Source organism: Argiope bruennichi, chromosome 3 (genome assembly GCF_947563725.1).
Source record: "Argiope bruennichi chromosome 3, qqArgBrue1.1, whole genome shotgun sequence".
Classification (NCBI taxonomy): domain Eukaryota; kingdom Metazoa; phylum Arthropoda; class Arachnida; order Araneae; family Araneidae; genus Argiope; species Argiope bruennichi.
This window is the reverse complement of record NC_079153.1, coordinates 36,669,202-37,168,702: the sequence shown is the minus strand read 5'-3', so window position 1 is coordinate 37,168,702 and position 499,501 is coordinate 36,669,202. Positions and strand designations below refer to the sequence as shown.

At 28.3% G+C, this 499,501-nt stretch overlaps 7 protein-coding genes across 16 annotated transcripts; 5 read left to right on the top strand and 2 right to left on the bottom strand.

Annotated features, from left to right (window-relative positions):
- Window positions 1-3,650: 3,650 nt before the first annotated feature.
- On the bottom strand, window positions 3,651-12,709 carry LOC129962562 (15-hydroxyprostaglandin dehydrogenase [NAD(+)]-like). Its single transcript, XM_056076327.1, has 7 exons — window positions 12,496-12,709; window positions 10,392-10,515; window positions 10,152-10,258; window positions 9,167-9,263; window positions 7,200-7,276; window positions 5,775-5,917; window positions 3,651-3,904 (listed from the first exon to the last, which is right to left on the bottom strand). Exons 1-7 carry the CDS (start codon window positions 12,583-12,585, stop codon window positions 3,772-3,774), a joined length of 771 nt encoding a protein of 256 aa, XP_055932302.1. The 5' UTR covers window positions 12,586-12,709; the 3' UTR covers window positions 3,651-3,771.
- Window positions 12,710-16,097: 3,388 nt separating this feature from the next.
- LOC129962557 (CD109 antigen-like) lies at window positions 16,098-60,373 on the top strand. Of its 4 annotated transcripts, none has more exons than XM_056076318.1 (35): window positions 16,098-16,149; window positions 24,094-24,157; window positions 25,201-25,391; window positions 25,576-25,601; window positions 26,240-26,390; window positions 26,486-26,562; window positions 28,175-28,226; window positions 28,311-28,384; window positions 28,511-28,550; window positions 29,048-29,132; window positions 30,106-30,217; window positions 30,314-30,535; window positions 31,007-31,357; window positions 32,859-33,053; window positions 33,543-33,692; window positions 34,849-34,974; window positions 35,068-35,122; window positions 39,660-39,816; window positions 47,304-47,421; window positions 48,050-48,163; window positions 48,248-48,352; window positions 49,208-49,336; window positions 51,404-51,545; window positions 52,016-52,192; window positions 52,978-53,059; window positions 53,151-53,307; window positions 54,565-54,627; window positions 55,339-55,513; window positions 56,002-56,213; window positions 56,377-56,526; window positions 56,608-56,670; window positions 56,786-56,898; window positions 57,137-57,317; window positions 58,956-59,058; window positions 59,549-60,373. In XM_056076318.1, exons 1-35 carry the CDS (start codon window positions 16,113-16,115, stop codon window positions 59,767-59,769), a joined length of 4,470 nt encoding a protein of 1,489 aa, XP_055932293.1. In that variant the 5' UTR covers window positions 16,098-16,112; the 3' UTR covers window positions 59,770-60,373. The 4 variants fall into 4 exon arrangements, with proteins under 4 accessions (XP_055932293.1, XP_055932292.1, XP_055932295.1 ...); XM_056076317.1 differs by lacking the exon at window positions 16,098-16,149 and adding an exon at window positions 23,519-23,592; XM_056076320.1 differs by lacking the exon at window positions 16,098-16,149 and adding an exon at window positions 23,575-23,682.
- A 284-nt stretch (window positions 60,374-60,657) lies between these two features.
- On the bottom strand, window positions 60,658-74,379 carry LOC129962558 (cyclin-D1-binding protein 1 homolog). Of its 2 annotated transcripts, XM_056076322.1 has the most exons (9): window positions 74,154-74,379; window positions 73,904-73,963; window positions 71,355-71,516; window positions 70,198-70,285; window positions 63,789-63,856; window positions 63,417-63,493; window positions 62,797-63,117; window positions 60,903-60,949; window positions 60,658-60,827 (listed from the first exon to the last, which is right to left on the bottom strand). In XM_056076322.1, exons 1-9 carry the CDS (start codon window positions 74,248-74,250, stop codon window positions 60,722-60,724), a joined length of 1,026 nt encoding a protein of 341 aa, XP_055932297.1. In that variant the 5' UTR covers window positions 74,251-74,379; the 3' UTR covers window positions 60,658-60,721. The 2 variants fall into 2 exon arrangements, with proteins under 2 accessions (XP_055932297.1, XP_055932298.1); XM_056076323.1 differs by lacking the exons at window positions 73,904-73,963; window positions 74,154-74,379 and adding an exon at window positions 72,321-72,449.
- Window positions 74,380-74,933: 554 nt separating this feature from the next.
- On the top strand, window positions 74,934-77,155 carry LOC129963337 (mediator of RNA polymerase II transcription subunit 21-like). The gene has a single exon (XM_056077654.1). The coding sequence runs from the start codon at window positions 75,211-75,213 to the stop codon at window positions 75,628-75,630; it is 420 nt and encodes a 139-aa protein (XP_055933629.1). The 5' UTR covers window positions 74,934-75,210; the 3' UTR covers window positions 75,631-77,155.
- Window positions 77,156-121,617: 44,462 nt separating this feature from the next.
- Window positions 121,618-141,469, top strand: LOC129963974 (phosphatidylinositol-3-phosphatase SAC1-like). Its single transcript, XM_056078612.1, has 19 exons — window positions 121,618-121,859; window positions 123,033-123,127; window positions 123,215-123,292; window positions 125,819-125,946; window positions 126,693-126,842; window positions 127,514-127,573; window positions 127,808-127,841; window positions 129,184-129,371; window positions 129,464-129,547; window positions 129,636-129,704; window positions 130,875-130,954; window positions 131,039-131,137; window positions 131,235-131,373; window positions 134,606-134,675; window positions 134,754-134,826; window positions 135,103-135,196; window positions 139,201-139,302; window positions 139,962-140,022; window positions 140,807-141,469. The coding sequence occupies exons 1-19, from the start codon at window positions 121,837-121,839 to the stop codon at window positions 140,950-140,952; spliced, it is 1,773 nt and encodes a 590-aa protein (XP_055934587.1). The 5' UTR covers window positions 121,618-121,836; the 3' UTR covers window positions 140,953-141,469.
- Window positions 141,470-157,679: 16,210 nt separating this feature from the next.
- Window positions 157,680-421,014, top strand: LOC129963493 (protein phosphatase 1 regulatory subunit 16A-like). 6 transcript variants are annotated; one of them, XM_056077906.1, is made up of 12 exons: window positions 157,706-157,817; window positions 252,168-252,316; window positions 283,564-284,651; window positions 407,421-407,491; window positions 408,312-408,457; window positions 409,863-409,966; window positions 410,812-410,936; window positions 414,041-414,166; window positions 414,841-414,916; window positions 415,005-415,122; window positions 417,280-417,388; window positions 418,417-421,014. In XM_056077906.1, the coding sequence occupies exons 3-12, from the start codon at window positions 284,399-284,401 to the stop codon at window positions 419,068-419,070; spliced, it is 1,782 nt and encodes a 593-aa protein (XP_055933881.1). In that variant the 5' UTR covers window positions 157,706-157,817; window positions 252,168-252,316; window positions 283,564-284,398; the 3' UTR covers window positions 419,071-421,014. The 6 variants fall into 6 exon arrangements, with proteins under 6 accessions (XP_055933882.1, XP_055933881.1, XP_055933883.1 ...); XM_056077907.1 differs by lacking the exon at window positions 252,168-252,316 and having other exon boundaries at window positions 157,680-157,817; XM_056077908.1 differs by lacking the exons at window positions 157,706-157,817; window positions 252,168-252,316 and adding an exon at window positions 205,643-205,872.
- Window positions 421,015-430,344: 9,330 nt separating this feature from the next.
- LOC129963976 (meckelin-like) lies at window positions 430,345-463,288 on the top strand. Its single transcript, XM_056078615.1, has 29 exons — window positions 430,345-430,585; window positions 434,329-434,414; window positions 434,496-434,595; window positions 435,283-435,352; window positions 435,434-435,488; window positions 435,577-435,648; window positions 436,824-436,889; window positions 438,525-438,652; window positions 438,740-438,848; window positions 439,143-439,229; window positions 440,139-440,204; window positions 441,954-442,008; window positions 442,153-442,242; window positions 443,932-444,076; window positions 444,388-444,496; window positions 447,363-447,419; window positions 447,779-447,877; window positions 447,962-448,060; window positions 449,687-449,773; window positions 451,939-452,250; window positions 453,998-454,138; window positions 456,037-456,117; window positions 457,134-457,250; window positions 458,063-458,179; window positions 458,295-458,325; window positions 459,281-459,369; window positions 460,130-460,232; window positions 460,369-460,511; window positions 462,357-463,288. The coding sequence occupies exons 1-29, from the start codon at window positions 430,381-430,383 to the stop codon at window positions 462,435-462,437; spliced, it is 3,000 nt and encodes a 999-aa protein (XP_055934590.1). The 5' UTR covers window positions 430,345-430,380; the 3' UTR covers window positions 462,438-463,288.
- The last annotated feature ends 36,213 nt before the right edge of the window (window positions 463,289-499,501 follow it).

Here is a 499,501-nt window from a genome sequence, read left to right as displayed (position 1 = left end):
AGAGAAACCGTTCATCAGCCTGCAAATTCAGAAAAAGCATTTTAAGTTTGCAAAAACTCATCAATTGAAGACCAATAACCTTTGAAAGAAAGGTATATTAAGTAATGAAAGAAAACTCAAAATTTTTGGCAGTGACAGCCACCGTACTGTATGAAGAAAGGCTAATGCTGCTTTGGATCCAAAAATTTTATGTCTTACAGTTAAACATGGTGGTGACTCCATCATGATTTGAGGTTGCATGTCTTCATCCGGGGTCGGAAATTTAATTTTTATAGATGGCATTATAAACGATATGGTTTACTTGGATATACTTCGCAGCAATTTAAAGGAAAGTGCTAAAAATTTGGGTTTAGATGTAAATTTCATTTTCAGTAGGACAACGACTCCAAACATAATGCACGTAATGTCAAAATATGGTGCATTTTTCATTGTAAACAGCAATTACACACAGTACCCCGACATCAATACCATTGAATATCTGTGGGCCAAACTCGAAACAGTGGTACAAAAACACAAAATTAGAAACAAAACCCATTTAAAACAAGCGTTTCAAGAAGAATAAGGTAAAATATCTTCAAATACCACCAAAAATGGGTCGAATCGGTACCACGAGGTTTAGAGGACATTATAAAAGCCAAAAGACATGTAAGCAAATACTGACACTTCTTTCTATGCGAAATAATACAAGAATTTCATTGGTGTATTCTCAATTTTTTGAGGCAAAATTCTGCATATGTTTATTTAAAAGGCTTCTGAAACTTTACAATTTAGAGATTTGTCGTTGATTTTTCTTTATTTTTACTCTAAATTAAACCATTTTTTATGTGTAAAAACAAAAACATGTTTGCACTACCCGGTAATGTGTTATTTATATTGAAAGTCGGATTTATCAAGTAAAAGTAAAGTGTACTCTCAATTTTTTGAGCCACTGTATATATATACAGAGAGAGAGAGAGAGAGATTAAATATATAAGGATGTTATTTTCTCACATTATTGAAAACTCGTAAAAAAAGCATTATGTTTATAATCTGTGCAATTTATATAAGGAAACAAACAGTGAAACTAATTATTAAAACGTTCAGTTTGAAACATATTACCCAAATACTTACAGTGTCTCACAAAAGTGATGGGACACTTGTGTTTTACAAAAGGAAACTGTAATAAAATAAATAAATAAACATATACAAAAAAAATTTTGGGTGTGTTTCATATTTAAAGTTAGTAACAATTATTATATAACATACATTTTGTCAAAATATTAATTTAATAAAATCTGAGTTTTCTATTCTTTTCACTTACGAAGAATTTTTTCTTGGCTACTCTACCGTGATATCCAGCAGATCGAATTACCCTTTTAATAGTCTCAGGATTAACAATTATTCCATATAATGCTTGTAAATCAGTAGCAACTTTAGGAGCACTCTTTCTTGGATTTTTTTTAATATTTCGAACTATAATTCGCTTTATTCCATTGGATAGCTTTGAAATGTCGGCCAGGTCTTCTTTTATCCTGAATAATATGATTCTTTTTATATCGTTTAATGATATTGAAAACTGTTGAATGACTCAAGTTAACTGTTTCAGCAGTTTTTCTAATAGATTTTCCACGTTCAATATGCAAATTAATAACTAATTTTCGAATTTCAGGAGGAGTTTCTTTTCGTTTAGCATTCATGGCTGCACAGAGCTGAAAAACACAAAAATTCCAAAACAAACTGGAGAGAAATACTGCAGACGATTTTATAAATTATTGCCAATTGCTTTTGAGTAAAAATAAAACCACCAAAAATATTTTTATTGCTTATTTCAGACGATTTTTGTTGCATATGGTGTCCCATCACTTATGTGAGCTATTTTTTGCTCCGTTCTAAACAATTGTATTTTTATTAAATTAATATTTTAATATTTTGACAAAATGTATGTTATGTAATAATTGTTACTAAATTTAAGTATCAAACACACCCACAAAAAATTTGTACATGTTTTTTAAATTTATTTTATTACAGTTTCCTTTTGTAAAGCACAAGTGTCCCATCACTTTTGTGAGACACTGTATTTTTAAATGGCATTATGATGTCAACGAGTTTGACACCATTAAAGTTCATGTAGACAGTAAAAAGCACGCTATTAAAATAACAGTTATAAATGTTAATTAAGCATTGTACTCTGATGCTCTGTTTAAATAATATTGTGTCCAAATTTGAATGACGTACAGTTTTGAGTCATAATAAATAAACCATGAATCTTCACAAAATTATTAGAACAGAAACAAATCAGCCAAAAATAAATCCTTAAAGTGATGTTAAATTAAAAATGTGTTGATATAAGGTACAAAATTGTCAAGTTTAATTAAATTAAGAGGTTCATAATGTTCACTGTCTGTTAGCTCAAAATCTGTTTCCATCCATATCTAATAATAGGAAACAAAGAATCCATCTCTGATATCCATAATTATCTCTGAAATCAATAATATTCATCTGTGATAATTAGGAAATAAAGAACAACAGCATTTGTTGCTAGATATCCTTAAATTCAGTATAATTGTACATTGCAAACTTACCACATTTTAACGCATCAGCGTTAAAAGAAAATAAACATCTAGAAGTAATACTGCTGCTTGACAATATTTAATATTAAGATATCAGAGTTTAGTAAAAAAAAAGTGATTTTCTTTAGAAAGAAAAGGGCTTATATTATTGAACCTTGTTTTTATACATGTTTCTGGAATCCATAAAATCCGAAATGATTTTAAAAACAAATATCCATAAGAGCTAATGGCATAGCAAAGGCAACTAATGTCGAAGAAAAGTATTTTTTCAGACTCTCATAATATTTGGTAACAGGATATAAAAGCAAATACATACCATCCTCATACCACCCCTAAAAAGTCCGCCTTCTGTTTTTGATTTTCCTTTTTTAATTCTAATACTTTTGTTTCAATTCATCTGTGTTTTAGAAATAGCTGCAGTTGCGCTCTCTAAATACTATGAAATTCTTTCCTTTTTCTTTTTTCTTTTTTTTTTGTTTTAGTGTGAATAGGTAATAAATTTTAGTTGCGATTTCGAAACTGTTTTGTTTCGTTTTCATTTTAGTTTCGTTTTCAAACTATTTCTTACTTTAGATTGGTTACTTATATATATATATATGTGTGTGTGTGTGTGTGTGTGTGTGTGTGTGTGTGTGTGTGTGTGTGTGTGTGTGTGTGTGTGTGTGTGTGTGTGTGTGTGTGTGTGTGTGTGTGTGTGTGTGTGTGTGTGTGTGTGTGTGTGTGTGTGTGTGTGCTATAAGATTAAGATAAATAATTTATTAAAAAGATAATAATGAATTAAAATGAAATAGTAATTTAAATCAAAATTGTATATAAAAAAACATCAAAATTGTCGCATACTTTTGAAAAAAATAAAAGATTCTGTTTTGTCTGAAAGTTAAATTTTTGTTTGCTTTTACATTGAAATGAAATATGTTTTCTTGAAAACCAGGTTTTTTTCTACATTCTCAACAATTCATTATTAAAAACTTCAGAGCTGATTAATCCTTAAGCTTTTAAGCAAACAGAATAAATACTTAGAAATATTTATAAAAAGAGTAGGTTCATTTTTTTTACTATTTTTCAAAATATTTGCTGTATTTTTAATAATAAACAAACAGGTAAAAACAAAATATTCACATTTTTTATTGAATTTTCAAATCAATATTACAATAATACATACATACAATATTACATCAATCTACATATTTTTTTTCTTTTAGATACATTCCTTTTTAAAAAATCAGAGCAGGTTAAGTTCCCTCATTTCTTTCTGAGTACCAATGTACCTATACTCTCCAGGAATAACAATTAATGTTGAGCCATTGATCCTGTCTTCTAAAACTTTCATAAATCCTTTTGCCACGAATTCAGGTCTAGAAAAGGTAATATAAATAATTAGTTTCATAAGTGAACAGCTTAGACATTGTATGCACCAAAATATACAGCATTGTAACTCATTCATGAATATGCATTGTTAATGGGATCCAGTTCTCAAAACAATGTTATTAATTAGTTTTTTAGTAGAATATAGCCGCTTTTCGGGACCAGCTGAGTCACCAGAATTAATGGCAGCTAAAATTTGCAATTATATGTTTTAAGTAGCTTTCTCAGCATAGTAATTTTGAATTTCATGTTTGATATTAATGTAATATGAACTGCTTTAAAAGTTAAATACCGTTTTATTCATGGTGCAACACATCCCCCTAATTTTCTGTTATATAACCTAGTAATGTAAACTTTAATTTGAAAGCAGAGGCAGTTAAACTTCAACTATTATAAAAAGTTTCTTAATGGAACTAAACATAGTTATTTTTTAAAAAATAAGAACAAAAAGTAGAATTGTTCGCCACTAAAGTTTTTTGTGTAACTCCGAGTATTTTTCATAATTTATGAAATAACTCAGATTATTATTCAATAAAAATTTCTCTAATTCAGTAATAGAAATTCAATGCGGGTAACAAAGAGACAATATATGTTTTTATATATCCTGTAATATAACATGAAAAAGTAGCAGATTTTGAAAATTTATACGTATTTTTAAAAAATCAGCTTTGCTTATTTGTGAGGTTAAATCTTAGTTTTAAAAAATACATTAAAACATACTTTAAATAAAAAATCTACTAATTATAGAAAAATAAATCATAACTATCCTCATCAGCAGTGGGGGGAGGTAAAAGAAAATATTAGTAGTAACATAAGAAACGATGTTAAGCGTCACTTAAACAATGAAATATATTGTGGAAAATATGTTTAAATTAATTTTAATTTTTTAAAAAAAATTATACGGTAAAAAATTAGGATAATTGAAAAAAAGATAATTCTATAAAATTGTAAAAGCATGTTGCGTTGCATTATTTTAGAAACTTACTATGTAAAAATTCCAATAATTCTTTTAATTTTAATTAATTAAAATTATCATAAAAATTTCTAAGAGATCACTCCGAGGTGTCCATTCTGCCCTTCAAAGTATACATGTGTCATGTTTGATAGCTTTAGATCAAGTCGCTCAGAGTCAAAAAAAATCATTATTTTCACCGTATAGAGTATATTTATGTCAAATTTGGTATTGCTAAATCAAATGATCAGTGCTGAGGGTGCCAGCATAGATAGATGCAAATTCTACTTTATTGGTAGTAAGATAAGTAGTTGGTATAGAAAGTGAGTATTTCGAAGTATTAAAAAAAACTATTAATTGCTGACTATTATCCCCCCCCCTCAAATGTTGGTAAAGGGGATAAATTTATAAATAAGGTAACAGAATTACTCTGAGCCGAATTTACATATAACTACAAAATAATATAATTAAATTGTAGCAGAGCCATTGTAGTTGAGTCGTTTCTGAATAGCAAGTCTAGTTGCTACATAGCGTTATACAATGATGCACTGTCTTAGTGCACTGTATAATAGACTCCTTACTCTTACTCTGTTAATTTTTCTTATTTCAATACTTTTAACTATAAAATAATGATGGTTATTAGGTTGTTTCTTCAGAATTTCAGAACATTCTGCCCTTCAAAAGGCATTCGCATTCATTGAGATTGGTACTAATGAAGTGAAATAAATGTTTGGCCATTCTACTCGAAACTCCCTAGTGGTTTTCATTCCAATACATTTCTCATTTTCTCAATCTTAATAATTCACCATATTCTGATAAAACCCTCTACTCCTTCTAATCACCAATTCATAATGAAAAAAATAAATATTGGGGTTTATAAAATTTCAAAATAAGTTCACTGTAGATACCTCATTAAAATATGAGAATGGACTTTGGAAATGTCATAATCTGGAACGAGAGTTTTATTGGCAGATTTAAGAATATCTGTATCGATCATATGAGGAGCCACACAAGCAAATACTACTCCATCTTTATCAAAATGAAGAGGCATCTGTGAATGAAAATTTTAAAAAATAAATCAATTTCGTAAATTATGCGAAAATCAAATAAATAATAATTTCAAAATAAATGTAAATTCGCGCTTTATCATCATATTAATTTAGCAGAAAGCCCTTTCTTTTGTTTAATTACTCGCACAAAATTGAACATTCAATACACTCGCATGGAAAAAAAGAAGAATTGAATCCAACGGAGAATTCGTGTTATTTTGCTATCTATATTTTTAAACAAAATTAATCAAAGTCATTAAATACATCAAAATTGTCTGAAATCTTTGGGGAGTGCTTATGCAATTATTTAGTTCCAAGATTTATATTACTGTTCGTCCTATAAATTTTTATAAAGGGAATGTTTGCTCCTAAAAAAATGAATGAGCTTCAGTCATATAAAATTGTTCGATATGCTATAGTTTAGCGAAGATTTAGATCTGTTCTAAACAAAAAAGATGTTATATATTTTTATTTCTTAAAAAGAAAAGATTCTCACACTTCAGATGGCTTTATATCTCTAATTATAAATTCATTTTAATATTATTTACATAGTTCATTATTTTTATGCAAGCTTCTAGCTATTAATTTTTTAAACAAAACATTATCGAAAAAGATAAGAGATATATGTAATTAAAATATGATCAAAGACAAAATGTACTAGAGATATACAAATACAGAAACAGTACAAGTACTACAAAGATTTCAAGAATCTAAAGTACTGTCACATAGGATAATAAGTACTTTAATAATTACTAATAATAATAATAACTGCTTTAAGAGCCAATATTTTGAAAAAGCAGAAAATTATCAGTATATGTATCTGAATTTGTTACTTATAGAAAGGTGGTTATACTAATATTTCTCTACAGCAACAACATATTTCTAATTAATAAGACATTGACGATAAAAACCTGTTTAAGTTTCGCTTCTATATAATAACAATGAAATTGTTCATTCAAATTCACATTTTGAGGCTACATGAGGACTATTAAAACCTAACCTTCCTTGCAAACCGCAAGGAAAAAAAGAATGAATGCTGTCTCACGATGTTACTAGTCTCGGTTATTTTTTATTGGAGGAATAATTTTGCTATAAGGAAAAAAAAAACATGTAACTAATCACATCGTATGATGAACATGCAGCTGCATTCCATACAAAATTACTTTAATGTTTTCTATCATACAATGAAATATGTGTTTATAGTTTCACTAACTGCAAAGTTTTGGTGTTGACTCTTAACATCAATTAGTCATTATTTTACTTCATTTGTAATTATTCTCTTACCCCAAAGCTGCGAGTCAAACCTATTATACCATGCTTGGATGCAGTGTAAACAGGATTTTCCGCAGCTGGCAGAAAACCTAAAAAATGTAAATAATTCAAACAATGATTAATAATATTTACAAAAACTGTATTTTCTGAGCATTTTATGATATTAATAATTGATGAAATAGTTCTAGAAATCTGTACTTGAAAACCGAACGAAATTTTCTGAATTACATTTTTTTTCCTTCATGTGATTATAATATCTGTAGGTACTCACCAAAAAAATATTATTATGGAATAAGATATTTTGACATTAGAAAAAAAAATGGTTCACATTTTATTGGTATGTGGATCTGATTCTTTTAATATATTACAAAATTTTTATTTCTGGTTATCATTCATAGGTGGCACTGTAACGCTTCTATTATGAAAGGATATTCTTATTTGAAAGCTGTGGAAACTTTATCTTCCATTTAGGATTTACAAAAATTCCCTATATGTATTTTGCTGAAATCCACATATCTAATCAGTTTTGAAAAATATCTAGAGGAAAAATCATTTATCTTCATCTGATTTTTGTACATTGAAAAGTTATCTGATTTTTGTTTCACAAAAATATTTCCGAGTTGTTGACGAAATTCTGCTTTACTAACAATATAACACTTCGTTGCGTATTTTTTTTTTATATTTCATTTTTTTACTAAATGGATGTTAGTAAGCTCATATTAAAATTAGATCTAAATGCTTCTTTATATTTCTTTATAAAAACGTCGTACTCCGTGGCATATCTTAAGATTTAAGTATTTCAATTTAATGTATGCATTTTAAAGAAGGGGAGGGGGGAAAGGAACAAAGATCTTTAAGAATATATTTACAAGAATTATTTTTATGATGTTTCTGTTATACATATACTGTAAATTGAATCGAATAGCAAGTTAAACTATTTTCGGAGAATTCGAAAATTGTTATTTTTAATATGATTTAATCATCATTTTTTTTAAAAAAATAAGTATACTTTAGTATTTATCTTTCTCGCTTTTTATTTTCTCGTCTACTAAGTGTACAAAGAGAAACTAATCATTAAAAAAATTCCATATCGACTGTTTACCAAATATCCATGTTTCAAACTATGCCTGATATCTGGGAATCCGACAATTCAGTACCGTTTAGTACTGTATGGATGAAATTTGGGTACGGATTTAATTGTAAATGTGTATCAAATTCGAGCCAAATTTATGAAAGGAGATATCACCTCCGTTACGCCTATTCGCACATATATAAAGCGATAACTCAAAAATGTAAAGACTTGGGTATATAAAATTTGATATGGAGTCTTATGGCCAAAAATGTCGATCTGTATTATATTTCGGAAAAAATAGATGAATTTGTAAACGACTAAAATTCATAATTTCCTTCATAATATTACGAAGCCTAAAACGCGATATTTTGCGTCACTACATCGATGTTTGGGACCGAGACATTTGTGTGTGTGTGTGTGTGTGAAGTGTCCGAAATAATTAGCATGATCTTTAAGAATTCGGCGCTTCTTCTTGGCATTACCCTCACACAGTTACATGTGCAGAGGATGCAGAGAAAGGTAAAAAGATAGCAGAAGAGAAGTTACTAGCTTTATAACTATACCAGAAAGTCGAGAGGAGAGGACATTCCCTCTAGTATTTGCTTATTTTTTCTGGCCCATGATAAATCACAAAAAATACAAACTGTTGCATGCCATCTTGGTAAAATCTTGGCATTTTATGTATAATGAAGCTGAATCTGAAAATCGCTAAACAAACCCATTTTCTTGGCGACTTTGGCGCAATTTAAAAAATCGCCAAATAGACCCGTGGCACTTGAAAATAAATAAGTACTCTTCCGCTGGTTAAGAGTTTGGAGATATGAGTTTTCTGTTCTTCTAAAGCAATAAGAGAAAATTTTCAATTATCTTTCAATAAAAAAAAAATAATAGTATGAATGTCATTTACCTGCGAGAGAAGATGTGTTGATAACTATACCCCCATTTCCACCATTGCTTTTACCCATATATTTAAAAGCTGCATAGCATCCATAGATAGGCCCCATCTAAATAATCAAAAAAGAAATTAGAGATATTTTTAATTTATCATATTCAGTTATTGGGATATTTGATTATTTATTAGGTATATTACTACACTTGGGAAGAATTTTTGAAAGATACTTTAAGATATTTACATTTTTTATTTTTTATATAAAATGGATTGAGAAAAATTGGTAAAAAAAAAATTGAAAAAATATGGTTTTTAAGAGACGTTAAATAAAGGTATAAAGCAAAAAACATCTAAGTTAGAATTTTATCTAATGATATGATTAAAATCTTACAAATAGATAAGAAATATATTAATAAGCTATAATTCTATCTAAACTTTGATATTGAGATTCGACTGATAATAACATGGAATTTCCAAATTTTTTTCCCACTTTGTGCAGCATTAAATCAATTGTAAAAAATATCTAAATGCATGAATTGCTTCTTTTGTAATTCAGAAACTGTAAAATGTATTGAGAAATTATTATATCAAATATAAAAACTACACATCAATTTTAATTTATGAGAAGATTTTACTAGATTTAAAGTATGAAATAACAGCATTTAATAATGTAAAATAGCATAAAAATGTTATTTAAAATGTGCAAATGTATGTATTCAGAAATTATTATGCCAAATTTTTAAAAAATATGCATTAGATTTTAATTTATGAGAAGACGATTTTACTAAAATTTAGAATATGGCATAATAGCATTTAAAAATGTAAAATAGCATTACTATGTATATTATTCAATTACGAAACTCAGTGAAATTTCCAAAGAAAAAGAACTTTGAAATAAAATTTAAAAGGTTTTATAGAAGAAATTTTTTTGAAATTAAGAATATTGTATTAAAATTTTCTCTAAAACTCAAATATTAAATGTAGTTTAATTGCAAGAACTTACCAAATTAACATCAATCGTTCTACGAGGATTTGATTCCAATAGAATTCCAGCATTATTTATTAAAGCGTCTACTCTCTTGAAAGTTTTGATGGCTTCTTCAAAAACTCCTAAAAAAAAGATAAGAATTCAAAATATATTTTGATTCACAGATCAGTGTAAAATTATTTCATGTTCTTGACTCTTTTGTTCGTGTTTATTAGAACCTTATAACCCAATGAGTATATATTTGTGATAACTTACTTGCATAATCAGATTCTTTAGATACATCACAGTGTGCAGCTATGATATTTTCTTTGCCGTAAACAAGTTGCTGCTGTTTCGCAAATTCTTCTGCCTTCTCTCCTTGAATGTCCACAGCGCATACCTAAAAATAATCAAAAAATTAATAATAATTAAACTTATATAATATTTTTAGAATCCTGGGTTATTAAACTACATATATTAAAATATACACTAATTATTTTTGTTATTGTAAAAAAAATCGGTGACCGTGATCTCCCCATAACTTTCTCACTTGCTCTGTAATAAAGGTATTAACCCCCACACCTCCTCTTCATTGTATAAAATGACTTCATTGTATCTACACTAATTATTTTCGTTATTGTAAAAAAAATCGGTGACCGTGATCTCCCCATAACTTTCTCACTTGCTCTATAATAAAGGTCTTACCCCCCACACCTCCTCTTCATTGTATAAAATTACTACATTGTATCTACACTAATTATTTTCGTTATTGTAAAAAAAATCAGTGACCGTGATCTCCCCATAACTTTCTCACTTGCTCTGTAATAAAGGTATTAACTCCCACACCTCCTCTTCATTGTATAAAAGGACTTCATTGTATCTACACTAATTATTTTCGTTATTGTAAAAAAAATCGGTGACTGTGATCTCCCCATAACTTTCTCACTTGCTCTGTAATAAAGGTATTAACTCCCACACCTCCTCTTCATTGTATAAAATGACTTCATTGTATCTGCACTAATTATTTTCGTTATTGTAAAAAAAATCAGTGACCGTGATCTCCCCATAACTTGCTCTGTAATAAAGGTCTTAACTCCCACACCTCCTCTTCATTGTATAAAATTACTTCATTGTATCTACACTAATTATTTTCGTTATTGTAAAAAAAATCAGTGATTATTAATACTGAAAATAAGCATCTTTTTAGAATATTTTGTGAATCAAAAAACTTGAAAACGACATAAAATTATAATTTTAGTAAAATTATCACATACCATATTTCATTTAAGCAATTGAGGGCGATTTTTGACTATTAATAACTGGGATGCGGTCAATACACAAGTGTCAAAATACCAGTTATGTAGTTTAAACGAGTTTTTCTCCAACCGACTGAAACTAAAATTTAATAGAGAACTACAATTGTAGTCTCAAAGTCACATACTAAATTCCACATATTTGAGTCATTACATTTTTGAGTTATCGAGTTTATATGTTTGTGAAAATTCAGACCGACAGACGGTCAATTGTTTGATCAAAATTTGTTCAAAATATTTTCTTAGAGCCCACGTCTTAGATACTAAACTAACTAAATTTGAACTAAATTTTATCTGTCTATCTGTTTATGCCTCTTAGTTATTCAATTGGATGATCGAACAGCTGGACAAACAAACTTCTGAATTTGATAGAAATCTACAAATTTGTAAAAATCATATATCAGCTTTCGTCCCACTACTCAACGCGTTTTTGAGTTTTCGTGTTAGTAGATGGATAGATATAATTTCAAAAATGTGTCTTTCGAACTCATTAATGTCTGAAACGTGGAGATCCGCCAAAATCTAAACCTCGAATTTTTTGACAATTAGAGGGTTTTTTTTTTTTTTTTTTTTTTTTTTGTATACTTCGTATTTGAGAAAGTAAGAAACACATATGAAGTCAGCATATCAGTTATTTCTTTCACGCTGTAATTTTAAGAATTAATTTAAAATTATATTTTTTTAAAAGTAATTTACTTAAAAATATTATTTTTAAAAAAATATATTTTAAAATTATTTTTAAATATATTTTTTAAAGTATCAATTGTAAAATTCATAATTATTTGTAATTATTTAAAAATGCAGTTATTACATTAATTCTAATTTTAAAAAATAAAACTTTATTTTTACTTTTTTAAGTTGGATTTATTAACTTTTTAATTAATATATTTAAGTAGAAAATAATTTTAAGTATAAGTAGAACATTATTTTTCAACTTATATACTTTAATATACTACTTAAAATTAAAAATAGCATTTCAATAATGCAATTTGAAGTGTAAACCCTTTTTAATTTTCTTCTACATTAACTCCGATTCTTAACAAATAGCAGAACTTTTATACACTTACTCTATATCCTTTTTTCAACAATTCAATACAAATAGCAGCGCCCAGACCTTGGGCACCCCCAGTTACGATTGCCACGGGTGAATCGGACATGATGTTAAATCTTCAACTAGTACACAAATGCTTCACAACACCTCTTTCAATGAAGATATCTATCTCAAAGGATTTTAATACAATCTCACGGTGCTTTTATCTTTTGCTTGTTATCTCAAAATCTTTTCAAGACAAAAAATATTCTTCTGTGGAGTTCTTTCTAATGGAATAAACTTTCAAATTTTGATACAACCGTTTCAATTGGACAATTGGATATTTATCTACGTCACACAAGGACACTCTTTCATGTACTTGCTCAGTTATCTCAAGCTAATGAAACTGAATCCACATATCCGAATAAGCAATACAAAAAAATATGAAAAGTGACATTGATTTATGCTTATTTTCTTGGTTCTGAGTTAGTTGCAGAAATCAAAGTACCATTGTCTAATAGACGTAATTATATAAAATATCAGTTAACTTTCAATTGCAGATTTAGAGATATAGTTATCTTAACAAAACATAAGAGAAAGATGTTTAAAGGAGATACATACCTCTAAATTTGAAACATAATAAGAATGTCGTAGGCTAGATTCGTCTGTTTGTATTTTATTTTAAAAACCATTCTTATTTATATAGTAACGATAACGTATTATAAAAATTGCATTCATAACGTATTATAAAAATTTCAATAAATGAAACGATGAAAAGTATCTCCGTAAAATATATTTAAAAATATTTTTTAATTCCTTTAAATTCGAGAAAAAAAATTTTAAGGAAATAAAATAGGTATCATTGATAAAAATGTTTTAAAAAAATGGTGTATATCCATGTTTACTTTTTCGTACACTCAGTAAAGAAAAACTAAGTTCTGTAATCGTCAAACGATTCGAATTCGAGATTTTGATGAATCTCCATATATTAGACCACCCCCCTGAATTTTCTCTGTCTGTGAACACGATACCACACACACACACACACACAAAAAAAAAAAAAAAAAAAAATCTCAAGTTTAAAATGCAGAGCTACAGAGATGAAATTTAGTACATGCTCTTAACACCAAATTTACAGATTTTTTTTAAATTTTGAATGAAATCTATTCAGAGTAAGATGAAATTTGGTATGTGATCTGGCTGTCCGAGTACAAGTGAACGCAATAACTATAAAACATGAAAAGTTAGATCGGTAGAAATTGACACAATGGTTTAGCATCTAATATACATTTAGATCAAATTGTGAGCCAAATATATCTAGGGGTTGACCATCTGTCGATCTGTATTTCTGCATACATGTAAATGTAATAACTCAAAAATTAAATTATTTAAATAAATTAAATTTGGCATGTGATTCTGTAGATTTATATACAAATTGTATATTAAATCTTGGTTTCAATCGGTCAGAAAAAAAAGCTTCCAAGTGCATACCTTATTTATCTGATACTTATATATTAATCGAATATTTAATCGACAAAAAAAATTTCCAAAGATCGCATGCTGTATTCAGTAAAAATAGATCCACGCCAAAGTTCAACCTTTCATAACTTTTTCTCGTCAGTGGCATGCAATTAAAACATAAGAACCTTTTTTCTTTGATATTATGCAAAACACACAATTCTTATCCGTAAAAATAAAAAATTAAAAAAAAATCTGATAACTCGAGGCGTTCACTGCCTAAATTTCACAGTTTTATGGGGGGGGGGGAAACATCTTTATAAATGAGTTTGTGAAAAAGCTTCGAGGACGCTACTCCTGCTGTTTGTCCAATAACATGTTCCTCAGTTACTGAAGAAAGAACATAAGAACACAAATTTTTAACTAAAAATGTAACTAAAATTTTGCAGAACCTTTTCTTTTGGAGTGCACATTACTGAAGATGCAATTTGCCAAATTTGGTAATAGCCGTTTCATTTGGCAGTTTTATTATAAATCTTTTAACCAGTTAATTGATTCAAAATGGGGATGGGCTTGAAAAAAGAAAAAGTCACATGGTGCCAGACCGGGTGAATACGAGTTTGTGGATTTTTTTTATCAAAAAGTACATGAATTTCAGGAAGGTTTTAAGGGCATATGTTAAATCTAACGCCACTGGGGTAATGCGGAAATTTGGAGATGTTGTTTGGATACTAAAACTCTCGTCTTACTTCAAAACGAGCAGTTAATATAGCTAAATTAAATCATGCTTTCCTGTTGCAATGATCATAACGAAACACCCCTATAGCCAACCAATAATTTTTTTTTCTATTTTCAGAAGTTTAGCTTGGCTTTTATTGTTTAAATTTATTAAAAACAGCATTAAAATAGGAAAAAATTAATAAAATAATATAATATCTATTGTTTTAATAAAATTTCGAGAATATTTAAATAACAAACTTGTAAAGAATTGCTTTTTCATTTATCAATTTCTATTTGGAAATGGAAAATTGATTGAAAATATGTATTTATATTTCCTAAATTATATTCTATTACCACTATTATAAAATGTTATTTTCATCGTTATAATAAATCGTGCATTTTTAAATCGTCTACTTGTCGGAAAAATAAAAAATAAGATTTAAGGAATTCAAAGTATGAACCCAGACTAATAAAATCGATTGGTTTCAGTATCCAATGAAATAAATTTCTATAATATTTGCTGATTGACTGATCTTATAGTATGAATAAATTAGGCAATTAACTTTATTTACTTCTCTTTTGTTAACTATAAAATGTTTATTTATGGTGAAACTCCATTAATCTGAATTATTATCAGAGGAAGAAAGTGAAGCGTAAACTTGCCCCCATGCTCTAAGCTTTTCTTCATATCACTGAGCTTTTAGAGCTATTTTTGGGTATTTTTAGTCTAAACAAACAAAATATTTCAAGCATTTATAACAAATTATAAAAACCGTAATATCTAAAAATGTTAATGTCTTTTCAAAATATTAGTAGAAAAGTAAGAAACTTTCTAATTAAATTTATTTTAATATAATTTCCCGTATATGTAGAAGAAATTTGTTATTTTTGTTAATTTTTTTACAAGAAATGTATATTATTGGTTCAGGTTTACAATCTAAGTATGCGCTCCTACAGACGAAAAAAACGCTTGGAAGTTCATCAATTTCCATCACTTACCTGAATTTATTTATTTCATTTTTATTGTAATTAATTCGTTCATTAATATAATAAATATTCCATTGTTCTTTGAATTATATTTTCACTCAATATATTGAAGATGATTATTTCATCAAAAGATGATTCTTGTTAACTTCCGCAACTAATTTTATATAAGCAGGACGTCAGAAACCTCCTACTTTAAAAGAGTAGTCGTTTGTACTTTGCCTTGATGCGACCTTGCAAAAAAACCAAAATAAGAAACTTTCACTTTTAATCGTGCATTATTTTTGTTTTATTTATTTCTACCACTACCTGCCAAGCAGGAATTGCGGTAATCAACAGACCCACGTGCGGGCCTTCCGCATTTTAGATTGAATTTAGGCGATGCATTGGTTTCAAATTACTGAGCTGAGTTCCATATACGGTATCGAAACGCCAAATGGAGCCACGGTCGATTCATGCGTTAAGGCGGTGTTACGCAGCAGCAGTAGAATTATGAAATCCACCTTCATGTTACATGTGAGCGGATGTGGTTAGTAAAGTCTTTAGAATATTCTTTCCGTAATAAGAATGTTCTTTCTTTAGAATATATTTCTAGATCGAAAGAAAACTTCATCTGGCTACAGCTGCAGAACATTTAGATGTTCGTCGGATGCAAACGATTTTAGACTTTTTTTTTAATTTACAAGATTTTAATCTATTAGTATTAATAAATATGTATTAAATTAGAATATTTAAAATTTTATTGCATAATTAATAAAGAGATAAGAATGAATAGTAAATAACCACCAAAAATGATACAAAAACTTATAAATAATAATGTCTTTTTTCCAGAATAAAAGTAACAGTTGATGAATTTACTTTATCCCATAATAATAATAGCAAAAGAAAATAAATATACAATCCTACATTTCAAAACATTTCTGGATTAAATTAAATAATAAATTAAAATTATTACTCCTAATTTTTTTATTTAATTATTTAGATAGTTTATGAATTTTTCGATCTTTCGTTACAGCATTTTAAATGTGTTTTAATCTTATATTCATATTAACTAAAATCTCTAGTTTTGGTGAAATTTTTATTTTTTAACTGTGAAAAATACAGTTTAATCGATTGTCTCAAAAACTTCATTAAAAGCTTGCTTATACTTCTGTATTTGTGAAAAAGTTAATTATTTGTTGTATGCGAAAAAGTACGATAATTAAAATAAGATTTAATATTTGCATTTGGTTATTAATTCCAAGGCGTCCATAAGTAAAATACTTTTTAAATAATCTTATTTTAGATGTAACAGCTTACTTTTTATAAAATATTATTATAGTGAAGTCATTGTATTTAACAAAATCTATCTATGAACTGAATTCTAAAAATGTATTTAAGTCATAATACTTTTTAAAAAATGTTTTTTCTTATCATTATTATTTTAACTTTCATTTATCAAACTTTACCTTGTTCTTATTCCACCTACAATTTTATTCTTAAGAAATAAAAATTGGAATTCCTTTAAAATAGCAATAAAAACATTCCAAAAAACATTTTTTTTTAAAAAATAAAACAGAGAGAGAGAGAAAGAAATGAAGATGAAGTAGTTCTAAACCTAACCTTTGCAATGGAATATATATAAATTTCCCTTTTTTTACAAAATCATTTGTATCTATTTAGTTATTTATTGAATTTTGAAAAAATAATTAAGATTTAAAGAAAAATTGCGAGCAAATCATTTGCACAGAAAAGGTAAAGCTATATGATTGAAGGGAAAATAAATTTAAACTTTAATGTACTCAAATGTAGTTATGAGATAATTAGAATTAAAGTTATTTCTTCCAAATGGCAAAATTTCGATTAATTTCTACTTATTTGAATTATTTTTTGCATTTAGAAAATTTTACAGTATTCTTTCTCTTCCTGCAGATCTAGAAGATATTTTTCTCAATGGACCTAAGCAGTCTACTTTATGGGAAATCTGCCACTAAAATCAACTGCAACTTTCTTTCGAATGCAACATTCGAGTCACAATAATCATAATTCTAACCGTAAAAATAAGAATCTCAGCCTGTACATCAGCTGAAATTAGTTATTAAACTTATATAAAAAAAAAATTAGAGATGACTGATCAGTTGATGAAAATAAAACCGCATAGACACCCACCTAAAACAATTTTCTTTCATAATATGATATTTTGCTGTAAAAAGAGTTGTTGGAATATGATGAGCAGAGAAACAACAGGATTTTTCCTATTTTGAAAACAACATTGGAATTAAAGCATTCTAAATTTATGCCGGCAAAAAATATCTCTTGTTCTAGTTCTATGACCGAAGGAAAAAAAAAAAAAGGTTTGCGCTATTTGTTCGGAATTATTGCCGAATAAGAACAAATGTGATTCAAGGTCGATCTTTTGTGACCGTAAATGAAGATGATTGTCTCATATTTTTTTAATGCATGTATAAAAAAGAAAGAAAGAAAAAAGACTTAGAACCTAAATTTGGAATCATTTTGATGATACATTAGATATTTTTTTTTTTTTTACTCTATGAATAAACAATAAATTTTAATCCTTCAATTAAGAGTTTAAATTGCATTAAAAAAATATTTTTTGTAGAAAAATAACAAAATAATGATTACAAAAATAATGTAATTTTGATATTTAATTAATTTTTAAAATTATTTATATTAGTTCCAAAGAATTTATGTCTTCAAAAAATAGATTTTTTTTTTCAATTTTTGCCTTATAAAAAAGCTGTATTTCGTTAATTTTAGAAATATATAACGAAAATTGAAAATCCGGAAACGCATTTTTTTTAAATATGTGAAACAGAAACCACCCTTATGATGTAAAGGTAGACAGCTGCATTTTTTTTTTTTTTTTTTTTTTTCAAAATATGCATTTATTTTCAAATTTTGTTGCGTATGTATGATATTCCTTTAATTGCATTAGGATGAAAATTTATATTAAAACATGCATATTATTATCAAAACATATTTTTTTATTACTTCTGGGTAGCAATATATTTTTACGATATTATTTATAACAAAAAATATCATGAGTTTTTTTAATTTTTCTAATTAATTGGATTCATTTTTAAAATTTACATTTCAAGTATAGTAAAATAAAAATAAATTCGCTGTACTTATTATACGTATATTCTCATTCATGTTAATTTTGCAATGATTTTGTTCATGATATTTTTTTATGAGCGTACCGATTAGTAGTGATAAACTTAAAGATTATAGTATTAAAATAAATTGCCTATTAGCTATTAAAAACGAATAATTTAGGAAACGCATGCTGCATTATGACGAAAATAACTCGGTATTTTTCTTTATACTAAATTTTACGACAGATATATTGTGATATTAACTTGGAAAAAAAACCTATAATTATCTCGCATTTTTATGAATTTCGTTGTCAAGGACGATGCGGGTTTTGTCCTTGTCCTACTTTCAAGCTCTCATCTGCTTTGAATAGCTCCCTTCATTATTTTTAATAAAAATATAATATATTAAAGTTGTAATATATATTAATAAATAAATAAAGTATAATATAATAAAATTAAAATTGAAAACATACTGAAATAGCTGACAAGTGCATTTTGTATTTTGTATCTTTCTGCAGTCACAATCAAATGCGTAAAAGATGTCGATTAATTATGTGATTAAAATTATTTCATGTTAATAATTTTTCAAAATAATCAGGTTTGGCAGGTAGCTGGTATATAAATATATGCATAATTATTTTATACAATTTAAGTTTTATAAAATCTGCTGTCAAAACATTTCCTTATAAAACAGTTTCAAACAAAAAAAAATAGTATCCCTTCTTAATATCTTGATTACTAAAAAAAAATTAAAAAATATTTAAATATATTAGTTAGGTACTTAGTTGAATTAGAGAAAGAGGCTATGTTTTTAAGTATGCAAAATAAATGTTTAATCGATATTATAATGATGAAATTAAATGTTGTTGTCAGTATCATGAATCATAAAATAGAACTTCTGGAAAATAATTACGTGATAGCAAGTCGTACATCTAGAAATATTCTTTATTTTTCATCTAGTTTTAAGACTAATTTTTGACACGAATAATTCATTTTTCATCGTCTATCATTTCAAAAAAAAAAAACCATTAACAATGACAAATGATTTCAGTATTCTTCTTATTTTTTTTCATTTGAATTTCATTAGTTATTCTGTTTTATGGATTTCTAGTCCATTGGTCGGAATGTACCAAATATGTATATTTTGCAATGCAAAACTCAACCGTTCCAATTCATTGCAAAACAGATAACTTATAATGAAACAATTGATTTTAGAATAATGCAGAACATGTCCTTTGTTTGTTTTCTCGTATATGAAATATAAAAAGAAAAAGTATTGTAATCACCAAAAAAAAAAAAAAAAACTCGAACTCGCTATCTTGAAGAAAAATCACGTTTCAGAATTCAATGAATTCGAAAAACATATGTTTGAAATTATGTCTAAACGCTTTGTCTGTCTATGATCGCGATAACTCAACAACTTTTTGATCTAGAAGAACGAATTTAGCATAGGATCTTTACACAAATTTATACATTTCTAACAAATTTTGCATGAAATCCGTTCAAAGGAAATCTGTCTGTTCGACTGTCCGACTGTTCGAAACGTAAAGAGCTAGATAGATAAAATTTGGTAAACAAGTTTAGCACCTATAATATAAAATTCATCAGACTTGAAATTATATCCATGTAGGAGTTGATCATCTATAATTCGTTACTTTTACATGTATATAAATACGATAATTCAAAAACGCAATAACTTTAATAAATGAAATTTGGTATGTGATCTTGTGATTGTCATTTCTGCCAGTTCTGTATCAAATTATGATAAGTCGAGGAGGGTTCAAAATACAAATTTGATTTTCTGATACTTGTGAATTACCCGCATGTCAGCAATCAATCGCCAAAGATTGTATCTACATTCAGTATGTTCGGTAAATATCATAATCTAAATCTGTTAATAGACATTTAGCAGACGATTCCTTTTCAGACATTTTATAACTACTACTATTTTTATTTTGTTAAAATATTATTAAAAAGAAAAAGCAAACGATTTTTTCTTTGATAAACATATTTTCTTAATATTATTTCATTGATATTTTATATAATAGCTGATGATCGATTGTAAACCTTCTGGAATCTGGCAATGTTTGTAATATACTCTGTTATGTTTAAAGAATAAACAAGCCGATGGAATTCAAATTGCTTGGAGTATTATTTTAGTTGTAAGAATTTAAGATGCTCTGCAAGCTATAGTTTGAAGTTTAAAAAAACGAGAAACGAGAAGCCTAGAAAACTAGAAAGCATGCAAAACAGTACAAATAATAAATTTATTCCAAAAATCAATATGCTCTTATTCTTTTTTGCCAATGTAGCGCAATTAATACACAAGTAATGGAATCTCACAATTTTCACAATTAATTGGATGAATAGGGAAATATCACCTTTATTAAAAAGTGTATAAATGATTTAGAGCGATTATTTCCATTATTTTTTTGTTGTGTTTATTTATTTTTTTAATGTTTTGGACAAAAGTTAGATTTAAAAATATTACTTTTCCTGGTTTCTGAAACGCATAAAAATATTCTTTAATCTCAGTTATTTATAATTTTCTAAAATAAGTTTCCGTTAGGTCATCCCTTCTAAAAAAAGGAAAAAAAGGTAGACTGACTGACTAATCCAAAGACATGTTTTTATTTTAGCATTTAAAAATAAAATTTTAAAATGTGACTTGGAAATTTTCTCTATGAAGAATTACACTGACAAGTTTCTTATAGGTTAACTACATGTGACTCATTTTAAAATGCGTCTTGGTTAGACAAGAATTGGAGCCCACACATTATCATAATAGTAAATGACTCAAACTACGCATAATCTTTTTTATTCATTTCTTCTTTACGAAAGTGGTGTTATTCACCTGCGACTTGAATAATTATCCATCTCATTTAATTCGAACACTTTCAATAATTCTTATAAATGAAACACGTGTTATTTTCTTTTGTGGGCAAAATTTTCTTTTTTATTCTAGGCAGAAACAGAATGTAAGTTTCAGAAAAAATAAGTTATTAAAATTAAAATATTATGAAATGTGAAATTTCTTGCTCAATATTTGTCATATCATTATTATTTACAATGATAAAAATTCTACAGTATGCACAAATATACATTGTATGCGAAATCTTTTCCAAAGAAAATAAATCTCCAAAGCAAACTTTATTTTATCATAGGATTTTCTTCAATCCATGAAACAAATCTTTTCTGCTGTCTACATAGATTGCAATAGTACTATATAATCCTATTAATCACTTTTTAAATTGTTACTTCCTCGTATAAGACACATACTTACAAAATAAAAGTGTTATAATTATAGTCAAAAAATTCGCCTTTGAGATTTTGAAAAATTTCCACGTTTCAGATTTCTATGAGTTAAAAAAAAATATTTTTGGAATTATGTCTATTGTCAGTAATTATGTCTATTGTCATATCATTATTATTTACAATGATAAAAATTCTACAGTATGCACAAATATACATTGTATGCGAAATCTTTTCCAAAGAAAATAAATCTCCAAAGCAAACTTTATTTTATCATAGGATTTTCTTCAATCCATGAAACAAATCTTTTCTGCTGTCTACATAGATTGCAATAGTACTATATAATCCTATTAATCACTTTTTAAATTGTTACTTCCTCGTATAAGACACATACTTACAAAATAAAAGTGTTATAATTATAGTCAAAAAATTCGCCTTTGAGATTTTGAAAAATTTCCACGTTTCAGATTTCTATGAGTTAAAAAAAAATATTTTTGGAATTATGTCTATTGTCAGTAAACAGGATAACTCAGTAATCCTTGAGTTAGACACAAATTAAATAATTTTCAAAGTACCGAAAAAAAACTCATAGGCTTCGGAGCCCCCCCCCTCCTCCCCTAAAGTTGTGGGAACCATATGTTGCCTTCTTTGCATATTTACTAATCCGGTCCTGTATGTATTCGATAATTATAAAACTTAAAAAGCAAGCTGGATTTTTTAAGTTTTTGGTTTAATTCCATTGACAAAAAAGCATCCAATAAGGCCTATTCTGTTTTCTGCACGGTATTACAAAGCTGAAAGCGATGATGGACTTTAAAAATAAAAATCTGAGCACCTGTGTTTTTTAGATCTTCATAATTTTCGAAGCTTTTTTTCCGGAAATGATTATTAATTATTAGGGAATATATGATAAGATTTCGGGGAGATCAAGTCCCCTGGTACTTGGAAATAATTTCCAAATATATACTTTGTATGCTATCGCAACAATTTTTCTAATTTTAATTTTAAAAGATGAACTTCTTTTCGAAATCTATTAGATTGTTTACATATTTTTTTAAAAAAAATCTTAATATTTATAAGTTATTCCTTTCTAACATTCGATAAAATGTTTCTTACAATAAAAAAATTAATAACTATCAAAGCGAAATTACAACACTAGTGGGAAAGCAGAATAGTACACGTATTTTCTTGACAACGGGATTATTAAAACCACTAATAAACTGGCTCTATCCAATTGTAAATTGCCAACACGAATAACCAAATCTGAATATGTTGTCCCAAAAATAATTTATTCCGTTCATTTCCATTTCGGACAAAACGAAAACAGAACTCACGCGTCGTTGGGAAACCCTTCAAAACAGCGTTGCCAGATTTAAACGCTAAATTGAAAAATTAGAAGTAATGACTATTTTTTTTTTTTTTTTTTCAAAAAATTCTTCTTTATTTTATTAAATGGATTCTGTATGAATAAAAATGTCTACTTAGCGAATACAAAACAATATTATCAAATAGAAAATTCAGTTTACAAGCAGTTCTAACAAATGGTTACAATTGTTCGAAACAAAAGTTTTCGAGTGGGCGAGAAATGCTTTTCTGTGGCAGCCTGTTGAAGCGATGTATCGACGGTAAACAATATGTCAAACTTTAATGGGATTTGTTTTTGAAGTTTTGTACACATACAGAGCCTTTATTCTTCAATTTTTATGAAAAAATTCGTAATATTATTGATAAGTTTTTTCTGAAAATTTTTGCTTTTTCAAAATGACATAGTTGATTATTCAGTGAAGTGTTTGTGCCATCGTTCCTTAAATGTGGAATATTAATTAGTTTAGACAGTTTTTATTTTAGTAAATATTAATTTTTCAATTTCTAATAAATTATTTAAAAATAATTTTGAAAATTTATTTTAATTCATTTGTTAATCTGTGTTTTTCTATTTATTTTTATTTACTCTTATTAATCTGTGGGAAAGAAGTTTTTTCAGATCTCATAAATAATTATTATAATTTGTTAAAATTTTCTTTTTCTTGTTAACGATCACAAATATGGTGTATGGAATCATAAAAATTGAAATGTAAACAGATTTTATCTTTTTTTTCTGTATAAATTTGGGCTCTTCTTTTCAGGCAAGATGTATCTCAAAACTTTTTCAGCTTCATTGTTTATTGCTGCGAGCTGTTTATTCATCAGGTAAGATACTTATTCCTCATTAAAACTTTTTTGCCTTGAGCTTTCCTTTTTCAAAATCTCCTTAAGAAGAATGACTTTATATAATGTTATCAAGAATTTTTTTCAAGCATAAAAGATTAGAATTTATTATAAAATATGTATCAAACATCTGTTGAAAATAAGTCTTGAAATCAGTTTATTTTCAATATTACTTTTATTTAAAAAAATAACCAAGGTATTTATTCTGTGTTGAACATTGAATCATCTAATCTTTTCCAGCAACATACATCTAAGATCCTTACAAATCCTTTATAAATAAATATATAATGTAATTATTTAAGTATGGTTGATATCCCTCATTTTCGATACAATCAGTCATTATGTTTGTATTATCATTATTTTTCTAGTCTGTCAATTAAAGGGTGGGGGATAGAATTAAAAACTCTGATACACCATCATTTTGCTGTATCTCATTGAGATGATACATTATCCCTATCTAATTATGTAAATATATGCTGATTTTTTACATATTAAGGTTATTTTTCTTACTCATAGATAAATTCTGGTTCTTCTCATTTTGGATAATTATTTCAAATTAATGTTTACACTTCAAGAAATTTTTTCAATGTATATACTAAGTTATTACGGTCATTAATTTGTATGCTGTAAGACCGGCTGTATTTCATGATATATGGATTAGAGAAATTGTTGAATTGCATAGTTTATAAATAGGATAAAATATTTTGAAATCAATATTAATTCTGCCATTCATTAACAATGTGAGAAAAATTAGGAGGATATTAAATTCATTATTTCATTTCTTTTTACATATTCAAATAGCTTTATTTCTGAAAAAATATGTACTAAAATTTAATAAAAACTTTATGCAGTTACTGGAGATGAATGATTAGTACAAAAATATTTTTCCAAATTCAATTTATAAAATATCAGCAAAGAAATAAAAATTTTTTAGCATTCAAAATTTTTTTAGACTTCTGATGTATTTGAAAAAAAGCAGATATATAAATAAAATTATATAATTATTTGCATTACTTTTTTTCTAGTGTTTCTTCACAGAGAAATTCTTCTATTTATACTGTTGTTGCACCTTCAAAATTGCGACCAGATATTGTTTATCATGTAAGCATCACTGTTCATGATGCACCAGCACCTGTTGATTTTAATGTGCAAATATTTGGAACAAATGAAGACCGAATCCCTGTTAGTGTTGTAAAAGATGTTCATGTTGATCCAAGTGAGATTTACTATTTCATTAGTACATTTTTTAAAGCAATTTTTAAGAATATTATAAAAATCCTTTTATTAAACTGGTATATATAAAGCATAGAAAATTTTATAAAATGCACACTTGCAAATATTCTTTTTTTAAAATATGTATTTGTCAATGCTCTCATGTGACCCTATTATTTCTCTTGCAGAACAAACTCAAATTGTAGATTTTGAGGTATGTAAAATTCACTTTTTAATTTTTATAAGTTTTCTTAAAATTTTATTTCTTATTTTAAAGAATATATAGAAATGCTGATATTTCCCTACCTTGATGTTCATTATTCAACTTTGTTTATGGATAATATTTGTATTTATTGACATTATTTGAACTAAATGCTTATATGATGATCATAAGCAAATGTTCTCATCAGAGAATATTTATTTATTATCAATTTTTGAATTTTTAATTTGATTGAAAAAATACTAATTAAGTTTACGTTTTTGCAAGATTTTAAATTTTAATTTGCTTATGAAAGTCTATTTATGACTGCATTAATTACTTGCTCTTTTCAAGGCCCTAATATCCAGTAATGATGCATTACTTTTTGTTTTAATTTCATTTATTTTTAGAATTTATACCATAACACTTGAATATTACAAAGTTTTGAAAGATGAATCAATCACATTTTGTATTTTTAATTTATTTATATTTGAAATAGAATATAAAACTTAAATTTTTCTTCCCTTCCTTCATCTTTTTTTTTTTAATAGAAAATGATAAATTATGAGATAATTTATTGTATTTTTACATATTCATTAATACTCTACATATTTTCCCCTTTAAAATGTTAATGAAGTTCAATTATATTATAGCTGTTTGATTGGAAACCTGGAGATTATACTCTAGAAGTTATTGGTCAAGGAGGTTTGACAGTTCGAAATTCTACAAAGCTCACATTTGAGCATAGAAGTTATTCGGTTTTTATACAGACAGATAGGCCTGTTTATAAACCTGGACAATTAGGTAATGAATAATTTATTATTATTGAGAAAAAATGTATATTATAAATTTTATATCAAAGAAATATCAAATGATCTATTTTCTTTTTTATTATTTAGTTCAATTCAGAGTAATTGTTACTAATCCATATCTTCTGCCAAGGTCTAGTCAATTACCAATTGATTTATTGGTTAAAGTAAGTATTTTTTTTCTTTCATATTTTTAATTTTGTTAAAAAGGTATTAACCATATCTGTTGATATTTAGTAGAATTCAGATAAAATGCTGAAGTGTTGTTTTTTAGAGTAATTTCAAAATTTTTGGGCTTTAAAAAAAATTGTTTGCTTTTTACTTTATAAGTCATTCAATAGTATCAATGTTATATATTTTTAATTTGAATAAACTTATTTAGATCTATTTAAAAATCTCAACACCATGGTAATTCTCTAAATTTCTGATTCTAAATTATTTTAAATCTAAAGGTGCATTTGTATATTTAAAAGGTTTCTATATATGCTGTTTATTTCTAAGAATTAAAATTGTATAACTTCTTAGCATGCGTGATGCTTGCTATATTTTCTTTAAAACAATTTGTTCATTCTTATTTTAATTTGAAATTCTTATTAAATATTTTTTTTCTGCTATCACTATGTTTGTTATGTGATGCATTAAAATCATGAAGAAACCCTTCTTATTAATATTTTGTATAAATTACTTTTCTCTGAGGGGATTTGTCAATCATTGGGTTGAACTTGAATGCAAATTTCTTTAGAATTCAAAAAGAAGAAAAATGTGTTTAAGCCACTTGGGATTAAAAATAATTTTTAATTACTATTTTTCATATAGTTTATGTATGTGTGTAATAAATTAAATTTGTTCATTTTTTTTTCAAAGAATAATTATTTTCTACCCATTTCTATGCATCCTTAAAAGGTATTTTAACTTCTAAGTTATATGAATTTACCATAGTTTCTAATAATTGTAACTGTAATTATGCTCCTTTAATTTTGCTTTTAGTTTCATTTCTAAAATGAACCTTTTTCTGTGCTGTTAAAATGTACCTCTTTTATACTTTTGTTCCTTTAAAATTTTTATCTGTGAAGTTTTGTATGTTTCTTTCAAATGGTTTCAAACTTTTACTTGATGAAAATAATATCTTAAGAATAAAATTAAAGTCATTTTTACCCTTCATCTGGCTGGAACATAGAAAGTGATTCCTAGTATATTCAAGTGTTGTAGTTTTAGGGAGATCGAAGTACTACAATCATTTGGCTATGGATTAATCCCAAAACTTTTAAGTTTAAAATAAACTGTAATGATTTTTTTAATCACAATTGCATTTACTTCAAGATTTATGACACAATAATGTTTTTCTTTTATTATATTATAATATTGTTGAGATTTTTGATAAAACAAAACACTCTTTTCATTTGAAATTCTTTAAATCCATTAAAATAATTTTAACAATTCATATAATTTATAGGTTATATAAGTTATGAAAATCGCATCTTTCAAATACCAAAAAAAAAAAAGATAAAAGGTGTTTTTAAAATATTTAATTATTTTTTGTAGTTTTTTTTTATTATTTACTGTCAATTTTAAATTATTTTAACATAAATAGTTATGCAATCTATCAGAAAGTATCATAATGCTCTCTTTCTCTCTACCTCTCTCATTATTTTTCTGCTCTTGTTTTAAATGGATTTTCTGATCAACATGTTATCTAAAATGACATATAGTTAAATTAGTATAAATATTAAACAATTTTAGATCTTTAGTTATATGATCTATTATTCATTTGACTTTTAGGATGGGCATGGAAACAGCATTCGAGAATGGAAAAATGTTTATACCAGTAATGGTTAGCTATATTTCCTGTTTAAATTCAATAGTTTTATTATTTTTATTGCAGTGCAATAAGTTATTTTTTATTTTATTTTTTCAGGAGTAGCATCAGCCGATTTTCTTCTTGCTGATCGTCCTGTTTTAGGTGAATGGGCAGTGCATGTTAGCGTTGAGGTATGTATTTCCATTCTAACACATTTTTTTGTTCCTGTTAAGTTACAGGCTTAACGCAAAAATTCATATATAAATACTTTTATTATACATAAAATTATGCTGTGACTTATTTTAACAATTTTACAGGGCCAAAAATTTCATAAAAATTTTACAGTAGCAGAATTTAGTAAGTATCCATCTCTTTTTATTCAAATTACAAATATCTATTTAAATTTCATATGACATAAATCATAAATAAAATCACTTCTCTTAATGTCCTTATGTTGAATTCCCTCATTATAGGTTTTATTATTATTTTCAACAAAAAAAAAATATTTATTTTTTAAAGCTACAAAAAGATTTTATAACTTTATCAATTACTTTGAATTAATAATCATTATTATACAATTCAGATTCTTTGTATTTATGTTTATTATGGTACATAAAGAATTTTAATAGAAATTTCTTAAATAATATATAAACTAATGCATTCAAATTCATAATGCAAAATTTTGCCACAATTTTTTTTTTTAAATATAGAACTTTGAATTTTATTTTTTAATTTATTTTTCCAACATTACTACTTATTTCTTTTTATTAAATATTATGCATTTTGTTTTAATGTTAACTATTTTTAGTTATTTCCAATTTTTATTATAATTTTTTTCTTCATTTATATTTTAGTTATGCCAACCTATGAAGTTCATATTGACCTGCCAATATATACTACCTACAATAATTCAAATGTTGAAGCTACTATAACAGCAATGTAAAGTATTTTTTTTTTATAATTTTATCATTGTCATTGTTATAGTTATTTTTTTTAATTATTTCTTAAAGCTGAAATTTTGCATTTCTACTTAATTACTTATTTTTTCTATTATTTTCAGTCATATCTTAATTTTTAGAAAATTTTAATTTATTTGATAAAATATTACTCATATAAATTATTTGAGACATTATATTCAGTATCATTAATTTCTGTGTGTCGTGTTGTGACTTATGGCACTTTACAAGCCCGCTGACTGTTAAAATTGCAATTGATTTGTAAAAAAAAAAAAAAAAAAAAAAAAACTACCACTAACTATCAAAAGAATATATTAACTTAAAAGAGAATATAAAATTATCTTGTTTGAGAAGAGGTTTTTTTTTTTTTTTATGATGTTTGATCACTTCAAACTCTGCATCTGTTCTAATTCAACCTACTTAAATTAAAACCTCTTCAAATACACTGCTGTAAGGTTTACATCTTGCATTCTTTTGAGAAATTATTTATGGAATCTAATTATATTATTAAAGATGCTTGCTGTAATATATATATATATATTACAACTCAGGCTTCAGAGTTGGGGGGAAAAAAAAACTTTACAAAAAAAAATGCTTCTCAAAATTGAGAACAGTTCTCCCTGTCTCTCTCCTCCTTGCTTTTGAAATGCCAATTTTTATACCTGATGTATTTATGATACTGTAATGTATATTTTGATATAGTTTGTGAGTAAAGTGCTATTTTTATTTTACAATTTTTAGTTGAATTAATGTTTATCTGTTATAATGTAATAGTATTCTAAATTGTTGGGTGTTTGTAATTGAATAAAGAATTATGAAATTATGAATTAATAATTTTTTCTTTATGAATTCATTATTATCATTACTGTTTTATGCAAAGTTATTGTCTAAATATAACTCTATAGTTTTTAAATATTCTTTAATTCATATAAATTTATTTATATCTTCAATCTTAGGTATTCTTATGGTAAAGCAGTTAAAGGCGAAGTTACACTGACTGTTGCACCAAGAACACGTTATAATAAATTAAATGTCCGTCCTTATGAGTCATTTCAAACTAAGGCTAAGGTAAAAAAAAATCAGTTCAATTTTAAAGACAAGTGTAGTAAATAATTTGTTGTTTTTATTAGTAATAATTTCGTATTTATATATATATATTTTCAGATTGATGGTTCTGTAACTATATATTTAAATTTGCTGAAGGATTTATCTTTAAGAACTGATTTTTTCAAAAGAGAAATAGAATTTTTTGCTCTTGTTGAAGAAGAAGAAACTGGTCATAAGTATAATACTACAAATACAATGTGGATATATGATAAAGACATAAAAATTGACCTGATTAGAACTTCAGAGACTTTCAAGCCTGGTTTAAAATTTACTGCTTTTGTAAGTTTTTATTTAATTTTTTTTATTCTCTTGATTTTTTTTTATTTGGCTACTTAAAATATGTAATTAAATAAATTATTTCTTTAGTTTGATAAAAATTATCATATCTAATAGTATTCTTGGTTTAAACAATATCATTCGGAATATTACTGAATAATAAAAATTATAATTTAAAATATTACTTAACTAAATACAGAGTATTCATTCATGCATTTAATGATGGTAACAGTGTGAAGAATCTGAATTTGATCGATAAAAAATTTACACAATTAGATTCATTAATAGCTCTACATAAATTCTAAATTGTATTATCATTTAGGAATTGAAATATTGTTTTATTTGTATTTGAATGTCTGTGGAGGAGAGAAAAGGAAAAACCGAATTAATTCATTTTCTAAATTAGATTATAATATCGAGAGTTTTTATATATTTTCTGGGATTCAGTCATTATTATCTGATTTTTTTTTATAGCTTAAAGTTTCTCACCAGGATGATACTCCTGTTTCAAATAGTAGAGGTCAGCTTGAATTAATGTATGGCTACTCCATCCGTGAAGAAGAATGGAAAACAGAATTTTATACTGTTCCTAGAAATGGAATTGTGAAATTGGAATTCTTTCCCCCAAATGATGAAAACACCTTATTCTTGAACATGAGGGCTATCTATGCTGGCCTGACATTTTATTTGGATAGAATTGATGCAGCTGTATCACCAACCAATAACTTCATTCAAGCTGTTCTTATAACTCCAAATCCCAAAGTTGGAGAAACTGTTGAAATGGAAGTCAATGCCACTGAACCTTTAAATCATTTGGTATATAAGGTAAATATTATTTATATTTAAATATAATTTTTATTTTACCAATACAGTCTTATCAAAAATATATTCGATACTCTTATTAAAATTGGCTTCTTTTTGATTTGCTTACTTTGATTAAGTAAATAAAAGGAAAGTCAATTTTAATTTGAGTATCAAATAGAAGAAAAATGTCATTTTTAGATAAATTATATATCTTGAGCAGATATGCAGATAAAAGCAAATATTTAGATTATTTCTATTATCAATAAAGAAAATGGATCTCAATGAATGAACTTTTTATTTTATGTAATATTTATGAATTAACTTTTTGAAATATGTCAGTGTCCCTTATCACAACAACTATTCTTTCTTTTTATCTTTACTCCTGAGTTTTATAATTTATCTGGCAAAATTAAATCTTTTGCATTATTTACTGAGCTATTCTTAAAATGTACTAAATGAAATCGATGCTCTGATAGAAATTACATTAGCTAAATTCTTTTGTAAAACTCGTTATGATTTGAATTGCCACTAAATCCTTTTTCTTCAACTTTAATTTTTAGTAAAAATGTAGAATTGTGGAAGTTTGAAAGACCTTCTTAAATCGTTATGGATATTAGTGCTAATGTCCTAAATAATATAAAGTAAACACCATTATTAAACACTAAATAATATAAAGTACACCATTATAAAGTAAAACACCACCAATCTCGTTTACATTCACTTAGATTAAAATATTGTTTCTTCATTTGTAATCATTATAATGATAAAGTTCTTCTATACAGTGCAGAGCTTCAGTTATGCATTATTTTCTCTTTTTCCCAAATTTTCAGTTTGAGTTATTATTTCACTATTCCTGTTATTAGAGAAATGTCTGTTAGACATTACCTTTTTTTTTTCCTGCCATGATTTCAGAATATTAGTTGTCTGGGATTATTTGAAATATTCACGAAGAAGAGTATGATGAAATTGTTCCAGCTTGCTTTAGAGATGCAATAAACTTCATTAAAGAACTTTTTATTTATTTTGCTTATTAAAATATTAATGAAATAACATCCAATGAACATAATTCAAATAATGATGTTGTGGTTAATAGTCAGACAATCAACACTTAACATAATGATTAAAAGTTCTTTTTAATTAAATTCTTAAAAATTACATAAAATAAGAATTGTTATTAGAATGTAAGTTATGCAATAAAAGTGCAATTTGGCTCACTTTTATGATGAATGTTTGATTTTAAAATGTAATTATTTTTTACTATAAAAAAAGTAAAAATATAAAAAATAATTTTGAACTTTTTAAAATAAAATTTATACTTTTAAATGAATTTACATTGATAGCAGTAAATTTATAATAATCTGAACTTATTTATTAAAATTTTAAATATTTATGTTTTTTTTAAATTTAATTATTACTTTACATCACTCCCTTGAATGACATTTAAATGGTGCTTTGTTGTATTTAATATACTGTATCTTAAATGTTTATTTTTCCTTTATTTATTATTTTCTTTCTTGTTTAGGTTATAGGTAGAGGAAATATTCTGTTAGCCAAAACTATTCCTGTCCCTAATCAGAAAACATATCGCTTCAACTTTAAAACTCCTAGTTCTATGGCACCCAAAGGTCGAGTTCTTGTATACTATGTGAGAAGCAAAAACAATGAAATTGTTGCCGATTCTGTGACTTTTGATGTTGATGGTTTATTTAAGACATCCGTAAGTTTCATTTTTTTTATTTCTTTCTCTCTCTTTTTTTTATACATTTCATTTACAATATATATATTATAATTATTGATATGAAAAGTTGAACAATGCACTAGAGATTATAAGAAGCATTTTTCCAAATTTCCATCCATTTACTGTTTTGTAAAATAGTGCTTTAATTTCATTATCAACAGATTTTATTATTATTATCATTATTACTGGTGTAAGTTCAAAACACAGTATGAACACAGTTCTACTTTAAGAGAAAATTTTATAAACATACAAAAATGTTACCTTTCACATACCTATGGACGTGTTTTTATTTAAACTTACTTATTGTAAATAAATTTTTATTTTAAGTATTTTCATTTCTTTGCATTCAATCATTTAAATGCTATTTTTATTGCCAAATTCATGTATTCATGTTTAAAATTATTATTCATAAGTTAAAAAAATAATTCAAACAGTTGATTTTAATTTGTGGTATATTATTCCAAACAGATTACTGTAAGCCCTAATGTAAGAGAAGCCCAACCTGGTCGTCAAGTTGACATCAGATTACAAACGACACCTAATGCATTGATAGGAATTTTAGGTGTTGATCTTGGCATTTTAAAATTGAAATCAGGAAATGATATTACTCTTGGAGAGGTAATTTATCAAATTGGTAAAGTTTGCTCACTTTTTTTAAATATGAACTTTTATGTATTTTATATTTGATCCTTTATTGTTTTAAAAAGTGGTTTACAGACTAGTTACATTAAATTTATTTTTTATATGCTTTCCTATATTAATTTGATATCCGTGCTGTATAACTGGCCTTTTGAGAATACAACCAGATCTGTCTCCTCCTTAAGATGTTTTTTTAAGCTATACATATTTGAATAGTTCTGTTGAAAGCATTATATTTAAATTGATATCTTTGCATTATTTGAAAATAAATTGATATCTTTGCATTATTTGAAAATAAATTTTTAAAAATGACATGTAAAAATATTTTCCTGTTAACATAAAGCTTAGGTTACGTAGGTAATTAATTTCACTAAGTCAGGCAAAATGATTTCATGAAGAGAAACTCATTGTAAATATAGTTGTATGAACTCCCAACAACTTTAATTAGCACATAATATTTTTTTTTTTAATTTGAGTATAAATTTGCACTGTCAGAAAAACACCCTGATCCTTATAAAGTGTTAAAATTTTCATTTGATTGATAGTTATTTTAATATTAATGGTATGGTCATTGTAAAAAATCAAGAATTCGTATCATTTAGTTATTATTATATGAATATCATAGTTATTGAATTATCATCATATTAACATTCAATCCTAAAAGGATGACTTTTTCTGTCATTTATTTATTTTTGTACATGAAAACTGGGATCTAGCATGAGTTGAACTTTATTTTCTTTAAATGGTTTGTTGGATGTTATTAAAGAGCTTGTGTCATTAGGAAAATGGGGGGGGGGTATTAAGGAAGTGAATGAATTGGGGTTCATTCCCCAGTACATAATTTGTGACCAATTCACCAATTAATGGTCTTGTTGTTATCAAACTAATACCATTAAGTGAAATTATTTGCAAAATATGTAGCATAAAATACTTCCATAAAGGATTCCCCATTACTTTAAATACAGATTTATTTATTTTTAACATGCAAATTAATTTTTCTTGTAAATTTTCTGGTGTTTAATTTCTTCAAAATTTAGAAATTAATTCTTTGAAAGTTTCATTTTTATATATTTTTAGACTTTATATTGTTTCATGAAAGGTTTTTTTTTTTTATTTTATCAAATTATTTTTTAAGGTTATTGAAGATCTAGAAACATATGATGGAGGACAAATGACAAAGTATAATCCCCCATGGTATCGAAGAAGAAGAAAAAGATCTCTATCCTGGCCAGGATCCAGATCTGCTGGTTTAATTTTTGCTGTAATATATCATTAAATTTACTCTTCATTCCCAGTTCATTAATTGAATCTGAAGCAGGTTTTTTTTAATAATTGATTTTTTTATTGCAATTAGGATTCTGGATCTGTGATTATGACAAATGCTCTTCTGTTAAATACTGGTGATGAAGGTAAGATTCCTGTTTGTTTTGTGATGCAATGAAGTATGTGTTTCTTTGAATTTGTATTGATATATTTTGAGGTCATTTTTCTGTAATTTAAGTTGTTGCTATGAGTTCTTTAACTCCCCTTGTTTAAGCACAATTACTCTCATTTTATTAAAAATAGCTTTTTCATTTGCAAATGTATGTTTTTTCTTTGATTTTTTTTATAGGAGGATTTGGAATAAAATGCAAATAAATTGATTGACTAATTACAAATCTACAAAAATAATTTTTTTGAAAGTTTCAAATGTCAATCTAGAGTTTAAATCTTGCAAACATTTGAATAAACATTTGGATTCTCAAATTAATTAATACTAATTTGAATATTGTGTTAATATATATATATATATATATATATATTTGAATTAATTTGGATATTTATATTAGGAGGACTATTAAATGTTAGATGCTTACTTAAGAATTAATGTTTTTGTCACTTTCGTTAATTTTATAGTGCACAAATATACATTGATAACATTAGTAATCAAATTAGATTAACAGCAGAAAAACTAGCCTTTACTTTTTCATATAAATTTCAACTCAACTGGAAGACTTCAAAAAAATTACATATTACAAAAAATTAAATATTACTCGCTCTTCATCTTTAAAATTTTTTTGTTTAAATGAAATTTAGAAATTTGCTAATAGTGAGCAGTTATTTCCAAAATATATAAATATTTATTTATCATAATGTGTTTTTATCTTTAAAAAAAGTAGTTCACTGTTCATCATTTATATATACAGTGGCTCAAAAAATTGAGAGTACACCTTACTTTTACTTGATAAAATCTGACTTTCAATATAAATAGCACATTACCAGATAGTGCAAACATGTTTTTATTTTTACACATAACAAATGGTTTAATTTAGATTAAAAATAAAGAAAAATTAACGGAAAACTCCTAAATTGAAAAATTTTAGAATCATTTTAAATAAATATGCACAGAATTTTGCCCCAAAAAATTGAGAATACACCAATGAAATTCTTGTAATATCTCACATAGAAAGAATGTGCCAGTATTTAGTTGCATGCCTTTTGGCTCTTATAATGGCCTCTAAGCATCATGGTACCGATTCGACCCATTTTTGGTGGTATCTGAAGATATTTTACTCCATTCTTCTTGCAATACTTGTTTTAAATAGGTTTTGTTTCTAATTTTGTGTTTTTGGACCGCTGCTTCGAGTGTGGCCCACAGATATTCAATTATATTCATATCGCGGTACTGTGGTGGTGTGTGTAAATGCTATTTACATTGAAAAAGACACCATATTTTGAAGTTACGTGTATTCTGTTTGGGGTCATTGTACTACTGGAAAATGAAATTTCCATCTAAACCCAAATTTTTAGCACTTTCCTTTAGATTGCTGCGAAGTATATCCAAGTAAACCGTATCATTTATAATGCCATCTATAAAAATTAAATTTCCTACCCCGGATGAAGCCATGTAACCTCAAATCATCACGGAGTCTCCATCATGTTTAACTGTAGGACGTAATTTTTTGGATCCAAAGCAGTATTAGGCTTTCTCCGTACAGTAGGATGGTTGTCACTGCCAAAAATGTTGAGTTTTCTTTCATTACTAAACATAGCTTTCTTCCAAAGGTTATTGATCTTCAATTGATGAGTTTCTGCACTTCAAATGCATTTTCTGAATTTGCAAGCTGATGAACGGTTTCTCTCTAACAATGCGACTTTTATATCCAGCTTGTCTAATGGCATTTAGCACAGTTTCAGCACTTACACTCCTGCCTATGATTTGAAAAGTTTCTGCATCAAGTTGGATGAACCATATGGTTAGAGCAATCTAAAGGAAAGTGTTAAAAATTTGGGTTTAGATGGATATTCCATTTTCCAGCAGGACAACGACCCCAAACAGAAAGCACGTAACGTCAAAATGTATTTTTCATTGTAAACAGCAGTTACACACACCACCACAGTACCCCAACATCAATGCCATAAAATATTTGTGGGCCATACTCGAAAAAGTGGTTCAAAAACACAAAATTAGAAACAAAACCCATTTAAAACAAGTGTTGCAAGAAGAATGGGGTAAAATATCTTCGGATAACAACAAAAATTGGTGAAATCAGTACCATGACGCTTAGAGGCCATTACAAGAGCCAAAAGACATGCAATTTAATAGTGACACTTTGTTTCTATGCATGATATTGTAAAAATTTCTTTGATGTATTCTCAATTTTTTGAGGCAAAATTCTGCGTATGTTTATTTAAAATGCTTCTAAAACTTTTCAATTTCGAAATTTTTCGATGATTTTTCTGCATTTTTACTCTAAATTAAATCATTTGTTATGTGTAAAAATAAAACATGTTTGCACTTCCCAGTAATGTGTTATTTATATTGAAAGCCGCATTTATCAAGTAAAAGTAAGGTATACTCTCAATTTTTTGAGCCACTGTATATATTTTTTAAAGTATATTTTATTCTGATTTAATATGTTCTTTTTCTTTATTAAATATCATAAAATATTTTCTGTTATTTCATATTTTATTCTTTATTTCTCTTTCTCTCACTACATTTTCTAATTTTATTTATTGCTTTGCTAGATATATATTTATAGGATTGTAAATGTTTTTATTAATATACACTTGTCTTTTTATTTCATTTGATACTTTATTTATTTTTAAATATATATGATTGATTTTTAAGCAATATTTTACTTAATTATATTTCTTCGTAGTTCAAACAGATGTTTAATATTTGTTATAAAATTCTTTATTCTTCTTTGTTTTAATTCTAAATTAATTAATTACTTATTTAACAAATTTAACATTTCCTCTGTATTTTCAGATAACGTTATTGCATATATACATCGATTCCAGATCATAACCTTATAGCTTGGTTTGCTGGGTTTGCCAAGGTAACTAATATGCTTGCTGGGCTTTATAGGATGAACTAACAATAATGAAATATATATTTTCTGCACATTTTTCTATTAGATTTCTTTATTTCAATATTCTATTTGGTGAAGGGTTATTGAATATGATGAATATTAACATTTTTAATTTTCATATAAAAACCTGTAGTAATTTTTTTTACATCAGAAAATATGTGGCTGAACTAAACCTAAATTCATTTCTTGACAAAAAGGATATTATTTTTTATAATGTATAACCACTTTATGAAATTCATTAGCCAAGTTTGAAGTGACTATTAAATTCAAATTCATAATATGCTGGATATTTTATGAACTTTGTCTACAGTGTCCAGGCAAAATTGATATTGCAAGTCAAAACAGGAAAGAGAAAATAAAAAATGAAAGCATAGATTTATTTACTAAAGGCAATATACAAAATATAAGCTACACATTTGCTCCAAAAAGATTACCATGATAATAAGTGAAATCTTACTAGAAAATAAAAGTTTAATTGCTATATCGAAATAGATGTGATAACAACTTCCATAAATCCATGGGCTTATAAATTCCAGGAAAGAGGCCTAAGTGGAATATTCCAACACTTTTGTTTCCCATTTTAAAAGCTCAGATTAACATGAAATGACCAAATATTTGCATTTAATATATAGATGGCTTACCAAGAACGGTATTGAATGTATAATAATTAGCTGAAATCCCTGTAAATTATTAGTCATCATGCCAAAGAAATCGATTTATGAAAGAAATTTGCCCCCCCCCCAAAGAAGTTTTTATAATTCAAAATTTAAATAACATCTTATGTCTATAAAGGAAACTATATACAAGCAATATAGAAATTCTAAAACCATTAATAAACTCAGAATGTACAAAAATACAATGTTGTAATATGTTATTTATCCATCTGTAAAATTTTGATGGCAATTTCTGCATGCAACCTATCACAATATAATAAAAATATCTTAGAGGGAAAATATTTCTTTAGTTTAATTCTGCATATTATGCATTAGCAATATGTATAATAAATTTAAGAATTTATATAATGCTCATATAAAAGCAGAATCTTTCAATTTAGATTTACCATAAAATGTATAAAAGTTCAATCTGCTTTTGGTGGTGATGGAAAAGTCTATTCATTTATTTCCTTTTTCTAACAAATTAATATCATTTGGAACTGTTTTCCTTATTAAGCTATTCAATTTGTGTCAGAATTTTCTAATTTAAATTATCTTTACAATTTGACAACCAAAATGTATCCAGGACTTCTGTCAACTTTTTTGTTTTTTAATTTTGTGTGTATTAAGATATAAAGAATAGCAACATTTATTCCTATGATGCTACACAGCATTGTTGTATCAAAAGAATGCTGAAGAAATTATTTAAATTATACCTTATTATTGCTACAAACAAGTTAAATGGAAGAAAAATTATTTGATTATAGTGGCTTAATGAAGTTCTTGATTCATTGCTAATGCAATGTTTTATATACAGTACTTAAATAATGATTAGTTGTTTTGTGAAAATTTTCTGTTGTTTTGTTTTATTTTATTTCATTTTGCAACTGATATGACTTTCTTTCACTCCCCTTAAATTTATGTCTTTAAAAATGCAGATTTATTCACCGAAAATGTCATCCGCATTGACGAAAATAGTAACAATGCCCCCATTCAACCTCCATCGGAGTTGCCTGAAGCTGTTGTTCCTGAAGGCCGTTTAGTTATGAGAAAAAAGTATCCTGAAACATGGCTATGGATAAATACTACTGCTGGGTAGGATGATCTTTTTTTATTGAAATATTACACTAAATATGACCAAAATCTTAGAATTTTAAATTAAAAATGCTATTTATTCTAAAGTAGATTCGAATAAACTGAGTTATTAAAGCATATCTTTCAATAGGAAGATATGGTCTTCTCTTTTTTAGATATTGATATCATTTAATTGAAAGAGAAAGCAAAAAAATTAAATTAAATCTGTTATTAATTATTGGCATGTAAGATAAATACCATTTCTTTGTTGGTGTTTTTCAAATATCCAAACTAATTTGAGCTGAGACCTATTTAGGTTCCAGAAATTTGGATTATCTAGGAAATTTAATAAAATATTCTAGAGAAACGAAATCCAGTAGAGTATTGATCTTTGGCTGCTGTGTGAAAGATTACAGAAAATATCCTGAATTGAATGGGCCATGAAACAATTTGAGAGGAGTGGCTTTGAATTCGGAAGCTCCAGGATAACTGTAATAATATGCATTGAGTTTAAATTGACAAGATTAGTTTTGCCTGTTATTTAAATTTTTCAAGGCAAGGTTGTATTTGCTTCAGTATTTTTGTTTGTGTTATTTGTGTCCTTTCGAAGCCTATCATTCCTAATGTTGATTGGGTTGAAGTATATATTGGTTGAATAAATTAATTCTTTTAATAGTATAAAATTCTGTCGAAATAGTGATACTGTTTCCACACAATAATATATGTATGATCAAGAGTCAAGATTGATATAATATCAAAGAACTTAAGACCTTCTATCATGCACAGATCTACAGATAAACATAAATTGGCATGCTACTTAGAACAGAAGGCTGTGATATTTAGATGGTAACTAATTATAAGTTGCATTGTCATTATCCTTACATCAAAAAAAGATAAACAATTTTTTTTCTTCTCATTTAAGTTCTGTATTCATTAGTAACGCTACGCAGATTAGAAATTTTTAATTTCTTTTATTCTGTTTTATTTTAATTCGAAAGTACTTCAGAATGAATCTGAAAGATCGATTAATTGAAAATGCTTAATTTTAAATGCATCAAGCATTTGAAATAATCGGTCAAAAAATGTTAAACCTAATCTCATTAGTGTGGGGGAAAGAAGAAAGAAAATCTGAAGCCTTACTCATTTGGCAGTGGGGAAATAAAGAATTTTTTTTGGCGGGAAAGTTAGTTTTTAATTAAAAATCCGAAAAGAAAGGGACCCCCCCAGGTGCACATTTCCGACCTCCAAGGTATACATGTACCAAATTTGGTAGCTGTAGGTCAAGCGGTCTGGCCTGTGGAGCGCCAACATACACACATAATTATAAGTATAAATATAGATGGCTTCAGTTTACAAAAAGCTTCCCCAATAAATGCCCTACAAAATGGGACAAATATCACCAAAATTAGTTAAGTATTTCTCGAGTTTTGACATACAGACGCTCTCAGGAGACTTCATTTTATACTATGTATAGATTAAATGGGAAAAGTTATGGAAATTTAAACAATAACTGTATTTATTACAAATTTAATATTTTTAAAGATTTTCTAATTAAAGAAAACTATAGTAAAAGATTTAAGAAAAGTAAAGGTAAAGGGGGCAATTTTCAAACTATATTTGAGGAATTTCAGAATTATTGTAATCTGGAACACAATAGTGAAAACATTCACAAAATTAGGAAATATATTTTTTGCTCTTCGAAATAATAAAGTTAAATGGTTTATAAATAATAAATTCGGATATTTAAAATTGAAAAATCAATACACTAAATGTATAATTCTTGATCTAATAAAATGTAAGCTTAATATTGGAAAAAACGATTTATTAATTAATAATTAAAGTAATTTAAACAAAGAATTCTGTGTGATAAAATTTTTGGATATTAACTTCGAAAAACTAAATTTATCTAAAATTGTGCATAGCAATAATATATTTTTTTCCTTTAACAGATAAAGCAATTGTTTCAATAGTGTTTAGTTATACATCAACTTTAAGGAAAAATTTGTAATTATAATTACTATAAAACAAATTAAATTTGGTTTATAGTAACTTAATTCTGTCTTTGTAACTAACAAAGACAGCTATAAAGATTTTATAGATTTGGTTAAAGGTCATATTATTACAGAAAATTTAAAAATTATGGAATCCAACTGTTTAAGAGAGTTAATGGAAAGAGGAACTAAATTTAGATCAAGAGAAAAAATAAACAATAATAAAATCTTAATTTCCATTGGAAAAAATTTGGATATTTTTATTGCTAAATTATCTGGAAAATACCATTGGCCTGCGGAAGGTTTTGAGGAATAAAAGTGAGAATTTTAGAGAAAATTAAAACAAAAATGAAATGGATATTGACAGATCTTTTAAGAGAAGTTACTGCCATGTTGAATTAGTTACTATTGAGATTCAAATAACTTAATTGAAAACATCAATATAAATTAGAATAGAAATAATTTTCACCACAATTTTTTAGCTAAATTCCAAGTTGTTTATTTTGTAAATTGCTGACTCCAATATCTTACAGGTTACAACAGCAATGCCAGAATCAATCCACGTGCCAGAACGTTTTTCACAACAAATCAAGTTATATTTACAGTTAACAGCCAAAAATGATATTGCAATGTGTTAACGAAGAATATTTAAAAATTACAACAATGCTTTAAAAACTTATAATATATGCTATAAAAATTTAAAATTATAATTCGCCAGTAACAAAGTTATGATACACAGAAAATACATGGAAAGGCATGTTCTGACAGTTACTAAATTAAATTCAACTTATTGTATGAAACCTAAAGGAGAAAATAAACAAAAATAACAACATTTAACTTACATAATGTATGCAATGATTCTTAGATATATATTCAATATTTCACCCAATATTTCTGAGTAATAAATACATAAACAAATAATTACACAATTCAATATGGCACACTTTCAACACTCTTGCTTGTTACATTATGTCAATTTAGTATTATTTACAATGACATAAAAATAATCTCCATGCTCTTTTACAACAGAGAATTGCAATAGAAAGCAATGTTGTTGTTGTGTCTATGCATACAGTGCTAGTGCAAAAGATTAGAGTTGCAATCATTGAATCATGTGAGCTAAAGTATCAGAACTTAATATTATTTTCAAAACAGGCATAATTGAGTGAGAACATCAGTGGATTAGGAACTGTTATTGGAAAAATATTCAACATTATACACAAAAGCAATTTCTTCCATCCAGCAAGAAAACCGGTCAGTGAAGGTCATACAATAAATCATGCCTTTTGATGGTGGTAGTGGGCCAATTAATTCAATATGTATCACATTAAATCTTGCATCTGGTACTTGATAATCTCCAAATTTAGATTTAATCTGATGTTGTTGATGATAATAAATGTTTTCTGATGTTGAAAAATTCAAAGAAATATGTCATTTTATAGCTTATCAACCATTTAAAAGGGGACATGATGCATTAGAGAATATTAACTGCATTTTAGAAGGTATACTTCATTCTCATCTTGAAGAATTTCTTGAAAATAATTTCCCAAAGAAAAAGAACCACATTGTTGTAATTGAAGATGCACAATTAGCTTCATCCAGTGAAGAGAAACTTGACATTACTTGTGATGCTTCAGATGTTGTAAATGAATTAATTAGAGGCATCAGATTTCATTTTCATAATCTTGTACCAAGCTTCAGTGACTTAAATACTGCAACAAAAGTTCAGCTTGGGCCTTGGTCATGCATATTCACGTGCTCAAGTTAAGTTCAACGTTGGGAGAGTCGACAACATGACTTTCCAGCATGCACAATGACGTGCTCAAGTTAAGTTCAACGTTGGTAGAGTCGACAACATGATTATCCAGACGTTTAGTTATATTAACGTCCCGTTTTAAAGCAACACTAGGGCTATTTTGGAATTATAAACACAGCATGAGAGTGCGTGAATGGAATTCTCGCCATTTTCTAGAACTCATACTAAGATAGTGCCAGTAAACACATTGTATATACAATGCATCAATATCACCACTAAAAACAGGACAAAATATCGTTCGTCTTACCTCCGACACATTGAAGGAACAGTAATGTGGTGAAGCTTTATTAGCCATATTCAGAGACGTTATTGCCATGTTGAATTAGTAAGCCAGAATCAACTTGCGCGCCAGCACATTTTTCACAACAAATCAGGTTATAGTTACAGTTAACAGCCAAAAATGTTATTGCAATGAGTTAACGGAAAATATTTAAAAATTACAACACGCTTTTAAAACTTATAATATATGCTTTAAAAATTAATAATTATTATTTGCCGTTACAGATCTAAAGATCGAGGGATTTATTTTAGCAAAACATTAAAAATAAAGAATTTAAAAAAAATTGTTATTACAGTAATAGATTAATCAGCAAATAATTTCTGTTTAATTTGTAAATATTATTATGAAGAACTATTAATTAATGAACATAACTCTAATTCAACTTATATTTTAAAAAACACGGGGGGAGGGAATTAGATGAAGTTAGGTTAGGTTATATTAACGTCCCGTTTGTAGAGATGCATTTTTTTTAATAACAAATAATATTGCTATTGTTATTTTTAAATATGCGTTCCAAATATCTGTTACTTCAAACATATTATTAATTAAAAATTATTACTTAATATTAAATATAAAATTTATTAATTGTAATTAATACTTAATTTACTAATTTAAGTAACATGTGATTGAATTAATTTATCTGTTTCAGGTTACTTCTTAAATTTTATTTTATTTTTTCTCAAAACTATCTATTTATTTAATTTATTTATTAGAGTGAACCATTTTCTGGAAAAGGTGAGTTAAAAATATATGTCATTTCTTTAAAATATTTACTTTAGTTCTATATTCTACCAATAGATGGCGCCAGCAGTAAACAGAATACATGTAATCAAAGTAAATCATGTCTCGAATGATTAAAAATGATCTGTATGGAATAGTGCATCATCAAATACGAATATCGGTCACTCCCGTAAAGTGGAGCGGTGACTTCGCACTTTCCAGTGAAGCCTCGCACTTTCCGGTGAAATCACCGCACCGATAAATTTCAGTGATATGCAATTCAATGATACGATATGATAATTCCAATAACCGGTCCGTTCACTTTTCAATCCAATCACAGATTTCTTTCGAGAGCTTCCATTGGACAGATCGTATCGATTGTTACTTTCCACTGAAGTTACCGCTCCGGCAAATTTCAGTGATATCGTATCGATTGTTACTTTCTATCGTGATCCAAAACCTGTAATCGAAATATCATCAGTAAGATCGTATCAAGGATTTGAATCACACCCCTCTTTGAAAAGTATTGATCACTTGTATTTGTGACTTTTTGATATTGGTTACGTAATAACCGCTCTTAAAATATTCGTCATCCCTACCCGTTTGAAGCAAAATTGGGGTATTTTGGGACGGATCTCGTAATTTTGAACCGCGGTCAGATGACGAGGACGACACCTGAGCTGGCACCCCCCCCCTCTTCAGACCACACCACACCAGCGGGAGGACGAATTAGATAAAGGAATGCTATCTTTCGCGAAAAAAAAGAAAATAAAAACTTGCTCTCTAAGCTCCCTGTGTGTTCCCAACAATTAAATTTCATTAAAAAAAAAACATTAAAATTCAAATACGTGACTTGTAGCACTGGCAGTTATAATTACTTTACGAGTAAACATTTCTTTAAATACTTAAAAATTTTCCTGGACAGAATCAAAGATGAGGATAATTTTATAATTAATTGTAACAAAGAAGTTTTGGATTTTCTTAAAGATAACAACATTAATAAACTTACAATGGGAGGGCACGTGGTTGAAATCTGAGATCATGATGAGATTTAGTATAATGATAGTATACATTTAGAATGTTCATTCATGAAAATATTAAAACGCAATTGCCAGTCAAATTCGAGAAAATGATCCTCAAACTTTTGGTAAAGCTTATATATTGAAAACTTCACGCCCGTCTCTTCTATCACAATGGCATGGTTGTCTAGGCAACTGTCTTGTATGCGGAGGGCCAGGGTTCGAACCTGGCTAGGATTTTTTTTTTTTTTTTTTTTTTTTTTTTTTCATTTTTCATAACTTTTATTCAATTAAAAATTTACAAATACTCTTAATATGTTTTTAAATTTTTTTTCATTCAAAATAAATATTTATTATCGAAATACATAAAAATAAAAAGAAAATTTTAAAAGAAAAAGTTTATAAGTACAAGAGCATTTTTTAAATAAAATAAAATTATTTAAATTTAATTAACTATTTACAGATTATTTTGTTATTATTAAAAATAACTGGCTAGAATTATGTAATTTTAATATTACCGAAAATTACGTTTTGAATGGAATTAATTTTTCTAAACAAGTAAAGGGCATTCCAATGGGAACAGCTTTCTCAAGTGCTTTAGCCAATATTTTCCTACATTACTATGAGAAAAAAATAAATATAATTTAATAAAAGGTTGGAGCAATATAGAAGACTTACTTTTGATAATCGTTGATGATACCAATATTGTGACTAATTGCTCTCCAGAAGATTTAATTCTAACAGAAACAAATAAAAATCAACTTGAAACAACCTTTCTGGATTAAAATTCGAAATTGCTAATGATAAAACAATAGTTGGTATCTACGATAAAAGGGATGAATTCAACTTTAAAATAACAAAACTTTGTAATGACCATTCTAATGAAAACTCTAAAATTTTCAAAAATTTAATTTTCTCACAATTCAATAGGATATAAAGAGTTTGTAATAACAAAATTTCCTATATTGAAGCAACAAATAATCTCATTAAAATTTTATTTAATAATGAATTTCCCAGAAACTACTGCAATATTGATATTTTAATAAAAAAAAGAGATGATTTGGTATTACTCCTTTGCCTAAAATAAAAATAGACTTTTCGTTGCATATTAACTAACTCAATAGATGACCAATTATTTATTACCTTGAATGTCGTAAGCAGAAACAGTTTAAGATGTGGGGAAAGAGAATGAACTAGATGGGACACTTTTTGTAAAAAAAATTTTACCTGCTGCTGGTATTTCTTGCCTTTTTGTTTTAATAATTGGTTATGAGAAATCTTATGGTTTATTTTATGTTATTGTATTTTTTACTTAATTAGTGATCGCTTAATTTGTTGTTTTGTTTCATTTCTGTAAGAAATAGTGTATCTCTTAGGCCTTAATTTCAGGGGATTTTGGGGTCACGAGGGGTCAATACTGTTGGACTAAGGTCAGATTCCTCACAGAAAAAATTGATTATTTTGAATCTTTGCCTGAGGGTGATCCTTCAGAAATTCTTCTGGCCAAATTCTTATTTTATTTGGTTTAATTTTGATTCTGTTCTTTTTCTTTTAATTTATTACTAATTTTATTTTTATTACTAATTTTTATATATATATATTTGCTTAACATGTTTGTAATTATAAACAAAGCAGTGGCGTACTTTTTTTTCAGAATATTTTTTTTTTCTTCCTTTTTATAGAAGTGACGGATCAGCTTTTGTTTCACATGTTGTACCTGATTCTATTGCTTCCTACAAGATAACTGCATTTGCAGTTCATTCCACAGATGGGTTAGGTATTGCTACTTCTCCTTCTGATGTAAGTTAAATGTACTTTTTGTAGTATCTTAATTTAAGTTAAATGCATTATTTATTCTTTATTTATTAATATCTTTAACTAATAAAAAGCATCTTGTCATTATTTATATTTCATTTTAAAAATTACCAGATGTTTGCTTATTTTGCCATAAATTGATATAAGCAACTTTATTTTAAATTCATAAACATGCATATTCAGAATTATATATTTTATATTTTTTTTAATAAAAACAGTGTTTAATATAAGGAATAATCAAATCAACATTTGTTGTCTCTTATTTACATCTTAAATGTTTATGTACTCCCTTGAACAGAATTATGGGGTCATTGTTTTTAAAAAATTTTCTTGCTTCATTAATTCATCGCACTAGAAATCTTTGATTTGTGCCAGTTTCAAAAATGCAAGAGCCAAATAACTGTTAAATATGTCAATGAAAACATTTTTTTCTTAATTATTACAAATTTTTATATATTGTTTTACTTTATTCTAATGTAATTCCATTTATTTATGATTAAAACTGTATTTAAATATTAGCTCAGTCTTATAAAATCATTTTTATTATTGTATATTTAAATTATGTGTAATTTGCATAATTCTTGTCTATTTTTTTTTATTTTGCATCTTTCAGATAGCTGTATCTCGGCCATTTTTTATAACCATGGCTCTACCTTATACTGTATTGATGGGAGAAGATTTAGCTATTCAAGTGGTTGTTTTCAATTATAATAATAAAGATATACAAGTACTGTTCTTTTAATTAAATATAATTAATTGTACTATGTATATTTTATGATTTATTGATTTCTTACTTGTTCTTATTCCATAGGCTGAAGTTGCTATGGAAAACAGAAAAGGGGAGTTTGAATTTACTGTTGCTGGCAAAGATTCTGGTAATCTAGAGCATCAAAATCGTAGAACTAAAATAGTACGAGTGAGTATTAGATTAAATTTATTTGATTATTTTAGATTTATGAATATTTAATAATATGCATATTTTTAAAGGAAAATAATTACATTATATTTTCTTATCTGACGCTTTTTAAAGCCTTTCTTGTATAACAATTAAATGAACTTTAAATTTTTTCCTTATATCTTAAATGTTTGTTTCTGTAATTAGATCTGAAAAGATTTTTATAAATATTTATATGTTCTACACAATAATATTTTTACTATTTATTATTGAGCAAAAATCAGGATTAATTAAGGATAGTTTATCCATCAGAGACACCATTGTAAAGAATTATGGACTCATTCTTTAATTAAATGCCACCTTCACAGGAAATTAAGAATTTTACTTAAAGTTAAATCCAAACCATTTAGACAGAAAATTAGGTGTTTCTTCTCCGGACAGGTATTTTTGCGATAATATTCTATACATTTTTTCATCCTTTTTCATGGTTTAATTGTTATTTTAATGCTTTTGTGCATGCATAATATTTATACAAGGGTGAGTTAGAACTGAATTTCAAACCTGTTGTAGTAACCTTAAGAATTTATTGAAATTCTATATAAATGTGATCAAAAAATAAATTGTATTATGAATTAATTATAAATGAATTTATTTTCATGCTCATGGAGAGATTTTTTTCTTTTAATTATTTAATAAATTTTATAACAACTTTTTCTATAATAAATAAATAAAAAAGTTTTTATATTTAAGTCATATATTAAGCCTTGCAATTTCTAATGGCATAAGTGAAAAGTGTGTCATAAAAAAAATTAAACTTTCATTTTTCTATTTTGAAATTCTGATTGTGATTTGCCTAATAATTTGTAATTCCACTAGATTCCTGCATCAGATGGAATTCCAGTTTCTTTTCTGATTGTTCCTAAAAAGGTTGGATTTATAGAGATAAAGGTTACTGCTGCCACATCTTTAGCTAGTGATTCTGTAACAAAGAGATTATATGTTCAGGTATAATAGTTTAGGTTATTATTCCACTATTGAAATTTTTTATGATATTCTACTTTTCAAAAGAATTAAACATTAGTGCTAAAATTAGAAATAAAGCAGCTAATATAGAATTAAAAATTAAATTATTTACTGTAAAAAAATTGAAAAAAAAAAACTGGTAAATTTCTTAACAATGTATCTGAAATATAGAAGAATGGATATACGAGGTGGGGCTAGAAAATTTCACTGTTTATACTTTAACAAATCAAGTACAACCATTGTTTTACATGTTTCCTTCACCATCATCTACTCAAATTTCAGACTTTCATATTGCTCTATTCAGCTGTAATCATTGTTAAAAAGTATTTGTGCATGTATCATGTCAATGAAAATGCTAAGTTTTCAGAAGGGGGAAACTTGTTAAATCAAATAGCTCTTTAAACTTGGAAAGTACATAGTAAATACTTATTTGCTATAGCAAACGGAGTCAGATAAATACTTGTGACATACAAAATACAGGTTAAAGAGGGACCAAAAAAAAAAAAAAAAAAATTGATATAGACTGATGTCCTAATCAAGCAAATTCTTCAGAAACAGAAATGAACCTATAACAAGATGACAAAATTTTTCAAGAAAATATGGTATAAATATTCTGAATTTACAGATATTGACAAAGAAAATGTTAACTGCATGTTTTAAAAATATGCAAAAAAAAAACAAAAAAAAAATGATTTCTCAACAGAAGGAAGTTGTAAAGTTATTTGCATTGATATCCTTGAATAAACTGTAAGTTTATTGAAAAAGATATTATATACTGGAAATATATAGATATTATATACTAGTTCACATAAGCAAAGAAAGAAAGGAAACCATGGATTCTAGTTCACAATACAGTTAACATTTCTGCATTGTCAAGATATTTTTGGAACAAAAATGAGATTACCTTAATAGAACACATGCATATTCATCTGATCTTTCTCTTGGGGTTTCTTTTTATTTCTCTTTGTCAAATCAATGCTAATAAGTTCAAGACCGTAAAATACAATAAAAATAAAAGGAACAAAAGTTATGAAAGGACTTTTACAAGGTAATCTGAAACAATTTTTTAAACAGTGAAAAATTCCATATGCAATGGTGTGTGGATCAAAATTAGGTACTAAAAGTTAATAATAGCAAAATTATAAAAAAATTTAAAAAATAATTTTTTAAAGATCAGCTCAGTGATTTTCTAGCCACACATCATATACAGTATTGTTAACTTTTGATCTAATTATTGCTGATTTTGCATATGCTTTCTTCCTAGTCAAAGAGTTTAAGTTTTTTCAATAAATACCTTGCAATAATATTTTAATGGATTATGAATGTTTAATAAGTTATGAATTAACCTATTTTTTTTTAATTCATGAATGACTATAAAATAATAAGAAAAGTATTACAGCATAAGACTACTTGCATTACTTAGCCAGATTATGTGGTTGAATTTGTTCAATTTAGAACAAAAATTAAGAAAATATGCTAATCTTTGAAAATTGTTTTCTGAAAATAAATTAATTTTTTATGTCATATTTTTTATTTAATATTAATGAAGGTTTAGTTGAAGTGTAGTTAGTTGGATTATGTAAGTACAAAAATCGAAATCACAAAATTTTCAAAATCGGCCTTTATATAAAATATTCTATATAGTTGTAACTACATAAATATTTTATGTAATTAAGATATTAAATATTTAACAGTTGTATATCTACAGATGCAATATATAGCCTTCACTATACAAAAATATTAATGCGAGTCTGATAATCTATTCCATGATTATTTATATCCCTTATATATATATATATATATATATAGTACACCAAGTTGAAATTTGTATTCTTCTTTAAAAATATTACAATATTTTTATTTGGCTGTATAAAATGAACTATAACCTCAATGAAATAATATTTTGCATAGGATTTCAATGGTATTGTATTGTTCTAGCTATTTTAAAATATACTGCACTAAAATGTTTTACTATTTTTCATATTATGTTTTTACATAGTTATTATCATATAATAATTTCATAATGCTTGTAATTAATTTCATTTCAAGCCTGAAGGATCTACTCAGCATTATAATAAAGCATTGTTCATTGATCTGCGTAGTTCAAGTGAAGTTGTGAAACACAATGTTTCAACTATCATTCCACGAAATGCTATCCGTGACTCAGGGAAAATATTACTTTCAGCTTCTGGTAAATATTAAAAAAAAATTGATAAAATATTTTTTTTCTAGGTTTTGTATTAAGTTTGCAATTATATTTCTGAAAGCTGTCTTTTTCAGACTTCATTTCATTCTATTTGATTGTTATACTTTTAAAGAGGCCTTTATTAAGCAATCAAGCTTTTTTAGTTCCTTTGATTTGCATCTAATCTTTTTACTATTGATGTAATACAAATTGTGTATCATTGTTTTTAAATCAATTATATGTGCAGAAAACCAGATCAAAATAAAATGAATCAGTATATTATGATGAAATTAATTTCTGAGTGAAATATTTCTTTTTATATTTTTATGTTTATTTTTCTTTTTAGTATATTTTATACTGTAATGTAATTTAAGTTCTTATCATCCTTTATTTTTTAATTAAATAAATACAGGTAGAAAAGTGTCATGATTATCCACTTCTGTTTTATCTTACTGTATCTTTTTTTTTTTTTTCAGTTGACTTCATGGGGCCAAGTATTAATTCAATTGATAAGTTATTGTACATGCCAACTGGCTGTGGAGAACAAAATTTGATAACTGTTGTCCCCAGAATAATAGTCATGGAATACTTATCAAAAACTAATAGATTATCCCCAGCTATAAGAAATCAGTTGATCGCAGGTTTAAGAAATGGTAAGTCAAAAATATATTTTCTAAAATTATTAAAGAAATTTATTTTCTGTCATATTTCTAAACTATGAATGCTCTTTAACATAAAAAAAATTACTACAAGAACTACAGAGAAAAGGCATAAGATAATCCATATCATTAAAGTTTCGTTAGCATTGAATCCCTACAGTCAGGAAAAGTAATTTTACTTACGTCATTTTTTGCAAAATCGTTGCAAGGGTTGTCATTTTTTCAATTTTTTAAAATGCATAAATATTAAGGAAAAACCATGAAAATATTAAAAATGGGAATAATCTATTTCAAAATATTTTGATTAATTTTTAATCTGTTAATTAAAAAATTCATTTATAAATTATTTGTTTATTAAGAAAACTTATCTTACCATCAGGCATTTTGGCAATAAAATCATATTTTCAGAACTAAATTTCACAAAAATGTGTATTATTTTCATATTTCTAGTATTGTTGAGATTTCTTGAAATTGTATTAAACTATTGATTAGGTGTAAGAATTTTCTTCTTCTTTTATTATGTATTAATTGCTACATTATGCTTTCGTATGTGCCATAAAATTTTCTTACTTACAAATTAAAATACTTAAATAATAAAAGAAAATACTTACAATATTAAAATATTTTTGATGACTACTTCCTACAGATAGTAGTCTGAAAGATTTCAAGCAAGCTTTATTTAAAGCTTATTAAGGTTTTATTGATGCAAAAGTTTTGCATTTTAAATATAAAATCATATTAATTGCTATTAAATAATTTTTTTTTTTTTTTTTACAAAGGTTATCAAAGGCAGTTAACATATAAACGAGAAGATGGTTCATTTAGCACTTTTGGAGAAAGAGACCGAAGTGGCAGTACTTGGTATGTGAAATGCTGCTGTTATTTCAAATTTGCATTGCCTCATTCAAATTTTTTCTTCAACTATATAATTAAATTGTCATACTTTGTGTAGGTTAACTGCATATGCAACAAGAGCTCTCTCACTTGCAAAAAAATATATTTTTATTGATCCTGAAGTTCTGAACAAAGGTTTGGAGTGGATTATTCAAAAACAAAGCTCTGATGGATCATTTGAAGAACCTGGAGAAGTTCACCATAAAGCATTGCAGGTTGTAATTTCAGTATTGCTGAAAAGTTCATTTTCATTTGTTTTGTAAAAAATAACCATATTATTTATATGCTTTATATTATTCCTGTTGTCAGTAAATAATATATAGATGTATATTATTAGCTTTTTCTTAACTAATACAATAGAATGATGAATAAGGTATAAATAGATAATATTTATTTTTATCATTCATCATAGTTTATATTAAATGAAATCTGCTATTACCAAGTATTTGCTCTAAATATTTTGGTGATAAGCAAAAATGTTATGTATACGATTTCTTATAACGGGCATATTTAATATCTGAAAAGTTATTAAAAGAATAATTCACATTCTGACATCCAATATTGTGAACAAGAACATAAAAATATGATTGCATCAATAGATTGTCTTCGCTATTTTGTGTACACATTTCACTCAGCATTTAATTTCCAGTGGAAGACTGAAGCATTTTTTTTCTGTATGAGGAAAATTGAATATATATAAGTTTTGCAAGGCTTTACAGTGTCAATATTATTTTCCTTACTTTTTTTAATACTATTTTTAAAACTGATTAAGTTTGTGTAAAAATTATTGCTGAATATTAAAAATGCATGTTTTTAAAATTACTTCTGGGATCAAAATGTGGTTTTCCATAATTTAACAGCAATCCATGCATTGTGTAATAACGGTATATTTTCTATCATTAATCTGAGGAAATGCTTGTTTCTTAGCTTTATAAATAATTTTTTTTTTAAATTTGTTTGAGCTATCTAAATTGAGACATGTTTCTAATGAGTGCCAATATTTTTCAATATTTTAAATATGGTAAAATATATATTTGATTTGAAGTCTTATTATGAGAAATTTTAAGTTTATATTTTCAGTTTTGTAGAATTTAAAATTAATTAGTACTCAAAATGTTAACATTTTGTTAAGAAATCCAAGAAAAATCAAAAAGATACTTTGTTTTTCTATTTTTTATGAAAGTAGCCTGAATTCTCTGTCTCTCTTTTTAATGTTTTGTCTTAATTATGTTTGATTTGTTTTTCTTTAAATATTTAAACCTTTATATGAATTTTATTTCTTCCATGGAAATTTAAAACTTTTGTTTTTCCAATAATGGAAATACAAGCTCTTGTCTCTTTCAGCTCAAATTAATTTCAACAGCAATATACATATTTATAAAATTCATTATGGCTTAATTTTCTTCTAAGTATTATTTTTTGATATTTTTTTCTTGATCTGAAATAAAAATGTACAATTACTTTTGTTACAGGGTGGAACAGAGAATGGAGCTGCTTTGACCGCTTTTGTTTTAATGGCTCTTTTTGAATCTAAAGTAAATTTATTTTATTTTTATTAATGTATTTTGCATTAGTTTCTAATATAATAATTTATGAGCAATGTTAAATAGCATTTCACTTAAATTCTGCGCTTTTAATATTCAGAATGTTAAAAAATGAGTGAACAAGGTTAATGTCAATATTATCCACTAGATTACTATTATTTGATCTTTCATTTTTGAATCATTTCTAACTCTATTCTTTTTATTGAATTTGTCTAATAATAATGCTAAAACTTAATTTTGGCTATTTATTAATTATTATTTATTACCTACAGTTATTAATACAATTACATATTTTTTCATTAGATCAAGTATCACTAATAATTATTTTCATGATTTTTGTGTTTTATTATTAATAACTGTTAATTCTCTTTTTTTTAAATCTGAAATTAAAATTTGGAAATTTGTTTAATATCACAAACAGATCCTTTTTAATTTGAACATTAAATCTTGCATGATTGATTAATGTTATTTAAATTTGCTAGGTATTTCAAATATACATTGCATTCTACTTTCAAAAGTGTTTAGTAAGGATTATATTTATTATTGAGTTTGATATATTTTATTCTATTTTTACTTAAGTGAAATTCTAGATTTCTCTACATTGGAGTGAAAATATTTTAAAACTGCATGAAGTTCTTGCATATCTGCAAAATAATGATTTTTCTAATTTATTTATTTACTTTTATTCCAACTTTTTTCAAGGCTCAAGATAAATATGGGCAGCAAATGATTATTGCTCAAAGATACATAGAGAGGGAACTTGTATCTAGTTCCAGCCCATATGTGGTTTCTATTGTTGCCTATACACTTCATTTATTAGACAGCCCTTCAAAAGACAGAGCTTTCCAAATGTTACTTAATATGGCAGAAAGACAAGGTACTTCCATTTGTCATAGTTTGCCTTATTGTTCATGTTAACAAAGTATTAAATTACATGTTTTTTTTTCTATATTTAAAATGCATTTAATTTATTTTTTATAGCATCCCAAAACTAGCTCATGAAATAAACATTTTGAAGTTTTTAATATATTTAAAAACAATAAAAACTTTTGGAATACTTAAAAATATTCAAATGTATATTTATTAAACTTTTTTTTTCATAAATTATATATATATATATACAAACAAGCCTTTTTATAGGTTTAGCAAAGTAATTTCTTAAAAACTTGTCTTTTATTACTTGATCCCAATATAAAAGTATAATAGAATGTAGAGAGTGCTTTAAAATATCCTTATGGATACTTTTTAGTAGTTCTGTCTTAAACTAAGCTTTTACAGAAAAAAATTTGTTTTTTTAGAGATGGTTTAATCTTATTTAACCTAATGACTTCTACATAATTTGAAGTTCCATGCTTTTTTTTTTAGATGATTTAATGTTTTGGGATAATAAAGAAATTCAAGCAAATTTGACTGATAAACAATCAGACTACTGGTTTTTGGCTCCATCTATTGATGTTGAAACTGCAGCTTATGCAATTCGAACTTTTGCTCTTCGCTCTGATCCGGCTGGTGGATTACCTGTTCTGAAATGGTTGATTTCCAAGCAGAATAAAAATGGAGGTTTTTCATCCACACAAGTGAGCAAATTGCAAAAATTTTTCAATATATGTTGTGAAAAAAATTGAGAGAATATTAATTTCATTTCAATTTTGTTTAAAATCTAAACACAAATCATTTGTTTTGTCATTGTTTAATGTTTCTAAATCAGCTTAAATTAAATTATATCACATTTTGTTTTAGGATACAGTTGTAGCATTACATGCTATAAGTGAACATTCACTTTTTATTACCCCAACATTTTCAAGTTTAGACATTAAATTCTCTTATCCAAATGGTCAGAAAACAATGCAAGTGACATATGGAAAATCTCTGAACATGGAGGAAATTGAAGTTAGTAACTTATTATAATTTTTAGTACCTTTGTAATGTTTCATGAATGCATATATGATGAATTTTAAATTTTAACTTCAGATCTCGCCAGATGTTCCATATGTGGAAGTTGAAGTAACAGGAACTGGTATTGGAATAGTGCAGGTTGTTATTATTATTTTAATTTCTATATGTAATTCCAAGATGATTAATATTTTACTTGCTAACCTATATAATATTTTTTTAAACCATTCATGTTTTTATTTATTTATATGTTTAGATTTCCCGGTCCTTTAATCTTGCTGTGTCTGGTGAAGCCCCGCAATTTTTCCTGAATGCTCTACTGGATAAAACATCTACTGCTAGCTATTTACAACTTAGTATTTGCACTCAGTAAGTAACTGTCCTTTCAAAGAAAGAAAAGCTTTAATTTAAATAATATTGAAGTGAATTGATCTTATTGAAGAAGTATTGATAATTAAACTCAACTTGCTATTCTCATATTAATTCTTAAGTGAAATTAAAATGTTTTAAATATAAAGTTTTAGAATAAATTGAACTTTTTATCTCTTTTATTATTATTTCGGAATTTTCTAGTAATTACTAATTAGTTTTTTTCTTATTCTTACAGTTCTTCTAATATTCAACGAGAACCAAGGAATGATACTAGTAACATGGCAGTCATGGAAGTTGGACTTCCTTCTGGTTATGTTGCAGATGTTGATGCATTACCTAGTATTCTTCAAATTAATAAAGTGAAACGAGTTGAAACACAACTGCAAGATACTAATGTGGTTATATACTTTGACAGGGTTAGTTTATTTCATTGAAATGCTTTTTAATTGTAAACTTTGTGTGTGCTTATTTCTTTGAATTTCAAAGATATCAAATCAAAACATTTTAATAGTTTTAAAATAACTTGGTAAAATTTTTGATAATTTTTATTTCTTAATATTCAATTCATTTAGACCTAGCGACCTATTAGTTCACCAGGAGTAATACTCTATAAAATTTTCAATCAGATATTTATGTACCTTGGTCTTTTCATAGCATCATCATCAAATTTCGATAGTCACATAACATATCATTAGATTAGCCTTATGATATTTTATTCATTGTATTATATATCTCTCTAATTTGCCATGAGTTTTAAATTTGAAACGGAAGAGATAAAACTTCAATAAATATTAAAACTCTTTAATTTTTTGTAAATATATGTTTTTTAATAATTTATGCAATATTTCTCTGACTCGTCATAAAATCCAGTAAATAATATTTTTTATTAAATTCAATCAATAAATGTACTTCCAAAAACAAATATGAAGTCCAAATTTTATACAGTAAAATTTTGACAGTCTAATGTTTTAATTTTCTGTAGTGAAGTCTGACTGGGTTATAAAGTATTGAATATCATTATTTTAGACAGTCTTGGTAGAAATTCAAACCCTGGTAGGAGCATTCTCTTGAAGAAGTTCAATATTGGGGTCTAAATTTGCACATTTTTACAGAATATACATTTAGATTTTCAAATAGTTTTCATTGGAAAACAGTGGAACTTTTTTTTTAATTTAAAATATTAGTACCTCAAGAATATTTTATTAAATATGATTCACAGGAGGATCTGTGTAGAAGTTTTAAATTCATAATTCATCAGATCATTTATTGATTAAAACCACATCAAATATATGTATTTTATTTAGACCATTTTTTATTAGATACAAATGCCAATTAATAAAGGTTTAAGAATTAGATTGGATACCCTGCAGATATTAAGCTATGTATGCCTTAAATAAAAATGAATTAATGTATTGATAATATAACTATTTTAAAACATCATTAAAAATTCTTATTCACTTTTTTTTTTAGAAATGATTGCATCTTATATTTATTCCATTCCATACTAACACATCCCAAGCATTATACTTTCCTAGAGTGTAATGCTTGGGATGTTTAGTGTGCAGTAAGAGTTAACTTAATCTTTCAATTTGAGTTTTTGCCCATATGATGGCAACGCGCTAATAAAAACTAATTTTCCTTTTGCATGCATAATGCATTGAAATAGGGTTTTTTTTTTTTTTTTTTTTTTTTTTTTTTTTCATTTTGTACAAAATATGATTGAAAGCTTTAACCCAAAAATTAAGTTTCTATTTATAATAAATCTTTGATATCATTAAAAAGATTATTCTTTGAACTTTAAGATGAGTTTTATGCTGCAATATTTTTGAAAATTAATGCAGAAATGCCCCAAAATTTTGCTTAATTTAATTAATTAAATTCTAAACAATCATTCGGAGGTGCACATTTTTACCCTCCAAAGTATAGATATGCCTTTTAGTAGTTCTACATCAAAAAGTTTGGCCTGTAGAGCACCAACATGCACACATTCATCTTTATTATAAGTAAAGATGTACTACTAACCTCCTACTTTTATTTTTCCTGACTTTTTATAGTTGGATCAAGAAGAATCCTGTGTTACAGTACCCGCTCACCGTATTCATAAAGTAGCACGGCAGCGAAGAGTCCCAGTAAAAGTTTATGACTTTTATAGCCAAGGTATGCAAGTATTCTTATTTTACTTCAGAAAAGGAGTAAAAAAATTCCTTTTCATTCAATGGTTCAACTTATTAATATATCAACTTATCAATGTATATTATAACATTAAAATATACACACAATTTTAAATTCAAATAAATTTCTGTTGTCTTTCTTTAAGCACTAATTTACATTTATATGCTAAAAGTTGAAGAGACAATTTTACAAGCAGCCGAAATTGATACATTTTACTAACTAATAGTTTTAAATTAGCATAATGGAAGATATTTTTTAATTGTTTCAATTTAACATATGAATTTTTTTTAATAAATTTAATCAAATTTTAAAAATTTATAATAACATTCATGAACTAGTCCCATAAGTTTGTTTAATTAAATATTACTTCATTACTTTGAGGTGAAAAAATCAACTCAACTTCCAGTTAAAATTTAATTCAGATGTGGGGAGAGAGGATTAGTTTGAAGAATGAATCTTTTATTTTTATTTTTAGCTAAAAGTGCAAGAATGTTTTATCGTCCACATAAAACTGTTCTATGTGACATCTGTGATGATGATGACTGTGGAGAAGGTTGTTACAGAGAAGAAACATCAAGTGAAGAATCACCATTGGGCAGTGTTGGAATTGCAAATATTCCTAATTATCTATTGTCTTTCATTTTATTTTTAACTTTACCATGGTTTTCTGTGTTAAAAGTTCTTTGGCAGCAATAATGTTATGGTTTCCAGTCTTTATTTATTATTCATAAAATGGAGTGGATTTAGCAAAAAGTTTGGAGTCAGAATTGTCACTTCATGATAAATGGTCTTTCAAAAATGAAGAGCCAAAGGAGATGATATTCTCTATGAGCTTCTTAATAAATAATCATTTTCATTAATCACAATCTTTGCGACAAGATGCTGTTTGTTTTTATCATAAATAAAGTAAAATTGAACTCGTTATGTCAACCTGCTTATTCATAGGAGAATGAAAAAGATACATGTATGCAGTTATGGCTCTTGCTAAACATACAGTTAAAATACGTAGGAATAGATTCATCTCTGTTAACATTGCAAAGCTTTTGTTGTTCACTTCTAGCTATCTTCTATCTTTTGCTTCAAGTAATAATTTTTAAACATGTAATACCATTTCAATGATTTTGATTTATTATAAGCATGCTTGTAAAACTATCCATTAAAATAGCTATGAAGTCAAGGTGAGGGATTTTTTTTTCAATTAATCAAATATTATTGCATTTTAATACTTGTTCATTGCATTGTAAATAGCCACTAATTTTTTAGTTCATTGTAAACATAGCTTTTATGTATTAATATGTATGTTGTGCTTTTATTCTTTTAATAAAGTTTTACATTTTAAATGAAAAAAATATTGATTTCTTAGTCTAAAAAAAACATGTATTTGTTTCAAATTTTTTTCAGTTTTGAGAATTATAATAAAGTTTTATACCTACTAAAATTTGTGTCATGATTGGTTAAAATTGGAACTACAGTTAACATAATAGACAAAAAAGAAGTTGCATGCTTTTTTATCCAAATTATTTAAGGGTAACATTTCCTGTAGCTATTGCATATTACAATTACTGAAACAATAAAGGCACAATATTTTGAAACCTATGTATTCATTGGCTTTTTTTAATATACATAATATATACAAAAATTATAATAGTTAATCAGCTAATACCATATCATGAATTCTAACCCAATTGTGATCGGCAGCTTTCTCTAAAAAGTCAATCCATCTTTCATCCGACTCCATACAAAAATGGGAGGTTCTGCAAATGATTTCAAATTCACTAAAACATTCACATTTAAAAGTTAAAAATAATACAATGTAAATATTTACTTACTTTGCACAACATACTATTTCTTTGCATTTGTTTCTTACTAATGTTGCCTGCAAGATGGGAGAAGAGAATTAGTTGAGAACCATAGTAAGAAAGTATCAGCATCAGTTCTTGTTAGAAATGCTTTTTTTTTTTAACTTGTTTCTACAAATTTCAAAGCAGTCAGAATAATTCTAGAAGAATGCTCCCAAAATTGTCTGTGTGATTCTATGCTGAAATCACACATGTGATTAATTTATAAGTTCCAGTTATAAAACTACACAACTATAAAAAATGTTTTCTTTTTGTTTTATTTCTGCTAATAAATCATATGTACCTTTACCTCTCAGAAAATGGTTTATGTAATTTTAATTGTCTGACATTAAACAGTGAATTATCTTCAAAGTGATTAATATGTAAATCCTATAGAAATACATGTCTGGAAAAAATTCAGATATTTTCCTATTTTGAAAACCATGATTACATTCGAGTTTCTTTCTTTTTGCTATTTGACATTTTCTCAAAATTTGCACCATTTTGCACATAAGAATTCAATGGTGACTTGGATTGAATTATCATCAATGAATTTAATATAACCATTAATTGTTTTCAATAATATATGATCTGTTTCCTAGATTTAAACGTCTACCAACTCCTTTAAAATGTGCTCAACACAATAGAATTTCTTCATTACATACACAAAATATATTAGTAACACCATTCAAAATTATTCACAAATATTGTAAATATATTGTATCTTCAAGGTAATACTAGAAATCTCAAGTATAAGGTGAGCCCAAATGAAAAGCAAGTTTTAACTATAATGCCTTTGTATCGGTTCCCAGCGAGTATCTGCTGATAAACGACGCTGAGTTAACCACTTTTCATCAATATCCTCATTTCTGGTGAGTCGTTTTCACAGTTCATTGCATGACGGCTTCGTCTAAATCAAAACAAAGAGCAATTATCCAATTTCTTCATACAGAAGTCGAGCATGCTTCACTAATTTATTACATTATGAAACAGGATGTATAAATATCCAGGGCTTGTTATGCCCTCAACAAATACACATTTTGAACAAAGGTGCCACAATTTTGGCTCAGGAGGAACTCATATGGTAGATTCATTGGATCATTACATACAAAACTGTTGATAAACAAAGAAACTGTGCAATACACAATCTACCAAAACCTTGATTATGACAAAGTTAGTGCACAATGAGGACCCAAGCATATAAACCCATGAGCAACTCAAGAGTTTCTACAATGAACCATCCACCCTTCTTGATCAGTGTTGCAATGTCAATAATGATTATTTATTATAATTCTAGTTCATATGGAGCAGTGTAACTAATGTTATTAAAATTTTTTTTACATAAAATCAGTTTCCTTTTCATTTCAGCACACCTTACATTATCCTGAGAATACATTAGATATAATAAATCACGAAAAATTTTCATATAGTAAATAAAATATATACTTTTCTATTATTAATAAAATATTAAAATATTGATCCAAATAGGAATAGAAAAACAGAAACTCTGTGTACTACTTTTCATTAGTAAAGCATCGTTATTTTTTTACGATGTTTACAATTATGGAATTCATTTTGCCTACAAAAAAAGTATTAAAAAACTATTAATTAATTTTGATTATCAATGTTTAGTTTGTTTGTTGTTGCTTTCAATTTATTATAATTATTCCCAAAGTTGGGTATTTTCATAATGTGGATTTCCTTACCTTAACATTTAACACTAATAACATAATAAGAATTTTTTAACATTAACTTTTTTTCTAAACTAGACAATCCCATTATTTAATGTTGTACTAAGTACTTCACATCACTATGAACCTGATCTTTTCTATTCTGAAAATCTTTGAATCAAAATATCAGCAACTATAATGACAATACTGATTACCTGTTCTCGAACTGCAGTATGATTCATAGGTGGATATAGAGATAATACAAAATCATCTGCTATAGAACTGCTAGGTTTGATTATTTCAACAATGGCATCTAATTCATTTATTGGACCTTCATTTAATCCATCTCCTCTTTCTGTAATAGCTTGCATGGTTTTTTTAATGCAAGCCTTTAAAGCTTTGAGCAGTCCTGAAGAAGGTAAGAGAACATTTCGATCAGAACTTGTCCATGTTTGCACAGGAGGTATTTGAAGTCCATTTAATGGTGTTGCGAAAGATAATTCAAATACTGGATTTTCATCCTCATTTTCTAAGCTCTGAAAATATATTTAAAATGGTACCAAATTTTGACATAAATCTATTAATTCAAAAAATTTTATTTTTTAAAGTCATATTGAAATTATTTGAATCTTATCTATCTAAATATATTATAAAAAAACACATTTTGTTTGCCCTACATTATATATATATATATAATATTGCAATTGTTAAATTCAAAGATTATTAAATTAAAAGCAACTTTCTTTATATAAGTAATCATAAAGGACTCATATTAAGTAATGATAAAAGAATTAGTATCTTGAGATTTATTTTACAATTGAACGCAGAATCTTACATCCATTAATTCTTGTATAGCATCTTGAACCATATCATGTTGTTCTTGGAAAATAATTAACACTGCATCTCTATTATCTAGAAATAAAGAAAAGTAAGAATACAAATTAATAATATGTATTGGAATATATTAAAATCAAAACATATTATTAAGCATTTAGCAGCATCATGTATAATAGAAATTAATGAATCAAATAGCAATTTACAAAATGTGTATGATGAACTGTAGGAATATAAATAAAAAAATTTTAGTTCCATGATAAATGTTCTACAATAATTTTAGACTCTCATTCTTTAGGACAGTATTCAGTTTAAATCAATTCAAAAAATGTTCAATGATTTAGGAACTATAGGCTAGTTCAAACTATGTTACCTTTTGGAAGTTGATCAACAGCTTGACATTTTTCCCAAATTTCCCCAACAATCTGTAATCGTGTAGAGCTGCAAAAAATTTTCAAACAAAATATAATCTTGTGCCAAATTAATTCAACTATTTCATGATTTAATTTAAAAATGCTTTTCACATGAGCTGAAATTTCTTACCAATCAGTATAAATGAATTTCAACAAGAGATTTTTAAAAAGGCAAGTAAGTATTGGAGTTTAATGATGTTTTTGAACAGCAAAATATGGCAAACTATGCTCCATAAAACATACAGCAGAGTTAGGATATTATTTAAAACTTTTCATATATTTGTTAAACACATGTCAAAATAAAAAAAGTATCATTCACAAAGCAGTTCACGAATTAAAAGATTCATGGCTGGCAAGATAGATTAAAACTAAAATAATTCCAATATCATAGGACAGGATAATATTATCATTGCGAACATATAATGGTTAGTCATTTTAAATATCTCATGCATAGAATTATTAAATATCTTATTACAAAAAAAAAAACAAAAAAAAATTAAACCCACTTGTCAAATGGGATTCTTTTTCAATCTTTGTTTTAAACTTTCCCTATATAGACGAGATGATAAAGGTTTATGGATGCTGTTTAACAGTAAGTGGTGGGTTTTTTATTATTTCATGTTGATTATGACCTATTCTATTTTCAATTTCTGGAGATTTAGTTTCTTTATCAATATTCCTGGCGGAGAAATAATCAACAGAAATGGATTTCAAATAGAGTATTTCAATGTATTTTTTACAGACAGTATTACAATAGAATCATAACACTGATAATCATATTAATATTTACTGTCTTAAGAAGAAAGGAAAGATTCAGAAACTGCACTGATGCAGAGTTTAAAACTCATACACTTGAAATAGTTCTTAACTTTGTTTGTACACTTATAAGGTCTTCATTGTCATTTTCTATTTTTGGATTATATTGATTCAGAAATCTTTTTTGTTTTCCCCCTCTCTCTTATCATAGTCTCAAAAGGATAAGGATTGTGAAATGAGGATTGTAGATTAAACAGAGGTTACTTCATAGAAACAGTCACTAGATTGAATTAAATTTTTACTGTTATTTACAATCAAAAATCAGCTATGGGAAGAGTTGTTATTACACTGTTTTAAAACAAGCAAAAATTTCTGAATGCAATAACAGCTAATTTTCTTTATAATGCAGAAGCATAACAATTTTCAGGTGCAGAAATTGAAATTTTACAAGTTCTCTCACTCTCTCTCTCTTGCCATATATATATATATATATATATATATAGAGAGAGAGAGAGAGAGAGAGAGAATTATTTCTTTTTCCTATTTCAAGTGCAAACAATTTTTAAAAAATAAAATGCTCCCCCCCCTTCCCCACAGTTAACATATTTCACTTTACATGTACTATCAGTATTTCAAGTCTAATTTCTGCACAGTGGGTGCAAGTCAGTGCCCCATGACAAGTTAATAAATGCCCACTTGAAGCAGAAAAGTATATATGTTACCGTTAAAGTATATAATGCAGTTATTTCATAGAATACCTAGTTATTCCATGAAATAACTGATCGTGTCCGTTAAAGTGTGCAATATGTTATTAATTTGACACTTTAACTAGTTATTCTATGAAATAGGTATTCTATAAATTAACTAATGAGAGACAATTAAAGTGTAAAATAAACAATTTATCTCAAATGAAATTAAACTAATGATAGACAATTAAAATGAAAAAGAAGCAATTTATTTAATTCATGCAGCGTATAAATGGTATTTATGGAAACGTACCATAAAATCATTTGTTACAACAAGGATTACTAAAATGACACTTGGAATTACAAAGAACATTATTTCTAAAACAAAAACATTTTTTATTGACATACTGGGTTTTACACGAACATTTTTTAAATCCCTGACCAGTACCTAAACTTTGAGCTGTAATTCATAAATGCAGTAGGGCTGGAAGGTAAATGTATTCGTCGTGCGAGATATATGATAGATTATTTTACACTTTAACGGGCTGCAGATCGTTATTCTATGAAATTAGTTAAACCATGAAATACAAGAGAGTTTTACATTTTAACGGACACGATCAGTTATTTCATGGAATAACTAGGTATTCTATAAAATAACGGATTTCATACTTTAACGGTAACATATATATTGGGCTGAGCAAGGTCGACTCAGCCTTTCATTCCTTCAGTGGGTCGATAAACTGAGGACCAAGCATGCTTGGGAACTAAACACTGGGGGTTCACGTTACGCTGATCATCTAACCAGGACATATGCCTGCCATCCCAGGGCTATCAATCAAGAAACTAGATATGGGCACTGTAGGCCCTGGCCCACATAGGCTATCATGCCACTGAATTTAGTTATATATATACAATCTAACAAAAAGGTATATAAATCCTACCTTCAAATGGCAAGGTTCAAAATATTAGGTGCTATGAATTCAGAAGCTGGTTATTTCTTTATGTCATAAAATGACATAAATCATTCCCCATTTTTTTTTTTTAATTTTTCAGAAATTCTTTTACTTCTTAAGTACTCTGTAATATATGCAATGAGCGTTTTATTGGTTATGATCTTAGACGCAAACATGTGCTTAAGGCACAAACATGTATTTTTCTTTCCTGAAAAGTGAGCTGGCTAGCTATCCTTTATCATGAGTCCTCTTTTAAATTGAAATTAAAATAATGGTTCACAATTATTCGTCTAATTAAAAAAAAAAATGGAAATAATACAAATGTTTTCTGAAGCTTGAAATTCATCACCGAGCCCAGGGAGATTCAAATTTAAGGGGGAAAAATGTCCATGTTCTCACTGGAGTGAATTTTATGACACTTGCAATAGGTCATCAATCAGTTTTGACATTTAATGAAATGAGATTTATAAATTATTGGAACAGAAGGTATTTAAATCATTGAATCAAAGCAACTCAAACAGATGGTATGAAAATATGTGGTTTCAATTCAAGGATCATGGGTGTAGGTCATTTGTTAATACAACTCAAATTCTATTATGCATAATAAGACAAGAAAGATTCGAGTTCAAGCAGCAAAGAAATTATGCATTGACAGCTATTTATCGTTGTAATAAACATCATATGGCATTAATATCCTGCATACAAAACGCATTTAAAATTAAAACTTTGTAAGTTTGAAATCATTTTTTTTTCTCAATAAAATTTGATCCCTAAAGAACACCATTTATAATTTTCATAGCAAGAGCCAAGAGAATGGTCAAATGATTATAAGACAAAGAACATTCTTTAAGTGATGTGCAGTGTATTTCAAGCCATTAAGGTATTCCTAAAGGATGATCAAAATATAATTAAAATTTTGCACCAATGGTCTAATATCACTTTCAAATTAAATAAAACCAAAATTGAATTAATTTCAGAAAAAAATATAACTTAACAAAGGAAAAAAGATTTGAGTAAAACTGAAATTAGTAGTAATATTGCCAGAATAATATTGCTAGCCTTAAATATTGTATTCATTTTATTGTTACAAATAACTTATTCACAAAGGAAATAAGCAAAAAAAAAAAAAAAAAAAAAACAGGTCATTCATTAATTTAAATGCTTCAAATATTAAGGATACAAACATACATTACTATTCTTATAAAACTAATAAAAAAATTAATAAATGAAATTTATGCAAATAAAATAAATCATATAGTTTAATTGGATTGTTGATACTGTGGCCATATTGTATTTAAAATAATACAAACTTGTTTTCTGATTTTCACAGTGTTATAGTAAATTTATGTTTTTTGCAGTTTGGTTTAGAAAGTCAGATAAAAGTTGTTAATAATATATATATATATATATATATATATATATATATATATATATATTTGCTAAGTTGAATAGTAACAAAACATTAAAAATATAACAATATAACTAGTAAAGTACTAGCCTAATCTTCTACTTTACTTAAAAAGAACAAACTGCAGTTTTAAATGCTGGAACGAAATTTTGTGATTTCTTGTAACAAACAGAATCTTTTCTTCTTCTCTCTCTCTCTTTTTAACCAAGGCATATAATTAGCATTTTTTAAACCTAAATATGATCTTAAATCTATAAAGATGCAAAAAAATTCCAATGAAAAACAGGGAAATAATTATTATTCTAGTACTGTTATGCTTTAGTACAGAAGGTTTTTGTCATATGAATATTGATTGTTTGATCCAAATCAAATTTTAGGCATAAATAGTCCACCAAAATATAAAAGCCTGAAACTGGATTATGAAAACTGTAAATACACCAAATCCAAATCATTTTTATTTAAACCCATTGGTAAGAAACAAAGAACCAGACCACTATAGTTATGATATATAGACATGTGGTTCTTTAACAGCTGAATCTTGCAGCAAGTGCACATATTTACTAATCACAAATATTTCCAAACAGTGATTTGTTTTATTTATTTTTAAGAAAAATCATAAGACTTTTATTGTTGTTTTAAATTATTCCAAGATACTGACATTGTCTTTTTTTACCTTATTGATTGTGTAAACATTCATATTCATTGGCTCAATTCAAATGAAGAAAGATTACATCATATAAACTTCAGCAAGACTTGCTTCTTTCTTTTCGGTTATTTATTTGACTATAACTTTTTTTTAAAAAATGAACCAACCTTCTTGCATTGCATTTTTAGTGAAATTATCTTTAAACTGATATAAAAATTCAAAAATAATTTTTTAAAAATATTTTTAAAAAGGAACAAAGCTATTAAGTAACCAAAATTATTTTTTTAAAATTGCAATTAGAGTATGCAAATGCTACAGCATTTAAAAACAAATTATATACAGCTTATTTCTAGAAAAAAATTGTGTATAAAAAAAGGAATAAAAGGCACACAAAAAAGGAAAAGTTTAATGAAAAAAATAAATATGGCATGAAGAATAAACCCATTTTTAAAAAATGCCAGAAATTCAAACCAGATATTTCCCACCCCCCACCCCTTCAAGGGACAATCCGGCAAAAATTAAGCCCCCATGAGGAAAAATACAACAAATTGAGGTTTTGGAAGGAAAAAAAATACATATAACTTAGATAGAAACACCAAGAGTAAAAAAACCAGAATCACAAAAAATAAATTAAAACTGAAAATTTAGGAAGAGCCAGAACTCAACAAAGATACAGTGAAATACCAAAATTCAAATTTAAAACAACCACTAACCATATAAAACTACTAATTTTCCCTTGATTAAATCTACTTTAGTTGCCCTAAAATGTAACATTCAATCAATAGAACTTGGTGCAAGAAAAATTTCTTTATTTATTAGTTGAAATAAGTTTTACCCCATGTCTCCCTTGCATTACATTTTTGTAATTTAATTCAGTGAACTTGATAGATACAGGAGGATAAAATTGTTTTATTATTCATTCTTTAAAGAAGAGAGTGAGCATCTGTAAGAATTATGCTACACATAACACTGCAAATAAAAGTATCATCAGTGATACTAATGCAGATATATTTTGAATTGCAGAAATTAAATTCTGGACATAATGTAATTTTAATCAACTGGTGCACAATACTTCACATAAAAACAGGTTATAATAATTGGAACATTTCTGGAGAGGGGAGGATAAATTTCACCACACACAGGCAATATTTAGAGATTTTGAGTATGAATAAGAAACAAGAATTAAACAGAACGATGAATCTTTTCACAGATAACTTGTTCACTTGTTATTAAAAACAAAACAAAAAGGAAAAGCAGAAACTCAAAGAAAGAGAGAAAATCTGAAAGTAAATCAGATTCTTACGTATTAGGGAATGGGATGACCATACTAATGCTAAGAAAAAAGGAAAAATTTTAAAATGGAAAAAAAAAGAAAAAATTTTAAAGTATCCAAAATTTAACAATCAAACTAATTTATTAATAAACACATGTGAAAATACAGGAATTCAAATTTATAAGAAAATGAAGAATTAAAAAGAACAAAAGATAATAATAAAAATCAAAGCTATAATATTAAAGAGTTCTTAAATTTTAAATTCAAATGTTAAAAGCCCTATAATTTTATCCTTTATTTGATTATCTGAAAACACTTATCATTAATAATGAATTTCACTTTGTTAACTAAAAAGAAATTTAAAAACAACAACATGATAAAGATGAAAATAATCCTAAATGATAGCTCATATTTAAACCATAATTATAAGATACATACATAACATAATAACAAGATATTTATTTAAAACATAATCTAAAGATGAAATTTTATAAAATAAGTTAAATAATTTTTAAAAAGATGGCATGAAAATTTATTAAATTTTGCAATGCAAAAACTAAAAATTTATGATTACAAAATTAAAAAATTTTTATGACACTTTGAAGCTAAAAATAAAATATCTAAATACATATCTAATTATAACTTACCTTTGATTTCTTATAGCTGTGCATAAATTTTTCATTCCTTGTATAATATTTAGAGTATAGGTATGAATATCTTTGTAAAATGACAGGCCTATAATAATCAAAATAGCAAAAAAATTAACTCAATTTAGAAAAAAAAAACTGTATATTAAAAATTTTAACTATCTAATTTTAAGAAAATTGTTTGTTTAAATAAATTATCATTAAATAAACATAGTTCATAAAAGTTATATTACATAAAATTCAAATACTGATAAACCAAAATATTGGAAATTTTTATTGTGGCTTCAACCCTGACAATGAAATCATAAAAATCACATTTTTATAGCAAAAAAGTAAAGCTTGTAAAACAGATAGGAGCATGCAAAAAACATAAGTGAAGCTTGAATAGATAAATTTATTTCAAATAGGAAAGTATTTTTTTTTTTAAACTTTAGTATACCGATTTTAGGAATCAACTGGTCCAGCTAGAAATAGTTCAGAAGCTTTTGTTAAAAGACATCAAAATTCTACTTAATTTTTTAAATACAATTTCTACAAAAAAAAAAAAAATTGTTACAAAGTTTACATTTCTACTTTCTAAAATATATTTATGCCAAATTTGATAGATCTAATAGTCTGTCCTATAGAACAAGACTCATACACACATTCTCCTTTATTATTAATAGAGATAATATTCTCACACACTAAAAAGAGGGGGTTTTTTTAACAACAGAGTCTACTTATTTATTTCTTGCTGTTGGAAATTAGAGTTTCTAGTTGGTACATAGCAAAACAAAAACAGTGAAATTTTAATAACCTATATATTGTAAAATGTGCCCAAATCAGTAAAAAATAATCTATCTTATCAAAAAGTTAAGAACAGAAGCAGGAAAAATAGAAAAACATTTCAAAATAATGTCTCTTATGTTAAAAAAAAAAAAAATCTACACACATTAAGCAAAAAACAGAATTAACAATACAAAAGAGCTAATTTAGAATAAAAATATTATGTTTATTCAGCTAAAATAAAATTATAGATTAATAGACTTAAGCGTTTTACTTTCCACTGTTTTTTTTTATGTTAAAAAAGCAAAATATTTTAAGGAAAATAAAGGATTTAAATTTACACATTTTTAAATTTATTTATTTGAGAGAAAAAATATACATTTAAATCTTACCTTTTGTTTTAGAAAGCTTCATAAACACTGCTAAAAGAGCTAAACATGATTTTTCTATTTTATCTACAAGAGATTGACATGCTTCACTAGATATAATGGCATCACTATCAAAAGCCATACAAAATTTAGTAGCTTCATGAGAAACAAGTTTTGTAGCTCCAGCTAAAAAATGAAAAGAGAATTCATTATTTTTATTCAGAGGCACAAAAGAATATCTACAGTAATATAAATTTGTTTTCAAATCCTCATTCACTTTAAAGCCTCCAATAAAGTATATTGCAAAATGCAAGTATTTACAAAAATCATGTGCTTCCTCTCCCCTAAAACTTATTTAAATTAAATACCGAACTCAATTTGATATCAAAATATAAATCTTTCTTTTCTTTAGGCTGAATAAATCATGCTTTTTGATCTAGTTCTCAATGCAAATATTATATCATATTAAATAATAAAAATTACTGCAATTCAGTATTAAATAAACAATTATAATCATATAAGAAAAATATTTCTTTTAGCATGAAAAATTTTTTAAATCAAATAAATTTACATATCTTTAAAAATTTTGGAAAATAAGACTTTATAATTTAATTACTTGATGCCAAAACAATAGTAATAAAGAGCACTAATAAGAGAAGTCGAATATCTCTAATGGACTTCTGAAATAGTAAACATTAATATCTTTCTGCATATGCTACATAAAGTCTTTTTTTTTTTCCCACAAAAAATGTATGGGGCATAATTGCCAATAAACTCAATGAAAGTCATATAAAGAATAAAAATTTTCTGCATCAAAAGTGTCTAAATTATACAGTCTCTCTGATAGGATAGTTTTAGTGAATGACAAGAAAATCATCAGTTTCATATGTAGTTTCAGATCTTTGCTATACTTTATAACAAATTCATATAACTAAAATTTTTGTGTAGGAAATTGCCTCTTCCAGCATAGAACAATACATATCAACCCACCTTTTTGCTACTCACACAGCAGCAGCTACATTCTCTAACCATACAGTTCTGTCAAAATTCTGGGGAATTTATCCACACCCTGCAAATTACTGATTATTCCTTTCTACCCATGAATCTTTAAAAAATAATACACACTAAATAAATGAATTGTTCCAACGTTTATCTCTTTTTTTAGGGGGAAGGGTATTTAATCAATTAATAAGTAAAAAAAAAAAAATAATTTTGAGAATGAACAATATATTGAATCCGATAAAATATTTCTTAAATCTAATACAATTAATATCAGCTAGAAATTTAAACAAAACACTCTCATATATAAAGCAGCATTAAATTATCTTAAATAAAAGTATTTTGTTAGTCCACAGGAGAATTTTAAGGCTATCTTGCTGGCTGGGAATATTTCTTGATATCTCTTTATAAAAATAATATGAATAATAAATTTCTAGGCACTTCCAAAACAATTTCAGTTCTACACTTAAGCACTGCAAAGGTATAATGAATAACATAATATTATTTCTGGTTACTAGGTTTGTTAAGATTCCTTGGTAAGTATGGTAGAATTTATTTTCTCCCCTTTTGTAAACTGATGACAGGCAGCATCACCACTCCCCTGCCGCCGTTAGTGGAATCCTTAATGCAAAACAAAGTAACAAATAGTCTTTTTCTTTTCTTTCAAAAAACAATAGATGCATATATCTCATATTTTTTAAAGACTTTTCAAGGATCCAACAAAAAAAAATCAAGCACTTCAAAGTAGATCATAAATTTGAATACAAGAAAATAAAATTCAATGAGTTTAAAAGGATTATTGAAACTCTGATTATATAGCTTTGCATGTAACAGTCTTTATTCCATTTTAAAAAAGATACCTAAAAATGTATCAATGTAACTTCAAAACATAAATATAGTATACTGAAAATGAGATTTATTAAAATGTAAACTTATCCCTACTAATATTTTCACACAGAAGAAAATCATAATGCTTTCAACAGATTTCATAATTTCTATCCCACAAAATAAACTTTTCTAACTCACAGAGATAAAGATTATGAATATATACATATGAATGTAACATGAAATTTGATATAAAGTTTTAAGGTTAATAATCCTTTATTAAAACTCTTTGATTATAAATGATCACATCTATGAACTGAAAATGAAATCTTATAAAGCTAATCATTCATAGTAAAGTTTTTCAACAATACAGTCACAAAATAGTACATTATTAAAATAAATAATATATAAAATAGATCATAATAAAAAATAAATAAAAATTATGAATACGTAACTGAATAATCAAATTATGAGAACTTTAAATTAAAATCACAAACAAAATATTTCATAGAAAAGTAAAAAAATAAAATTAAAAAGTAAGATCCATTTATTGATTCGATTAACAAAAAACAAAAAAATGAAAGAAAGAAAAGAAAAAAACTACACTATGGGAATAAGATCTACAATATTATGCTATACTATATTGTGAATAGTGCACAGCATATTTGTACTACAGTACCTTCCAAGCACAAAAGGCTTCTACATACTTATATTGATGAAAATATATGTGAAAATAAAATATTGCTCACTAAAATTAGTCCAGAAGCTGTTTAGGTCAATATTCTGGCTTTCTCGCTCCGGGGGATCTTCTACAAGCAAAAAGTAGCAAATTATATTAACATACATAGATTCAAATTATGCAAAAAGGAAAACTTATTTGAAGTAAAAAAAAACGGGTAAGCAGGAAATTTTAAAAAATTAGAAATTAATGTATTTTAAAATATATTTCGCACTTTAGAGAGAAATTAATATAACAATTGATTTTTGAAAAAAGTCCACCTAATAACTGTTGTCGAGCAAAATCGAGGGTATTTTCAAATCTTTCTAAAATATGAATATTTGTATTAGCACTAGCACTAGCATTAGCACTAGCCATGATATTTAATTTAATAAAAGTTATTGAGAAAAAAAATTCAAAAATCGATCAAGTGCAAAACTTTTTGCAAAAACACACAAAATAAGTTGCCCGTGAAAGCACATTGTCCATCCACAAAAAAATTATATTTTGATCGTAAAAGTTTGCTGTGCGGGCTTTGCTAATGTAGTATTTTGGTTAAAACAGTTTTAAATCCAGCATTTTTATTTCGTAATGCTTTTAAAAGTTTGCTGTGTCTTTCTTTTTGTTTTAGAGTTAAAATTAAGTTAAGATGTTAATAGACATTCCAAATACAATTCTTCCTAAAAACATTTTTTACAAAACTTTTCCATGTTAATACTTATGCGTAATCTGAGATTTCAGATATAAGCAGCTTGAGATTTTTGTATCAAATGAAGATGAAATTAAATTCATTACGAAAAACTGGACGACTTTTTTATCAATTGCATGTTAATCTGCATGGCTTTTCACCTTTAGAACTACAAATGGTACCTATGGACTAATTTCATGAATTAAGGAGAGCATTGTAGAGACAGAATTTAAATATTGAGCTGTTATGCAAAAAAAATTATATAAATTTATTTATAAAGCAGAATTTTAATATATTACCTATTACCGCATTTGTAAGTCAGCAGTAGTACATTTAAACAATTCTCTGCAAACTAAATGGCATCATAGTTTATGCTCTGAAAACGGAACTGAATTCAATTTCAAGTTTGGTTAGTAAACAAGTTTGACGCGTTCTTTCACCGGCTTTGCAGTATGGTGCAATTTTAATTTGAAATGTTACATTCTACATGAGATTTTCTAAATATGTTTTCTGTTTGCATTTAAAGAAAATTCAAGAAGCTACTCCATGATAACAAAGAACAGTAAATAATTTGCAACTAAGAAGTTTGTCTTGTCAATTATATTTAGACAGGTGAAAAAGTAAATTAATTTTTTGACATCTTATCAGATATGGCTGATCGCTTAACTCAACTGCAAGATGCTGTGAATGCTCAAGCAGAAAATATTTGCAACAGCATTGGAGTATTGCAGCAATGTGCAACACCTAGCATATTTCCTGAATTCGATCGAGTTGGCCCTAAACCACCACCACCGCCTGAAGATTATTGCCAAATTTTTGCTAATTTAATTTGTAAAACTGCCAAAGATATTGATGTTTTAATTGATAGTTTACCGAGTGAAGAATCTTATCCTGAACTTCAAGAAGCCAGTATTAAAAACTTGAATGCTGAGAATATAGAAGCTGCTCGGGCTTTGGAAGAGCTTGTTGTCAAAGGAGAGTGTTTACTCGAGCAAATACGTAAAGTTTTGAGCGATATAGCGCAGTCGGAGCAAGAAATGCAAAAAATTAGTAATTTTCCAGAGAAATGATGTGGTTCTTCTGCTTTAAGAAGTTGAGGGGACAGCTTTCGATTTTCTATCAAGTTTCTCAATAAGGAAAATGTAATAACTTTTTTTTTATTGGTATAAGGGTTATTTTGCTCACTTCTATTATACATATATATTTTTAATTTTGCATAAATTGCATCCTTTAAACTCAATGATGAATGAACAATATCATTTGTATGCCTCAATCTTTTATCATTATTCACATTTGGCAATTAGTCCCCCCCCCCAATTTTTTGAAAGAAACAGAGAGGAAAAGGAGAAAACAGAGACTTGCACAAAGCTGGTACCAGTATTAATTAAATGGAATTTTTTAGAAACTGAAGATGTTATAAAATTCCCTTTAATCTGAATAACTATGTCAAAGTTATTACAAATATCCAAATGTGTTATTAATTAATCTATTAACTAATAAAGATTTTGTGTAAACACTTCTTGAAATTTCCATCTTTTAAAAGGTATGTATATGCCAAATTTATTAACTATCTATTATCCAGACTTAACCACATAAATTTGCTTTTATTATAAATGAAGATAAATTATTTGTATTGTATTTTAATTTCATAAATGTATATGCATGTAGTGATGGAGTTGAAGAAGGAAAAGTCAGTAAACTTATCTAAAGTGCTCAGACTAATTTTTAAAATAAAAACTTTTTGTATTTAAATTTTAATTACTCTTTTAGTTTGTGTATGTATATATATGAATGAATAAAAGCTATGGAAAGTACTTTTTTTTTTGAGTTTTTATTGAGTTATATTTTTAATTTATATTTTATTGAGTTATATTTTTAATACTTTATTGTCAATTATAACAGATTAAACAGATTTTTTTCTGAAATTAAAATCATATATCTCATTTCATATAATATTTATATTAAAAAGGAAAATGTATGTATGGTAAATTTTTCATATAAATGTTCTTAAAACATGAAATTCATGTTTGATTCAAAATTTATATTTCCGGACCAGAAGAACTTTTCAAAATGTTCCTAGCTTATACTCTTATGAAAGTGTGCTTATAAAAATATTTAACAAAGTTGTTGGTGCATTATTGATCAATTTTGCTATCTAAAATGTATTTGCACTTAAGAATGAAAATTTTTTGTAATTTTCTAAAGCTTGAATAATGCATTTGTAAAGTTGTTTTTATCTTCAGATTTCAACCTTTTTTTATACGACAATTCACTTATCTCTTCTATGAAGCTTCTTGGAATAGTTTATTAGCTCTACCAGTGAACAGCCCTAGCTCTATGTGAAATTGTATTTTATTTTAATGATTGTAATGCTTAATTAACTTTCATCATCCTATTTATAGGACAGCTGCATTTCACTTCTGTTTCTAAACCTATTTCATTCCATTGTTTCTTTTTTATTTTGTCATGGAAATTAATATCTACCCATTTCCAAGCTTTTAAAAAAAGTCCATGTGTCATATTCCAATCATTAGCTAGATTTTTAAGTCATAATATTGTCATTTTGATATTTTGAGTTTCGAATAATGGAAAAAATTCAAAAATAAGCTTTTTTTTTAATATTTTACTATATTTAAAAAATATTTTTTAAAAACATATTTATAAAAGTTTTTAATGGGTTTTTTTTACCAATTTTTGATTCATTTTTCTAAAAAATATTGAATTTTGTACTTATTATAATCTTAGTGTTTTCAGTATACTTAGATAAGCAAAGGTTTAAATTAATTTGATTATTAATTGGTTGAATTGATATAAATAACCAAGAATATTTTTTAATATCTTTTGAAGAAATAGTTAAAAATATAATCTTTTTTTTTATTTTTTGCATTCATGATATTTTAAATGAAAAATAATTTGTTCCTTTTCCCATTGTCCATTATAATACCAACTTAAAGAATCATTTTGTGTGTAGAATTGAATTTTACTGCATGAAAAATATGTAAATGTTCTAAATGTTATGTGTAAATTATATATTATATAACTGAAATCTTATGTAATTGAAACTTATTGCTCTTGATTTACCTATTCTTGTAATTGTAATTAATAAATGTTATAATGAAATCTCTGCTTGATATTTAATGAAATTCAACACAAGAAAACAATTTAATAATTCAAAATAATAAAAGAACATTCATTAAACATTTGATATAGAAATGGAGGAATTACATTAAGTTTTGAAATCTTGCACCGTCTTATACAAATCATATTGGATTTAAATAGAATTTTTTAAATTTCATGATTAAGAAGTGAAAAAAAAAACTTGTTAGTCATTGCTAGATAAGAGAAAACTTTTTTGGGGGAAGTTAGTTATTGCCAGTTTATTAAGAAGTGAAAAAACTTTTTTGTTGTTATTGGTTATTGCAAGATTCTGTTCTACAGATCTGTTTGTAGAACTGAATTATGAAATAGACAAACAATTTTTTAGATACTTCTTTTATCTATATTTTTAGGGTCGTTTTGTGCTTTTATTTGTTGGTTTGAAGTTTTATGGCACAAGAACTAATATGAAGGTTATACTGTGCCAAAAAGTTTATTTCTAATTCAAAATTTAATAAAAACAGTTTCTATAAAAGCGATACAAAAATAAACATTGGTAAAACGATGATAAATTACAAAAAGTCCTAACGAAGCCATAATAGTGAGTTCAAATTAAGGAATAAAAACCTATAGATTTTAAAAAGAAAAAAAAGTTCTCATGTGGATCTTTGCTAAGCAACAATGGCAAAGTCACTGCTGTTGTTTTGAAGTAAAACAAGCGTTAAGCATTAAAATATGGGCATGGGATATGATAAACTGTTATTTCACAATGTGGACATATCGGCAATTAATCTTTTAATAACAGATGTCTATGTGTAAATCTAGTGTGATCATTTCTCAGACGAGTTAAAACTGTGTCATGTTTTGGATGATTCAAAGAAGGCCAGTTTTCTATGGTAGGCTTGCAAGTATGAAGTTTGTTTAGAATTTCCGAATCCCTCTGAGATTGCCAGTTTATGCAAAGACAGCTTTTTACCTGTTTCTTCAAAACGCATGCAGGTATGGGTGTTTCTAAAAAAGGAATTGCGGATTTGGCATTCTTATCAGTCTGCTCATTACCACATTGGATGGTATCCAGCAGAATAAAACTGTAAAGCCTCGAGAAATAACCTTATAAAATAAGTCTAAAATATTTGGATGAGCATGACTTTCAAGCGATTTTAAAGACTGTAAAACACTTAAAAGAATCAATGTAAATAATATAGCTTCCATTACGTCTATTTAAAATTTCTAATTAAGCATGCAAAACTGCAGTGATCTCAGCAATAAAAACGAAACAACCTGAAGGAAGTTGAAAACATGACATTTTATCTGGAAAAACCACAGCAAATGAGGCACGGGTCTTAAATCCGTCAGTGTAAACAGGAATGAAAGATTGATAATGAGACCTGTGTTCAAGGAATAATTGATAAACAATATCTGCTGTGTCCGATTTGCTAAAGTTTTCAAAATGTTTAAGAAAATAAAAGGTTTGGATTCTCCATGGAGGAAAACTGTTAAATGCATATGGAGATAATTCTAGATGGTTCATATTTAGATCTGATAAAATAGTGCTCACCCTGTTTAAAAATATAGATTCAAAAATGTTTCTAGCTTCTTGCAAACGAAGCAGAAAAAATCAAAGTTTAAAATCGTAATATGGTTGGCTAGCATGAGATTTTCTTGAACTTATTCATATTAAAATTTTAAAACATTATCATTGAGATTTTTTAAAATATTTTTTGATTCACTTGCAGATTAATGTGGCCCAATTTTTTGCAGTTAGCTGACCGTTCAATAGTCCTGGTAAAATTTGCATTAGAATATTGACAATATATTTTTTTTAAATTGTAGAATTTTTTACTATGTCTAAAATTACTTTAAATTTATTGAAGCTAATTATGTTGAAACTGGTTAGCAGTTAATTTTTTTGAAATAATATTTGCTGCTCAAAGCTATCATGGCGATTAAATTAAAATTAATAAAAATTGTGTATTGCTTTGGAAACAATATATACTTCTGAAATTTATTATTATATAATCCTTGCCTAGTGGCAATGGAGAACTTAATCCAGCCCAGTCTTCGTAAAAAGGAATTTATGTAATTTATTTAAAAGAACGTTTGAAATGCAGGAAGCTATAATGATATAAATATGATTACAAGAATTTCGTAAATGAAATAATAGATGAAAACATCTATGTCAAAAAGATCTTTGTGTTTAATTAAGAGCTTGAATTACAGAAATTATGTACTGATTAAAACTTCGAATTCACATCCTAAGTAACCAAAAATGGTCTACTGGATAAGATACTTTTACGAGTGATTGAATAAATATATGCTCATTTATGTTTTATTATTTTTTACAATAGTAATTGTGGTATCCGAAATATGTTGGTTATATTTTGCGCCTATAAATACCGCCATTAAATAGCAATCGAAAAGCGTTCACAGGGCCTGCCACCTAGGGGGGATGCTATGCCCCGTGATTGAGGGTCCGCCAATCTGATCAAGAATTAAATGTTCTGAACAATAATAACGCTCACACATACTGATGTATACTAGTTTATTACCATGTGGCTGGCAGACCGTCTTCTGACGTCATTAGGAGATGACGTCAGTAATATATGGGGCTACTTATAAGACAAAATTTTCACAAACTTTCTCAAGACTCTACCTTTCTCATGTCATTCTGCTAAAAGTCAATATTAACATACAGTCAGTGCCATGAAAGAGATAGTCCTTTGCTCTAAGGACGAGTGCTCCGACAAACTGATCGTTGAAGTTGGAACTAAAATACACAATAAAAATTTACAAATATAATATAATATATTAAAAAAACACCTCATTTTTGAGATCAAAAGCCTAACAAAACCCACTCATTTTCTTTTCAGGTTTTTTTTTTTTTTTTTTTTTTCTTTTTTTCTTCTTCTTGCATATTCGATTATTTCTTCGCCATTAAGAGAGAACATGATTTGAAAGAATTATCTACATTCATTTAAGCTTGCAACTGCTTGTCACTAACTTATTGCTTTTTTCCCCCATATTGGCCTAAATTTCAAGTTTATATCTTTAAAAATATCATTGTCTGAATGCTACCAATTAGGAAATTTTGTACAATATTGATGTATCAGCTTTGACGTTTCTTCTTTTGGATATAATTAAGACAGATCTCCCTGAAATGGTTCGTCTTCCTGAATTAAAAAAAGAGGGAGATTAGTTCTAAGAATCCGGAAGCATATTCATCTTCATAAAAGTAATACAGTTAGATATAATTTAAATATATATGTAAACATATTTTAGCAGATGCATGGCCAAATAGAAGAAACTTTTGAAAATTTTAAACTTCGATTTGTTTTACTATGGGAACAGTATGTACAAGAAGTGATGATAAAACTGACGTCCATTTACATTATGATACAAGTGCAAAAGAGACCAACTTTTTCCTTTCAGTGATTTTACTAAGAAATTTTGATAGGGATTTATTTCTTTTAGACTTGTAATCTTGTATAGACTTAGGATAGGGAATCTTATGTCTCTTTAAAAATAATATTGTACGTTTTGGGGATTTTTATCTCTTTACGCGGAGCTTGAGAAAATGCTGAGATCAGCAGTTTTCTAGAGCGCGTGAAGAATTAATTAAATAAAAGGGGGGGGGGAGAGAACTGGATCAGGAAATAAGGAAACATTTTAGAATGAAGTTAATAAGGACTAAATTAAGATAAAAATAGGAAATTAATTAGGATTTAAATTGGATTAAGAGACATCATTACATATATGTAACAGTATCTATGTAAGAAATGCGTGAAAGAATCTTATCTACCGATGCATTAACCATCAATGTAGGTTTTGAGTTTGTCAAGGTAAAAAGAATATTCGCAATAGAAATACTATGTAATATAAATACTGAAAAAAAAATTGTTTATGTATGTGCATGCATCTTAAGCTGTAAGTAATAATCTCATATGATGTAATGAAAAAGCTTACTGGCCTCTCTCTTCAGATTCTTCAATATTTGTTTGTAAAAGTAGTCAAGAAATCATATTGATAAGAAATATTCCATTCAGTTTGACTAAATAATTGCATTTGTAAAGGGACGAGACTCTTTATAACTCCATTATGAGGTAGATGAAAATAATAGACGAGTTTCAGGAACAGTTATTTAATTATTTTCTAAGTTCCACATTTCACAAGACAAAACAAACACGAAAATACACGACACTCACTTAGAATACAATTTAATAATGATCCCCAAGAAGGATCTTGAGAAATATATCTTGATGTTAATAAAATAATGACATCTCTTGAAAGAGATGGTAGTAGAGTTATGTAACCGTTACACATTTAATTAAACTATCCTTTAGCTATTGTAAATCGACGCCTCATTTTAATATTTATTTTCACACTTTGGAATTATGGAAAGATAATTTTACTAGCGGAAAGAGTATCGTGGATAAAAAACAAAACTTAAGAATCTCTGGTAAAAATACATTTTTTATCAGATGGAAATTTGTATAATATACGATAAAGAAAAGTGTTTTTTATTCAAGTTCTTCTTCAGATTTGTAGTATTATCTCATTTATGATGCATCGATTTTGTTTCGCTTTGTACAAAGAATTAACATTTTGTGCTGATATTTAAGCTGAAAAAGTAAAATTCCAAAATAAGTATCGTGTTCAACGGTTAAAAAAATGAGGACTACTCTTTGATATCTCATACATAGCTTCAAGAGAATCATTAATCTGATAAATTACATAACTAGAAAATCGTTGTTCTTTGTTGCTTATACATTTAAAATAGGAAAAAACCAAAGAACCAATTCTCCATCCCCAACTACTGATCCGATTTCACCAATTTTTATTTCATATGAAACTTCGTGATTCCTAGATATAACGGTCGCTGTTCCTCAGCATCCCCAGTTTTCGAAAGAAATCTCAAAAGCTCTACTTCATTATCAGGGCTGGCCTTCTCTATAAAAAGGCCTGGGTGCAAGAAACTATTTGGGGCCTAAATTTTTTGTAAAGAAAAAAAAAAAGTACACACACGAACATATATTACTATTGCGAGTTTATTTTTGCTGTTAATTATTTCGGAAAATTTAATTTTTTTCAGATTACAATTCCTTTTTTCAATTTTCTTTTCGGTGCTTAATATCAGGGCCATCCATCTGGAGGGTGCGGCGGATGCTATGAACCCGGCCTCGAGATTGAGGGGCCTCAAAATGATCAAGAACTAAAATAATATTCTAAACTATAATTGTGGAATGGAAAGAAGAGAAGAAGAAATGTAACTTTAAAAATCGTTGGGTTTGAAAATATATGGATATATCATAGTCTAATGCAAGTATACAACATATTACAAACCTAAGGCAATAATTTACCGTCACTTACCTCACCTATTAAGTAAGACTGCCTATAGTGTTTGAAAATTCATACTATAAAATATTTAATATTATTAGATCTATAATAAAGCAAGAACACATACTTTTGGCTGTCAAAAAAGAAAATTAACAGAAAAGAGAAGGGGAAAAAAAATAAAAAGAAGAAGAAGAAATGCTAAACTTTAAGAAGTCACAAGTAGATATGCTTTCTTGTCTATGAAGTTTTTCTGGCATTGAAATTGCTTCGACTTCAGAAGTTATAATTAACTGAAGAAAAAAGATCCGCACAAACTACACACTATTGCAAAGGAAATGCAGTGAAATTCGTCGAAGAACTGTATATTTATACAAATATGATCGAAGCAGAAAATGACGATGGTATATTTCATCAAATGAATGTAAGTGATCCATATGTATGGCCAAGTACTATTAAAATGAATAAGTTTAGAATGGTGTGTTAAAACCGGACTTGTATGACACAAAGGATGTTTTGCGAAGAATCCTGAAGATAGATCGTTTTCCACTACGTATTATTTAAAAAAAATTGCCAAATGGTGAAACTTAGCTTCTCAGCTGGTTAATGTATTAAAAAACGCAAGAATCCGTATTTTGTTTCTATTGTATAAAATTTTCGAAAAGATGTGGAAATGAACAATCTACACGATTTATTAGAGATTATAATAACTGGAGATAGCTGTCAAGAATTACTAAAATGGCTAAATTTTCGAAAAAATGTGGAAATGAACAAATCTACACGATTTTTTAGGGATTATAATAACTGGAGATAGCTGTCAAGAATTACTAAAATGGCTAAATTTTCGAAAAAATGTGGAAATGAACAATCTACACGATTTTTTAGGGATTATAATAACTGGAGATAGCTGTCAAGAATTACTAAAATGGCTAAATTTTCGAAAAAATGTGGAAATGAACAATCTACACGATTTATTAGGGATTATAATAACTGGAGATAGCTTTCAAGAATTACTAAAATGGCTAAATTTATGTTCAACTATTGATAAAACAAATTATAAATAAACGGGAAGATTTAACTATCTCAAAGAATATGATTGATTTTAATTTTAGCATATAATAATTATCCACTTCGAGGAACCCAAGAAATAATAGGAAATTTTTATTTATTTAACCGAATTATTAAGTAAATACGATTCTGTGCCAATAGATCATATAAACAGAATACAAAATTCATAAAATAAAATTGTGCATCATTTTAACACATTGATTGCAAGAATAAATTTTTTTCTGTGTTAGAAAATTAATTAATAAAATTAAAGAAGGTATAAAAACCTCCACGTATATGTACTCTTGATATTTCAAATAAGGAACAAATTTCAGTCATTATTAGGTATACAAATTTTGAAGAAAAACATTAACTATAAATGAGTCATTTACAGGGTTTATAGAAATAACTGATGTCAATGGAAAAGGACTAGAAAAATTTCTATTGAAAGGATTAAGTAAGCTTAAAAAATTATTGTTGCTTTTCTTGATTACACAATAATTTATTCGAAAGTGAAGATTGTGGTCTGGATAAAATGACTTGAAGACACATGTTGTCTTTTATGTGGTTTATTGGTAACATCAACAACAAAAGGCACATAACGCCATAGTGTCGTAGGCCTAGAGAACTACACATAAAACTTCTCGGGTGAGAGAGAGAGAGCCGAGATCACACTCCCCCTAGTACAGGAGTCAAGTTCGCTTCTGCTGGAAAAAAATATATACTAACATCAACAGGAAGACCAAGTGATATTTACATGATTGACCGCTAACTCCACCCAGGAAGACCACGTAATTAACTTTTTAAAATACTGCCCCCGGATGAACCAGGGGGCTCATCAAAATTTCAAAAAGTAAATAATTATACTTATAATTCATGAACTGTAAATGTAACTTCAAGAAAGTTACCTGGTAATTATAAAAAAAAAATACTAAACAATAATTAAATTCAAGAGTACATATGAAAAGGAACATACTAAAGAGAAAATATGATAAAAAACATACTGCCAGAAAATATGATAAAAAACATACTGCCAGAAAATATGATAAAAAACATACTGCCAGAAAATATGATAAAAAACATACTGCCAGAAAATATGATAAAAAACATACTGCCAGAAAATATGATAACAACATACTGCAAGAGAAAATATGATAAAAAAAAACATACCGCAAGGAAAATATAATAAAACATACTGCAAGAAAATCTGATAAAAAAACATTCTGCAAGAAAATATGATAAACACACTGTAAGAAAATATGATAAAAAACATACTGCAAGGAAATATGATAAAAAACATTCTGCAAGAAAATATGACAAAAAACATAATTTAAGGAAAAAAATATATGAAAAAATCCTTTCAAATAACAAATACGCATTTCAAATAATAAAATATATAAATTAAACAATATTCAATGTTACTAGCTAAATAATTAATATTCTAGAAATTAAGTACAGGATACATATAATAAAATTATTATTACATTTTTAATTCTTAGTCCTGGATTTCTAAATTATACAGCAATTGTATAGGACGTTTAACAGTTGATCACATTGCGAGACAGATCGAGGATTTTCAATTTTGAGAGATTCTCGAGAACATTGGAGTCAATTTTGACTATCTGGTTGTAAGACAGATTCAAAGTTATGAGGTCTCTCTTGGTCATGGGGAAGAAATCAATTCCGAATGTACTTAATTTTCCGTAATTGAAATGAAACTCCTTAGAGTTGCTCATGGATTCAGTCCAAGGACTCTTGTTGCCTCTTCCAGCATCACACAAAGAGCATATCCGCTCCAAAGATGAACTGTTCGTTACTTTGAAACTTATGGTTACAGTATTCTTGCAATTTATTTTTCAGTCGCACGCAAAACAAGATGACAAGTTAGAATCAATAATTTCTTTTTTCTTTGATTTTTAGTAGCGTTATCCATTTAGTAGGCAGAACTTTCTGCGATTCTCCTGCAGAATCAAGCAAGAGAGCTTTCCAGAAAGAATCATACAAATAAAAGTGGTCAATTTCCATGGACATTAAAGCTGGAAAAAGGGAATTCAAGGCTTTCGTATCATCCAGCCGGTAGCAGTTTACAATGGCAATGATGTTTCTCCTAGGAATGTGTATATTAGTACTACAGCAAGGGTAGATTTCTTTTCTTGAAGGGCATATTGATTTTCCCAATGATGATATGGCGAAGAAAACCGTAAAGGGGATAAGGCGAAACATTTTTAAAAATCTGCAAAGATCCTTATCTTGCTTACACCTAGCATCATAAATTATTCAAATTTTTGTACTGGAAAAAGTTTTACGTTGCAAAGGAGCTTCACATCGTTCGTTCTTGATTTTAAGTTCTTTCCCGAAATTGTATAAATTATCCCTGGACTTATTTTCCGTAGTCTTATCGAGCAGGAAAGAATCTACCTCACATAAATGTTTCAGATCAGTTTCCACTACAGCACAAGATACACGGTGCAATGGAAACACGGAAAAATGTTTTGTTTCCCGCAAGTCTGGCATTTGACCTATCAACGTGTCACCAAAGAACAAGTTTTTATTTATTTTTCTTGCTTCTCCCCTTAGAACATTGCACAGGAAGTCCGTCCCGAACAGGATCTGGATAGGGGTGGAATTTTCGAGGGAGTCAGACAGCATGCAGGTGGCTGGAATTACTTTGTTTACAAGTTTGGGGTCAACATTCGAATATATGTCCGCACCAATTATTTTATCTGAAGCCAAAGCCTCAATGTTTATGAATTGATAAGGGAGAAATCTGCTCCTTATTCTTAAACGTACAACTTCGAGTATTTTTTCGATGGGTTCTCGTTTCGAGAAAGTATAAATTAAAAGTTTCTCTTGGCGTATTGGCTTTAAATTTAAAGCGTGTTTTAGGTCACTGCGCAAAAAGGACTTTTGTGACCCTGAATCAAATAAAAGTCTAACCATGATCTTGTTCGCACCGTTTGCTGCCTGGATATTAGCTGTTTGAAGCAAAGTCGCGTAACTGCCAGGGTTATCTTCTGCTTTTAAAACGGAAGAAATTATAACTTCCTGTCCGTGGGTTTCGGTTTCAGAAGAGCCGCTTTCAATTTTATTTTTCGTGAAAAACAAAGAATTGTGCTGCAAACTCTGGCACGTCTCACACGGTGAAATTTTAACCTTGCATTGAGAAATTAGATGTCTATAAGCCATATATCGATAGCATCTACCATCTTTCTTTAATTTCTAACGTTTTTGCTCATTCGAGAAAGTTTTGCATTTTAATGCAGTGCGCGTATCAGAATTACAAAAAATACACACATTTTTAACAACAGTATTTAAAGCGGCAGATGAAGGCAACTTATTTTCAAATTTAAACTGTCCATGATAAGAAGAATTACGTGGAGGATATCGGGGAATTTCAGGAACTTTTTGAGAATGTCCAGTTACAATATTTGCAGATTCGCGAGATTCAATTTCAATTATATAAATTTGATTAATTCTTAACGTCACCAATCTTAGAAGAATCTCTCTTACGATGGAACTCTATGACTAAATCTTGGGGTAATTGCTTTCATAAAATAGGTATAAGTAAGTGACCATAATTTCCGGATGCAATTCCCATTGAGTTTAAATATCTTATACTAATTTCACTCTCGTCATGCAGTTTTCGCAATCCCTTGGGATTGAAAGAGAATTTTACAGGTTCAGTTTCTAATAGTTGATTCATGAAATGACTAATGAAATAGTCTTGCCTCCCATATCTGTCTTTTAATAGAGATAAACACGATTTGTAATTTTCTTTAGTAAGAGAAAAATCAGAAACAATTTTGTAAGCTTCGACGTATAAAAAGGACTTTAAATATATGAATGTATCAACATTATTTAATGAATCATTAGAGTCAATTGCAATATTGAAGTTATTGATTAATTCTAGAAAAATGCTAGCATCTCCACTAAATGTGGGAATTCTCCACAATTTCAAGAGCATAAACACAATCTTCACCCAGTATAATACTCCCGGGTTTCGGCACCATAAAAAAAATTATTTTTGATTTTCTTGATTACACAATAATTTATTTGAAAGTGAAGATTGTGGTCTGGATGAAATGACTTGAAGACACATGTTGTCTTTTATGTGGTTTATTGGTAACATCAACAACAAAAGGCACATGACGCCATAGTGTAGTAGGCCTAGAGAACTACACATAAAATTTCTCGGGTGAGAGAGAGAGCCAAGATCACACTCCCCCTAGTACAGGAGTCAAGTTCGTTTCTGCTGGAAAAAAATATATACTAACATCAACAGGAAGACCAAGTGATATTTACATGATTGGCAGCTAGCTCCGCCCAGGAAGACCACGTGGTAACTGACTTCTTAACAAAGCTTGATTTAGATATTATGAATTGTAGAGACCAGGCATACGACAACGATAACAACATGGAAGGAAAGTATAAGGTGTGCAATCTAAAATATTTGCTTTGAAAACTAATGCAATTTATATGCCTTCCCAATTACATTCTTTTAATTTATTAATTTGTGTATCCACTTCCAGTAACACATATTACAGTTTTTTGGATATTGCAACGTTTATGTTGCTTATTTTCTGCAGCTACACAAAGTGGGGAAATTTGACATAAACATTAATTAAAACATTAGGTGACATTCGTTGGGAAGCCAAAACAGGCTCTGCATAAACAGTGTTTACACAGTTCGGACAAATTTGCAATACCCTAAAAGAATTTGTTGGTGCAAATACCGCTCCCGAACCTAAAAGTGTGTGGGAAGTGCCATTTATTTTATGTTTAATAGAATGGTTAGCAATATTGTCCAAATTTATCAATATCAATAAATTATTTCGATAAAAAGTAATTGTTCTTGATTGATTTAATTTTAGTTAATTTAATTTAAACTGAAGTCCAAAATTTAATACATTTTTAGACGAAGCAAAAGTGATAGTGTGTAATTTGAATATTTCCGAACATTTTCCTGAAAAGAAAAAAAAAGATTATATTCCGAAATAGCAAATTAAAGTTAGAAAACCTGATTGAGGATTTTAAATGCCATTTTTTTAACAGTATAATTGATACGTTATTGCCCAAATAGAAGATAGATTGAAAAGTATTTCAAATTAATTCATATTTTTCTAAATTAACTATTCCAGTTATTAGAGAGTGTGCTGAGCAGCCTTTCAGCAAATTAAAAATTAATAAAGAATTGTCTTCTGTCAAGCCTTGTGTACAGAAGATTTAAATGTACCTATTAGAACCATCAGTGAATTAATTTTCGCCACTTCGACTGCATAGATAACGAATCAGAATGTTCTACATTTGATGTAATAAATTGTTCTTCTGACATTACTAAATTAATACTAGTAATCTGTTTGAGAACAACTGGTCATCGAAGAAGGCTAGTTAAGCCAAATAAAAGTGTATAATAAGCATAACTTATGTGTGTGTGTGTGTGTGTGTGTGTGTGTGTGTGTGTGTGTGTGTGTGTGTGTAACATATTTTGTTTGAAGCAGAATGCAGGTCTGACAAGCAGTGAAGAGACTTTGTATTTTTAATTTCATTTTATTCTCTTCCGGGTGGCAGGCATTATTATTTACAAGGCGCAGTGCGGCACAAAAGCAGAAGTAAGAAAGAAGGGGAAAACAAATGATCGCATATAACATGGGATTTCCGGCCACGAGCCAATTCAATACACATGTTGACCTTTGAGAAGGGCAACGGAAGTATCACTTTCACTCGATACGTAGTACTGATTGAGCAGTAATTTTTACACAGCTTGAGTGGAATGAGATCAGGAAATAAAAGAATATTTTACTATGGGCTAAATTAAGGTACAGTTTTGGAAATTAATTTGGTTAAATTAAGAGTTTAAAATATAATTATATATATATATATATATATATATATATATATATATATATATATATATTATAAATTTTAGTTTCGTTTTCAAACTTTTTCTTACTTAAGATTGGTTATATATATATGTATATATATATATATATATATATATATATATATATATATATATATATATATATATATAGAGAGAGAGAGAGAGAGAGAGAGAGAGAGAGAAGGAGAGAGAAAAGTTAGAAGAAGTTTAAAATAAGTGAAACCTTTATTTATTTTTTTGTGATAAAGAAATTTATGTTCAGATATTATTTTCTAATAGTTCTGAGGAAAATTTGTTTTAATTATTATTAATTGCTTAGAGTTAACGCCAGTAGTTAATTCTTTTTATCATGTTACAATACATTTTTAATATTGCATTTTCTTATAATAAATTTCTCATAGCATTAAAATCGCTTCTTTTTAATCATGAAGATTTAGCAAAAGATAAATTTTAAATTAAATCGTTATATTTTTCATAAATAAATCCCAACTTCAATGACAAAAAAAAAATCAAAATTATTGTGTCTTTAACCCTTTATTTAAGAAATTATCGCACCATCAATTTTTCAAATTTATTTTTGGACCATTAATTAAGTTTTGGGCAAAAGAGGACTAGAAAAGAAGAAAAACTTTTTCAAATAATTAAAATAGTTTAATTAATAATGAAAGATTTTCAATATCTATCTTTAGTTTATATCAATTCTATACTGCCGGTGCTCTTCGTGCTCATTTGAATACTATAAAAACAAACAACCGTTTTAAGAAGATTTCCGCATGATTTATAAGGTATTTTTAAACGCTGTCAGCAAATGAAAGTTTAGTCGTAAGTATTAAAAAAAATAATTTTTATATTAACGACTGAATTGTCCATAAGGAAATGCATTAGCAAGTGACTCATTTGATTGGCCTCAGCTATTTGAAATTAAATATTTATATATTCACTCAGATCAACTGAACTCAACTTGTAATCTCATACATGACTTACTTGAATAAAACCAAAGCAGAAGAAAGATATTCAGGCATATAGAAAAAGTAAGAGAATTTCTTTTCCAAAGTTTGCTTGTTTCTAATCGATGGTACAAGGAAAAAAAAAAGGAGTGCTACCCGCTTAGTAAACATCTTCATTTTTTTGTTTTCATTCTGTTGAAGAAATGGCGCATTTTATTGGGTTTTACAACGAGTTTCTATATTTGACATCTGCTCCTAACGACGGTAGCGGCTTACACTTTGACGTCATCTCCAACGTCATGAATCACAGACCTATTAAGTTACGATAAGTCTACAATGGGAGATAATTTGAACCACACTGAGGCTATTTCGGGGCAAAATGGGAATTTGATCGGTTGTTTTGGCCGCGATTCTCTGGAAATTATTGATTTATTCATTTCATTAGCAATACTGCTCAACATTCGTTCTGAAATAGAGTGGAATTCGATTCATTTGAAGCTGATGAAATAATAACAAAAATTGGGATTACGAAAAATTGGATCTAAAAATTAAAAATCGCAAGAGGTGAAGATGATTATAAGTAAAAAATAACTGCTAAAAGTTATTTTCATTATTTAATACTTTTAGTAAATAGTGCATCTCTTCTTATTAATAAAGATGATTGTGTGTGTGCGTGCGTGCGTCTACGTGTGTGTGTGTTCAGTTCTTAAAAATAACTTTAAGCCTATTTTCCAAAAAAGTTTTTTTTAAATAAAATAAAATTAACTTTAAACAATACGAGCACGTTAAGCATACATGGAAAAAAAAAATACTTTTATCCACATGTTCCATCATACTGACAAAAGCTCAAATTTTAAAAAAAATTAATTACTTCTCACTGCAAGCTGAACCTAGTAAACTATAAAGTTGAGCACGAGTTTTGTATTAAATGAAATAAATATGAAATATAATATTTTTACTTTATCGAATACAAAGTATAGAAGAAGTATTTTAATCGTGAAAAAATCAAAATTCGAGATTTTGCCGAATTTCCACGTTTTAGATCTCCCTGAGTTCACAAAACATATTTTTGAAAAATGTCCGTTTGGCTGTATGTGACAAAAACGCTTTGAGCTATACGGATGAAATTTGATACACAGTCTTTACACCAAATTTGCAGATTTCTATTCAGTTTTGTGTAAAATCTGTTCGGAGGAAGTCCGTCTGCCCGGCTTTTTAACACGATAACTACAAAACGAATTGAGTAAGATGCATAAAATTCGGTACACAGATTTAACATCTACAGTATAGACATCTATCAAATTTTGAGCGAAATCCAGTAAGGGTTTGGCCGTCTATCGGTCTGTACCTTTCAGAAGCATATAAACACGGTAACTCAAAAGCGCAATGACTTAAATGCATCGAATTTGGTAAGGGATTTTGTGACTACAAGAGTAGTTTTGTGCGAAATTTTTGTTCCAATCGGGTAAGTAAAATCGTCTAAAATACAAATTCTATTTCGGATACTATTAACCACATACTATTGATTAATCGTCGAAAAATTCGTTAAGTATGAAACAATAGATATAATAAAAATTCTAAATTAACGCCAAAGTTTTATTTCGTAACTATTTTACGAAAAATTTTCAGAATTTAATTTTTGAAACTAAATTAATTAAATATATTCAAAATGAACCTTCTAATCATTAAGAAAAGGCATGAAGATTGGAAAAAGTTTATTTTTAAAAGTCACAAATCCGGAACTTCTCATTACAATATAATATTTTTTTAAGCGTATTAAAAGCGCGTCACGTTTTTACATTACTTAGTGAACCAGAAAATTTGTTGATCTAAGTGTAGCAAGCATCTAATAATCCAAAATATTTGAGAGTTAATTCAAATCGAATTTCAGTCATTTGATTCCGTTAAAGATTGAAGTTATCAGAAATAAAAAAAATCCAGACATTTGATTAATTTAATGATTATCTCTCTAATAAATCGTGCCTACATTAGCAGAAATCTTGGCGATAAGTTGTGACGTTTTAATCTAATTTTACTTTCTTTATTTTATTTTTTCCCCTTGCTCTTTTTTTTTTCTCAAAATGGAAAAAAATTTCGTTACAAAATTTTTTCTTGATCCCCATAATTCTGCATACAGGCAGATGATATGTCATCACATAATGAAACACGTGACTTTCATATGATAGAATTTTTTTTTTTTCCTAAAGTATAAAATTACTTGTATGAATTTTAACCTGAAATATTTTGCTAGTCCCCTTTGGCGACCAGCTTTTGGTCCATACATTAATAGTATTAATTTGGAAATTGCAACTCTAAAAAACTACATCTTAATACATCGAATGAAAATATTACAGAAGCTGTCACTTGTAGAAATCACAGATCAATAGGCAATTACTGATGAAAATAGCGAGGAGATAAATCTAACATACCGTTCGTTTCAGTATCCTGAGACGGCCACTTTTCGGCGATTCTATCTCACTAAGGGGTGAGCTGCGGAAGGATGAGTGCACTTCGGAAATTCTTGATCATTCTTTGACCTTGATTCCTGCCCTATTAGATGCTTTCTCGTTCAATTTACTTTTTTCACGCGTATCTGCGTATCGTGTAGTTTCTGACTTAATTATTTTGTTTTAATTTAGTCGGCGAGTAATTCGAGTTTACTTTATTGTTAAATGTATGCATCTCCTCCTTTTATCTTTCCTCTCATCCTTATTTCGACGATTTAAACCCATACTAACTCATGCGCAAAAGCACGAAAGGTTTTAGAATCCATTGGCAAACACTACTCAAATATATAGAAAAACCACCAATTCTAATGTTCAACAATTCGCTTGTAATTCGTAATTTCAATGTCTGAGCAGCTCGGCAAGGAAGTTTTATCAGGACCAATCAAGAAGATGACTATAATTCATTGAAAAGTCATTTCCGAAGAAGGTTATGAGACCTGATTCAATGTTGATGTAAACTAGGAAATAGCTACAGAAAGGACAATTTGTCATGCACGGATGGATGGAAGGAATGAAGGGACACAGCGTGAGGACAATAACAATGAGGAGGAGATAGAAGAGAAACCACCATCAGCGAACGAAATTGTTCAAGCCTTTCGACCCTTAAGAAGATCGGCCCATCACCATGCTGAATAATTATTCTAAAGAACGGTATAAAAGGAAATAAATTGTAGAAACATATATTCTAAAAAATTTACTATCCAGTAACGGTATGATCCTACTGCTACAGGCTATAAAAAATTAGCAGCATATATTTTGTAATTAGTGATGATGATGCTGTGTCCTCGTTACCACGGAAAGGGAGTGCAGTAGCTTCTGAGGGTAAAGAACTCTGAGCACCCGAGGGCAGAAGTCTGACTTCCAGCTCATGAAACTCACACACATTCGCTTGCACAACCCCTTTTCACAGGGAGGCACATTCACACACCTTACAGATAGAACACAGAACCGGGATGCCCAGATCAAGAGGAAGATGCGCTACCCTATGACAGGACGCCGACCTTTTGTAATTAATAAGTTCTGGTTATGGATTTTCATTTGTACGTCAAGAATTCAAAAGAAAAAAGAGCGCCTTACTAAACTGTTACAAGTATATTCCTGTAAAATCGTTTACATAATTCTATGAAATGTCTGTTGAATCTTTAGAGACCAGCTGATATTGTATAAGAATTTAAAATTGCCGCTTTCTTGCTTGATACGACTGGAAAAAAATTAATTTAATAGAAAATTAAAATATTGTAAAAATATCTTATTTATCCCTACTTTCAAATTAAAACTAATGATTGAAATAATCGTTAGATATTTACCGAGTTAAATCTAACGCTGCGTTTTTTACCGTGTTAAAGCTAAATTTGAATAAGTTTGATGGTTTATCGTGTCTTTCACTAAAATATCATTCAAAAATTTATACTAAAATAGTGGCTATTAAAATGCTCCAAATAATGAATTTTGCGATGTGTGTGTGTGTATTTCTTACATGCTTTGGCTCTCTATAACACGGACCATTAGACCTATAGCTACAACATTTGACACAGGATACTGTAGAAAGTGGAAATGTTCACTTCGTAGAATTTTTTTTTGAAATTTTAATTAATTAAAAATGAAGCGAAATTTCAATGTTTTCTAGTCATAATTTCCGTTAGTATTATAACACAAAAATAATTTTTATACTATATTAAAATTAAAAACATTATCTTTTCAATAACACCTAATGGTAGTCGGGCAAATTTTTCTTTACTTTCGACAAATCTTTAAAAACTTTTCTTTTGCCTTATTAAAAAAAAAAAAAAAATAGATTTCGTTGTTGCCTTGAAATACAAACTGTTTTTATTGTTTCATCAACTATTGAAACTCGTGATCTTCTTTAATTTTTGAAAACTGCATAGTTTATCCGCATAGTTTACGTGACGAAAGAAAAATAAATGGAAGTATTATCCATTTAAAATTAGATGGTTTAAGCGAATACTGATAGCTTTAATAAAGCTAGGATTGCTATGGAACTGGCTTCTATTAAAAAGATTTATGTGTACAATGAGCAGAACATGTATAAGATAATTAAAATAACCCGACTTTAATCCCTACGATAACCGGCTACTCCGACGCGCCCAAAGGTACACGGAAAATCTCATCGGACTCTGCGACAGCAACACTTCTTGTATACAGCCGACCACCCCGCCACCATTGAACGTAGCAGTATCGACAGGATTTGTTGTGGCCGACTGCTATCTTTAGCATTGTCCATCCTTACATTGACCGATTTGTCAAACTGACATTCTCTGCGACAGCAACACTGTCGGGAACTATGGTTGAGTCCTAAGGACCATCACCAGCCACGGTACAGCCCTTCCCGTAGGAAGTACGTCTCGTTATCGATAGGACGTAGCCGACTCCCACCATTTCTGTACCCATCAGGATAGCGAGAATCAATCATCATGCTGGCAGCTTCTCATCCTCGTTTCTGAGGTGCCCCTGGGTGAGAAAACTGTAATGTCTATGACAATTTGATTTTAAAAATAGATTGTTGACGGAAAAAATACCGTTAGTATTCTATAATTAAATTGAAAGTAAATAAAACCAATATCCACGGTGAACCGGCTGGTTGCCAGAGACATCTAGTGAAAAATAAAGTTTAATATCGGCGCCATAAATTTGGTAAAATTAGTTTGATTTCAAGTCTAATAATGCGATCGCTAATCGCATTATTAGACTTGCTATATATATATATATATATTGCTTTTAGACACTGGAAAGTTGACAGAACCCTTCATCTTTTCTTGAAAATCATGTATACCATATTATTTCATCAAATAGGACATAAACTGTACATTTATTTAAAAATCATACAAAAAAATTAATTTTCACTTGCTGATAAATAAAGATGTGGATTGTCTTCTTCAGTTTATTAATTGATCCTTTATTTTTTTTACAGTGTATATGAAATATACTTAAGGAATTCACATACATTTATTTTGAATATGTAATCAGCGACAGTGGTCTACTCAAAATTTTCTCGCATACTTTCCAATAAAGGCGTTATCTTCCCTTTCCCCCACATAAAACTGAGGACCTTGAGCAAAGCTATGAAAGTTACGAGTGCTCAGATTGTTATTTTCAGAGTTCCGTACATGACTTTTTTGCTTGCAGTAAACTGAAAAACAGAATATGCATTTGGAAGCTTTTTATTTGTTTATTTATCCCGATTAAAAACCAATTCTATCTTAGAATTATAATTTTAATAAGAAGATCACATATCAAATTTTATTTACTTTATTTAAGTTATTGCATTTTTGAGTTATTGTGTTACATGTAATCAACCTCTTGATGGATTAGGCTCAAAAATCGGGTACGGATATACACTTTAAATGCTAAATCTGTGCACCAAATGTTATTCATCTAGTTTTTTTTTCTTTTGTTGTTATCGTATTAACTTCTTTTTGGACAGCTAGACAGAGAGAGACTTTCTGAGAATGGATTTAGTTCCAAAATGTAATAGATATTTACAAATTTAATATATAAACCTCTTACTCATATCGTTTTATAATTTATCATATTCGCAGGCATGCATATTTCTAAAAATGAATGGGAAAGGGGGGATTCGTCAAAATCTCGAGTTCGAATTTTTTGACAATTTTAATTATTTTCTTTTTCCATACTTCATATATGAGAAAGTTAAATTTTAAAAGCGCAATAATATTACATTCAAGTTTTAAAGAAATTGTAGTTCTTTCGTCCCCCTCCCAAAAAAAAGAAAAAAGAAAACCATGTTTTTGTTTGAGTTTTTAGTTTATAAAGAGCACTTTTCCAGTGAAATTTAATGCGAGATCTTGTTGACGCTCCATCAGCATCAATTGCAAATCGAGACTTCGTTCAGACTAAAGCATCCAAAAGGCGAGACATCCTCCAGACTAAAGCCACTTTCAGAGATAATGATTTTCAGTACAGGTATAGATTTCTAAGAAGAAGAAAGAAACAAAAATTATAAAGTTGTTTATATAGCTTTTAAAAAACGTTATTAAGATTGAAATATTTATTTTTCATTCTGGCATCATTTATGTTTTATGAAACTCTCTACTGGGAAATTGTGAATCGATTTTTGTGTCGAAACTATTCTATTAAGCAGATTTCTCTTCGTCATTATTTCCTAAGTGTTTCCGAGATTTGTTTCAAAATCAAGTTTCTTTTTGACAAAATATTTGGAAGTGGTACTTGAATAATAAGCATCAATTACACGAAAAATAATTTCAAGACATTTAATTTACATTAGAAGTAAAACTGTACTTTTAATCTCTTTTTTATGTTATTAATTATTCACATATGGAATGTCCTTTTAGTTGATTGAATCAGTTGCTCTCAATTAAGTCTCACTATGCATTCCTATTTCAGTTCAGTAGCATTATTAAGATGAAAACTAATGCCTTGGATTAGTCTAATTTAGTTACATAACGCTCCCGTTTGAAAGCAACGTTAGGTTTGTTTGTGATGCATCCCGTAATTATGAACCCGGTCAGATGACGAGGACAGCACCTGAGCTGGCATCCCCCCTCTCCAAACTTCCACACTATACCACTGGATGGATATTTGGCCTACGGCGTCAGGCCAGCAAACGCGATGGATCTTTGGTGATATCCTTAGGCCTTACTACAAAGCCATTCCCCTAAAGTTTGGTAAGGTACTAAAGTTTGGGAAAGGGGGGATGCCAGCTCAGATGTTGCCCTCGTCATCTGACCATGGTTCAAGATTACGAGGTTCGTCTCAAAATAGCCCTAGTGTTGCTTTAAAATGGACATTAATATAATTAAATTAAATTAAACAAAGCCATCGCGATCGTACATACTCTGTAAAGAGTATTGCCAAACAGTACAAAGCTGAGTTAAAGGGTTTTTTTTTTTCGGTGGGTGGGTGTATAAGAAACATATAAATGAGATTTGAATAAATCACAGCGATCCAAACCACCCTGAGTCCTAAAATGGTTTTCTGTGTTTATGCATATCTGTCTGAGAACACGAATATTCAAAAAAGGAACAAGCTAGATGGATGAAGCTCACTCTGTGGTCATAACAATCGATAATTACAAAGTTTATTCACATTTTGTAGTGAATTTAAGTTTTTTTAAAGAGAAATCTTCGTGTCTGTCGGTGCGATGCGTTTGCATGTTGTGTTGTCGTGATCAATAAAAAAAAGTAGAAAATACTAGAAAATTTAGAGTTAGTGCATGATTTATTACCAAAATTATAGTTATGTATCAAATTAGATTAGATCTGTATCAAAAGTAAAGCTCTCCGTTGATCTCTCTTTTCATGGATTTATGAATACTAAAACTCAAAAGTGCACCAAACTAGATGAATGAAATTTGATATATGGTCTGTTCACTAAAATTGAATATTTACATCAAATGTTGATTCCAATCAAAAGAAAGGAAGATGTCCAGAATAGATACTCGATTTACTTCACTGGGGTATGAAGTGCAGAGTAAATCAAAATTAAAATACCCCTGTTTATTTTTTTATCTAAATTTTTAAATTCTTTTTAAAATAATAAATGGATGGAACGATGAATAATAAAAAAAATTTTGTCATCGAAATCGGCTTCCAATCTGTCCCCTTTCGTTCTAAGGTATACCTTGCGCAAAAATTCTTTTCAATCTTTGCGAATAAGTTTGGCACCACGAATAAACAAGGTATGATTGCCCCAGGTGCCAATCATTCGTACAAAATATAATACATTTATATCATTTTTTTAAATGAAATATTATGAAAGTGTGACGAAAACAGAGTTATTTCTTGAAGAACCCAGAATATTCGAGAATCTCGGTGATAGATCCATTAGGAAGCGAGTCGTAGTTTTTCTAGAACATTCAATTCCCTGTCACGAAAGCTGTAAAAATCTGAAAGACAAAAATCAGAAGGTTCAATCGAATTGTCAGGCAGCAATAAAGTTAAGCGAAGTTTACAGTGAGTTCTCTCTGAGCACTTTGTGTTGTTTCAATAGTTTAATATCGATTTTCAGTTTGTGTGCTGCTATTTACTGTAAAGTGTTGTTCTTGTGTACGCTTTGGCTGTATTTTGCTATCTTGTATTCATATTTTCGTGTAGAATAAAATGTTGTTATTTGTTATTGAGTATATTGGATTTTTTTCACTGCACACATATTTCCCCTAGGAATTTTGATTTTTTTTTTTTCGTAACAAGAGCGTTTTGCTTTAGATGGTCAGTCTTTTGAGCTTCTACTTTAAGAATTCCAAATTTTTGTTGCTTATACTGCGTCTTATTCACCATTAGTGTGTATGTCATTCTGCTAACAACTTATATTATTATTTTTCCTGCAGATGCATTCTTGCGATATTGCGAATTCATATTTTATTATACCTGTGTTGTACATTTTAACTGAACCTTATTTAACAATATACTAATAAAGAGCCTCCCACAGGCTTCCAACCTCATATTCTATTGCAAAAATAACTTGTATCCGTATGCCCGACCTATTCATTAGGCTTATAAATAACTTTTCGGGACAGTATGTATATCTAGTTTCTTCTCCCTTATTTTATTTTTTATCTTAGAAACTGAGTGTTTATACGATGCAGAAAGTAAGAGGGCGTATATCTGTGTGCGTGCGTGCTCTCAAAAATAACAATTGCAAAGTAGAAAGTGAATCAAGAAACCAAAAATTAATACAAAAAATAATGATAGAAAATAAATTATTAATTATATTTACCGGCTTTCAGTAACCAGCTGCTTGTTCGTGATAGTAATAATTCAGCCATGTCAATAAGTTTTGATGAATTGCATTTTATCACTACAGGAAAGAGTATTATTTTATAGTTGTACAATAAAAATGAAACATTCCAGCTGAAAAGCTATATTTGCAATTAGTTCGCAAATAAAATTGGCGAAATCGATCTAGATATTGAACCTGGGGAGGATTCTGCCAATCCTTAGCATCATAATATATATACAGGATGTTTCCGAATTTGACCGACCAATTCAGACAGGTTATAATATGCATCAAGAGGATAATAGAACACGATACAACATTGGGTCCCAAACGATGTTTAGTACGGGAAAAATCTCAAAATTATAGGGAGTACAAGAATTGTTGGAAACTGTAAAACTGTAACTTGAGATGGACTGGGTGAGGATTGACGTCGGTAACATTCTTCGTTGCTCGGGTGAAATTCTGTGGGGTTCTGTCGGTTGACTCTGTTGTCATTGAAAATAGCTTTTCTTTCCCTGTAATAACGTACAACATGTCTTGGACGTTCACAATGGAAGCAAACTGATCTGTTGTCTGTCGTTCTCCATAAGTCTGTTTTTCTAGGTTGCGTCGATGGAATGGACCGAGGATTCTACGCTATAGCAGTGTAAGTTCGGCACTGATTGGGGTGTTGGCGGCGTTCCGTTGGTCTTTCAGAAACTGGCACCAAAACTTTTTCAACTTCCTCTTGTATTATCTCTTCAATGACTGTGGATATACATCCGAAGGTTCCTCTGTTGGTCTAATCATCCGCTGGATTTCTTCCTGCAGAATCCTACGTATTAGAGATACTAGGTCGGGTTCTTCGTCCACAGCGGCTATTGGTACCACGTAGGGAAATCTTTCGAATTTTCGTCTTCCGATCCTCTTTTGCTTCACGTCCTCAATGTAGTCGCACCATTTTATAAAATCGTCTGTCGTGGCGATCTCTCTTGCTAATAGAATCTGATAGATATCTTCAGCCACTCCTTTCATCAGGTGTGATATTTTTTCATTCTCTATCATCAGGGGGTTTACTTCTTGGAAAAATCCTAAGATGCTTTGGATGTAGGACTGCGTACTCTTACACACGTGTTGAGCTCGATATTTTAATTGTTCCTCGGCTTTCTTCATATATTTCTGCTGATCACAGAAAAGTTGATTCAGTCCAGTTTTAAATGCTTTTCAAGAATTCAAGGCATCTTCATGGTTACCAAACCACTGCTTTGCTGTGCCGTCGAGGAAGAAGTAAACATTTGCTAAACACATGTCGTCCCATTTGTTAAATTTAGCCATTCTATCGTATTCCTTGAGATATTTTCTAGAATCTTCTCCAGATTCTCCCCGAAATATTGATGGGTTTCTTAGTTGTTGGTATACGGGCATAACTACTGTTGATTTCATTTGGGTCACTTCTTCGGGCATTTTTGCTCGTTTTCTTGATACTGGAAAGTACAGTCCAAATTTCGGAGATAATCCTCTTAAACGACGGCTTGAACGAGTACCGGAATCCACGGTTAAATGGTTTTTACCCGACGCCTCCGGAATCCTTAAATGGTTTTTCCCGATGCAAAGAATAACAAGTCACAAAGTAACACTATATCCATTTTATTAGCTTTACGCAACTCTTAACATGCAGGCGAAGAACTCCTCCCACTGCTTGTGTAACTCAGAATTTATATTTTTACAGTATAATCTAGAATTATAAAGAAGATTATAGAAAGTTCTAGAAGTTTCTAGAACATTAACAAATGAATAATAAGAAACTCAAAGTTCAACCTTTAAATTAATGGCTGGGATTCGAGCTCTTGACCTTGTGCGTTGCAAATATAATTGTAATCCATTGTTTTCGAAAATAGTGGAAGATAAAAGACAAAAATCGATGAAGTATCTGGAAGTTCATAATAAATGAAGATTGGCAAAAGCGGTACTGTGGTTGAGGGACTCAGTCAAGGTTTTCCTCCATAAAGAATGTACACTGGAATACAGTTTTTGAAACTTTTTTTTTTGTCAAAAACGCAAGGAAGGCAACCATTGATGAGGCATTTAGAGGTCATGAAGTTTTATATGGAATAATAATCGGCGAAATCGACATAGTAATCGGGACTAGGAGACTAATTCATTAGTTTTGAAATGAAAGCAATGTCTTCTTGCCCTTATAGGCCGACACAGTCTATAGAAAAATACTGTCTTTTATTTGGTCCGCATTCCTGGTGAAAATTTATACATTTTTTTACAGCAATATTTTACACTTTAGAAAACAGAATTCGAGAAGATACGCAGAAATTTTACCCGAAATATATATATATATGATGCTATTTCGGGTAAAATTTCTGCGTATCTTCTCGGATTCTGGTTTCTAAAATGTAAAATATTGCTGTAAAAAAATGTATACGAAGTATTATAGAATCTTGAAAGTTTTCACTTTTTCACTTGAATCATATCCATGAAAAACATGCACTAACGTCCATTCACCAAACCAGTTAGTCATCCACAGCAAAAATCCACTCTTATCAAAATTTTTAGCATCAATTTAGCATCTTAAATTGTACAAACGTCCACAGCTTTTTCAACAATTTGGCGGGATTTACTAGGGGTATTCACAAGAAAGGCCAAGCCCTCAAAAATGTGGGGAAAGGCAACGACCAGCATTAATATGAAAATATATTTATTATAATTAAAGGACAAAACATTAATATACTAATATACTAACATAAAAAAAATAAAGATACATGAGCGTGAGCTGCACATCTTACAGACTCACTACCCAACTCTCGTCTGCCAATAATGGTGGGAAAGCATCATGTGATTAATGACGCAACATAGCCAACATGGCGTCATACAGGATATTAGATCTGTCAGCAGTTCCCACACACACACACACACACACACACACACACACACATATATATATATATATATATATATATATATATATATATATATATATATATATATATATATATATATATATATATATATATATATATATATATATATATATATATATATATATTCTTTTAAGTAAGAAGATAAGAAGATATAGTTATTGTATCTATCTTGTGTGTAATTTTAATTACTGTGAAGGGCGCGAATTTTTATTCCTCTTTTTTTTCGGTATCTTTTCTCTCTTCAATAATCGGCATTTTTTCAGGTGAAATTCCATTTGTGCATTGCTCTCATATTATCAAGAAAGATAAAACAATTATCCTATTTTCAAACTTATCAGAATCTTTGTTTCTAAATATAGCAAAACAAATCACGTCGATTTATAAATTTGTTCAGTATTTTCTTCAGTTTGTAAAGAAGATGAAAGTTTTTGCTTCTATAGTTATGTATTATTCGTTTCAGAAAACAGCTGGGTGGTTTTTCTCTCCGGGATCCTTCATCAGAGGCGACATTTTTTAATTAATTTTTTAGATGTTTATCTTCATATCTATTTAAAATAGTACTATTTTGTTTCATTTCAAAACTCTTATATTTACTGAAATATGCTTCATAAAAAAAGTAAACATGCTTCCACCATCTTGAACTTGCTTCTATTTTGCTATAATCAACAAAGTGGCTGGGGATATTTAATATTTAATCATATTTTTTTTTCTTAATAAACTTACAGATATTATTTGAAAGTACTTATTAATATTTTAGCCCTTTATTCGTCTATTGTTTTGCTTTATTAATTCTAAACAGATACAAATTAAAGCATTAAAATAACGCGAATATCAATGTGAAATTTTTACTCGAAATTCCCTCATATGTAATATGTATTATGAGAAATTGCAAAATGTGCGAGTGTGTGTTTGTGTGTATGTCTGTTTTAATTAATTTTTTTATTTACTCGTGTCTTTAATTAACTTATGTTAACTAAACGTTTTATAGTTTTTTTTAAATGTCTATAACTTTTTATTTAAACATTTCTTCTTAGCCTTATATGCGTGATATAATGGTATGTTTTGGATGATCAATCAAACAACTTAAATCAATAAAAATGCTGTAGTGAAAGCTTATAAGTCAGTTAACAGCTACGCTACCCAAGCAATTGCTTTTGTATCGTGGTCATGTTACTGGGCTGCGAACCACAAGGTACCAGGTTTTATCTTCGCTCATAACAATCCGTCACATTGGTGACCTCGAACGATGAACCTTCAACCTGCGTACAGCTGTTGTGGCGTCATTTACCCGCAACCAAAATCTTCAGATTCACTTGACGCAGCAATACAAAAAGGCCGCATCAACCCAAAGTCGTCAGGCTCACTTGACGCAGCATCAGCAACCACTCACTCACACATGCTCGCCATAACTCTTGGCGCTACTCAAATGGGTATAGGCGCATTAGAATCAACAGCTAATACATCGCCACTCAACAGCCATATCGTTCGACTCACTGGAGGGAGAGACTGTGGTGAAAGCTTATAAGCCAGTTAACATCTACGCTACCCGAGCAATTGCTTTTGTATCGTGATCATGTTACTGGGCTGCGAACCACAACGTCCCAGTTTCTGTCCTCGCTCATCGCAAAGCCGCTACAATGCTATCATGCATTTTCGTCATGTCAAAGTGCAGTTCGTCTAGATATGAAATAAAACTTCAAGTCTGTGAGAGATAAATTTTTTTTTCTTTTAAAAAAATTGTAAAATGTATGGGCAGAGATATTGAAGTTTTGCACAGTTTTCTGATGGTGTGGTATTGAGAAAATAATATTAAACAAACAAAAAATTAAATCTGGTTAACTTCGGGTGCCAGTAAAACATATAATCGATGAATTTAAAAGGCCGCCGTATTTTATCGGAATATACTGGACGGAATGGGATTGTCAAATAATCAAAGTGAGCAACTGTCTAGGAGCACAATTTTCGAGGCCCCGGTGACTTCAAGATCTTTCTTAGTTATTTTTTTAGTATTTATTTTATTTCTTAATGAGGATCTTGTTCTAGAATAGATTCAAATTAAAACAAATATTGTTTAATTTTTAGAACATTATTATAACAATATTCCAAGTAATTAGTTTTTAAATATTTATTAATTTAAGAAAATATACTGCTTAAGCACTAAAAAAATGCCTTGCTTTGTAATGAATAGTTTTTAGATTTTCTTAAAGAATAGTCTTTATAATTTCTTCACTAATTGTTAAAAATTACTTTTAAATTTGAATTCTGAATTTTTTTTACAAACAATGTAATCAAGTCTGCTTATTTACAATAGACATTTCTTTTTTTGTCAAAATTAAACTTCTAATTTATAAAAAAACACATGGGGTTTTGGAAATTGGTGACAGAGAGCGGGGCCCCTTGAGACTTACAGAGCCTCAAGACTTAAGCCGGCACTGACACTAGAAGAGCAAACCAGAAATTTCATAACTTCTACCACATCGACGACAATGTCTTTGCTGTCAATTGTTACTTAAACTGTGACCTCCATGTCTCCATGAGACGTCTTGTGACCTACTTAACAGTGATTCCTAGGCGCCGCTAAAGCCGAATTTAGTAGAAGCCAAGGAAAGTTCGAATGGAAAGGAATAGCGTTCAAGGAAGGGATTTGTTTTTCTCCCAAGGTTATTGGTGTTCATTCTATGGAGAAAAAGAAATCCCTTAAAAGTGTTTTCTTTCTTTCTTTCTCTTTTTTTTTTTTTTTTTTTTTTTTGTCGAATACAATTAAACGTTGGCATAGCAACCTCTCAGCGTACTTTAAGGTTTAGGGAAAGATGGACAAAAACTTTTTTTGTTGATATTCCTTCTAGGATCTCCCCAGCTCTTATCCCAATGATTTTGTTCAAGTATTATCGGAAAACTCTTATAAAAGTTCAAATGCAGAAAAAAAAAATCCTCTTTTCAAATTGAAAGGCAAAGGTAGATTTTTTTTACATCTATGTTACTATCTGACAACATACATTAATAATGTTAGAAACAGTCAAAATTAGGACGAGAAAATCACTTTTCAGCTCCTAACTTCTAAAATATTTCATTTATTGAAAAATTTTAAATACAAAAGTTGTTCATCTTAATGAAGCGCTAATTTGATAATTTATTATTTTTTAGTTTCAATACTAAGCAATTTATAGAGAAATGAAAATTTTAACTCCTCTCGTCATTTCTACAACCCTTTGAGTAGATAGATCATTTACGAACTCATCCGAGATTTTTACATTTCTAATATATGTACGTAACCATAATTTTTTAAGCAGAATCGTGGCCGAAGACAGAGAAGACACTTGAATTTTTAACTTCATTTTATTCCCTCCCGAAAGGCATGATTTATGTACAAGCAGAAGCGACGAGCGCATCAACATAGAACGACACAAGAGCAAAATGAGAAAAAGCTAACGAAGGATTTATTCCTGTGAGATTTTATAGGGATTTCTTTACACGTGTCGATTTTGTTAAGCGAATTATAAGGATCTTTATAAAGAATGTCTTAGCTAGACAATATTTATCTCTTCACTCTCAGTGTGGGAACTTGTCGATATCAGCAATTTTATAGAGCTTCTGTTGAATTAATTAAATAGAAAAAGTGAAATGGGATCAGGAAATAAGAGAACATTTCAGAATGAAGTTGTTAATATAGGCTAAATTAAGCTAATTTAGGAAATTAATTAAGTTTAAATTAGATTTTAAAATATCATTATACACACACACACACACACACACACACACACACACACACACACATATATATATATATATATATATATATATATATGTATACAAAAGTATTAAAATCTAGTTAATAGGAAAATCAAAAAAAACCAAATAAAAAAATATAAAAAAGAATCCGGCCTGAAGACTTTTTCCAGGGTCACCCTCAGGCAGGGATTGGTGACTTATATATATATATATATATATAAACTTTTATACGAAGGGTGGTTTTCAGTTCTGGTGACTATGATCGGTAAATAACTGAAGACATTTTTCCCCGAAATCTTTTCAAGAGAACCATTGTAACATGTAGTCTTCCTATAGGAACTTAATAAAAAAAGGGTTTTTTTTTTTAGATGCTCTAAAATATTTTCAGAGTTAAAAAAAAAGTGAAATAAAAATAAATATTAAATAATTTTAAAGTAAAATGTTTCCATTTAATGCATTAAATGCCATGTCAGTCATCGGTGATTGACACCGAACTTTCCGTTCCGGAAGCATCAATCACTGGTGGAGGATTTTCAAATTTCAGTACAGACCGCGACAAAGCTAGTGCCTACAGTATAAAATACTATATAAAACAAAACAAAAATGATGTTCTATTACTAAATTAATAAATGCGTCTAAATTTCCTTATCAAAATATTTTAATGAGTTCCATAAAAACAATAATTTTGAGATGGAAAAAAAAAAACATCTTTTTCTAAATGTTGGTCATTTCTAAATATGAAATGTGAGAACATGATGTTGTTTATCTGTCGAATTGATACCAGTGACTTAAAAAAAAAAAAATAATGTTCCCACACGATAACTTGAACTTTTCAATAGCAGATAGCAATTTTCTTGCAACTGCTTCATTTCAAATAGGATGGTATGACAATTTGGTATGATAAGGTTTATAACTTTGTAATATGTAGCATCAAAATTTTTTTAAAAAAAATCTTTACAATGTGTTGCTTTTAAAGCTGTCGCGCACAGCTTCCAGTGAGTGATAACTTGCTGTCAGACATACCTCCTTTTTTTTTTCTACTGTATAATTCCTAGAAACTTTTTCCACTCCCACGATGGGGTAATTAATTCAGCATGGTTAATTCCAAACGTGTGATGTCACAGAAATGACACCCCAATGTCAGCCGGATTGACCACATTCTTATTTATATAAAATATCAGTTATATCATTATGATAATAATAACGATTATTAACATTATGATAATTAAAAATCCTGTACTACATTTAGAATATCGAAAAACATCGTGGAAATATCGTACAATATTTCATTCTAATAGGCAAACCCTCGCAGTAACAGTATCGTACGTACTTTAATTTATGTTACAGACTCATTAAAAAAAATTTCAAAAGCTTTGCTTTAAAAAAAAATCCGTTCTATATAATTTTTCAATATGAAACAGGAAACAAAAATAAATGTTTAGTTTTTGATTGCCGTGGGCAGAGGGAGAGAGGAGGGGCAAAAATCCGGCTCGTGGAGCGCGGGTGCATGCATCCCCCAGATGCCCGGGCCTCCATGCTTGAGCAGGTATTTTAAGGCTTGCTTTAGAAATCTCACATTGCAATTGCAATTCCAAAATGCCAATACTCTTTTGTGGATGCAAGATCACGAGATCTTCCATCGACTGAGCATGCGCTTCGTCCTCATCCCCAGCCTGCAGCAACTGTTGCTGATCTTATTGAAAAAGTTTTGCAATCGTGGATAGGCGCCCCGCAATATGACATCCAAATCGATAGTTGCTAGGTAACGCGCACATGACGCGCCACCTACAAAGAAATCTAAAAATAATACACTACGAGGAAGAGTTGAATGTTGTATTATCCTTCTGAGAATATCTTTGAAGAATCCAATAAAGATGAAAGAGTGCTTTTCTGATTGTATGATGTGTGTTGGCACTCTACAGGCCCGCATGTTTGGCCTAGAGAGGTCGAACGTTGGACATATGCATTTTGGAGTGTGGGAATATGCGCATCAAAGCGAAATTTGAATTAAAATTTGTTAATTCTTAATTCAAATTAATTAATTTTTTTTTTGAAATTTTAATTAAAAATTAAGCGAAATTCCAATATTTTTCACCATAATCTACGAAAATATCACGACACGAAAGTTATTTTTACATAATACTGAAATTTAAACAGAATTATCTTTTCATTGATTCCAATTTTTTGCTATATATATATAGTATTTTTAATGAAATAGTTTATGCGTATTTTATAACAATATATTTCATTTTGAATTGAAACTGAAATTGTTTCCATTGTTGCTACTAATATTTCATTCTGATTTTTTTTTTTAAATTGTTATTGCTGTTGATAATCAAGATTTGAAGATTCAATTTTTTTCCTTGTTGATTAGGGTTTAATAAAATGCATGCTTTTAATAAAATTTTTGGAACTTTGTTGTAAGGCTTAAAGTCAGAGTCAAGTAATAGTGAAAAATTTTTGAATTACGACCATTTTTAAAAACTGTCTATTTCTTATAATATAATTGGATATATAAAAAATATAGGTAGAAAATTAGGGATACAATTAATGGAAAATTACATACAATAATACAATTAGGGATACAATTAATGGAAAAAAATGTTTACATCTAAAATAATATTTTATGTGTCTATCAAAATGTGGAGTTTAAAAATATTTTGCTGAAGAGGCTATTAAGATAAAGTTACTCAAAATGTTTTATTGAATTTTTCAGCAACAATTAACCACAGCAGACCAACTGATCGTCAAATGCGGCTATTATGTAATAATTTCAATTAATCTACATTCTTAAAATTGATTGTTTTCTTAGATTAAAAATCAAGAAAATATGTTAACTTCTGAGCTGCGTGGGTATTTGGTTTTCCCATGCTTTCTTATTACAGTAGCATGTGAAAATCACCTGTTTAAAACAAACGCTTATTCAATAACATTCATGTAAAGCCCCCTTATATGTATGTATGTATGCATACAATAATGTTTTGAAATTTAATTAAAATCCTTATTAATTTCCTAATTTTTATCTTAATTTAGCCCATATTAACTTCATTCTAATTCTTCTTCATGCTTTCTTATTTCCTGATCTAATTTCACTTTTTTTTATTTAATTAATTCTATATGCGCCCTATAAAACTTTTCACTTATGCATTTTCTCACGTTTTGAATGAAGGGATAAAAATCCTAAATGCTTACAACATTCTTTCAAAAATACCTAAGATTCCCTGTCCTAAATCGACACTTGTCAAAGAATTCCCTATCAAAATTCATAGTAAAATCATCGAAGGAAAAAACTTTGGACTCTTCTTGTGTCTCGATGTAGACTAATGTATTTTTTGTCGCTTATCCTTTGTTCTTAAATCATTCCTCCCTTGAAATAAATCGAAATTTTAGAATTTTAGAAGTTTCCTCTTCTGTTCGATCACGCAAGTGCTAAAAATATGTTTTCCATATAAATATATACTGTAAATTTATTCCCACACTTTATTTATTTATTTGTATTTTCTATATTTTGTATCACTGTAGTAGCATTTCACTCAAATTCCTGCATATGCTTTGAACGAACTTTTAAAAATTTCTAAAGATGAATGACTAAAAAGAAAGAAATGAATGAAATTAAATTCTAGTCTAAAATTTATCTTCTTGTTCTTATTTATCAAAAGAACATTTTTTTATCTCTATTTCTATTAATAATAAAGATAAATTTGAGTGTGCATATTGGTGCTCTACTGGTCAGATGATTTGACCTACAACTACCAAATTTGGCACAAAAATATTGTAGAGAGTGGAAATATACATCTTGGAAAAGATTTTTTGAATTTTTCATTAATCAGGATTTTTAAGTTTCTCCAAGATAACTTCCAAAAACATTTTTGCACAAAAATAGTTTTTACATCATTCAAAACTAAAATTCAAAAATATATATATATTATTTGTTTAATAATTCCAATTTAACAACATGATTTTTTTGATACTATCATTTTTATTTATTTATTATTTTTATTTCGTATTTTTATAATTTTTATTTATTTATTTATTTATATTTTACCTAATTTGCAACAATGGATTGCATTGACCTGAATTTCAAATCGTTTTCATTATTTCATCGAATATTCAAACGCGGATTTTCTTGCATTGTTGAAAGTTAAGGAAAATGAATTCTTTTTAACACCTGTGTACATATATTACAAGACAAATAAAAAATTAATTTACACTAATGTGAAAGATAGAAGGGAGATGAACAGGGCAACTGCATTTTTAATAGCCCTTTAGAACCCGTTCTAGGGGCGGACATTTCCCCAAGGCACCCAAACTCGGAGCGGTGATTTGGCTGTGAATGCTTGAAAAATATTGACATAATATATACTCAGTTAATAGAAGTTTATACATATCAAATTTTACTTTGGCTATTTGAATTTAAACTGCTTATGTCTGAAGCCCAAAAATATTTTTAATTCTTTATTGTATACTAGCCGCCTTTGGCGACCAGCTGGTTCGCCAATCTTAATGTGCGTTTAAATTTTAATAATTAAATATTTTACGCAATTCCTACTTTAATAGATTCTTCATCAAAATATTTTAAAACTTCAAATTTTGATAGTCATATAATTCACTCATAATATTATAAAGGCCTTCAATCATAACGTAATATGTATCTCTCTAATTTTCTGTTAGCTCCCGTAGAGTTTATGCTTTAAATTAAAGTGGAAAGAATTAATCTACAATTAATATAATAATATATTTTTACTGAAACAAAGCATTTTTTTGTAATATGATTACTGATAACAGAGTCACTGAGCGTTTAAACTTTCTGGGCACTATAATAAGAATATCTTTCTTAATTTATGTAATATCTCAAGAATTTGTCAACAAAATTTTCTCAGATTCATCAGGAACAGATCGATTCATTAACAATGTTTAATTTTAAATGCATCAAACACTCAAAAAATAAAATGAATCGTTTAAAATAATCGGTCGAAAACAGGTTTAAAGAAACTACTTAAAAAACGATGTACTTAAAACTATAAGCATATACAAAAAATATATAACTAACATAAATACAATTTAATTACAAAAGCATGCAACTAACCTAAAAATAATTTAAATCGTCCGTTGATAATGGTTGTCATGGCAACAATCGGAACACAATGCGCAGGCGTGAATTTTTTTCTCCAATTACGGTAATGCAAAATCGTGAATTTTTCTACGCCAGTTGGGGTAACGCTATGCAGATTAGACATTTTTAATTTCCTTTATTCTGTGTTATTTTAATTCAAAAGTACTTCAGAATGAATCTGAAACTTGGATTAATGAACAATGTTTAATTTTAAATGCATGAAACATTAAGAAAATAAACAGAATCGTTTGAAATAATCCGCCGAAAAACATTTAACCCTAGCCTCATTACTGTTGGGAGAAAAAAAATGCTGAAGCCTTACTCATTTGGCGGTGGGGAAAATGGAAGATTTTTTTGGTGGGAAAGTTAGTTTTTAATTAATAACTAAAATTGTAATTAAAATTTCAAAAAAAGGGACCACAGGTGCACATTCCCGACCTCTAAGGTATACATGTACAAAATTTGATAGCTGTATGTCAAGTGACGTTGCCTGTAGAGCGCCAACACACACACATTGAGCTTTATTATAAGTACTAGCCGCCTTTGGCGACCAGCCGGTTCGCCAATCTTAATGTTCGTTTAAATTTTAATAATTAAATAGGTTGAACCGGAGTTTAACCCCCTTCTTCGCCAAGTTGCGATAACGCACCAAAGCTGGCAATCTTTATTATGCACTATAATTGAACATCTGCTTCTTTGCTTTTGAACATTTCGCATGGCCGTTGTTTGCGATTTTTAAAAATTTCGCCAAGCAGGGAATAAAACTCCGGTCGTACCATTAAATATTTTACGCAATTCCAACTTTAATAGATTCTTCAGCAAAATATTTTAAAACTTCAAATTTTGATAGTCATATAATTCACTCATAATATTATAAAGGCCTTCAGTTATAGCGTGATATGTATCTCTCTAATGTTCTGTTACCCCTCGTAGAAATTATGCTTTAAATTAAAGTGTAAATGATTAATCTGCAATTAATATAATAATATTTTTTACTGAAACAAAGCATTTTTTTTAATAATATGATTACTGATAATAGAGTCACTGAGCGTTTAAACTTTATGGTCACTAAAGAATATCTTTCTTAATTTATGTAATATCTCAAGAATTTGTCAACAAAAATTTCTCAGATTCATCATGAACAGATCGATTCATTAACAATGTTTAATTTTAAATGCATCAGACACTAAGGAAATAAAATGAATCGTTTAAAATAATCGGTCGAAAACAGGTTTAAAAAAACTACTTAAAAAACGATGTACTTAAAACTATAAGCATATACAAAAAATATATAACTAACATAAATACATTTTACTTACAAAAGCATGCAACTAACCCTAAAAATAATTTAAATCGTCCGTTGGTTGTCATGCCAACAATCAGAACAATGCGCATGCGTGGATTTTCTTCACCAGTTACGTTAACGCAAATGCGTAAATTTTTCTACGCCAGTTGGGGTAACGCTATGCAGATTAGACATTTTTAATTTCCTTTATTCTGTGTTATTTTAATTCAAAAGTACTTCAGAATGAATCTGAAACATGGATTAATTAACAATGTTTAATTTTAAATGCATAAAACATTAAGAAAATAAACAGAATCGTTTGAAATAATCCGTCGAAAAATGTTAACCCTAGCCTCATTACTGTTGGGAGAAAAAAACAACTGATGCCTTACTTATTTGGCGGCGGGGAAAATGGAAGATTTTTTTGGCGGAAAAGTTGGCGGTGGGGAAAATAGAAGATTTTTTTGGCGGGAAAGTTAGTTTTTAATTAATAATTAAAATTCTAATTAAAATTTCAAAAAAATTGACCCCAGGTGCACATTCCCGACCTCTAAGGTATACATGTACCAAATTTGATAGCTGTATGTCAAATGACCTGGCCTGTAGAGCGCCAACACACACACACACATTGAGCTTTATTATAAGTATAGATAGATAAACGAAACCGTAAGTGGTATGGTATGTTTAATTAAAAATCCAAAAATGCTGTATCTATTATTACTCATCACGAAAGAATGAAAATTTCATCATCAGTTTTGTGAGATTGGGGTATCACAATATTTAAAGATTTCAGGTATACAGAGGATCGGAGGGTGATCCTTCGTTTTATTTTTTTTTTTAATTACAGCAATCTATATACGTTGCCCTTGGCATATGGACGAGCTATTTTTACAGAAATTGCATACATATGGGGAATGTCGAGGATAAATATGTGAATTATTGGGGCATTACTTGCATTAAAAATTTTGAGTTTTAAGCGATTATTTTATAAAAGAAAATAAATAAAATTATTTTATTTATTTGCATATAAGCACATTAAAAATATAAATTGTCTATTTAAACTCATATAAACATAATGAATCTCAATAATTTTGAAAAAAATATTATATAATATAAAATATTAATAAATTAATTTATTTCATTAATAAATTAATGCAGAAACTGCAAGAAACGCATTGCATAGAATAGCGCAGAGACAAGGTGCTATTTGAATTTATTTGAAAAGGTATAGTAAAGAATATTATGATAATTTTTTTAATATATACGAATTGCATTATATAAGACCTTTAAGTAATGGAGAGCAAGTTTTGCGAGATTGACTCTTGTACGCTATTTCACAAAAGTGCTGTTAAAAACTTTTTACTCCTTTTGATGCAAAATTTTCAGCTGTCAAATTTTCAAAGGAATGTTTAAAAAGTTGGAGACACCTCAATAAAATTTTAAATTATAATATTTTCAAACTTCATGTCTAGAAGTGAATCAAAAGTTAAAGTACTCTAAAACTATAGATACAGCTGCTCAAAGAACTATAAATGCCAAAACAAATCATTAGAGGTGCTTCTAAGAATAATAGCATTCACTAAAATGCTTGCTAAAAGTTGTCTAACTCTTCAAGATACAAGTGAACAAGTTGTCTGAATATAATAACTAATATTTTTTTTTTAAATAGTTGAATTGCTTTCTGAATTTCCTCCAATTATGGAAGAGCATTAGGTAGAGTGCTAAAAATGAAAAAGCAAAGCTCGTTATATCGAAAAAAGTGTACAAAACCTGATCTGTTGTATCAAATTTCATATTATTAATAATATTTTTAAAAAACGAATATTTTTCCATAATTTTATATTTCTCTCCTGATATTAATAAAGTAGAGCTAATGACTCTTGTGATCAAATATATTTCTATCTGAATGTGTTGCCAATGAGGGTGAAAATTAATGTAAATGTTTTAGTCTACTATCTTTATTAATGTCTACTATCTTAAAGATTAACAGGGAAACAGATGTCTGAAATTATACTTGGAAAATTTAATGATGGGTATAAATTTGCAAGATGTTAGAGGACAGGGATATGATAGTAGGTCCAATATGAGCGGAGATAATGCTGGAGTGAAATATAGAATTAATAGAATTCACGCATTCTATGTTTCGTGTAGTAACTGCTCTCAATCAAGTTATATGGCAAAGGCATTCTTTGGTCACAGCTGATTTCTAATAATCCAAGAATTAATTTTTTTTTCGGCATGTACTTTTTGATGAACAATATCTTAAAAATAAGCTCTATTTCCCTGGGCATACTTTTAAGCAATTGAGCAATTTTGCTCTGAATCTTTGCGTGATGCTCGATCGTCAAGTAGGATAGAGGCTTTAAAACTTTTAAGATTCCCTTTGGGAAATGTAAACTATGCCTTGCTAAGCATTTATGAGAAAAGACATAAAATTGTTAGTTTAATGTATAGCGAAGCCTCGGGCGCATTATTAATTAATTACATTCAACTGTTTAATAATTGTTGTTTGTGTTCATAATCATTTAATATGAAGTACTGAATTACATTAGTCTAACTAGAAAGTTAATTCAAACAAAGTATTCTGATCTAGCATTTGCACTTGCTCGCTTACAAAAACTGCAAAATATTTTTTTTAAGATAATTCGATTGAATAAGTCTTTTAATAAAATTTTTACTGATTGAAAAAAAACTGATTATGTTACTGAACTGATGACTTTTGCTGATGATGTTACTGAAGCTATTTTTGATTCAAAGACGCCGCATAAGCTGAAAAAAAAAACTTCTAATAAGAGGCATGTTATGATGATCGAAGACTTCCCCTCCCTCCCCCCTCCCAAAAAAAAGAAAACTAGATAGATGTTTTTTTTTTTTTTTTTTTTTTTTTTTTACAATTGATCAAGCATTAGATGTTAGATTTGCACGAATTAGTCACTATTGTAACTATTTTTAATTCATATATAACATATATATTTTATATAAATATTATATATGAATGACAACTACTAAACTGACTATTAAAATACTGTAAAATTTGAAATATATTTCAACTGCTGGTAATTCTATTGACATAAATAGAATGCAATTAGGAGAGTAAATTTCAGCAATATCTATGTATTTGGACAAAAAAAAAAGCAAATAGTAATAAAATTACATATTTCTCCAAATCTCTGCATTGCCAGGTATGCGGGTGTGCGACTACGTTCGGGATGGATTTTTGAAAAAAGTTCGAAAATAGTCATATTTTTGAATAATTTCATAAAAAAAGAGTGGAAAAGCATCTATAAAACCAAAGAGTTGTCAAAAAGTGGCAAAAATTTTTTTAAAAAAATTGGGAAAAGGGATTTTTTTTTCCTCAGAAAGAGGTATAAAGGAAAAATCTTTTATTTTAAATTTTTATCAAAATTATTTGCTTAAAATTTTGCTCATAGCTTCAGAAACATATATTCTAGCTCAGGAACTAAAAAATAAGTTGTATTTATATCCATTCTTTAAATATTGGGGTTCGAATGATAAATAACACGGAATTTTCAATTTTTTCACATTGTGAAACACTAAAACGATTATAAAATATTTCTAAATGAATAAATTACTTATTTTCTACTAAAGGAACTGCAGAACATATTGAAAAATTATTATACTAAATTTGAATAAAAAATATGCATTAGATTTTAATTTATGTGATTTATCATAAGAAAATTCCATCAAAGATTAGAATTTGAGAAAATATCGTCTGAAGATGTAAAATAGCATTAAAATGTATGTAAATGCAAATATAAAAATCAGCGAACTTCCCGAAAATTCGACTTAAAAACAAAAAAATCTGCTTTATAAAGAAAACTACTGAAACATTAAGAATATTAAATTTTAAAAATTTCATAATTTCGCTAAAAATCGATTTCTCAATGTAGTCATCTATCATAAGAATATTGATCATCATATCAGTTACCTGGTGAAGTCACGAAAAGCATTCCTCTCTTTTAAAATTAAGAACATTTTCACGTTCGACTGTGCTAAATCGCCTTAGTATCCATTTTGGCGATTGAGCATGAAACTGCTGCTCAAATAAACTTAAAAGATGTAATAAAAAAACATTTTCAAAACTGAAAGTGAGAGAAAGGAATTCTTGCAACTTCAGAGGAGCTAATGTTACTTTTGCTTAATTGTGCAATAATACATTTCTTGCCGGCTTCCTGGCCTAGGGTTAACACGTCTTCCCCGTGATCTAGGCGTCCCGGGTTCGAGTCCTGGTTCGGGCGTGGTTGTTCTCTTTCTTGTGTTCTCTCTGTGAGGTACGTGAATACCTGTAAAAAGGGGTTGTGCAAGCGAGTGTGTGTGTGTGCTATCTTCATTTGAGCAAGAATATATTGGATAGGACTATATTTCTATATATATTGGATTATTCTAAGTTAAATTCTAATTTTCATTTTGAATAAAAAAAAATCATATTTTTTTTTTAATTAAGGGGCAGCAATTTGCCTTTTTTGCTCGAGGCGATATAAGCACTAGAGAAGAAGTTGAGCCCTGTGATATCAAGGGACAGGTGTCCATTGGAAAAGTTCATGAATATAATGAACAGAAAATATGTATAACAATTAAAACAGTATGGTTTTAATGTCTGACAATTTAACGGAATCATAAGCATGATATTAAATCTAATTAGCTTAACTGTAATTAAATCCTTTAACGAATCATAATCAGGAAATGTATAAAGGAAATTTTTTTTTAAAAATTGACTGATGAAAATGGAAATTTAAGTAGATTTAGATTATTGTTAAAATATGTTAATAAATACAGGGGATATTACCTATTATTGCTTATATGGGGGTCTGAGAGGGATTTATCTCTAAAAAAATTTTCAAATCATACATTTGAACAGAATTTTGTTCCAAATACCAATAACCCATAATCTCTGTAATAAAATACAGAATGATATCCAGAGTAGAAATAGAGAGGTTGAAGAAATGAAGAGTGAAGATCAGAAACATGGAGAAGGATTTAGTGATCTTTAAGTCAAATGCAGTAATTTCTCGACATGTTCAGAATTTGCATGATCTAGATCAAATGTAAAATATTTGGCATTCTAAAAACTATCATCTCGAACTGTTTCAAAGACTCAGTTTCGATATGATAAGGGTAAATAACAAACGGTAAACCTTAGTATTGATGGATTATTTTACTGATTGGCATGAAGTTGTTGTCTTTCCCATTCAGGGAGCCTCGACTGTGGACGAATAACTCATTCGAACCTGGGTTTCATGTTACAGAGTGATTAAGATATCACATTCGGATCACAAATGTAAATTTCATTTTTACTTCTGAGCATTCAAACTTCTGGCAGTTCTGAAAACTCGAACGACAGCAGAGCATCCTGATTTCAATGATAAAATTGAGATTTTACCGAAAGATTTTTAATCATTTTTCATTATATCTTGCAAAGAATCGGCCATTATAGAGCACTTGCCACCTTTCTCCTCTGACTTATCAGAGTACCCCCGATAAAGTTGGTCCATGGTCTTCATCTGAGATGCTTTTTGATCGAATTTTGCGATTGACTATGATATCATCTTTGGACGATTAAGTGATACGCCTTCCTTGCTGAATGAAGAATTTAGAGGCACGATTGGAAAGCGTACATACGTTTACCAAAGAGCGAATTAATATGTCCAGTTAAGAAATGAAGACTTGATACGATGTCAAAGCAACAGATCACCATTTTAAATAAAGTAGTCAGGTTTTGATGTATAATCCAAAACGAACTTTGGAATCCGCTCTGTCCCGAAGTACCCAAATAAGGTTTAAGGTCTAAAGATAGTTTTGAGGGAGAACCATCCACACAACGTCACTGAGACCACAGCATCGCTTGGGAGATCTCGCACTAACTCAATCCACAGACATTTAGATTTCATTTAGATTCGACTGAGGCTGCAATAGTGTTGAAAGGGACCTTATACTATTGTAAAGAAAATGAACAATGCTGTCTACAGAATTCAGAGATCGCCCAAAGCCAATGCAATGGCTAGCTCCATACCGAGCTATTGATCATAGTTTTATACAATGAGATAGCTGAGACGTGCAATATTTAATGAAGAGAAAAGCGTTATATATCTGTAATAGGCGTAGTTACACTCTCAGTAAGAAAAGGAGTTTTAGAAAAATCTTTAAAAGATGCTGAATGAATGCCAGGTTTTGGTAATAAATTGATAAACCATTTCATGGATCTTTCTAGAAACTTTTATATAGCTATATAAGCTGAGGCGCACACACGAATGTTAGTCAATCGAATGAATTTTCCTTTAGGAGTGTTGACAGCGGAGCAAATTCTTCAGTTGCTTTACTTCAAGAATTGTTGTGCCATGATGCTGTTAAATTGACAATTTGCTTTTTTTCTGATGAATTATTTATTTCTTCAATTTTTGACTTTTGGAATGCCTTAGCTGTGTTCTTTTACTTGTGCTTCCAACTTTCTTATGGAATAAAACGCCGTTATCCGTTGTTGAGTTTGTTGATTTATCACCGCACACCCATCGGATGGATTTTCTGTAGCATATAATTAGAGACACAATATTTCAGAAAAAAATGTTCGAAAAATATTCATTTTCGATAGAAGGTAGATGGCGCCACAATAGCTGTATGAAGGTTCATCGTCCGAGGTCACCAGTGTAACCCAGTAGCATGACCACGATACTAAAGCGATTGCTCGTGCAACGAAGCTGTTAACTGGCTTATAAGCTATTCACTACACATTATAGTTCTTTCGGCAAAAAAAAAAAAAAAAAAAAAAAAAAAAATGGTTTGCTTGTCAAGATAATTTTTTTAAATGACGTGTTTTATTTTTATTATTATGATAATTTTTTGCTTTTCCTCTATCTTTTATGTATGTTTCTGCCTTGGTTCTTTCCTAGAACTGAGAAATCATAATTGTAATTTTTGATAACAGCTTCTATATGGATTGAAAAACTTGTTTTTGTTTGTTGCAGCCTGTAAAATTATGTGTGAGTGTCTTTTACATGCATTGCACATGGAAAAGATTAATTTTTAATGATGTATTTCTCAGAATGATAAGTCTCACTTTTAAGAATTCTGATGAATATGTAAAGATCAATTTCGCAATATTCGATTTTCTAGCTTCGATAAAAGTTAGTGGTCGATACATTTGATTCGAAGAATTTTCTATTTCCGTTTTCAATGTTTTTGACCATTTCGTTTTATTAATCCATTTATTACGTTGGAGCGTTTGTTACGATCATTTGTTTTTATGTTATTTACGTTTTTTAATTTTTTTTTATAAATGAGGCATAGCATAATCATTTCAAATGTATATTAATTGGTTCTCACTTACATTTGTCGCCAACAGGAATGGTATTTTTATATAGCCTTTTTAGATGAGAAAAAGAACAAGAATTTTGACGTTGGTGTGAGTTATCGATAAATTTATTTTTTGATGAATTAACAAAATTTTCATGAACCCGAGAAATCTTACACTGAAGATAACATTTTAAAACAATTCTTGGTTGTGTACAAATCGGAATTCATAGATTTTTTTTTATATTATACATTTTTTTTCTCTATTTCTTTCGCTAGTTTTTATAAGGAGGTTTCTATTTTACTATATTGCGAAGCAAAAAACGAATCCAGATATGTTCAGTTCTTAATGAGAAGAAACGGGAGTTATGAACATATAAACTCTTACGTTTTCTTCTTTGCTTTTCCTTTATTCTTTTATGTATGATTAGAAAATTACTCTGTTTATTGCATATTTTTAATATTTTTCAATATCGGTGCAATTATAGTTGAAAACTTTGGGGGAAGTCCTTGGCAAATTTTCTGTAGTAACCTTTTAAATGAAAGTAAAGTTCAATACTGAAACATCAATGGCATTGCCATTTTTTGAAAGCATATCAATTTGTTGTAGATATAAAATCTAATTGAGATTCATGATCCATTTATATTTGGCAAAACACTCATCATAATGGTGAAGTATTTTATTCTAAAATTTGGATGAAAGATTGAGGAGCAAAATTTAAAAAAAGCTTTTTTTGCCTCTTGAGAAAACGGGAGAAATTAGATTTAAAAAAAAAAAAAACTGTCTTTGAAAGAAATTTTAACAACTAGTTCAAAAGTTTGAAATTTAGTAGAAAGATTATCGTTATATCTTCAAACCATCAGCCAAACGCAAGCCGATGGAATCTCTTTATCATAAAATAAAGTTGGATAATTTAAGAGAGAAAATACCAGAATTTTTAGAAACTTATTGATTTTTCTTCCTTTTTTTTTTTTTTTAATTTGTATCTTCAGTTATTTGAGCTTCATTAGAAGCAATTATCTTAAAATTGCAGCTAAACAAATAATTAATTTCTTATTCGTTTTAATTAATGCTATAAATAATTTTTAAAAATAATTTTAATTTGTTAAAAGAAATTATAACTAAACAAGCTTTTTTTTTTCTCTCTTTTTTTTTTTTTTTTTTTTTCATAAGTGTAAAAAGCGTCTTTCTGCGAGTTGCCAGACTGCAGGGGAGTCCCTCACCACATCACAACTCGTACAATAGCAACTGGACCGGTAGATAGTTTCTGTTGAAGGAAAATTTAGTACGCAGAGTAAATAGTAGTTAAATTTCTGATGAGAGATTTTTGAAATGTTGTATTACTGATAATTCAAATATTTTCTGAGAAATATTATAATTGCATATGACTTTGTAATCGCTAAAATCAAACATGGTTCATGAAAATTTAATTCTGTAAGTATATACTTTTTAAAAAATATATGTTTTAAAATTCATTTTACGAGAATTATTTTTTTGCTTCCTTGTTGAAAAGCTTTCATCATTTTAATTTTTTTATCTCGTTATTTTAAATAAAAGCCGTATTTCCAAATCAAGCAACATGGTTGAAGGTTGGCAAGTCAAATATATCAAAATTAAAATGTAGGCAATTCATGCTAAATAATCTTATGTCTGAGAATAGACAACTATTATACCATGGAAAAGGTGTAAAACATTCGATACTTTGCTGTATTTATGATCTAATTTATTTGAAATTAATATTATGTAAAATTTTAAATAACATTAATTCATATGTATTTACTAATTATGTGATATATTATTGTAATGTAATTTACAAATTGTTAAGGAAATGCTTTTATATAAAGTTTTTTTTTTTTTTTTTTTATTGTTAGCTGTGTGTTATAAATTGTTTCAAAATATATTTCTTTAAATAAAAGTGATTTCTTAAACTTTTAAATTTAACAAAAAAAGTTGTCAGTTAATTTTATTTTACAATTTAGGTTCTTTTTGCTACACAAGTAGAAATCTTGTAATAAACTGTGTGTAATTGGAAAGTTTAAATAATACTACATTCCATCTTTAGTAATTTTAGATGGAAAATAGTTTGTCAATAATTAGTATTAATATGAAGAGAAAAAAAATGTTGTTAAATATATAATGATATGTTAATCATATTGTTCTGATATGATTCTGAACTTGGATATAAAAAAAAAACTAAAGAAGTTTTTCAGCAGATTCATACTTGGTGTTAATAGCATATAATCGTTTTTGTTCATTGCAATTTGACTATTACAATTTTGCAAATTATATTTAGAATTAAAAAATGGTTACCTAATAATTTAGATATTATTTTTATGAATAGCAAAATTTATAATTAATTAGTTATTTATAATAAGTAAAAATAAAGATATTTTTAAAAAGAGAGGGTTCAATTAGCTTAATTCTTTTTTCATATTGTTATAAGATTTATATTGAAATTTAATGTGCCTTTTTAAAAATATATATATATATTCAAGGTCTTAATAAATTATTCAATTTTTGTTAGAAATAAACATTTTCATAATGTTTTAATAGTATTGTTATTAACCTTATTTTAAATAGATAATATAAAATTACATTAATTTACAGGTATATTACCCCTGAGAAATTTCTCATAGAACCTGTGGGCAATTTTGATGAATTATTGATAATTGATCGAACATCTAGAGAAATCAGTCTACAACGTAAGTTATTAACAATTTAATATGAATTAAAAAAATTTTTATAGAGCTTGCCTTTTTTTTTTTTTAAATCTTGTTATAAATTTGTAGATAATCAAGGTCAGATTCCTCCAAGTGCTACCAGCCAGTCAATATGTGGTATAATGGGAACTCTGGATCTTATAGGAGGTAATATTTAAAATAATAAAATCTATTTGTCTTGTTTAACAATTTAGTTAAATATGCATGTATTAAGAATAATTTTGTTTGATATATTTTATGTGATATAAAATATATTATTTATATTTTATTTTATGTGATATATTATTATTATGTGATGTATGTTGATATATGTGATTAATTAAATTTTCCTTTTAATACTCATGCTACTGCAATTACTTTTTTAAATTTAAATTTGCATTTGAATTCTTTATAATTTTGTAAAATTATATTTATTTGGATGAATAGTTTCATAAAAATTTGTTAGTTAACTACTTTCTTAGTTATTCTAAGTTAATTCAAAAATCCTGATTCATGTCAGACTCCTTTACTAACTCCTTTATAGAAAACTGTTTGTATTTATTTCAAATAAATTCACAGTGCATTTTGTAGCTATGCAGATGATTTTCACAATGGCTTAGTATGAGAATTCATGAATTTTATGTCATACTTCTTTTGACTTGGTGTGTGGGGCTATTTTTCATTCCTGTTAAATGTGTTAGGTTAATGTTTCAGTCTGTTCATGAATTAAAATTTATGAATTCATGAATTAGAGTTTTTAATTTCATTCTTCTAAGACTCCATCTGTTTCTAATTTAGACTAAAATTTTTGTGTAAATTTCATATTTATTTTTTCCCCACATTTTCTCTATACAAACAAATATTCAATGTATGATAATTAAAATTCAAAATTATTTTGAAATTATTCATTGTGTTCATTTTTAACAAATATTCTGAGAAGTTAAATTGGGGTAATCTTTTACCAGCTATTTTTCTTTATAAATATATATATTGAAAATTCAAAAAAATTTGAAAAAAAATATTTGTTGATTCTTTTATGTCTTATTGCACTAATGGAAAAAACATAATTAAAAAAAATAGATGATTTGTGCACAGAAACTAAAAAATGAAGCATTTAATATGGGGTTAATGTTTAAGAGATTGCCACATAACTTGTGAGGGGGGGATATTATCAAGTTTCTGTTTCCATGTTTAAATACAAAGTGGAAAACCCTGCTTGATCGCTTCAGAAGAAAAAAATTTAGATTTTACTGTATTTGTGAAATATTATAAGTTACATTTGAAACTCTTTAAGTTAATAATTAAAGAACTCTTGCACAATTATTTTATGCTCAAAATTTAAATTATTATATTAAAAAGTTTGATATAAACTTATATAATTTTATACCATAGGATAAAAAAGTATGGAAAATAATTTTTCAGCCACACATGTTACATTTAGATTTATTTGAAAATTTACAATTTCATAAATAATATTTGTGAAACCAATACCTGTATGAGAAAAAATATAAGTAGAAGATAATATTTTGAAAATAAATAAATGAATTATTATTTGTAATATTCATAAAGCATTTTTTCCTTTTGAAAAAAGTTGCTTTAATGCTAAAATGTTTTTTTTAAAAAACTTTTTAGAGAATCTCATCAAAAACTAATAAATTAAATTTAAAGCAAATTTTGAAAAATCATAGTTTTACTATAACAATATAGTTTTTTTATATATATTTTTTTCCTGGTATTGAAATTCCTTCACATTATATTGATTCTTATTGAATTGGAAATAAGCTTTGCATTATAACTCCATCATATTTTGTAATTATACTATATCATAATGTTTAATTTTTTAGTTTAAGTAAATCTTTTGTATCATTATTTTCTTAAACTGGTTTAAATTTATAAATGTTAATAAATAAAAGTACTGTATGTAAGTGTAAGTAGTTTAGTTTAGATGTTTGACTATTATTACATTTAATAGTGAATAATAAACACATTTGTAAAAAAAAATTATCTATAAAACTTTTATCATGCTGCATAAATTCTTCTAAACCTTTCCTCTTAGAATGATGTATATGACATATACATTGAATTGTGAATTTTTAGTATTTAAATCTGTAATTGAGTCAAAGTGCTTAGTAACATAAAATGCAAAACCACTTAGAAATGCTGTAATATCTCAAGCTCCCTTGATGATATTATAAGTATTGAAATGACAATAAATGTCCTAAATAAGACATGCTATCCAATTAGGAAATTAAGTGAATTCCTGAATGAAGGAATGAAAGATTTTTATTCTATTTTATTTAATTCTTTCCTTTCCATAATACCTTTCAACTTGCAAAATAAATAAATAATTGGAATTAAAATGGAGACATTTTTAATTGTAAGCTATGTACATGCTATCATATATTTTTTAAAGAAATATTGTCTTCTTCAAAGATTATGTAAATTTTTACGGTTTTTATCAATTTTTTTTTCACAACATTATTAAAGTAATCGTTTAAGTGCATAGATTTGAAATATTGATATGTAGTAGTAGAACTTATTTAACTGAATTGCTTGGTCTATTCTATAATAAAAATTGAGTAATTAATCTTTGAAGCATTTTTAAAAATTAAGATTTAAGTAGTATATTTGTATTTAGTTTGCTAAACTTCTTCCTTTGGACTAATATGTATTTTTACTCTTTTTTTTTTTAAGGTCCTTACTTGATTGTTATAACTAAAAAATCCAGTGTCGGATCGATAAATGGACAATCAATTTGGAGAATTGAAGAAACAGATGTTATACCATATGCCCGGACAATGTTGCATTTAAATGAAGATCAAGTAAGATTGAATAATTATAACTTTTACTCAATTCATAAAAAATTATGGTTAAAATTATTTGAAAAATGTATCAAAATTATATAGATTTAAATACATATTTGTACTTTTTTACAATTAAATATAGTTCACACTGTTGTTTTTAATACTTGCGAACAATCATTAGAATTGCAACATCATTTGAGATGAAATTTGTAAGTTATATCATGTAATATAAATGGTCATTCCAATAATGTAAGTATTAAAAAAAATTAAGTATTTTTCTTTTCTTTCTTTCTCTTTTTTTTTTTTTTTTTTTCCCAATATAAATTTTTAATGTTTTTACTTTTGTAAGATATCGTTGGTATATCTCTAAGATCTTGATTGCAATTAAATATTTATTAGGCAGTTTTTTTTTTCTTTCTTTTTCTCTTAGTTCTCATGTAATCAATAAAAAGCTTAAGGCATAACTGTCATATTGCAATTATTTTGTTAAGTAATTTTATCTCTATAGAATTTTTGTTGGATTATTTGGATATTATTACTTTTTATCTATTTTATGTATAATTTTCATGTATTTTGATTTTAAAAGAAATGACTTATCAAATATATTTGATACATTCCAAATTTTATTGATTTCATAGAAAAACACTAGTAACTAATAAATTCTATCAAAAATTTAAATTGTCGTAGTATCTTTTGTTTTTAAATTTAGAGTTATTTCTCAGTTGTAAGGTTTTTTTTTTTTTTAAATCTTTTTTCATTTGTAGGTACAGTATAATAAGCAGTATTTGTCGATGGTAGATGCTGTGCTAACCACTCCATATTTTTACTTTTCTTACACTTATGATCTTAGTCACACTTTACAGCGACTTCACAATACGAGTCCTGACTTTGTGCAAATGCCAATATTTCAGCGTGTAAGTACAGAGGTTTTATTTAAATTGAAATATTATAATTGTTTTATTAATTTTTAGTTTAGTTTTTTTTTCTAGGGCTGTTATAAATAATTCTGTAATTTTTATTAATTACCTACCAGAACATTTTCAAATTAATTATTCTGTGTTTTGCATTAAGAGATTGGAAACTAATATCCTATAAAATAAGAAACTGCATATTTGATGTTTAATTTTTTACTTTTTTTAAAGAAAATTTTATATGATTTAAGTATTAGACTAGTTTTACCATGAAGTATGTGTAAATTTCAGAATTGAAGCAAATTGTTTTTTAAATAAGACATATGTTTTTGATAACTGTCTTCCAATAAAAGCCAAAGTAAGAAAAAAGGTTTATTTTCCCTCAATTTTAAAATCTTAAAGGCATTAAGTTGTAAATTTTACCTAGAGACATTTTTAGTAAATATGACAAGTAATGTGTGATTTAAGTGAAAAGTTTAAGCTAGTCATTATTTTTTAATTTACTTTTATTGTTCCCTTCTTTTTAAAAAAGAATCTTAAATAACAAAGCATTTGCTTTTAAAATATTAAATTATTTTCCAATGTTTCTCTGTAACATAATATTTTTACTTTTTTTTCAGCATTTAACTGTGAAATGAAATTTTGAAAATAATTTAATTTTTATTTCCTTGTAGGCTGACCAAAGATTCATATGGAATTCTCACATTATGAGGGATTTTCTGGCTCAGCAAGAGGTATTTCTTTAATTTAAATCTGGTTTTTCAATGCAAAATAATTTAAATGGTACCATATGCAATTGCAAACTTTAATATTGTCTTTAATAATCTCTAATAATGTCTTTAATAATCTGTCTTTAATATTGTCTTTAATTTGTCTTTAATATTGTCTTTATAAAAATGAATGATCTTATTTATTGAATAAAAAAAAACTAATAAATTTGTATGAAATATTTATTTTATTATTTTCAGCTTCAAAATTATTGGCTTCCTGTTATACATGGATGTATCCTTTCTTACTAAAATATTTATTTTAGTATATGATGATTTTAAAAACTAAAGCATTTGCAGTATTTTTTAAATGTTTTAATTATTAAATATGCAAATTGAACAATTCTTTTTTTTTTAACACATTTGGATTTTCATAGCAATTTTTTTTATATGAAATGTTATACATCAGTTGTTATATTAGTTTTATTTAGCTAAAGAATCTATTTAGTAGTGCTTTTTTTTTTTTTTTTGTCAGATTATGGAAAGTATTTAGTTACTTTTATATGAATATTTACTAAGTAGCTTATTGAATGAGACTCTTCTGCTGCAATTATATCCAAAGAATATATGAATAAAAAATATATTATAAATTATCATACGATTGAATTACAGTAATTAATGATGGTACTGTTAAACAAAACTTTGCTATTTCATGTAGACCTTAAAACATTTACCATATATTAACAATTTAAATAAAAATATGTATTGCTTATTTGTACATCAATTTTTTTTTTCTTAACAAAATGGATTCTTCCAATATTTTATCTTAACTCATTTCTCTCTATCTCTCTCTTACTCTTTCTTTATGGAAAAGAACCATACTTAATATTGTCTATTGTGAGTTCTTGAAGTAGGTAACCTTGATTTTATCTTGGTAAGAAATCTGTCAAAAAATCCATTTAAAGACCTTGAAGTGAACTTAACTTCTAATTTTCAGAATATTTCCTTGTTTTCAGAGTATCATATTTGATTTCCTTTTTAGAGAGGAAAATTTTCATTTAGAAGTTAGATGCTCTAATCTTAATTAAAAATTTATTATTTTTGAACAATTTTTTTCCCATTAGCATTCTAAGAAATATATTTTACCATGTTCTTAAAATTGTATTTATTTTACTTTTTTTTTTCTTTGTTATATATTTTGTTTATTTGGTATGGGTTATTGGCTTGGCTTATGAAAGTTTTAATTAGGGAAAAAAAAAAAAAATGTCTAAACGCTTTCCATCCTCCATAAAATGAATTTTATAGCTTTAAATGTTAGATATTTTTGAAAGTTCTTTAATTACTTACAAGAGCTTCATATTGCTAAAGAATATTATGTTTTATTTGCTCTTCATTTTATCTTTTTATGTAATGAAATATTTTTAAATTATTTATGAAATCTTATCTAACTTTTTAATAAATAAAAATAGAGATATTACGCCTAAAAGTTAATTCATCATTACAAAAAATATAAATAAAACATTTAACATGTTTTAGAATAATTTTTGTTTTTAATATCCCATTTCAAATTAAATTTTTTGTCGTATTCCTATATGCATATTATATTTAGAAAGTTTTAATCCTTAAATGAGAAAAAGTCATTGCTATTAAGCAGTGTACCATAAATCAAAAGTCATTTGCTTGGATTCTTATATCTCGAAGGAGTGTTTTGCGTGCTGGCACACGCTTTTTTATGCGTGGTTTAGATGCTGATGGTCAAGCTGCAAACTTTGTTGAAACAGAACAAATAGTGGAATGCGATGGCTCCAAGAGCTCATTTGTCCAAGTATGTTAAGCATGAAACTATGTTTTTACTGTACTTTACATTTTACTATACCTGATGGATTTATATGACTAATGTAACTTCGAAATTTTTAGACTCGGGGATCTATTCCTCTGTTTTGGAACCAGTTTCCAAATTTGAAATATAAACCAAAACCTACTTTGGAAAATCTTAATCATGTAAGATACTTTTTGTTAGTTTTTATAATTATAAAGACATTCATATTGACTTATAAAGTGTCTTATGTTTACAAATTGATTTCTGTAGTTGGAGGGTTTCCAGAAGCACTTTGATAATCAGATTTACACATATGGACCACAAATTATTGTGAATCTTGTGAGTATTATCCATTGTTTTGTGCTATTAAATGTACAAAAAATTTTTTTTCCTATGATTGAGAATTAAAAATAATAGTAGTAATACAGAAAATACTTGCTTATTTTCATCTTTTATGTAATAGTAATGCTTGAGATTTTTGAAATCTGGATTTAAAAATATTATTTTTTCAATGTTTTTGAATTATTCAATCTTAAGAATTTTTTAACTGTTACTTACACTGAATTTCTATTCAATTTTTTCATTATACGTTTAATTCTTTATAATAAAATTGATTATTTATTTAATTTTATGTAGAATATTGAATCCTTTATGTCTTGATAAATAAATTCCTTAATATTCTGAAAGTCTCTCTTAAAACATATGAATATATCCTCATGACTGCTCCTCTAACTTTGTTATTTATAAGCACATAAAAGAATTCTAGCAATAGGCAACTGAAAGCAAAAATTAAATTTATATAATGTATTTGTAAAGATAAAAACACATTTTATTCAGTAAAAATGTGTTTACATCTTTCCTGGTTTTAACCTATACCCAAAATTTATCTAATGGTATAAATGCTTTTAAAAAATTGCCATTGTATTGATACCAGATGCAAAGGTTTAAAATTAACTGTCTAAAGTATCAGATAAACATCATTCTTAGAGGGGGTGAATTCAGACTGCATTATTTTGTTTACACTTCAGTGTACAGATACACAACAATATTTATGAACTTTTCAGGATTTCTTTTATCTCCAGTGGCAATCTGTGTATTTCCAACTTCTTTTTGATAATTTAAGTTTTTGAACTTATAAAAAATAAATATGAAAAGGATTAAACAATGCGAAATAATTAAGTAACATAAAATAGCTATTAAATTTCATTTTTATTAAGTTTTCAAGTCTATATAGAGTTATTGTTCTAAAAGTTTTGCTTTAAAATAATAAATTAAATAGATAACTGAATAAAGTGTCTGAAATCTTTGAAAAAAAAAATCTCTTTTAAAAACTTCTCTTGATGTTACTATTTTTGTACAACACTATTCATATTTGTTACTCATTGTTTGAGAAGTTTTGACAGAAAAGAACAATATAAAACGACAAGACTTAGTATCAGTAGGGCTATATTCACATCTATAAACTTTGCAATTAGTTTAATATATATATATATTCCTATTTCATTTTAGATCGATCATAAAGGTGCTGAAGACACATTAGAAAAAGCATTAGCTCATATAGTTGGTGCTTCTGGAAATTCAAATATCAAGTAAGTAAAATTGCTGTATGTCCCTTCATTATAATTTCTCATGGTTTATTGGTTTTATTAGTAAACTATGAATACCTTTTTTAGGTATGAATCATTTGATTTTCATCATGAATGCCGCCATATGAGATGGGACAAATTGTCTATTTTAATTAATCGTGTACATCAAGATTTGATTGATATGGGGTTTGTAATTTTTTGTTCGTCATTTAATTCTTTACAAAATTTATTTTTGCATTGGTATTTCCTTACTGATTGCGTTTTTTTATTTATTTATTTGCAGCTATTTTATGATGTTACGAGATGGATCTGTACCTTGTGTGCAAGAAGGCGTCTTTCGAACCAATTGCATTGATTGTCTGGATCGTACAAATGTGGTTCAAAGTTTACTGGCTAGAGAATCTTTGCAGCTACAGTTGACGGTAAATGTTTTATGCTGTTTAAATATACACACATAATTTAAATACTCCTTTAAGAAAAACTGTTGGTTTCTGTTGAACAGTAGGGTAAAAAGGAATAAAATGTACTGTCTACATAAAACAATAATTATCAAATTTATTATTTTATTGGGATGCTGATATTTTTTGGGAGGAGGGGTCTTTCACATAATTAGTAATATTCCTTGATTAAATTTGTTTGGTGACATTGTTTTGGTATGAATTAATCTACTTATCATTCTTTGATTGACTCTGCCTATGGAACCTTAAAGTTTATTTTGCCATTTTTGATCATTTAATGTTATTGAAATTTTTCTGGTACATTTCCATCTTTTATTCCTAATGAATATAATTCTATACCTAAGGAAATTATATTCACTTTATTTTTGAGAGGTTTAAGTAAAGTGGGGTAAAATTTAAATAAGTTAGACTTAATTACTTAAGTATATCTTGATAATGGTTAGAATTTTATGCTGATATTTTTTGGGAGGAGGGGTCTTTCACATAATTAGTAATATTCCTTGATTAAATTTGTTTGGTGACATTGTAACATTTGGTGACATTTTTTGATAAACAGGTGACATATACATATATTCTGATGAAAATAAAATTTTAGTTTGTAATAAGTAAATCTAGCTATCGTATTATCTTAGTCACTTGAAAATAGGAAAATTTTAAATATGTATATATAGAACTTTTACACGGTTCAAAAATCAAAATTCTTTTCCTAATTGTTATGCTCAGTGTCAAAAAGGCAATTCCCTAATAGTGTGCATATTTTGTACTGTTATTCTTCTTTATGTTCATATAATTTATTTTCATCAATTAGACATAATTTTAATATGTTACAATTTACACTTTTGGTAGGAAGAAATTTGAAAAAAGTGGTTTGAGAGCACCGAATATTTCTAAAGCTGTTGTATGTAAAGCTAATTTTTTCCCGATGTTTTAAAGTAGCTGGCGGAGAAATTTTCTTTGCAAAATACTGTGAAAGATTTTTAAAGGTGTGAACTTTTCCCAGTCAATACAGCTGATGTAGAGACCTAAATAGTTGTACAAAAGTCACACAGCTCACCTCCATCAGCTTCAAAGAATTTGATGAAAGTACCCCCAATTTCAAAATAAGATAGTGCCATTTTTGTTTTTTGGAAAGTTGGATCTCTGTTGAAAGTACTAAAATTAGATGATATTTCAACTTTACCATTTCCATTATTGAGTAAAAGTGTATAATATAATGCATGAATAATTAAAATAAAATGTATGAATAATTTAATATGAATAATAAAAAAAATGATAAATAAAAATAAAATAATAATGCATAAATAAAATAAAAATATATGAAATAAATAAATAAAATAATAAAATAAAAATGCATGAAAAATTTGAAAGAAAAAGAAAGCTCAAATAACAACAAATGAGGCTCTGATTGCAAATATAGTTACAGCTTATCTTCATGGCTGGCCATCTGGGGGTTGCGGTGGATGGTATTCCTCCAGAGCCCCGGGATTGAGTGGTTCTCAATTTTATCAAGAACTAAAATGATGTTTTAAACTATAACCGGTTGAAAAGAAGAGAGGAAGACATTTAACTGCAGCAGTCGACGAGTTTGGAAATGTTCTAAGTTTACAGTTTGTATTACAGTATAGTGCAAGAGTGTAACATATTATAAACATAAAGTAAATAAATTTAGGGTCATTTACCTCACCTATGATGTTAGATTGCATATAGTATTCTGATAATTCATACTATAAAATGTTTAATATTGTTAAATCTAAGTATATTCATGCCAAGGAAATACCTACCGTTTTAGGTGTCAAAAAAGAAAATTTGCAGAAAAGTTAAATTTCAAGAAGTCATAAGTAGATTTGTTTTCTTGGCTATAAAGTAATTCTGGCATTGAAATTGCTTTGATTTAAGAAGTTAGAATTCAAGTTTCAATTGATGAAGAAAGTTCCGTACAAATACTTTATCTTGCCTTGAAAATGTAGAAGCTGTGAAATTCGCTGTATAATTAAATGAAATTCATATTCGTAGAAAGGGATGTAAATAACACACAAGATCCTTCAATAGTCACTAAATAATAATTGTAATGTTATTTCTAAATGTCTCAATTGTGTTAAAAAAATTTCATGTTGCCTGTTATCTTAGCAAATGCTGAGTGCTCTTTCAGCAGATTAAAATTTATAAAAAATTGTCTTCGATCAAGCATGTGTGCTGAACTCTTAAATGCATTTGCTGTACTAAGCATCGAAAAGAAATTGTAATTTTTCTGAAGTAATTGATAATGAAAATAAAAACATGCATTAAATAAACATGCAATAGTGTTATATGTTCATGTTTTTTTTTTTTTTTTACAAAAAAAAAAAAAAAAATTAAGGCCCAAAATAGTTTTTTTTGCACCCAGGCCCCTTTAAACAGAAGACCGGTTCTTCATGAAGAGCATTCACAGTTTCAGGTTGTGAACTTAAGTAAAATAGCTCCTTCTTCAGACAAAATATTTGTTAATTGTTGAGTACTGGCGAAGTACCACAGCAAAAAGTTAATGAAACCTTTTGTTGATCAAATTTTGTAAACCGAAATTGACTTACTTACAGTAAAATATCTTGCTAAATTTCTTCTTTTAGAAAAATATACTTTTCCAGAAAATGAAGATGGAATTGAAAGTAAATAGATCCAAATACTACATGACTCAATAATAAATAGGACACTATACTTTTATTTTTTGATATAGAAATTTTCATGTGAGTATATTTAATAAAGGATGTATTGCCTATTTTATACATCATCGTAGTCATATAATAGAATTTTTATGGTCATTCCACTTTTTCCATCCATATTCATTTTACCAAATGCCATGGAATAAAATTACAAAACAGCAAGCCTTAGAAAGTAGTGATTTCTTAGTTTTATTGCTTAAAAATAAAACAAATAAAAAATTGTAGCAACACTCAGATAGTGTAATGATAAATATCTTTGAAAAAAATTGTAAATGTTTTTCATAATTTCATTAGCCAATTTTATGTTCTTTTTACCCCACTATACTTTATAGATAGTTTGCTAATAGGGGGAGAAGATATACTGATATTCTCTGTACTTTTGATTCATTTACATTGCCAGTAATATGCTTTTTCTGTCTATATAGAATTGTATTTATTGTAGTATATTATTGTAATAGTATTGCATTTTTACATTAAGATTATTACTTTTCCCCATCTAGCGACTTGGAATTTTGAATAAAGGCCAAAATGTTGAAAACCAACCTGTCTTTGAATATGTTTATAAGAATAGTGAGTAATATAATTATTTGTTATTTAAATAATGAAGGATCATTTGCAGCTCAATGTAACATGGGTTTTCTTATATAGCTTGGGCCGATCATGCAGATATTCTTAGCATTGAATATGCTGGAACTGGTGCTTTGAAGACCGATTTTACCAGGTAATCTTCTTATGCCTGTTTTTATTTAATAAATTAAATTCTATCATTTTCAATTCTACTTCCTTTTCTGTTTTTAAAAAGTAAGATATGTTTCAAATTATCTTTTCATGTATGTATTTGAATATATTATATTATTAATAATAAAAATTACTGGAAGCATAAATTAGAGCAAGCATAAGAATTAAATCATAATTTAAAATACGTGAAAGATATTCTCGCAGTTTGAAATGATGATCTTTATCTTCTGTGTAACAGTTAAAAAAATTATCCTTTTAGGACTGGCAAAAGGAGCAAACAAGGTTTATTGAAGGATGGTGTGAATTCCATGATTCGATATTTCAAGAATAACTTTTCTGATGGCTTCCGTCAAGTAATTGCATATATAATCTTTGTTTGCTATTTTGTATTAACTGACGTATCTTAATTTTTTACAGAAAATTAATTTGAAAGGTGTTTTTGGAGAATATTAATGATTTCTTATTTTTAAAATTATTGACAATGAAATGTTATTGGTTTGATGGCATCCATAAATATCTCTGAAACAGAGGATGTGTAAAATCACAAATGCTGAGAAAATGTCTTATAACCTTACAGTCCAATATAGTTTTTATAAATCCAAATACATTTTTGCTTAAAGAAGTGAGAAATGAATATATTGTATGTACTTAAGATCATATAAAATTTATGGTGTTAATATATTATATCAGTTTTCATTTTTTTTTTTTTTAAGAATGATTTTGAGAAATTACATTTTTATATTCAACATATGCTATTTGGTCAAAAAAAAAAATCTATATATTTTCATAGTTTGATATTTTAAAAATTGTTAGAAGCATTTATTAAGAAATAAAATGGCAAAGAAAATATGATAAATCAAGGTACTTTTTCATATATTCAGGGTAATAATTTCTTGAAAATTGAAATGTCAGTTTTGGAGTAGCAATTAAATGTATTTTCACACAATTTTTTTAAAAATTGTTATTTTTAATTGCTATTATTAAATTGTTTAATTTTATTTAAGAATTTACCATTTAGCCTGTTTTGAATATATTTTTTAATACCTAAATAAGTTCTTACCGACAAAAACTTTTATTTCGAAGAACCTATAGAATTTTGATAAGTAGGAATAAATTTTCCTGGCTTTTTTTATCTTAATTATTCAAAAATTAATTTTTTAAACAATACTTATAGAAAAGTTTAAACAATATAAATTTTATTTTATATATTTTTACACACATTTGTATATTTTTAAGATATTTAATGGACAAAATTCCAATTCAAAAACTTAAATACTTTTTTCACATTGTTTAAATCTTATACAATGTCATTTTTCCATTATGCTACTATAGACTCAAAGAAGTGTAGTCCCTCTAAAGCTAGGTGATGACTGAACTTCATCATCGTGATATTTCGTCCAACACTCTTACACCAATGCAACAATATTTTTTATAACATTATTTCATTATTTATTTATAGCTATTATAAGTTATAAATAGCATCTCACAACATATTGATTGATCAAAATTACTCCAAATAAAAGGAAGTTTCAATTTATGTAATAAAAATATTAGTTTTCCTTTCGATAAAAATAGTTAGAAAATAATTGTGCTAAAATCCCTTTAATAAAATGTGTCCCTTTAATAAATTGTGTGTGCAATTTATGTAATAAAAATATTAGTTTTCCTTTCAATAAAAATAGTTAGAAAATAATTGTGCTAAAATCCCTTTAATAAAATGTGTCAGTGCCAAACCAGTGTCTGCATGTTACAATTTATAATATTGCATTTTTTCACTATAATTTTTTTAATTTTACCCCTTTTATGGCTTTTTTTTTAACTTATTTCTTTTATTTTTTATAAAAATATATATAAAAGTTCGACATAATAAGGCCTTTAATGAGTAAAATTAAGTAGTTTTAATGAATCATGAATTCAAAATCATATCTTGAAAAATTAATTTTGTACATGAATTGCATAAATTTTTATTCTTATTTTAACAGTATTATTGGCAGATTTAATTTAAACATGCACTAGAATTTTAACAGTAGATATGTTATATAAAACTTAACATTAGATATGTTATATAAATGTTACTAAAATTAATCATTCAATTTACTATTTCAAAACTTAAACTTAAAAAATAAAAATTCCGTAATGAGTAAGACGTTAATAACAAATATTATGGAGGATAAATTTATTTACAGATGAATGTTGTAATATATTAAAAATTTTATAAAGGGAATGATCATGGTCGAATAAAAGAAAAATATGCTATTATATATCATTATGAATAAAAACTCAATGAAAAAAATAACCAACACTCAAGTACAAGGCTGTACTTTTGAATATTAAACTCCTAGCTAATTATCCTTTATTTCGAAGTATTCTATCAATACTTTGTCATATTATGAAATTTGAAATGAAATAAAAAAATTTAAATTAAAATAAAATATGAAAAATTAAATTGAAAGTTGTAACAGTTATTTAAAAAACAGTTAAAAGATTGAAAAATAATCTCTAAAATATTCTTTTCATTAAAAACAGAAAAATAATAATCTTGGCAAAAAATTTCTTTAGTCAATTGTATGCAGGAATTTTTAAATAAATTCTAAATACTGGGTTTTTGAAAATAAAAAAGGGAAAAAATTTTTAAACTGCATGAAAATTTGAATAAAGCGCACTATATAATCCAAACACATGAAGTGAAATAAATTGAAGTAAAATTGATCCATTAAAAATAATCTTTATCTTAAATAAAAAATATATATAATATATTGTATTAAAAAATATATAATGAAATTGGAAAAGAGCATTTTTTAAAGATATAAAACAAGGAAGATTATACACTTTTTGAAATATAAAAGTGCATGCTGCAGAAAAGCATGCAGATTGAAAAGAAAAGAACAGCACATTTTCCACCAATATGCAGAACAATGCTTTGAAATCAAAAAAAAAAAAAAAAGTTAAACATTGCCAGAACTAATTCTCAATAGTCATGCAAATTCGATCACCATTGAAATCTCAAAATTGAATAAGTATAGGACATTAAACTTTTTTATGTTTTGAAAATGTAATTCAGATGTTCAAATTTTTATATAAATATATCTTATAAGAATTTTCTATTTTCCAGTAGATCATCATGTAATAAAATTTTTGAGTCATTTCCCTTTTCACATCTATCAACATTGTACCCCATATATTAGTTTTACCTCATGCCATTGGGTTTGATCATAGTAACAAGCCTTAAAAAACAATTATTACTCAGTTTTATTACTTAAAAATGAAACATTTACAATATGTAGCCAACTTTAATAGTGTAACATAAAGCATTTTTGGAAAAATATATATATAAATATTTAACATAATTTGTGGACTATGGCTTACTAAAGAAGAAAATAACCAATTAAAATTCTACACCTTAAAAATAACTTTGGCATTTTCAGTTAGCGATGGGACTCAGTTGAATCTCATAACAAAGTTATTACCATTTTTAGAATTCGCCAAATCATATTAGATTATTTTAATTAAGATGCAGAAAGTGTTTTTGTTCGATTTTTTTTCAAAGATTGTTTTTACAATGTTGCGACTTGAATCCATTAATATTCACAAACCATATTTATTGAGATTTAGAAAAAAAAAAAATCTATATTAATAGAATGAGAAAAAACATTAATTTTACTAAAAATTTATACATATGTTTTTAAAGCAAGATTAAATATTGATTTTTTTTATGCATTCTCTAATTTTTATTCTCTTTTGATATAAGCATAATGAAAATATATTTTGCCCTTTTATAAAATTTTTTTATCATGCTGTGTTTCTACATTAATGTTGAAATCTTTAGAAATGATGTATTTATCCAAATGACAGATAATTTATTCATTTTATAAAGTTGAGAAAAGCTACGAATTTTTTTTGTTAATCTTATAAAAGTTGGCAGTCTGCATTATCATTTTTATTTATTTTTTTGTTAAATCAAAAAGGCATCCCCTTTTTTACAATAGAAGGCATTAAGAAAATACATACGTAAATAAATATGGAAATTTTAAAAAATATGTATTTTAAATTTTTTATAAATTTATGCATTATTATAAATCAAACATCCTATACTTAGAAAATATGTGGGGTTTTCATAAACATACATGCATTTTTTTAATTATTTATTTATTTATTTTTTTGCTAAGATGTTAGAAAATGCTTAATTTTTGCAGCAGTTTCTTATTGTGTATTCTGGTTTCCATGAAATTCGTTTTTGTGGAAAAAAAAAAAAAGACATCAACAAATTAAATAGAAATTTGTGGATTATAATGTCAATTGAAGTAATTTTAGTCAAATAGAATTACTGTATATTAAAAGTTCATATTTCCCTTTCTAGGATTCCATTGACTTGTTTCTTGGAATTTACCAAGTAGATGAGGATGAAGGAGTTACAAAGCCATGCCCATTGAAGGAAGATAAAGCGTTGAAATTCTCAGCAGTATGTATTAAATTTCTGTTTAACCTTATTTGAATGCTTTTCAATATTTCCAAATAAATGTATTGTATTTTGTAATTAATAATGTTTCTGTCTTTTAGCTTTTTTTTTTTTTTTTTTTTATTTATTTAAAAAGATTTAAATAGAAATAAAGTATTTTTTAAAAATACTGAAGTTCAAGATTAATTTAATTTAATTGTTTTACTTTACCAACCACTTCATTCATCCACTTAAAAATTTGTATAAAATTACTGCTTATTTTATTTGATATATTATGAAAATAAATTTTTTCATTATAAACAGAAGATGGGAGAATTGATTTTTTTGCTATCCTTTGTAAATGTAGCGTGTATTTTGTTTTCTGCACCGTTACCACCAAAATTATTTTTATTAAAAATATATACTTTAATAATTTAATTTGATTCGAAATAGCTCTCCTATTTTTATTTTATTTTTAATTTAAAATGTTGTCTCCACAGGTTTTATAGAAAAATCTATTTTGAATTCCATTTCTTTGTATGTGTATATTAATAAAATTCCATGCTTCATTATTTATTCATTTTTCTCCTATTTAACATAGTTACATATACCGTGCTTTTATTTTAGATTTTTTAAATATATATTTGTGATTTGTTATAATATTCATATATTATTTTCACTAGCTTCCTATTATTATGCTGTTGGCTATTTCGATGTGCTTCTTGTCTTTCTTAATACCCACTGGTAAGTATATATATTCTTTATTACTTATTAATTTCTTTAAAATTTTTACATTTAATAATTGCATGATGAATTGTTTCAATTATAATACTTTGTTTTTCTATAAAAAGGATCTTTTTGCTCTATAATGTTTGAGATAGAGATTATTTCCTATTATTTAAGATTTTAAGGAAGTAACATCCAAAAATGAATAAAGCGATGTATAAAACATTAAAATGATAAAAGTGTGCGAATGAATTTTGTAAATTAGTAATAACTCATACACGCAGTCAAACAATAGAACAGAATTTGCAGTTTTCCAGAACAATTGATTGATAGATACTAATTTTCTATTTTTTGTGTATGTGTAGGACAATTCTACTAAATTTGTTCTGATTTTCTGGTCCGAAGATTATAATCCCTGACTTTTATAATTATAGTCAGCATCCATTTTAATTGTATAATGCATGAAATAAAGCATTTTGTTCAAATCTAGGATAAGAGGGAACGGTGCCATTTTTTCAAAATATGGTCACTATTTTAAATTATTCTAATATAGAATTTTTGGGACGTGTGTAGATGAAGACTTGTCTTAAAGTAAAGCATGGTGATCTTTTTGGATATATTGTTAAAAGAATTTTTTGTAAGATAGGATTATAATTTGAAATGAATATTTTTCCTTTTTAATTCAGTAATTGTCTTTTTGTGTGTGTTTAGCATTTCCTTTGGTAATGATAAAAGAGGTGAAGTATTAAAATAGTTGTTTTTGTTCCCTTGTGTTTCTGACATTTCTGTTTTTCTTTTTCAGTTTTAAACTTGGAAACACTCTTGTTTATCACGTTTTGGTTTGGAATGGTTGTTGTCAGTTTCATTATAATTATGTACAACGGCCCAGAGTTTGTTGATTATCCCAGACTCCAAGATGTGCGACAAACTAGGTTGAAACATGAATGAACCGATGCTAATATATATATTGTGTAATAGATGTTGTGTATGTGTATATTTTATGGACATTCCATATCACCCTTAAATGGATTTGTTTGACCAACCTATTTAAATGATTTTAATTGTGAAATGAATTTCTTTAATTGTCTATTCTTTACTAATCAAATCTGAAAGTATTATCTATGTTCATATTTATTTCAGCTAAAAACTAAGTTTTTTTATTGCTATTTTAACTGTAAATGAGAAGAAAATATTTAATAAGTGCTTAGTTTAATAGCCAAAATCGCTTATTGAAATAACTTTTAACTGTTTCTTTTTTATGGCAGGATAGTTTTTTGTTGATTTTTCTATGACAATATATTTTTGTGATCAATTATTAATGAATTTCAATTATTGTCTGGGTCCTAACCTATTGTTTTTTAATGGTATCACATGCTTTAAAAATGAATGGTATCCTCACTTGATCATCTTGATGTTAATGTCTTTAAGATCTAATCTATTCATTATTAAATCTTTGTTATTTGTATTTGTCAGTGTATTTATTAGAATTTTTATATATTGTTAAAATTTTTGTTGGTGGATTTTTTCACCATTGTAATATATTTAGTTGATGAAATCACATTTTAATTTGAAGTACAGGAATACTTTATTATAGTTTTAACAACAACAAAAAAAAAAAAAAAAAAAAAAGATACTGATTTGTTTTTCTTTCTTTTTACAAATATTACACAATGTTAATATGTCTTCTTATTTTGTACTTATAAAAGCATGTATGTGTAACAAAATAAATAATTAAAAGATGCAGCCTTTTTTTTTTTTTTTACTTTATGGCTAATATAATAGATTGTTCTGCTTTATATCATTATAAATTTTAAAAATTTAGATGATACAACAAAGTTCATAAAAATAAAAAAATATAAAAGCTATCCCCCCACCACCTACTTTTGAGACAAATTAACATAAATCCAACAAATTCCATGAGTTATAAATGCCAACAACATTATACAAATTTATATAAAAAAATGCATATTCCGAACAAAAGCTTTTTTAGTAATAGAAATAATCATTGCACAGGATATTGAAAACTTCAAAAAATAGTAAATGCAAAATAAATAAAATAAATGCAAGTATTTCAGTGCAGAAAAAATTTATTGAGTTAATTTAATCTTTTCCAGAGATAAATGAAAAAATTTACTGAAAGAATGAGGGAACTATAAACATTAATAAATTAAATCTAGAATAAATTTGCATCTGTCTACCCCCCAGCCACTCAAATCAATGCTTTATGGGCTCTGACCAGCAATCAATGAAAATCACACCTTTTGATGAAACCATGCTGTAGCTTAAATATATTTAAGCACTATTTTCTTAAAATTTATGGACTTTATTATTAAAACCTTCGTTTAAATTTTATAAATTTAAATATTAGCTTCATTTCTGTAAGGCTTTATATATTTAAAGCCAGATGGTTATATTATTTAACTCAACATCAATAATGTGAATTGAGTGTTCATTGCATTACTGACTACTTTTCTACTATTCAACTATTTTGGCAGAAAAGCTAAGGCAGTTAATATTTTTGGCAGTGAAATTGTTCATAACATTTTAATTGCTAAATTTAATATATGTAAGCATATTTTAGCATACGTTTGGCCTAAAAGTTGAATCTTTTGAAATTTTAAATTCAATTTATTTCAGGAGTCATAATTTGTACACAGAAGAAATGATAAAAGTTTTGTCAGTCTGCATCATGACACAAGAGCAAAAAAGAGGGGGAAATTTGTCCCTTCAGTGGTTTTATTATGAGATTTGGATAGGGATTTCTTTGTCAAATATCAATTTAGGCAAGATAATCTTGAGTATCTTTAAAAGAATGTGATAAGCATTAAGGATTTTTAACTCTTTACTTGGAGAGTGAGAAAATACAGAAATCAGCAGTTTTATAGAGCAAGTGTAGAATTAATTAAATAAAAAAGTGGAATTGGATCAAGAAATAAGAAACCATTTTATAAGCTAATAGGAACTAAATTAAGACAAAAATTAAGAAATTAATTAGAATTTAAATTAAGACATGCCATTATATTTGTAATTGTGTGTATATTTAATATAAGAATATAATTAATTTTCTTCTTAATAGAAATATCAGAATGTGATCATTACTTATAATTTGAAAACGCATCAAAATCTTTTCTAATAAAAAAAATTATATGTAATGGACCCTTCTTCAAAAGGTATAATTCTTTTATATACCTTTCATCTCCACATATTAAAGCTTCTTTTGACAATTAGCTGGTTTGCCAGAAATATTTTTATTATGCATAACTTGATGTCCATGATTCTGTTAAAAAAATTTAAAATATTAGATTGTGGCAACATTGAAGTAGTGATAATTTGTCTTTTAGATATGTTCTGGTCATTGTGTGTATGAACCATTCTGATGGAGTCAAGTCTTGTGACATTGCAACGCCATTAAAAGTGTAAATTTCTAATTCATCCATCTACATTTTGCAGAACTATAACTTCACTTTATTATTACTTATATAAATTACACAGGTATTAAACATACATATATACTCCATCATCCTTATTTTCAAGAATGCAAGAAAATCATGCGATTAAATATTTGATGAAACAATAAAAATAGTTGGAAATTCATTGATATCTTTCATTGAAAATTCTTCCTTATCGGTACTATGGCCTAGAACAGGCCATGACTGTCCCAGTCAGTTTACACTATCATTGTCATCCAGTGCCACAGATTTCCAATTTCTAACACCCAGCAGGTTGATGTCTTTTTCAACGTAGTGAAGCCACCTAAGGAGTTGCTTTGACCGCCATCAACCTCTTTTGATGAAATCTGTAGACTTTTTTGCAGTGTTGGAATAAGTGTGAGCTACCTCTTGTGATAAGCTTTAATGATGTGCTGTTTGATTTTTTTCTGTATAGTTCAGGGTTTTAAAGTATTTGTCGTACATTGTTTTTACTTACAGTCCTTAAATCTTTTCTAAAAATTTCCTTCCAGTTGTTAGCAGTTTATCTTCTGCTGCCTTGATTAGTGTTGAACACTCATAGTCGTACAAAAAATAATCAGATCATGGCGTTTTAAATATTCATTTGTGTTATTCAGTTCTAAAATTTTGATTAAGAAATTTTTTTTTTTTTTCTTCTTCTGTAATAACTACTGTTTGTCATTGTATTCAGGGGTGTTTGTGCTCCGGGGAAACCCCGGAATTCCGGGGATTTTGAACTTCGATACCCGGAAATTCCGGGGATCGTCGTTCAAAAGGAAGTAGGAATAATAATGAATTATTTATTTTGATCTGGGCGATTTTGTTTGCTTTGAAAGCAGAAAACGCAAGGTCAGCGTGTGTGGTGAAAACTTTTCCTTTCTTTCTCCAAAGGCAGTGATAATGCGTGAAAAGGGGGGAAAAACTTCTTTTTTGTTCTTTCCTTATTGCGAGTTATGACTCATTCCCCCGTTTCTCGGACATTCTCTTCTGGATTCTTTTCGGCAAGTAGGCGCGGCAGAAAAAAAAGGGAGAGACTTCGCGACCAGATGTGCGATCACGTGACTCTGGGTTCAAAGGTCTTATCTCTCCTGGCGTGGCGCCAATAAGTAGAGAAGGGGGATTTTTCGCCGTATTAGCTATTTGTCATTGATCGCTTCGCAACTTTTTTTTCTCCGCTGTGTAAAATTTTCGTTTCATTTATTGATGCACGTGTAAATTTTTCGTTTCTCTTATTGAAATATTTTTTTTATTTATGTACGCAAGAGAATTTCACTTTGAAATTTCAGCATATGAAACAGAAATTACCCCTTAAAAATTCATATCTAATTAGTTTTACAGCATTAGATTCAGAGCTAAGAGGTAAAACCAGTACAATATTAGCTTTTGAAAAATTATCATCTTTTATGTCCCATATTTTTAGTGATAATGAAAAGTCAAAAGTAGAAGCTGAAATAAGGTTATACCAGAGTGATATTGATATCACCAAAGAAATGCTCTACACATCTGATGAAAGTGGAAATCAATTCAAGTGTACAATTGATAAATATTGGTCTAAAGTTTTTAATTTAAAAGATGATTTCACAAATGATTATAAGTATCCTACATTGGCTAAATTGGTCAAAGCCTGCCTTAGCTGCTTCCATGGCCCATTAGTGGAAAGTGCATTCAACTTAATGGATACACTTGTCACTGACTATAGAACCTCTCTTAAGATTGATTCCCTAGATGCAGTGCAGACTATTAAATATGATTTAATGGCTTCTAAAGAAACCTCATGTGAAAAATATGGCTCAAAAAATCCAATGACTGATCCAATTCACAAAGATCTCTTACTGAATATGAACAGAAGTTGGAAAACATATCAAGAGGACTTAAAAACATGTATTTCATATGAGTCACCTATAAAAGTCTCTGAAAAACCTTCTACATTAGCAGAAAAGCAAACTGCTTCTACCTCTGCATGTGCAGTTCTCGAGGAAATTTCTTCAACTGTAAATGAGGAAAATAAAAGTCAATCTTCCTGCAATTATGAAGTTCACCACAAAAGAAAGAAAAGCCCACAAACATCAGAAAATAAAAAAAAAGCAGCAGAAATTAGATAATTTTTTTAAAGAATTAATTCAGGTAATTTAAAATATTTGCATAAAATGTAGTAGTTTATATGTTTGAAAATTTATGGTTATTAATTTTGCAAAAAAAGTAATTCATTGAACTTTTATAATTAGGTCATTCAATATTTCATAATTGTAATTTTTCATTTCTCTCCCCCCCCCCCTTCTCGAAACTCCAAAATGCCGGTAGTAAGTCCGTAAAAGTTTCAGGGGATTTTTTGGGGTCCCACAAACACCCCTGTTGTATGTATGACTACTGATTTCTTAATTTGGCATTATTTTTATTAACTAATATTCCAAGTTCTCAGTTGCTGTTCTACAGACATCTTCAAGCCATTTCTTACATTTATTTTATTTATTTATTTAATTTCTTCTTCTGGGAAAACCTCCCTTACTACTTAATTAATTAATTAATTAATTTTTGAGGTCTCTTCAATCATGTTCTTTCCACATGTCTTGGCTGGCTTGTAGATTAGTTGTCAGTTTATCTTTAATTTTTTATTGTCTTCAATTAATCTATTTTAAATTTATTAATTTTCTTTCCTTTCTTTTATAAAAAGCTTTGTTTAACCTGTGTTTTATCTTAGATATTGTAAAAAATTAATGTGAATTTTTTTTAAAAAAAAATTACCAAAATTCAAGAAAAATTTATACAACAAATAAATTGTTATTGTTAAAAAGACACTATTTAAAAATTATGTAAAAACCTGTTTTCTGCTATAATATTTTCGGTAATAATCATGAAAAAAATACAAAAATTTCGCTTAATTTTTAATTAACTGAAATCATAATTAAAATTTTAAAAAACTCTCAAAGATGCCTATTCTCACCTTCTAAATATAATAGTCTAGTCTGTGGAGCATTGAAACACACATACATTCATCTTTATTATTAATAGGAATAATGTTGAATTAGCTAATTAATTGAATAATGATTTTTTTTAATAAACTAGTTGTCGTAGGAACACAAAATTCCGAGTTAATTTTTACATCAACATTTAATATATTGCAAATTTTCCATTGAATAATTTATTTTTATCAATGGTAAAACGTCGAGCAGTATTAAGCTGATTTTTTTTTATTGATCATTAAATTCAGTTTTTAATGCAGACTTTGAGTAACGTACATGTTATTAAAACTTTGTCTGGAAGTCTCCACCCCCCCCCCTTTTTTGTAAAGCTTAGTTTGTAAAATTGCAGAAGTAAGCTCTAAATAAGACACTGATTTTAAAATAGGTGTGCATTTTAGGGGTGTATGTGTCTTTCTGTATCTGTTAAATATATTGGCTGTATACTGAGTAACAATAATAATGAAGAAGCAATGTTATTTAGCTGAAACATCTGCCGAAGTTGGAGTGCCGATCGAAAGATGATACTAACTCAGAGAAATCGTTAGCACTTGAGGTCTTCGGCTGTTACTTATTTCTTGCCAAATAGGGAACAATTCATGTTAATACTGGATTTAATTCGTTTTTAGACGCATGCTTATTTTACATAAAGTTTATTGCAGTTTTGGTTTCTTTTACACCTTGGCAATATCACCGAAAAAGTGGAGCTCCGAATAGAACAACTGTTCAGGTTAAAGCACATATTGAAACTTTACTGTGGGTATATATACTGTGTGTATGTATATAACAGTCGGATAAATCACTTTCTTTTTTATTCCAATGGCTTTTTTTTTTTTTTTTTTTTTTGGACTGGAGTTTTAAGCTGTTAGCTTACTTCAGAAATTTCATCGAGTCATCAAAAGTGAGCAACTCTTCTTTTGATATAAATTTGAGTAAAAGAAATATTTTGCTTTTTGTACTTTTGCAGGTCTTTCTTTTCCACTTTTGAGTTTGTACATTTTCCTGTTGTATTTGAAATTAGATATTCCCTCCCTCAGTAACTTATAAATTATTTAGCTATTTGTACAGTTTTGGCTAGAGTTTTGAATTAGAATTTCTTTTCATTTGTACAAAATAATAATAATAATAATAGTCAGTAATTAAATTTTCTTGTTTAAGTGGAAAGTATTATAAAAAATATTCATAAAGACGTTATTATTATTATTTTGCTGTTTTCAGAGAATTTTAATTCCATGAAATCTCTTAGAATTATATTTCTTGCTGGGTCATTATTTGCTTTTAATCAACTGTATGTAACTATCTAGAGGCAGCGATATCTTTTATCATGGGAGAATATGATGTTGTTTTGGATTGAGGTTTTTGAAGGCAACAAATTATCTCTTTCTTTATTTTGGAGTCGGCTTTCACAGTATAGCTTTTGAAATATCTATCGTCTGCTAATGTAGTTTTATTTTGAAGTCGGCTTTCACAGTATACTTTTTCCCTTATCTATCATCTGCTAATGCAGTTTTATTTTGGAGTCGGCTTTCACAGTATACTTTTTCCATTATCTATCGTCTGCTAATACAGCTTTATTTTGGAGTCGGCTTTCACAGTATAGCTTTTGAATTATCTATTGTTTGCTGTTGTAGTATTTCCCTTGGAAATCACAGTGTTATTGCCTAACTAGCGCAACATTTTTTAAAAAATAAACAAAACAAGTTAAAATATTGTTTGTTTAATCGATAAAGATTGTTGGTTCAGGGATAATTTCAACTAATTAAAATAAGAAATGTTAGAAAATAATGCAGTTGGTCGTCACATTTGGCGATTTATCGCCAAATAAAGTTACAACGTGATTTCCAAATTATACATTCTCTGAAATCTTACGAATTGTCATAATTAATTTAAGTCATAAACCAGTTTAAACCGGTTCAAAACAATCACGAGACTATCAGACTACGCACGCGTCGATATTTAGAAAAACGATGGGGTTTTTTTTTCATCTCAAAATCGGTCGAGCTCCAAAACTTTGTTTGCCAGCTAGAAAAATTGAAAATAAAAATTTTAAAAAAGTTATATATATATATATATATATATATATATATATATATATATATATATATATATACATACACTGGCTCAAAAAATTGAGAGTACACCTTACTTTTACTTGATAAATCCGACTTTCTATATAAATAACACATAACCGGGAAGTGCAAACATGTTTTTATTTTTACACATAACAAATGGTTTAATTTAGAGTAAAAATAAAGAAAAATTAACGGAAAACTTCTAAATTGAAAAATTTCAGAAGCATTTTAAATAAACATACGCAGAATTTTGCCTCAAAAAATTGGGAATACACCAATGACATTCTTGTAATATCTCGCATAGAAAGAATGTGTCAGTATTTAGTTGCATGCCTTTTGGCTCTTATAATAGCCTCTAAGCGTCTTGGTACCGATTAGACCAATTACCTGAAGATATTTTACCCCATTCTTCTTGCACCACTTGTTTTAAATGGGTTTTCTTTCGAATTTTGTGTTTTTGGACCACTGCTACGAGTGTGGCCCACAAATATTCAATGGTATTTATGTCGCAGTAATGTGGTGGTGTGTGTAACTGCTGTTTACAATAAAAAATACCCATATTTTGACGTTACGTGTATTCTGTTTGGGGTTATTGTCCAACTAGAAAATGAAACTTCCATCTAAACTCAAATTTTTAGCACTTTCCTTTAGATTTCTGCGAAGTATCTCCAAGTAAACCATATCGTTTATTATGCCATCTATAAAAATTAAATTTCCTACCCCGGATGAAGTCATGCAACCTCAAATCGTGACGAAGTCATCATCATGTTTAACTGTAGGACGTAAATTTTTTGGATTCAAAACAGTATTAGGCTTTCTCCATACAATACGATGGCTGTCACTGCCAAAAATGTTGAGTTTTCTTTCATTAATAAATATAGCTTTCTTCCAAAGGATATTGGTCTTCAATTGATGAGTTTTTGCAAACTTCAAATGCTTTTTCTGAATTTGCAAGCTGACGAACGGTTTCTCTCTAACAATGCGACTTTTATATTCAGCTTGTCTAATGGCAATTCACGTAGTTTCAGCACTTGCACTTCTGCCTATGATTTGAAAGGTTTCTGCAATAATTTGGATGAACCGTATAGTCGCAGCAATCTAAAGGAAAGTGTCAAAAATTTAGGTTAAGATGGAAATTCCATTTTCCAGCAGGACAAACAGACCCCAAACAGAATGCATGTAACTTCAAAATATGGTGTATTTTTCATTGTAAACAGCAGTTACACACACCATCACAGTACCCCGACATCAATGCCATTGAATATTCATGGGCCATACTAAAAAGTGGTTCAAAAGCACAAAATTAGAAACAAAACCCATTTAAAACAAGTGTTGCAAGAAGAATTGAGTAAAATATCTTCAGATACCACAAAAAATTGGTTGAATCGGTATCATGACATATAGAGGCCATTCTAAGAGCCAAAAGACATGCAACGAAATACTGACACGTTCTTTCTATGCGTGAAATTGCAAAAATTTCATTAGTGTATTCTGAATTTCTTGAGGCAAAATTCTGCGCATGTTTATTTAAAATGCTTCTGAAATTTTTCAATTTAGAAGTTTTTTATTGATTTTTCTTTATTTTTACTCTAAATTAAACCATTTGTTATGTGTAAAAATAAAAACATGTTTGCACTTCTCGGTAATGTGTTATTCATATAGAAAGTCGGATTTATCAAGTAAAAGTAAGGTGTACTCTCAATTTTTTGAGCCACTGTATATATATATATATATATATATATATACCAGCTGACCCGGCAAACGTTGTTCTGCCTTATAAATTATTTCTATTGAATATTTTGTTTGTTAACGAATGCATAAGTGTGTGGGAATGGGATCTATGACAGAAAGAGGAATAGAGCGCTGTAGGCGATGTTCGCCAATAAAAACATAAAAACACCAACCCTTCCTTTTCTCAATACAATGTATTTCATTAACTTAATGAGCATATACATTGTGTGATCTCTTAAAAATTAAAGTGAAAAAAGTAATATATTTTTTGTCCTAAAGTATAAAAATGAAATAAAGAAAATCAATATTCATTTCGAAGAGCAATTGAGTGCACGATATTTTTTCTCAGTCCGTGTTTAGCCAACACAAATAGGCTCGATAGTTTGCCCACGTGAGAACATACCAAGTGTGAAAAACATGGTGTGCTCAAATCTAAGCAGCAAACAGACATCATTTAGCCTTGCGACTTATTGATTGTCACTGCGAATGCGAATCTAATAGGAAATTGAATGCGTTTGAATTCGATTGGCAGGTCTGTGAGAATCATTGGAATTCGTGGCAGCAAAGCATTTTCGACTCGAAATTTACCATTCAAAATGGTGGCTTCGATAACGTTTTTTTTCATCAATTTTTAATGACCAATCGCGTGTCATTGCATATTGGTGGGTTCAAATTCCGAAGTAAAATAACCGGAGATCCAACTTTCAGTCGTAGAAGGTGTAATGAAATGCCTGGAAAATCCAGTGAGTTCAAAAACTCTGTTGGATAATTTACAGCTTCGTTAGCATCGCAAACTGTATCGATCAATTTGTATGATACCAAGTCGCCTGGCAACGACTGCTGTATCTTGAAATTTAAATCGTCGACGTCCACATTTTTTGCTGCCAAAATGGCACTTTCTGCCAGCCACGCATGATTTATGTATTATGTGCGTACTTCGGGAAATATGTGGTCAATGAGAGCATTTTGTGAATCAACGATAGTGCAGAAATTAGTGGGCAATTTTATGCATCCAGTATTTTCATAGACAGCAACTTTTCCCATCGCCGATATATAACAATTGGTCCGAGAATGTGTCAGCAAACGGATCTTGTAGCATTTGAACTCGCGTGTTTATTTTTAGCTGGACTTTTTTAACATGAAGTCAGAGTGGCGATGATTTCAAGTAAGCGTTGATCTCCTCAGCGTACGGTGAACGTGGATAGAAACGCCTTAATTACCTAGCGTTATGAAATATACTTAACGACCTATTCTCATACCTACCAAATACACATAAAAAATTTCATGAAAATTGGTCGAGCCGTTTCGGAGGAGTACGATGACAAACACCGTGATATGAGATTTTTATATATTATATATATAGAGAGAGGGGGGGGGATAGAGACCGATAGAGAAGTCTCATGATTTTTTCAAACCGGTTTAAACTAGTTAATGACTTAAATTATTTAAGAGAAATAATAACTTAAAAAAATAATGTTCTCACATGATAACTTGAAATTTGCGATAGTCGATTTCATTTTTTTATTATTTTTTTAAAACCGTTTCAAAATAATTTTATGTGGTGTTTTTGCTTAAATTAAAAGGGCTGTGAAGTCGAATTTATTCAAATTAAAATCAAGTATCATATAAATTTCGGAACGTTATTCGAAAAATACTCTTACTAAATCCCTTTTTTTGAGTTTTATATTATGTTGTATTATTATATGTAAAATATTGTTTTATAATTAACTATAATTTAAATTGAATTAAATATGTTGTAACTTTTTTACAATCTTGAATAAAATTACTCTAAAATTTATATTTTGAATTGTTTTGCATGCAATATATTGAAACAACTGTATAGAAAGTGACTCATAATTGAAAGTTTGGTTATTTGGGTAAATCAAAATTTGCTGTGTAAAAAACCATTTCACCATTAACTAAAATATTATTAAATTAAAATTAATAAACATCATTAAACTAAAATTAATAAAAATGCCTGGTTCTGAAAATTAGGTAGGTAAAATGGCAGCAGCCAAATCTTGGCATTGTCTGAAAGGTACATGAAAGCTTAATTCGACCCTGGCTATAGGATTGCTACATGGTATTTGCTTCAGAAGAAACTGATTTTGAGATTTGCAACAATTTAGTATTCAGATTTATTCATCATTTGACCGAGTAGTGTTCTAACGAGGGCACTTTCATTTCTTTGAGGAATGACTGAATTCAATTTTGAAAATCGTAATTTAATTTTTCCTTTTTTTTTTTTTTTTTTTTTTTTTTGAAGAATTATGTTTAGTTTTTAAAAATATATAAAGCTAATGGAATGTTTTTGACACATTGTGTTTTTCTTTTTGGTGGTTGAATGATCTATTTTTTTTCCTTTGTATTTTAAATAACAAATTTTGAAAAATATGTAATTAGAAATTTCATATAAAATTCTTTTTTACAGTTTGTTAAATGGATTTTTTCAAATATCAAACAAAAATGTTTAAAAAAGTAATTGAAATTCAGAAAGTTATTGAAAAAAAGAAAACTATATGAATGAAATAATATATATATATATATATATATATATATATATATATATATATATATATATATATATATATATATATATATATATATATATATATATATATATATATATATATATATATATTGTGGGAAGCACTGACAGATCTCGTATCCTGTATGGCGCCATGCTGGCCATGTTGCGTCACGTCATTAATCACGTGATGCTTTCCCGCCATTATTGGCAGACGAGAGTTGGGCAGTGAGACTGCAAGACGTGCAGCTCACGCTCATGTATCTTTTATGTTCTATGTAGTAATGTTTTGTCCTTTGTACTTTAATCTTAATAAATATATTTCACATATTAATGCTGGTCGTTGCCTTTTCCCACAATATATATAACTATATGAATTAACATACATGAGTATTGCATATTTTATCACGTGAAACCACATTTCAAATAAATTTTATTACATGCAAATAGCTTTATTTATTTCATTTTTTTTTTACTACACATAAACAAAAAAGCTTTTAGTGAATTCGCCTACCATACTTACAGTTTGGAATTTATTCCATTATAGATCTGAATTCAAAAGTAAATTGATTTCGGATTCTCAGCGTGGTGTTGAGCATTGATGACTCTCGGTAATTTCAGTATGCTACCAGTGTTAACAACTTTAGAACGTATCTCCCGTTCTATGGCAAGATGTCAAAGCATTTCAAGAATCATAATTTAATCTTCAGAACATGTTTTGACGATAGTCTAAGGATTAGTAGTATAAATAAACGTTCACATACAGGATATGATGTGTAATTCCCCAAAGGATGATAATATTGTTCTGCATGTTGAACTTCGAAGTGGAGTAGATCTATTCAGCCCACTGCCCTTCTACAATACAAATATGGTGTTTATAGCACCAGATGCGTTTAAAGGTAGAACATTTCAGCGCCGTACATTTTTTTGTACATGCACCGTACATACATACATGCGCCGTAAAACATTTTTTTTTGTCTTGTGGTGAATAGCATATGATCCAGTTAACAGATCTTATACCCGAACAATTGTTTTGGTATAATGGTTATGTTACTAGACTGCGAACCACAAGGTCCCAGGATCTATTCCTCACTCATCCAAATTCGATAAATTGGTGACCTTGGGCGATGAACCTTCAACCTTCGTACAGCTGTTGTGGCGCCATCTACCCGCAACCAAAGTCGTGAGACTCACGTGACGCAGCATCATCAACCACTCACCCACACACTCTCGCCATAACGCTTGGCGCTACTCAACTGGGTATAGGCCCATTTAGACAACAGCTAAATACATCACCACTCAACATCCATATCGTTCGTCTCACCTCCGACTCACTGGAGGGAGTGTCTGTGGTGAATAGCATATAATCCAGTTAACAACTACGCTGCACGGGCGATTGCTTTTGCGTAATGGTTTAGTTACTGGACTGCGAACCACAAGGTTCCAGGTTCTATCCTCACTCATACAAATCCGCTAAAGTCTCACAGTTCACTTTGGTAGTCAATTTTAAGTCATCTAGAGAATTTAAGCGTTTTTGGAATGTGTTATCAAGAGGTGCTACTCCACTAACTGAAGGGATGTCTAAATTGATGGACGAAAGTCATATTATTATTGTTAATGATCTCATTGAAATAGACAACACCGTGAGATAAGCCCATATAGATATAATCATTATTTGGATTAAATCTAATTTCGTAATTTCTCGTCCAAAGTATTCAGTGTGAGTGTGTCTCGTTTTCAGTTATGTAGAGAAAATCGTTGGCACCTTTGGCGCCTGTAGCACATTTCATTTTTTTCGCTTCAATTTATCATCAGGGGCTTAAAAAACGTATATAGTTCTTTTGTGTGTATCATCCTCTTATTTGATCTTAAGAAGCGACGCAAATGATCTAAGATTTAACGTTTTATCTTTGCCTGCAATGGGGTCAATTCACGGTCACGTGTCAGGTACCAAACAAACCGCTTCTGTTCAATTTTCAACCGTTCTGCGCATGTCGTGATGTCTGCCGATAACGTTGACACTGTTTACATTATTGTTGACATTGTTTAGTAAATATTAAGCTAGCCGATCAATTATTAAAAACTTCTGATTTTTTTTAAAGATATTATTTTGAATTATTTTCTCCAAATTTTCTTAGTTATATATTTTTATTTCTTATATTAAAATTTCAATTAATATTTTCAATAGAGTTATTGTTTATGCAAAATTAACTAACATCGCTTTTTAATTCGTCTGGTACCGCTTTATTCTTTCCTTTCCCATATCCCCCCACCCCCATTTTTTCATCCGAAGGATACATTTTGACAAATGACTATGGCAGTGTTTTTGAAAAATTACATATGTTCTTTTTTACATATTATTTAAATAGTATTGAATGTTGAATTTTATGAATATAGTTCCCCCAGTTAGTTCTTTTTAAAAATAATTATTACTCTTAGATAAGTTAATATTTTAAAGCTTACTAATGAAATTATTGTATTTTCTTTCTTATGTAATTACTTTTATAAATATTGAGAGTTAGTTATTTGATGTTTTCAGTTTGCTTAGAAGAAAGAACATGAAACTCAAATTAGTATATATTGAATAAATTATGTTTACAATTTCAAATTATGAAATATAAAAGGTATGGATACCTTTTTTTAAATCTATGCAACTTATGAATAAATAATTTCATTTTAATTTGTAGAAATCATTAAAGGAAAACAAACAAAATCACACTTTCATAATTTTTATTTACACATTACAAATATATATATATATATATATATATATATATATAAAAAGAGAGATATATATATAAAATATATGTGATAATTAGTTGAAAAAATATGATCCAATGTATGTTTCAATGTACTCACTAATACAAAAAACTAAAAAAAAACAACTATTAACTATTTATCAACATCTATTTTTCTAGACACTTAGAAATAATATAAACACAGTATGACAAGAATGTCAATGTAAATGATGAAATCAATTTTATTCAACAGAAACATCCTAGATACTAAAGAACAGTTTTTTTTATCACTAACAAAAACATAATGTTGAACAGTATACTTTTAAAGCAGAACATTTATGAAATTTTTTTAAATGCTAAAGTTACATTGATAATAATTAAATTGAATGAATATCATAAAATAAAACAAAAACATATAATAGAGTAAATTTAATAAACAACAATAAGGTCATGATATATATACATACATATATATATAGAGAGAGAAGTTAAATAGGATATAAAGAGGAGTTGAAAGAAACACTTTTATGCTTTCACAGAATTTTATAATTCAAAATTGATATGTTACAGAAATAGAAAAAAAAAAAAAAAAAAAAAAAAGTGAAACATGCATGTAGCAATGAAGTTGGGAATAAAAATTATATAATAAATGCTGATATGGAAATTGATTTTCAATGAAAAGACCTTTATTTATTAAAACAGAAATCACTGAGGTGCACAGTGTTATAACAGGATATTATGATAACAGTGAATTTCACTTTAAATACAATAGACTATTGACATTTCATTTTGAACAATAGAAAAGATTTTTGATATAAATTCACTTTGAATCCATCACAAATCTGCAAACGTAATTAGAAAGCTAGTAATATTCACTTCCACCTAAGTTTAGCATTATAGCAGTTGTTATTTTTGCAATAGGAGTTTGTTTACTTACGTTAATTAAATTTAGATAAGATTTTGTAAAAAAATGCAATGTAATACTCATGTAAACATTTTAAAACCTTCTAAGCATATTCAAAATTATCAGAAATTTCATCAAATGTGAATGAAGTAAATTAGAAATGCACTCATGATTTTGTTTGATTGTATTTGGTGGCAAATCGCTTACCGATTTCTTTTTCTTCGAAGAGTTTTTCTAACAAATTACTGGAACAGCTATATTTAATAAATGGACACAAACTGAAGGAATTCTTCAAAATGATCGGAGCATATCATTGACTTCGAAGGCTTGAAAAAATCTATACCAAAGCTATCAACCCAAGTCAGGTTTGTTGAAAGGAAAATAAAAAAACATTTTATCATGACAGTCACTCTTGTATTTCGCATTAAAGCATGCATCCATCAGCACACCAGTATTTCCTCTGTTAACACATAATAAGAGGAAAGAAAATGACTCAAAAATTATAACTTCAAATGTAAACAAAAAATCCGCTTCATACTTGGCGGAGAACGTTAATGGCAGACTGACCGACGAGAGCGGCGCGGATGAAACTTAAATGCCATGCGCAAGAGGTACATGACATGTGACTTTTACGTCACATGAATTGACCCCATTACGATAATGAACTGGAGTTATTCAATAAAACAGAACGTCGATATTTCAAATTTAGTACAAAAAGAAAAGAGATTTGAAAAAAATTAACTAGAGTTTAAAATGGTGCTGTCTGTAGAATTTGAAAAATCTGGAACCGTTATTTATATTTTTTAAATACAGGATTAAAAATCAAAAATTGAATTGTTACGGCTATATTTGTTCGCTTTAAAGTAGGAGCAAAATTGCTGCTAATTCGTATATTTTTTTTATTTAGGAGGATGATAATTTCTTTTAGTTATATATAACGGTTTCTAAAATTTTACTACACACATCATGTGACCATTATAATTGATATCCAAGAAATCGGATTCAAATGCAGAAGAAAGAATTAAAGGGAAAAAAATAACCCTGAATTGAAGTTATTATTCATCTTATTATTATTAACAAAAAAAAAAACTCTTTTCTGTGTAATGATATTTTAAATATAAAATACTTTAAATTAATTCGCGAATTTTTTTTGCAAATGAAAAAATAAATCACTTAATTTTTCTCTACACATTTTATTTTATATCTAAAATTATTTTTCTAAAAAAAAAAAAAAATTCTTTAACTTTAAAATTAAGTTTTAACCGCGGTTCCAAGTTATTTCTTGTTCGTAACCATGGCAAGAAGTTGTTAGTAAATCTTAAAAGTTCGGTGTGCGTGGTTGACCGTTGGTTTTCGTTACTATGATTGGATATGGAATAGAATATCAGTTGATAATGGCATGATTAATTTTATTTAATGGATTACATTTTGTTAGGTAAGTAAATTTGCTTTTTCTTCTTAATTGTTTTTGGATAATTTCTGTTTATCAAGAAAGAAATTTACAATATTTTACTGACACTTGCTACAGGACAAGTTTTATGGTTTCAGTTTCTTTTTTGCTCAATATATTTTATAAGTAAGAAAATAAAAACTTTGATTTACCGTTAATAAATATGAACCTATCTGTAATTTTTTTATATCTCGGTTATAAATGAAAGGATAATTAAAATATTATCGATTTTCATTGGGTGCGGTGCGTAGTGAAATTAGATTAAAAATTATTAATTTAATATAAAGAATATAATACATTATTCTTGATATTTCGTTAAAAAAATGAATAATTTTTGTGTCTTTTTTAATGCTAAATAATTTATTTTTCGAGTATCCTGTCTTCTATATGATTTTGATACAATGATAAGAGGTATTTAATTTTCTATATTAAAGTCTGCATTTTATTTTACTATTTAGCAACTGTAAATTTTATTAATATTTGCATTCGAAACAATAATCTTAAGGTTGTATATAGTTATTTTATCATCAAAAGAGATTATTTTGACACTTTTCCTGCTGAAAATTTAAACATTGGTGATAGAATCTTAAAATTTTTAAACAAATTTAGATCTCTCAATTACAATTTTTTAAGATAAGAGATGGGCTTACAAGAGGGATGTTTCTTTTATTTATGTATTTATTATTATTATTTTTTGATGACAAAAAAAATGACTATTCTAAGATTACAATTTTTCAGTGCAGAAATATGGCAAATATACAAGAGAAAAAAGATTAAGTATTTTTTATAGGAATTATTTATTTTTTAGATGTAAACTGTTGATTTTACCAAATTTTTATACTTATGTTTTCAGAATTTTTTTATCTGTAATTTTTGGACTGCAGAGTAATTTTAATCAATTAACAATTAAACTAATTTCTTCTGTTTTCCATGTATAGTACAAAAGTAGATAATTCATAATAATAATTATATATATATATATATGTCTTTTTAAATATCCATATATTCTTATGATTTCAGAGATATAATTATTAAAAAAGTTTGAAATGAATAAAACTTTTAAAATTATAAAAAAGTTCTTGTGTTTTAGAATCTAATATTTTGAATTTGAAAGTTGAAAGTAATTGGGTGCACACAAAGTTAAACATCTTCTTCAGCAAAATTGTAGGAATATGCATGTTTCGCATTTAACATTTTTCTTATGTACCTTTGTCACTGAAAAAATGAACACAATTTAAATGTGTAGTTATGCTGTATTAAAGGACCAATCTGTTATACAGACGAATTTCTTTGCTCTTACTGTTTATTTAAATATATATATATATATATATATACACACACATACATGCAAATGAAAAATTCTGTAGTCATTTAGATTAATTTTATTAAATTAATATTTTTTATGTCTGGAAACTGGAATATTTTAATTCTGTATGGACATAAAATGTTAGTATATAATATAATATGCAGAAAGTTAATTATGTCTAGATATATTTATGAACTAGAACAATATATGAACCAATTCTATATATATTAATATATTTATGAAAACATAACTATGTCTGCAAATATTGAATTATTCTTGAATGCTCATACAATTCTGTTTTTTAATTCTAATAAAAAAAATTAAAATTTTATCCTACAAATTTTTGTTTGTTTGTAGTCATTGACTAAGAATATATAATGTTAATATATCATTCAAAAACATTTTTTTTAAACTTAAATATTTAATGTATAGTTTTTTTTTTTTTTTTTTTTTTTTTTTTTTTTAATATTTGCTTTTTAAACTATTTGTAAATAGTATTATTAAGCTTATTCCTTTTTATGCTTTAAAAATTAGAATCGCATCCTAAATGTATATTTATCTTTTGTCCTATTGGATTTTATAATGAAGTTGCTTATGTATGATTTTATAATGAATGCTTATATTTCTGCAATCATTTTAATACATAAAATAAATGTTTACTTCTATGCTGTATAAAGAAACACAAGAGAAAGCATACAGAGAGAAAGTATACAATAATGCTTTGTAATAAAATGCAGTTGATTGCTTTCAGAATAAAAATTAAGACAATTTTTCAAACTTATAATTTCAGTTTGCTTAATTTATAATTTTTTTGCTTAATTAAAAGTCATTAAGTTTCTCCCTATTACAAAAAAAAAAAAAGCTAAATATTACTATTTCTTTATTAATTTATTAATTGTAGATACATTTCCTTTTCTTAATATAGTATACTGTAAAATTTAATTAATTGTAACTTTCTATAGTTTATTTTATAGCTTTTTATTTCTTATAATTTTCTCAAGAGCCCGGAAGAAAACTTTTTTGTTATTCTCTGAAATTATATAGCTAACTGAATTTTGAATTCGATATAAAATTCGATTTTTAAAATAAAATGTCATTTTTAGCTACTAAATGTTTTTCTTGTGTCAAATGTTAATTTCCCAATACTGTGCTAACTAAATGTTCTTTTTTAGTATAAGGCTTGTTTTAAAAATTAATTTTATTAATAGAAAACAATACTAAAAATTGTTTCAATAATAGTTCATTAGTCAGAATTTGTAAATAAATTTTATTTGTCACTTTTTTATGTTCTTAATGAAAGTTATGGAATATATAAAGGAGTTATGTATATAAGATATATGAATTGCATATTAGTTAATTTTAAATGTGCTCTATGCCCAAAAATTTCTGTCGTGAAGAGTTTGAATTGAATTTAGTTTGAAAAATTTAAATTTCAAAACACACACACTATATATATATATATATTACTAGGTAGCAGAATACGTGCTGAAATGTCACAGTTTGCATATAAAGTTTTTTACTGCCTTAAAACATTTTTTTTATTTATTTAAACATTATTTAGTTGTAACTACAATAAGATTTAAAGCTACTAGCAATGGACGTGACAATATACAAAAGTACCATATAAAAAACAGTATATTTATTTTATATGATTATATCATTGTGTAAGATAATACAATGCTCATTGATGCTTTGTTTCTGTAAGTACAAATTTAACAAAAATTTCTTCCTGTGTAAATATTTGAAATTTGCCAAATTATAATGAAACAAAATATTTTGTTAGAAAATTTTATACTAACTTATGTATAAGAGAAAGTATTCAAAGCAATTTGTTATTTGTAAGAGATTATTCATAAGAATATTCTGCCATTTAATATAAATGTTCTATGATATTATCAGAGGAATAATAATGTAAATTACAGAAAACTAATTAACATAAAAATTGTTAACATAGGAAATCCTGAAGAAGTCAACAAAAAGTGTTGGTAAAAAATAGGAAAATATTCAAAATGAGAACTTGAATTCAAGATAATTTAGATTTTACAAATAATTTTGAAAAATTTTGACTTCTCAATTAAAATGACTGAGTTGAATTGTTTAAAAGCTTTATTCCTTAGATTTAATATTTAGAAATCTTGTTCAAAGTTAGTTCTTATTTAATTAATTATTCATCTTTGTATTATTTATACTTTTTTTAATAATAAAATATATTAGGAATTTTTTAAATGAAGGTAAAGCACATAGCAACTTTAATATTAATCTTATTAAATGTTTAACTATTAGTATTAAAATAAGCAATATTTATTCATGCAATGTTTGCAGATACATCTACTGTTGTATAAAAATATATGTTCCCATTTCTTATATTTTTTCTTGTTTCCTAACTTTTCATGCTACTTAATTTAATTTGGCTTTAAATTTATTTACGCTTTAGAATAAGTTCCTAATTCTGGAAATAGGTGACATTATAAGGGAAGAAAAGTAAATTTTATATGAGAGTTATAATTAATTAATTATGCTATTTTTTAAAATTTTGAATGTATTTTAAATTTTGTACAAAAGTGTGAAGATAACATATTTTTTTTTTTGAATTTTATTTATTTTTAGCAAATGGTGATTTGTAAACTGCTAGGCACATAAATGAAATCCAGAACTATGGTGCTTAAATATTTATAAAATATTTAATTTGCAATGCAATTTAATATCACATTACTATTTCACTAATAGATTTCGATCAATCAATTGCTAATGTATTGCATGCATTTTATTATCATATCAGTGGAACTTTCGTTTCCTGTTTTGTATCTATGCAATTTTTGTGTTGAAGGAAAAGTCTATAACTCTTTAAACTAATTTAAAAAGAGCTTTATATTAATTTGTGATCTTTCTGCTCTTATTTTGTTATATTGCAGATGTGAAAAACAATGTAAATTAATTTTCTGTAAGAGATAATGCTAATGAGGTTACTTTTTTTCCCTCATAAAATATATAAAGATTACAAAGTATGCAAAATACATATTTTTGTATAATATCAAAAGTTTACATTTGATTTGTTTTATTCTGTTCTTTTTAATTGCTTTTTTCCCTTTCCGAGAAAGAGCCAAATTTTGGATCATCCATCTTAAAATATTACTGTTATGTAATTCTACTAAAAATTCATCTGATCTGAAAATACAATTTCTGAAATTGAGTTATCTGTTGATTGATTACGCCTTATGTTAACGCTGCTTCTCTTTGGCACGAGCTAATTTTGTATGCCTTGTGTATGGATCAAATTGTCGTAAAGTTTCGAAGAAATTTCTCGTTAATTTTTTTTTTAGTAAAAAGTAGAGAAACAGCTCTGAATTTTTTTAGCAAGTGTTGCAATTCACGGTTTTTGTTTTTAATTTTGATTTTTTTTCCCCATTTGATTGCCATCGAAAAAATGTGGGCTTGGAACTGATAAGAAAAATAAAAATGTGTGTCATATTTTTATTTCACGACTTTTTTTGCCTGATTCTATTTTTGTTTACCTTTGTTTAGTTTCAACGATTGACCCTTCTGTTGGAATACTGATCTTTATGGTTCTGTGTCACAGGGTTTAACTTTATATCATTTTAATGTTCTGTTTACTTTACCTGTAATATACGTTTCACCGCAATAAAAATGTTAGAATTGCGTTCATCACGAAGAAGTAATTGCAGTAGTACGACAGTAAACGTTAAATTATATGTAAGTTACTTCCAATACTAAAATGTATTCCTCCTTAATTATGTGTTTCTTCGTCGTTTTTCGTGTTATTTTATATACTATATATATTATATATATATATTATATATATATTATACACTATATTACTATGTTACCTTCGAACTATAATAATATCTATATATTTATTATGTATTTATGGCGGTTATAAGGACTGATATTCTAATCAAAAGATTAAATAATATGAATGTGGCACTTTTGGACTCTGATGATGAGTTTAGTCCATTTTGTTTGCACAATTCCGAAGGATAAGAAATTACATAAGAATGACTAAAAGTCGTTGAGAAGAGAAAATAGTCAGTAAATTTATTGCAGAAGTTCCAAAGTAGCCAAAGTTTTAAAAGATTAAAATTTTCAATGCATTTTTGATTCATATTCCCATGAAAAATTCACTGCAAAAAAAAAAAAGTTTAATTTTACTCAAGTTCAGTGGCGGATATAGATTCGATGAGGCTCTAAACTATTTGATGTAAGGGATCCTTTAGAAATCCATGCAAGTAATGCATTTAATATATTCAGCACTTATTCACTGGAACAATTTTTTTTGCTTGCGCCCTCCCAAGAAAGTGGTGGCCCCAACTAGAAGCTTAAACATCATTCAGACCCTGTTTACATTTCTAGGTTGAAGTTGTCACTTGCTTGTTATTTACTTATCTCACGGATAGCAATATTTGAAAATGATATAATTTTGATAAGCATTAAATAAAAGAAAGTTTTTAACAAGAGCTTTAATTTTTCGTTATTAAATATATCTTATTTGCGAATTTAATACCTAGTGTTTCATGCAAGGGAAGAGGAAAAAAGCAGAAGGGCATACCATGGTATCTTGTCAACAAATAGACAAAGCTTAAACTTTGTGAATCCTTAAGTTTTTTCTTTTTCTTTTTTTTTCTTCTTCCTCTGAATGAATTGACTCGCACAGTTGTGGATTTCACCTTTAAATGTAGGTCTTGCACTTCAACAGAGAGTGTTTTTCGGTCCTCAGACAACCCTGTTTTTGTTCATTCGTATTTTTTCTTTATTTTCGCTAGTCCTAGTAACTTGTGTATTTTCTTAGTTCAAGAAACTGTCGTAAAAAAAAAGTGTGACAGATGATGCGTGCTTCGTGGGCGTTTACTTAAAAGGTTGAACAGTTTCTGGTACTTTACAGAGTTTTTCCTGGATGAAGGAGGTCATGGAGGTGGGGTAGGAGGGGTTCACGATCCGCGTAGTTCAAAGCTATTATCTTTTGCGATGTTGCGAGACGTACTTTTTCTAAAAGTTGTTTCTATTTTTTAATTATTGACTCCAGTTTAGTGTTCCACAACTTTCTTTTCCCATCACTGATCTGACGTATCGTTGATTGGTGCAATTAGATTGTCCTTTCACTTTGTCTTTGTTTCTCCTCCCCCGTTTTAAAAGTATTCCTAATTTTTATTTGTACATTTATTCAATTGTCATTTTGAAATGACAAGACCGTGAAGCATGTTGAAATACGCACCGATAGTCCTCAATGAGTCTCAAGTGATTTTGATTTTGTCTTTCTTGGATTCGCTTGCTGTTGCACAGTTGTTATAGACCTTCACTCCTCCTTCAAAGACAAAAAACAAACAAACGACAAACCTAAACTATTATTTTAAAAGCTATTGTCGATTTTTTCTAAGTTATTCGAAAAGTTAAGTGTATCATTATAAATCCGTTTTTTTCTTCTAATCCGTATTAGATATTTCGATGTATAATAATTAGAAAGTTTTTTTTCCAAACATTTCCCTTGCAAAAAAATAAAAAAAACCCTCCTTTATATAATATTTTGTAAGTTGTTATATATAATAGATTTTTATTTTTAAGTACATTTTTAGGGAATTTTTAATATAATATTTTGAGAATCAGAATGAAAAATTATTTATTCCACAAAATTAAGAATAGCAATGTACTTTTCCTATTTTAAATTTCTTTTTGTTTTTCATTGATTCATTATCTAACTCTGTTATTAACAGAATTTTATTAAACTTGGGAAGTAGTGACTCTGTATCATGATATTAAAAATTTGTTATCAGTTTGAATATTTGAAACTTTGGAATTGTTTAATCTCTCTCAGATAGATGATTTTGTAGTATTTGTAAACAAAAACTAATATCCCCATGTAGAGCTTTATGTAGTATAATGTAATGGCAATGGTTCTTTTAATGTGCAAAAAAAAAAAAAAAAAACAAAAACATTCTAATAATTTGTAAGAAGTTATTAAATTTCTTTTTTGATTTTTGGAGTATATGAGATTCAAGTTTGATTGCAATGAAGATTTTACCATTAAATAGTTTTGAACATTGTGTGAATGTGTTTCAATTTTGCAAACATTTAAATTAGCTTAATATTTATTCAAAATTAATGATATAAATGGTTTGTTTTTTCTATATTTTCCCTCTTTATGTATATAATATGGGCGAAAATTTATATAATATGGGAAAAGTGTCATTTAATTTCAACCGTATTCTAAATAGTTTTACATGATTAAAAAAAGAAAAAAAAGCAGAAAGTTTTTTTTTCTTTCCAAATCTCCTTCACTTTATTTTCTATTGAAAAAGTTATTTGTAGTTCAGATCTATATAATCTAGTATGTCAGATGATTCTAAAATGTATTGCATAAGCGCTGTGCGGATTCAGGTCTTTTGAACCTCTAGGCAGTTCTCATTATGTCCTCTAGGCATTCACATTCAGACCCTTCTTTTAATAAGATAATTAATTGAGTTCAACATTTCTGAATTTTTTAAACACACTGATGCTTATTTTAGTTCAATTTTATTAATTATTTCTTTGACTTTGTGAATTTGTATTTAATTTTATTCATCTACTACGACTTTTGATTTCCCAGAATCCTCATTTGTACATATACTATTATTGAAATAGATTTCCGATTTTAGAAAAATTTTATTACTAAGTGAATGTTACGGAACATGCAGAAATTTGGCCAATTATTTTGATAAGGTTTTAATAGTATCCTACTATTTTATCATTAATATAGAATTTGTAGTTCTTTACAAACTTATTTGTTTAGCAAATACGAATTAATATCAAAATTGTTTTAATTTTACCTGCATGTGACTTCCTCTCCACTTAGCGCCCTAGGTAGTTGCGTAATCTTCTTTTATTGGAAATGCACCACTGCAGAAATGTAAAAATAGATAGATGAATATGAAATGAGTAGATATTCTATTGGAATATCTCTGCGTAAACTGCTCTTTGAGATAATAAAGGATAATGATGAGGTTATGTTTAATACTCACAATTCTTACCTTTTAACTGAATGGCAATAGGCTGGCACTTTCTTTGAATTAACACGTCCTTTTCAGAAATCCATTTTTGTTTGGGATGGCTACGTACACATTTACTTAGCAGGACCATAGATCCTGTTTTGCCGGTTAAATGGCCATAAATAGGGTATCTTTTTTAAACATACTTTTTTGAAATTTCTCTCTGTTGTTCTTTAAAGCAGTTATACATACATTAATAGGTCACCAGCACAATGGAACGTTTCTTAAATTGCAGCTTCATTAATTATTTGGGCAATTTTTACGGCGGATAGGACGAGATAGATCTGTTTACTGACCGCCACGTTCATCATATTTTCTCGTTCTTGATTTATATTAATTCTAGAAGACCAATCTACACCATACTCTACAAAAGATCTGCTGTGACCGATAAAAATCTAATGTCCATACTAGAAATATGCATGAAAAGCTAATAATTTTCTTCTAATGCACGACAATTCAAGTGCTGTCGATATTTTTGTATAATTATTGGTAGTCGCATTTTCAAGCACTTATTGTGAAAGTTTTAAAGATTTAACTTTTTGTTTCATTTCAATTTATTTTTATTCCCTACTCTATCGTTATTATTACCTTCTATTCGTAATATTATACTTAATTATTCATAACAGTATATTTAATTCGCCATTTCCGTACATACATTCTATTGCATTTATCTCTTCATTTCGGTTCCTACAGTTTGCTTTTACATTTTTGCGAAATATTTTAGAATCAACATATATTTTTCGTATCAATTTATTTTACTTTTTTTTGGTTCTTTTGAATGCATTTCTTCTGAATCTATAATACAAACTAATAATACAGCCCACTGTTGTTAAGAAGTAATTCTTTGCCTGTGCACAACAGAAGTTTGTTTTTTTAATATTTGATGCCGTTAAAAAAAAATCAAAAGTTGTTCGAAAGCTTCTTTTGAATTTCTAAGTCTTCCCACTACATGACCATCCGTAAAATTTACGTAGAATTATTTTATTTAGTTTCTGGTGCTTGAATAGGAATGTATGCTGTGATTTGCTGTTTGGACTTACGTGTTGCGGTTGTATGTCTTCAAATTCTATTATTGCTCGATGAAATAAGTGTGATGGTTTATGAAATATTTTATTATTTAAACAAATCTTTTCGAATATCGCGTTTTGAAAAGTGGAATTCAGATTTGTATTACCTTGAACGAGAAAATTATATTTTGCGCGAACAATGCAGAACGTCGTTATTTCCACACTGTTTGGTGACATTTAGTGGAGTTCTAAATAGATTTCTTCCTTTAAAAGTTTTCTTAAGTTTGAAAAAAACTTCAATCATTTTATTTATTTGACATATTTGTTTTTAATTGGTATTGATAATGCAGCTAAGTCAACAAAAAAAGTCGACCATGCCATATTGAAATTGACACTGAATGGATTAGAAGAAATAAACTTCTGTTTTTGGATTTCTCAATTCACGATACTTAAGTTTGGATTGTTAACTGCTTTATATTCATTCAAATTGAAATATACCTGAAATCAATGATAGAAGACTGGTGTAGTAGTACTCTTATATTCGTTGTGTAGATCTACATTTATCCTAGTGATTCATAAAAAAAAAAAAATAAATAAAAAAAAAAGAAGAGGCGTGTTGCTGTGTTTCAATCGTCTGGTTAAATGGAAAAAAAAAAAAAGCATATATTTGAAATTCAATTAATTTTAGAATGCTTGTGGGTATACACAAGCATTGTAATTGTATCCATTGTCTATTCATATAGAGATTGTCTGGTTTACCGACTCTTGAATACTCAGTACGTATGAATCCATGTGAAAATAATCATATCTAGATCTAAACTGCACAATTTCCAAGATTAACCCATAGCTTAAGTTGATGATGATTGAAACGACATTCGAATTGGAAATTGCAATATCTTAAATTGTAGTGGCATCTTCACCATTGAAAGGTCCTTTCAAGTTTGTTTCTTTTACGACGTTGCTCATTTTTTTAATTTTTTTTTTTAAATTATTGCTAAACAAAGTTGCAAAGTTTTGGTTGATTGATATTTCTCACCCTGATTTTCAATTGCAGTATATGCGATATCTCTGGCAGATCGAGTGAATTCAAAAATTCTGCTCGGTAATTAGTGGATAATAGCTGCATGAGTGCATCATGTTAGTAGCACCGTATATCAAGTTAATAATTTTATGCAGAAAAAGACAATGTATGAAATTTATTTTCAGTATTATTGGACATATAATGTTGGATCTTTTATTTTATAATCATGCATTTCAAATTAACAAAACATATGCAGTACGGGCGGCTGATTTATCAGATACCCATTTTTACGACCTATGAAATTAACAATTTTTATATTAACCTTTTTTCGTTACACGCAAAACGAGGATTGATATTTAGTTTTAATTAATTAATTCAGGGATTTAATTCTGTTTCAGTTTAATCCAATTCAAAAATATGACTTACTTTTAAATTCATTAAAATCATATTCAACGCTGTACATCGTATAGCTTTCTTTGTAGTGTAAACGTAAATTATAATTGGTTATAGTTTTAATTGATTAAAATTTATTTCATCCTAATATGAATAAGTCATTGTGGTTAAATATGCATGTATGTTTGTCATATATCTCCTAAATAACTGAGCCGAATTCAACTTAACTTTTGTGCACTCGTTATATAAGACAAGAGAAAGAATACAGACAACTTTTCAAAATACAAGATTTAATTAAATATTCAATAGTTAGAAATTAATAATTTTTAAGACCTTTTTTATGCTTTGAACTAATCTACCATTATATTTTAAATTTCTCTTTTGTATTAATACATATTTTTTGGTAATGTATTTTTATTAGTTCTTAAAGTAGTGATTGTATCATATTTAAGTTCAAGCTTAGGCCAATCCCTCAAACAAAGACAGCCGTTTTTATTCTTTAGCATTTATGACACAAAATTTGCAGCATTAATGTAATAAATATGAATACTTATAAAGAAAATTAGCCATTGGTGGTTTTAAAAATCGTTTGGTTCATTTGATATTCTAATTAAAAGCAGACGATAAAGATTTTAGACGATAAGTGGATTTTGTATGTTAAAATATCATACAAATGTAGTTTTTGCTTTAAAAAATTATATATGAAAGAATTGTAATTCCGAACAATGCCGCCAGTTCTGAAATAAACCCATTGAAAAGCATCCTTGTAAAGTTTGAATTCTCTTAAGTTCTGAATGAATTTCCTTTGAATAAGTCTCTCAAAGTCGAAAATCTCTGCAATGCAGGTCTCCATTGCTTATAATTTGGTATTAATGAAAGATTGTTTCTTTCAAAAATTTTCGAGCGGAATGTTTACGCTTACGAATTTCAAGGAATAGGAGTAGGAATATGAGAGCCTGCTTGTATTGTTGTCATTTGTTATTGATCATTCTCGTGTGAATAATATTTCATTTTAATTAATTTCATAATCCGGAAAGCAGTTTTATAAACTATTTGAGTTTGAGGATTTTTTATTTTGTTTACTGATTAAAATGATTGTCATTACGAATGCATTTCCTGTTGGAAGGATTTTATTGTAATGTTGCAATAATGCCCTAATCATTCTTGCGATTCTTAATTGATTACTGACCAAAAATATTTGCTTTCTTAGAAATTTCGATTTTGCGAAATAAGTTGGATAGAATGCTTGAACTTGATATGCTTGTTAGCGTTGAAAGAAAGTTGGAACATTTTTGCCGTCTGGGAATGCAATTTTTGATTACAGCAGGTTTTGCTTATTTTCTAAATAACGAAAGCACTTAGTAATGAGTTGGGTTTAATCAACTGTAAGAAATGTACCTTAATTCACTTGTGCTAAAGATAGTGGTGAATTTCCAACTATGCGCTGCCTTGAGCCATTAAGCTGAAAGGAGGATGTAAGTAAATATATTAAAAATTTTATTTCACTAATTGCTAAATAAATAAGGTTGTAAAAAAAAATACAAATTTTATTCATGATAAAAAGTTAGGATGATATTGATACTTTATCAATATACTATATATTTCTCTACATCCACTTAATTATTAAAATATTTTGAAAACTGTTGATAATATTTTGTAAAAAACGTGGATACCGGGCAGTCTGGAGTCACAGTTGGTAAATAAAGAGATGCATATTCTCCAAGGAAATTCAATAAACAAAATACTAATATAAACATTGACATGTTAAAAATGTGCTGAAATGTGAAACACAGTTGATCAGTTTATTAAAAGATGAGTCTCATAGTGGGTACTACCTAGGAAAATAACTAAAAATAACTAGATAACTAAAACAGCAAAATAACTAAATCCGCCATTGGTTAAGGGCTGAAAAATCCACCTACAAGGTTTTATTATTTTCAATAAAAAAAAAGTAATTTGAATCAATTTTATTTTTTATAAGAAATTTTTTTCAACTATCAAAGGTTTTTGAAGTTACTGTTTTTCTTAGAATTCATGTGAAATTCGACAATGACTCATTATTTTTTTTAAAAAAATATATAACCAAAGAAAAACTTGCTTTTAATTTTCTTTTATACGAGATTTAGAAAGTATTACTATTGTTTCGAAAATTCGACCTGAATTTCGAAAATGAACCTCGAATCGGAAAAGAATTAGGGTGAATCTTCTGTACCTGTCTGTCTATGAGATTTGTTATACTATCGTTACACCAGAGTTGTAGATTTTTAGTATATCTGTCAGAAGGAAATCTCTTAATCTGACCATTCATATACTTAGTAGTCCATAACTTAAAAACGAAATAAGCAAGGTAAATAGAGTTTGGCATGACATTTTGTCATTAGAATCATGGCTGTGTTTCAGATTTTATAATAAATCCATTTTAGAATTGATTGTCCATTGGATATCTATTCTGGAATGTTTGAATTCAATAACTGTAAATTTCAACAGGCCAAATACATGAATTTTAATTTATGATCTTTACTCTAAAATTAGTCAGTCTCGGATTTTGGACTGTGAATCAATCTGTGCGAAGACATACTTTCCCCAAATGCCTACTCGCGTTTTTCTTTACATGATGAGATAAACATAAAACGTGCCATAATGTGGAAATAGAAGGAAAAAAATCTAAGGGAGAAAAATCTTTTGATTGAGAAAAGTTGCAAGAGCTGGTGACACGAATTTTTCTTCATAAATTGCACCACTTCTCAAATTTTTCATTTCTCTTTAGAGAAATGTTTGATTTCTTGACAGTGTTTTTTCTTCGGGCCTATTTAAATATTTCCCGAGTCTTTTTAAAAACCATATTCAAGACTCTAAAGAATGAGAAAAAATGTCTTCACAATCGTAAATTAAATATATATTTTTAAACTTTCTGATTAAGGTAATCTTCAAGTTTTTATCTAAATTCAACTTAATTTTGATGATCATATATAATATTCCATGATTTAAGCCTGGCCCTGCAATATTATCATCCTTTGCATATAAACATCCAAATGATAGCTGAATTTCCAAATTTCGTTCAAGATTCAAATAACAAATTTTTAAGAATTATGATTTTATAAACAGAATTTTTTTTTCTCTTCGTAAGAAAAAAAAATAATCATACTGAATCACTTGCTGAAACTGTTAAGATAAACTATAGGTGCACTAATGCTCGATTTACAATGTTCCTCTTTGTTTCAGATTTATTCATTGTTCACTAGTCATGGTATTAGGGTAGTTTACCTCATTTCGAATCAAGGCATTTTTTTATTCTCCGACTAAAAATATTTCTTATGACCTCAATGTAACTTGTCATCAAATGTAACAAATTTATTTCAGATGAGTACATTTAATTAGCGCGTAAACTTTAAACAAGTTAATTAACTAATGAGTGTAGGAAGGTGTCTCTGCATTCGGCCACTTGACAACTCAGGAACGATTGCAAATACGCTATCTTCTAGGAAATTATGCATACCAGACATGTGATTTATTTTTCCCTCAAAGAGAGCCTGTTAACGAAACCATCTGTCCCCCTCTCCTCTTCTTATGCAATGTAAAATATTCTAACTAGTGATGCATGTATGTGGATGGGGTGGAAGGGAAAGAGGAATGAATGGTTTTCCTACCCCATCTGTCAGTCTGCAGGTGTCAGACATTTCTTTTCGCAGAATGTCTAGTGTTCTCTGCTGGTAAGACCATTGAACTTCCATACAAAGGAGAATTTCTCGATATTGCCACCTTCCTTATACACTTTGAATGGGAGAAGAAGAAAGAAAGGGGGGGGGGAACCTTGTAACAGATTATAGACAATGAACGAATTGCAAATAAGCAGTATTTTTTCCCCGTATACGTAAAAATAATTTCATGACTAACACAGAGAAATAAGTACTGAATGATGTAATTGAGAGCCATTAAAAAAAAATATCTTTTATTGTTATTTTTTGGTGACGAATCTTGTGTAAAACTATAAAATAAATATACTAAATTCTATGAAAGGAAAAGATTGGTTGTTGAAACTGCAAGTTAATTTAATCCTTTATTCTCAGTAATTTATTGTATACTGTCTATTAAATTAATATTAAAAAATCGAGAGAAAAAAACTTAAAATTGTTGATTTCTAGGGTCTTTGTTCCATTTCCTGTTATTGACAATAATGAATCCACATGATTTCGAATTCTTTTATTAACAGAATTACAATTATTTGAAATATTTTTACATCTCCTACAAGTCGAATTGCTTTTCTCAGGAGGTCAATTCATAATCTTTTTGAAATAAAGCGATGATCGTTTGGAAAGTTTTTGTTGGATTAGTTTTATGTACAAATGCCAAAGTGCATTGATTAAAATAAAATGAAATTGCATACAATTAAATGAATGAATGAAAATTCTCAAATTGCCTCTCATGCAATTGAATGAAAATAGACATCCTGTTGATTTTAATCTTTAAAATTATAATTTAACTTAAGCCTGAAGCTTTAGCATATTTTGAATTGAAAAAAAAAAAAAATTGAATCTGCAATAATAGTAAAAAAGTATGTATGTGTACGTTGACACTTTTTAGGACCCACAGTAATTTGTTCATATGTGCGACGACTCTACTTTGCTGTTTTGATGTTTTTTGTTTCAGTTCAATTGCCATATGTTGAACTAATTGAGTTTTCACTATTTGTGCTTTTACATTAAATTTCAAATTTTGTATGAAATAAGAGGTTTTTAATTTTTAAGGTTCCAGGGCACAATAAATCGGAACAAATATAAGATTACTTGTATGAGTTTAAACAATTACAATAAATTGAATTTTTAAAAAATTATTTTGTTCATGAAATCACAGTGACAAAATGGATATAAATGAAATTAAACTTCGTAATTGTGAATTTTCTTGCGCATGGCGTCTATAAGACAATTTAAATATGAAACAAGAGCCTGTTATAACGTAGTAAAGTTTTTGAGCTTTTTTTATAATCAGAATCATTTTAAGCTGGTATGGCATTTACTCTACAAATATTAAAGCCTAGAAATAGTTTTTAAAAAAGTGAGCCGAAATTTTTCTTACATCTGTTTATTTTGATATTAGAATAAGATTCTTTCAAATTTCTAAACTTAGTTATTTGAATATTAACGCAGTAATACTTTTCCACAATTTGAATGTTAAGCGGGACTTCATGAAAAAAAATAAATAAATATAGAGCATTTATATTTGGTTGTAGGATTCTCATGAAGTGCAATTTGGGAGGGAGTTGAATATGATTAATTTTAAAGTTGCTAAAAAAAAAAAAAAAAAAAAAGGACAACTCATGTTTGAGTATTTGGAATATTTGTTTTGGGCAAAGAATCCTTTTGTTACTAAGAGTAGTGAAAATTATTTAATTATTTGTTTTAAAGGAAACTTACATCTGGCAGCAGTATTTTTTTAATGTCACAATATTGTTTTGATTTATTGTACAAATATTTTTTTATTTTATTATTATGCATTATAGTTTGAGAGAGTGGCAGTTTTTATTTTTCTTTCTTTCTTTTTTTTTAATACTCTTCTGATATTGAAACACAAATCGTTTCATTATTTTTGATTATGTCCTTTTTATGAAATCTGAATTGGTTACATTACTTGGAGGGTATTTGGAAGTGAATAACAAACTTTTTGTTATAAATGTATTTTCGTATGATAGAAACAATATAAAAATGGAACATTTTTCATGAACCCTTTTTAAAGAGATTTGGATCCATAAATTCCTTTACCGGATTTTGTGTTATGAAATACATGAGTTATTGCTGAAGAACATACCATAAATCCTTGCTCTTGTCTCTAAAGGATATCGCCAATTCTTTTCTGTTCAGCTGCTTGTTACGATCAAAGGAAATTGATTCGCAGACTTCATTTCAACTGAAATATTGATCTCTGGAATCAATCATACACATTGTCTATACTTCAATGAAATATTCGGGAACCAGATCTCTTTGCTTTGGTATCAGAGTTCAAAAACTCTGTGAGCATCAGTTAGAAGTCAGCGATATTTTCTCAGTACTTGACGGCTGTAGCTGGTCAATTGTTTTATGCAAGAAATTTTTTTTTTAATTGTATCAAACAAGTTAGAATTTTTTTCTTGTAAAATGCTTTAGCTTCTAATGTAGTTCCTGTAACAGTAGGTGCAAAGTAGTCTGTTAGAATGAGATCTTTGGCGATTAATTACTCGGATGCGATCAAATATGCTAGTACTAGAAAACCGAATGTATGTTATGATATTTTAATTCAAATTTCAATTTTAATTAATTTCCTAGATTTTATCTTAATTTAGCCCATCGTAACTTCATTCTAAAATATTCTCTTATTTTGATGATCCAATTCTACTTTCGGTTTAATTAATTCCTCTGTAAAAATAATGCGCCATCAGTACTACGTATCAAATGAAAGTGATATCTTCTGTGCCCTTGAAAAGGTGTCAAAGATCGATCACGTGTATTGAATTGGCGCCTGGCCAGAAATCCTATGTTATATAAGACTAGTGATCATTTGTTCGTCCCCTTTTTGCTTCCTTCTTACTTCCGCTTTTGTGCCTTCTTGTAAAAAATCATGCCTGCAACTCGGAATAGAAGAAAACGGAATTAAAAATACCAAGTCTCTTCACTGCTTTGAACCTGCATTCTACTTAAACCAATAATATGTTACATGTATATTTCAGATGTTTTTTTTTTTTTTTTTTTTTTTTTGTAATCTTTTAAAACCAAAGTTTAACACGGAACTGCAATTGCAATCACAAAATATCACATATCGAATTTAATTTATTTAAGCCAGTGCGTTTTTAAGTTATTGCGTTTACATGCTTGTGAAAGCATTGATTGATAGGCGATCATCACCTTGGTTCCAAATTTGATACATATTTACTTTTTATTTGCTAAATCAATGGATCAGCTTTTATCCATCTATGCTCTCTTCATTTTGTATTTATCATGTTAACTTTTATTTTTTGTTAAAATTTTGATAGAAATTTTGTTTTTAAGACCACATGCTGAATTTCATTCGCCTTATTTCAAAGTTACTCGAAGTGATTTTAAGTTATCCTTCTGTATCGACAGACTTGTATAACTCTGTTTTCGGAACTCGAGGAAGGTTTTCACTTTATATACTTCCTAAACAAGAAAGTAAAAAAAAAAAGTTAATGGGAAAATTCTTCTGAAGCTGATTTTTAAAAATAAATTCTAGCTTATCTTTTTCGTTCTAAATTATTTATAAACAAGCAAAAATTTTGAACAGTTAAGACCATTTTATTTCTAGTGTGTACACTTTTTCATTTTGAGGAGGGAGGGGAAGCAATTTCTTCTTACTTTGGAAATTCGCATATCTTCGCTTTTAAATAAGTCTCTTTTTTGTGCTGTTCTAATTCCACTTGTTCTATCATATCTAGCTTCTGTGAGTCATGGGCTCATGATTAAGAAGAAATGTAACATCTTCTGCTAGCCAAAATGATCTTGAAGTATCTGAGGTAAAAGTCTGATTTAGTTGCAGCATCTTGGTTAGTTTGCTTTTCGTGGAGGATTTTCAAAGGATCTTATTGTGTTTCGCTTGGTGGAAAACTATGAAAATTCAACTGAAGAGAATAAATCGTTGCTAACGAACACATCTATTTACCAGAATAATTGAAAGTAAAATTATGAGTTAAAAACGGAACCCTTAATTTCTTTCTTCCATTTATATTCCTCAGCCTTAAACTACTTATTCAGAGATTCCTAAACTTTGATACGTCATCCCTGGAGGTACGTGCGGTAAGTACTGTTAATAAGGATGGACAGCACCAAACTAAAGAGATGAAAATAATAATAATAATAACAACAATAAAATTATAGATCCTCCCCCTCCTCTCATTCATGCCTGGATTATCAGACAGGCGAAATAGGGAACCGCTTAGGGTCTCTGAAGAGGTATAATAGTTTTTTTTTGGGGGGGCTTCAAGATTTTTCATATTGGTCGTTGTGCTTTTATTTTCTTTGTCAAAACTATGTTCTCGAACATATTCAAATTAAAATGAAGTATCATTTAAATTTCAGAATACTTTTATAATATTCTGAATTTTAATTGATACCTAAAAGTACTGAAAACTATTTTCAAGTATCTCAATATCTTTCAATGTATCTTGAATGTCAAAGCACCTTGAGTATCTTTCAATATATATTAAACTATCTTAAAAAATACTTGAATAGTATTTTTCTAGTTTCGAAATTGCTTGCAGATCAGTGTGGGCCGATCGAAAGGCTACTAATTTGGAGTATTTGTTTGTAGATCATTGTTGGCTTAATTTTTGAAGTTGACAAACTCTGTTTTTAAAATACATTAAAAATGTGTTGTGATTTTTTTGTTTACTATTTTGTTAAAATTATTATTTTTTATTTTACTTCACTTATATGCAAAATTCTGAAATCAATACTTTTGAAGATGACATGTAATGAATTCTGTTGTTATTTCAATTTTTCATTACATTTTCTTAGAAAGTGCTTTTATAGATTTTAAATTAAAATCAATACAAAAATAAATCTGATTTTTAAAGTTTGTAAAAGAAAGCCCTCCCCCGAAATTTGTATTGTCAAATTGTTTGTATTGTCTTCTTAATCCGATTCTGCCCCAAAGTTCGTGTAGAATGTGAAAGCTATTGAAGTTCGAAAGGCTGCTAAGTTGGACTTAAAATACCAAGAAATTAGAGCATTAAAATGTTGACTAGTACATTTCATAAACATCGAATTTGTGAGGATAAATTTCCTAGTGTTATGTTTATGTTATTATTTTAATAACAAATTTCGTATTAAATTTGACGCCGCTACAAATATGAGATTATAACTGTCTTCATTTGGACATCTTGAAGTAAAATCTAGAATTTGCATTGGAATTTTCTTCCACTTCATTAATTGATTGAGTAATCGTGAATAATTGTTTGCTTAATCTGAAATTATGTCGTTGTAATTTCTATTTTTTTTAACTTGTCAAGACTAATGCTGTTATAAAAAAATGGAATCAAATGTAAAATCAAAAATAAATCTCTCACATATTATAAAATTAATTCGAGTCGTGTGAATAATAGGCAAACCTAAACTTTTAACATTATTAATAAAAAATTCTTTATGCAAAGGATGATAGGAGGCGGAGTGCATTTAAAAAAATAATAAAGATCTTAATCAAAGAGCAAAGGTAAAAAAAAAAAAATAAAGATAAGATTTTTTTCCTACCTTATATGCATTATGCGAATGCGTAATTATCTAAAACAAAATAAAGAGTGGAAAATTCATCATGTATTACCATTTCTTTTCTTTATATGTTTCAAGAAAACAGAATTATGATTACTGGCTCCTTTTATGGAAATCAGTACGGCGGAAGAATTTGTGCCTATTTTTACAAAATTATTTATACAAAAGCGTAGTAACAGATTTATGATCTACGAAATTCTTCTCTGTTTTACCTCTTCTGCTGGTGAATATCCTTTCACAAAAAGAATTACAGCGCCGAAATATTTCACGTTTAGAACAAAAACTCAAAATATTACGCAGTTTTACATTTTTTTTTTTAAAAAGCCCTTTTGAAGCTACTTTTTCCCTTTGTATTCTCCACTTCGCTCCCACCAAAAAAAAAAAGAATGGTTGTAGTTGCCTGTATTAATGTTACTATAATGTTATTACTGCCTGTATTAATGTTTCTTCCACAGAAATTGCGGAAGATATTTATCTGAAAAATATTTACACCGTCAGGAAGATAAAAATTTTTACCTTTCCTTCTATGCAATTCATAATTAAAAAAAATATTAATTGCATAGAAGGAAATTAATTATTAATTAATTTTAATTAAAAATTAATTAATTAATTATTAAATAACGCAGAAGGTTTTGAAATAAGGAAATTTGTTGGTAGGTACTTCTTTACTGGACGACGTTACGACTGAACTGAAATTGAATTTTTAAAAAAGTTACCAAAATTCTGTAAATATTTGCACAGCCACTGAATTTATATCAGTAAGAGAATAAATTTTAAAAGCATGTAAAAATCAGTTTCCTTAATTTTCCTTGATTTTTTAAAATATTAACTGAGATTCTAAGTAAAAAAAAAAAAAAAATCTCCTAGATGTACATTCCCATTTTTCAAACATATTATTGCCAAATTTAATAGCTTTAGGGCAGTTGGTCTGCCCGTAGAGTGCCAACTCGCTCACTTACGCATACACATTTCTTAATTATTAGCATCGAAGTATTATGTTAAATATTATGTTGAGATAAGAATGACTGTTATACATGTTTTATTTTTGAATAGACAGGATTTTATTATAATCATAATAATGAACATTTTAAATTTATTATTCGTTTTTGTATTTATTGATCGCAATTCCCCATTTTTCTATCCATGCCGCCAAAATCCAAAGGGTGACGCTGTAGTGTCTTTTATGTGTAGCTCCATAGTATAATGAAAAAAAAAAAAAAAAAAAAAATTCAAGTATATAATTTGAAGGAATACTTCTTCTAGATTGGTTTGGACCAGCAATGGAATCTAATCTACAATTTTACTAATAATATTTTACAAATTTTACTACTACAATTTATTAATAATATTTTAAAATTTATATAACCAATAATTCCACTCGGGGTTTCGTAGGAAAGCTAAGACCCCCTCCCCACACACACACACACCTGGATCCTCCATTGGTACCATCTTAAATTTTATACAAAAAAATAAAAATAGATCGCAAAATCTGAAATTCTTCAGAAAGAGTTTTCTTCCGTGCATATGTATTGTGATAATGAAAGACAGAAATAATATCTATGCAAAGAAGAGGCACGCTTTAAATTCTAAAATATTTTACTTTTAAGATGAAACTCAAAATTTAAATAATTGTTTGGATAAATTAAGAACGATTCTTTCAGCCATTATTGAGTACAATATTTTCTCTTTTCTAGTCAAAAGCTAAATTCGAAAAATTTCTGAGAAACGGCTATAAAAGAATTTGCAGTTGCTTAAATATTTATTAATTTCTGCGATTTCGCAATTAAACATGAAAAGGCTAAAGTAGGGATTATAATAGCAAGCATGAGTTAAAAGTGATTAATAGGGAAAAAGCACGTCCTAAACACTAAAAGAAAATGTTAATGCCTAAAGCTTCTTCGGGAATTAATGACTTCGTCTTGCTTTTTAGGATAAACGAATATACTTTTATGTGATTGGAATCTTTCGAAATCATGATAAATTTTGTAGGTTGGTAGATATTAAATTTATCGTTAAAATATTAAAAAAAATATCTCGTTTGTTTAATGCAGGAAAATGATCACCCATAACATTAAAACGCTCACCGAACTTTATTTATGGATTTTCGAACGGATGCATTTTTGATTAGGAAAAGATTCTGCTGGACGAATTCTTGGAATTCACATCGATTTTGATGAGGGGAAAAAATATCGTAGAATCGCTAAATTGCGAACGCGAGCGAAGCGAATGAAATTGAAGTGATGATGATTCTAGTTGAACCTCCCAACATTTTTCAGCAATGTACCTTATGGCGACGTCTATAGGATCGTTGAATTTATTGGATGCGGAGAGTTGATTAATTTGGGAATCGGTTTTAATGGAAATGTTCTTTAAAACTTTATAGCATAGATAAAGAATAAGCAAAAGCCTGGTAATATAATTGTATTCATTAATTTTACGTATGTTTTTATAATGAAACTTTTTTTTGTTCTTTCTTTCATATTTTTTTCATCCCTTATCCATTGTTAAGATTCCTATTATTTTTGTATTCCATTTTCATTAATATTACAATTTTTCAATTATTTTATATTTTTATAATGCTTTTATAATAATAAATATTTATTACTAATGTTCCAGTGTTAATAATTATTTTACATTAAATTTCCCCCCCTTTGGGATGGAAATATGATAAATAATTTTAAAGACCACAGTTTTAATAATTAATAAGACTGATAGACTGGTCTACAACTAAACTAACAAGATTAGTTGTAGACCAAAACATGGCTATAATTTGTCTTGGTTATAATATCAATGTACATAGAAAAATCCTATACGAAATTCTAATTCGAGGCACTCGCATTCTGAAATCTTAATATCTTAATTTTATATATATATATATATATATATATATATAATATATATATATAAATATAATATATATATATAAATATACACACACACATACAGGGTGATTATAAAACTTCACTTGTAAATAGCATCCTACATCGTGAAAGGGTGAACGGATTGCTGCGAAATTTGGTATATAGGCTATACACGAGATGCGCTCACGCAATTTCAGAAAAAAAAAAGTTCCAAAATGTCCACTAAGAAAAACACTAAATTTAACACAATAAATGCCCAAAACGAGTTACAGAAACAATATTAATAACCCATAACAAGAATTATGAGTAATAAAATGTAAAACCGGGAAAAGCTGTCAATTCTAGGGAAAAAAAAAAAAAAAAAAAATGTCGAGATTTGCATGCTTACGAAGAGGAAGCTTTATGCAAAACATTTAGGATAAGAAACGTTTGCAGTCGTGATATGTGGAAGTTTTCGGCTGTAATGATGACGGTATGTCATTCCTACGGTGTTTGACATTGAATGATTTAAAGAGCGCCATAACACTTCAAATGATCTTCAACATCACAACAGCAGATCAGTTACGATCTGCTGTTGAACACACTGTCCATCGACTTGAAATTTTGTAGGTGAATGAGGGTGGTCACATGGAACCCCTTTACTTACATCATCCTGGACATGATAACAACTGCTCCTCTTGTGCAGTTTGTTCTAGTCTCTTCTTTGTTTTTGCAAACTAAACTTTTTTCTCAAACTTCTATTCCCCCCCTCCTTACCTTTACTTAATATGGTTCGATGAGAAGGTGATTAGAAACTAGTCAATATATGTTAATATTGTTTCTATATTCCGTTTTGGCCATTTATTGTGTTAAAATTAATGTTTTTCCAGAAAAGACGCCTTCTGGTGGACATTTTGGAACTAAAATTCTTTTTTTCGAAATTCCGCGTGCTCATTTCGTCTATAGTCTATATACCAAATTTCGCTGCAATCCGTTCACCTGTTTGCATGGTATGATGCTATTTATAGGGGAAGTTAAATTATAACCACCCTTTATATATATCTAATTCTCGCTACACCAGATAGGAGCTGGAGAAGTTTATTGTTGAAGTAATATTTGATTCTCGTTATAAAGTGTTGTTATTCTATCAGTGTAAGGCATTTGCGCAAGTGTTCCATTTTAAATAATGAATATTCACTTTATCCATTGCCTCTGTATCTGTGCATCATTGCATATGATGATTCTAATGCATTTAACCACAGGGTTTTGGTAAATAGATGCATTAGATATCTTAATTGCTGGTGTTTGCTATTCTAATATAGTAAGTGTTTTATATTATATAGTATTTTATATTATATCGACGAAATGGCACTTTATTTGACGAAATATAGAATTTATATAAATAAAACGGAACGCCTAAATTTTTGTGCCTCGTAGAAATCGAGCTATCGAGTACAGATAGTTTTGAGGTAAAGATTCCTTTCAACTTAGAAATTTTTTTTTCTATTGCTTTAAAATTGATTAAAAAAATCACATATTTAAGTTGCCATTCTTATTGGTTATCTGTGTATAATTCTTTAAAAACTATTAAGTTATAGGAAAAAAAAAAAAGAACTTTCTCTACTGTTTTTCAAAATCGTTTGGGATAGTCTATAATTTTTCGGAAAATTATATAAAATTTTTTTTTGATGCAACAGATATTTTTCGTTTTAATTAAATAAAGTTGTAGATGATCGTAAGATTTTGCATATTTTAATATTTTATATGAAAAATTTTCTTAGATTAAAAACGTTTTTTTGTTTTTTGTTTTTGTTTATATGCTGCTTGGATATGCTATTAACTTTTGTTATAAGTATTGAATATTTTGCTCACCATTAATGAAATATAATTGGTTTTAATAAAAGCTTTGCGGGAGTTAAGTCATTTATTTTTCATTATTCAAAAACACGAAAAATAATTTTGAGTAACCCTATATATATATATATATATATATATATATATATATATATATATATATATATATATATATATATATATATATATATATATATATATATATATATATATATATATATCAGTTAGTTCTAAATCAAATCAAAACTAATTTTTAGCAAGAATTTCAAAGGGCTAAGAACTCATGTATAGATATAATTTTATTTATTGTTTTCCATAAAAACAAACGTTGTCCTTCAGAATTGACATTTTTTTTTTGTTATCTTGCATTCTTGGCGGGAATTCTTAGTAAAGTACAAGGTCACGCCATGTATACAATAACTGCATGCTCGTAAAATTTCTCAATTTTTTGACCTTTTATTGAATTATGTTTCAATCTCAAGTTGAACGACCTCAGGCGAGTTTTTGTGATAATAAGAGCATATTTTGTGATTTGTATTTTTCGTCTGGAAGAGATTTGACGTAATATTCTTTTTTTCTTTTCTTTCAAAAAGGATATTTGTTTCGTTATTGCCTACTATGCTGTTTTATGAATCAAGTTACGAATTTTACTTTATCTGGTTAAGTTTTTTTTTTTTTTTTCTTTTAAATTAGGTTCGTGCTATTTTCTTTACGTGCGCTAGAACTTTTTTTAATAAAGAATATATTTGAAATGTTGAATTTTTATGCCAGAGATGCATTTAATTATTTTTTATCAAGATTTTAAATATGCTAATGAATTATAAAAAGGAAGCACAACTAGATAGTCTTCAAATGTTTACTTTTATCTCTTTTAGTCGTGAGTTGACTGACGTACTTGTGGCATTCTTTTTATAATTCCAATCAAAATTCTTTCGTGAAATTACATGATGGGATGCTAAATAACCTAGAGAGATGAATGCTTATGCATTTTTAATACAATTCTGCGATTTTAGTTCAATTAAGACAAGAAAAAGCTTTTAACTTTTCGAAGTCCAAAAATTAATTGAAATACTAATTAATTAAAGAGTGTGTAATTATTTATATATATTTTTTATTTGAATAAAAATGTGCTAAATTTTTAATAAGCCAGTTTTTTAAGTTTTTTTTTTTGGTTTGTATACATTCCGAAAATTTATCACGTAAAACTGATTTTTTGCTCTATCTTAAAAACGTAAAATAGTTGATTTCTTAATGATACAAATTTCATTTCGGTGCAATTTTTTACTTTCTCGTGTACGGAGTATAGAGAAAGTATTGTAATCGTCAAGAAATTCGAAATCGAGATTTTGACGAATCTTTACATTTTGGACCTCCTTGAGTTAAAAAAAAAAAAAAAAAAAAAAAAAAAAAACTCTTTGGAAAATGTCTTTCTTTTTCTTTTCCTTTTTTTTTGAAATTTGGAATATAGTCTTTACACCAAATTTCTAGATTTCTGTCAAATTTTGAGCAAAAGTCTGTGTGTTCGAATATAAGATAACGCGATGATTACAAAACGATAGTAGGTAGACGGATAAAATTGGACTCATAGATTAAACATTTATACCAGAGACACCTGTCAAATTTTGAACCAAATCCAAGAAACTGTTAACCGTCTGTCCGTCTGTACTTTCAAAAGCATGTAAACGCGATAACTCCAAAACGTAATGACGTAAATATATCTAATTTCGTATATGGTTTCGTGACTATATTTGTAGTTTTGTGTCAGATTTTGGTTTCAGTCAGATGGAAGAAATGCGTCTAAAACATAAATTCGAATATGATTTATCGCCAAAATACTCACAAAAGATCGCACGATAAATTCAAAAAAAGAACTAAAATCACGCCGAAGCTTAATATTTCGTAACTAGTGTATCTCAGTGCTGTGTAAAACATTCTCTGCCTTACCCAAAATCCATAAATTTTTGCTAAGATCAACAACAGAAATGCAAAAAAGATTTGTGGAGACCACCCCAATGGTGTCTCTAATTTTTATAAATTTTTCTGTAACAATGTTTTTTTTATCTTGATATTCAAATTATAATTTCATTGTTCCATCAAATCATTCAGTCGCTTGCTTTTGCCAACATTAAAATTAAGGCAAAAAATTTATTTTTTTTGGAATGTTCACTCCCGCTTTTATTTCGATATATATACTTGCACGCGAAATAATTTATAACAAATTTAATGAATTAAAATAATATTTATCAGCCCTGTCAAATAATAAGATATGAAAGCTAATGTTCCACGCAAACAAAGTGGTCGTTTAGTTACTTAATAAAGCTGTTAAAAATCTTAATAGTTATTGTAGCACCAGAACTTTAATGCGTCACCGGATGGGATGACAAATCTCTGCCTTAAGCGAATATTCTGGCAACCCCTGATATCGGAAACTGAGTATTTCCGGATTTTTTCTTCAGTCTGTGTGCGGTTCCCTTGCTTGCATGCGAGGAACCCATGTTTACTTAAAGAATGTAATTTTTATAGAATTAGTTAATTAAAATTTCTTTTATATTATTACTTGACTAATACCTATATTATCCATATCTTTAACATACATATCGCAAAGGATTAAGATATTTGGTCATAGAAAGAGAATTCAAGTGATGTAAATATTTTTATAAATTAATAAATTGAATATGTATAATTATTATTACAGAAATCTTGGGACGTGTTTATTTAGTTAGTTTGAATTGAAGCAACTTTGTAACAAAACTTATGAACTTAGAAAGATTATGCAACTAATAGTAATGACCAATTTAAAATTTACTTTACGACAGAGAAATTGTGCAGTTTTTTTTATTAATAATTAATTTTATTTTATTAGAAAACTATTTTGTATTTCATTGTTTTGTAAATATTTATTGGAGTTATTTTAAGACATTAATTATTTTTAATGACACACACACACAAAATTTAAAATGTAAATTTTTATTTTTCCAAAGGTTTTAAAGTTGTAATTTTTTTTTAAATTTTTTTTTTATAAATTTGAAAGTCGCCAATCTCTATTTCATGTAATAGGGTATTAAAATTAAAAAGTAACAAAACTTCTTTGACGTTTAAAAAAAATTCTATATTTATTTAATCTTGATTGGAAGGGCTATGGAAGGAAGCAGAAAAGTATTGATTTAGTATATACTTATGTAAAGCATGCTTTTAAAACAAATTTCATTCTAAATCGAAAGAAGGATATGAAATATGTCACGGTTCTGACAGTTCTTTAAACGTCGAACCTCGAAAACTATTTTTCAGAATAGAGATTTGCGAAGAGCCATGTCAAAATAAACGACGGGTCTATTTTATGTATTTGGCACTTTTAACTTTTATGAAAGGGAATCAAATCTAATCTCATGGATATCGAATATTTTAAGGGCTTGTTTTTTTCATCGATAAATATAAGATTTTATTGAGACAGGAATTAAATGAAACAAAAATAAAATCGTTTGCTTATATGATGAAATTTCGAAATTGTAAAAAGAAAATATGTGCGAATTTCTGTGTAATATAAAATTCTATTTGTATGATCAACATTTTGCCAATTATTGATATTCGTATGAATGTCTACGCAATTTCGATTGGAGCCGACAACTCATAATCATAATTTTAAGGATGTATTTTTCAATTTACCGATATTAGAATTTGATATAAATCAATCAAAGTTTACAAAGATTGAAATATTAATGGAATAATTTCTTTTTTTAACGTCCATAATGATCTATTTGAAGTTTTTTCTTTCATATTTGAACGAATACGATTTTAAAAATGTAGAAGGTACTGTTCATTTTAGAATCCTGAGACTAACACTTTTCAACGCTTACACTTCGCCAAGGGATGGAATGTAGAAAGTTGAATAATTATTACGCCTACTAATTCCACAAAAAATGAGAGAAAATCTCCCAATTCCTAAATGTAAACATCTCCTCCTTCCATCTTTCCTTTCACCTTTTTTTTCACAAATAAACTCCTCCTGATACATGCGCAAAAGCACGGAGAAGAAGGTAATTATTGACATTTCTTCCTTTTATTTATGAAAACTGAATGAAGATTTTAATCTGAAAATTCACTATAAAATGTACTTCAAGTTGTATAAGAAACACTATGACTTCCAATTTCTATTGTATAATTTGATAATTGTTCAACCGAACACATCAATTTACTTTGACTTGAAGATGGAATTTTTAAAAAATTTAAATCAAATGTAGCAATTGATGTTTTTTTTTTTTTTTAAATATTTGATTCATATAATTCAGAATTTTATTTTTTGATTTTTTTGTGCATTTTTTTATACTTTTTTGTTTATACTTACTCAAATTTTACTGAAAAACAAAACAAAACAAAACAAAAACAAAACAAACTATTCAGAGTAGAGTTAATGGAGTTTTCAAAAGATCTGTTTGAAATATATTCAATTTGCTACTCATTTTGAAATTAATAAATGCACGTTTTCTTTAATACTGTGAAATATCATCTCAAGGGAGATGAAATTTAGGTAGAGATTCATTTTACGTGGAATGCTTTAATTACCTTCAAAAATTTGATTATCTTTTCTAGAAAAATTCGTAATTTCAAATGTCCTTTGTTAGTTATCTGTATTTTTTAATTCGTTTACTCGAATTTACTGTCTAATTCATATTCTCATTGGATGAAAGATAATTAACGAGGCATGCATTTTCTACTCTTTTTATTATTCTATGTTTCGCGTGGAATAAAACAATCTGAATTATTCTTAATTTTTTGGAGCGAATTTCGAATTTTAATGAGGTTTGGAGTGCTGCAATATTTCTCATAGGCATATTTTCTGTTTCTAATTACTTAGATCTGATTTTCATAAGCTTATACTTCATTCAGCTGCTACCTTGAGAATTTTCATTTATCTTTTTTCTTTAATTTAAGCCTTTATTATTTACAGGAGAAAAAAAACTCGATAATAGAAATTTTTAAAAGTATATTTTAATTTGAATACTTGCTGCCTTTTTTTGAATGGTCCTTAATTTTTTTGCACTTGATTTTGATTCTTTTTGAAATGTAAATACATTTACTGTGAATCTTTATTTGGTATTTGCATATTATAGATAAATTTGAACATTATTATACGATCTTTGTGTATTATTATACTTATTTTTATCATTGTCTTATTAATGCGTATTATTTTTAATTTAGTAAGTGACAAATGACAATTATTTTAATTTGATACGCGTAAATTAACTTGCTTTTATACAAGTTTATTTGCTTTTTATTATGATAGGTTTAAATGCTTAGATACGTTCATCATGAATGTTCCTGGAGCTATTGATATGCCTAGTTACTATTAATGATCACCGAGGAAATATTAATTAGGAATGCCACGGGCTGTAAAACCTTTTATCTCCATTCCTTACTTTCGCTGCAAGGAAGATCTGAGATAATGACTTTAAGAATTTAATAAAGTCTTAGTTTTCAAGGAAGATGAAATATTTAGCTTGTTAAGTTAATAGATTATGTTGCTAAGATAGCGGAGGAGAAAGATAGAAAGAAAGATAACACAAGTATGGAATTAAATCATTATTTATGTTTACAAGGAATAACGATCATGACTGCATTTTAATTTAGTGACATAATAATAGCAGACATTATGAATGGGAAGATTATTTTCCAATAATTTCAAAGAACAATCTCAGCAAGTTTCTTAGTGGCATTCGTTCGCTATTTTATTCATCTATGATTTATGCATAACATCAAATGACAGATAGTTTTCTCCAAAAGAGAATAACCAGTAAATTGTTATTTTCATTATTGTTTTCATGCATTGCTTCATTTTGTTTCTAAGATAATATTTCAAGAGAGTGGAAAATATCAACAGTTTTAGTCCTATGAAGTACAAGAGCGTCGTTGATAAAAAATACATTTAGTTTGTAATTGCAACTTTTTTCGAGAAATCTTGAAAATCAATACAAAATGAGCTAAATTGGGATTATTCGCAAATTTTGGTTTGTAATAAAATATTAAATATATATTTCCACAATTTGCAAAAATATAATGTATCTTCATCAAACCACATGGTAGCAATATGATAAAAGAAATGAAGCATGCAATACGCAAACAGGTGATTCGTGTCAGCTCAAACCCCTTCTAACTAGTCAAATTCCTTTTCGTTATGATCTTTCAGTTTAATTTGTGTGTGCATTAATTTGGAAGGAATTTATTATCATTTGTGTAAACATTTATTATGTTTAATAATTAATGCTTTATTTTTATAAAAGATTGCACCAAAGATGAAATATGTCGCTATTGATTCGGTTTTTAAAAAGTGGGTCATTATGTTTAACAGTTTTGGAACCTCTGAATTAAATGAACTAAACAGAGATAATCTAGCATTCTCTTGTAATATGTTAAGAATTTAACTTGTTGAAAGTTACATTGTATTTCTATCAATAATGTAGTAACTATCCTCTAAAAGACATCATGTGATTTCTTGATCAACAATATTTTTAGAATGATCTATTCTGAAAATGATTATGTACTGTATCTTTTTGCGTATTTATTTTAGATTTTTTTGTACGCATTTTAATCTTTTCCAGAATTAGAATCGATTAAAATTTCTAGATTAACTAAATTAATTGATGTGAATTTGTAGATAAATTAGAACTAAGAAAAGCATTGTAATGAAGTTTTCCATCTCTATTGTTATTCAGAATTTTCTTATATATATATTTCAAAAAATATTAAATTGAATTGTTATTACTACAAACATGTTTTACAAAATTTCCTTTTTTTTTTATTTATTATTTGATATTTTGAAAAGAAGACTGTAATCTTTTAGATAATTAAAAAAGTCCCTTCCTTTTTTGATTGAGTATGGTTTATAATGATTTTTCACAAGAAATTAAGTATTTCGATGTTTTTATCGTTTGAATAATTACCGTTCCCTGCGGTGAAGAATAATTAAAGTTTTCTAATTTTGCACTTTATTCATTTTTTTCTTTTAATTTTAGATTCTAATAATGGTCTGGAAATTACTTCTTTTTGTAAACACTACAATTCTTCTTCAGGCAGTTGTGTTTCATTAATTAAGAGATGAAATATTGGAAAAGGATTTTTTATTTCATTTAAAAAAATGTAATTTCGTTATGTAACGAGCTTCAACTAAATGAATGATGTACTGTATGAATTTAAATATGCGAGTTGTTTTCTAGTATAACAAACTGAAATCAGTTTATATAGAAACTCAGCTACATTCGTTTCAGAATAATTAAGAAGTATTTCAATTTTAGTTTTTATAAATGAATGCTATTGGTAATGTTTATAAGCGAATGTTATTGATCAACGTAATTTTGGTAAAGTCTTCGTATATCATAAGAACAGATTTCAAAAAGGAATTATTGTAGTTTAATAAATCACAAAATAAATAAAGCGATTTTTTTTTGTTGGTTGTCATTTTATTGCATAATCTCGCAATCAGATTTATTATCTTACAAAATTAGTGGCAAATCTTTCCATTCCTTTTTATGCTTTCTCATGTATAAAATAAACAAAGAGAAAATATTGTAATCGTCAAAAAATTGGCACTAGAAATTTTGGCGAATTTCTTACGTTTCAGACCACCCCGAGTTAAAAAAACACTTGTTTTTGGAGTTACGTTTCTGTCTGTGACAAAGATAACATGGAAACTCTTCGAGCTAGACCGAAGAAATTTGGTATACGGTCTTTATACCAAATTCGTATATTTCTATCAAGTTTTGAGCAAACTCTTTTCTGAGGACGTCTGTCTGTCCGGCTGTTCGTTACAAAAGTTGCATAAAAGCCATAGTTACAAAAGAAGTAAAGATCTAGATAAATAAAATTCTGTACAGTTTTAGCATCTATGGTGAAGACACGTATCAAAGCTTGAGCCAAATCGATCTGTATTTTCAGAAATAGTTAAACGCGATAGCTCAAAAACGGAATGATTAAAATACATTGAATAGGTATGTTTTTTTTGTGACTTCAAGTGTAGTTTTGTATCAATTATTTGTTTCAATCGATTGAAAAAAAAAATCCTCATCTAAAACACAAATTTGATTTTTTGATACTGTTAACCTCATGCCTGCGATTAATGGCGGGAAACCGTGCCAAGGACAACACGATAGATTCAGTGAAATTTCTAAATTTACGCCAGTATTGTACGACATTCACGCAAGGCATTCTCTGGGATAGCACCTTTATTAGAGAGTATGCAAGAAAGTTTTGTGAAGACAATCTCTGCTGGTTTACTTTCTCTTGTGCAAAATGTACAAAGAGAAGGTATTGCCATTATCGAAACTTTGGCTCTAGAGAGTTTGATGAACTTTTCTCACTTTTCAGACGTTCCTCATTCAAACAAACAAAAGGGAATTATGTCTGTCTGCCGGCTGTCAACGAATGTGATTACCCAAATACATATTTACCTTGACGGATGAAAATGGATTTGTGATTTTTACACCAAATTTACATATTTCAATCAACTTTTGAACGAAATCCATTTGCAGAAATTTATCTATCAATCTGAGAGCAATTGAAAACGATAATTACGAAATATAAAGATCTAGATAAATAAAACTTGGTAGGAAATTTAGCATCTTAAGTATTCAAACCGTTCGTATTTTGCCAAAACGTTAACCGTTTATCGAAGTATTTCTCTCCATGCATACAAATTCATAATTCCAAAGTGCCATTACTTTTTTAATTGAAATTCGGTAATTGATCTTGTGATTAAAATTGTAATTCTGCATCAAATCTTGTAGTTCTGTCTTGTCGAAGATCCACAATTTTATGCGGGGGGGGGAGATAACACCTTTATTATGGAGTGTTCAAGAAAGATTAGGGAAGACAGTCTGGCTAGTGTTCATATTTATTATTTTCATTCTGGCATTTTTTGTGTTCAGTTCATTTTAATGAATAAGTGGTGGTTTGTTCCAAAATATAAATTCCTCCGTCTCAAAATCAAGTAACTTGTGTGCATTGAATTTTATTCTCCGATGTTAAATTACTATTTCGAGTTTCAAAGAAATCATTAGGTATACTCGGTGATTGTGCAGGAAAATCGAATGGTAACGAAACGATATTTTTCTCCATTAAATAATAAGCATCTGATTTGCCGAAACCACCCGATCCGTATTTACAGGATTTAAGAATCAGAATTAAGATATTCACAGTGAAAACTATTTTTTTTATTGCATGCTACAACTTTCGCACATTTGACAAAATATGTAGTATATGTATACCGTTAGAACAAATATAGCCTTATTACCAAAAAAAATTGATTCCCTAGCTTTAACCCTAAAGTCCAAGTAAAATTCCTTGTTTCCAAATAAATCATTTTTTTTCCAAATAAATACATTCCCTAAATTCCTTATTTTCTAAATTCCAAAATAAAAAAAAATATATATACACTCACACAAACACACACGCACGCACGCACGCACACTCCCCCACACACCTTTTTTTTCTGTTCTAACTTTATATGTTAAAAATTAGAAAAAAGACAAACTTCTATTCTAAAAGAAATTTCTATTTATTGTTAATATGAAATAAATTGTATAAATAAATATCAAATTATATATATGAGATTTGATACAGTATACAGAGAAATGTTAAATTGCCTTTTCCTTGAGTTGATATGCTATTCGTGTAATTCAAAACTTTCAGAATCAGGATGTAAAGAAAAACGATGGAAATCCGTCGCTTTCATCTGAGTCGTAAACATCCACTTTTCATATCTGATATAAATTTATTCCATCATTTTATTTGAATGACCTTTTAAATCTCGTCCAAAACATGGAAAAACAATTTAACCGTTATTCAGTGATGATTAGGAAGAAAATATCATGTAAAAAAATTGTTTACTTCAAGAAAGTGCGTATTTTTTTTTTTTTTTTTTAATGAGAGTCGTGTTTTCAAAATATACGGGTGTTGATTTATTAGTCGTTTTTCATCAATAAAGAAAATTTTATTCATTCTGGAATTTTCAATTTAATATGAAATTGATGTTATTAGCTGTGTCACTTATGATTTATTTTACTTTAGTCATGACAATTATTTTTAAAAACTAATATTTTAATTTCTTTTGCTCTCACTGATTTTCTCTTTGTTAGTATTGTTTTTAATCTCAAATTGCAAGAAGAGCAGACTGAATTTGTTTTTATTGAAATGAATTATCGTTTGCTATCGGCAATTATTTCTGTTTCTTTGTAAATTTTTTTATTCTTTTTATTCTTTATTCCTTAGATAGAAATGTAATTTTCTTCTATATATATAAATTATGTTATTACAGTTTTGATTATTGTTTATTAGTTTTACGAAAATAGAATATCCATTATTGAAGAATTTTGAAATATTGTATATTTAATTGGATCTGATTTTTTAAAAAATGTTTCTTTTATCGATATTTCTTGAAATTTTTATAGAAATTATGATAATTAAAGAAACATTGTAATAGTTTAAAATTCCTTTTTTTTTGTGCGTCGTGTTTTATTATTTAATTTGTAAATTTTTTGATACTGCTAATAATAACGTTTGAAATCTGGCATTCTCAGAACGCATAGCCATTTTTTTAGGACAAAGTGTGAAGCGAGTAATTTTCTTCGGACTTTTCATAGACATTCTATCTAATGCTAAATGACAAACTGATAATGTATGAATTTCATCGCATTTTGTATAACTTGCATGTTTCTTTATATATTTTGGATGATAAATTTTTATTGGTGTTCTTTTATTATTTTTCAAAATATCATCAATATTTCTGTAGAATGCCTGTCTTTTAGATAAAAGCATTACCATCACTGTCTTTTCATATTTTGTTTAAAAATCATTTATCATTATGCAGAATCTTGGATATTACATACAATGCCTTTGGAAAGTATTTAGTATATTCAAATACTTATTTTCTATAATTTCTCAGAAAATGCCTAAGCATTCTATAGAATACCAGCTTTTTCAAGCCAGTTACAACTGTGTTCTATATTTTATTGAATATAGAACACAGTTCATAACTGTGTTCTATATTTTATTGAAAACTAGAATATGTAACTAGATGGGATGCTATCCTGTCCATAATATGTCAGATCTGCCTGTCATAATTTGATTCACAAGCCTTTGGAATTCGAGCATTCGATAATGCCGCAGGTAAAAGAAATGTGAATATTTTTAACTGCCCGCAACGTTACAAACGGCGATGGACGATTATATTAAAATTACTTAATGAAAGTAATATTCCCGAGTTTATCCAATAGATTTTCCCCGTTATCAAAAAAAAAAAAAAAAAAAAAAAAAGGATAAAAATCTTTTTATCTTTTTATAAAAGTAATATATTAACAAGAAGAAAAATTATACAATTTAAAACTATATACAATATCGATAAAAATAATAATAAAATATTGATAAAATTTTCCACCCTTTGTTTTAGGTTTGCTAAATGAATAATTTTGCTATTTAAAGCTCATTTTGAATTGAAAAATATTTTTTTTCGGTGATCGTTTGTCTACCCCCCCTCCCTCCTCCTTTTTTTTCTTCCTTTTTTGAAAGGAGAAACCATCTAGTTTCGTTTATCTAAACTAGTTGAAATTGTCACTATTTACAATGCACAAGTATGAGATTGAAAGTTTTATACTAGTAACTATTACTCATGCTATTACAAAATAGTGTACATTGCTCTCAATGGTGTTTGCGAATGGCAGAAAAACGATTACCTTATTGACATTTAAGCATTAACGTATTTGACTCGAGTTCATGAGAAGTTGGTTTATAAAATCGCGTCAACAGGCAAGTTCGCATCTAAAAATCTTTTTGTTAAAAAGGAAGGGGGAAAAATGAATCTCTGTAATGCTGCTCTTATTTTGAATTCATCTTATGAATAGGAAAAAAAGTTTGAATTGTTGGTAATGTACGTTTTTTGCTTTACTTTCAGAAAATTTGATTAACCAAACTTTTTTAATTGGTAATGCCTGCTCAATGAATTAATTTATCCATTTTTATATATTCATCAGGGGTGTTTGTGCTCCGGGGAAACCCCGGAATTCCGGGGATTTTGAACTTTGATACCCGGAAATTCCGGGGATCGTCGTTCAAAAGGAAGTAGGAATAATAATTTATTATTTATTTTGATCTGGGTAATTTTGTTTGCTTTGAAAGCAGAAAACGCAAGGTCAGTGTGCGTGGTGAAAACTTTTCCTTTCTTTCTCCAAAGGCAGTGATAATGCGTGAAAAGGGTGAAAAAACTTCTTTTTTGTTCTTTCCTTATTGCGAGTTATGATTCATTCCCCCGGTTCTCGGACATTCTCTTCTGGATTCTTTTCGGCAAGTAGGCGCGGCAGAAAAAAAAAGGGTGAGACTTCGTTCGACCAGATGTGCGATCACGTGATTTGGGTTCAAAGGTCTTAATTTTGCAAAAAAAGTAATTCATTGAACTTTTATAATTAGGTCATTCAATACTTCATAATTGTAATTTTTCATTTCTCCCCCCCCCTCCCCCCCTTCACGAAACTCCAAAATGTCGGTAGTAAATCCGTAAAAGTTTCAGGGGATTTTTTGGGGTCCCACAAACACCCCTGATTCATTAGAAATGTTTATTTACTTCTCTCTTTCTAAAATTAAAATTTGTATTTTTTGTAAATTATTACTAATTGTTATTTTCATTGTTAGTAGTTATGAGTTACGTTCTTCATTAAACTAGACTAAGCCAAACTAAAAGTTCTGCATATTAAATAATTTAAATAGTTTTAATTGTTTAGTTACTTTCGCATAGACTTAGTATAGAGAAATAGTATTGTAATCTGAAAAAATTCGAACATAAGATTTTAATGAATTCTCCACTTTTCAAACTATTCTGAGTTCGAAAAACGCATTTTTTTGGGGGGGGGGATTTAGAAACTAGACGGATAAAATTTGGTATATGATCTTTGTTTCAAATTTATAGATTTCTATCAAATTTTGAGCAAAACTCGTTCAAAGGAAGTCTATCTGTTCATCGGTTCGAATATAAGTTAACACAATAACTTTAAGACGAAGAGAACTATATGCATAAAATTTGGTATTCAGAATTAACATCTATAGTGTAGACATATACCAATTTTTGAGCCAAATCCAACAAGTTATTGACCTTTTTTTAAAAACATGCAACGTGCGATAATTTAAAGACACAATGATTTAAATATATCAAATTTGGTATGGAATTTTGTTTAAGTATAGTTTTATGTCAACTTTTTGTTCTAATCGGATGCGCAAAACTCATTTAAAATACCAATTCGATCATCGAATACTATTAATCACATGCCTGGGATTAATCACCCCTAAATTCGCCAAGAATGCACGATAGATTCTATAAAAATGCTAAATTGGCGCCAAAGGTTAATATTTCGTAACTATTGTACGTAACTAATGTTATGCCAGATATGTCTTGGATAACACTTTTATTAGAGAGTGTGCGAGAAAGGTTTAAGGAGATCACTACCCATGGTTTACTATTATTATTATTATTATTATTTAGTGCTGTAATCGATATTTTACGAAACTGCTGTTATATCTGAAAGGGGATTTTATTATTCATTTTTTCAGAGAAATAGCTGATATTGATTTGTATTGCTTTTAAAAATAAGATGCCATTTCTATTATATATTTACCCTTGAATAGCACTTTACAAGTTACTTCACAAGTTAATAAAAAAAACGACGATGTTTAATGCTTAGAAATTTTCTGCATACCTCATAAATGTTTCTTGTAATATATTCTTGTATTGTTTATTCATTAACGTATTTTCTTAACCATTTTTATAACTTGGAAAGAAATATGGATGAGAAATATCATTATTGTCTTATAGTAATACGAAATTCCTATTTGACCTGAGATAGTGATAAAAGTCATCCATACTTTTACTTGAGGACCTTTGTCTTAGAACAACTATTACATTTCTTGCAGCTCTCTTACGTAATGTCTCTGGATGATTTGTCTCCTTGCTTTCATTTTCCACGGAACGGTAATGGTAGTAAAAATAATTTATTGTGATGTGACTTACGCAATCGCGTGGGAGTTCTGCAACCTAGATGATATTATTCTTGAATAAGAGAATGCTTATATTTCATAGTTTTTCCTCAAAAACATGTGCACTAGTATAGCAGTGTAGCTAATGCATCAGTTTCCTGTTATGCGGATATCCGCACCTTCCGCTCGGGTATCGAGGATGTTATTCTGACAAAATATGAATGACCGTGTGGAAATATTACTCACTTACAGTTCTGCTCTTGTCCCATTCATATAGCTCCAGAAAATAATACTGTTTTTCAATTAAAAAAATACCATAATGTTTGTTTCATAATCACGTGCATATCACTTATGGATGATTTTATTCTGAGAGGAGTGAAACGCAGCGAAAAGAACACATTTTCGGAGTTCTTTGTTAGTTGCGTTTTCTTTTCTCTTCTTTTTGTTATTCTTGTTAAATGTTGATTTTCACGTAATTACTTTCTCGTATACGTAGTATAGAGAAAGCATAATAATCGGTAAAAAATTTGAACTTGACAATTTGACAAAATAGGAATGACTATGATTATAAAAATGAAAATATGAATTTGTTTTTCCACGTTTCAGACTTCCCTCAGTTTGAAAAACACATTCTTGGAAAATGTCCGTCTGTCTGTCTGTGACAAGTATAAGTCAAAAAACGATTTGAGCTAGATGGTTGAAATTTGGTATACGGTCTTCACACCAAATTTTGGGATTTCTGTCAAATTTTAAGTAAAATCTATACAGAGGAAGTTCGTCTGTCTATACAAAGAAGTAATATTTAATTCTTTTTCACATCAGTACAATGATTTATTTTTATATAATTACCTGTTAAATTTTATAGTATACTACAATTTTCATATAATACAACTGATGATTTTAATTGGAGCTTGGTTTAAAGCATTTTTACATACTTCTCTTAGGTTTTGTTTTTGAGAAATGCAGCATTAAAAAAAATTTTTTTTTGTTTCATATTGAAAAGGTTTTTATTTTAGGATGCAACATTTAAACTTTTTTTTTTGTTTCATATTGATAAATTTTTGATGAGACTATCTTTTGTAATGGAAGTGACTTGCTTTATTAAACCAATTTAAGAATGTGCAGTCCAATTCATATATTATTTATTTTTGATATATTTTTTGTAAGCTTATACTGAAAACATATTAATAATTTCTTTATTAATATCTCTCAAAATTTCACCGAAAACTTTCCCTCTCTTTTTGTTATTTCATTGAACTCAATTATCATTTTTTTTAAACTTCTGATCGACTTGAAATTGACATTTGCAATATTTTTATATTTTGCGGGTGCTTTATTAATAAAAAAAAATATTGCGATAATTTTCAATGAATTATTCAGTATACATTTCCCTGCACCATTTTACTTAACAATCTTTTAAGTGCTTTGATTCGTTAAAATTTTTTCTTCTTCTGTTGTGGCAATAACTCGACCAAATCAAATTAATGAAAAAGATCTGACATCTCTTGCATCTGATCAGAAAACAAACCTGTTCAATTTACAAGAAGATATTAAATAAAACTTCTTGGAGACTTGTCTTTGGTGTAAAAAGCAATTATGTCGAAACTTCCTCCGAACAGTTCCATTACGGAGATCACCTCACTCTCTTAACGACTTTTTCATTAGATAAAATTTTTCTGCATCGACTGCATTGGCACTTATTTCATCTCTATTCCTTGCATCAACTTTGTGAAGTTCCCGCCGTGCTCTATCACATTGTTATAAAGTGATGAAGAAATCCGGTTCTTCTCGAGTGTCTTTCGAGTGCTGAGACATCTCTTGGTAAGACGTTTCGTAAAATTTGGAACTAAGTGAAATGTTTTAATTGAAATTCTTGAACGTTTTGGTCATGTTTAAGTGTGGATTCTTTCTTGACTATCCAGACACCAAGTTGGATTCTGATGAAGAGTGAAGTGAATAAAGATATGTTTTTTTTCTTCTTTTCTTTTCTTTATTGAAGCTCTCATTGAAATAAAAATTTTTACAATCTTATTTTTTTATTTAAAAGTACGTGTGCAATTTAGTATCAAATGGTTTGAAACAAATAGAAGGTGTGTAGTGTTTTTTACTTTCTCGTATACGTAGTATAAAAAGAGTATAGTAATCGTAAAAAAATTCGAACTTCAGATTTTGACGAATCTTCACGTTTTAGATGTTCCAGAGTTCGAAACATATATTTTTGGAAAATGTCCGTTTGTCTGTCTATGACAAAGATAACTCAAAAGCTCTTTGAGTACAGGATTGAAATTCGGTATAAGGTCTTAAAACAAAATTTACAGATTTCTATCAAATTTTGAAGAAACTTTGTTCAGAAGAAGTACCTTTGTCCGGCTGTTCGAAAGTAAGTCAACACTATAACTACGAAATGAAGAGAGCTAAATAGATAAGATTCGGTACACAGATTTAGCATGTATAGTGTAGACTTCTGTCAGAGTTTGAGCCAAAACCAAATATAGGTTGATTGTCTATCGATCTGTATTTGCCGAAAGATGTAAACGCTTTTAATCAAAAACACAATGGCTTAAATATATCAAATTTGGTATGGAGTTTTGTGACTACAAATGCAGTTTTGTATCAAATTTTTGTTTCAATCGGTTGAGAGAAACGTGTCTAAAACACAAATTCGATTTTTTTGATACTTTTAACATATGTCAGGGATTAATCGCCAAATAACTCGCGAAGGCTGACACGATAGATTCCTTTAAAATACTAAATTCGCGCCAAAAGGTAATATTTCGTATGTTAGTGCCATACAAGGTGTTCTGTGGGATAACTTTTTATTAGAGAGTATGCAAGAAAGTTTTCGGGAAACCACTTCCGCTCGTTTTTGAATTAGATAAATTTAAAGAGGAGAAACACACACACACACACACACACACACACACACACACACACACACACACACACACACACACACACACACACACACACACACGCACGCGCGTGTCATAAAATATTAGGATTGCATTGCTTATATTGAATTATTTAAATCATTAAAAGGATAAAAATATAATTAATTAATTAATTATTTGATTATGTTATACTAGAGGGTTATATCCCGTACTTCTTCTTTCCACCAACCCCCAAGAATCACTACGTGATGCCAGATCGCTTCACTTGCTCCATATAGATGTGTTTCTCCTAAAAATAAGATATTATGAATACATTCATTTCTAAAATTAAATTTAAATTGTTTCAAACTACACGCACTGCTAATATTAATTTATCGATCAATTTCTGGTAGCAGAGAAATATATGTAAATGTTAGAAAGTCGAAATATTTAATTTTAAGATATTTAAAGAACAAAATTGAATTTACTTCCTTTTTCTTATTTTGATAAGGTATGTTTCGATAAAATTGGACGACATAATGTTAATAACGTAGAAATGATCGCCGGTGTTGGCGAAGATTAATTTAGTCGTGTCAATCAACTTTGATAAATTATATCTTATTTCTAAAATATATTATATTTTTAACATATTCTAAATTATACTTGAGCAATAATGATAAAGTGTTCTAAATGATTAGTTATATTTCTAAATGCTAAATTCACTGAGGATGCTCATGTAGTTAGGAAACTTCACTCCCTACACAGAAATGCTTTATTTATTGATTTTGGTCATTGCGGCTGGATATTTTTTTGAATAATTCTTTATCATTTTCATTTGCTCCAACTTCTTGCTTTCAACTATTTCGATTTAAACTCGCTTTTTTCGTATACCCAACTAGAAAAAATTTAGCGCTTATCTCGGAATCTGGGCAGGAACAGGCATTTAAACAATCCGATTTTATGAACTGCTGACAAATGATGATTAACAAATTCGCCCTGATTTTGCGTTCACTAAAGCTCCGTTCATGTGCGCATCTCGAGACAGGCACATTTCTCCCTCTTTTTCCTCTCTTGTGGTTTTCCGGGTTCTTTGATGCCTGTTCATTTTACCGACAATTTGCGGGAAATTCCCAATGTACATCCACAGTTGAGGGTGGTCCTACAATGGGTCAGATGGCAGATTTACGACCATATCTAGCCTTTTACGTGCTCTCTCTCCATAGGTCTTGTAAAATAAATTAACGTTACATCTCTGCGATTTATTTTCCTATATTTTATCATAATAATCAAATTTTTAATTGCATGATCATTAGTTAATAATTATGGATGTATTTCAAGGATTTTATCGCTTTAGTTATTTTGTTCTATAAATGATATGCATGATAATAAAAAATTAATATAATCATATGTACTCCCACAAAGTTACTGAGCTAAAAAAAATCAATCATTTATATGTTAAATTAAAAATTTGTTGAACTGGGAAATTAAATGAACCAGTTATTAAAAGAGGGATATCCTAATGTGCATTCGCTGGAATTGCAAGATAACTGAAACCGATTCTGGGATTTAGAAAACCTTATTCAGATAGATTTGCAATGTAAAATTATATGACACTGATAGACCAGAAGATTTATTTATTATCTTTCTTCTGTAGATGTTTTTCTGGACCTTTCTTTATCATTTCCACTGTTGTCTATATCTTCCTTATTGATTATCATCAGCGCTGATCTTTAGTTACGCTATCACCAAACGAGATATCTCGTCCGTAACAAAAGAATATCTCAAAAATTTGTTTTGCTGATGATCGAAATCTTTTTCATGGTCATGGATTCGTGTAAAAATAAACTGCTATAGTATATAGATTTGAAACGGTTAAATAGATAAATTATTGAGGTACTAAAGTATGGCTAAATTCTAAAGTAGTGCTTTTTTGCGATAGTTCCGAATCACTTCATCAGTGTACACTACATTGACTCCAGCGGTTGTCTTTATTTTTCTTACTTTTCGATCAACATCTGCAAGATATGTTTCGTCGTGTTTGAATCATTAGCTCAAATATTTTTACATTACGACATATGCATGTAACTTGTATAATGATTGTCGTAATTTCAAGAAGTATTTACAGTTTAGGAGTTTTGCCTACAAAAATCAATTTCGAGGAAAGTTCACATATAAGAGCGAATACTCATCGTATCTGCTTCGTTATTAAATCTATTGCAGTAACGGATCGATGATGAAGTGAGGCAAAGACAACATTCCATAATCATAGGGAATCAAATGAAAGACCTACGGCAGAGCGATGTTACTATTGATCAATTGTGGATGGATTGAATTCTTGCGATTGCAATTCCGGAAGGTGACGCGTTTATGAAAGCTGTGCAAGCACAGTGCCATTTTGCCAAGGAATTTAATAATAATCTCATAGAATATGAATGGATTGCAGTATGAACGCCAATGATTAAACTTAATCATGACCTAAGCCATTCACATTGTTGTGCCATGAAGAGAACGGAGGTGTTGTCTGTGAATAGCAGTGGAAGTTACGATATTCATTGCGAACTAAATTTCTACAAGAGGATAATTTTTAACATTATTATCATTTCACGAATCCTTATTTTGCTTTGGTTGGTGGTAATTCAAAATTTCACGAACTTTCGACGATTTTGTTCGTCTTATATTAAATCACTAATTCACAGATACAAGCGAAAGTGCCCCCCCCCCCCGAAAAAAAAAAAACTTTCTCACATGCTCTCTAATAAATTTGTCATGCCAGAGAACGCCTTACATGACATTGGTGTACAACAGTTAAAAAATATTAATTTTTGGCGTGAATGTAGCATTTTTTACTGAATCTATCATAATTTGACGATTTATCCCTGACATGTGTTAATAATATCCAAAAATCGAGTTTGTGTATTAGACACGTTTTTCTCAACCGATTAAAACAAAAATTTGACACGAAATGGCATTTGTAGTCGTAAAATCGCATACGAAATTTGATATGCTTAAATCCTTGCGTTTTAGAATTATTACATGTTTCTGAAAGTACAGAAAGTCAATACGTAGTTGGATTTGGCGCAAAATTTGGCAGATGTCTACACTATAGATGATAAATCTGTGTGCTGTATTTTTCTTATTCAGCCCTCTTCGTTTTATAATTTGGTTTGGTTTGGTTATATTAACGTCCCGTTTGAAGCAACACTAGGGCTATTTTGGGATGGACCTCGTCATTTTGAACCGCGGTCAGATGACGAGGACGACACCTGAGCTGGCACCCCCTCTCCACACCACACCAGCGGGAGGACGCTTGGTCCTGATGATTTAACGTGCAACTGACCCCCTTACACGACGGTTCTTCGGTGGAATCGAATCACGAACTGAAACCCTCCGGTTCCGAAGCCGAGACCTTACCACCAGGCCACCGCTGCCCTCTTCGTTTTATAATTATCCTGTTAACTTATATTTGAACAGAAGGACTTCCTCTGAACAAATTTTACTCAAATTTTGATAGAAATCTACAAATTCGATATAAAGATCATATACCGAATTTTCTCCGGCTAGCTCAAAGCGTTTCTGAATTATCTTTGTTACAGACGGATGGACATTTTCCAAAAATATGTATTCCAACCTCAGGGAACTCTAAAATGTGAAGATTCGTCAAAATCTCGAGTTTGAATTTTTTGACGATTACTATACTTTCTCTGTTCTATGTGCGCGGGGAAAAAAAAAAAAAAAAAGATTTAGCGTTTGAAAATGTTTTTCATTTCAGTAACTTTAAGTAGATTTTTTTTTTTTTTCGTTTTTATGGTATACATGAATTGGTGCTGACTGTAATACTAGGCTTTCCTTTAATCTACTGGTTTGTATCAAATACCACTTTTGCAACACAATTTCATCGCCAAATCGATGTTTTTCATATTGGAAAGTCAAATGTCACTTGAGAAAGAAGTATTTTTGAAATACAATTTTAACTATATCATTTTCTCCTGTATCGGGTTTCCGCTGTTTTACGTTCCTCAAATGACTTTGAGGTTTTCTGTGTAGTTTGACGTACGAAGGATTCATCCGATGATTCATTGGAATCCAATGTTCTTTTAAAGCTGTATCGGGGCATTTCGCCGGAAAAATATTTGAAATATGTTTTCTTTTACCAAGACTCCTAAATTTTATCACTGCTACAAAATTTGTGTGTAAACAGCTGCCGTTTTATTCCAGCCTTATATAAAAGGAAACATCAAATTTGGAATAAAATCTTTTTCCAGGAAAGAAAATCGTCAGAAATTCATGTCCGGTGCAAGTTTTTATCCAAGACTTATTTCACTTTGTTTAAAAGTTTGGAATCGTAAATTGAGTTTTATTTTACGAAATTTATAACATTATAAAATGCAAGATACTTACGACATATTTTCAAGTGCATTTGAGAATAGGAGACAATAGAAAGTTATTGAATTTTTCATTTTATATTTAAATGTTGCTGCTTTTATTTATTTGTTTTGACTAAAGTGGATAATCGCCAACGGATGATTCAAACAGGTTATTGGATTGTGGATTTAGATCACAGTGATTTAATTTAACATTAACATTAGTCTAAATTTTATATTTGTCTATTTATCATTTAACATTAGTCTAAAATTTTCTATTGCATTCCTTTATGCATCTAAAATTACGATTGCTCTATTTGCATTTTGATTTAATATATATATATATATATATATATATATATATATATATATATATATATATATATATATATATATATATATATTTGTAAGAGCAATGTATGCAAATGGGCTCTAACAATTTAAAAGAATTTATTGGGCAACCAATTATACAATACATTACATTTAAAATTACACAACAGCAATTCTATATTTAGACAATACTTAAATAAGCTTAATATAATTAATTGTCGAGGTAGGTAGGTTTACATGTTCACAGTCTTGCATTGTATTGTCGTATTTTGGATTGGCGAGGAGGTTGGCGCACTGGCGTTATTAAAGAGTGTTACAGTTCGAGGGGGTTGGCGCTTGGTTAGTACATTGGTATTATTAGAGAATATTACATTTTTTTAATTGCACCTTTATCTGTATCATGAGTTATGAATTTAACACCCGCATTCGGTTTCCTTTATGTAATCAATCTGATAAATGAGATAACTTTAATTTTTTTTTAATATTATACATTTTTAAAGCTTTTTCGTTTAAAGCATGAATCAGTTTTATTAATTAATTTGACTGTTGGTAATCTATTCATTGTTTTCCTTATTTTCGTATATGAGGAATTTGCATAGAATCGTCTAAAGCCTTGCTATGAATTCTTACTAGGCTAGCAAAAAAGTTCAATCTTGAATTGGGGGGTATATTGGAGTATATTTAAATATTTGTATTTAAATGATATTATACTTGATTATTTTAATCTATAAAAACAGTCTTGGATCTTTCGGTTCGCTTAGCTTTCTGAATCAAAAGTTAGGACAATTATCGCATTTGATTCAATGAAATTTTCATAACTACTTGTATTCTCAGGAAAACTGCTTGATTAACATTTTTATGTGTATTGCTCTGAGATCTGCGAAAATCTCCGAAATGATTATTCCCAGGCCACCGTAATCAAATTAAAAGTATTGGAATTCGGGTGGAAAAATGATTTGTTATTATTTATCTTGGCCAAACTTCAAACATTTATCCTTATCAAACGCAACAAAATGTATTTTAGGAACACTGAATGTAATATCTTTACTGTATAATAAGTACAGATACGTGTTTGAATAGACTGTTAGTAACAAGAATTGAATATTTTTACTTTTATAGATAACGTTAGGTGTATTTGTTTTTCTCAGAATTATTTCCCCTTTTCATTTCATCTAATTAGGTTCGTGTATTTCCTTTCGATATTTTAGTGAATAACGGCATTTTTTTTTTAACTGGAATTTCGCTGTACATCAGTCATCTCTGCTCTGTCATGTATGGCTAACTTCGTCATTGTTTGCCCTCTGCACGCTTTACACTTCTGCGGCTTGTCGACTTTGACGGAATTCTATTTTTTCCTCCTTTGTTATTGTATTTTATTGGAGTAGTTTTTATTCCACCACAAACGTGCGCTAGTCGTGATGCTGTGCTAGAGGTTAAACAGCTGATTATATACATGAAATTTATCTGCGCCTAAGGCACCTCCCCGGCAGAAGCATTCACAATAGCTACTAACTTGGGAGTGCGTTTTTATCTTGTTTTCTTTAGTTAGTTTTCTCGATAGGGAGAAGGTTTATCTAATCTTTCCCACAATGACCGACAACCCGTTTTGTCATCAAATGAGTGCCCTCGAACAGTGAGCACTTTTTGACAGTAGCACCTTTTAATTAGAGGTGCATTCTTGATCGTTGGCGCGTGTCCTAATAACCTTGAGGAAAACCCTTTTGATTGGAAAGAATATGGAATCTTTAATATAGGATGCTGAAACTTGTTAAGTAAGTAACATTGTATTTTAGAGATATGTAAACATAGCATATTTTGTGTCTTATTGATAGTCATCTCTATCGTTAATTAACGGTATTGTTTTTTTAAAAGTTGTGTTGCAAATAGTTTTCATTGCAATAACTCTAATTATATATTTATTTACTTATTAAATGTGTTGTGACATTTGCCAGTTGTCAATTAAGTGAGAAGAAGGTCATGTGATAGATTTTATTATCGGATATTGTTTCATCATATTTTTTTTCTCCCCTTTCTGCTCTTATGGTAATATTGCGATTACTTGTTTCGACTATAGGTGATGGATTGTTTTTTGCGTAATTTTTCATTCGTTTGTGCTTGAAATATGAAGTAAGTGATGTCTATGTTTTTTAATTGCTTTCGAAGCAAATATATTTTCAGAAAAAAATTATTCGAAGAGCTGATTATAGTTGTTTATTTTTGTAGTTTTTGTATGATAAAGGTAAATACATTCTAAGGTTTCGAAAACGAATTGTAAAAATTGTATATATTTGTAAATTGAGATTCAAGTGAATTAGTTTCCTGACATGATGATTGCCAGTTTTGACTTAGAAAACAAGTATAATCATTCTTGATTAGTGTTCAAGTTTCCAGTCTACAGAAATAATATCACTATACTTTATATTGTAAGGATCATTGTTATTATATTAGAAAAGAGTAAAATATTTTAATTTTTATAAACATTTTATAATTTTATATAGAAAACTTATAAATATGGTTAGGATGATAAACATGATCATAGAGTTATTATTATAATCGTTGTTATCAATTCTATTTCCAGTATTTATAAATGCTTTGTTTGAAATGCGGAAGATTATTTTATATTTTGATTGATTAATCGTTTAAGTATCATTGGCATTTTTACCATATACACTGTCAAATATTTGTCAAATATTTTTAAATTTATTAAAGCATTATTATAAAAAACTAATAGAGGCAGTTTCAATTGACAATCATTTATCTATGCATTTTAAATTATTTGAAAGATATTCCATAAAATTCAAATTAAATATTTTTCAAGAAGTTGAAAATAAGCAATAAAAGAAATTACAAATACAATGAGTTTGTTAAGCCTTTGACCTGATTCACACATCGAGCTCCCTCAGACTACTGCATTTCACTTGTGAACTTTCGATATATAGCAAGTATTCTACGACTTAGAACTACAGTTTTACCGTAGCTGATTCTTCACCAGTTGATCGATCCAGCATCTTTCCACCCATTCTTTAATATTTACTTGTTCCTTTCTACTGCGTTAGTCCCTATCCACTCAAACAATCATATTGATACACTTCCCTGAATGTCGAGGTGAATGGAATTAATAAATGAAGCTACTCGAGGGTCTGAAAGGCTTCTGAAGAAGGTGGTGTAAAGAAATTGTTCCGGAAAAATCATAAAGAGGGGCCAAGTTTCCAGTGTCTTGCGAGTTTTAGAAGGTTCTTGAACATTCTGTTTTCTTCAGTGCTTTGATACAAATAAGCAAGTAAAATTCAAAATATTTCACGAGATTTATTGAGAAGATTTTTCTTTCCAATTTGAAGTAATACTTTTATGAAATCTTTGAAATTACACTAGTTTAAAACACTACTGTTATAGTGATTTAGAGTTTTAGATTTATTTTATATTTAATATTCACGAATTTTAACACTTATTTTATATTTTTTGAATTCACAGTGATGGTCTGCTACTTTTTTTCTTGGATGAGGGGATTAAATCAGAAGAACGTTTTTATATCTTTTCTCCGTCACATCTCTAATAGTTGGAAAAATGGTTTCTCATCCTAAACGGAATCTCTCCAAACTTCGTTTTTAAAAAATGCGATTTTACGTCTGAGTGAGATTTTTCTTTCATATACATTTAAGATTCAAAAGAGACTAGAAAAGAAAAAGAAATCCAAGATCAGTATTGGTTTCCATATATATTTCCAATAAAGTTTTGTGCCTCCTCGGGTTCATTCATTCGGAAAATTCTGAATGAAAAGGAGAAACGCATTTTTATTGCGAGGGGGATACCTTAAGATGATGAAAACTCATTGCACAGAAAGGATTGGTTTAGGATGGCTGTTCAAATTTGTAAGCAGTTTTTTTCAAAAGGAATAATCGATTTTAAATCGGCTCGTTGCATCAGTTCTTGTAAGCTGGTCGTATGCATATGAATCCATTTTTGTAATCCGATTAATCTAATTTGGAAATTTTAAACCGGAGAAGAAAAGAAAAACAACCATCTTTTCTCATTTAAATATGTTTCACCACATATAACGGTTCTCTTGGGCAAGAAAATAGTCCTCTTTACAATTTTTTTTTAATGCTGGCATATTTTCTTAAGATTTTTGTGTTTTAAATAAATATGAAGTTCCAATCACTGGTGTGAGAGTAGATGGTCCTTAAAGGAGTTCATAGGGCTACATCTCCCATTTCTCTCGAGGAGTAGCGATTGAGAATCGGTTTTATCTCCTATTAATTTATCAACTGTGAGTAATTTTGGAGTCATTTTATCGTTATCTCTAGGTAATGTTTCTCTCTGAATAGAGGGGGGGGGGGGAAGAGAAATAATGGCTGAAGCAGAAAATTTGGGAATTGAAGAAAGTTAAAAGCGACATTTAACCGAGGCTAGGTGTTGTGTAAATAAAGTAATTTATTGCTACAGTGATTTCATAATAAATCAGGATTATTACGAAATGAAAAGCTTGCAAATGGTGTTTTATTATATGTATTTGGATTTATTGTTAGATAAAAGATGGATATCGAAAAAAGAATTTAATTTATTTCTATTGTAAAAGTATAAATTTACTGTGTCTTTAAAAATGAATGTCTTTATAATTGAATATATTTTGTATAATATATTTATATTAATATGATATTGATACTAAAAAGCAGTACATTCGTTAAGGTTTGCTTCCTTATAATATATTAAAATGTGCGAGACTTTCCCATATAAATAAATAAATAGAAGCCATTTTGTAGAACATTTCCGAAATAAGTAACGTCGTACTGTAATTTGGAGTTATATATTGTATATATATATGCCGGGTTTACACTCGACCAGTTATAAGACGGCCAGTAGTCAGCGCATGCGTAGAAATGATGAAAAATGCTGTTCGGTTTGTGGCAAGTAATTGTCCCGACGGGACAACAACATGCCGCTGTATTGTATTTTTTTTTCATACTGCGCATGTATTTGGCGGTTTTTGTTTTTTTTCTCGTGAAAAAATTTATCACTTACAGATTAATTCCGAAGTTTTTTGCTGTTTGCTCTTTCTGATGCGGGGTTGTGTATGTGTGTTTTCGTTTTATTTGCCATTTTTTTTCAATAGCTTTCCAAATTGAGGTATATTGACATTTTTTATATTTTATTTTTATTTTACCATGTTTTTTTTGTGTAAATATTGATCGTTTTAATACGATACGCAGTAAAAAAGAAAAATTCAGGGGCGCCAAAACAGCGATTTATAACCAAGGATGGAATGCCTGAATCTATCTTACGAAATTATGGCAAACATAAATCAGTCCGTTTCTGCGCATTAATTCAATTGAAAATCAAAACATCTATTGCAATATGTAGAACAAATTAACTAAGAACCCTGATGTCATCAAATGAACATCATGAACAGGAATGAAAACACATCAGCGTGTTTGATATTAACGGTTAAATATCAGAAAAGCAGAAATCAAACGTTTTTTAAAACAATTAAATAAAATTTCCGCTTTCATCTGTCGAGTTTTTAATTGCTTTAGTCTAAAATCTTTTAGCGTGATATTCTACTTTTCAAAATTTGATTTTTATTAACGAATGCGAGCTTGCAGAGGTAAATTACTAATTAATGATTTTAATGACTGCATTTTAATCAAGAATTTTATATTTAGATATTTTTTTTAATTCGTCTTTTTTAATATCTATTTAAAATCTAGTAATCACAAGTAATATTTATATATTCACTAAAACCCATGACATTCTGAAATTTTGTGCAGCTAGTTTCATTTTTTTAAATGAATGCCCATTTTATTTTTTACTATATACTTTAAATACATTGTTAAATACTTTTTTTTGTGTAATCACGACGTAAAATGAGAATTGCAGTTCTAAACCATGCCATACTTTTTAAAGCTTTCATTTTAATAAATAAAATCTTGCATTACGGTTTTCCTACGTTATTTTGAAAAATCAATTATCTTAATGATGGACTTTTGCTCTCGTCGCTTAAAGTGGGCAAGTTTCGTTTTGAAACTTCTTTAATGTGGGCAGAGGTTGTACGTGAATAGGAAGCAAGAACTTTTATGGCCATAGCGAGCGAGCGAGCGAAATAATTTCTTTCAAGATTACATACCTTGTGTTGGAATAGTCAGTAAATTGATTGAAACGTCGAATTTCTGTCGAAAATGCGAACTTTTATGTTTATGCAATTAGTCGGAAATTAGTTTTACTTCTTTGGTGTTGAAGAAATACTTTTTTTAAATCTAGTGTGGGGTTGGTTTAGTTTAGTTTAGTTTAGTTATATTAACGTCCCGTTGAAAGGCAACACTAGGGCTGTTTGTGGGACGGACATCTAATTTTGAACCGCGGTCAAATGACGAGGACTGCACCTGAGCTGGCACCCCCTCTCCACACCACACCACACCAGTGGGAGGACGTTTGGCATGACGGATTTAACGTGCAACAGACCCCCTTACACGACGGTTCTTCGGTGGAATCGGGTCTCGAATCTGAAACTCTACGGCTCACAAGCCGAGACCTTGCCACCAGGCCACCGCGGCCTAAATCTAGTGTGGGGTAAATTGTTGAAACCATACTGCAGCATAATTGTAAGTCTCTGGAAAATATGTAACTCTATATGCTTAAGTAAGATGAAAGAATTTTGGGATTAAATTATGTCTAATGAACATTGTGAATTCTGGGTGACAATTGAGTTATTATTGAATGAAAAAAAAAAAAACAATTGTTAAGCATATACGTGTTTTTTTTTTTTAAATCTTTATCCCTCGCCTTTTGTTGTAAACTGGTAGAAAATGGCTGAATTGTTTTATGTCTTCAGAGTTCTGAGCATCTGTGGCTTATAAAAACTTAATTGGATTTAATTAAAATTCCGTTAACTGTTTGTTTTTGAAAATGGGATGATTAAGATTTATTTTTTTCATCACCGTGTTAAATTTCGCCCATTATCCAGTTCAGTGAGTCAAAAAATTAAACAGAAGGAAACTGGGATGGATGGAAAGTCATTTAAACTTCCATCTCAGTTCTATTTTCGATTTCGCCCCTGAAAGGAGAAGGGAATCCCTCTCTACATAGTTATCTGAAACCGTGTGCCAGTTGCAGACTAGCCGCCATCTATTGTAACTACTATTTAGAAAACTGTCTATACCAAACTGTAAACCAGAGGGAGTTGTCTTCCCCAAATTTTCTTGCTTTCTCTAATAAAGATGTTATCTCACAGAATGCCTTGCATGGCATTAGCGTACAATAGTTACGAAATAAAGCTTTGCTGTGAATTTAGCATTTTTACTGAATCTATCGTGTCATTCTTGGCGTGTTATTTAGCGATTGATCTCTGTCGTGTGGTTAGTAGTATCCAAAAATCGAATTTGTGTTTTAACATGTTTTTCTCAATCGATTGAAACAAGAATTTGACACAAAAGTGGATTTGTAGTCACAAAATCCCATGACAATTTGATATATTCAAATGATTCCATTTTTGAATTTTCGCGTGTACTTGTTTCTAACAGTACAAACCGGCAGGCAGTAAAACCGTAGTTGGACTTGACTCAAACTTTAACAGATGTCTATACTATAGATGTTGAATCTGTGTACATAAGTTTATCTATTTAACTCTATTCGTTTTGAAATTATCTCGTTAAATTATATTCTAACAGCTGGACAGACGGATCTTCTCGGAATAGATTTCACTCAAACTTTAGTAGAAATCTGCTAATTTGATATAAAGACCGTTTATTGAATTTCATCCGTCTAGCTCAAATCTTTTTGAGTTATCTTTGTCACAGACAGACATTTCCAAAAATGTGTTTTTTCGAACTCGGAGAGGTTTAAAATGTGGAGATTCATCTAAATCTCATGTTCGAATTTTTTGACGGTTGCTTTACTTTTTTTTGTACTACTTATATGAGAAAGTAAAAACATTTCAGCATCCCCAAAGCCGCCAACAGATTAAAAAAAAAAAAAAAATGAAATAATGAAGTCAAAAAGGAATGCAACGCTTGACAGTTATTCATTCCTATGTTTCTACCTGTAAATGACGGATTTTTTACAGATTTTATCTTTTATCACTTTAACTTTTCAAATATCTAAATTTATATAAAACTATTTTAATAAGTTCTTTTTCTGTTTATGTATTCATAAAATGAGCAAATATTTTCAAAATGGGTTAATTTTAGAGTAGAGGCTAAATAGACACTACAGTAGACTCCCGATTATCCGCGGGCGGGTTATCCACGCCTGCCGCACAAAGTTTTTTTTTTTTTTTTTTGACTGATTTCTTCAAAAAGGTGCAGTTTTACATTTATGCTTTTGTAATTACATAATACATTACAGTATTAAAACAGTACATATGTATTAATTTTTCTGTGTATGCTTGACGCCTCTCGTAAGTACAAAGCACTTTTCTGTTTTCATTAACAAAATGCATTTTAGGTTAGTTTTGAGTGATTGACTAAAATATTAAGCGTTAGTTAAACATTTCCTGCTGTTTATTTTACATTTTATTGTACATAAAACGATTTTTCAAACTTAGAATGACTGTTTTCTCTTTTGCTATACCCGTTTTTAGCTTTTTTCGGATTATCCGCGATTTTTGTTATCCGCGGCGGCCGCGCCACCCAATTCCGCGGATAATCGGGCATGTACTGTATATCCTTTTTGAGGATTTACATCAGTAACATTTCCATCCCAAGGTTAAATTTATTTTTGATATAGATTAAAATGTTGAATTAAACCAATAATTCCCGTTTATCTTACCTTGGACTATCAAAGGCCATATTCTGTGTGCGAAGGGGAAAGGGGGGCGATTTATCGATACTTTATAAGTAAAGAAAAAGTAAGACATGGAATACTCTTTTTGTGGTACTCAATTGATACGCCATTTAAAAGCGACAAAAATGGGAAAACAGCAGAAAAGAAACCAATTTTCATACCACTACTTCCAAGTCACCTCCGCTGTCTCTCTCTTCCCATTTTTTCGTCTGTTACCCGCATTTTTATCTGTGCACGAGCTGTTAAATTATTTTTATTCATTTTAAAACTTAGGACGTGTTTCTCTAACTTATCTTTAAAAGCAGAACTTCTTATCATTCCCAAGCATAATATATATAAAAAAAATCGTGGTTGTATTTTCCTCATTGTAATTCTGTGCAGGAGAATGGTATCTTTCTTCCCGCATTATCATTGCGAAAAAAGCAACACTTTATTCTTCAGTCTTTCTTTGCTACATTTGGGTCAAAGCCGCTGCATACCTGATTAGGTAGGTGTCTGTTGACGATATCGAGTATTTTGCTCTCGAGACTTTTCAGGTGCGAGATTCAATATAAATTAATTGCCCGATCTGCCGTTAATGGGTGAAGTTCAAGGTAAGCCTCCGACCTTGCTCTGACGAAAGAAGCTCGTTCATGATCAGTTTTAATTGAATGAGTCGGCTTTTGTTTTCCTTGACCTCAAATTGATTTCCGTTAAGGAACAAACAACAAGTGTCTGCGATGTCCGAGCGTAACTGATTGTTGCTTCTTGAAGTGAAATCGATGGCACAGTTTAGCGCTGTTGGTATTCAACGGTTCAGATGCAGTCACCCGTATTTTTATTTTTATAGATATCCGTTTATAAATGGACGCGGAATAATATCAGGATTTCTGTTTTAGTACCTTATTTTTTTTTAAGAATACGCTGTTCTTACTTTGTCATATAGGAAGTATAGAGAAAGTATTTAACACTTAACACCACACTTCCGTTTCTAGAGCTCATGTGGCTCTTTTCCGATTTGGTATACATGTAGGTGGACTTCGTTTAAAAAAAGGGAGGGAATTGCATTGCATTCAATTGGAAAGATACATACAAATGTCAAAATACGAATACATATCACATAACAAAAAAGAATTAACGCTACAATGAAAATATCTGGAGTACTATAAAACTGGATGAATCAACACGACAATGTACAGCATGAGTGAAAAAATAAAGCAATTATTAAAATTTAGGTGAGGAGGTTTAGGATATATTATGAGTAGAATGCGAGGTGTATTAAATAATGCACGGAAAATTGATAGGGTTAATCTAATTGGAATAATTCTCCATGATCAATTAGGCTTATAATAATGTTTATGATTCTTTTTTGGAAGATGTATTGTTAAGCACTCTTTTGCACCAAAGACTTTCTAGCGAAGATGAGGATTTTTGGATGTGCCATGAAAGAGTAAAAGGGCAAAAAAGTATCGGAAAAAAAAAAAAAGGATCGCTGACTTTTCCATAGGAGCAATAGTCATCTTCTAATAAATGGAAACAGTGAAGAAAAGGATCAGTGAGAAAAAGGATCATGTTCTGTGACCAAAGGGATTTTTTTTCTCGAGTGCGGGGGAGTTGCTGCAATTTTACTATTTTGACGACTTTAAAACAAACGCTCAGCGTTTCCATTATCCCAACGTTTTTGCCATTTTTTTTATAATTATTTTCTGGAGACGCTGCTTAAGATGGCACCGGGGTTTTGGAACTTCAATGGAAACACCATTGATTGTAGCTGCTTTTGCGGGAATATAAAGAAAATATTGAAATGGTTAAAAAAAATGTGAACTTGACATTTGTGCAAATCAACAATTTCCAGATTTCCCCGACTCTAGTTTTTGAATTATGTCTGACTGTGAACACGATAACTACAAAGATCTTTGAGCAAGACGGATGAAATTTGGCAGATAAGCTTTAGATAAAAATTTGCATATTTTTATCAAATTTTGAGCGATATCCTTTCAGAGAAAGCATGTCTGCCTAGCTGTTCGAGTAGAAGGAAACTCTATAACTACAAAATATAAAGAACTAGATAGATAACATTTCGCACTCATGTTTAGCTATTCAAATGTACATTCTTAGCAAATTTTGAATAAAATCTGTTAAAGGATCGACTATTTGTCGGTTTGTACTTTTGCATGCATGTAAGCTTTATAATTCATAAATGCAGTGATTTAAATCGGTGAAGTTCTTATTGTGATCTTGTAACTACAGTTGTAGTTTTTGTTAAATTTTGGTTTCAATCGGCTGGAAAAAAGGTGTCCAGAATGCGTATCGCACGATAGATTGAATAAAAATGCTAGGTTCATGCAGAATATCTATATTTCGTAACTACTGTTCGTCAATGCAGTGCAATCGCGGCCTCACCTAAGGTTACCCCTCTATACGGATAGAGTGGGATTAAACCTTTATTGGGGAGTGTGCGATGAAATTTCGGAGAGATCACTCCCACTGTTTTTATAATCTTTTTTATGAAACATTGCTTGTCCATAACTGGAGATGTGAAAATTGTTTTCTGAAATTATGAAAGTTCTGAGCAATTTTGTTTGTTAGATATGATTTATTGTAAAAAAAGAGTGTTGGATATGAATGTAGTTCCTTAAAAGATGTTATTGGTACTGCAACGACACCTCTATATTTAAGTGCTGGTTTATACAATGTTCTTGTAACTGCAGCATTTTTTTTCGATATATTCCTATTCGCTTCAGTGTTTAAAAAAAACTCTTGTCAATGTTGGAGATACTCTGTAGAGTCTTGCTTAAAATCACAAAGAGGAACATTTAGAACCAGAACCGAAACGTTATATGTTTTAGTAATTCCAGAATATTTCGATCGTAAGAATGAATAAGAATCAACAATATATTAGACTGCAAAGCTTCTAATTTATAGAAAACTTAAACTAAGACTGTACCTTAAAAAACTATTTTTAAGTATCAATGAAAACTGAAAAAGAATTTTCAACATATAAACGCAGAATGCATAAAAAAGCTAAAATGATTTGACTATTGAAAGATAATAACCATTTCACTTTAGGAATTGATTCATTCAAAAATAATTTTAAATTAATTAATTTTTTAAAAATGAAAAAACTTTAAAATAAAAACGAAACTCACCACAATCCCCTCGGCTGTCGAATTTTGAAATTTGCAATGCTCATAAAATTTCAGATATTTTTGAAACCATTTAGATACGAAATCTAAAAATTGGAATCAAGCTCTTCAACCGTATGGACCATGGAAAAAGATACAATTTTTTGTCAATATCTTGTCATTTTTATAATACTGTATAGGCTTAATCTAAAGAAATCTTAAAATTTCCGCTACTTATTTCAAGGCGATAATGACCATCAAGAATTTCTTTTTTATTGTTAGCGTTTAAAAATGCTTTAGATATGAATAATTTATGATTTTATTTTTATCATTCTGAATGTTTATTCAAAATATTAAAAGTTTTTTAAGATTGTATTCAATCGCGATTTTGATAATTCAAGAAATCTGATCCAACTAGTTTTCTAATAAATCTTTCTTTAATAATCTTTCTAATTTTATTTAATTAGTGAAGTATTGAATGAAGTGCAAGTGTAAAAACGCTGCGTAAAGCAATCTGCTGAAACTTTCGTACATCGATATGTTTACATTTTATTGCTGCCATTCCGTAATAAGTAATAAGTGATTTCTGTACCATGCACGTTAGCTTTTCATATAGATTTTTAACCATTAAAATTTCTGTTGGTTATTTAACTTCTTTTAAAAAATGAGCAATGCCTTACCTTTGTATTTAAGCTTCTTTTTTGGTTATATGTATAAAAATGATTGTAATTTCGAAGTTATTATTTTCATTTTAAATCTAACAACGGCAAAAAAGATGCTAATTGTTTTTTTTAATATTTTTATTTTGTATTCTAAGTATGTTCTAATTTCAAATTTATTTCTGTTGTTAATTTCGTATATATATGACGTCTGTATTATTATTTTTTCTTTTCCCTCATGCTATTCTTTATTGTAAAAGCAGCGCGTGTAGCTTTTTACCGGTCGGTTCCTGTTCCCAATTCCATTGCTATTTATGCTATTTTTCTTCCGATGGCTCGCCATCCGTGTTTGCTATATGCTCATAAATCAGAAGTTGCCGGAACAATTTTTCTTGTTAGCTTATAAAATAGCTGACTGTCGGGACTTAAGTGACCATATTTTATTCTTTTTCTCCCCTTTCTTTCACGCTACAAAATTGTTGAGATTGTATTACAGCAAATTTGTTTACGTCGCTCACGGAAATCTCTCTCATCTAGTCTGGAGAAGATATAGATTGCATCTTACAACATAGTTGACTCGGTAGAAATAGAAAATCTTCCCAACTTAACTTTGATAGAGTTTCTTCATCATAGAATGTAAATATTGATCGTCCATCATTTTACTCCATATTACTTTTGGTTATATATACAAATATATAATATGTTTGATCACAATGTACTAGCAATGATGGGATAAAACAGAAAGCATCTATTTGTTGATCAAAATTTGTTGCATATCCTTCAAAGTAATCTCTTCCGACTGTTATGCACTTCTATCAATGTACTATTTTTTTATCGGAGAAATGGACTAAAAATTTTGACTATGAAGAGGCAATTTCAACCGTGAAAAAGAAAATGTCTTATCTAATACAGATGTATTTTAAATGAAGTATCCCGGATACTTTTTGATCGTAGTCGAATAAAATAAATTTTACTTGTTTTCTGATTTACAAAATAGCTGGAAATAAATTATCCTTATTCAAAATACTGTAGTGAAATAAATGATTAATCATAAATTCCCTAAATCAAATTTCGTACTTTGCGTTTCAAAACAAGGGAAAATAAATGAAAGGCAGCAAAAATAATGTGACCGGAAACATTCTAAAATTATATTTATCAGTAAATAGTCTTCATTAAAAATAGCTCAACTAGGTATGCATTTTAAAAAGATTCTGAAAATTCTGAAAGAATTCGTTTTCGCAATTTAAACTTGGAATATGGTCACTTTAATGCAATCGGTGTGGGGAAATACGTCTGAAGTAAAGATAGTGCAAACAATTATTAAAAGTGCTATTTATGTCTTATGGCGTTAAAGGTTTAAAAAAATTTTGTTTTTGAAATATTTATTTTTCGGATTCTGATTTTCTTGTGAATATATGTGTGTTAATTTTTAAAATATTATTTATTTTTGTTTTTCTGAAAATAAAATAGCATCAATGTTCTTACATTTTAAATAATACGCTTTTCTATATTATTTATTTAACTGTGTCCTTTAGATAGAAAAACATGAGCAATAGATTTCCCATGTTGCAATTTCTTAGAACGACATCACAAAATAAGAGCAAATAAATATTAGAAATATAATGGATTATCCGGAAAAAATCTCTTTTCTGGCTTAGACTAACTACTATTACTACTGGTTAAGTTACAGTATATCGCACAAATTAAACAGCACCTGTCTTAAAAATTGCTATTCGGCTGGTTTTAAAGGAAAAAAGGGGCAAAAACGCTTATCTCAGGATACTATTTTATCTTAGATCTATAATTTATTTTAAAAATAACGATTAAAAATTCTGTAATTGCTGCTCATTTGCAATTATCCTTAACAATTCATTCATATGATCACTTAAAATTTGCTGAATGATGTTGTACCTCGGATTTCAAATTATTAATTTTTTTTTCATTTATTTTTCGTTTGTCGTTCTTCAACATTCTTCCCCTTTTGAATCTTCAACATTTATTGCTTATTTTGATCATAAGAAGTTCTCTATCTTTCTAAATTCTTTTTTTAAGAGATTTTTTAAATTCATTTTGCTTTCATAATTCGTTGTTCATTTATGGCTGTTCAACAGATTTTTCAATTAGATTTGGCAGCTTAGCTGTCCATTTAAGCTCATCCAAACAGATCTAGACCAGACAAGAGAATGCAAACCACATCTCATGGGAAAAATGATTGACAGATGTGTTCCTACACATGGAGCAAGAAATTTTATGAACGGCAATCGTTAACACTGGTTGAAAAGGGGGGGATCAGACAATACTCTATTTCAAACTTATTAATATTAAGCGATGTAATGATCAAACTAAATGAATGCTTTGTTTAAGACCAGAAAATTTAGATAATACAAAGCGAATGATCGTATTAAATGGTGTCCACTAAAATAGACACCATAATAGGAAGTGTGGGTTATAAATTAAAAATCTATTGAGAGAAAATGTGCTTGAAATGATGTTTTTACTCAATAAATCACGCCAAGGAATAAGGTTTGCGGAAAAAATGTATATTATAATAAAAAAAAATCGTGTTTTTTACACATGTTTCAACTATCAAAGAATTAATTACAACTATTGTGAGAAAAACAATATGCTTATTTCAAGAACAATGAATGACGAAACTTCACGTCAGCGGAAAGTCAGAGACAGAACTTGAAAAGATGTGAATTCAAGCGTGAGAAATGTTAATTAATTTCCTTTTATTTCAAATAACGTCTTGTGTGCACTGAGTATGCACGAAAAATATTAAAGGAAAGTAAGTTTTGAATGCTTTCCATGAGCTTTTACGTGTTTTTAAGCAATGGCAATATTGTGTAATAACCTAGGAAAAATACTTTTACTAGCATAATTTTCTATTTCATAGATTTCAATTGAAATTCCTTAAAAACTCGTAGACTGAAGCTTATAAATTAAATCAAAGTGTTTGAAGTTTGTCTTTTTTTTTTTTTTTATATATAAATATTAGTTTTCAACCTTAACCTGCATTTCTGCGATCTCATTTGACCCATTTGAAAAGTAGTCTCAGACATCACAAACTATTCCTGCTTCATTTTACGTATGAACAAAAACCTGTTTCATCTTATATACGTAACAGAATTTGACCATTTTCAGATAACGGAATAAGGTTTTTAACACTTCCAGAATAAATTTTTAATTAGTTTTTTCAATTTTGTTTAAAAATTATAAGAAAAGTGGTAAAGCGAGAGTATTATATTGTTTATAGAAATGGATTCTACATTTAAATTTTAAATTAAGAGCATTAGTTTTTTTTAAAATTTTCAATTGCTCATATTTTTGAACTTCAGTCCAAAACGTTCTAGATACTTTTTGATAATGGCATAGGATTAAAAAATAATGCGATTTTTTTTCTTCTTAAAAACTATGAAAGAAGTAAATTCCTACAAATAAACTAGGGATAAATAATATGTTTTATGTTTACTTTTATTTTTTTCTTTCGATTTCTGAGTATTCCAAATATTGATTAGAACGTTTCATAATATTATTCTTTAAAATAAATTTTATCAGATCTTTAAAAATATTTTTTTTTATATAGACTTCTTATTGTCACTGAATTATAATAAGTAAACAATAAAAAAAACTAATCAAGTGCTAAACTAACTATTCAAATCTTATTTTTAAAATATTTTTTAAAATGATTTCTGACTTTATATACATAATTATAATAAACATTTTATTAAAATGTTAAGATTAATTGCATTACAGTTGATTCTTTATTAATTTTGATTATTTCCCCAATTTATTCATTTATTTCCATTGATTCTTCATTATTTAGTATTTCATTTCATTTATTCATCGGTTATTATTATTCCATTTCATTTATCCATTTATATCCATTTATTTTTCATTTATTAATATTTCATACTGTAATATATTAAACGCACTTCTTTTTACTGAGGCAAAGATTTCATGTTTCAGTCACATTTTTTTATTTGTTAAAATATCTTTCAAGAACTTAATTACTTTCCGATGCATAAAATCTGAGGCTTTTATTTAATTTTTTTAGGCACGCACGCACACACACACGCACACGCACGCACACACACACGCACGCACACACACACACACACACACACACACACACACACACACACACACACACACACACACACACACACACACACACACACACACACACACAATCTATATTTATTCTCGGATTTTTTTTACTTATAATTAAACAGCTATCAAATGAATACACATTTTTTATGTAAGGAATAAATTTTAAAAAATATCCAGAAAAATAAAAATAAAAAACAGTCTTAAAATTAAAAATTTAATAAAAAGAATTATGGTTCTATCTAGTTTAAAGAAAGCATATTATTATATTTATAAAAAAATGATACATATATTTGAGTGATTATATATACATAAAGAATATGCATTTATGTTAATTCCGTTGTTAATTTTTTTTTTGTTAGTAGATATAGGCACATGCTCACTAGTTGCGCAGCTCAGAAATAGACTGAATTGTCTGCTGTTCCCATCGTCTTACTCAGGTGACGCTTTTCTTGTTACAGTTTTTCTTTTGTATTAGAGATGAAATAATACCAATTTTTTCTTAAAAATACCTGATCAGAACGTGCATCCCACCAAAAAATATTCACTAAAGTAAATTCTTTTTTACTAGATTTTTCTTTTGTAGAAATTGGTTATTTGTTTTGAAGAGAAAGGGGATAATCAATATTCTGGTTCAATTTGTTCGAAATTCTTCGAAGTGTTATTCAAAAATAAATCATCCCTTTCAAAGAATGGTTTTGTTAGCGTATTCGCAAGGAATAGAGGAAAATGGGAACTTCACAAGAAGGAACTTCTATAAACGCTGTGCAATTTGTGCATCAACCTTCCTTTGCTTTGTTGAATTTTTTTTTATGAAATGTAATTCTTAAAAAAGCAGTTAAACATTAAGATTGAAATGGTGTTAATTTTTATATTACTTTCTTTAAGAAAAAGAAAGAAAAAAAATTAACCAAGCAATCAAGTGGATGCTTAGAAACATTCAAAATCATAAAAAAAATCCATTAATGTTGCATGAGGACTAAAAATATTCGTCATAAGAATGAAAGTGTCTACATAAATCAAATTAATGCGTTATATAATTGCTTCCTGCGCACCAAAAGTTAATGGATGTTGCAAAATCAGTTGGATGGCGTGTGTTGGTCGGATGCTAAATTAAGAAATAAAGATATTATTTCTGGATCTAAATTTCTGTCAGAATTTTGATCTAAAGATGTTTGAATGAACCATTTTAGTGATTCAGTGGCTTTTAGCTATTATATCGGTTTCTACAATATATTATTATTTTGTTGATATTCAATATTCATTTTCCCTTTCGTGTTGTATTAATTCTTAGTGTGTGCATACCTGAGAGTATATATATAATATGAAATAATTAATGTAATTTCCGAAAAGATATGTAAAGTATCTATAACCTTATACGTTTTCATTACGCACGTTTTTATTTCTACTAATTCTGAAGTAGACTGTTAACATTCTGCATGGCAGACCTTTTCTTCTAGAACTATTATATTTTGTGCAATTGTACTTTGAAGGATGAAATTTTGTGTTTGAGAGATACATTAAAAAAAATTTCAACATGAGATTAAAAATTAGGCGAGATTTTGGCATTTTCCCGCTATGACTAAATATTATTGCATAATTATAATTTTTATACCGTTTAGAAGTTCAAAAGTTTTTTTAATTATGCCAGTTTAAATGTCGCAAATCTTTTCAGACAAATTTTTAATAATTTTGACAAATTATAATTTTCTTGCCGGATTTTCGTTAAAACATATCATTATCGCCGTGAATTTGAAACCGTTTTCATCGTTTCATCAAATATTTTATCATGTCATATTCTTCAATTCTTGAAAGCCACGGGAGAAAGATTTAGCCTATAATCTCCGCGTTTAAACGAGAAATTAGAAAGTGAAGTTATATACTAAATGAAAGGTAATGTGCATTTAAAAAAAAAAAAAGTTTACACAGGTTTATTTTTTAATGGCACTATGGTCGTAGGATTTGTTTTTATTAGCGATTTCTATATTCATAACAAACGGAACAAATGTAAAGCTATTGAAATAACACGGTTTTATTATTATTTTTGATGGTTAAACATTTTTTGTTGAACATCAAGCTATGCGGCAGACATTTAATTGAAATTAAACTTGATTAGCATTAACAGCATACCAGTTAGTTTCTAAAGGTGTCTAGTCTATACATATATAAAGCTCAATGTGTGTGTTTATGTGTGTGTGTGTGTGTTGGCGCTCTACAGGCCAGACCGTTTGACCTATAGGTACCAAACTTGGTACATGTATACCTTGGAGGTCGGGAATGTGCATCTGGGGGTGAATTTTTAATTAGAATTTTAATTATTAATTAAAAACTAACTTTCCCACCAAAAAATCTTCATTTTCCCCACCGCCAAATGAGTAAGGCTTCAGTTTTTTCCCCACGCTAATGAGTCTTGGCTTAATATTTTTCGGCCGATTATTTCAAACGATTCCGTTTATTTTCTCAATGTTTGATGCATTTAAAATTAAACATTGCTAATTAATCAATGTTTCAGATTCATTCTGAAGTACTTTTGAATTAAAATAACACAGAATATAGGAAATTAAAAATGTATAATCTGAATAGCGTTACCCCAACTGGCGTAGAAAAATTCACGCATTTGCGTTACCGTAACTGGTGATTAAATTCACCCATGCGCATTGTGTTCTGATTGTTGGCAACTATTATAAACGGATGCGGACTTGATTTAAATTATTTTTAGGTTAGTTGTATGCTTTTTTAATTGAATTGTATTTATGTTAGTTATATATTTTTTGTATATGTTTATAGTTTTAAGTACATGGTTTTTTAAGTAGTTTTTTTAAACTGTTTTCAACCGATTATTTTAAACGATTCGTTTTATTTTCTTAGTGTTTGATGCATTTAAAATTAAACATTGTTAATGAATCGATCTGCTCATGATGAATCTGAGAAAATTTTATTTACAAATTCTTGAGATATTACATAAATTAAGAAAGATATTCTTTAGTGCCCATAAAGTTTAAACGCTCAGTGACCCTGTTTTCAGTAATCATATTATAAAAAAATACTTTGTTTCAGTAAAAAATATTATTATATTAATTGCAGATTAATCCTTTCCACTTTTATTGAAGGCATAAAGGGAGCTAACAGAAAATTAGAGAAATACATATTACGTTATGACTGAAGGCCTTTATAATATTATGAGTGAATTATATGACTATCGAAATTTGAAGTTTTAAATTGTTTTGATGAAAATGCTATTAAAGTAGGAATTGCGTAAAATATATAATTATTAAAATTTTAACGAACATTAAGATCGGCGAACCGGCTGGTCGCCAAAGGCGGCTAGTATATTATAAGTGCGAAGCAAAGTAAATGCAAAAAACATTTTTAAAGCTTTATTGCTGGAATTATAGTGGATTTAATAAAATGCTTCGATCTGTTTTTCAATTATTCAATTAATGAATGCTGCTTTAATAGGAAGATGTTAAATAATTAATAGCCATGATGTGAGCTTTATTGATTGTCAGAAACCGCTAGGGCACATTTCCAATGTAATAATAATTCTGCATTACGAGTTTTATTTATTTTGCATTTTTAATATAAAAATGTTAGATGAAGCTTGATAGTCGGGTAGAAGAAACTCTTTAGTTCAATGAAGTGGGTTTGTTGTAATTTTGAAACAGATCATTATAGATGATAATAATGCGCGGATCCATAGATGACTGATTGATGTTATATTTTGGCTAACTTGTAACAAATTCTATCCTTTAAGCAAACACACAATGAACTCTGTTATTAAATTATATACGGAGAAGAACTCGATTCCTGTCTGCTTATTGATGTGAAAAACGAAACGTCTTTATTGAGTGGTGAAATGTTTGAATAGGTACGTTAGGGGAACAAGTACTCTTAATGGTGGAGGAATCAGCGAAGGATGTGGCGTTCTGGGATGAATCCCGTTGCAGATGAGATTATTAAGTGAATTAAGAGTTTTTTTGGGAAACTTTATAAGCCAAAAATGTAAACGGGCGATCACTTAGGAATAGGTCGAAGGTAAACTGAGCAAAATAGCTAATTTTTCTCCTGGATCTATGCAACCATTAAGTTGGAGTAGTTAAGAACACAGTTAACTATATTAGAGCTTCCTTATTATTTATTGGTGAAAATTAAATGTTTATGCATGATTATATAATTTAATTATATATATAATTTATTTTTAAATTATGTTAAAGACAAGACTTTTAGTCAAATATTTAATAAATGAAAATAAACATTGACTTGTGCTAGAAATGGGCTTTTCGCTATAAGTGTACTAAATGACATTACTATTTGTTGTTATCTGGCTTAAAAAATATTTCATTACATTAATCAACCTCCTGTTTTTTATAAATTCGTATAAAAATACCGTGATTAAGGGAACTTAGTAGACAAGACCATATAGAATCAGTCCATGTTCATGCGATAAACGTTAAATGAGCACGTGACTAAAATTATTTTGAGTATAATAATTTTATATTCACGTGGCGCTTGTAACTTATGCCGATAGATTTTAAACTAGTCAGACTAGGCAGCTGCCTAGGGTCGTTAAGCTAAGATGGATCCGAAAGATAGTCAATTTAAAAATTTTATTTTCCTAGTTGCTAAATAAAAAAAGTGTGTAAAAAATTAAATTTTTTATGAATGATAGAATAATATTAACAATTCATCAATTATAATTGGTGAGGTATCTATATGTTTCATTGCACTAACTTAGTTTATTAAAATAATTATAAAATCGCAACATCTATCTCAATAATATTGCGTACAAGGATGGATGCTAGTGGTTTGGAATCGCGATAGGTAGAAATAATTAAATTAAAAAAATATATAGATATTAAAAAAAATATTTCCTCAAAGTTAATAAAATAAAGGAAAATATTAGCCTAAAATATATCGTTATTAAAGATTGCATTAACTAAGTGCTTTTAATAAATTAATAATTTTATTAAAAGAAAGTTTTCATAATGCGCATTGCATGAGACCGCAAGGCAACAGAACCCGCCACTGCTATGAGAATCGCGGTGGCCTGTTGGTAAGTTCTCGGCTGATGAGCCGTAGGGTTGAAGGTTCGAGATCCGATCCCACCGAAGAATCGTCGTGTAAAGGGTCTGTTGCACGTTAAATCCTCGGGGCCAAACGTCCTCCCGCTGGTGTGGTGCCAGCTCAGCTCTTGTCCTCATCTTCTGACCGCATTTCAAAATTACGAGGTCCGTTCCAAAATAGCCCTAGTGTTGCTTTAAAACGGAACGATTATATAACTAAAATAAACTAAACCCACCACTGCTATTCTGAACGAAGTTTAGAAACATTGCACATGTGGTGGCGTGTACCAGCTATTTATTCTGTGAGGAATTATTTCTGTTGTTTGCTTCAAATATATTTAAACAAAAGTATAAATAATCCAAATTCTTAATTCTTGTGAAAGAATAATTACATATAGCAAAAAAAGGTGTTCAAATAGTTATACATCTTATGCTTTAAATATACTGTTTTATTTTGCATTAAAAGAAGCAATGAATTTATGTATTCGTATTACAAAAAGTACATTTCATACAAATGGAAAAGCAATGAATCATGAAGCTTTAAATTAATGGGAAGCTTTTTTGCCAAAATGATATCCTTTAGTACAAACTAATGCCAAAAACTGGCAACATATTTTGTAAAAATTGTCACGTATAACAGGAAACGCATGCCTGAAAAGTTATTGAATGTATACTAGTGAAAATAAATGTTTCTTTTTGTATATTTTTGATTTTCTATTCAGTTGATTTTATTATTATTTTCTGTATCTAAATATAATTTGGTCCTAGGCTTTCAAAAACGAATTAACTGAATGAGAAAAGCAGTTATTTCTGCATACGAAATAAGTGCATTTTGGATGACATTTGCGTCTTATGAATAAAGGATTGTAAAACTTTGGTTGTTATTTGAATACAAATTTTTTATTTTTCTTTCGTCTTTTCTCTGATTATGGATCGTAAGTATTTTTTATTGAAAATTTTTTGTAAGTCTTTTGTCAGTTTTATCGATTCCATAAATAGAGACAACGTCCTTTTCAAAAATTTATGCAATGCAAATTTGATGAAAACTTAATTTGTTTATCAAATGGGATATAAACTTGATAAATTTAGGATGTCATGAAAAATATTTGAAGTATTATTGTGTATTTTCAATCTTTGCATAATTTTTTTTAAATCTCATTTGTTAAGAAAATTTTCTTATTTTTTTTTTTCTTTAACAAGTGCCATTTAGATATTCCATTTTATCTCTTCATATATGAAGCATATATTCTCTTCTAGTTTTTTCTGCATATTTATTCTTCCTCGCATTTATTATTTTTTACGGTAATAGATTTTACTAAATCTGGGGAGTTTAAGTACTACGACAGGAGTCCATCGGGCTCAAAAACAAATAGTGACAATTTATTCTAAACGAAAATGTGAAACAGGCAAGAAAACACACAATCGAAACATACACATTAACAACAAATATAAAAAACAGCAGCACACAAGCAACAAATCGGTAATAAATAACAGTAACAGCAAAATGCGCTCATAGAGTATATGCAGAAAAACTTCGCGTGCTTCTCGATTCGTCTGCCACTTATATTGACTCAAAACTCAACTGACTTCAGTTCTGTCTCTTGGCCTTTTATAGTTTTCGTGATAGGTAAACTTCTAGAAATATTTCACAACTTCGCTTTCAATCGATATGTTACCTTTAAAGTATAAATTGCAGTTATTTCATAGAATACCTAGTTATTCCTTGAAATAACTGATCGTGTCCGTTAAAGTGTGTAATATGTTATTAATTTGACACTTTAACTAGTTATTCTATGAAATAACTAGGTATTCTATAAATTAACTAAGGAGAAAGACAGTTAAAGTGTAAAATAAACAATTTATCTAAAATGAAATTAAATTAATGAAAGACAATTAAAATGAAAAAGAAGCAATTTATTTAATTTATGCAGCGTATAAATGGTATTTATGGAAACGTACCATAAAATCATTTGTTACAACAAGGATTACTAAAATGACACTTGGAATTACAAAGAACATTATTTCTAAAACAAAAACATTTTTTGTTGACACACTGGGTTTTACACGAACATTTTTTAAATCCCTGATCAGTACCTAAACTTTGAGCTGTAGCAACCGACCGGAGCGATATTTCTACATCCGGTACTTCTTCGATTTTAATTAATTTTTGTTCGCAGACACTGAACTGGGATCGGGAATATAATTGTTTTATGCGGTTTATTTCTTGTGCCCAATTGGAAAAATCCTTCTTCGGTTATTTTTATGATGATAGTTAAAATAGATTTGGCATCACCTTTTCCTCTGTCAATTTCAAGCACTGGGATATGGACGGTAAACCCCACAGAGGCTTCAGAATGAGATTTATCCGACATTAATTTCATCTTTTTCGCTTGAATAGTTCATAAATGCAGTAGGGGCGGAAGGTAAATGTATTTGTCGTGCGAGATATATGATATAGATTATTTTACACTTTAACGGGCTGCAGATCGTTATTCTACGAAATAACTAGTTAAACCATGAAATGCAAGAGTTTTACACTTTAACGGACACGATCAGTTATTTCATGGAATAACTAGGTATTCTATAAAATAACGGATTTCATACTTTAACGGTAACAGATATATCGCCAAAATTCCGGCTGTTTCAAGAACTTTCGTTTTTGTCGCCAAAATCGCCAAATGATCATTCAGCATCCATCAGAGTTATATGTACAATTATCTACCTTACCAATAGTAGACTTACTGAGCTGGGATGCAATATTAGAACACTATCTTGTATATGAAATTCGACATGATGAATGATGATATATATATTTGAATTATTATTGTGTATTTTCAATCCATTTTTGGTAACCATTTTTGGAATTTTGTCTATGTATAAGTTGATTAGTATTTTTACCAGTGTAAATGATTTTTCAAAAATGCCATGAACTTGTAGCATGAAAATTTAATGTTTGTACACATTTGTAATGTAAATTTTGTCTCATTTTGGACGAAATCCATCTAAGCATAGTAACTTAAAAACTCAGCTAGTAAGATGAATGAAATTTAGTGTGATGTCTTGACTTTAAATATTGGCCCATGTTAGTAAACGAGAAGATTCATATTCGGCCTTCTTTATTATTTTACGTAGCGAAACAGAAAATGTCCCGCATTGTGCATGCATGTGAGAAAGACGAGGAGAAGACACGCTAAATTTCCTTCTCTTTTCTGTAACCTTAGTTCTCTCTCTCACTTCTATTCATTTTATTAATTTCTGTACAAACGCTGTGAGCTGGAATGAACCTAAATGTTGTTTTTTTCTTTTATCAAAAGAAGTTTTATTTTTCTATCAAAAATAGTTTTAAAATCAATTTTATAAAAGTTTAGCACAAATGTTCTTATACGTTTCAAAGAATGAATGAAAAAAATATTTAATGACATCATATCAGAGATTTAAAAATCCCCCCCCCCCTCCTCTTTTATCTTGTCTATTAACAGCCTGGGCCAATTATTTGCTTCGACATAGAAAGGATGTACGTACGAATCTTGTTCAGGGAAATTTATTGTGTCCTTGGGGATGATGTATAACTTTGAAAACTAAATTTACCATCACGTTGGTGTAGTGTAAAAGTTAAGAGGGCTGAGAAAGTCCAATTGAAGCTAACAAATATTTCGATACTAAATCAGAATCAAAGGTCTATTTTCAGTAATAAAGGGCTTACCTTCTAAATTTGTTGTCAAAATAAAAAAAAATCGTTTGATATGCATTGTCAATTTAATTGTTACATATAATCAATACCTCTGTGAAATTTTACTAACTGCAATTTTTACGTCATTTTTTTAAATAAATATAATCATTTTTCATAAATAATATTTTGGTATATTTATCAAATGTCCTTTCAAAACTAGCAGAAATAATAACTTCAGTTTTGCAAAATTGAACTTTTAACTTCTCTTTAAGATATTAGATAGCATATTACGTATGTATATCATGAAATATAATTAGTATATGATAAAATGTATAATAATTAATAATAATAAATGTATGTATATAATAAAACATTGTTATGAAATATAATAATTATATTAGTTGAATATAATTACTGTACTAATTAGTGTACTTTTAAAAGTATGAACCTTTGTTTTAAAAAATAATGCCATCGATTAAATCTATTAAATTTTTTGTTTCTTCTTTCAATAAGGAAAAACTGAAAAAAATATTATAATTTTTTTCGTTTTTTAACGGATTTTTTTTTATTTGAAGTTAAATTTTGTATACCTTTTTTAAAAATTTTGATTTGAGAAATTAAAACTACTACATTAACTCTGACATAAAATAGAGATAACCCTATCAGTAAAAACATACAGAACTAATTGATAATATTGTTTAGTTTAGTTATTTATTCTTTTTGGCACTTTAGAATTGGAAGATAAACTATTCTATACTGGAAACTAATGGTGGGAAAGCGTGAAAATTTCATCTTTTTCCGGAAAGAAATCCACAGATTAAAATATCTTGATCGCATGCATACGCTCTTTAATATTACATAATTCAAATATTAAATCACACTAAGCGAAATTAAAATAACGAATTCAGCTGTTGCAGCTGCATTTAGTGCAAACTCTCTTTTTATTTATTCCCAAACTGTCCTTGGAAACTTCTCGAATCAGAAATATTTTTGATGAAATCCTTTAACTCGTCAAATTCTCTCTTAGAGTAAATTGCCATTTGACGTACTTGACAAGACTATTTGTAAGGCTTGTCGAGTGGTCTTGAAAGTATTAAGTTTCCTGGTAATACTGACGGTAGAACGATTTAAAATTAGTTTTATATTAATCTTCGATCAGATAGGGAGGACGCCTCTGGCATCTTTTCTGAGAAATAGAAATATCGAAATAAATAATTCTAAGTTTAAAGCCGATTGACGAAATAGTTTTTAACTTTTTTGACGGTTTTCATTTTTACTGTAAATAAATGCATGTACTTATTTTGTTTTTAATTTCTTTACAACTTCTTATATATCTAGGATTTATTCATTCATAAGCAGAATATTTTTGTAATGTGATGTGTTTCTCCGGGAATCTATGCCACAAGGACCAGAACAGTAACACGCAGAATCAACTGACTTTTATTTTTTATATGAGATATACAAAAAGAAAGTATAGTTTACCCCCCCCTCCCATTTTTCCACTGATGGATTATTTGAAGTTGTAAATCTCACGATATTGTTAAACAAAAACACTTCAGTATCTTATCTCTTCTAATTATGAAAAATCCGTGTTCTGTCTCTGTTGTTTTAACCGAGCTTAGATATACAAACAAATTTGTCTCAGATATACTTCGGAAAGTTATAATATATATTTTAAAACTTCAAAAATTAAAATTAAAACTTTAACGTTTTTCGAAGATAACTTTTAAAAATATTATCACGCGAAAATAAACCAAATATTTTCACACCTTTTTAAAATTAAAAAAAAAATTATTTTTAAAGATGTCAATTTATTTGTCGTGACATTTCCTCTGAGGTTTTGAATTAAAAAAAATAGTCATGCAGTATTGACAACAATACTTTCCATTGATGCATTGAAATTCATTTACGGGCCGCGGTGGCCTGATGGTAAGGTCTAGACTTCGGAACTAGAGGATTTCATGTTCGAGGCCCGATTCCACCCAAGAACCGTCGTGTGAGCCGGTCTGGTCAGATGATAAAGACAATACCTGAGCTTGCATTCCCCCCCTTCCATAACTTTAGTACTGCACAAAGGGGATGACTTTGTGCTAAGGCCTCGGGGCCGAATGGCTCCGGATTCGAAACTCGATATCACGAAAGATCAATCATGTGTGCTGGCCTGTTACACGTTAAACACCGGGGCCAAACATCCTTTCTTTTTGTGAGGAAGTTTGGATAGGGGGTGCCAGCTCAGGTGTTGTCCTGACTGTGGTTCAAAATTACGTGATTCGTCCCAAAATAACCCTAGTGTACCTTTAAAACGGGACGTTAATGTAACTGGACCGAAATTCATTTCATGCGCCTCAATTTGATGCGCATTTTTCTTTCTCCTTTTCCTTTCCTAACTGACTATTTGTCCATCTATCTATTCGTTATTGTTTAAACACTATTTCTCAAAAATGTTATGTAAATGAAATTCAAAGTGTAATCTTTACAGAACGATAGTAGATATATACAAACTTTTGAATTTGCTATGTTTAAAAAAACTACAAAATACTACATATTCTATTCTATTCTATGGTGCATTTAACGTCCTGTATATTACAGAAATTTAAGAAAAATCGAGCGGAGAATATCCCCGCTGGTTTTAATCGCTACCTATCGGGTTATTTTCACTGATATATCATAGCTTATCTTCATGAATTGTATCGCTTTCCACAGCATTTATCGTCCTTCAATTTCGGGATCCCATTATCGTTGCCATGTTTCCACTTGCATCTAATGATACGTACTATTTCTTGATAAAATGAGTTTCATTGTAGCGATATTAATATTTCTTCTTCGTTATTAATAGTGACTAATCCTCTTTCAAGCAAACGATGTGCTAGGGTGAGTTGATACCCGGTTTCGCTATATCAGATAGATTTCTACTCGATTTTACCAGTAACTGAATCCTTTGCCATAGGAATGAAAGCCGATATTCGGGGGGTGTTGGTACTCGCACTTGCACCAAGATTGCAGTTGATTTGATACCACGGTTTGAAGTATTTAGAGCAGATCGAGACTGATATTCAATTGTTCAAGTTACTTTTGCCTGATAATTTTATATATGATACCCCGGAAATCGATTCTTTGCTGCATATAGGTTTTAAAACACTATTTGTTAATAGATATTAGCTATTATTGGTAATGCGCTTTATCTGTAATTGCGGTTGCTAATTTTAATTTTGTATGTTTGTCTTTTAAAAACAGTACTGAAAAGTAAGGAATTGTATAAAATGTAAAAGAGGGACCGACACTAAAAGTTTAATTTTATTTTTAAATATTTCTTTATAAATTTTTTAAGAAAACATTTATATTTTTAATTTTAAAAATATAGTTTCTTTTTAAGTACATTTTTTAAAAAAATCATTATACTATGAAAATTTTATTCATGTTCAATGTTTTATTTTTATTTGCTTTCAATTGATTTTCTAATAATTCTGTTATTTGAGTCACCGATTTGTTTCGAATAATAAATTGTTTAAATCAAAATACATTTAATTATTCATCGAAAATCTTATCTTGTATACTTTTTGTATACTTAATAAACATAGCAAGAAAAGATTTAAAAAAAAATTGTTAGAAATCCCTTTCTCCCATGTACTGATAAGAAATAATACATATGTGGATACTTAGAAAACATATGTATAGTGTAGCCGTGTAGAGCATAGGACTGGGATTAGGTCATACTGAACCAATCCTATACTTTGCATCTTATAGTTGGTACAGAATTTTCTGTAGGAATTCTTCAGTAGAATGTATGCTATTACATACTCATAGCGAACATCTAAGTATAATACAATTGTTTTATCGATATAACAAACAATGCTATATCGATATAATATAGTTTATCAGATTGATGTAGTATTATCCGATTGAGAAAGAATGAGGTCGAGGAGATTATGAATTGGTATCAATTGATTCCAAAAACTGATAGTGAGTATCCGATATTTTAAGTCTGCATCAGTTTTGTGTACTTGATACAAATTATCAGATTGAACAGTATCATCATCTAACAATATCATTTTTAGAACAGACGATTTTTATTTTTATCAAACATTCATGATTTTTTAAATTATGAAGCCAGATATGTTGACGAGAAAAAGCAGAAATAATTCTAGCTCTAATTAATGCAATAAATAAATAAAATAAAATAAGCATCCGTTTATTTTCATTTATTTTTCTTTATTAATGCTACCTATTTTCGGTGCTTTTGCATGTTGTCAAATTTCAGAATTCTATTCTGATGATTTTTTTACATTATCATCAAACATTATTAAAACATTTTTTTTTTATTACTGAGCTGTTATAAGATGAATGTTTTGCATTATTTATTGATTGTATTTATAAAACAAACTGTATTTAATAAAAAAATGTTAAATCATTTCAAGCAGACGATATTTTTATTGTGCAACATTTAGTTATTTAATTATAAAACCAAATAAATGTTCAACATAAATAAAACCTCAATATACAAACGATCATTTTATTTTGAATTCAGAATTATTCCTGGATTATCAAATTTCTTCTTTTTCATGATTACTTTGGACTCATTATCAATTTGTGTAATGCAACAATTCAGTATATCACACTTTGTCGTAACTTATTTTTCATTTTCGATTTATTGATTTGCAAATAGAATCTTTCTTGCTGTTCTGTTGTTTCCGCAGGAAGTGCAATTTGTGATATGACTGAGCGTTTTTTTAAGAAACACCTGGAAGTAAGTCTGTTTATAAATTCTTCCAAGTTAAAATACTTCGAAATGTCTTTGTGAATGTATTAATTTTCCATTGTAAGTACGTTGAATTTTGCATTTTTGGAATATTTACGCTTTTAGTTACTGTTTAATAACATACGCTTTGACGTATAATTAATTTAAAAATGATTGATCTACATATTATGAATTGATTAAACTTGTATTCTATTGATGATAACTTCTATAGAATTAAAGAAATTACATTTATATGAATCCGAAATAAATTTATCGACAAGATATTGTGTGTTAATGAATGAAGTTAGCAATTTTTTTTTATTGTAAAAAACTGCTAATTTGAATCCACAATATTTTATTGATTCCAATTTATCATAAACTTCAAAGAAAATTTAGTCAAAAATTAAATAACATTTTATTAATAAGTTTGAATTTTATTTAAACGCTTTCGTCTTAATGATAATATATTTATATATCGATAAAATTAATCTTTTTATGATTCTAGTTAATGAAGTATTAGTATTTGAAGTATCTGTTTATACAGTGTAGGTTGTGTATTATGTATTATTAGTATAATGAATCGATGAATTACTACGTATAGTTTAGATTTTTATTTTTAGTTTCTTCGCTTCCCAATTGATAGCATCTAACATACAGCTTTTCAGAATTTAAATGAATAGTATTATATAAATTCGTGATTAATTCCTTAATCTGATCTAATGTCCGTAATTTGATCACAACGCATTCTTTGCATCTATTTTTGACAAAGTTAAAGAATTTTAAACATTTTAAATGACAGTTTGATGAATTAAATTTAAAATGTTATTAATTTTTCTCGATTACATAAATGATTTCGAATATAACACAAATATTCAATAAATAAACACACACTTCAAAATTGTGTTAAAATTAATAAACGATTTTTTAAAATAATTTTCAAATCTGATTTTGGAAAGGAAATATTTTTATCTAGCACGTAAGGTTTCTTCACAAGAAACTTTCATATTTTTTAGAAAATTGCTTAATTAAAAATATTTCAAGTTTTTTTTATTACCTTATAAATACTTGCTCCGTTACGGTTTAATTTGTAAATGCGTTAAGAAAAGGGTAACAATTATTTATTGTAGTGATTTCTCTTTTTCTCGTAGCTTGTTTTTACGCTGCTGATAAACTTGCTGAGGATCATTTCTTTTCATATTTAGTCGTAATCATGCAGCTCCTTATCTCGTATTCTGATATTGCTTTTCCTTATTCGTTATGTCGCAGTTTAATCTGTTATGTAAATTTTCTGAATGATAATTTAAGTGCGAATAAGGAAAAATGAACTTTTGAGTTTATTTAGCACTTAAGTCTGTGGCATATAGCAAAGTTTACTAATTTGAAATATTTCTAGGCTTTTCTCTTGACGCTTTTCTCTCATTTTGAGTGGAAAATTTTCATTCTTCATAATTTTATCAAGTGAGGTTCTACAAAACTGTTTCCCTTCCGCTAAACTTAGGAACTGTTCACTTTTTTTGGTAATGCCTTAGAAAATTGATAAGTTTTAATTTTGTATGAAGATGTGGAAGTAATTATATCTTGGATTAATCGAATTTGCTTTTTGAACAATTTTGATTCTATCTTTACGTGGATTCCTTTTTATATATATCAGTGTCATTCTAGCAACAAAGAACAATTTTTCTACAAAATCTTTATTTATTTTACCATACAGTTTACACAGATATAACAAACAATTCAGTGAATTAACTCATCCTCTGGAAGCCATTTATCTCAAACCTTAGACCAAATAAACACATTTCTATTCAGAATTATATTCACTTTTACAATGCTAAGTAATGAAACATTGAGAGACGAGTAGGAAAAACACCTGAAAGTGGAGCCGTTTTTGGTTTCTCCGACTTAACTATTGTACTAAACAGACATTTTATCATTTTTTAAGGAAAATCCCAACTAAGTTGTAGGCAGTTCTTTCTTCTATAGAATTTATGTGAAAGAATTATTTAGATATTCATTATATTTAAAATGTTTATATAAATATCAGTATGCTTCTCTTAAAATATGCATAATTTTTAAACTTTAGACCTATGATTTGAGATAAAATGGAACGTGGTGGAATTGCATCGAAAAAAATTCTCATAAGACATTAATTATTAAAATTTTTTATTCAGCACAGACTTTGTAATTAGTATCAAAATGTAAGTGGGCGTTACTCCCGAGTTATCCTACTTTCTTTTATTAATAATTAAATGGCTGACTAATAGCTAATAAATAATGAAAAAAAAGTTTTAAAAGTCTGAGATTTACTATATATATATATATATGTATATAATATATAATATAAACTTTCTTTCTCAACTTTTATGATAAAATATGATCACTTATTTTGATGAAAAATAGGATTCCTATTCGGAATATCTTTTAGAATTATTAATTTTAGTTGTACGTAGCTCTTTGTTCAATTTGATCAATTACTAGACATCCTATATTATCGAGAACAATCACAGTTTCTAGGTCTTGGCTTGAGCCCTTGTCACATTTAAAGCATCTCTGGATATAAGCATAAGAATAGTTCTGATAATCGTGCAATTTTAATTAAAATCCAAAATGGCGGAGGATTTCTTCCATTTTTACTTTATAGGCAGTTTGTTCTTGCATACTGTGGTAAGCAAAGTTTTTAATTATTATTAAATAAAAAAAGAAACTTTTTGCAACAATTTATGGTACAATCTTGGAATAGTTAAGAAGTATTTCTTACGTTTTGTTAGTTTTTAGTCATTAACGCAAGACGGTTTTGTTTATCTTGTGTCTGCTTTGTTTTATGTCATTTTCTTTTCCCTCAAAGATTCAGAATAATTTATGGGCATCATTTGCATACTGCATTATCGACGTTTGTCGTAAAACTTTCTCACGCCCTTTACTCAAAGAGTAGAGTCTGCATTTTGAATTTTGCATTCTACATTCTTTTTTTATTTTCCGAATGATGAATGACTGAAAGAAACCCTTTACATGCGATTTTCTCCTTCCGTCTAAACAAAAATTTCAAATCATTAATAATTCTGCCTCGAATTTTAACCTTTATTCATTGAAATGACGACTTTAAAGCTTGTTTTAAAAGAGTTCGTTGATGTAGAAACAATGTTTTAAACTTAGAGGGAATCGTCTGATGACTGCCCTTTTATATGAATATTTTATCACTAAATCAAAAGAACTGTTGGGTATTTGACAAACAGTTTAATAGTTTTATTTCATTATTTGCAGTTTATTTTTTAGGTTTGACATAAAGATTTTTTTAAGCTGATATGTCTCTTTTTAATACTTTTTAATGTTTTAAAATTTCGAATTTTTTATTACATTCGTTATTCTTTCGTTCAAATAACTTTGATAAACTTAATGTTGTTTGCACATGTGGTTAATGCAACGAATTTTAGTTAATTATTCCTAATTAGAGATTCAATATTTCAGAATTCTTTAAATGATATAATAGAAAATTATTTATTTGTTCATTCTTATTTTAGCTTATAATTAATATTTAATTATGTTAAACATTTATTAAATATTAATAATTAATTGTAATTATTTGTTCATTTTATTGTAAATTTTGAACTATATTTTGAAATAATTTCCTATTCTTCTTATTTTTTTTATAATTGTTTAATAATATTGGTAAGTATGCTTTTCAAAATTTGAATTAGAAGTCAAAATTATTCTATTTTGAATGAAATCGAATTTTCAATCAAATTTCTATCTCATCGGTTGCACAGAAAATTATTTTAGTCAAAGCACAGATTCAAGAGTTACTGATGCAATGATAAAATATTTTGCATTATGTGGCTTTATAAACTTATTTAAAATATTTTTTTCTGCAGAATTGCTGTGATTATTACTATTATTTTTGTAGATATATAAAATAGAATAGGGTTGCTTAGTATTTGGTGATTATGATTCATTTATTCAGTGAACACCCAGTACAACCAACTTTTTTAGAGCATCAGTTGGCAACTCTAGCCAAAAGAAACTACGAATAGAAGAATTTGAAGAACAATAATAAACATTTCAACGACGACATTGTATTTAATCATTTGTTTGGTGTTGATTGGTCACCATATTCGCTGAATCTGACTAGTTTTATATCTAATATATGAAGTCATTTCATGTATTACTTTTCAAGGAAATGTTAAAACTCTATTTGATAGTCCATAACGATACGAAATATTATGGACGTCAGGTGTCTAATTTGGTATTCATCATTCTCAAATTTTGCACCTTAAAATTATTAGATATTCAACATTGAATAATATTTTTATTTGCAAAATAATGTATGTGAAATGATCTTCTATTAATAGAGTTTTAATATAAATTATACAGATTTTATTTGTTAATGTTATAATTTGTGTCTGATTTTAATGTGTATTTTGCAGGGAATTTTTAATCTTTTTTTGTTCGGAATTTCTTTGTACTTCTGTTAAATTGTTTAAAATTTGGTTCTCAATTCACAATTTAAATAGAAAACGCTCTGAGCAAGTTAAATTAAGTGCAGCTAATATTTAAAGTATAATGCTGTATTAATTAATGTTTTGTTGTGGTATCATATGCTTAGTATTAAAAAAATTTCATTTCAGACAGTTGTTGCAAAAAGTTGACCATATTCCTTTTTTACAATCACAGCAGTATCGTAGTTTATCTGTATTTACTTTTTTTCCTTATTGAAATGATATACAAATTTTATGACATATCGCTTGTGAATTTTATGTATTATGTATAAAATTGCTCCAAAAACCAAGATACATTATTACAACGATTATGCATTCCTAAAAACGTCAAGAATTTTTACGAATATATTGCATATATAAGCGTGGTTAAGCTTATTTCAGTATTATGAATTTTCTTTCTAGTGAAATTCTTATTTTCGTCTTTCCTTGAATCCATAATAAAATATTGATTACAGTCTTCAAATCCTAATAAAACATATTTTTTAATTTGTATTTGGAAAGTTGTAAGAGGTAGTTTCGGCGCAAAAGAGCTTACGTTTTATTTGATGAATCAGTTCTAATTAATTGGCATCAATTGTGATTATTAAGTACCACAGGCTTTAATTATGAAATAATATATTTTTTAATTTCATTTATTAATTTGATTCAGTAGCCTTTTTTGTACATAAAAAGATGATTCAGTGTAATTTAACCTCTTAATTAGAACCTCTTCTATATCCTTCCCTATATATAGGACCTTATATCAGTAACATGAATAGAAGTAATACAATATAGAATGTTTCATTTCTAAGCGTAAATGTATTTTCTTCCTGAACGCGAAAAACCTTGGGTTTCCTAGTTAGACCGGAAAATGCTTTTCCCCGTAATTGGGATGTATCAATAGATCATTTGTGTCGTTATTGTCACTCGTTAGAAACAGAACAGTAAAGGCTTTTATCCATAATTATGATCTATTGATAGATCTTTGTGCCCTTTTTTGTCACTCCTAAATATAATTACAAGTATTTATTTTAAGAGATCTTATTCTTCCAGTTTATTGATCACTTTACTCCCTCTTGTATTCGATTAAAATTCTGTAATTAGGTTTTTAAGAAAGAGTCAAGAAATCAAAATTATTACAGAAAGCCAGATTTTTAATACTAAGTTTTGTTTTTAGGAAGAACGTTGTCTAAATTGATCGTTTGCAGATTGTAAGTTATATCATTTTGAAAATAAAGCTAATATTTACACTTGTTTTCGTTAGATAAGTTGCTTCGAATTTTCGCTGCACATAACCTTAATAATTTTTCCTTATTTTCATTAATTAATTTGTATACTTGAATTAATTTTGTACCAATATCTTTCTTTTCCTGAAAATTGGCTTTGAGATTAATTTAAGAAATCAAAATAAAAATCTTTGATAACAAATAAAAAATTATTTTGAAATATCTCTTATATCCGGTTAATAAAGATGTAATTATTTAATAATATTAACTCTCAGCGGAATAAAAATAGATTTAAATAAAAGCATGTTTAAAAAATATTATAAATATTTTTTAATGCCAGCATGCTTTTATGTTAATTTCATGACACACAGAATCTTCTTACCTTATGCAGTTTTATATTGATTTAAAATGAGAATATCAAATGCGCCAAATGAATTTTAAACAAGAAACATTGCAGATTGTAATTAAATTTTTTTTTAAATCCACTGACAGCTAATTTTTCTTTAAAAATGATCAATAATCTTTTAGAAATTTAAACATTTCGACTAGCAACTCAAATATATAATACTAGCCGCCTTTGGCGACCAGCCGGTTCGCCAATCTTAGTGTTCGTTAAAATTTTAATAATTAAATATTTTATGCAATTCCAACTTCTTCAGCAAAATATTTTATTCTTCAGCAAAATATTTTAAAACTTCAAATTTTGATAGTCATATAATTCACTCATAATATTATAAAGGCCTTCAGTCATAACGTGATATGTATCTCTCTAATTTTCTGTTACCCCTCGTAGAATTTATGCTTTAAATTAAAGTGTAAAGGATTAATCTGCAATTAATATAACAATATTTTTTACTGAAACAAAGCATTTTTTTTAATAATATTATTACTGATAATAGAGTCACTGAGCGTTTAAACTTTATGGGCACTAAAGAATATCTTTCTTAATTTATATAATATCTCAAGAATTTGTCAACAAAATTTTCTCAGATTCATCATGAACGGATCGATTCATTAACAATGTTTCATTTTAAATGCATCAAACACTAAGAAAATAAAATGAATCGTTTAAAATAATCTGTCGAAAACAGGTTTAAAAAAACTACTTAAAAAACGATGTACTTAAAACTATAAGCATATATAAAAATATATATATAACTAACATAAATACAATTTAATTACAAAAGCATGCAACTAACCTAAAAATAATTTAAATCATTGAAAACAGGTTAAAAAAAACTACTTAAAAAACGACGTACTTAAAACTATAAGCATATATAAAAAATATATATATAACTAACATAAATACAATTTAATTACAAAAGCATGCAACTAACCTAAAAATAATTTAAATCATTGTAAACAGGTTAAAAAAACTACTTAAAAAACGATGTACTTAAAACTATAAGCATATACAAAAAATATATAACATAAATACAATTTACTTACAAAAGCATACAACTAACCTAAAAGTAATTTAAATCGTCCGTTGATAATGGTTGCCATGCCAACGATCAGAACACAGTGCGCATGCGTGAATTTTCTTCGCCTTTTACGTAACGCAAATGCGTGAATTTTTCTACGCCAGTTGGGGTAACGCTATGAAGATTAGACATTTTTAATTTCCTTTATTCTGTGCTATTTTAATTCAAAAGTACTTCAGAATGAATCTGAAACATGGATTAATTAACAATGTTTAATTTTAAATGCATAAAACATTAAGAAAATAAACAGAATCGTTTGAAATAATCCGCCGAAAAATCTTAACCCTAGCCTCATTACTGTTGGGAGAAAAAAAGAACTAAAGCCTAAATCATTTGGCGTTGGGGAAAATTGAAGATTTTTTTGGCGGAAAAGTTGGCGGTGGGGAAAATGGAAGATTTTTTTGGCGGGAAAGTTAGTTTTTAATTAATAATTGACTACCCCTAACATTTAGGGGGATGAAAAATAGATGTTGGCCGATTCTCATAGATACCGGATAAGCACAAAAAATTTCATCAAAATCGGTCAAGCCGTTTCGGAGGAGTATGGCAACGAAAACTGTGACACGAGAATTTTATATATTAGATTTTCTCTGAGTACGAACGGCAATACTAAAAAAATAATATTTTCTATCTTTGAAGTATAATTGATATTTAATGTAAAGTTAAATAATAATTAAATGCCGCAAAACTTTCATTAAAACATTTCTTACTCTTCAGTATTTGCATTCAAAATTTGAGTAGTTATAAGTTAACATTTTCACGCATGAAATCAGCGTGTAGAAAAAAATATATAATATTTTAAAGAATTTTTTTTAATTAAGTAAACATGTTGTACCAAAGAATTGTGATATCTCGTAGTTTTTCGAATTACAAATTTTCCCAAACGATTTTTAAAACCACCAAAGGACGATTTCTAAATGCTTTTTAAAAAATGACACAAAATTTAAAAGAATTTGTGAAAAGGGACTTAAATTTATGTTGACAGGCTGAAATGTGAACTCTTATCAGCTAATTTCATTCTTCATTCAAAATATTGGCAAATAATAATCATTTGCTGTATTTCTCAGGTAAATATCGACAATATTTTAATTAATATGATCATATTTCGATTCAAGCTTTCTTTTGAATGTAGGAGTTATTAAAATTTACTACATTTAGCAATTGCTGAGTCTAAAGTATGTTTTCATAGTATTTATTTCGTATTATTTCATTTTCTATTAAAATACACAGCGCATGATTGGACCAGTTCTTTTCAAAAAGTGATTTTTATATGAAAGTTTTTTTTCTTTTTTAAACAATATATGCTTGTTTATCTTGATATTAGAGAAGAAGAATTATTTAAAAATAATTACTGTTAATATTCCTATGCAAAAAAAAAAAAAAAAAAAAAAAAAAAAAAAAACGGTCTTTTGAAAAAATTTTTTATGTGATTTCGTTTTAAAAACGATTAATTCTTCGTGAATTATATAAGTAGCGTTATAAATTCTCTTACCGATTTTCATAAACTTAATTTTTATTAATATTTGTAATAGTATTTGATTAATTATTTGAGGAATTTTATTTTTTGCTTTTTAGTGAGTTAATCAATTATATTGGTATTATCAGGGTTTCTTTTTTTTTTTTTTTGTCATAATTTTTTTTTAGATAAGCTAACAGAAGTTCAGTTGGGAATCCAAACATCATACTCTGTCGATTTATTGACTCTCTTCAATATTATTCATTTTTTTCCTTACCTGGTTTCACTTTTCATTACATTTTTATACACATTATCACTTTCATTACTGAACATGAAATATCATAGGAAAATCGTGGTTAATAAAATTTAGAGAAGCGTATTTTACACTTATTAAAATGTGAATTTAATGTAAAATGTGGGATTAACCCTCTAACCTTTAGTGACTCTTAATCTAAAATTATATTTCTACAAATTTAAATAAATTTATAATATGTTTGGTGAACTAAAATATCTTTCCGTATTTGGATAAAAGTTATCTGTAATTTATAGCGATTGATGAATGATTAGAAATATGTTAAATAACTGAAATTACAAGCGTAGATGTTTTCATTTAAAGAAAGAAATTTAATCTTTAATGATTGAAATGACGTTGACATTTTTAGAAGAATCTTATTGCTGCTTTGCTTAAATTTAATTTGTTACGTTAAATTTCTTGGCTGACCATAAAATTTGGCCGAATCATGTTTATGAATTAAAGTATCTGAGCCCTGTCTCTGAGGGACGCTGATGAGTTAAAGTAATGAATACCAAGGCTACTCTCCTATTGAATGTAGGAAAAGAATTGTTAGTTTCATTTCACCTGAGAAAACCAATTCCGACGTGCTTTGTGACTTTCAAATCACTTCCATTTAATTAAGAGATAGAAAGCGGAAGAGGAGCGTCTTCCTGCGTCCCACCGTCTCTGTTTGAATAACAATCCATTCCCTTGACGGTTTGTTTTGGTCAGTTAACCCTTTTTTTGTGTGTGTTTGCGTTAATCATTGAATTAGGGGGCATTTTGATATCTTTGTTTCTGTCATTTTAGTGCTGAAAATGTTTTTTTTTTTTTTAAAATTGAACTTGCGTAATTTTTTTTTCTTGAGAATATACAATAAAACTGGTTTTATTTTAACTACAATATCTGATTTCTCACTCCCGGATTATGTGGGTTATAGTGTCATTTTTATATAGGGATTTGTATGCCAAAAACTAAGCACTGAAAAATATACGAAATTTTGATGTAGCAGTTTGAGACAAAAGTGATATATTGCATCTTGTGACAACATACAAACGATAATTTGAGAGCCGATGTATCTAACTTTTATAGGTCTTTTTGCACCAAAGAAAAATTTTAGAAAATTTTACCTAAGCATTTTGATGTAATAGTAAAAGTATTAAATCAAATCCAAACGCAATCATTTACTTTTTTTTTATTTCTGATCTAATTATAAATCCTTAAGAAAAAAATTCATTCTTTCTCTCTCTCCTTTTCTTGATTATTAACGATTTTTTTTTCTTTCTCTCATAGAGTTTTTAAGTTGTGGCCTGTGTATAAAGCCGTATTTTACGCTTAGCTTTTATGTGAAATGTATCACGAGTATGTATGAATTTTTTTCTAAGATGATGCTTCAATTGAAAAAGAGGGTTGAATACATAAAATTTGATTTTTCATCTTTTTGTTCACTATAACAATAAAAAATAAACTGTTTATATATGTGTAAAAAAAAAAAAAAAATGGTCTGATAAAACTTTACAGAACTTTAAAACGTGAACTTTTAGTGGGACCTTGTACGAATTATATTTAAACTTCTGTTTGAAGCCTTATCGTTTGATTTTGGTTATTTTCACATAAGTGTAGACAATAAATAAATGATGTTACTTCCCGCTATTACGGTAGACAGAATTCGATGAAATTCATCATTCGATCATGTCTAGGTATTTATCTTGCCTGTCTTCTATTATTAAAGCTTTGTTTGTAAAAGTGAATACGATATTAAATTTTAAATTTTGATTCAAAGAACCATTATATATGATAAATTATTCATCGAATAGCTTTAGAAGTGGATAAAAAAATTATATTTTCGAAATTGTAATTTATTGAATTTGTTTTTACATGATATTGCTTATAGGTTGGATGGACTTATAAATTATGTGGTGCATCATATGGAAAGCAAAAATCATTCTAAGATTCTTGCTTGACAGATATTTGATGTTAGAATGAGCGACGGATGTCCGATTATGTAGACTAGGTTGTCTGATGGGGGTTGACACAGGCAATTCGATTTAAAAAAATTGTTGTTAGTTACCGAAGAAATATGTAAAAATATGCGACTTATATTAGTTATAAAACATATAAACATAATTCTAGTACTTTGTCATGTATAATTGTTTCATTACACTTACTTAGTTATTTCAATGTTTATAAACACCAAAAAAATAAAATATTGGATGCAAACGTAAATGTCGAACGGTCATAATATTAAAAAGAAATAAACATTTTTACAAAGTTATTGATGCAAAATAATAAATAACGAAAGAAAAATAAAGAAAAAGAAAATAAAATGTGTTAGTGTTCAAAATTAAATTAAATCAAATCAAGTTAATTAAATTGTTCCAAAAGTGGGGTTTCATAATGGCCTAAGGCCCCAAAATGCCTGAATCCGCAACTGTCTAGATCTTTCAAATATGGCATGAATATACTTTTTGAACAGTTCATTAAGAAAGAACTTTTCGAAGTTTTAAATAAATTAATTAAAAATTAATTGAAATTTTAATTTTTCACAATGAAAAAACCGTTTTCACATTGCTTACTAACTAATGTTTTAACATATTTTAAAACATTGGATTTGTTTTAACATGTAGTTGTTTATAAATTATTTTTCACATATAATGTTTTTAGGGTTCCGTTCTCACCCTAAATTGCAGGATGTGAAAAATTGTTCAGCAGAATAATGAAACAATTGATGCAGTCAAAATTGACGAATCAAAGCTCAATCATATTGCAATGTTTTGAGCTAGATTATTTTCTTTTTTACTATGTTTTTGGATTGATTTAGATAAAAAAATATATTTCTTAATGAGGTATTTCATTTTAGAAACGCTTATCGTTCTGTATGCTTAATTAACGGATTCCCAAATTATATTTTATGAACTTATTGTAAATTAATAAGAACTTTCTATTCTGTTCAATATTTGTTTTTATATATTTTGGATTAAATGTAGTGGTTTTACTCTATTTTTTTGTATTATTTATTAATATATTTAATGAATAACTAATGCACTAAGCTTTCTTCTTCACTTATTATTTTTTAAAAGAAAAAAAAAGGCGGGAGGGAGGGGAATACAAAATTAGTAATATCAATAATCAGTACTTTAATCAAAAAACGAACTAGCTTTTCTTCAAATACCAAATACCTTCTCACCATTAAAAAATAATCAGTACCTACAATAGATTTTTCTTATCTTAATGTTTTCAACATTTCTCTTTTTATTCTTATTTGAATACATTTACAGTTGTATGTTCTTAATGAAAATGAAGGAGGATTTGCTATGAAAATTAAACTTTTTCTTTTGATTCAGTGTTTTCTTTATCTCTAATTTAAAATTTCTCTCCTCTTTTTTATAATGTATCTTTCATTTCTCTTTCTTGTCGAGATGTCATAATATTCCTTTCATCTAAGAGCAAATTAGAACTTCCATGTTCTTTTTCTATCAGTGAAATTTTTGCCTTATTATTATTTCAAAAAAAAAAAAAATCACCGATAGCATCAAACGGGGAAAAAAAACTGATGTAACGTTGAAGTTCTAATAAAAAGCATTTACCTTTTTTAAGATTCGTGAGAAACAAGCAAAAAAAGTAGTCTGTGGTTTAATGGACATTTTATGTTCGTTAATGATTGAAATGAAAATCTCTGTTAAAGTTTTCTGCTTATAGAAAAAAAGAATGAAAGAAATTGGCTTCGGTAAATTTGCGAACTATTTGCTTCTTTATTGATCAACGGTGCTTCTATGTATTGGAGATCTAATGGGTTTCTATCTTATAGACTTCAAGTTTTGAACATTATTTTTTATTATACGAGAATTTGTAAGTTTGTAACAAAGCAATTGAGTTTTCAACTTTCTTTTTAATATATAAATCTTAAAATTTTTATTGAACAAATAATGAAGCGCATCCTATTTACTCTCTTGTAATTTCGTAATTATATCTGAGTTTTGTGCGTGTTTTAAATTATTATTTTTCCTACTCAATATTTTTTATTATTGATTTTTTAACTTTATTAGTTATGAATAATTTAAATGTTGGAGTAATGGAAAATTTGTTATGAAAATACCCGCTAGCTATGGTTTATTGCTAAGTGTTAAAAAAACCCCCTAGAAATATTAAGATAAAGATTAGAAAGAATTTTATTGGCTAGCTTTAAAACTCGTTTGAGTATTTACATTTTAAAAGTTTCCATCACAATTATTGTATTTTCTAATCGTACATGCAATGAGTGTCTCTAACCTCACTCTCACCCCTCCCCCCCCACCACCAGTAATTTTTGAAGGTTTTCTAAGAATGTTTTGATAGTAAACATTCTCCATTGAATTCTTTCTTGTTTACTTTTTTTTTGTCATTATTACCACAAAAATATTATATTTATATACCCTACTTTCCCTAATTAAAAGAGATACAGGAACCTGCTAACTTAATTCATTTTCGCCCACATTATATTCAATTACTAAACTACAGCAATTTATCATTTAATGACCTACTGGGAATATTTTTTTCCCCCTGTACAATTCATAGAATCTCGCAAAATATTAATTTTTCACTTCGTTTTTATTTTACTTGGCAATTTTTCTACTTAGTCCGTTGTCTCAAGTGCATCATTAATTTATTAATTTGTTTGCATTTATTCAACTAAATTTTATCTGCTACGCCCACAAAAACGTTTAATAGTATAATCTTGTTATGTTTATTAATATTGTACCCTATGCCTTAAAATTTTGGATTGCTATTATTTTATTATCCTTTTTCAATTATGGTTTTGTTTATCAACTTCATCTAAGGAATAGGTTCTTATTTTGTATACGAAGTGTACGTAGAGGACAAATACTGAAACAATCAAACAATTTCGACGTTGAGATTTTAATAAATCTCTGTTTTAGGACTCTCTGAGATCGACGATAGGGAAAAAAAATTATTTTTGAAATTATGCTTATTATATTGTGTATCTGAATATAATAACTCAAAAACGTAAAACATTAGATCGATTGGGGAAATTTGGTTGTTTTATTTATACCAATATATTATTTTTCTCCTGAATCGAATATAGAATTGAATTTAGGATAAAATTCGAAAAGGTTCTTCTTCCGTACCCGATTCTTTTAATAATTATCTGATAATCGGTCAAACATCTCCATATCTATAGTGATTATTTTTGAAAGCTTGTGGTTGAAATCGAATAAAAATAGGCATATTTTTTAATTACTTTGCTAATTCATGTATGTATGCAGTTGTGATCTCACCTTGTGGAGTTATATATATATGAGTTTACATATATACATGTATTATAATTAAAAATAATTTTTTTACGAACATGAATATTAAAAAAATTATTTTTTATGAATAACATCACCGGTTAGATAGTTTTGTGTTCGAAGAATAACTTTTTTCAGAGGAAAGTCGTGAAAACTATCGTTGGTAAATATAAAATTGAAAAATTAAAACACAAATGACTATTTTGCCTGTGTAAGATAATTTTTGACATATTTTTCATGTCATTTTTAAAATTTTGACCAAAGTCAGTCGAAGACCTTTAAGCCACTATCAAAACTTCGACAAAATGTTATTTCATCCTTGGCTATACTTCTCTCTCTCTCTCTCTATATATATATATATATAACGAGTGATATTAATATATATATAAGTATGGAAGAAAGTTTATAGGGAAGACGTCCTCGACTTCTTTATTTGGATACATTGCTATTTGCTATTATTTAAGACACTGTGTAGAAAAAAGAAGCATTGATTTGAATTCTATAAGTACGTGTATTTATGATTTGGAATGGAATGAGTATTAATACATTAGGTATTAGCATGAAAATATATAAACGTTATAAAAATGCATCTAAGTAAGTAAGAATAAATAACAGAAGTAAATAAGAGGAAAATGGAAAATCAAAACTATATTAATTAATAATTTTATTAGCTCTCTCCGCTCATAGTTATTGTGATAACTTATATTCGAATAGCCAGGAAGACAGACATCCTGTAAACGGATTTACTCAAAATTTGATTAAATTCTACAAATTCGTAGTAAAGACCGTGTACTAAATTTCATCCGCTTAGCTCAAAGCGTTTTTGAGTTATATTTGTCACCGGCAGACAGACATTTTCCGAGAATGTGTTGTTTTTCGAACTCATGAAGGTCTGAAACATGGAGATTCATCAAAATCCCGAGTTTGAATTTTTTTTGATGATTATTATATTTTCTCATATACGTAGTATATGAGAGAGTAAAAATACTGATTGCCAGCCATTGGCTCGAGTAAATATTTGGAGGTATTTCTTTTAAATCTATGTAGAACGGAGGAGTTGGGGCAGACATTGGTGAGGAGATGCAAATAAAAAACGAAATAGCATAAAACATTTTATTTCAATTTCTTGGATCCTCGATCAGCCCAATGCTGAGTTTACAATACTTTGAAAAATGTCTTTTCGATGCCATGCTCTTAGAAACCTGGATTTGTTTAACTTCAAGAAATGTCTCATGCATTCTTCAAATGTTTCTTTTCCTCCCACAAAACAAATACATTTTTCTAGAATTTTATATGCTTTATTCATATTTGGCCGGCATAAGGGTTCAGGAAATTCAGTTTTGTTCTAGTAAATTGAACACTGACTTGTCAAAAATAAACTTTAAAAAAAATTTCATATTTTAGTTTTAGATTGTTACTTTTAGATAGCTACTAAACTTTTACTAGATACGGTGATTAAGTTTTTCATTGTTTCTTATCACACCATTTATTTCAGTAAAATTTCTGCACAGTTATTTTGTGAAAACCCTTTGTATTTATCTTTTTTTTTTTTTTTTGTAGCTGCATACCCTTTGAAGCTTGGAGTTAAAAAGATGAATTTCATTCCCAATTTCGACTGTTTTTTTAACACGTGAAATCTCCATGGAAAGTTTTAGTTCTTGCGTTCGTTTTTACTTTCCTCGCTCTTGCGAATATTATTAAAGCAATCCCACTTCTTTTATGCTCCAATCTTTAGAAATTCGAAAATGGTTAGGTGGGAGAATAAAAATTTCCTTTATTTATCTCTTGACAAAAAGAAATCCATTTTGACGATAGGATTTAACTTTCCTATTATAATCCCTTCCTGCAGGCAAGGTATACAGAAAGCATTGTAATCGTTAAAAAAATTCGTACTTGGGATTTTGACGGATTTCCACGTTTTAGATCTTCCTGTGTTCGAACAATGCATTTTTGACACAATGTGTGTCTGTAACAAAGATAATTTAAAAACTTTTTGTATTAGACTGATGAAGTCTTGTATATGGTCTTTAAACTGTTGTCGATTTTCATCATATTTACTGAGAAATCCATTCAGAAGTATGTCCAGCTGTTCGAATATAAGTTAACACAATAACTAAAAAAATGAAGAGATTTATATGAATAAAATTTGGTAGACGGATTTAATATCTAAAGTGTAATGCCTATCAAATTTGGTACCAAATTCATCTTCAATTTGACTTCTGTCGATATGTACATTCGTAAAAATGTAAACGCATTGACTTTATTATATTATATTTGGTATGTGATTTTGTGACTACATTTGTAATTCTATTGAAATTTTGGTTTTAAACGGTTGGAAAAAGGTGATCAAAATACAAATTCAGTTTTCGGTTACTTGTATTTAAAGAGAAACAGAAAAAAAAAAAAAAGTATGATAACTTCTTTCCCAGTTTCAAGTTGAGCTCTTTATTCATATTCATTTTTGCAGAGTGGAAGACATTATTCAACTTTTAGTTACTGAAATCGCTTCAGTTGTTTGGAAAAATATTTTATTGACTCTAAATGAATATTTAGTCGTTTTTCACATTCTTCATACTTATTAGATAGAACGACGAGGTCGCCCCTCCTTAAAATTTAAAATCTATTGTTACTAATAAAAGAGCAAATGTATTTAACTTTACAATTGGAAGCATTTTTATTTCTTAGAATTTATTATTTTTATTGAGACAACGTAAGTTTTCGTAAATTAGGGCTAATGTGGTTTTAAACTTTCTGATTTTTTTTGTTTGTTTGTTACGAACGTAATAGATCACGATGGAAAAATAGTGATAATACAACGCATAATTTATTGATAAATAATATCATCAATATTTTTTATTGGCTGCTTTAGCTATGAAGTTTTCGAGAAATTTTGAATTATTACTACTTTAAAATTTTTATTTGCATTTCAAAACGTGGAATATATTATAGACACTTTCTGATATATATTATTAAAAAGAAAGGAAGTCTTCTTTTTAGTTTTAAACGAAGCAAAGTCTTTTGTTATTGATATAAAGGTAAAAATTCTTAGGATTAAAGTATTTTATTGCTTTTCAATTAATATACTACATACATTTATTCTATTTGAAATTTTTTGCATTAATTTTTCGCCATATTTAGAACATAATTTATTTCATAATATTGAGAAAATGATGGCTAGTTCCGCTGTTTATCAATTTATTTCATATACCATGCAATCTATTTTGAAATATTCTCAACAAATAATCATCCATTGAAGATGCTGAGCAATACACGTTTGCAATAATTTTTCCTTGCCTTATATATAATAATAATAATAATAATAATGTAATATATTCACATACAAGAGGTGATCGATAAAATGTTATTATCCCTATTATCATATTGTTTTTCCAAGTTAAGCAACGGTGGAGTAAAATTTAAGAAACGAAGAAGGTAAACAAATAGTAATTAAATTACAAATAGTAAAATATAGTAAATTAATTACAAATAGTAATTTAAAAAAAATCTGAAAGACACACGCGGGTGAGGGGGGGGGTATATTGGAGTATACAGTTTTCTATTTCAAGATGACTTTTTCTCAAAACACTGGAAGTTCATGATTTTGAACGCAAATATCTCCATCAATTTTACCGATAACACCATGAAATTTTTTACTTTGTTTTTATTATGTTGCAATTTATATTTTTCTAATTAGACTTTTTTGGCCAATATCCTTTATTTATTTATTTTTGCAACTTCTTTATTTCGCCTCTAGGCTCTGTAACCTGTCTCAATAAATTCAACATATCACTTTACTATAGAAACAAGTTACTTCCCGGGCTATAAGAGAGGTGTCATTTTGAATTTAAAGGGCTTCAAGAAAGGAGCTTGAATTTAAAGAACTTCACCATTCACCCTGCTTATGTATGTGTACATTCTTTTCTCGTAACATTTGCTCATTTTCTCTTACTGAGTTTTCATGCCTTTATACAATTAAAGGTAATAAATAAATAAAAAAGAACTTTTAATAATATTATTCTGCTCTTTCAGTTTGGCTGGTAGAATGTACTGTCATTCAATGAAATCGGGATTAAAGTCGGAAGCGTCAATTTATTTTTGTTTGCAGTTGAAAGTGGTTCAAGTTAAGGCACAAAATAGGCTTTTCACGAAATGACATATAAGTAAAAGTATCTCCGTCTTTGGAAATTATTAGAAGTGGGTTATTTTTCATTAAAAATTTTCTGTCAATATTTTATTTATCCTTAAATTATCTGTTAAAAAACAGGTATTTCGTCACCTATGCAACAACTTGCTAATATTTAGTTGACGAAATCGGTTTACTGAAAGTAACCAAAGATGAGTTTTGAACTATTCTTTGTAATCATTTTATAAAAGATTGTACGATTTGTAAATATTTCTAGTATAATACTCCAACTAGAAATAAAAGTTATTTTCATTAAAAAATTTCAGCAATTTTTTTCAGCTGTAATTATAATTGAATTCTCCTGATTAGGTTAATGTAAGCATCTTCGATTACAATTTCAGGCTTATTACCTTTCAAATTTTCAGTTTTATAGAGATTCTCCAAAAATTATAGTCTTTATTACCTCTTTAAACGAGCAAAGGTATTTTATGATCTCTTCATTATTTGAAAACTTAAACAAACCTCCCATTATTTCCCGTAAATGGGAAACTTTTCTGTCGATATTATTCTATTATCTTCTATACCCCCCCCCCCTTTTCGTGGTGAACTGAACACAAATTCCTCGAGAGACCACGGCAAATGTTTTATCACTTTGAAACTAAATTCTTCTCCTAGAGCTTTTTAATGGCCAACTTTACGAAACAATAAAAATACAGTTTTGAAATAGATTTACCATAAAACCCGGCCGCCATCATCGACTTTTCTGTATCTACCGAATGCAATTTTCTCTCGATCCCATGAGATTCCAGGCTCGATTCTTTCATTTGATGGACGCGTTAGAGTACCGGCGTGCTCGTCAATATGACCACTTCCAGAGACTCTCCTCTGACAATTCCTGGGAATCCGTGATGTGAACACAATTCGCAATATTGCCAGGAATCTTGTTAGAGTGGAGCATTTCAGACTAGGGACGATTAAACAGAAAAGTAAATGTGATGAAGATTTAGGGAGATGGCAAATATTTTAGTTATCTTCTTTCACTGCCAACTAAGATAAGCTTGAAGCTGAAATAATCTGATAATTTAGCTGGAATAAATTGCTTTTTTATATTGCATCAGTGAACGATTTTCTTTTTATTGGTAGAAATCCAAATATCGGCTGTCGCAGTGGGAGTTGAGTTTCTGTTTCTCGTATTGCAATAACTGGAATTAAAGTTGAAGATTGCAAACTAATAGGTTCGGGTTGTTTGAGTTGATGATCACGTTTAGGTTTTTTCGTTTGGCTAGAATAAATTGCATATTTTTACTATATCAGTGAATGATATCGTTTTTATTGATAGATGTTCAACTATTGGCTGTCACAGTGGGAGTTGAATTTCTTCTTCACGTTTTGCAATAAATGGAATTGAAATCGAAGATAGCTAACTAATAAGTTCTGGTTGTTTGATTTGGTGATGGTATTTACATTTTTTTGTACGCTGGATTTAATTTTTATTTCACTAAATGTCCTCTCCTCGGGAGGCACCTCGAAATAAGGATGAGAAGCTTCCGGCATGTTGGTTGGTTCTCGCCACCCTGCAGGGTACACGAAATGGTGGGGGTCTGGTTCCTCCCATCGATGGCAGGACTGAAAGGTTGTACCGTGGTATCGTGGTCGGTGGTGGCCCTTAGGATTCAACCACAGTTACTTCCAGTTTTACTGTTGCTACGGTTCGGTCATTCAGTATTATTTATCCGTGTGCCTTCAAGCGGATCGGAGAGTCAGTGATATGACTTATTCCACTAAATGAAGTCGAAATTTTACTGAATACATTGACGCATTAAATTGTTTTTATAGTCTGATCTTTCTTTACTTAGCTTCTTGAATTAGCTCTTCCATGATGAATTAATCTTGCATTTGACGTTTTCAATTTTTTAAATCTTAGGATTAATTTACTAATATTTAATTAATTATATTATTTAATACTATAGATACACGTCGATCTGGTACACTTCTAATCTTTTAATAAAAACAGAATAAAAAAAACTCTTTTGTTTTACAAAAAGTTGCTTATTTCATCGTTCGCGAATTTCAATTTCCTCGAGCTTTAGAATGTTCTCTACTTTTTCCTTTCCTGATGATTCGAAAAACTAAAACTCATGAATTCTAGTTTTTTTCTGACCTCCTTTCTTATTTACTATTTTTCTGGCTTTTAAATTTTCTTTGTTCGAAATAAATTAGATTTTTGTTGTTTTAAAAGGATTTTTGTCTATGAAGTTGAGTAAAATCAAAATAAAACTTGCATCTTTTCTACTAATGCAGACATAATTTTTTGCTTAGAGTTATCCATTTTCAGAATAATTCTATTTTTTATAATTAGTTGTGCTAAAATGTGTAAACTTTAAGCACTTTGCTCTCTCTGTCTTGTCAATTTCTACTAATTGATTGAGTGAAAGCTGTTGAGAAAATTTTTTCAAAATTAGTTCCGAATTATTATAAATCATCTGGCAGGTTTTAGTGAAAGTTTCATGACATTTAATTAAATTGTGAACTTTTTTTTCATTTATTAAAAACTCTTTTCATGGATAGAAAAGATAGATTTATCTTTATTGTTACTATTCTTAGTGAATATAAATATTATGGATATATAAATAATTTTATTTATTTTTTTCAGAATTGTCTCTCACATTATTAAGTTGAATTTTATATCTTTCTTTGGAAATTTTTTATAACTTAAGAGAAAATTAGGCTTCAATAGTTTTTAAACATCGCTTACTGCGATTTGTGATATTTCGAGAAACTACGAGATTTAAAATATAATTTATGCACTGATATTCTTATTACTTACTAGCCGCCTTTGGCAACCAGCTAGTTCGCCAGTATTACCGCTCGTTACAATTTTCAATTAAATATTTTAAGTAACTGGTCTAGATTCTCAAACAAAACATTTTTAATCTTCAAATTTTGATAGTCATACCAAACTTATACTGTTGTTTAGATCGTTTCGTTCAATTTACTATATATATATTTTGCTAATTTGTTGTCATTTCCGGTAAAACTTCAACTTTAATTTAAAGTGGAAATGATGAAATTGCAATTAATATAAAGATATTTTTTACTAAAACCAAGCGTTTTATTTTATTTATCATCTTTATTGTTATTTATTTATTATTATTATTATTATTGAATATGAGTATTGCAAACAGAAAGTCTTATGTGAACTACAAAATATTTTCCATAATTTATGTAATATCTCAAACAATAATTAAACAAAAAATTCTCAGATTCAGCATAAAATTCAGCTTTTAGTTTTGCTTTCAAAAGGAATGAAATGAAATCAATAATAATTTTTTGTTCCGGCCTATAAATATGTTTCAAAAATTATGAAGTCTAAATTTAATGCAGTAAGGTATCATATTCTGAGAAATATTCTGGACACACCAAATTTTAAATAAATGAATGAATGTTTCTATTTTCCACGATGAACTAAGACTTATTTATGAAGTTTTGAATGTTAAAAATTTAGAAAAACTCAACATTTTCATAATCTTAGGCGAATTAATCTTGAGAAACCTGCGCGCTGATTGGCGTATTTTCTTTGAAACGATCGTTGGAAAATTTAAAATTATCCTTTTTTTTATTGAATAGTGATATTCAAATTTTCATAAATCAGTCAGTTTAAGTGATTGATTTAGTTGATTGGAAATTAACTCTTTATTTAAAATATTAGTGTTTCAAGAACATTTTGTTAATCGTGATTTCCACAGCAGAAGCTTTATGTAAAATCAAAAATTCGTTATTTATTAGAGCATTTATTGAATCAAGTTACATAAAATATAATCATTTTTCATTTAGACCATTTTAGCAAATCTGTGTCTTACTAAAGGTTTACAAATTAGCTGTGTGGCCCTGATTTGAATGGATATCCTGTTCATATTAAACGAAACTTGCCTTAAAATAAAACTGATTTATTGGATTAATAATATAGAGAGTGGTAAAGATCATAAAATAATTTTTCTTGAATTTGTTTTTTTTAAAAAATAATATTTCATATTTGTTTCATTTCCTACTGACACGTGCCCAAAACTATATTTTTGCAGATTTCATTTCCAAAAAGATTTAATTTATTTTTAATTGGAGCTTTAATCAATGTGATGGCAACACTTTGTAAAAATCTAATTTTTTCCCATGAATGCGAAACGTGCTATGCAGCTTAAATTTTATTTTTATTTTGTACGAAAAAAATTGTTGAAAAATATAGTTAAAATATTTATTTAAAAATTCATTAAAAATAGAAAGATAATTTTAAGGTTAAAACATTGGTATCATTTAAAAGATAAATGTTTAATCTTTAACTTCATGTAAAAATCTTTTTTGTGCGGTAATATTTTCGGAAGTTATAGCAGAAACACGCCAAAATTTCGTTTAATTTTTAAATAAATAAAATTCTAATTAAAAATTCGGAAAAAATAACGTCCAGGTGCACATTCCCGGCCTCCAAGGTATACACATGCCAAATTTAGTAGCTGTAGGTTAAATGGTCTGGCCTGTAGAGCGCCAACACACACACAAACACACACACACACACACACACACACACACACACACACACACACACACACACACACACACACACACATATATATAAAATTACGCAAAAAGGAAAAACAATTTTATTGCTAGAAAATCTGTTGCTGTGAATTTATTTAATGTACTTAGAATTTATTTAATTCCGTCTATTGCGTTATTTTTATTTTAATTGATAACTTCTTATTTGAAATTAATTATATGAATGTAACCTTTCCAAAAAAGTATTAGATTATAGGCAGGATTCATAATCCAAAAGCGGACTGTGAAATTTCAGGATTACTTATGATTGATTTTTTTTTTAATAGATGCAATTTTATATTTTAATTTAGCTATACAATTGGAAAAAGTTTCTTCTTTACGTTTTTTTTTTTTTAAAGAACCTTTAGTGCGAAACATTGTAGCATGATAAAATGAAATTCCTACCTCTAGTCCGAAACATCGTAACGATATTATCTTTTGAGGATGACTTCTTCTATATTTAGATTATTTTAAAAATTTGTTCTTAATTATATAGCAACGATAATTTCCATATAAAAAAAGTATGTAATATCGTTACAGAGGACCTGCTCATAAACTCAATAAAGCACTGAAAATTTTTGTTGTAGAATATATTAAAAAACATTTTTGAAAAAAAAAAAATATGACAGAAAAAAAAATTACCAGTAAAATTGGTATCATTTGAAAAGCTTATTTTTTCAAATTTAAAAGAAATGTGATTTTGCAATTGTATGCTTTGAAGTTATTATTGAACTGAGGAGGAATTATTGAGGAAATTATTATAATATATCGAAAAAAAAAAAAAAACACATAAAATTTTGATTGATTTTTAGTATTAATAATCTAATTAAAAATTTGAAAAATTCCTTTTTTTTAGTAAGCACATACTATCATTAAATTGACTAAGTGTCGAATTTACGGTTTAAAAAAGTTACGGTTAAAAAAAATCCTGAATAATTACTTCGATTTATTTGATCAAAGTAGAATATATTGTGCTTGATTTAATTCCCTTGAAATTTGTCGCAAATAATCTAAACCAGTCACAGTTTCTTCGTCGTTGATCTTCTAACGAAGCATCTTTTTCATTTACGAAATATCCGTTGTAATTACGTTGAAATCAATGAACATCCGGATCTAATTCACTTTATTTATTTACTTTTGAGGACAAAGTTCTCTGTATATATCGATTTAGCTCGAAATATTGTGCCGCTCTTTGTCCATCTATCTCTAGCAATTAGGACTCTCGCTCATGAATGAAATTCTATAATGGCATAAAACCTATTTGCGTGAAATAGCGCCTCGTAACTCAATTTTCCTTTTTTCACTAAAATATTCTGAAGTCTCAGTTTGATTAGATCGGGGATGAAATCGCACTATAGTGTCTCTTTCGCGGCACTGGTTATGCTCGGTAATCATCGTTTTCTAATTAAGCTTTCATTAACTTAGTAGAAATAAATTTTGATCCTCAAATCAACATTTTCTGCTATGAATGGAAATGAAAGTTTCTGTTTTTATTTTACTTACTTGTAAAATAAATAGTTAAATTTCTTACTTATTTTTATTTATCGTTATTATAACTCTGAAATAACTATTTACTGTTAGCACACCTTCTTTACTTCTTATAAAATCACGCATAAATATGCACATATAATAATAATTATTATTATCACCGGTATCGCTGTCTTCAGCATTCTGTGCGTTTATTTTAATTACTTGTAAAATAAGCGTTTAAATATTCTTGCTTATCTTTATGTATCATTATTATAATTATGAAATAACTATTAAGTGATAGCACACCTTCTTTACTTCTTATAAAATCACGCATAAATATGCACATATAATAATAATTATTATTATCACCGGTATCGCTGTCTTCAGCATTCTGTGCGTTTATTTTAATTACTTGTAAAATAAGCGTTTAAATGTTCTTACTTATCTTTATTTATCGTTATTATAATTCTGAAATAATTAATTACTAATAGTACATCTGATTTACTTCTTATAAAATAAAACACACACACATCACATGTAAGGATATAATTATCACTGGTATCTCTGTCATCAGCAGATTCGACGTCGAAACTTAAATGAATCTTTTAATGAGTAACCGCATACCACACATGCACCGGCACTCATACACAAACACAAATATTGTGGTAATCTTTTTATTAAATATTCAAATGTCTGAGAACCCGAAGAAACTTTTTTTTTATTGCCTTTGTGTCTGTATATTGGTTTTAAACATAACTGAACTGTACAAAAGATGAAATTTAGTATGTAATTTTTATGCCAAAATTTTATATCTTAGTAAAATTGCGAACCACATCTGGCAATCCGCTGACTTATTGTCTTTTCTCATATAGAATATAGCATTCGCCTGTGTCTATTTGTTCTATGTATGCAAGAAAAGCAAAACATATTAATTTGTAAACCGTACAGTCTATACTAGTGGAAAAATTGATAAAAGCTATTTTTGAATTAAATTTGAAAAATTGATTAAAATTCAGAAAAGAATTTATTTCCCTACAAAGTTAAGTGTTTGAATTTTAAGGTGGTGTAAAGGTTTGTTAGGCGATTTCTTTAAAAACTTATGATGGAAAAACTTAAAATACTTCAATCCCCTTAAAGTGGCTGAGCAACTTTTTAATGGCTCATTTAATTGTTCTGGGTACTATATCATATCTGCTTCGTTTCATTTGAATGGCATAATGAGAACTCTGGAATTCATTTTAATGGCATAATTGAAATTATTTAAGTTACTGTTAAAGACTGATATCTAGGAAATGTCGATATTTACCGGTGAATGCTGGCATTCGCCTATTGCTTCGTGATATGTGTCTTCATTTTCCAGAAAATATCGACTTTCTCGTTTGTATGTCTTTCACAATAGCATTTTCAAAAGGCCTGCTGTTCTGTGCATACTTTTATCAATTGCTAATTTCTTATCCTCTTAATTTTTATTTTTATTTATACAGATAAAAATTATTTAACGGTTAATCATCAATTACACCTGAAGACCTTATCGTGAATTTTTTAAATACATGTTTTGTATTTTAAAAATAAGGGGTCTGATAGTTTTTTTTGTTTTATTGTTAGATATAAGTTTTATTTTAAGATTTTTCTACTTTTCAGTTTTTAATATATAAATACCTTATAAATATTATGCCGTTTCGAAATAAATTTCTTTCTCAAATTCTTAATTAGTTGTTGTCACATATATAGAATCAAAATTTTATAAATTAACTGATTAGCTGATAATCAATTTTTGGAAACATTAAAATAGTGTATTGCCGTCGTCAATTACAAATACAATCGCTACATGTATACAATTACGAAATTCCAGGAAATTCCGAAGTGAGTGAAAAATGAATTACAAAATTTCTTCATTACATACTTGAAATATGTTAAAAATATTATTTAAAAATTCACTTTCTAGGAGATTTTGTATTGACAGCTACAATAACGAGGTCCTGTTTCTTGCTATTTTATTTAGAAATTATTTTAATGTGTTTTCGCATCTTCGAAAAGAGTTTTTAAATTTTTACACTTAGTTTTCAAACATGTTTAAACTTTAAAACAGATAAAAACCAAAAATAGAAAATTTTCTGTTGGGGGGGGGGGGTGCTTACATACATTGCAAATAGTTTTTCGTTTTCATAACTTCATTTGATAATCTCTTCACATGTATGATTTCAAAGAAATCTTTGAGTGGTCCCCAGTTGAGAATTACATATAAGAGCCAATTATATTCTGAACAGGGTGTCCACTCTTATGGCGCAATAACTAAACTTTCTGAGAAAGCCGGCATGCATCTTATGTATGGGGCTGCGAAGTGTAACAGAAGAGAGGCGTTAAGTTTGTATCATGAACATTTCTCCAATAGGATAATGCCGGATGACAAAATTTTTCCGCGTTTATAATGTCTGTTTTGTGAGAGCAGTTTATTTCATGTCAAGTAACTGGTTACAGGCGCGTGGGACATGTAAATTTTCAGAAATGGAAGAACATATTCTAAGAGAATTTGAAGATAATCGAAGTATTAATACAAGGCCGATTGCACGAACTATAGACGTGAGTAAAACACCCCATACAAAATTTTGCTAGAGAAAATTTTTTTCCTTACAACTTACAGAAAACGTAAGCATTCAGTGCAGCTGATTATCCTCGATGCGTAGATTTCTATAAATGATTTTTGCAGGAGCGCACATTTTCTCCGAGTTTCTCTGCAAATGTACTTTTCGCAGATGAGGCCATCTTTACACCTGATGAAGTTTTTAATTTGCACATTTCCCATGTGTTGGTCCTCGAACCCACGTGCTACACTACATGTTTTCCAGGCGCAGTTCTCTTTTAAAGTGTTGGCGGTTATTGTAAATGATTACTTTATATGCCCATAGTTGTTTTTATTATAGGAGGACCAATCGCTTGATTAGCACGCCGACTTGTTTTATCAAGTATCGATTTTTTTTTCTTTTGGGGAACTTCAAAACATCTGAGGACTCTGCTGTGGACCTCATTGAAAAACTTTCCTTCATTGCTGCAATTATTCGTATAACACTGGAGTCTTCGAAAGAGTACGCCATTGGCATGCTAGACGTTATCAGGTCTGTCTTGATGTTAGTGATGTCACATTTGACCATTTACTGTAACATATAATTAAAGAGCTTGTTTTAATTTTTATTTTTTCAGCCTACACATTTTATTTCTAACCCCATATTGCTATAAAAAAATTCTTCTTCGTATGTATTTTACCTACCTTTAAAGTTTATTCCATGAATTCAGAGGCATCCTGTATTTGTATCGTATTATCACTTTTAAACACGAACTGCAATACTTTTGAATTTTATTAATGTAGTAAAATTAATTCTTGAAAATTCTAAATAATTCGTTATATATCGATAGAAGTTTGACAAGTTGCTGAATATTGTTTAAAAATTTAGATAAAAACACATTACTGAAACAGTTCCTGTCGTATGACATTTTTAAAAATTTGATAAGAAAATATTTAATATATTTCTTGACATTATGTGCTAAAACCAAGCATCAGCTCAAGTTTTTAGAAAGCAAAGAGCGATTTCTTGTTCCTGATTTTTAAAATGTTTATTTCAAAAGATAGATGCTCTTTTCTTTTATAATAAAGTCAACCTTATAAAAAAAAAGAAGAAGAAGAAGAAGAAGGAAAATATTGGGCTACTTTTTGTCAGTATGTTCTGAAGTTCTTTATATCATTATGTAGGTGCTCTTTCCTGTTTCTAGTCTCTTTCCAATTGATAGAGATTTTAAGAACTTCTGGATGTTTCTTGATAAGAGACTGCATGGGAAAAATCATATAAGTTATGTAAAGTTTTTTTGCTGTTAAGAATTTTTCTATATATCTTGATCGGTATAAAAGTAAATGACACCGAAGGAAAAATATGAAGTATAATTTTCGAATTCCTGAGGAAGAAAACAGGAAATATTGACTATTGATATGGTAAAATAGGAAATGAAAAGTTATTTATCTTCTGTATTCAGAGATGAGGGAAGTAATTGATAGGAATTTTGGTTATTTATATTAAAAAAAAAACCCCTTTCGCGTCCGAATTTTTGAACATTGAAATCCTTGTGATGTTATTCTCGTAACTTCAAATCAATATCAAGCATTGCCACCATTTTTTATGTTATCATTCCTTTATTATGACTTATGTAAATTAACTAATTATATAAATAGTATATATTTCTCGATATATTTTTATGTATTTATTTATTTTGCCTTGGGAGAGACGATAAAATTGGTTGCTTTTCTTATAATGATTTTTTTTGTTTGTTTGCTGCAGTTGGTGAACTCTTTTTTTTTTTTAATAGGTATATTTCGTTTCAAGAATCAGAGACTATAATTTTTGGAACGATTTTATGCGCAGAAAGATATTATTGTTAATCTGTGAATACGATGTGCGCATTTCCGGAATTCTTCGTTAGGCATTGACTGTTTGATACATTTTCGTGCGCCCCCCCCCCGTTTGGGAGTACCACTTTATTTTATTTTGAGGATTATATAATTATTGTTCAAGTGATAAATTCAATTCTTTGGACCATAATTCAGGTTTTATAATTCCACTGATAAGTGGTCTTTTAATTATGATGGCAAATAAAATGTAAATATCTCCTCCTCCAACTATCATTTCACCCCTATTTTGATAAAATCAATGTTTCCGGGTGCATACGCAAAAGCGTAGAGTTTCCGTTTCCCAGAATAGAGCAACATATTTGAGTTAATGATTTGATCTTTGAAGATAAATATTTCTTTGTGATTTAATGATTGATGACATTGTCTTTAATGCTTTAATTAATCGCATTTTTTTTTGTGCCGTTTCTATGAATTAAACAGCCTTCAAGAATTTGTTTTAGAATTTCTTGAAACGTTATAAAGCAAATTATATATTTGAGTATTGGAGGAAATACTGAAAAATGTTATATAAAAATATTCACTACTCTGTGCATCGATATTTTTATTTTTATCTCCTTTCTATCGCTTCATTTCATCTTGTTGAAGCAGAACCAAAGCGCTTTTCCTTATACTTTATGTATTGATTATCCTCTCTGCGGTCTTTGTTGTGAAGTCAACCGAAGCAGCAGTTTTCGGAAACCCCGTCTAATGAATAATTAATACATAATTTGCTATTCAACCTCCGTTTTGTGTCTTTGAAGCATCCTTTGTCACTTTAATAATGTCGTTATGTAATTTCGGTGTTCCACCTCTAGGCTAATACTGATTATGACTAGGGGGAAAAAATCATTAAATTAGGGATGTCACATACCTGTGTAATCTTTGGCTCATTTGCTAAAACTCCGAGAAAATATAATTTTTATATTAGTCTTTACAGTAATTCGGGAAGTGTACATTTCGGGTTCTCATTCGACGCATGTGGAAGTATTAATTATTACTAAGTAATAGTTAAATGTGCTTCTACGCATAGTTAGAAGTGGTAGAAAGTTTTAATTTGGCTGCTGTCGCCGGAAATCATTACTTTTAAAGTGCGTCTTATTGGGAAAAGAAACCTAACAAAAGGATATTTGATACATTAAGCAGTAAGTTCCTGTTGTTGATCCTTCTATTAAAGTCGTGTAACGCGGGAAGTTAAGTTTTCGGTATTGGAGGCGTATTATTAGATGTTAGTTAACAAGTTTTATTTAAAAATAAAGATACAAACACCAAAATCCATTCCATTGGTGTTTTGAAAACTAAAGCCAAGCACCTCTCAAACTGCAACTTATTTATAAAAGACTTTATAATGTCATTTTAATTAAACTGTAATCTGAAATTGAAAAAAGACCTATTTCACTTAATTGTATTTTCATGGTGGTTTTTCTTTTTGCGAAATTATTTTTACTTATATCTTGCCTCTACAAAAGCGGATTAAATTTAAGTTTTTCCTTGTTTTCATAATTAAGTTTTTGTTTTCTCTCAACCTCGTCGAGTGTCAACTGCAGGTACAGTTTCTAGATTTTGATTGTTACTCTTACATTTCAGTTACTTTTTTAAATACCGATGTTGGGAATTGATCTTGGAAAATTAATTTATTTTGTGAATAGTTGAAAAACTATATTAATCCGAAATTTATTAATATAAAGTATGCAAAACCGTCAACTTATATTATTCATTTATGTTTGAGGCATCTATATTATGTGCATGCTTGTTATTAAACAATTTTTCAGTGAACATGAATCAGATGGCGCTTGGATTTGAAATTCTTGGATATATTCTAAAAATATTGTGACGTTCATTTTTGAAATCTAAATGACGATTTTTTTATTTAAAAAATTCCTCAAACTCTGTTTTTTTTCTTGTGTGTGTCATTCTAAAATTATTTTGACTCTGTGAACTGCTTAAGAACTGTGTAATTTCTTTAAATGCGCACCATTGAAGTATTTTGCACGCTCTGTCATTCAAGATGGCCATTTTTCTGATCCAGACCTCTAGAGTGGTTAACCTTTAATATGTCTCTGAGTAGCATGATCAAAATTTCTACTCCGAGATAAATACAGAACTTAAATGTTATTTAAATACTACCATTTGCTATTTTTTACCCCTATGGCAGAAGCGATTTTCTTTTTGTGGGAAAACCTGATAATTAGTCGTTTGTGCAATTTAGTAGTAACCGAATTTCTTCTTTTTTTTAGAGACTAAAATCGTTATTCGTTGCGTGAGTTCACCAAGTTCTTCCGTTTCATTTTTAATGAATTTATTTGCCGGAGTAATTGAAATGTCTTACTTTAAAATTCTTTTTCTTTATGAAATGTTGATTTAGTGTTGTTATGGGTACTTTTCCATAACGCTTATGTTTGGAGCAGATGAATAAATATATACTTGGCGATAAAAAATTGAAAAAAGAATATTAAGTGTTTCTTATCATTTATCATATAGTGTAATATCATATTCATTTGTTTATGACGATTCTGTCACATAAATTTCTTTTTTAATTAGTAAAAAGGATAAGTTCATGTATGATGGAAATTGAATTTAATAGGCAGTTTGAGCATTTATCTTCGGTTCAACGATGCTGGAAAGCTCATGTTCAATTAAATTCTGATATAAAAATAGTTATTTAATTTTTTTTCCTTTCTCACATGCAAATAAAACATGGAAAAATTGTTTTTTTGCATAAAATTTCTTAAAAACTTACATTTGTTAGGTGAATATGAATGTTCCAGTCTCATTGTACCAAAAAAAAAAAAACCTTTTTTGTTGCAGGTGATCATTTTAGTTATGAAGTAATTCTTGTATCTTAAAGCAACAAATAAATGTTTCAATCTCATTGTTCCAAAAGAATCTTTCTTGCTGTAGGTGATCGCTCTGTAGTAATTTTTGTATCTTTGTAATAACTGTAGTAATTCTTGTATCTTAAAACTACAAATAAATGTGTCAGTCTCATTGTTCCAAGAGAATCTTTCTTACTCCAAGTGATCACTTTTGGTTGTGAATTAATTCTTGTATCTTAAATTTCCAAATCCCTCGAAATTAAATTAAATTTAACTGCTCTATTGTATGCATAAAAGTTTAATTTAAATTTCCTATTCGTGAAATATATCTTCATTTTCTTAAAAAAATATTTTAGTATTTTATTTTGTTCAAATGAAAGGACTGAAATTTACGATTCTGCTCTTTTTTTACAGACAATTTATTACTAAGAAAGAGGCTTTTATTTCATGCGCAGCTGTTACAGAAACTTCATTTCTAAAGAGTTTTAACTTTTTAGATTCCCGATCAATTATGGAAATATATTCCGTATAAAAAGATAATTTTAAACAAATGCTTCTGTTTGAAGAAGTTAGAAAAGATTTTTCTGGGACAGTAGAAAGACCTTTCGATTGTTTTATTTATCATTTACTTATTTTTTAGCACTTTATTGATGGTAAAGTCATTAATTTTAAAGAAAAATATCTTAGCTTGATTTATTTTATATTACTGTTTTCATTCTGTAAAAATGCTTTAATTATTTTTCTAAATGAGATGTTTTAAGATTAAATTTTTGGTTTTACTTTTTGGAATAGATTACGGCATCAATATAATTGCCTAAAATACTTTTTCGGCATGTTATGGTTGTACTTTAAACTTGTGATGGGTTAAATATCGTTATTTTGATGCGATATAGAAAGCAAAATTATTAATTTTTGGAAAATAAATAAATAAATAAAATAAATAAATTTTTCGATCTTATATTTCTTTTAATTTATTATTTTAACTGTAGGGTTCAATATACAGTAGACTCCCGATTATCCGCGGGCGGGTTATCCGCGCCTGCCGCACTAAGTTTTTTTTTTTTTTTTTTTTTTTTTTGCTTTCAAGCAAAGAGAAAATGCTTCCAAAGCAAGAAGCAAACACAAATGACTGATTTCTTCAAAAAGGTGTAGTTTTACAGTTATGCTTTTGTAATTACATAATACATTATAGTATTAAAAAAGTACATATGCATTAATTTTTCTGTGTATCCTTGACGCCTCTCATAAGTACAAAGTACTTTTCTGTTTTCATTAACAAAATGCATTTTAGGTTAGTTTTGAGTGAGATGCTAAAATATTAAGCGTTAGTTAAACATTTCCTGCTGTTTATTTTACGTTTTATTGTACATAAAACGATTTTTCAAAGTTGGAATGACTGTTTTCTCTTTTGCTGTACTCGTTTTTAGCTTTTTTCGAATTATCCGCGATTTTTGTTATCCGCAGCGGCCGCGCCATCCGATTCCGCGGATAATCGGGAGTGTACTGTATTCTTTTCAAAGATTCTCTTTTCTTTGTCTTGCACGGTTTTCAGTTATAAAAATAACGGAACTTCTGTTTTTAAAAGTTCTTCCTTTTTCGTCATCGTTTTAAAAACATGTCTTATATTGCATTTTTACTCTTCCAACCTGTATAATGTTAGCTGAGAAGAAATAAATATTTTTCATAGAATCGTAATGTATTTGAACAGAAAGAGCAATCTTAAGTTGTTCAAAAATTTACATGAAAACAGTTAAAATAACAATATTTTGAATCCAATTTAGAGCAGTATTGTTATTAGTTGCTATCTATGAAACCCTTAAATACACTTTGTCTGAATTGACCTTTCAGAATATTAAGTCGAAAGACTAAACATTCCCATTAGTTCAAACTAAGAGCAGGTTCCAGTAATGCTATATTTTCAGAAACTGAAATCATGCTAGTATCCGTTCTTAAATAGTTTACGGAATTGTATCCCACGTGTATTTCTGTTCCAATGTCACCTTCTCATTATATCCAAAGGATTTAATTATAGCCCGAAGCGATAAAATTCAGGATGTTCCAAGATAACTAGTAAATGATCTTATTCTTCTAAATTAGACTGTAAAGCAGAATATTAGTATGTGAAAGGCACCTTCTGGTGCTAGTATCTTGTATTATTATGTAAATTTTAATCGGTGAATATTTTAAAATCTGTTTTAAACTCATCGTATCTGACCAAAATGTATTTTAACCTTTTCACTAATATTTCCTCAAACAACCATCTCTTATTGTCAAAGGACTGATATTATCTCATAAGTATTTGTTCGCGATGCGATTTAATGTAATGCAAGTGTGAATGTATGCATTTAGATATTTAGTTTTAAACCTGTGTATTTTATAGTGCTAAATTCGGTTGTCTAAAAGAATGCTGTTTGTACGGAAAATCTTTATTATGATAAATAAATAATTTTTACTTTAACATAATAATTATTTAAAATAATACAAATTTCATTGCGCCTTTCTTAACTTTTTATGATCAATATTTAAAAACTAATACAGAAGTGAAATGGTGACTAAGACATGGCATGAAGAAAACCATGTGCATATTTTTTAGTAATTGCTCATGGAAAAAAAGTATTTTGATCGCCGTTCTTGCTACCGATGTCCAATGGTGAAAATAGATTAAATTTAATATATGAAGACAATTTTTTAAAAAAATGCAATGTGCAATATCTAATATTCCGGAAAAAGTACAAAATATTCTTTTGACTTTTTATGACTTAATTTTCTATTGCAACAAATGCCTCCGCTTGCAATTTATTTATTTACCATGTTTAACCAAATATTAACCAAATATATGCTGTGGATGTTTTATGATTTTACTTAGTCAATTTTCATTGGGCTGGAGGCGTTTTTTCTTAGTTATACAATAGCTTTGAAATGAAATATTAAATCAAACTCATATCCTGCCAATATGAATTTGAAAAGATTTCTCTTAGAAATTTTAAATAAGCAAACCTTGGAAACTTTATAAATATGTTAAATTTCTTAGATATTTTTATATATTTTTATCAGGAATTTCCTTTTTATATATTTTTTTAATATTCATAATTTTTGCCTATTCTTGATTTTGAATAAATTTTGTTTTTTTTTATGTAACACTTTACTTGTTTATACATTTTTTAAAGATAATTTTTTGCTTTTTTTTGTCGTTTTTTCTGTAATATAATGTTATGTTCGTTATTTTGCGCCTCTGTAGCCCCCTTCTCCTACACAAAATAGATTCATCTGAAAGATTATAAATTGTCTTAAGCATAATGAAATCAGTAATTTCATTGCGTACGTATTCCATTCTTCCCTTTTTTCCTCCAGATAATAAAAGCAACGAAAGTCTTTTAATGGTTTTTTTAAAAATGTTTTATTGTATTTTTTTTTTTTAATATCTTCAAATAATAATCTACTTTAAAGTAATTAGCTCGCAAAGTTTCTGCTTTACGAAATTATTTTCTTTTTCGTTGAGGTACTCATTTTAAATTCAAAGTAACAATAAACATTATCTTCGATTTTCTTTGCAGTTCCAGAAAATTTGTTATACTTATAGTGGTTAATAAATATTAATGGTATTGAGGATATTATCATTTGCAGTAAAATTTATCAATACTAAAGTACCCATCTGTTCACTTGCCATTAAAGAAATTTACACATTGCACGAGAATAACCATTTCTTGCATTCTGTATTTGTTATTATATCTTCTAATTGTCTCCGTATTATCTTCTCTCGTACATTTTTATTAGGATGACGTAACATCGATCTTCTGGTCCATCCTTACCTTATTTTCCTTTATTTTCGGATCCCAGATGTCCATTAGAGTTACCTACAGAGCATCAGTGCTTGGTTTTATGTTCCTTAGCAAAATTCCTTGTAAGGAAGACGACTATCATAAAGATGCTTTGTCTTTCCCGAATAATTCATTTTATTATGCAATTTCTCTCATGTTTCTCACTATAAAAATTCTTAAGTAATTATGCTTTTATAGTTATAATAATATCTTATTTACTGAACAAAAATATCTGTATTATCGAAAAATGAGCAATTCATTTTTATTTATCGAATCTATTTTGCTTAAATTTGGTATATATTGGACATCCCTCTTCTGTAGTAATTTCGTTCTGAAAATGTAAGTGTTTTTCTTCGTTCCTTAGTTTTGACCTTTGAAACCATGGCGAACAATTTAACTGCATTCATTAATCGAATTTAAAATAAAATAGTACGTCAAACATCCATAATTGCTTTGGGGGAAAAAAAAATCTGAAGCTTGCCCCCCTCCCCTTTCTTCAGTTTTCAAATTTTCTTTATATAGGTTTTTATTAAGGTGGGTGTTATTTGGAAAGTACAAGTATTTTAAAAAGAGCATTAAATTGAAATTTCTTGCTGAAAATTTGAAAATTATCCCTGCAACTCGAATTATTTGCAAATGATCCAAATGAACTTATGATACGAAAGAACATGGGAAGTTCCACAAAATCTATCATTAGACAATTTGTTTACGTATTTATTATTATCTTTGTTTTTATTTTGAAGAATCATTGCTTCAGAGATTCCAACTTGTTTTTTAATGGAGAACGGTATTATGAAATAACGAGCTTAAATATATTTAGGGCTTTTTATTTTTATGTATTGATGCATTTTTCCGCATAACTCGAATTGTTTGATTTATATCATTACAAAATTTCAAAATCGTACAGGTGATCAGCTTGTAACAACAGCTTAATCTCTTTGTTAATCTTATGTCTCTCCGTGTGACTTATGGCTGCAGGGCTTTAAAATCCAGGTGTATTGTGCAAACCCTAATTTCTCTTTTTAAATTTTTTTCTCTTTAAAATTTTGTATTCTAATTTTACATTTAATAAATACTAATCGCATTATTTGAAATACTTGTTTAAATTTGACATCATTTGGATTAACGTTTCCTTATGTTTTCCCCCCTTCTCTTTGTGTCTTTCCGTAATGGCGTATATTTACATGAAATGTTTCCATTTATTGTATGCTGTATTAAATTATCAACTTTTCATAACATTCAGTACTGTTAGATCTACTCATTACTAAACTTCCACGCACTGTTTTTGGAATCGAGCTGTTATTCAATAACTAATCTGCATATCAACCTCAAACAATTGCGCCGACAAAGCAGGCTAAGAAACTTTCTTGTCACGAATTTAATGTGCCATTGCATGTTCGATAAACTGTTGTCGATGAAGTTGCACTATCACCGTCTCAATTTACCGAATCGTCTTCCGCGGTGGTCATTAACTCGCGTGAGATCAGACACGTTCCATTCGATACATCTCTGTGTACTCCTTGAACTGATCTAATCATTTCCCCCAGTCCCTCTCTAACAGTCCAGCCAACAACGCCGCGACGCTCTCGAATAGCAGACGTAACGAAGCGAGACTAAATGCTACCGCGGATTACCAGCCGTTACAGTTGTTGGAAATCTGGTATCGGAAACTGCTTCCCATTATTGTTACTCTGATTTTTTATTTGTTTATCTCGGTACGATGAGTTATGGAGTTAGTGGAGCCTGAGCAAATTTCCTGGCTGTCGAGTCGGGCGATTTAATTCGATGAATTTCAAGAAGGGCAGCGCTGCTGTATCTCTGTTTTTTCAGGTGGTCATCTTTTAGAATGCCATTGTTCGAGTGTGAAGTTGTTCACCGGATTGTAATCGCGTTTAATCGTTCGTTGCCTCCGCTTGTTCTTTCACATTAATGTTAAAGAAAAATCTATGTCGGGACAAATAGGAGTTGGACAAAGTAAACTGTTTAGTGGTTACTTGTCTGGAAGTTAGTGCAGTCGATTTCTCTAAAGGCGCTGGGGAGGAGTTTCCTCTTTGAAAATGATTCGATTTTGAATTGAATTTGTCATTCAGTCACTTTTAAAAGGATCCGAAATGATCTTAATCTACGAAAATGGCTCATTAAATACAGAAAGAAAGAACAGTTTCGGTTATGAATAATTGATCGTAGTTGATTTTTGGAGAGCAGAATAAATTGCGACGATGTTTTATTTGAATGGCAAGACATAATTTCTGTGTTAAGAAAATGGTGAATTGTTGCCTTTTGTAAGGACTATATTTTCGAGTTAGTAACTGAAGCATGCATAGTAAACACATCATAAGGAAGTATTTTTTTAATACAACAAACTTTCCATTATTTGCTTTGCAGTTTCTCCAAGATCTACCTTGGTCAAGATGTTTAAAAAACTTCAAACTCAAAGAAAAGAAAAGAAAAAGAATTACGAATCATTTTGTAAAGAAATAAATCAACAAATTTATAAAAACTGAGTTTTACGGTTTATGAAATCATTGCTACATACGGAAAGTCCTCTATTGTAAATAAAAATTGTTCAAAGGCATTTTCATATTGAATTTTCGCGAATTTATAACGGGTACTTTAAATTAAAAGAAAAATCTCATGCATAGCAATCATTCTGTAAATTATTAATTATCGAAGTTATTGGAACAATATGATACCGATTTTATGTACAAAATCAGAAGTATATAATTAAAAAAAATCTCTGTATGGCATTACCATAATAAAAATAAGATTTATTTTCATTTAAACGTTAATATTTCGTATCGTTACACTTAATGCATATTCGGAAAACATATTTTCATTACTAATTTGATTGGTATTGAATGTAATGCATAATTCTCTTCTTATTCTATATATTTAATTTTTATTAAAAGTAAAAATTAAAACTCATTATCACTTTTCTTTTTTAAAATTGTGAAAATTTAACTCTCAGTATATGGCAGCTATTCGTTTAGTTTCGCAAAATAAATGTGTAATGAATGTGTGGGATGAAACTGTTATCCCATTGCAGTCGAATGTCTTCACTCAGTCATCGTTCAAAAAATGATGCTTTAGTTTGACTTTTTATTTATTTATTTTTTAAGTTATGATTGTTAAAATTACCTACAGAATGGTAAGAAAATATAGATTAATTTTTGGAGGAAATTCAACTTAAAAGAATTATATGTATTTATTTTTCAGCGCAATAAAAAAAGTCCTTGCGTCCTTATAATTATGCATCGAATTACTTTTTAGAGTGCAAAAGGTTAATTAAATTACAGGAATTGCTGTACTAGTCGCTTTTTTTTGTGCATTTCAAAGCTGTCTCGCAAGAAGCATTAAATTTTAAGCATATTTTAAAAAGGAACATACGTAAAATTGCATGCTTATTTCAATGATTCTGATGGCACAACTTCGAGAAAATTTCTGCATATCTTCATCGATTACTGTCCCTAGAATGCCAAACAACTCTTTGTTCATAAGTTGTTATATATTTTTAGCTTGTTGTCCATGTTTATATACGAATAAAATAATTCATGGAATTTTGATTGAATTTTCACGGGTGGCAAATATTTTGGTGGAAAGGTATAATTTTTTTCTTGAGTTTATATATGGGTCTTCTAACTTAAAGAAGTTAGAAATGATGGCAGGTTGAAAATTTACTCATTATTCCCTTACGATTGAAAGTAGAAAAGTAACTCAATCGAATTGTCTCATCATTTTTTTAGCTTTCAACAATGGAAACTATTCATGCGATTAAATATTTGATAAACGAATGAAAACGATTTGAATTTCACTCCAACAAAGGCGAATTCCCCCCCCCCCCCCATAATGTTTTACAAAATTTTTGCATATTTTTTTAAAACTGTCGAAATGCAGGAGGAAAAATACATGACAGCTAAATTGCCATTATTAAAAAGTCAATTAAAAAAAATTTTTTTTTTTGATATAGTGTAAAAAAATAAATTTAAGGAAATTCGCTTTAATTTGCGAATTTCGCTATAACTTCTAAAGAACAGACCATCCTTCATATGGCTTTCCACCATTGTGCCCGCACATACACCCTTTCCTTTTTAAGAGAGAATAGGATATTAAAGTATTTAATGCTTTGTTCATATTATCTTTTGAATACAAGAATTAGAGTAATTTTGATTGAATTGGACAAAATACCTCTGACGGGACAAATTCTTTTTTAAAATTTCTCTGTGTTTCCCCTGCCTTGTCGACGCGTGTAGCAAAAATCACTATCGAAATCTTAATAATATATTAGCACAGTAAAGGAATATTTTCCCTATCAAAATCTCAGGTTATATAAGATCAGGGATAAAATGTCCAAGAGCTTTTTCCTCATTCCTCTCTGTGTCGTTCTGTGTTGTGTGTGTGCTCATCGCTTGTACATATGTCTGCTTCTCTAAAATGAAATAAAACGACGTCGCGAAATCGAAAGTCTTTTCACTGTCTTCAAAACTGCATCCTGCTTCACATAAAAATATGCTTATATATATATATATATATATATATATATATATATATATATATATATATATATATATATATATATATATATATATATATATATATATATATAAAAGAGCATGAGCCAAAATGAAAAATTTATTTCTACCATTGCATTAGCAGTCTATATCTGTAACACTCTTTTGAGTTTCCGAAGAAATTTCGAAAGATTATTTGCGAAATTGATTAAGGTAAATATCATGATAATACATAACTTACTTCCTTAACTAACACGGCAATATTTTACTTATTTCCTTAACTAGCATAACAATATACAACTTATTTCCTTTCGTTAGTACAATGATGGCACGTCCATTGTTGAGGCAAATCTGTAGTACTTGGAGTAATCATTTTCGAAACTGATTTCTCTTTCATAACATTTTTGCTTTTACAATTCTGGTTATCTTGTGTAAAAATCTAATAAATTATTTGTGAATAACATCATATAACGACAATTCACATTTGAAAATCGATGGTTGTCATAAATTATCCGCCGGCAAATATTTGCGAAATTCTGGCACTTCAACTTCCACTGAATTGAAATCTTCGAGTACTCACTCACTTGCATAAAATGAAATATAAATTTTCTGTTTATTGAGAAAATAGAAGACAGCGAATCTTCTTAATCTTATTCCAAATTCAGTTTCAATTTTGTTTTTTTACCTTCTTTATATTTTCTCAATTCTTCCTTATTTTATTAGCAATCGCCTAGACATTTTATTTATTATCGCAATTTAGCTTTATGGTACTAAAACTGTGTTTTATGTACTTTGTATTAATTCACTTCGAAATTTTTAATCAATTCAAACATAAAATTTGCAAGAATTTGTGCTTAATTTAATTTGGTTTGCTTGCCGTATTATTGAACTTACCAATTTTCAGTACTTAAATAGTGTGAGCATTATAACTAGAATAATAATAACTACACGCTACAAACATTGCAATGCGAGTAATTCTGGATGTAAGGTTCACTCATTTATACTGAAATTTTGTAAAGATTACGAATGAATTGCTTTTCTATAAACGTTTTAGTCTATAAGGCTCATATATTTTTATGAATAATTTGAAAACAGTAATGGAAACAAGTTTGTAAACCAAATTTTATTATGATTTTTTTTTTGTAATGATTTCTTTTATAAAAGCAAACGTGATTTTGAGTCAAATTTCGACCATGAAATGAAAATCTAAAATTATAATTGAAATATAATAAAGTACCGTTTATAAATTATTCATGAGACTGGCATAAAAATGTCGTATCGTTGAACGGACCTATAATCAAAATTTTAATAAATAAAAATGATTTTCATAAATTTTATTCTACGGAATTGTAATTTTATTTACAAATTATAATTTCCATGTTCTTTTTTTAAAAATTGTACTTATATAATGCTAGATAATACTGAATGTAATAATTAAATTTTAAAATTAAACATTTAGTGTAATATAATTATACCTACATGACATGTCTTGATTATACCTTGTTTATTCTATTCGATTTATATGGTTGTAGTTAGGCGTTTAGTCAAAAATGTTAAATCGTTATCTGACTTACCGATTGACTGCCAATATTAAGTACTTCATTATAAATCGAATTTTCACTCTATTTTTAATTGCTATTAGCCATTTTGGCAAAGAAATAAAAGTTCAGATTTACTAAAGGGAAAAAGGAATAGCTGCTTCATATTCTTCGTTATCATCGTATAAATTAATACAATTTGCCTTCTCTATTAATTGATCAGTTTTAAATAATTCCGAAATTATAGCAACAGTAGTACACATCAGTCTCGAAAGTGATTTTAAAACGATGACAAACGTATAACCGAAGTACCTTTTGTATTGGTTACGACTGAAGCGGTATTATGAAGAAACAATGTATAAATGAAAAACATATAAACGGTGCTTTATTTTATATATAGAAAAGGATAAAAGAACACCTATAATTAGCTAGCTATTTTAATTAATTTTTGTCCACAAAAATTCTTGAGCCATTAATAAGAGATTTCTTTTATTATTAACTTTATAAGGGCGCTAAATTTTTAACATTTCAACTAAAATTCATTCATTTGTCACTTTATTAACTTTTTTAAAAAATAAATTATGTCGTGTATTTCAACCTCTTTTCTTTCCTATTGGAAATAACCAAAATTATATTAATATTGTTAAAATATTTTTAACATAAAATTGTTTGCAAATCCATATATAATGATTGTCTGAAATGCTCTCGTGGTGAGATTCACTATGCCAGGTATTTAAATTAAGTTATGAATAATTGAATGCTTATATCGTATTACTTTATCAAAACTTCTGCGCTACGCTTTGCGGCTCATTTAATATTTCATTAAAAAAAAACATCTCATTTAATAGAACTTACCTTTGTGGTTAAGGAGGGGAGCCCCTTTTTTACTTTTTTGTTCTTAAAGATTGAAAGATTTAATCTTACTTGTGCAGTTCTTTCATCAAAGCTGCTTAAGCCTTAGGGCGCTTTCGTGATATCGTTAAAATCGATGGCGAAACATGCTGTCAGTCGTTTTCTGGCGCTTTTAGACGGAAGGAAGGAAAGAAATATTAAGAAAAGTATTAACTCTTAAAAACACCACCGAGACATTTTTCAAACTTGGAGAAATGAAAAAAAGGGGGGGGGGGACTTTCATCGAAGGCAGTGCTATTGGACGAAAAATTCTGAAGAATTTCTTTCTTTTGTTAAATTGCGTTCCTACTGATGTGCCAACCATATTCCGTCCGAGAAATTTAATACTGCGAATCCGATTTATATTTAAGTATTTGAGATTTGTTTTAATTCACTTGCCAATAGTAAAGAACTATATTGTGGTTCTGATTCCTAGTATGCACTGAATTGGTAAGCCTATATGATTTAAGATTTAATTAAATGAAAAATATAGAAGCTCATGTCATATTATAGATACCTGAAAAATCACGGAGATTATTTGTACTTAATAAAAATCTTTTTCAAAGAAGAAAAGGTTTTCAAATTTATAGACATCTTGATTTGTGTAGATTTATATAGTGTTATTATTATCTCTCATTATGATTGCTACTCTTTGCAATTGCTTAAGTGGTAGAATTTTATTCTTGGCAACTATTATTATATTAATTAAAGCTTATAAAAATGTACTTATATTATTATTAATATATTTGTTTGTTATAATATAATTCAAGTATAAAGTTGTAGCTGTCAGTTTAGGCGCATCTATCGTATTATTTAAAACAAAAGAGATGAAATGGAAAGGTTATTTTTATTTATTGTTAAAACCACAGAAATTCAATATCGTCCATATTATAATCATAATCATAATATACATATCCATATTATAATCATAATATATATATATAATTGACATGAGTAGATGTGCACGAATTTCAAGCTTTAACTATTTTTTATAGTGAAAAATTATGTTTACTAAAATCATATCTAACTTATTTAAATTGTGTTAATGAAAACTATGGTTATCGTATGCAAAGTACTATCTTGAAAATTAAGTTTAAAAGATTAAGATTATTAAAAAAACGAGTAATTAATGACAGTTTCATCATTCCACATGCATAAATGAAAATTTCTTTTCTTTTTTCTTTATTCAAATTGTCGAAATTAATAAAAAATGTTATTTTAAATAATTATCGGTTCTTTATGAATTTTTTTAAAAATTATCGAAAAAGATAAAGAAGCCTCTACTGTATTAAAAAATGCTGAATAAATGTATAAATTTACGAATTGTTGTAAGTATATTGTTATTATTTTTATAATCAATAGCTTTTAATAACTATTATATTTCAATTATATGCAATATTCTCAGGTATTATTTTATACCCTCTTTCAGTAATAGCAACTACTTTAATTTTGTAATTGTTTGTTTTCGAAGAATTTGCATTTGATTATTAAGGCTACAAATGTATAAAATAAAAAAAGAAAGTGCATAATTGTGTGTGTGTGTGTGTGTGTGTGTGTGTGTGTGTGATTTTATTATTTGTTCACCTAAGGATATTTATGTTTTAAATTGTATACATAAAATCGCGTGCATCTTTCAATTATTTTTATGCCGAGAGATTTATAATAAATAATTAGAAAATGAAGCTGGTAGATTATTAATTTGTTTATTTGAATAAGTGAATGTTTAATTATCAATAATTTTTACTCACAATTCTGTTTTAACTTAATTGAACACTGCTATCTTTCAATACATTTTATGATTATTCTCTAATTGTAAAATAATGTGCTTATCACAGTCTCTTCAGTATAAGATAAGCAAGCAGGAGTTTATAATTTTTTAAAGCTTTTATCCATTCTTTGTAGATTTTTAGAAATTCAATGCTAGTTTTTAAATTATATAAATCGAAACGTTTGATTAATTTGTTTATAAAATTATGAATTACTATTCATTTGTTTACGAAATAATATTTCAAATAAATAAATAATTTTTAGTGATGTGATTATAAGAAGTTTACGGATGCGAAGACTTTTTGATTCATTTGACTAAAACGTTTGCTTTAATGGAAATGGCATCGAATGAATGATCTTTAATGTTATATTCATGAAATGTAATTATCCTATTTCAAAAAATAGCTTTTAAACAACATTGAATATAGAAAATATATTATTTTTTAGCGAGTAGTATATCAAAAATTAATATAAAATCATTCCGCATTTCTTAATAAATAATTATGTTTTCCCAGTCGTGTGTTTGGAAGTTTGGGATATGGGACATGACTCAAGTTCTGCCCACGTCGATAAATCACAAGTTAAAGTTACGAAAATCACTTCCTATAATGCTTGGATAATTTCACCAAAAAAACACGTAAAATTAATTCAAGGTTGTGGCAAATTTTCAAACATTCAAAATTAAATAAAAATAAAAAGAAGTTGTCAAAACTGAGGAATTATTGATTAAATTGATATCATTAAAAAGAACTACTTTTGAAATTTTGAAACGGTTTGAAATTTTTATGCAATAATATTTTTAGAAGTTATTTCGGAAAAACATAAAATTTAGCTTAATGTTTAATTAATTTAAATTTCCGAAATGAATAATGAATTCTCTGTGAAGTACATTTGTATCCTCCAAAGTATGTATGTGCCAAATTTGATAGCTATAAGCTAAACGGTGTTACCTGTAAACATACATACATTCATCTTTATTATTAGTTGATATTAGCTTCTCCTGATTAGTGAAAGTAATTCTGCAGTCTTGATCTTATGTTTGAGTCAGATTAATCTAATAAAAGTTAATATTTATTACCAAATTACCCTTTTTGTTCAATCTAAAACTCGGCGATATATGTTTTAGAAGTCCCTCCACATATGACATTAATAATAATACATGTTGCTAACATAAAGTTCCCACAAAAGGTTAAACTAGTTCGTATTATCCATATGGAGGGCAGAAATTCTTCTGGATTGTTAAGTTTTATTCTTTACGCTTTTCAATTTTTTTTAAAAGAATTTTTTCTTTTAGTCACTAAAAATGATTTTCCTGATTGTTAAATGTATTTGCGGTAAAAAGACTACGGATCGTAAAAGAAATAGACGAAACATTTTTATTTAGGAATTCTTTACCTTTTACGTATACTTAGGAACATTTTATTGAAACCTACATTGCTATCCGCATCGTAAAAGACACTTTTTATGCATTTTGTGCCCCTCCCCTTTTCCTTCCGGTATATTGTGCAGTTCCTGCAATTTTATTGCAATATCGGCAGTATTCCGTTCTGTTAGTCAGCTTTCCTTAAGTTCCACCGTCAGAAGTTAACAAATATCATATTTCGTCTAACAATTGGCGACGTAAGTTTTACTGTATGACACAAATTATTATGGTTGTGTTTCTAGTCACATTTTGTGTATTATGTTTCCGTCTGCTGGACATTGATTTCATTTGCCAGGAATTGTTTCAGTAAACGTGTTATTTACTTTCTTTGACATTTTCTTTAGATATGTTTCGTATCTCAATCATTTTTGACAGTTTATTATACAATAACTGCTTCATATATTGTAATACGTTATGTACATTTGACATATTATATTATTAATTTTCTTATTCTTCTCTGTTTCAGATAAGTTATGTGTATTTTGTGTCAAATGTTTAAATAAGTTGTATAATTATATTTCGAACTAATTTTATTGTTAAACTTGTTTTATTCTAATCTACTGCAATGCCTGGAGGTTAAGAACCATGAGTTCAAGCATTTCGTCCACTTTTTCGCTAATGAACAAACCGAAATATAATTTTCCTCTAGAAGAAACAATCATTAAATATATTCTGCCAACTCCCTTCATTATTGAATGGTTTTAATTCTGCGTTTTCAGACCTTCTTTTTGTATTAATCTATTTTTAGAGTTACAGCATACGGTCCCAAAAAATGGACAATCGTTTATCTCCCTAAATATTGAACTTATATCACAGAGTTTTATGAAATAAGATAGGGAATCTTATTCAAATACTTTGATTTCTATAGTAATTGACCGTAAAAAGCTATAAAAATTAAATTTCTATATGAGCCCGCCCATAGTAAAAGAATTTCAGTAATATGTTTCACCTACTATTATCTATTAGTACAGAAGTTTAATGCTTCTACCTGAAAAATTTGCTAAGATGCTAATAGACATATTTATTGGCTTTAATGACTTTTTTATACCTCAAACTAATATTTGAGCGAGTCCTTTGATGAAAGGATAATATAAATTTTACAGTATTATTTAAAAGTAATTCATGTACCAAAATAAGTTATTAAAAGGGCGAAATCATAAAATAATAAAATGTATTTATTTACTCTTGTTAATTTTTTTAAAAAACGAGATAATACATAAATTGAAATGGTTTTTAAACGTGTTCAAAATGAACATTTTCAGCACCTGTTCAAAGCCGCTTTTTTCGTATAATACCAGTTGATTCAGTTCATTCATCACTTATGATATTAAGACAAACTTTTTAAATTCATCTGTAAAATTCTGCATCAGAGAAAGACGGCGATTATATGCAGAAGAATATAAGTAATTCCAACTAATTTAATATATCGATGACTATGCAGAGTACTATTGTGCTAAACAGGAAAATTCTGAAAGTGATACGCCTCACATTAATGGAAAGGATGAATCTGAATTTACTAACTTCCATGGCTCCAAAAGTGATCACTTTGATAATTGATGCTTCTACCCCCCATTAAAACGACATTTATCTATCCAAATTGCATTTCACAGGAAAGAAGGATTTGATTCTGCCTGAAATTGGGCCCGATTGCTAAACTTTAGTCGTTGCCATTATCTGATTATAGCTATCAACGGAGTTTGCGAATGCTGTATGGAAGCCAGCCAACTGTTACATTGAAGTGTTCTGAATCGACTGTTCTTTCTCTAACATGATTAGCGTAGTCTTCAATTGTTAAACCTTTTTGTGAATATACTTCTAAGAATGCTAACAGTAAAAAAACGAAGTTTTTTGCAACTAAGTTGACATTACAATTGCATAGGTATATCAGAATATTCTTCATTACTGAAATGCTATTTCTTTCTTTTCATTAGTGTTCATACAACTGTGAGGAAAATTATTCTTTTACGTTATTCTATTACTTTTCTGAAACATATTAAATGTTCAATTTCAACAATCAAATTAAATTTTCCTTCTGTATAAATTCGAAATTGCATTTTTATTTATTTATTTGGCCAATCGAGATGCATAACAATATGTGTGATTTGCAAATTTCTTTCAAATTATGATCTTTGGATGTCGTACTCTAGGCATATATTTTCCATTTAAATTTGTAATATGTTCCTCTCAATAAAATTAAAAAAAAAAACTTTCTTTTCTGTAAATGTTATAAAAAGAAATGTGAAACTTTGTGTGTACATAGATAAAATACAATCGAAACATGTTACTATTCGATACTTTAGCGTTATAAAGGTCCCATAAAAATATAATTTTTATAACTTTTTTTATTATTAACTTCTGCAGACGACAATATATTTTCATGTAATTGTTGGCCTTATTTATTTAAAATTTGTGACTGAAAGTATATGTGTTGGTATATTATTTAGGACATCCTGTGCACATAAATGTTTTAGTTCTTATTTTACGATTAGGACAAAAGCAAACTGCATAAATTTGTAGTAAAACCTTATTTTGAACGTGTGGTTGTTTTACAACTTCATGCATTAAAATGAAAATTAAAATTTTTAGAAAATACTCCAAGCGATACTGAATGCAAATGTTTTACAAATGATTAATGATTGGTTCTTTTTTTTAAATATATTTTTATACACTAATTAATGCATGTTTTAAATATCATGATATTAGTATTTCACTGCAATGGTGTGAGATCTATAATATATATTGCACATGGTTTTCCACTTCACTTTCTTGAAGATTTCGGCGTTAATCATTAATAAAAAAATATCAAGTTAATAAATTGAATTATCCAAGAAATCTAATTTACATATTTCTTTTGATTTTATTAGTTTCAATAGGAAAAATGTCGATAAAAAAAAACAAGTATTTTGCCCTGAGGTTTTTTTTTGGAGGGGGTGAGGGGTTACGGTTTTTCCTTTTTATGTTACAATAAATGTGTTGTACTATAAACCCTACAATTTTTCAAACATATTTTATGTATTTTAGTTATTGATTTCTTTTAAAGAATAAGGTTGTTTTTCGCAGTTTTTTCTTGATATAATTTTTGTAAATTGTATTTTTACTGTAAGGTTATATGTACCGTAATGTGAACGCTATAAAGAGCTGATGTTACAGCGCTAAATTAATAGATATACGAATGAAATAAAATTCCATCTATTACTGTTGCTTGCTATTATTATAGTACCCCTACTTTTTATTGTAGTATATAAAATAAACGGTTTGTACTATTTTTAACTTAAACACACGGATAGCAAATTGCACCAGTCTTTCCGTCTTAAAAGAGCGGATGCAGACTAAATAAATAGAAAAAAATAGAGATGTTTCCGAGAAAATTTCTTAAATGCTTAAGATTTCAAGAATACTGCGAAATCTATTCACTAAAAATAACTTGTAAATATGGCGAAAGATGTTTCGAAAACAAAATTTCTTAAGCCACTTGATGATCGAAAAGATCGTCCCCAATCTAATCTCAACATTGCATCCTTTCTTCGCGGATTATTTCAAGCTCTTGTGAAGGTTTTACTAAATCCACTCATTCTGTTTAGGAACGATCACCAGTCCTCCGCCTGCTACATATTGTTCAGCGCGGCAATTGATTGCTTTGTTCATCATGAACTTTTTAAGCGAATTCATTATTCCCCAAATCCCCGTTTAATTAAGAAATTCATCATGATGGACGCACATGATGAGGAACTTTTTGGATCTAAACTTTGCTCACCAACTTTTGCTTTTTTTCTACAGGATGATGAAACGTCCGACGTGGGTGCTACAGTGCGCTGTTCTCCGTCCTCCGTTGCCTTGGTAACCAGTCGCTGGATGTTGCGGTGAGATCTTTCTTCCGACGACCCCCTTACAGTATTCCGTCCGAACCATTCCATCCGCTGATCGCCTAGCTGCCAAGCCGCTTCTGAAGTTCGGTCTTCTTGAAGTTTGTTATCCGATTGTTGGACTCGAAAAAAATTTTGTTTGAGTTGACTTCTTTCATTGTTTTTTGCCACCTCTGGTTTGGAGAAAGAAAATATTTTTCTTCTTTGAATATCAATGTGAAAGCTTATGTTTCTCTTCTTGAATGTTTTAAGGCAGTTGAAATATATTGCTGTTTTGTTTTCAAGGCGCGCTACTAGGTTTTAACTATTTCTATATTTTTTCCTCTGTAGTTCCTTTTCTTTTATCAATTTTAAATTTTTTCCCCCTTCTCAACCATTTAATTTTTGGCAAAATTCACGAATTAACCACGTGATATTGTAACTTCCGTCCAACCTACATTCCATTGCCATGACAGATTTTGCTCGGCAACCTCAATCATTCCATATAACTACTACAAGGTCCCGAATATCTTGTATGTGAACGATATTTCCTATGCGAGTTTTGAACTTTTTATAAAAGATTCTTCGCTCCAGTTAAAAATATAAAATTATCAACTTGAAATTCTGTTTATTCTTAATTTACTTGCACTTCGTCTTTAAATGAGTTATTCAAGAATGGACCCTGAACTTTTAATTGTGTAAAAAAAAAAAAAAAAAGTTTTTATTTTCCTCTTTTTTTTTGTTTTGGACTTTTTGGTTTCTCATCGATCATGGCTGATCACTCAGAACTGATCAGTGAGTTGCAGCAAATTGACAAAATGACGACCCAAGAAAGACTGAAATTGGCAAAGCGGAGACGCATGCAACAACTCAAAAAGTGGAGTCAACGAGAAAAGGAGTACAACAGTAATAAGAGGAAGAAAGAAATAGTGGCGAAAAAAGGAAAAAGAAAGGACTACAAAGTTCATTTTGTTCCTAGTGTTATGCTTCTGGAAGCAGCAGCCCGGAACGATATAGAAGAAGGTGAGTAAATTATTGATATTATTTATCACAGATTATTTTGGTATTTTTAGTCGCGTTATTTTTGTTTCATCAATTGATTAATTGACAGCTCAACTGTTGCCTATTTTTCAAGATGATTTTAAATTTGATCTATTGTGTATCTACATATTTTGAAATTCTTTGTTGCAAAAACGGATTACAAAATCTTTACTCCAAGAGTAAACAAATAATTTTAACTTGATGTAGTAATTGCTTTTTGAATCTATCCATAAATATGAAGAATGATTCGAGGCAGATAAGATTAAAAAACAGAGAGAAAAAGTGAAAACAGGATTTCTAATTATGTCCACTGAAACAAATGACCACATTATCCCTACAGCAATGCTTATATCTAAAAGCCCACTTTATTTTAAAATAATATCAAATAAATCCTGATGAATTGATATGCTAATTTAATTAAATATTTTTTTAGTTTTCATGTCTTCGAAAATTACAAAAGAAGGACTTTACTTTAAATAGATGAATATATTTTCCCAATCCTTTATTGCAACTAGGGGTTTATAGAAATTTAGCTTGACTTATTCAGTGCATTAATGAATATTTATATTTTAAAATCGTTGTATATTTTAAGCATGATTATTTTTTATTTTATTTTTATAAATGTACAAGTGTATTTGTTTCCATTCTCAGTACTTGTATATTGGCAATCATTAGCCAGCTTATTCTTGTGAACTTAAGTTTTATCTCTGCAGATATCAGGATATGTGTAAGCATCAATTTAATATCAATATTGGATTATTATCTGGTGGCCTTCAAAATACCGCGCATTGTTCTTGTGTACGTGCTTTGTGTATTAAAGGGTTGCTACATTGTCATATTTTCCGGAGATCCTTATCTTGAAGCTTCGCTTTCATTTCAAACAGGTTGTCATTCATTTATTTATTCTTTCTCGACGCGTAATTTCATTTTACTTTGTTCTGAATGCTTGCTGTTTGACTCGAACTTTGAAATAATCGGTAAAACGTTTTCGAAGGTATCATTAAACCTGACAAATCGTTATAAAGATTCTTTAAATCCGTATTTGTTAAGCTGAGAAAATTTATTAGATAAAACTGAAAAATATAGTGATAAATCCTATTATACGCAAAAACCTTGAAAATGACACTAGACAGATCTTTCTAATTATAATTATTTTCTAATAACGTTAAAAAAAGTTCAATATGAAGAGAGACAGAACATTACAAATTAATTTTATTTATGCCAAAAATATTTTAATAAATTCTGACTGAAAATAAAAATAAAAAAAATGGAGAAAATGAAGTATGTTTAATTTTTTTTTAGAGTAAGAAAATTTCTGGAGAAAAAAAGTATTCCGTTGTGCAAAGACTAACGAGAGATAATAACATCATTAAAAAAACCCTTAGTAGAAAAAATTATTCGCATTTCAGTATCAAAAGTATAAGCATTAATATATCATCTACTCCAAAGAAAAAATGCATTTTGGCAAAAGTAATAATATTAATAAAATCTTTATTTCTAAAAAAATTGATAATAAAGCAGGAAAATTTGCTTAAAATAAAAACTTCAGTAATTTCCACATACTCAAAAATAAATAAATAAATGAAACTGAATTACAATCTGAATTTTTAAAAAATTATCAATTTGGGGATTTTTTTTTTGAAGAAAAATTTAAATGTATGTGATTATTTATTAGTAATCAATGTTTTAACTTATTTAATGCTAATGTATTAGCTTGGTTAAAAAATCATTCCAATCTTAAATTAGAAAAAAAAAAAAAAAAAAAAAAAAAACACTTTGAAATTTCTTTTTTACTACTTTCTGTTTTTAGTTTTCTCTCCAACCTTTATACAGTTTATATAGTTATATAAGTGTTAAATATTGCATTTCAAACCAATAGATCCTATAGAGAAAATCTGAACCTTTTGTAGCATATGCAAGAACATTTCTTTTTCTGTTCACCTGTGCATATTATTATTCCTTAGAACACAATATGAAACTTGAATTAACTTATTTTTTGAGTGTTGCCGCACACATATTCTTTGATTTAAAATGGTACGCTTTCCTTTTAAAATAAATTGTCGCGTACATACCAGTTTATTTATCAATGGTTTATGTATATACACTTGATGTTTAAAATGCGAATATATAAAATGTGATCTTCGCTGTTTGTTCTGAGCTAATATCTTGTGAGAAAATATCGCAAAAATATTACACGTGGCACTTAATCGCACAAGAAAAATACATTCTTGTCTGTAATTACACGATAGAAATATGATTAATATTGCAAATATGTTTTCGGAAAAACACAAATGTTGCAAATATTATTATCAACATAATGACAAATTTGAATGCATTTCAAATCATTTGTTTTAAAATGAAGAGGTTGCAGCATGAAATAATATCTTTCGATTTTGAAGATATTAAAAATGTTTTTTCATTAACATTTAGAATTTGTTTTACGATTATTTTTTTTTCCGCATATCAATCGCTATTAATTTTCTTCTTTATTGGTGGAGATAAAAAAATTGCATCACATTCTATTCATTATTTGCTGTTTTCCCGTTTCTTTACTTGCATTGCGTATATATTTTTGCAAATATTTACATATATATATGCATAAATATTTTTCTCATTAACGAGTTTAAATACTTAAATTTCTCTTGTTAAAATATTCTTTTTATTACTTTTCTTTTCAGTCTAAATAAGTTTTGGCTATGAATTCAGTGTTCAATTAAAATTAAAACTTCTGTGAGCCAAAAATGTATGAAAATAAAACGATTCTATGATGTTTAATTAATTGGTTTTTAATTTTTAATGCAGAGCTGATGTTTTATTAATCTGTGCAACAAAGAATTTGCGAGTCACCTGAATGTCTTTATGCTCTTCAAATATTCCCTCAGAATTAAAATTTTTTGTGTTTTTGTTGTGGGAAAACAAACGCAATATTTTCGTTTATTTACATTTAAAGCATGTTATTGCAAAATATTAAAATGGAATTACCTTGAATTATTTTTATAAATGACTTATTAACATTTTCTATCAATTACATTACCATTTTGTAAACAGACGAATTTGCCAAAGAAAGTTTAGAAAGGTGTTAAAAACGTCTACCAGAGTTGTTTATGTGTAGTTGTAACGCTTCCAGGCTTTTCTCTGAAGTTGAACCTCAGGTGAATACAGTCACTTTGCTTTAATGCGCCTCACGTTTCTAGGTCGTTCTTACTAATGTGTCATACTATCTTGTTTCCGTTTCATTCTTATTAATTTTAATATTAAGAAATCCTGTACCTTGCAATGCGGCAAACATTAACAATGTGCCGTCAGCTTTGAAGTTCCTACACGCTCCTCCCTTTTGAGTTCACATAAAAACAATCGCATATTCCCCTCTCGCATAACAGAGCGATATGAAATGCAGATTCTTACATCAATGGATTCTAGGTTTCTACGCTCAACTTTATCAACAGCAACTTGTGGCAGTTCAGTTTTAAGTGGGGAGTGGGGGTCGAGTTCACATAGTTGAAAATATTTTAAAAAGTAAACTGTTAAATTTATACCTACAACAGCTTGCTATAAAATATCGCAACGTATCTAATAACAATATTTTCAATTTATTAATTTGTATTGAACCGTGGTGGCCTGATCATAAACCCTCGGAATCCGGACCGAAGAGTTATAAATTCGAAACCGGAAGAAAGGAACGAACCGCCGTTTAAGTGGGTCTGGCTCACGTTGAATCTTTCGGAGCCAAATATCCTCTCAATGGTCTGATGTGGAAATTTAGAGAAGTGATGCCAACTCTGATGTCGTCCTTATCATCTGATCGTGATTTAAAATTTCGAGCTTTGTCCGAAAATAACCTTAGTATTTTAAAGTGGAACGTTAATTTAATTAAACTAAACTATTATTATGTATACTTTACTAAATTTTTTTAAAAAAAGAGGAATATATATGTATAGTTATTCAGAATGCCTTGTAAAATAAAGATATCGATGCAATTATCATTAAATGCTAAATAGTTGATTAAAAATTGTAACTTTTAAAATTTTTAAAAATTTATTATTATTGCTTGATACTATTATATAATAAACTAAAATTGCTATAAATCTTATTAAATAATTAGCTTTGCAATATAAATCTGTATTATTTTATTGTATAGCCCAAACAGTAGTCGAATAGATTTTGAAGGTAGATTTGACAGATAGTTCGTCGCTTTCGTTAGTATGTCATTTTTTTATTGTCCCATTTAGCGATTATATTAAAAAAAAATTTACTGTACCTTTTATGTCTTTAAATTGCTTTTTAAAAATAAAAGCTATGCTACAAGTTTAAGTCAGAATTTACTATTTCAATTTTTTTTTTTTAGATATATGTATAATTTATTTTAATTCCATTTTCTTCCCGAAAAGTCTTATGGGGTGACTTTTAAAATCATATACGAGCGCAATAATCCTTTAAATTACATGTTAAACAAACTATTCTATAGCATAATATATACATGTTCGATTTAATTTTAATCTGATAACTGTCCAGTTTTATTGTGTCTGCCCCAAACCTGTTCAATTTTATCCCTTAATCATATTCCAATGTAAAGCCATTTTTTTAAAAAATGGTAATATATGATGCCCTTATTAAAGCCTAAAATAATTTTTGTCATGCTGTAATGTTAACAAAAGTAAATATATTATCTTGAACCTAAGACCTATTAATAGTTTACGCCGTAATGGCATTACGATCGCAAGATCGCTCCTGAAACAACAATGAAAAATGCTTCTTTGTGGGTTGCGCTAATATTAAGTGGAATTCTATGCGTCGACTGTATTTCCTTAAGGCTACTGCAACGCAAATATTCCTAATAACCACTGGCTGGGAGATATTCCCTTTATTACCAGTACCTCACCCTCATTTCTATTTATTTTGCAGCTCTTAAGACTTTCATTTTAGCTGAAAGGTTTAAGATTCCATTTGAAAGGCTCTTGGATGACAATGCTGTGAACCGATTTATTAACACGCAATTATCATTGCAGACTGCGTCGTTCTTCGATTTAGATTAGTTTATTCAATTATCAATACGAAGACTATTTTGAGACGGACTACAGAATTTTGAACTGTAGTCAGATGATGAGGGAGACTAAGTAAGTTACTCCCTGTAATTTTTCCCTCCTAATTTGTACATGACTCTAGCAGAAGGACGTTTTAATCCTTCAAGTAGGTTCATTTCGCATGGTAATTATATTCAGATACAATCAAAATTATATATATCAATTAACGATCATTGTTTTGTTATACTACAGTTAATGTTTTTTAAATTGTTTTGTGGAAATTAATTTCTGCATGTTCGATACGTTTAATTTAAATTCTCATTCTGATGCAAACAAATGGTAATGATTTATACCTTCCTGTATCTATCTATCTATTATTAATTAAACTAATGCCCTCCTTAAAATGATATTAAGAAATACAGTCGGACTAGGACATTCATGAAAAAGAATATTATGTATAGACATTTCGATTTTTAGAAATTTTAATATACCGAAATACATATTGTGATTTTTTTTTCATTATTTTCTTACTACCTACAAGTAGGCATAGGTAATTTCTTCAAAGAATTAAATCATCAATGAAATTTATTAAAAAGATGTAAAATAAATATTTTTAAATTATTTATACGGTTCTTATTTAAATCTTACACTTTTTTTTTGTCGCATCTTTATTTTTCATTCCACTTCCTAAGTTTTTTACCAATCCTTCTCTCCCGTACAGTAAATTTGGATGCCTTACTCATTATAATGAAACCATCGGTCTCTCACGCCAAGTTGGAAAATGTTTTGTATTAGAAAAGAGTTAAAAAAGAACACATTATTCAACGTCAAGTATTTATTATCTTTCCTGTAAATGATTTCCTGTTTCTCGGAAATTTCTATTGTAGCAAAATTTGGCTGGAGAGTTTTTCTTAATGGCTTTATTTTCCTTCTTATGAGCAAAATAAACAGTATGAATGAATTTTTATGCGAAAGTTTTTGTTCGATATTTAGAAATTTTATTCCATGTACAGAATCTATTTGTGTTGAAATTCTATAATGTTTGAATAAAGCTGAATACATAGAGGTATTCATTATATAGAAGTTCGATATATGGGCATTATATATATCGACGGGAGAATGAACTAATTTTACAAAGCCTGAATATTTAAAAAAGTGCTCGCGTTTTAATGACTGCTCTGGTGGTATTCTTCTCCACGCTTGGCGGTTACTGTTATTGGGTGTTTGATATACAGAAATTTTATTTCTTTTTTAGAAACCATTTTTCTATTGCAAATCAATGATGTTTCCATGGAAACTCAATTCATAGAGATATTCAGGGTGTAGAAGTTCGATATACAGGAATTACACTGTGTGTGTATCAACGGGAGAATGAACTAATTTTACAAAGCATGTACATTTTAAAAAGTAATCACGTTTTAATGACTGCTCTCGTGGTTCTCTTCATCACGCTTAACAGCTGCTATATACTTATTGAGTGTTTGATATGCAGAAATTTTATTCCAATTACAGAACAGAAACCATTTTTCTATTGCAAACCAACAATGTTTCAATGAAAACTCTATGCATAGAGATATTCAGAGTGTAGAAGCTCAATATATAGGAATTGCACTCTATATGTATCAACAAGAGAATGAACTAATTTGAAAAAGCAGGAACACTTAAAAAAGTGTTCACATTTTAACGACTCCTCTCGTGGTACTCTTACCCAAGGTTTTGGCAGCTGCTTTTTACTTATTGAGTGTTCGATATGCAATTTATAGAAACCATTTTTCTTGTGCAAATCAATGATGTTTCAGTGAAAGCTCGATACATAGAGATATTTAAGGTGTTGAAGCTCGATATATAGGAATTGCACTCTATATATATTGACAAGAGAATGAATTAATTTTACAAAACATGTACATTTTGAAAAGTAATCACGTTTTAACGACTGCTGTCTTGGTTCTCTTTACCACGCTTATTAGCTGCTATTTCCTTACTGAGTGTTCGATATACAGAAATTTTATTCCATTTACAGAAACATTTTTTCTATTGCAAATCAATGATGTTTCAATGAAAGCTCGGTACATAGAGCTATTCAGTATATAGAAGTTCGATATATGGGAATTGGATTCTATATGTATCGACGTGGGAAATGAGCTAATTTTATAAAGCATGAATGTTTTAAAGAATGTTCTCTATTTTAACCACTACTGTCGTTGCAGTCTGTCTTATTCTTGGCAGCTGCTATTTACTTGTTGAGGGATCAGTCAAGATTAATCGGAAAGTGCACTTATCCTTTCCAGATGCATGCCTCTGAAGGATCTTACTGGGCGCCATCCCGCCAGTTCGATCCTCTGTAACTTGAAACTTTTCGGAGAGATCTTCAGAGAGCAATTTCTGTCTAGACAGTACAGTGATTACTGCTGCCTCTCACTTGTAATTTATTTAACGTATGAAAATTTCAGATCACGTTTTGCACAATGTTTGATAATATTCTATCAGCAGACTTGAGCTGGTTAATTTCTGAAGAAAATTTGATTTGCGAGTTGAAGAGAACGTTAACGGTGGAGAGAGAATTTCTGTGTTCGATCTTTGCTTATGCCATTTTGATATTTTGTTTCTACTAGATTAACGAAGCATACCGAGTGTATCTGCTGATGACATTTGAAGATGTGCGCTAATCACTTTTCCAGTTTTATTAATTGTATATTGAATAATTAGAATCAACATCGATGTGGAAAACTAAAGAATGCATCGGGAATGCTTATTTAAGTTATAAATATTCATGAACAGTATCATTTTATTCAAGCTGTAATTATTTTAGCGTAATTTATTTGTTGGTTGTTTTTTTTGTGTAAAGAATTTTTTAAAGCATAATTAATGTTTGCTACGAAAGGATTTATTTATTAAATTAAAATGAGTCATAATTTATTGAAGTGTTTTGATTTTAATAATTGGAGTACGAAATTTTTCATTGTATATCGTTGCCTTATACTTAATTTATAACCATCGTTCGAGATCTACTGGTACGTAGCATTTAATTTTAACTGAATGTTTTATGGATAATTTGATATCTATGACTTCATCAATAAAATTATTTTTAATATAGAAGATCATGTTATTTTTGTTGCTTCATTCCTTTTTATTATTATTATTATTTTCTCATGTATGAAGTTTAAAGTAAATTTTGTAATCGTAAAAAGAATTTAGATTCGAGGTTTTGGCAAATCTCTACTCTTCAGATCTCCAAAAAACATATTTTGTTGGGCCGGGATAGCCTGGTTGGTAGAGCGCTGGACTCGCAGCCCTTAGGGTGTGAGTTCGAACCCCGCCGACCGAAGACTCTCCGTGTGTGTGTGGTGGCTGGCACACATATAAATCTGTCATGGTCACAAAGTCATCCATGTCGAGAGTATTATCACTGCGGATACTCGCTCAGAGGTGATCATTCTCTGATTCAGGTCTAAATGACGATCTGTGGATGAGTGAATGAAATGCATGATTGAAGTCCGCCTCGTTAAAAGGTTGTGATGCGTGCGTGAGTAGCTAAGTCGTACTCTTGGCTCCAGTTGGCGCTACTGTAAAAACAAGAGATGCTCACTCGGCTTAAATTGCTGACAGCTAACTGTCAGCGGGCTTCTAAAGTGCCATAAGTCACAATATAGCACAACAACATATTTTGATTTTTGCAAATTATGTCTTGCTGTCTGGGAACACGATAATTCTTATAGTTAAACGGACGAAATTTGTGATATGGAACTTACAACAGAATTTGTAGATTTCTGTCAAATTTTGTACTATATCCAATCACATGAGGTCTGTCTGTCTCCCTATTTGAGCATAAGTGAACTCGATAATTGCAAAATGGAAATAACTTGGTAGATAAAATTCGGTACACAGGTTTAGCTTTTAAAATAAAGATTCTTATCAAATTTTGAACTAAATTTGTCCAAGGATTAATCGATCTGTACTTCTGCATGCATATATACGCAATGACTATGAAATTTGGTATGTCATCTTACGACTACAAGTGTAGTTCCATGCTAAATTTTGATTATAGTCGGGCTGTAAAAATTTCCAAAAATATTCCAATAATTTTAAGATATTACAAAAGTTATGGAAGCTCGTGAATTTTGCTTAACTTTTAATTAAATAAATTCTAGTCAAAATTAAAAAAAAAATAGCAAATGCCATTCATATTCTCTACTCCGTAAAGAATATTGGTACAAACTTTCGTAGCTTAGGTCCAATAGGGCTTAAATAGACTATCTTGTACGCATATTCGCTTTCATTATTAGTAAAGATGTTATTAGTTTGTTACCAATGTACGTGTTTTAATTATAGACTAGTTAGTACGTGTTTACCAATTATTAGTTTGTTACCAATGTACGTGTTTATGATGATTTTATCATCTTTACATTCAAACACGAATGAATTATAAAAATGAATTATTGAAAACATTTTTTTATCCTTTTATTAATTAATTTTATTTTATTAAACTTTTTTTTATTTAATGTTTATATTGAGATGTAATTGAGTAATATCATTTGCACTTCTCTCTTGATAAACTAGAATTTTGAAATTTTGTGAAAATAAGTAATTTTAATAACAATACATTATCTTAATTTTTCATAATTTAGCGACCTCAATTTATTATAATGATTACAAGTGATAACACTTGTTGATGAATTCGTTAAAAAAATACTATGATGCAATAATATTTATAAATTCGTGGCAAACGTAATTCTTGTGCCTGTTTTTAACACGCTATCAAAAACATATTTTTGAAAACTGCTTTCATTAAATTTATTGATGATGTTTAAAGAAACCTACGTGAGTGACTTCCTCGAAACTTCCTATCATGCTCACTAATAATGCTGTTCTCACTCGGATTTGGTTCAAAGTTTGATAAGGATCTATCCTTTAAATGCTAAAACTCTGTACTAAATTTCATATATCTAAATTGTTGAATTTTTTGAAGTATTGTGATTACAATACATGCAAGGGACGATAGACGCCAATATTCCTGGACATATTTGGTTCCAAATTTGATAAGGCCGTATATTTTAGATACTTGATTTCTAAATCAAATTTTATCTCTGTATCTCTTTACGTTTCGTAATTATTGTGTTTTCTTGTAATCAGACAACCGAACATAATTCCAAAAATTGGTTGAAATCTACAAATTTGATGTAAAAATCGCATATCCAATTTCTTCCATCTAGCTGAAAGTATATTTGGTTTATCGTGTTCAAAGACAATCGGCAGGTCAACATAATATTAAAAATGTGTTTCTTGGATTGAGGAAGGTATAAAAGAAAGGAATTCATCGAATTAATTGAACGATCTCAATACTTTGCATATTTCGTATATGAAAAAGTTAAAAAAAAAAAAAAAAGTCGTTAAGGCTTTTGCCCCCCGCATTATCTGAATTTAAAATGCACTTTACTGATATATATACTATTTGTTTTATGAATTCTATTTGAATGTTTTGTTGCTTAAAATATCCGCTCGTATATATCCTCTCATATGTATCTTCTTAAAATATCCTCTCTCATATATATATATATATATATATATATATATATATATATATATATATATATATATATATATATATATATATATATATATATATATATATTATATGCACTTAAAATATTCTGCTCATATTTAAATGACATATTTAAACAGAGATAATTGTTATGTAAACTTTTTGCGCACACATCTCATTAGACCATACGTTTATATGTATTATAGTTGAACAGAACTGTAGGAATTTAGATTGAACATCCGGTTTGTGGAGCACGGATTTGAATACTGCCTAGACTACATCATAATTAGGTACCTCGGATCCCGTTGTGTATCAAACATTCTCCCATGAATGTAATGCAGAAATCTGAAGACGTCCGTTGCAGTTCCGGTTAGTTATCATCATATATATAGAAATGAATTCCAAAATCTGTATATGGTACCTTGCAAGTGGGTAGCTAAATTAACGAATCAAATTCGATTTAGAAGATTATTCAAAACTGATTAATTAAGTCCACTTTCATAATTAGATATATTAAACAAAGAATTATTTAATGAAAAGGGTGTCCCAAAATTAATGCAAGGTTTGAATTTGCCGCCTTTCGTGCAGTAAAGTGTTGGCAACCCTATTAAAAAAACATATGACAGCTGATATTTAGGGTTAGTCTAAATGGAGCCTTACACGTTAGAACAACGTGTTAATGCAAGATTTGAGTTAAATAACAGTTTTTCTTTAAAATGTTATATTTTTATCGAATCGTAAAGCACATAGGATATGTATGGAATAACACACAGGGCAAATGGCCTTCACGACTTTGCTGGCACATATGCACTCTTTTATCGAAATTTTCCATGACCATTTTGCATAAACATGTTTGGATTTCGTTAATGCAACATTGAATTTTTCCTTTATCGCACGCAGGCTTGAAGGCTTGTTGGCATAGACCTTTGACTTCAAATAACCACATAAAAAGAAATCCTGTGGTGTTTAATCAACAATGAAAACACATTATTCTTTCTACATGTTGTTTTTACACGTAAATATTGTTGAGTTTTTATTTTTAGCTATATACTTTTAGGAAATAAATTGGGGTTGATAAATACAAATAAACTCGTTAAAACCGAATTTTGTATTTTTTATGTATCGTGAACAGGAAGGAACGAAATAATTTCTTGTAGAATATAAATACGACCGCTGAGATTTAAACAGAGGGGTTTTTAGTCAAATTTCGAGAATGGATGTCCAATTGTAAAATCAATATCAAGCACCCAACGCAGTTTTCCTGACTAAAATGAAGTGAGGTTGTCAGAGAAAATTTCGTTCAGAGAAAATTCAGACACATTTTCTTGATTTATAGAATTATGGTGTTTTTTCCAACTTTAGTCTAAGATATTAATCGAACACATCAATCACTAAGAGTTTTTAGACAGGTAATTGTAAAAGACGGAAGAAAAAGTTTTGTTATATGCTAATATGAATACAAATGGATGCTGGCCAGTATTGATCAAAAATTGAAATAAGTTGTAAGAAATAAGGCTTTGTCCTTTCTGACATCTTTTTATTTGCATGAACTAACGTTTTCATGCAGCTTATTAAATGCTGGACGGATTCATTTATGACGTCATTCATTACATTTTAATATTCATATTATGATTATAAGCCGCCATTTTTAGTTTTTATTATAATGTTGGAATTAATCCCCACCCACTCTGCAAGTTAATACAGGGAAAAAATAGTCTAATGAAGCGTTTCTAAAAGGAAATTCTATAAATAATTTTTTTTAATTATTCACTCATTCGTTCATTTAATTATTTAGCGGAATTTAAATTTCTAATAAATTTGTTTTGAAGAGAAAGGAGGTTGAAAACGTATTTAAAAATATGGCGCCTTTTCTCGTAGAAGCTTTTAAACAAATCTAAATAGCTCTGACTTTTATTTAAATTATATCTGTTGAATTTTTATTAAAACAGATTGAGTGTTATTCAGAAAGTTTCAAAGACTTGCTTGTTAATTGATAGATATGTTTGAATATTTGTGAGTGTAACGCAGATCGATTCTTAATATTTCCCATTTGATAAATCATCATTACGATGTTTGTTTCTGATAGGAATTATTTTCTAATCTTTGTCTCTATTTAGTGTTTCTTCTATACAAGCACAGTGACGATAGTTCTTGATTAAATAAAATTTTACATATTATTCATTAGAATAAGAAGCTCAAACCTTACTGTCTTCGGAACTCTGATATGTTGCTTTCATTCCATAATCCGTTGCCAACTGCCACAACTTCGGCTGATGTAATGTCCAGAGTCGCCCACCAAAAGTTGAGCCGAACTCTGTAATAAAGTACCGGCCCTATCTATATGTGATTAATAAATAAAAAAAAGGTATTTTATTATCTTGAACAAACTGACACTCCATTGGAATGATGTCCTAGGGTTTTTACCCCTCCTCTCTCAATGGCTTAGAGATATCTTAACAACTGAAATCATTGCATCACTCTTAAAGAGAGAAAATTATTTGCTTTATTTCTTATTAATACAACCTGTAACAATAACTATAAAAAATATGAACAGAAATTATGCCGCTCATTTTTTAAAATTTGTTCTTATTTATAATTGTTTCTGCTGTCATGAAGATAACATCGCAGTTTAATCTGCATGCTCCTGCCAGAAGATTAATCAGGCGATGCACGAGCCAGCTATAATTTTTTCTGTGTTCACGATAGATATTCCATTAATCTGCAAAACAAAATCTTTTTCCTTACTGTTACTTTTTTTAAATAAAAATGTTACTTTTTCTTATTGGATTGAATATGTCTAAAACCTCCCATATAACCATATTTCATTTTCTGAATCTCCCCTCTCCCCAAGTTATTTTCCAAAATTGTCTTTTTAGATCAGAGGCAACTTAGTATAAAATAATATCTCGCCATTGATATAAAATAATAATAATAAAAGCGTCTATGTGAAAGGTTTGAAATAGATGGCACAATTCATTTTATAATAATATAGGTCGCCCATGAACAATAAATCTAAGAACGACATCGAATTGAATCATCTAGAAGTAATATTTGCGAACCCGTTTCTGTAACTCAATTCACTGCATGATTTCAAAAGAATCTTTCCTATTTTATCCGGAATCGGAAAGGAAAGAAATGCCTTTCATTTTTTCTCTCTCTCTCTTTGGCTTACGAGACATCCTGAATACACATTTCCGCAGGCTTTACTATTATTCACCACCGTGTGAAATATCGGAAGAAATCAAATTCAAGAGGAGCCTAATGTTTTGAAAAGAAACGTCCCGTGACTGGAACGAATGTTCAGCAGGAAATGACCCGTGTCCGAGAATTCTAAGGAGATTTTGTTCCATTCCTTTTTCTTTTTTTTCTTTTTTTTTTGGAATGAAAGTTTTCTATAAATTGGCAGAGAATGAGAAAGTATAGAGAATAATGAAATTTTCTGAAGCGACAAGCCGAAAAGAAAAGTCAAAAAGCTCTTAATCATGTGAACTAGCCAGTGGTTACTCATGTGAACTAGCCAGTAGTTAGTCAGACTGACTATACATGCGTGTAAAATGAAGTAACCCTTTTTATAAGCCCTGCATTAGTGCCAATTAATTTAATTTATGTAGCATACATTAAAATCAAGAAATTGGATCAACGTTTTTTTCATCCATCTGCAACTATCACATTTTCAACCCTCCCTTTACTTTTTTGTCTTGTAATAAGTACACTAAGTAAGAACATAGTAATCGACAAAAAAAAGTTATCGAGATTTTGCTGAATTTTTACGTTACTCCCCGAATTAGACCCCCAAACATACATCTCTGGAATAATGTCTGTCTGTCCTTGAAGATGAAAACTCAAAAACATCTAGAAGAAATTTGGCATATGGTCTTCACACAAAATGTGTAGATTTTTGTCTAATATTGTATGAAATTCATTCAGAGAAAGTTTGTCAATTCTACTATTCGATTTCAAATGAATTGAATAACTACAAAAAGTAAAAAGCTAGACAGATAAGCTTTGGCACTCAGGTTAATATCTAAAATGTAAATTCTTATTAAATTTGGAACTAAATCTGCCGGAGGTTTAACTGTCTACCAGTCTGTACTTTCGCATGCATGTAAACGCAATAAATCAAAAATACATGTATAAATAAATAAAACGCTTAACTTACATAAATGAAATTTTGTATGTAAACTCTTGATCACAATTACAGTTCTATGTCGAATTTTGGTTTCAATCGGTCTGATAAAAAGTTTCCAAAGTTGGGTGTTTCTATATTAATTGCTCGCCAGGGATTAATCGCAAAAAAAATTTGTCAGAGATGGGATGGAAAATAGAATAAAAATGCTGGATTCATGCCAAGATGTATATTTCGTAACTGGTCTTCGCCACTCCTACGCAACTTTCGTAGCTTTACCAAAGATTCACAATTTAATGTGGATAGAGGGAATACTATATTTATTAGAAAATATGCGCGAAAGTTTTTGGAGGACCACTCCTATTGGTTAAAATTAATAATAAATATTTTTTCCGAAATAAAATTATTAATCTGATGTTTGTACAGAGTTTTTTCATCGTACCATGAATTTCTATTATAGAAGGATTTTAATTTTAGATTCTGATGCTAGTAAGAGGATCATGGTGACATCCAATGGTAAAATTCTTGCGTAATGGTAAATTCTAATTATTTAAATTAGAGGTTCGCCAATTCGAGACTTAATTCTATCAGAGATCTTTTATGTAATGTAGGTTTGATGCATACATTGAATTTCTCTAGGATCACATATTCTAGTTCAGGTATGATATCGAAGTTTAAAAAAAGAGAGTAGACTGTTATCCTTCAATTATTTGACCATGAATCAGAATTATGAAGAAGTTTGTTCCCAAATAACTCTCATTGTCTTCAAATCAGAATTTTAATCGAACTAAACTAAACTATTTTTAAAGGTATTTAAATACAAGACAATTTTTTTTAAAGTTTGAATATTCTATTCTAGCAGAAAGAAAGGTGGAACCTTTGTTCTTGAACTTTGTAAAGTTGAATACTGTTTTCCTTCTCGAACTGCACAGATTTAAAGAATTATGTCATACTAGACTTATTTGACCGTGCCACTGAATAAATATTTTCTTTTCGATTTTTCCCAGAAATCCAGAAACAGCAGAGCTGCAGTAATAAGTTATTATTGCCCGCAGGTGTTTGGATTTTCTCTTCGCTCAAACAATTCACAGAATATTTTGCAAATACGTTTCCATTTGTTTTAAATATCGATTTTTTTTTCTTTCTTGATTCTAGTTAAGATCTGTAGGAAGCTGTTAGGATTCGAACTACGTGTTGTTTTGTGTTTTAATAATGCCAAAACGAAATTATTTCAGTTCTTGCTTTTCCTGTTGATAAATATTTGCTCTTGATTTAGTGAGAGTCATCGTTTGCTTGCGTGGGAAGTTAAACGATAATGAAATTAAGCATAGCATGAATGTCAGTGTTGAATTTTCATAAGCTATTTAGTAATAACCAAATGGGGATTTTTTTGTGTTAATTTCTATTCTTGAATTTGATCAGAATTGACTACTTTTCAAATCTTAGGTTGATTGAAATGGAAAAACTAACATTTCCATTAAAATAATTATTGCCTGTCCCATATAATAATTGTTTTTCATATTCACTTTCATTTCACTGTTACGATGGCGTAACGAAGGGACCTACCTAATGGTGGAAAGTGGTTATATTTCTAGGAACTCTAGTTTTGGAGCCAGACTAGCCAGACTATTGAAAAAAGAATGTAGTGCATGGATGTCACTTCTGACAAATAGGCGAGAGGTGGTGGGGAAAAAAAAAAAACACAATATCCCAGGCACCACTTATTTTTGCTACCATTAACTCTTTTATTTCCAAGATGAACGGAGAGCAATTTCGGTATGCAAAGAAAAAAAAAGTTATTTTTAATATTTTGAAATTAATTGGAATCAGACTAGCACTTTCCTATTTTATGAACGAATTTTTCTTATTTGTTTTATGCATTTTTTTTTTTTGAAATATACTGTAAAAGGGGGGGACAAATTTTTTTTCTAGCAAACTGAAAATGTGTTAACAGTCTGATAATGTTATGGCCATAGGCCCACTTTTATAGTACCATATTAATTACATATGTCATGAAGTGATATCTTTAAGGAGAAAGTGGGAAGTTAATTTATTTTTAACGCTTATTTTAAATGTATGTTATCAAGATGAATGGTAATATTAATATCCTACATGATGGCTTACATTAAAAAGAATAAAATTTGAGCTTTTTTAGTGTTCATTCCTTTTATCTATTTAATAATTGACGATATTTCATTACTTAGTTTCCATTCATTCCATAAAACAAAATGAAGCTTCATTGAGTTTTTGAAAGGTTTTTATCCTTTGAAAATATACAAATACGGAAAAAAAAAAAAAAAAAAGGAAAGAAAGGTGGAACCTTTGTTCTTGAACTTTGTAAAGTTGAATACTGTTTTCTTTCTCGAACTGCACAGATTTAAAGAATTATGTCATACTAGACTTATTTGACCGTGCCACTGAATAAATATTTTCTTTTCGATTTTTCCCAGAAATCCAGAAACAGCAGAGCTGCAGTAATAAGTTATTATTGCCCGCAGGTGTTTGGATTTTCTCTTCGCTCAAACAATTCATAGAATATTTTGCAAATACGTTTCCATTTGTTTTAAATATCGATTTTGTTTCTTTCTTGATTCTAGTTAAGGTCTGTGGAAAGCTGTTGTTATGATTCGAACTACGTGTTGTTTTGTGTTTTAATAACGCCGAAACGAAATTATTGCAGTTCTTGCTTTTCTTTTGATAAATATTTGCTCTTGATTTAGTGAGAGTCGTCGTTTGCTTGCGTGCAAAGTTAAATGATAATGAAATTAAGCATAGCATGAATGACAGTGTTGAATTTTTATAAGCTATTCAGTATTAACTAAATGGGGTTTTTTTTTGTGTGTTAATTGTTACTGTTTATTTGCTTTAATCGAATAAAGCTTTCTTGCATTTGGTACTGTTCCAGCAGGAAAATTTTGTTTTGTTGAAGCGCAACTTAATCAACCAAAACATCTAATGAATATATTTTAAGTTAAACCGTATTTATTTAAAGGAGTTTATTTTATTATATATTTCCATGTTATTTATTAATTTGAATGACATCATTATCGCGTCTAAAACTGCTTCATTCGCGTCTTCAACTAATATTCTTCACTAAAAATGTAATAAATTCTGTGAGTTTTGTAACGATAATTCGGAGAAATTTTTCGCAATATTATGTACATTTGTGTATTTTTTTTGTCTGATTATAAATGAATTATTATGTTTTGATGGTGCTGTAAGATTTTTATCCAATAAACGTGGAAAACATAATGAAAGTTTGAAATTCATGGTCAAGGTAAATGCCATTACATTCTTTAGAAATATACAATAAAATCAGAATTTCTCAACTTTTTTTTTTACATGCGTTCCCTTTGACCTATCATTACTGTTCCGTGTATCTCGTCCTCACCTAATTACATATAATTATAACATTTACGTATATGTGCTTTAATAGCACTATAATGCAGAGACAGTTTTATTTTTGTGCCAATTGTAATTTTAGATATTTAATTAAATTATAATATAATATGCACATTTAATGGAAACCTTGAGAATGCTTGACAAATCCAGAAAATCCTTAATTTAATGGAAAATGACAGTGAATTATTTTCACTAATGAAATGTAATTCAGAATAGAAATGCCTTTTGTTTCTTCAGTTCTTTATTTTTTCTCTTTAATAATCTGTATATCTATTAGTGTCCAGCATTGTATCGTTTTTCGTGTATGTCCTCTAAAACTATTTCACATACCCCTTGGGGTATGCATACCAACGTTGAGAAACGTTGACTTAAATTAAAACATTATTTTGAAAACCTTCTTTACTACTTACTAAAGTTTCTGTATTGTCGTATTATTTTGTAAAGAAGAGTTCAGGATATATGGATTTTTACTGCAAATGCAATTGAAATCTGATAAGAGGCGTGAAAACGGCAGAAACCCATCTGTTGCTCTTGCAGTGTTTCTACGACATATTTCTCGTACATATTTCTTGTTATTAAAAAAAACCGCAGATTGATTTTTTAATTAAAAACTTTTAATAAATTACTTAATTTGTTAGAATTTTTTTTTTTTTTTTTACTGTATATATAATACTAGCAGTACCCGCACAGCATTGCCCGTGGCATAACATCCAAGAGGAAAAATTAGCTTTAGACTTAAGTCTAGCCTCCACCCGATCTGACATGGAAATGTCATGCTAAATCAAAAAGATATTTAGAAATCATTAAAAATAACCACAAAACAATTTTTATAGCACGTATTCAGAAAATTCAGGGCTAAGCTTTGATATACAGTTACTTGGCGCCTTGCGAGGTTGGCAATTTTTCGGTGGGGCTTTTTCTACTGTTAACCTATTGCTGCCGTTCTCGCCACATTCGGCCATTTCGCTAACATTTGGCGATACATTATTTTTTGGCGAAAATGACTGTATATCAAAGTTGTTCCGTAAGCTGAACAATATGGACAGACTATAGACATTGTTCCTATTGAAACCGAGGCATCATTTCTGTAATCCACACATGGATCGAAATTCAGAGCGGAATACTCCTTTTCGGGCCAAAAATCAGGAACGTTTGTTCTTTCACTTCACCAGTGTCTCAGATTTAAATATCTTTCTCTGTCAGCAGGCAGGCGAGATTCATTCTGTCTCTGTAATTTAATTGCAGTGCGATTTAAAGAGAGGCGATTACTTCGCTCAGCAGAAGACTGTCCTTTGAAGAAAGTGTGGACATTCTTTCTCTGATATTCACTAACGTAACGTTTCTTTCCTCTACATTTTCATTATAGAGCAACAAACGAAGCGTTTTGGCATTTAATGTTCTCCGGCCAAGGTTGAATTTCCTTCTTTTGGGGATAATGAGATTTGAAACGCTGTTTAAAATCAGACGCAAACAAAAAAATGTATCGCATATGAATACCACAGCTCTTGCTATTTGCACATGCGAAGTTTGAGATTTCTACTCACGCGCGGATAAGTGCAAAGCACAGATACTGCTGTTTTAAGCATGCGTGAATCGTAGTAGGAAAATAATTAAAATTGAAATTATAAAACTCCTTTTTTTTATTTTTATATGACTTCAATATACTGAAACCCTTCCCAATACATGCCTTACAAAATAGTATAAATATCTCAAAAATTAGTTAAGTATTTCTCGTGTTTCAACATACAGACGCTTTCAGGAGACTTCATACTGTATAGATAATATATAATAAAATATAGTATAATATAATATAATAATATAATATTACGACCGTTGGGATTAATTGGGTAATTAATAATAATTTCCAGTCAAGTGATTAATTGATTTAGCATATATGCTTGTTACTGTTAGTAATTACTGTCTATTATTAATACTAGCCTCGATAATTAGTAACTTAATCACATTTACGTAACATATACATATTACAAACAGTAGAAGATCACAGAAAGTCACAATTTTACATGTTTTTAACAAAATGTGTAAAAATCTATCATTGCATGTTTCAGAATAAAACATGTAAAGTTTGCAGATTTATATTAATAATAATAATAATAAATCCTGCAACAGTTGTTATTTTAACTTCGCTTGATTTTTTAAAAAAAATATTTATCTCACTAGAGTTGAAGATAAATTGTTGTTAAAAATAAAAGAGAATGGTTAGATTATTAGCAATTGTTTCGTATAATTGACTATCATTATTTCATTTGAATGAATTTCAAATTAACCATAAGTACGTTTGAGCTTGACAAAGCTATTTTCGATAATCTATATTTTATTTTAACTTTTGTATCGTGTAAAGCTACCACCAAGATTGTTCAGATGTCCTAAAATCTAGTTATTGTCGGTTGTATTGAAGATTGTATGATCTGTATCAATGATAGAGCAAAAACCAAAGATTTTGTGCTGTTGGTATTAGAAAAATTCTAGAAATCAGATTAATTTGATTCTTTTACTTGTATTTCAAGAATACAGAAACACTACGATACTTCTTTTGACTTTTTTTTGTATTATTTTATCAATTTGAATCAAATCTTATTTCTTTTTTGCCAAACATATATTTTGAAACATAAATGGAATTGCTATTTATGTGATATATAATTCAAACAATTTCTTTCCATAATATTTGCAAAAGAATATCATTTTTTAAATTCTTAGACTTATATTTGTGTTTAAATTTGCCTAAAATTTTGTATTTACTTCTGTATTTTATTTTTTATTATTGAAAAAAATTTATTTAGTAGACGAAAAATACAATTTTTTCATGCCATTTTATTTATAATTTTATTCATTATTTTTTGCTTCTAAGAATCAACCTGAAATATTTAAAACGAGATTAATTATCACAAATTAAGCTTTATGGTATTGATTATACTCAAATGATAATATTAGATCTTGTTAAATTTATTTGGAAAACTTTTAAGAAGTTTTCAATAAGCTTAAAAAGTAACAATGAAAAGCTTGTTAGTACAAATTTTCTGAGCATTCTGGTAGTTTATTGATTTTTTTTTATATTTTGTGTGAAGTAATTAACATAGATTTAGATTATATTAATGTTGACAAATTATCTTTTGGATTGAGAAAGAGGAACTGCTTTGAATTTGGAAATTATCTAGATGTAAATCATTCTTTCAAATTGCAAATTTAAACTCGCCATAAAATATAAAAATAAATTAAAAAAATAAATAAAATTTGTGGTTTTCCATTCCTTTTTGATATTAGACGTCACTGAAAAAAAATTGAAATTTTTATTATCTTGTATTAAAAGTAATTGACTATTTATTAATATCTCAAAAAACCAGTGATAGCATTTTCTTTCAGCTTTCTCGAATACTTGGGTAATCAAGAACAATTCTCTCGTTCTCTTCCCCTGTATCAGCAGTTTGAAGTAATATAGGGAAAGAAAAGCAAACCCTCAAAGGTAAAGACGCAATACCATGACATTCGGATGTTTTTAGTATTTCGTGAAGAGAATTTTGAGAGAGATGGGGAAATGGGAGAGATGGGGCAGTATGGTGCATTTTGTGCTTCATAATGTAACTAAGAAAGCTGGATATATGTTTCGATCACATTCATCTTCACTGATTGGATCTAAAATTTTGGCATATACCTACAATTTTAATTGCAAGGTCACCCACAAAATTGCGTTTATCGAATTAAGTGTTTTTTAGAGATCGCGTTCACATATGTGCGAATAGACGAATGTCCGACAGAATTGGTTCAAAGTGGAATACCCATCTGCAACCCTCGGGGGGGCACCTCGAAATGAGGATGAGATGCTTCCGGCATGGTGGTTGGATCTCGCCACCCTGGAGGGTACACTAATAGGTGGGGGATCTGACTCCCCCCATCGATGACGGGACGTACTTCCTTCGGGGAGGGTTGTACCGTGGCCGGTGACGGCCCTTAGGACTCAACCACAGTTCCCGCCAATTGCTGTTGCGGCGGTCCGGTCATTCAGTTTTATGGTTTAAATCCGTGTGCCTTAGGGCGGGTCGGAGAGTTAGAAGGTTGACTTACCCATCTGCAATTCTGATGACAAATCTTTATACTAAATCCATGCATTTAGTTTTTACATTTTTGAATTGTGTTTAATAACATATGTACATACTTACAGATTTCCCACAGCGAATTTCGTTTAAATTTTATTCTGCAACAGGATCTTGCGTCAGAAATCTAAATCTAAATTCGTTTAAATTTTAATAGACATCTGTATAGTTTTGGTTTTACATACTACACTTTGATCTTAGCTATTTCATCTTATTTACTGAATTGCGTTTTCGATTTATCATATTGTCTGAAAGACGTAATTCCGAAAAAGTGTGTATTTTTTTTTCCAGACATGATTCCAATTTTTTAAGAGATCTCAAACATGAAGATTCGTCCAAATAATAGAGATCGAATTTTTCGACAGTAACATATCTTTGTTGTTGTATATACTTCGTATAATTTGAAAAATAAAAATCTCTAAGCCAATAAAATTCCTTAGTAAATTTAAATTTATTCTAAATGGCGATGAAGCATTCATTAACCATTCACATAGAATTCTTCAGATTAATTATTTTTAATTATGCTTCTAAAAGAAAGAAAGCAAGCAATTTAATACAGAGTTTCTTCTTCCTTTTATAACCAGTGGCAAATAATTTGGCTGTCTTTTAAGTCGTTAAAAACATCATGCTTGCAGAATCTTTCTACTTTTTTTTGTGATAAACATCTGCTAAAAGTTTAATTGTACTAATTACGGACATTTGCAAACTTTTCAGATAAAAGCGTCTTCCCAGAGTGCAATTTTTATGCACGCATTTAAATAAAGAGAGAAATGGGGATGGAAAATTACTAAAACTGCATTTTTAAGTGCTGATGCGTGTACAATCTTTTTATTTTAGTTTGGTTACGGAAATCTGTATGTTCGTGCTAATCAAACTATCAGTGAAGGCGAGATGCGTTCTCAGCGTCAAGCAACTATTCCTTCTGGCTGTTCGAATCAAGGACACTAGGTTGACAGCATTGATAAAACCGTCTTTAGAGCTCCATTATTTTCTTAGGTGCTGTGTTTTAAAGATAAGCTCCATCTTTATTAAAATGCACAATCCGTTAAAAAAAATCAAATTGCTTGTAATCCATAAAAGTTCAAGGAAAGTATATCAGCAACTTGTAAGTCTACCCTCTTTAAAAATATGTTAACTGCATTTGCGTAAGGACCATCCGTATATTTACATTTGCATCATCTTTAAATCTTGCTATTGTTGTTACTTTCAATTTTTCATCAAATAATTCTGCAGAATGAGAAACCCCCAGATGTACAATTTTAGACAAATCGGTTTAAAATAACCAGAAATTTGTAAGAAAAAATATATAAGGGATGTTACAATATGTGCAACGTTACTCTAATGATACTTTGTTGTTGAAGTTTTTATTTCAGTCATTAATAGAGCATCATTGTTTATGAAAGATCAATAATATTTTATAAGTTTGTAGTTAGGAATATTAAAACATTATGGTTAAATGAAAATTCGAAATGTAGGATTTACGTATTTAATTACAATAAGTAGTTAAATAGTATTCTTGAGGCATATTGTTTAAAATAATCAAAATTTCTAAACAAGCTCAGCAATTAATAACTGAATACAACACGCTGAAACTAAAAAAAATTTAACTAACAGATATGATTATTTTCTGAAATATTCTTTCATTATTGAAATTAAAATAGCTTAAAACTGTTAATATGCATGCTCAAGTTTCCATCAAACGATATTTTATACGAATTTTTTTATGTTTAATCTTTTTTACTATAAAGAATATTAAATGATAGTAATTAATTTACCGAAAAAAAATGCTAAGTTTTTGTTTAATATTTTTTAAAAAGGCATTCTGTTTAATTTTAGTTGTCCTCAAACAAAGAGTTGCAATTATATTGTGTCCAAATAATGTTTAATTCATTCTAACTTTTGACTCTAATAAATTCATACTGTATTTTTTTTTATTAGTGAAAAGTCTCACAAAACATTTGTTTGTTTGTAATCCGCTGCTTATTCTCTTCTTAACGTTTTAAATGAATAAAATGAAAAAAAGATTAGAATATGTTACATGTTATCGACAACAATTCACATTTATTTCAAAAAGAGTGAAAAACATCTTCATCTCTAAATCAACTTTGAAAGATACGTATTGTTTCCCGTTCCATTTTAATGATTTTTTTTGTTGTTGTTGTTGCCGATTGCGATTCTTTTTATAAATTTTAAATTCTCCCTAGAGGAAGCGAAAATCATGCTATTTTGAAAACTTTTGACTATTGCTATTCATTTTAAAAACTACTTGACGGAAATGAATAAAATATAGAACAGTGATGTTTTAGATCTTTACTGTACCGTTAATATTAAATGATTATCTGAACTATTGTATTAATTACCTTTGATAGTACTTCCACACGTATGTTTGAATCAGATAATTCTCTTTCTCGACTCACGCCAGCTATAACACTTGAATGCAAAATTCCTTGAACACATTCCTAGCCTGGATGGCCTAGTAGTATCGACTTCAGCTTTAAAATAGAATTGCATTAAACATCTGTCGTATAAGCGAGCATGGTGCACGTTAATTTGACGTCGTGGGCCAGGCATCCTCCCATTAATGTGCTGGAAACGGATATGCTAGCTCAGGTTCCGTCTTCGTCATCTGACTATGGTTCAAAGTAAAAAGATGTCCCTCAAAATACCCTTAGGGTTACTTCCAAATGGGACGTTAATATAATAAACTAAGATTAAATCTTAACTAATGGACTGATTAACAAGGATTATTTATTTTCTAACTAAATGAACTGATTTGATACCCCTTGAATTTTATTTATAGGGATGTTTATTTTCTTTTGTTTTATAACACTGCTCCTGTACACGTAGTATATCTTTGTCGATGAATTCAGAAAGCCTGTCTGGATATTACAAGTGATGAACTGATTCGAGTGTCCGAAAGCATTTTTAGAAGAATGCAAATCCGTATAAGTGTCGAAGATGCTAATTTTGAACGATTTTTGTAAGCACTTGAATGAATGTATTACTTGACAGTTTTTAAAAATTTAATAAAAGTTAACGAATGCGTGTTTTTTATTCCGCTTTTTTATTTACCACTTGTAATATGTGGAAATGTATAACGGAAGACTCGTCAGAACGTCAGTCTAAGGCAAAAAAAAAAAAGCGACATAAATCAATAAATTTATCTTTTAATATCTTAGTAAATTTTGCATATAGAAGTATGAAACTTAGTGCATTTATAGATGAATATAAGAGGAACATTTTAACGATTGACTCTTTTAATTTAGGAGGGATTCTAAAAATGTAATTTGTAACTTTTTAATATCTACTTCTATTAAAACCAGAGTATTTTTATTGAATTGCATTTCTTTTTATTGGATACATTGGGATTATATGTCTAATTTTAACATTTAAAGAAATCCGATTTCGAAAACTGCAAGATATTTTTTAACGTTTTTGATATTTCCCCCGGGGGGGAGGCACCTCGAAATGAGGATGAGATGCTTCCGGCATGGTGGTTGGATCTCGCCAGCCTGGAGAGTACGCGAAAAAGTGAGGATCTGGCTCCTCCCATCGATGACGAGACGTACTTCCTTAGGGAAGGGTTCTACCGTGGCCATTAGGACTCAACCACAGTTCCCGCCAGTGTTGCTGTTGTGGCGGTCCGGCCATTCAGTATTTATTATCCGTGTGTCTTCGGACGGGTCAGAGAGTCAGTGATATGACTTAACGTTTTTGATATACTGTACACTAAAAAGAGCATTTCTATTATTTCTAATTACCTGAACTCTAATGCCAATATTAGTAAATCCAAATTTAAGTTTTTATAACTAATCAATCGTTTACTACAAATTACAAAAAAAAAAAAAAAATGTTATTTGTATTCGATCTATTTTAATCTGGAAATATATTCGAAATTGTGTGTTGATATTTTAAAATACTGAATTTGTGTAAATCTGAATATGGAGATGACACCTACCATGAAAAGTTTTTACTATAGCATTCTAGGAGATATAAAACGATGCACTATATCTACAGAAATTGTGAAATTGTAAATGAGGAATTCTCTCTGTTTTCAATATAGACACTGATTATATCAAACAATGCAGAAATCAAAATCTTATTTTACGCGCGAGAGAAGTGATGTTTGTTAAGCTGACTGTTGTCGATAAATATAACAATGAAAGCAATTTCGAAAATAAACATAAAAATCATTTTCTTCTGTTGCTGTTAAAAAGAAGTTCGTATTTTACCAAACTGTTTTCCGATAGAAAAATTCCGAGTAAAAAGGAGAAAAATGTTTGACACTTTTCTGATAGACAAGCTGCTTAATTTCGACGTTATAGGTATGAAAAATAAATCAGAACTGAAATATTTGTACTTTGTCGTTTGCGTAGTGTAGAGAAAATATAGTAATCTCAAAAAATTCGAACTCGAGATTTTGACGAATCTTCACGTTTTAAGATTTCTCTGTGCTCGAAAAACACATTTTAAGAAACTGTCCGTCTGTCTATCTGTGACAAAGATAATCGGAAAACTCTTTCAGATAGACGGTTGAAATTTGGTATACGGTCTGTACATCAAATTTGAAGATTTCTTTTAAATGTTGAGTGTAGTCTATTAAGAAGTCTGTCTATCCGAATATAAATAAACATGATAGATAAAATTCGGTTCACAGATTTAACATCTTTGCGTAGACACTTATCAAATTTTGTGCCAAATCCAACTAAATATTGACCGTCTCAGGGTCTGTACTTTCAGGAACATGTAAACACGATAATTCAAATCGCAATGACTGAAATGTATCAAATTTTGAGAAATGTCCATCTGTCTGTCTGTGATAAAGATAACTCAAAGATGCTTTGAGCTAGACGGTTGAAATTTGGTATACGATCCAAACGGTATACGAACCAAATTTACAGATTTCTATCAAATTTTGAGTAAAACTGTTTTAAAAAAGTCCGTCTGTGCGAATATAATTTTATACGATAGCTTCAAAACGAATTGAGCTAAGTGGATAAAATTTGATTAACAGAATTGACGTCTATAGTGTAAACACTTATCAGATTTTGAGCCACATCCGACTTCGGGTTGACTGTATGTCGGTTTGTACTTTCAGAAATAGGTAAACGCGATAATTTAAAAACGCAGTAACTTAAATATATCAAATTTTGTATGGGATTTTGTGGCAAATTTTAGTTTCAATCAGTCACAAAAAACTTATCTAAAACACGACACTATTAATGCATGCTTGGGGATTAATCGCCAAATAACTCGGAAAGGATGATATGATAGATTCAGTAAAAATGCTATTATCACGGCGAAAGTTAATATTTCGTAACTATTGTACACCAATGCCATGTAAGGCGTTCTCTGACGATAAGTTTATTAGTGAGTATACGAGAAAGTTTTGGGGAGACAATTATTCCTGCTTTTTTGGAGCTCTTTTCAAAATATCGCAGAAATATGTATTTAGTTGGAACAGCAGCTATATCAAAATTAACAAATATCAAAATTTTTAACGCAGATTAATAAATACAAATGTAGAATTCTATCAGTTGTCGGAAGTTTGTTATTTTTTCTCAGAAATTAATACATTTTCCCTCCTTTTCCATTTTTACTTTCTCATACAGTATAATAACCATCAAACTCGAGATTATGACAAAATCTCCACGTTTTCAAGCCTCATTAAATTGAAAAATTACGTTTTTATAATTGTGCTTGTTTGTTTCTGGACACGATAAATAAAAAACGCTGTGAGCTAGACTAATGAAATTTGGTGTTTACACCCAGTTAATACAAATTAAATTCATTCGCAGATAGTCCGTCTGTCTGGCTGTCAAAATGTAAGTTAACATAATAATTTTGAAGGATAAAATTTATACACTGATTTAACATCTAAATTATCGATACCTATCATATTTAGAACAAAACCCATCGAAGAGTTGATCGTTTCTCAATTTGTCTGTGTTTTTACAAATACTATGAAAGCGTGATAACTCAAAAAAAGTTAATGATTTAAATATATGATATTTAGTATGTGATCTTGTAACTGCAGTTGTAGTTCTATATCGAATTTTGGTTTTAATTGATAGAAAAACGCTATTCAAAATGCACTTTCTGTTTTCTGGTACTTTTGTATTAATTCGCCAAAAATCCCTCACAAAATCACACAGCCATATTATAAAATATAAGTATTATATATATGTATATAAGTATTCGGATAAACGAATAGGCAATTTTTTTTCCATCTAGCTCAAAAATTTTTTGAATCATCATGCTCATAGACAGACACACGGGCATAATACCAACAATATGTTTTCCAAATTCAGAGAGTTTCGTCAAAATGTCGATTTCGAATTTTTCACAATGATAATACTTTCTCTGCACTTCGTGTATGGAGAAAGTAAAAAACTGACGATTAACGAAAGCTGCTTATTGAAGTTTTTACACCCTGTAGTTCGGTAAGATATAGCAATGCATAATTGAACTGAAATTGCTTTCAAAACCTTTCTTCTCGGTGATTTTTTAAAAAATAACATGTTGCTGGGAACTCATGCTCATAACATGTTGCAGAACTCAATAAACAATAAACAATACTTAAAATTTTCCATCTTTGTTAATAAAAATGCATTATTGACAGTTATAAATTACTGAATAAATTTAATTCTAAATATCATCACAATTTCATTGTACTAAATAATAAGTGAATTTGATATTCGCGACGTAATTAAATGAGATGGTAAAAGAAAAGTTTTAATGCTCCTTTTGTATTTCCGGAAGAATCACGGTGTCATTTTCTGATGATAATAAGATTATGCATTGAAATAAGTAAAATACGGAAACATTAATCAAACATAATTATGCATATCTAGTTTATGTGAGCATAATTATTTGTTCCAGATTCATATTGAAATATAATGGTAAATGAGATAAAAAACAAATTACATTATGACACATTTTCATGATATTTCTCTCAATCAACTTCAAGTAAATCTTTGAATTTTCTTCCAGCTCGTTATATGATTCATGTTTACAAGAGAAGAAGGAAACTTGACGACGTAATTCAGTCTTTGGATATTTCAAAAAATATTATATTATTTTTATGGGACGCTTAATTAAATCGAAATATTTTTTTCATTTTTAAATTATTTGTTATATTATTAATTTTCTCTGCTTTCATTATTTTTTTAACCCTTAAGTGCGTCGTGTAGCCTTTTGGCCACATGTTTTTATTTCTATTTATATATTTCTCATGACTATTTCAAAGAATAACAGCGAATATTTGAAAATCCTCTTTTAAATGCTTTTTGATAAAAATTTGTAGAAAAAAAAAACCAATAGATTATAACAGCGGTACTAGAATTAGATTTAAATTAGAAACCTGGAAAAATACCAGGACGACTGTTGCATGAATTTCTCTACCATTAAAAATACCATCAAACTGCTTTTCTTTGCTTCGTAAAATTTGTATTGTTAAAAAGGGACTTTTTGTTTTTATAGCAGAATTGTTATAGTGTGATTTGTGTCACTGGGATATTGTTTAATTAATAATGTAACCATTTGGCAATTTTTTTTTATTTTTATAAAAATAAAAAAACACTTTAGAAATTTTTTAAATAATTTTCTTGAATTATATACAGCTAGTCAAAGCACATATATTATTTTGTAAAGAAAATAGTCATGAATTGTACAGTTAAAGTAGGATATGAAAAGGATCACGGATTCTCACAAACTACGATAGTTGTCAAAATTGCGAATTTTAAAGTGAAGAATTCATCAATATTTTATGGAACAGAATTCAATTTTACGATATAATCAAATTTTATAATGACAGGTGGAGAAATAAAATGCCATTAACAATATTTCACTTGAAATTTGGTCCGCAGATCTTAATAAACTGCCATTTTAAACAATACATATATAAAATTTCATTCAGTATTGCAATTTCAGGATTTTAGATAAACTGTATATCTTTTGGATTCGTAATTTATTGTCCTTTTCAACCATGAATGGCACTGTTATATTTTCAAATCCTTTTGAGATTTGTCACAGGATTGTTGTTTAAGGGAGATGAAAGTGAATTTTTTGTATTTTGAAACTCAAGCATCGAATTTTCAATTTTACTCAAATTGTTTTTGAGTTAAGGAGTTTTTGAGGTCAAGGTAGGAGTAAGGAGCTTTTTCAAACAATACTTCTTTCACGTGAATGTTTTGAAAATTTGAGAACATTTTAGGCAAAATAAGAAATATATAAATATAATTTTTTTAAAAATTATTTCTAACTTGCACGAAATCATGTGTAGACGAACGGTCCTATTCGAGTTAAGATAAGAGGCATCTGCAGAAGTCCACTTTTAACATATTTGTAGCCAGTCAAAATGCATTTATTCTTGATTATTTGAATCCTCTCCTAAAGCAACAGGTTCTTTTCTTATGACTAGAGGATTTATACAATATTTAATAAATTCAAATTTAATCTCTCAAATGAAACCTTTCGTACTCTACACATCTATTATCAGTTACTACTTATTCAAGTCATACATCCACCTCGTTCCGAAATCATTTAAAAATAATTAGTTAAAATTGTATACCAATTTTCAATTGAATTGTTCGCTGTTTGATCCATGACTTCGCCATTATGTCTGGAGATATCTGGTAGCCAAGCAAGTCCAGTGACACGAAGTTTAATTATGCCGAGTCCCTCACTCAGATTCGGGCCGTCAAAATCATCTCTAACTATTGTGAGCGAGGGGAACTGATTGCGAATAATTGTTGATTCTAATTGCCGATATACGCCATTGTCAGAGAGGGTTTGAATCTAATTGTTTTCTCTGCGCAGCTTTCTGTTTTCTCTATTTGAAGTAGTAGCGTTGTCTAAGTATTGTCATTATGTAGTCGATTCAATTATTTTCAAATAAGTTAAATTATTATATCAGATTGAGATGATATAGTGTATTTATTTATTTATGGAGATCTGTGTGGCATGTTTTTATTCAAGGCTTTTCATTTTTGTTGTTTTCTGATAAAAACAATTTCTTATCAAGTCTTGATTATTTATTTTTAGATCATGTAAGATTAGTACTTTTTTGGAAATATTATATTACAAAGGTGTTTACTGCTATCTTTAAATGAAGCTTATTGTGTTTGATTGTGTGTGTGTGTTTTAATTCTGGAGAAATTCATCTGCTATTAGTTTTTATGTCAATGCGATTTTTTCAAACCGTCACTGTGTGATCCTTCAAAAGTAAAAATCCTTAACATATAATTTCCAAATCGAGAGATGTTTTTCGATTTCTCTTCTATTCTTTTGCTTATCAAAATTCTATAATTGTTAAATATATTTATATATTGGAAATTAATACAGTGAAACGTGCTAATTTTTAATGCCCAAATAATAAGGATAATGCAAAAAATAATAGATTATTCGATTTCAGAAAAATTGGATCTTTACATAAACTTTTAAGGAGGAACGACAATTTGGAGCTAAAAATAGCAGTGAAAATACATTTTTAATAATTAAACTTTAATAAAACATAAGCGATGATAATTATAATTTTAAACGATTTAAAAATAGTTTAAATGAATAAGTGAGTAATTAAAATAAATAAATAATATACAATATATTAAAATGCATGATTTGCATAATGAAGCTTCAAAATAAGATATGCAGTTTACATTTCAAAGCTTTTTAAACAAAGTGAGAAATTTTATTTCATTTTATTAATTATTATTTTAATACATTTACTACATAAAAAAAAGGATATAGACTCAAGATACTACAAAATTTAATTATTAAAAATCAATTAAAGCTAAAAAATTTTTTAACTTTTTTGCCCTCCATAATATAGACAATAACTGCATTATATTAATACATTGCGTATCTCGGTCGGGAGGTAATATTTCCCTGGAGGCTTCACGGCATGACATCATTTGACCTCAAATATATTATGAGAGGTATATTATGATTTAATTGTTTTAATTATATCAGTTGTTAGATTATTTTGATGGCGTTACATATTTTATTATTTTATATCTGCGAAAATGCGACTAAAAGTTATTTCCCTACAGGCCACAATATCAAACTGGCTTATAAAATACATTGTTTTGCCTCTCAGTGTAATGCGATGTGGCTATGAAGGCGGAAATATCCATCACATATATGTGCTCGACTCGCAAATGTTACCGTTATGCGCATGTGCGAGATGCAACTCCTAATATGTTAAAGGGAGATATATTAAAATTAAAATTGTTCGAAATAGCCAAATTACAAAGTATGATTATAATCCAAATATAAATCTATATATTGTATTAATCATTATATAAATAAATAAATTTAACGGAAAAGAGTTTAAGTAGACTTCTGGGAACTGAAAGGCACCTTACGAATTAAAATGTGAGATCGAAATTAATTACTATTCAATCTAGCACCCTTGATTTTTACTAAAACTATATTGCCCCCCCCCCCCCCAACTTTTGCATACAGAACTCGCAAATGCAAATTCGACTGAGCTGTTTATCTTATTGACGCAGACATTTTTAACTTATAAAATATGCCTAACGTATATGAGATTTGTGCTCTGATTCAAAGGGGGGGGGAAAAAAAAAGCTGAATGTTACATGTTTGCTGTTGATATAGAAATATGTATTTGTTATCATTTTTAATGTTTGTGAGGAAACATTAATTATCCATTTTTCCACATACATAATTCGAACATGAATGCTTTTTTATGATATTTATAATCCTATACATAATTATTTATGAAAAAAAAAAAAAAGACTAACATCCCATGGAATATACTTATAATGTATTAGACTAAAACAACATTCTCTAAAAAAAAAAAAATAATAATAGATACCTTTTTTGTAAAATTATTCAAATTTGGTCAAAACATCTTAAAAAGAAGAATTTACTGTCATTTTAAAAATTAAAATACAGCTCTTCTTACGCTAGTTCTTAGAGGAATATGCTGCCATATTATTAGCATCTTACAAAAGATTTGCAGACTTTCTAGCGTGGTGATAAATAACGCTTTAAAAGATCTTACATTTAAATAATTGTCTGTCGATTTCATGGTGACAGGTATTCGAAACGAGAGTCTTGATAAACGAGTTATCAATACGTCTTTTCCTCTTGGGAAATGGGATACTGTTATCCAATCCCCCGGTTTTCTGCATTTCTGTTTCTTAATAAATGACGCACTTTAAGGTATTCTTAATGTCAAATAGCTGAAAATACTGCATTTAATAAATTTTACTCATATTATTTATTAATCTTATCATTTTTCATCGTATTAAAAATCTTTTCATAAGTTCTTTACAGTGAATTTTAATTATAAAATAATATTTGGCTGCAAAAAAAAAAAAGTTTTTTTTGACCCCGAATTTTTTTTTTCCCCCCATATCTAAAGGAATTTGGTTTGGAGAAAATACTTTTAAAAGGTTTGTTTTTTAAACCTGAGAGAAGACTAATTTTATAAAATGCCCAATTCTTGAGGAATATGAAATGTTTATTACAAGTTTCTTACTCCTAACGAAAGAATAATTATTAATCTAAATAGTTTTTACTAAATAAAATCTTATGTTATGATTTGTTGATAGCATAATTTATTTTATTTAACTGTATCTGACGCGACGATTATTGAAAACTCGTCCTTTCTTTCTTGCATTTCACTCTTAAAATCATTTCCGCTTGTAGCATTCTTAATTTTTATAAATCTTTTTGCATCTGGGGGAAAAAAAACAAAAAAAAAAAAAAAAACAGCGTTCTGTTTTTTTATATCTCTTTTTTTTCTGAATGGTTTTTAAAATCGTCATCAAAAAATTTTTTAAAAAGGAAATTTTGTTAAAATAATTTTTTTTTCCTTTATCAGATAACCAGAACGTTATTAAATCTGAATTTAGTAAAACTATGATGAAAAGAGACAAAATTCTCGTTAATTAAACCGTAAAATTTTATTTACTTTTAAAATCTAAAAATACATAAAAAGAATGTACTGAAATGTATAAGTTATAACCTTTTTTTTTTTCCTTCACAACATATGGAAATATGTCTTGCTCATAGGATTTCAGCTGTTTTTGAGAATTTGTGTACAAAAATTAATATCACTGAAGGCTTGCATTTAGGAATATATTTTTGTTAATTTTTTATCAAGTGCAAACCTAGGTGGTTGAAAATGAAAATTCTGACTGAAGGAAATAAATTTTCGGCAATTACTCCTAATTTTCATTAATGATTTCCAAATCAATATTGAAAATTTAAAGGAATAAAAAAGTGAAAACTTAATAATTTCTTTATGAACCCTTCGTTTCCCCCGAGAATCGCAATTTTCGATTAAAAAAAATATTATTGTATCTTTTAATAGTTGTTAAAGAAATTTGTTGAAAGTAGCAATTTTGTTTCCACTTTGCATTCTGATGATATTTAGGTGTGTGCCAAAAGTGGCGTTACACCGGTAAAAGCTCATAAATAAAATTTAAAAAATGGAATTTAAGTAGCTATCAAAGAACTAGCTATTCAAAAATAAATTTCATAATCTTGTGTACTAGAAGCTAAAAACAGCCAAAGAAGGGGGGGGGGGGAGGGAGCAGGCATAAAAAGAAAAAGTGGAGAGGTCTAAATGGCCCAAGCAGAATTCAGTTTTGTATGAGGAAATATTCCTATCATCTTATGTTTTTCTGATTACTTTTTAAATTGTTTTGCGAATTTTACATAAATGGAAAGAAAGCTAGTTTCCATGTGATTATTAATTGTCCAGCTAATTCTATTGTTTTCGAAATATTTGAAACTGAAATGTTCTATAATGAATCTGTTCCTCATTTTTCTTTAACATTTTTATTTCTCATCTGAATTGGTTTTCGTTTCTGAATCGTTTGTCTTTTCCTCCTTCTTTTGAAAAAGATAATAGAATACGATGTCCCAAAACTTCCTTTTTAAGCAGGTTAGTGAACTTAATTTAACCTGGTTCCCACTCAGATATAGTACAATTTTTGCGAATATTAAATGCCCCTTAAAAGAAGTATTTAAAGCTGCTATTTCTCGAATTTTTGTTTTAAATTCCTGAATTAGTGTTTGCTTAAGACTTTTGAACGCCTTCTGTATGCGATAATTGCTAAATGTGATTGAAATATTGAAGAAAAAAAATTAAAAAATAAATAGATAAAAGTTTTAATTTTGAGAATCGTCCAATAATAATTTTACACAACGATATTTCCATTGTTTAAAAGAAATTGCTTTACTTCCCTATAATCATTTTTTAAGCTCGAGAGTAGTAGTAGTAATGTAGAGTAATCGTCAAAAAATTCGAACTCGGGATTTGGACGAATCTCCACGTTTTAAACCTCACTGAGCTCGAAAAACACATTTTTGGAAAATGTCCAAATGTCTGTCAGTCTGTGGCAAAGATAACTCAAAAACGCTTGGAGCTTGGCCCTGAAATTTAATATACGGTCTTTACTTTAAATTTGCAGGTTTCTATCAAATTTTGAGTAAAATCTGGTTTTCGGAAGCCTCTTTGTCCGGCTGTTCGAATATAAGCTATTACGATAACTACAAAACGAAGAGAGATAAATGAATAAAGTTCGGTACACAAATTGAACGTCTATATTGAAGAATTTTGTCAAATTTTGTAATAAATCCTACAAGGATTTGACTATCTGTATGGATACTTAAAATATCTTTAAAAATTTACTAAATATATTTAAGTTTTTATATAGTAAAAAAACTGGTATCATAAAAATAAAACAATTTTTTGAATTTTAATGAAAATTTTTCGAATTTTAATTTAAATATCATTTTGTTCTGTAATGTTATCGGCAGTTAGCACAGAAAACGTCGAAATTTTATTTAATTTTTAATTTAAAAATCTCAAAAAAAATGTACTATATCCGATGTACACGTTTCCACTCTTCAAAGTATATATTTCCCAAGTTTCGTAGCTGTAGGTCAAACGGTCTAACCTGTAGAGAGTTAACACACTCACACAAATAACAATAATCCCATCGTGAGAGTTCTAATATTGAAAATTTCATTAATTCTTTGCACCTACATTAGTTAAACTATATATATATTACGTGATCAGGCGATAAAAAGAAAAGAATTTATATATATATTAGCGCATCATTTTGATTTCCCACTGGAATGAGATTTGCGGTTGATAAAGCATTGCCAAGTTAGAAACTAGAAACACTTTTAGAATTGCATCTGTTTTCCTCTTACTCATGAAGTTTCATCACGCATTTTCCGCTGAATTGATGATGATGATGATGGTGGTGGAGGATGAAACATCCTCCTTTTCCAATAAAAAAGCAATTTCTCATTTATACCGAGAAAATTGTGCCGTTCAATTTTAACTTTCATTTTATTCTTTCGAAGTTCAAGGCTCAATTTTCCCCAATTAAAATATCACTTCGGTTTATTTCTGGCAATAAATGCTGAATACTTTTTTTTGGGGGGGGAGGGAGGACTTCATTCTTTAATGATGAAATTAAGCTGTTTATTTAGGATTAAATTTTGATGATATTTGATTATTTTTCTTTGAATATCAAAGATGTTTTCGGCCAATTTTTTGTAACAATATGTTTTTAGTTAACTAATTGGGAAAAGAAAAGTCTTTGCCTAATCATGAAATGGTTGAAACGTATTGTGTTGACTTTTTTTTATAATCATTTTCTGGAATTTATCTCTGAAAGGTAATATTAATTTGCCATGCTTTTTCCGTTTTAGAATTTTCTCCTGGGATTTAAGGAACTAATTGATTGCTTAATTAGCTCAAATTGGGTACTTAATTAGCTTTAATGGTATACCACTTTAAGAACTTTCTCGGAAAACTAAGACAAAGAACTGGCAAAGAAAAAAGATGTAATTCATTGTAATTATATTCGATCGTGGTAAAAATTGTAACGTCGCAAAATTGACAGAATAAGACAAGAAATTTATATTATATTTTTATGAAATGTAAGGATACTTCGTAATGCAATGAAATTGATGCAAAAATACGCTTTATTTTTGTTAGAATTTAGTAAAATTTTATAGACAGTTAGGAAAACTATCATGTGTTAAAGTTGTAAAAAATATATAGAATTGATAAAAGTTATCCTTTAGTCAAATATTAAAAAAGCCTCTTTTTTTTTTCTTTTCTATTTTTTTATCAGTCATTAGTTCAAAGAATCAAAAAGAGTTTCGAAGATTCCAGGTTAGTTTTGTTCCAAAGATTTTTAATTGTGGTTTTTAGTTCCGAATTTCTTCTGTACTTTCGCCTATTTTTGTAAGCATCCCGATCCAAAATGCCCCAAATGCTTTTTAGCCGATTCAGAGCGAGACTCCGAGATGGCTGTTAAAAAGGTATATATGATATCACTTGCCTCCATTCATTTCTTATGACACGAAATATACTCACATTGAATACTGTCCCTTTGAAATGCCAGATTTCTTGATGAAATAAAGGTGCAATCGACAGCAAACAGTCTATCAACATGTCCTGACTTAACATTAAATTCGTTACATTTTTGAGGAAAACAATTTCATTTGCAATACTGGCGACCCACATCATGATAAATCCCCATCCGAATCGACTTTTTGAAAAAAAGTAGTTATTTTTTCATGCAGATCATACCAATAAAATCAATCATATCAAAACATACTAATTTAGATGAATTTTTTTTTTTTTTTCGTCCGAAAATACCACATCATTTCAGTTGGTGCTAGATGTTAAATTCTTCCTAATAAACTTTAATTATGATTCAATAATGAAGTAGGAGTTTCCCTTTTCAACATCTTGTAAACAACATTTGGATTTCTATTCATTGCGTTTTTTATCGTTCAGCTGATACAAAGCAAATTCATCTGATTTTTAATTTGCAAGGAAGACATTTTTTTTTCCTTGCTTTTGTAGGCTAGCCCTTTGATCTTCTTTTCTTGTTCTGAAGAATTTATCATTGGTCTTGCAGTTCACTGTTTTATATCGTTCGGATCAGGATTAATGAGAAAGTATTTAATTACAACTTTCGATTTGCCATTTTTTTTGTGTAATTTTAGAACATGTGTAACCAGCATCTTTAAGAGCTAAAAGCTTTTAATTTCAGATAAGTCTAGGCTTACTCAAATGGCATTAAGGTATGCAAAAATAAAATAATAATAATAATTCTATATTCATAAAACTTGAGTTATTTACTAGAAACCGAAACAAAAGATTCCTTAATGTATTTATTTCTTTCAGATACTGTTATATAATCTGATTTACTTTTTTCCAGTTTTCCATCTTCTGTTTTGATAATTTTTATATAATCCATAAATATACGGGGCTTTTTACTTTCTCTCGTACGTAGTAAAAAGAAAGTATTGTAATAGTCAAAAAATTCGAACTTGAGATTTTGACGAATCTCTTCGTTTTAGACTGCCCTGAGTTCGAAAAACGCATTTCTAGAAAATGACTATCTCTATTATAACTGAAAAAAAGGTTTGAGATGGACGATTAAAATTTGATATCCGGTCTTTACTCCAAATTTGCAGATTTCTATAAAATTTTGAATAAAATATATTCAATGTAAGTCCGTCTGTCGAATATAAGTTAACATGATAATTATAAAACTAAGAGAGCTTCATATATAAAATTCGTTACACAGATTTAACATCTGTAGTCTAGACACTTATCGAATTTTGAATCAAATCCAATTACAGTCGGATGTCTGTCGGTCTGTACTTTTAGAAATATGTAAACACGGTAATTCAAAAATGGAATTATTTAAATGCATCAAATTTGGTATGGAATTTTGTGATTACAAGTGCAGTCTTGTGTCAAATTTTTATTTCAACCGTTTGAAAAAAACGTGTCTAAAACACAAATTTGATTATCTGATACTATTAACGCGTGCCAGGGATTAATCGCCAAATAACCAGTCAAGGATATAGATTCAGTAGAAATGTTAAATTTACGCCAAAATTTAATGTTTCGTAATTATTGTACACCAATGTTATGTAAGGCATTCTCTGGCATGACAAGTTTTTTTTTTTTTTTTTGTATGCGAGAAAGTTGTGAGGAGTCTACTCCCGCTGGTTTTATGTTTGAGTTTATTAAGTCGGTAGTAATTATTTAAATCGAAAATAAAAATGTATATAATTTAAAATCGCCGTTGTTTTCATACTTTCCGGTTATTTTTTTAACACTATTATAGTTCTATTTCCACTTCTATATTTCTTGATTTCAGAATGCTTTTGAAATCACACTTTGTTATTTCATAAAATAAAAGGATGGGGAAAATACTTCGAAATAGTCGTTGCGGCTATTAAAAGTTTCATACGCCTCAAAATAATGCGGTTAAAGTCTTTCATGAGAAGATGCTATCCTCAACAGTCGCGATATTTTCCTCGCTCCATTTATTATTCATTTGAGATCTTTATTGAGCGGAAATTCGAATTTTGATCAGTTCTCGAGCTCCGTTTGCTTCATAATAACCGTGGTGGTTTAATGTCGCAACCTGTTAGTGCGTGGGTTACTGTAGCGTAGGAACATAACGAACTCTCATAGATGTCAGCTATTTAAAGGAAGACGATAGGTATTCGTATTGTCATGCACAGAATGAAAATGACAGGTCGTTTTGAGGGATATTTTTCTTTTCCCAACATGTCGACTTTGACATTTCTATCGGCCATTGTTCGGGGTTTTCAAGTATTTCACTGCAAGTTTCTCTTTCGGCTATAAAATATCACTTATCTTTTCGCTATTTACATTATAGATTGGTATATGAGTGGGCTGCGTGAAATAATTTTAAATGCTTTTTTTTTTAGCTTTGAAACATGTTTAACGTGAAATAAAGCTCTAAAGTAAAAATATTTATCAGATGCAGATTTCTGCTTCTTTCATAGTCAGTTGATTACAGAATATTAATATAGTTCATTTGGCAGATGAATATCGTTTTCTATGTAAGTCAGGAAGACAAGTTTATTTTATTCAGTAAATATAATTCCAGTATTCATTTTTATCACTACTTTCTTCTTTGAGTTTTGACTATGCTTAAAAATTGAATTAAAATAAATAAAAGTGGAAAATCGTTAAAAAAAAGAACAGCTGATATCGAATTAGTTATTATATCTCTGGCAACATCTTAAATGTATTTATACATTTTGTAATATTACAGAAAAGTCATAAAATTATGATAATAGCTTCAGTATTATTAATGCAGTTTTTCATGTATTTTTTAAAAATACAATTTGTATGTAAGTATGAGTATGATACGAGTATTTTTTGAAAAAACTTGTAATATTTGAAGGGAAAAAAAGTCCCTTGTGAATTTTGTGATATCTTTTTTCTATGGATGTCATAAAATTTAGTTACTTTTTAAAAATTCATTTTTCTGCATTCGTTTTTCACTCTTTTAATATTTATTTCAAAATTCGTTCGGAGACAGAAGTAATAAATAATATTAATAAATATTTTCCCTTAAAACTGAAGTCAATTTAAAATTACTTTAAGAATATTCTGGTAGTTCCATTACATATTTGTTTTCTTTGCATTTCAAATTGTTATTTGAAATATAATTAAATAAAACTGATTCAAGATTTTATAATTTTTAATATGTTTAATTTTTAACTTTCTGCCAAATAGTGCAGGCGATGTTGGCAAATTTTTCTAGCTAGTTGTATAATACACAAATTGAAAATAATTCTTTTTCTTAAATTAATTCTTTTCTTATTCTTAAAATAATCCGAAGTAAAATTTTCCATATTTTAGCACAGCTTTTGTAATCTTGACTTTGCATTACGAAACATATCTCAGTAACTTTTTGCTGTAAACTCTGTACAGTCTAAAATCACCTGCTTTAGAATATGCATCTGTTTAACAATTTATGCTTCAGATAGGAAGATATACGAATATAGAAAGCTACTGGTGATTTTTTAAAAAATCTTACAAGTCAGTATTGCGTCAGAGATAGTTAAAGTCAAGTTCTTTGAGAGAGACTTGCGCCGACGCATTAAGTTGCATCCGTGCAATGTCTCGAGCATGAAATGAACATTCAAAGACTTTTTTTTTTATTTCACTATTATTTCTTTGTCACTTTCTCCTCTAAATTTAAATTCTTGTGACATTGGAAGTATATTTTACGACTTTAGTATGCATTACTATATCTAAAAGAATAGATCAATAAAATGATGAAGAGCTTCTCTCTAAATAAAATCCTTACCTTATAAAGAAAAATGTAAACGGATGACGTATTTTGAAAGAGCATTTTAAATTTTGTGTTTGGAATAAAATATGATAGCATTTCTTTCTTTTTTTTATTATTGTATTTTTCTCCATCTCAAAACTTAAGTCGCACTTCTTGGTAGCTATTATTTGGAAAATTGCATTGAAAGAGGCTTTATTGCCATTTTTCGCATTTTCAGTTTGGCATTAGCAGAGATATATATATATATGCTGATTTTGGATCCGTCTCCAGTTTTTATGAGAGTGAGTTATCTTTTGTAGTTGAGAAAAAGGAATTAAATTCTGGGTTAGTTCGGATAAAATATTGGCGAAAAAGGGGCAATTAGATATCTTGGGTTGGCAGCTAAGTAATTGCGGATTTTTTTTAGAAAATCAAAGACAATTTTTTCATGGAACTAAATAACTTTATTCTGTAATGTATTGCCCATTTTGATCAATGACCTTTTGCCATCTTTCAGGCAGCATCATAATCCCACGTTCATAAAACTTCTGGTTTTTATTAGCAAAAAACTGAATCAGGTACGATTTGACATCATCATTATTGAAATTTTTACCATTCAAGGAGTTTTGTAAAGATCGAAACAAAAAGTAATCAGATGGTGCAAGGTCAGTACTATATGGTGGATGGGGCAAAACATCCCAACCAAGCTCCAATAATTTTTGCCGAGTGACCAAATATGTGTGTGGCCTTGCACTGTCATGATGGAATACAACACCTTTTCGATTTGTCAATTCGGGCCACTTTTCTTCAACTGCATTGTTTAATTTCGTTAGTTGTTCAATGATCAGAATTGATCGTTTGGTTGGGTGGTAAGAGTTCAAAGTAGACAATTCCTTTGTAATCCTACCAAACTGATAACGAAACCTTCTTTTGATGAATATCAGCTTTTGATGTTGTTTGAGTTGGTTCACCTGGCCTGCTCCACGATCTTTTCCGCTTGATATTGTTGTAAACAACCCATTTTTCTTCGCCAGTTATCAGTCGTTTTAAAAATGGATCATTTTCATTACGTTTCTTTAGCAAATCGCAGCTGTTAATGCGTTTCTTTCAGTTCGTGAGGAACCCATGTATCGAGTTTTTGAACATAGTCAAGTTGTTTTAAGTGATTTTCAATGCATGTATGTGATACATGAAGCTTCTCTGCAATCTCACGTGTTGTACTGTGACGATCCGAATCGATTATTGCTTTGATTAGGTCGTCATCAACTTCAACTGGACGACCAGAGCGTTTTTCATCTTTGGGTGAAAAATCACCAGAACGAAATTTGGCAAAACAATTTTGACACTGCCGTTCTTTTAAGGCTTCGTCACTATAAACGGCACATAACTTTTTATGAGTTTGCGATGCGTTTTTCCCTTTGCGGAAATAAAAAAGCAAAATATGATGAAAATGTTCCTTTTGATTTTCCATTTTTCAACGAACGCCAAACGAAAACTACGCAACCGATCAAAAAACTTTTTTTACTGATTGACCGCTAAATTGCCAACTATCAAATAACAAAATGTGTTTTACATTTGTACTACGTTTGCAAACCTAAAAATTCAACTGAAGCCATCTATGAGTGAAATCCGCAATTACTTAGTTGCCAACCCAATATTATTATTATTAATGCAATAATGTAGATTTTTTTTTTCATTCTAGTGTTTTAATTATTTCTCTGCGTGCTTTGAGCTCCGTCATTGTATGTTCTTATTACTTTCTTCTGTACGTAGTAAAGAGAAAGTATAGTATTGGTCAAAAAATTCGAATTCGAGATTTTGACGAATCTCCACATTTTAGATTTCCCTGCGTTAAAAAAACAACAACATATTTTTTGGAAAATCTTCGCCCGTGTGTCTGTTACAAATATACATATTTGAGCTAGGCAGTTGAAATTTGATATACTATCTTCAAGCCAAATTTGCAGATATCTGTCAAATTTTGAGCAAAATTTGTTCAGAAGAAATATATCTGTCTGGCTGTGCGAACATAAATTAACATGATAATTACAAAACGAAGAGATATACTTGACAAAGACCATACCTTATATACCTATCAAATTTTGTACCAAATCCAACCGCTGATTGACTGTCTTTCAGAAACATTGCAGTTTTGTATCAAATTTTTGTTCCAATCGTTTGAGAAAAACATATCTAAAAACAAATTCGATCTTTGGACACTAATCACACATGAAAGCAATTAATCGCCAAATAACTTTCCAAGGATGATATACTTTCAGTAAAAATGCTAAATTCTGGCCAAAAGTTTAAGAATCGGGATTATTGTCCGCCAATGCCATATACGGTGTTCTTTGGCATGACAAGTTTATTAGAGAATATGCTAGAAAGTTGTGGAGAGATCATTCTCGCTGGCTTCATAATCTGTTATATTTTCCATGCCATGCATTTATGATGCTTGCATGATACATTCAATTCAGCATAATCTTCCCTATATATTTTTTCCAATGCTGACCACCATATTATATCATTAGAAAATCGGTTTAAATGAATGTATCGCTAAAAATCTTATTTAATAGTGTTATTTTAAATGCAAAAGAGAAAATATTTCTGAATCTTAATTAACCTTTCGCTTCATCATTTATCACTCTTAATTAAGTGCTTGTTTCAATGAAGATCATTTCCCAAATGTAAGTACGAACATTCTTCTATCTTCTCCTGTCCGTTAAAAATTAATGAACCGACGATCACAGAAATTGCCTTTTTCGTTGATTGGAGCTACTTTCTCACATGGAGAATGTTACCAATGAAATAGCAGTACAGGGAATGAGATTCTTCCGTATACCCACGATTTCCGCTTTTTTTTTGGGGGGGGGGGTCTAGTTTTTTCCCGCTTTTTAAGAACTCAGCAGTTCAGTTGTATGGAAAGGACCTTCTTTAAGATGAAATGGACAGAAATCTTTGTAAAACATGAATTCAGCAGCAAGGAACGACAAAACAGAAGTTCTTAGCTAAAAACAAATATTTGTAACAAACTGTCAATTTCAGAGAAATATTCATCTAAAAATAAGATCCCTGGTTTCAAAATTTTTTTCCACAACTGAATCTTGTACCACTGTGACTGATCCTTAAAGTATGAGATGCCTTTTGAGTCATGTCAAAGCCAATGTATCCTTAATAGTCTATTGGCCACTAAAGAAATGTTTGCTAAAATATGCTAGTGAGGTATGTTTGAAATAAATAACTTACTCCTCATATTTGTTACCCAGTATACATTTGAATTTGTCCTGGACAGTGCACTTTTTAAAGTACCTTATGCCATTGATTTCTTACTTTTATAAATATTATGAAATGAATATAAAATCCAATCGTTGTTTCGTGTCTCATTTTCAATTTCCTTTTGTCATATTACTGAGCATAGCACTTTTAGCATTGCTCTTTCCGCAGCTAGCCATAAATGGATAGATTTTTTTTCTAATGAAGATATGATATGGATTTGTATGTTTCTTGTAAGAATTTCAAAAAATAGTTTTTAATTAAATATTTTTTATTTATTTATTTTCATGTGCAGTTAATTTTTATCAGATTTGAAACAACTATCAGTTGAAAAATATTTTTTAACTAGAGTTCTTACAGGAATACTATTATTGCATTGGTACTCATGCCATGATTTCAGAAAAATTTCTACAGTTCTTCGTCGGTTATGGGTCCTAGGATCCAAATTAATCTTCAATCAAAAATTAAATGCATTGCTTTATTAGTGTTAGTTTGTGAACCAAATCATTTAAATTGTCTAAGATTTAGATAGACGACTGATATGTTGTATAAAGAGGGGAAATCCCGGCTGAGTTTGTATATATATCTAGTTCAAAAAGTTTAATAATGATCATAAGTCAAAATTTTTTCATAATTTCTCTATGAATGAAGATAATTTAAAGAGGCAAATTCTGATCTGATGATAATGATCAACTTTTATTCCGAAAGTGTTTCGCTGGCTGCTGTAGCTTGGAGGTTTGGGCTTCACCCCCCCCCCGTCCTCTTTAAATTCGATTGCTTTATAACGTAACTTAAAGTGATATCTTTTTGGAAAATTCCCATCATTTGCGATAGCTTGTTTCTCTTTCATCCTCAATAAATTCTTATGTAATGAGATTCTCTTATGAAATTAGTAAAGGAAATAACGATGAAAGGATCCCTTACGTTTCAACACAAACGAAATCTACCTCTTCCTTCTTCCAACTTGTCAACGGGAATTAGTGTGTGTGTGTTATGATAAGGTTCTGCAATTCTAATAACGGCTGAAATTTTTTTTATAAATCCATAATTTAATGTTCGCTATTTATCAATCCAATTATTTGAATTTATGAAAATACAACATACATGAAAACACAAGAGAATTCATCGTTATCTTTGCAGTCAGACATAGGTAAAAGGCGACTTAATTTTAAACAAAATGTGTGTTTTTTTCTCTCATTTTTTTTATCGTTATTTGAACACATAATCAATGACGAAGAATTGTTTAAAATATTGATATCTAAAGATTCTTTCGATCTTTATCCATATAGTTATGTTTCTTAGCCTTTTATGTTTATATTGTATTGAATTTATTCATTTTTCGCTAAGATATGCAATTTATTAAAAGAAAAGAACTTTTAATACCATTATTTAATTAGTATTTGAAATTATTAAAATTTTCTGTTATCAACTTCTTTTTTACATAAAATTTATTTTAATTTGTTCAATAGCTCTTCGAATGTAACTTAAATAAAGTGTGTGTGTGCGCGCGCGCAATAGCTACTGAAATTATATAAGAATTACCAATATATATATATATATATATATATATATATATATATATATATATATATATATAATAGAGAGAGAGAAATACAAAAACTACGAAAAATTAAAAAAAAAAAAAAAAAAAACACCGAAAATGCCCTCGCTTACAGCAATGCTGTTTGTGAACGAATTTTTAGCATAGTTAGGGGAGGGAGACTGGATCCTTTTTCCAGCATGAATAAAAAAACACTGAAGTTGCTCTTTATTAAAAAATGAACATGGGAATTCATTATTTTGTTAAACTGAGTAATGTTGATTTAAGAAAAGCAAAAGTGCTTGTTATTTAATGAAACAAAATTGTCAATGTCTGACAAATAACGTTAATTTATTTGATCAACAAAATCGTATGTGTGTGTGTAAGTTATTTCATTTATGTATTTAGTCAATAATAAATATTTGTAAAATAATCGTGAATAATATTTAAAAATATTTGTTTTAACTTATTGAAATTCTTTGGAAATATCTATTCTTCAAAAATTTATTGATATTACATTATATGTAATACATCGCTAAGCAATGCTGCTGATGACTGGTTAACCAATTTTGAAAGGTACATAAACAAAATAGAAAATATCTTTTTAGGCCACATTTATTTATTATCCTGATGAATGATTAATGCGTCGATCGCTCTTTTTTATTTACTCTGACGATGTGTTATGAGACTGATTTGTTTCCATAATTTTAATGGCCTTTAAAAATTCTATTGCTTTTCATAAAGATTTCGATTTGAGAAAGTGCATTAAGAACCATTGATCTTCCCAATAATTATGAGCATGCATATCAGTTTATAGCAATTGTGATCATCAAGTTCATAGTTCAAATATAATACCTGTTTATAATTTGGCAAACTACAAAATCACTGCTAATTTAGCATTGAAGTCTTCGAATATATTGAGCACAACGCTAATTTACATGTGCGGCTTTAATTACAGTGAAAGCTAAAACATGTTTCTAGATTCAAAATGCGACCGAAATAAATGGTACTTCAATGGTGAAATACTTCAATTCCGTTGGAAGATAATGTGCTATTTAAATTCATGTTACTGTCCTTGGTGTAAATTTCTGTCCCGCTTCCTTTAATTTACTGGTTTCTGTCAGCTTTCTTTTTTAAACAGACGTATTCTCTGTGAATGGGAAACTTTTCACTGTAGTAAAATATTTAGATTCCAGTGTTTCTGTCTGTAAATAATATAATGTCACACCCACTCTTAGAATTACGCAGTGTATTTGAATTTTCTAATTTAGATTGCAAAGATAAATAAATAAGAAATGAAAAAAAATCCCTTTACAATTGGTGTATACATTATTGAGCTCTTACAAAAAATGCATTAATGGTGTATTTCTATTTTTATTTTGTTTTAATTAACTTTTAGAATAAAAAGGGGTAGTAAAATTTTAATAGATTATGTTTTCACCAATTTAACATCCAAAGATGTGTCTATTAAATACCTATTAGGTATAAAATAATAGTCTGCCTATATACAATTTACAAGTGTGCCCGAAAAATGGAATACATGTTTATTTCCTCTACTATTGCAATTAGACACATCTTCCAATTGCAAAATTAATTCCATTAAATAAAGTACTCAAATATATTAAATTATTTTGGCTTCAGTAGAAAGGATTAAAAAGTTAGGAAAATTAAATTTTAAATTGCCACCACAGCAAAAAAGCGTCAATAACTAAAAAAAAAACACCAGGACAGATACATTTACACTATATTCTTTTATAAGCACGTAAGGTTTCATACTTCTGCCTGTAGAATTTACTAAGTTATTGAAAGACAGTCCATTTTTCCATATCTGTGACTTGTGTTTGAACGAGATTTTCTTTGTAATTTTCAGGGATAATATGCATATCACGAAAGTTTATTAAAAGAGCAGAGTCAAAAAATAATAATGCATTCAGTAACTTTTATTAAATTTTTAAAAATATTCAAATAATACTTTAATTCTAGTGCTTAATAGCTTATTCATAGTGAACACATTCTCACCTATACAAAGTTGTAGTCTTTTAACAATGCTTGAGCATATGCTAATGAATTCAGACAGTCGGCTTAAAGACAGAGACATCGCTGTCAGAGATCTACAGAGCGTGTACAGCCTATTCAATTCATCCCTTAGTCCAGACACAACGCCAATCAATACTAATTAAATATATCGGTCACCATTCAACTCATTGTAGTACAAAATGGAACCAACGAGAAAGTTTCTAAAATTGTCACGGTGAACCGTTTTCTTTTCATGGAGTAGATTTTTATAACTCTGAAGATTAATATTTCTATCTCGATTAAACTAGTATTTTTCTTTCCAAATTGTGTTTCTCATAAAAGAAGGATTTGATTTGGCTTAAGGCAGGACTGAATTTTAAAATTCTTGACATCGATCGTATAGTTGTCCATGTGAAAGTTTTATTAATTCATGTACTACACAATTATTGTATAGATACCAGTTATTATGTTAAAATATTTTCTACACTGTCGACATTAGAATGTCGAGATTTGAGCTAACTGTTCTTTGAGCATTAGGGTAACTTGGAAAAATAAGCCAAAATGTCAATTTCTGCATCACATGCATAACGCCTCCCTCGTCTTTCCAATTCCTTTTTCTGGGAAAGTAAGAATTATGTAGTTTGTAATCGCTAAACTGTTTTTTAAACACATTTCTTCGTAGGATATCTGGAATTCGGAAAACTTATTATGTATTCTTTTGCAACTATGCCGGCAATACCATTCTTTACAGCTTAAATCGTCATATCCAAACATTCCTTGAAACTGAAATATATCATTTATTTAGAAATCACACAAGTGTGAACGAAGAATTTTGTTTCTTCTTTAACATACCTATTTTCTCATAAATGTTCATTCCCTCAAGTATCTCTTTTCATCTTTATAAGGTTGCTGTTACAACTGTACCTATTAAAGTGAACAACGTTACGTGTTATTAGCTAATTTTTTTTCTTTCTAATCGTGGTGATTGAAAGATGCACTTTTTAGACAAATATTTATATATTACAGTTTTTCTTTATTCAATTAAAATTAAAAATGAATATACATCTGCAAATTTTGTGGTTGGAAGTGCAAAGTGCACTTGTGTTGTGCACAAAGTGCATAACATTGTGTTTGCATTAATGATTGTAAGAGTTTACAATATGGGAAAGATATAAAAATTTAATTTTTTAAAAACTTTTTAATATTAATTTCCACAGGAACCAAATTGTTTCCAAGCAATTGCCCATCTAATTTAAGGAAACTTAGTAATTTTAAGTATATGTTCCTTCCCAAATAAATTAAAGCTTGTTCCATTTTTTTTTGAAGGGGTATTGGTATTGGTAGCCTATTATTTCTATCGGCCGTATTTCTCAGCTGTAATATTTGACAATGTATGGCGCCGAAATGTGATTTACCTAATTTTGTAAATTATAAATGTTTTGTTCTTCATATTTTTAAATTATGTATCTCCCCAAAGGTGTTTTTTTCCCGTAAATTTAGAATTTTAAATTAGAGATTTACACAGACTCATCTTTCCTTCCCTTTAATTAGCATAACCTTCTTAAAATCTTTTTAACGAGGCCAAATTTAAAAAAGAGGCTGAAATGTAATAACTGAAGCGATAACAAATGATTCAGTTTTATCAGATTGATAAAACTCTGTATTTTTTATCTAGCGAACGGTCATCGCTGTTTGGTCATCAGAAGTCGTTATTCTGAAAAACGGGCACCAACACCATTTGGAGCTTATATTAGTTTTAAATAACTTAAATATAAAAACATGTAATTTTGTACTTTAAATGTTCATAAAATGAGATACATACTTCAAGGATATGGTCTTTAATTGCATTGTACTAATCAAATCGTACGTGATCGTTAAATCGTTAAGATATTTTAATCTTTAATTGATAGTTAAAGTTTGATATAATTAAATTATTGTCTGTAAATCTTTTTTTAAAAATTTTTTTTAACAATATAAAATATTTTATTGGGATGAGATATTGAAATCTCCTTTTGAAACGTTTCTTTGGGTGGGATTCGTCAAATGTAAAGTAATAGACGTGTAGGTTTAAATGAAAAATAAAATACAAAAAAATTCCAAGTCTTAAATCAATTCCTTTTCCGTGTCAACAAGTCGAAATCCTAGTAGCACTAAGAAAGAAACTATGTTTCACTTCATCGCGTTGGAAAGCTTTTGATAACTTCGTGACCTGTGTCTGGGATTCCTGTTGAATTGATGTATTCATTGTGAATTTTTGATTTTTCCTTGCTTCTTGTTGACATGAGTCAATAGAATCCTATTGTCTGTCATTTCATCCTTAATCTATAATCTTCTTTGTTTCTATGACGTGTAAAATTATACTTCGACATGATCAATTTGTTTTTCGATTAAAATGATGAATTCTCCGCTTGAAATGTAATCCTACATTACGCCTAGCGCGCTTCAAAATTATATGAAAAAGTTTTTGTATTACTGTTGAAATAAATCACAATGTAAATTTGAGAATCAAAGATTGGTTTCAACTATTAAATTTCGTTAAGACTCAAGTGTATCATTAGGATTTTAACGTTGCTACATAAGTCTTCTATTGCCTGTAGGATTTTATCATATTTCAGCATGGAGATGAAAATACTAATGATCGTTAATTTCAGTTAAATTATTTAGATATAGTTTCATATTCTTGATACATTGAAACTTCCAGATTTTAAAATTGTTGTATGGTCCGCTCATTGTGTTCATAAATCTTTCTAATGGAGACCACTACCATAAAAAAGGTTCACAGTATTATACCTTCATTTTTTAAAAAATCTGCCTTTTAAACTAAACAAAATCCTTTTTTTTAAACTTTTAGCAATTAAATATAGTTGATGAAGCAAAGAAACAATTTTGAATTTCGGAGCTACAAAGTAATTTATTGTTGGAAACTAGGCAAAATATATTTTTTAAAAATTGCCAAAACTCAGAAAAAATTCGAATATTATTAAATTGTTATCATTAAAATGACAATTTTATTTTTAATTTTTAAAGCGGTTAAAAAATTTTTTTTGTGCAATAATAGTTTCGGAAGTTATTTAAGGGAACACCAAATTTCTGCTTAATTTGTATAATTATTCACAATTTTAATTAAAAAATTTTAAAAATCGCTTCGAAATGCACATTTGCACCCACTAAATTAAATATGTTCAAATCTGGTAGCTGTTCGTCAAACGGTTGGCCTGTTCAGTGCCAACACACACACATTCATCTTTCTTATTAAATGAGATGATTTTGCATTTTATAACATAACATAACGTAAATATAGTTAATAAATATAACTATTAACTATAATATAATAAATGTAACTATGAATATAACAAATGTAACTATGAATATAATAAATGTAACTATGAATATGTTACTATATATCTATACGTTATTATATATAATGATAAATGTTTCATAATAACCACTTGGTTAAAATTTGTTATCGTTTTAAGTTGTTTCTATAGCTTAGGTTTTGTTGTAATTTCATAATCAAATTTGATCTAATTACATAAGCTGAAAGGCTGATATATAAATATTTCTTTATCTCTGAAATCTATCTAACTCTTTCTCTATCTAACGAAAATATAAACATTTCTTTATTTCTCTTTAATAGATCAAAATGATACTATCTGTAGTCATAAAATTACGCTGTTGCTGATGTTAAGAAGCAAACTTAAAACATTTCTTTTGAAGCTAGTAAAATTTGCTCAGATTTGAAATAATTGCTTGACAGAACACTTTTCGATATAATTGTAATTCCACGTACCATCATTCTCCAATACTTTCCTTTAATTGCACTATTTCACGTTCTGCTTCAAAATTGTCCCTTTTTTTTCCGACCGTATCAAATAATTTATTCTCTTCCTATTCATAATCGATAACTGATAATTCCAAACTTGCTGAAACTTTTGTTAACATTTTCTTTCTATAACACCTACCCACCTCTCCTACTAGTAACCGTTGCGAAAAAAAGAATCAATTCACATCTACTGTTAAAGAAATTTTAAAATTAGTAATGTACGTATTTATTTTTTCTTTGACTGCTTTCCTAATCGCACGAAATAACCAACTTTAAAAATTGAGTTGTTCATGCTTGCACTTCTTACAATTTTAGAAACATTGTGCGAATAAAAAAAAAAAAAAAAAAAAAAATATCAAACGTAATTAGAATCTGTCCACGTAAAAGCCTTTTTTTTTTCCTTAAAGTACAAGTGATTCGGTTGCTTTTCGATTTTTAACCACATTTTTGTGTTTATCTTCTTAATCCTACACCTGACTACTTTTAATGTCTCTTTACGTTACTTTTTTGCGGAAGGAAAAGAAAAATTACTTTCTTTCATGCATATTTTAACGGATGAGAGTTTTGAAAAACGTTACAGATGAGAGTCAAAGAAAGCTTAATCATTTACATAGTTAATTTCTTTGCTTTCAAATTCACGGAAAAGTTTTCTCATGCACTTTTCTATTGGATTTTTAAGACAAGTATAAAGTTTTTTTGTCTGGTTCTGTAGTGAAATGGGCATTTTAAATAAAGTGTTACAGTTTCCTGATTTTTGTAAAACAATTATATTCTAATAGTGGCATTGCATTATATAACAATCTACTTAATCTTTCTATGTTTAAAAAAATGTATTTTTTTTGTTTTAAATTTAAATTTTGACTATAAATAACGAAATAGCAACATCCTTTCATTTTTTTTCTCTTGTCTGTTTGTGAGTTCAATAAAATGGAAAATTCTTAAAATGTTAGCGAACTTAGAAAGAATTAAATTCAGATTTTGCGCTGCAATTCTTAATTTTCATATCTGTTCTTTACATTATTTTAACATTCATTAGCGTCATGTAAAATTCTAATCTTGCATCTCGTAACGAATATCTTTTCTTAAACAATATACTACCTCTTATGAATATATGTCTTATTTGTCTTTGTATATGTCTTTTTAAATGTTTTGATATTTGAAGAGAGCATATTGTGCGTTTAGATCAATACCATCTGACTTTCTAAATATTTAATTACTTATAATGAAAAAAATATTCGCAATTGAGATGTAAATAAACTTTTTGAATAGAATTCAATGTAGAAATAAGGCAAGAATAGATTTAATGCTGTACTTGTCTGTCAGCAATCAAATATCACTCGCAGTTCGACTGCACGTCAGAGATTTTTGCTTTTTAAAGTAAACGCGTAGTTTTATTTTATCTTTGAGTGAATTCGAGTTCCGAAAATCTCACCATCTGCGTTCTGCTCTACCGTTACATCAGCTTCTAAAATGAAAATATGTCCACATTTATTCTTTGAGAGAAATGTTTTATCTTGTTTCTACAACATTTTTTTAAAATCATTTTTTGGTTTAGTTCTTCTCACTTTCTTCTAGAAAAAAAAGAGGGTGGGGGCATGTTAGTGTGGTGAAGTTCTAAAACCTTTCGCCCAATGAATGTTTCTAGGGTCGTGATGATTTGGTTTCTAAGTTTCGCTATTGTGACGGGATCGCAAATTCCAAGCTCGATTTTTTCAAATATCTGTCACGTTTCATGGGCTTTTGGACGTGATAAAACTTTAACGGTTTTTTGTACTGTAATTATTTTGAATTAAAAAAATGGTAGTTAGCTATCAATGTTTTTGTTTTTCTTCGAAGAAATGTCCTGTTCTTATTTAGTACCAACCATTATTGTGATCTTTGCTTGCCGCTTATAGTTGTATTCAGGATTTAAATGAGTGTAAGAACTCAGTGCTTTGTATCCATACTAGCCGCTTTTAATGACTACCTTGTCCGCCCGGATTAAAGATCGCTAAAATTTTCATGTGAATATATTTTATAATTTGTCTTAATTTCTACAACAAAATATTTTTAAGCTTCAAATTGTGATAGCTAAAAAACTCAAGCTTTTTCTAAACTTTATATCGTTATGTTTATTTTACTATGCATTTTCTTTATTTTCTGTCAGTTTCCCTAAAACCCGTATAAAATGGATATATTCTACTGCTTTTATCCTTTTAATAATATAACCTAATTTCTAATCTTCTAAACAATGTAACTTGACATTTTTCTTCACGTTTAATAGTATTTAAAATATAAATATAAATCTATTGGAGTTTCTTCTGAAATTTAAATAACTATTTTATTTTGCTTTTCTGAAATCTGCCTAGTTAATGATGATTTGTGTTAAAAACAAGCGTTAAATTTTATAATTTTGCACATTTTTTTTACTAATATCGATAGTAATTTGGATTCTAAAACAAAAACGAAAAAATATCTGCAACTTTATTTGCGATTTTTATCAATAACCTGGATTTTTTTTCAGAGTTCTTATATTTTTGTTTTATTGTTCATATTACATTTATATTCATTTAGAATTCTTAGATATCTTTGTATTCTTGTTGAAAAATATGCTTAAAATATTTTTTTTTAAATTTATATAAAAATGTTTTTTAATTTTAAATATAAAAAAATTATACAGCAAAAAATTGGCATCATTGAAAAGATATTTTTTTTTAATTTTGAGAGGATGTAAAAATTATTTCTATACTGTAGAATTTTTAAATTTTATCGCAAAAAAAATTCTTTAATTTTTTTATTTAAATTTTTTTTAAATTACTTCAAAATGCTTACACTCCAAAGTATATATTTGCCAAGTTTCATTAGCTTTGTGCGAAATAATATAATCTACAGATGTGCCAATGCATGCATTTTTAATTATAAATAATGATAAGACAAGATTCTAATTTGTTACTATAGTATTAAACATAATTCTCTGCTTTAAATATGTACTTGAATTCGTATAAATTAAATAAAAAGTGCAAAATTGGGTATAAAGGTTTTCTTTGGAAAATCATGCACAGCTTAAACTCAAAACAAATTTGTGAGTGTTTTTCAGATATTTACTATAAATAATTAATAGGAAAATTTAGATCTGAAAAGTAATTATTTTAAATTTTCTTTTTCCCCATAAATATACGGCATAGTTTTCCTTGCGTTTGCAGAAATTCCTTTAACGTCTATGAGGATCTTTATCTGATAATTTTTCCGTTTAAAGACCCGTTCTAAAAATATTCCGATAGTGCCTTAGATAACCTATCACTTCCTCCAGAAAATGCGTTCGTTTTCTTCATTGTGCCAAAACCCTAGAGAAATTCGCGTGATCGCGTGTGTAAATATTTGATTGTTTATGTTCTTTGTTATGTACTCATGAGTGAAAAAATACCCGTGTCCGCAAAGGATATTCCAAAAAAGTGCGAAATTTCCTCTTTTTTTTTTTTTTTTTTTTTTTACTGTAGTGCTGTGCTTTGTCATTTGTTTGCCGAAAAGAAAATCTTAAAAAAAAAAAAGTGCTTCAAGGCTATAAAAAAAATATCTGTTCATTGTTCTTGAAATGTGTTTCTTTTCCCAGTTTCTTTAGATCCCACGGTTGAAAAATATTTTTGATTTACTTATTCTTTGGTTTAGTTAAGAAATATTTTACATTTTTAAGATGTGGTTGGGGATGGGGATATGTTGTGAATTCTGTTTTCCATTTATTCTATTGTCAGTATAACTTAAGTTTTGAAAATGTCATTAAACGTATATCATTTTTTTTTCTTTACTATAGTAGTACAACAGAGTCTACATAGTCTTGAATCAATGGATAAAAATAAACTAAAAAACAAGTTAGAATTTTTTTTAATTAATCGTAATATTTTTAATAAAGAAATATAAATATGATGTCTCTAAATATTAAAGTATCAGTAATTGTTATTTATAGATTGTATTAGATGTACTTAGGTAGAATCGGCATGGTTAAAGCAGCGCATTTCCCATTTTCGTCAACTTTTTTATTTATTATGTTTAATCTTATTTAGCTTGTTTGATTTTTTTTAGTTATAATGTTCAAATACAGTAAAAGTTTCTATTTGCTTCTTACATTGACATATGTCTAATTATTGAACATACAGAGTTTGTAACATCGTTAGATAATATGCAGAAATCACCATCTGTTGCAAAGCTAAAACTCAAATAGTGAATCTTTGAGGCTTATAGTTGTTACTTCCTGAAATGATTTAATTTTTCTAAAAAATGAATGAGAAAAATAAAAGAAAGTCAAATGAATTTAAGAATCATGTTTTGCACAACCAACGTCAGAAAATATTTCAAAACCGTAGCCACCAATGTGGCTACCACGCTGTCAACCTAGTGATGACATGCATTTGAAAAATTCAAGTATTTTTCATACGAATGTAGCAATTTCAAAAATACTGGCAACTAGATCCTCATTCAAAGGCCATTGTAGATGAGATTTTTTGTTGTTGATGAACTAAACATTGGGTCTAGATGAGAATGCAATGATTGGGCAATAATCTCCAACGCTTTATCAAGGTCAGTCATGGCCATTAAATGGCGATTTCCATTTTATTTTGAATGTTACTTCTCTCTTCTAAAAGTTTGGAATTTCCATCAAAAATTTTGAATCACCCTATAAATTTTTCGAGAAATTAGCTCTTCCTTTTATTGCTGTTATTTATAAAAATTATCGAGTATAATGTATTTTTTGCTTTTAATTTTTGATTTTGTTTCATGAAAAATAGATTCGAAATGCAAATAAGTATCAGAATATGTTTTCAAATAAGATGGGAATTTATAAACAATGACGAATTAATATATTTCTGTATATTAAGCTGTTTTCTAAACTAGTCCACGAAGATTTAAAAATTAAATGTGTTTACTGTTGATCTTTAAACTGAAAAAAAGGATCTTGAATATATTACTCCGTTTCGGAGAATGCGATATATTAATTAAAAAATCACCCTATTTATTTGGCAGGGTGTATTTTAGTGAGATTATAGGAAAAAAAAATTGCTAGGTTTTGTATTTAGTTTTATTCATTCTTAAGGATCTAAGTATTGAATCATTTTTTATAAATTTATATTGTTTTATGGCCACTTAGATATTTATTTTGTTTAGAAATTCACCTGTATCCACTTATTGTACTGTTTCCTTCGTATTGGGTACAATCGTTAAAAATGCATAAAAACAAGCATGATGCAGTTTATATACAAGTAGCATATACATGCAGCGTTCTAAAATTAAGCATAATAATGATTAATGATAGTTGAAATTTAAATACCAACCATTTTTTCATATAAATTATTCAGTATAACTTCGTTTAATTTGTTCGACATATTTAGCGTAGTACATTGATATCGTCTTAAATTATCATGTAAATAAAAGAAAATGTTTAAATAATTCAATTTTCATCGCTTAACAACCATAATTATTTTCAAAAATTCATAACACATTAAAATTTTGCTGATTTTTGCTATATATATTGAGAAAGATTTATCTTCATTCAATTTGGTTTAGAAAACTGATTGAAAATAAAGAAAATGAAATCTTTAGCAAATGCTCCTATATTATTAATTTAATTGTTTATCTTTCTCTAAATGGCCATGGTGCTAGTTAAGATAAATATAGTGGAGAAGTGAATTTCTGTATTTTAGTGCTCAACGAATATCTTTCCGAGTATCACCTGTGAAAAGTAAGCGATTTTTATGATTTTTTTGACAACTACCCAATCCTACATTACATCTGTACCAATTCAAGTTATAGGCAGATTGTAGAATTGTAGTGTACTCTTCGTTTCAGTATTCTGTGACGACCACTTTTGGACGGTTCTATCTGAACTAAGGGGTGACACACGGAAGGATGTGCTCCATTTCTGGAATTTACTTTATTGTTAAATGTAAACATCTCCTCTTTCCTCTCACCCCTATTTTGTCAAATTAAACTCATTCTAACGCATGCGCAAAAGCGCGAAGGGTTTTAGGATCCGTAGGCAACAATTCCTTATATTATTTCATCTGAAAAAAACATAAACGAACACATCAAAATCTGCTGATTCATGCCCCGAATGAGTCAGAATAAGAGTTTTTAATTTACTGTCTTCAAGATGCTTTCAAAGGATATTCCACTTCATTCCTTTCTTGCTGTATTTTGAAGGTGTAAAGAAAAAAAAATCTATGCATGCCTTTTACACTCGCAGGAACTTAAATTACATGAGATAGAAGCTTTCTTTCTGAGCAGAAAGAATCACTTTATTTTTAAAGGAAATGACGAAAAATGTTCAAAGAAAAAAAAATTGCTTCTAGAATTTTCTATGCGAAGTGCTAAAAGCAGAATATTTTGCTAACTCTCACTTTCTCACTTTTTGTACGTGTGAAATTGATTTGCGAATAAATTTAATGAAAATGCTTTTTACATATACTATTTTTAGGTAGATTCCTGTAGGAAAACTACCTATAAGCAATGGTTCTCATGATAAGACTTCGAAAAAATTCTTCTGTTCTTGACCGATCGTTGTTCCTAGAACCCACAACCACCCTTCGTTCAAAAGTTATATATAATATGCATATAACGCTTTGCCCATGTTATCTTGTAAACAGGATAGCTACAGTAATTTTGCTTTGATTTTAATTGGCTTTGAATATGTTGTTAAAAATTTAAAAATCTTGGACGAATTTGTAAATGGCCCATCTGGCTCAAATGGGGTGGAAATTGTGTGTGGGGGGGAGGTGAAATGTTCATTTCGCTATAACTTTCTTAATATTAAAGATAGAAAAATAAATCCAATTAGCCAAATTAGCGCTTCCTTAAGACGAACAACTTTTATGTTTAAAGTTATTCGATAAATGCAATATCTTAAAAATTAGCTGAAAAGTGATTTTCACGCCCTAATTTTGAGTTCCTAACATCAACAATTTCTATTCACAGACAGTAACTTAGATGTAAAGGAATCTACTTCCAGCTTGCCAAGATGAATTGTTATTAATGCTCTAGCTACTCTTCATGACTAGCTGTTCACCCAACATAATAATATATTAACTTAGTCATGCCTGCTTGTTTTGATCAGTGCATTTTATCATAAGAAGACAAAGATTTATTTAAATCTATACTTGAACATTAAACATAGAACATTTAGATTGGTTAGCAAAGTTGCAAAATCGCTCCAGCTGTTTAAGCTGGAGACTTTGCTAAAGTTTTATTTTGAGTTGTATCTCGCTTAAGCAAATGGTAGGAACAGTCAAATATTTATGACATATTTAAGGATCATGTGTTTTCATACTTCAGTTTAAAAACGAAATAATACTATATTTTCAATTTTATGGAAATCTTAAAATAAATTTTTCTTTAAGTTAATTCATTATTGAACGGCACTGCACGTATAGAATCAAAATTAATTTTAATTAAATTAATGGATTAACGTCCAGTTAAGTTTTGGAGATATGAATATAGTAAATTTCATCAAAGATACACAAGTGAAAAAAAAATTCTAAAATCTGGTTCATTAAGAAGAAATAGTCACAAACCAATTTAAGCAAAAGTTTGTTAAGAAAATTAAATGAATAAAGTAGTGTGTTGTTGAAATGTGGTATCCAAAGGAAAGGTCAAAGTTGGAAAATTAAAATCCATAGTTGTGTTGCATACTTATATGAATTTGATTTTTAATTTTATTTATAAAATTTGCAATTTTAGTATGTAACGACGTTTTATGGTAAATATGAAGTTTGAAAAATTATTTTAGAATCTTTCATTTCTGAGAAATATAACTAACTAACAAAATAACTTTTGTTACGAAATTTTAAATCTTTTTTTTCTCACATGCCTGGAAAAAAAATACGCCTTAAAAAAACTAAATCTTTTTATGGTTTTATCAAAGTTTCAGAAAAATAAAATTTTTGGTTCTGTCGTAATGCAAGTTAAAATCCCACAAGCCTAAACATTTATTTTTTCCTTGCAGTCTTTCGCCCTTTTTTTCTTTTTACTATTTCATTAGTTTTTTCGTTCTTTTTAATTCATCGGGACTTTTATTCATTTTTGGCGTTCTTTTTTTAAGCTACAAAATAATACAGAAATTCCAAGCTAATCTTGGAAGTTGTTTTCAGTGTATTTCGGTTCTGGTATTTTGTTACATAGCATTTAATTTCTTTTTTTTTTTTTTTACTTGTAATTATGAAATGTTATTCTTATTTCAAATAATAGCGAATGAATTTTTAATTAGAATGAAAAAATAGCTTTTTCTATTTTTGGGCTATAATATCGATAAATCTTTTAATATGTTGACTGAAAGAATTGTGGCATCGTAAAAAATTAGTACCTGAAATTTAGTTTTCGAAAGTTTTTTGAGAATATAGCATTAAATTTGGCAGTGTGTGTGTGTGTGCATGTGTGCGTGCGTGCGTATGTAATATAATATTAATATCTAATTAATTTTTTATTGAAGTACATTATAGATCATAAAATAAAATAAAAATTCCATTAGACAATGTTCTGAAAAGCAGTGTCATTTCGATTTCTATTGAAAATAGAGGGTAGAGAAAGATGTAATAAAAGTCAATAGCTTTCATATGAAATATAAATTGTTGAAACCTAATCCGCGATTAGAGCTGGTTTATTAATTTTCTTTCTTTTTTTTTTAAAGTGTAAAGATTCTTCTTTTATAATATTTGTCACTAACTTATTTTTAAAATTTATCTTAGCTTATATCCATTTTTTCGCACGGAGTGCATGCTTCACCTTGTGCTTGAGTACTTGAATAACTTTTTTTAGCCTTCAGTTTAAAATACTACTATATCTGTATAAACAAAAAAGAAACCCAAATATTTTTTACCTTATAAAAATCCAAATTACTAACTAGATTTTCTTCAAATTTTTCTCATACTATTTTGAAGCCTAAGCAAGATTTTATTGACTGTTTCGTGATAATTAATTAATTATTTTTTATTAATTAAAAACTGCTCTTATTGCGTAAGCCAGCAACTTGTTTTAGATTAAAAACTTTGATCGAAGATAGCTTTTATTATAAATATTTATTATGAATGCTTCAATTTTAATAAATGCTGAAATATAATAAACGTTTTAATGGATGTTTTGTGACAATTAATTTAATGGTTAATTTTTATTTCATAAAAAACTATCAAATTATCCTTATCCCGAACAATGCTGGTTTATCACGTTGTACTTTCATAACATTACATTTTTTTGTACTTAACGGACTAATTTGGAAAAAAAATGAATATGAAAAATGAATGAATAAAAAAGATAGTTTAATATTTTGTATTCAAATATGAAGTGTATATATATATATATATATATATATATATATATATATATATATATATATATATATATATATATATATATATATATATATATATATATATATATATATATATTGGCGAAATCGTGATGTTTTTTCTCCTTTGATTAAGGCGAGTTTCATAAAAGTTTAAATATGTTTTAATGCACTATTGGAAAAAAGTTGCATTAAGGATAACTTCAACTGCCGAAAAAGAAATACGGTTTCAACGGATTAGATTGTATGAAATCTTTGGAAACGGATTCTTATGAATAATTAATAGCAGATAAAAAAAGATCTCAAATGCTTTAGCAAAGGAGCGACTTGTATATCTAATCTACATAATGAAATGAAGTGGGATATATCAATATGGTTACAATGGTTCTCATCCTATGTGCAACATTTTCGCTTTTAATCGCCATTAATCATTTTATATCAGATCAATGATGGTAAAGCAGATGTGAAACTTTTCAATGCTTTTATTTATTTTTACTAATTTTATTTGGGCTGAATTATTTGATTTTCTATTAGTTGTTTGCTTGTATAACAACTATGATAATAGTGAGCTTGTGGCCGTTACATAACTCTATTTCTTTCGATATAACAGATATCTTTACCTTATTAACATCAAAGTATATTTTCCATGATCCTTCTTGGGGGTGAGGGGTCATTATTAGATTGTTTTCGAAATGAGTGTCGGATTCTTTTCGTGTTCGTGTTTGTTTTGTCTTGTGAAATGTGGAACTTAGAAAATAATTAAATAACTGCTCCTGAAACTCGTCTGTTATTTTCATCTACCTCATAATGGAGTTATAAAGAGTCTCATCTCTCTACAACCTTATATTAAAGCACAATTACGAGGGCTCCTCCCCCCCCCCTCCCAAGCCCCGATGGGCAATAAAAAAACGCAAGAATTGTGGGCAGGTAAAATGAGTTAAATGTGATTGGGATTAGATTAATTATATTTTTAATTTCTAACCAAAGAAGCCTTGAAATACTTGCTTGTGAATTCATGTATAAATTAAAACATTGGAACTTCTAAACTAAAACATTCTTTTGATCGCTCATCGTTTTAGATTTTATTAAAGTAAATTTTTTGTCATTTGAAATGGCGAATGAAAGTTCTTCAAAGACGAAGTTCTACTTCACAAGCTCTCTCTTTGCTTCCATGAACAAATAAAATTTAGGTGGAGGTAGTTTTGAAAGAACTTTTTATAGTTCGCCGAAGGAATTTGGGAAAATTCTTCTAATCCGATCTTTTATGATGATATGAAATGCTGCGAAATGGTCTATACTAAGAATAAGTTCAAAGATGAAGTTAGAAAAATACCAAGTTACACAAAAATAAAAAGTATAGAAGTAATAGAGCATTTTGATTCCTGTCAAACGTTCTGCGAAGTAACATGCATTTTATGATGGCTTTTAAATTGTGATTGGCAGATAGGTTATGAATTAATTTCATTATTTCCTTACCCCAGATGTTGAGAAGATAAATTTCTGTTTATTTATATTTTCATTATTTAATAATAATCAAGAAAATAACTTTCTTCTAGACTTCAGACACCTTAAAATAAAATTTTATGGGACTGCCTTCTGTAAAACCTTGTTTATGTGATAATAACCTGACTTAAAGGAGTTCACGTTTCTTTAAAAGCAAACGGGTAGAAAAAAAACTTTTTATTTGTTTATTTTCTTACACGGGCTTTCCTCTTTGTTTTTATTCTATTTTCTTCAAACATTTCGTATCGAGAAAAAAAAAAGGGGGTGGGGAGTTTGTGTGAACTTAACATTTATTTTTCAGATCGAACGCAGTCTGCATTAAAAAGAAAAGAAAATTTTGAAAAGTAGGGAGGGAGAAATCTACTGTTATATATTAAGAGCAAATCTTTTGTTGCGTTTAAGTGCTCTGTTCTTTTTTCACTTCCCTTCCTTCCTTGAAAATGTTTGAAAACGTTATTTTCCTAGGACTTCGGATTTGCCTTTAAAATCCTTTCTTGTGCTTCTCTCCTCAGTTAGTCGTGTAAACTCACGACTAAGAACTTGAGATCATTTACTGGGAAATCTGTTCTTTTTTTTCCACCATGTCACTTTTCTATTCGCATTTCCCTCTTTTGCAGTGAAATCGCTTGTGTCAATATACATAAATGAAACGGTAAGATAAGACTCTGATTATGAAAAGAGAAAATTGAAAGTTTTTGGTGCTTTTTATTTACAAAGTTCTTGGAAAGACTGTGAGGCGTTTGATTTTGGCGTTCATTTATTTAAAGAGTACGATTTATATAAAATATATAATCCGCCTTTAGTGACCAGTTTGATCATCTAGATTGTTGATTTTTTTAGATTAAAATGGAAAGAATTTTTTTTTAATTTCCGTTCATTTGATACGATTTAAAAATAGGACTTTAGCTGAATGATTCTGCAACAAATCATCGTGTGCACAAATTAAAAGTGTATAGGTTATGAAATATAAGTGAAATTCCTATTTTCGAAATTAATGATAAAAGGAAGTAATTTTTTGTTTTAATTTTACATTAGCAAAAGCACGCGATTGAATATTTTGATGGATGAGTTTGAATTTCGTAACGTTAAAAAAAGCAACTAAAGTGAGCATTACTCTTAAGAAGCTTTTTTCAACATTAAAAGCATCTTAACATTGTAAATTAAATTTGAAGAATTTATTAAAAGTAAAGAAAAAAACTGTATAGAAATGAAATCGATGTCGTTCAAGAAATAATTTTTTGAGTTTTAAGATAATGCTAAAATCTTTTTGCGGAGTTAATAATTTTGGAGACTTCTATTTTCTGTAGAAGTCATAGAGAGTATCCAAAGTGATGGTTAAGCCTATTTTCACTTCCGATTATTAAACTTTCCAGTTAAAGTTTATTTCTTAATTTCTATTGCATCTTCTGACTGAATGAAGTGTTAGACACAACGAGAAGTATTTATAATGCAATAATTTTTTTTTAATTAGCGAAGTGTTCAATTAAGTGCAGCTGTAAAAACGCTGAATAAAGCAGTCTGCTGAAACTTTCATATATCGATATGTTTGCATTTCATTGCTGCCATTCCTTAATAAGTAATTAGAGCGACTTCTGTGCCACGTACATTAGTATTTTATATATGTAGATGATTTATTTAGGAATTTTATATTTTCAGTTTGCTAGCATAAAATGAATTCTTTCAAGGTAGGTTGTTAAAATCTTAAATCCCTTGGCAACTCAGCTGAATATCAAAAGTATATAAGAAATTGAATATTTGAAAATCCTTTTATAAACTAGTAGTTTAACGAAAAAATGAGTATTCATTTAGGAAACTAGGCTATGTTAACTTTAATTTCATTTTCGATCGTCAATATTCTTATTCATTGGTCACAGCCTATCTTCGTCGTCTTATATTCAAAGTTTTGCTTTTTGCCTGTATCCATGAAAATCATCTTCCCGTGAAATTCTCTATAATGTAAAATTATCTGTTTCTATATTTTCCAGGATTGTTATGTCACTCTAGTTATCATTTTATGTCAGCTTAGGTAGCGGCAACTTTTTTGTGTATTCTTGTGTCTGAAGTTCGTAATAATTAATTTTTGAAATCTTATGTAATTTCTTATGATAATATGACTGAAGTGACTTCTTGAAATGGGAAGCTAATCTCTTTCCACGAAACTGAATTAAATCTTTATTCGTTTAAAGTAATTTACGAAACACAAAATCATGAATTTTTTTTAACGCAATTCATTGTATTTTATAAAATCACTGGCAGACTGAATCAAATTGGAAAACTTATTGAATTTAACATTTTGGAATCTAAACAGGTTTCTGAATTAGCATTTTTAATATAAAATTAACAAATTAAAATATTGTTAACGTATCAAATAAACTGATAATTTTTTTAAAAAAATTCTTATTTTTGCTTCTACTTTTTTGATGACCTATGTAAGTTGATAAAAATTCGAAATTAGAAAATCATTTTTCTTAAAAAAAATTCTTTTTATAAAAAAATTAATTAATTGAGAGAATTATATAAGTGAAACTGGAATGGTTTGACTTATAATTTTTTAAAAAAATAGTTATTTCGCGTTGGTTAGTGTTTGCAATTTTTAGCGGATATTAGATAAGCTAGTTGATGTCGTTATAAATCTAAAAATAATTTTTTCTTCATGAAAAAATGGCAAATTATTCATAAAAAAAAGACGAAAAGAAAGTGGCAATTCAGGTTTCTTGATATAATGTTACAAAATGAGAGTTTGATGGTAATGAAAAAAATAGTGTTATGATTTTATTATTTTAAACTGGAAAATTATGCATAAGTATCAGAAGTTAATGTGTCTGTTCTTTATTACTTAATGTATCTCTGAATTCTCCACTGCGCATTAAATTTAGCAAAAAAAAAAAAAAAAAAAAATAGAAAGAAAAGAAAGTATCTTTAAGAAATGCTTTTTTTCGCTGAATTTATTTAAATTTTCGATCCACATTTATCAGCTTTTTATTTACTTTGTTGTAACACGTTTTGATGGATTAAAGAACAACTTATAGGCTACATCTTGAATTTGCATAAAAGGTCACCTTGGCGAAATGTGTTTTGATAGAGATCTTATCTTTTAATTTTAAATCTCTTAATCAAACATTCATATAAACAAGCAAACACAATTCTAGATTAATATGCCTCTCTAGTTTCTTTAAATGGAAATCGTGCTTTTTAAAAATTATTATTATTATTTGTATTGGGATTACTTAGTATTTACTTCGATGTACAACTTGGGAATTTTAAACGGGATTAGTTCCTTGTAAACAGCATATTTAAATCATTGTTGTTATTGTTTTTTAAACCTCTTTTCCTTGCTTAAAATTAAAGAAAGCAGGTTTTATAAACATTATATAAAATGTTCTTAATACTGTAACTCAGCTTCAGTTGAATTTTTAAAACTTTTGCTGTAAGTGTTAGATATTTCAATATTGCTTCATTGCATTTAAAGGACAAATTAGTAATTTTATTAGTGAAACAAACATATCGAATAGCTTTAAAAGCTTCAAAAAAATCAGTGTCCATTATCGCATACCCATATTTCGAGGTAGGTTTTTACAATAATTTGATATGATAAATTTGAAATTATATGGTAAATTTGTCCATTTGGAAGCAGAAAAAAATTGCTACATTCTTGCCTTCTTATTCATTGATTTCGTCTTACATTTTATACGACTTACAGTTAAAATGATCGCACATCTATTAAAAGAGTAGAAAGATACATGAAATTTTTACAGTTTTTTGTTATGCCCGCTCCCCTCACACTATACAAGTTGTCGCATTTATTTATTGTGTTAATCCATTCAAGCCAACATTCATTGAATTTTTTTTAATATGTCTTTTGATCATTTCAGTCACAAAATGTTTTTTGAAAAGCTCATCAAATTTTTGCTACTTTTTTTTATTTGTTCCATATGATTGATTGTTTGTGGAAAGTACGAGTTTTTAAATGTATGATGTTTTTCTAGTACAATGTTAAAAATTTAAATTATTTCTTTGGTATTAAGTATTAAATGTTCTTCATTAAAATATTTTAGAATAAATATTAGAGAATGAAGAAATAAAAAAAAAGATATTTTGATTGTTTCATAAATGATTAAATGGAAATGGTAATTTTGTTTTTAAACTATACATACATTAAACTTTTATTTAAGACACACCATGAGTGCTTCACTTCTGGGTTTATTGTTTTTATCAGTTTGTTTAAGAGCTTTTTAATTAAAAAAAATATTTCTTTTTCCCTTAAAATATATTTAAAGTATAATCAAAATATTGCCAGTTTTTTCTCCCCGTCAACGTTATGATCTCCGTGTGTGTGTGATATATATTTTGTCAACCCTTCTAAAAGGAAGATGTTTTTACAAGTAAATAAAAAAAATAAAAAAGAAGGTAATGATGTTGTCCCAAATCAAATCTTCTGACATACTTAAGTGTTGGATCTTTAGCACTGTATGTCAACAGGCGTGAATTCCTTTGTCATTTAATGCATCACTTGTAGACAAACATTTTACATTGTTTTATTGTAATAATCTTGATGCGACAAAGCGAGGCATCAATATTCTTGATTAGGATCTTGATCAGTGAATGTTGTCGTTTATGTGTCAAGTTACTATTCAGTCCATCTCTTATCATTAGCCTCAAAATCTTTTACTTCGTACCGGATTTCTCATTATTTTTATGGACTAATCTTCATTAACGTTATTCGATAAGTAATTAGTTTTATTTTTGATAATTTTACGAAACCTAATTTATTTTGTTAATTCTTTTTAACAGATATTAAATTTATGAGACACCATTATTTCTGAATGATGGTAATGATCAGTTATTAACATGACATGTATCCTTATAATCTGTACTAAATTTTGACTTTGAAAATTCCTGACTTTTAAATTTATGTCTCACTGTATATGTAAATTTTTTAACCTGTCAAATCAATTATGAAATAAGTTTCGAAAACTTCATCGCAGCCATTAAAGCCAAATTCATCGCAGTTCCTGTTCCCTGTCTTTTCTATCAGTCTTAGAAATCAAAAACAGTATCCTCTTTAAAAGTGAAGAATAAACATTTACTTCTATAACTTTTGCTTGATATAAAAAATTTCAAATGAACACAAGCTAAGCTTTTTAAATGATTATTCAAACTCTTTTAAGAGCTATAAACAGATACGGAACAATATGTAAAAAACTGTATGCATTTAAATGCCATCATCGACATTACTGTATAATAATTCTGGCCAACTAAATAGGAATTTATAGAGTTCTCACTGTTCGAAATTCGCCTGTAGAACATCCATTATTCAACAGCACCTAGAGAATAAAAAGCACCATATATAACCTAATGGCTTCTTATTTTCTGAAGTTATTGCTCCCAAACCACTGGCAACAAGTAGTGAGATAAACCACCCACCTCCCGAGAAGAATATTTTCTTGCAGCCTTGAGGGTCTTGTCTTCCTTCCTCCCCTGTCGTTGTTCAGTTTCCGTTTTCCTCGTTCTCGGATTGCCCCATCAAACTTTTCCGTCATCCGGACTCGATGTTAACAAGCTTGCCCCTGATCCTGCGGATATACGACGTCATCTCGAATTGGCTGGGCGCGTAGAAGCTTGTCTATCATCTTGTTGGAGGAGGCGAATGAGTTAGGTTAGAACATGCCATAAAGAAAAAGAAAAGAAAAAATACTACAAGAAGAAAGGAAGCTGGATTTATAGAGAATCGATGGGTTGATGATGTGGAGCTGTTTTCCGGAGAGTAGAGATGAAATATTCGCATATCTTTCGGTTCTTTAGATATCGGTATCTCTGTGAAGTGGCATTTTGTTTTGCACCGTATTCGTTCGCCTTTCTTTCGGTTTTGTAGTAATAAAATTTATGACAGCTTCCGTGTGTTGTATAAACTAGCAAATCGAAATTAGATATGTAATATGGGTATTGAATATTTATCATTGTTTATATAGTATTCAGAAATAGATGAGGTAGGGATGCGAATTAGATTTCTTTCATTTTTATTGGAGTAGAGATGATTTGTTTGTCTGAGTTAAATGAAGATTTGTTGTTGTTTAAATTAAAAAAATATTCTTTTCTTGAAATATTGATTAAACTTTGTGTATATTCATAATTGAAAAGACGAGGATATTGTTAATCTTGTTTAATCTTATAATTATAATGATTTTTCGACTTGCTTTGTCATATTAGACACACTGATGAAAAGAGTATTAATTTAAAAAGTATTTTATAATAACATTAAAAGTCAAGAACAGAAATTAATGCTATTTACCATTTGTATTACAAAAAAGATAAAGAAAAATTCTAAAATCTTTTTAATGATGTTCAGGTGATGATGGCTTTTTGTTATTAAAAGAAATTTTGTGGTTTCTCCACCCCCTCTTCAGTTTCCAAAAAGATGAGTGAAAACTTGTATGCTCTTAAATAACGCAACATTTAATTTAGTTAAGTTTGACAGTCTGCAACAAATTGAATCTTCTGTCTGGTCTGTAACAAATTATGGTGTCTGCTGAAAATTTATTTCCAAACTAGATGATGTAAAATAGTTAATTTATACAATTTATAAGAAAGGGCAATAATTTCTAATAGCTAAATGCAATTATTATTATTATTTTACTTGATTATTGTTTTTAGCTTTTAACGTAAAAACAATTTTAATTTTATTTGCGCCACTTACTGTTATCTTAATTATGAAACATTGTTTTCATGCTTTTAATATTTTTAAGGCTTAAATATTGTAGAACACTTTTTTCCCCACAAATGACTTTGTGGCTTAAGATAAGGCAAGATTGAGCTTTCTATCCTCTACTTATGCCTTTAAGTAGCACTATTTGAAAATTGTTAGACTGATGTATGGCTTAGTATAGAAATGCTTGCTGTCATCAGGCCAGCTGTTGGAATCCCCCCTTCCTTAAGTAGTGCACTATTATGGGCCAATTTCCTAGAAGTTTCCCATTACTACCATGAATCACCAGGAGATCAGTTATATTTCTACCTCAGTTGTGAGTCATCTTGACCGGGGAAAGATACTATTTTACTTCTGCTCTTTCGTGAATCTTTACCTTGTTGTCGTGTACAGATATACTAGATAAGTGGAGAGGCCGCGGTGGCCTGGTGGTAAGGTCTCGACTTCGGAAACGGAAGTTTCAGATTTGAACCCTGATTCCACCGAAGAACCATCGTATAAACGGGTCTGTGTGTGTTAAATACGTTACGTTCTCTTTTTTAAGCGTGTTACGTCATCTCACTGTTGTGGTATGGATGTTTGGAGAGGGAGATACCAGCTAAGGTGTCCTGCTCGTCATTAGACCGCGATTCAAAATTACGAGGTCCTTCCCAAAATAGCCCTAATGTTGAGTTAAAACGGGACGTTAATATAACTAAACTAAACCAAATCAAACCAAAGTAAGTGAATTTAGAGAAAGTCATTATTACATTTTAATAAATTTTTAATAATAATAATATAGTGAATGTTGTTTGTGGATTTCATTGTTTTTCCTTATATTTAAAGTTCGTAAATGCAAAATATTTTTATTTACTTTTTTAACATAGTTTCGACTCTCATGAATAGAAACCCATTTTACTTTCCAGAAAATTCTTTCTGGAACTAGATTCGCATACCAGTTTCATTATATTGTTATTTCAAACTTAGAAGTTTTTTTTAGAGTTTCAACTCGACTTCTACAAGAAATTGGCTTTACCATTCTCCTGCTCTTATTCATTTAGTTCTTTTTCTTGACGCATTTCTCCGAATGCTGGTAATGCCAGAGGCTCCAAAGAATTTTTTGCGAATTTTATTATAGTTCTTATTTCCGATTACGATCTACTATTTTTTTTTTCTGGAATTTTTTTTTCCTCCAATATAAATTCGAATTCAAACAGAATTTTCTTTAGTTCTTGAAACTAGAATTTTATAGAATTCCTTAAAATTCAGTAAGATAAAAATTAGATAGTGACTTAGTTGGGAAGGGCTTGGAATACCTATGATAATGTGACTTGCAAATACCTCCCAAGATCATTAAACAGTAGTTAATGTTTTGCCTCTAATTTAGTTATTTTGATCTTAATTTTTTATTTTAAAGTGAAATTTCTTTTTGAAAAGTTAGTTTTATGCTGCTACAATTGAACTTTTTTGTTTTTTGTTAACTGTTTACTCTTTCGTTGCTGTTAGTCTTTCAAGAAATACCATTTTGATATATTTTGTTCTTCATTTGAAATAGGCTTTGTCTACCAAAAAAAATATTCATTCTTCCACTGATCGTCTTTTGAAAGTATTTATATATCATTCAAGTTAATCGTTTTGAAGGAATTAGAAAGTCCCGTGAGAAAAGTTTTATTGTTTTCAAAATTTCATATTAATTTAATTTTTCTTTTAAGCTACTGTGATTTTTTTTAAAAATATAATCATAGCATAGATACTAAAAATTCTATTATATGTAAATTTCTTTGTAAACACATTTGAAAATTCTTGGTGCAATTTTGCATTTTGTACAAAGTTTTCATTCATATTTTACTTCAGGCTTCTTATTCTTTATTATACACATTTATACTTAGATAGAAATTTTCAATGGGGAGTTTTAATTTTGAGACAGTGTTTTCATTTGTTGGTATTTTTATTTATTCATTGCCAGGATTAATTTCATATAAATTTTGGTTTTGTTACTCTTTCACTTTGAAATTACATTCCTCCACCCCCTCTCTTAGGAAATTGGTTATGGCAAAATAGGTTATATAAAGCAAAATCCGATCATTTAAGATCACTCCATGCCAAAACCGACCACTGCAGAAAACGGTCAGAATTGACATTTTCTCTGATGTAAGTGTAGATACCTTACCCCTCCCCCTCCCCTATTTCAATCACTTAATTTCTGTACATCATTTGAAATGGGCTTTGAGTGAAGGTAGATGGAAAGGTTATTAGATTTTGTTGATATTTCAAGTTTATTTATTTTTGGCTTTTTTTTTTTGTTTTATTATTTAATAGGAGTTTTAATATTTTATAGGAGTTTGATTTTATTTATTTATTTATTTTAGTGTTTTGATTTAAAATTCCAATTTTATCTTAATGAAATTGGCCAAAGCGGAATAAGTTATACGAAGCTAAATCTAATCCTCCCACGCCTACTATTCAATCTTTAGCTCGAAAAACTGTCATACTTGGCATTGAAAGGAAAGTTGAATATCCAATCTGTTTTAATATCGACTTTTTTTTTACACCATTTGGAATAGGCACTTGATGAATACAGAAGGATAAGCTGCTTGGTGTGCTTGAAAATAGAGGGAACACATACAATGTACTCTTAACTAGGTGTTCATTGAGGGGGATGGAATGAAATTGCGGACTGTCACTCGTTTTGTGGATATGGTGTGAAGTGGTCTTAAATTATCTGTTTAAGTTTCGAGAATTTATGAAGTTCCTCTAATATATTTTCTTTTGCTCTTATTATTTAGAAATTATTATTCTGCATCGTGGTAGGTATTTTATATAAAAGGTATGACTAATAGCTTTTTTTTTCATTTTATATTTTTATTAAAAGAGTAGGTGCCAAGTCAGAAAATTTATTGCTTGATTGTAGTACTTCTACGAGATTGATAGAATTCGATTGTATATAATCGCCCGATATTTTCACATCGATAACACTTAATATATAAAATATTGTACAGTATTGTTCAATGTTATACACGCTATTGTCATTCAGGGCTCATTAATGAATGATATTGTCTAATTCTAATGATATAATTACTAACTAATGATCTAATGATATAAATTATAATATAATTAAATATGATTTGACTATTGATGCTGTATATTATTTAACGATATCAAATATTGTGTAATACCCTTCATGGTAAAGCTTTTTTTAAGCCAGGAGGCATTGTGAAGTAGATTTGAGTGAATGAATATGATATACGGTAAATATTCTGTGAAATTACGTAAATAATTCCTTTAATAAATTTTATATTCCATGAAATCCTGATAGGAGAGAAAGATAATCTCTAACTTCTTAATTCGTGATATTATAAGAAAAATGGAGACGTGTTGAAGGTTTTTTTTTTTTCAAAGAATCAGCTGTCATGTTAATTAAAACCTTTTTGACTGTACGTTTTAAGTATAAAATCCTAATAGATCGAAAAAAAGTCATCAAAAACTTGTTATGCACGCTAAAATTGTGCGTGGCATTTTTAACTATTTTTACAATTACAAGAAAAAGGATAATAATTAATATAATAATATAAAAGGATATAAAGATATAAAAGGATAATATTAATATTGTAATGGAAGGTTTTTCTCCAAATAATTTAGGAAATAAGGCCTCTGACTGTACATTTGGGGAAAAAATAAATTGCATTAGTATCAAATTCTTCATTAATTTATATAGAGTTTGATTTAATTTCCTTAGCAATGAATTATCAACATGTTCTAAATCGACGCCACTTTCAGAATATAAAATACAAACGATTTCGACTATGGAAGTTTTCCATGATTATCAAATGTGCATTGCTGGATTAGAAGACTTTCTGCTGAACTGAATTTAATGTTTAAATTCTATGGGGAGTTCATGTTTAATCACCTCTCCATTGCTTTGTCATCCTACAGTTATTCAAATAAACATCTGAATGTGAACAGAAGTGGCTTCAAGCGAAATGACAAGAATGAAGCAGACCTTGTGCGTCTGTAATCCCATTACGTATGCTTGAAATATTTTCGATTTGAATCATTGTTATTTTCGGAGCTTCGACGTATTGCCGAGAATTTTAATGACTCTTTTAAATGGGCAATGCCCGACAGCGTTCTGCTTCGAGCCCGATTAACAGCACCTTTGGAACTTAAAGTGATTATCTCGGTTTGATTCAAGAGGAAGATTATGGAATCGTCTTCTTCCTCTTGAATGTAATAAACATAAATGGGCATAAGGTAATGAACTTGAAAGGTTTGGAACTGATTCGATGGCGTGCAATTATGTAAGACTTTGTAAACAAATGGCTTATCTTTATATTCGATGGCTTCTTTGTAAAATATTTCTCTTTTGTTCGTTATTCAAATTAGTTTTTCTTATGATGTGACAAAACATTCGTTGAATAAATTAAATAAATGCCACTATAAATTTTTTAATGATAGTAATTTATTTCTAGAATGCCAAAATAATTGTACTGAAAGACTCTTCGGTATAAGTGGGGAAAAAAAAGAGCGTAGTGAATGCATTTTATTAATTTCTTTTTGCATTTAATTAATTATTTGCTTATGAATTTTATTAATTTATTCTTGCATTTGATTAATTATTTATTTATGCATTTTATTAATTTATTCTTGCATTTAATTAATTTTTTATGCGTTTTATGGACTTATTCTTGCATTTAATTAATTGTTTATTTATTATTATGTTAAATTGAAATTTATGTAATGGTTCATTTTCTGAAGAGACCAATGATAATGAACTATTATTTGATGAATGATAAAACGTTTTCGATAAGAAAGGGAAGGGAGGGGGGGGGGTGGCAAAAATATATTTATTTGTTTACTTTTTCCAAAACTGAATAAATCTGAAAATTACCATTTAACTATCTTGAAAATTTCTAAGGGTTAAAAAAAGAAAGCATTATTCTGAACTGTCATATTTCCTTAGAAATTATATTGCTTACTTTTGTGCTGACTGAATAATTCGTGAAATTACAGTCGACAGACCTGCAAATTTCGATGCTTTTTTTAAAAATTTCTTTTGATTTGTTAGGGCGAGAGGGGAAAGAAGACAGTCAGATTTATATTTAAAACAAATAAACTTTATTTCTGATGTATTGAATTTGACTCATAATGGCATATAATCTTGATGGGATTGACTCGTAATGGTATTATGGATTAATTTCCGAAACAATCAATAATAATGAAATGCTATTGAATGAATAATAAAATAATCATCTTTTACGAAGAGGGAAGGGACAGAAGTTTACTATAGCATAGACAGGAATCGACATTGAAATAAGGATTTAAATCGATGATCGTTGAAGCAAAATAAATAAAAATAAATCTTTTTTTTTTTTCGCGTATATTTATGAATTCTTCGTAATTATTTAAGATTTCTCAAGCGTGAAGGTGGTGGAGAGGGCTAAGCGTACATAGCCTTTCTAATCGCACACAGTTTATTTTCACGGCGTATTTACTATATAATTTGATTTCACGGAGGGATTTATTTTGTTTAGTTATGAATACTTTTTACTATGGTGCAGTTTTTTGTGAGATGCACATTAAATAAATGACCTCCTAACTATACATATCGAGTTTATAATATTACTTCATAAACTTATTTTTATCGATTATGTTCATTCGTTTGGCAGTAATAATAAAAGACAAAATAGAAGAGCAGAATTCTCCTACGCTTTCAGTTGGCATCAGGGAAACCTCTTCATTATTACTATCAGAAATGAACCTTTTCCGAAATCCATCAGACCGAGTAATCTCCGATTTAATCTAACATCTCACGTCGGCAAACAGTCCATTTGGGGTAACCTCAGGTCTCTCATAGTGCAACCTTGTATTGTATACAGCTCATATATTCACGGTCGATATATTTATTGACCATCGCTGTCCAAAACAGTAAGTGGAGCGGAAAGCGGGGTGCAATTGACCATCACTATCTGTTAGAAAAGATCCCATGGGAACTGTTTGCTTCCAAAACCGCCTCTGTATTGACCTCCTGCAAAGCTGAGATAAAAATTTCCAGTTTAGTGGCAGTTACCCCCTAATGCTTTCTGTCCCCATTTGTTACCTCCCACCTTCCAGCTTATCGAAATATATTCCGAAAAAAAGGAGCTTGTTTTGATGTTGCTGTGGCTAATCCTTTTTTTGCCCCTTCACTAAACAAACTACCGAATCGATTGGATTATGGAAAATATCCATTTGGGGTTAATGGAAAATCTCGTGGGTAACCGGGGCTTACATGATTTTTCAAATAAGGAATAAATGGAAAAACATTTTTTTTTGTATTATTCTTTTTCTAAAGAATTAATTATAATATATATTTGAATTTTAATGTTTGAGTAAAGGGAACTTTTAGCACTTTTTTTGAAAAAAAAAATGATTCAGTTATTTATTTATGATTCAGTTATTTTTTTAATGTTTAATATTTTTAAACGACATATAGATTAAAAATATAAAATTTAAACTTTTTCCGTTTAAATTTTAAGTTTGGAAAGGATTTTTTAAATAATTATTAAATGATTTAAACTAGCAGTTATTTATTAAATAAAATAATTTAAAAAATGGTTTGATGAAATTGGGGAGGAGGGATATTCATAGACTTAATAATTTTTGGTATATTTTGCTGAGAACATATTTAGTTTTAAAATAGAAAATGAAGAGCATTCTCTATTAGATTATAAATACTTAAGAATATACTTAGGAAGAATATTGTGTAAATAGTACATTTATACCAAAAGAATTGTTTGTACATTGATATTCCGTTTTATATCAGCAGAATTTTTGTGTCTTACTTTTCAGTTTAATATTTTTTTCCCTTTCCTCTTTTTCATTATGTCATCTGTCAAACGGGACTTCAAGTCTATTGGTTCGAAATCGGAACATTATGGTTCAAATTTGATCTAGAAATTTAACTTTAACTTTTCACTTTTAGCATTTGTTTGGAAAAAACTAATACCTTATGATTCAGTTATTATTTTTTTTATGTTTAATATTTTTAAACTTCATATAAATTAGTCATTCCAAAATAAATATTGTGTCTTAAATTTTTAGTTTGGAAAGGTTTCTTAACGTAATTATTAAATGGTTAAACTATTGTTTGCCAACGGATTCTTAAACCTTTTGCGCATGCGTTAGGAAGGGTTTAATTTGACAAAATAGGAATGAAAGGAAAGATGAAAGGAGAAAGTTTTTGCATTTAACAGTAATGTGAATTCCGGAAATGCACACATCCTTGCGAGTCTCACCCCTTAGTGAGAGAATCGTCGAAAAATAGTCGTCTTAGGATACTGAAACGAACAATAGAAGTCATTCACTAAGTAAAATAATTTTAAAAATGCAGTGATGAAAATGGGGAGGGGGGAATGATAGATTTAATTCATTCATAGATTTATTGATTTTTGATATATGTTGTTGAGAAAATATTTAGCTTAAAAATAGAAAATGAAGAGCATTTTATATTAGATTATAAATACTTAAGAATTATACTGTATGAATACTACATTTATATCAAAAGAATTGCTTATACATTGATATTCCATTTTATATTAGTTAATGTCGAGTCTTATTTTTTAGTTTAATAATTTCTTTCTCCTTCTGCTTTTTTACTATGCCTTCAATACTGGCGACTTCAAATTTATTGACTTGGAAACGGAGCATTAACTTAACCATTCAGATTTAATCTAGACATTTAAACACAGGATTTACTTTAACAATCGATATTTATATAATTTACTAAAATTTTCGGCTCATGATTATTAAAGCTTTACCTTTCACTTATTCAAATAGAAGATATTTATTTTGGTGTTATAATGAAATATCGATTTTCTGGTTATGTAATCTGACAATTCCCTTTAAAGCATTCAGTTCCTCCAAGCATTAAATGTGTTTATTTTCGCTTGTAGCATTAAATGCTTTAATAAAGCGGAAAATTTCCCAAACGTTTGCTAAATTTAATAACGAATCTCTCTGAATCTTTTATTAATTACTATCAAGTCTAGTGCATAAATATCCGTTTATAGCTGCGTAGATTAAAAATTATTTAGTCAAGATTTCGGGCATGGTTTCTCATTAATGTCGATGAAGTGTCATTACCTGAAGGAAGTAATATGAAGCTGTTCTTCCTACGTATATCTTAGCTTTAATTAAACAATATTTTAGTCTTTTAAAAGCATTTATGACTTTGAAATAAATTATTGATTAAATGGGCTGGTTGCCTCTCCTCTTGTCTATCTTCAAAAAGTTTGTGTAATGCATACTTCCATTGTTCTTGATATTATTACACATTTCACGTTATGAAGCACCTGAAAGGCATTGTCTAATATTTGACACAAGTATTGATTTTGCATTGTAGTCTGTCTATAAGAATTTAGGATGCAAATACATATAGTTATCATGATAAACACAAAATATCTCTTTAAATCGCTAACCTTTTCTTGAAAGTTCTTGGTGCGAGCAGCAACAATATGAATTAGGAGAAATTTGAAAGCTATATTGCGTTGCGATTTCTCTTTATAACGAGATTTTTATTTTTGAAATAAAGAATTAAATTCATCAAATTTATTATGGATGGCTTTGTGGTGCAACGAAGAAGCAGAGAAACATTTTATTATTGAACTTAGAAGTTGTGTAACCACTCAACTCTACCTTGTTTATTGGCTTGTATTCTAAAGATTTGAAATCACATTAGCGCTACCTCTGTTAATCTACGATCGTTATATTTAAAGTTTTAAATGGAAATTAAATGTAAATATTAAATGTTTATGCCGTCTTACTTTGGATTTAATTATTTTAATAAGAACACACCAAATGTATGACAGCACGACTTCTTCAGTTTCGCTTTAATCATGCCATAGCTCAAAGAACTACGCCGTTAGTTTAAGCAAACATTTAGATTTTTTAGAACGAAGCAACTCACAACTGAACGAGACAGAGAACTTACCGATGACTGATGGGGCTCAGCTTTTATACACATATAGAATGTTCGAGAATAATGCAGTTTGAATATTTAAGAAATTCCTGAACCTTCCAGATCCTTAGATATAGAATAGATAACATTTTAAATAAAAGAATTCCAGTCTTTTAATAAAACATCGTGATTGAGATTTGTACTATGGCCCAACTAATCAGAAATTAGATTCTCTGCCTATTGAGTCACGGTAACTGCTAGTTATTCTGATTTGTGCGACAGTTTTACAAAAAATAACTGATCCTTACAAGAACGTCAAAATACTACAAAAAATTAAATACTTTCATTTTATAATATATGTGCCAGCTTGCTTCTGCTGGGTTTTCAAATCTGCCTCCTCAATTTTCTTGTACAAACTTATTTACCACGTACATTACTTAAAATTGTGATCATAAAATCATCAACTTCATATATCCTCAGCGCAAGAAAGGCGTTAAGTACATTTAGAACATATTTCGACGTTAAACAATCTATTCAGCTATTTTACACAATGTGTCCCACCTGGAGTTGAAAAATCCTAATAAATAGTGTTCCATGATTTTTAAGTATTTCATGGTATAGAAAGGAAAATACAAACTTAAATTACGAAACTTCTTTTTGAAAAATTACTTGTTACTTCTGTGGTATAATGTTTACATTTGTTAAACTATAAACCGCGTATGTGCAATGAATCATTTCGTATAATATTTTGTCTTGAATCGAATGATATTTTGTCTTCTGCATTTTATATAGAACAAATAAAAGTAGCTTAAAGTTATGTAGCTTGCAATGAGCTTCAACTTGATGTTCAGTATATTGCTACTTTTTTAGAACATACCATTACCTCCTGACATCCAAATCCTATTTATAGGACAGTTTACATTTCACTTCCGCAGCTGAACTGAACGTATTCCGTTGTTTCCTTTTTGCTTTATCAAAGAAATCAGCACGTTTTGCAAACTCCTAGACAATTTTTTATGTCGTATAGTATTAGCGTATTAGCCAGATTTTAAAATCAAAGTGTCTCCATTTTTATTTTTATTGTTATTAATTTTTTGCAGTAATGGAAAGAATTTGAAAGTAATATTTATTTTTTTTATATTTTACAATATTTTAAAAGTATTTTTAATATCTACATACAACTTAATTTTTTCATTGATATTTTATCGATTTTTGAAATTTTTTTGAACAAAAATAATTTATTGGGAATTTTTTTTTTCAAATTATTTAAATGCTGGTATTTTATTACATTTCAAAAGAAATTTAATGAAATGTATGCTTTAAAATAAATTGGGCATTAATGAATTACTTTTACTATGCTTTCAATACATACAGCCATTATATATTTTTCAATATAAACTCGTATCTCGTGAGAAACTAAAGGGAAAAAAAAAACTGATTTCCCATCCGGATCTGATAAAACTCTCTAGACTTATCTTCCGTTATGGACTTAAAATTGAATCAGGAAACAGCGAGCAGCAGCATTTTGTCACTGCATAAGATAAAAACGTCCTGTCGCCTGTCAACCTGAAAGTCTTCTAGCACTAGATATAGTTTTTTAACTTTTTTTTTTCTTATTCGACTTATATACTGTGCTGTTTCTTCTCTCTGTCTCAGATTTATTTGTGTTTCCATCTACTTTACTTTAAGTTGACACTTTTTCTCCGTGAATCAACAGGAGAGAACTGCACACCCATCTTGTCACGTTAAGAATAGCTATTGGTGTGAGGAACGCTGGAAAAAAAATGTTTATCCTGTTGCTTTTATTTGTACATAGCCATGATCTCTGCAGTTCTTTTCACAATTTTGTTCTATTCTTTTGAAAGCGGTCCCGATTGTTTATTTTATTTCGTGAAGAAATAAAGAGAAGCCATACTACATCCACGTTCCTATGATTTTTTTTTTTATGCTTTTATATTCTAGTCAGAAATTGGATTTTGTTTGCCATCAGGTTTTTATCTATTCCTTTTCTTTTAGAAATTTTCTAAAATAAATGGTTTAAATGTATACCTTGTGATATCAAGTAATCATTTAAAAAGCCAGTAATAAATTTAATGTATCATTAACTGTATCGTGAAAGTCTTTTAAAGATATTTACAATAATGAAATATGAACATTGTAAGAGGTATAACCGTTCCACATAATATAATCTCTTTCTTGCAGAAGTAAACGAATGCAAATGTAACGAATATGCCGAAATGTTACTTCGGCTTTTAGACTTTTATTTCAAATCTGCTGGATTCTCAAAAATAAAATTTCATATTGTAATGCAATTGTTTTCAAATTAGAAGGATTTTCCGAATGAGTTTTACCTTTCTTGCAGGATGCTAAAAAATATTGTATTATTTGATTTTTTTTAAATTCAATTTCATAAGTTACGACATTTTTGTAGAAGGCTTATCATATTGATTAAAAAATGTATTTTCAAATTGATAATATAAATAATTTTGGATGTTTTCGAGATTCATTTAACGCCATTACACCATCTTTATTTATTGCTTTAGAAGAAAATAATCTGATTTAATGGACATTTCATTCAACAGAATTTAGCAACTTAAAATTGATTGAAAAATGCATTTTCAAGTTGATAATATAAATAATTTTGAATGTTTTCGGGATCCGTTTAACGCCACTACTCCATCTACGTTTACTGCTACATAAAAAAGTAATCTGATTGAATTGACACTTCGTTCAACAGAATTTAGCAACATAGAGTTATCTCCAAGTTCAAAGAATTGTAACTTCATTACTTCTTAGCTGTGTGAGGTCAGATTTTTTTGCAATTGATTTCGTAAAGTTGTATCCAATTTAATTCAAAAGTTTGAGAAAATGTGTGGTGATCAACTGACTCATTCACCCCAATTAAAATCTATTTAACTACTTTTTATTTATAGTTTTATTTATTTGACTAAGTTATGTATAAAGCATTGACTGATTATTCTGCAAAAAAAATTTTTTTTTTTGAATTTTACCTAGAACGCTTTAAAAAAATTCTAGATTCACCAAGGCAGCAGTAAATTCAATTTTTTACATTTATTTAACTTTTAAATGTCTGTTTTTAAAAATGTTTTTTGACTTTCATTTTTTGACAGGCAAATTGCTTTACAAAATCTTATTTTATGCATGGTTTATGATTTAGAAATGGCTGATTTCTATTCGGCAGTACTTGACTTTGAAATAAAAATGCATACTTATTTTTCAAGTAGAATCTTTTATATCAAATCCGTAAAATAAAACATGGTATTCTCAATTGAGCAAACAAAATGAAAAGGGCATGCACTCGGAAGTAAAAAATAACAAACTATTTATTTCGTCAACACTTATGCTTCCTTATAAATGTTGTTAATTTATTTAATAACATTTCCATTATGTATCCTATTGACAACAACAAGCATTAAAGCTTCAATCTTATTGTCTTAAAATTTAAAAGACTTTATATTGCTTAGAAACAACACTCGGCATTTAAGTGTTAAGGAATGATTGTAGAATGGTTGACATTGAATTAAACAGAAAATAAATGGCACAGTTATACGATTGTAAATACGATACGCTGTTCTAAATACGACTAAGAAAGATTTTACTTATAACCTGAGTTATTATAAGATATATATGTGATTGTTTTGTAAAATCGTTATTCGTACCTTATTCTTCTGTTAAATTTCATGAATTGAATTTTTTTAAAAAGAATTTGTAAATAAATCAATCAAAATCGTCATTTCCCAAACTCACATTTTCGAAATCTAAATAATTTTCGCTCTTAATTTACTAACAATTATATCGATTTGCATTTCCTGCTGCTTATATTTTTAACTTTGATGTAAATATGGGTGCTTTGACATTTATTTGGAAATTTAATTACACTTTAAATTCTAGGGAAGAACACCCTATTTCTCCATGCTAATCCTAAAATTAGCTCTCGTCCTAAACTTTCCGCGCAATAATTTTCTGTTTTCCGAAATAACTTTTCGGAGGGCTTGAGGTTAATTACACCATGAATTTGGCCTTTCGCCGTAATCTTGAAAGTGCTTGTTTAAAAAGAATTAATGCAGTGTTTGCTTTTACTTCATTTTATTTTCACTTAAAGTTTTTTGTGTAAAAAAATATGTGCTTTCTTATTAAATATAAACTATCGATCAGTTGTCTGTGAAAAAACTTTTCTCCCTATATCTTATTACCTGACCTTATTACCTTTATATATATATATATATATATATATATATATATATATATATATATATATATATATATATATATATATATATATATATATATATATGTAATATTTTTCGGAATCCTGTCGGCTTTTTAATATGTAATATTATTTGTTGTGAAGCATGATGCAGTTTGAAGACAGTGAAGAGATTTTTTACATTTTTAAATTCTTTTTAATCCATCCGGAAAGCATAATTATTTACAAGCAGAGACGCGGACAAGACGTCCGCCACAGCGCAGTACGAAAGCCGAAGTGGGGAAGAAGGGCCGAAATAAATTATCCCTCGCCTTATATAACCTTAGATTTTGATAGGGAAATTAATTCTTCACAGTGCCAATATATTAATAAGATTCTGATAGGGATTTCTGACGCATGTCGATCACATGTAAGGGAAACACAGGGATCTTTTAAGAAAGAATGTGCTTATTGGACATTTTTACCCCTTCACGCCGAGCGTGTGAAAGTATCTCGGTGTTTAGCTGACTAAGCAATTTTATGAAGCTTCTCTTGAATTAATTAAGTAGAAAAGTGGAATTAGATCACGAAATAAGAGAATATTTTTAGAATGAAGTTACTATGGGCTAAATTAAGATAAATTTTTGGAAAGTAATTAAATTGAAATTGAGAGTTTAAAATATCATTACATTTTCCCCCCACTGCAAGACGTGAAAGTATGTCGGGCCCTTGACACACAGCCTTATCTTACAGTGGTGGTCAAGTAAGAAAAATTAAAATTTAAAAGCATATTATAACTGATACCAAAGTTTCCCTTACCTTCACATTATATAAACATTAATTCAGAAATCCCATTCATCATTTTATATTAAAAATATAAAAAAGACCAAGAATTACAACTGTGAAAATATTATATAAAAATCTTGATAATAAACAGTAATAACAAAATATTAAAATTTAAATGATTTAGAGCACAAATATATTCTTGTTATTATTCTGTAATTCACTAAATATGGTAAAAAATAATGACACACTTGCTTATATTCTTCTTAAATTCTAGAAAGTCTGACTCAACAAAATTATTAAAATAAAAATAAATTAATAAATATAATATCAATATTATGATTTCACCCAAATGAAATATCAGTATAGTTATGATTTTAAGTTAAGTATTTTAACAGTAAATAAAAACACAAGATTCAAAACTTTCACATAAAAACTTGGAAATGAAAATAATGCAAAATTGAAATATTTCATAGTAAACACTTGGAACTGAAACCATAAACATAAGATTCAAAAATATGTAATGAAAATCTTGAAAATGAGAATAATACTTGTAAAATTGAATGGTTTCATATAAAACTTTTGAAAATGCAAATAAATGTAAGATTCATATATTTCAAATAAATCATTTGGAAATGACAATAATAATAATTGCAAAATTCAAAAATATAAAATGAAAAACTTGAAATTGAAAATAAATGTGAAATTCAAAGAGTTCAAACAAAACACTTGTGAATGAATGTAACAAAAACACAAGACTCAAAATACTCTTATAGTATTTGGAAAAGATAAAAAAAAAATATGTAATATAAAAAAAAATATTTGTATTTTGTAAAAAACAAGTATTTGGACACAGTGATAACAGACGGCAGCTCAATAACTGTCAGAGGTGCAAATATTTCCCCTGAGGTATTCACTACATTTGTCTAATCATCATGTGCCATTAATTATTAAGTATATAAGAATCTTGGTATGTTATTTTTTTCCTTCACAAGGTTTGTATGCACAATTTTTAAAAATCTTTCAGTTAGATCAATTTAATTAAATTGGGGAAATCATTTTTTCTTAATTATTAATAGCAAGCATATAAATTTCAAATTCAACAAATTATAATATTATGAATAAATTTTAAAGAATAAATATGAAAAAATTTAAAAACTCAATATTTTAAACTAAAACTCATGATATTTTGAATAATAATATAAAAAGATTATTTGCAGTTATATTATAACAGAAAAATGCAATTTAAAGTCAAATCAAAAGTACAGAATATAAATTTTGAATTTCATTTGTTGAGTCAGCTGACGGATAGTTTTTTTTTTTTAACACTGATCACTTTTTGAAGAATAATCACTTTTTTAATTAATCACAAAATGCAATTTTGAGCACTGGAATTGAAGATTACGGCAGGTGACGGAAAACTATTTTGGTGATGACGTAAAACACAAATGATATTTTGAAAATCTGGTTGATTCAATTTAGCACTGGAGACCACTGGCGAGGAAATGACGTCGAGATTGGGATTATTCAGAACAGGTAAGGAGCCAGAAAATTTTTATGATGACAAGGAACCCCAACTCCTTGAGGATATAAGGAGCACACACATGACGATATGGAGCAATAGTACAAGGATATATATTGAATAGCAGAGCAGGAACGTCGGATGAGATCTCAGGTTATGGAATGCAGGAGATATTGCCTCGGTTGACATGGAAAGACGCAGCGAAGCCATGCCACGGGAGACTGTAGACGGCTGGTCATTTTGAACCACGGCCACAGAGATACAGCAGACGGCTGGCCGGAACGAAGAGCGTCGGAGAAGAACTATTGCACGATTCATTTTCCTTACACGCGGATTTAATTTTAATTCTTTTAGTTCATTTCATAATTTTTCACAGGCAACTATCCTTGTCGACTTTTTTAAATATATAATACTTTTCGAATGCCTGTCGGCTTTTTAATATGTAATATTATTTGTTGTGAAGCATGATGCAGTTTGAAGACAGTGAAGAGATTTTTTACATTTTTAAATTCTTTTTAATCCATCCGGAAAGCATAATTATTTACAAGCAGAGACGCGGACAAGACGTCTGCCACAGCGCAGTACGAAAGCCGAAGTGGGGAAGAAGGGCCGAAATAAATTATCCCTCGCCTTATATAACCTTAGATTTTGATAGGGAAATTAATTCTTCACAGTGCCAATATATTAATAAGATTCTGATAGGGATTTCTGACGCATGTCGATCACATGTAAGGGAAACACAGGGATCTTTTAAGAAAGAATGTGCTTATTGGACATTTTTACCCCTTCACGCCGAGCGTGTGAAAGTATCTCGGTGTTTAGCTGACTAAGCAATTTTATGAAGCTTCTCTTGAATTAATTAAGTAGAAAAGTGGAATTAGATCACGAAATAAGAGAATATTTTTAGAATGAAGTTACTATGGGCTAAATTAAGATAAATTCTTGGAAAGTAATTAAATTGAAATTGAGAGTTTAAAATATCATTACATATATATATATATAATCGAATTAAAATCCAGATTATTTTTTGTTTATCTTAATTGCATGATGAAGAAATCGAGTATACATATGGGCAATTTTTTTTCCGCTCTGAAATTTAATATTAATCTAATTTTGTTGCCAATATCTTTCACTACTTTTTTTTATTTATTTAATTGTGGTTTTTGGCTTTTGCTTGTTAATTTGTGCTTTGATGGATTTTTCAAAATTTGCCTCTAATCAAAATTTTGATGTAAAGATTGTAAATTAAAATTTAGCTGTTCATGGTATCGTGTTTAAAAACGCTTGAACAAATGTGCCGATAGCCAGCTTGATTATGGACGTATTCCAAAATTTGATATCATACAAATATACAGCTCTGGTTTATAAAATCAGTAGGCATACTTCGTTAACAGTTTTTAATTATTAAGCTTTCATTCATGTGGACGGATTTAGTATTAAATTTTATTCATATATAATTTTGGTTGAAAAATCGCATTTAAATTTTGTCTGTTCAGCTCTTTGCGCTTTAAAATCACTGCATTTACAAACAGACAGGCTTAACTCCAAAAAGGATTATTCAGTGTAGTGAGATTTAAAGACTAGAGATTTATCAAAATTACGAAATCAATTAATTTTTTTTAATGATTATAAAGGGTGTTCCAAATTAACGCAAGATTTAAATTTGTCACCATTCGTGCAGTAAAATGTACAAATGGTATCAAATTCAAATCTTGCGTTAATTTTTGGACGCCCTTTAGTATTCTATCTATATTTCGCTCATGAAAATGCAGAAAAGAACATGAGAATTGAATTACGGATCATTGAAAAATTAAAGATCGATTGAGACTGCTCACAAAAATATTTTTCTTTTGAACCCTAATGTGCCCAGATTTATAAATAAGAGACATTTTGTTTTAGGTTTCTAACTCCGGTTTATACAGTCGAGTCTCTTTTGTCCGAGACCGTTACTCCAGCAGCCCCATTAGTCTGACGCACCTTTGGGACATGTTGCTTGTGATGAGTTATTCTTTCCAGCTAAACCTTCCCCTTTTCAGAACATGATTTTAGTAAAGAGTGTCCCAAAATTAGCGCAAAATTTGAATTTACCGCCATTTGTGGAGTTAAGTGTTGACAACGCTATTAAAAGAACCATTTGACTGCTGATAGTTTAGGGTTAATAAAAATGGAGCGTTACACGATAAAACAACGTGTTTTCATTGTTGAACAATATTTCGAAAATAATGAAAGTCTGTCGGCCTCAATTCGAAAATTTGAAAATTTGACCCTCTAGATCGTGTGATTTAACACCATTGGATTTCTTTTTAGAGGTTATTTGAAGTCAAAGATCTATGCCAACAAGCCCACAAAGCACGCGTGCTTTGAAGGAGGAAATTCAACACTGCAGCAACGAAATGCAACCTCATTTATACAAAAATAGTCATTGAAAATTTCTACAAAAGATTGCGTCTGTGCCAGCAAAGCCATGGAGGCCATTTGTCCTAAGTGTTATCCCATACATAACCCTATCTTATGCACTTTATGAATCAATAAAAATATAACAGTTTAAAGAAAAAAGCTTTGTGTTTGATTTAATTGAGATCTTGTGTTAACACGTTGTTCTATCATGCAACGCTCCATTTTTACTAACACCTAAACTATAGCTATCAAATGTTTTTTGTTTAATAAGATTGCCAACACTTTACTGCACGAAGGGTGGCAAATTCAAATCTTGTGTTACCTTTTTTTTAACTGTCCTTCTCAGTATATTCACATATTGTTAATTTGTCCCGTAAGCGTAGAAAAATATATTATTGTATAATTCAGTTATGTATATAGGATTCTTTGCAGTCCATCATTCTCTTATCCAAGTCCCTATGAGCCAGATTAAAGAGAGTCTTCCGTAATACAAAATGAATTTAACAGATATTATTGCGAACACATATAAATGGATCAGAAATAAGAATACAACTATTGCATTTAGTTAAAAATTATTTATTAAATAATATACGTTAAATTTTCTTCGAAAAAATTTGGGTGAAGAAATTTTAATTTCCTCAAAAGATAATTTATTTTTACCTAAATAAGCAATTATTATATTTTAATTTAAAAATAATTTATCACCCTGTATTCAGCAAATTTTCTCAAAAACACTATCATGTAGAAATTTTCTTCAAAATAATTTAGTTTTTACTTGAATAAATCGTATTTTCAGTTACGAAATATCAACGAAAAACAAGTGTTACAAGTCAATGGAAGTAATAGGGAGCTGTGCTAATTATTCGTTTCGTTGCGTTATAACTGAATGGAATCTTTGAAGCATGCCGAAACGTGCCTGAGAGCTATTTTCACGATCTAATGAAAGTAACTTCGGTGTTTTTAATCTCATCTGCAACATGTGTTTTATTAAAGACTTTTCTGACAGCAATTTAACGAGATGTTCGTGATTTTTAGGATCTATTTAAAATGCTGTGTGTATTGTATGAAATTTAGGTTGCATGAATATGGAAGTAAGCAGGCTATGTTTATTGAATTCAAAATTAATTTTCAAAATATCTTTTATGTATATAAATGCGAATTCTTTATAAATTATTTATAAATTTCATTTAATAATTCTTTTTTATCTTTCTTGAATTTCTAGTTTCTCCATATTTAAAATTTATTCTTATTTACTTGATATAAAATTTAATATTTTTCTCAAATTTTGATGAATTGATGATTAAAAGTTGAAATAAATTTAAAAAATTAATCGGAGGATTATTGATTTTATACATTATATAAAAAATTTTGCATTATATAAACATATTGTAAAATTATACATTACTATGAGAAAGCATGTATTACTGAACAAAGCATGTTTTATGTTGCAGATAATAACAATATATTTCATTTTAACATGAATATTTATCTAATAGATTATGATAATTTGTTGTACGTGCGGTTATTGTATTGGGATCATAAACTCTTTTTTATAAAGAATAATATATCGTGTCATTCAGTTGGCGAAATAATTATTGCATTATTAATAATTAATAATTATTAATTGAGCGTGTTTAATCAGAATTGAAGTTGTTTTTTCTTTTTCAAATATTATTTTTCTACTTATAATGTTCATTTCATGCTTGAAATTTATTTGTAGATTTTTTTAGTGTTAGTAGAAAGTTTTAATAAATTAACATCCACGTTAGAATTTTATTTTTAGTATATCAATTGGAAATTCGTTATATATCAATTAAATTATGTCGTTTTAATAGTAGTTTTAAATAATTTTTAAATGTTATTTTTTTTCACCTTTAAGAAGTTCCGATTCTGAATTTTTATAGATTTTTTTCTTGATCCTATAAAAGAATTGAAGGAATCTATTTATGCTGTCTTGGTGTTATTGTGCTCAGTTTAGAATTATGCAGTTTTACAATAAGTTTCTTGAATTATCATTTAATTGTTGCTCCTCAATAAAAGTAATTTGTATTATTTTCATTTCAGAAATAATTATATAAAGTTTTTTTTTAGTTTAAAATATATCGCTCTTTTATAATTTTGTATTTCTTTTACCATTAAATTTTTACGTATAAAAATAAATAAAAAATAAAAATCAGGTTAAAAATAAATTTTTAATATGTCAGCTTCTAAATATTTTGTGTCCTTTTCATGTTTTATTTAAATTATTTCGAAATTTTTGGATTTACGAATTAAGTATCACTCATTCCCTAGAACTGCTCAAAATATATTCTACTTAGATTTTAAATATGAAATCAAAGATTTACTGCGAGGATAATCTTGATTTATCAATATCAAAAGCAAGGAATAAGCCTTTCATTTCCAAACCCAAACATTTTCACTTGCTAAAGCTCTTCTGATTTGTAGTGGGATGCCTGCACGACCATATCTGTCGTCCATTAATCGAATCCCATTCCTTCAATCGAATCAGCGTGGACCTAATAACTCCATGAAAACGCGGTTGGGAGAACTTTTGGGCGTCTTAACATCACCTCCAGTCCTTATAAGGCGGCAGAACTTCGGGGCATAATCGGTCGTTTTAATAAGTTTGTGTAATGGCATGGAACAGTGCCTTCAGACGACAGCTCTTAATTAAAGTGTGATCATCATATTAAAGGGTTTGGAAAACTACGTTAACGGTTTCTTTGCCGGTTGCCTCTAAGCTCCGAGAACTTTTTTTATGGTCGGTTAAAGTTTTTTTTATTATTATTATTAATAATGAACCAGAAAAAAAAATACCCTCGTCTCATTATTGTCTTCTCATCCGTCTTTCTAGTAAATTAAGAAGAAATATCGCTGTTTTGTTATAAAGTATTAAGTAAAGGATTATAATTGACAGAAAAAGGATTTGGAAGTTTTTATGTTGGGATAGATATGATAAAAATGTAAATTTCGAAAGGGTGGACTTAATGCAAAAATCATCCTTTTCTAAAGTTTATCAGTGTGATATTATTAACTTTTTCATAATTGAAATTAAAACGATTGCATATAACTTTTTGTTTTCTCGTATACGGATTATAGAGAAAATATTGTAATCTTCAAAAAATTTGAACTCGAGATTTTGACGAATCTTTGCGTTTTAGACCTATCTGAGTTCGAAAAACACATTTTAAAACTTGTACGTCTGTCTGTGACAAAGATAACTCTAAACCGCTTTATTCTAGACTGATGAAGTTTGGTATACGGTCTTTGCAACAAATTTGTAGATTTCTATCAATTTCTTAGCAAAATTTGCTCTGAGGAAGTCTTTTTGTCCGGCTGTTCGAATATAATTTAACACGATAACTAAAAAACAAATAGAATAGTTTATGGATAAAATTCCATAAACATCTACAGTCTAAACCCCTTCGAATTTTGAGCCAAATCCAACAAGGGATTGATCGTCTGTACTTCCAGAAACATATAAACGTGATCATTTCAAAACGCAATGACTTAGATTTAAGAAATTTTGTCTGGGAGTTTGTGATTACAATTGTAATTTTATGTCAAATTTTTGTTTTGATTGTTTGGTAAAAGCGCGTTTGAAACATAAATTCTATTTTCGGATGCTATTAACCGCACGCCAGGGATTAATCGCCAAAAGTGTCGCCAAGCATGACAGATAGATTCTGTAAAAAATGCTATGTTCTCACCTAAGGTTAATATTTCGTAACTATTGTACGCCAGTTCCATGCAAGACATTCCCTGCGATAATATTTATTAGAGAGTATGCGATAAAATTTCGGAAAGACTCTAGTTTAATGCAGCTATGCAATCATCTATGCATGTTCATCATCTATGTTCAGCATGCAATCATCTATGTCAGTTCTTTAATAGACATTAGTTTAATATAATTTGTGAGTGGCCAATCATATGCGGAGTCAGCAGTATTAGCTGGAAATTTTCAAGTATAAAAGCAACGTTCCCTTTGTTATCTAAATTATAGAATTAAGTATGCTGAACAGAAATCTGTTATATTAATTAATATATCAGATTTCTTTTAAGCATTCATTGTAATGAGAAGCGTTCCTATTAAGCTAGACTGAAATTTCCTTTTTTTCCCCCTCTGATCTTTACTGGCACCATTTCAAATATCATAAATCGAATGTGCGCTATTCAAAGATTATTTCATGACAGTTCTGTTAGCTGCGTAAATTAATTTTTTTTTCCTTTTATGTAACACTAATATTGGCAATTCATTGGAAAAATTCTGTAGAAAAGCATCCGATTTTCAAATATATGTGCGTGCTATCTAGGAGAAATTAATAACTGCAACATTAAAATATGGATATATATCATGAATGGCGTTCCCCATTTAGATTTGAGTCTCATCAATTATTAAACAGCTTTTTTTTTTCCTTCTTTTTTTTAACACTAAAACTCCACAGCTGCCCATGGTATTAGGTTTGTGCGATTTATTGCTGGATGTATGCGACCGCGTTTTCAAAATACAAGATCTATCCTCAATAAATCATGTTTATTCTCAAAACGAAAGGTTAATATACCCAATACAATTTTCGTGTTAGAATAATTAAGATATACTAAGCAATCAATTTGATTTTACTTCCATTCTATCATCTCTTTATTCTTTCTTCAGTTATTTACCCAGCAATTTTTTTGTTCAGAATAAATTTAAATATTTATTTTTTTATTTAAATATTTATATTAAACATTTACTGTATTGCCATGTGAGAATATATCGAACACTTAATGAGAATATAAATTATTTTTGACATAAATTTAATAAACTAACAGCTTAATATTTCGAAAAACTTTTTTTGGAAAAAAAACTCAAAAGGGCTGTGGATTGTGGGGTTGTTTTCCCCGTCATAGAACTTCGAACTTTTCAAAATTAAACTTCGAAATTATAGAAAAAAAATCCTAAGTCTCTAAAAGAAACTTAAGAAAAATTTGAACTTGGTCGTTATTATATTAAAAAAACATCGAAAACGCTAAAAAATCTTATAAATCATTTTTTTAAAGTTAGTCTTTTTTTCTATCCTTTTTTTTAATCACAAGCAGACTTTAGATTTTATTATATTTTCATCCGGACCATTCTTATGAATCAATAACAATATCTGAAGAGAGTTAAGAATTTTCCGCACAGATTCTAATAAAGTTATGGCAAGATGGAAGAATAATTTCCCTCCTCCTCAATTTTTCTGCATTCTGATTGTAATATCCCACCCACCTTATTCCATTTTTCGTCATTGGAGAACCTGAGTCTTTAATAAAACGCTTTTTTTTTGCCAGTATTCGTTTTACATGTGTAGTTTTCAAACTATTTCAATATAAATTTAATTTTCAGTTGTTTTATGTGGAAGAATAAACTGACCGGGTTCAATAACGTTATGGTTCTTGTTGATTAACATTTTCACGTAAACATTTTTCGATCACTAGACCAATAACCATTGATTTGAAACTAGTGCTCCATAACTTTAGGAATGCGGGTTTTATTATTCAGCGTTTCATTTAATAATTTAAAACTGCAATATTTAATATTGATAGATTTTGTTATTTTACCCTGCTTTATTGTGTCTTGAAAATTTTGCTCCTATAGGGCTCTCTTTGCTTTTTACTTACAGGAACAGAAAGTACAGTAAACAGAAAGTTATTATTATCATCAAAAAATGTGAACGCGTAATTTTGATGAATCGATACATTTCAGACCTCTCTTAGACCCCTTAACACATTTTTAGTGTCAGATCTGTCTACGAACACGATAACTCATAAACGGTTTGAGCTAGACGGGTGAAATTTAGTATATGGTCATTACACCAAACTTGTAGGTTGTATTTGTTTGATTTGTAAGTTCGATTTTGAGCGAAATGCATACCGAGGAAGTCTCCCAGTCCAAATAAATATAAGTTAACATAATAACTACAAAGCAGAGAGCTAAATGGATAATATTTGGTTTACAAATTTAACATCTAAAATGCAGATATCTGTCAGATTCAGAAGGAAATCTGTCTAGATGTTAGGTGTTTGTTGATTTGTACTTTCACAAGCATGTTAGCCCGATTATTTACTATACAGTGACTGAAATATTTGAAATTTGGTATGTGATTTTGTGGCTACTTTTCTGGTTCTGTGTCAAATTTAGTTTTCAATCGATTTGGAAAGACAGCTCTAAAACACAAATCCGATTTTCAGATGCTATTTATTGCATGTAAGAGATTAATCACTATAAAAAAACCCAAGGATCATATTATTGATTCAGTAAAAACGCTAGATCTATCTATATTTTATGATACAAAGATCTGTACGTATATTTTCACAGTCTTACCCAAAATTCATAATTTTATGTGGAGGTGGACAAGAGGCTAACAGTTTTATTAGAGTGCCTGTGAGAAAGTTTTGGGGAGACCATTTCCATTGTTGTTGTTTTTTATTGGTGAAATTCATAATTATGTGTACTACGTTTTTGGCATATTATGACTGATATTTATATTAAACAAGTGATTCTTTGTAATTTTTGCGTTGTCCAAAACATACGAGAATCTTCAATTCCTCATAGCATTAGTTTTTTTATAAGTGAACGGGTGAAAATAAATCATTGTCTGTATATTAGATATCTATTCTTAAATATAAAATACCATAATTTTGAGGTATTTGAGCATGGCTTTTGATTTGCATTGGATTTTGAACCCGACGGGAATGTTCCCCTCTGGAATTTTTCGTAATCTTTCACAATATGATATCTCTTGATCTTGATATGATATCTGATCCTGCCAATTTGAAGAAAGTGTCACAAAGTTCTTAAACTTAAGGTTTTTAACCTCCGATTATAACAGGTGATGGTATGGCAATGAGATTAATTATAGTTTCACTGTAATGTTAGAGAAACATTAATTTGGTCTAACATTTAACATTGATGTGTAATTTCAATGTAAAGACTGCAAATTAAAATTCGTTCATTATATATACAAATAGACATCTCTACAGATGTTCAAATCAATAATGAATTTGATTCAAAATTTGATTTACATATTCAATTCTAATGATAAAATCCATATATGAAATTTCTTTGATTTGTCTGTTACCATTTTTTTTTAGTCACTGTATTCACAAGCACACAGGCAGATTCCCTGGATGTACTTGATCGAAATTTTGATAGATATCCACAATTTTGATAGAAAGATTACTACTATATTAATTTTTTTAATTATTCTGACGGACAGACGAAGATTTCAGGAATGTGTTTCTCAGAAAGAAGTCCAAAATGTGAAGATTTTTTAAATTCTTGATGCCGAATTTTCTGATGATTACCGCATTTTCTCTTTTTATGTTTCTTATAAAAGCCTAAAGAGTCGATGAGAATTCCAGCATCAAAAGAAACATAGTAAGAAGGATATGTCGGTGGAATCTGTCTATCTAAATTCTTGGCAAAGTATGTCATTCATTCATTCATTCATTAGATTTAAATGTCTGTAACAGTGTTTACAAAAACAGTCAAAGGTCTTATCCAGCAGCAATCCTGCATAGTTTACTACTTTCTGCATAGTTAAGTTGTCTAGGGCGAGGTAAATGCCTTCTAACTCCCCCTTAAAGAAAGAACTTCGATGAGAGGGCAATCTAATTCCTAGCCTATTTGGATAGTGATCGATCTTACCTTGCCTTTTTTCGTATTGGTTCGGCGAGCGATACAGAACGGACGGGAAGCAAAAATAGCACGTAACGAATCTTGGATATTTCATTCTTTCTTCAAGTTCGGATAGAATGCACTAATTGGGTTTCTTTTAAAAGTAAAAAACTTTCTGGAAATGAGCTTAGTTCGGAGAAAAAAAATTTCAAGAACTCTTCTCTTTATAATTAGTTCTGGGTGAATAAAAGTTAAATTGAGTTAGTTTGCGAAAACCGAAATTACTGTCGTACTTAGTATCGTTAGCCATTGACAAATTAATCTTAAGTAAGACTGGAATGTAATTTTGATTCATAGATTTTATTTATTTATTCATTTTTATTGATAAGGCTGTTGTAAGATATACAGTAGAACAGTTTTAACTTTTCGGCTTCATCTGGCTGATTTGTCTCTCCACGAAGCTCTTTAACTCAATGTTGTTAAGCTCCGGACTTAATCTGGCATTCCATTATACATTCACTATAATAAGCGTAAATTTTTTTTAAAAAAATTAGTGCATAAATTCTGAGCAGAGGGTTAATTAAAAATTTGAACTCTTAATGAAGATGACTTTACAATCTATTTTTCTTCCATTATTTGTGTATTATTAGACGAATAACTATCAAAGTCCATTATTTATTAATATAAATACTTTTAACATTTTTTCCTAGTAATTAGCATAAAGTAACATTCTAGAATCTCAATATACCACTAAATTGTTGCGAATAAGAGGAATATGCATTATTAGATTATGATTCTTTAAGTTTCTAAACTTAATTTGTTCCCACAAGAGACAAATTATTTTGGAAATTCTTCTGAACAATCTACAGATCCATAAAATTATCTCTAAAGTCTCTGGAATTCTCGTTCATGATATGAAATTATCAATTACCGAATCATTACCAATTATTGCCCTAGCAAACTATTGAAAATCTTCACATCATCAATCGAATAATTTAAATCTTAAACTGTGATCAAATTTTTGCCTCTTATCGAACTTACAAAATATTGAATGATCCCTTTAAATAAAACGAAAATCAGCCACCCCATTAAATATCTCTTACATTGCTTTTGATTATTATATGTTAAATTGCTTTTTATACCATTTTTTTATAACACCTTCAAGGATAGGAGATAATAGCCGATGATTTTTAGTTTTTGAATATACATTGCTTGTTTAAATTATATGAGAAGCCTATCGTTAAAGTTTTTTTTAAGAAAGTTTTAATTTAAGGGATCGAATTTATTCTCTATTCATATAAACGTAATTAGTTGATGCTAAAGTTATAGCATTTTTACTGTGCAAAATTATATTATGTATAACCGATGTAAAAGAAAAACTGAAATATTAGTAACATTACATTTTTCACTATCATTGCTATAGCCTTCTTAAAGAGTTTGAGACCTAAAAGCCAACAAAAATAACTAACTAGGATTGAAGTAAATTCTTTAGCATATCGTTCTGTAGTGATAAGAATTAAATTTGAATCACTATTGTAATATAGCAAGCGGTTTCTGATTTTACGATCTCTCTCCTTACTTGTAATAAAGTTGCGTGCGTGTGTACATTGTGCGTGCGCCTCAAAGTGATTTTTTTTCTGACATTAATTAGAATTCTAATGAAAAACTAAGATTTTTATTCGCGATAACTTCTGAAAATATTCCTGCCCCCCCCCCAAAAAAAAATTAAAAAAATCACCATTTTAAAGTTTAAAAAATTATTTTTTTTGGTGATACTTATTTAGTTGCTTCATAAATTCTTTAATTTCGATTTAATTAACATTTATACATTTTAAGTATATTTAACCAGAATATTTTCATTGTTCTGAATGAAACCCAAAATTGTTTGCATTATTACTATTAATATGTCATTCTAGTTTTTAAATGATAGAGGTATAAAAATTTCGCTTATTTTTCCATTTGAGTTTCTGTTTAAACTTACTTTTAATTTTAAAAAATTTGAAAATCATAGCAGTTGCATCAAACGCTTAATTTCAGAAGTAATGATGAATTTTTTAAAAAATTGTTTAAAAATTCATAACGTCTTTTAAGCATTTTTAAATTATCACTCTTTTAGCTTGATGTTTTGCTTTCTTATTAAAGTATGCTAGGGTTTTTTTTATATTGAATAAAAAACTATAATTAAATAACTCTCTGCTATATTACGTAAATCATGGAATATATTCTGATGTTCACCAAAAATTTCAATATTGCACAATTCTTCTTTATGTCCTTATATTTATTACGTACCAGCTTTGATTTAAAAAAAACATGTTACTGAATTAGATGAAGTTTAACCTTTCAAAACTAAAATTTAAATTTTAGGTTAAATGATAGAAAATTAGAGAGACGTATAATATAATGAGAATAATTAAAGTTTCTAAAATAGTTTAAATTTTATGTCTATCAAAAGTTGAAATTTACAAAGTTGTAGAAGCCATTAAGATTAATTTATCTAGAAAAATTGAAAGACAAATTGAAATGATAAGTAACTTATAATTCCGGTGAACCAGCTAGTCGTCAAAGAAGGCTAATTGTAACAGTAATACAAGTAACTTGTAATTACCAACATAGCTTAGCTAATTTTCTCAATGATTGTCTCGGTTTGAACGTTTATGGACTTTTATACAGATTTAAGAAACATTATAAAAATTAATGACTGACTATTTAAAATCATAATCATACTTTTATTTTTAATTTATTTGATAATTAAATATATTGTTTGATTCAAAAATAAAATAAAAACATTGTAATAAATTAACAGACGCTATTTGACTATTGGATGAAACAGCTCGAAACACTACATAAGAAATGATTGAGACAAAATGCTGGATGCATTTTACTCTTTTAAAAATGTCTTATTAAAAGATCGGTTTGAAATTTATCTCTATAGTTATGAAATGTCGAAACAATAATTTATAGTTACATTAAAATTTCAAATATTATCCATTAATTGTTTATTAGAAGAATTATTTCTGTGATACGTAACAGATATAACTGTTTTAAGGTATTAACAAATCGAAAAATTCTACGGAAGAAAATTTTTATCTCGGAATACGAAGGATATGTTTTCACCAAAAGAAAATTCATCTCGTATAACTGTCTCGAAATTCGTAGATATCTTTTTTTTTTTTTTTTTTTTTTTCCTTCCAGCAATAACTGTTTGCGTCTACCAGGAATATTAGAGCGTAATGCTTGTTATGAAAATTTTTATCTCGGATTTAAGACGGCATTTGCTAAGACGACGTTAACAACTTGTTTTCGAGAATAAGCAGATAAAAAATTTTAACAACGTCTAAAATAGAAACACAAACATATATCAATTTATTCTTTCGTTTCTAATAAAAAGATATGTTGAAACATTTTAGAAATTTTAGGTAGCTTTGAATTTAACGAGCATTCGGTCAAAAATTGTTGTTATATATTTCTTTTAACTGTTGATTGTTGCCAAACCGAATTCTCTACTTTTGATTAGATATTAAAAAATCATATTGATTAATGATATCGATTCATGCTGTTGTCATACGTGAGAATTATACCATACTAATTTGATTTTTGAACAATTGAACTTGAAGAAAACAGACCGAGTTTGAAATTAAACGCAATTTCAAGGCAGCATATAAGGTGGCATGCCCCTGACCTTGTGAAAACAAAGTCTTGTAAATTAACTCGATTATATATGTTTAAATTTTCTGGTATCAATAAAATATGAATTCTTATTTCATCTCTGAAGAAAAGTTATATTTTTTTCCCCATTTTTATTAAATTTTCTGAAGAAGAAAAGACTATTTAAGAAATTGTCTTATTGTTTGAGAAAAAAATACAGGAAAAGAAAGGGAAATCATTTATTTATCTGAAGTACTTAGGTATTAATGATTTTTCTTTTAAGTATCATACTTAATACATAAAATCTTAAGTATCATATATAAAATTTTCCATCATCTGTTTTTCATTTTTTATCAGGGTAAAACAATAAAGTAAAGTAAATATTTATTTACATTTGATATAAAAATATTTTTCATGTGCGTTTTTTTACCTGTTTCCATAATCGTTTGTGGATGATTTTGCTGTAATCAAATTCGTAAGACCCTCATTACCATTTCAAAATCCAGAGGCGTTCTGTTTGATACACTGAATAAACCATCTGGCCATATCAAAAATTTTAAACTTCGTCCTTTGTAAACTTTTTAAAACTAAAAACTGTCTTTCTGTTAACTGTGAATTTGTTTAATAGTATACAGTATATAACACTGCATTTAGAAAACTGCACTGTATTTCTAAATTTTCTAATTTGGGGAACTTTGTCTTCACCCAACAGAGATATTAAGTGAATGCGTTGCTAAGCAACTCTGATATCAAGCCAATATCATTGCTAAAGAGAGTCAAGCTTTGCTAAGTTCTCCAACATAGCAATTTAATAGATTGAAGAGTTCTTGAATGATTTTTATATCAAGTTTACTTAAATCGGATATAATTCTTCAGATTAAAATTCTTTACCAGTTTGACTGTTATTTTTCAAATGAATGGAAATCCTAGTCTTCTAGAACCCATTGTCGCAAAAGAATGCTTGTCTCCAATTGGATATCATGTTCTACCAAAGTTCTAACTCTGGTACTTAAAAACAACATTTGCAGCATTATAAGGCATTGAAATATTTTCAGCCGAGTTTCAAATATTTTATGTTCGCACAGAGAACATCATAGTTTTCTTGAAACACTTGTAAAATATCAGTTAGATTACAGTAAATAGATATTCAATTTTCTGTTGTCAGTATACAACAAACCATGATAATAGGTTATCATACTTAAACAAATGTATAGATTTTATCGAAGATTGATCTCTTGTCATTTCGATGTTCAGACATTTACCAGGAAAATTTTCATCTCGAAGAAATTCGATTCTGAACCATTTCAAAATGTTGTTTTGGGTCAGGAAAAGTAACGAAAAAATTCCATCAAACTTCGTAACATTTTTTTTTATCCCCTTGGATCGTGACATACTTTTTATTATTTGACTCTCAGTGATTGCTTTGAAAAATATGACACGTTTTATTTCATTTTAATTTTTTTTCTGACGTTTTTACTGTTTTCTTTCATGTTTTTTGTGAGTTTAGAATACACGAAGTTTCGTTCTAGTCACTCTATTGTTAATATGATCGTTCAAAATCTTTAAAAAGCATTCTCCCCCCCCCCACACACACAGAAATTAACTTTCTTTTTTTTTCTAATAGAATTTTTTAATGAAAAGAAGAAAAAAAAAATCTATCGTATAACTTTAGTTTACTTCTGCATAAGTTGAGCATTTATTATTAGAAATTGTTTTTATTTAATATAATTATCAATTTACAAATATTGCCTGTAATTTTACCATTATCAGACAATTATATAAGATATTATTACAATTTTTTACTGTTAATAATAATATCCATACTTTTAGTATATGTGCAGTGGTTCAAACAATTGAGAGTACACCTTACTTTTACTTTATAAATCCGACTTTCATTATAAATTACACATTACCAAGAAATGCTACCAAAAAGGACATGCAACTAAATATTGACATTTTCAGGTTGACATTTAAAGGTTACGGCATTTTATTTCGCCAAATAATAGTTAATCGTGTCTGGGAAATGTGGTAAAATTTAAGCTTTTATATTTGCATTCTTGTTTTTTTCATATTTAAAGACTTGATTACACATTTTAAATTGAGTATGATCGAAAACTGATGGATTAATTATTTTACTAACAAGGGACTAAACTTTCCAAAACAGTACTTTCAAAGATTCTACTTTTGAATAGTTTATCGAAAATTAAATGAGCTGACTAAAATGGATGCCTTTATTCATAAAATGGGCGCTTCATCTTTCTTCAGATAATAATTAAACTATTTTCCTAACAAAGAGTGAAATTTATTCTATTTTGTTCCATTCTTTTCATGAAATTTTCTTAGGGTCTTTAATTACTAAAAAAAATAAGTGGCATAGCTTCCGTGTTTTTCCATTAAGTGAAGACTTAATATAATACGTTAAAGAAAAGAAGGATTTTTTTTTTTTTTTGTTTCCTCTAAATGAAGTTATTAAGTGATAAGAAGTAATTAATTAAAAAAAGAGATTTATATTTATTTCTACCGTGTTAATTGTTTGTAAGTCTTCAGCTCATTAGCATTTTTTTAAACTAAAAATCTGAAAGTCGTTTTTGTATATCAATTCAAATTTTATCAATAATAATACGAAACATGATGCATAAAAAAAAACGTTTTGTCTTCTAATTCAAACAATTATTATCTTAAGTTGAGGTTATGAGCTGAACAATCATATCGCATTAGTTGAAATGGAAAATAATATAAAATATTCTTTCTCTTTCTTTTTTACTTCCTCGTATAAATAGTATAGAGAAAATATAGTAATCGAAAAAAAAAATTGAACTCGAGATTTTGACAAATATTTATGTTTTAGATCTTCCTGAGTTCGAAAAACATATTTTTAGAAAATATTCGTCTAGCTCAAAGACGCTTTGAGCTAGACAATGAAATTTGGTATTCGGTCTTCACACCAAATTTGTTTCTAGCATGTCTAGTTTAATGGAGAATGTATGAAAAAGTTTTAAAGAGACCACCGCCGGTGGTTTAATTTGTTCTGGGCGCAAAACCAAATGAAAGAATATATCAGTAAATCATATTGATAAATAATTAATATCTATAAAAAACAATTCTAATTGTGTTTTATTTAACATATTTTACAACAAAGATTCCTTTTTCTTTTATAAAATAAAAGCGTATAAGTACTTCTTAAATAATAAAAGGCAGTGATAACATTTTTCTTTTGATGTGACTTTGTGGAACATTTCTTTGACTGAGCGTAGGAACAGAATAAATGAAAATCATAAGATCAGTAGGCGAGATAATATGTCAGATGAAAGTGATTTTAAAGGAAATCGCAAACCAACGCAGAACGATTCTCCGAACAACCTAACTTGACTTAAACTCGTCCATTGACTCGTGGCTTGGTTCGCATGACCTAATAAGTCTTCGCCACTACAAAAACTTGTGTTGGTGATTTTTTTTAACGTTTTGTTAATCACTTTTCGAGTAGCATTGATCTAGATAGCTTCATTTGGCGCGAATTCGAATGCATGGCAGATCGCTATTACATTCTTCGATGGGTGAATGTCATTTAAAAGCGTAACTTCTTTCTTTTCCCTTGACATTTCATTTTCTTTCCTTAGAAAACTCGTTCAACTTTTTAGTTTTGTGCATTTTTTAAACTTGTTTGATAAAAATTTATGTAAAATTATATTGTTAAATCAATTCCTTATCAGGAAGAATCCTAATTCATAACCTTGAATTATTAGATTTGTTTTTTTATGCGTTGTATAGCTGGTTATTTGGCGCGTTTTTGTTGTCTCGCAGTTTTTGATTTTGATTTTTCATTATTCGCTCGCTATTAAATAGAAAAATATGTTGTTGATCCCGATGATGTTTCTCTTTTCTTCTTTCTTATACCCATTTTAATTCAAATAATTGTTCACGTCATTTAATCGAAGTGATATTCATCCAATACAATATTATTTCATAAAACAATACACAACATATCACTGGATCTAAAAATATTGCTTTTTACAGCATCAGTTATTAATATTTTATATATAAGAGACCCAAATGTCTGTATCAGCCCCCTAATGCTTGTATGTGCATTGTGTCTTTTATTAAAGAATTTTCACTTGCAAATATAATACAATTTGCCATCATGTATAAAATTCGTTTTGAATTACTTATCAAAAATCTCTTTCAAGAAAAATAATTCAAAACATTGGACAATAAAAAAGGCAAAAGTAAAAAATAACATATAATTTACTTAATAATTCATTTTTTATTCGATCGAAGGTATTTTTCCCCCTTTATTTCATTAGTAATTGTTCGTTTTTGTTTTGTTTTTAAACTTTCTGGGCAGTTGATCGAAAAACATTATTTTAAGTAGAGAGTTAAGTGAATTTTTAGAGATATTTGCTTGAAAGCAGATAATTGAATAATGTTAGTGTCGGTTATTTTCAAAAATTTTGAAACGAACTTTTATATATAATAGAAGGAGTAATCTGAATTCAATCTTCGGTTTTTCTTGGCCGTTTTTTACAGTGTATTCACTTTGTTATTATATTTACAATTATCAATTTGATGTTTTTATTTTTCTCAAATATAGAAAAACAAGTAAGCAAAAAAATATATATCCTTTTATTATTTATTCTTCATTTTGCAAATCATCTAATTGCGAGCTTAACAAGGAATATTTTCCAGTAATAGAAATAATCTATAAACGTAAGAATGTTGAATCGTATTAAATATATTCGTTCTTTCTTTTTTCGTCGATACTACATACTTACAGACGTAATCGGAAAGAAGAGTAATGACGTCTAGCAAATAATATTAATAGCGTATTGAATACAGATGCGTGTCAAAAGAAATTGTTTTTCATACTGAAAATTTACTGCAGTTCGGTTACTTGCTTTTAACCAAGACGGGAAGGGACACTATGTTTATTTTTTTCCCTGATAAACTGTCATATTAAATAGTTGATCGTTTTCTCCCTCTACTAATTAGGAAGTATAAAGAGCATGATACCAATCGATGATGCAACAATAATAGAAAACCAGCTAGTATTGTCTCCCCAAAACTTTCTGGCATGCCCTCTAAAATGTTTGCCATGCCGGAGAACACCTTACATGACGTTGGCGTTCAATAGTAACGAAATATTAACTTTTGGCGTTAATTTAGTATTTTTATTGAATCCATCTTGTCAATCTTGGCAAGTTATTTTGTAATTAATCCCCGGCATGTGGTTAATAGTATCCAAAAATCGATTTTGTGTTTTAGATACGTTTTTCTCCGCCAACTGAAACAAAAATTTAACTTAGAACAACACTCATACCAAATTCGATATATTGAAGTTACTGAGTCCTTCAGTTATCACGTTTTAACATGTTTCTGAAAATACGGACTGACAGACAGACTTCGCTGAATTTGGCACGAAATTTGACAGATGTCTACAATACAGACGTTAAATCTGTGTACCAATTTCTATCTATCTAACTCTCTTCGTTTTGTAGTTATCGTGTTTACTTTCGAACAGCCGGACAAACAGACTTCATTTGAACGAAGTTTGTTCAAACTTTGATGGAAATATACAAATTTGATGTAAAGACCGTATATCAAATTTTAGCTGTCTAGTTCCAAGCGTTTTTTATTTATCTTTGTCACAGACAGAAAGCGAAAAAAATTTATCAAATATTATAAATCGTGTCTGCATGAGAAATGCAACTTCAACACATGAATTCTTAAAAGTCTGCTATTGATAATTCAAATTTTTGTGTATCCGTGATTATTTAAATGTACTGTGCTTGTTTGGAAGAAATTCCGATGAATAAAATTAGTTATTGATTTATACTTTTAAAATTATAAATTTTAATTAAATATTTTGTATCAATATATTATTTAAATTATCTTTTTTCATTGAAGAAGCCACGATCTGCCAAAATTTTTGCTTTCATGTTTGGAATTAAGATGAATTTTTAAATGCCCTTGAATTTTGAGGAATAGCATATTAGACGATTGCATTGTTGGCTACAAATTTATTTTCAATAGTTATGCTTATTTCAGTCTGACGAAATATTACTCTAGCATATTTTCTAAGAAAGGATTTAAAAAAAAAAAAAGACCTGAAGTAGAATGAATTACTTTTTTCCAGGATAATAAAAATACTTGAAATTAATTTAATTACTGCGTTCTACGTACGAACAGATGTATTTATTATTTTCAGAAATATTTGGTTTCCAATCGATAAAGGGACTCTTTTACTTGAATATTGCCGTCGCTTCATTTTCACTTTGTCTTATTTTTTTTTCACTGAATTATATTTGTTCATTCCTAAGTGAAATAAATGTATTCATTTGAAAATTTTGTTTTAAAATATTTTGCATATTTCTTTTTGTCTGTACTTTGTTTGAAGTGTAGTTAAGTCTGTTCTTAATTTCCCTATTAGAGTTTTTTTTTTTCTTTCTTTCCTCTTTATTAATATCGTCTAGAATGTGAGATGAAATTTATTTTAAAATTTTTATATTCTTTTTAATTACACAAATGTTCTTTTGTCTTATTGCTGTTTAAATAATTATTACATATTTCAAAATATTCACTAAAGACAAAGAAATGCCAACGATTTTTTTTATAAATAAAAGAATTCTAGCATTCATAAAATAATTATCTAGGACTCTGAATTATAATGATTTAATAAAACAGAGTTTTAAGAGAAATATTGCTGCCATTTAAATATGATTTTCCCCAGATGCATTAGCTGTGATTATTTTTATTTGATCACATAGGTTTTGAAAATAATGGTGTTTTTTTTAATGGTTTTGTATTATAGCCTTTTTCCTATTTGGTATCGTTTCCTATTTGGAATCCTATTCGCATGTCATCAAAAATTGTAAATATATAATTTATCCAAAAAGAAAATTAAATTTCAAAATTAATCAATAGTTGCAAATAGTATAACTTTAAAGACGAGTTGATTTTTGGATTACTTTCCTCCTTATTTCTGCATCATTTTCAGTGCGACTTCCATTGAAGTAATACTCCAGGGAATCTCTTTCGAAAATTGTTCCTAAATATTTTAAGAATTTTTTTATAATCACTTTTTTTTTTTTTTTTTTTGCTTCAGATTGTTTATTTTTCAAGGTGGGTTTCTGTTATGAGTTACTAAAAGAAACAGCAAGAGTGGTGTTATTCCAGAGAACGCCTTACATGGCAGTGGCGTTCGATAGTTACGAAATATTAAACATTTGGCATGAATTTAGCATTTTTACTGAATCTATTGTATCACTCTTGGCGAGTTTTTTCGCGATTAATCTTTGGCATGCTATTAATAGTATCCGAAAATAGAATTTGTATTTTAGACGTATTTTTGTCAACTATTGACACTTGTAGTCATAGAATCTTATACCAAATGTGATATATGTAAGTCATTGCTCTTTTGAGTTATTGCATTTACTTGTTTCTAAAAGTATAGACCCTTTTTATATTTGGGCCAGAATTCGAAAGATGTCTACTTTATAGAAGTTAAATCTTTGTACTGAATTTTACCTCCCTAGCTCTCGTATTAATTTTTATTCGGACAGACGGACTTTCCTTGGTAGAAATCTACAAATTTAGTGTAAAGGTCGTATTCCAAATTTCAACCGTCTAGTTCCAAGCGTTTTTGAGTTATCTTTGTCACAAATAGACAGACAAGCGAGCTTTTTCCAGAGACGTCTTTTTCGAACACAGGGAGGTCTAAAATGTGGAGATTCGTCAAAATCTGGAATTGGAATTTTTTGACGATTGCTATAAATTCTCTATATTACGTATGCTAGAAAGTAAATATCCATAGAGTTTAAGCTGGACTCTAGAGTATAAACTTTTTTTAATCCTCGTTTGAAAAATATTGTAGCTTGTGAGTAGCTATGACACGATTCATGTTTTACTCATTAGTCAAGGGGCTAGTCAAATATTTTGTTGCAGTGCGATATATCTGTACATTATCGGTCAAAATTATTTAAAACGAGTTTCTTCATTATTTTACTTGTCATTTAAATGATAATTTGCATGAATCCAAATAAGCATTTTTCAAAATGAAGTTGAGCGTGGGAGGTACTTGATTTTTTAGAGGTTTTTTTGGTAGATGTGCTGGCTAATTTGTAACGTTGTTGCATTTCATAGCATGAAGACTGAATGAAATTATCCTCTATGTAACCATTTTGTCAAGATTTGAAATGTTTTAATAAAGATATGTCAAGAAATCCGAAACTAAAAAGTTAGGCAAATCTTTTACACACATATGTTTTTATTTCGAAATTCATCAATGGAAAAAAATGGACTGAGGTCAGACTCGTTTTTATCTCTACTATAGGAAACTCTGAAACAATAAAATGTTATGAAAGCATTTCGCTTCTATGATTAGTAGTTCCGTTCTATTATAATATTTGTAAATTATATTAAAATTGTTACGGTTTTTGTCATGAACATGATGTGATGAAGATGGCTATGAACTTCGAGTACGAGGATGAAAAGTTATCTGTGAATAGCTTTTTCTCAGTTCCATGTTAGCGTAATAAATGGTGAAAGAACTAATTAATGGCTCTTTTTCCTATGTTAGTCAGGCTTTCTTCTTAGGACGCATCATAACAGGGCCTATATTAAAGATGACACAAAACTAGATCTTATGGTATATGGCTGGTAATCATTCGAATATGCGTGTACCTGGATTCACTGGTGAATTCTCTTATGGTTGATTAATAAATAGTCCGGCAAAATATTAACGCAAATTCTTCAAAATTTAAGTAGGATTTGTGTGATTTATTTCATTTTATTCAAAATTAATTACAGCTATAAATGAAATATAACCAGAATTTGTTAGATTCTAATCTAATCGGAAGGTTTCCCCTTTACCGTAAAAATAAAAATATATCTTCATCTACCAATATATATTGAAATACTCAATTTATCTATTACGCAAAATACTTTTTCACTAATATGTAAGATATTACCTAAAAGCACACAAGTCTGTGCTCTGGGATCTTTGTTTATATTTCTGAGTAAGTTTCTCTCTGGGTTCCAGAGTTGTTTTGGGGAATAAAGGGAAAATAGGGTGATTGCTATTATTTCAGGGAACACAGGAATGTGTTTTTATTTTCTCATTGCGAACTCTTCGCCAACTCCGAACGTCCGCTTCTCGAATAAGGAACATGATTGGAATTCCTCTCTCCCAGTCATGTTATTCCAGTTTTCTTCTCCCGTTGTTTTTATTGGCTTAATTTGTTCGGTGAGTAAAAGTGGCTGCTGAAATGATTTGCTCTTGTGAGTTGGGGGGGAGGGCTTCTGTGTTTTAATTGCAGATATTTGAACGATAATTTGGTTTATTATATGAGTAACTTTCTTATCTAATTTCGCTCGTGAATCTTTTGGTTTTCGCTTTAAAAAAAACAATATTTACAATTGGCCAGTTTTAGTCAAATCTCACACATCGTAATAAATAATCTTATTTAATGTGCTTAAAATCTTGATCCGCAATCATACACATTCGTTTGTTCCACTTGTTTATGGGTGTTTAATGGGTGTCGAATCTAGGTGATATATCCCTAATGAAGTATTTATGAACTGTTCGTGAGCACATACCCTGCGCTCCTGTTTGCAAAAAGATAAGATTGTACGCAAGAAAAATCAGAAAAGTTTTCTTGACTAGTCATCCATTTATTCACATCGAGCCACTCACTTATTTTTATACAATTTCCGATAAGCAATTCCATATCACGGTTAAAATATTTCGTAAAATTAAAAATTATTTTCCTCAAAAACTACTAATTTCACAAGAAACTCGTTGGATTTCCGCGTGATCGTTAAAATAAATTTGCTCTTCTTTTCTTCGAGATCTACTCATCGCTCACATTCACGTGAACGGCCCCTTTCCTTCACTGCCAAGCAAGCAAGAAATATTTTCTGCAAAAAGGTGGGTTTACACTCTGCCAGTTATAAGACGGCCAGTAGGCAGCGCATGCGCAGAAAGGGACTGATTTATGTTTGCCTCAGTTTCATAAGATAGATTCAGGGATTCTATGCTTTATTAATATGACAGATTTCTGATGTTGCATTTTTGAATTATCACATTTACATGATTCTGAAAGTATAGACCGGCAAGCAATAAACCCGTAGTTGAATTTAGCACAAAATTTGACTGGTGTCTACACTGTAGATATTAATTCTGTCTGTTGAATTTTACAAACCTAGCTGTATTCGTTTTGTAGCTATCGTGTTAAATTATATTGCAACAGCCGGACAGACAGACTTCCTCTGTTTGGAATTTGCTCAGAATTTAATAGAAATCTACAAATTTAGTTTAAAGACCCTATACCAAATTTCATCGTCTAGATCAAAGCGGTTTTCAGGTATCTCTATCACAGACAGACAGACGGACATTTTCCGAAAATGTATTTCTCGAACTCAGGGAGATTTAAAACGTGCAGATTCACCAAAATCTCGAGTTGGAATTTTTTGACGATTACTTTCTCTATGCTGAGTATACGAGAATGTATAAAGTGCGAATTCTCTTTCGGATAATATGACCATAAGTCTAATTTGCTGTTTTAGCATTCTAATGAATCACGATGAAGCCCAAACCATACAGGCACGTTTAGACTATCAACACAATGAAGAAACTCAAGACGGATTTAATATAAATTTAGAAAAACTTGATGAAAATGTAAAAATAATTAAACTCACTAACAAACTATACTGTTATCATTCTTTTATTTTGTACTTGTTATATCTTGTTAGTAAGCTACATATATCAAGGTAAATTCCATTAAAAGTACATTTAAAATAACTTTATTTTCATGATAAAAAATGGTTATATGAGAGATTATGTCTTATATTGTATTGGAATATTGATACATGAGTGTTCCAATAAAATACGAATCATAAAGCATGTCGTTTTGGAATATAAAGAGATCTAGAAGCAGTTCGCAAACATCTAAGTACAAATGTGAAAAGAGAAAAAGGCTTAGAGAAAATTATGTTCTTAACCGTCTAGAAGTAAAACAGCAGATACATACCGCATGATATTTTTAAGACTCCGCCCAAAACTGATGTGTTTTCTGTATTTTCTGCTTAACGAAATCGTCTGCTATCATTTTTCTACTACATTCCTAAATAAAATTTGCCCAAGAGAAAAAGGAAGCGAAAAAATGGAAAAAGAATTATTCGAATATTTTCAGAATTAATTCAGAAACTGTTGGAACTTGATAAAATGCACATTCTTATTATAAAGTTTCAAACTGACTTTCGCTCATGATGTAATATTTTTCCAACTAGATCCTATCACATATTCAAAGCATTCCCTAACTTTATCTAGGCAATCAAATTCATACGATCTTCAGTTCTAATCTTACCTTCATATTAGAATGTAGCGCAATATGATTAGACCTGTTCCCACAGGAGCTATCCTACTTTCCAGAAGCAACTGGTGTATCGGTCAAATTTAGCAAACGAAGTTGCCATGAACCTCGGGAATATTCAGGTTTTATCTAATTCTATTTATCACAATGGTAATGATATAAAGCTTTAAGGGACAATAAATGGAGGCCGTCTGGAATCTATTTACGTTATATCTATATTTCGTTTGCGGTGACTGTTACTTTATTCTATTAATATAGTATGGTGATATCATTTGAATAGGTTGTTCTGACATATAAAGCATGTGACGTGAAGAATAAGTCGTCTTACTAAATAATGAATTTAGCGTGACATTATGATCTGAAATAGTTGGTGATGTGGTTATTTAAAAGCTCCATATAAGGGATATATATTGTAAAATAAGAGTTTGAATACATGCTACATTCGCAAAAAAAAAAAAAAAAAAAATCAGAGGTGTGATGCAGAATTTAAAATTTATTTTTCCGTCCAAAACAAGTTATTTTTAAACATAACTTAACTAAATTTATTAAGTAATCTATTGAGTTGTATCCGTAGACTTTCCAATAAACAAGCAAATTTCTAATCCACTGGATGGCATTGAGATGCTGTTTCTCATGCACTTGTACTGTTTGCTTAGAAGTTGTACCTGGAGCATCAGTACTGATAAGCCATCAATGCCAGTACTCAATTTAAGATATTTTATTATTGTTATTTTACTTATATATATATATATATATATATATATATATATATATATATTCTTAGTATTATTTATTGTTATATTTAATATGTCCATTATATCATGATTGATTTTTATATGAATTTATATTATTATATGTTGCCATCAGTTATTCCATTTGCTTATCCTAGATGGATTTCCCATTTATGTATTATACAGCTAAAACCAGATGTATGACATCATATTGTTTGTTTTTTATTGTTGTCTATATTGGAGAATAATAAACACCGACTCTACAATAATTTTTGATTGAACTTCAGAAAAACTATCAGTATTAATTGAGGAAATTTATAAAATATTTCAAGCTGTTTATAAAAATATTAAATTGAAGAAAACAGCACTTTTCTTGTGTGATCAAACACTTTAACGCGTTTACTGGCCATTATTCACATCTAATATTCAAACCATCTATCTAATTAGATGACCCCCTTCTTTGCTATCTTTAATTATAGTAGAAAGGTCTACTACAGTTAAGAAACAGTAAATAGCTACTATCTAATTAGATAGATGGTTCGGTACAATTAGATAGGTGTGACTCACTGGTGAATCACATGGCAGTCAGCGTGATAAGCAGTGCCTCTGAAGATTGTAAGAAGTGGACAACTATCAACATGTATATTTAAAATATCGAACATAACCAACCTTAAGGCTTTCCGATCATCGTTTTGCTGTGTGAATAAATGTTAATGAACTGAATTGAGAAGTATATTTGAGCACATGATTCTGACTAAACATCTGTAGTTAAAGTCATCGAGATATCGAAAAAAATTGGGTGCGAAAATCGTCTTTAAACTCTGCATAATTAGCAATAATTGTCTCTTTTTTTTCTTTTTTTGCCATATGTAAGCACTGGCCTTCGTACTTATCTTGCTTACACCTTCAAAAAATCTTTCTGTTTCTGTACCGAAAATATAAAATGGTCGCAGTCTTTGACATTGTGGAAATGTGAAAAGATGGGGCAGCTGAAGAGCCTGGCTTCTTAGAATTTTCAAAATTGTTCTGAATATCGGAAACAGAAATGGAATCTAATCTTGAATAATTTGAAGGTGAAAAGATTTCTGTGCCTTAAATTATAAGATATTAGTTCGCGTATTTATTGGGCAACCAAACCATGTGCAAACATTCATCATTTATTTTGGCAGAATACTTCATTTTAATTTAAGCAAGAGACAAATAAAGTTAAAATAAAGAATGGTATATTCTTGTCTTATAAGAAAACTAAATATTATCATACGTTTACTATTGTATTTTAATTGCTATGGAATATACTTTTAAAATCATTTATGATTGTCAATATGGTATTCCATATGTGTAAAATGCAAACTGTATGCTCTATTCAATAAAATTAATATTAAATATTTTCCTAACTATTGATATTATATTTTTGTCAGACAAATTTTTACTTTAAGCATAAAAGGTAATTTTTAAACTCCCTTTTTTATTTAAATCCTTAAAACACTTTCATATTATTATCATTTTGTATTATTAAGGTTGTGTGTAAAATTTTCTTTTTTCACTTATAAAACATTTACTTTGAACTTCATGTTTCCAATATATTGTTCATATCGATTTCATTGGGCAAAGAAAAGTTTAAATTAAACATCTATTTTTTTAATAATGAACTGTAACGAAATATATCATTTATCTTTTTAATAATCATCATCTTATATATTAATCAGAGGACCAATCTAAACACGGATATGAATTTAAATTTATTAAAACTCTTTGTTTATTTTATTTATTCTGGAATTTAATTCGACATCTTAAATTAGACCGAAAAATTAGTTAGTTTTGCACCTTTAAATCCGGCTTCCTGTTTCGATTATCAAATCTTCCAGCAAACAACCTTTCTCAATGACTCGGTAAACCACCTGATAGTCTAAGTAACCTAGTAAGCCTAAGCGTGGCCTTCATTTTCGCCGATCTTGACCCACTACTGATGGTCATCTTTTATAGACGAAAATAGAGGCGTTTTACCAGTCCTGCCAGATGCTACCGGATTTGGTTGGATGGTTGATTCATTGCCTTGTTCTATTAAATAGCCTGCTCAGTTATTTTCTGAGCGACTTTCGTAACAAATGGTGAACATCGGTATAGATTTGTTGCGGATGTCGGAATTTGGGTTTATCTAAAATGTATCACTAAGTGAATATAGGTTAATGAAATTGGAATTTCAGTTGTAAAAAGTTATTGTTGCAAGATTGGAGTTTCAGTTTAATCCGTTGAATGTATCATATCATAAATGAATTTTTTTTTTTTTTTTTTTTTTTTTTCCCCCTTCTACCTAAGACCATGTGACTATTTTGTAAATAAAAAATTTTTCTACGTCGAGTACTTGTAAGACATGTTCCGATTTCTAAAAAAAAAATTGGTTTTAAAGGAATTATATTTTATGTATTATTATATACGCTTTCAATGGGTTTTTTTTCCGTCTTTACTTACATCATCCGATTTTAAAAGCAGTCACAAATTTATTGCCAATTGATGAGTTTAACTCCGTACTGGCAAGAACTGAGATTATATCTAAGTTTATGCCTTATTGTTAGAGTTGCGATTTTCTTTATTACGTAATTCAGAACAATAGAGTGAAACATTTTTATTACACTTTTGAGTGGAACACATACATTGCGATGTATATGCAAGGATTTTGAGTGAACTTCTGCAATCTTTGTAATGATTAAGATTTCTGATTTTTGTTGATTTCTTTATATGATTTTGAGTGAATTTCTCCAATCTATGTCATACAAAAAAAGCGTGAATCGTTTAAGTGCAAATATTATTTATATATATGACTTCTGTCATCAAAACTTTTATCATGCATAATATATAAAATTTAATTACAAAGACATGAAGTCATTAAAAGTCTTAATCTTAAGTAAGCTAGTTGCGATGATAATTTTCTCAAATTGATCGATATTCTGAACATCGCGTGCCAGTGAAACCAATGATCCATCGATTCATTGCCTCATGAATTATTTATAAAATGTTTTATGCGATGTTTTAGGAATTATGCTTCAGAAAATAGCATATTGATATGAAGTGGAAAACTGCATCATACACATTTTGCAGGTGTTTAGGTAATTCTGAGAAGTTTTACGAAGAATTAGTTTCTTGTTCTCCCATCTTAAATCGTTTTTGTGCTTCACAAAATTGCTTATTGATATGAAGTGAAAAACTGCATGGTGGCAGTTATTCACTTCAGAGACATTTAGGTAATTTTGAGAAGTTTTCTGAAGACTTAGTTTCTTGTTATCCCATCTTAAATCGTTGCCACTTCTTATTGAATCCATAAAGGAGGAATATGGACTCTGCCTTAAATCGAAAACCAGTGCAACACGCCATGTTGTAGCAATTCCATAAAACTACTATCGCGCTACCAGCGTATGAATGTAATGTAGGACATGTGATTGATGCAATTTAAATAAATACTACGTGATGCGTGGTTATGTATAATGGTTAGCTTATTAAATAAATATCAATGAAATGCCTTAACCAAAGGGGTCTTTCCATAGCTCTGACTTTGTTCACTTTGGTTATACCCTCCCCCTCCTCCCTTGTATTTGAAGAGTGAAGTATACAAAAGGCTGTCTTTAAACATCATTTGTCCCTTTTTGAAACGCTACATTTTCTGTCAATTAGAAATTTGCTGATATTTGAAGTTCGTGTCGCTCTCAGTTTCCACGTTTTCCAAACTAAAAAGAAAAAGAAAAAAAAATCTCATTTTTTGCAGTTTATCCCCAAGGTTCGACACTTTTTCTGCGTTTTATATATATATATATATATATATATATATTAGACTTCGCCGTGCTACATATTCGACGAGAGCATAGCCTACCCCCTTCATCCCAACGTATGTCTCCGGTACACTTTTTCTTTATTCCACATGAGAAACGCATTCTAAAACTTCAGAGACCAATTATGGATTCCAGTCCCATACCTATTTTCCAAATATCAATGGAAACGTTAGAATAAGAAGTTTTTCTTTTTACCGTTTGTTTCGGTAGACATGTCCTCTAGAATTCAGAACTACACGTTTATTTCTTTTCCCTTATTTAATTCTTATAGCAGCTAGCATCTTTTCATCTGCGCCTGTAGTACTCCTTTTCTTTTCTTTTTTTTTTCTTTCTTACTTTTTTTACAGCATATAGACAAGCAATATATATGATGTACATAGCGTCAAATGCTGGTGGGTGGATGTTCCCCTACCCCCTCCCGTTTCTTTACTGCTCGGCTTTTTGTATCGTCCCTAAAAGTACAGAACTGAATAGAGGAGAAATATTTACGATTTTCAGTCTTTGAATGAAATGAACAAAGTCGTAGAATATCTATGGCTACATTCAATTCGATCCGTGTACTCAGCAACCAAAACACGATTAAAAATTGAATTGCTAGTTGCCACTCGGAATTTTTCAAATTTTTCAGTACCACGAGCATAATTTACTTTGAGATAGAAATTAATGAATAAGAAATCTTAAATCAGTAACGAATAGGGGCACAAAAGGTAGCAAAACGCTTTAACTACGTCTTCAGAGGATGAAATCATAGCAGACCGCATAAAGAAAGGAAAAGTGGCGTTTTTCTGTTACAATATCAGTTCTGTTAATTCTTAAAGTATCAAGACCCAAAGATCAGTCGACTATGATACTGTTATTCAGAACTATGTATTCAGCGCCATCTCATCTCTCGTCATTCTGTTACGATGTCAATAAGTAACAGTAAGTAAAGCGGGGAAAATACTATTTTCAAAGCCAAATAAGAAAAAATGCTAGTGAAAATGAGAATGAATATCAATAATAATTAATATACAAAAGCGAGTATAAAATAAATAAAAAACAAACAAACGTAAAGCCAACTTAAAATTCGCAGCTGATGAGTATTTTTGTTTGCCAAGGAGTAAAAAGTATTCAACAGATATTTAAATAAAAATTTGGGAACATTTGTTTACACTCATAATTAGATATCATCATCCAGTGAAATTCAAAATATTTAGTTTTAAAAGTAATCACTGCAAATAAGTTTTCCTTCGAATTAAAAAATAAAATTCGAGAAAGATGCCAAGCTACAAAATCAGAATGTTTATTCCTTTTCTATATTATACTTTCCTATGAAATCCACTTAATTCATATAAATATAGGCCAGCCTTGCTGAGTTGTCCCATTTTGATTTTGAATGTGATATATACTATGAAAAATATAATGTAAGACACAAAAGCTGTTCTAATGATTCTCAAATAATCATTAATGTATGATTTTTATTTATTAATGTTACCTTTATTTTTTATACTTATACATAGAAAAACGGGAACTGTTTTAAAACTATTTCTTTGCAGAATTTGTTTCTGTTGCAATACTTTAATTTTCTATTTAGAATGTCATATCGAATGAGTGTGATTTAAATATTTTTTTAACAAAAGATGACTGAAAAAGCTGAAAAATAACGAAATAGAAAGCTACTGAATTATCTAAATTTAATTATTAATACTTCGCCTTCTTTTTCCCTTTTTGTCTTATTGTTCCGTAGAAATATCTGTAAAAAATCATTGTTTCTAATTAAAATTTAAAAAAAATATTCTAAAATATTGCCTCTGAAAGCTAATTATTGAGAAAATAAATGGAAATCAGATCAAATAAGAGAAAGATGGGGTTTTTTTTCCCTTTTTAAAAAGAGTATCGGTGTTTGTATCATTTTTTATATATATATATAAATGGCTTACAAATAGCTCACCATTTAAAAAAAATGGTTTCTGAAAAGATTAATACGTTTCCCAAAATTCTAAGAAAGTCATGATTCTCTTTAGTAATTGATTAATCCAATTAGACAATATCTAATTTCATTTTCTTTTATCTTTTTATCGATGCAAAAACTTCGTCTTATTTCAGTTAGATATTTTATTCGATATTTTCACTTTAATTTTCCTGCTTTGACACAATTCAAAAAACTAAAAACTTTAATAGCATATAGTTTTTTTCTGTTAAATTATTGCATCTGGTATTCTAATCATTAGCTTTTTTTTTTTTTTTTTTTACTTAAAGAGCAGTAAAACGCTTTAAGCTTTCCGTTTAAATTCACGTATTCTCTTATTAATCCTACTATAGTAAAAAATCTTCTACAAATTTTAAAAAATTAGCTTTTTTATTTTATTTTTCTTATTACAATTTTAAAATAGGATGAAAGACTAATTTGATTATGATCGATGATCTATGATCTATTGATTATTTATCTATCGATCATAGAACCTGTGCCTTTAAGTTAAAATTAATTCTAGAGAAATGCCCCTGAGGATTTTTATGCGCATAATTTTATCTTTAAAGATGAATGACACTACAGGAATCCGTCAAATGGCATCTTATAAATAAATTTCATTTTGGTTTAAGTCGTTAGGGATTTGATACCTCGCGACGAACCAAAAGTGAATCAAATATTTGTTTGACGGTTCTTGTAATAAAATTTAGGCCACGTGCCATCATTTTTTTAGAACATTTCCTGAAAACTAATATTTTATAGTTAACATTCTACCCAAAACATTTAGAAACTTTATAACAACTCTTTAGTTAATTCAGTGAATATTTGAAACTCGTAGATTTTAATGCTACCATATAATAAAAAGGCATAAAAAAACTCAAGTCTAATCGGATATATACTACTAACCAGGCCATTTAATATAAATCAGATTAGATTTGAGTGCATCTTTGAGTCCAAACTTTCAATTTAAGATGCAGATATTTGTCATATTTTGTTTTCTTTGTTAAAAAAGTTTTGTGATTTTTATTTATTTTAACTGTTACAAAAAAGAATAAGAAAAAAACTTTAAAAAAAGGAGGTATATGGAATTTTTTGTTTGATTTTATTATTTTAAATGATTATACATACATGTATTTTCAGAAATTTAAATAACTTTTTTAAAGGGCAATTTGAAAATATTGGTAGTATTCAAACAAGCATTAATGTTTCTCGTAATTATTAATGCGAATATGATACATAAAAATCAAATTGTGCTTTAATTTGAAAAACATTATTACACATTTATTGAGCTTGACTATAAACATATGTATGAAACGTTGTCAACGTATGAAACATGTATGAATACACTTCTATTATGATTTACTATACTTATTTGATTGATATACTTTTTTTTAATATTCACAGAACTTAATTATTATTTAATCGGTTGATTTAGTTAAATTTTGGATCCATACGAGCGGTTACATTTGGCAGCGAATTTGAGAAATAATTGATTTTAAGAGAATGAATTAGGAATTAAAGAATAAATTCAGAGAAGATATATAAAATATGTAAACATAGGAAATAAAGAAAGAATTAAAAATGGAAATAATTAAAATTATAAAATCAGCTTTTTAGTATACTAATAAAAATGTGCTTTTTAAGAACTGTTTTATTACATTAGTTTTGTTAGAATTCTTTGCAGTGCTTGCCTTTATAGTTTTTCTGCAAATTCTTAAAGTATTTCATGCGGTATCTATAGGCTTTTTTATCTAAAATTTTGAATTGAATTTTTTCTGAAAATCATTTTTGGGAATCCTCTCTCCACTCTATTTTCACTGCTTCGTCTCTGGCAATCAATTTTGTATCCTGATAGGTTTTCCTTTACCTCTTACACGCTGCATTCCCAGGTGGATTTCTTGGTTTCAAGTATAGCCCTCCCTTTATTGGCTAAAAACTTTCTAAAAACTTTTTGCTGTTTCTTTAAGCTTAATATAAATTTCAAATAAATGGATAAGAAACATAGCTTATACAACTTTTTTTATGTTCAAAAAATATCATGTGAAATAATGTTGTAATTTTTAAAAGGAGAGCTTAAAAATTTAAACCTCAATTATTTTTTAAATTTGTATAAATTACTTTTATTGTCATTTCTGTTTCGAATTACATATATTAAAAAGTCCCATGAATGTAATATGTATCAGAATTCTTTTCTTTCAAGAACTTTTTCCTTTGAGGTTACTTTCAAGTGCATTGTAGTATCTGTTAATGATTACTTCTCACCATATATATTTAAAATAACTGCCGTATAATTGCATATTTGATGATTTTACCTAAATTTTTACTTTTCTTATCTTTTCTATTTTCTGGTATACGAAGTATATAAAGAGTATGTTTTGTAATTGTCAGCAAGTTCGAACTCACGATTTTGATGAATTTTTCAGACCTATCCGAGTCCAAAAGCGCATTGTGTCTGTCTCTCTTTTTATCTGTGAACACACACACAAAAACCCGTGGATAAAATTTGGTATAAGGACTTAACAATAAATTTGTAGATTTCACACAAATTTTAAATGAAATTTATTCAGAGTTAATCTGTATGTCCACTGTCCGACTACAAGTTAACTTTTAATTACTACAAAACGAGAAACTTAGAAGGTTGAAACTTAATGCACTGATGTAGCATCTAATGTATAAATATCTATCAAACTTGGGACCAAATCCGTCCAAGAATTGACGTCTATTGGTCTGTACTTTTACGAACATGTAAACGCGATAACTCTGGAATGCAATGACAAATGTATGAAATTTGGTTTGTGATTTTATAACTACTAATGTAGTTCAATCCGGATTTCTAGTTGCAGTCCGTTGGAAAAAAAACGTACTTAAAGCACAATTACGGTTTTTGGATACTATAACACATATCAAGGATTAATCTCCCAAAAAAGTCGCCAAACACATATAAAGGATTAATCGCCCAAAAAAGTCGCCAAACACATATAAAGGATTAATCGCCCAAAAAAGTCGCCAAGCACATATCAAGTAGTAATCGCCCAAAAAAGTCGCCAAGCACATATCAAGTAGTAATCGCCCAAAAAAGTCGCCAAGCACATATCAAGGATTAATCGCCCAAAAAAGTTGCCAAACATCACCCGGTAGATTCACTCAAAATACTAGATTCACGTCAAATATCTTTGTAATCGAAATATCGACACGTCAAATATCTTTGTAAATCGAATTGTTCGCTATGCGAAGCAGGACATTTCTGGTCTTATCCGAGATTCGTAATTTTATGTTTAAAGAGGGATGCGCTTTATTTTATTTGAGAATGTGCTAGAAAGTTTCGTGGAAACCACAACGCTCTGGTTAAAATGTAAGTTAGATAGTATGTATACTGATATATATGTACTTTAATTTTTTTTTAAATTATAACTTTTAAAGGATTCCTAGGACGCTAAAGGATTCCTAGTTAATTAGGAATACGAATGCATTCTTCCTTCTATAAACGATATAAATCGAATAGATGTTTTTGGCTAAAATTTAACATGCACCTACTTTGGTACCTAACTTGAATGAGGTTTAGCAGACAAGCTTATAGTAATGCATTTAAAATTAATATTCTAAGTGTTAAATCTCGCAGACATGATGACTACGCATCAAAAAAATAATGAGTTTCTGAATACATTAGGCTTTCAAAATTTCTTAAAGATTTTACGTCCGTTTATTTATGTAAACTCCCACAAAGGCCTTTTAAAATATTCATAAAATAATTTGATACTTACTATGGCTTTATGTTGTTAGATTATCAACCTATTTCGAAGATGCACAGAGGAATTATCGGTTATAGTCCTCTCATTAGTGGTCTAATATCAAAATGGCACTTGAGTCAATATTACACTTACCATACCCGTGGTACGTTGAATTATTAAGTAGTGGCGGGACATTTTGGCCTGAGTGGTATTGATGGAAGGGTAGGGCATAAGAAATAGGAAGAAGTCAGTGATAGTAGGGGAAGAAAGGAGTCACCTCAGCATAAAATTTATTTTTGCATTTAAAATTTATAATTATTTTATCTAGCTGATAAAATCTCAAAATAATAAAAATGTCAAAAGTGAAAAAATGTATATTTTGTATTTATTATTTTATATTTTGTTTTTGATCAAACATCAACACAATGCATAGTTTAATTCAAGACATGAATATATCGAGAATGTTAAAGTATATATTTTTTTTAATTTATGTTAAGATCAAGTTATGTTAAAATTTAAATAATTTCAACGCAAAACTATGCCATAGGTAAATCCCATAGAAAAATATTATAAATCATGTATGATACTGAAAATCATGAGTTTTCCTTATCAAACATAAAATAATTTTAATTGTTTGTAACATTGTTTTTAATCCCTTTCCAGTATCTTTTGTTTATCACTATCTTCTTATTAAACTTTATTCAAAACGATATGACCTACTTCCAATTAATTTGCTATTACTGGTAAAATTGCAGCCAATATTAAATTTTATTTTCCTTTCTAATATATATTTCGATTACAGCATTGTTAGCTAATCTGTTGATTTTACTATTTGTTTTTTAAAGAAGTAAATATAATGTTGTTGGTCGTTTGATAACTTTTTGAAGTGGTTCTGGCACCTGTCTTGCATATATTTAACAATCAAAAATTTCTTCTACATATAAAAGTTTTAATCTTATACATATTCGAAAATCTGAGATGCTATAGAAATCGGAATATGCCTTTCATCTCTGTAGCATCCAAAAAAAGGTTGGATTATCTCTTAGATAGCACATTAAGCATCCCCCACACTCGTCTTTTTTTGTCTTAAGGAGTGCTCATTTTTCATGTCCGGATAAAAGAGAAAGAGTGTTAAAGTACTTTCACCGAAACAAAACAAAAAAAGAGGAATATAGATTCTTTAATGCATTAAGAGGGTATTAAAATCAATAATTGTCATTGAATTTTTTTTCTTCTTTATCTCTGAGGTTTATAAAAAACGCGAATATGCAGTACTTTCCCACAAATTAAGATTTTAAAATTTCATTTTACACCTACGAAATGTGATAATAAATGGTACTGTGAGTTGAAAAAATGGGAAACTGCGTACTGTAAAACAAAATAATTAATCTTTTCTGTAAAAGTTCGAGTATCTATTGATTTCTTTTTTAGATATAAAAAAGTGAAAGATGGTAACAGTAAGTATAAACTGGCATTGGTTACAGTCGTTTCGCCCACTAAATAAATAATTGCAATTTTGTCTTCACAAAAATAATTTTGAATAATTACATCCTATCATAATAAATAGAAGTAATAGCAAATATAGATTATTATGTTTAGATTGATTTGAATTTGCAAAATGTCAAAATAAATTGGTGGAAAAAAAATTGAGCAAAATCTTTCCCAGTTCTTGAGACCTATTTTGAGATATCGCCCAAAAATGGACTAGATTGAAGAAATAGTCGACCATCGGTGACGTGTCTGAAGCTCGTATACTTATTTTTACGTCAAATAAAAAAAAAAATGACGAAATCTATGCCGTGGTTGTGGCAGCGGGATTTTGTCAAGGCACACAGGAAATGTCAAGTAAAGTGATACTTTTGATATTTTTCTTGAAAATGACGAGCAGAACGATCATTAGTGGCATATCGTTTAATAATGAGCTTCCAAATAAGAATTTTTGAAATCGGATCAATGTTTGATCAGTATTTAGACTAATTGGGAAACCCAAAGAACCATTTAGACAAGGGCCAATTTTTTTAATATAAATTTAACCACTTCATATTTACATGACACATGTCAAATACGCCACACCAGTTTGATTTGCGATCGCTTGAACGCCTTGGAGAAAGGAAGCTTGAAAACATTTAAATGTTGAATGACATGTGCACTTATCTGTGGGTCAATTTTTTTAATAATTGTTTTGGATCTCCATATAAATTTTTATAATGTCATGTTTACTTATACAATATTATTACGTCATCTATATAAACTATTCTAATAAAATCATCATCCCCTATGAGTTAATCATTTATGCTTTGTCTTATTGATTCAGTTTGATAAGAAATATTTTAATTTTTTGAAATTAATTAGACCTTTTAATTTTTGTGATTAAAAAAGTGCAAAAAATATAATGGCATCAAAAGGATTTCTTTTTATGTAACTGCTACTTAAATCAATCAAATATAATAGTCTTATATTTAAAAAAAATTCAAATTCATGAGATTCGAATATGAAATTATAGTGTAATGCATTTTGATATTAAAAATTAGGTAGGAAATTCTTTTTACAATCTCGAATATTTTTTGTTTCAGTGAGGAGACTTTTAATGCTCCAGGTTTCTCCTGATTCTACAAATGAAGATGGTTTAACAGCTCTGCATCAGGTATTATGCGGTTTATTGAAATATTAATCATTGAATTATCAGTTATTTTTGATATTATTTTTTAAAACTCAGAATGACTCAAGAATTATATTCAGTGATTATATTATTAGGTAGATCAATTATTTTATTTAGTTGCATGTTTCTTAAAATTTCGGAAGCGTACTTTTTGAATGACTGTATTTCTATCTTTTTATATTTTTTTATTAGTATTCTCATTTGATTATAATAATAGTGACGTCAATCTCATTTAAGGAACTGTTGTATAAAAAAAAATTTCACGTTTCATTGTTTTGTATTATTTTCCATGAAATTAAGCTCCATTTCTGAGTTTATTTTTCATTGAAATTGCACTCGGTATTATTTATTTATTTATTGCAATACTGATTTAAAACTAATATGTTTTATTTTCTACTAAAAGTTGTAATATAAATTTGTTTTGTGCCTTGATATTAACCAGCACTAAATAACCGAGTGAATATTTTTTTTAGTCTGTACTATGATAAATTATTTAATTTTTGTGCTTTATGTTATGTGTTATTTATTTATTTATTTATTGTCTTAGTAAGGGTAACAGTGCCTGTGAAGAAGTATTGTTTTTCTTTATTTTATCATGTATAGTGCAATAAAAAATTAAATATGTCATTTCTTTGATTTTCGTGACATCTTAACACTAGTACCTGGGCATCTATAATCCCTTGTTGCTAAAAGCATTATAAGTTAGTTTGTAATCATTTTTGTTTCGATAAAAATGTCTGAAATAATGTTGATAATGTTTGTTGCAGGCAAAAGTTTTAGTTTTACTAATTTTCTACATTTTTAGTGCTGTATTGATGATAGTGAAGAAATGATGAAATTACTTATCGAATTCGGAGCAAATGTTAATGCCAAAGATAGTGAACAGTGGACACCCTTCCACGCTGCTGCTACTTGTGGGCACTTACATATCGTTAAATACCTAATTTCGAAGTAAGTTTTGGCAATAGTATGAACATTGTACGAATGCTTTTTGCATTTTTAAGTTAATTGTTACCCAATAAAGATTTTCTACATTTTTAGAAATTGATAAATACATTTAACTGAGAAAAAGGTTTAAATGAAGAAAGAAATGTATGTATCAATAAATAAATTTCGTAAAAAAAAAAAAAAAAAAAAAAAAAAGACTGCGAGGTTTAAATTTTTATATTGATTCCTGACCCTTTCGGTCTTTTTAAAACGCAAATATTTTAAACGAAAAAAAATCAACTCCGCTCTTCTACAATTCACGTTATGAAGTTTCAGATTTCATTATCTTAAACCAATTTATGCGACCTCCTCCAGCAAGCACCGTCCTTTGATGAAGGAATCTTCCTCGAGAAGATCGGAATTCGTTTATCATAGTAATATTAAATATTTCTTAATGTCATTTAACCATTTTTCTAGTAAAAAGTGCTTGATTATCTCTTAGAAGTTTTGGAATTAGTTATTTTACGATGATTTAAATGACCTTGCCATCCTGTATATTTTCATTGTACTTTTATTCTGTAGGTTGTTTTGATTTAATTAAAAAGTTTTTTTTAACCATGATTTATGAAGACATAGATAATGTGCGTTTTTTAGATTCTTATTTCTTATAATCCAAAAAAAAAAAAGTAAGAAGTCTTCTTGATAAAAAATATTTTATTAATTTGTAACCTGTAATCGTCCAATTATAAATATGTTTGCGGAATTCAGATTTCGAATGTTTTATTTTTAACTGTACGAAAATTTGATGATTATTTTGCACTTCGATGAAGGCAAACTGATTGTAAGAAAAAAAAATAACGAATATTTATTGTAATATAAAAAATGTGTACATTTTGTAATCAATGTAATGAGCTTAAAATGAAACTTTAACTATATTTGTGTGAACAACATATTTGTAAAGTAATATCATTTGATATATTTAACAAAATTCTTTTAAGCAACTTCGGTGAATTTCCATTAATTAATTGTTTCTCTTTATATTCATATTATCCTGATGCATTATTTATTATAGATTATCTGAATCCCTACAACTGATAAATTAAAAAAATAATAATATGATAATGGCGATTAAAAAAAAGCCACACTTTTCTTAGTTTCATTTTACTTTATTTTGAAAATAAAATGCAACACTGTTTACATTATGTTTCTTATGTGCATTTAGAGTTGAAAAAAATATCTTGCGAAATCACTTTTGTGTTGAAAATAACATTTGTGTTCCTTTTTTGATATTATGATAGAAATGAGTGAAATTAATTATAAATAAACAGAAAGAGATTCTTTCTGTTTTCATTAAACATAATTTACTATATTTTTTATTGTGTCTTAACTGCCTAACAGTTTCTGATGGCGAATTTTTCTTCTTTCACAGAGGAGCAGATTTGTTAGCAGTCAATGCCGATGGAAACATGCCATATGATATTTGTGATGATGATGCCACTTTAGATTATATAGAAAATGAAATGGCCAAAAGAGGTTTTTGTTCTAAATACTTTATTACAATTTTACTTCATTCCTTGAAATTCGATAAACCACTACATTATTTTTCTCATTTGGTTGAGAATAAATATTTGCTCTGACTTAAGAATATCTATTATACTGTAGTTTGCATTTTGAAATGTGTTGCATTCCACAACTTTTTCAGAAAGTAATAATATTATTCTTTAGAGGAAATATTTTTGGGGAAAAAAGAAAAGGAAAAGGTCAAACAGTATATACTTACAATCACCTGTAATGAATGACATTACAAAGAAAGAATCGACTGAATTATATCTTTATGCAAAATCTGACATAAAAATATATTAACTACTTTAATTGCAACATTCTGATGGATCTTTGTTTTTCTAAAATATTTGCGGATCATTTTGAAAATATATATAAAAATTGATAATCTGTCTTTGTCAGATATTGAAAATAACTTCTACCTTTTGCTACAATTTAAATTTTAAGAAGTTCTTGATGTTAAAGAAAGACAAACAAAATGAAACATTTGAGTTTTTATTTAGACAAGTATTTAATCTGTACAGTTCCTGTTGTTTAATTTAAGATATTTGCTAGAAGTTTAACAAAAATTACTTACATTTTTAAAAGTATGAAATAATAATTACTTAAATTTTTAGAAGTATGAAATAATAATTATAACAGTAATTTAGGTCATTAGAGGCATGACTATTCACTTTTCTTGTTTTCCTTCTTTAAGTTCTTAAAATTAAACAATTTCGTCATTTTCATACAACACATTAGAGTGTGTTGTAAAATAATTTATAATTTTTTTTCAGTTATTACTCTCCTTATATTAACTTTTTCCCCTTTTTTGTTAGGTATCACTCAAGAAATGATCGATCAAACTCGAGCTGCAACGGAAATCCGGATGTTGAATGATTTGAAAAAATTAGTAGAACAAGGCGGAAGCTTAGATTTTGTTGATGAGAATGGTGCTAGTCCTGTAAGTTTCTTTTTTTAGTGATGGTATATATACCTCGTCACATTTCTTTTCTTGGTTATATACAGCGGATCAATAATATGTATACATAGTTTCTGAAAACTCTAAAATAAAGGTTGCTTTTTTTTCTACTTAAAAATATGTGACTAAGTTTTTGATTTATTGAATATAATCTCTGTATGCAGTTTCTGTTCCAAATTGACTGCAGGAAAGAATTAATATTTGACATATACTATCATGTGTTAAAATACAAAAATTTTTACTGTCATTATTTATAAAGTGAGTCATATAGGAAGAGAGAAAATAATGTGTTGATTTTAAAAGAATCATGTCAGTTTTCGAAACCTTTGGAAAAGTATGCCGATCAACATTTTTTGTTAATCAGAGTTGTTCTGTTATAAAAGAAAATTAGAAAGTGGACGCATTTCATTTTGGAACAAATCACAGTTTCTGGAATTTCAGGTTCATTTTTTAAATCTGTATTTAGGGTGAGTCGGAATAAAAATAGAGCTTGGGGCAAAACTGATTTTCGGGGGCTTAAAACAAATTTTGTACTCAAAATATTATTACATTTTTCATTTATTACATTACACAAATTGATATAACAAAATAACTAAAAAAAATACACAAAAGTAATAAATTATTAATTTTTTTGTGGAATTGATATTTTAACTACAAAAATAAATTTTTAATAAATCAAACAGCTGAAAAATCACTTCACAAATTTATAAAGTATGTATGCGAATTTTTAGAATCAGATATTCTTTTTCCTTCTTACATTTTTGTAAGAAATTCGAATTCGTAAGTTAAAATATGTAGTGATACATTATTCTTAATTAATATTAGATCCCAAGTAGTTTTTATTAATATTATTTTCAGGCTGGAAAAAAAAGTTTCGACCGGCGCGACTAATAATTGATAAAGCCAATATAATTTTTAAAATATTTGGTATAACTCAAATAGATTAATTTTTAATAAATAAAAAGTAATATTGAAATTTTGAAAAGCAGGACTCGGCAACATACTTTTATTTTATTAAATGAAATAAATGAATTATATTTAAAGGGGGAGGGTGGAAACATCTGATGTCTTATTATGTTTGAAAGAAACTTGTTGATATACTGGCGTAGCTCTGGATAAACATCCTCTTTTTATTATTTATAATATATTTATAGTATTTTTTATGTAAAAAATACTTTTGTATAAAATGTTATAAAAAACCTTTTAACGTCTGAAATCTTTATTGTCTGTTTTTAATATAAATTAGGATATCAGTTGAACCAGACGATTTTCAAAAGACATCAATAGCTAATTTTCTCAAAAATTATTGTTTGCTTCATTAATATTACATTTTTATTTATTTTTTTCACAAGCGCTGAAATATAAGAAAAGTAGTCTTATTGGAGTAATTGATTAAGACTTAATTTTTAGCATTTTTTAAAACTAATTTTAAATTGGTTAAGATCAATAAAAGCATTAAAAATAGGGAATTTTTTTTAAAAAAAAATACTGGCAGAGTAATTCATAGCATATAAGTGCTAAAAGTTGAAGCATTTTTGTTATATTTTCTAATTAGTTGAATGTGTAATTGTTAACTTTTGCGCTTTGGAAAGTTAACAGTTTTCTTTCTCTTTCTTAAACAGTAAGTGTTCAAAATTTGGTTGAAATCAATGCAGCTGTTTGGGTAAAGATGTCGAACATACATATATAGCAACAATTATTTTTATTAATATTAAGATAACGGCGCTTTTCAAATTATGCAGTCGGCACTTGATATTGGCACCGTGATGAGACTCGAACCCAAGCTGGAAGTGGCCACTTGTTACAAGTCGCATCATATTATTCAAATGTATTTATATTCGAAATTTCAAAAAAAAAAAAAAATTTTTTTAATGGCGACAGGTTTTCAAAATTAGTCGTCGTTGCAGGGTTTTCAGAAACGCGCGTCCTTGAGCTCTCGCATCATTTGAAAACTTCTTGGGGCCAACTCTGATTATATCTCAAGTGTATGTTCCAGAAATGAAGTTAACTAAGTTTTAAAGCAGCTATTTTATATTACAGTAATTAATTTTCGAACATCTATTTTCTCAACTTGTAATATTTTCGAAGGTGACTATATGGCTCAGTATTCATATTGGAAACTATTTTACTGTTACATTTTTATGCTCAATGTCTAATATTTTCTAATATATAATTGTCATTAGTCTAATATTGCATGTATTTATGTACAAAAGATTTCATCCATAATGCTTTGATAAAATTTACAAACAAGATCAGCTTTATTATCAACAATGCTAAAACCGTACCAATTGTCTAAAAATTTGCCAAAAGTCTGCTAACATGGCTGGTTGCATGATTGTAAGATTTGCCATTTTAGGCAAGGAATGGATAAATAAATATATACATTTGGCGACGGACCTCTTTTTTAAAAAAAATATAAAGCTGCTGTTTTATTTAATAATCTAATACTAATTAATGAGCAAATAAGCTTTAAATTATGCAATTTATTTTTAATCATATATGCAATTATCACATTCTTGCTTTATATTTTAAAGGTCTGAGAAATCTTGCGCACCACTAAACAGCAGTTATAAACCTCTATCATTCAAATATTTTACCCGCTTTTTTTTAATGTTTATTGATTTATAAAGAAATTTAGTTGTTAAAAATAAAGAATTGGACTTGCTTGCATAATTTTTACACTTGCTTTTTTTTTCCATTGTCTGTTAGAATTCTAATCTCCCTACTTTTGCTACATTGTGCATACATATTCTAATAAATGTTTCTATAAATAATATATTTATCAAACTTTCATACTTATTGGTAATTTAAGTAACGAATTTAATATTTTATTTGTTACATTATAAGCATTTATACTTTGTATTGTTGTTAATTAACTATATCATATTAGTCTTCCTTTCATTTCTTATTCACTCAGTAATGTTCTTCAAAACTGCTAAATAATTTGAATTTCATGTGCATGTTTTCATTTTTTACAAATCCAGTAAAGTATAAAATTATATTTATTTAAAGCAGAAATATTTATTGGAGCATAATAAATTTTTCTGTAATGTGATGTTTTTTTTTATTATTATTTCTGTATCTAGCTACATATAGCTGCAGCAAATGGCTATTTATCTGTGTTAGAATTTCTTCTGAGCCACCATGTTACTGTAGATGTACACGATGATGATCAGTGGCAGCCCATACATGCAGCTGCTTGTTGGGGCCATGTGAGTAAAGTTTAATTTCTTCTCCTTAAAATATCTTCTTTTTTTTTTTTTTTGTATTATATGTTATGTTTTACATTAATACGTAAAACATTTTACTTTTCAATTTGAAGCATGCATCTTCTTGTGTTACACATCTTCATTTTTTTTTTTTTTTATTTATTTATCTGAGATGCAATTTCTCCTTTTTTAAGTGATGAAATCTAGTGTTCTAACTTAAATTTAATTATTATGAGAAGAGGGCTTCTTATATATTGTAATAATTCAGAAATCATTAATTTTCATTTCAATTTTCCTGTGTTTATTATAAGTATAATCGTAATTATTTGCTTGAAGTGCTAATAAAAATTTATATTACCCTTTTACTATAAAAATATTCTTTCATGAAGATTTTTAATATTTTATTATTAATATGATAATTGATGATCGTTGTTATAGTAACTGCATTCACTATTAATACAAGATATTGTACGATATTTCAGCAATCTTGCTCGACATTCTGAAAGTTGGTCAAAATCGTACAAGCATTGTAACGATGTTGTTGGGCATTTTGTACTAATAGGGTTATGATCACTAACAACTGTTTCCTTCAAATAATTTTATAAATAAAGCACTGTTTCAACAAAATGCTCATAAATAATAGTTTAATGGATTAATATTATACAACTCATTTTCAGCCTGATGCCATTGAAATGCTGGTTCAAGCTGGTGCCGATATTAATGCAAAAACAAAAAATGGAGAAACTCCATATGGTAAATTGTTGTTTTTTATTTATAATTTTAAAATAATTGCATTTTTTTCTTTCAAACATTTATTCATTGTTTTCTTATGTTTGTACAGAAATTTCTGAAGATATTGAAGTTAGGGAACGAATAATGCAGTTAAAATTTGAAATGGAAACTAGAAAAGGTTCACAAAGCAACCGATTACGGCGATCACATAGTCAGAATACTCGAAGGTAAGTACAAAATATAACTTATTTTTGTTCAAAGCAATCGAAACTTTCACTTTACTGAAAATATTTTGTATTCATTAGTTTATGTGTATTATATAACATTTTATTCTAGAATATATATTATTTTCTGTCAAATCAAATGAGTCGAATGTCATTTAATCAAATGACAAACTTTTAAATGTGCTGCATTTTCTCTGTTTTTAGTTCAACGATACAGTTTTATGTATTTACCTTTATAAATTTCTTAGAAATTCCTATAAAATTACAAGTACAGGAGAAGCTAATTCAAAGATCTTTTACTTTGATTTTTTGGTTTAACTTTATTATGTAAAAAGAATTAAATATTATACATCATTTTGTTGGAACACATCTTAAACTCGAGTTTATTTGAATAATTTATATTGTTTCTATTGCATTTTGAATAAGTTTGGAAATTCATTCATTTTGATTTGTCGAACTCCCTTTGCATTTTTTTTTTATTTTATATGCTGTTTTTTATTTATATGTACAAATACTTATCAAATGTTTCTTTCTCCCCCCGCTCTCACTTATATGATGAGAAATTTAATGTTTTTTATTTAAAGAAAAAAACACTTTTTTCATATTTTAATCATTTTTTTTTTCGATTAATAACTCTTTATTTTCTTCTTATAGAAAATAAAAGATAAAATTATGCATTATTTAATGAATATGTCTTTCTACTTTTTTTTATTAAAATGGAAATAAATGGCCAGCAAACATTTTTCAGTTATTACTATTTTGCTGTTCTCAACATCTTTTGGTTGTGATATTCTAATCTGAATAAATTTTTTATATTCATTTTGCATACTAACTGGCATATTGCAAAATAATAATAATAATAATCGTTTATAATATGTCCAGGATCTACTGTGGTAGATCAAAAAATTGAGTATCGCTTCTTTTAGAAACTCTTTGGTTTTTGTACTCAATATTTCTTAATATTCAGAATTCGAAAATTTTTCTCTTGTCTTGTTAGCGTGATATGCAAAACTGTATTCATTAGAGAATTGAAGAATCAATAAATATAGTTTTGATATTAAAATATGTATAAAACTTTTTTATTTTTTAATTTTTGCTAGATTTTTTTCCTTAAATTTTTCTAATGTCGTTTTTAACTATATGTTATATATGCAAATATAAAGCAATATATACTATTTATCTTGTAATGTAATAATGTATTCTATATTATGATACAATGCTTTAATCAATTTAACATTTTTTTTTAAAGTAGGAATGGAAGTGTATAAAAAATAATTACTGATAAAATATATAAAATAACAATGTGTGAAAAGAACCAAACTAAAATGAATTCTTAAATTTGCTGATTTTTTTGTACTATAGGATGTCAAAAAGAACAAAAAAATCTTAACCCATTTTGATGGCTTATAAAGTGTTTGCTAAATAACCTGCAATTTCTTTTATTGTTTATGGTAAATAACATTAACATAAATTTATTATTCTTCTTTCATATTTTTGAATTGATGACAGTGAAATTATGGAGTTGTGCACATATAAAAAAATTTGGAATTTCAGCAATTTCTCTTTCGATAATCACCTTCAATTCACCAGCAATTATAGCTTTTGTACCGTAAACTTTATTCTTAACAAATCTTCAAATGAAAACTCTAATAGTGCGAGTCTCATCATACCAAATTAATCATCTTTGAAACATTTCATCAAACTTTGCATTTCTCTAAATAGCACTTGTAAAGCTCGACTCTTGTATCTGAACCATCTTCAGCTGAAGCTTTGTGCTAAATTTTTTGAGCCGGATGTTGAAATAGTCTGTAGTTAATTTCTGAGATTTTCACAAGATCTTTTATTACATTCAGTTAAGAAAAATACATAGGCACTTACACTCGCATAAATATCTTATTTAAGCAAAATGTTATGATATTAATATATCAAAATTTTAATGATCATTATTCTTTATATTGTTGTAATCATGTGATGTATACTATAGGTGAGTTTCTGATTGTTAAAGATATATAAATCATAACTATAGAATGATACTTTTTATAAACTTATCAGGCCTGAAATTAAAATGCGCAAAGTTATTTCATTCTTCTGCTTTATATTTCCCTTTTACCATTTAAATCTTCTTATAATTTATTCATTATTATTTTCTTTTTTTTTTAGCCAATCCATTCGAAGAACGAGTATTAGAGAAAAAGTTCAAATCTCACGCAGAGAAGCTAGAGAAGAGGCTCGTCTGAGGCAAGAAAAGGATGGTACCAATTTGTTAGATGTATGTATATCTAATTTTATTCCTAATAGCTAAGATATCAAGCTGTGGAATTGGAAGTTGGATTATATCTAGAAAAAGCAGTTGTCTAACTTTTCTTTGTGCTTAAAATGTATTCTTTGAAGAAGTTTTTTGATTTCAAACCAGAAGTTATGATATCTAGGCTTATATCAAAATGCTGCTTTTTTCTTCTACTTTTTTTTACAGAAAAATTTATTTGGTCTAATTAGATAAGATAATTTAAGTATTCATTGTAATCGACTCTTACTTTTTAAGCAAACTCAGGTTTTTATCTGCAATTAAACATTTTATTGGTTTCGGCATAGAATTATGTACCTATTCAGATCCAAATATTTAGATGTATCAAAAAAGTATCAGCTTTTGTAAATGCATAATTTGTAATGACATCACTAACATACTAGTTACAATTATTATTAAGGTTTGGTTGTATCCCTGTGTTAGTTAATGTGGTTCCTTTTTACTTCACTCTTTATTGATTTATTTATACAACTAGTTTTGTGTATTTGAACAGACAAATTTGAAAAAAAGACATCAGTGAGAATACACAAGACACTCTGTTTATTAATCTTTTATAAACACTATTAAATAATTACTTAACATTTATTAAAAATAAAAACTGAAATTGAATGAAAAAGAATTATGCTTGTAATTATGAGTTATGTTGATTATGTTAACAAAGAATTGATATTTATGGATATTCACGTAATTCCCACTGATACATTACACATATAAAGTGTACATGCCAAATTTTCTGGTTAGTTGTAATGTTATTCATATGGGGATGTTTTTTTTTTATTAATTTATTTAAAATCGTTGCATTTTTATCTTGCATAATAGAAATTTCAAGCATTGAGTTGCATATAACCAAAGAGAGTTTCAGTAAATAAATATTTATTTTAAATGAATTAAAGTCTGTATAACATGCCATAATTTTGGCATGATATTCCTACTGCATTTATTTCTTTTCTTTGTGTTTATATTATTTATTTATTTATTTTATTTTATTTCAGGATGAAGAATTAAAAAGTTCCTTGGATTCCCAAGAAAAGGAAACCAATATAGACTCCGACGTGGATCTGAAAGATGTTGATCTCACATTTCTTCCCCTTGGGGGTAAAGACACTCTCCAGAGATTCCGAGGCAAGACTGCTAGCGAAGCTCTGGAGATGGGAGATTCTACCAAGAGATCCACATCCATATTCAACAGCATGTGTGATAATAAAGAAAGTGTGCCAAATGAGAATCCAGAAAAGGACACTGCTGGGGAGACCCCACCCGAGATTCTTCCAAATGGAAATAATGTTAATTCCACTGAGAAGTCACCTCAAACCAAAGTGACAGAGACTACTTCCATCATACAGCAGAAACCTGGGCAGTCAGTTAATGTGGAGATACATGTAACTGTCAACACTAGTCCCACGTATGGGTCTAGCCTGGCAGATTTGAAGAAGCAGAGATGCGATCAACGTAGCAGTATTACTTCGAACAGTTCTGTTCAAGATACCAATGGTAAATCTTTGCTGCAAAATGGGTTTCTTGAGGGGAATGCTTATGATAATAATATTCCTCCTTCACCAAGTGTGTTACCCAGAAAATTTGCTGGAGATCCATTGGAAGTTGTTGGAGAACCAAAAAAGAAGAAAGGCTGTTGCAACTTAATGTGAACATTAAAGACACATTGATGTTTCTTTCCTTGAAATGCATTCCATTTTTATATATATAAATAAATATATATATATATATATAGACTTTATATTAATTATGTGATGTTGATGAATTAAGATTTGAGGATTTTGTCATAAAAAAGGTGAATGCATTTTTTTGCTTTTGATTCATTAACTGCTTTCATGTTTTTGACTACAAAGTGATATTTTTCTATTCCGAAAATAAATTTAAAATGTCTTTCTTTCTTTTTTTCAATGTACTTTCTTTTTTAAATTAATTGTTATTGTTTACCCATAAACAAAAAAAATATTGAGACGTTAAATCAGATTTTTTTTTTTTTTTAGTTTATTCGCTTGATTCATTAAATGTAAATAATTTTTGATATATTATTTTTAAGTGTATAGTATACACTTTTGTTTATTTGAAATTAATTTTTTTATTATATTTAATAGAGATTTTCACTGCGCTTTTTTCAAGAGTGGATATTTTATGATCAAAATGTGTAATAGAATATTAGATAAGAAGGGTTTATGTATTTGTGGTCCATACAATTTACTGATTTAAAAACATGAATTATAAACAATTTTAGCACATCAAACGCATTTATAACTTGTTAGAATATATTAAATAGAAATATTTTTGAAATATGTAAGCAAGAGAACATGAATTTAAATACATGAAATGCTTTTATGATATGGCATGTAATTGCTGGTGTTTGTTATTTGCAATGAATTATAAACTTTATAAAGATTGGAATAAAAACATATTTGTAGTTTTAAAAGGTTTCTCTTTTGGATATTGCATCATATACTTATGTATAGAAACTAAAATACATTGTTAGAATTTTTGTGGTATTGTTAGGAATTAATCATAGTTTGTGTATCTGAAGTACTTTTAACATTTTATGTAATTAAAAATATTTATAAGAAAATAAAAATATTATTGAATTGTAAAATCATAATGTGTGTATCTAAAATTCTTTTAATATTTCGTATAATTAAAAATATTTATAAGAAAATAAGAAAAATGTCATGGAATTGTATAAGCCAAGATTCTTAACCACATTTAATATAGGATTTTTTACAACTATAAACAAGATCAAATTAAATATAATTTTCTGAAATTTAGGAAGGTAAAATTTGGTTTCTAATGAATAAATTTTTCCCTTGAATTTTATTATTGTTTCCAAATTTTTTAAAAAAAATGTTGATTCCATCTGTAATTAAGTGGTGTGTCTTGAATTTAAATAAACTCATTCTGCTTATATCACTTTTGTTAATATTTTGTGTTATAAAATATATTTTTAAATCATTAATATTAATATAGAAGGATAAATAATTGAAAACATTTTTAGAACTTTTAAATCATAGATTTTGTATAGTTTCATAAATGTATATGTATTTGGAGAATATAACTTTAAACAGTGTTGTTATTCATTAAAATATATCATATATGCCTATAATATATTATTACTACCAAAATTTTTAGAAATTTATGAAATGAAAACTGCATTTTAAATAGTTCATGGAATCTTGTTCTACCTACTGTTAAAGTATCCTCATATTTATAAAGCATTCATGTATTAATTAAATTTTGTGCAATGACTATTTGCATGAAAGTTCTTCATCATATATTGTTTCTAACTATACTTATACTTGCATGTTGTTAAGTATTATTGATAGTTTTTCCTTGTCTTTTATCATTTAGAAGTTCTTATAAATCAATATTTAAATACAAAAACATTTGTATCTAAATTTCTATTAAATGCTTTTCAAATGTTAAAGATGTATCTAATGTAAATTTTATATAAAAAGGGCTGAGATGCTCTGAGAAATATATGTTTATGTTTGTTGAGATAACTCTGGTCATGAAGCTTGTTGTAAACGTAACTGCCTGTGAGCAAGATATTTTTCTGCTAATAAATGTTACCCTTTTAAACAAGAGTTTTGTGTTTTCCATTAACTTTTGTTGATTGATTAATACTTTTTTTCTTGCACAAGGATCAGTATACGCCACACTGCACCAAAATCGTGCTAATTTAAAATGCAAAAATTAATCCATTAAAAACAGTAGAGAAATGAAAAGCTTAAAAAACATTCAGTGTGTTGTGGTGTTGGCACTCTACAGGCCCAGAGCTCTTGGCTTACAACTTCCATCACATTTTGCACATATCTGGATTGTTTAAATGTGTAATTTGGAGCAATTTTTTTAGATTTAACTAGAATTTTAATTAATTGAAAATTAAACTGCTTTTTGGTGTTTTTATTCGATAACATCCGATAATATTATTTCAAAAATAAAAAAAAATTGTCCTTTTAATTATAGTAATTCAATAGTGCAAATGTTTTCAGAATTTTAATTATATTTTAAATATATATATATATTGTCTAATTTCCAACAATAGATTTCATTGTTGCTCTGAAATTTAAATTGATTTCATAGATTAATCAAATATTGAAATTCATTATTGAAAGTTAACGATAAAGGATTCTGTTTAATGTATGTTTTGTATAAAAATAAAATTACTATGTCATAAAATTTAGAAGATAGATTAACCAGATACCTATAGCTTTAATAATGTAATGGGATTAGAAAGGTCCGTGTATACAATACATAGAACCTAAATAAAGTAATGAAAATAACACGGTTTTAAAATCTGACAATATTCTAAGAAAGTTGTATTTAGGGTATTCACATACAATATGTCTGAATAAGAATAGTTCCACTTCTTGAGCAAGTTGGGTGTGGGATCTGAATGAAGTAGATGTTTCTGAGTAAAATAAGTATGGCCTTAAAGAAATCTTGTCAATTTGATATTCGGTCTACAGTTTAGATCATCTGTTTTCAAACTAAAAATAAATGATTGGTGGAATGCTATTTGCAATGGCGTTGTGACAGCCAGGTACATTGCCATACAAAGAGCGAATATTTCATTAGAATTCAATTTAACACCTGAAACAGGGCAAACATTTCTTCATTTGAGTTAGTTGTTTTATCAATAGCATCAGCTTGATTGTTTCCAGAGATACTAAGATGTCCAGGAATCCAGCAGAATAAAATATTAAAATTACAAACATTTTATTCTGTTGCATGTTATTTCAAATAAAGTTTTATTTTATATATTTCACAACAATTTTATGTGACTTTATCTGGATGAATTTAAAATTGCTTCATTTGAGCTATGTGAATCTGTTCATAAGATCCATTTTTTCTTTGCTAAAAGTCTGATTATCCTTAAAGACGTGTAAATGGCAAAAAAATTTCAACGTAAAATGGGAACAATGTTTGTCCAGTCTCCTAGTTATTTTGTCTGACAATCATATTTTTCTTCAAAATTAAATCAGATATATATTTCAGATTTTATATTTAATTCTTCATACGCAACCAATCACTTATACATGCCTATTTCGAAGTGGGGGAAAAGCATTATCTTTTTGAAATGTAAAAAAAAAAAAAAAACGTTGCAACTCTAAATGCATAATTCTGTTAAAACTGTTTGTAATTGAAATGTTTAAATATATACAATAAAATTTTACCTCAGTCATTACGTCCATGTAATTAAATGAAATAATAAAATTCTATCCACAAATTATTTATGGATATAAATATATTTGCATTCATAAAAGTATTGCTTTGCATGTCTGGGTTTCGAATATTTTTCAAAAAGCTAGGTAGTTTAACATAACTCTTTTTTTCTCTCAAAATTTAAAATGTTAAGAAAATTCCTGAAAAATATATATATAAATATTCTAAGAAAATTTCTAAAAAGTATTTCAAAACAAAGCTAAGTAGACATTTTAAAATGTTATAATTCTGAAGAAATTATAAAAAAATTCCTAAAAGGTATTAAAGTATTTCTAAACGAACTCAGAAATCGACATTTTAAAATGTTATAATTTTAAAGAAGTAAAAAAAAATTCCTAAAACGTATTTCTAAGCTAAGTTCTGAAATCTATATTTTAAAATGTTATAATTCTGAAGAAATTTTTAAAAAATCCATAAAAAGTATTTCTAAACAAAACTCTGAAATCGACATTTTAAAATGCTATAACTCTGAAGGAATTTCTAAAAAAAAATCTTAAAAAGCATTGCTAAGTATTCTAAGAAAATTCCTTAAACGTATTTTTAAACAAAGCTTCGAAATCGACATTTTGAAAATGTTATAATTTTAAAGAAAAATCTCCAAATTATCAATTTTTGATATGGATTTTGCTTTCTAAATAAATCAATCGGGCGAAAGCTCGAAAATCGGATTTACAAGTTGAAATTTACTATCTAGAAAATATCAATTTCCTGAATTTAACCCTTATGTTCATTTTGTATAGTATACCATACATACAACTTTTTTACATACAACTTCACTGTACGTACAGCAATGTATAGAAAGTATACATCTTGTTTTTCCAAAATTTTCATATCACGATTTTTTTTATTTTTTGATGTTTTTTATAGCGTAAAGAAGTTACCTATATACATTTTTTTTTCTTTTCTTCAAAAAAGCAATCTTGCCACGATAAGGGTTAAACATAAACAAATGCCATACTAATTTTATTTTATAATCCGTTACTCATTTTATAAGTGGGAAAAAGACGTGACGTCATGCCACAACATTAGACAAAGCGTCATCAAATGTCAGATGGCACTCAGTTACGTTGTTATGCGACAGTGATATCATCTACATTATCTTCCTTAAATTTCCGATAGAATTTATTTAAGAAAAAACATGTTGGCTATTATAAGAGTTCGTAAGCGGTTTGTTATTAAATTAGATAGACTACAAAGCAAGAGATAATATGCAATATAATAAATAAATTATTAAAAAAAACTGTAAAAATTAAAAAATAAAATAAGAAAGCTGATTTTGAATTTAATAAGTTGTATTTTAATTTTTAGAATAATTGTTATGTAGGAGTAAACTAATGGAAAAAAAAAATATCAAACCTAAATAGAAACCTTTTTCCGAGGTTAAATAAAATTGGTTCCCTTTCTTATATATATATATTTTTCTTTTTTTGGCTTGTACAACCGCATTTTTTGAATTTAGCTTCCTTGTAAAGAGAAGAGAATCGGTAGCATTTTGGGACTTCATTCCATTCGTCGACTTAATTCAAACCTTGATATTAAAGTACTGTTTTCGTGTTCGGACAACATCACAAATTTCATTTATCAAGCATTGCGTTCTTGAAAAATGCACACATATATACAAATTGGTCAATAGCCGATTCTTTGATACAAATCTACTATTTAGTAAGGAAATCGTTTACGAGATTTCATTCATCTAGTTCGTTCCATTTTTTTAACTATCATGCTCTCGGCACACAAATAGCAAGCACACAAATTCTCCTTTGATAAATTTAGTCCAAAATTTGATACATACCAATATATAGATATACAATGGTGGCAAAAATTGTGGACACATTTGAAATTCCTTATGTTTTTAAACTTTGTATGCTTACAGAAAAAGTTACATTCACAAAATGCAAGCTCTAACATATCGTTTTAAAGAGAATTTAATGCTAATTTCATACAAAAAGCAAAATTCAAATATTTGTAAAACAAAAAAAGTTATTATTCTTTAATGTGAATAACAAACAAAAAGATGAAGCGGATTGTAATTTCTAACTTTCCTGACAAATCACTGTTCTAGTTCTGGGAACCAATCAAATGTTAATAATTGTTAGCAGAAGCTGACATCACGTTTAAAGTTGAAACGTCATTATTGTGCTTTTTTTTTTCTTTAAAAGGAAGATTGTTTTTTATATAATCAAATTTCAAATTAGAAATTTTGTTAAATTTTTTAATATATAGTTGGAATTTTTGTAAATATTTCTAATATTTAGTCGAGAAGCAATGACATCCAATAAAAAAATATATTGGACACCAAGAAAGTGAACTAAGATTATTGTGTTACATGAATGTGGTCTTTCCTATGCTGAAATTGCAAGACAGATGGGTGGTTCATTGACTACATCTGGAGTCCGAAAGTTTTGTTTATGATATCAGGAGGCAAATTCAATAAAAAACAAAGCTGGAAATGGCTGAAAAAAAGTGCACTACTTTTACTGATGACAGAAGAATAAAAAGACTATATCCCCAAGATAGAAGAATGTCATCGGCAGCCATCAGAAGTCAACTGAATGATGCTGGCATTTATGTCAGTTCAAGAACAATCAGGAGAAGATTATTAGACGTTGGACTTAGATGTAGAATTCTATGAAAAAATCCTTATCTCAAATTACAGCAGCGTATAAAAAGATTGCAGTGGGGGAGAAATGCATTAATGGGGCAGATGATCAGTGGTCACAAGTTAGTTCTACATACGGAGTGATGAAGCAAATATATTGTTATTCGGTAGTGATGGCGTAAATACATCAGACACAGAATAGGCGAAGGGCTACATCCTGACTGCATTCAGGCAATTAAAAAGAACTCAGTTAGTGTTATGATTTGGTCATGCATGTCAGCAGACGGCTTTGGTTTCCTTCATGTTATCGATGGAACATTAAATGCAAGAAAATACATCGACACTATTCTAGAGCCAAAACTCACACTTTCCATCAGTGATCTTTTTCCCAACAACGCATCATTTATTTTTCAGCAGAATTCAGCTCCTTGTCACACAGCAAAAATATCGAAAGCGTGCTTTAGTACAAAGGGTATTGAAATGTTATCATGGCCAGGACAAAAAAAAAAATGCAACAACTTTAAAAGAAGGGCATTTTTTTAAAAAAATATTAAAAGCTACACGTAATGAACTCAACTTAGAAAGCTGCGTAACAAAAACAAAAGTAAAAATAATCGAAAATAACTTCAATATCGACAAAATTGTGCGAGTGATAAAAAGCAGAAAATATGCTTAATATTTCAATAGAGAAAAAAAAAACTTATAAAATAAGTTTAAATTAATTTTAAAAAATTGTTTAAAATTAGAGTAACAGCCGTATAGAAATAAAATTTAATAAACTAAATTTTCTTTTAAAATTGAATAAAATCACCTTTTTTTTGAATTTTAAGACAAATTAAGAATAATTATTAATTGGTGATAAGTTTAGAAATTATGGCGGAAAAACGTAAAATCTTTCAATTTCCGTTTCACATCCCTTTGAAAGGTCATTTTAACTCTTTAATAACGAAAGAAATCCTTCTAGGTGTTAAATTTCGTTCGAATCTGTCAAGTGGTATGGAATTGTAAAGGTTCAAACAAACAAACATACATAAAATCTAACGAGCTTTGGATTTTATATATATATATATATATATATATATATATATAATAGAGAGAGAGATAATATTTTATATATATAGTTGTTTGTGAACATACCATTCTCTATGCAAGGAAAACAACAGACTGTAAAAGTTTTTTTTAAACTTCTTTAGTAAAGCATTTTAATTTTTAACCGTTGTAATGTATCGATTTAGAATCATTTGAGTTACCGTTAAGGACACAGTATACCAACATTTTATAGGGGAAAATAATATATATATATATATATATATATATATATATATATATATATATGCATTAAATTTCCATAATGACGAGCGTTAATCAGATACTTAAAATATATTCTATATATTTTTTGTTTGACGCGTCAGATACTGTTTTCCTAATTAAATTTCAAAGCTAATTAGTTATATCTTTCGATGCCTTTCTTTACTTTTGTTTTAGTCTGATTCAAAACTGAATGATTCCCAAGCCTTAACATTTTTCATGAACTAAATAACACAGTGAGCTGAACACAATAACAAATACAAACCCATCCTATTTATCAAAGCAGGAAATAAGATGCAAAGCAGTTTCGGCGCATGCCGCCAAATGTGAGCATTTAACATTCAGAATTTCTTTCAAGGACTTGCAAGAAAAAAAAATCACTGACATTTGTGTTTGCATTAAGAAATGTGATGTCTTCTTAGAAGCGCAGCTTAAGTCAAACTGATTACTTCTTTAATGGAGGATTGTATCTCTGACTGTATTCTAATTTTAAAGTAACTAGAATTTTGCTCTGTAAATTAAGTTATTGTAGAAACTTTTTATGAGAAATTATGTTTTCTATTGCAATTGGAAAAAAATGTTCCGAACCTTATAGTGAAAGAAATAATTAGTAGCCAACAATTTTATTTTATAAGATCAAAATTAAGGAATTTAACTAAAATGAACTGAAAAAATGCAAATTAATACATTTAACAATTGCATTTTAAACTATGTCATACATATTAACTAATAAAATAATTCTTCTCAACTAATATTACAATTATCTGTAAATATGGAATTGTATGATGTGTCAACGACTGTATAAAATGATACCAATAAAAAAAATTTAAAAAAAATATTATTTTTTTTAAATGGAAACAATGTAAATCTCATTATTCTGAAGTAATATTTTAAAAAGTAATCATGGGAAAAATATAAAAATTCAATTGTAATTAATTTTTAATTAATTTTAATTAAAAATTTCAAAAAAAATCTACCCAGGTGTACATTTTTGCCCTCCGTATATGCCCCAAATTTGATAGCTATATTCAAACAGTTTGGTTCGTTTAGCTACAACACACACACACAAATATACACACACGTACATTTATTTTTATTATTAGTGACCAGCTAGCTCGCTGGGGAAGAGTAGTTGTATTTAATTTCAGTTAAATTGTTCGGATGTAACTTCATGCCCATGGATCCATCCAATTGCCGCACTTTAAAATCGTGTTGTTTTAAATGCCTTACATGCATTCTCTTTACTGTGTGCATTAATATGTCTAATGGACCTTAGTCCCGTAATATCACAGAGCTATTAAAAACATAAATGTCAGGTTCACCTTCTTCTAACTTTGACGGTATGTTAATTGCATTTTTTTTCTTTTATTCATCTTTTAACCCTTTCTAGGACCGTGGGAAGTATGCTTCCCACCAAATTTGTCAATCTTTGTATGAAATTATGTAGGTTGGCATAAGTTCTGACAAATTTTTTTAGTAAGTCAGAAACTTAGATGCTTCAGTTATTTATCTCAGACAAAATGATGTGTCTTGATTTGTTACTTAATTATAAATTAACCAAATTAATTAATTAATCAAATTAAATTTATCTAATAAGCTGAATGAATCCCTTTTTTTATTCTAATTTCAAGCCTAAAAACATTTTAACATAATATGACTAGAAAAAAATGGTCCTTTAAAGGGTTAAACTAGACAGATACTAAACAAAATCCTTCTTCTTAAGCTTTCAACAATGGGAGAAAATCACACAATTAAATATCTCTTGAGAAATGAAAACGATTTGAATCTCAAGGAAACAATGTAATCTATTGTTGGAAACTATCAGAGAAAATTTTTAAAAAAAATGTGTCGAAAAGCAGCAAAAAGTCACATGATTATTAAGTTGAAATCATTAAAAAGACAATTTTTTGCATTTTGAAACGCTGTAAAAATTATTTTTATGCAATATTACTTTAGGGGAAAAGTATCTCGGAATCTTAAAAATTCAGCTAATTTTTACTAACTAAAATATCAAAAAAAAAAAAAAAAATCACTCCGATGTGCTCATTCCTTTCTTTCAATGTATATATGCGCTAGTTTGATTAAGTATACGGTCTGGCCTGTAGAGCATCAACATACGCTCACACACACACATTCTTTATTAATAGTAGAAATATCACCTTTATTATTAATAGAGATAATAGAAAACCTATTTCTCTAATTATAGCTTTAATGCAAATTTTATATTTATGCTAATACTGATGATAAGCAAACAGTATATTATTATACATTTTTAGCTTTCCGCTTATTAAATTTATAGAATAAATATAAAACAAAAAAAATAGCTATATTCAGATTCGTGATTATTTTTTTTTTTTTGAAAAAAAATCTGTAAATATATTTTTTTCTGGGTTCTACTTACTTCGCAGTGAAAATTAATTTACATTAAATCGACCTGTCTTTATATCTTTTTTTATTTTATTTATTTATTTATTTTTCCCTAAACCAATTAAATACCGAGACCGTTGTTTTTTTGGGTTTTTTTTCGAGACCTTTGCAATTTTCAAATTTATTTGAGTAACTCTAATCCCACCAAACTTTACATTTCTACACAACTATCGTTTTTAAATTCTATAGCTTTGAATACACCAAAAGTGGTTTTAGAAATAATAAGATTTGAATGTTAGTAAATTGATTTTAATCTAAATTTATCTCGTATGATTTGAAAATTATAGTGAGTGGAACTGGATGTTGTTGCTATTTTGAATGCGGTGGTTTTGCAGCAGGCTTGGTGAACGAAGCAACGTAGGTTCGGGACTCAATTTTACGAAATATCCATTTACATATGGAGTAATTCTTAATAATTTGCCGAGGATCAACTATCTTGTTACTGTAAATCTTGGACAATGAGCTGCAGGTTCAGATGTCGTCCTTCCCATCTGTCCACGGCTCAAAATTACGATATTCTTCTAGAAATATAACTTATATTGTTTCAGAAAATGTAATTTATATATAACTAAATTATGATCAAAATTGTTTTTTGTAATTCATGTATGAGCCTTACATTTTATATCAAATCGATAAAATGATTACTTAAAACTTTTTGATATGGTTATCACAGGTCAAATTAATGCATATTGCTGGTTCAATTCCAATCCCATTATGGAAAATGCCGTATTATTATTTTTTAGTTTTTTGTATTTCAACCTTCCAATCATACAGACACTGAAAAGAAAATTCTTTAACACTTTTCAGATTATTAATTTATGTCATACATCACTTTTTAAGCAAATAGTTAAGAAAAAAATTTTTCAAGATAAATTTTTCTAAATCAGAATTGTTTAATATTGTTATGTATTTAAAATCATTAAATAGGAAGCTATATCTCGCCCATAAAACAATTTGTCGAGCAATGTTTCATTATGTTTCGGATTGCAAGCTATGGAATTTAGCCCTTATTTGAAATTAATGCAGGAAATTCCAAAAATTTCTTTCTTTAAAAATTTAATTAAAAATTTATGTAATAATCTTAAAATTTCTTTTATTTCTTAATATACGACGTGAAAGCTATACTTTGAATTTCGAAACATTTGGCTTATTTTGATAAAATAGATTCTTATGGTATGAGGTTCAATAAAAAGTATTCACTTTGTTACCAAAAAAAATCGAAATTGAACTTAATTATCCAAAGGAAAATTTCTACTCATTGGTGTAAGAAGCTAACCACGTGTTATTGTTTACAAATTTTGTGATCAGATGGCGCTGGTATCAAATGCGCCTGACACTTGCGTTTGTTCTTGTTAGAGTAACGTTCGATTGAGAAGATGGTGGTTGTTGCATGACAATTTTTATAATGGTTTTATCAGTTATAATTCCGATTGTAATATTTCTTACATTTAATGGAGCTAGAGGAAATATACCTGTACCTGCCATAACACCGGACTATTGCAATTATACTGAATATTATGATTCCATTTGTATGCGGTGCAAACGATGCGGCAGGGATGAAAATCAAACCAGTCTTCAACACAGAGCTGATGATGGTACGTAAGCCGGTCGTGTCTACTTTGAATCTGCTTGAAATAAAAATGTGTGAATAAATTCAAGTTAAAACTGTGGAAATAAGTTACGCCAGTATCAGAAGTGGATTTCCTAACACTAACTCAGGTGTATCAAAATCGTTAAAAATAAAACGTTCGTTAAGGTCAATAAACTTTAGAGATCTTGCATAATAAATTATTCCTTATGTTAATGTTAAGAATGTAGAATTTTTTCATTTAGAAACAAAAACGAATTAATGAAAAAAAGTATAATATTACATATATTTTGATTGAAAGTTAATACTCCATTTATTGTTGATACGAGTATTATTTCTTTAACATAACTTTTTTCTGTATCGATTTTTTTTAGATGCCTAAAGTTATCTAATTACTTTATAATTGTAACTATTTCTGTGTCTGAATGATACGCGACAGTTTTTGCGAAACATATTATATTTTTTAGTAAATAAATATGGAAACCTTATTTATTGTCTAAATATATTCTTTTTTTTTTTTTTTAATCTTTTGTCAGCTACTAGCTATAGGTATTACTGTAAAATTAAAACTAATCATCTGATGCGTTAAGGTTTTATAAACACATATAGGCGTCACAAAGTTTTGTATGAAATATCTTGTTGATTTTTCTACTGAAATTTTCAAATTACGGCATATTATCAAATTATACGCATATACTCTGACCTTATCTTGTACCTACGATAATGCTTAATGTAAGCAGTTCGTTGGAAATACGATTCTTTTATAAGCTATTGTTTCCTATATGTTTGGAAAAAAAAATCCATTTTATTAAACTAGTTATATGACAGAAATTTATAAATCAAGTTACACAAGTGTGATCAAAATCTTAGGATGCATGCTTATTTGAAATTTAAATCATAAATATTTTAAATGATATTTTAAAAAGTTGAATTTATGTCTAAAATATGTACTGCATAGTCAAAATTCTATGTAATACATCTGACATATCTATTTTTCTTTATAGCTATTATAACACAATGTAGGCAATTCCATGAATTATAAATGCAGTTATTAAGGTTTCATTAAAAATGATTGACTGCTATATAATAAATAGCAAAAGAAGCCCTATGAAAAAATTAGTATTGTGCAGATTTTTGTAAAAAAAAATTATAAAATTGTTTAATAATACTGTTATGCTGATCATTTTTACATTACTATTACTTTTTATTTGTAAAATTAGTTATTAAAATTAATTATTAAATAAATTTAGTATTGCATTAAAATAATATTTGATATTTTGATTGCATTCCCAACATGTTTATAATATTCTTTTGAAATTACATGTTAAATGATACTTTAAGAAAGTGAAAGGCACCTGGAACTTTTTTTTCAGTTGAAGGAAATAAGATCTTGATTATTAAAATGTCTTATCCTTGCTTGCAAATAAATAAATAAAAATAAAAGACTTTAAAACTGTCAGATTTAATTTTGGAAAACAGTGCTCCATTTGTTTCTGAAATGTTGAAAGAAAAGCAAATATCAGGAGATAGGAATATTATTTAGCTGATCATTTAAGTTGTGTAAACAAATTACTGAATTGAAATTTTTTCAGATTTTGTTTTAGCTATCTTATGAAGTGTTTAATTTAGAATGCTTTAGCATACATATCTGCTCTTATGCATAGTTGTAAATATTAAATATATTTTTTTAGTGTGATCTAAGTAGATGGTTCATGAAATTCTTTGTAAAAATGTGTGTAAAGAATTTATAAGTTTAAGTTTCTTTTCTAAAATATATAAATATGCGTTGTTTTTTTGTTTTTTCTAAAAAAGATTGTATGTGTTATTTGGAGCTTTTCATATGTTTAATGAATTCAAGTAAAACTGTTAAATCTTTGAAATTGCATTAGAATTTATGTCAAATATTATTCTGTAATGTTTTGAAAACATTGTGATTTTTAAATTGCTCAGATGTAACTTCATCTAATAGTGATTTTTAATAGATAGATAGATTTTTGCAACGATAGTTACTTGAATTAGGAACAACTTATTATATGATCTTTGTAAAATGTAATCGGATTCTGATTTTAAACAAAGATGGGTCTAATTTTTCAAATACATTTTTAAAACAATGTTTTAGTCTCTAATATAACCATATTAAACTGTCAATATTGAAATGGAAATATCATTTTTTAAATGTTTACGACCTATTTAAATTTTCTGATTTTTCCTGATATGTATCTTGTACCATTTCCTAAAGTTTGCTTCATTAGCATGTACAATTTGTGATATATTGTTGGGTTTTTGAATCTTGCTTTGGAGTTAATGAATTGTCCTTTGAGGAGTTTTAAGATTGCTTTCTTTTTATAACAAGATTTGTAGAATAACTTTGGTCCAAAATGTATAAAATTACATTGCTCATAATTTGTTAAATCAAATTTTGAATATAGAACTTGATTTAATAGGTGAACAATTATAATAATTTTTTCCATAATTTTTACATGCCATTGGTTCACTTTCTTGGTGATTTTCCCCATTTTTAAAATATGAATAATTCAGAATTAGCTGAATGTGAAATTTCATCAAAATAAGCCCCTATACAATTATCTTCATTAGTGAAATCATCTCTTGTCTTGATGTTAAAGCTATATCTGCATGTTACCTTTTTCATCATGGAGTAAAATCTAATTAATTTTTTAATTCTAAATTTTGGTTTCATTCTGAAAGTTAACAATATATGAGCATCTTTTAAATAAGTTAAGAAAATATGGTGTTTGTCATATAATTCTAAGGTTAAAAGTAGTGCAAGGAAATATTTTTTTTATTATTTAATTTAATTTTTTTATTGTTTGGATGTTGGATCTAGATGTAGAAATTACCTTTTGAAGAAATATATATTGTTTCTGCTTGTTTTTTGTGTAAATTGAAAAAAAAAAGTATTTTATGAGAAATATAGAAAATTTTAAATTATCTGAGAAATTAGATTATAAAAAGTTGTCACTAATATGCAAGAATTAATATTTTATTTTAATATAAAATGTAGCATAATAAATGTTTTTGTAAGTACAGTGAAAATTCATTTTGATACAAAATAGATAGATCTTTTGTAAAAATGTTTTTATCCAAAAAATATAATTAAAGTAATTGGTTCTAAAGACAAGTACTACAAAAAAAAGACAATTTTTAAACTTAAAATGCCTTTAAATATTTTTTTTTTTATTATTTAACAATATAAATTGATAATAATAATTAAACATTTTAATAATTTTACAAGAAAGCAATGAAATAATTTGAAAATAAATAATATACTTGCATCAAATGTGTTCAAAGTATTTTTCCTAAGAAAAATAAGAGCATTTTTTTTACTGATATTTTTGACTGAATAGCAAATTTCTTAAGTGGTTTTCTTTTTAAAAATTAAAAATTATTCACTTGCAAGCACTGAGAAAACTAGATATGGGTATATTTAAGTAACAAAAATATTTCAGGTATAAGGACAATTTTAATTTTTGAATTGGAATAAACCAAAATGAATTTGAAGGATAGGTAATTTTTTAAACCATCTCGTATGAGAATTCAAGACCAGGAAGGGGGGAAAAAAAATGAATTAATGATGAATTCAATAAATATTTGACTTTGTGAAAATAATACTACCCTAAAAATGGTATTGGAATATATTTTATTTGAAAACTAAGATGAATGATAATTTTTAATACATTTAAATATACAGCAAGTTTTTTTCTATTTAAACCTTATAATTTTTTTATTTAGGCACTTGTACTTGCAAATCATCATATATTGAGAAAGCAAGAAGAGGTCCATATAATGTTACATGTGCTCTTTGCCCAAATGGGAAAGTAAGAAATTTTTTTCTATTTTTCAATTTATTCTCTGCCCTCTATTCTCCATTTCTTGGATAATTAATTTGTATTTTTTAGGTAATATCTCCCGATAAGAAGAGATGCCTTGAATGTTCTGAAAGTATTCCATTTAATGAAACTATTGGTTACTGTCAACCTTGTGTTAATGGAACATTAGGTAAATGTAGTTGTATACTCTGTTGCCTTTTGTTATAAAATTGATTGTGCTGGAAAATGAAAATACATAAATGTAATTTTGTGTATATTGCTATAAAAATATTTGCTTTATTTTATTATATCTATATGTCAAAGGTTATATTAAATGTCACACTAATTCAATTTTGCAACCTAATTGTATTAAGAATCTTTACTTTAAATAAAATATGATGTGATGCTTTTTACAGTTTATTTAATGAAATAAGATTTGGTGCCTGATACTTCTGTATAATGTAACAGAAGTGCATCAAATTAAAGACATTTTTCCATTCTTTAAAAAAAAAAGAAAGAACAGGAATGTTGTTCTCTGTTATAAAGATGCACAGTAAATATATATATAAATTATTTTTTTTAAAGAGAATGATTAAGCTTTATCCTGTTTTGCAATTTATTCTGATTTTGTAATCAATATAATAAAAAAAAAATTTGTCCAGTCCAAATACATTTTTTATGTTAATAAATGTTAGTTCATATTTGCTTAATGTTTAGTTCAAGATCTTATTGCTGAGTAGAATAAATAGTTAAATATATTCTCTTGTTTAAAGAAATTATTGATATTTACAAATTCAATTAAAAATAATTAAAATCTACTCTTCTCAATTTTCAGAATTTGTTGTTCTTTTGTAATTCTTATTTCGATTCTTTTCAGTCGAAGATGGTAAATATGTATTTTGTACTCCTTGTCAAAGTGAAGGTTTATCTACAACTGATATTTTGAAGTAAAATATGTTACTCTTTCTCCCTTTTCTCATCATTTTTTTTTAATAAATGTATATTAATTATTTTTCTTTTTATTATAGTATATGTCCAAGTATAAATAATATTGATCATATACATTGCTCTGAATTTAATATGGTGAGTAGATTTGCTTAAATGATTATGTATATATAGAGAGAGATTTGAAATTAGTTGGAAAAAATGCAATTTTCTGTATTTTTTCCAGATTTATTCTGGGGGAAACTGTGTGCCATCTCCTATTTTGGATGATCCATCTCTTTTTACTATTAAATATGAAGTAAGATATTTTATTGTTTACTTCAACTGTGCAAGTACAACTGTGTTGATTTATTTTATGCCAATAAATAAGTTAAACATTTAAAATAATAATAATTCATTAAACATGTATTAGGATTGATTTGTTTCATCAATAACTATCCAAGATTCTTGTAAAACAAATCTATTCAATAAATTGGGTAGCATTTAATATTATCCTATATATTTAATTTTGTGTGGCGTCTCTTTTATTTTAAGTTATATGTTTCAAAATACTGTTAAATTCAAATGTCTTGTATATGTTTCATTTAAAATGTTTTATGCATATTGGTTGAATTTTGAAATTGTTTCTCTTTAAAGTTTTTATACTATTAGAAAATACAAGAGTATAAATTTTCTTAGCCTTATATTTTACACTTGCGAAGAAGAAGAATAGTTACCTTAACAAGATTAATATCTTAATAGTCACATCTTTTCAATATTAAGAGAATAAATGATATAAAATGATTTATAGAGAATTTGAATTGCACTGTATTTGGTAATCCAGTTAAAAACTTATGAAAATAGTTGGAAAATTTATTGCTTTTATTGACACAAAATATGAATGATGATGCATCTAGATTTTGAAATGACCAAAATTAGATAATTAATCTAAGAAAGAGAGTAAATATCTTAAGACTAAAAGATATATTTTAACTTTATGTTCAAATTTCTATTATTATGAGGTTGAGCATATGATACAATATAAGACATTTTTAAATGCCACCTACTGGTTTTTTTTTTCTTTCTTATACAATTAATATGTGACAATAATATTATTTACATAAATAAAGTAAGAATTTTGATACAATATTTTTTAACTGTTAGTAATTCTGGTAATTTAAAATAACAGGCAATTTAAAGGTTAAATATTTTCCAAATGATGAAAACATTTTATTTGGCAATTTGCATGCCTTATTGTATTATATTTGTATAATTATTTTTAGATAGCTTTTTGTACATCCATTTATCTATTTTCATTATAAAATTATTTGTTTTACACAAATTACTCTAAAATTTGTATTTATTAAAAAATAACATTCAATGTGCTAAATTGATTTAACCTGGGCTCTATTTATTTCTCAAGTTTCTCTTGAAAATAAATGTTGAATGTCAAGAATATTTATATATATTATTAAAGTATTTATTGAATTTCAGAATGGTGAAATTGTTTCCTCTGCTTTGTTAAAAAAGTACTTTAAAGCTGCCTTGAACAGTTGTGAGGTATGATTTATTTACTTGATTTAAATTTTCACATTGTTAAATGAGACTAGAATTTTTTTCAATTAAGTTCTTTTTGCAAATATTATCCTTTAAAATTATATTTGTTAATGTCTTTTTAAAAATTCATTGATAGATAGGAAGTGCCATGTGTGGTATCTAGTTGATTGGCCTTATCTTTAAAAACAATCAAACATTATGGAAATTATTTTATATCCAATCATAACCTATATTTTATCATTGATAGTACTAGCCTCTCTACCTGTAGGCTAATAAAGAAGAATATTGACTCTCTACATGCCAAATCATTTGACCTAAATCTCCCAAATTTGGATTGCTTATAATCAGGAGGGTGGGAATTTGCTCCTTAAGCCACATTTTTTTCAGTGGAATTTTAATTAATTAAAAAAGGCTATATTTTGATAATTTTTTTTCTGTAACTTGAAAATATTCCTCTTGCATTACATTGCATTAAAGTCCAAAAATTATCTTTTCAATGATGCCAATTTAGTTGTCGTAAAATTCTTTTACGTTTAATTAACTACATTTAATTAACTTTTAAACATGTTTTTAAGTCTATTTCATTACAATATTTTGATTGTGTATGAAATCTAAATCATTTTCTTTGTTTCATAAAATCTTTCATCACATAAAAATAAATTAAAAAAATTGAAGGTGTGATACCACTAATCAAATCTAAAGATGAGCTAGACATAAAAGCTCTATGATATCATGTGCCTGGGCTCTATCAGAAAAGTTAATATGTACAGATGCAGGGAAAAAAAAAAAAAAGAAAGAACCGTTCAGCTTTATTCTGGCTTCATTCTTCATACAGTCATTAAAAAGATGTCTTTGTTGATATTGGCAATTTAAATTAGAGCAAGAGATGCGATTTAAAAGAAAATAGACACTAATATTCCAACGAAAAACAAAAGCATTGTTAGAAATCGTATTTATTTTGAAAAATTAGTTAGAGAGAAATATCTATATATCAATGAAATTCATGCTACTGTAAAGCTATTTTTTTTAATTTTAAGATAATGTAAAAATAGTTTTTGTGCAGTGTTATATCCTGAAAGCATACGATGGTTATGATGGGAAAACATAAATCATTCTACCTCACTTCCATTAAAGGGATATGGCAATTTTTGATAGCATAGTTCATCCTTCTAAGTGTTAAGGAATGTGCAAAATTTTGTTTAGCTCTTGTATAAGGTTATATAAGTAATGTAGATTTGTATAAGGTTCAAACAACTGTACATTTAATTTTATATACATAAATACTGTTACATTAAACAAATTGAGACTAAGACATGAAGTATGTCAAAATTTTCTTTTGAAATGATTTCTTGTAAAATAATATGAATAAGCTTGAATGTGTCAAATAACAGTTTTTGCACATGAGAAATAACATTATAAATAATTATTGTGAAAAAAAACAAATGGTCCAAAATAGATTTTTCTGCTCATCTGAAAGATCCTCTTGATATGGATTTAAAGACAGATTACTTTTATGAAAGGAATGAAATGGTTAGTGATTTAATCCCATTATAAGTGTAGAGTTATCTTTTCTCATTGGAATTCTTCAAGTCTCTCAAGTGCCATGTTTCATTTTTTATTTATTTTTATTCCTAATAGGAAGATGATATTGCTGCTTGTCAACTTCTTGCCAATATGTGTGTTCTCCTTCTCTATAAAAGCATTGAAACAAATGTATGTGCAGAATTTAGAAGAGTTTCAAAGAAATATCTTAATGAATGTCCTAAGTAATACTTTTGGATTATTTTTTTATTTAAATTTTAAATTTCTAAAAATTAAATGGTGTATATTGATAATTTCTCATTAATTTTAAGGAGACCAATATGGCTGTACTACATTAATGAAGATGGAGAATGGCATACTGTAGAAGGCCTGTACAAGAAGAATGTGCCTAATGTGTTTACTCCTTCTCTTTCTCAGGAGGTATATTATATCATAGCTGAAAATTTCACTTAAATGATGCAAACTTCTACTTATTATACCTAGTTAAACCTTAAAGTATGCAATTTGTTTATTTTTAAGTGGAAAAAGTGTATACTTTTATATTGTAGGATATTTTAGATATTTTTTTCATTTATCGTGTTTTGTTACACAATTATCAAATATGGATTTTTATATATATTGTAATTAAAAATAAATGGCATCACAATTGTACTTCTAGTTTTACTTATTATCTTTTCATTATTCTGCTTCTAATTTTATTATATTCTCTTTCAGTCATCAAAACTTCATATTGTTGCTATGAAATATTCACTAAATGGAACTTTTCTTGGATTGACCAAGATAAAAAGTGACAATTTAAATGTGAGTACCGAGTCTTTTTTTATAAATACTTTTCTCCTCTTTGAAATAAAATAATTAGTGTGCTTTTTAATAAATAAATTGTTTATTTATTAAAAAATGAAAATGTTAATATATAAATATATATAATTATTTAGTGTAAAGGGAATAAATATTAAAGCAATCTTTGTGACTAAATAATTAAATTATATTTCACTGGTGCCCTCTTTTTTTATCCAATAAATTGTTATTTGTTGAAAAGCAGTCTTAAATCACAATACTAAATATTCATCACAATATCTAGAACATATTTTTTTAATGGTAAATAAAGAATTCTCTTAACCTTATTTCTTATGACCAGTACACATGTTATGGCAGTGGAATTTTTGCCTATATTTACAAGTTAGGATACATGGCTTACCCATGAAAGATTTTTTTTAAAAAATTACGATTTTGTGTTGTTAATCTGTCTCTGTTGTAATCACTTAGCAGATTTCTGTTCAGATCCATTACCATCTTATTCACCAAATGCATCATGAGTAGATTGAGTGTTAACGGAGGAAAGTGAGAAGAATGACTATATGTAGTCAAGGAAACAATACTTGTCTTCTAATTTTTTAAACTTCGTTTTTTGCTGCTTTAATATTTATTTTAAATGAATGCTTAAATTTTCCTCTAACTTCTAATCTAAAAGTTAATTAAAAATTGATTCTTTGTTTAAATTATCTTAGATGAAAAATGTAGTTGATAAGGTTTGAACTAATTTGTAGTTTATATTTGAGAACTGAAATTATTTTTCCTATACTTTTGCTTTTGTTTTCCTATTTGAAATTTCTTTAGAAATGTCCTTTTTTTTAATGTTTTGATATTTAAATATTTAATGTATATTACCAGACTAAGCTTTAAAATGACATAACGATCTATTTATAACAGTTGTGCCAAGAGTCAGACATTGAAGAGGATATAGCATTCACAGTTGGAACACGAATAGAAAGAACTGTAAGGCAATTTAATATTTTTATCAATTATTTTTCTTGTGATTGTATCAAATTTCTTTATTTCATACATTTTGTTTTTAAATTGCTTTAATGAATATTTCAAATGTGAATTCACTATTTTATATACTTTTGTTATTTAAATTTGTGATATATTTAGATTAAGGTGGAAGTCTCCATAAATCAAGGACCTATAAATAATAATTGAGACTGTTCACAATATGTGCGCAAAAAAGAATATAGACAATGTTGTATTATTTTGAAAGAAGGTGGTGCTTGGTATTGGAACGTAATAATTATGGCATGAACTTAGCATTTTTTACTGAATCTGTTCTGTGATTCTTGGCAAGTTTTTTGGCAATTAATTTCTGGTATGCAGCTAATAATATCCAAATATCGGATTTATGTTTTAGACAAGTTTTTTCTAATGGATTGAAACAAAATTTTTTAACTTTAATTGTAGTCACAAAATCACTTACTAAATTTTATGTATTTAAGTTGTGTTTTTGAGTTATTGATTTATATAAGTAATACATTTACACGAAAGTACAATCCAACAGATGGTCAACTTCTTGTTGGATTTGACACAAAATTTGATAGGTATTTGCACTATAGATATTAGATCTGTGTACGAGTTTTATCCATTTAGCTCTCTTCGTTTTGTAATGCATTTGATACTGCATTTACTATAAACCGAAGTGATACTCTGTATAAAAATTGTTTAGTAGATGTATTAAAGCATTGTTAGAGAATTTCGTTTATTTTGAAATGAGTTAAAATCTATTGAGATGTTTATTTTTTGCAGAAATTGTGCTCTTTTTTAAGCTGTGATACTTCTGTTTATCTGTATATATGTGAATTTTTGTACCATTTGGTGTATAGATTTTTAAAAAAAATAGTATTAAGAATAGATTTAAATTTTAAGACTTACCCTCATTTCATTAAATTAAAGACTATAGCAGAGATAAAGTTTTAGCTTTGTAACTGGAAGATTAGAGCCTCTGTTCTATCATCTTGTCTATGATCTTGATGTATATTAAATCATTTCATGAGTCAGAGATATTCATGTTAATTTTATTATTGTAATTCACTGACGAATGTCATTTGATTCTTTTTTTTTTTTTTTCGAATTTTTATTGAAAGTTACATGATCTGCAATATGAAATGCATGGTATGTTATTCAGACCTAGAGCTTTAATTATTCAAATTAACCATTCTCAGTTTACCTTGATATGCTTGATAATTTATGCAATGGGTAGTTTTATTTGTAATAATTATATTATATATAATTTGCACTATTATACTAGTGCAAATTATAAAATTACAGTAATTTTTATTTCTTGATGCAATAATTAATTTGCTGCATTTTTTTTAAATTTAAAATAACACCTTTTTTTATTTAGAATATTTATTAAATTAAAAACATTCCCATTTTATTTCACTTAAAATAACATTTAACATCTGAAGCTATTTTTTAATACTTATACTAGCCAAAAAGTTTCTGTTAAAGCATTGTTGAATTGCATATGCAGATTAATGTATTTTGGTGAAATAAAAGTTTAAAAAATTAATACAAATAACTATATGGTGCTTATAAATTTCATTCTATAATCAGCATTTGCAGTTAATAAAATAGATGAAAATTAGAGTTTTTCCCCCGTTATCATTTATGGACTAGTTTTTTTTTAAGCTGTTATTGAGTTTTAAATCAAATAAAGTGCTAGTGTATTAATGCTATATTTAATTTATGTAGTGCACAAGGTCTTTGCAGGATCTTTGGAAGTTGGAAATGAATTTCTTTGATTTATGTATCCTTCATTATTGGTTTGACTTTCTTTATAAAATTTGTATTAACATAAATTTTTTTATATCCTGCAATAAATATTTTTACCTTGTTTGTGTGTAATTTATACCATCTTGTTAGTTTTTGTGTTATCTTTAACATAAATTAGATCTTGTTAGTAATCAAAACAAAAGTCATATATATCCTATTCCAGTTCTCATTCGGAATGTTGTTATTAATGGGGAGCATGTAAATCATGGTAAGTTTTTTTGTTAAACCACAAGTAAATTTTATTAAGATCAATAAGATTTCAATTATTTATTATATATTTCTATTTGATTTGTTTTATTTGTAATGATATAATTTTTCATCTATTTTTTCTGCTGAAATTTTGTACACTAGTGGTTTTTTTTTTTTTTTTTTTTCAGTGATACTACAGTATTTCAAAATTTTTGGAACTCATAATCCATTTTCAGCTTATCATTTAATTTAATTCATTTTTTATTTCATATAAATGCCATTACTTAGTAGTAAATTTGAGGAAAGTTACATAATATTATAATAAGTATCATCTTTATAACGTTAAAGAAGATACTAATTAAAAGTTTAAAAAAATTAAAATTACTTTTTGGATCACCATTAAAAATTCTTTTTAAAAAGGTTTTTATTAATTTATTTATGAATTATTTGTCAATATTTTATTAGTTTCACTTTAATAAATGTATTTGACTAAATTACATTTGAAGATTTAAAAATACTAAGACATTCTGAATACTTGTTGAACTAAAAATCAAAATACAGCTGCGAATAAAACAAAATTTACTGTGCTTTGTTGTTGTTAAATTCAGTATCATTAGAAACTAAAATTAGTACAGTTATTATAAATATTTAGTGAAATTTTAACTTATATGATCAATGACATATAATTGTTACACCAAAGGCTGAGAATATAGTAATCCTAACATACACAAAAGAAAGTAGAACCAATGGAAATGTTTGAGTAGATAGAGTCAGTAATGAAGTAACAAATAATATTTGGTGATTTTTTTTATTCATTCCTTCATACCATTTGTTGAAAGACTGGCAGAAATAAGCAGGGATTTGTTGTATTTTGAATTTCACAAATGTAATTTAATTTGCATTATATTTTTGAATCATTATTAATTTTTTACAATAATTGATTATTAATAAATTTCCGTATATATAAATTTGTATATAATTCATATCAGAAAAAATATTTTGAATTTATTTACAGAATTAATTTTGCCATTATCTAATATCCCATAAGTCAGAGAAGTCTTTCCAATTAGGCTTTTAGAAAAAAAAAATCTCTAGAATACTAATAATATTAAACAATGGAATATTTGAACAGTATCATTACTTTTTTCAAAATATATTTCATCCAGCTGTCCCCAAATACACACTTATTTAGAATATTGTTTTAGGAATGTAATCTGAAACAGTTAATTCATTTTTTTCAGTGGAAAATTAACTTTATAATATTTTTATTTTTAAAATGTCTGAATTCATTTAAAATATAATGTATGAAATATTTTAAATCTTATCATGCTTTTTACACTGGAATTGTAATATTTGATATTTGCGTATCAGCTTGGAAACACTTTGAAACATTTGCTCACTTATTGAAAACAGACACTCCTCACTTATTCACAAATACTTTTTTAAACATAGTAAATATCTTACTTGGGAGATTTTGTGTCATTTAAGAAAAGAGGAAAATTGTGTTAAATGTTGAATGTTGATATAACTTTATAATATTGAATGTGGCTTTGTATTAACTAGAGTGAAGTTGGTAAAATACAAAGGGGAAAAAATTTAAAGCTAAACTATGTTATAAAAATTATTAATCTGTATTTCTAAATGTTTTACATAATTTTTGAAAATATTTATTTTAGTGTTGAGTAAATTTTAATTATTCATATTGCAGGAAAGGATACTTCAAAGTGGAGATTAGTCCGACGATTTTTTCTCATTGATCACTTGAGTGGTATTGAAGAAGAGGCCTATCTAACTGATAGACGTAATCAACCCTTTGCTAAAACATTTAGATATGCTTCAGAAGTTTCACTAAAGTAAATATTGCTCTTTCTTTTTGTTATAATTTTATTTATTTACAATATAAAACATTTTTTAATTTCTCTGTATGGATTAACTATAGATGAATTTTTATTGAAATTATTTGGTAATATTGTATAATTTTTGTCTCTTAAAATTGAACATTAACATTTTTGATATATTTTTAACATTAACATTGAAAAAGAAATTATACTCAATCTATTTCAGTATACATCTGATTCTTAACTGTTAGTATAAAATGTTTAAAATTTTATTCATTTTAGGCTCATTTTCAGTTTATTAATAAGTGAAGCATTTTTTTTTTCAGAATAACTTTTATATTAGATGAACAGCCTGGAAAGATATACCCTCCATTACTTACCATTACATATTCTGAAGCCAGGCCTGATGATTATCTCAGAGATAAAAAAGTTACAGTTAAGTGTTTTTGAGATATTTTTAATTCCATTTAAATTGCTATGATCGTAAGTTAATGACTAGATCTTGAATTTTTCTTTCTGTTTGAATAAACCTAAAAATTGCAAATCAGAATTTGAATACTGACTTGCAAGTGAAAAAAAAAAGTATGCAAATTCCCATTAAAAAATTTGTATATATTTTATATTTGGCTTGTTTTTGATTCTTCAATTGCATTGAATATTATTCTAACCAAGTCTGGATTAAGCTGATTTGAAAGGATATATGGACCTCATTGTTCAAACCTTGATATTTTTATATTGATTTTCGTTTCACATCATGTTAATTTTCATATTAAAAATACATTTAAATAATTATTTTACTGTTTCTTAATAATTAATTTTTATCAAAATAAAAATATTGAATTTGTTAAAAAATAACAAAATATTTAAATTGTTAAATTTATTATTATTAAAAATAACTTAAAACTTATTACTTAGTTATTAAGTTAATTAATTAAAATTATTAGTTATATTTTTCACTAAACTTATTTATTTAAATAATTTATTAACTTGAGTCAAAAATGTTATAAATAACTGAAATAACAAACATACTTCATTTTAAACTAAATCAGGGTAGGAAGTGTCATTAAAAGTTCTTAAAAAATGTTTATTTTTAATGGCTGTTAAATAAAGAGTCTTAAAATTACTTTTTTTTAAACTATGTGCTTATTTTTCTTTGAGGAGGAAAAAAAAAAATAATAAGTTTCACAATATTATAGCACCATATTAAATCTACTCAATTATGTGATTGCATTTTCTTTGTGATGCCTGATCTGTTACCTATGAATTCTGAGCAATGCTAGGTATATAAGCTTATAATTAAATAAGTGTGATCAGACAGGAAAAGAAAATTCACAAAAATTTCTTCAGAACGTGGTCAACCTGTATATATAAGTTCAAGTGGGTAAATGTTAATCCCTTTATTCTATGAGGAAAGTGTTAAAGAAAAAAGGCTAAATCCTAGCTTCCAGACTGCTGTAGCAATCTCCCCCTCCCCCCTTCATTATTATGAAATTTACCTAGCTTTATTTTTGATAGCAAAAAAATTTTTTTAATAGTTCATTTTGGCAATTGGTTTGTCTGAAATATTAGTTTATTTCATTTAAATTCTTTAGATATAACTCCATGTCTATGATTCCGTCATATTCTCAGAATATAAAACCATGTTATTTTAATTATATCACATGTTTTGTTCATTAAATATATAAATTTTTCTAATGGAGACTGATCTGATGACATCATGATGCTATTAAAAACATAAATATACGGCTCATCTATCTTCTAAATTTCACTGTTTTGTAACATTTTTTAAAATTTTATTTTATAAATAAAACAGATATTAAACAGATTGTTTCTTCTTTAGCTTTCAACAATGGTAGGAAATGAAGCAATTAACCATGAAAACAATTTGAATTGCAGAGCAATAATGTAATCTGTTGTTAAAAGTTAGGCAAAAAAAATTGTTTTAATTACCTAAATTTAGGAAACATTTACATGACTAATTAATTGGTATGATTAAAATTGCAACTTTTAAAATTTTGAAATGGTGTAAAATTCATTCTTATATTGTAATATTTTTGGAAGTTATTATGGAAAAATGCCAACTCAACTCATTTTTTAATGAAAATTTGAATTAAAATTTCAAAAAAGTCACTCTAAGTTGCACTTTCATGAAAATAAATCCTAACAAATAAAATGAAATAAATCCTAACAAAATCCATTTCACAAGTATGAAATAAATCTTAAAAAAATATTCTGAAATTTTCAATAGAGTATGCTCAAGTGCAGTGCCCTTGTAACTTAAAATAAATTGATAGGTCTTTTTGCATAACAAATTATGATGAGGCCCTTAGGCATTTGCCAACTCTGCTTATTTAGTAATCTGGCCCTGATTCTAACTAGAAATAAGTTAGATGGATTGTCTTTTAAAAAATATTGTTGATTAAAATGCATTAAAAAAAAAAAGAAATTTTAATTTTTTTTTTATTTTGCATTTATTGCATTACTTAGTACTACAAATTCTAATGAATGATTTTTTACAATAGAAAATATTGTTACATATGCAATTGAAACTTTAGTATTCATTTAATTTGTAATTAGATTGGTAATGAACTTTTAATATTTAAAGTGGTGATGCATGATCATATATTTTTAAAAAGCTACTTTTCATTTTTTTTTTTTTTATTGTACATAGCTATTTTTACAGTTTAGAAAAAAGAATAGATTTTTTTTCCCTTAAAATATCTTAAATATTTTTTTGTATTAGCTTATTCTCTCTCCTCTTAAATATTGTACATTCTGTACTATTATTTCAGTGAGTTTTGAATAATCTTTACATATACAAGGTGGGAGAAAATATCACTATAAAATTATCAAAAATAGCAAATAAACACATGCATTTGTAATTTTTGTATTCAATAAAGAAAATATCAAAATATCTTGAAAATGTTTAAATTCTTTAAAATATGCAGTATTTTCACTCATATTTTCATCTTGTAATAATATATTTCCCAACCAAATGCAAAACCAACAATATTAATGACTTATTTCTTGCGATTTAAGATATTTGAGTAAATTTTAAGCATTCACCTTTACAGATTTAAATTTATTAAACAGTGCAGCTTGTGTTATTTCTTACTTTGAAGGATATTGAAATAAAAATGAGAGTATTAAAAAATTAATATTGTTCAGTATTCACTTCATTAAAAAACAACTTGAAATTTTTTTTATTGAATGCAACAAATTGTAAGTAATACATTTTTAGACATTTTATAATTATCCTCATTTAATGAATTTTTTTTCTTCTCCAATTACTTTTAATTAGGTGAAATTCTCAGTCTCGTATGAAATGAGTCAAGAATCAGTGATGCAAAGTGTGAAAGTGAGTATCATAAGCAATTTTAATTAAAGAGAAAAACATTCAAATATTTTTTTTCTTCTTTTTGTTTATGGTATAATTTTTTTAAATTTTATTATGTGGCTTTATATGCATGATAATTATTTATCATTTCATGAATGCAGAAGAATTTGTATTAGAATTCTTAACCAATACAGAAGGAAATGTATTTTGTTTTATAGGAGTTGCATTCACGTAACATAACAATATTACTGAATAAATGTCGTATTCAGTATTTTTTTTATTTCATTTTCATGTTTGTGAATTTATTTACAATTCGGTCATCTTCTACATTTGATATGTCGACTTTTATACAAGGTTTGACAGTATACATTTTATTTCAGATCGCAGCATCTGTTCTTAGCACATTGGCATTTGCTTGGTCAATTCTTCAAACATTTAGTTGGTTCAGACGATCTGGAAAGCATGCTGTTGGTTTAGTGGTAAATAATAAATTTGATACAAGTATATTATAAGTTACTGTTCAATATTACTTGAATTAATTACTATTAACTTGTTTTTTGTAGACACTTGGAAAATTTTTAGTCTTCATGTGTGGTAATTTGGCAACTGTTTTCTTTATTGTAATGTTCTGCACCTGTTTGTACTGGTTTTCCTTTTTTAAGGTATGTCAAATATATTTTAGGGTATAATGTTGCTTTAAATTTCAAATTAATTATGAGAATTTTAATATTCTTATATGTTTCATAGATGAATAGCTTTTAATATATTAATTATTTTGAAAGATAATCTCTGGAAATTTTTTCCCTTTATTTAAAGTAATTGAAAATGTTTTGATATATAATAAGTTTAAATATATTTCAAGCTGTGGCTCAGTGTTTGTGAGTTAGTTAAATGTAATGCAACTTTTTTTGCTGAAATGCTTCCAGTTAAAACCAAATTTATCATTTTTTTATATTTCATGAAAATAATGTATTAAATTAAATTCCTTTTTAATGAAAACCGAATTTTTTTAACATAGAAATATTATTCGATTTTAATCAGTATTGAAATTTTCCATGGAATTTTGAATTTTCTTAGTTTATTTTTTTAGATTTTTCAGCTTAATATAGGAAAATTGTCTACACTTATGTTATTTTGTATCATTTGTATTTGTTTTAGGACTTTTTTGTTTGTAATGCAAATCTTCATTCTCTAAATGATTGAAGCTGTAATTTATTTAAATATACAAAATAATAAAAAAAAAATGTAACATATAGTTTATAAAAAGCAAATTTTTCATTTGTAAAGAAGTATAGTCTTTTATTCAAAAAAATACATAAAAACACTGTTTAAAATTATATTGACATTAATAGACATTAAAGGAGAGAATAGCTTTCTTTATTTATTGTACTCTATATAAGCAATCAAGTCTTCCATTTTTCATTTAAACATTCATTGATTATATATATATATATATATATATATATATATATATATATATATATATATATATATATATATATATATATATATATATATATATATATATATATATATATATATATATAAATAATAAAAAAAATGTAACATATAGTTTATAAAAAGCACATTTTTCATTTGTAAAGAAGTATAGTCTTTTATTCAAAAAAATACATAAAAACACTGTTTAAAATTATATTGACATTAATAGACATTAAAGGAGAGAATAGCTTTCTTTATTTATTGTACTCTATATAAGCAATCAAGTCTTCCATTTTTCATTTAAACATTCATTGATTATATATATATATATATATATATATATATATATATAAAAATAATAAAAAAAATGTAACATATAGTTTATAAAAAGCACATTTTTCATTTGTAAAGAAGTATAGTCTTTTATTCAAAAAAATATATAAAAACACTGTTTAAAATTATATTGACATTAATAGACATTAAAGGAGAGAATAGCTTTCTTTATTTATTGTACTCTATATAAGCAATCAAGTCTTCCATTTTTCATTTAAACATTCATTGATTATATATATATATATATATATATAATATTTCATTACTGTAATGCTTCTCTTAATGTGAATTTTATATCTCAATTCATTTGCACTTTAAATTTTTGCATAAGTAATTCTGCAAGGTCTGTATTAATGGTTTAAACAAACAAACAAAAAATACATGAATATTTCACTACACTAGTATCATGTGATTTATAAATTTTTTGTGATTTTATTTGTTGTGTAATTGGTTGAAATATGTGTAGATTATTATATATATATATATATATGCGTTTATTTCTGTTTTCTGTTTAGAGGCAAGATGTTATTTACACCATTTTACCAAGTCCAGAAGCAGAACATTTTTTAAGTGTGTATATAGGAATAGCTTTTGCTTTAAAGGTATGACTTAATATTATCTATGTTCATATGTTAAAATTAAAAGCAACATAATTTTTGTTACTAACTATGAAAATATTATTTTACTCTGTATTTTTCTTATTAAATTATTAATTATTATATCTGAGGTGGAAAATATATATGTAAAAAAAATAATCTAGTCCAGTTCAAAAAAATTTCTTTGCAAAAGCAAATAAAACTGTGGAAATTGTCCAAGTGTATCTCCCATGATTTTTTTTCCCCCTATGTCTCTTAAGTATGGTTGTTGTTTTCGCTTTCTGGGTGAATTTATTAATGGTCTAAAGTCAGGCCATTTCCCCTGCGAAGACAAGATATATCTCCTACAGGAGAGGGTTGCATTGTGGTTAGTGATGGTCATTATGATTCAAATGTAGTTCTGACTTCAGTGTTGTCTCTATGACTGTCATTCAGGTCACTCCGTGTGCTTAGGCAGATTTGGGGAAGTTGCCTTTCAATATTCTCAAAATATAATTTTCATTCTTTGATGTGATCTGACTATTCTACTAACATCATAAGCCTCCACAGAATTTTAGAGTCTACAATGTGCTGTAGTTTTGCTTTTCAAATAAAAGGAAATCCTTTTTTCTTTATGCATAAACTTATGAGCAGGTTCCTCACGCTTTTTGTCTTTGTCTTCTCAACAGAGATCATATCACTTTGATTAATTATTGTATTGACAATATACTTTAAAATATTTTGTTAAGGTTAAAGTTTCTAACTGCCACAAAAAAAAAAGAATTGACAAATGCTCTCATGTATCATGATTTTGCATATTTTACTTATAACTTAATTTTTTTTTTCATTAAGAGCCTCTAACAAATAAATTATTTTTTAAATTGTTAGTAATGTTATTTAATGCATATTCTAAATGTGTAGGATTGTAATAAGCTGATTATTAATGTCTTAAAAATAGGAATTAGTAATGTTCAAGAATTGGTTGTTTCTGTTGTCTCGTATTTTTATGATTTTTCTAATTTAAAATGAATTTTAATAAATGTCATTTTATAAATTTCCTGCTTTATATTGAATTATGAATTATTTCAAATACTGTATAATTTGGCTTAAAGAAGACCTTGGAAGATAGCTGTTAAGCAAAAAAAAAAAAAAAAGAGCAAATAATGTAAATGGAATTATGGTATGTAGTATTGGCATTAGACTTGAAAAAGATGTAACCTCCACTACGCATTTATAAAAATGTCTTTTTTTAAAAAAAAATAATCAAAGATTATTCAGGTGAAAAATACTGCATTATATAACTATATGAAACTATATTTCATGTAACTATATGAAAACTTTCAATAAATGTTTTATTGATGTTGTAAAAGTTAATGAACTGGTTAATTTTCATTTTTAGTTCTGGTATTTAATTTTTAAACATTTATATTTATTCATTTTTAAATTAGATTGATACAGTTTTAATTTTGTTTTCTGAATAAATTGAATTTTTAACATATGTCTTAACTGAATATACTTCATATATTATGAGAAGTGATGCATTAATTAAGAAATTTAAAAAAATTCCAAAAATGAACTTTTTAAAAAAAAATTTTAGAAATGAAGAACTTTTTAATTAGATTTTATGGTATAACAATATATTACACTTTAATCAATCTTTGGCCATTTTCTTTTTTCTTCTATATATATGTAATAATATTTTAAAATCTAATTTAAACTTAATTAATTTCCTAATTTTTATCTTAATTTAGCCCATATTAACTTCATTCTAAAATTGCTGAAGTCGACAAGTTCTCGCACTCCAAGTAAAGGGATAAAAATTTGTCTAGCTAAGTGAATTCTTTTTACAAGATACGTAGATTCCCTTACCTAAATCGACACATGTAATGAAATCCCTGTCAAAATCTCACAGTATATAATTGCGGGGATAAATATTTCATGAACTTCTCTTTTTGCTCTTGTGTTGTTCTGCATTGATGTGCTGCTTGTACATAAATCATGCCTCCCAGGATGAAATGAAAGTGAAGTTTAAAATTTGAAAGTGTCTTCCCTGTTTTTGGCCACGACTCTGCTTTTAAAAAATTATATTTACACACACACACACACACACACACACACATATATATATATATATATTTATATCACTAAAATAAAAATGCTAATCTGTCATGTCATATATTTTTCTCTCCTAGGCTATACAGCTCATTCACTTGCTTTTTGTACAATGCAGCATAGATATATTTTATATTGACTGGGAACGTCCAAGAGCAAGGGCTACATCTGTTACTGCCCGTACTGCAACAACCTCTAAAAATATTGCTGAAACTCCAGCTGGTTCTGATCATAAAAAAACTAGCAAAACTACTCCTGACAAAATCAATACGGAAATGGCTGGCGTGAGTATCTGGAGGACATATTATGCTGCAAATGAATGGGCAGAAATACAGAGCAAGCGCAAAACAAGTCTATCCGTTCAGCTGTTCGGGGTGCTGTTCATTTTACATGTAAGTATTGGAATGTGTTTTCTTTATTTTTTGCTATCATTTGCTGCACCAGGACCCTTTTTTTTTTAATTCACTTTCAATAAATTTTTCTCAACATTGCATAGGTGGATTTTACATTTACAGCACAAATGTGTTTTGAAAATTGATTCCAGTTATCCATTGAAAATCCAAGGTACGCTGTTTTTTTCCCCATTGCGATGTGTATTAAAATTGTATGGCCTGGCAATTTTATTCCGGGTAAAGAAATGAATTCCTGGAAATGGTGAATGTTAGGTAATGTATAAACAAAGAAAGGTAACTTGAAAATTATCAACCGAGTAAATTTCTGTTAAAAGAAAATCAGATCTGAAAGGTATTTCAAATTTTATCTACATTCAGAATTAGCAAAAGGCAATTCAATGCAAAAATTAGTAGTAATCAGGGAAATTGGCATTTTCGCATTTTAAATATGAAACACTACTTACAGTGTTTTAAAAAGAGTTTGATTGGATATAAATCCAACTATATATTTTCACACTGAAAAATAATATTTTCATCTGTTTCATTTGATTAAAAAGCTGCATTCAAACCTTGCTTTGCATTAGGACATATTTTCATCTTGGGGGAAAAAATCCCATTTTAAAATAAACAATATTGTCATGTTTTAAAAGTGCCTTCTTAACTACTTTGTCAAACCTTTTAGAAATTTTGCTTTGACCTAAGCATTGGAAGTCTGTCAAAATCTGATTTTGGTTAATTATTGCAATGAAAATTCTAGATATAAGAATTTCATATAAAGAGTTTCAGATATGTATATTATTTTCTTAGAAATTTGACTGTTAAAAATCCATTCTCTTTTGATTTTCTTATAACAGGAATTTTATAATGTACGAATACCTAAAGTTGCAAAAAAAGAACTATGGATTTTCAATTGCTTATAGCTAATTTTTATATTTTATCACTTATCAAGTTTAATTACACTTTTGATTATTTAATACTTTTATTTCTCTATGTGATTTTTTTTACTATAAATGCTTTTGTGTTTTATCCATAAAAGTTATTTTTTACACATTTTATAATTTTATATTATATATTTAAACTAGCATCTTGCTGGAATATTTAGTTTTAAAGAACTTTTAGCTTTAAAATTAATAATCCGTCTGTAGCTTTCATTTCATTTTTTCACTTAGCAATAATTCTTTTATACATTTTGCGCTTATTATAACAAAAATTGATGAATGTTTCAGTTGTATATATGTATATATATTTTATTAAGTAGATTGTTGATGCATTCAACAATATTATTAATTATCTTTCTATTATATCTTAAAATCTATTATTTCTTGATAATTATTATTATATTCTCTGTTTCTAAAATTGCTACAAAATATCAAACTTTGTTTACTTTTCTACTGTGAGTGGTATTATTTGTTCATAAACTAAATTAGTCTTTATATAAATTTTGCAAATATGTACAATTTTTGAGGTTATTTTTATGAATTTATTCATCTAAAATGTTTTTTTGTTATAGTAAGAGGTAACTATGCATATTATTTTTTTAAAAACTTACATTCATGGCATTAAATGATGACTTTTTTTTTTATTTAGGTTTACTGCACTGTTTGAAGAAGATTTGATTACCTTTAGACATTTAAGTGCACTTAATTTAAAATTATTTATTTTTTTTACATATTTACATAGCTTATTGCACCATGGGAAGTAAACTAAACTACTTATGTTTTGTACTTATGAATTTGTTTTCTTATAGGTTTTAGGGTTTGAAAGTTCAACTCTGGCTGCTCTAAAATTATCTGTACCACCTACTGATATCCATAAGTATGTGCCTTATAGTACTTGCTGCAGATTTGCTCTTGGGGTTCTTGTGTACCTATCTGTTGCTTTATTGCAGGTTAGTTATTATTCATTTCAATTATGCAATTAAATTGTATGTTAAAGATGGTGTTTAAATGACAGTTTTGTTCATCTATAAAAGTTTTTAATTACTTTCTTATATGAAAATCTTCAGAAACTCAAAATTAGAAGATTAATAAGAAATTTAAAATTTATTAAAGAATAATTAATATAAGTCATTTGTTTTTATTTGTTATGAATAAATTTAATTTAAAGTAACATTCATTAAATTTAAATACATGTTTTTTAACATTAAGAAGGTTTTGTCATTATTTAATGTGCCCAAACATGCTTTATCAGAAGATTAATTTCAGACAAGGTGATCAGGGCATTAATTCACTATGCTCTTCAAACCACTCCAACATAATTTGAGCCTTGTTACATTGGTCATTGTCCTGCTGGAAGATCGGATTTCCAGTTGGGAAGACACATGTTATGTAATGGTGCAACTAATCTGTAGTTGGGTTCAGATAATCTGCAGCTTTAATGGTATGTTCTACTACAATCTCAGAGCCATCCATAAGATTGTGCCCCAAAGCATAATACCATCACCATCAATCTGTGTATGTGTGACCTGCTGTACCTAAGGGAAGCAATTGTTAGCCTAGAAGACAATGTACCCTCACACAACCATCAATATGATGAATGAGAAATCGTAATTCATACAACCAGGCACCTTTTTCACTTATCTATGGTACAGTCACAATGTCCTTGGGTTCACTATAGGCATAAGTTAACAACAGAAGCAAAATGTCTGCTGTACAGTCGCTATCCAATTATGTCTTCTGAATCGTGTGTTCCAAAATATTTGTACTTGAACCTTCATTGTATTGGGCTGCAAGTTGAGCTACTGTTTGGCATTGATTTTGGTTTGTCAACTGGGACAGTCCCTTTTGTCCTTTTTCTTTGATTATGCATGGATGTCCAACACCTTGGCATCTACTGCTGGTTTCACCTCATTTATCCACTTTGTGTAAATACTAACAATGGCAGTTCGTAAACAACCTACCAGTCATGCAGTTTCTGAGATACTTGACTTTTGGAGTCTTCGGGCCATTATAGTCTGCTTTCTATCAAATTCACTTAGCTCAGCAGCCTTTTCCATCACTTGCAAATGCAGGTGCAAGAATAATTCCTTACTTTATCCAACAGCAGTTAAATACCATTCCCACTTAACCACATGCCCTCCACATCATCCAGAAGATTTCATTGAAAAATTTGGGGATGGTCGTAATGTCTTGATTCTTCAGTGTATGTGTAATTCTATAATGACAAAATGGGCAATTTTGAGTGAATAAATGCTTTTAATTTTACAGCAAAAATGTAAATTTATTGCATAAAAGAATTAAGTGCCATTAATATTATTTTATTGATTTTAAATTAGTGATTCCTCTGCAACATGAAAAAAAATATCATTCTTGAAACATGAATGGAATAATTTTTCTTTTATGAATTTTTAATGTTATTTTTTAATGATTATGTTGTTATATAGATTAGTAGGGATTAAATTGTTATACATGTGGGGAATTTTATTATTTAGACATTAAAATAGAACTAAGATATTTTGAAGTAAGTATGTTTACACAAAATTTTTTATAGTAAAATAAAACACAGTTTATTCAACTTGGTTTTATTTAAAAATCGCATTTAAATTACGAGTATTTTACCGTACCCATATTACCCGTATATTTCATTGTTTTGGGTGAATTTAAAGATTTTAACTATGTTATTGCTATGTTTATTTTTGAGTAAAAATATGATCTTTAACTAAATTTTTTAAAAACCATTTTAGAGAATAATTTAGCAGTATAAATTTTTCTTTTAATGTCATTGTAAAAAAAAGACATATAACTTTTTTTTGTTCATAACTTTTGCATAATAATTTTCTTTGTTTAGGTGATAGTCTGTAGAGGATTATATGAAAGGTTTGTCGAAGACAAGTTGCAGCAGTATGTTGATCTCTGTTCAGTTAGTAATGTAAGTCCCATGAATGAAACTTTTCTCTTGCTTACCTGTAAATCTTAATGATATTTTCTGTAATAAATGTTTTATGCCTTAATATTTATTAAAAAAGGTACTGAAAATATCAGTTTGAAAGATGACAGAATAACAATTTATAGATTAAATATATCTCTATACATTTATTTCAATGAATAAATGTTATATTGTTCACCCACCTATCTGATGTACTTAAAATGATATGAAATTTTATATTATAATTGTAATGGATAGTTTATTAAAGGGTATGGATGTATAAACCATGCAATGCAAAGTTTTGCTCTTATTTCTCATGCATGAACAAATTTCTCGCATTATCATCAAATCTTTTCTATATTTATAAATTTATTATCCTATTTCATCTTGCCTTATTTGCTTTTGTCGGTGTTTACTAGTGTTCTATTTATGATTTTATATCCTACTGAGGCTACTTAATCTTTACTATGTATATGACAGCATGTTAATGCATATTAAAACAAGTACATATTATTAAAGTGCATATATGTCAGTATTATCTTTTTTTTTTTTAACTTTATGTGAAAGAAAAAGTTTTATACGATTTCTGTTAATATTAATATTTTTAATATATTTACATAATATTATTTGCTTGGTTGCAAGCAAATCTTGCTTGCTGTTATATTAAGTTTGAATAAAAGTTATTCTGAATTATTTGCCTTTACCTTTTATATTCACTTTTAACTTTTATATAAAAATTTTTTTTCTATTTCATCAAATGATATGAAAGTTAGTCCTCGTTCTGTTTATACAATATGTGCATACAAGGGAACAAGGTAGATAATATAAGATATAGGTATAAAATCTTTATTTTATACCTATGTATGTAAACCTTTTGATAATTTTTTCAAATTGATAATTAAATAACACCTTTTGTACTTATGTGTATATATATGCTCCCTGTTCAAAACTTCTTTTATGAATTAAATATTATGTTTGTGTTTTCATTGTGTGTGTAATATATTTTTAAATATTTTTAGGTAAGTGTGTTTATACTTGTGTCGAAAAGATTTGGCTATTACATTCATGGTCGCTCAACTCATGGGAAGGCTGATGTAAATATGAAAGAGATGCATGAATTTTTAAGAAAGGAAGAGGTAATAGAATTTATTTTAGTAGTATTTCCGCTCAAACATTTATCTTTATTATTTTGTGAGTGTCTTCTGGCATTTAAAAAACTTAATACTGATCAAACAAAATCAAAAGCTATTCAGGGAATATACATTTCAACTTAGTTTTCATCATCATCTCAAGAATAATTTTAATATAATTCCTCTTATCTCCTATAGTTAGTTTTTGATCTTTTAATCTCTAAGAATACTGTACTTTAAGTTAAATACAAGATTATATATTATTTAGAAATTGATAATTTTAATCGAATTAATTAATTAAATATTGTGAGGAATTGTACCATTTCTAGTAAAGTTGTTAATTAACATACCTAACTTTTGTTATGTTCTAGCATTAATGGTAAATGACTGCTTCAACCAATACCAATGATAAAAGTAATAAATTAATGAAACGATTGTATTTAATAAAATTAAAACTTGATCAAACCTGAAACTCAAAAGTGCAAAACATAACATGGTTTACAGTCAGTTCTGAAAAGGAAGAGGCAAGATAAATACGATCATTAATTTATTTCATTATACAGTTTGAGCAGCTTTGTAGCATTCACAGATGACAGTGGTGAAAAGCAATAATGATTGTTATATCAACAGTGATTGATATAACAATATATTGATTTGTATATTTTAAATCTTGCTTTTCTATGAGAATAAATGATAGGAGGATAAGCCTCTAATGACATTTAGCTTTTAAAGTGTGATATTTTCTTTTAAATCATTTAGCTGTAAGATAACAGTCTATGCAAATCTCTAGAATTATTTTCTTTTTACCAAAACTGTAGGAAGATTTATGTGGTCGTCGAGGTCTGCTACCTGACACTGATCAGCAGACTTTTCAAATACTTCTGCCACCAGGTGTTCATGATCAGTTTCTTAGACTGCTTGTACCTCTTACATCAGTAAGTATATCACAATTTTTCTGTACCTTGGTATATCTCTATTTGTATCTCAATTTTTCTATACATTCCATTTCTTTCTGAAATTCAACATATTAAATATTATTTTCTTTTATAGTATACTCAAGCTGCTGATAGAATGCAAGGTGGTGAGTATATATAACTTAATTTTACTGTTTTCATAGTGAAAAGGACGTGCTTGAAAATTACATTTAACTAAAAATTATATAAATTTATTGTTTTGATAGAATTTTTATTCAAAACTATCCATAGGTAGTTTTATGTTGTACTGTTTTATTACAGAAATGTTTAATATTAAAACAATTAATAAACAAAATGTTTTCAAAGTTGCTGCATTTTTAAATATTTGCTTTCATAGTTTTAAACATCAATACTGAGCAATATAGATTTTTGGATTATCAATGTAAAAAATCATACAAATTTATAAGTAAACAGGATTATTTTATGAATGAAATACATTTTTATTTTTTATTTTTTTAATTTTGTCTGTTTAGTGTGTGGTAGCTTTTGAGCATCAATAAATCTTTGATTAACTGACTCTTTTTTCCTTTATTAAACTATGAAAGGAAAGCATATGCTTTACTTCTAAATAAAAGTAGACTTACAAGTTCATGTTCATTTAAAGTGCTAATTAATTTTTTTAAGTATGGGCTGAATCTGAATAAACTTATGATGAGAGTTCATTATTTGAAAAGATTATTAGGTAACTGAATATAATCAAATTTAGAAAAATTTGATAATTTTAATTAAACTGATATTTTTTTTAATCCTATAATTTTGTTGTATGTATAAGTTGAATGGTTGTACATCAAGGAAATATAGGAATAGCATTTCTTTAAATGCATAATTTATCACTTTATATATTGAATTTGTGTGGTTTCTGCAATGAAGTACAAATCAACTATTTTAGCTGTTTACTCATAGATCTTCATTGTGTGCACAATATATTTTCTATGAAAGTAATAAAGTTGCATTGATGGAAATTTCTTTATTTTGAGCATCCAATTTTGTGTACATACTTAATTTTTCTGCATAATGTTTACATTTGATTGTTATGTATTATAGAAAAGTTTTTCATTTCAGTTGGAGGTCGCTTAGCTAAAGTAGACATTGACAGAGTTGCAAATACTCATTATATGCTCAATAAATTTTTATCTGGCTTCATTGATCATGTAAGTTGCATCCTGAGATTTTTCCTGTCTATGTGTAGCACATTTTTGAAAACTGAATGAAAGTTTGAATTTTGTCACAGAAATTATTTTCTAAAATAAGCTTAATTATTAATATTCCTTTAAAATCATAATTTTAAGAATTCTTAATTCTTTTATTTATAATGCAAGGCTTATTTTCAAATTTGAATTGTGTTGTAATTGCACAATGATGTTCAATTGTAGTTGAAAATTCTTGATAACTTCGTAAATAGAAGGGAAAGTATGAATTTTTTTTTAAAAAATGAAGTTCATGATTATTTTTTTAAATTCAATATCAAGTGATTTAATTGACTACTAAATAATCTTACTATGATTATTTAAAATTTCTTTTTGTGAAATTCTATGAATAATATGAATAATTCAATGAATTCTATAAATAATAATATAATAGTATAATACTATTTATTATGATTATAATCTTACTATGATTATTTAAAATTTCTTTTTGTGAAATTTTATTATGTTTTAATAATGGAACATATTCAGCCATTATAAGATCCTCATCATGTTTTAGACAAATTTTAAAAAAAATGTATTTAAAATTTCTTTTAATGTTACTTTAAAGCCATCAATTTTTCGTGTTTCGAGAATAAATTTGTAATTATTCTTTACATGTGCATTCATTTGGTACTGTTAGTAATCAGTACTGTTTTGTTATAAAAGAGAATTGGAATTGAAACTCTGCATCTTTATTGTAGTAATTTGATGATTTCTTTTTTAGTCATTCAAAGACCTTGACTATATCGTAAAGGATAGAGTTATGCTGGAATATCTCTTAGATATTGAATGCTATGAAGTTGCTGATCGTGGATATTTCTATAATGGCGAGTTTATTTAACAGATTTAGATTTCATAGTTTTATGCTTATTAATTGAAGCTTAAAAAATGTACAGACTATAAAAAATTTCATTTTTTAAATTGAATAATCTAATTTTTTTTTATATTCATATTTTCCTTTAGATGATGGTCGTTCCTTTTCTGCTGTTTTGTTCTATGGAAATGAATCAATCTTATTGCTGTTTGATGTACTTCTTTTCAGTATTATAGATATTGCATCAAGTGACTATGTTCTTTCCATAATTCTCACTTTTGGTGTTGCAAAAGTAAGTATTTAGTTCTTCCCTTTCAGATTTCATATCTTAAAAATGATAATAATAATAATTTTTTATTATGATTTTAATTGCTCTTATAAAATTATTTGGAAAAATACTTTCCTACAGATTTTGCTCTTTAAAAACATAGTAATTTTGAAACTTTAGTTGCTGGAATAAAACTTCAAAATTCCTTCTTATAATGTTCAAAAGCAGTAAAATAGCTTTAATGTATAAATGTAAACTCTGGAGATTATTTTTTCATTTAAAACTCTCTTCCTTGCTTTTATTTTTTGGCTATTAAATTTAAAAATTCATTAAATAAATTATATGGTATTATATCAACTCCTTATTGCTAATATTGTTTGAGATTTCAATTTTCTGTAATGATACTAGTAGATTTATAAGAGAAACTGATAACTGAAATTGAAATAAATAAATAAAATAAAATTACTTATTTGAATTAAATAAAGCTGTAACTATTATGAATATAGTATTATTTCTATATATTAATATAAGTTGTATACAATCTGACTTAACTTATTTCTTCATTCGATAGGGATGAAAGTTAAAAAAAAATTCATGATAAAATGATTATTAATTCAACAATCCCCATAACCTTCTAAGTACTGTAATAGTTTTGGGCAGCTAATATTTGGAAGACCCCTGGAAGAAAAACTTTTTGTCCTCCTTCTTCAACAATATGGGAAAAATTATTTAACTTAATTAAGACAAATGACTTCATTGTTTTGGGAAGAATTATAATTGATGGTTTAATGACTTCTGCAGATTTAATTTAGAAAATTTATTGTATAGTTGGAAAAATATACATATGTTTCTTACATTGCCTATTTTTTTTTTATTGCTCATGGAAACCAATATTTAATGTTGTGATTTTCTTCTAGTGTTGAAAGCTAAAGAAGTTGGATTCTTTAAGACTCCTTCATACCATCATATTTTATAAGACAATTTAAAAGTCATTTAAAGTTCCTCAAAATTTGGAAAATAAATGAACCGCATATTTGTACTTTTAATAGCATTATGATGTCGCAAAACACAGATTCATGTAAACTATAAACAACTTATTTAATAACCCAGTTTTGAAATTTGACAGTTTTATGGAATCATAATCATGAAATTATATCTAAACAATTTATTTAAAATGAAATATAACCAATATTCCTGGCAAATCCAATATAAATATATATAACCAATATTCCACCAAATCAGTGCAAAAATAAAACTTCACCCTCGGATTGACAAGAAAGAAAATCTATGAATTTATTGCAAAAAACAATTAATTAAAACTCAGTTAGAAAGATATTTTGATCATTCTTGTTTTAAAATAAGGTTTTGAATAACCTTCTGAAAGAAGAAAAAAAAAAAAAAAATTGAAAACGATAATTGAAAATCCTTTATATTCTTTACTTTTTAATTTATAATATTTAATATATGATAATATTTTTAATTTATAAATTGTTTTAATAAAAAAGAAATAGGAATATGTTAAATTTCAAAAATTAGGTAGTTAAAAAATTTAATGTATTTTCTTAATCAATTGTGCCATAAATTATATTTTATTTTTTGTAAAAAGCAAATATACTCTCCTTTTAATTGGAAACTTAAACATACTGTGAAATTGTCGTTTTTTATTACCATTTAATTCTTAAATCTTTTCATATTTAGATTTGTAAATCACACAATTTTATCTTAAACGTTTTAAGGCTATTTATTGATTTAAAAAAAAAAAAATCTTTCCTCTGTTTACTTATGAGGAAACATCATAGAAGATATTTATAATAAAAAATCTTCTGTTAAGATATTTAAGTAATAAAAAGCTTTTCTTAATGATTTCAGATTATTCAGGGAATAAGACGAAGTGCTGGCAGGCGAAATTTGGTTCGGAAAGCCCTTGTCGATGAACGATTTTTAACATAGAGTGCCTACTTTAGCAATGTACTCAATTTCCTCGCTTTGCTGTTTAATCTTTCTCTCAATTTTACCATCTGTATCCATCCATGTTCATTTAGCCAACAAGAAAATTTTAATTTTTTTATGCATTTTCTGTAAATAAGCATTGTGTATATTGTTGATCAGTTTTCATTTTAATTGCTTTTCAACGACAAAGTATCTTTGTTGTTATTGGTGTTTAATGAATTTATATTAATATTGATGTAAAATGTTTGTGTATTATTCCAAAGAAGACAGTATTCTTTAAAAAGTATTATATTTGTAATATTATAATCACTTAACATAAATACTTAATTTAATAATGATGTATTTAACATAAAAATATGTTTTTCTTCTTGGCAAGTAATCTATTCTGAATAATGCTAAAATGTTATGTATTTCAAAATAAAATAAGATTTAAATATATACAATTTGCAATTCTATGAATGCTAGATTATTGTAAGAAAAAAAAAATAAGATATATGAATTTCTATGTCCTTTAATTTAGAACTTGAATTTAGCATGTATGTGAACTTAGTTATTAACTCTCCATGAATTATATAGAATACTTAATACATTTTTATTCAAGAAGGTGCATGAAATTACTCATTTTTTGAGGCTGTGAATTAAACTAATCATTAATGGAATGTTGCAAGTAAATTCTTTAATTATAACTAAATAACAAATGAATTTGCTTTATTACTTAAGTGTTTTATTGAAAATGACTTATAAGTATTATTGATTATTTTGTATATAACTATTTTTGTGAATTCTGTATGAATTGTTTCATTGTTATTGTACCATTAATTTTTTATGATTCCAATAGTTGTTTATTTTTACTAGCTATGAAATTTAAGAGCTGTAATTTTATATAGTCCCTCCATTTTCTGTAAGTGTGTTGAAGTTCTTTTTCGATGTATATTTACGAAATAAATTTTTAAAATCTTTTCTTATTTCTGTTCTTTTTCATTCAACATTGTATGTATCATAATGCAAATTTTTTAAAAAAGTAATCAAATTGCATTAAGTCCGTAGCTGAAAAACTTCATTTCTTTCTTTTTCACACACACACGCCCTTAGCATATGTATATATAATTTCATTAAACTCATTTGCAATATTTTTTACTGTTTTTAACTTCAGTCAGATTTCAAACAAACCAAAATGCTATTATCCTCTATCAAAGCTAATCAAGAGAAAAATTCGAAGATATAAAAAATATTGTTAGAATCTTATTATTGGTGGTAGTGATAATGAACATAATAAAATATAGTAAATAAGCTTCTACTTCTACAAACTCCAAAAGAAACATTCTGATGTGGCATATATTGTAAGAAAATGTTTTATTGGTCCAGTTTGGGGTATACAAACTATTTCTAGTGTGTTGATTTAAATACCGGTTCGAAAGAAATATAGCATGCTATTCTTTTACCTAAATATTTTGGTGTGGTGTCAAATTTTGATTCATAAGAAACATGGTGTGTGATCATGTACACAATAAATATTAAGTTCAGAAAAAAAAATTTTAAGTATAATTTTTGTAGGAAATATTACAAAATCTAGGTTTTAATGATATAGCAAAATTTACTTGTTGAGGGTATTTAAATCATAATAGGCACATCTTGTTAATGGTTCAATTTATAATACATTATTCTGAGTTAAATACAGCAAAAGAGTTTCGCTACAATTAGTGCATGGAATTAGGGCTTTGCCTGATAAAAATGTGCGCTATCATCTATCTGAACATGTAACTAAATGCCGCATTACTTGACACAGTGTCCCTTATCTCACGGCTGTATTATGACTTTATTTTTCATGTTTGTCATAAGCTTCTTGGTAAGAGAAAACAAAATAATGTAATTGTTTAGCTTCCAGCTGTTATAATGCTAAAAATGCTAAAAACATTTGTTATATGATATGAAAGTATTAATTAGGAAAAATGCTATAACAGTATGGATTCTTTGAATTTCCCAAAATCATTTTTGGAATTAGGGCTGTGAACATGGCAATTTTAAGTCGGAATAACCCTAAACTAATAATGAAATTTACGCGTAGTGTATGCTCTTGACTTCAAAACTATAAATTTGGATCAAATTTTGAACTTTATCGATCAAAGGGAAAATTTTTAAAAAAATTTGCTCGATTTATTTCTGTACTATAAACCGTTTTATTTTAATATGTTGGAAAATCGACAGGAGAATATTCTTTCTGGCTTATATTACTGCTTTGCCAATCTAATTTATCTTCAGGATTCATCTATTGTCATTACAGAGGGTAAGAAATAAAATAAATGTATCTTGATAACAAAACGCAATGAAGCATGGACATTCCTGCTTAAGTGAACAATAGGTGTGGAGTGGACTTGAAAATCATCATAATCAAATCATTCATAAATTCCTCTTGAGTCCATTTTTAGTGCGCCATTTGGATTGAGTGCTCACTGAATGTGAGTAAGATTTAGTGTTTAATTATATTAACGTCTTGTTTTGAGCTACACTAGGACTATTTAGCGACGTTTTTCATAATTTTTAACCGCGTTCAGACGACGAGGACGACACTTGAAATAGTTCCTTACCTCCTCTCCAAACTACCACTAGACAATAGGATTTCGGTTTCGGAATCGAAACCCGATTCCGCCGAAGAACCACCATAAAAGCAGAGTTGATATTCATTAAATTGTTGGAGGCTTTGGTGTAACTTGGAAAATGGACTCTCGTCATCTGACCACAGTAGAAGTATACAAGATCCAGACCGCCGCTTCTAAGTGGCACATGATTATCATAAACCTAAATAACTTCCGCACTAGCGGGGGGGGGGACGTTAGCCCATAATGTCAGTATAACATCCCTAGGTCACATATAAGCTCTTTAAAAGAATTAGACACCGAACCTGAAACTTTACAACTAGACCAGTACGGCCGAATGGGTTCAGTTTAGTTCATTTGTATTAGTGTCCCGTTTTAAAATAACACTTGCGCTATTTGGGGACAGACCTAGTAATTTTGAACCGTGATCAGACGACGAAAACGATAATCTGAGCTGTCTGCCCCTCGCCTAACTTCCACACAACACCAGAGGGAGGACATTTGACTTCGAGAGATTTAATGTGCACCAGACCCACTTTCAGGATTCTTCTTCGGTGGAATCGGGTCTCGAACCTGTAATCCTCCGGTTCCGAAGCCGAGACCTTACCACAAGGCCACTGCGGCCAAATGGGATTCGATAGGCAGAGACTTGAGGAAGGGGGGGGGGGGGTATTTGCGATGTTCGCTAGAGAGATATTAACTAAAAGAATTGATGTGAAATAAACTGATCGAAATGGTGTCCGACCTAACTAGCGGCATTAACTGCTGATTCAGCTACTAGACTGACGATGATTTTGTATCCATGTGGTTCATGCTTTGTTAAATGAAATGAATTTAATTCAAACTTTGAACATGGTAAGCTGTACAGTTTTATTTCCAATAGTGAAGGTAAGTAGATATACTTATAAAAGAGTTATGAAGACTTAGCCACCCGTTATTCCCCTGTGGTGTTAATAGCATTAATTTAGGGATAAGATACAGCTATTCAAATTTGAATAGCTACATCTTATCATCTATACTTATAATAAAGCTCAATGTGTGTGTGTGTGTGTGTGTTGGCGCTCTACAGGCCAGACCGTTTGACATACAGCTACCAAATTTGGTACATGTATACCTTGGTGGTTGGGAATGTGCACCTGGGGTTTCTTTTTTCTAATTTTTAATTAGAATTTTAATTATTAATTAAAAACTAACTTTCCCGCCAAAAAAATCTTCCATTTTCCCCACCGCCAACTTTTCCGCCAAAAAAATCTTCCATTATATCCAGCGCCAAACGAGAAAGGCTTCAGTTTTTTTTTTCTCCCAACAGTAATGAGGCTAGGGTTAAAATTTTTCGGCGGATTATTTCAATCGGTTCTGTTTATTTTCTTAATGTTTGATGCATTTAAATTTAAACATTGTTAATTAATCGATCTGCTCATAATGAATCTAAGAAAATTTTGTTGACCAACTCTTGAGATATTACATAAATTTAAAAAGATATTCTTTAGTGCCCATAAAGTTTAAACGCTGAGTGACTCTATTTTCAGTAATCAGATTATAAAAAAATGCTTTGTTTCAGTAAAAAATATTATTATATTAATTGAAGATAAATTCTTTCTACTTTAATTTAAAGCATAAATTCTACGGGTGCTAACAAAAAATGAGAGAGATACATATTACGTTATGACTGAAGGCCTTTATAATATTATGAATGAATTATATGATAATCAAAATTTGAAGTTTTAAAATATTTTGATGAAGAAGCTATTAAAGTAGAAATTGCATAAAATATTTAATTATTAAAATTTTAACGAACATTAAGATTGGCGAACCGGCTGGTCGCCAAAGGCTGCTAGTACTAAATAAATGTGCTGCTATTTTCAAATTAAACTTACACAACAAGCACAGAATATTCTGATTAGTTATCTATGCTCGCAAAGTGGTTAAATTAATCGGCGAAATCGGTTTAATTATTGAACCTGTGGATGTGTAAAAGTTTTGTTTTGCGATGCAAATCGAAAATGGAGAGGCAAATAGGAGTAGGCTACCATTAAGGATGTATCAAAAACCTTTTGATATTTCAAGTGAAATGCAAATTGGCGGAACCAGTACAATGAGTGGGACCAAAAAGACTTGCTTTTGATTTTTCTAATTATTTCAAATACAGAGATTAGATATTTACAGTTATTGTTTTGCCAAGATTTGAAGAAAAAAAATATTGCTCTGAAAAGACTTAGTTATATTTTGGTAATGAAAAACGTGAAGCAGAACGTTTTATTCTCTTAAAAGAATTATAAAAGTGAAATACTATGCATTAACGTAGTTTTGTTATGTACTTACAGTAAGTTAATGTTATGTTGGCATTTCATTATTTCAAAGGCAGACAACAGAAATAAGATTTGCAAATAAGACGCCGGCGAAAGCATATATAGACGCAGCTGCAAAACTTTCGCAACAGTTGAGATGCTATTAATATTTTTGCTCATTTTAAAGTGATATATAATATACTTTTGAATTTTACTTTAGGATTTTAACCATCATTCAAAAATAGTGAACCCGCATATTTGATATTTATTATCGTAATCATTTTTCTTGTCAGCTTTTGCGTCCATTTCTTTCTTTCTTTTTCCCATGTTTTATTTCCCTGTAATATTTCAGCTCAATGAATGAATTGAAGCGTACAACAAAGACATGAAAACCAGGAATATTTTTCAAAGATCATAAATTGAACATCAAATGAAATTACCCCTGTAAATGTATTAGGAGAATTTTTTTTTTCCATTTTGGTTTGACTGATGACCATATATACATGATTCAATATTTTATTGTCCATTCAAATGGTCACTTTCCATATTTTTTCCACGGCTTTTATTTTGATTATTTATTTAATATTTCATTTCAATAATTGAATTTTTATTTCCTTCCACATATTTGAAATAATCAAATTTGCAATATGAATTTCGAACAAGAATGAATTATAAAAATTTTAATTCATTAATAAATACAGTCAATGGCGGATTTCCAAACAGACTGACTATTCAACTACTTTGGACAACTAAGTATATCGATTTTAAAAAATTGCCAAATAGATAAATATGTAGGAATTTCAAATACAAAACTCTGAAAATACGAATTCTATGAATTATAAAATAAAACACAAGAACATAATCAGTTTTTTTTGTCTGGTATGATTAATCAGATACCAGTCTATTTCGTTCTGCTCACTTAGTACATTATTTAATATACAGTTGCATATGGTTAAATTATACCGGATGCAAACGTGGATGCCATTCATATACAAATCATAATAAATAAATCCGTGTATTTCTTTATTATATTGTTATATATATGTGTGTTAAGAAATAAAGTATATGAATCCATTTAATAAATATATAAAATCTATTATACAAAATGACTGAAGTAAAAAATTAAAATAGACATGTTAATTAAATTGATTAAAAAGAGAGGTCTCATAATATGCATTAACTAGACCCGCAATATATCTAAATACATTCCTGATTGCAGTGGCAAGAAAAAAAAGAAAAGAAATCTTAGCAAATTCTAATGATGTTATAAATGTGATGGATGCTGCGAGATGCAAACGATAATTTAATAATTCTAAATTTCATTGACATTTTCAGTACAAACAACGTTTCTTCCTATTTTATCGCAAATGATTTAAAAGCGAGTTTCAGTCTTTTATAAAACGGTTTTTCAAATGTGATTTCTAAAGCAAGTGAGGCATGCGTAAAGTGAGTATATCAAAATTATGTTAATTTTTTACCAATACTAGTGGGGTTTTTTTAAGTATCAGCGCAACATATAAAACTATGAAAAGTGCTTCCTCTTTCTAGTGAATTTCTTTATTTTTTCATAAAGAAAGGAAAATTTTATCATCTTTTAATTATTAACTTTGTGCCTAATTACTTTTGATCACCGTAAGCGCGAACATACATGCAGAGGGGAATTTCCAGATAGGCAGGCAACTACGTAAGGTCGCTGTACTGACGGGAATCCACATCAGATAATTCAAAAAATATTTTTAGTTTAGTTTTCATAAATAAATTTGTAAAAAGACAAATTCAGTGAATTATAAGATATTGGGATTATAAGATAAGTGAATTATAAGATATCTACTTATATTCAATTGTTAAAAATTTTGAAATACTATTAAATATGCTTAAAATTTAATTATAATTAGATATACTTATATTAATATAAATTAAATACATTAATTATCCTCATATTATTTATTCATAATATATTGCAATGTTAATTATTTTAACTAGTTATGTTGTATTCCATTTGAAGGCCCTATAAATTTTTTATATTATATAATTTCAAGTTAATTATAATACAGCATTATAATCAATTGCATTTATATATAAATAAAAAAAAATTCTTAATTCGTTAATTTCTTAAAAATTTTATAGCTTGGTAATCTTTTCCACAATATGTATTAAAAAATATGCATAAAAAATTTTTCATACATTTATTAGCATAAAAAATAAACTAAAAGAAATCACGAACATGTGAATTAAATTTAAACGGTCTGAAATGGGAAATTAAATAGTACCTGTTATTAAAAGAGGGATCTCATTATGTATAATGTTTGACGATAGAACTCTAAACATCTTTATCCGCCACTAACTGCACAGATGAATAGTTGCCTTATATCTAAGCTGATTCTCGCTTCTCCGATGGATATTGCAATATTGTGGTCTGCACTGATAGGACGTGCTTCTTATAGCAGGCGTCTGATAGGGGCGATGAATACAGGTGTTTTAATCATATTCTTGAAATTCTAAACTCAATTTCCACCTCCTTCGGTCGCACTTCTCGTAATAAAATTTAAATAAGCCCCGGACAGGGGTTGTGTGATTATTGTGGACATAGGAAAATGCCATAAAGAAAGGTAAGATATTCTTATTGGCTATTTATAAAGGTCAAGGCAAAGCAGTTAAAGACTCAGTTACTATAACTTTGACATATATTCAGAAAAATAGAAACAGCATTATCTTATTTGAATTTAAAGTCATCGGAATATTTAATAAGAAGCTATGATTCAATGTATTTTTTTATATATTCAATTTTATATGATTATTGTTTCATAAAAATGGGTCTATACAAGAACCTGTAACAATACTTTTAATTTCATATATAATTTAGAAATGGATGGCATTAAAAATATCTGCTTAGCGAAAAATGTACCTGTCTTCTTGCTCGAAGAATGACCTTCAAAATCTTATGTAAGATTTATAATTTCAGTTAAGGAAATGAGAAAAGATAAGGAGAAATTGTAGTTATTAAAAGAAAAATAATAACATTTGTAACGAGTTATATAGTAGAAAAAAATCCAGCACATATACCCATTAAATCGGAATAGAAAGTACGATTATCCGTAATATAACTGTCAGTAAACGTTTTATAGGAGCTATGAAAAATCGCTAAAATACCTTCATGTGAAAATAAAAAAAGAAAAGAAAAAAGAATTATAATTCAAAATAAAAACACAATATGACCTCCAAGGTTATCGAAAATTTGTGATTTAATATTAAGGTAAAAATCAGTCGAAAATGCTATAAATAGATCAAAAATCGGTTATAAAATCAAATTTAATTATAGCTGTTTTAGAAAACATGAAATTGTTTCATTAATATTGGGGATTTTCTTTCGAATTTAAGCAAATACATCTAGAAATGTTAAGAAGTATAGCAGTTTTCTTCTTATAAAAATTTTGTTTAAAGTTTTCAATGAAATTTAATATCCTTTCCGACATTCAATGAAATATATTAAATTAATTCCTACTATTTTTATTAATAATAAAAACTAATGAGTTGTTTAGATGTGTGTCTGTATATTTTCTACTTCTATATTGGAATGATGTTTTAGAATAATCAAATTTGTTAAAAAATTCTTTTAAAAATAGAAATGGGCATCTTGGAAAACTTTTTAAAACTTAGAATTTTTTTACTTAGAATTTTAATATTTTACTTAGTATTTAGAATAATTAGAATTTTTTAAAAGTTAATCAATAAGCCACATTTTGGCAAATTCCACATTTTATTTTACAAAAATGATTTTTACATCTTTTTATATTTAGAAAAAATATCCTTTTCATGATACTAGTTAACTTGTAGTTGTTAGTTGTTTGTGTAAATTTTTTTTTCTTATAATTAACGAAACTCTAAAAATTTTCATTGTTTCTGTAAATATTTAATTGCGTGTTTTTCTAATGTTAAAAACTAAGGAATGAAAATAATATTTTTGATTTTTTTTGGCATTGTTCAATTTTTAAATTATGATTTGATTCGGAATTACCAGTAGTGAATTTTTGCATTTTGGGCATTGTTTTTTTATTTACAAGCAGCGTCTTCTAAAAATATAAACATATATTAGGAAACATATCCGATATTCTGAATCTTATACCTATTACCGAAACCTTTTTGTTGTCTAATAAGTTATTCCTCCATTTATCTTTCACAACCATTTATTACGTAATCCCATTGTCATGCCAATACTCTATTCACCTGTTATGTCCGGAGGTTAAGAATCTTGAGTTCAAGCACTTCGTGACATTCCTTTCAAACCAGCAAATCGCTACCTTTTTATCTGTACTTTAAAAACTAATTAACTTATTCTTCGATTATTTGACTTTCTAAGCTTAATGCTTTAAAATCATAGTTTTTACCATATAGATGAGATCAATGTTTACAATAGCACGTGTAACTTGAAATTAAGGAATATTGAAATTTCAAGGAATAAATATTCATCCTGATGCGTAAAAAAGAAAGAAAAGAATAGATAAATGCTTCTAAAATAATGCGAAAAATTATTTATCGCAGATTAAAGTTTTAAATGCATTTTACCCAAAGAAATTTCAGCAACTTAGAAGATTTATTTGATGCAAAACGCTTTCAGTATACTTGCTGAAGTGAATGTCGTGGAGTGCTTGAACTTAAGATTCTTAACCTCCAGACATAACAGGTGAACAGGGTAATGCATAGCAATGATATTCCTTAGAAAGTGGTTTGCAAGTGAAATTGAGGATTCACTTAAAATATGACAATTTATAATAACACATGGAAAAAGTGAAGAAGATGATCTTACATTACTGAATTTCGTCAAAATCGGTCCAAAGCTAAGGTGATGTTCTAGACATACAGGAGGTAGTGGGGGCGATTAGCATTCTGTGGGAGTGATGTGTTGTAAATTTCAATTTCTTTGCGATGTTATCGCTATTGTCTATTTTTTCGAACAAGCGGTTTGAAAGCTTCTTTCTGAAGTCTTGTAAAATGACGACATTCAGATCTTTCTGCATGTCCTTATTCCTGACAAACCACGACATGTTAGTGATTTGTCTGACCGTTTTCAGTATGCTCTGTTTGGAGAATTATAATGGACCTAAAAGTAGCTAATATTTGATTTTTACATCATAACAAAAGTTTTAAGAATTTTTATTTCGAGACAACATAAATTGTTGTGACGAAAGTGTCATGCGGATCAAAGATTTTTTTATTAAATTTTATTCAGTCGAAAAAATATTCATCATCTTCTTCATGCTTTATTAATTTTAATTTTTCATTAATCATATTTTAAATAATTTGAATAATAACCAGCTATAAAACTAAAAGTATTCTAAAAAAAATTTAAAGTTCTTTTTTTTATTATTATTCTAATGAAAAAGGAAATCAATGCAGATAAAAAAAATAAAACAAAAATCTGACTACACTAATATGAAAATTAATGTGATAAAAATATTCTTATATCAAAATAAAAAAAACTTTCTTTGTTAAATAAACATGTTCTTATAAAAAGATTACTTATAAATTGATGGATAATGTTATTATCGTGATATTTCACTCCAAAGGGATTTGCAATTTCTGACAGATGCAGTTACCTTAAGGATTCCTTCAGCTACATTCTCCTGTCCTTCCATTATTAGAATTATTATTTAATTTATTATTAGAATTATTATATTCCATTATTAGGATTATTATTTAATTTATTACTAGAATTATTATTTAATTTATTATTAGAATTATTATTTAATTTATTATTAGAATTATTATATTCCATTCTTACAATTATTATTTAATTTATTATTAGAATTATTATATTCCATTCTTACAATTATTATTTAATTTATTATTAGAATTATTATATTCCATTCTTACAATTATTATTTAATTTATTATTAGAATTATTATATTCCATTATTACAATATTATTTAATTTATTATTAGAATTATTATGTTCCATTATTAGATTTATCAATTATTATTCCATTATTAGAATTATTATTTCCAGAAAGTAGATGTTACAGTAACTCAAAACGATAAAATAATAGAGTTGTATTTTACTGCTTTTTCTACATAGTTTATTGTAATGTTCAAATTCTTATACAAACTGACAAAAAAAAAAAAAAAAAAAAAAAAAAGGAAAGAAAGGAAAAAAAAAAAAAAGTTCTGGCTATTTTTTTAATTAAAAATTCTAAAAGCATGTTTATTTGTTTTTGAACAATCGTAAATTTTCTATACTACATACTACTGCAATCTTCAGGGTGGGCAAAAAAGTCCTTAAAAACTTAAATTAATTCATAAAACCCGAAATAATAACCAAAATAAAACACGGTTTGCAGATGTAGCATAAATTGGTCACGGGATTTTTTTAAAATAAGAAAAAAATTAAAAAAATAGCCAACAGATGGCGCTGGTACGAACGTTTTAGTTGGAAATATGCAAATGAGACATGTGATTATAAATACTTACGCTCTTGATTCAGAACCAGTTCACCGTTGCCTGCTATGTAAGTGAACAAGGATACTGAGTGAGAAGATAAATCTTTATTAGTGAAGCTGTTTTACATGAACCAGGAATCAGTGAAAAATGTAAAGACTGAAAAATGGCTTTTGATAGTAGCAGGCGTCATAAAGCTTTTTCGGCGATTTGAGGAAACTGGATCACTTGAGGATCGTGTAAGGTCCGGAAGACCAAGTCTAAGACAGACACGTTCGACACGCGTTGCAGTCAAAATGGAAATATTAGCGTCAGAATCCGCTGCAAGCACAAACATTGCACGGAAAGGTGGCAGAAGCCGTTTCCTTGGCCTCCTCGGTCTCCAGATCTAACATCAGTAGACTTTTGGCTATGGGGAAATTTAAAATCCGTGGTATATCATACAATCTGTAGGAATTGAAAGACGCAATCCCACAACAGCTGTCTTGTATACATCCGTACATGCTGTTTCTGGATTTGTGATACAACTGCAATGTGTTATCACCTGTGGTGGTGGACATGTGGGACACATATTGCTATAATAAATGGTTTGGTAACATTATTTTTGTTATTTGCGTGTCTTTTCTTTCTTTTATGTACGTAACTCCACCTATCGACTGTTTTCTTTTTAATAATTTTTTTTTACCTTAAAAAAATCCCTTGATTTATCAATGCTAAACCTGTAAACCTTTTTTATTTTGCTTAATTTTCCGGGTTTTATAAGTTTTTAAAGCTTTTACGGACTTTTTGCTCACCCTCTATTTATTTGTATACACAAATATAGTTAATATTAGTATAAACTATACTAATAATTGTATATTAGTACAAACTATACTAATAAAGCTATTTTTCTTTTCTAAATTTACAGACACATTATTATGAAAAATGATGACTTCTCGCCTAATTTTTAAAAAAAATTTCACGAAAACAGATTTCTTAATTCTTTAAACAAATTGTTGTTCAAAAATAAACTTCGAAAAAAAAAGCCTGTTCGGGAAAAACAAGATGTTGACATGAACCAGCGCATGCGTTTCATTTTTTAAAGTTTCTTTTGATGGAAAATGATGCAATTTTCCAGCAGCATAACAGCTCCATACAGTCCAGAGTGAGATAAATTTAGCATTTTCACTTCATTTTTGATTTCCGCTTTCTCTTATACGAAATATTCAGAGAGAGTTGCTATTGTAATCGTCCAAAAATTTTTCCTCGATATTTTGTTTGACCTTCCAGAATTTTCAAAAACACATTTATTAAATTACATCTGTCAGTAATCTGTGGTGATGATAACTCAAAACCATTCAGCAAGAGAGAAGACATGTGTTGCATGGTCCTAACATCCTATTTGTAGATATCTGTCAAATTTCGAAGGAAATTCGTTGAAGGATATCTGCCTGTTGTCTACCTCGTACACACAAACGTGATAACTTTAAAAGTGAAGAGAACTTTACGGACAAAATTTGATACATAATTTATCATCAAAATTCCAGTGTGTATTGAATTTTGAACGAAATCTATCAAAGGGTTGGCCTATTGCCTGCTTCTTTACTCGCACTATTTGCGTGTATTTGTGATCAAAATTATAGATCTGTATTAAAATTTTGATCCATTCGATTGAAAGGAAAACTAAACAAAATTTGGACCCAATCAATTGAAAAAAAGACATATTAAAAATTGGACCCAATCAGTTAAAAAAGACATTAAAATTTGGACACAATCGATCTGAAAGAAGATGTATTAAAATTTGGACCCAATCAGTCGAAAGGAAGATGCAACAATATTTGGATCAGTTTAAAAAGAAGACTTATTAAAATTTGGACAATATCAGTTTGAAAAGAAGATGTATAAAAATTTGGACAATATCAGTTTGAAAAGAAGATGTATAAAAATTTGGACACAATTTATCAAAATATTTGAACCCAATCGGTTTGAAAAGAAGATATTAAAATTTGAAACCCAATCGGTTTGTAAAGAAGATGTATTAAAATACCGACCCAATCAGTCGAAAGGAATATGTAACAAAATTTGGAACCAATCGTTTTAAAAAGAAGACTTATTAAAATTTGAATAAAATCATTTTGTAAAGAAGATGTATCAAAATTTCGACCCAATCTGTTGGAAGGAAGATGTATAAAAATTTGGACACAATTGATCTAAAATTTGTCCCAATTGGTTTGAAAAGAAGATACATTAAAATTTGGACCCAATTGGTTTGAAAAAAAGATATATTAAAATTTTTACTCAATCAGTCGAAAGGAAGACATTAAAATTAAAGACAATCGGTAGATAATGAGCCTTATGAAATTTGGACCCAATTGATCTAAAAAAAGACATTCAAAATTCAAATTAAGTTTTCTTCGCTATATATGGGATCACAGCATGACCGTTGCTCTTGTGCACTTACTGTGTGATTTGGGAGGGTTTGCTGGCCCCTTCCCCTGCCCTCCTTTCCTGATCACATGACACCTCCGGGAATGCAGACTTTTAATAATGAGAAGAGGCGAAAAGAATACTATTGTTTAGGAATGCAAAAGAATCAAAGGGGGCCCGCTGTTTCCCGCTGTTTTGTATAAAAAAGTATTCATATGCTTGTACTCGTCGTGAATATTAGAAAGTATTATTGATATAATCATGGTACATATCTCAAGCTGAAATAATAAATGGAAAATAATCGGCATGAATATTAGAAAATATAAATGATACAACCATGGCAAATATTTCAAGATGAAATAATGAATGGAAAGTACTCGTGAATATTAGATAGTATGATTGATATAACCGAGGCATATATCTCAAGATGGAATAATGAATGGAAAGTACTCGCCATGAATATTAGATAGTGTGATTGATACAACCTAGACATATCCCAAGAAAGAATAATGAATGAAAAGTACTCGTCATGAATATTAGTATGTTTGATATAATCGAGGCGTATATCTCAAGATGGAATAATGAATAGAAAGTACTCGTCGTGAATATTAGATAGTATGATTGATACAATCGAGGCATATATTTCAAGATGGAATAATGAAGGGAAAGTACTCGTGAATATTAGATACTATGATTGTAACAATCGAGGCATATATCTCAAGATGGAATAATGAATGGAAAGTACTCGCCATGAATATTAGATAGTATGATTGATACAACCTAGACATATCTCAAGAAGGAATAATGAATGAAAAGTACTCGTCATGAATATTAGTATGTTTGATATAATCGAGACGTATATCTCAAGATGGAATAATGAATAGAAAGTACTCGTCGTGAATATTAGATAGTATGATTGATACAATCGAGGCATATATTTCAAGATGGAATAATGAATGGAAAGTACTCGTGAATATTAGATACTATGATTGTAACAATCGAGGCATATATCTCAAGATGGAATAATGAATGGAAAGTACTCGCCATGAATATTAGATAGTATGATTGATACAACCTAGACATATCTCAAGAAGGAATAATGAATGAAAAGTACTCGTCATGAATATTAGTATGTTTGATATAATCGAGGCATATATCTCAAGATGGAATAATGAATAGAAAGTACTCGTCATGAATATTAGATAGTATGATCGATACAACCGAGGTATATATTTCAAGAAGGAATAATGAATGAAAATACTCGTCATGAATATTAGATAATATGATTGATACAATCGAGGCATTTATCTCAATATGTAATAATGAAAGGAAAGTACTCGTCATGAATATTAGATAGTATGATTGATATAACTAAGACATAAATCTCAAGATGAAATAATGATGGAAAGTTATAAAATTTAAGTTCCCAGCATTTCTTATTAGAAGTGCCAAAACAAGACGGAAAAACCGTTGCGATAAATGAGATATAATTAAGTACGAAAGATTACCTCTTTTTTTATTCATTTCAATCTTTGTTAATTAGAAAAGATCAGGAGTCTCTGAACGATTGATCTTTTGGAATTTGGACTAATACTTTTGAATTCGAAAAACCGCTGATGATTTTCATTAGAAACAAAAGATCTTATCATGCTAATTATAAGCAATAAAAAAATCTGTTCCATAGTTGAAGATGGTGTAGGTATAATAACTAAATATCAATAAAATATTTTTTACGGTAAACTTACCATTTTAAATTTATCTCTTTATTTTTAAATTATATGAGCAAGCTTCACTGATAAATAACAAAGATATGATAACAACATCAAATGCAAGTTGTAAAAGACTAGTTGTAAAATATTGTCTAACCAAAACTTATATTATCATATCTCAGAGCTTCGGTGACATAAAAGTGAGCCCAAGTAATTCAGTTCTTTTGAGTATAAACTGACATCAAGGAATTCAAAGCACTTTCGCATCGATAAAAGACGAATTTATTACATTTCTGACATCTGAGGCTCTTAAAAGTTTTCGGAAGAATGTATTACTGTTTATATATATTTAAATTATTTTTATTGAAATTTCAAAGTGTGATTTTACATAATTAGCTTTGATCTTTGATAATTAATCTTTGAATTTTTGTGTAATTACATATATTTTTTACTTTCCCGTAGGCATAGTATCGAAAAAGCATAGTAATCATCCAAAAAAATTCGAACTCGAGATTTTGTCGAATCTCCACGTTTTAGACGCCCCTGAGATAAAAAACAACACATTTTTGGAAAATGTCCGTCTGTCTGTGACAAAGAGAAGTCAAAAATAATTTGAGCTTTAGAATAGACACCTGTCAAATTTTAAGCCAAATTCAACAACGGGTTGACTGTCTGTCGGTCTGTACTTTCAGAACCATGTTAATGCGATATTTCAAAAACGCAAATATATCAAATTTGGTATGATAATTTGTGACTACAAATGCAGGTTTTTTGTCAAATTTTTTTTCAATCGGTTGAGAAAAACATGTATAAAACAAAAATTAGATTTTTGTATATCACTAACGCATGCCAAGAATGAATCGTCAGATAGCTCGCCAAGGATGGCATGATAAATTTAGCAAAAATGCTATATTCGAGCCAAAAGTTAATATTTTGGACGCCAGTGCCATGCAAAGCGTTCTCTGGCATGACAAATTTATTAGAGAGTATGCGAGAAAGTTTTGAAGAGACCAATCCCGTTGGTTGTTTCATGCAAGGCGTTCAAACTTTGTCATAGAATGCTAGATATATTATTAAACATAATTAGTTGAAATTTTGATGGATAAATTTAACGGTGTACGTAAAACAATTCGGTGTAATATTTTAGGTGTTGTTGCTGTTGCTTATCCTCCTTGGATTGAACACCAATTCAAACCAAGACAAGAGATCTGGGAAAGAGGGGTGCAGTAGCTTCTGAGGGTAAAGACCCCTGAGCATCCGAGGGCAGAAGTCTGACTTCTCATATTATAGATGTTAATTTAGTTAACCAAGACTTTTGAATGTTTTATATTATTAAAAAAAGAATTTATCTCGATATTCAGAATTTTCATATAGTGCCTAAGAGCAAAAAAGTAATATATATATATATATATAATATAGCTTTTTCATTATTATTCATATTATTTATTTTCAGTGGATTAAGAGATTTGTACACATTTTATATTTTAAAAAAATATGATAATGATAGAAATTATTTTTTTATTTGTATTTTACTAATAAATTAAAATTTCCACACTAACAATCATTTGATTTGAACCTTAGTTGAATTATTAAAATTAGAATGAAAAAAAATTATCTGTGTCAGTTAAAAATAAAAGTTTCGAACTTATTTTATAAAATTTGTTTTTCAAACATTTTGTTTTAATATTCTTATTAAATATTTTATATTAAAGGACTGTCCATATATAACAATCATTGTGAAGTTATTTGTAACGTTTAAATCATATAATTCAATAATATTTTATATAATATTATTTAAGTTTAACATCAATTTCAATTTTTGCACTCATTCGATTTAAAGAATCAGAAAAAAAAAATAAAGGTCGCATTTAAAAAAAAAAAAAACGGGACACAATTTGGTATTTATCCTCGGAGTCTTTTAAAGTAGGGACGCCACTATCAGATTCAGATCTTCACTTTTGCTGGAATAATTTCTGTCTGTCTACTTTGTATTTGTAGATTTCTGTCAAATTTTGAACGAAATCATTTAAAAGAAAATCTGTCTACACAGCTGTCGGAATATAAGTGATTACAATAACTATAAAAAGAAGAAAGTTGGATTTATAAAATTTGGTGCAGAGATAAAACATTTTAAGTGCGGATATGTTTAATCTCTGAAACCAAATTCATCTAGAGATTGACTGCCTGAGGTTCTGTATTTTCACAAGCATGTAAATGTGATGGCTAAAAAAATCCAATGACTTAAATATATTGAATTTGGTAAGTGATTTTGTAAATATAATTGTTGTCCAATACCAAATTTTGGCTTTAATCATTCGAAAAAAGGATATCCAAAACACATATTCTATTTCCCGATATTTGTGTATTAATTGCATTCCAATGATGAGCTACTAAAAATAATCTTCAAAGATCGCACGTTAATATATTCTTCCTTAATTATTGTTCTCAAGTGGCATGCGATTAATAATATAAACCTATTAGAGAGTACGCAAGAAAGTTTTAGGGCGACCACACCAGTTAATTTTATAAAATATAATTAGCTCACATTATTAAATAATTGAAAATAGTCTTCTGCCTGTCAGAATGAATCAATTATAAATCAAACCTCATTTTATGAAAGGGTTAGTGTTAAAAGAAAAGAGTAAAACATAAATCAATTTTATTTAAGTGGAAAATACTTAAAGCACTTTGCTTTTAAGCCTTTCAAGCACTGCGTAATCAACCTTGCATTGTTCGACGACGACTGACGTAACGATTTGATCAGTGATTCGACGTATTATTAATTAAAAAATTAATGGAAATAAAAAAGAAAAAGAAGAGGGGAAAGAAGGAAAACGAATCACAAACCAATGCTCAGTAGAAATAAGCGAGAACGAATTTTTTCAAGGACAGTTCAAGCCTGAAAAAGAGACGGTGTTTGCAGAAGATTAAAGAAAAGATTTAGCTGTAAGAATAGTTAAGTGAGTTTTCTTTTTAAAAAAACTCTAATTTTACCATGTTTTACAAATACTTTGGGCCGCGGTGGTCTGGTGGTAAGATTTCGACCTCGGAACCGGAATATTTTTCAGATTCGAAACCCGATTCCACCTAAGAACCGTCATGTAAGCGGATCTGGTGCATATTAAATTCGTCGGGATCAAACGTGCTTCTGCTGGTGTGGTGTGGAAGTTTGGAAAGGGGGCTCCAGCTCAGGTGTCGTCCTCGTCATCTGGCCGCGGTTCAAAATTACGAGATATATCCCAAAACTAGCCCTAGTATTGCTTTAAAAACGTGACTAATTAATATAACTAAACTAAACGTGGGAAATTCTTTTTCATATGATAGTAAACATGAGCTTTTTGGATCAAATGAAAGAAGGTATAGGATTAGATGAAGACAGCAAAAATTTGACGACTTAAGATTGATAAATACATTTTTAATAAACTATAAAAGAGCAATGGCATCAAGAAATCAGTGAGTATAGAATAATAATATTTCTACAAAAGAAATATTTTATGTCTCGTGTTGTCTTTTCATAGATGTAAATGGGTCCATTCTGCATTCTCTTCCATTGTCTGAGTTTTCTGAACTTACGATAGAATAGTTCTGGGAAAGAGAGTATTTTTTTTTCTAACAAAAGAACTAAATCGAAGAATAAGCTATATTGTTCAAGATGTTCGTGTTCAACATGTTTAACTTTTTATATATTAACGAAGGAAATCAGTAAAGTTCTTTTACTGTCAAACTAGATAAAGTGATTTTTTTTGGAGAAAAAAGAACATTAAATGTTCTGTCTGTTTTTTTTATAAATAGAGAAGTACATTTCTCTGGTTTCAAGGTTAAAACATTTCTCTGCTTTGTTATCCTGACTATATTTCTTCATTTGCTAATAAATTGGTCTTAATTTGTAACCGATTATTTCCAACTGGTGAAAGGCTTTTAAACAGTCGTCTTTAGCGATTAGTTGATTCGCCAGGAACACTGGTTATATTTAATTTCAGTTAAATCGCTTGGATGTAATTTCATGTCCATGATTCTGTCAAACTGGCAGACTTTAAAATCGTGTTGTTTTAACTGTATTGCATATGTTCCGTTTAATGCGTACATGAACTTTGTTAATGGAGATCAGTCCCATGACATCATTGCGCTGCAATAAATGCAATTACCCAGTTCATTTCTTTTCACTTATGTGGTATCGCAAATTCAATTTTTATTTGTTTTATAAACTATACAGATATTAAACAAAATCATTCTTTCTTAGTTTTCAAAATGTCAGAAAATCCCGCTAATAAATATTTAATAAAACAATGAAAAGGATTTGCATTTCATTTCGGCAGTTGTTCGAAATCAGACAAAGAAATAGTCAAAAATCAGGAAAAATTTGTACTATTGTGAAATTGGTTTCATTAAAAGGTGATTTTTCGTAAGTTTTTGAACACTGTAAAAACCAATTTTGTGCTGTAATATTTTCGGAAGATATCTTGGAAAAGTTAAATTTTGCTTAATTTTTAATTAATTAAAATTCTAACTAAAATTTCAAAAACATCACTCTGAGGTACGTATTCTCATAATCCAAGATATATATGAGCTATATTTATTAGTTTTAGATCAAAAGTTATGGCATATTGAGCGCCAATCCACTAATAGAAACATCGATACGCAAAGACACAAACACATACGAATTCATCTTTATCATTAGTAGAGACTATATAATTGTGTTATCTATTTATTATAAAAATAAAAACTGATTATGAAATTAATCACAACAATTTCTTATACTAATTGATTAAATGTATGTGGTAAATACATGCACACACACAAATTAGAAAAGGGTGTAAAAGAAAGAAAAGGAAATGGAGTGGGAAAATATATTTCTTTTCTTTTTTTTGATCATCACACTGAGCAAGAATTTGAATAAACTTTTGAGATGATTTTCTCTACGTTGCCAAATAAATAATGAAAATTAAGGGTAGTTTGCTAGTAGAAGGGTAACTTATGAGTAGAAAATTAATTTAGGATTAGTAAAAATAGAGTTTTACACGGTAGAGCAACATGTTAATGCAAGATTTGAATCAAATAAAAAACACAGGCTTTTTTAATTGTTATATTTTTATTGAATCGTAAAGTACACAGGATAGCGTTATGCATGGAACTATACATAGGGCAAATGGTCTGCACGGCTTTGCTGGCACATACCTACTCTTTTGTCGAAATTTTCCATGACCATTTCGCTTGAAATTCTTTGATGCAGCATTCTTCCTTCAATGTGCGCATGCTTGTAGACTTTTTGGCATAGACTTTTGACTTTAAATAGCCCCATCAAATGAAATCCAATCGTGTTAAATCACACGATCTAGGGGGCCAGTTTTCAAATTTTCGAAATAAGAACAGACTTTCATTATTTTTGAAATACTGTTCAACAATGAAAACACGTTGTTCTATAATGTAACACTCCATTTTTACTAACCTTAAACTATCAGTTTTCAAATGTTTTTTTTTTATAATATTGCCAACATTTTACAGTACAAATGGAGCAAATTTAAATCTTGCGTTAATTTTGGCCCATCCTTTAATAAATGGGGAATAAGCAGAATTATCTACCTATATCATATAAGGAAAGTATCAGTATATACTAATCTTCATATAAGAATTGTTTGCTTGTTCGTGAAGATCCCATTGTAAGCAAACAAAGCTTTTAATATTACTATACATTTATATCTAAAGTGTGGTAAAAATACTTTTTTTTTTCATTTCTTAAGTAATATGCATGACATTTTTTATTATAGATTTCATTAATTGATCTGCAACAATCAGATATGAGATATTGTTAATAAGATTTTTGAATATAACTTTCCTTAATTGATATGCTATAATCAGATTTAAGATGTTATTAAGACCCCTTCTAGATAGCTGCATCTTCTAGTATTCAAATAATTCTCATATTTCATATATTGTTTAAAAATTCGTAAGAATTTTATTTAATGCCATTTTTGCATGCTTGTTTGTGGCTTGAAATCTACAGATCAGCGTCAAATTTTTGATCCAATCAATAAAAGGAAAGGGATCCAAAGTGCACGCTCGATTCTTAACCGTATTAGGCGATAAAGTCAAGGGGTAGAACAGCTAGTTTTGCATAAACATTGTTAAAAATACAATTATCAAATCTGCTTTGATGATATCAGCTAATCCGATTCAATTAATTAAGTCAATCATTCGAAAAATTCTGTAGTTGATAATTGAATTAAATGAAGAACCGCAATGTATCTTCAAGAGGATAAGAAACAAGTTTTACTGGATCTTGTTTTGAATGATAACGAAAACTAGCTTAAACTGAAGCTGAAAGGGAGATTCGATCCGATATAAGTTAAGTATATCTCAATAATTTGCTTCGGCAACATTGCAGATTTAGTGGTATCTAATTTATCTATTTTTCTTCATGCTTGAGACGAAGATATTTTTCAAGGAACTCTGAGTTAATGCCAATATACGTCAATAATAGTAGAATGAGTGATTTTAAACTTTGTTTACAAACTTCCCCAAATAAACACTCTGCTTCTATCAAAATTGACTTTTGTGGTAACAGACAGATGTTTTCCAATGACCGGAAAAAGATAACTGTTCTGGTACTATTGCGAAAAACAACATTTGGTAAGCACACAGCTGCAAAACCATTAAACAACTTCGGAACAGAAATGGAGGAAACATATGAGTTTAAAAAAACATAAATAAAAGTGTTAACATGTTGTCTTATCCGTATAGTCACAAGATTTACCTTTTATCATCCGAATAAGCAACTTAGTTAAAGTATTCGAATTTAAGTTAATTTTTCGGGAAGAGCAACCACAAGTGATGATTTAATGTAATTTCTAGTACGTAAAAAGAATGAATGAATTTGAATTAATCTACATCATATAGAAAACACACTAAAAAAAACTTTAAAGAGCTGAATTCAAACAAAACATCTTGATGCTTAATTTTAAATAGACAACGGTGTTTAGCCTTTTTTTTTCTTTTCTGTTTACTCTAAAAAGTAGAATCGTACTAATAAAAAGGGATAATTGAGATTATTTTTTAAAGCCAATTGGGCTGTTGAATTTCTCTACCAAGAATGGAAGAGTGCTCGTGTGTGTATCTGTCTGTCTGTCAGTGTATGAACCTGTCTCTTTATGTGTGTGTTGACGCTGTACGGGACGAACGATTAAATCTAAAATTAATGACTTTCAATGATTTTATTTAGATTATTATGAGCAATTTTTTTGAAATATAAAAATTCAGCTGTCATCTGTGATGATTTTAGGCAATTTACGGGCTAAATGTGATCATTATGAGGCCCCATTTTTAATAATTAGTGAATTTAGTTCCAAATATTTTCAACAAATTTTTAAATTAACATGCGAGAAAGGTATTTTAGTTAACTTAGTGATAAAATAGGTATTGTTAATTCATTTTTTAATTCATTAATGCATTTTTTTGTATATATATCACAGGTAAAAATGAAAAATTAACCACAATGATTGATTGATTATTTCTTTATTTACAAATTATAACATTTAATCATTATAATAGATTAAAAGGAAATAATACGCTTCTAACATATATAACATTAAAAATTATTATTTCACGAGATTTATCAAATGGAACTTAGCATGACTAATTAAATAAGTAATTAAAATTTCAATATTTTATAAAGAAATAATTATTTATATTTAAATTTTTAAGAAACATTTTACTAATTTATTGTAAATGTACACTGTAATCATGTCTCATAATTAATATAATTTGCATTTCGTAGAAATTTATTTATTTGACAACTAGGTTAATAAGATCTTTTTTAGTTGCTCTGTCAATGGCCTCCTTTCATTCAGACCCTAGGTGGCTACCTATTTTGTCTAATTGGAAATCCGCTCCTGGTTGCTAAGATTTTCCTTAAAGCAGAGAAATAAGACTGTGAAGAAGATATGTGTGGAAGAAGGAGACAAGGAGCGGCCGAAGTAATTCTATCAATCGGCAACCTATTATTAACGTTTCTCCGGAGCTCTCGTGGCAGTTCAACTTTTCTATATTTTCGTATACTAAATATACAGAAAGTATTGCCGGCGTCCTGGCATAGGGGTAGCGCGTCTTCCCCGTGATCTGGGCCTCCCGGGTTCGAGTCTCGGTTTGGGCATGGTTGTTCTTCTGTTGTTCTATCTGTGAGATGTGTGAATGTGCCCTCCTGTAAAAAGGGGTTGTGCAAGTGAATGAGTGATGCGTGAGTAGCAAAGTCGTACTCTTGGCCCTAGTTGGCGCTGCTATAAAAAATAAGAGACGTCCCCCTCAGGCTTAAATCGCTGTCTTCGTGACAGCGGGCTTGTCAGTGGCAAGTGCCATAAGAAACAAACAAACAACAGAAAGTATTGCAATCGTCAAAAAATTTGAACTTGTGATTTTAACGAATCTTCCCATTTCACACCTTCCTGAGTTCGAAAAACACATTCTCAGAAAATGTCCGTCTGTCTGTCGCATAAATAATTTTAAAACGCCTTGATTTAGATTAGAATTTCTTTTTATCAAATGATCGCAACCAACATTTAATACGGAACTACAATTTTAATGATAATTTAGCAAGCAAAATTTATTTATATAAGACTTTGTATTATTGAGTTATTAATTTACATGCCTGAGAAAGTATAGACCGACAGACAGTCAGCCCTTAGCGTAATTAGTAAAAAAAAAAAAAAAAAAAAAAAGATTCGGTTCTGCATTATAAATGCTAAATCTGTATAAGAAATTTTATCCACCTTTTCTTTGCATTTTGCAGTTATCATGTCCCATTGTAATTGGTCAAACAGGCAGATAAACTTCTTGAGAATGGATTTCATACAAAATTTGATAAATATCTATAACATTGGTGTAAAGACAACATACCAAATGTCATCGATCTAAGTCAAAACATTTTAAAGATATCGTATTTACAAACAAATGCAACGAAAGACAAATAGTCACAATTCTAAACCAGCGAAAGAGATACCCCCAAACCTTTCTAGCGTACTTTCAAATAAAAGTCTTATCCCCTGTACTGACTAGCGCCCTCTATGTACGAACTCTAGAAAAAGATCAGGACGAGCGAAGCTGTGATGGAGTGACGTGAGGATGTGTGGTGTTACGTGGTAGACGATGTGTGTGTGATGTTTTTCGTGGAATATGGCCTCAGAAAACTGTTATCAAGCCATTACTGCTGAAATAAATTTTTATCTTTTACACATGTGTAACTGTGATGTGTGCAATTAATTATTTATTAAAACATTGCACTAAAAGGTTGTTGACTATTATTTGCTCTTAAAAGACGTCACTCCTCCTATCTCTGCATTAAATGACGTATCTTCGGCATGACGTTGATGAATGATACATATCTGTGGCGTGGATCTACTATTTTTTATTGAATCTATTGCAAGAATTTATATTTTCGAAATTTTTTTCCGGTCGTATTATTTTTTATTAAATCTACTGCAAGAATTTATATTTTCGAAATTTTTTTCCGGACGATTGATTTCAAAATTTGACTCAAAACTACAGCTGTGGTCACAAGATAACATACTGAATTTCATTCACGTAAAGCATTGCGTTTATTCACGTAAAGCATGCTGAAATACAGGCCAATTAACAGACAGTGCTTACATGAATAAGATTCAAAATTTGATTAAATATCTATATCTTAAATGCTAAAAATATATACCAAATTTTAGCTACCTAGCTCTTTGCATTTCGTAGTCATCGAGTTCATTCGAACAGCCAGACAGATGGACTTCTTTAAAATGGATTTCGTTCAAAATTTAGTCATAAAAGCATATGCTAAGTTTCATTCGTTTATCTCAAAGCGTTGTTGAATTATCGCATTCAGACAGACAGACATAAAGCCAAACATGTATTTTTCGGACTCTGGGCCATTCATTAACGTAGAAATAAGTCAAAATCTCGAGTTTGAATTTTTTGATGTTTGCAATATTTCCTCTATACTTCGTGCACTAGAAAGCAAAATGTGTTTTCCAAACTCGGGAATATCGGAAACATTACTAACATGCATTCGAATGTTTCGACAATTGCAATACTTCCTAGTTGTAAACTTTATATTCGAGAAAGTAAAAACTATTTGTAAGAAAATCAGTCGAATCATATCTATGAACGTGTGTTCTGTTTATTCAGGATAACAACATACTGCTGTCTCGTACTGTCTACGCGAAAAGATGCAAGACTATTTAACTTTCTTTGCGACAAAGTTGTTTCAAAAACTAAACGCAACAATACTATAACATCACGTGATTCTCGTAAAAGGTGATATGAGTTGTTTAATAACTTTTTTACTGCTCTCTGTATTTGCTTAAGCTTAATGAAATGGTGAACTATTGTTAATATTTCTGTTTCATGCGGAATAAAATTTATTTTATTGTTTATCGCTATCGTTCGTATATTCAAAGCCATCAATCTTAGCCATGAAAAAAAAATACCATTTAAAGCAGCGTTTTCAGTCTTTTGATACTGCTGTCTGACAGTCCACAAAAGATTTAATATCCTTTTTATTTAAAGGCATCTATTGAATGTTGCTCTTTTGTAATGAATTTTGAAAATTCCCTTGCTTTCTTTCCCTTCTAAGTTCATAAATGAAGTATAGAAAAAGTATCATAATTGTCAAAAAGAATTTGAATTCGAGATTTTGACGAATCTCTAAATTTTAAAACTCCATGAGTTCAAAAAACACATTTTTGGCATTATGTCTGATTATCTGTCTGTGACAAAAATAACTCAAAAACGCTTTGAGTTAGACGTATGAAATGTGGTATTTGGTCTTTACATCAAATTTATGGATGTCTTTCGAATTTTGTGCATAATTCATTCAGAAGTAGTCTATCTATCCATTTGCTCGTATATAAAATAATACGGCCGGCGTCCTGGCATAGGCTAGCGCATCTTCCCCGTGATCTGGGCGTCCCGGTTCGGGCATGATTGTTTTTCTTCGGTGTTCTATCTGTGAGGTGTGTGTATGTGCCACCCCCCCCTGCCCCCTGTAAAAAGGGGTGTGCAGACAAATGTGACGCATGAAGTAGCTAAGTCGTACTCTTGGCCCTAGTTGGCGCTACTGAAAACCTCACTCGGCTTATATCGCTGACAGATAACTGTCAGTGGGCTTGTAAAGTGCCATAAGTCACAACAATAACACATAAAATAATACGTTAATTACAAAACGAAGAAAGCTAGATAGATAAAATTTGGTGCACAGATTTAATATCTTTAGTGTAGACACATACCTAATTGTGAGCGAAATCCAGCAAGAGGTTGATCGCCATGTCAACTCGATAACTCAAAAACACAATGACTTAAATATATCAAATTTGGCATGCCATTTTGTGATTACAAGTGCAATTTTGAGTCAAATTTTTGTTTCAGTCGATTAGGAAAAACGAGTCTAAATCACAAATTCGGTTTTCAGACACTATTAACCGCATGCCAGGGATTAATCCTCGAAAAACTCGCCAAGTTAAGATGATCGATTCAGTAAAAATGCTTAACTATTGTTCATCAATGCCATGTAAAGCATTATGTGCTTTACCCAAGGTCCACGATCTTTTTGAAGAGGTTGGGGATAACACCTTTATCATAGAGTTCGCAAGAAATTTTTGGGGAAATACTCGCACTGATTTACAGAATATGTTTATGATTGAAAGTGGAGTTTCATTTCAGTGTTAGTAGTTGCATCTTTTCTTATTCCTTTTTCATATGCAAAGAATCATAATCTTAAAAAACAGAACTCGCGATTTTGACAAATTTGCTCTGAGCCCCCCTCCATTAAAAAAATTCTACGCATTTACATATTTTTGGATTTATATTTGCTTGTCTATAAACACGATAAGGCCGCGTTGACCTGGTGGTAAAGTGTCGGCTCGTTAACCGTAGGGTTTCAGATTCGAGACCCGATTCCACCGAAGAACCGTCGTGTAATGGGGTCTGTTGCACGTTAAATCCGTCATGCCAAACGTCCTCCCGCTGGTGTGGTGTGGCGTGGAGAGGGGGGTGCTAGCTCAGGTGTCGTCCTCGTCATCTGACCGCGGTTCAAAATGAAGAGGTCCGTCTCAAAATAGCCCTAGTGTTGCTTTAAAACGGGACGTTAATATAACTAGCCCTAGTGTTGCTTTAAAACGGGACGTTAATATAACTAAACTATAAACACGATAAATAAAAAAAGGCTCTGAGCTAGAAAGATGATTTTCGACGTGTCGTTTTTATCAAAAATTTCAAATTTCTTTAACATTTTTCAGCGAGATCCAGTTATAGGAAGTTTGTCTTCGCAAAGGGGAATATGGCAACTCAAAAGTATAAAAGCTAGTATAAAGAAAATTGGAACATAATTTTATTATCAGAAAAGTAGGTGTATGTTAAATTTAGGACTAAAATCAATGATAGAAGTGAATCTTTGACTCCTGTTTATTCAATATTACATGAATATAATAACTAAAAAAAGGGACTTAAATGATATTTGGCTGCTGTTATTTGACCAAATTATAGATCTGAATTCAAATTTGAACACAATCAGTTCAAAGGAAAACATCCAAAACTCATATTCGTTTATTTCTTCATTATGCAATGAGACACAAAATGCGATGTGCTGAGTCACAACTTGCGGATTTCGGACGGGAGCAGGTGACTCACTCCTATGCACTTACCATGATCTTGGTTTGTTGCTACCCTCTTTCCCCCTTCCCCGTGTTCAAGAGATGTAGACTTTTATAAAAAAAATCGAACAGAAGGTGCAATAGTGTCTAATAATATTGAACCTGTATTATGATATTGCATCTAATATTATATTGCACTTTGATATTATAGAATTATCAATAATATTAGAATGACGTGAGGGAAATACTCCCTTTAGATTGTTTCGGAATTTTTAAAAAAATTTTTTCTGAGTATTTTCCAAATTTAGAATCATTGATTAAGGTTCAATGTTTCTTGTTATATAACTGATGAATGGAATTTAGCGTAATGGAATTTCTAATAAATTTAAATTATGTTAATGGCGAAAATGCATTTAAAATTCTTTTTATACTGTTTTAAATGCTGGGCATTCATTATGACAATTAATTAAATAAATGAAAAAAAGAAAATCTATTATTGAAAATCTCAATAAAATAAATATAAACAATGAACAAAGATGAACTTGCTTAGCTTAGAAACTAGAAATAATGAATTACTTAAAAATCAGAAATAATAAAATAATAAGAATTTAATAAATTTGAATTACATTAATAGCGATAAGGAAGAGGTATTTTTTAATTTTAATGCTGAGCATTATTTATGAAAATTAATTTAAATAAGTGAAAAAACGCGAGTCTATTGTAGAAAGGTCTTAATAAAAATAATAATAAAATAAGGCTGGATTTAATGAATTTAATTTAAAAACCAGAAATAATGAATAATGTTACGAGTCTATAATAGTGTTTTCCTGAATGTTTGCATCATCCATGAAAAGAAGGATTTATTCATATTTTTACGGATGTTAAATGGTAAGGTTAATGACCTCCGACCTTGGCAACACACTTTAGTCACGATCAAGGTCATTGGTAATAAATTTGATGACAAAATACTAATGTTTTGCATAATATAAGAATTTTGGCGACATCTCTATTAGAAGCCAAATTCAAAAATCCATCAGAGAAATTCAGTACCCAGTTGGGAATTATAAAAGGCGAAACGCTCACGTAAGGGATGAATTCTCTCTTTGGAGTGTTGATTCCAGAGAGAGCTCTCTAGTTGTTTTACGCTTAGCGCTTTTGTGTTGTGCTATTTTATAAACGATTTTTTTGTTTTTTCAATGTATTCTTTGTGTATATTTTGACTGTGTTTTTGTTACCCATGCTGTAAGTTTCCCAGAATATCCATAAATTAAAGTGTCCTTCATCAATATCTTGCGTACTGGATGTCTTTAACCTACATCACTGAACGACTTCAATAACAATAAGCAATTTCCTTCACATTTCTAACTGTTAGAAATTATAAACATAGATTTAGGCTGAATGTTTTCGTAAAGTTATATTAAGTTCGGAAAGGAGTTTTCATAAAGCAAATTATTCGGTTTATTGTTATCTAAAAGGTTCTATATGAAATTTTTTCTTTATAAATTTAAATTATTCAACTCTAAAAGCACTAACAATACCGCCTGGGTATTTCCATGACATGATTATTGTCAGTGATATCAAATCCATAATAACAGATTAAAACAAATAATTAAAAATCATAATAAAATAGTTAAAAATCATAAAAACGAGAATTTAAAAAGAATATAATATGGATACATTTATTTTCCTTAACAACAATGCTATCCCGTGCGGATTTGCAGATGATAAATATTGAATAAATAGCTAATGACATATTTAACAAAGAGAGAGAGAGATAAATAAGAAAGTTTACTGCAAATGATACCATTAAAATCAAAATTATATTTATACATAAATTATACATAATATGCATATAAGTATACATTAATTATACATATAATTATATATTAATTATACATATAAGTATACATTAATTATACATATAATTATATATTAATTATACATATAATTATACATTAAATTATACATACATTATTTATACATAAATTATACATAAAAAGATTTTTTATGTTAATATTAAATAAAATTCAAGCTTTTAAATGCATTGAATCACCAATACGAATACGTGTGCGCCGAATTTTATAGCTATAAATATATTAGCAGATTATATAAAATATTACTTTTAAAGGAATACATTTTATAAGCATGGTTTTTTTTCTCAAAACGTAAAACGTTAACTTGCATAAATCGGCAATTTTTATCACTGACAAATGAATGAAAAGTAATAGCATGAAACTTTATTCGGAAAGAAAATTCGATATCTTTTGAGAGAAAATAAGCATTCACTTCAATTAAAGTTCATGAATATGATATTTTGGCGTTATTTTTAAGAATGACTTTCACTTTGAATACGAAAGTTACAGTTTTCACTGGTAGCTTCACAACAGACTATCATATTTTGAATAATAATCTCTTGGGATATCATAAAACAAAGTATTATTCTCCAGATTTTTTATTATAATACAGAACACAATAGGAGTAATTCACAAAAATTAACAAAAAGACTGTAAAGTCGTCAAAATGAAAAAAAAAAAAAAAACGTTTTGATAAGGTAAATATTTTCTGCTGTTTTTTAAATATTTATATATTGTTTAAAATTAGTTAGAAGTACAAGTACCAGAACAAATTTAGTGAAGAACTGTTAACTTTTTTTTATGGATTTAAAAATTGTATTTTAAATTTTTGAACGAACTCATTTTACTCTTTGTATACCCTCCACTTTTTATTTTTAAATTAGATTTCACAATTAGAAACATTTGCAATGCACACACATTAAATGGTCCTAATAAGGATTTCCGCGATGCATTTCAAGTTTAAACTACTTCCGGTTCATTTTAACTAACTACAAGCTAAAAGTTAAACATTCATTTATTAATGATAATAAAATAATCATCATTTATTATTTCCTTGTCATGTATGGAATAACGCATTATCCAATAAATAAGTAATTTTGAAGTATTCACTCTAAAGAGTTGATCCTGAAAAGGAATGTAAAAGAAACTGTTAGTTAAGCCTAAGAATACTTAATTAAGAATACTAATAATAAGGTAGTACTAATAAATAGGTAATAATAATAAGGTAGTAAGTACTAATACTAATAATAAAGTAGTACTAATAAATAGATAATAATAATAAGGTAGTAAGTACTAATACTAATAATAAAGTAGTACTAATAAATAGGTAATAATAATAAGGTAGTAAGTACTAATACTAATAATAAAGTAGTACTAATAAATAGGTAATAATAATAAGGTAGTAAGTACTAATACTAATAATAAGGTAGTACGAATGCTTAAAAGTATCCAATGGGAGTGGATTGGCTACTTTTCATATACTAATTTCTATGTATTAATGTGTATTATCTCTGATGAGTTGACGGATGTGACGAAAGAACCGTGTGATATCAAACGAATCTATTTTGATATGTTAGGACAGAAGTCTGAATGGTAGCTTGTCAGATTTGGCTTCACTTTGCTTCTTCGTAACAAGCAATTGTAGTCACATTGATAATGAAAAGAAGGAAAAATTGTATGAAATTCAGAATGATTGTGTCTATTATAACTTTATTATTTTGCTACAGTCTATTCACCATTTCACATTGTTCTTCCTTTCAGCAAATATGCTCGTCTGCCTGAGATCGGAGCCATCAAACGTTAATTCATTGCACATATAAGCCTTCAATATATTTTTTCTTTTTCACCATTTACCCAGCTACGCCAATGTCCGAACCTATTCCATGAAAGCAAATGCTTGTCAATATTTATATAATAATGATCGTAGATTATTTAAGGCGTCGCGGTACTTCAAAAACTTTTCTTTTAAATTTTAATGTTTAAAATTATATTTTACTTTTATTTTATGTAAAATAGTACTCTATAACTCTCCCCTAAAAAATTTTTTGCAATAATTTAAATTTTTAAAAAAATTTAAGTTTTTTTTTTTAAATTGAGTTTTTTTAAAACCCTACGGCTTTTTTAAATATGAAGATTTTTTTGCAATTTTTTTCCAGGTAGCTATTAATATACTATATAAAATTTATTATGAACTTTCATCTGCCAACAGTATTTAATTTTTTATAATTTTTTTATTGTAAAACACACACAAAAAAAAATCTGAAAAATGCAGAAATTCTGACTTTGGACCTTTTTAAAAAAAATTGCTACACACCTTAAAGCTAATTCCATACTAAGTTTTATAAAACATATATTTCCGAACATTCAAAAAAATTTCACACCTCTATCTCCATTTTTAAGAAAGCCTTAGGCTTTCGAAATGTAGCATATAAGCAAAAGCACAACATGGAGAAAAAGGCATTTAAAGTTTTGATTCATCTAAATCATAATATAAAATATATTCAATTTGTCTGTAACTTTTAAAAAATATGAGTCAAGTTATTCTAAATTGTTTAAAGTTAAAAAAAAATGCAAAAATTTATTGAAACAAAATATTATATTTGTATACTGAAGATATAAAGAAAAATTAACGAAAGATCAAAACTTCACAAATCTTTATCATAACACCTTTAAAAAATTAATAAGCATATCAAGATTGATTAAATGTATATTTCTGTTGCTCTTCTTGCTGTTTCTGCTATTCTGCTTGATCAATGCAGTTGAAACTTTTGGTCATTTACTCCAAATGACACTGTGGAGAGACTCATTGGAATTTTGTGTCATGCACCGAATACATTGCTCTAACACCTCATTTGATACAAGCCTTTGGTAAATTGGCAATATTTTAGCCAAATGAGCTTCTTTTAAGGTGTTTGAATTTGAAAAGTGGGAGTGGTAACATTGTTTTCTCTCCTGTCATGCATCAAAAATTCTTCAATAACTTAATAAAAAATAAAGCTACATCTTTAAAATTTTGCAGGCACATTTAGAAAGACTCAATTTATCATATGAGCCAATAAAACTTTTTTTGATATTTTGAGGATTTTTCGGGTACCGTGCTGCCCTAAACAGATTTCATAATAAAATATAATTTCATGCCATTGCAAAATCAGCGAAGATTTAAAAATACACTTTACATGCCAGTTGATACTCTAGAACAGTGGCTACTGGACATAGTTCTTAAGAATTTGATCAAATATGGACATCATGATAACGATATGCAGTTCTAAGAGCAATTTCTTCAAACTTTTTTTAAAAAAATTAGATTTTAAAGAAGTAACTTATTTTGGTACTTTATTAGTAGTTTAAAAATGTATTTACTACCACTGAATGATTTTCAAGCAACTTTCGAATAACAGTTATAAAATATTGACTTTTGGCGAGAATTTAGCATTTTTAGTGAATCCCTCTCATGACTCTTGGCGATACTTTTCGGAGATTAATTCCTGGCATTTAGCAATAAGTACCCAAAAATCAAATTTGTATTTTAGACGCTTTTTACCCAACTGATTACAACCAAAATGTGACACAGAAATAAAATTGCAGTGTCACACAATCACACACCTAATTTCATATGTTTAAACTATTGAGTTTTGGAGTTAATGAGTTTACATTTTTATGAAAGCACAGACCGGCAGATAGTTGGGATTTAAATTTAATAAATATCTACATTTTAAATGTTAAATCTATGTATCAAATTTTTTCATCTGGATCTCTTCCTTTTTTTAAAATTACCGTGCCAACTTATATGTGGACAATCTGACAGACTTCCTTCTTCTGAATGAATTTCGTTCAAAATTTGATAAAAATCTACAAATTTAGTGTAAAAAAATATCAAATTTCATCCGTCTCGTTCAAAGCAATTTTGAGTTACCTTTGCCACAGACAAACATAATGCTAAAAATCTTATTTTCGAATTCGGAGAGGTCTAAAAAAAGAGGTACGTCAAAATCTAGAGTTTGAATTTTTTGATTGTAACAGTACTTTCTTTATACTTCATATAATAGAAAATAACCAGCGGAAATGGTCTTCTCGAAATTTTCTAGAACTAGGTGTTATCCCCCACTCCTTGCAAAAAATTGTGGAGTTTGGGTAAGGCATAAAATGCCTTGCATAGTTTGTTTACATAATTAGATGTTTACATAATTAGATGTTAAATATATGTATACGATTTTAGCCATCTTGCTCGCTTTATTTTATAATTATCAAGTAAAATTATGTTCAAATAGCCGCACAGACTGACTTCATTAGAATGGATTTTTCTGAAAAATTTGATTTGCTAATTTTGTGTATATACCCAATTTCATTTGTCTAGCTCAAAGCGAGTTATAATTACCACCTTTGCCACAGACAAACATAATGCTAAAAATCTTATTTTCGAATTCGGAGAGGTCTAAAAAAAGAGGTACGTCAAAATCTCGAGTTTGAATTTTTTGATTGTAACAGTACTTTCTTTATACTTCATATAATAGAAAATAACCAGCGGAAATGGTCTTCTCGAAATTTTCTAGAACTAGGTGTTATCCCCCACTCCTTGCAAAAAATTGTGGAGTTTGGGTAAGGCATAAAATGCCTTGCATAGTTTGTTTACATAATTAGATGTTTACATAATTAGATGTTAAATATATGTATACGATTTTAGCCATCTTGCTCGCTTTATTTTATAATTATCAAGTAAAATTATGTTCAAATAGCCGCACAGACTGACTTCATTAGAATGGATTTTTCTGAAAAATTTGATTTGCTAATTTTGTGTATATACCCAATTTCATTTGTCTAGCTCAAAGCGAGTTATAATTACCACCTTTGCCACAGACAAACATAATGCTAAAAATCTTATTTTCGAATTCGGAGAGGTCTAAAAAAAGAGGTACGTCAAAATCTCGAGTTTGAATTTTTTGATTGTAACAGTACTTTCTTTATACTTCATATAATAGAAAATAACCAGCGGAAATGGTCTTCTCGAAATTTTCTAGAACTAGGTGTTATCCCCCACTCCTTGCAAAAAATTGTGGAGTTTGGGTAAGGCATAAAATGCCTTGCATAGTTTGTTTACATAATTAGATGTTTACATAATTAGATGTTAAATATATGTATACGATTTTAGCCATCTTGCTCGCTTTATTTTATAATTATCAAGTAAAATTATGTTCAAATAGCCGCACAGACTGACTTCATTAGAATGGATTTTTCTGAAAAATTTGATTTGCTAATTTTGTGTATATACCCAATTTCATTTGTCTAGCTCAAAGCGAGTTATAATTACCACCTTTGCCACAGACAAACATAATGCTAAAAATCTTATTTTCGAATTCGGAGAGGTCTAAAAAAAGAGGTACGTCAAAATCTCGAGTTTGAATTTTTTGATTGTAACAGTACTTTCTTTATACTTCATATAATAGAAAATAACCAGCGGAAATGGTCTTCTCGAAATTTTCTAGAACTAGGTGTTATCCCCCACTCCTTGCAAAAAATTGTGGAGTTTGGGTAAGGCATAAAATGCCTTGCATAGTTTGTTTACATAATTAGATGTTTACATAATTAGATGTTAAATATATGTATACGATTTTAGCCATCTTGCTCGCTTTATTTTATAATTATCAAGTAAAATTATGTTCAAATAGCCGCACAGACTGACTTCATTAGAATGGATTTTTCTGAAAAATTTGATTTGCTAATTTTGTGTATATACCCAATTTCATTTGTCTAGCTCAAAGCGTGTTATAATTACCACCTTTGTCACAGACAAACAAATATCAAAAATGTGTTTTTCAAACTCATGCAGGTCTAAAACACAGAAATTCATCGATATCCCGATTTCCAAGTTTTTGATGATTATAATACTTTCTCTATACTTTGTATATGATAAAGTAAAAAGGATACCAAAATAATAATTTGAAGATTTTTTTTCTACTATTACTTGAACGAAGTAAAGAAATCGTCGGAATCATTTTAATAATTGTAATCGCTATGTAAATGGTTAAAAAATTTAATCTCACACGATTTTGATGGAACCTCAAAGTTTTAGACACGTATTCGTTTTAGTCGAATATGATGACTCAAGAACATAACAAGCTAAGATAATGGAATTTTGCATGCTATCCTTACATTAAAATGATCAAACATTGGATGCAATCCACATTATCCGTGGTTGTCTAACTACCTGATAATCCATACGTATACTTGAACACAATCATTAAAACCGCAACTACCTAGTCTCCAGCTCTGTGAAGTAGGGTATAAAAAAAATATTGTCAAAAAAATTCTACTTCGACGGTTTGATGGGGCTTTGAATTTTAATGCCCTTTCAGTTTAAAGAAAAAATATTCTTAAAATTATGTTTGCATATCTTCATGTGCATGTAAATATAACTCATAAAGCTAAAAAGCTTAATAGATGAAATTTAGCTGCATTGTCTGTGTTTTAATTTTTAAATGGATGTCTAACAGTTTTCGATAAAATATCCCTAATCATCATTGAAAGCAGCAAAAACACGATAATAAAGAAGAGGGGATTATTATTTTTTTATTTCTATCGTTTGTGGAAAAGATATTTTTGAATGAAAAGGTAATGAATTTGAAAGAATGAATTTAAAATCTCGATTTTTTAACATTTTAAAAGCAATTTTTTAACTTCATAGCATTTACAATAACTCTAATAATCAAAAACTCAACCATTATGCCAATAAATCGGATATCGACAACACAGTCAACTACACTTTTAATTTAGAAGTATTGACGCAGATTAAGCTTAATAATCGATTCGGTGATATTGGCTAACAAAGTCAGTGGGAGATACTTACTTGGCTTAGCCATTAAATTGATTTTGCCACGCTCTACTCGAGAGCTGGTACGATTTTAAAGCCTATTTGTATTCTTTGGTTGTTCTTTAAAACTCTCTATAAATATTGATTTCTTATTTTGAGAATGAATAGCATCATGCTGTTTTTACATACGGAATTTTAAATCAGATCAATAGAATGCAGAAAATTCTACTTAATGCTTGTCTTTCTAGTAGCTGTCGTCTTATCGAATCATTTATTACATTTTAAATCAAATTAATAGAATTTAGAAAGTCCTACTTAATTCTTGTCTCTGTAGTACCTGTCGCCTTATCAAAT

Excerpts from the sequence above, each read along its gene's own strand:
- LOC129963337 (XM_056077654.1), top strand. The coding sequence starts at position 75,211 with ATGGCTGATCGCTTAACTCAACTGCAAGATGCTGTGAATGCTCAAGCA.
- LOC129963974 (XM_056078612.1), top strand. The coding sequence starts at position 121,837 with ATGGTTCATGAAAATTTAATTCT. Across the intron at positions 127,842-129,183 it reads GCTTCCTGTTATACATGGAT|TCATTGCTATTAAGCAGTGT; the intron begins GTATCCTTTCTT and ends AATGAGAAAAAG. Across the intron at positions 131,374-134,605 it reads CTTTGCAGCTACAGTTGACG|CGACTTGGAATTTTGAATAA; the intron begins GTAAATGTTTTA and ends TTCCCCATCTAG.
- LOC129962558 (XM_056076322.1), bottom strand. The coding sequence starts at position 74,250 with ATGGCTAGTGCTAATGCTAGTGCTAGTGCTAATACAAATATTCATATT. Across the intron at positions 71,517-73,903 it reads CAGCTTCTGGACTAATTTTA|CTGGAGCTACAAAACTTGTT; the intron begins GTGAGCAATATT and ends TTCATTTTTTAG. Across the intron at positions 63,494-63,788 it reads TGTTGATCAACTTCCAAAAG|ATAATAGAGATGCAGTGTTA; the intron begins GTAACATAGTTT and ends CTTTATTTCTAG.
- LOC129963976 (XM_056078615.1), top strand. The coding sequence starts at position 430,381 with ATGACAATTTTTATAATGGTTTTATCAGTTATAATTCCGATTGTAATA. Across the intron at positions 452,251-453,997 it reads GGGTGCTGTTCATTTTACAT|GTTTTAGGGTTTGAAAGTTC; the intron begins GTAAGTATTGGA and ends GTTTTCTTATAG. Across the intron at positions 456,118-457,133 it reads ATCTCTGTTCAGTTAGTAAT|GTAAGTGTGTTTATACTTGT; the intron begins GTAAGTCCCATG and ends AAATATTTTTAG.
- LOC129963493 (XM_056077907.1), top strand. The coding sequence starts at position 284,399 with ATGGCTGATCACTCAGAACTGATCAGTGAGTTGCAGCAAATTGACAAA. Across the intron at positions 407,492-408,311 it reads GTTTAACAGCTCTGCATCAG|TGCTGTATTGATGATAGTGA; the intron begins GTATTATGCGGT and ends CTACATTTTTAG. Across the intron at positions 408,458-409,862 it reads GTTAAATACCTAATTTCGAA|AGGAGCAGATTTGTTAGCAG; the intron begins GTAAGTTTTGGC and ends CTTCTTTCACAG.
- LOC129962557 (XM_056076317.1), top strand. The coding sequence starts at position 23,553 with ATGCTTTTCTGTGGCAGCCTGTTGAAGCGATGTATCGACG. Across the intron at positions 53,060-53,150 it reads GACCGAAGTGGCAGTACTTG|GTTAACTGCATATGCAACAA; the intron begins GTATGTGAAATG and ends TACTTTGTGTAG. Across the intron at positions 54,628-55,338 it reads TGGCTCTTTTTGAATCTAAA|GCTCAAGATAAATATGGGCA; the intron begins GTAAATTTATTT and ends ACTTTTTTCAAG.
- LOC129962562 (XM_056076327.1), bottom strand. The coding sequence starts at position 12,585 with ATGTCCGATTCACCCGTGGCAATCGTAACTGGGGGTGCCCAAGGTCTG. Across the intron at positions 10,259-10,391 it reads TAAAGAATCTGATTATGCAA|GAGTTTTTGAAGAAGCCATC; the intron begins GTAAGTTATCAC and ends TCTTTTTTTTAG. Across the intron at positions 7,277-9,166 it reads CAACACATCTTCTCTCGCAG|GTTTTCTGCCAGCTGCGGAA; the intron begins GTAAATGACATT and ends TACATTTTTTAG.